This window comes from Phoxinus phoxinus (genome assembly GCF_949152265.1).
Source record: "Phoxinus phoxinus genome assembly, chromosome: 9".
Classification (NCBI taxonomy): Eukaryota; Metazoa; Chordata; class Actinopteri; order Cypriniformes; family Leuciscidae; genus Phoxinus; species Phoxinus phoxinus.
Window position 1 is genome coordinate 13,421,167 of NC_136884.1, and position 449,576 is coordinate 13,870,742.

At 38.6% G+C, this 449,576-nt stretch overlaps 4 protein-coding genes across 17 annotated transcripts in view; 2 read left to right on the forward strand and 2 right to left on the reverse strand.

The window, feature by feature from the left end:
• Positions 1–527: 527 nt before the first annotated feature.
• On the forward strand, positions 528–160,667 carry nav3 (neuron navigator 3). 8 transcript variants are annotated; one of them, XM_079622177.1, is made up of 42 exons: positions 528–1,262; positions 48,295–48,412; positions 49,010–49,062; positions 60,443–60,515; positions 66,022–66,205; positions 73,817–73,885; positions 77,295–77,443; positions 88,626–89,649; positions 93,049–93,161; positions 102,342–102,450; positions 107,523–107,891; positions 109,296–109,427; positions 128,945–129,065; positions 129,290–129,566; positions 130,178–130,907; positions 133,036–133,470; positions 133,657–133,698; positions 134,967–135,118; positions 135,251–135,439; positions 135,632–135,684; positions 137,004–137,024; positions 137,382–137,405; positions 137,962–137,985; positions 138,191–138,268; positions 142,235–142,318; positions 143,054–143,165; positions 143,885–144,006; positions 146,238–146,261; positions 146,645–146,820; positions 147,150–147,236; positions 148,318–148,471; positions 149,434–149,620; positions 151,642–151,739; positions 151,850–151,945; positions 152,022–152,190; positions 152,291–152,526; positions 153,336–153,490; positions 153,987–154,058; positions 154,275–154,471; positions 154,552–154,670; positions 154,758–154,961; positions 157,564–160,667. In XM_079622177.1, the coding sequence occupies exons 1-42, from the start codon at positions 987–989 to the stop codon at positions 157,681–157,683; spliced, it is 7,227 nt and encodes a 2,408-aa protein (XP_079478303.1). In that variant the 5' UTR covers positions 528–986; the 3' UTR covers positions 157,684–160,667. The 8 variants fall into 8 exon arrangements, with proteins under 8 accessions (XP_079478303.1, XP_079478307.1, XP_079478305.1 ...); XM_079622181.1 differs by lacking the exon at positions 147,150–147,236; XM_079622179.1 differs by lacking the exon at positions 146,238–146,261.
• A 5,569-nt stretch (positions 160,668–166,236) lies between these two features.
• On the forward strand, positions 166,237–365,464 carry syt1a (synaptotagmin Ia). Of its 7 annotated transcripts, none has more exons than XM_079622186.1 (12): positions 166,237–166,509; positions 168,710–168,856; positions 244,966–245,021; positions 277,371–277,457; positions 333,401–333,589; positions 346,290–346,462; positions 350,220–350,345; positions 353,764–353,931; positions 354,809–354,976; positions 356,758–356,875; positions 361,845–361,978; positions 363,317–365,464. In XM_079622186.1, the coding sequence occupies exons 5-12, from the start codon at positions 333,427–333,429 to the stop codon at positions 363,524–363,526; spliced, it is 1,260 nt and encodes a 419-aa protein (XP_079478312.1). In that variant the 5' UTR covers positions 166,237–166,509; positions 168,710–168,856; positions 244,966–245,021; positions 277,371–277,457; positions 333,401–333,426; the 3' UTR covers positions 363,527–365,464. The 7 variants fall into 7 exon arrangements, with proteins under 7 accessions (XP_079478312.1, XP_079478311.1, XP_079478313.1 ...); XM_079622185.1 differs by having other exon boundaries at positions 166,240–166,509; positions 244,966–245,017; XM_079622187.1 differs by lacking the exons at positions 166,237–166,509; positions 168,710–168,856 and adding an exon at positions 182,796–183,035 and having other exon boundaries at positions 244,966–245,017.
• A 12,217-nt stretch (positions 365,465–377,681) lies between these two features.
• pawr (PRKC, apoptosis, WT1, regulator) lies at positions 377,682–433,464 on the reverse strand. Its single transcript, XM_079622291.1, has 6 exons — positions 432,610–433,464; positions 396,127–396,255; positions 390,428–390,456; positions 386,345–386,435; positions 383,857–383,961; positions 377,682–378,758 (listed from the first exon to the last, which is right to left on the reverse strand). The coding sequence occupies exons 1-6, from the start codon at positions 433,090–433,092 to the stop codon at positions 378,672–378,674; spliced, it is 924 nt and encodes a 307-aa protein (XP_079478417.1). The 5' UTR covers positions 433,093–433,464; the 3' UTR covers positions 377,682–378,671.
• Positions 433,465–443,395: 9,931 nt separating this feature from the next.
• Positions 443,396–449,576, reverse strand: part of ppp1r12a (protein phosphatase 1, regulatory subunit 12A) — a 57,505-nt gene continuing 51,324 nt past the window's right edge. The window contains exons 24-28 of the mRNA XM_079622996.1: positions 447,783–447,863; positions 447,662–447,728; positions 447,020–447,086; positions 446,838–446,928; positions 443,396–445,100 (exon numbers count right to left, since the gene is read on the reverse strand). Of these exons, the coding sequence (XP_079479122.1) occupies positions 445,014–445,100; positions 446,838–446,928; positions 447,020–447,086; positions 447,662–447,728; positions 447,783–447,863 (393 nt within the window). The 3' untranslated portion in view covers positions 443,396–445,013. The remainder of the gene's footprint in view (positions 445,101–446,837; positions 446,929–447,019; positions 447,087–447,661; positions 447,729–447,782; positions 447,864–449,576) is intronic.

Sequence of the window (449,576 nt, forward strand, 5' to 3'; positions counted from 1 at the left end):
GTCCACCCGTTACTAAATGCTACGCAAAAAGTCTAACACACAGTCCACTGTCTCCAAGCCTTCCTTTCTTTCTGACCCTTACCAACTATTTCTATAAACTGGGTGGGGATAATAGATGAGATGAGAGTGAAAGTAAATTTGACAGCACAAAAAAAGAAAGAGAGAGACTGTGAATTGGAGTTTGGCAGCTAAATCCAGAGAACTAGACAAACAACTTAAGTGTGGATTGTTTCCGGGATAAAAGAGAGTAGACCTTTTCTAACATCTGTTTGTGTTGGCTGTCACATATATACAGACTTACTTTTACTCCAAACAACTCCAAATGTTTCCACTGTCTTTCGAGTGTACTTTTTTTTGCACTCATTCTTTCATCACAGCATTCAGTTGTTCCAGCTGCAGCCAGTGTGAGGTGTCTATGTCCACCGATCTGAGCTGGGTTATGGAGAGACTGTTTTGACAGTTGCAGTCGGAGTGTGACGCGCTGCTGTGGAATGTTCTTCAAATGACAGAGGAGGAACCGGAGAGTTAGATCAGTCGGTGTGTGCATGTGTGTATGTAAGAGAGATACACAGTCAGATCTGGGTAATCAGGCAGTGAGGAGAGCAGAGTGGTGGTTACCTTCCCGGGAAGTTCACGCCCCCGAGAGCTGTTTGGTTTTGTAGTGGCGCTTTGTCAGTAAGGGAAGAGGAGGAGTGGAAGAGAGAGAGGAGGAGGGGAGAATGTGTAGTGGAGGAGCCTTCTCAGTTACTGAGAGCAGCACACGCTGTCGGCAACAGAATGAGCGTATCCACGCTCTCACCCGCTAGCAGCACTCTTTAAGAGACCATACGCCCCCCTCCCACCTCGTATAGCCCCTGCCAGACATCAAGAGCAGACACAGGGCTCTTGTCTCTCTCTCTCTCCCTTGTGTGCGAAAACCACGAGAGACAACTCCTCCACTTTTTTCCCCTCCTTATTTCTCTGTTCGACTTGCACTCTGAGGGACTATGCCAGTAGTTGGCGTTGCATCGAAACTCCGGCAACCGGCTGTGGGGTCCAAACCCATCCACACTGCACTGCCCATCCTGAACCCAGGGAGAAGCAGCATGGCACATGGACTGGCACCCAGGAGCTCGGAGCTCAGGGTCACAGAAACTTCTATGCTCTCCTGTCAGCTGTCATTCAAGACGGAGATCCATGATAGGAGGTCAACCTTGGTCCCAGCTCCAGCCGCAACTTTGGCACGTAGCAGCAGACAGGCAGAAGAGAGCAAGATATGCAAGGTCAGTGAGAAAGATGATGACATGTAATCCAGGCATTCATCCGTGTGTACCATGTTTGGGTTGGTCTTTAGACCAGGTACTGGTTCGCTCTACAGGTGGCTCTCATGTTGCTCTAGGAGAAAGCTGGTTACAGTTCTTGTTTGATTGATATGGAATTATATTTCAATGCGTGTTTGGAAATAGATCAGCCAGATGCCTGGCAGACTATTGCAGAATTTTAGCAGGTGCCATATATCTGTCATGTCTGGACATTTTTATTCTACTTGCTGGCCATTATGCAGTTGTGCATATGCATGAATTTGGATGCTTTACATAAAGATATTGAATTAATTATATGGTTTGTTTATTTTATATATTAAATTGAAGTTTACCCAGAAATAAAAAAGTCAGACAACTTTGGAATGACATAAAGGTAAAGAAATGATGACAACATTTAAATTTGAGCTGAACTATAGGCTACCCCTTTAATATCTGAAGGAAAACTCACACTTTGCTGAATCATGCGCACTGTTTGAGCATGGCTGGTTTATCATTACAAACCATGTCTCTCATGCGGCTGATACTTCCAGTTTACAAACGAGCTGTTGTAGTTTTGCTGAGGCTATTAAGATCTCTATCTGTGAAATGAAGCATGGGGGCAGTTTTAGGGGGTGTTTTGCGGGGTAGACTCAGCCACCTGAGAAACTCTTGTGTGAAACAGAGCGGGGCAGCACACTAACTCCCTATCCCCCACGTGTGGTGCTCTATTACAGATATATGGCTGGTGTTTTCCCCTTGCTCTACTGCTCTTTTCTCAGGCTTCACGATATTAAAAAAGGCACAGATCAAATTGCTAGCGAATGATAGACATGTATGGATTTCCATGAACTCTTACCCATTCAAAGGAAAAGCATGCCAATATTTCTGAAAGCAATTTTCAGACATTTGCCTGGAAACAGAAGCAGAGACAGAAGGAAGGCGGGGCACTCTGAGGGATGTGAGAGTCTTTCAAAATCCCCGCCAAGCAGATTCATTTGAGGTTTTACTAGTCCCGCGACTCCCGCCTGTCACAATTGAAAAGAGTAAACTGTAGGTAAAAGAAAGACTTTCCTGTTTAGAAAGCTCATCTTGACCATTGTCTCAATTGTGACTTCCTTAGATTTACCTGCTCCCTATTTAGATCCTAAAAGGCTGCATTTTCTTGTAACTTGCAGGAAGTGCGTGCTAACTTCAAAGCAGGGTCGTGGTTGACTGCTCAGGGTTTCTGGTGCAGCGGTCATGAGCATGTTCGGGGTTGCTGGAGGGCAGTGTGGCCAAGAAAGAGGGGAAGTGTGTTTTATTATTAACTCCGTGCTCCATGACGCACTCAAGTGTCATGGCCTTTAGTGCGAAAAAAAAATCACCAGTCTTGTCTCTTCACTTTAGTTTGCTGTTAAAAATTCAGCAGGAATGTTAAGACTAATCATAAAACTCAACTGAGCAAGCACTATTTTACAATATTATTAAGAAATGTGACTGACTTTTTAATACCTTACTATCTCCTTAACTAAATAAATGTCCCACCTGTCCCATCCTGACTGGTCACAAGGGAACAATTAGTACTAATGTGGGCTTGTCCACTCAAGTCTTGCCTGTTCTCTTTGAAAGGGCTGAAGAGCCTGAGGCAGTACTTGCTTTCTCCTGACAGTCTAGATTTGGTGGGGCTAGTGAAGTTGTCAAAGATCATAATGTAGTGGCATGTCAGTGCATTCAGTACAGGTGGATTTGTTTATACCCACATGCCTGTTTGGACATGTTTGTAGTCGTTCCCACAGAGGGCAGCACATTCACCTTGTTTGGTGTTGAGACGGTCTCTATGCGGCTGCAGTTTGATTTGAATCATGTGTCGGGACAGCAAACTCATGTCAAACTTTGCGTTTAAGTACATCAGTCTACCGCGCAGCTGGCGGTGTTGTGATCTGCCTGTGTTATTTATCAAGTTTCCAAACAAACAGGAGCTCCACAGAGCAAGATTTAAAGTAAACCCATGGAACAACCTAACGGTTAATGTGAGAACAGATGGCGAGCGTGCTGTAGAAGCTCTTTTGGACACCTTAAGAGCAGTCATATAAGGAAGCCTGCGTAGTTTACAGTATGCAAGGGCCTCATCTCATGACAGTGTTAGAGACTGTAAAAAATGCAAGTATCATTCCAGCCACTTTCTCTACAGAGTTATCAGTGCAGTTCCCATGGTAAATGGGGGAAATATGTGGTTGGTCTGGTTGGTGAACTGATTATAGCTTACCTTGTACACTTTATACACCTGAGACTATGGGCAGTGAGGAGGTGTGTTTGAGAATGTGTGTCTGCGGCATGCTTGATGAGAGAGATAATATGTGAGAAGATATGAACACAAAGAAGGAAACAACAGGGTATTTGAATAAAATCTGTGTCTAGAAAATAGGAATAACATGGAATTGTTTTATTAATTTAGACCTAATTTTATGAACTCTTACACAACTAGTAAATGAGAAATCAGAACAGTTTTCTAATTCAGCTTCATTTGTTCTGCGTTAAAGAGCACTTACTTAAATAACTTGAAAATGGAATGACTCCACAGGGTGTTGTTCACTGTTATACAAGACTGAAACTGGGACATAAAGACTTAAAAGTATGAATTCTCTTCTTGTTCAGAGTAAACATATTTTTTATTGTGTTTAGATCATCAGATAAAACAGTTGTTGATATAAATCCAAAATAACGATCCAGAAATGTTTTGTTGAGATGAATGCATCTGTTATATTTTACTACTCATATTTATTGCATTATTTATTGTCCCAAACAGCTTTTTGTAAATCCTCCTTTGAGTGCTTGGCTTTGAATGCAGATGGACTGGGGGAGATAGTCTTCCATACTGCATGAGGTTTGTCTGATATGTTGTTGTAGCATCCAGTGTAGAATTATGACAGCAAAACCCCATTCTCAGAAGGACACATGTTTTCCGCCCTGTGCAAATCTTCCATTTGCTTTGCCATCTAATTATGTACTTAATGTGTTGTGTTTCCTTGTGCTCTATGAGTCTTTTATATTTAAGTTATGTGAAATCCCCCAAATGCTCCTTACTGTCAACACGGGATTGTCAACAATAGGATGTAATGCAGGTGCAATATTTACTCATTTGTTGTCCAATGAAAAGCAGCCTCCATTAAACTCAGACCTCTCCATTGCTGTATAACTTTTTAGTAGCTTATAACATATAATTAAAAAATATATAATTTTAGTGTAACTTTTCCTAAGGGGATAGTTGAAAACCTGTATGAATATCTGTCATAGGCACCGATTCTATGGGTGCTCGAGGGCTTGATGTCATAACAAGTTAAGCCACTGCGCCATTTCAATTTGCTGATTTAAATGTGCAAACGTTACTTAATGAATCAGTGTTTTTATATCTTTATATCGCAGAAAAATAGAAACCGTTTCTAAAATAGAATCGTCGCGTGTCACCGTCGCGGCTGGTTAAGACAAAAACTCTGATTAACATGGAAAAGATAAATTGTATCGCGCGTTGCAGCGTTGCCTCATGTAGTTAGGACATGGTGTTAGAAATATTGTTTTTTAATACCATAAATTAATTTAAATGATTCACACGCTACGGCAGGAACATAAATCGTCGCCTATGCTTTCTGTCTTCTTTGGAACATAAAGGAAAATATTTTGAAGAATATTCCACCTGTTTTTGTCCATACAATAAAAGACACAAGAGTCCGAAACAACTTTGTATACTGTTGATATACAAACTCTTTAATTTCACAAATTTTTACAGCTATGTGAAATGTGAATAATATATTCATGGTATCATTAGCTGTCTTGAGGCTCTTGTCATCTCAGGTCATCCCGTTACATATGGTCACAGACACACACTCATGTATATAATCCTCTTCATTCTTACTGTGTTCAGCAGTGTGGTCCAATAGGGAGGTTCCCCAGAGCTCTGTACTTGTCCCATTTAAGATTTGTATGTGTGAGATTAAGAAGTCAGGGAATGTAAACAGGCCACTGGTGGCTCACAGTGTGTTAGATGGGGAAGGGAGGGGAATGTTGAGAGTGCAAGGGGACAGTGCCAGCGTTTCCCAGCAGCAGAGGTGCTGTCGGTGGTGAAACACTGAGGCTTGAGGTCGGCGGGTGGGGTGTTTCTTCTGTCTGTGCATGTCATAGCCATGGGTGGTCTGGCGTGCTGCACTCCTTATCTGGAAGAGTGCAGGACACTGAAGACAAGTGATGATGCTCCCCCTTAGACAAGCAGAGATGGGGGCTCAGAGCCATTATACAGCTCAACTCGAATCCAAAAGCTCTCTAAAGAGTTGTGACTTGTAAATATCTATATCTAATTCACAATTTTTCCCCAAGATGCCTACTCAAGGGTTGAGTGATGATGATGTTTATTCAGATAAAATCAGGCATAATCTCGGCATACTGTTCAGTTTATTTCTTGAGGCCTTTACTATTTGCCGCAACTCGTTTCTTTTTTTAATAAAAAAAATCTGATTCTGACTCCCATGAACAAGGACTGGTTTACTGTTATGTTTACAAGTGCGCGGGTAAAAGAGAGCGTGCTGCACGACATTTTTTTTTAAATTCTGCAATTATATGCAATTAAGATTGAAAAAGAAGAATCTTTAAAACTTCAAAACAGATGCAAGTGCACCATAAAAGTATCATGTACGTGGTATATTTTTCAGTTTTCTGAAGCTGATCGAAAGACTGATTGAAGGCTGAACATATTTTGTTATTGTGCATCACTTTTGTGTTATTTATTTATTTACTTGCATCCTTTTTTGTGGTATGAAAGCTTTACTCCCATCCACTGTAATTCCATGGAAAAGAACAACTAGCTCATTATTAAACATTTCTCCTTCTGTGTTCTACTGAAGAAAGAAACAACATAAGTGATGAAAGAATTAAAAACATTTTTTTAAACTTTTTCTGTAAGTGTTTTGATTTTGCATTATGGAGTTTGTTTTCAAAACAACCGTGCAAGTTATTTAAAGTCTCTGGAAGCCAAATCGGCCTTTAGTTAAAACAGGAAGAAAAACTGGTGAGAAAAACAGCGCGCAACCTAAAGGACAGATCTTGCCAGGCATCCTGTTTTTTTTGTGTGTGTGTTTTTGTTTTTTACAGGGGTGAGTCGTCCAGAGACCAAGAACACTCTGTGCACGCAGCTCTATTCTAAAGGGAAAAAAAAAATACATCTAATAACATTTAACGATCTGGCATGTGTCATTTTGTTTCCCTCTGTTCACCAGTATCATTAAGTGGCCGAGCACTTCTGCCACATCTGAATCTCTTGAATGGTATTTATTGATGCAGCACTGCAAAGCTGCAGAAAAGTTTCTTACTACTTTCATACTACTCACACACATCAGGCCATATCCACAAACACAGTACCTCCAGGCATTGTGCTAGTTCAAAGGTATGACCAATAAATGATCAGAGAGAGGGAGACAAACTGTACACTGCCACTTCTGTGTTGTTTAATGCCATAAAAGAACAAAAAGAATGGAGCAACTAGAGCAGGCAAATTTACACACATTTAACCAGTTACCTAATAACATAGCCTTCTGTAGATCAGTGGTTCTCAACCAGGGGTCCACTCGTGGGCCTCAAGATGACTTCAAATTATTTGAAATAAGAGGAAACAAGCATTACATTTAGCTTAATAACAACAAATCAAGATATTTCTTATTTTAATTCACCCCTTCAACAACATTAACTTTTTTTTTTTTTAAACCGGGGTTCCCATCCCTTCATATAATGTAAATAACAAACAACTGAAAAAAATCACGGGGCCAACTAATATTGTTGTGGACAATGGGTAGCCTTGGTGTCAAAAATGTTAAGAATAACTTCTATAGAAAATATATATATATATATTTGTTAAACTTTAAAAACATGGTTTTGTCAGATTAGTTAACTTCTGGAGACACACAATGTGTGGCTAATCAAACCCATGAATACAAACTCAAGTGGTTCATGTCTGATAGTAGTCTACCTTTCACTTTATTTTCCCAATTCCAGTCTTCTAGTTTAAAGTTTCTGTTCTTTCACTCCCTTTCCTTCATTGCTCTAATCAGCCGCATTTGTCATTTGTTACATAAACTTTAACAGCCTTCCCACCTCTCTCACTTTCTTTCATGTGCTCACTTATTCTTTTACTTTCTCTCATTTTCCTGGAGAATTCGCTTCATTCCAGACCTCTGCTCTCCTTCTCTCTCTCTCTCCTTCTCTCTCTCTCTCTCTCTCTCTCTCTCTCTCTCTCTCTCTCTCTCTCTCTCTCTCTCTCTCTCTCTCTCTCTCTCTCTCTCTCTCTCTCTCTCTCTCTGACATTGTGATGATAGAGGGATGGAGGCAGTGCACACACCTGGCACTGTCTGTATAACTGGCTCTGATTACACGCCACGAGCCCAGTGCCGCACACAGAGGTCACACACAAGCACACACGCGTGCGCGTACACACACACACACTTTCTCTTGGCTTGACACAAAGGAGGAACATCTGTGAAACCAAAGCATGGGGCTCATTAGCAATCAGCAGGGACCGGGACAGAGCGGACATCCCAGCATGCCATTAATACACACCAGGAAAGGAGAGGAGGGATGCGCAAAGCTACATATTTTCATAATCGACCTGACGTTGTCTGAACAACTTGACTAATAATTCTAAGGAAACCCTGTTTAATAATGCTAGTGTAGGGTCTTGTTTTCTTAGTGCGAGTTCAAACGACTAACAATAATTAAGGGGAAAATGTACCTTAATAATTGAATATCCATTTAGTAGATGACTATTCGACCATCGTGACTCATCCCTAGAGGAGAGAAGAGGTAAACAAAAAGAGTTCAGTTAGTCTGCCATTCTGTGAATCAGACTGCGTGATAACATCGTGACCCGCTACAGAATCATTGGATTTTCTGCCCCATGGGCAAAAGTCCAAAGCCCTTCACAGTGTTTGTGCACTGACATGCATGAATGTTTAGAGGTTATTGGACACCTCAGGAATCTTTTGCTGGCTACTGTTTAACGATTTTTCTTATCGACGATGCCACATGCATCTTCAAGTATAACAAGATCCCAGAAACCCCCTTGCAGTCTGACTCAATCTTTAATACATTACCGTTCAAAAGTTTGGGTCAGATTTTTTTTTTTTTTTTTTTACTTTTTAAAAAGCTTTTATTCATCAAGGAAATTCATTCATTCGTTGGTAAATTGATCACACGTGACCCTATAGATACTTTTAGATTGTTACAAATGATATCTGTACATATTAATATTAGTGAAAAATTAAGCACAAATATTAAGCAGCACAACCGTTTTCAAGATTGATAATAATAATTCAGCTTTTCCATTCCATGAATAAATTACATTTTGAAATATATTGAAATATAAAACAGTTAATAATTGTAATAGTGTTTCACAATATTACTGTTTTTACCGTTTTTGATCAATTAAATGCAGCTTTTGTGAGCATAAGAGACTTTGCGCGTACCCTCAAATGTGGTACAAAAGTACAAATACTGCAGTGGCACAAATTAATGTTGTACTGATGCAGAACTGCCAAGCGTTTTAGGAAGTACTTAGGAACATTGAAGCAGTTTGAGGTGATAATTTTGTTGTGAGAAAGTTTCAATGCCCTCTACAGTGGTTTACCCCAGTGCAGCATTAGGTTAAATGATTAAATCTGTGTTTTCCCCAGATGATCGCAGCAAATGAACTGTGAAGTACACAGACTCTGAACTCACCGTGTATGTGCGTGTGTGTGTCCGGTTACACCAGCCAACAGCCCGTTTAAAAATAAAAACGGATAAAAAAAAGTTGTGCCAGCAGTTACGCATTAGGCTAGATCAGATAAGCGATTTTCAGAGATGCCTCAGCTCAGATTCAGTTGCTCATTTGCTGTAACTCAGCACAAATGTTTTTATTTTTTTAATATTTTGTTTATATTTTTATTTTTGTAATGCAAGTGGCACTGAAATTACTTAGCTATATATTTACTTACCATTATTTATGTACCTTTTGTATATATATATTTTTCATATTTATGCTTGTATCCCACCTCACCAACTTGCCCATGCAGACCAGAGGTTAAGTATTTCCCATCATTCAAATTGTGTTAATATTATTTTGGAAAGGTGTTAAGCTCCTCATTAGTGGTGTTTAAAACAGAAGTGCAGCCTTATTGACAACAAAACTGTTCATGTCAAGACCAGGGTGACCAGACATAAAGGGGTCTGGCTTATTACCACAAACTTTGACTCACTCTCTCTTTCTCTCTCACTCTCTCTCTCTCTCTCACCACACAAACTCCTCTCTGTGCCTCCTTGACGAATAACAGAGCCTCCTAATCTCATAATTATGGTGTAATCGCCTTAATAGCATAATGCTCCTAAACTTTACTGAGTCTATATATATAGAGAGAGAGAGAAAAAGAGAACAAACTGTTCTCCTCCAATTGGTTCATTCATGCTTTAGGTCAGCCATTAACGCAGTGGTTGATGTTTGATGGGCCTTGAATATTCCCAACAATGTGCTAACAAATATTCTCTCATAATGATCCAGTGAGGAGGGGAGGTTATCCTTCAGTGAACGGTCCATTACTGCGGTCATGACAGTGGCACAGGGGTCCGTTGTATCTCACTGAGGTCGTGTGATAGCACACTCACCATTACAGATGGTGACTCAAGTCAATCGCAAGATCGTTATCTCTTTCCCTCCACTGCTGTCATCCCGGTATCGATTAGTTTGTGTACCTCAACACACACTTCCACTTGAAGCTGTCTGAGAGGTATGTTGGTTTATGTCTGTGGTATTATTTTCATCAGAACGGCGTAATATCCTTTTTAGGTGCTTCAAAATCACGTTCTCTTAAGCTCTTAGACCATTGTGGTGTGTATATTGCCTTCTGTCCATTTATCTGGCAAGTTCTGGAGAAGTTTTGCAGTTATTCTATTCATTTAAAAGGCTGGGGAAAACACTTTTGTATGTGCAGGCATGTGCAAATCTGTACATTGTGCAATATGGTTACCTCTGACCTTTTAAAGGCCTAGGTCACCTGACATAATTTTCTCATGTCATTCCAAACTTGAAGAAAGAAATCATACACGTTTCGTTTGGAAGAGTGAGCCGCATTCATTTTATTTATTGGTGTTTATTTAATTCAATAAAGTTTTAAATTAACATTTTCACATTTTCAATTTTTATTTCATTTTTTTAGCCATTTTAGTACACCAGCATATACAACATAACACACTATGCTGGTCTTTTCAGAAGGGTTAGTTCAGTTGAATTGCGCACTTTGTTGCACACTGAAGTGGTCATGTGTGTTTGGCCTACACCCCCGCTCACCTTGAAAGAAGATGTGCATGAAGAAGACTTGCTGCATTGGAAGCAGATGGAAGCACCTACTGCAGATTTTTAGAGCTTTAATAAGCCCACATCTGCCTGCTTCCTCTCTCTCTTGCCCATGCTTTATTGTCGACTTCATAAAGGAACAACTGAGTGGAAGGGAAAGGATGGAGGTGCTGGGTAAGGGAGTAGAGGAAAAGGGATGAGTAGTTAGCTTTCATGGATCACAGCCCCTCTTTCTGTGAAGTCTAAGTAAGCCAATATTGCAGTAATCTGGAGTAAATCCGGTTTAATTAAGCTACATAGGTTTAAGGGGCAGCGTTAGATTAAAAGCACATTGTACATGGTGGGAGTGTGCCCTGCTTTCTGTCCTTTGATCTCACACACATATGCCACACATACACCCATAGAACTGGCACAGTATCCAAGTGGGCCGTTCCGCTGGTGCGTATAGCCCAAACGCACTCTGATATTCATTTTCCCAGGTTGACAGGAGCTATTAGTCATGCGAAGGATGGCTATGTTACATCGCTACAGGCTAAAGAGCACCACATTGAGAATACGCTGTGCTATGTATCTCTGTATGTACTTCAAAACCGCAACAGCCCTGGAACTACTTGCCAACAATTTTTGCTTTTCTGTTAAATTGTTCGTAGGTGTGGCAGCATGTGACACCTCTTATATTCTGGGCAAAAGATGTTCCTTGCACTTGCTGCCTTAGGGGCCAAAGCCTGTTTTGCTGAGAGTTGCATAAAAACAGGATGCTGGAGTGTAGCAGCACTACAGATGTGCAGAAAGATCGGGTGAGGTGAAGAGAAATGAGGGAGGGAGACGGGGAAAGGAAGATAAATATATGTTTTGCACCAACTCATCAAAAGTGTGACATTTAGGTAAAATGAGTGTCCTATCTCATGGCTGGAGGTTCAAGGTTTCTTTTTTGCATGGCCACTATGCATTATAGGGCTTAACAGTAACTGTGAGAAAGAGTCTGAGAGTTTTGGGCCTTTGCTTTGTTGCCAATGAAAAGGTCAGCCATTTGTGTTTGCCATTAAAAAAAAAAAAGGTCATATTCTCTACACTGATTTGTAGATGTGCACCTGCATCTAGATGTGTATATTATTTTTTACATTTCTTAAAACTAAAATTAATCAAATGTATACACATTTTTTTTTTTTACATTACTTTGTGGTGAGGCTAGTGAAAATGTCGGCAGGGCATTGGAAATGGCAATGGAACTGCTAGCCTGACCAGGCAAGCATAAATAATAATTATAAAAATCTTATTAAACCCTGCATTAGTTGAACAATAAAGTAATGTCAGACAGAATTTGTGCCCTTTTTTGCATTTATTTTGGACTTAAAAACTGTGTAATTCTGGAATGAATGTGGTAAAAGGAGTTGAGGGTGTTATATTGCTAGCTAAATGCATGATCACATTACCAAAAATAAACAAACATGTAAAGATCAAACGAGGAGTAAAATTGTGTTTTAAACCCATATAACTTTTCACGGAATTCCATTTGATTCCATTTGATTTGATGCAGGCCTAGTGATTAGTCAACCGGTTGGATCTGTATCCCCGGTGGTCCAATCAAATTGTTCCCACGTAAATAGAAACGGAGTATGATGGCAAACATTTAAACTTGGACCTGAGGAGTATTATTTTTTGCACAATATTTTACTGTGGGTAGTCTTTTTTTCTTCTTCTTTTCTTTATTACCTGGCAGACAGAGGAGCTACAGGCGTGCCAGGCTTGCCCTGATCCTTCATTGTTTATGTGCATGTTGAGAGTGTGTTTGTGGGTCTGAGCTTGTTTTCTCAGGTTTATATTCTGAAGTAGCACTTGGCTGCGGGCTGAAAGCAGTTACACTTTAATAGGCCAGTTGTTTACTCTTTTCTGCAGACCACTCTGGATGCACTCTAGTTTAGATCCCTCCTCTTTGCTGGCAGGTACACTTTGAGCCATAAAGTTAATGTTGTATCGTGCCCACCACATCTTACTAACTGATTTTAACAATCTGCCCAAAAAAGTGCCTGTCTTTTATAATAGCTGTAGGTAATGCAAGCAAGCTTGAGAAATAGACCCACCTCTGTTTTAGGTCTACCCCATTCCGACGTATTCAACACCACAGGGTGACAAACACAGTGAACTCACTGACTCAGAAAAGACGCTGTATTCACATGGATTGCATGAATAGATTTTGGGCCCATAAGCTTTCCGTTGCACCCTGAAAGGAATAGATTAAAAAGAGACGGGGGGTCCGGTGGGGGAGTGTGAGTGGTGGGAAGAAGGGATGAAAGAAGAGGTGTGCTTGCCAAAAGCTGGACCTTTTTACGTCTGGCCAAGAGGCAGCATGAATGCCACATGCACCTGATCTTTCATCTCCTCTTGCTCATAGGAAATAGAGAGCAGATTGGGCTATGGTTTACGTGATGCTCTTGATTGAGGACAAAGAGGAAAAGTTGTTATTGCAGTTAGCCATTGCGTGATCTACAATATAGAGGTCTGGCTTTGATGGGACTCAACCGTACCCTGTAATGGTGACCAGAGAACCCATTGAACCCAGGACAAGGGGTAACAATAGCTAAGCCTTCTGTCGAGACCTTAAGAAGGGCAACGCTGGTAGAGAGAGAGAGAGTCTTAACCCTGGCAGACAGATCCTTAAGGAATGTTTGGATTGGACCACGTCTGCACTGAGGGGTACACCGCTTACACTATGCGGAACATAGACTTATGCAGAATGGTGAAGCTATTGGGCCACTTTAAGCCAGGATTGCGTTTGTGGTCTCTCCAACATGATCCCCTGCTGATAGCTCCAACAGGACTTCCATTCCTACTACTGTAAAGACTATAATTTAAGAAATTTGTTCAACTATTTGTTGTACTTGTTGATGGTCAGTGACATGTAGAATTATGTCCGTCTCTCTCATACGGCTGGCATCCGTTTCATAAGGGCCTGGCTCTTGGAAGGAAGAGTTTGGCCACTGCTCTATTTGTCTTTGCTGAAAGTTGCACAAGTACTCTCCCAGAGGTTGTGAGTAATTGATGAGTACATATGTTTTTGGGTTTTGCTCTTTAGATTCTGTCTCTCTCTCTCTCTCTCTCTACACTACCCCCTCGCTTGGTCAGTGGAGACTCTGTCTTTTTTCACAACTTTTGCCTTTGGAATGTAAACCTCCTCCTCAGGCTTTGAGCCTATAGATTATATGACATGACCATTTAAGGGCCATACCTAAGCTTTCCAGTTCTTCAGCAGTTAAGCGCCATCTTTATAAAGGTCACCTGCTGATTGCCGTTGGTTTATCTATGACTGAGAAGGTCTCTGAAGTCTATTGCTCCACAGTGGTCCATAATGAATCATTTAACAACAGTGTTGGGCTTCCTCAGAAAAAAAGTTACATTTGTGTCGGATGTTTTTGATTTGATCTCTCATACAGGCTGTCTGGCCGAAGCCTAATGTCTGGATTTTCTAAGCACTTGGTGTAGTTAAACTCAGGGGTGGTCTGCTTCCCTCAGAGGAGGCTTTAAGGGTTCACATCAAGCCAAGGCTGATTGTACACAAAAAGGTCAGATGCTGGAGGAAGCCCTGTGTATTTCCTACATGTCAGACTCATAACTGTGAGAATATAGTGTAATAGCTGCACCTGGCTTAAACACAAAAACTAATCAGTGCTAAGTAGTTCATCCAATTTGTAAAACCAGCATCACAGACTCTCTTGCATCTGCATGTAATGCGTTTACAAAGAGATTGCGGATACATGCATGGTTGTCTCAAAGAAGGTCAACAAATATCTGCCCTCAAGTCGTCCTGGGAAGTTCCTACTAATGAGATTGGATGTTGTAATTAACCCCCAAAAAATATTTTTGTTGGAATACAATGAATGCTTTGAGCAATTACACATTTTTTGCCTTTTTGTTCTACCAACAGGCACAGGGGTGTCAAGCAACTGCAACAAAATGTGGTGCTAAATATGTGCATTGGGTATATATTTGATGCTTTATGCATTTGACCATGTAGATTGGTCTCTTAAGCCCGTTGTCTGGATTTTTTTTTTTACATTTTAAAATTATTAACAGTTGACAAAAGGCATTCAAAATTAATTGTGCCGTTAGCATTGATAAATTAGAAACAATATTATATCTAGGATGGACATTCACATTATTGTGACATTGTGATGTCATTCACATGCACAAATTTTGTATACGATTGTTTTGATGACTTGAAGGGAGCACTTGTCTGTGCCATCAATACACAGGACTTTTGTGAAAATTCACCACTCTGTTTTATAGTGAATCAAGGCTCTGTTGAGCTTAAAGTTGATTAAAGGGCACCTATTATGGAATTTTGAAATTTACCTTTCATGTAGTGTGTAACATAGATCTAAGTGAACAAAAACATCCTGCAAAGTTTGAAATATGAAAGTGCACCGTATATAAAGTTATTGTCTTTCAAAAGTGAGAGTCGACTCTGAGTCATTTTTATGAATCGTTAGAAGACCGAAGCTTTTTCTCTGACTAGATGACGTCAACTTGTCAAGTTATTTGAATACGATACGCCCACTTATTGCGCTCCAAGGCCAGCAGGGAAAACATCAGGGCGACGAGACGCTGTGTTCTGAAGTGCGGCTCAAAAGCAAACCTTTTTCATCTGCCCAAGGAGGAGCATTTGAAGACTAAGTGGCTACAATTCACTATACCACAGAAGTATAGTCCGAGCCTTGTGCTTTGCTCGCGCCATTTTCAAGACGATTGCTTTTTAAATGCAATCAAACTTGGATTCGCGAGCTGGCTGATATTGAAGGAAGGTTCAGTTCCAAGTGTATTTGCATCAGCTTCCTCCTCCGCATCACAACCTGTAAGTGTTATTAATAATTTTTGCTTTTATATTTTATGTAGCATGCTTAATAATTATTTTGTTTGTTATGTAAGCACCGTTTAGCTTCTAGGTCTTCAATGACAATTGTATTGAGAGATGTGAAGTGTTTGTCGTTGTTTTCGGAGTTGTCTAAAGAATAGAGTAATAACTGTAACGTAACTGCATTTTTTTTTTTGTAAAAACGTTATGTTTATGCATCGGGCTAACGCAAACAAAGACTGATTGTGCTTTTACAATATGAACTCTGGGCTATGCTCGCTAACATAACATTAAATTATTTATCTTATTTTTCGTTTTTTTTACTACAAACTATAAAGCAGTGGACTATAATCATTATTATAATACAATTTAATTGATTAAAGCATCATTGTACTCCGTGTTAAAAATAAGTATTATCTCTGTAAACACTGCTGGGTCATCTGACCAATCAACGCAGATTAGCGTCGCGCAGAGGAGGGGTTTGAAAAACGAGTCGTTAAACGAATCATTTGGGAGTCGGTGAGCAAATCAGGTAAAAATAAATGCATATTATACGAAAACAAAAGAGTTTTTTGTCATTGCATGCATGTAAAACTGTTGTTGGGGACTCCCTAAACAACATTAGGAACATTTTAAATGTCATAATAGGTGCCCTTTAACACACTCTTGCAATATATATATATATATATATATATATATATATATATATATATATATATATATATGTATATATATATGTATATATATATATATATATATATATAAAAATATATATATATACCGAGACCAACAATGGTTAAATGTCTTGCATGCAGACACTATTATAAAATTCACCTGTTTTTTTATGTTGGCTTCCAGCGGTGTAGCACTCTGTACCATGTGCATTCAAGCGAATATGTCGTAGTCTGTATTTACACAGCTGCAAGAGGACAGGAGCAAGTCAGGTGAAGGCCCTGGCCTCATGCTGGCCCAGCAGGATCCTCTGTGAGCAAACGTTCACAACTCGGGCCATGATTCAGAGACACTGTCTGCCTCTGCAACCGCTGCTTTCACTCCAAACATCGTCCTTCCTGTCTGGAGAAGAGCGATAGGGAAAAGTCTACACACATTGACTTAGATACATCTTCAGAATCATACTCATACAAACACTAAAGAGAGAATCTTCAAAGTGACCTACTGAGGTGTGTTGGTTAAACAGTGAAGTAGGGTCACGCTGGTTGTTGCCGGTGGTGTGGTTCGAGACTTTGTGAAAAACTGGATGGCTTCTCAAGGGTGACTGCTGTAACCTTATACTGTTGTGCTTGGCAGCATTTCCTCAGACTCACCGATACATGTCTGCCCTATTTGGACAGTCTCTGAGCACAGGGCCCCTCAGGTGGGAACTCTTAATGTGTGTGAGAGAGAAATAAGAAGCAGAAAAGCAAGACAGAGACAGTCTCTATCTTTTTGTCCAACTCCTGTTCTCTAGAGAGAGAAAAGGATGCCAATCCAAAGATTCACAAATTGATTCTGTCCCCAGGAGCTCTCTGAGAGTTTGGGTGTGGGGTTAACATATGTCACTGAGCCTGGTTATTCACTTTTCCCGCATGATAACAGAACAGCCCATGTCTCCACTTTCTCATGTTCCTCCTGAGACAGTCTGAGAGCTATTTTTGCCCTTTGAATCTATTATTAAATCTCTATATAGTTAGATAGTGGACAGCCCTTACTGCATGTGTGTAAAGAGTCCTGGCCAAGACTGTGACTGATGAATCTATCCCCTCATTGACAAGTTTTACTTGTAATTGCAGTCGTCATCTCCCTGTTAAGCCTGTCCTAAACTTTACAGTGTCCTGACAATGAAAACCGCTCTGCTAGATCATTGGGGTTAATAGGTTTTGTGGAAAAGTGTTTCCACTGGATTCTCAGAATTTGAGAGCAGCATATAGTAGTTTTCTTACAAGCATTCTGCACACAGTAATTACCCTCTGGCCAGAGAAGAAGTTTTCAAAGTTTGTTTTTAATTACTCTTGTAGCTTCAAGTACCCCAGCTATGATTTCCAGCCATTATTTACAGATTGCCCAAAGGTACTAATATTCATTGAGCTTCACATATGAGTTAATTAATTAGGGATGTGATAGAGAGAACTTGTGTGATAAACATGCAAATGGCAGGTCTGTTCGTTTAAAACCAGCGCCTCTGCCAAAGTGTCCTTGTAAAGTCGTTTTTTCCATGTGTTAAAGTAAAAGCAAAATCTAATCTGTTGTCAGAAAAAAACTTTGTTTGTGAGCTTGGAGTGTCTTAGCATAGTACAGCTTATTAGAGCTCCTGAATTCAGTGCTGTTGTGTTTATTATTAGCTGTTAGTGTCCTGGATAATTACTATGCCGTGGACCAATGCACTTTTTTTCTCTCTACCTCTTCTGCCTCACAGAATTATTTGCTGACATCCCTTCTAATCTCCAGCTGTTGGTCTCTTGGCAGGTCTGCAATTTTCGAAACCCCTGGGTAGAATTGTGAAAGTTGATCTGGCGTTTGTAGACAAAATATTTTGAAAGTGTCTTATGCCACCTTGATGCCTTACTTGGAGAGTGAAGTGGTGCAGATGTATGCGTTAATGGGTCGAAAAAAGAACATGGATGGACATCACAGTCCTGTAGAGTAGGGTATCCAGATGTCAGCACAGGTCCTGCTTAGTCATGGATATGGGCTCGATAAGAATTCACCAATATCCATTCAGGTCGCTGATGATAAGATACATGGCTTTGATCCTATTGCTCAAGGCTGGACAAATACGGATAGTCCTATATTCACAATCATAGACAAGCAGGGAAATCAAATAACTCATGCAGCTTGCTTGACACAAGCACTTCCTTGGTACGGTCATTCACATTCCCACATTGAGAGCCGGTTTGATGATAGTTATGCAATATCATCTGGCAGAGAGAGTGTGAGAGAGGGTAGGAAAGTTATTAGCCAACTCTTCTTTAAAACTGCTGTGATTGCATTCGTGCTTTCTCTGTCCTGATTCCCACAACCCACTGTCTCACAGGAAACCATGAATCTACACAAAGTCTCAGAGGAAACACAGATCCAAATGCGCGAAAGGTTTGTTTTCTTGAATTAGAGTTGCAATAAAGTGTTTAGTATCATGTTTTACTGCTAAACTGAAGATGGTTCCTGTTGCTACTGGCTTAACTCGATTGGCCTGTACAACTTGTAAAAAATCAAAAGAACACACATTCCCAGAGAGTAGGACACACATAAACTGCACTGTATGTGTTATGCTTTTATGAAATTTGACTTCAAAGACTCTGTGTCAGCTTTGATGAAACACAAACTGCTGTCTCAGTCAAGTGTCAGGGTGATCTTGCGTTCTCGTTTTTCTCAGTTGTATCTGCCGGTGTACACTTACAGATAGATGGCAGGGTCATCCGGAGCCCTGTGTGATCTGACACTGTGGGAGAGAAACTTTGATGCCACCTTCACCTTCCCACAGCTTCCAGACAACAGTCTTTCAGTCTTTTCTTGTCTTATTAAAAGAGCATAATATATTGCCTGAAAGATAAAACAGTGTCTCCAGACCTGCATATGCATGTGCTTGCCAGTTTTTGTATGTGGGCCCTCTTAACAAAACTTATGTTACCATATGTAACCATCCCATATTTAGTTTGTTGTAATTCTGGAACACACTACTTGCTGGAAAACCAGGTCATAAGTTGATCCAGGTGGTTTCTGGCACATGGTAGATAGTTGCTGGTCCAAACTGGTCTACTAGATTAAATTTGCTTTATGAAGTTGGTCTATTAGGTTGAAACCAGGTGTACCCCCATTCAAGTTGGGTTTCATTAGATTTACCACATGGTATATGTACATTTAATGCCAATTGAGTGTATACTGTACATACATCTCCCCCTCAGATACGTTTTTAAAGCCACCTGCACTCTTTTAAGGCACTACACACAAAAAAGCCATCAATACCTGTCTGAAAAACCTGTGTGTTTGAAGTCTTATTCTTCACCTCAGCTGGAACTGATACAAATGAGCATCTCTATTTATCTCCATCACTCCAGATAGGCAGCGATAAGCTGGAAGCCGATTAAAGACATATTAAAACCATAACCATAAGGCCGTAAACGTGCTTTCCTTCAGATCAGTCGCTGCTGATGGGAGGAAACGATCAGCACCTGTTTGGACCAGATCCAGATTATTGTTTTCCCTGAGCTGTTGTTTATGATGGGGGCAGTACTGACTCCCGTGACCGCTCATGTTTTTGCTTTCATGTCTCTCATGTTGTGTAAGAGGTTTACACTTGCTGGAAATCAGCCAGAAACATGAAGAGTGAGAGTATGACGGACACTTTGAACTGCTAAGTGTTGTCCTTTTTGTCTTTCAAGTGTTTGGTAGTGGTAATTTCCCTTCTGATCCACCACCTGTATGCACTGTTTCTCAAACTTGTGGGAGGATTTGTCAAAAACTATGTGAAAATATTCTTGGATTTGGAGGTAGTCAGGCTCCTAATGTATTATACAGTAGACATGGGATTTCTATTTAGTTTATCTATATCTTTGAGTTTCTCAATACTGTTGGGCTCCTTCGAGGCAGGGAAGGAGGAAGAGGAGTGGGAGGAAGGGGTAGTTAGTTTGGGGTCAACTGAGGGAGCTGGCCGAGGTCATGTGAACGGCGAAGAGAGAAGGATCCAAGAGGATTCTTTTTGGATGATTGTCCGAGAGGATTCTTTTTGGAAAAACATCCCTCAGACTGTTACTGTGGTTTTGAATAGTTCGGAGAGTTTTAGTGCTCCATGAGCTTGCTATCTACCTGAGTGGAACATGGTCAAACTGGCATGTAATCATGTGGTTTCGGCTTGCGGTCCACTGATTAATTCACTTGATCCACTTGGATTAGCAAGTAGTGTGACTTTGCCACTAAGGCACTAGAGAACAGTTTATGAGTGTGACTATGTGCGTCTCTATGTGCTTTGCTTGTATTTCTTGTGAGTGTATGTTCGGAATAGCATACTACTAATTTTATTTCTGTACTGTGTAGTATTTGCATTGTGTATGTAGAACACACTAAAATGTAAACTGGATCCCATTTGCCATGTTGACCTTTTTTTAACCATGATCTTTTTCTTGACTTTTTCTAGACCGCTAAAATATATAGATCTGCAGTATGTAGTAAATAGTAACATGTACTCTAGTATTCAATCAATCAATCAAACATCCATCCACAAGCATCTTATTAACAGATCTCAGTTCACTCAGAGGAGCACCTGATGCACGGCTCATCAGGAACAAATCCCCATCAACTCCCACTCACTTCCTCATTTCCTCCTGATAAACAGATTCAAGACTCTTTCTCTCTCTCTTATCTTCTGATACACAGCACTGATGCTGTACGCTCATCAGGAAGGAAGTTCACTCCTCTGTTACCGTAGCGACCACGTGCGTAAAGCCCTAGTAATCTAGTGACACACTGAGCTGATTGTATCTGCGGCTCTGAATTCAATTAGCCATTGCTGCTACAATAAGATAACCTGCTCTATCATTGCTTAAGAAAACAGAGAGCTGCTGTCTTAGACTGCATTGGTTATACTGTTTAAGACTCAAGATGACTGATAAGACACTCAGTTCCAATTGCCATCAATGGAGATTGCGTCTTACTACAGCAGTAAAAGTCTATTTGTCCATGTTGTTGTGTTTCGATAAAAATCTTGACCTGTTATACTAATTAAACTCTATGTTAAGACCTTTAGTGGCGGAAATGAACCTTATAGATCAGAGCAGTTTTGGTCTAATGTCATTTCCTCAGCAGGAGACTGATATCCTATCCACGCTAACGTCTTCTGACTTCACTCTGCTTTCTCCATTCATTGCAGACCCTCCTGATTGTCTTCACATGCTCATTCACTGACAGTTGTTCTCCGTTGCATTCCTAGTGAGCTGCATCCCCTCAATAAATATATATTTAAACACTAGCTGCCACCGTTCAGTTCTCACTTTCTCATCAGGCCTCCCCAGCATATTATAGAAACAGATGACGGACCGCAATGTGCTTATTTGTTCATTTGGCCATCCAGTTATTTGTCCATCCGTGTTGTTTTGAGCAAAGTTGGCAAACTTGGGTTAAGGGACCCCCAGGAAAGTGCTAGGGGGTCCACAGGAATTTTGGTGAGAACACAAGGGCTTTTAAACAGATTAATACTGTTTAATTTTTCTTAATTCTTTTAGAAGATTGTTTGAGAATTATGAGATGTATTGTGATTATTTTATTCTATTGACAACCCTCATTTTCAGCAGTAAGAAATGCTACATAGTGTATAATGCTTACAGTTTTTTCCAACTGCTTACACACGTTTTCAAAACTATGTCTTCTTTTTTTCAAAACTCTACACACAATTCCCAAAACTGCACACACAAAATGCAAAATGCCTCACATCTCCTTCAAAATGCAACACTGCATTCAAAATGCCATAAACACACGTCAGAAAGAAGCATTTGCATCAAATGACAAACACTTCTTTCATAATAGTACATTTTTGGATATATCATGCAAACACTGTTGTTCTAAATCTAAAGCTCTCTGGTCTTTCATAGGCTTATGTAGATATAAGCCTATGAAAGTTTCAATGTAATGTTCTACAGTGACAGTAATCTGCTGAGAGGGGGGACAAGTACACTGTAAACCTTATGAATTATCTACACTGGAAACACCAATGCAATGTAGAAACAGAAAATATTTACAGTAACATTACTGTTGTTTACAGTAGCATACAACAAAACCATAAACATATGTAAACAAAAAAAATATTCTAGAATACAGTAAAGAACACAATTGTTGTGTGTGTGGGGTCCTGGGGGGTCCCAGGAGTCCATTGTTCAAAACAGGTAATCTGACCTGTGACCTACTGTATTCATAGGCCTGTATACTACAGTAAAGCAGTGATTGTGTGATCAGCAATTACTGTAGTGTTTGCACATGTGAGGAGTGTGTGTGTGGCCTGGTGAATAAGTGTAGCATTTTGATTGGTTGTGTTTAGAAAAGGAAAGCAAGCCATTTCCTGTTAGATTTTTGTGTGTTAGGTAGAGAATTGTGTGTAGAGTTTTGAAAAAAGTGTTTTATGCAATTGAAAACTGAGTCAAAGGCTGAGAAATAGCTTATGGTTTTAGAGATTTGCTGTGTAGTTTTGCATTTTGAGTGAGAGGTTTCAAAAATCGTGTGACATGAAAAGATTTTGTGTGTAAGCAGTTGGTAAAAACTGTAAATTATGTAAATCACAATAGAAATACTGCATACATTTTCAGTTCATCTGTTTTTTCATAGTTTTATGTAAAAAAAAGAAATTGGGAGAAAAAAATATATACAATTATATAATAATTAATAGTTTTAAATATTAATTAAATATGTCATAATATGCTTTGGTTTCAGTACAATGACACTATAAAATATTATTATTTGTGCTTAAGGAAGAGGGTCCCTCACAAAGGAATCATCCATCCATCCTTACCATCTTTTTTTTTTTTTTATCTTTTGTATAGAAGATGATGACAGTCAAGGAATGGAGATAGATGGAGTTTTGATAGGTCACATTCCAGATATATTAGAGATGAAATAAAGAAGATAAAGTTAGAGCAGAGCTTGGCTGGTGGTCCTATCTTAAATCACTTGCATGTGCTGATTGTGAGAGCACAGACATGGTGGTTCACCTCTCACTGTCCACAACTGCTGATAAATGACGTAAAAGTTCATGATACGAACTCTTAGATCTTCTAACTTAGCCTAACCCATCCAACGAGAGACGGCGAGTGAAAGTTTAACAGGTATCTGCCTGCTGAGACCATATTTAACCTATGAGGTGCTTCTGCAGCTCACCGAAGTAGCAGGTCTTAGACAGCGAGGGAGATGAATGAATGCAGAAGTCAAACAGAGAGGAGATAAGGCTAATATTTACAATGAGAGCCCAGCCCAAGGCCGCATACCTGCCGTGCTCATCTGACCCCAGGGGGCGGCATGTAGGGGGGTGTGGGAATCTGAGGAAAAGAGACAGGAGATCATTACTGCCTCAGAGGCACTGGGGATATTTAGCAGAGCTTCATACAGACACACAAAGCTGCATGTGTGTCAGTTTTATTGCTGATATGAACAATGTGCAGTCTTTATCTAAAGTATCCTAATCACTGAATAAACTAGTTTTTTTCCCTCATGTAATTCAATCGTTATGCATTTTCACTTTTGGCCTTTTTTTAAGTATTATTTTGGAGAAAAGGAAAGGCAGACAGGAAAATGAGCATTTTAGATTAAACAAAGATCCTTCTTCCTAGACAATTTTCTTTTGCTTAAATTTGATATTCATTTGATGTCATCACAATATGATGACGGCCTTGCAAGTGCACTTCCTTCCTATATTCCTATATTATATTCATATATAAAAACAATTTCTACAGTGAATGAAATACATTTATTTCCATGTGGACCCCGAACACCCTCTTGCAGACCCCAGTTAGACCCAGTAAAACCCCAACTTAAAAAAAATTAAATAGTAACCAAATGGTTTTCTAAAGACCTATATATTTAAATTTTAATATTAAAAGTTAAAGAGGTTAATTATTATTATTTTTTTGGTCCTCTTTGGAAACTGGTAATAGTACCATAAAAGAGTAGGATTCATTTTTAATTTATGGTGCTCAAAAAAAGCCACAGGCCATGTCCTGAGTAGAATCTGATAGCGATATTGTGTTCGGGGCTTTTTGTCCATGTTGTCTTGCTCACATGATCACAGAGGAAATCAGGCATGACGCTTGTGAAGATTTATTCGGAGAGTTTCCCAGCGCGGATGACTTTGCTCTGCTTCTGCGTTCAGGGCACTTTTAAAACAATGCAGCAGGTGCAGAGTCTTCTATAAGCCGTGAGGTGCGACATTTCAAGTTTGCGTGGGAGAACTGTGGGTCTGTATGGAGCTACAGCACTTTTATCATGTGCACTAATATGTAGAATAGGAGTGACAAATGCTTTGCCCATGTGTGATCTGTCATATCATGAAAGAAACAGAGTTTTGTCAGCAATGGGCGGTGTGTGTGAGTGTATGTGTGTGTGTTTTAGGGGTAAGATGGGTTTGTGGTGACAAGGGCATTACCCCTACGGCAGCAAAATATCACTTTTCTGCCCATTGGGAAGAATTACCGACATGAACCACAGAAACCAGCAGTCGGGTTTGAGTTACAGGCAGCAGATTTAAAGGTCTTTTCTGAGCAAGCTGTATCATTTACAAAGCATTCCCCAGGACTGCATTTTTATCGGTCAGTATGACTCATGAGTTGGGCCAGAGAGCAGATTTTCACAGAGCCACTGTTAATGCGTGTTGTTTAGAGATGTTTTTTTTTTTTTTTTTACAGTCTGTGCCAGTTTACATCGCCAGAGATGAACGTTTTTGGTTTTGTGGTAATTAGTGGTTTCTCTCTCTCAGAAAATCATCACGCTCTTAAAAAGTTTCTTTTATTTGCCGTTTCGTGTTCAAAGAGGCCAGAGTTAGAGTCTGATGAATGACTTTAAAGCGACCAAAATACATATGTTAGAAAAACCTCCAACAGAGCTGCCTAAAAGCAGTACATGACCCAGAGAAAAAGGGGGAAAATGATAAAACCGTGAGAAAAGAAACTAAAAAAGAATGAACGAAAAGAACAAACAAACAAGTCGTTTCGTTTGTTTAATGTTGCTGCTGTGTTGTGGATGGTTTTGTGGGTGTTGTTATGTGATTCTAAATTAATTTTAGAAGGGTGTTCTGGATGTTGCGAGGTGGTTAATCACTAGTCCAAACAGTCTTTAGTCTCATCCCTAAATATGGCTCAGTTCACTAGGACTTTCTTACCCTTTTTAGTGTCTGACAAGCGTACATACGGAAATTACAGTCATTTAGTTGAAAACTCAAACTGAAAATAAAGTTTCGGTAATTCTGAGGTCATAAATTAAAGGGGCAGTATGCGATCTCCCCGAATTGTTGTTGAACTCTGTTGCTATTTGAAATCAGCCCAAACAAACCCACCACCTGTCTCCAATGCTCCGCCTCCAAAATTTTCAAACACTTTACAGCCCGGACCTTACCGCCTCGCTTTTTCGAGCTACTTAACACTGCATTCTCTAATCTAGTGGTTCTTCACTACCTGGCCTCCGTTACACACACAATACAAGACTGGATGTCTATTTATCAAAGCAGAAGCGAAGCAAAACAATGCTTTACGAAAAATTAAGCAAAGATGATGATACACAAGAGTAAATACAAGAAAGAGTTGGTTGTTAGTCACCAGCAGTTCAGCAGCTCCAGACAAACTTTTTACATGACACCGTTTTCAACTAAAAAACGAAACTTTTTATGCGCTTTGGCCATTCATTTACACGGCAGCTGTGTTTTGGGGGCCTAAAAATGCACACTTTTGAAAACGGGTTTTTAAAGTGCACGTTTTTTAAAATGATACCGCTATCGTCTCTGTGTAAACTACAAAAACGCAAATGAAAACGGTGACGGCATGCACATGCATATTACATCTTTAGTCTATAGGCAAATGTCTTCTCCTGAATGAGCATGTTAGATTGAATGGCCAATGGCCAGTGCATCCAGACAGACACTTCTAAACTACACACACTGCCTGCCTCTCCTATTTCTCTGTCTCTTTCTCTGTCTCTCTCACACACACTCTTTGTCCTTAGGCTTCTATCAGAGCTAATGGATGTGTTTCTCAAGAGCCTTTGTTTGATGACTCCAGTGATGCCCTACTTTTCAAATTGCGAGTGACCGTCACTTTCCACGGCTATTTAGATTGGTTAGACGTGCAGTCAGACTTGCCACAAAAGATGCTCTGCAGCATCGCTCCATCATTCCAGCTTCATTTATATCAAACAGACATTTACAGGCTATTAGCCTGCGCCACCATATCACTGGGATATTTACTGGTGCATCCGGAGCAAATCGGTAATAAAGTAATCATACAAAATCACACGGGCCGCTCGCCTGCTGCGTCAGTGCCTGCCGCTATGTGAGAACTTAATAGGAAGGGAAAGGCGATCTCTCCCTCTAAAGCTCGTGCCCCGCCGCCGACATATTGAGATGCTAAATCAAAAACACGCTTTGCTTCTTCTTCTTTGCAAAGAAAGAAAGAAAGAAACGCAGGAAGGGCTAGCTGGAAAATCGATTGGTGCTGTGGCTCACGTTTCCAGTCGTATCGGAGAGAGAGAGAGAGAGAGAGAGAGAGAGAGAGAGAGAGAGAGAGAGAGAGAGAGAGAGCAGTCTGGGATGAGACGGCTTTTATATCATATTATGTCACCAGACGACTCAGCACCTGATTCTCTCATCAGCTTACCAGACAAACCCCCTCCCTCCTATTGCTCTTTCCCATTTTTTTTCTTTCTTTCTGTTAGATGGGAGAGTACACATGCTGGCCTAGTGCCCTGAATAGCACACTATATAGTGAATAAGGAAGTTTATGGTTTATTTTTATTTTATTGTGTACAAACCATATCAAGTTTTGAGTTCAGTATATAACAAAATAAATATTCTGGGATCAGAAAAAAATGAGGCTCAGTCAACCGCATTTTTGGCATAAATACCACAAACAATTAATTTTCACTCGATCTGGGTTACCGTGAGACAATTCGCAAACTTTAGAATACTCTCTCTTTAAATATTAAAGGCAAAAGATGTAAAGAATATTAAGATTTTAGTTTAGGAAAACATTTCTGTATAAAGTTATATCCAGTTTTGATCACCATTACAGCGTAACAAAAACAAAACAACAACAGTTCACAAAACTGTTGATTTAAACAGCTTTGCAGCTCAAATAATACACTAGTTTTTATTATACACTAATTCAGCACAGTAAGTGCTTTTATAAAAAGCTTATAAAATCTGCAAAATTGGTCCTACACTAAAAAAGGTTGAAGGATTTACTTAAAAAAAATCCGAAATTGCTAGTAAATTTCACAAAGAATTACAAAGAAAATATGCCGAACAACTGAAAATGTGACCGCACCTTTACACTACAGATGGTACTCAACCAGAATGCCTATTACCGCCGCGACAGGCACCGCGGCGAAACTACCGCGGTAAAAATAATCCAGTCGCATTTCAAAGTCATTCGCGAAATGACCGCCAGGTGGCGCAGAGGGACATTGTGCAAAACAGCCGCTATTGCCGTATTTTGAAATGTAAGCGGGGTTAATGTCAATTAACAGATGAAATAGGCTACTATAGAACATTGTTTAGGACAGAAAAATAGAATCATAATTTAAAAATAGAGACGAGAACAATATAGCCTTTATTTCATATTGTAACCTAGACGTCGGTGGGCGACATAAGCCTATTGCCCGTTGGGAGCAGCGTGATAAAATAATAATAATAACAAAAATAACGAACAAAAATAAATTAGGTGCAAAGAAGCTGATTATTTGTTTACTACTCAACTGAGGAATGAGACGAATGATGAGCGCTTTTCTGGAAGAGATTGGATAAACCGGGCATTTTTAAATAAGTATATTCATGGCCGAGTGGCAGAATTTACGTATCGGTCATATGGATGACACGGGTTCGAATCCCGTTCAAACAAAGATTATTGTACATTTTATATTAGCCTATTAATGCATGTCATAGCCTATTATTAATGCAGACAATCAAACAAACAAAACATTTTTTTTTATACAGGATAGCCTTTTTTTTTGTTCATATAGAGTTTGTAAAACATGGTTTTAAAGGTGCGATTTGCCAGGGGGGACGGGGATTTCCTTCTGGTCTAAACATCCCTGCTTCTGCTGAATTATTTTAATCCCCCCTCCCTCCACAGTAACCAATGCTATAAATTACTTCACCAATAGACCATTTAAAATATATAAAATAAAGATATGCAACAGGCACGTTTAAACGACAAACAATAAAATCAGAACCAGTTTCAGTTCATGGTTCCAGTGCCTTAATGCATGCACGGCTTTCAAAATGTCACAAAGCGTTTTGAGATTATTTTGAGTGAAATATTGAAGTTTTTAATTAAGTATTTTGGCACACCACGCCGAGTGGCGCTATCCATTGTTCTAAAGTCGGGTTTTATTGTGGCATGTTGAATTAGTGTTCGGCAGACCCGGCTGCGCGTTCATTTGGATTTATTTTTCTCATAACAGACAGCTAATATAACTTAGGCCCTTTAGGCTACTCCGTGGTTTTTTAGTCATACAGATCAGAGTAGAGTAGCCTAGCCTACATCGGTCAAAACTGTAAACTTGTAGGCTATTCATATTCAAACTTTTATTCAAAAGTTTATCTGTCGTCTCTGCATGTCTCCGGGAACTGCGCGTCACAAAAATGAACCGAAAGCCACTTTCCTCCGCTCAGTCACGATAAGAAATCGGCTATGTCTAAAGCTTTTAAATGTCTAAATATTTAATAAATGTTATCTGATAAGGTAATCCGTATGAAACCGAGAGGTGCAGATCTACTCAAAAGCTGTGAGCGCTTCCCAATGATGAACGGACAAGGGTGAAAATCTCGCTATAATTAAATGTAGTCTCTAGGCTAAATCGCCCTGAATTAAATTGTAAAAATAGATCAGATAATTTATTTGTCGAAATATTGCGATATTGTTTCATTTAAGTTCATAAATATTATATAAATGTTATTTAGTTTAGCAGCAGCACAAAGCACTGTGGTTCGAGATTTATAGGCTATAAAAAAAATAATAATAGATAATTCACAAATCGCGCACCCTGGTTGTAAGGATCCAAAGATCCCAGTGGAATTTAACATTGAGTTGAACATTGTATTCATGACAACAAATGAACATGCCTTTGAACAAATGAACATGCGTTTGTATTTAGGTTTGCTTGGAAAAAGCTGGCCCAAACCGAGGTAGCGTTTTATTTCTTCAATTCTTGAAATAATTAAATGTTTATTAATAAACTTTTATGACAGAAATATTAGCCTATTAGCCTACATGTAGCCTAAATAATTAAATTATTTTATTATCAACACTTTACTAGCCTAATGCTATGTCTAGAATTAAGTGTGAATTGCGACTTCTCTTTGTTTTAAGTCGGTCTCAGACTCAGATCGCCTGTGGGGGGTTGGGGGTTCAGGAGGTGTTAATGTTCTGTCTTTCATATGGAGAGTGAGACTGATGACCAGGCAAAGGCAAAATACTTTTAAAGATAAATCTCTCGATGTGTCCAAATGTAGGCCCTTAAATTATAAATATTGTAGTTTTATGTAGACTATTGTATTTAAAGAGGTTTCACACACACTTTCAGTTGAAGTGTTCAATCCATTTGTTTCAACTGGTTTTGTATAATTTTAACACGTTTGAGTAGTGTGTTTGTCCACAACCTGGCATTATCTAAACATGAACTATCGACGAAACGCGTTCTTGCCAACTAAACGAATGCAAGTGAGCAGCAGATGCAGAGCTCTTTTATTCGCGATCCACCTCGTTTTATTGTACGGTGAATTCGACCAGGCATTCTGTTTGAAGCAAGACTCAATCATGTTACAGTTTTTTTTTCGTGATTTGTCTGGATGACACACAGCGACATCAGTATTATCAGCTGTATAATGGGGTTTTACCCTGAAATCTTGTTTAATTTCGAGAGAGACCCGGCGCGCGCAGTGCAGGGAGACATAAACTAAAATAAAAGAGATCCAGCACGAGAGAGCAAAGAAAATCTTAATTTATGTTGCTTTGAACTATTTTCGTTTTGTAGACTATAGCCTACTGTTTTAATTGTTTATTTAGCTGCAATTTCGTTGGCAATACAGATTTAAAGTGTTGCAAGAATAAGATTCTGTTTCTTACTTAATAAACTAACTCGATGCAACCCTGTTTTAAATAAATAAACTGCCAGGATCTGTTTTTAAAAATTTCTTCCTTTGCTATGACGGGTATCAATTGTCAGTCATCTCAATTTCGTGGATGATTCACAAAACAATAATTTAGCAGATTAAAGATAGCTTCCATTTTCATTTTCTGACGCGATCGGCTGATAATCTTTCCTTCATCAGTTTTGTCGTCTGTGCAGCGGCTCTACTGGAAAGTAGCAAATTTATGTTGTAATGTGCCATTGATAATTAAACAAAACGCTTGACTTCAATAAACAGTTAGGCTACCCATCTAAGCATCAAGAATGGTAAAACATTTAACGCTGTCAGCCAAAGCTAGTGAGATTCGATCTCGCATCGCTTGAAGCTCCGTGAAGCTCGTGCTGTTGCGTTGTCCACTGCGCTACCGTCGGTCCGCTGATGAGACGTTGCTCTTGCAAAGCCTCATTGATGTAGCCTAATATTTTTCTATTGCAATGTTTTGTGTTGAAATGTTTTTATTATTTATTAAATGTATTAGGCCTACATTTAATTTCAGTCTTGTGATTATATGAATTTATTTAACTACATGTTTAACTTGAATTGATCTGTTTTACCACATTTCAATCACTCTCAATGAGCCGCGGTGCGGCGGCAGATTACACAATTGAGAGAATAAACTGACACTTTTCAAAGTCTGCGATTGTAGCGCCTCTTAGCGGTCAAAGCCAGCAAATACACCCCCGCAATTTTACCGCCGCGGGAACGGCGGCGGTAAAAGTCTCATTCTGGTTGAGTACCATCTGTACGTGCCAGTTGTTGTTTTTTGTTGTTGTTTGCCTATCACACTTCAGAAGATCTTCTCTGCCTTGACCTGGCCGCAGTCTCACCTGTGTTTCTCAGTAATGGAGTGAGATGTTACTGTCTTCATGAATTTGATATTTAAATAGGAGAAGACGGTAAAGTAATAATACTGAGCTGTAGACCTTCATCTCTCTCTGTCATTTTTTTCCACATGAATTTTATTTGCTCTTTTGTTTCCATGGTGATGCAGTGTCGGCAGAGTGAGGTTAAGGACAGTTGCACTGCCTCATTTTCTGTCACTCACTGTCATTCTTTCATTCAGCTCATTGTCTAACGTCATCACTCAAATATGGGTCAGGTTCACATTTACGAAAAAATCAAGACCTACGCTGTGCTCTTCATGAAGGACGTGTGTGTGTGTGTGTGTGTGTGTGTGTGTGTGTGTGTGTGTGTGTGTGTGTGTGTGTGTGTGTGTGTGTGTGTGTGTGTGTGTGTGTGTGTGTGTGTGTGTGTGTGTGTGTGTGTGTGTGTGTGTGTGTGTGTTCGAAAATCATTCACATAGTGAACATCCAGACGCACATGCTGAGCAGCTAAATGCACTGACGGAGAGATATTGTCTGAAATTGTTATTGATTGATTCGTTCTTTTGTTCATTTATTAATTTGTTTAACATCTGTTTCTTTGCTCATTTATTTATTGATACAATCCTTCATTCATCTGATTCTTCATTTGTTTGTTTATTTATTAGTTTGTTTATCAGTTTGTTTGTTTACACTCATTCATTCATTTCCTCAGTCATTGATTCATTTGTTTTTCATTCATGAGTTGGTTTGTTAGTCCGTCTGTCTGTTCGTTCGTTCCCTTTGTTCATTCATTCATTCATTCAGTTTGTTCATTGTGCTTGTTCGTTCATTCATTCATGAGTTGGTTTGGAAGTCCATTCATTCATTCATTCATTCATTTATTCATTCATTCATTCATTCATTCATTCATTCATTCGTTCATTTATGAGTTGGGTTGTTAGTTCACTCATTTGTTCATTCATGAGTTGGTTTGTTAGTTTGTTAATTCATTCATTCATGAGTTGGTCTGTTAGTTCACTCATTCATTCATTCATGAGTTGGTCTGTTAGTCCAGTCATTTGTTCATTCATGAGTTGGTTTGTTAGTCCATTCATTCATCCATCCATCCATCCATTCATCCATTCATTCATTCATTCATTCAGAGTTGGTTTGTTAGTCAATGAATTCATTCATGAGTTGGTTTGTTAGTCAATTAATTCATTCATGAGTTTGTTTGTTAGTCCGTTCATTTATTTATGAGTTGGTTTGTTAGTCCAATTATTCATTCACGAGTTGGTCTGTTAGTTCGTTCATTCATTCACGAGTTGGTTCGTCAGTCCTTTCATTCATTCATGCTCCTGTTGTCTGTGCATTCCTGTAGATCTGGCAGTGACAAATTCTGTGAGTTCTTGAGTGACAGATATTTGGACCCAAATGTCATGGTGAAAATCCAGTCTTTTTTCCTCTCTTAATGTATTCAGCATTCAGGCATATATCAAGTTAAAGATCATTAATCAAGCCCATAACTGAAAAATGACTAATAGTTAATCAACATGCTTGTGTATTCCATGTACTCAACAGGACTCATTAGAAAAATGTGTTTATTTAGTTTCAGCCACGTGGTCGGGAAAGCTGGAATATTATTTAAGCTTTTCATTCAGCTGTGGTGGCCTACGATTCTCAGAGTTTAACTCCAGAGGAGAGTTTTGGGTCAGTGCAAAGGCTACAAAGGGCCACTGAGAAGTTCTCAACACCCGACCAGCTGAACTGACAAGCCATTACTGTTGTAATTTTAGATCTTAGTTTATTTCCGCTGGGACTGCAGAGTTGACTGCGGGTCTAGACCGACAGCAAATAGAGAAGGCCAAAGATTTAGAGCGGATATAGTGTCCTCAGATCCAAACATTGCAGGGCTCAGGATGAGTGTGTGTGTGTGTGAGAGAAAGTGTGTGTGTGTGTGTGTTCAAGACAAAGTGAATTGTCTTTAATCTGCCAATATATCACACAACTTGGACAACTCTCTTTCACCTTCAACCTTTCGGAATTAGAGAAAGGAGTGTGTAGGTGTGTGTGTGTGGGGCCTTTTAGCAGCAGGCCATTAACTAATAGCAATGGTGTGGCCATTGTATCCTATACACTAAATGTGTGTCGCCCAGGGCATGACTACAGTTAACTCTGGAAGAAATATAATAATTTGAAAAGTTAGTAGACCTTTAGGATGGGGGGAGCGAGAAAAAGACCGAAAGAGCTGTTGACAGGGTTCTTTTAAAATTACTGATATGATTTGTGATGCTTGATTTTTTTTTTAGCCTGATAAGGGGGGCTCTTGCCATCTCAGTTTCCCCACCTGCCAACTGCAGAAAGAAGGAAAAGAAGAAAGTTTTCGGGGGGATTTCCCCCACAGGTTTCATCTTCTGACAGCCCTCTCTTTAGATAGTACACATCTCTAAAGTCAATGCTCTGTGTGAGCCACATCACATTAGAGGTCTGAAGTAGTGGCTGTGTGTTTTAGTGTCTTGGGGCAAATTGTATTTCTAAGACACAGTTGAACAATAGAGACAGAGGAAGAAAAAGTGATGGGGGAAAGTCACAGACAAGCCGAGCGAGCAAAACTTTAACATAAACTCACCGAATCTGTGACATGCTGTTGTATTGATTACCACAAAAAAATCTTTTTTGACTCGTTTCTTAGTTTGTGAAATCAAGCAAAAGTCATGTGTACGGTAAAGCACAATTGCAATGGAAGTCTATGAAGCAAGCCATTGCACTGCAGGATACCACTAGAACATTGAATGAGTTAGCATGAGGCCGTGTATTGTACTTTTAAGAATAAAATACATTTCATATTTATTTATTTATACTTTTTTTGTGGTAATCAAAAGCATGATTCAGATGCTGTCAATAGTCCTTGTTTTGAACATTCATTTCAAGTGAATCTTCTTTTTCCCTCTAGCAGCTAGTTTGGCTTTTCTAAACATCCTTGAAGTGATCATAAGACTGGGTTTCCCTCTTCCCGTTCCCCTGACAGGTGTGCACTCATGTGCCTGTGTGTTTCCCCTCTCCTTTCCTGGGCTGATATTGTTATTATAGCTGTGCTGAGTGAAGGAGTGGAAGGCTGAGCCATGTGCCAACTAGAGCAAAAGCTTTCAGTTGAGCGGCGGAGGAAATTTCATGCAGGAAAGCTGGTGAAGCAGTTCTCAAGGCATTTTCAAAAAGCATCCCAGGGAAATCCTGAACGACTGCAGGGCTCGAGAACTCTGACCTCTGACAGTCATAGTCACATGACTCGGATAGCGGGAAGTGTGGTCGAACCTGAATGAGTCAGCACTGATTAAAGGCAGAGGAAAAACCTAAAATAAAGCAAACACATAAAAAATCAGTAGCTGTCACTTACCAGTGATGAATCACGGTATGTCAGACATGAGTAACACACACACTCATTCACTGGCAGATGTTTCAAACATCCAAAAAAGAAGCTTTTACTGTAAATGGCATCATTATGGATTACATAAATTAAATTGATGTGACACAGTCGACTAAAACTTAATGTCTACCAGCCACTGATTTAGAGTCTTAGTGCAGACTCATACTATTCATCATCAACACACATACAAAATCGGTCTGGCTTCTGTCCTTTGTACGTGGAGTAATGTTGTCCTTGATGATGACAACATTAGCTGTCCAGTCATGACGTCAGTTTTTAGCCCGACCCGGAAGGCTAATCCGCCTTGGGTTCCCTCAGGAATATCTAATGGGTTTTTAGAATAGCACGTTTCTTAGTGGAAACTGGTGTTTTTAAAAGCCTTGTTTTGAAACTATTGCGTACTTTAAAAATGTGCGTTTCTACATAAGGACTACAATAGTTAACTGACATAAACTGACATTTTCGTGGAAGTTGTAGTCCTTTTGTAGCAACTTGTAAAAGTGGTTTCAAAACATGACTTTTAAATGGTCTCTATAAAAGGACTACAACAGTTATGTGATTCATCGAGCATATAGACTGACAACTTCCAGGTAGATGTACTGTAGTCCTTATGTAGAAACTTGAAACTACGCACAGGTTTTTTTTTTAAATCCATGTTAAAGGTGTGACCGTGTGTTATTTATGTTATAAGACAAATCTACCTTTAAGTAACATTAAAGGCAACATGAAATGACTTGACAGATTTTCCTGTGTGGATGTGTTTTTTTTTGTGTCATGGAATATTGATATTCTCATTCCGGAGAGCATTTGCTTGTATGAAAATGTGTAATGTAAGAAGAATTAATCAATATCTTTTTCCCTTTTTTCTGAAAGAGAGAGACGGTCATTTTTAATTGTGCTAAAAGTAAATTTTGTCAGCAAGTACACTAGCATCTGGATGCTCTCAAAACTGATGCACATGGACCTAAAGCCACAAAACTCTAATTTGATTTAATTAGGTTTTTAATCACAGACCTTTAACCACATACTGAACAGCTCGAAGTGTGTGTGTGTGTGTGTGTGTGTGTGTGTGTGTGTGTGTGTGTGTGTGTGTGTGTGTGTGTGTGTGTGTGTGTGTGTGTGTGTGTGTGTGTGTGTGTGTGTGTGTGTGTGTGTGTCAGGGCAAATCCAAACTCAACCCCACTCTCGCTGTCAGTAAGAATGATGACATGCCCCACGACTGATAGGCGGTCGTTCTGATGTGATGAAAGCGTGTTTTATTGGTTCACAGTGTCTGAAGCGCAGAGGGACACAGCACTGCTATACGGCAAGGCTTCTGTCTCAAATTGTTGCCATTATTCTTTGTGTTTGGTTTCACTCTCCAATGACTCATAAGTGAATGAAAATGACTCAGCATATTTTGGTTTCCTGCTTGTTAAATTCCGGTGAGGCTAAAATTCCAAGCTTTTTCTCCCTCCGTAAGATGCATCACAGTATTGAGTGAAAACGGGGCCCTCTAGTGGGAGCTGCCGGTAGTGGGTTTCAAGCAGACAGTCAGGCTCCAAGCAGTCCGGGTGAAGATGCAAATCAAAAAGCCATTAGAGAAAGCCAGTGAGTTAAATCACATTTGTGAAGGTTGCACAGATTGATTTACATAGAGAGCAAACGTGTCTCCTGAATTCAAAGTAACCATAATCCCACTCTCTGTGTCCATGGAACATGAGGACGTCAAGTGCTCAAATGACCAGCCCTCGTAATTATTGATTATTAAACCAATTAAAGTTACGTCAATGTGACGGGAATGTCAGACTGCAGCAAATTCCTTGTAGATGAAAAAAAAGCCCCATCTGTGTTAAATATTAGTTTAGTGCCACGTCAAAACCAAAGATGAGCTCTGGGTTTGACACTTATCATGTGGCATCCCTCTTGCATCATGGTTTTATGAAAATCAGGGGGTTTTGGGTACAGAAATACACATGGCAACTACATTACCTATAATTCCTCACATCCAAACATTATTGGTTAACGGCAGATGGGATGCAGTTCAGTTAACTGGCAGCGGACTTAGACTTTTTCAAGGCTTCATTTTATGAAAGTACTAGTGCATTAAATCTAATCAGTAACCTTTCAATTTTTCTACAAGTGGTTTAACTGCAAGGGAATGTGTGTATGGAAGAGAGAAAAAAAGTCAAATAAATGAAAAACAGAGTGCTTTCATATATTTCACCATACACAAGGTCACAGGATCGTGCTAGCGTTGAGTGTGCTGTTGTTTTGGTGTGTGTCACTGCTTCTCCCCAGGCTTTGACTCACCTTTCACTCACGGGTGAGCATGAGGCCAGACTTAATTGAACACTAGCAGGAAGCGTGACTAATTACCCACAGGAAGAAGCAATGCTGCAATCGCTGCTCTTCCAAATGCAATACATTCTCACTGATATCCACTTATGGGATGTCAAGTCAGACTACTGATACTGGAACACGAGTGTGTGCTGCTGACTCACCCGGACCCCCTCCTCCGCTTTTCCACAATCTTCCTGCATTAACAAAGGATGGCTTGTACAGTTTTTTTTTTTTTTCATTTATTTTTTAAATACAGAGAAAAGCCTATTATCCTACTGGCATTTTTGATGCCAGATAATGATCATGTTAATGAGATGCAAATCTAAGTCTCTGTTTTAAATTCTAGAGAGCTACCTACACAGGCAGCTGCCTTCTAAGTTCACAATAACCCTGTCACTTATAAGTGACTTATTTGGAATGCTCTACAGACCACACAAAATCATGTGAAGCACAAGGAGGCGTGACTCAAAATTTATTGAAAAGCCCCCATCTGTATCCAATATTAGTTTAGCACCACATCAAATCCAAAGATGAGCTTAAACATAAACATACTGTAAATACACATGGTAACTACATTACCGATAATTCCTCACATCCTAACACTATTGGTTTATGATATCAGGGCAGATGGGATGCAATTCAGTTAGGCAGCAGCCTTCTAAGTTCACAACAGCAATTGGACATTATAAGTGACTGATTTAGAACGTCCTATAGACCACACAAATCGCAAGGAGACACGACTCAAAATTGATTCCAATAGAGTTTGACAAAAGCATGTTGCTTAAAGGGGTCATGACATGGGTTTTTTTATTTTATTATTATGTTCCCTTAGGTGCAATTATAGTATTACTATAGTTCTTTTTACAAAAAACTTTTAAAATGTAGTGATTTATGACCTTTTCCCACCCTGTTTCTCATCCTCTGATTCAAACAGTCTGTTTTGGGGGTGTTTCCCCTTTAAGAGTTCAGTGTTAACGCCCACTGTTATGATTGGCTAACGTCAGTGCCTATGCATCAATTATTAACGCCCCCAGCCAGAACATTTGCGGATTCAGCGTATTTAAAAAGTAGTTTACATTTTTAAATACATTACTTACAGTTTGCGTCGTCGTTGTTGAGCCCAGAATAGTCGGCACGGACTTATCTTTGAGCAACAGTTTTCTGGCAAAGCCAGCATCATTTTGGGATTTGTTCTCAAAACAGTCATCCTTCAAATGGACTGGGACGTCCGCAAAAAAATAAAGTGCATCCACTGGATCTTTCGCAGCATATTCAAAGATGTTGTTTGTCCACAGCCAGGAACAGCACATCTGCGTGGCATCGTAATGTTACTGTACACAGACCCACTCGCTGTCCGTCGACTGAACACTTGTGAGGCGCGCGGCGCGACAATGATACGAAATGAGCGTAGTTGTCTTGCGCTTAAAGCATAGTTGTCTTGTGCTGGAGGCGGCGGGAGGCGGTCATATGCAAACGCTGGTACGTCACTTCGTACCGTGACGTCATTTCTTATGGATCCAGAACGAGCTGTATTTAGAGCTTGATTAAATAAATGATTCGTTTATAATGGGGAGGACGTCTTAAGCTATGAAACTTGCAGGACGTTTTAATGGTACAAAGACCTCTTATATACTAAAAGATCAAGGCAAATTTGGTTTCTCATGTCATGACCCCTTTAACTAATACTGTACTCCAAGAAGCCTAAAACTAATTTTGACTACATTTTTTTTTAACAATAGTACTGAATGAAATATATACTACTGTTCAATAGTTTAGGGTTGGTGAGATTTTACTTTTTTTTGAATGCCTAATATGCTCAGCAAGGCTGTATTTATTTGATTTAAAATACAGTAAAAACAGTAATGTTGTGAAATATTATTATAATTTGAAAATGCGTTTTGAAAAATGCAATTTATTCCTGTGATGGCAATGCTGAATTTTCAGCATCATTTTACTCCATTCAATGTCACAAACTTTATTGCCATTTTTGAACTATTTATTGCATCCTTTTTGAATAAAACCAGGCAGCATAATGTTGCATCCTACATTTTGGCCTTTAAAAACAGCCTTCACGTTGGGAGCGTTTCTATGAAATCTTAAATATTGTCTAGGTAGGCAGCTCACTCGTATTTGGAACACAGCTAATGTCTCTACCCCATCCTCCTACACATCAGTCGCTAGTTGCAGTCTAGCTGGTGCTCAGTAACGAGTTGATGGAGGCTAATTACACGTTTGCTATTTACTTTTCTAAACTGGGTAATTTATTTAGTGAAGGTGGCTCTTACAGGTCTACTGCTAATTATAGAGACATGCTGAGAGACAGGAATAGCTTTGTGTCGCTAAGAGACAAAGGGGTTGCTAGTAGAGCTGAGATGCTATTTCTTAGGCCAGATCTAGCAAAGTTACACATATACACACATATAGTGAGTTTAGATGTCTCACACCCCAAAGTTTTGAGTAACACCTTCAATTAACTGTGTACAAATGCAGTGCTGATGTGTTGCTTACTTTCTATGCATTCATAATGCGTTATGATACAACTTAATACATTCTATGTTATCCTAAATACTTGTAACCACAGTTATGAGATACTTATTAATTAATAATTTGACTTCTAAAGAGTATAAGGCATTATAGCACATATTAGAGTGTTAAAATCCAGTTTACTCTTTGAATGCACAAATACAAGTATTATAATGTATTACCTTGCGGCTACAATTATTCATGACAAGATAAACCTGATTACAATGTCTCCTGTAATGCATTATGAATACATGTAATGCATTATATATACAGTAGGCTACAGGCATCATAGAAAGTATTACTGAGTGTTGCTGCAACTCAGTGCTGCATTCCACCCTGAGACGACAGAATTATTTAAAGGTTTAGATGGTTAAGCTCTATTTCACACCAGATCCCAATGGATACACTTCAATTTTCTAACGCAGTTCTCATTATTCCTTTCTGCTGAATGAAATGTGCTTACTAATTAGATGACAGATATTTCTCTGGAAGCGCTGCATGATTTAGTAATGACATGTTTTGAAATGGGGCAGGCCGAGGGAGATTCCTCTCTTCAGCAAGTGGGAGTAAGCATAACCACATTGTAGGTCATAATAAGAAATATCTTGCTGTTTATTATGATTTCAGTGGTAACTGGTTGAATGGCGGAGAGGTGTCACTCAAACTCAGCCACGGTCAAGGTCAGTTTTGTCATGGAGACTTTTGACTTGCGACCTAAAATCTGGTCCTCATTGCCCTTTGTTATGGTCAATATCCGCCACTTAGGCAGGAAGAGACTGTTTGATTTGACATATAAAGCAACCAACCACTGTTTAAGTTTTTGTACATGACTCTTGAAGTTGCGTAGAACCAGCTCATCACATTTGGACAAATCAACTTTTGTCAAGTGTGTGAGTAGTATTCATCAGAGAGTCAGTGAATAGACTGTGGATGGCCTAGGAACATTGTGTCCTTCACTGTTTGTGCTCTCGAAATGCAGAACTCCCTTCAGCTTCCTGTATCTCCTGAAAGTCACTTCAAGAATACGTACTTTCTTCCCACTTGTTTCTATCCCCAGTTTTTTTTTTCATCTCTGTATCTTTCTGTCCCTTCTTCTTGCTTTCTCTTTCTCCACTTCAGCTGATTGACAACTGCAAGAGAATGTAAGAGACTGGCTCCCCTGCCGTGAGGTCCTTCATATCTTCGTTTCAGCTCTCATCAAACGAGAGCTCTTTGTTGGCATATGTGTGTGTAACAGAACGGAAAACTTTCCCACTTTTCTGGGCTTCAGAAAGTTTTAAAACTGTTTTGTAATTCCAATTATTCTCAAAGTTGATTCTCATCGGATTTGCATTTTGACAATTCAACATTGTTACGTATTTTTCATTACTGTATAATAAAAACAATTAATTACTGCATTAATTTACATACTTTCATATTTTCCCCTGTAATACAGCAATCTATATTTTTTCTGCATTGTAACTTAATACTTAGTCAGTAAGTTAGTTAGCTCTTGCCATGTATGTGTGGGAAAATGACGCACCTGATGTTTTATAGACAAACTACATGCATATGCATGAGGAAAGGTATTTTATGCTTGGCAGAAGTTCCAGCCATTAACAAGTGGCAGGGTTACAAATGTGTTTGCTTTTACAACGTGTTGCATTATTTTCCACTTAAAGAGGCATTTTCCCCGTGCAGTGCTCAAAGGAGAAGAGTTTGGCTTCAGCTGTGAGTGTTTGTGGACCTTTAATGAAGTGACCATGGGGCTGACAGGTGCTATTATTGGGAACATTAAGTGAGATGAAGGGCTACTGGCTCCCTTGGACAAGATAATGATGTTTGTACTGGAAAGAAGAAAACCAGGAACTGTTTAAAGTTGCTTTGAGGAGAAAGTGAACAAGGTTTGGCACAGTGATATCTTCCAGATGTGTGCAATGGTGCAGTTTGGTTCATGCTGTAGATATCTCAAAGTGTCAACGTAGACAACCATTTTGCATACAAAAATGCATGAAATAGTTGTCTATGTTAAGTAGGCAGAATGTTTGTAGTATATTCCAACATAGGCTCGAAACTGCTTTCCAAATACAAGCACCCATTCTCAATGAATTACCGCTAAGCATTGGCTCCAACAGGGGACCTTTCATTGTTGAATACAAACAACAAAGGGACGTTTTACCATTATGTAACCTTGTTTAGCGTGCATCATCATCGTCCATTGATTTTTACGGTATTCAACACTCTGGAGAATATTCTGCGAAGATGCTTTAATTACTAAACGCTGGAGCAGGGAGTTCTCTGTTGTCTGTGCACTTTAGTATGTTAGCAGCTCTGTGGGGATTCTCAAGGGAAACTAGACTAAATGAGTCTCTCTGCCGCTCAGGAAGATTCTGATGAACAGTCAATCTCCAAACAAACACAATTAACTCAATTGGCAGCTACTGACACAGATTAATTCAGGTCACTTAATGAACCTGGTTGTCTGTTGTGTGGGTCTTCTGTCAAGAGCCCATAAATGGCAAACCTGTTATATCTTCCTCAATGCTGGTATTTATCTGATATACAATTAAGAGGAACATTTTGCCAGTGTATTTTCTTAAATTATAAAATTTCATCTATGGGCTAATGAGAATGTGGTCTGAAAGAGTGGGTAGGGCTCGCACCTTATTAATTTCACCGTCCCCTACACTATGAGGTCTCAACATGAAGAGCATCTCCAAATGTCAGCTGTGTGCCAAGTCAACAATGATAATGTCATGCCATGTGAGAGGAAAGGACATTTGTCGTCTCGCTGGGTTCAAGTGTGTGTGGGTGTCCTGGCTGAGAAGAGCATTTAGGAGGCACATCTTTCAATGGGACGAGGAGCAGCCAAGGGCCAGCGCGCACACAGGAAACTAGTACTGACAGCCCAACTGCCTGCACTTCCTGTCAAAGCGCACAGTGGCGTCTCATCCTTGCAGAAACGACAAACACTCTCGCCCTTCTCCGCCGAGGGTTTCGTCTGGGAGTGATGTTTGATTTACACATACACAACTGTACACACAATAAAAACCCTAGTCCCCATCCTCTTCCAATCTCCCCTGAGCCAAATGAGAGAATCACAGCCATATGTCAGCAGTCTGCGCTCCCATTCATGTGGCGGAACGCCGTGCCTCAGTATGAATGGAAAACTACCATGAAATCAATGGAGAAACTGCATTAAACTCAAGTGTCGCACAGACTGACGGCTGGTGTGTTATGGGTAAACAGCGGTGAGCTGTGTTTGCTGCCGCCTCAGCCCTGATTCAGCAAAGTCTTGTTCATTGCTCAGTTACAATGTCATAAGATGATTCCCTTTCCTTGAGGTGTCTCTCTATCACTGAGTACTGCAAATGCATTCTGTGTGTACGCTCTCTCTCTGCAGCCTGCCCTACCTTTATTCGATTTTTTGTGCAAATTATGTGATTTAAAACATTCAAAAACTCATGACGTTCCAAACCTAAATTACTTTTTTTTCTGTCAGATGTATATATAAAAAAATCCCAATTTTTGTCTATAATGAAAGTGATTGGGGTGCAATGTTATTTTGGACTCCATTGACTTAATATGAAACTTCTTTATAAACATTTTCAAAGTTTTTGAGTGGTAGTTTAACCTTAACTTATTGTGCATTGTGTATTAGTAATTAACAACATGTACTTACTATATAATTAGGGTTAGGGTTTGGTTTAGTCTTAGTTGCATGTAATTATGCATAATTGTCTGTTATTTCTGCACTAAGTACATGTAGCATATTTAACAAGGACACTGTAAAATAAAGTGTAACTGTTTCTTTTGACTTACCAACCCCTTAGAACACCATAGGAATGACAAAAAAGCTCTAAAGCTCTTAGCAACTGTATTGAAATACCATTGACCACTCAGAAAACCCAGTTTTACTCAAGCAAGCACAATCACATTTTCTTGAGAAAATGTAAAATTACAGTCTGATTTTACACTGTATTTGTGTTATAAACCTGCTATTTAACAACTTCCTGATTTTTTTTTAGCTCTATCCCTTTTCCTTGATATTGTTTTTAGTTACTTTAATGAATTCCTCTAATAAGATATATGAAGGTTTACAGTCCCATGCAGTCCTATAACTCAATTTACAGCATTACACAACAGCCCTTAAGTGTTTCAGGGCCGTTAAATATTCCATATGCTTACAGAGCCCCTCATTTTTATTAAATAATACATTTACATTCCTTTTCCACTCAGTCCTGTGATTCATAATCTAAACTTCATCTAAAAGCATTCAAATAAACACCAAATACGGTCTCTGGATCATCCGCAAGGCAGTGAACCCACAGACCCCTCTGGCTTATGCATGACAGCCTTTTGCAGCAGCTGACTCCCCCTATTGGCCAAGTACTATAACTGCAGGCTTCCAGTACCTGCGCAGTTATAGGCACTGCAGACTGTAGAGAGAGCCGAACACTGCCGTTTATCAGCGGGACACTGAGGACGGGGACAACCTGGGCTCAGATACTCTTAAGAGGTACACACACTTCACTCGAGCTTAACTCTGGCAGACTGAAACAACAGGGACTGTTGACTGCTTCTTAGAGTCAGGGACAAAGCCTGGGGATTTGTGTTTTTGTTTGATGGATGTGTGTGTCTGGACGCATGTGTGCACTGGCAACCTACTTGCGAGGGGAGGAGGCTGCACTCATGAATGACGGCTGTATGAGTGTGTGTGTGTGTGTGTGTCCGTTTAATTCTGTGTGAATGCTGAGGGTGGCATAGTTGGGTTTTACAGCGGAGTGATGCATTAGCCAAACAAGCGCTTGCTCATTAATAGAGACAAAACCACAGTGTCAGAGCTGTTGGGATGAATTGAAAATAATGGGTCGCAGGAAAAGAAACCGTGACGCATGATAAATAGCTGTGAGTGAAGTCAAGGGGTGCTAGGGCACTAGATTAATCCTGTTCAGATGGGATCCAGCAAAGATCTGGGGACTGAAGAGCACCGGGACTGACTTTTGGATGTGTTTGTGTTCATGTGAGCTTCTGCCGGTCTCACAGTGGGAAACATCAGCAAGTTCTCCCCCTGAAATAACGGGACGGGAAACTGTTTAACCTTGGCTCGATGTACTTCCCTCCATGAAACTATCAGATTGAAAGACTGCTTTACAACCAGTTTCCGTCTGCCATAACAGTCGCTTATTTACAGCTGCAGACTGGCCCGTTTCCCCCTCCCTTGTGCCTGAGTGTTAATGGCAGCATTGATTAAAGCATTTACAGTGTGCTGCTGGTTATCATGTGCATAGGAGATTCCAGCTTCTCCTCGATATATTGTACGTTGCCTATGCTGATAAAAATGTTAATGGTGGTTTTCAGATGAATCAATCTGTTTCAAAGAAAGTAAATGACTGTGGTAATGGTCCTCTCAGGGAGATTTCATCTGTATCCACTTCTATCCTCATTAATAGGACGCATGGAGACTCCTTTAGTCTTATTTTAATGAGAACCTCCTCTTACTGTACTTGTCAGCTTTTTATTTTTAATTTTCTGTTCTTTTTGCTCCTTTTTTTAAGCACCAATCTAAAGCTGAAGTGTGTAATTTCTTTGACGTTAACAATATATACTCTTATCCCAGCTTAATATACAGAGACAACTGTGAGTAAACCAATTTCCCTGAAGAGTGAAAACACTGTCTCTGTGGTGTTTTCAAAACATTGCTTTGTTTGTTTTGCATCCTGACCAGCTCTGCACAGCAACATTAGCTCAGCCAATAGCGTTTGGGGAACGGCTGTTTGTCTGGCCAATGGTAGGAGTTTTGGGAAACCTGTTTGAGAACAGGTGGCTTATAATTTTAGCAGCTTTTCAGCAATGTTTCACATGTATAATTTTGACAGATGTTAGTATAATTTCAACCCTAGGTTATGAACCCCAGCTTTAATAGTCCCAAATGTACACTATATAGAGTGAAGGGTTTTGAGAGAAAAGGTAAAAGTATTGAAAAATCAACAACCAAAAGTCAAGGATTGTGGTTGTTATCTTGTTCCAGTTGGGCAATCCTGTTCCTGGAGATCTACCTACCTGTAGAGTTCAGATCCAACCCTGATTCAACACACCTGTCTGTATTTATCAAGTGCTCCTAAAGATCTCAATGAGCTGGATCAGTTGTGTTTGATCAGGGTTGGAGCTGAACTTTGCAGAACAATTAGATCTCCAGCTGTGCGTAAGTTACAACTTAGCCTAGTTTTGACATAAATGTATCAAAAATAAAGTAGTTACAACATACACACTGCTAAAAAAAATCACGTTGCACCATTAAACTTAGTTGAAGCGCAACTCTACGTATAAACTAAATTGTTACGGAAGCCTCCAATCAGGAGTAACTAACGGTTGGAATAAAAACTGACAGACTTCAATTCTTTAGACATTTATGATAATACTGATATTTTCACACACTTACATTTTAAGAGTGAGAACATTATATGTATAAATTACTTTGTTAGCGACTCTTCGATATGAACAAAGTACAGAGTTAGTTACAAACTAGCTAGTAGTTACTAAGCCCCTGACTTCCAATGTTCCAATTTAAGAAATAATGGTTGGTGCAACTCAGGAATATGATTGGGCACCCCTGGCCTACACTACTGTAACTACAACAAAAAAAGCATGATGACCATTCAAATGTTGCTGTGTAGTCTGACTTGAAATAGCATTAAATATATATTTTTTGGTTTCTTTCTCATTCAATCAGTATTGCCATTGATTAGTCACATGGCATTTACAGCTCAAGTGATTGGCTAACCGATAACTTTATCAAGGTTGTTAAATGTGAAATGCCTTCTAGTCTCTTGCTTTTTCTGTTGTTTTTGTTCTCTCACACTGTCTCCCGCTTTTTCTCTCTCTATGTCGTTGATCTAAATCTCTATATCTTGCTTTCTCTTACCATGTCTCTCTCTGCTTTCTTTGTTGATCTTTGGGCGCTGGAGGCAATAAGAGGAAGACAGAATGATTTTTCTTTCCGTCCTTTCAAAGGTCCAGATGGACAATTTCTGCCCGTCGAGCCCATGAACAACTGTGGCACTGTGGCACCCCTAATTCTCTCTGCCCTCCGTTAGGATAATACTCCGTAATACTCCACTTCTTTTTCTGACCTTTCAACCACTGGGTCAGTTTAGCTCACCAACTCAGGTTAAGCCAGAGATATCTGTCTTCCTCCTACATCCTGGACCACTAGGATGAACTAAAACATCAATATCATAGCCAAACCGAAGCAGATATCACCTGGCTTACTAGATGTTGCGGAAATGTGTAAATTCTTTGCTGTTTTCTCTGCCATGACTAGAGGTGTTGGCATGTGTGGTAGTGTAGCTCTTTGTTTACCCAACTCTCGGAGGTGACTGTGGTTTGGAATGGTGAGGTTTTGCATTGTGTTGTGTTTAAGTAGGATGGTGAGTAAAGTGTTCTTCATCACCCTGTTCTCGTTAACGACTCCTCTTCATATGCTGAAACCACAACAGACGAAACCTTTGAACTGTGGCATCTTTGAGTGGAATGCTCCCTTTTGCCTGGCAAAGACAGAAATGTTTAATTGGTTACCGTGTTTGAGGTGGCGAGCGAGTGTGGCTGATGTTTTTTTAATTTCACGAGTCATTATAATATGGTCTAAAAGGAAACGTGAATCTGAAAATTCCTTTGAAATTTTACTGGGTTCGTGGGAGTAAATGACTTTTACCACTTGAAATAGCTTTCAGTGCGTCATTCATAACTTAAACGTGAAGCATGGTGCATATTATGAGGGTGTAGGGAGGTCTGACCACCCTAATTAAGGCTCAAACTGTCTAAAGGAAGCCAAAACAAAAGGTTTATAGCAACAGTAGGATGTTTGACCATTTTCTGCTAGGACCAAAATCAAATGGCACATTGAAAAAACAGATAAGATACATGCTGTTTGGTTGAGCTGAAAAAGTTGAACCTATTTGATAGTCACTGTATAATTCACATACTGAAATTAAACATTGCAGACAAAAGCCACATACAGGCAACTCTATTAGTGAGAGGATGTGAGCTCTAAGAGTGTACCTTGCCACTGGAGTGCTTTCACTTAGGTGGGAAATGGAAAACCGCTTGCCTTTTGTGCAATGATATCTAATCCTAAGATCACAACGAAAGAGCAGAGCTCTAAGATTTGCGACATGAGTATTTTTAGGGGCCCTAGAACAGACCCCTGAGGAACACCATATCCAAGGAATCTTTTAGACATATTACTGAGTCACTAGGGGGTTGCATTTGCTCGAACAGACCCAGTATATTAAGCAATAAATAAGGACTTTCTATTTAGTGTTCCCTGTATGCTGTTTTAACTTTTTTTTTTTTCTGTTTCACTACTGGTACTGTTCTGAAAAGTGTTATGTAAAAACGTTCATGAACCAGGACTTAATTTAAAAGACTTTAATGATGGTTTATGAGCTCAAGATGCGATGACACCAGCCTTTAGAGAAGAATTAACATTTGGAAAAGTTCATTTGTTGTAAGTAGCTACCCGTTATCTGTGTAATCCACATCTGATTAAACGGATCAGCTGTGTCACAATGTCATGCTAGGGCTGGATTATATCCAATAGAAAATCCAGATAAGCTGTTACAAGTGCTGAAGCCTCGTTGATAGTTTTGATTCATTTGAACTCAACTTGTATATACTAAAGATGGTTGTGTTTTTCTGTTTATCTATCTCTCATAGTGTGGTTCAGGTCAGTGTTGAGTGAATCTTCCATGAATCAAACCACAAACACGTTTTACCTGCTTAGGTCCTCTTAGATATAAATCTTCATTAATCTGTATTTTCTGTCTAGAAGGTTTTTTTCTCTCTTTTTTGATTCATCCATCTTCTGTTACTTATCAAAAAAAATTATCATTCCCTATAGATCTACACTGATTGGGCGAACCATTATTTGGCCAAGTCCGGTTGTCCAAGGCTTATCAAGGACCTGACTCAGGACATACCCGATGGAGTTCTGCTGGCAGAAATCATCCAGATAATAGGTGAGAGCATGCACACACAGACACACAGTGCAGGCTAATAAATCTTCACAGCTCATTTGAGTGATACAATTATTTGTGTAAAACATAACTACTTACATCGTTTCATCTTTAAGTTATTCTGCTCACGTTAAACTGGATTAGAAGCCGTAGAAAATCAGCAACACGAGAATTGAATTCTGTTTCTGCACTATTAAAGCATGTGTCTCCCATGTGTTCACTTTAGTGAGCCCAGAGTGGTTTGCGTTGTGTGCATGTGTGTCAGTCTGTCTTTTTTATTTTTCCTTCTTTCTTCGCCCCCATCCCATTTTCCCCTCCTCTGGGCTGTCCTGAACCGTTATTATGAACCTCCAGCATACAATGGCAGATCTTATGTCACAAACTCGCAACCAACAGCTGATGAATTAACAGCCGTTCATTTTCTCCCACACTGCGAACATACATATGCCCATTCAATCACAAATTCTCACAAACTGCAAAGGCAAACTTTCTTGCCTCATGACGGTAACCCGTGGATGGAAAGGCCAGAGGTTATGGTATGCTTTTTTGTTGTGTACCAGTGTGCTGCAGAGGTTTAACCCGGCTATATCTCTTTTGCAGCTAATGAAAAGGTAGAAGATATTAACATCTGCCCCAAGACTCACTCTCAAATGGTAAGTGTCTTTTTTCATCTATAATGCTTTAATATTCATTGCTTCATTGGTTAAATTAGTCCATTTGTGATTATGCAATGTAAATAGAGTAATAGCATGATGATTGTTTTCTTAATCATTGTTTTTTGTTTTATACAAAGTCCTGACATGTTACGTTTTTTTAACATTAGCAGCTATAAATAATTATTATAGAACTTTTGATCAGAAGGTGAAAATAATTGAAATTTGTTTAGTAGACAAACATAAATTGTATCTACGTATAAGTTTAAACAATTTAATTAACTGAAACTGATAATAAAAGAAAAAAAAGTGTCCAGTATTACATGCAAACATCTTCAGTAGTATTAAAAAATCATGCTAGGATGCTTTTCATGAAGTTGGTTGAGAGAATGCTTGTTTAAAAATTTTAAGATCTTCACGTAATTCACATACATTTCTATGCGTTATTACATACTGTAGTTGTGATGAAATAACTGTTATATATTATTATAAAATGTGTCCAAACCTTTGACTAGTAGAGCATATTTTGTTACATATTTACTTATTTTTTGTCGCAACAGTATTATACAGTATAGCTATTTTGTCATTGCATTTCTATGATAAACAGCGCATGTCACTATAAAATAAACCAGTCTCATGAAATTGCTTCTGTCACAAAATCATGAAGATCAAATATTATTTTGTTCCATTCAGTCGACCAAATGGTAATGTTTTGCTGATGATTTTTCAAACTAATGATTCTTTGTTGTTATACATGCAAGTAAGATCCTCTATGCTTATGTTGTGTTTCTGCTGTGGCACATTGCAGTGATTAAACTCTTGCTAAGCTGTAATACAGTAAAGGCTTTAGTGGCCTCACAGGTCTTTTCTGCCGTAGAATAGATCGACCGGGCACTGGGCTATAACTCTCTGCATGTCAATGAGTATAGCAGAGAATGCTAGGATACCTAACAACTCCCATGTAGGTATGCTTGTCAGATTGTAAGAGCACAAAGACTGCAGTAAAAGGTTTAGTTTTAAGTCCAAGGCTGAGTGTTTTGGGGAGTTGTAGGAGGTTTCATTCAATGGCCATTGATCTTGCACCTGCAGCCAGCATGTGTGTGCACACGTATGTAGAGGTTTTACACTGAGGAAGCGTGCCTGTTTATAAAACTGTTTACGGGAAGTTGAGGTTATATAGGAATCTGGTATATTGCATCACAGCCAAGTTTCACAAGAGTAACCTATCAGCACATTGTTGCAGATTGCCGGGAGACTTGTCTGTGATTGCTAAGGTTTTTGTCAGTGTTTGATTGATAGCAACAGGTTATCGTGCTGAAACAGCATGCCTTGTTGATAAATGGGATGCTGGTGTACAGGGTTCTTAACTAGCTTAAAGGAGTAGTGAATTAAATGAAAATTAATATGTTGTTTTTGTCTAGCCTATGTAGTGAACGTCAATTTGGCCACAACATCAAACCTAATTGGTGCTTATCATGATGTTAAGATGTGAGATGCATACATTTAAAGAAATCAGAAGGCTGATTAAACCACTGGAGTTGGATTACTTTTACGATACATATATGTCCTTTTTGAAGTTTGAAACTTTTGCACACAATTGCCTGGATTCTCCCAAGGTTTTTTTTTCTTCATTTTGTCACCTGATGGAGTTTTGGTTCCTTGCCAATGTCGGCTTTGGCTTTTGGCTTGCTTAGTTGGGGACACTTAATATTCAACAATATTATTGATCTTCCTGCATTGACCCCATTATGAGAGCTGAACTGGGCTGGACGATGACATCACTGTTTTCTCCAGAGCGATATACAGTATATATGAACTAAATTAATAACTTTTTTACAACAAAAATGAACCATCACTGAACATCAGCTGGACTATGACACTATATTCTTTTAGATCTGTACAGCCGAAACAAACTTATTTGCATTATTTTCCTTTTATCACCGTAAAGATGCTTTGAAACAATCTGTATTGTAAAAAGCACTATATATATATATATATATATATAGGTGACTTGAACTGACTGATTGAATCTGGAAATAAAGCAAGATAACTGAGAAAAAAAGGAGAGATAGTCCTCAGATGCCACGTTTGTAATTCATTGCAAAAAATCTGGCATTAATTAAATCTCAAATGCATGATATCATTAAACAGCATGGTTGAACGTCAAATTTGCGACAATATGATTTAGGGAAAAAGTGGTGACTAGCTAGTTGATTTCTTCAACCGTATTATGGTAGTTATGCAGCGAGTAACGTCGTTGTACGGGAAACTAAACATTTTTGCTGGTTCACCATAAAGAATCCATGCTGGTTTAAGATGGTCAGTTTTGTAGGATGGGGTCATTTATGTGGGTTAAATGAGAGGATAAGAAATATCCTGCCCTCAGCCTGGTTAACGTGTTCAGGAATAAGTCAGGAAGCTAATCTATTGTACCCCTTTTCCTGTATTTGTTACTGTGTGGCAGTTAATATTAAACAGTAAATCACGTCAAGCCTCATTGCTCAGGGAGTCGGCAATCTGCCATTGAGGAATAATCAATTATAACTATCATTCAGAAAGGAAATTCCTTATCGATTAGGATTAGATAGCCCTCCATGCATTTTCCGCTGTGAACCAATAACACTTTACAACTTTGGCATTAGAAAAAAAAACGCTTGCTCGTGTCCATTAAAAGCACCTGTTAAAAGTGACTCAGCTTCAGTTAAATGAGTGTACTGTTGGGTGCTTTCCCAGGCAATGAAGATGGTTGCTAAATTACATGCGTAATAAACTCTCTCTCATTGATCTGATTGGTCTCTCGGGGCTTAATTAAAGTGGCATGAAGAGAGGCAGATAAATCGCCGCCTACAGGCTGTCTGTTCATTCACTGACCCTCATGGAAACGTTTGTCTTTTAAACCACAATTGCACAAGAAGCTAAAAAGGTAGGACCCACTTTTCCCATAAGGAATGGCTACAATCCCAAGGCTGGTATTCGGATTAGTCTGGAATTCTGAACATGTTGGTACACCAAATGAGCCCTCTCTGCCATGAGAGACAGCTATTTCGGGAGGTTATGCATCAGAATGGGAGTTCCCCTGTACACAAGCGTATCCCATTAGCCTGGCTTTCTTAGCAGATTCAGGGATTGCAACATTTGAAGCCATCCCCGAAGCATGTACATTTTGCACAAACAGATCCCGAAGATCATCAGAGGCAACATATTGGAAAATTCAAAATTTAAAATTTAATATGCAGTTTGTGATCTCATTTAGTATACACATTAAGATATCACTGAGGAGACTATTGGCTTCTTAGTGGATGTTTTGTGGTTGACGGCTGCTTTATCAAATCCCTGTTTGCACCTCTTTCCTCTCCTATCAGGCATTGTTGGGACAAATTCAGTCTGACAGTGTTGTCTCGTCTCTAAAACTGGAAACCACAGGAACTGTGCATGCAGAGTGCGCCTTTGAACACAACCAGACGCCCTCCAGCTCAGAGAAAGACAGAGAGAAATCCAATCAGTGCCATAAAAAGCCATTCAACTGAAAGAAAAGTGTCGCAATACTAATATATATAATTAAACATTTCAATAATAAACCACATTGCACTTCAAATGGCTACAAATGACTAGGCACACAATTGGACTTCAATTCCCAGAATGCACCACATAAACTTCAAGTCTGTCTATGAGTTGCTGTCAGTGTCTCTTGCAGGTTTGATTTTGTGGCCGTCAGGAGAGGCTGACTGATTGGTTACCTCTCCAGGTCTTGTGGGAGGACCAGTGCAGTTAAGTGTGTTAGGGCTTGTAAAGTGGCTGCATCATCTGGGCTCCATCTGTTGGCTGACAGCTGAGAGATTCGCTCCTCGCTGCGTACGCAGACATCAGCACATCCCTCTGATGGCACACCACATTCACCTTTATATGATTAATACAGCATCCACCCAACTGGTCATTAGAGAGACCTCAGATGCTCAGCTGGTTTACCCTTCTGGATGTCAGTTCGTCCACATGTCAGGATCAATGAACCATTTATTGAGGATGGACTTTGGGTTTTTATAGTTTGTTTGGTTAGTTAGGAAATTAGTTCGTTAAGAGGATGGACTGTGTGACTTAATCGGGTTAGTTTAGTTAGTTAATTAGTGAGTTAGTTCCTCGAGAATAAGCTTTGGAACTTCATTGTGCTGGTTTGGTTAGTACTGTAAGTTAGTTCATCAAAAGGATTTGTTAGTTTGGTTAGTATGTTAGTTCATCGTGAAGCATGGCAATGCGTCTTGATTGAGTTGGTTTAGTTGTTTAGTGAGTTACAGTAGATCATTGAGAGGGTGGACTTTGGGTCCGGTGATTTTTAGTTAGTCAGTTCATCAAGAGGATGGTTTTTTGGAATCGATAAAAATGTGTTTGGTTAGTTAGTAAGTTAGTCTAGAGGGTGGCTTTTGGATCTTGGTGGAGTTAATTTGGTGTGTTAATGAGTTCATAAACTTTTTATTTTTTTTGAGATAGTATGGTTAGCGAGTAAGTTAATCAAAAGAATGGGCTTTTGGTGTTGATTTAGTTATTCTGGTTGGTGAGTTACTACTGGTTAGTTCATCGACAAGCATGACATTGGCCCTCATTTATCAATCTTGCGTCGAAATGGGCGTATATGTTGGCGTAAGATTATGCTTACACTCCTCTCACCGCCTGATTTATGAAGCTGTGCGTACCTTTGAAATTCAGGTGTACGCAATACCTGCCTCTTGATAAATGCCGCGGCTGAAAACTATCGTCATTAGATTAATACGCCCCTATATATTCACGTCTCCGCCTCCCCCACGCCCTCATTTTACGCCATGGACACACGGAAGACGGCAAAGAGGAGAAACTTCTCCGGTGGAAATCCAGTTTAAATCGCTGGTTGGTTGAGCAAATTACCTATCACAATGCATTATTTTTGCATATGACCTTTTGAAACTATTAGCGTTTAATTTCGCATGACGTCACATGTAATGGGGTGTACAATAGCGATGATGATGGGAATAATTGCATGACAATTTGTAATATTCTTCTTATTAGTATTATGATTTTGATTATTAATGACGCTTATTGTTATTTAGAAGAAGAATGTCTTTGTTATTATTATTATTTGTATTATTATTATTTAAAAGAAGAAGAATGTCATTTTAATTATTTTGTCAGTCTGAATTATTTTTTGGTCATTGAAGGCCTTTCATTACTGAACCCAGTCCGTGCGCACCTGCCGGGCTTAACTCACAAAAATAAACACTGAAGTTTATAATTTCTATGTTGTTGTTTTTTTACAGTGGGTCATAATATATCATAATTTTAGTTTGTCAATGCATTTTGTGGTGTTAGGAATTGTTTTTCTGCGCATTTCAGCACTAACTCAAAACGTGCGTACATGTACACCACCTCCTGAGCTGGCGTAGGATTTGAGCGTGCCGTACGCCAACGTCCATATTGATAAATCACAAAGTCACCGTGGTTTTGGGTGTACGCCAGGTGTACGCTGGAAATTTGGTGTACGCACTTTTCATAAATGAGGGCCATTGTGTCTTGATTGATTTGGTTTGGTTAATTAGAGTTAGTTATCTAGAGAGCTAGTGAGATGGTCTTGATTAATTCAGTTTGGTTAGTGAGTTGGTTTATTAAGAGGCTGGACATTGGGTCTTGATTGAGTTAGTTTGGTTGGTGAATAAGAAGTGTTCACTGAGCAGAACACATTGCATCTAATCGTTCAACAGACACTAATCTTTTAATCTAAAGTGACTCACAAATTAGTATTATTTTGTATTTGAAATGGGTATATATAATTATATTTTGTTTTTCTTGTTTAATAGCACAGTGAAAAAATAGCTTGGATTTATTAAAGATGGATTTTTTCTGCAGACTTGTTTTTGTGTGTCTTACAGGTGGTGGTTAAATATCAGTCATTCAGTTCAACTCTCACTCTCTTTCTTTGCTTAGCCTGCTCAGAGGGGTTGAGAGGTTTGTTAATGAATGAGTGCCTCTTGCACAGAATCATAGGACATTTCTCACCTTGTCTTTCCGTGTGTTTAACGCCACATAGTGTCACTCTACGTTCACATTTGATTTGTGACGTTTAGCGTTTGACATTAGTGATGACCTTTCCGCTTGGGCTTGTAGACATAACAGAAATGGTTCTGAATGTTTCCTGTCAGAAATGTTTACTGCCACTGGACTGTGATTGTGCTTTGACCTCTGCTGTGTGAGGATCTGTTTTTTGGATTGATGGATTTCCCGCTTTTTACTTTTGACAGGGAGTCATTTTAGTAATTATAAAGATTTCAATCCGCTTAGAAATTACCTTGAGGTTGGCGGGCCCTGCTGTCTTTTTCCTTCCTCAGACATGTTTGACATGCTTTCAAAATCTAATTTCCCTGTCCTGTTGTAATCATGTCTTCGAAGACATTTTCACAGTTACGAATAAAGGAAATGTTCATTCATTATGGCGACAACAAACATATTTGACAGACATTTTAATGGACCTCCAAATATCCGGTCTCCCAGAGTGAAAAACAGAGAGTCTAATCCTCTGATTACATCTCATTGAATGCTTTTCTGCTCGGCAACAATAAGCTTAATAATTCTACACAGAGGAAATTATAGAAGTAAGCCTGTGAAATCCCAGAGCAACTTGTAGAAATCTACAAAGATCAAACATAAAACAGACTGTGAAGAGGATAACTACAGCAAAGAGGTTTCCGGTGGTAACATGAAAGAACCGGTTGTGTGGCATTTCTAAAAGAGCAAATCTGTAAATCAAAACATTGTTAAAAAATACATGAGCAATTATAAAGATGATTTATTAATTTATGAGATGATGGCCTTAAATTGATAGAAATTATGTTACCCTCATGTCATTCCAAACCAATTTGACATTCTAATGTTAAACACAAAATGAGAGAAAATGAAGACTGTGGTTGCTCCTTTATGCATTTACAATGAAAGCGTACTAGAGCTTTCAAAATGAAAAAAAGTATAATTAATGTAAACAGCTTGTGCGCTATATACCAAGTCATCTAAAATTTAAGTCATTATTTACTGTAAACCTTGACATTTACTGTATTGTGTGTTCATGAAAAAACAAATGATCTGACTCAGATCTTTTCTGTTATTTAGTTGCTCCAAACTGATCTCTTATTTATTGAGTCATTTATTGAGTAATATCTCTCACTGACAAAACAACAAACCACGGACTTGGAAATATAGTGCCCACATGGACCAATTTTATGATATTTTCTGGTGCTTTTGGGTCATTTTTTTAAGTTTCAAGGAAGAAAATAACAGGCATTTTACCTTCTCCTAAATGGTGGATCTGCAGTATGAAATCTTGGCATTCTCAGATGTTTTGAGAGAGCAGACACTTCAAAGCACATGTTGCAGGCAGTCTATCCTGCTGGTGCCGTACCTCCACCAGTCTTGTGCAGGGCAGCGGCTGCAGCCTGATCCATTTAGCTGCTAATTAGATGGAGGAGGCCACAGGAATTTAACGGCTGTCTTCATTGGCTGGCATCATAATGGCTCAGCTACGGTTGTTTGTCTCAATGCCCACTGGGCACAGAGAATGGCATGCTGAAGTTGGCACTGAGATGGTTTTAACTAATAGACCTGCCAAGCATTACCATAACACTATTAGTGCAGACATGACTGTCCTATTGCATCTGTGAATTAAAACAATTAATACAAGTTATTAATAAGAGCAGAAGTGAAAAAAGTAACACTAAATTGTTTTCACTTGGTTTGTAATTTAAATTATACACAGGCCTCATGGCAATTCTCTAGCATAATTTGTTGGTAAAATAACCAATCATATTATGTAGGGGGAATGGGACTAATTGCCATTTTTACACCAGTAAATACATTTTTAAGGGGGATTTTTCTAGTCAATTTTACACCTTAGTTAACTCAAGTTTTAAGTTGTGCATATTTTGTAATATATATATATATATAGTTTATTTAACACGCGTTCACTTATCAGGGCATGTTGTCACACTTTATTGTGTAAGTTGTCACAAGAGGAACCTGCCTTTAAACAGCTTTATCAGCACAACTGATTATAAGAAAAACCTTAAAGAATAATGTGTGAGTAACCTTATTATAAGAATAAAGAAAGATACAAAAAAAATATTAATAATATTAAATGCATACATAAAACACAACCTGTGACAACTTGCCCCGAATGGCTCATCAAATTCATGTGTATGTGGTCACTATGATCAGAGGAAATTAAATGGTACAAAACGACTGCAGCTGTCTCTCTGGAAAAAAAACAGAAGTGCCGGAGAAAACAGCATTTATCTGTTCTCTTTGCTCTGAGTGGTTTTTAAGTGAAAGCCATATAATTGAGGCTAGAGACCATTTGTATTTCATGGGAGTGTTGGAGCAGCAACACTTTCCAAAGCCAGCGCTCACCCCACGGTTATCTGATATGCTTGGAGTCGGTCCCCGCGCAGCTAGCTTGGGCCCCTCGGCATCTGGATCCACACAGCCGGACCCGAGTGCAAACATTTACTCTGCATTAAAGCCTCGCTCTGATAAGTGTGTTGTATAGATTAAACATGATCAGATTTATGACGGTTGCAGCTCGCAGAGACAGTCAACTTAAACAGCTCGCCGTTGTCATTTCGAGCAAGGGATGTAAGCCGACTCGTGGTAATTTTCCATCCCGTTTGCATCCGTGTCAGCCATGAAAAGTGCTTGCTTATAAATTTCTCAATATTATTTTGTGAAAATATACCTCATCAAAACATTCTCCTCCCTAATTGCGTTTAATGGCATATCTGGTGCTGGAAAATGTCAGTTTATGTCGGAAAAACAGATGATCTGACTTTCCCGGAGAGTTGTTAAAATCCCACATGGTTTGAAAAACCGCTCGGTTCGGCATCTAAAGCTGGCGAGAGCTCTGCTCGCCATTAGCGTATAGAATCACGGTTTCTGTATGTGTACATCGCTGTAGGCCGAGAGACAGACTAAAAATAAACAGAGGGATGGGTTGATGGGACCGCTATTAAAAGGAGGGTGGAATTTCCAACCGTACTTACGGGATTATATCCGTAACGGACACCAAACTTGATGATCTTCTCGCTTTTAGAGCGCAAACCCCATCCATATTTGCGCGCGTCTGTCAATCAACGGCATCCGCTCGCGCTTTTGGTGACGGCAACAAATGTTCAGTCCATTGCTGAGACATTATGAGCTATCGTATATCGTAAACACTCCAGAAAAGCATTAAACGATGCGGTTGAAATGCCAGGCAAGCGTTTTGCGTTTGACCACATTAGTGTTAAGAATGTTTCATCTTCGTTGAAAATGTCTGAATCAGTTTTTGGTCTGGACTGGCAGTCGGGTGCCCATGTGCGCGGGTGCCGTCGTCTGAATGAGACTGCAATGAAAAACAGCCCATCTCTGGTGCACCACACATGTTCTCCACTGTGTTGCCATTAGAAGAGGTTTATGAGAGAAGATAATCAAACGTTAAAAGCACATTAGGTTCCTTGCGTGTGCGGCTGTGTGTGGGATGTGTGTCATATGAAAAACAGGCTACTTGCCATCGGGACAGATGTAAGAAGAAACAAGATGCTGTCGATACGGATCACATTAACAATTGCTCATTCATTCGTCATTCTGTGTGTTTGCGAGTGTGTGTGGGAGTTAATACTGTATGTGATCTGTGTGGATCTTTCTGGCTCCATGCTGGACGCTGTGGGGCACTGAGGTCAGAGGATGGATGGAGTTGTGTGAAAGACTGTAAATCTGTGGCAGCTGTGAGAATGACATTAAATTATGTTCCTTTCGGCCTTCACAGCAGAACTACAACATTTTAGTAAATAATGGCAGTTAGCGGTGCCTTTGTGAACTGTAGATATACACTCCGCCAGTTGAGTCTTCTTAAATTAAACCTTATTTTAAAAGAAACACTCTACAGGATATTTTTTTTAGATATAAGGACTCGCTGACTGTATACTATCCAACATGGCTACTTGGGAAAAATGCGAGACAAAATATGAACACACACACACACACACACATCTTTAACCATAAGATGCTGTGATTGACCAATTACAATAGGGTTCCAGAGCCGTGTGATAAGGTCAGATTTTTTAATGAAAGCACAGTATGAATTAATTTGTTCGATTTCTGTTCACTCTGAATGCTTGAATTTAATTTGAACATGCTTAATGAAACACATATATTAGCTAACATTCATATTATGATGTGACGGGGAGTCAGAAAAATATATGGTAATGTTCATCGTCTAATTGTCTAATTAACATTTTTAAGTAACAGTTATTTTGCATTTTTGTATTTTTCTTAAGTTCTTAGTATCGTATTGCAGTATTTATCTTCAACCAAATAATTTGAATTAATTATACAATTTAATAATTTTATATAACCTTTAAGTTTTTATTTATTTATTTCTGTGATCTACTTCGATTGTTTTAGTTCTTTATGTATCAGCATGACATATACACACTTTCTATATTACAGTCATCAAGTGAAAACTGAGGATTCTTTTCAATACCCTTCAAAACAGCATTAAAAATAGTAATAAAAATAGTGGAAACCGCCACTGGAGTGACCTTTCCTTGTGAGACTGTGTATTATATATCACATTAATAAATGTGCGCAGGGGCAACCCCTCAGGGTCTCATGTACTGTATGAGCTGAGTCAACTGTCTTCGCTTCTGTCACAAGGGTCCAGCACACAGCACAATGCATTCCACACAGTATTGAGCTTGTCGCATAATAATATAGTGCGGTCTGGCCCATTGACTATATCTGACCCTACCGTACGACTTCTCCAGCGTTCTGCCCTATACTAGAGCAAAATATGCAAGCCATTTGTATCACATGGCTAAAGTCCCTTTGTGTGCCCATGAGTGGAGGCGCCATGATAATACCACACTTTCATTCAAGTGCTGTATTATTACAGCCCGCAACGTCATGCCTGGTACGTCTGTCAGCGTGTGTGTGTGTAGGTGTGACACACTGCCGTCCCAGAGTCACACTCCGGGTCCGACCCACAAAGGTTAGCCAGGGGTCATGACACTGTCTGACTCCCGACAATAGAGCCTTTGTGGGAATAAATCCGTGGACGTGTCCCCGCACAACATCGACATGCGCGCGTCAGCCACACGGACACCAGTTGAGCTGTCATACATATTGAAGTATGCTCTTACTGAAGGCGACCTTCAGAAGAAACCATCGCGGTCAAAGGCTTTGTTGAACTTTTAATACCGAAAGGAATGTGCGTGAGGTTCAATAGCCACCTCTCTGACAACACTGGTCACTCACATTAACCGTCCACATCCTCAGTGTAATGGCCATGTGCTGGTGAGTTTGCTCTATGGCTGATCTCTTTGTTTTTGTCTTTCAGATTGAGAATGTGGAGGCTTGTCTGAATTTCTTAGGGGCCAGAGGAGTCGGTGTTCAAGGGCTCTCTGCTGAAGGTAAGAAACTAAATAACAACTGTTGAATTCCTTCATATACACAAATAGGCCTGCTATTCTTATGATTGGTGGTGTTTGCATCGGTATTATTGCTACATTACTGCTTATATATAGAATGAATGGCTTTTCACTATCACCAACATTAAGTATTACATTTTAAACATAATATAATGCATATTCAGGCTATGAAGTTTAATGATACCTCAAATTGTGTGGCTAGTTTACATTTATAAGCAATCATATGAACAGATTTTGCAGTACAAAGGATAAAATGGGTGAAAATCCCACAGATTTGTATTGAAATAGGGGCCCAAGACATATCTAATGACTAGAATATCATAAAGAAGTGGTTCTCAACCATGGGGCAACAGGATGATTTAAAATAAATTAAACTATATTACAAATAAATCAATAAAATGTTATCAAAAATCTAAATCTAAACTGAAATTTACTGTGAAATGTATATTTTTTACCCCTAAATAACTCTCAATTTCTTCTCATATTTGTATTGAAATACATACAGTATCTATAAACACAAAAGAAATTGTGGGGGAAAAATATTTCTCTATTGTCATTGAGACTTTTTAAAATGTAACTTATACATTTTCCAATTAGGAACCACCCCAAACACCCAAGCAAACACATAGCAACACCCTGACATAGTGGTGTGGTGGAATAATAATTATTTTTAGCATTTCATGTAATTCTGTATACACAGTGTAGTATCACATCATTGTTATAGCTACATTGGTGGTAGAGTGTTTGAAACCTAGATACTAGTTGATATTTGAACCTTATTTTAAGATCATTTTAGGTTTCTTAGAACGACTGTATTGACAAACCACAAAAGATCCTTGATATTATTTTTAATTCGGAGCTCAAGTGTTCTAAATTCTGTGTGGAATGATATCATTTACCTAAAGCAGCTTGGATAGTGTATTCACTGTCCTGCTAAATTCAGCACCATGAGTGCACAGGGTCCATAAATATACAGTGTATAGGGTTTCTCAAGCTTTCATCACGCACTCATCCCCTACTTTTAGTGTGTGTGTGTGTGTGTGTGCGTGTGTGTGTGTGTGCGTGTGTGTGTGTGTGTGTGCGTGCGTGCGTGCGTGTGTGTGTGTGTGTGTGTGTGTGTGTGCGTGTGTGTGTGTGTGTGTGTGCGTGCGTGTGTGCGTGCGTGTGTGCGTGCGTGTGTGCGTGCGTGTGTGCGTGTGTGCGCTTGTGTGAGTGAGTGTTTGAGCGAGTGAGTTAGTGATTGAGCGAGTGAGTGTGTGATTGAGCGAGTGAGCGTGTGTGTGTGTGAGTGAGTGAGTGAGTGAGTGAGTGAGTGAGTGAGTGAGTGAGTGAGTGAGTGAGTGAGTGAGCTTGTGAGTGAGCGTGTGAGTGAGCGTGTGTGTGTGTGTGTGTGTGTGTGTGTGTGAGTGAGCGTGTGTGTGTGTGTGTGTGGTTGTGTGTGTGTGTGTGTGTGTGTGTGTGTGTGTGTGTGTGTGTGTGTGTGAGTAAGTGAGCTTGTGAGTGAGTGAGTGAGTGAGTGAGTGAGTGAGTATGTGTGTGTGTGTGTTGAGCATCTTTCCTAAAGCTGTGAGTAGTTGTCTTAATTAAATTAGCTGAGGTTTCAGAGTTTGGGTTTTGAAGGCTTGCATACGCTTGTGTTTAGTATTTTATGAGGCATGCCGACTCGAGACCTTTATAAAATAAGTTGTTTTTTTTGTTTGATGTGCTTGACTGGGTAGGAGTTTTCCAAGGAAAATAAATGTAATAATGTCTCAACCACAGACACTATGTCACCTATATACTGTAGCATTTCTCTTTTTCTGTCAATTTTGAATTTATTTATTTTTGAATGTATTCAATTATTTATCCTAGGCAACGAGATTAAATTCAGAGCGAATTAAATTTCACTCCTCCTGAAGTATCCTTAATTTATTAAATAAAATGCATTCAGTTATGCCATTTAGTTTAATAGCACTATACTGCAAGTCATACAATTAAAAATACCATTATCATTATTATTAGTAGTATTGCCATTGTAGTCTGCATTCACAGGCTAATTAATAACTAATTAATTAATACTATGAATCCTAATTCCCACAACACGACTTATTTACCTCAAAATGATAGAAAACTGTAATTTTAAGATGGAACCTCTTCTTTTGAAGAGGAAGTAACAACATTCAGGTTTTCAGACACTCCGAGACTCAATGCAATCTATTAGCACTTAATGTCATTCTTTGTCTGACTGAATGTTTAATGTACTTTAAAACAAATCACCATTCCAAATTTAAAAAGGCATTCGTTTAATAGAATACCACTCTAACTGTATGTGTACAGTTGTCACATCTATTTCTATTTCTATCTCTTCGAGGAATTTTAAGAGAAACATCTGAGACAAAGTTGACACTTAAATGAAACCCAAACTCCTTCGCTGTGAAAGCGCATCATCTGTGCAATAAAATTGTCCTCAGGGAAAGTTTCCTCTCGACCCCCGCTGAGTGTTATCCTAGCCCTCTTTCCCCAGAACAGTCCAATAATGAAAGGTGCAAGCTCTCAATATCCCTTTTCCTGCTGCACTGGCCATGACTCTCTGTTCACGGTGTGTAGGGTATCAGAGCGCACGGCGGGATTCCGGTTTTAAGTGCTTTTTTTAAGTGCAGGGCACACCATGACCTGAGCTTTGATCTCATTGGCTGTGAGGATCTGGTGAAAAGGTGCAGTTCATTAAAGAGCAGGTTAGTCCTAAAGACTTCTCATAGGGTCAAAGGGGGCACCTTCACCAGTGACCTGACTGTGAAACCCACCATGACAAGAAACACACACGTGTATAAAGACACTCGCGCAACTGACGTCAGCGTAACTGAAGAGGCGCTTCCTCTGAGCTGTTTAATCCTTCTGCTCAAATCAAAAATCCTCACAAGTCATACAAAAGAGATCAAGCATGACCTTCTGAGGTATTCGAATTGAAAGACACTCATTAATATGTAAAATGCAGGAAGCCTGTTTTCATAGAAATCACTTTTCCTAATCTCAACTGGGCTAAAGGTATAGTTCACTCAAAATGAAAATTCTCATCATTTATTCAACCCCATGTGGTTGCAAACCGGTAATGACTTTCTTTCTTCTGTGAAACACAGAAATAGAGACATGGGGATGTTAAACTCCACAAATGATCAAACTACACAACTGTTTTCAATATCGATATTAATATGAATAATAAAAAAAAACTTTTTCTTGAGCACCAAATCAGAATGATTTCTGAAAGATCATGTGACAGTGCAGACTGTTGTAATGACTGATGATAATTCAGATTTCCTATCACATTTTAAAATACAGTATATTAAACTGTATTTTTGTTCAATTGTAATGTTTCACAATATTACTGTTTTACTGTATTTTTTATCAAATTAATTCAGCCTTGGTGATGAAATATCTTACCGACTCCAAACTTTTGAATGGTAGTGTATATACAGTACATCCAATCCACTTTGTAATTCTGTACAAAATATTTCATGTGTACTGGTACTTTTGGCTAGGAAATGATAGAACGCTACTGTATACAGAGGAAGTGGTCAAGGTCACATCACTGTAAATAGATAATGTATTCACACTTCCCTGTCCTCACTTCCCTTAATGAACCCGTCTGAACAGATACGCCTTTGACCTTGTGCGGCAAGTGACAGAAAGAGCCTGATGACTCCACATTTAAACTTCTGCTTAAAGTCTGTTTAAAGTGCATACAACTTTTACTTCAAGTTTCTAATGTACATCCTAGCTCACTGGTGTTTGTTTACATGGTTTGGGCCAGTACTGTCATGACAAAATATTAACATCTTGATTTTACTATAGCATTTTATTGATTTATTTATTTATTTAAAATCATCCTGTGGCCACATGGTTGAGAACCACTTACTGTATATGTCTTGGGCCCCTATTTCCATGCAAATTCATCCATTTTATCATTTGCAATGCAAAATCTGTTGATTGCTTAGAAATGTAAACTAGCCACACAATTTGAGGTATCATTAATCTTCATAGACTGAATATGCAGTATGTAATCTGTAAAATGTATTACTTAAAGGGGTAGTTCACCCAAAAAGGAAGATTATGTCACCATCACCCTCAAGTTATTCCAAATCTGAATGAATTTCTTTCTTCTGATTAACACAAAATAATATATTTTGAAGAATGTCGGTAATCAAACACTTGATGGGACCCATTGACTTCCATAGTATTTTTTCCCCATACTATGGAAGTCAATGGGGGCCCATCAACTGTTTGAAGTAGATGTCATAATAATTTATATTTTACAGTACTAGTAATACTAGTACCTATGTTATTTTCTATCCTCATGGTAACATCTTATAAGCAATGTTCAATTCACTGGTGTTCGTGTAAATCGTTAATGTGAATCAATGTAGCCCCCATGATGAAGCCTCTGCCAAAATCTAAATGCTATTGCACAAAGCAGTTGTGAGGAAAAATACTAATTCCCTCCATTGATGCAAACATATAAAATGCATTTACAAATTAGCCTGCTAGTTTTTCATTTTCCGCACTGACCTGAAGTGCAACGACACCAAGTAGTGCCAAATTTCTGTCGCCTGCCCCAAAAAGCATGTTCAATGTAATCACACCATCTAAGTGCTTTATTATGTAGAATACAAATTACAGCTCCGCACGGCCCCAAATTGAACCGGGGGAAGATTAATAACCCCAAACATCGCTGACGGGCAGAACAAACAAGTGGGCTGTCCGAAATAAACCGGATTCTTCTCTTTAGCGCTGCCTCAGCACTGCCATCCTTCAGTCGCTTTCTGCACCAGCCATTAGCGGTGTGTGACTATGAATGAAGACCATTTCATAAATGGGCACAAGAGAGAAAAGCGTCTCTGGCAGGCAGAGCGCAGACAATCGATGCTTTTGCCTTCATCTTCAGTTCTTTATCTCATGTGATCAGAGCAACGCCATGCTAGCACTTATTCAAACTCACATCCTCAATTTGGAAAAAGTTTGAAAAGCATTCCTCATGGCACACCTCACAGCGCTAATGTGCATAGGATAATATCGGTTGGGCTTCTAAACTCCATCCGGCACTTCAACGTTTTGCTTATTGAATCAGTATCTCCTTGTAAAAGGTCTCAATTAAAAGTCAGATCCAGTCGTTACAGCGACTGTTTACAAATGTTAGCATCTAATTTATGACGCACAAGACTCCAGACAGTCAAATGACCATGCTAGACTTGGATCCTCCAGACAGTTGTATATTGTCATACTGTGTATAACTTCCTCATTCAGAGAACAGAACTTATCTCAGAACTTACACTACTCGAACTTCCTTATAATGAGGCTAGCTACCATGTGACTCAACGGCCGTTTCTTCTGACTTGATCCTGTACTCAAAACATGATGTATTCAAGGTCTGAGCGCTTTAATGTAATGCAGTCGTTCGCGGGATTAAAGAGCTCTTCCTGTGGTACTTTCTAAATCTGGTGTGTTTGATCTTCAGAGGTGTGTAATGGGAATCTGAAGAGCATCCTGGGTTTGTTCTTCATCCTGTCCCGCTACAAGCAGCAACAGCAGCACCAGCAGCAGTACCTGCAGTCATTGGTGGAGCTTCAACAGCACGTCACGCATCAGAGCACAGGGGCGGCGCCAGCGAGCCAGCACAAAACACAAGACATGCAGTCCAGGTAGGACACGTCTAATGAGACCTGTTGCTGCCGCTACTCTATTTGAGTTCTGCGTCTTTATTCAAATAAATAAATGGAAAAAATGCTGCCTTAGTTGAATTCTATGTTCATAGACCTGGTAAGACTTATATTGTACTGTCTTAACGTCTAACATTTCAGTTTTCTGGAGCTTATTCTGAAGATGTTTTGCAAAGTATTTTCTGTGTTTTGTCTACTTAACAGTCAACATAAAGGTACAAATAATTACCAAAACAGCTCGCTGTTGTTCACATAAAATGAAATATGGCTTCTACTGTAATTTAAGATACAATGTAAAGAAGCATACAATGTGTTAGATCGCTAGATCAAAACCAGTTGAGTCCTTCTGAAAAAAATGTTTTATTAGTAATTTATAAATATCACATATATTATTTTTTAGTAAAAACGTAAATTGATATAATATTATATAATACAGTACAATTTAATAAATATACCGTTATATACTATAATAATGTAATATGATATAATATAATATACAATAAAACATTTATATAATACTGTAATATAAAATATTACTTTTTTTACTAAAGACACTTGGCTTGTAACCGTATGTACTGTATATACGTACTAGTAACTAGTTACAGTTAAACAGAATAATAGAGGTGTGTGTGTGTGTGTGTGTGTGTGTGTGTGTGTGTGTGTGTGTGTGTGTGTGTGTGTGTGTGTGTGTGTGTGTGTGTGTGTGTGTGTGTGTGTGTGTGTGTGTGTGTGTGTGTGTGTGTGTGTGTGTGTGTGTGTGTGTGTGTGTGTGTGTGTAAAAAAGGAAGGCCATAACTGTGATGTAAATAGATGAGTAATCTTAGCAGCAGCTACGGAGAGGAGATGCCGCACATGAGTGGCGTTACACAGCCTGGTTCACGTTACCTGGCCCAGAATGCATTTCTGTGTGTGTGGGACAGGCAGAAAAAGCACGAGTGTGCGTTTTGTATTGCTGAGTTCTCTGTGCTGTCAGCATTCACTAGTGCAAAGAGAAGAGGGAGAGAGAGAGGAAGAGAGTGAGAGAAAGACAACAGCTGCCCCTCATTCTTGTCCGGGGCTCGTGGGATCTCTCTCAACTCAGATCCAGCAGTGACAGGTGTTCAGAGGGCCGTGGACTGCCAGCCTGAAACACACACACACAGCTTTAGCATTCCACACACACCAAATGACATCAGCGAGCAGAATTGGGCCAGGAGGGCTGTAGATTGGCCGCACTCCTTGAGGATGTTGTAAACGCAGTCTCCTCAGATAACTATCACAGTTCTGTCCAGACAGTCTGGTAAAAAGGAAGCTATTGTATTGCATTTAGGATATGTTTCTTCAAACGTTTACTAGCTTGCGGTTACAGGTGTTAAAATGGGTGGCTGGCTGATTAGCTGTGTGTGTGTGTGTGTGTGTGTGTGTGTGTGTGTGTGTGTGTGTGTGTGTGTGTGTGTGTGTGTGTGTGTGTGTGTGTGTGTGTGTGTGTGTGTGTGTGTGTGTGTGTGTGTGTGTGTGTGTGTGTGTGTGTGTGTGTGTGTGTGTGTGTGTGTGTGTGTGTGTGTGTGTGTGTTGAATCGGTCACAGGGGTCTAGGTGATTCATCAACTCTGGTCTTTGGCCAACAGCACAGAAACACTTAAACAGACTCCTGGGAGTTTCTTAAAGCATTTTAGCTTACTGGCAGAAGCGTATCACATACTCAGTGAATAAACTCATTATGTTTAATCCAATGGGTAAAACGGTCTTCCGTACAATGACCCGAGCAAGCGTCAAGTTGCTGGTGCTAAATATTTTTTCTGTTCATTCTTAAAATTTCTGCTTAACAATACATTTTATTTAGAAGCCAGTCTGAAGATATTTCATTTTATATACAGTACAGCATATTGTGGAGCAATTAAATTTCAGCTATCAGCACTATATTTACTCCCATTTCTGATCATTTATTTTTTTCAATAATATAATATAATATAATATAATATAATATAATATAATATAATATAATATAATATAATTATATTACACTGTCAGTGTAAATGCTTATAAAATCCCAAAGTAAGTTTTTAGTGGCTTGTATTAATTTAATTTTTTAGCTTTGAGGGCATCTATACTCTATATATTGTATTGTATTGCTAAAAGTTAACAACATTATATTTTCAGCTGATATATGCATTCAAAAATACTGATGACTCATCTTGCACTCAGGGGCATACCGGAATTTTTAACCAATCAATTGTTTTCTAGAATAAGCATGCCTTCTCTTATCCATACTTGCTATGTTCTAGCAAAAGCATCATGATTCCTATGACTTAAACTAAAGACTATTGACTATTTACCAAAAAGAACAAGCCCTTCGATAAGTTCCGCCCCAACTTCCTGTTTCAATAGGAAATACATCAGCACAGGAAATAAAACTGCATTGAGACTGCTGCATTTACTGCTAGATTTACACACAGTAACTTTGATCACTTTTTACTGGTAAGGACATTATATAAAATTCTGTTGCTTCTGCTTTAAAAAGGGAAATTGACTTTTAACACTTTTGACACCAAGTCAGCTGGATATCTGTTTTGTTTTAAAGATTTAAATACCATAATACAACACTGTCTGAGATCCCTGGGAATGAGGGGGGAGCTTTTTATAATGCACTCTGGCTGGTTTTACTCACAAGCACTGCTCCCATTTACAGTTTTAGAGATCCAGGCTTTCTATAGCCAACACCTGCTGGAGTGTCGGTCAGAGAGAGAGAGAGAGAGAGAGAGAGAGAGAGAGAGAGAGAGAGAGAGAGAGGGGGATAGCTGGACATTGCGGTGCCTTTAGGTCTGGGGAAGATATGGGGGGTGAAGTGTCATCCCTCCCTCTTAGCGCACCATGTCCCGAGGTGAACAACTCGACTCGGTTGTCTCATGCTCACGATTGCCTGCCCCCAGCTCACGGGACAGGAAGAGCCGACTGTCCTATGGGAGAAAGTCTGACAGCAATAGGTACAGTAGTATTGATCGTGTCACGTATCTGGGTTACATAGGTGCTTTGACTGGAAGCAACATGGTTGTTGTAAAATTTGTGGTAGTTTATTAATCATTTATGGTGCAAGTTTTTGGACTGTCCTATTCAGTGTATTCAGGCTATTGTGTCCCTCCAGATTTGATAATTATTCTGGGTCTACAGTGTGACATTTCATATTTAGGTGTTTAGTTCCTTTTTTGGAAGTTGTCTGTTCTGCTTCGAAAATGAGATGTTTCTCTCTCGGGAGGTAAGTTGAAACTCATTTTACGGGTTGTTGCACTTCTATCAGTTTAAAACTTTTCTGCAGGTTGGTCCTTCTTTGCTTCCTCTTTTGCTGTTGAAAGTCATCTAGTATTATTGCATTAGAACTTGTAAAGTACTGATAGTTAAGAGTTTTTATTTTAAAGGTATAGGATTGTCAAAAAAATGTTAACTAAAACATCTCAAATTAATAATCAAATGCACTTTGTTAAAATGCATCAGAATGGACATTTATTAGTTTGTTACAATGCAAATGTTACATCTGCAGTGGTTCTATGTTGTTTGATACATTTTTACTGTCAGTTGGAAAGTTTTGATTTATAATTTATGCTTTTGTAATGTGTCTTTTGCTTCTCTGGTTGATACGACGGTTGTCTTGACGTCCATTGGCGTGGATGTATTGTAGCAACAAAAAAAGTGATCACCGGTGCTTATATGACTGGACACTGCACAGTCTGCACACTGCACACACAACATTTAAGATTTTTCATATGCACCCTTATCATTTTGATGCTTTTACATTTGAGTAGGTAGGCTAATCTTGAGATTTATTGATTCCCATTAGACACACTATAGTGAATGGTTTTTTAAATCCTCACTAAACCTAATTGTTTAGATTCAATTTAAGATTTTCAGAATAGTGACCTTGGCGGATTTGGTCTGTGTTTGATTTCTCACTGTGAAGTGTGTCTAAATGGCCCACGACAACAGATTTATCCTTGAGATTGTCAGACTCACCGCTGTCATACTTTCATACTGCTTGGCTGAACGCTTATAAGTGAAGTGAAGGAAAAAGAAAGAAAGAAGGTTGTAGAGCAACTGCCCCAGCTGAGTTCCTCTTTGAGCTGGAGGAGAAACGATGGGCCTCATTAATCTTGTGGACATGATCACATTCTCAAGAGAGAGAGAGAGAGTGAATGAGAGAATGAAAGACAGTGTTAGTGTCTCACCGGAGCTGTCTTTGGTTACAATGCTTGTTAACCTGCTGTCTTGCCTCCTTCTTTTACTGTCTTCCTCTCGCTCTCTCAGTCTGGTGAAGTCTTTGTTGCTCCTCAGGGTTTTACCTGAGGTAGTCTAGCCAGCTAGACTCAAGCCAGCTCATTGTCACGCACTCGCCGTAGAAACATTCTTGGTGGTCATAATGATCTCTTTCTGAGCAGAAACTCCCACCTTCTCAGTCACTTTGGGCAACTTTTGGAAGAATGGAATAGAAATTCCGTTTTTTTCTTCTTCTGTTACTCTGAATAGATAAAGTTGATATCCAACAAGATATCCAACAAGATAAAGCTGGTTTTACCTTATGTCTAAATGGGCGTGACATGACACAATCACAACCAATCAGAACATATTTGATATTTAATTATGTGGAACAGGTTTTTGAACCAATAAAATTCACTGTGGGCAGGGTTGCCTATCACGGAACACTAAAGAAACATAAATCAAATGACTGAACACTTGTTACAATAAGGGTCTAAATTGGTAATTCATGATCCAAGATGGTGTAGATGGTTGATCAGCTCTATTACCACCTGGTTTTGACCTTGTAAACCATTCTGATTGGTGGTGGTAACCCACTTTGGACCAGCAACTAACCATATTGACGACCTTTTACTGATATGAGCTGTTGTTTTCCAGCATGGCAGATGGTGATAGCAACTAGGTGCTGTTTAGATAGATGTCTTCTTACTGTAACTGTTGAACCGCTGTGAACTGGACATTCCCTTTTTCTCATTCTCTCTCATCTTTCAACTTTATATCAATTTTCATCCATCCATTGACATTCTCGTTCCATCACGTGGCGCTCACAAACCTGCTAAACGCAAAAGCTTGTCAAGGCACATTTACCGCTTAGACACAGCATATACAAACATATACAAGCAAAAATGCACACCCAAAACGAACAAAGGCAGTGTCAGTCAGCTGTCAGGGGATGGAAAGAGAGAGATATTTGAGACTGTTCTGTGTTTTGTGTTTGGCCTGAGGTGTTTGGGTTTTGTTTTTTATGTACAACTCCTACTGGCAGGACCCAGTGGCGTAGGCAGAAATTGTATTTTGGGCAGGCCAGTGAAAAAAATTTGTGGGCCTATAGTTTTTCCTAGAAATTACTTAAATAATAATTAAACCTCAGAGAGTAGAAAAAAGAATTGACAAACTACAAAAACAGTTACACCTTTATTTTGCAATATTCGGCAAAGGCAACAACAAAACACTGTCTAATCATCATGTTCAACCAACAGAGCTCAATAAAGGCTGGACAAACCAGCATAGACAATAACCTGTCTATTTTATTCAGGCTAGTCAGCAGTGCACCCAAAACAGTTCACCCAAAAATAAAGTAGGCTAAAAGAAATTTAAATAATGAAAACTCTCAGCAGAGCACGGTTTGAAATAAATAACACACCCTAATTTCTGTTAAATTAACCATATACAATGCAATCAGCCTGGTGAAAATGAAGCTTTTGTGCCAAAAAAATAGCAACTCATTTAAAACTAAACAATGTAGCCTATAAGGCATATAGCTATGCACAACACACCACTAAGTTAACTTAAATCACTTCACGGGTAAAAATTACGGAAATTAGTTAAACAACAGGCCTACCTTTGTTGCTTTCATTCTACAAAACAAGACGCAAGCGCCTGGGTTTAGTGTTGAAAACAGAAATGATCTCATCATAGTCCAAAGAGTCACTTTTTCAAATAACTTTTTGGCTAAATAGCAGCTAGCAAGGTTAGCTGGCTAAAGGCCGCCATAGCCGGCTGCCCAGAGAGTCTTCCTGTCGGAACCCCTAGCAACCGTATAACCAATTACAATTACAATTTTATTCGGAAAACAAATTAAACACACACACCAGTCAACAATAAATCAGGTTTATATTAATATATTTTCTTAAATACATTTGAATAATAAAAATAAACTAAAAATGTATTTTGATCAAACTTGCCTGGGGCGGGCCAGTGAGTAATATGGGCGGGCCAGTGCCGCCCTGGCCCTTTACTGGCTACGCGCCTCCATCTATCATTTATTCTATCTGACAATGTATTCATTCATCCAACCTCGGCAAGGGTCTGTTCAATTATATTTATTATTATACTTATTACTAACTTATTACAGTTTTCATTATAGTATGTACACTACTGTTATAAAGTTTGGTCAGAGTTGATAAGATTTTTGTTATGTTTTTGAAAGAATGTAATGCTTTTAAAGGCTGTATTTATTCGTTCAAAAATAGTCAAAACAGTAATATTGTGAAATTTTATTATAATTTAAAATGACTTAAAATGAATTATTTTTTAAAAACAAATGCATTTCTGTGATGCATCACAGAAATGCATTTGCAAAATGCCATGGCAAAGTTACATTTTCAGATTTGTCCTCCTTGTTCCATATTACTAATATGCTTGATTTGGTGCTCATGAAACATTTATTATTATTAGTATCACAGTTGAAAACGAATATTTTTGGTACAAACCGTGGTACCGTTTTTTTCTTGAAACATTTTTTTCAAGATTCTTTGTTGAATAGAAAAAGTTCAAAAGAACAAGTAAAAGTACATGTAAAGTGTAAAAGTATTTACTGTCACTTTCAATCTAAATGAATCAAAAGAATGCTTTCTTCCTAAATAAAACGATTTACTTCCTCTATTCAAAATCAGGATCAGAAAGAGCTTTATTGCCAAGGAATTTACCTTGGTATTAAAGCTTCGAGTTAAAATCTTACTTACCCCAAACTTTTTTGAACGGTGTATATTTATGTATTATTTATACACACAGTTAAAGTGTTCCTGGAAGAGGTATGTGTTTTTGTGAGAGAGTGAGTTTGAAGTTTTTGTTTGTTGTTGTTGTTTTACTGACTGGACCTACAGGAATATCATCTCTGTCATGTGGGATTACTTTCTTTGAGTTACATGTTGTTATGGAGGTCATTCTCAATGGATCAGTGATTCAGCACTACGAAAAATAAAGCTCTTACTGTATTCACACACGCATAGTTTAAGGTACAGGTTTATAAAGAGTGTGATTTGGCTTTTAACTTTAGATCTACAGCATGCAATGGCTACTTGAACAGTAGGACGGTTGGAGAAAGTACGCATACTTGTGGTCGGAGACGAGTGACTTGTCATGTGAATCTGAATAGGCGCACACAGAGGCCATGCTGTTTGCGTTTGCACGTGAGCGCCCAGCCCTGATTGTGGCTCGCTAAGTGCCGCCCTTATTGCATTAGAGAGAAAGATGCCACAGTTTGAAAAAGAAAAATTCAATCCAATCATTAACCTCATTCCTTTCTCTCTCTCCCTCCCTCTTTTTCTCTCCCGTTTCTCTCTCGTTCTCTCCCACTACCTCTTTACAGTCTCACCGCACGATATACAAGTCCACCAGGTCACAGTGGAATAGCAGCCCCTCAGAAGAAAAACACAAGGTAGAGTCTTTACAGTATCTGCCTGCTCTCGCTCTGTTCTGACACCTGAAACTCTCCGCAGACCCTCAGGCTAGAGACTGGGAAAGCCGATCTACTGATGTTCAAAGCTGTAGCAACAGATCGGGGTGATGGAAGTGGTGGATGATAAACGCATGCTGGTGGTGTCCGTTCTTCAACTGTAGTCTAGATTATTATTTTTTTCTCCCATTTTTAAAATCTTTCTGTTGCTGAATATCTCGGTTCAGCTGAGGTGAGCGGATGCGAAATTCGACGAATTCGTCCCGAATCATCCCTAGATCTTGAACGCTGTTTATCTCTGACCACTTTAGCCGGAGGTCTTTGCAGTTTGAAGCTTCGACAGCAGTTGTCTGGCCCTGAAAGCATTTGCTTCATCTCAGAGCTGGTGGGAAGCTGAGTGCTGGCGAAGCATTTCAAGCAGCCCCTGGCCAAACTATGTGAGATATGTGATGGACACTGTGTTATATAGTGCTTACTCCACTGACAGCCTGATGGCTAGGGTTCAACTGATGGCATTATTTGCTCAAAGGCAACATGTGCCTGCAGGGAAAGGGACAGGAATGGAGACTCTGCAGTTCTCTTTGACTTATATGAGGTCTGGGATCTTCTCTCAAAGCACTGATATAAAAATGTGTCCTGAATCAACTTTTTGGACTATACTCTCGTCCTAAGTTTAGACGTACTGTATATTTTATTATATAGACTTTTAAATAGTCTGTAAGGATGTAGAGTCCTGTTCACACCTAATGTTATCAGTGGGCTACATTACTGGCAATAGCTTTTGAAAATCTGAACAGATATGAACGCCTGGAAAATAGATAAATATTATATCAAATACCTCCAAAGAGGAAAAAAACAATAAAAATGATTAATTTTAAAGTATATCTAAGTATACGCTTTCTCCTGTTTTGTCTTTAGTTTAGAGAGATGCATATAAACTACCTAAGGCTTAATTGATTAATTAAACAGGATTATTGTGTAGTAATTTGGGTTAGAGAGACAAATTGAATAACCTACTGTATGATCCTGTTTTTTAAAAAGGGGAAACCAGAATAGATAATAATGCATAAATTAGCTGTCCTCCAGTATCCAAAACTTCCACCTCAATCCAAAGTACTTCAATCGGAACGATTAAGATTCACCGGAGATGACAGAAGCAAGTCTTATTTGATCCTGAAACATCCTGCTCTAAATTTTAATAGGCATAATTTGAAAGATTGTATCTTCCATAAGGCCTTTTATGTATGCAGGACACAGATTGGAAAATATGTGACATGTTAATAAAATTCAGTTATTATTTAGCAGTGCAGAGAAACCCTCACGGTTTTCATCTGAGCCCTATTGACACTTTAATTATTACCCTAAAATAACCAAGAGCAGATCCAGAGACCTGATCTTCCAGCTGACCATCTCAGCTTCAGGAATAGACTGTTTAATAACAGCCTCTAAAGCAGAATATGCTGTTTCTGTGCCATTAGCATCATCAAACAACCCTATAAAACAAAACAAATAAATAAATATTTCAAACACGTTTCCCTGCTTCCCTGCCATTGGTCAAACAATAAGATAGTCTTTCCTCAAGGTTGAGCCAGTGTGTTGCTGTGTCGGCTTGTTTTGGGATGCTTAAAAAGAGTAATGCTTTAAAAGTACGACCAAAAAAATCAGCCTATGAATGTCATATTTGCCTCTGAATATTTCATCAGGAAAGTATTTTAGCATGTGCAGAAAATTATGCACTGCAGCTTTAATTCAGGTCTATTTTAGCAACATTCTCCTTCTTCAAATGCCTGGTAAGCACCAAATTTATTCTCTACAGGCATATTTGTGTTTGTGTATGATACATATTTATGCAAAGCATAGTCTAAGGAACATTTCAAGACCAAATTAGAAAGCCAAATGTCTTATAAATGCTGATGTCAGATGTTGCCTGCATCTCTGAACCAGGGCAAACTGAATCTGCTCACTTTTGATGTGTTTTCTTTGCAAATTCAGGGGGAAAAATCAGCAGATTCCAACATGATAAAATGCGTTACGCTCAGCTGAGGATACCACGGTTGTATTGATAGCTGAAAGCATGATAAAATTAGTCAACATATTTAATAAACAAACACATGAGGGCTGATGTGAATCTGCTGAGCTCTCAATAGACATCTATTCCATGTGGGCCTGTTATAACAAAAACTTCTAAAACTCTTTCGTTCAGATGCTGTTCTCAATTCATGCAAAGCTGTCCTCCCCAATTTTCGCAGAAATAACCTCTCTGGGAAATAACACGAGATATGCTTTTTTTCAGAGCCGCTTTTCACATTTGTGTATTATCATAGCTGGCAATGGTGGCCTGCATAACAGGTTAATAGGGAAAAGCAGAAGTTCCTGATGGGAAATGAGCGAGTGATGAAGCAGTGTCATTAGAGGCTTGATGAGACATGCACCTCAACTGCCTGAATCATTGTTTTCCAATCCATCATTTCTGAGAAAGCTATTTGCTCTGATTCTTTATAATAAGACTTTTCAAACATATTTGATCAGCGCTGAACTTCAAATGATGATTGAAATTTAAAATGGTTTTATAGTTTACCAATTTGGTTTGATAAAATCAATTGCCTTTTGCCGTAATCAGAGTTGAGTAACGTCGAACGTTTCTGTTTGCTGAGAAATTAATCGGCTCTAAATATATATATTTATATCTATGTCAATGTCAAAGAACCTGTAAATTCCTGCCTTTTCAGTTCTCCCACGACATATTTATGAGTTGTTGTTAGGCGGATGTACCACGGGATTGTTTTTCCCAATTAAAAGCTACCGCTCGTGAGTCATTAACAAGCTTTGTGCAGGAGTAAATCATCAATAATATGGATACAGCACAGGGCAATGCAAAGAAAAAAACACACATACACACTCCAGGCTAGTTTCATTGCAGATTTTAGAGCAATTAAGGGCTGTTTATTATGCTGGCATGTTGAGGAATGAGACGTTTTATTCCTAAATGGCATTCATTTATTGACTCAAAAGGCATTACCAGAGCTCTATGTTATTAGAGCTTATATATAGTTGGAAATATATGTCTACCCTCCATTGGAAGTAAACCTTCACAATATTTGAATGGAATGCATGCATGTGTATGGGTTTACTTGCAGTTTATCTATCTATCTATCTATCTATCTATCTATCTATCTATCTATCTATCTATCTATCTATCTATCTATCTATCTATCTATCTATCTATCTATCTATCTATCTATCTATCTATCTATCTATCTATCTGTCTATCTGTCTATCTACCTGTCTGTCTGTCTGTCTGTGTGTCTATCATAGTTAGAAGAAGTAATCTCATACAGCTCATATTCAGTGATTGAAGACCAAACTAATGTGTTAGTGTTGTTTGTTACAGGTTACCAGGTCCCTCCAGAGTCCCCGCTGCAGGCAGCGGCAGTAGCAGCAGTAAAGCCCACGGCTCCTCAAACCTGAACCGAAGGAGCCAGAGCTTCAACAGTATCGACAAGAGCAAACCACTGCAGTATGCTAGCGGCAACGACAGAGGTGAGTCATTTACAGACTTTACATTCTCTATCTTAATATTAAAATCAAGGTTTCTGCATGTCAGTAACACGAAACAGCAGCAGCTATATCATGTTATCCACTAGATGGTGCCACTATCTAAGAAACAATAGAGCTGTGCGACCGGGCAAGATGCTCTAAGCTGGTTCCCCCAGTAACAAAAATGCATTTCTTATTACATTTTCATAATGATGTAAATAAATCTGAAGAAAAACACATTTTCTGAGGAAAACGTCGGGCCTTGAAGTATAATATTGCACTGCGGTTCCTTTGTGGTGTGGTATTCACATCTGAAAAGGTGATCTGCCTTAGGCATTCACTGTCCTCCTCCTACATATTTAGAGATGACGTTAACCCTTTAGGCGCCAGAGGTTTTTTCCTAAAACGTTTGATTTTGACATCTTAATTTCAAAAGGCTATATCTTAAAAGTGATAAAAAGATAGAGACTTTCTGTAAATTAGAGAAATATTAAGGATGACCCAAAGTTTATGTAGGGATTACATTTTCCCATCTAATTTGCATATTATGACGTCATATGGTGGCGGTCATCTTGGATTATAGTATTTTCATGAAAATTCACAAATTTAAATGATAAAATGCATGCAGCACTTCTTTCCCCCCAAAATGTCCCTCACCTTCTGTATGCTATATTGCACAATACTGAATGCTCAGGTAAATAGTAAGTAGTAAACAAACTGTGTAAATCATTACTAATAAATGGTAGAAACAAACCGAATGCATGTAGTGGTTGGCCTTTTTGCTGTAGAGATTTTCCATTTACTACATACAGTAGGCACTCTGATTATATATATATATATATATATTATATATATATATTATTCATATGACACACAAACACAAGTAGACAAGACCTGCTTAGTTGCCCCGTGTCCACACCACCTCTGCTCCTGCTACGAGCAGCGCGGGCGCGGCCAGATCTGCTTCGCGCGCGCGCCGAGTGCGCACAGCTCGGACTACTGTCATTGTCATTGCGACTCCCCACCCTGCCTCCACGTTGCCCCATAACTGTCCTATGAATACTTTGACCTCGTCTAACATACCCAGTAGCTTTAGACAAAGTCTCCACCACAATAATGTCGCCGCGATTGCGGAGAGGCACACGGTCAGAAGACAAACTACATGGCTAGCGCGGTAAAAAATCTCCCGCCTCGTTCCCCACAACAATAACACACCTGCTAACTTCGCGATGAACACTCCGACCCCGGGAAACATTGTTCCCACCACTGACATCGGGCAAAGGACCATCTACATTGGGCAAAGGATTCACCGTTTGTGCTTGGTGTAACGTACGGGCTATACTTTCACTTTCATAATCACCATCAACTTCTGAAGGCAGATATTTCCCTTCAGAACCAGGGTCCGCGAATAGAAGACCCAACACTTCATTGTGGGTAAGCTTTATTGATACAATTAGATAATAATAATTATTATAATCTAATGCAAATACTCGCTGACGTTGACAATATTGCTTTGATAAAATGGCTCACTCGCACACTAGCTCCGCTTTTGTTCGCGCTGATTCAATGCGCTCTAGCTCGAAGATTTTGTATAAAAGCATGACGTTTTTTTGAGTCTGGGATGAAGTATAACATGTCTGCCAACTAGTGGATGGGAGGTTGAAGGAAATGTGACACCCTATTTGACAAAATCGGCCGTTTTATTCAGTGCCGCATCTTGTCGAGTAAACTCGACCGTGGCGCCTAGAGGGTTAATGTTATATTTTTGCTTCTTCCACATAACCAGCCTATTCAGGGTTCACTTCAGATTTCATCTTCCTGTCAGAGCCGAGCCATCATTCAAAGCCGACTTCATAAAACCACACGGCTATTCAGCCACCAGTGTGTAAATCTCCACAGGCTAGTTGGTTACTTCATAAATCTGCGCTAGACCTGATGGAGTGTGTCGATTGAAGTCGGGTTGGGAGTTCAAAGACGTGTGACCTGTATTTCGCCCCTACTTCACCCCTCACAGCAAGGATCCATGGCGATCGGTGAACAAAACGCAACTGATTTCCCTCGCAGACTGTTTGTTTTGGCTGTGCTGCCCGATTAGATTTATACTGGACTTTACTGGTCCTTGTTCACCGTTAGCACAGATGCTGGTGTTCCCAGACACTGGGTACGGAGAGGGCGAGACGGCACACACAAAGCCAGACAGAGGGTCTCACATGGCAGACGGAGCTTTGGTGAATCAAAGAGTCCTAATAGGCGACGTCTCTCTTGAAACCCATGGCTGCCCTTTTCCATCGGGCCTAACATTACTCAAAACCTTGATTTACAGGGCTACTCTGCTAATACCTCCACAGATGAGAAAAGCAAACTCCCATCTGCCTTTTTTTCCCTCATCTTCCTTTTTCTTCTGTCCAAAGAGTCTGCCGCACTGGAGGAACCATGGGAGGGGCTGGTAGGGAGAGAATGAGCTCTGTTCCAAAAACTAGTGAGCTGCCTACCTAGCATTTTAGGACACCATAGGTGCACTGTAGACACGAAAGCTGTTCCAAACAATAGGCAGAAAAATTATGCTGCCTTTTGAGACTTTGAAAAATACCATACCAAATTGTAAAGGTATGGTCACATTAAGGAAACAAGCTCCATTGTGGATTGTCAATACTCTAGTGATATACAAAGCAGTTCACAGCTTTATTTTGGTCAATGTGGTAAATCAATGTGTCCAACTTGAACCAGTTGGGTAAATATTGCACTAAATTCAATTCAATTCAATTCAATTCAAGTTTATTTGTATAGCGCTTTTCACAATACACATTGTTTCAAAGCAGCTTTACAGAAAATGCATTTCAAAAATATACATACAAAAATACAGTTAGTTAATCATGAAATTTAGGGCATAACATATCGCCGGCGTTGGGTCGTCTCTTCACAGGCGTCGAGTCGTCTCATCACAGGCGTTGGGGCATCTGAAGTCTCCATGAGAGGCTGGATACATAACTGGAGCTGACGAACTCTATTTGAGTTATCTCGGGACAGGCGTCCCGAGATAACAACAAAAAAGGCAGATGGGAAATAATTAGCGTAGCTGCTGTTCATAATATGAATGCATTTGATCTGATTTAACTGTAGTATAAAAGGTATGAGATGCATCATGTGAATGCTTGGCTAAAGAGATGCGTCTTTAATCTAGTTTTAAACTGGTAGAGCGAGTCTGAGCCTCGGACAATATCAGGAAGGCTATTCCAGAGTTTAGGAGCTAGATGTGAAAACGCCCTCCCTCCTTTAGTGGACTTAGATATCCTAGGTACGACCAGAAGCCTCGAATTTAGCGATCTTAAAGAGCGCGATGGAATATATGGCGATAGAAGATCTCTTAAATACACAGGAGCTAAACCATTTAGGGCTTTATAGGTCAGTAACAATACTTTGTAATTGATACGGAACTTAATAGGTAACCAGTGTAGAGATGATAAAATTGGTGTTATATGATCATATTTTCTTGACCTAGTAAGAACTCTAGCGGCTGCATTTTGGACTAACTGTAGCTTGTTTATTGAGGATGCAGGACAACCAGCTAATAGAGCATTACAGTAATCTAGTCTCGAGGTCATGAATGCATGAACTAACTTTTCTGCATCAGAAACTGATAGCATGTTACGTAGCTTAGCAATGTTTCTAAGGTGGAAAAAGGCTGTTCTTGTGACATTTGAAATATGATTTTCAAAAGACAAGTTGCGGTCTAGTATAACACCCAGGTCTTTTACTGTAGAGGATAAAGTAACAGGACGTCCATCTAGATAAAGGTTGTATTGTAAGAGGTTTTGTGGGCAGTTTTTTGGACCAATCAGTAATACCTCCGTTTTATCTGAATTTAATAGAAGAAAATTACACGTCATCCAATATTTTATATCTTTAACACACTCTGTCATTTTAGATAATTTAGTGTTATCATCTGGTCTAGATGAAATATATAATTGAGTGTCATCAGCATAACAGTGGAAACTTATTCCATGTTTTCTTATAATATTACCAAGTGGCAGCATATAAATTGAGAATAGCAGGGGGCCTAATACAGATCCTTGCGGCACTCCATAATTTACTGACGTTATCTTTGATTTTTCCCCATTTAAATGGACAAAATGGTAACGGTCTGATAGGTACGATCTAAACCAGCTTAATGCCTGTCCCTGAACACCAGTGTAATTTTGAAGTCGATCTAAGAGTATTTTATGATCTATAGTGTCAAACGCAGCGCTAAGATCGAGTAAAACTAGTATTGAGATACAGCCTTGGTCAGAAGCTAAAAGTAAATCATTTGTAATTTTAACCAGCGCAGTTTCTGTGCTATGATGTGGCCTGAATCCTGACTGAAACTTTTCATAGATATCGTTTTCTTGCAAGAAAGAGCACAATTGAGCGGACACAACTTTTTCAAGTATTTTAGACATAAATGGAAGATTTGAAATGGGTCTGTAATTTGCTAGGTTATTTGGATCTAATTGTGGTTTCTTAATAAGAGGTTTTATAACTGCTAGCTTGAATGTTTTTGGAACATGTCCTAAAGATAAAGACGAGTTAATAATATTGAGAAGAGGCTCTTCCACTACAGGTAACACTTCTTTCAGTAGTTTAGTGGGTATTGGATCTAATAAACATGTTGTTGGTTTAGATGCAGTGATAAGTTTATTTAGCTCTTCCTGTCCTATAGTTGTAAAGCGCTGTAGTTGTTCTTGAGGGGCGATAATTGAGGCTGAATCATAAGACGCTGTCAAAGATTGTACATTTACAATTGTGTTTCTGATGCTTTCTATTTTCTCAGTGAAGAAATTCATGAAATCATTGCTATTAAAATGTAACGGAATATTTTGTTCAGGTGATGTCTGTTTATTTGTTAATCTAGCCACAGTGTTAAATAAAAACCTTGGATTGTTTTGGTTATTTTCTATTAGTTTGCGGAGATGCTCAGCCCTGGCTGCTTTTAGAGCCTTTTTATAACGTGACATACTGTCTTTCCACGCGATTCTAAAGACCTCTAAATTAGTTTGTTTCCATTTGCGCTCTAAGTTACGAGTTTCTCTCTTGATAACATGCGTAGCACTGTTGTACCATGGTGCTTTAGTTTTCTCTCTAACCTTTTTTAGTCTAATTGGTGCAACAGTTTCTAATGTACTAGAGAAAATGGTGCTCATACTGCTAGTCATTTCCTCTAGCTCATCTGTTTGTTTGGGTTCACTGAGGAGCGGAGATAGATCAGGTAAGCTATTCAAGAATCTATCTATAGTGGTTGGAAGGATTGTTCTGCCTGGTCGATAACGTGGCGCAACATGACACATTTCAGCCGTACGTAGTATGCAAGTTACCATGTAATGATCAGTGACATCATCACTTTGCGGTATAATATCTATATTGGTTGGATCGGTTCCATATGATATAATTAAATCTAGAGTATGATTAAGACGATGAGTGGGACCACTAACGTTTTGCTTGACCCCAAAGGAGTTTAATAAATCTGTAAACGCAGCTCCTAACGCATCATTTGTGTTATCAACGTGTATGTTGAAATCTCCAACAATTATTGCCTTATCGACATTGACCAATAGATCTGAGAGAAAATCTGCAAACTCTTTTAGGAAATCAGCGTAAGGCCCTGGCGGTCTATATACGGTAGCCAAGGCTAGAGATAATAGGGATTTCTTTCTTACATCTAGGAGCGTAACATTTAGAACAAGTACTTCAAACGAATTAAACCTGTGACCTGTTTTCTGAGTAACATTAAGAATATCTCTATAGATTGTTGCAACACCGCCGCCACGACCAATCAGACGGGGCTCATGCTTATAACCGTATCCTGGTGGAGTGGACTCATTAAGACCGAAATAATCATTTGGTTTAAGCCAGGTTTCAGTAAGGCAGAGTACATCGAAGCTATTATCAGTGACCATTTCATTTACAATAACCGCCTTAGGTGTAAGCGATCTAATGTTTAGAAGACCTAGCTTTAGAAATTGTTTTTGTTCACTAATATTGAGATTTTCTGGTTTAATCACAATTAGATTTTTCTTAGATCCTACAGTAGATTTATTGTTTGGCCTCACTAAACGAGGAATAGACACTGTTTCTATATAGTGTTCTACACTGGTACTTATATCAATTAATTTGGGACAGCAAAGAATGTGATTTGGACTTTGACTTACTAGTCATATGGTGTGTAACGTCTTGGAGATGTTGTCCGACAGAACAGCCGCTCCGATTCTGCTGGGGTGCAGGCCATCAGCACGGTAGAGCCTAGGTCGCTCCCAAAACAGATTCCAATTATTTACAAAGAGCAGTCTCTGTTCATTACACCATGACATCAACCATTCATTTAGTGCAAACAATCTACTGAACCTTTCTTGTCCTTGTCGGTACGTGGGAAGCGGTCCAGACACGACGATCTTTGCTTCAGGCGATGTTCTGCGTACCGTCTCGATCAGGCTCCTGTAGTCCCTCTTCAGAACCTCCGTCTGCCGCAGCCTGATGTCGTTCACCCCCACGTGCAGCACGACAGCTCCGACGCGCTCGTCACCGTTCAGGATCTCGGGGACCTGCGCAGCGACATCGAGAACACGAGCACCAGGAAAGCAGTGAGTGCGCACCATACCTTTACCTGAGGTAGCGCGGACATGCCGGACCATGGAACTGCCGATGATCACAGCGTCGTCGCGTTCCGTCTCGCGAAGAGGGGAGAAGCGGTTCCGGGTGGAGATCTCGAAGACCGGGAGGGGCGGAGAGGTCCTTGCTCTGGTCCTGGCTCGTGTCTTCCGCTGTGGCATCACCCAGGGTCCATGGTGCTGTGTCGGTGTCGGGGTAAACGAAACCAGGGGTGCTCGGGTCCTGTGCAGAGAAATACACGGAGTAGAGGAGACCGGAGTCGAAAAGTTACTAACCACTGACTTGTGAGCATCGGCGCGTGATGCTTCAAGCGCTGATCGTCGGTCTCGCAGCTCGGCCTGCCTCCCCAGCAGATCACGGATCTGCTTCTCCACGGACTCCAGCTCCAACCGCACCGAATGCAGCTCAAACGTGTCCTCACCTGCACTCAGAGGTAGACACACATACGATGTATTCGCCATTATGACAGATGAACAATAAATTAGCAGTGATGCTACCAATATCACTACTAATTTAGGACTGAAATCATGGATAGAACCCGTATCCTTCCAGTGATTCGAGTGTAAATAAGACGGTCGATAGGAGAGACCACGCGTGCAAATGCTAGCGGGCTAACTTAACGTTAGAGATAGTAACGGAAGATCGGAAAGTTGGATATAACTAGCGATATCAAAGCAATCCGATTGTTTTTATTTTTTATTTATTTTTTTATAGAGAGTAGTATCGGAGATATGTTCACACGCTCGCAAACTAACGTTAACAGTTAAGCGATTCGAAACACAAACACAAAAACAAGCGATTTGAAACACGAACTCCAAACACAACCAAAGCGGTTCGACCACAGACACAAACTTCAAACACAAACAAGCGAATTCGAAGCACAAACACAAACTTCAAACACAGACAAGCGATTTGAAACACAAACTCCAAACACAACCAAAGCGGTTCGACCACAGACCCAAACTTCAAACACAAACAAGCGAATTCGAAGCACAAACACAAACTTCAAACACAGACAAGCGATTTAAACACAAACTCCAAACACAACCAAAGCAGTTCGACCACAGACACAAACTTCAAACACAAACAAGCGAATTCGAAGCACAAACACAACTTCAAACACAGACAAGCGATTTAAACACAAACTCCAAACACAACCAAAGCAGTTCGACCACAGACACAAACTTCAAACACAAACAAGCGAATTCGAAGCACAAACACAACTTCAAACACAGACAAGCGATTTAAACACAAACTCCAAACACAACCAAAGCAGTTCGACCACAGACACAAACTTCAAACACAAACAAGCGAATTCGAAGCACAAACACAACTTCAAACACAGACAAGCGATTTAAACACAAACTCCAAACACAACCAAAGCGGTTCGACCACAGACACAAACTTCAAACACAAACAAGCGATTTCGAAGCACAAACACAAACTCCAACACAAACAAGCGATTTCAGTGATTCGAGTGTAAATAAGACGGTCGATAGGCGAGGCCACGCGTGCAATGCTAGCGGGCTATCGTTAGAGATAGTAACGGAAGTTCGGAAAGTTGGATATAACTAGCGATATCAAAGCAATCCGATTGTTTTTTATAGAGAGTAGTATCGGAGATATGTTTACACGCTGGAAAAATAGAAAATGCTCGTTTATAAATGAGTGTAAAGAACAAAATCAACGATTTATGAATCAAGTCGACGGAGCTTCAAATACAAACACAGCGCTCACTCGCGACGCATGCCCTAAATGAAAATTTCCTGATTGAAATGACTATTTTACCTGTGAAAAATTGTCATAAAGCAGTAAATATGGCTGCACCTTCATAGGGGAGGATATCCCAGAATGCATTTTGCCAAACGAGAAGCTGAAAAAGTGTCAGGAATGGTCTGGTACATACTGTACAGCCTGAACAAAATGAAAACTTTCATTATTTTTATGACACCATTGTTGTGTAATTCTGCTTCTGATTTGAAATGTGTTGTTGATTCATAATTTCTAACGACTTCGGTCCCCATTCAAATAGATCAGGAATTTCCAAAGTATTTTGTCCCCTTAGTACCTCATTAGATTTTAATTCATAATTCATATTTTAACACATTCGCGTGTTCACTCTTCTGTGAAGTTTTGTAAGGGTTACATGAGATGCAGGTAAATTAAATGTGTTTTTTAGATAGTGTTTTATTTTTATGTTTTCATTCAAAATATTTATTTTAATTTAAAAATTGTATGATTTAATTAATTATTGATTAATTAAACGTTTTTCGGCTCTCAAACCCCCTGCAGTTCCCTCAGGTACCCCCAGGGGTTCACAAACATTAGGTATTAGTAAAATATAAATAGATCAAGAAATGGCCAGAAATAGCTTGCGTATGCTGTTATGTATCTATTATTGAATAAACTTTGTTAGTTTAGCAACATGCAATCAATTAAGATGTGAAATTAGTTTTATTTGCACTCTATGCTGCCTACATAGTGTTCCAAATCAGGCACTTGTGACAGTTGGGATGCTGCCTTTGTAGCCCTTTAGGCAGCTCGCTAGGTTCTGGAACAGAGCTAGCATGTAGTCTTTCATTTTATGGCAGGCTTGAATACAAATTTCATAATCCGGAGTTTGACCTTTAACTGATTTAATCCTTAACCTCAAAATCTGTCAGTACCCAGTGCTACCGTCACCTGCGTATCTCAGCACAAAGCCTCTCTGTGGATGCAAATCTCACACTGTTTATAAACCCTATGCCAAGTTAGTAGGCACAAACACTTGCATGTTAAGTAGTCTTGTATAACAAAGCTAATTTCTCCATTCACACTGACTGCAGGAGTGAGTCAGCCATTTTAGCTCAGTTCAGGAGGCTTTCAAAAGCACTATGTCCAGTTCCTGGATTAGTTTGAAGGAAATCGTTGTTATTTAGTACAGTCAATGAACTTCTGGCATAGCTTCATACAGTAGCACCTGTGACGGTGGAGATATATCAGAACTGGACAGAAGAGATAACAAAGAAAGCCAGAGGCAAAGGAAATGGCTAATGTGATCCATTTTGGATTAGACAGTAGTGGATTAAGTATGTTAAACATAGTTAGAATTGGTAAACAGAGTTGCTGTCAGTACACCTGTTAATATGTTTGTTGTGGAATGTGTAAGGCATCCTACCAGAATTCCCAGACCAAAGTGGAATTTCACTTTCAACATATGGTGTAGAGAAAAGGCGGTAGCTATGGTAACCACGTTCCGATGGTCTGGTGTATGTACGTGCGTGAGAGAGGCTGTTATTTAAGCTGCTGTTATCTCCAAAGACGGGGTTAATTTAGCTGACACATGCACTGAAGCCCGATCCACACAACGCTCATTCATAGTCCAATCACTGTTCCCTCTACATGATTTCAATGGAACCAAATGAAGTCCCATCTCCTCCTCTCTTCCTTTGTGTTTAGAATTTTTCAGCTTGAGTCTTTGATATATCTGGATGCAAATCAAAGTTAGGGACAGCCTGAGTTACTGTGAGATTAAGCAGATTTATTTGCAGTTTGTTGTGTTATAAGGCAGCTGAAGCATTGGTGTATTTACTGATCTTTTGAAATTCACAGAAACTCATTAAAATTGTATTTTATTTTCACATGGAAGTTCAGTGAAAGCAATCTGATTTAAAAACACTTGAGAGTAAATCTCACAAAATGAAATAAAAAACAGAAGTTTTTCATTTTTCTCTTGATATTTTCTTTTTTTCATTCTAATATTATTTTTATGACAGGTAAATGTTTTATTTTTTACTTCCTTTTATGAAATTTAGGAACACAATTCTCAATTGGAATTCTCATTACTGCAATATATATATTGCATATAGTAAGAATGTCATTCATCATAGAAAAAGAAGAAAAAAAACCAGGTAGTACAATGGTACTTTTTTGTCAGTAATATACTAGATATAAAATCTAGTCAAAGTAATCTGATTTATATACACTTACATTGTAAAGCATTTTGAGTCTGCGCCCTGAGCTTTGCAATGGGAAGTTTTCATTATTGGACTGATAGTCAGTGCATTTTAAACAATGTTACATTTGTGCAATGTCATGATCTAAAAGGCTTAATATATGTAGATATGTGGACATGATGTATTTTGTATTGGATTAAGGATGTTTATATATATATAATTCTGTGAGCCATGTTGATTCTCTGCAAAACATCACTGCATTTACAAAGAACAAGAGGGTGTCTGGCAACAACAAAGTATTTGAAATCCCACAAAATCAATTTAGGAGCCAATTTTCTGCCTGAGTGCATCGCAGCATTGCTTTGGATTTTTAGTATGCGGTGGTTGCAGAGTAAAGATTTGGTTGGAGCACTATCTATTGCTCACGTGTTTATAATTTTCCTTTCCCACAATCCTTTTCCTCTTATGTTTATATTTGATTATTGCCGCAGTCATACTTTTTTTTTTTTTTTTTTTACAATTTTCCCAACACAAACGTATTGCTTCTAGGGTGTAGTTTTATCAGTCTAACAGATGTGTCCACTGTGTGGTCTGTTTCTCTGGCACAGAGTCGGTGAAGGGCATCCCTCTGCCAGGCAGCATGAACGGCAGTGGCTCGGTGCCCTCAAGCACCAGCGGGCAGCAGCTGGCCTCTGCCATCCCCTCTCCCACAGCTGGAAAGTCCTGGCGCAGCAAATCCATGAACATAAAGCACAGTGCCACCTCGTCCATGCTTGCCACCAAGCCGCCTAGCCCAACCGCTTCCCCGACTCCTCCCTTATCATCTGATCGCCTCCGGCCCCCAATCACAGATGCCTCGAAATCAGCCCCAGGCAACCAGCGCTCCATGTTGGAGAAGTTCCGGCTCATTAACCCTCGCTCCGCATCCAGAACCTCGCCCTCGGTGGCCGAAATGGCTCTTCAGGAGGAGGACGACTTGTTGGAGTTTGGAGATGAGGGGACCTGCAGTCCCACACCACCTTGCGGGATCTCGAAACAGCAGGGGAAGACCTCTGCATCCTCCTTTGCACCCCCAAACAAGACCAACAACTGCAAGAACCACAACAATAAGTCCTTGCCGCAGCCCAAAGAGAAAGAGGAGAAGAACAAGACAAAGAGCAAAGCCAGCACACCACCCAAAGAGGAGCCAGTAATAGTGGAGCCCTCTAAGAAAGGCTCAAAGATCGCCAGCTTCATTCCCAAAGGAAGCAAAACATCTGCAGCCTCTGTGAAGAAAGAAAGTGCAATCCCCGCCTCCAGCGGCATCCCCAAGCCTGGTCTGAAGGCTCCGGCGGCGACCGGCAAGCCTGCAGCAACTCAGCCTAGTGTACCTGCAACTAGTGTACCTGCTACAAGTGAGAAGACCAAACATAGTAAAGGCAGTCAGTCTATATATATGCAGAAATCTTTAGGGGGTTTGGAGAATCGTAAGACCAGCATGGTGTCATCAACCAGTACCTCAGCACTTTCTGGATCTGCCACTTCAGGGCTGGGTGGTGGAGGAGCTCTAGGAGGCAATGGGGTAGTACAACTTCCCCAGCAGCAGCAATACAACCATCCCAACACAGCAACCGTCGCCCCCTTCATGTATCGGTGAGTGATTCTCAAACACAGTTGGACATGATTGTTGCGTTTTCAAATGTCTTGCTTTGCATATTGTGAATGATGGTTGCCGAAGTTGCCTGCTTAATGATTAAGGATCTGGATATGTCCTGTTCAGTCACACAAGAGTCCACCTCTGTCATATTACATTTGCCATTATACCCCTAGCGAATTAATTAATAGCAGGTCGGACTTTGCTTGTGATCAGTGTATGTTGTCTAATTTTGGCCGAAATCCCTTAGTAGAGAAAACGGATGCCAACTGGTCATTTTTAAAACTTACCATGTCCTCATCATAGACCCTGCTGGCTTCTAGTCCTGGCAGGGCTACTGGGGTCTGTATATCCAATGACGCTTCGAGACATTAAAGTGTAAGGCTCAGATAAACAGACAGATCTGGGTTCCTTGGTTCTATTCTGGGTTGTAAAATCATTATCATTATCCATGAGACAGCAGGACCATGTCTCTGTAATTACCCTCAATAGACAGGCAAAGATGAAACCCTCATCCCCAGGAGGTCCAGAATAATTACCTCATCTTTTACTCATTCTGCACACTGATTTTGCCAAATGTAACAGGTACTATTCGTGATCACTAGTTGTTCACAAGATACACCATAAACTATATACAAAGTACAGCAAAATCCAGTTTTTGTTTAGATGTGGAAATTAATATCTGCACGAAAGATCTGAATGTTATAGAGTTGTCCTGGTGGGAAATGCACATGTTCCGACATGTTGCACAGTGGTGTTTCTGTGCAGGCAACCCGGGTTTAAGTCATTTTCAAATCAATCATTTCTTCACTCTCCTGTCAGAGTAAAGGCAGAAAGAGAAATCTGTAGGATGTCTTGTTAAATCTGACTGTGGGGGGTGATGTTAACAGGATGGATCTCTTTTCATTATAGATTGTCTAGACAAGAGTCCTGTTTTGACCAGACGGGGTGAGACCCCTCTTACACACAGGCTAACAGAGCAACATAAAGCATCAGTAATTACAGACAAATGTTGAACTAATCATCTATATATACAGTTTATCAAACCAGCTTTTAAACCCCCCCACACACACACACCCACTGATCATCTGTCCATTTTATCACATATCCAATCGCGCAAAGCTTTGTAAGAAAAAGCAGTGGGTAAACGCCTCATCTCGACAGTATTAATAGCCCGAGTGCGAACCGCTGAGACGTTTGCCAGACCGCCTCGTTTGAGGGGCGTGGCTTCCCTCAGTCCTCACCAAGAGAGCGGTGACATCACAAATGATGACTAATGAGGGTGAATAGGTTAGAGTGGAGGAAGAGGAAGTGGGAACAGAACAGAGAATATGTGATTGATGGGCAGAGGGCATTCATAACAGTTTGAGTCAGCTTGTTAAAAAAGACAAAGAGGGTGTTAATGGTCCTATGACATGGAAGACAAAGATGAGAGTGTTAAAAGCGAGAGAGGAAGAGTATTGTCCTTGAGCGATTGTGTATGTTCAGTAACGTTTAATCCTTCTCTTGATAAAGAGCTCTCAAACCTGATGACCTCCGTCTGACATGCCTGCACAAACTGAACCTTTAGAGCTCAACGGCTCTCGTAAAAACACACTCACCACCTTACCGGCCTGCCACTGGTTCATTATTCACAGGAAGACGATGGCGTTTTCTTAAAGCTGTGTTTGGCATTCTCAGTGTCGTCTCATAAGGATTATAACCTAAAGTCTTAATGGAATTTTAAACTGAAGCCTTTATCGCACTCCACCACTGCAGATCTTCCTCTCGAGAGCTTTGCTTGGCACTGTAAAACCTGCAGGGCTGCGACAGCACTCAATGGTGCTGTGAGATGGTACACTGCAGTTTGAATGGGTCCACATGTGAGCATGCTCTTTAAAACTACGCTTAGGGTCAACATTTTTGAAATGTTTGGCAAAGGTGGGTGAGTTGATGTAGTTGCATTACCAGCCTCAAAACTGCATTTTTGTGTCTGTAAGTGTTAATATTTACACACTAGTGTTCAAAATAAGCAGGTTGGTAAGATTTTTTTTATGTTTTTGAAAGAAGTCTCTCAACAAGGCAACATTTATTTGATTAAAAGTACTGTAAAACAGAGGTATTTTTTCCACTGGTATGGAGAACAGTGCCTTATCAACACATTTTAAGCTTCAGTGATGTTGCATGAAAACTATATTAAAAAGATGAAATTATGTGTCTGATGGCCATAAAATCTGTGTGTGTGTCCTTACCCGACCTTCTGTTGAAACTGCCTGTTCATTCAGTTCATCTACCTGACAGTTTAAGCCCTCTTCCTTTCTGCATCATTTGCTTATTTGCATTCTCAGGCAGAGTTTGTGTGTACGTGGGTGAGTGTTTGTTGTCGCAGGTAATTTCAGCGTCTCAATGGCATGAGTGTGGAACACGTGGTGAAACTAACAGTGTGACATGCCACTGAAATATTTGGCTGGTGAATTGGATGTGTGTGACTGTGTGTGTGAGAGAGAGAGAGAGAGAGAGAGAGAGAGAGAGAGAGAGAGAGAGAGAGAGAGAGAGAGAGAAGGGAATGTTTATCTGGGCGAGTGCAGGTATCCTGGGACAACTTTGTTGTAGATGTGATTGTTATGCATATATACAGTCAAAGAGTTTCTCCCAGTCTTTCAACTGTTCCAGTCTGAACAGTGTCGTATGTGCATGTTTTTGTCAGGTTTTGCTATATTTTTGGGTACCAGGTGTCCCCACAATGACAGTCAAACCTAAGAAACATCCCACGAGGAAGATGGCTACATAAAGTCACTAATTTATGACTTTTTCTATAGGTAAAAATGTTTTCCCTTTATTTTAGGGTTTGACTACAGTAGTAAAGTTAGTCTATAGTATTTGGCATTCATTTTAAAATTTAATTAAAAAAAGATAAAATGTATATTTTATAAATAATATATATATAATCATATATATATATATATATGAATGGTATTTAGGATTTGGTGTTAATGATATTTTATTATTTAATAATATATTATGTAATTGTTATTATTAATGGCAGGGTATTATCGTTACATACCTAAAACTAAAACCATGAAAAAATGTCATTACTTGACATAAAATAAACATTAACTAAAAATAAATGAACTAATTATATTGACAAGGCAACATTTATAATTTTTGTTTAGTTTAAAAGTAAATTGAAGAAAATAAAAGACCAATTACAGAAAACTAATAAAAATGACTACCACTTTAACTAAATGAAAATTAAAACAGAAATATTTTCACCACTTTTTCATTAAACCAGCGGTTTTATCTTGCAACTGGTGGTTTCCATTAATTGTTAGGATGATATGCAGGCAAACTAAAAACATGATCTTCTCTGTGTAAAATACTGATAATTCATATGCAATTTTTCCTTTTGCTTCACTCAGGACGTATTCAGAGAATGACTGCACTACCGTGGTCCCCACTGAACCGTGTCTCAGTCCCACAAAAGACCTGGTCTACAGCAAGACCGCCAAACAGTGCCTGGAGGAGATCTCAGGTAGGATGAGTGCCGCCACATGTGCACATACACACCTACACACAGTCAAACACACTCAACACATACACTCACACAGGCACAGATTCTCTCTGCAAGCCTCTAGTTCCATGTTGCTATCGCAGCAAGAAAAAGGTCAGATATGACAGGTGGACAAAGGCTGGCCTTGTTTGGGAGGCCAAGCAGCAGAATGTGTTGTTTATTTGCGCTTCTGTGCATTTCTCCATGTGTGGGACTATGATGTGACAGCTGATAGCTGAAGATAGGTGCCTGGGGCTCAGGCTCTGCTCGCACACATATTTTAACAGCCAGTCTGTGAGAAATAAATGCAAATCGTGCCCAAATGCTGCATTTACCTGCGCTGCAGTTACTGGAAATGGCTAATTCCTAGTTGTTGATTTCCTGTGTGAATATTTATCACAGCCACTGTTGCTCTCTGCAAACGCTTGGGTTTATTTCATCAATTCTGTACGAGATGAGATTTAATCGGTTTGCGATCTGGCCGCATGTGTGCATCCCCGAGATTCCCTGTTGTTATTTTAATACATTTTGTTTGTGATTAACCATCTAAAAAAGCTAAAAACTAAAAATCTTTTCTCAAACCAGCACACTCTTCTTTAATGAGATATAAATTAGTGCTCCAGCTTGCACAAAAATGCCTGGAATGTCAAATTAAAGTGAATAAACTGCAGACGAACACATAAGCACAAAGTGGTCAGTCTTTCTATGTCAATAAGAATGCAGGCCTGCTGTGGTCATTTTGAAGGTGAGGGACATTGTTGTTTGCAAATGGATCTTGAAGCAGCAATAACATTATGACTCATGGTCATTTACTGGATGTTTTGCCCTGCAATGGGATAGTTTGGGACAGTTTATGGCAGATGAGACTGAGGAAAGCATAAAATTGTTATTGTACCCTGAGCTGTTGAAAACAAATGAAGGAAATAAATACAAATGTTAAATGGTACAGCTAGATTGTAAATCCAAAGTTTATACAATAATTTAAGATGATTAGACTTTATGTCTCCATGTCTCAAACTGCTCTGATTTGCCAAAATGCTAAAATCTAAAGTCAGAATTTTTATTATGAACTCCAATTTTTTCGCTTTTTATTATTGCTCTATATTCCTACAGTATGCACAGGATGATACTTATTTTAAACAGAAATTAGAACTCCATAAAATTCTCTTGAGCTATGTAAAGGGAGCATGTGAAAAAAAAAGAAGCATTTTTCCTCTTGGATAGCATGTCTACAGGCTTTTTGTTCTACATCTGGGCATGCTTGAAATGCTGTGGTTTGTCCAGTGATGCGTCAGGGAAACCCTCACATGGACTACTTATAGATGTGAACCTCAGAACTCACTTCCTGTTAAAGTGCATTGTGGGTTCCACCCTGTTGTAAAATTTGTTTTACTCCATGCAAGGACAAGAACTAAATCTATGCATGCACCTGCTTTGTTTTTGCACATTTAGATGTCTGGGTGGTTTGGTGGTACGCAGATAGTTGGTAAAGTTTATACCACTGTTTGATTAAAAAAAGAAAGAAGAAAAAATAACTAGAATTTTCCAAAATCTATGGTAACTATCTCTGTTGGTTAATTCTGAAACATCATAACGGATAAAATAAGCGTCCATAAACGGATACAAAATAATAACATATATATATATATACACTGTGTATGTGTGTGTATGTATATATATAAATATAAATTAATAATATCATATCATATATAATAATACAGACAATTGTCTATATGAAATATTTAATTAATAAATGTATTATTATATATTATCTGTCTTACATCATTATAATATTATGCTAGTCATTTTTTAATGATGATTTTCGTTTTTGAATGCACAATAAGATTTTTTTTTATGAAAGATATTAATTTTAATGTTAAAATCTAGCTTTTTATTTTGGGGGTCCCTGAGTCAGACCTATAAAGGTCTTTTTCCAGTTGAGCTGTGTGCTGCGGCATTTCTAAATGCATCATCTTAACACCCTTCGCTAGTATGAGGGAGAGAAATCACAGTGTTACAAGCCAGTTTTGTCTTGCGCTATTCCCACAACACACACACACATACACACACACACACAAAATACCTGTGCTGACTCGGTAGCTAACAGCAACAGGAAAACCAGCCATCATTGCTGCAAAGAGAAACACAGAGAGAGGAAAGGAGGAGATAGATGAGAATGAAGCAGCTCACAACATGTTAAAAGGAGCAGGCGGACCCTGAGCTCGCATCTCGTAACGCGCACACACACTCAGTCTATGCTCCTGTCCCTTGGAGCGAACCACATGCGCTCACTCCAGCCGGTAATTAATAGACAGAGTGTGTGAAGAGTCCTCGGTTGCTGGGAGAGAAACAGGAAGAGAGGGAAACGCTGTGAAGGATATGCATCACAATTTAACCGTAATCTGGTGCAGATCTGCTTCCCGCGAGCCTCGGTGCTGCATTGAAGGAAAGAAGTGATAGAAGAGGAAGAGAGGAAGAAGACAAGGAGGAGTGTGCTCTCAGCACGTGCACCTGGATGCTGGTTATTGGCTGCGGCGACAAGCGTGTGTGTGGGCAGGATGATATTTGAAGCTCCCTGGTGCAAGGGGCAGTTTTGCGACTGTGCTTGTGTGCCAGCTGCCACCTGAGGCACGCAGATCATGTGAGGAGGAACAAACTTCAAGATAAGGAAGAAAAAGTGCGAGGGATCCTAAAGAACGTGTGAAAATATGAAGCGGGGAGCTGACTTCTCTGTGTTCCAGGGCGGCAGCCCACCTCGCAAGTCACCGCAGTCTCTCCCGGACAATCTAAACCTCCGCAAGCAACGTTCTCTCGGCAACCTCGTGCTGCTTAGTGATGGGGAGCAGAGGGTTTACACCTTTGAGCTGGACGAACCGCCATGCCCACCTTCATCAGCATCCGGGATGTCGTCTTCATCACCCTCGCCCCAACACGGCCGATCCAGCACTCGTAGAAACCCAGAAAGCAGCACCCGAGCTCGGTCGCTCTCGCTGTCCCTCACCAAGATGCTCTCCCAGTCCGAACACTCCCTTATACCTGTGCCCTGGGGTCGTAAGTCCAGCCGGATGGCACCTGCGCATCAGCACCAGCGGCCGGAGTTGGTGGATAAAGCGGGCAGCAGTAGGAGATCGGATGAGGACACCCGGGCAGGGCCCGCGGGCACTGGGGGAGACTGGGAGCTTGAGAGTGCCAGAGACGAGCAGGCACAGCTGGATAAAGAGGTTATACTCACTATGCTGGGAGACCTGGAGCAGGTTTTAAACCCGCAGACACGCCGTAAGTGTATAACTACAGAGTCACTCAAACTCATCAGTAACATACTGTAACAGTCTTTGTGCCTTGCTTGTGAGTTGCTGTGGTAATGGTTATATTTATCCCTGTACTCCGGGTCGAGCGTGTGTGTGACTGCATTAGAAGCGGTTCTTGGGGATGTCAGGGTGAATGATGGTTCTCTGATTGTGCTATAGGAGAACATTTAGAAGCCAGATTCACCTGCCGGCCATGGAAGCATTGCCATGCTGTCTGCAGCTCTGATCAATAGCTCTATTTACCCTCCCGTCGGTGTGATCCATGCTTTTATTCCTCACCCATCTAATATTAACCGCCAACCACGGGGCTGTTTGTTCGCCAGCCCACCACCTCATCTTATTGAAGTAATTCAGTTCCCTGTAGTTCAGTGTGATTCTTTTACACAGCATTTGAGTTAACTGAGGAAATGTTTTGAGGGGCTATTTCTTACTGGTTTTAGTGGTCACTGTTACTAGTGCTAATTCTTAAAGGGATTGTTCACATGAAATTACAAATTCTGTCTGAAAAGCATTCACTTGACCTTATGTCATTCCAAATCTATGAGCATTTCTTTCTTCTGTGAAACAAAAAATATATATTTTTAGAAAAATGCTGTGCTTTTCTGGCCATACATTAAAAGTCAGTAGAGTCCAATGTTGTTTGGACCCCAACAGTCTTCAAAATATCTCCAAAAAAGCTAAATGCATACAGGTTTGAAATACATGGAAGTGAGTAAATTATGAACTTTCAGTTAATTAGTAAACTATCCCTTCTAAGTTAGGGTTTTGTTCAAATCTACTAGTAATAAACTCAGGCATAATAGTCTACACAATTTTTTTTCTACGGACAATAGTACCTAAAAAAAAAAAAAAAAAAGCTACTGTTATTATTGGCTAACATCATTGCACTGGAAACGGTATAAACTCAACTCGAGTAAGTGTTTTTCATGTGAGTTAGTGTTTTGACATTATGGTTTTATAAATATTATCCATTAAAAAACATAATTTAAAGAATGAAATCATTTACTGTACTTACTGCAGCTGCTGTCCGTTTCTTTGCAAAGTCTCCAATACACTGTGCCTCGAAGACAAAACAAAATGCTCCGAACAAACATATAATCCTTCAACGCGATCCGGGACACCTTTAAAACACACCATCCAGTTGTTTCCGATGTTACAGTTTTTTTCGATTGCTAAACGACAGTGAGCACAACTGGAGCTACATGTGCAAAACTCTAACTACAGTCTGCACAGCAGCAGTTCATGTGGACCAAACTCTAGTTCGTTTTTCATTGCTTGAACACAGTTTTCAAAACTCTACACACTTATCCCATGACTTTAACCACAACCTGCACAACACTGTGGATTTACAGCACTTTGTTCAAATGCTAACACACTGGTGTCAAAACTGTGAACCACACATTCAAAACAGAATAGATTTCAGCCTTGTGCCTTTCAAACACTGCTGATGGCAACTTCAGCTGAAACAGGTGAGATTTACATCCGTACAGTAAATGAGAACATTACAGGAATATATTTTGTTTTGCAATTATAGAATATTTACAGATATATATTACAGTAAGTTTGACTGTAAAATATATTTTTACTGTATTACTGTATATACTGTAATATACAACATAACCCAAAGGCTGGCCCCAACAGGAGGAAGAGGAAACATATTTTCAGATGCGCAGGAAAATGCTATTGTCGCAGATTTATGGTTTTGTACCTGCCTGCATATTCACCCTTCCTCAACCCAATAGAGGAGTTTTTCTCTGCCTGGAGGTGTAAAGTGTTTGGTCACCACCCACATGACCAAATGTCTCTTTTGGAAGCCATGCGTGCCGGATGTGAGGACACGAGTCCAGAGAACTGCAGGGATGGATAAGGCACTCCAGAAGGTTCTTCCCCAGGTGCATGGCAAGAGAGAACATTAGATGTGATGTTGATGAAAACCTGTGGCCTGATGCTAGAGAGAGGCAGGATCAGCCCCTCAATTATTTGTTCGAATTACAGTATGTACTTTTAGTTTCTACCTTTTTTTCCTCATTACTGTAATTCTGTAAATTACTACAGACTATTGTGAAGCAAACTGCTAATTTTCATTTACCTTAAAGAATTGTTATGTTCTAAAAATTTACTGTAAATAAATCATGTGAAAGATTGTCACTCTTTTCTTTGAAGAAAATATTACTTTGTATGAAGTCACTGAAATTGTTCAAACTGTAAAGATGAAAACTTTGTATTTTCTGTATTGGTGTTTGATGCTAGTGTTTTTACTCTCAGTGTGTTCTGAGTGACAGTGTGTGTTATCTCAGTGAGGGTTGTGCATAGTGTTTGGCTGCACTGAGCCTGTTTTGAGCCATGTGTTAAGAGTTGTGTTGCTTGGAGTGAGTTTTGCAGGTGATGTGAACTGTTTAGCTCAGGTGACTGTTGGTAGTGCAGACTGTAGTTAGAGTTTTGCACATGTAGCTCCAGTTGTGCTCACTGTCGTTTAGCAATCGAAAAAAACTGTAATATACTTCTGAAGTCTGTACAGAGACACAAACGAGCTGTTTATACTGGACGCGTCAAATCGAACGTTCTTTCACTTTTCCATTTGTCCTGTCAACAGACTCAAATGCATTGAGCATGTCAGAAACTAAACGCACATCTGTATCCAGTGTAGACAGCATCAGTGATTATAATGGGTTCTGTTTGCTTTTGACGCGACACAACGCTCACATCCAGTGCAGGCAAATGTGAGCAGTTAAGTGACTGAAAGCCAGTAGGCGGGGCCTATGGTGCGATGATGTATAACTATTCGTCGATGTCTTGCTCTGGAGGCAGGCATATGCAAATGTATTTCCCCGTGTGACATCACAGCTCACCCGATATCACAACAAGCTGTTTTTAGAGCTTGATTAAATGAATGCTTTGATTATAATGAGGAGGTCGTTTTAAGCTATGAAACTTGCAGGATGTTTTAATGGTACAAAGACCTCTTTCTGTTTATGTCAAAAGATGAAGGCGAATTATATTTATCATGTCATTGTCCCTTTAAGCAGGTTTTTGCTACTGTACCTTTAACGCTACAGTAATTGGCCTAACTCTTTGCTATTAGGGCACAGAAATCTGCTGTGTCACCCTTTTTGCCTTGAAATGAGTGATATGGTACAACACAGCTCTAAATTATGCAAAACACAAGCTGCACAATGCAATCTGTAGCTGTAGACTCTGAGGTTAGCTTTCACACTGGCACAATGAGGTTAAATCAAAGCAAATTCTCAGCTAACATCTGATCAGACAGAGCCACCGTTGTGTCCTCACACCTTCCTTTGCTGCTGACAGGCTCAAATGGTGCTTACAGAAATGTGTCTGCTCGCCCAGAGGCCAACAAGTGCAGTTATACCACCCAGAACCCTCTTGATCATCAAATACCCCTGTCAGAAGCTATTGTATTGTTTGTTCATTTCCAGCATTCACATACATTGAGAATGCACCGTGCACCTGCTATATGTGTGTGGGTTTTAAATTGCCCTTTGCTCTATATGTGAGGTAGTGCAGGAAAGAGAAATTACTTTATTTGCTTTACACAGTTTGGCTGAATGGTAATAGAGGGCCTGATACATTCACTGTGACTGTATGTGTTTGTGCTCCAGGGCTATGCCTCTCTAGGCTGTAGGGATCAGGATGGTCGACTAGTTTAATTAGTGAGGCTTAGTGTTCTTTGTTTTCTGTTTAGTTGTTTGAGTGTTCATATTTTTAGTTGTTTGAGTGTTCATATTTTTTTGTGGTGTGCTTTAAAGGGATGAACTTTGAGATGCACCCTTTCAAAGAGGATTTTAGCATAGTAACTAAAAATGTCAACACAGTAATCTGTCTCAGAAATGTTGCGTCTCTCAAAGTTGAAATGTTGCGTCCCCTTTACATCATTACCACCACAGTATTCTTTTGCAACAAATCAAACTGTCAGCTGCAAGGAATATAGTTTTGAACAAAGTTACAGATATTTTTGGAATGTTGGTCTATGTACACATTAAAACATATGTCTTGGAGTGTTTTGCACTTTAAAATGCATCTCAAAACCCTTCCATTCTGTTAAACTGTTTTTGAACATAATAATATAACCAATGCAAATATGTGCTCCATTGTTTAAGACCAGCTTGTCAAATATGTTGATTTGGACGCAGTGTCAGATCTTTACAACCCAGAATGTTACATCCACAGAAATCTCATCAGTTCTTTCCTGTGGCAGAATATGCATCTTTTCATATCGCTCTATAGTTTGCACACTGGCTCTGTATTGATGGTCAGTCAGTCATGACACCCTCATTCGTGGTTGTGCTTCTCATCATGTCTTCAATCCTCTCGGACAGAACTGGATGACTTTTGAGTCAGGCTCACTTGCATGATTGCTTCTGTTTGTCAGATGGTTTGCCTTCCAAACAATATTGATTGACAATATCTGTGTATACAAGTCCGGCTCTTTAACAGCAGCACAGACGTGCTAAAACAAAATATGAGGTGGCATTTAATAACACAGAAGAGAAATAAGGTTTGACCTGGAGGTGTTTGACAAGTGAGAAGGGCTGTTGAAAATAGTTCTGAGTGTAAACCTTAATGTGATTTGTTCCATCGTGGTTCACATGGGAAATCACCTTTTATATATATATATATATATATATATATATATATATATATATATATTTTTTTTTTTTTTTTGTGCTCATATTAAATGCCCACATAATATCAGTTTATCTGCAACTTCAACACATGAGCAACACACTTAAGATCAGTGCACCATATACTGTATGATAGCAGATTTTTTATTATTATTTAGTGATACAAGCTTTATTATTATTAATTAGTGTTTCATATCATAGATCATGCCATTGGCACAGTATTTCACAGTCAGGGTGTGATAAAGCCAGACGTGACTGGATCAAATAAGCAGGTCTCTGATGTGATGTGGGAGTCATGCAGACGTGCTGTTAGACCTCCTACTGCCACCATCAGCTTGTATGAGTGTCTCTTTGAGTGTCTTTGTTCAATGAGTTTAATGCAGTGGAAAAGAAGCACTTAACTGAACCTCTGCAGATACAGATCCAGAGTCGGTGTTCTAGTGGTCATGTGGCCATGAACAAATGAAAAATATTTCAAGTTTTCCTTCTTGTAAAGTGCATGAATGCCTTTGATGTATTTTCCTTGCTTAATAATGATGTTTTTGCAATTTAACATTTATTGATTTATTATTATTATTATAAACAAAAATTTTTGCATGATAAACATAATGTCCAGCAGTTGAGAAAACAGAGACAAAATATAGATATGCTTATGTTTAAACAGTCTCGTTGGAGTCTCTTAGTAGATTTTTGAATGAATCGGTTGAGTGAATAATTCAATGACGCATTCACAACACACGAAAAGAAACTCTTTGGTCAATTAAAATAATTTAAACCACTGAGACCATTTAAAATGTACACCTCTATTGAGTTCATACCGAATTTTCTTCACTTCTGTCCAGAAAATATGTGCAGTAAAATGATTCGGTCTGTTCGAATTTGACATATTTCTGCTTTATAGGCAAATCATGCTCAAGCCAAACTTTGAGCCTGGCTTAGGGGTTAAGAAGTGGTGTCATAGCGCATGGATTACTCTGTGCTCCGCGGAAAAGTGATGACCGTGAAATCTGTCCCTTTATCCCATCAGCTGCACAGCAAGCTGTAACTTCAGCATCTAAGTTGACATGCAAGAGCAGACAGCCTCCTCTCACCAACCGCTGGCCACAGCATGTTTGACTGGTTCATATGCCGAGTCTGTTTTGCCTTCCAGACTATTTACTAGCAAGCGTCTGTAACAGGGTAACCAATGTTTTCTTTTCTTTGTCCACTAGGGGAGGATCCAGAGGCTAGACGGATGCGTACAGTGAAGAACATCGCCGATCTGAGACAGAATCTTGAAGAAACCATGTCCAGTTTACGTGGGACGCAGATAAGCCACAGGTGAGCGTTAGCTCATTAGTTAGTTCATCATTCAAAATATTGGTGGTGAAGCCGGTGGACAAGTATGGTCTTACTTGGGAAGCTTTTTGCAATGAGCCAGGTTAAGATATATATACAGGTGAAACTCAAAAAAATAGAATATGGTGCAAAAGTTCATTTATTTCAGTAATTCAACTTAAAAGGTCAAACTAATATATTAAATAGACTCATTACATGCAAAGTGAGATATTTCAAGCCTTTATTTGTTATAATTTTGATGATTATGGCTTACAGCTATGAAAACCTTTTCACAATATTACAATTTTGACTTAGGGGTTTTCATAAGCTGTAACTTTATCTAGCTGTAACAATCTCACTTTGCATGTAATGAGTCTATATAATATATAAATTTTACCTTTTAAGTTGAATTACTGAAATAAATGACCTTTTGCACGATATTAAAATTTTTCGAATTTTACCTGTAATTATTATATATATATATATATATATATATATATATATATATATATATATATATATATCTCAGTTGAGTAAAACATAATAAAAGTAAGTTCATTAGTTCTAAAAAATGGAACAGCTGCACTTTTGAAAAATTGGGTCTCTTTTGCCAATTTAATTTCTTTAAAGATAGAGCTCAGTTTGGCACTCACAAACAATGCAAACCCTGACTGTGCCAACATCTTTGCTAACAAAGACACTCACCAATCTCATTGTGAAATGAAAAATGCTATCTATTTTTGTCGAGTTAATCATTTATTAAAACCATATTGCCTGTAAGACCCAAATTCCCAAACACCCAATTACTGAAGAAAATACTTAAGCGTAACCACATTTGTCCGGCTCTGGGATGGCCTATTTCTGCGTCTCTCTTTATCTCACTCACAATGTGAACGTAATTTCACAGGAAAGTGGTTCAGAGGCAGCGCTCTGACATGACAGATGGTGTTGGCCCTTTCTCTCTCTTTCCCTCATGGGGAGCATCTTCTTTGGAAATCAATGCTTGGCCTTTTTGTTTTTTTTCACAGCACATTGCTTCTCAAAGGAGCCAAAAAGGTGTTAGACGCTTCCTCACACTCCCTCGCCGTAAACCTAACCAGTAAAGAGCCCATGAATCAAAAAAACTCCAACCTTTGTATGGAGTTCATAATGCTCAGATATATATGTTGTTGACACACGGCTGTCAGGCCGTGTACTCGATGAATGAAGATGAGGAAAAAACTATTAATCACTGTGACAAACTGAACAGTGTAATCCGAGGCAATTAATTTTTTTTATACAATCAACAGACGTGCAAAGATGGAAAGATAGTGATCCAGCTAATTGTAGAGAAGAGCTCCATTTTCTCTATTGCGACATCGTTCGGTCGTCAGGAATTTGACCTGTTGTTTTCTGAGACGTTGACCCACTATGTGGATTCCCTCAAACATCATACATCTCGCAGGAGCTTTTGAAATTGACTTCCATTCATCTCTAAACATACAGTACCATATGATTGGTATACAGTCTGGAAGAGTATAGAGTACGCATGTTCTTTCAGAAACTCCTGCACACACGTATTCACTGCAGTGCTGGGAAGAACGCCACAAAGCTCTATTGATCTGAACCTGTGTTTGTGTTTGGAAGGTTCTCAGGCCTTAAATATTGTATTGATTGAATAAAAAAAATACTCAGTATATGAGTTTGGGATCTTCAAGGTCAATACAGCATCTCAAAGAAAATGAAAATCCCATTCAGACTTCATGGGGATTTATTCGATGGAAACTCATTATAAATACTATACAAGATACCGTAGGCTATAGACAGATTAAGACATATAAATATATGTACACTATGTGAAAACATTACCCCAGATTTTCATTGTAGTCTCAGACTTTTGGACACCAGTATTAATGCAATGCAATAATAACAAATAAGATGTAGGTTACATAAAACTGCTGAAATTAATTTATTGCGTATTTTACACAGTGTTTGCCTAAAATTCACATACAAAATGTCAAAAGATGTCAGAACAGCTCCTGGTAATTAGCAAGCATGCATGATTATACTTCCTGATGTAAGAGGATGTAGCACTTTTCTCACCGGTAGTTTTCATTTCATCAGGCCATTTGATTTCTTTCCGCTCGTACAAGGCATAGCAGAGGAGGATGGCAGAGTCAGAATAATGCTGCAGTCTTACCCTTACCCAGTAGCGGTAGCATGTTGCTAAGAGACGGGGGTTGTCGAGAAGACGAGACATCAGGAATATATATAGAGGAACTGTCAGCTGTCATGAGGAGTGACATCAGATAGGAAGAGGAATGCTGGTGACTTGGCCAGAGGGTGATTCGTGAGATCAATAGATTAGACAGAGCAACCTGCCGAAATGTGCTGCATCCAGTGACGTTTACTAACTCGAGATTCATGATTTATGTTCTTAGCGAGCCATAAACCTCTGCTCATACACTTCCTGTTGGCTTGGATTTGTAGACGAAAAGGGAAGTCATTGTTTCTTAGTTGGTCTGGGTTCTTTGTTCAACACTATTGGGAGTAGTACACGTGTACCGTCCTGCAGGGATGCTCACATTACACAGTTCAGCAGCCACTTTTAGAAAATACTAGGTGACCAGAGGGCAGTGAATAAAATGACTTTCACCAGTCAATGATGATGGTATTTCCATACTCTTATGTTTTGCTTCTTGGGAATACTTTACAATAAAATGTAATTAATTAACATTAGTTCATATTAGCTGTGATGAACTAACAACGAACTATACTTTGACAGCATGTATTAATTTATTTTAAAATATTTTGAATGATATAAATCAGTGTTATTTTAGAATTATTTATATACTATTATTAGTCATTCATATTTTCAATTAGCATTATTTTAAAGGGGACTTATTATGCTAAATTCATTTTTTTTTTTTTTTTGTCAGTACTACCAAGTCAAGGCCCTCTTCTGTTTTATTTGTACATGCATGCTTCTCATTTGTATTTGTCTTGTCCACATATTTGCATCATTTTTATAAACAACAACAACCCAATAAACCGACCTAATGTGTTCTGACTGTGAAATTCAATATTACTGTTCAAATATGTACGTGTTTGTTTCCTATCTATACAAAAACACCGGTCAGCCATGAGCGTGACCATCACTGGCTTGGTATCCACCCTTCATTGCTGCTGAGTCATAACTCTCTGGTGTATTTTATAACAAGAGCGTCCACACACTTAATGCTGGTTTCAAATAATACCACAGCACAACAGAATAACACTAGGCGGGAACACTGTTTCTGTAAATTAGACCTTTGGATTTTTCAATACAAATCAATACATGTATCTTTTGGTCTACTAATACCACTGTAGTTTGCTTTTTCACAGTACATGAAAGTGTATCTCTTTCGAAGGATGTTGTTAATCAGCTTACATGCTGGCTAACCACTAATGAGATTCGTTCTGAATGGACTTTGATGGAGAGGATACTAATATGCCGGTGCTGTAGTCATGACAACGTCGCCTTGGCGCTGATGACTTATTTGTTAAGTGACACTCGTTTTTGACCCCCTGCTGTTGTCCCGTCATGCAAATAACTGACTGCCATTTTATTGGGGATTTTTTTTGGCTATATGCTTGTAGACATTGTTTAAACAAGCTATTTCATATTCCTTCATTTGTATATTTAATGATAAATATTTATGTGTAATCTAAAATTGAAAAGAACCTGAAAATGTACCCTAGAAATTGAAAATATGTCCGTAATGTGATTGTCTCACCACTAGAGAGAGCTGTTGCAGGACAGTCTTCTTGTATGACGGGTGTGTCACTATGGGCGTCTGCATTTGAGCATCTGTCCATATGCTGTTTTCTCACACGTTCCCGCATCAACAAGCTTGTGAACGTGTGGAGACACCTATACACACGTCAGTTCACACATTTATATTCACACAATCAAAGACATACATGGAGCACTTAACAAAGGTCAGGAGATCAGACTGAAGTTGTGCTCACGGTAACACGCTTGTTGATGGGCTGATGCTTGTTGAAGTGGATCAGACATGAAAGATGAGAATAGCTTCCATTTTATGGAGAGCAGAAATCAAGCACAACCACATTGGCAATCTTTCTGCCTCAGCTGGGCTCTTCACACCACGCCGAACACTCACAACCTACAGATAGAAGACCTGCTGTGGAGAGAGACTCTGTCTAATATAAAACTCTTGGTCCTAACAGTTTGGTTTAGATATAGTTTTTTGTTTTCAATATCTATCTATCTATCTATCTATCTATCTATCTATCTATCTATCTATCTATCTATCTATCTATCTATCTATCTATCTATCTATCTATCTATCTATCTATCTATCTATCTTGGAATCGCTGATTGGTAAAATTGGAATTAAACTAAAATAATTTACTTATACCACATATATTAATAGCTATTTATTTTTGTTTAATATCAGTTTTCCAAAACATAGGCTACTAGTTATTGCTGTATTTAGCAAAAAAAAAAAAAAGCCTTCATTAATGATAACATCACTGCACATTTTTTCGGGCATTTACTGTAGTAATACAGTACAATGTTGTTTTGGGTTTCTAAATTACATTTTTTAATATATTTAAATAAAAAAATATTCTTATAAATCCTAATATTATTTCACAATTTTTGATCAAATAAATATGTAAAAGTGAGCAAAAGAGACTTCTTTAAAAAAACATAAAACATCTTACCAACCCTAAACTTTTGAGCATGAGTGTAATTTGAAATCTGCCATCTTTCCTCATGGGCACAATAGTTGTCAAACACATTTGTGTACGTCAGCCAGTTTGAACGTTTTTTGCACCATGCAAATATTCAAGAGAGTTGGCGGATATTTTAAACTCCAAACTTTCATTAGAAACAGTGCTGCATTGCAGGGTACAGATTGGTCCTGTCGAGCAAACTCCTCACCTTGGCACAGGTATTAGATATTTATGCATTTAAATGGCAAGTCAGCTGTTTCAGAAGCAGGATATTGATCTAATTACCCAAATCCGTCTGCAGTCCCCAAAATCTCTCCTCTAATCTCCTTCCCTTCCTCATTTTTTCTTTGTAGTACCCTTGAGACAACATTCGACACCACTGTAACTACAGAAGTGAACGGTCGTGGCCTCCCCGCCCTCTCGAGCCGCTCTTCCCCCATGTCTTGGCGTCTCGCCCAAGGGTCCAATCCTCGTCTTCAGGCCGGCGATGCTCCTAGCTTCACCCCGCCCAGATCCAGTGCTGCCACCACTGGTCGCTATGGTGACTCAACGAGGTTGTTATACACTGCCCCCCTGAGGAGAGCGGCGGCCTCAGGGGTTCGAGGGTCAGAGCCGGGGGAGAAAGGTGGGGTTTCTGAGGCGGGACCAGAGGTGGACGTGACCGGATACGGGAGCGATGGGGACATACTCGCCAAGAATGTACATGCAGACGACATCAGTGGGTAAGAAACCATATTGGATAACAAACCAACAAAACCATGGGGTGTTTTTCAAGAAATGAATGCTTAATCAAATAAATTTCTAATAAATGCTGTTCTTTCTATTCATCAAAAAATCCTGAAAAAACTGCATCACTGCATTTCCACAAAAATATTAACCAGCACAACTGTTTTCAAGATTGATTTTTTTTTTCTACATACATAAACTAAACAATGATATTCTCATAGTTTAAGCAGGCCAGTCGAACAATCGATCACTTTTTCTGTTGCTGTATGCAGTGTTCATAAACAGAAGGCTGTTCAAAAAAAATATGATCGATTTGTAACATTTATGTTCATTCCATCAAAGCAAAGAGGGAGTACGGCTGTTTCTCAATACCCTTATATGGGTGAGAAACACTCATACACCATCATATGTCTCTGTTTGGAGGAATAGCTCAGGGTCACGTATACATCACTGTGTGATGCACTATTGCTTCTGCCCTTGCTGTCTCTATGCTGATGAATAGACGGAGAGAAAAAAAATAACACTAGAAATGAGTCTATAAAAGATTGACTCACACGGGAGTATGTACCATGTACCTGAAGAAACTCCCATTAAAGCAATGGATTTGGGGATACTAAACACAATGAAGCTCAAACCTGCAGACAGTGCATCTGCCTAAAAAAGCAATTAAATGAAGTATTACAGTAATTATCAGAACGTTAACGCTAATCTATGGCATATATTTAATTAACTGATTCTCATCAAAAAGCATTACATACTGTAAGTTAAAAATTATGCTTGTATATGCACAACGCCTTGTTATTGTTTATATACTATTATACTATTTATAAATATTTTGAATTACTTACATTTCATTTTAAATATTTATTTATTTATTTATTTATTCATCTTATATTTATATTACATTTTTAATTTATATTTTTTTGACAAAGAAAATTATTTAGCTGTTTTTGTTTTTAATGATTTTTTTATAAAAAATAATAGTTTACCTTAAAATTACATTTCTGTTAATAATTGACATTTATTATTACATTTTGTGGAAGAAAAAAATAAGACATTTTGAAGAATGTTCATGCTGCTCTTTTCCATATAATGAAAGCTGATGTCAAGCTTCAGAAATGACTAAGTTCATAAAGTTAATTCCCTATGTCCGAAATCTTCCAAGATCAAACAACAACTTTGTGTAAGAAACTGACATTTAAATCCTCATTCACTGAAAATCCCTTTGTCGTTACTCTCAATTATCAATTGTGAGCCTGCATAAACTTGCAAGAACCAATAACATTGTCAAATAGCAACAAAGTTGAGTAAATGATGAAAAATGAACCTCACTTATATTAACCCCCAGACAAATGCTCACAGATAATAGTTCACTGTGCATTTGTTGTTTAACCATTAAGGTATCACACAGACGGAGGTCTTTACTCTCGGAATGTCGACCTTTACTCTCGAAATGTTGGTCGCCCACCTGAGATGACGCCAACTCGAGAGGTCGTTCAAAAAGGAGTCAAAGAGATGCAAGGGGAAGACAGGTAAGACTTCCTGTTATGAATCAAACTAATAGTAATCATTCACCAATTACTGTATTTCCTGATTGATTACAGGAAGTGTTTTAGATGTTTTCTGTAATATTTTAAATGTGTGCATTCACAATACTAGTAGTACTGTGTGATTTAACAGTAGAGATGGATTTCGATACATTTAAGGTCTCTGACAGGCTATGAATCAGCCAAGTGCTGACCGGTTGAGGGGAAAGCTCATTTAAGAAAGTAAGAAGTTCTGACAAGATTTAAATGAACGTGTGACATTTTCCGTAACTGTGGAAAATTGGCAAAATGTTAGAAAATGGAGTTCATTACATTGCTGGTCTCCTTCACCGTGTCATTTGATAATAGGACCCATCTTTTTTTTTTAGCAGAAGCTCTAATCCAAGTGATTTATATGTAACGCCATTTTGTGATGCCTAACTCTTTGAGGACTTTAGCAGAGTTCAGATCAGGTGATGAATGAGATTCAGCGATTGACGGACCTGATACCACTTTTCTTTGATCAATGAGCTGCTTCCTGCCTTTATCTGTGCTGGATGAGTGCAGATATTAATAACTGGGAGTGATTCTAATGAGGTCCAGACGGTATCATAGCGGCCTGCCAATCACATCAAAACCTACATCTTGTCTGCCGTCAAGCAGATTTAAATTATCTCAGCCTTTTTATTATTATATAATGTATAATAGTTATAAAAAAGACGATATATATATAAAGAGAGATATATATATATATATATATATATACATAAACAATATAACAACTATCCATTAATTATCCTACTTATACCATGGTAATTTGCCTGCACTAACAAGTTAAAGCTGTTATTATTGTTTGTTGTGCAATTTTTGACCAAAAGGATAAAAATAGCGGTTATTTCCATCAGTTACTGCTCATTAGATCTAGTATTCTGCCAATTTTGAATCAAACACAGAGATAAAGTAGAGTGGTTAACATCACTTTTTTTTTTAATGAATTCATTATTGCATTTCTTTGAATTAATATTGATTGAGCTTGAGAGAAAGAGAGAGAGAGAGAGAGAGAGAGAGAGAGAGAGAGAGATGCGTGTGTGAATTACCTGTGACTTCAGCATCTCTCTACTCTCACACTCTGAAGCTGTGAGTTTAATTACTTCAAAAAAGCAATGTTCCCCCTCTTTTGCTGAAAAATATAATGTAGCGATTCAGGATAGACTTATTAACAAAAGTAGTGTGGCAGCATTGATACATTTCTGTGCTCCTGAATGTTTCTGTGTGTGCGCAGCGCAATCTCTGATCTCTGTGTGTGAGTATGTGTGTGTGCAGCGCATAACCGTGATCAAACTGATTGGAACTACAGCCAATCATAATCGAGTATTCAGACAGACCATGGTGTGTATATATATATATATATATATATATATATATATTAGGGCTGTCAAAGTTAACGCGTTAATTAGGCGTTAACGCAACATCATATTAACGGCACTATTTTTTTTAACGCGCGATTAACGCAGCGCGTATTTTCAATTTGACCCGTGGCCCAACCCCTAGTTGGAGAAATGGAGATACACCGTGTTGCCAACTTAGTGACATTGCAGACACCTTTAGCGATTTTTTTCTCTTCAATAAAGCGCCCAAACCTTTAGTTTCTGAATCGCCGGTGCTCTCCCAGCACGCGCGCAGCTCTCTCTCTCTCTCTCTCTCTCTCTCTCTCTCTCTCTCTCTGGTGCATGCTGGGAATTGGGAAGGGATTGCATGGGAGGGTGTTCTAGGTGAGAGGGAATTTTCTAAAATTTTCACTGTTTCTTGCTTTTTCTTGATTTCGATTATTTAAATTGGAAAAGGAAAAAGTTTTTTAAAAAAAAACTTAAAAAAAAAAAAAACTGAGTTTGTTTTCCGCGAGAGTTGTCTCGTGTCGGAGGTAGGGATGGCGTCTCACACTCACATGAGTGTGCAGGCGTCAGGCCTGTCGCTCCGGCATGGGATTAGGTGCTTGACCCAGGCAGGTGTGCCTGTAGAAGATGTGTTACTGGACGTGGCAGAGCGCGTGGGCCATGGGAATATCGTTTCGGCGTCTCGGATGAACAAGGCCGTAGTGATATTTTTAAAGGAAGAAAATCTGGTTCATGGTTTGATCGAGAGCGGGATTGCGGTAAGTGGCACATTTGTTCCTGTTCAACCCTTAGTTTCAATCACGACGAAGGTGACAGTTTCTAACGTTCCGACTTTTATTCCTGATGCCGACATTGAGCGAGAGCTTTCTCGATTTGGAAAACTTGCCAGTGGAATTAGAACAGTTTCGCTGGGTTGTAAAAATGCCGCTCTAAAACATGTGTTGTCTTTTAGGCGACAGGTGTACATGTTTCTAAACGAACCAACACTGAATATCTCCTTTCGATGTGTTTTTGAGGGTAAGTCGTACATGTTGTACGCGAGCACGGGAGAGATGCGGTGTTTTGATTGCGGGAGTATTGGACATGTTCGGCTGTCTTGTCCTCATAGAGTTGAATCTGAGAATGAAGCAGGCCCTAGCATTACTTCAGATAAGAGGAAGGAAAATGAAGTGCAAAAGAGTAATGTACCAAATGAAGCAGCGGTGGTGAACAATGAGGATCAGAATGTGGACTCAAATCTGAAGGAAGGGATGATAATAAAAGATTCGTCCCCTAATAATGAAAACGACAGGGAGGAAGCTTCTGGTAGTAAGACAAAACAGGGAAAAATGAAGGAAGTTAATGTTGTAACTGATGTGATTGTTGAGAGAAGTACTGTGGTACAGGGGGCTGAGCAGGCTGATGCTGTGGAGAGCTCAGAGAATACAGGCCAGACGAATGATGATGCGAACGGTTTGAAAGGTGGAGTTTTGGAAGGAGGAAGGATAATATCTTTGATTAAGAAGGTGCAATCAGAAATGGTTGATGAGGAAATGGGTGATGATGGTGATGATGATGATGATGATAATGGTGGTGGGATGTCTGATTTTTCAGACATGTCAGATGTTTCGCAACTAAGCTGTGAACAGGTTTATTCACTAGATGAAATAAATAAATTCTTGGACGAAACCTTTGGAAAATCTGTCGATGTGCGGAATTATTTTCCTGATGTGAAGAGGTTTGAGACCTCTGTTCGTTATTGGCAGAGGAAGGCTGGAGAAGATGAACTCAGTCAGAGAAAGAGATTTCGTTTAAAAAAATTTATTGCAAAACTGCGAAGGGGTAAAACCCCTGTAAAACGTAAATTCAAATAATTGAATCAATGGTTTACATATCACTCAGGATGACTTTACTACACTATTTACTTTTTTCTGTCTCTCTTTTCTATCTCTTTACATTTTCTATGGAGATGATAAGGGTAGCCTCTTTAAATATCAACGGAGGGAGAGACAGGAGCAAGAGAGCATTGGTGGCAGAATTAATTAATATTAAGAATGTAAATGTTTCTTTTTTGCAAGAAACACATACAGATTGTACAAATGAAGTAGAGTGGAATAGATGGTGGGAGGGGGAGAGCGTCTTCAGTCACGGGTCAAATTTGAGTGCTGGGGTAGCTATCCTTTTTTCAAAGAATTTGAACTTGAAAATTTTGTCGACTGAAGAAATAGAAAAGGGTAGAGTTTTAATGGTCACGGGAGAAATAAATGATTTAAATTGTACTTTTATAAATGTTTATGCTCCAAACAATGGCTCAGATCGTGTGGAATTGTTTAGGAAGTTGCAGAGTGCATTAAGAAAATGTGACAATGATTCTTGCATAATAATGGGTGGGGATTGGAATTGCACCATAAACTTTCTTTTAGACAGGAACAGAGAGGAGTCTCATCCACCATCCAGTAATGCTCTTCAGAATATTATTAAAGAGTTTGAGTTGATGGATGTGTGGAGGAACATGAATGAGAGAATTAGACAGTATACATGGGTTAAAATACTAGACTCTAATGTAACTGGAGCAAGATTAGATAGAATATATATAAGCAAAACAAGTATGAATAGAGTATCCAATGCTAACATATCCCCTAACGGTTTTTCTGATCATCATATTGTAACCATGGATTTTAACATTACTACTTTAGCACGCCCCAGGTTTTATTGGCATTTCAATACTAAATTGCTGCAGGATAGGTCTTTTTGTGAAAAATTTGGTGATTTTTGGAAATTGTGGAAGTTGAATAAAGGTAATTTTGAAAGAATGACACAATGGTGGGAGGTGGGGAAAACACAGATAAAGGTTTTTTGTCAAAATTTTTCCTACAATACTACTGTGTGTGTTAAAAAGAAAATTGAGCAGTTGGAGAAAGAAATTATTGGTATGGAAAATGTGATGGATGCAAATGTTTTGGGTGTATCCAATGAGTTAAGGAATAAGAAACTTGAATTAAGATCCATCTTAGAGGAAAGAGCGAAGGGCGCTTTAATTAGAGCAAGAATTTCTTCTATCAAGGACATTGACTCTCCCACCTCTTATTTTTTTAATTTGGAGCGGAAAGTTGCACAACAAAAACGCATACTTCACCTGCGCAAGGAGAATGGAACTTTAACATCAAATCCAACAGAAATGAGGAAAATGGCAATGGACTTTTATGCTGATTTGTATGGACATACTGACTGTGACTCTGACAATATGGCAAACTTATTACGAGGACTTCCAAAGTTGCAACCTGGGGATAAGAAAAAGCTTGACGCCATGATCAACCTTAATGAACTTTCAGATGCAGTTCAGCAACTCTCCACAGGGCGTGCGCCAGGAATAGATGGTTTACCTGCTGAATTTTACAAGACTTTTTGGACTGTTTTAGGTGAAGATTTTTATGAAGTTTGTTGTGAATGTTTTGAAAAGGGAATGTTACCGACTAGCTGTCAGAGGGCTGTGATTTCTCTTTTACCAAAAAATGGAGACCTAGGTTTGTTAAAAAATTGGCGCCCGGTTTCTTTGATGTGCTCGGACTATAAAATATTGGCAAAGGTTTTAGCCAATAGGTTAAAAAAATATTTACATATTGTGGTCAAAGGAGACCAAACGTATTGTATTCTGGGTCGCACAATCATGGACAATCTGTTTTTAATAAGAGATGTCATTGATGTGTCTTTTAATGAAAATTGTGATGTTGGATTTTTGTCTATTGACCAGGAGAAAGCCTTTGACCGGGTGGGTCATGAGTACATTTTTAAAGTCTTGGAATCATTTGGGTTTGGGAACTGCTTCATCTCATGGATCCAATTGTTGTATAAAGGGGCTTCAATAATGCTTAAGATGGGGAATGGTTTGACTTACCCACTGCCAGTGAAAAGAGGTATTCGGCAGGGGTGTCCTCTCTCAGGGCAACTTTACAGCCTAGCAATCGAGCCCTTGTTATGCAAATTAAGAAATGGATTAAAGGGTTTTATGGTTCCGGGTGACCCAAGGGAGTCGAGATGTTTTGTGTCGGCTTATGCTGATGATGTAACTATTTTTGTTACTGGGCAAGAAGATATGCAAATATTATGTGAGAGTTTGGATATTTACGAAAAAGCGTCTTCGGCCAAAGTCAACTGGGAAAAGAGTAATGGTTTTATTGTGGGCCAGTGGGAAAATGGTGGGCCACCGCCGCTTCCTGGAGGATTACATTGGGGAAGAGAAGGTATAAAAATTCTTGGAGTGTTTTTAGGAGTAGAAAGCTATAGAAAAAAGAACTGGGAGGGTCTACTGGAGAAGGTGTCTGCTAAGTTGTCTAAATGGAAATGGCTATTGCCAGAGCTATCCTACAGGGGTAGAGTTTTGGTTACAAATAACCTGGCCGCCTCCATGTTATGGCACCGACTCAATGTGTTAGAGCCACCAGATGACATTGTTAGAAGCATCCAGAGGAAATTGGTGGAGTTCTTTTGGTCAGGACAGCATTGGATTCCTGCGTCAGCTCTGTTTCTTCCAACTCAAGAGGGGGGACAAGGTCTGATTGACATAAGGAGCAGGATCCACACTTTTCGATTACAGGCAGCGCAGAGACTGTTATACGAGGAGGACGTGGGGTGGACAAGTGTGGCATGCGCTCTGTTGAGAAGAACATCGAATCTGGGATACGACAAACAGCTGTTTTTACTGAAAGTTAATGAACTGGGTTTGGATCATTTGACTTCATTCTACCAATCCATGCTAAAAGTGTGGAACATGACTTTTTCTGTGACCAGAGAGATTTTGCGACCACAGGACTGGATTATGGGAGAACCGCTGTTTCACAATTCTTTGATACAAACAAACATTTTGTCTTCAAGCAGTGTGAGGAACTGTCTGGTCAGAGCGGGATGTACGAAGATCGAACATCTAAGGGATGACAATGGGTGGAGGACGGCAGAGTCAATTCAGCACCAGACTGGAATACGTTCTTTACGTCTCTTAGATCAGATGTTGGATGAAGTACGCTCAGTGCTGCCTGGAGCCTGCAGAGAAGCATTAGGGACGCCTTCGCAGGGACGGAGCTACAGTTTTCCAGCAATACGGGTCTCTGCTGCACAGGAACGTCCAGATGATGAAGATACTTTTGTGTCCTTTAAAACTCCAGAGTTGGGATTATTTCAGGACATTGGCAAAAAGGCATTATACATTGTGTGTGTTAAAGTATCTCATCAAACTGTTTTGAGGAGAGTTAAAACATGGAGGTGGACAGAAGTGTTTGGGCCAGACTTCAGAGGATGCTGGAGATCTCTGTACAAGCCTCCTATTGAGAAACGTACAGCAGATTTACAGTGGAGACTGATGTATGGTATAATAGCTACAAACAGACACGTGGCGCACCTGAATCCAGAAGTAGGGAGGGAATGTCCTTTTTGCGGAACGGAAGAAACGGTTGATCATTTGTTTATCCACTGTGAGAGGTTAAGAGGTCTTTTTCACTTTTTAGAGGTTTGTTTTGAAAGCATTGGTGAGGATTTTTCCTATCAAGTTTTTATTAGTGGTCCAAAGTACAAAGTCAGTGATCGAAGAAAAGTGGTTTTGCTAAACTATCTTTTGGGAACAGCCAAGATGGCAATTTGGAGGACGCGGAAAAATAGGATCTTGGGAACTGGTTCAATTGATGCAGAGAGAGTTCTGAAAGGGATGGTGGCTGCTCGAATTAAAATTGAGTTTGCTTTTTTCAAATTAGTTAATAACGTTATGGGTTTTTCTGCAGTGTGGTCGGTGGGAAGTTTTCTGTGTGAGGTCGGGGAGGATGATACGTTGGTTTTAAAGGTGTAATGAAAGGGCTGTAATCTGTATTGATTGTATTGTGCTTTTTAATTTATTTTTATTTTATTTATTTATACTTTTGCAAATTGGTGAATGATTTATTGGAATGAGATATGATAAATGATTAAATAAAGATGTTTTAAGCCTCTCTCTCTCTCTCTCTCTCTCTCTCTCTCTCTCTCTCTCTCTCTCGCTCTGCGTCTCGCGCGGTAGAGAGGAGCAGCGCTTTAATTCAGTTAAACACAGATATTATGTTGCTTCTCTAATTTTACATGCACTTATAGCAGAAATCACAGCACAGATATTGTATTTATCTTATGTGTATTTGATTTCATCAGATGACGGCTCGATTATCAGGATTGTTGTGCAGATTAACAACTTGGAAGGAAGAGCTGGTTATGTTTAATGGGTCGCGTTTCAGTCACTATTTCATATTCATTCCGTTGTTTGACAACAGAAACAGTAAAATATACCAATGAAAACAGTTTTATTGAGAATTTAGCTTCATCAAAATGGGCACAGCGAGAGACAAACTAATGTAATAATAAATAATAAATGTACATTTAGCATTTTCAGAAGAGCTGCCCTGTCATGCAAAAATCTAAACATGTTTGTTTTAGTAAATTGCTCAGTGCAAAGAAAGAGACGTAATGGGAACCTGGTATTTCTTTATTCTTTCTTCATGTGTCTAATAGACATGAACAAGTTCTTTGAAAAACATCTATGACCTTTGAAACATGTCTCGTCTTCATGCTCTATGTTGACTATGGTTTCAATAATAAACATACATTTGCATAAAGCATCCATATTTATCCGTGCCCATAATGATTAGAGTATTACAAACTTGAAAAGTATTAATTTAAGGTACATTCAAAACAAATAAAAAATGTGCGATTAATCGCGAGTTAACTCATGGCAAGCATGCGATTAATCGCGATTACATTTTTTAATCGATTGACAGCCCTAATATATATATATATATATATATATATATATATTTGGATGGGCAACTCTCATTGTTGTAAATGAAGATGTCAGAATAGTAGATCTCTTTGAAGACGTTTAGGGTTGTACATGTAAAGTCGTAATTAATTCTAAATTAAATATAGCTGTGCTAAACAATATGTTTACTTGTTCCTAGTAGTGGTTCCTTCAATATATTTTCAATGAGAAGCCCTGATGTAAAACATTTGTATGTACATACACAATAACCAGTATGGCCTGAGACTACAGTACCTGCTTCTTGGTTTGGAATTTTCTTACCATTTGAGCTGTTTCCTTTCCTCATCAGTGTCAAGTGTTTTTCACAACCAAGAATTCAGTCCAACGGCACAGTCTCAAGCCTCAGGGAGGCTCTGTATTTTAGTCTTGCCTCCGGTAACAGTCAGTCACTCTGTGGATAAGGATCAGCTGTGCTGAAGGTCCCCAGACTGAACCTCGGTCCCCAGACTAATGAACCCTACCTGTCCAGAGGGGATGTGATTGAGAAAAACTGTCAGCTCAGGGCCCCTGCTACTCTGGATTGGCACTGGACTCTCTCTCTTTCTCTCCAATTCGTATAGCTTTCACTCTCTAAGCAGTTTATTTTAATAGCAGCTCACATATTCTATTGCTCTGAATGATTACTGAATGTTTAGTAGTCAGTACCTGTGTGTTTTATGGTTAGTATTTCACCGACCCCTGACTCCCTGACCAATTACCAGCTCTAATTGGGAAGATAAACATGATCCCTGTGCGCTTGTTCTCTGTGTGATGTGATGTTATAGGGTGGAGAGAGCAGGAGGTTCCAGAGGGACTCATTACAGTTGCTGCTTAATGTCGTTCCAGTCCGTCTCTGACTCTTCCTTGCAATGCACTTACAATCTACAGCTAAACATCACTCTGATTTTGGCTGCAGAAATCTGAATAATACTGTTAATAATTAATAAAAATGATGTAAAATATATTCTGTTTTTAATATGCGACCCTGGATCACAAAACAAGTCACATTGGTCTTTTTTTATTTTATAAACTTATACATAATCTGAAAGCTGCATGAATAAGCTTTCCAATTATCTAAGTTTTGTTATGATAGGACAATATTTGGCGGATATACAACTATTTGAAAATCTGAAATCTGAGGGTGCAAAAAAATCTAAACCTTAAAATCGCCTTTAAAGTTGTCCATTTATGTTCGCGATTGTGCTGCATTCACTCACAAAAATAAACGTTTTATATATTTACGGTAGGAAATGTACTAAATATCTTCATGGAACATGATCTTTACTTAATATCCTAATGATTTTTGGCATAAAAGGAAAATCGATCATTTTGACCCATACAATGTATTGTTGGCTATTGCCACAAATATACCTGTGCCGACATGTGACTGGTTTTGTGATCCAGGGTTACATATATATCAGTAGTGTTGCTAAAGATATGGGTTAGGGATTTGAACAGACTCTTAATCATCTATCATATCCTATTACATTACATTACATTACATTACATTACATTACATTACATTACATTACATTTGCAATTTCTTCAGTATATTTAAAATTATCCTTGAAAATATACAATTAATTTTAAGTTTGGGGTTTCCCCATACAGACTTGAACTAGCATCGCCTACACGAGCATCAAGGCAAAGTTTGAATTGTCGACGTATGCAACTGATATTAGCAACTAATATCATTGCTTCACATGCTGGAAGCTCACTAACTTTGATCTGTTTGAATAAAAAAGCCAGTCAGTAGCGTGTTGCATATTGGCAGTGTGTAGTAGCGTAATTGGGGCTGTCATACAGTATGCTTTGAGCGGCCATCTGTGTGTAGTACCTCAAAGAGTGTGACTGCTGAGATTTGGGCATTTAAACAAAGCTCACTCCCTCTCTCTCCTGCTGTGGCGTGTAGCTCAGTTTGAATCCCTCAGGCTGGGGAAAATGAGATTATTTCAATCTGCTGTTGCCCTTTTAAAACCCCGACTGCTGAATAAGCAGCGATGCAGCCCGGCCAACAGCAACACGTCTCCCGTATAATGGCAATAATTTGGCTTCGTAGAAATCCGGTCTGAAGTACAAAAGTGGGCTACTGCTGCTATACTAAATCTTAATCTCACAGTGTTGTTTTTAGTAATCCTGTAATAATATTCATTAAAAAGACAAAAGACTGTGCTGACTTGCATGAAACGGGTCACTTTACTGTCATAAAGCCATTGCAGGCTGAACGCTGTGGGAATTTATTGCTTTTCTGACAAAAAAAAGTTATATATGTCTCATTGTGGCGATGTCTGAAAATCAGTTGCCATGCGATTAATCCAATGGTTGCTAAAAGTCTTTTGGCTATAAATACACCCATCATGCAACATAGATGAGGCATGGCTAGCGGCAGCTCTGTGGTAGAGAAAGCAGGACCCGTACGACGGCGCGCAGACATGAATAAGTAAAACCCTTCACTTTCAGACTCGGAGAAAGAGGCTGGCTGCTTATGACAGCTTGCTCGGCATTTTTGTACTTGAAAGGAACGCTTTGGGGATTGGTTTGTGTTTATTCGTGAGAAGGGAGTGAGAGCAAAGGGTTCATGTCTGTTTGAAGGACTGATGCTTAAATGATCTGTGGTTTTGTTATTCTGTGGTAAACAGCGGGAGGATTTTGTAGTGATTTGATTTTACAGTCATTGACAAAGATTCCTATTAGACAGATCAGACGAGGTTGTGTGACTGATTCGGTATCTGAAGACATGAGTCAGACTCCTGCGCCTTCATTCATCACAGCAAAATGGAGTCATGGAGTTCTCTCAGGTTATAGATGGTCACCGTACCATCTCATTTGGTGCAGGAAATCACTCACTAATTGAAATTAATTTGCCCGCTTCATATGGATGACTATTCTTGCCCTGTTCCCAAAAGCTGCTTCTTTAACTCATTATTGATTCTTTACCATTAGATTAAAAAGGAAATGATTTTATGTTTAAACCCCTCTTTTATTACAAAGAAACTATCAGATGGTAGTTCAGTAACTGCTCTGATTAAGTTGATCTGATGCAAGTTTTTGAGTCTTTTTGACTGATTCACTAGACAAAGCATCGCAGAAGACGATTTGTTCATGTATCGGACTGCATTGATTGTGTTAAATGCTTGTTTTTGTGTTGACTTTGCACAAGATGCATTGTTTGTTTACTGTCTTCTGTAAAATGTAATGGACTACTTGCACAACTATTTCCGCATTCTTCTTATTACCACTCGGTAACAGCGTTCAGCGCACCTACAGTACATACAGTACAGACGGTTACTCATGAGAACGCAGATTATTACGGCGTTTTATGGCTGACACTTGATTAAAACAATGAATCATGTTCTCTGTTAACATGACACGTGTTAACATGAATTATCTTGAACCTGCTGAGATGTTCCTAATATATTTGCTTTCCAACGGTTAGTGGAGAAAAAATATATTGGTAATATTTTAACCTTCAGAATCCAGCTGATGACCAGTTTAGCTCAAATACGTTTTTCAAAACATGGGTCAAAAACATTTATTTGTATTCGAAGAAAATACATCAACTATAGATGTGTTTAATTTTATGAAAGAGCTGATTGAAAAGTTGCTTTTAATACCCTTTTTCCTGGAGTATGTTTGTCTCTGTATTTGAAGTCTCCAGTAACACTTTGCAATATCCCACAATATCCATGTCATGACTCCCCATACTCAGACCCCCTGTCAGCCTTCTGGGTTGTGTTTCCTTCCTGCTGCAGTCAAACCATCCATCAAAGTCCACCAAATCCACCATAATCTGACTCTAGACAGTTTGAGGTCAACCAACATGGTTTCTTTCCTCAATAGTAACAGGTTAATAACATTTTGTTTACTCTTGAGCATTTTCTGACTAATCCATCCTCATTTGCAATACACAAAGGTTGTTGGGGTGCCTATGTAAATCTCCTCTCTTCTAACTCCCCAGGGATGTTAAATAGTAACTAAATAGAGAAAGCGGCTCAGATACTGATTTTGTTGTTCAGCACTTTTAAGTTTTGAACTTCAAGCCACAAGCATTTACAGAAGAGCAGAGTAATTATTGCGTGTTCACCGATAAACCCGGAAGAGTGCTGCCTCAGTATTTCACTATTCCTTTTTGCCCTTTATGTGTCTTTAATTCTAAGTTTCTGTAGTAAAACTTAAGGCTAAATGTAAAAGAATAGCAGGTTCCACGCCACAACTATAACTGTAACGGCACAGAGAAACAATATCGTTGGAATCACTTTGAGTATTTTTCTTCCAGCTGATGAATGAAACATTGACAGCCAATCAGAATCCATCCTACTTTAAAAAGCATAAACATTTAAAGCAGCAGACAGCAACTTAAGTGCACTTATCATAAACAGTATGTTATCACGTGTTGGTGTGGACGCTAATATATTTATTGTTATAGTTATCTTTATAGTTATCGTTCTTGATGTGAATGGGCCTTTAAACTTGATGTGGACACATTAGCTCTACTTCAAAACTTAGTGAGTTGCCTACCTAGACAGCACTTTTATTTTAAGATTTGTAATCCACTGTTTATTACAAACTTATATTTCATTTAAAACTGAAAAGCGTGAATACAAATTGTTCAGGATGTTTACAAATGGACTATTTCACCCAATATTTATGTGTACTCTGTATTTTTTTGTACTTCCTTATTTATAAGTCGCTTTGGATAAATTTAGCTTCGCAACATGCTAACAGCAAACTCCACTGGAGTCAATTGTGAGTCAATTCTACATAGAAGTATACTGCCTTTGTACAGCGTTGGAAATTAGATATGAATCAGATATGGCAGCTCTGACATGGTCATTTTTAACACCATTAGATATTTCTGATGTGCTAGTCCTGATCAATACAGGAGCATGGTTGAGTGAGCCATTGCTGCTCCATCTATGCCAAAAAAATTGGCATGTTTTTCTAGAACAAATGATAAAATAATTAAGCCATTATTCCTCAAATTGTAGAATGAGTTTTTGGGAGTCATACTGACTTCTTCATGCAGACATGTGTGCATCTGTTCAGATAATGGATTTAATAGGAATACTCTGCTAGTGACAAACACTGCTCAAAGTCAGTAAGTAATGGAGTATTAGGATTGAGCATTGCCCTGGGGATGTAAACAGAAACACTGTCCGCATAAACAAACAAGAGGTTTCATTAGTGCCCAGACAGAAAACCGGCCTACATTACTGCATTATATAATGCCTAACTCAAGGGTTTTCAAACTTCTCGATGCCAAAGTCCTAAATATGAAGACCCTCTTGCGAAGGACTCCCAGTATAAAGTCAGCTATATACTCATTTATGCTGTGTAAAAAAAAAAAAAGTAGTAAGTGTGATATTAAAAAAATGTGTGTATTTATTGTAGCAAGTCAAATGCAATTATTAAAATATTATCTCTAAAATAATACTAATTCACAATTATTGTTAATAATTCACATTTGCACATTTACATATTGTGTGTGTGTGTGTGTGTGTGTGTGTGTGTGTGTGTGTGTGTGTGTGTGTGTGTGTGTGTGTGTGTGTGTGTGTGTGTGTGTGTGTGTGTGTGTGTGTGTGTGTGTGTGTGTGTGTGTGTGTGTGTGTGTGTGTGTGTGTGTGTGTGTGTGTGTGTGTGTGTGTGTGTGTGTGTGTGTGTGTGTGTGTGTGTGTGTGTGTGTGTGTGTGTGTGTGTGTGTCACAATCACCACACTCATTTTGCTCATCAACTGTCCTTTCCACACATTATATCATTCAATAAAGAATGCAGTTGAATGCCTCTGTGATTGTGGGTTTGTCTGTTTGAGAAACAGAGCCTCTACATCCCTCAGTGGTGCCAGTGTATTGATTTCCAGAAGTAGAGGGGTGTATCTGCAGCTCAGTTCTGCGGATTTCGGTGGCGGCTGGTTGTCGTTTTCCTCTGCAATGCAGAAGTCAAACACATTTTTTTTTTTTTCACTCAAGCCAGTGGAGTGACGTTTGACTGTCCCTGCTTTCATAAAAGATGGCATTGTCGTACTCTGCCTCTACAAGGTCATTTTATTCAAACGGATTTGATTAAGCTGTACAAATACAACAGCTGAAGTACATTTCACTTCTTTTTTTTACTTTGAATGACGCATCTTGTTAAGGCCACTATGCATTTATTTGATCAAGAACATTAAGAATGTATTAATATGAGTCAGATATGTCTAGTTACCAAAGGTTCGGCACATAAAGGTCATTGTGCATCATTTCCCTTGTGTTACCCAGCATGCAACTTCAAGTTTGACCCTGACTCTGACTTTGATTGGAGTCTGTGTCTTCTGGCAACGCCCCAGTTGGTTGAGGATGTCTGAAGCATTTCTCAGAGTGCATGATGGGCCCTGGGGAGGGGTGAGGTGTGGGGGGTGGGGTGGAGCTGTAAGAAGTGGCGAGATGTCGCTCTCTTCCCTCCAGCCCGTGTTTCGCAACCAAGCAGGTGGGTTGCATTCTTCCTCCATCTTCTTCCCCTCCTTTTTTTCCCTCTCCTCTGCTTTTTCTTCCTCCCCTGGAGCTACAGCATGACACGGGCAGCTTGCAGAAAGCCAGACAGCATCAATCGCAGGGTGGTGAGTTAGTCTTCACCCTTTCGGCTCACTCGGGAGTCATCAGTCACTGGTTTTGGGACATACTTTGGTATGTTGGTGACTCTAACAGGCTGGTCACCTTTGTTTTAATATACAGCTAAGGCTCTAGATATTAACTTTAGGTTAGTACAGAATACTTTGTTTTCATTACAAATGTATGTTGATAAGATTTAATGGATTAAAGTGGACCATTCTTTATGTTGTGTCTTTATACAAGTGTCAACATTCACAGACTGCTAATTGTTGTACATTTTCCCTTTGGGGACCATTGGATAGCAGATTGTTTCTGTATGATATTCTTTGCAATGAAAGTCATACAAATAATTGGTGTTGGCCTTAAGACTTATTATGCTAATCTTTGAATTCTTGTACTTAAGTGTTTGGGTTTAACTGGAAGAAAAGAAGAAAATGAATGGCTGATGGCTACATGCTCTTAAAAAAACTGCATTTGAATGGACTCAGTTGAGGTTGCTACAGTACATATAGGACTGTTATGCAACCATACAGACGATGGTTAATTTCCTCTGGAAATATGTTGCTTTGCCATAATTAAGCCACAGCATGAAACATATTTAACAGACCAATAGACACAGCTAGTGATAAAGAAATTGATTTGTTTTGATCCACGTAGGACGCAAAATCTGGCTTTATTGAGTGTTATTGTTTCATGGTTCTTTCAACACTGAATATTGCATGAGAATATTACTGTATGCTTGAATGGACGTTTGCACTGAACAAGTCAAGCGAATGCCGCCACTCATATTGTGAGGCGTTTTAATTAAAAAACAACAATCCATGGAAGATATTCTGCCAACCAATCACAGGTGCTAAAATCAACAGTCATGAAACATGTTTTACGTATGCAAGTGATTCAAGTGTAGGCGTTTTGACCAGTATTGCTGTCATAAATGGACCGGTGTCTATGGACATGGTGTCACATCACAGATATGACAGCACAGAAAAGAATAAAATATGCAACCCATATGGGCAAGCTTTTAGGGCAGCTCTCTGGGGTCTTTATCCTGCTAGCAGCATTGTTTCTGACTGTTGTTATAAAAACTATACTGAATCACAATTTTGTTGTATAGTCCCAATAAATTATGCCATATTGTGGTAGTCTGCTACCTCCTCCACAATTTAGTGCTTGAATTAATTTAACTTGGACTGGCTTTTAACGGGTAAAGAGACTTTTTTCATAGATATATTATGCATAGAGATACTGGCCTATGTGTAGGACAGGACAGTGTAGTAAAGCACAGGGAAATGCTCAGAAAATCTGCTAGGCATCTACTAAGTCACAATAAAATCCCATAAAACACAGCAGTGGTTACTGTAAGTAAGAAGTATTTGTCTCACTGTATGCAGAGAATGTAGCCCCCGTAACCAACTACTGTAACCTGCCTACTGTATATATTGCCTATTGCAGGATCCGCCACTGTCTGTAGAGCATTGCATTTCTCAAGAACAATGTACCACCCACCCTAAGACTGTTCTGCTGAATTAACTGTGACAAATTTCAATCTAAAAAGCCAAATGTTGAGGTAATTATTCCCTATTGATGAAAGCATTAATTGATATTTTAGGTGAATCACCTTTTGTTTTGGTAAGCAATCATTATAATTATGTCAAATGTGCATAAGAAGACAGCATTTGCTTCTAAGTGAAGAAAAATCTATGCTGTTAAACAGTCTAATTGTGATCTTGTTTGATCTGACTTTAAAGTCATGTAATCTCAAACTGCACTAGAGGGGAACTCATTCCCAGCTCATTTTTCCATCGACAATGTGCTTCAATATATAAAATTGGTCACATTTCATTTCTCATGGTCAATTAACAGTAATATATATTTGAGAAATGGTGCCCATGTTAATGGTATTAATACTCAAGATATTGATAATATGAAACATTCAAACCCCAAAGGTTTTTAACACCAACACCCAAAATTAGATAATGTATTTCCTACTTGCGGCATCCTGTGAAGTCACAAGAAGTGAAGGTTTAGTCACCATTCTGGCTTTATAACAGTGACATTCACATTCCTGCTGAAATCACTCTCTCGAAGCAGTGGGAGCACTCAGCGGGGACATAGGTGTGTGGAAACAAGACTGTCAAGGTGACCTTAACCAGTGAGCCCATGCCAAAAAGTGTCCAACTGGCAAAGGATGCCCAACTAAGATTGAGTACCACAGTTTCAGATGTTTACTGTTGCATTGTGGGAGGGCAAATGCACAGAAAGCAGGAAGCCCTAGAAATCTCTCAGGCAGGTAAGGTTTCAGCAGAGTGCATATTAGGGGAAATTGTCAACTGGCCTGGTTATTGATTTGTGTTGGTGGTCCACTTGCAGCTTAATTTCACATTTGTATGAACTCAAGTCTACCAGCACATCATAGCACCAACAAGTCAATAACTCTACCCAGGTGTTAAAGCATTAGCTGCTAATGTGTGTAAAGTCACTGGATACTGTAGTCATTTTACTCTGGAAAAGTGTCGCTTAATGTGTAGTTTAGACAAGCGTTGCGTTGAGTATTGTTGATGTTATTGATAGATTTTAATATATCTCATGCTTGACATCGCAATTTCAGTTAATTATCTGCTCCCTTAAATGACGGAATCACATTCGTGGTCATTAGATGTAATCATTTCCTATAATAGTTCAATGACTAGAAGATGAATAGCACTTTGTGGATGAGATATATCTTGCATTGGTATGATTCTTGAGAAGTTATTAATAATTTAATTAATGGTATTTGTTTCAGTAGGATACTAATGGAGACCAGAATGCTATCAGTTTTAATCACATAGCTAAATTCTTATTACATTTTTATATTTATATGAGAATAAAAGTCTATATTCAATCTGTTCATTATATAAAGCAATCGTGTCTCTTCCAAAAAAATTGGACTAAACCACTCAATTCATATGGATTAGTTTTACGATCTCTTTATGAACTTTTTGAAGTGTCAGTTGCGTAGCTGTCAAATCATAAATATCTTCAATGAAAGTCTTAAGGGTTTGGAAAGACATGAGGGTGAGTAACTGATGACAGAATTTAAATTTTTTAGTGAACTATCCCTTTAAGTAGAAGTGGTGACATCAGAAATATAATCAAAATAAAGAACTATATGCTATAGTTAATTTATCTTATTGTTGGGTGTTTAATGTTGTGTAGCAGCTTGCTATAGAATTTCTGCAGTGAAATGTATTTATACAGTATATCAACTTTTTACAGTGGCTTCAAATGCTCATCAAATCAGACTTTAGAAAAGTTATATTGTGTAATAGTCATCTCTAATCTTTAATTTACATTATTGTATAACAGTATCAGATCTCAAGCTAAATGTGTCAAGTGCTCCTGGAGTTAAATAAGGGAGAAACAAGGATGTTGAAAAATCAATAATGATATTTTTAGTGTGATTGCGCACATACTCGCACCCACCGAGCCTATTTCTAATGCAGGAATCTTCAGAAACACCCACATGCTGGTGTTAAGAGCCCTGCGGGGTCTCTCACAATTATTATCCAGTCGCTTTCAGCCTCTCAAAGTTTTCTTTCCTTCTCTCTCTACCCTGCATACATTATAAAAGTGAAGAGAGAATATGTACTAGCTCGTCAAACATTTCAAGAAGAAAACCAAATGTCCTGGACATGAACGTCTCCTGGGTAGACTTGAATATATTGAATTTTAGATGCCAGTGTTGTTCTGCAGGCATTACTCAGAATCTTAGAATCGATATGCATAATTGAACTGCAGATATTGACATCAGGAAAGAGGTTTGAATATTTAAATCTCTTTTTATGTCAGATGTCTGTAAATGCCAGGATGTCTCTCTTTCTCTTGTCTAAATGGATTTCATGTCGGTATAGCTGTCAATTTAGTCTGTAGAGCCGAACAACAAATTGCCAACAGTCATCAGAGAGTTGAATACAATATATGATCAGATCTGAAGAGCTTATTAAATAGGAGGACATATGCGTCCACAAACATGATCAAACAGAGCTTGCTAAGCAACACAAGAGAAAGACAGTAGGTGATAAATATCAATATTCAATTTATCTTGTGTAATAAAATTAGTTTGCCATTAACTGGGCCATGTTACACAAGCCTGTACAAGTCTGCTTTGGCAGTAGTAATAACTTAATATGCATTCACACCTACTGTAGCTTTCGTCTAGGATTTTCAACTGGGTCAACAAAGTCGAGGGTGTCAAAGCTACTGTTTAATATCCTTCATTAATGAGACACGATCTGGTAAATTGAGAAGAATGATAACGTAAGAACTGTGGAGAAAAGATAAATATTGTCAATAGTTGATGAGAATTGAAGTCGCAAGACACGGAGAACACTAATTAAGAGACATAATATGAATAAGATGGTGACAGTGAGTCAAAAATAATGGGCTTTGAAATATGAATGAAGGTGTACTGCAATCATATTTTCAGTTCTGGTTCTTGTGATGAATGTTTGGAAAGGTCTAATAAAAGATAAACCTTGTGGGGACAAACTTTCTCTAAATATTTTCAGAAGAGTAAACCTTGAAAAACCAATTAAATGGGCCATCTCCACAAGGGAATTTCTTTTTTTCATAAATCAGACTAATAATGTCCTATTTCAATTTCAAAATGATACACTATTTCCTGTCACCTGGCACGATAAGTATAGGAAGCCCCCAACATTTTGGGTGTTTTTGTTGCTGCTTATAATTTTATTTTATTCTTTTCTCTTTCTGTCTCTACAGCTGGGATGACAGTAGTTCGGTCAGCAGTGGTTTGAGTGATACTTTAGATAACATCGGCACTGACGATCTGAATCCACCCACATATTCCGGCATCTCATCTCGCAAGAGCAAAGCAGCACAGGTGTGCATACGCTCTAGTCTTATGTATTTTTTCTCCTCACACACACATTTTTATAAATAGCTTTGTATCAGCAGTCTGTCAGTAGGCCACAGCAGATTGAACAGACTGAGAGTTTTGGACATTTTGCTTTGGCTAGTAAGAAAAGTTTGGCCATCTGTCAGACGGATTGCCAATGTGAGATTACTGTGTTTGCACTATATTTTGTGTGTCTGTGTGATTCACAGTCAAATAAAGATACGCACAGTCATACCGAGCAGGATGGTAGCAGCTGGGCTGGTGCTGAGGATCTGAAGAAGGTTGATGAAGAGATAGAGCCAGGTATGGACCCTTCCTGCAAGTGGAAGTCTTCATCCCCTTCCTCTTCATGTCAGGGTGAGGACGTTGGCCAGAAGACAGCTTTGCCCATGTCCCAAACAGGCTCCTGGAGGAGGGGCATGAGTGCCCAGGTTGGCATCACACCACCACGGACCAAAGGCTCATCCACCTCTCTCAAATCACCAGGTATCAAAATTAAAATCTTTTTAAATATGAAAAGACACGTGGACCACCATTTGTGGTTTCACTGAGAGAGACACTCAGAATCCTTTAGAAAACTATTGGTACCCTTTTCAAAAATGGCAGTTCTCTGGAGGAACTGTCAAAATGGAACCCACATTTTTCTATAAGGAAGCATGAAAGAGACAAATGCATTTTTGCTTGTTACAAAACCAAGGGCATATCAGTGATACAGTGATATCTGTCAGTAGGGGACATTTTATGCATGGTATTCAAAATAATTGCTTACTGTAGCTTCAAAGACAAGGTAAAATCAAAAAGAGATGAGGCTTTTTGACAACTTTGAGTCTTTGTCTTTTTCTTTATCTCAGCCAACTTTTGCAGCTAAAGCTCTTTTGGGACACTCAGCAGGAACAAGTTATTTTGGCTTAGAGTACCTTATCTATGTTGTTTGCTGAGTTGTGCAAAAAAGGGCCATTGGCTAGAACACAACACCCATTGCGTTGCATTGGTGATGATGGATTGGGTTGTGAAATTATTTGCAAAAAACTGGCCAGCAGTATTGAAAGATTGAGCAGGAGGTACTAGTGCCATAACAAACATCTTTGTGCTGACAGGTAAAACAGATGATGCCAAAGCATCTGAGAAGGGCAAGACCCCATCTAAAACCCCAAGCATCCAGCGCTCACCATCGGATGCAGGCAAGAGCAGCGGAGATGAAGGGAAGAAGCCACCCTCAGGCATCGGTCGTCCACCTACTACAAGCTCCTTCGGCTTTAAGAAGATTCCGGGTTCTGCCGGAGCCCTTATCACAGCCAGCGGGGCCACTCTGACCAGTGGTTCTGCGACTCTAGGCAAGGTACCAAAGTCTGCAGGCATTGGGAAGGGTGCAGGTATCGGCAATGAGCGAAAGACAAGTCTCGATGGTGCTCAACACCAAGATGATGCCGTTTTGTTAGGGTGTGGAGGCTCCAAGGTTCCACTCCAGTATCGCTCCCTACCTAGACCGGCAAAGTCATCTAGTGGGGGAAGCAGCGTGGTGGCCCGCAGTGGGCATCGTTCCAGCTCTAGCAGCATTGATTCTAATGTCAGCGGAAAGTCTGCGGGAGGTAGTGGAGGGGTGGTAGGAACCCCAACCAGCACAAAGAGAAGAGACCCCGGGAAAGTGGGGTCAGGACGCTCTAGTCCCATTACCATCAACCAAACGGATAAAGAGAAAGTGGCAGGGTCGGATCAAGAGGGAACGGGGTTGTCCACCTCCCCCAAATCCAGTCCCACTTCCACCCAATCGGGACTCAGACAGCCAGGCTCCAAATACCCAGACATTGCATCCCCCACATTCCGCAGGTAACCAACTTTCTTTCTGAATAAAATGACTGGGGTAATGGGAGGACAAGAAAAGTTAGACAAAGATGACACAATGCAGACATAAGCAGAGATAAGACTAAAATATAAAAGCAAAGTAGGCAGTTAGCTTGAGACGAATGGACACAAGCAGACAGTAAGAAAGAACAATTGCTTTTTGTGGTTTGGCTCACTCCTGCGATGTCATGACCTCTTGGCCAGCATGGAGGAGCGTTCCAGCATTTTTCCTCAGTAAAATTAGTAAAAAAAAGTATGTGAGATGCAGATGGACGTGAGCTGCTTTAGGCTGTGCTGCACTGCTGATCTGATCCACCAATGAGTTTAGGTTTACCTCAGAGATCCAGGAAATTTTGTGATGGATTACGGAACTCATTGTTTGAGTCATAGTCATAGCCTTCTGTCTCACTCTTGTATTTCCCCCAGCCACCATTAGACGACCTGAAATCTTGTCAGCAGCCCACAAATGCTCTGATGAATAGAGAAGGATGTAATCTAAATCACTAATTCTCAACTGGTTTTTATACAGACAAGGTTTCACAATGAACATCAAGGGATGTAGTAGCAAAAGTAAAAAAAAACTGACATTGGACACATTTTTTAAAAAGTTTATTGTCACAAAATTGTGCAGAACAATCTATAGTCGCGTTTCCACCGTCGGGCTAAACGATTCTAAGCATAGTAAGGAACAATTCCAGTTGTATTTCCACTTGAGCCTGGTACGGCCCAATTACAAACAGTTCTTGACCCGGAATTCCTGTGCTGGTAGAATGCGTGTAGTGATGTCGCAACTCAGGATTGGTCACTTGTCTGTTGTCTGGAAACCAGTTTCTCTGTAGCTGGCTAAGCATGCTATTTGAGAGACGTAAACACAAATTAATAATCAAATTAAAAGAAATATCCGATCATCCTCCATAATGCAGTCACTATTTAAATTTATATCGTCTGTAAAGTCTTGTGTTACCAAGGGAATGACTCTCAGACTGACACATTCGTGTTACATTCCAAAGAGCTCAGTTATCAGCCATTTTCGTACCATTCCCTATATGAAACCATAATTGTACCCGCTGGCCCGGATCGGCACGGAATGGATCAGTTAAGCAGAGAGAACGGTTTGGCTTGACGATAGAAAAGTGGCTTATGTCTGTCCTCTGCAGTATGCTAAGTTTGTATGTTTAATGTAGTCTGGCTCATATTTTTTGTTTTTACTTTTTGCAAGTTTGTTCATTGTTTTCGAGGATTAGGTCTTGTTATGAAACCTGCCCATATTTACTAACTAATTTTGTTAGCTTATACTAAGAAACAGACTTTTTTTTGTGCCAAAACACTGTAAACTTTGACCGGACACAACCTTCACACCAATAACAAAAGATGTGAGAAGCCTTAAAAAAAGTTAAGCCTGTTTAATTTGCACAATTATACGGTTAGTTTGAATTTGTTTTTTTATGTATTTAGCATTTTGTCTCCCTGTTGTCTGTGAGTCTCATAACAGTCTGCAACCCATTTTTGAGAAGCGAAATCACATTGCAGCTTTAGCAGTCTGTCTTAGCACCTCTCTCCCACATCAGAGGACAGTTGCACACAAGACGGATTAGGGTCAGATTGCCACCTGGTGGTTATGGAATGTAAGTGCATATATGGAAACGCTCCTCAGGGAGCATGATTTGCCATTCCGATCAGACTCAATTCAGCATTGATTAAAGCAGATGGAGTGAGCGGATTTCCAGCACAATGATCTCTGTATTAGTAGGTGTGTATCCATTTAAAAACATCTCTACATCGTGCGCTGCTCTGCTCCATGAAGCCGAAGTGTAATAGCTGGATTTGCCTGCCTCAGGCTGTTATTGTTGGAGCCATACAGTGATAACCATGGGCAGATCCACCACTGAAAGCACATTTGATTATGTACAAGGAGTAGAAGCTGACCAATTAAGTTATGCTGGAAAGTGTGATGATACTTTGTTTTTTAAGATTGCATGGTTACATTTACATCCATTGCTCTTTCATGAAAGAGCAAATGTGTGTAAACTGTTTCTGAAATCAACTCAATTCATTGCGACAGTTTACATAAGCAAGATTTACGAACAATTTGTCTTGTTTTTACTTTGCTCAGGTTGTTTGGCAGCAAAACTAGCAGTAAACCAAGTTCCCCTGGCACCCCTGACTCTGGTAAATGCCCATCGGCACTGGGCAGTCCTCATGGCACACTGGCGCGGCAGGCCAGCCTGGATTCACCCTCCTCAGGAACAGGTAGTCTGGGCAGCATGGGTGGGCAAAGCGGAGGCAGCAGCCCGTTGTACGGCAAAACGCCCGACCTGGGCACTGACTCCCCCGCCTCTAGTCCGGCGTCAGGCCTCTCTCTGCCCTCTAACACTCGGCCTTGGCCTCCGAACCTCAGCAGTTCCTCTGCTGGCAGTAAAGACACACTGAGCTGCCACAGTATGACCAGCTTACACACAAGCTCAGAGTCCATAGACCTGTCGCTCCCACATCACCATGGGCCAAAGGTCACCCGCACGGGCAGTGTCAAGTCCACCCTGTCTGAGGGGTAAGTGCAGATATCCAGATGGTATTAATTAGATGATAAGATGACAATGTATTGCTTATTACATGATATGTTTAATTAAATAATGGAGCATTAGTTTGTTGTTGAAATCTGTTTGTTGCGAATGTGATATGATCAAACTAGCTGTTTGTCGTAGATAACTCTCTTATTTTTCTTCTGTTTTAATAGCATGCCTCTTGACAGAAACACTCTCCCCAAAAAGGGATTAAGGTACTAATATAACCACCATCCATGTAATTGTCCTCACAAATATGTGTTTGTTTATGTTGTCACCTCCTTTAAAGTAACTAGCATTAATATTCTCATCAACTGCTTTTGAATTTGTGTCACTTACCCAGTACATGTGTACATCTATGTATTAGTGGTGTTTGCTCAAGCAAGCATTACTATTATTACTCATACTTAGAGTTAGCGATTGAAAACCCTAACCCTAAATATGAAACTTTGGCACATCATCCTGTACAGTTTGTGCTACAGGCATGAATGATTCCTTAAATCATGTGGCTTTTTGATGAGAGCTGTGCCAATTACATTTCGAAAACGAGTGAAACAATTCTGTAGACTTGCACTACCATTCAGCACGGATGCATTTAACTGATCAATCAGCAAATCAGCGTATGAGAATCTGAATGTGACACTGAAAACTGAAGTAATAGCTGCTAAAAATGCAGCTTTGCCATCACAGTAATCATCAATTACATTTGAAAATATTTTAAGATAGAAGACAATTATTGTAGAATACTTTAGCAACTGCATAGCAACACACAGACAACAATCCACAGCACTGGTAGTGTTGGCAAAATGCTTTACATATCCACAGTGGCTTGTCAAGCTGTGACTCACTGATTTTTTTAACACTCATTTATTAACACTTTTTAGCAAGAGACAACCACAGACACAGTAACAGTAACATGCTCTTAAGAAGCAATTAAATATTCACAGAGATAAGCACAGCATTTAAATGAAATCAGACTGTTGTGTCCAAACCACTATAAAAGAGCCATCAATCTGCAGTCCGGATGAAAGATAAGCTGTGGAAATGCTACATGCGTGTGTGACCTTCTATTTGCAGTTAAATCGCAATGTGAGCAAATCATTTAGGTCACAATATGGTATTTTAATTCTAAAGGCTCAGGTAGGCAGTGAGGTGTGCACTGAAGATAGTCCAGTCAGGAAGATCCACGTGATCTCCATTCGTTTTATGGAAACCGTCTTTGAAAACAATTACTAAGTCTGCCCACTGCCTGAAGCTATTACTGCAGAACAATGGATGTGAGACTGTGTGGGCAGTTATTATCTAGTTTTATTGTATAAATCATGTTAAGCCCTATCACAGCTGAAGATTTAGTGCTTTTAGTTTAATAGACTCAATAATTGGAACAGTTGCATTTATTTATAAAAAAATTTTTTAAAACACTGCATTTTGGGAAAATAAATCCTTGTGGAATAGCTAAAACTGTCTATTGGCCTCGAATCAGGTACCCTCCATCCTCCAGACAGACATCACATGAGGAAGGAAAGGAATGGTTGCGTTCTCACTCCACTGGAGGTCTGCAGGACACAGGAAGTCCACTTTCACCACCGGGCACAACCAGCACCAACGCTGGCAAATACCACTACTCAAACCTGCGTATGTCAACACATATCATATCTGATTTATACTTTACAGTAGAACACCTTCAATTTCTGGATTTCTCATTACACCATAAACAGATTTTGGGATAAATGATAATTTTGTGACATCATGACGTTTGTGTTGCAGTGAGTCCCACCAGTATGTCACAGTATAATCTTCCCAGCACCAGTATGAGCCGCTCCAACAGTATTCCAGCACAGGATTCATTCGAGCTGTACGGGGAGGGTCACACTTTGGGCGGCAGTGCCACCTCGCTGGAGGAACGGCCACGCGGGATGAGCCGGTCTGGTTCTTTCCGAGACAGCACCGATGAAGGTTGGCATTGAAGTGACTTCCTTTAGAAGAATTCATTTATTTATTTACATCCGTACCATTGATATGCCTTTTCTATATAGTTGTGCATGTACCTGTATTTACAGTATGCATGTCTGTTTGAAAACTTTTGGTTTCTTTTAGCATTAAAAACTGAAATATTTATATTGTTATGTTGCTCTGCTCTGTCTACAGTTCATGGCTCTTCTCTGTCTTTGGTCTCGAGCACATCATCTTTGTATTCTGCGGTGAGTGACGCAATTGTCTTCCTACAGAATCTTGTGATTGACTAATCAGTCAGATTTCAATTTTGCAAAAAAAGTAGCAAGTCTTGCACTCAGTATTGGTTTTCTTCATTTAAAAAGTTTTACAAAAATAAATGGATATATAAATGGAATAGCTGGGCTAAAGGCACATACTTTATTTTGATTATATTTATCTAACACAAAGTCAATTCTGTGCTAAGTTGATCTAATATAGTAATGTTTTTTTTTAAGTTATAGATTTATGTAGCAAATGCAGATCATTAAAATGACCAAATATATTTTGCGACAAAAGTATTATTAATGATTTATATTTCCATTCAAGTTGATTAAATCAACAGTTTTTCAAAAACTGAAGAATACAGTATGTTAAATATTGGTATTTGAGGGCTAATGGCACAATATTTAATGTGACAAATAACTGGCTGACTTTTACAATTGTTGACATGACATGGTTAGATTTAAAAGGTCAAAATAATTTATTAAGCTGTTTAATCCACCTTAGAGATAATCATCATATTTATAATGAAACCAACATGTTCCAACATTTTTGAGTTTTTACAGAGACTACAGTCTTCCACCAAAATAAAAGTTTAACTCTTGCAGGTGAAGAAATTTTGCTTTCTACTGTATTGTAACGTAAAATAATATACTTATTATTATAACTCTTAAAGTGTACCATATTTATGCATAAAACTTTAAAATGTCCCAGGACCCCCCTAGAGGGACCGCAAAGATATATTTTTTTCTGCAATCATACTACTGGAGTAGTGAATAACAGATTTTCCTTAACGTGTGCCTTTAGCCCGGTTGTACCCTATGAAGATAAAAACTCTGTTTGAGTGTATTTTTTTTCTTGATTTTATCGCATGCTATTATTTATTTTAACTAATTTGTGCTTTCATTTAGCCTGTAAACCTTTTAGTTTTATATTTGATATTTATTCATTTTTTCTCTATTTTAGAGCTGGGTTTCCTTTGAAAATATAATAGATACACATTATATTCCTTGCCTGAGTCTCACTTTCTATATTAAAAGTCATTTTTAGATCATAGTAAATTCATTAGTATTAACTGCTAGTCTCTGAATATCTGTAACATCATACATGCTGTTTCCATTTGCCTGAGCTTGACAAACTAATAACTTTAAAGAGTAATTTCTATGAGAAGTCGTCAAAGTTGACCGAGGCTATAAATGAAGACTAATGACGAGATTTAGAGAGGTAGTAGACCCATCTCAGAGGCTCATGGTGGCTCAGTATTGTGACTTTGCCACTATTTGAACACACATTTTCTCACTTTCAGGTGCTGGCCTTTTTAGACAAGGTAATAATTTGTCATACAGAAAAGTCTGCTTGTATTCACTTCATATTTTTTGTTAAATGCAAACCCTAACAGTCTAACGTTTTGCTTCAAATCAGCTGCTACTAACGGGTAACCATAAATCTGATCCAAATGGCAAAATTCTGATCATTGGTTAATTTGTATGGCTTTGTGATTTACCTTTAAGTGTTTGCAAAGAGCTGGTGTGGATTTTGGCTTCTTAATTCTTTCTTCTTATTGGATATAATAGGAAACACTGATTGTAGATTTTTATGAATGCAAAAAAAAAGACTATTGGGATGTTGGTAATATTGTATTTGGGTTATTTTCGTGTCCTTTAACTGTTGTTTTCTCCCACAGACGGAGGAGAAGGCCCACTCTGAGGTAAGAATATACTGTTTCCTAGTTATATTTGTGATTTTGGTAATATGTAAAAGCAATAAAAGGTCAAACAGTGATGCACTTTCACAAAGTCCAAAATCAGTTGGGTCTTTAAATCGGACAACCACACCAATACATTTACCAACAACACATATTAAAAAAATGGAAATGTAATGCTATGTTGCATTATTTTATGAGACACTCTTATGGTATCAATATCTGTAATTCACTTGTATTCACTGGCTCACATACAGTCATGGACAAACATCTTTAAGAACTCACATCCATAATTTCCCAGGTTTGGTTTTATTTGGACTCTTGTTCGTTTGATCACTGATTTTCCTTTTATTTCACTTTATTTTGTGTTCGTATGCCATTAATATTCTCTCTCCTGTTGTCATATTTGTCCAAGACTGCAGACTTCTATATGATGTGTCGTGTAATGTTCACTTTTCGTGTAACTACTTAAAATGAATGTATTCCTGTCTCATGGTTATGGCTGCATTTTGTACAAACTTGCAACATTGAGTTAATTGTACTTTTCTTTTCCTCAATCAAGGGCCAAACAGTCCAAAATACAACGGTAATTTCCCATTTTACATACACTCTCTTCTGGTATAATACAAGAGAAAGCACTTCAAAGTCTTCCATGCCAGAGTGCTTACCTGAGGCCACTGATTGATATCTAGGTTCTTTTGTTAAAAAGAAAATGAAAGCAGTTTATTCTCCATTGTTTGAGTGCACAGCTCATTGAGGTTTGTAATGAGAAACCACTTTTTTCCCCACAGCAAATCAGAAAACTGCGAAGAGAGCTGGACGCTTCTCAGGAGAAAGTGGCAACCCTGACCTCTCAGCTGGCGGCCAACGTGAGTTAGATGCTAAAACAAAGAAAGGCATCAAAATACCTCTCATCTAGTGTTTTAAATTTAGTACACATAATAATGCCTGTGCTGCAGTAAAATGAAGAGGAATTCCAAGGTCCAAGAAGATTTAATAATCTTTATTATGAAATAATACATTTTATAATATAATATAACATAAAATATAATAATTATGATTTTATCATATTAAAATGATATAAGAAAAACTTTTAAACTGCACAGTAGTGGCTTCTAAAATATAAACTGTTAACAGTCAGCATGTTTGAGAAATTGCATTGAAAGCATCTCAAAATCCCAGATTCTGAGGTGTATTCTGTGATATTCTGAGGAGAAGTTTTAGTTTGTGTCCCTGCTTTGTCAAACTAGGGCACGTTGTTTCACAGTGTCACAATAGATTTCTGTGTGAAGGCACTGCAGGAAGAGAGCAGAGTTTGGACCGGGCTGAGCTCTTTTTTACTTTCCTGTCCCAGGAGTGATGAGGGCAGGTGTGATGAAGGGCTTTGCTCTCTGACAGTTTAGTGAGAAGTGTGACAGAGCATGAGACAGATCCTGTCTCTTCACTCGACCTCCTCTGTGATTTGTGTTTGACAGGATTCGTGTATGGGAGAACGCCTGCGAACTAAATCTATTCAAGTCGTACAATACTTGAGTAGATTGAAATGTCTGCTCTCCAGCTGGGTGTTTTTAAACTTCTCAGTGTCAGAACAACTTTTGAAAGTTGGTGTTCATTATTCAGGGATGAAAGAGAGCATCTTTGTTTCTGTTGAACACTGATGCCCCACAGCAAGATTAAATTGTACTTCCTGAAATGTGTCCTGATATCTGGACCCAAAAATGATGTGGACACACAAATGTCTGAATCCTATTATAGTAGTTATCAAAGCAGTATCACAATGTCAAACCAAGTGGCATTTATTTTAAAATTAGCACAAGCATTTAAATTTAAAAAAAATTGACACCAGTCTGAACTTATAATTACAATCAGAAAGTCTATCATTTTCATTTAAGTGTAGGTTAAATATCCCAATTAGGGTATGAACCCTCAAAGTTTCTAATGTTCTTCCATTCAAAACTTCCTGCCCACCCATTGGTTAATCCTTCAGTATCATGTGCATTTGTATTAGAGAGTCTGTGTAGTTTTGTATTAGGGTGTGAGAGAGCTTAAGGATGGCTGTGGCTAACAGGGGTACTGCTTTAGCTAGTTCACTGATTTGGCCTCAACTGAACCGGTATCCTAATCCGGGTAAAGAAAGGTCAAAGAGACAAGACCATTTTGCTCAGATATTGTCATTACAGCAGCAAAACATCTGGATTTCATCACAACCACACCAGGTAAGGTGATAACACGAGATGTAGCTTTATATATGTGGTTGCTTTATGTTGCTTAAACAAGCTAATATGTGGCTTTCATTTGTATGCATATCATAGTTTAAAATAAGTTGAATGTCAAAATGTCCACCTTGAGGTTTTATAGGTGAGAGTTTGCTTGGTGGAATTCATGTGTCAGGCTCCTTTGTGTAAGATTTGTGGAAATGCTGCCTGTTTCAGGTGTGCTTGACTGGGCTGAGGGACTCAGTGTGGACAGATCAGATTGTTGAAGGAATATAAATGGATGGACAAACAGGTCAGGGCAGGGCATGTCGTAAAAGTGTGTTTATAGAGGCACTCTCCCATTAGAGTCACTCAAGCATTTGGCATTGTGCCTCTCAGTATTCGCTTGGCTTCACTTCCTGGCTGGCATTTTAAATAGTATATACCAAGAATACACCTCTTGTATAAAACACAGTGATATTTAACTTAAAATATTAGAATTTAAAATGTAAAAGTTTTTATTTTATTTATAACTATGGGACTACAGCTATCTAGCTTAGATCCCTAAACGGGTTGTTGGTCAGTTACAAATGATGTCCACAAATAATCTATTAGAACAGTTTCAGTCTGGATTTAGATCAGGGCACTGCACCGAGACCGCTCTTGTCTGGGTCACAAATTAATTTCTCCCTGACACGGGTTCTTGTAGCATTTTAGTTTTGTTTGACATCAGTGCTGCTTTTGACACAGTATGACATACCATCCTTCTTGAAAGGATGTGTGGGTGGTTAGGCATCTCTGGTGATGTGTTTGAGTGGTTAAAATCTTATTTCACTGATCGTTTCCAGTATGTATGTTTGGTGAAAAAAAAATCCAGACCAACTTTAATTCATCAGGGTGTCCCTCAGGGGTCTGTGTTGGGGCCCATGCATTCTATCATCTTATCTATTACCAGTGTGGATGCAAGACAACTTTCTTGGTGGTATGCCAACGCTCTGCATAAATGGAATAATTTCAATTTGTTAACTGATTGCCGTTCAGTATCTCTATTGCTTCAAGTGTGCAACCTTGGTGGTGTGTTTTTTTTTTTCTTTCTTTTTTTTTTCTTCTTTTTTTTTGATGTGCAGTTCACATTCGATGCCCATTTTAAAATGGTCTCGAAAACTGCTTTTTTTTTTACAACTCAGAAATATTGCCAGACTTCTGCCTTCTCTTTCCTTCCCTGATGCGGAAAGGATTCATCATGCCTTTGATTTGTCTAGGCTTGATTATTGTAATGCACTTTATTCTGGTCTCCCTGATAAATCTATTAAGAAACTGCAATATATTCAGAATTCAGCCACCCAGCTCCTGACTTATACAACTTTTCGCCAGCATGTTTTCCCTGTACTTTATAAATTACATTGGCTTCCCATACAGGCACGCATCAATTTTAACCTTGTCACACCAAATGAGTCATTTATATTGCCAAAATATGTTTTGGATGTATTAAATATATTTTGGATGCACTTACGTTCTTTGCTATCGTAACTTTGTTGTGTGAATATATATTCATTCACATACTTCAGAAGTCTTTTCAGAGTAGCTGAGGTCAGGAGAGACGGCTCTTCCACCAAAGCCCTGGGCCTTATGTTCAGACAAGCCTTAGACATTGTGTTTCCTTTGAACTCCATCTCAGTTGCTTAAACCTGAAACATGCTTCAAAGCCCTTGGTGACTGTTGAGGAGTTCACAGCACTGTTTAGCTTGCCTGTGCAGTATAGATCAGAGTTTCCCAGGAGAAATCCTCCAGAGGCTCAGACTGGGTGGATACAAAGATAGTTTTACAAATGATAGTTTTTCCTGCTCAGATGCCCAGAGTGTGCTGCAAGTTTTTATGCTCAGAAGGATAAACTTAATAGATCTGAAAATCTATACTGTGGGTCTCACCGTGTACTTATATTTGTTTTACACAAACTGCATTCACATTATTGGCTTCATCGGTTTGTGTTGCCGGAAGCAAAGCAGGTTTTGTGTTGTATGAAAGGACGCATTAAATTGATCAAAAGTGACAGTAAAGACGTTTGTGATGTCACAAAAGATTTCCATTTCAAATAAATGATGCTCTTTTGAACCTTCTATTTATCAAAAAATACAAAAAAAATTATGACATTTAACCGAAAATATCAAGCAGCACAACAGATTTTAACATTGATAATAATAAGAACATTTTCTTGAGCATCAAATAAGCATATTAGAATGATTTCTGAAGGATCATGTGACACTGAAGACTGGAGTAATGATGCTGAAAATTCAGCTTTTTTACATCACAAGAATAAATTATATTTTTATTACAAAAGAAAACTGTCATTTAATATTCTTTACCATATTTGATCAATTAAATGCAGCCTTGGTGAATATAAAATAATATATTTTTTAAACACATTAACAAATCTTATTGACCCCCAAATTTTGAAAGTTAGCATACATACTATTAGCATATCCATGTACCTCTAGATGTTTAGCGACTGAACTTTGATAGCATTGAACCCAGAGAAGTTTAATTTTGCGATTCTTTCTCAATTACCCTGTGGATTTGGTAAAGTATCTTTTTAGAACCCTGTGTTGAAATCTGCGTGTGTGTGTGTGTGTGTTTTGACAGGCACACCTGGTGGCTGCGTTTGAGAAGAGTCTGACGAACATGACCTGTCGCCTGCAGAGTCTAACAATGACAGCGGAGCAAAAGGTAGGAAAGGACATACACACACAAATGTGAACAATAACTTAAATATTTGAATGTTTTCCGTGTTTGTTGAGACTTAATAGCACATATTCTACCAATTAAGAGATATTTGTACCGTTTTCGAGGGGGGACTAAGCAGTCTAAGCAGTTCCACCCATCAATAAAACCATCCAGTCATCATGTAAATGTAACCTTCAGGTTAAAATGTGAAACTGCTTCCTTAACTTGCACAAAGCACAATCCTCGACTTAATGAGTTCCTGCCTCTGGTAATCCCTCTTGAATAAACCATCAGAGATTACAAAAAGACGTCTTTGTTAAGATGGGACAATTTCAATTAAAGCTGAAACCCTATCGTAAGCACTAGAATCTTGAGCTCTGGATCGACAGAGAGACCGTATTGTGATGGAATAGGGGGATGCTCGGTTCCTCGGATCAGCGGGGCGCTTATCTCCACATGTGCTTTTTTGGCAGGAAACATCTGATAGAGGAATGAGACAGCTGGTGGTACGAGAGGGAGTTTGTGCTTTGCCTACAAAAGAGTTTGTGTAGGGTTAAAAACCGAAAGTGCCATGTGGCTCACTTCCTTTCTAGCGATTCAGAAGTAATGCTGATTCGATATTTTAATTAGCAATGCTTGCTAGCATCACAATTATTGGGGGGAGGTGTGCTTTTACTTTTCTAAGCGATATGGGGAAGTCTGTTGTGTTTATATTCAATGTAACTGTGTGTGTTGTAGGAGTCAGAGCTGGCGGAGTTGAGAGAGACCATTGAAGCATTGAAAACTCAGAACACAGATGCTCAGACGGCCATTCAAGTGGCCCTCAACGGCCCTGATCACCTTCATAAAGGTGCTGCTTGTGTAGCTACTTCAAAATCTTTCTGTTTCACAATTATTAAAGGAACATTTCAGGTTTTATGTTAAGGTGCAGTCACCATCCATTCATTTTAGTAAGAATCCTTGCATAGTGAGTGCAAAAGATTCCCCCACGCTGATTTCACAATGAAATCAAGTTGGTCACACAGCAAATTCGATGTGTTGACTAACAAAACACTACTTGGTTTGAAAGTGACTTCTATGTGAGCTGTGCATCATACCTTACACTATTGATGATAAACAATGAATCTTTTTTTGGCCACTAAATTTCACAGCAATTTTAGCTAACGTGACAGCACATTTTAAACTCAATCGACAGCACTTGTGGTATAATCGATTACCGCAAAATTGAATTTCAACTTGTCCCTTCTTTTGTTTTTCTTTTTTTAAAACATGATTTAAGTTTGGGGAAAAAACAACACTTACTAACATTTTATGTGTAAAGGTATATGCCGTTTTACTTAATTCCCATGACGTCGTAACTCCCAAAGCCCTAAAACAACCATAAAAATAACAATTGAAACAACTAAATAATAAATAGATTTCAGTTTTAACAGAAGAATGTAAGTGCTTTTGTAAAATGTTCTGTTTTTAAAATAGGCCCTATTCACTTCCATTGTAAGTTCCACTGTAACTCACGGATGTTTGTTATGTAATGATGACTTTGTGTGTGTGTGTCTGTGTGTGTGGCAGACCTGAGGATCCGTCGACAGCACTCGTCAGAAAGTATGTCCAGTATTAACAGTGCAGCCAGCCATTCCAGTATGGGTAGCGCTAAAGACGCAGACGACAAGAAGAAAAAGAAGAAAAGCTGGGTGAGTCATTGCACAAGGCTTCAGCATCACAGGCTTGTCCGCTTGTAGAATGATGACTACAGCTGTGATGAAAGACAAAAAGTAGAAGAAAAGAAGAAGAAAACAGTTAGAGCAAGGAGTATATATATATATATATTATGAAATATATGAATCACTGCATTAGATGACAAAATATAAAAAATTGACAACTGTAGTCAATGTTTAAAGAGCTTATAAAGCCGAGAACAGTTTGTAATCTTGCCGTACCAAACCAAGCTCAAGTGGAAATATACCCGGACCCCTTCCTTACCGTTCTTAGAACTGACGGTTGCATAAATGGCTTCATCTTACAGTTTTATGTTTAGTATATTACAAATTCATTATATTTGACATTTGCATTTGGTTGATGCTTTTATTCAAAGCGACAATGTAATGAACATTTTCCTATCTACATATTTACATTTTATTAGTTTTTGCTTTCCCTGGGAATCATGACCTTTGCATTCTTAGAATATACTGTAGATATTACTGCCTTTTCCATATTTAGCAACTGTGAAACATCGACTAGCATTGTAAGAGGAAAGAAAGGTGTGTCTTTATTGTATTCTATGCTGCTTTTTTCAAATTCTTCTATGATTAAGTGTTTTTCAGTTAGTCATCATTCTAGTAGTGGCATCCTCTCGAACTAGGTTTCTACTTTGGGAACATCAAGAACACGTAGCACAAACATTTCTGTCATTTCACCCCCTTCCGGCTGTCTCGCCCTCTTTCACGCCCTCTCTCACACTTTCTCTGTCTTTCACTTCCTCACCACACCACCAGGGAAAGGATAGAGAACACAAGGTGACTATAACACCCCCTCAAACTCTCCTGCATGCCTGTATGGGGGATCCAACATGCCTGTCCCATTTTTTCCCCCTCAGTGGCCCTTCAAACCCCTAAACTTCCCCACCCTTCAGTTCTTGCCCTTTAAAAAACATATCTTTATATCTTCTTTGAGGAATGCTCTAATTAAGAACATCTTCTCGCTCAGGTTGCAGTCATTACCGGTGATATATTTATGTTATTAAGATGCAGTTTTGCATGTTTTACTCCTAGTCAGCTGTTCTAGTTCACTCGCAGCTATTTCGTAGTTTTATTATCTCCTAGCGCTTGCTGGCCGTTGTTTATTCTCATTTAGGGTGTACATTAAGTCAAGAGCACTTGAGGTAAACCGCTGTTTGAGAAATAACATTGGCATCGTGTGCAGCAGTTATGGAAACTTTTCCTCGAGCTGCCCTGGACTCTTGTAATGAGAGCAGAGCTCAAACCGAGCTCATAAATACCAATCACCTCTTTATTTATGCGCCTATTACTTATTCATCAACACAATTTGAGGCCGTGTGGTCTCTGGATTCAGACAGTCTGGAAACGCTGCTCAAAGAGGAAAGACAAAAGCAAACTAAAAAGAAAACGGGTGAGATGAGGGTTGCAAAATAATACATTTATAGCAGGGCTCAACAATAAGGATGTATTGTGAGAGAGAGTTGCGGGACAGTTTTGTTTTGCCTTCCATTAAATATAACTTAATACACATATATATTCAGTATATGTGTGTATATATATACACAGTATTAGTACTGTCAACGTTAATGCATGCGATTTATTTTTGTCCAGTTTAACTCGTTAAAATATTTAACGCAATTAATGCAGCATCCGTATTTTCTGCCATCCTTTGGCTAGCGTAACATTATATGATGCTCTTATTCATGCAAATGCTTTTAAACCATTCAACCGTGTCAAGACAAAGGAGAACTGTGTGTTGTTTCTACATTCATTTTGAGATTAACTGTGAAATTATTACATTATAAAATATATTAAAACGCATAAAAACTTGTTTTTAACTGCAATTAACCATGATTAATCACAGAATGTGTGATTAATCTAGCTATTTTTTAATCAATTGACAGCACTCGTCAATCGCATAAAAGTATTTAAAATATATATTTTTTTAAAATATGCTTGTTGTGAGTAGCTGAACAAGTGCAAATAGTACCAGGTCAGAAAAACATGTCCTTATTGTTGAGTGCACTGATGACAAAGGAAGTTGAGGAAATGTGGAATGAACTAGTTCCATGCTGACAGACACAGCCTCCATTCAGATCTAATCTAATCAAATGAACAATGAATAAATGATGCTGCTGTTCCTGAACATTCTGGTCCAGCAGTGAACGTTTCAGTCAATAGTAACAGTGAGTGTGTTTTATCCATAGGTGGCTGATTCCATCCCCGCCCAGGTTAGTGTTTTCACGTTCCACATCACTGCGGCCATTTGCCTCTGATAACCTCAAACACCCCCCCCCCCCCCCCCCCCCCCACACACACACACACACACAGACACACCACCTGCCCCCCCCTACAAATCATAGGTGTTTCCATAGAAATATGTCCCACTGACAAGCAGGCTGGTATTTACCCTCTCAAAATGTTACATTACCCTTCATCATAAGCTGACTAAAAATAACCATGTGATGTTTACCAGACTATTGTCTAATCTAATGATGTGTTAAGCATTATATAATGCTAGAATATTTGTTGAATGAATGTTTCAAGCTACATTCAGAAAATGTGGCATGCATTTGGTTAGCATAGAAGACAATTTGTGGGTTTTTTCTTACAGTTGCGGAGCTCCTTTAAGCAGGCCTTCAGCAAGAAAAAGACCAGCAAGACCCAATCATCTCACGATGAGTTTGAAGAGATGACTGACTCATCCCTTCCGTCTTCACCCAAACTACAACACACCAACAGACAGACCAGCACCATCCAACCACTGCTCTCATCACCGTCCACCACAGAGTGAGTACAGACACACATACAGTACATGCATATACACCTCTATGAAATACCGTAGATGCTTAAACATGCACATATTTGTTATGTTTTAATGTAATTTGTTTCTATGTCAGTTACTCTCTTGCATATAATGGGCCATAACACACTCAACACATTTATCACCAGTAACTTCCACTTGTGTTTCAGTGATTTTATTGCTTGTTTTGTTGATTTTTTTTTTTTTTTTTTGCTCTCTTTCTTTCTTTTTTTTGTGATAATCTTACTTATATTTTATCCTTTCCCTTAATCATATCTGTATTCTATCCTTGTTCCTCAATTTCATGTGTCTTCAGAAAGTGTTTTTGTGATAGCAAGTCCTCCCCCATTTGGATGCCAAAGAAAAAGTCAAACGGTCATGTGGTCTACAAGCACAGATCTCGGTAACGGGCACTGTGTGGCATGCTGGGAAGGGTTGAGAGTGTGCAGTGACTAAAATCATTACAAAAGACCCCTTCCCCTATATTTCAGTTGCAAAACATTTAATTTGAGACTTTTCTGACAAAAATATATTGAAATTAAATTTGTAATGGGAGATGTATTTAAAAAAAAAAAAATTTTTATTATTATTTTTTTAATGGAGATTTTTGTAAAAACAAATAAAATAAACAAAGATTTCAATATATGCTAACAAAAAAAAGTCAAACTCGTCTATAATCGTTTAGGAATCAAATAGTTTTTTTAAATTAAAATATTACTTATTATATGTTGCTTTAACTTCAATAATTTGCCTGTGCTTAACGGCCCTTTCACACCAAGGATAATACACTATAATGATAATGATAATGATAATTTACAACATAGAGGAACGATATTGTTGGAATCACTTCCATAACAATTTTTTAAAGCTTATGAATGATAAAAACAATGACAGCTAAGATGACCTAACTGCAGTGAGCTTGTCATAAACCGAACGATATTGTGCATTGGTTTGGACGCAAGTGAAGTTATCATTATATCATTATCGTTCTTGGTTTGAACAAGCCTTAATAATGGATATGATGGATTCCCACTTCCTGTTTGTGTTGATCATGAGATCTCTAATGCCGCATTCCATTCAGTTCGAAATGTTGAAATTTCCTACTTAGAATTATTCTACACAATAGAGTTTCACTAAAAGTCTGACTTCTTACCATGCATAAATTCACAACTCCAGTTTCACCAAGATGTGGAGAAGTATGTCACAGTTCATGATGAACACTTATAAACAATAGAATGCTACAAGAACAAATATCTCACATCCAACTTTGAATGGAATGCAGCAAACGCTCCTCACAAATATAAAACACAAAGCCCAGTGTGTGAATTTATGTGCATCAAAGTGTTTGTGCATATCAATTTTCTGACCACATCTAATTCTCCAGGAGTTTGTTGTGCATTAAACCCGCCTGTGTTTTGTAGCTCTCTGTGATGTGTAACAGTGTTGTGACCCACCTCCTCCCTGTACGGTGTGTGTTTGTGCAGACTGTGTGAATGTACAGAGGCCGAGGCCGAGATTATCCTGCAGCTGAAGAACGAACTGAGAGAGAAGGAGCTGAAGCTGACTGATATCAGACTGGAGGCGTTAAGCTCCGCCCACCACCTTGATCAGATACGAGAAGCCATGAATCGCATGCAGGTACACACACACACACACACACGCACACGTATACATACTGACTCACTCTGGGCCCTGCAACATTTTATCAGTGTCTTGTGAATTCTAATCCAGTGTTTTAGCGCAATTCAGTGATCTATGTATCTATGTATATGTGTCATATTAAAATGTCATTTATTCTTGTGATGGCAAAACTGAATGTTTAGCAGCAATTACTCTAGTCTTCAGTGTCACATGATCCTTCAGAAATTATCCTAATATGCTGATTTGGTGCTCAAGAAACATTTTATCAATCATTTTTTCAACTATCAATGTTGAAAACAGTTGTGCTGTATATCCTAAACTTTTGAACAATAGTGTAGACAAATTAAAAGGTTATAAATATATAATATATATTATAGTAAAGTAGTCTATTAGGACCCACACAGAACACATGTCAGAAGTTTGAAGAATCCCACAAACTCCAGAGAGAGTTGATTTGTTTAAGGGACTGTTTGCCAGCAAACACTTATGCTGCATAAAACATTTGGACTGAATCATTTAAAGTCTGAAACAAGGTGATTTAATGACTAAGATCAAAGTAACTTATGATAAAAGGGCCAAATTGCTCTAATTCCAAGATAAAACAACCAGACTGTGTTGTTCATACTCTTGAAGTATCTGTCTGAGCTTTTCCTTAGCACTGGTTTGCTGAGCCTGGCACACAAGTCTAATCTAAAGATTAACGAAATCTTTAAACTACCGGTAACTTCTCACAGTCATTAAAAGCCTTAGAAACAGTTTAGAAACGTAGACAACAAAGAGCAAGACTTAATCTTCTTAGTATGGTCACAAAAGTGTATTTGAGTTTTCAGTGTGTGGGAAAGTTCCTTTTTTCTAGTCACGTGTGTTGACTGCATATAAATGTCTGTTCAGTTAGGGAAATGTAGTTTTTATTGTAGCTATCATTGTAGTTTTGACATGACCTGTTTTTTTATGTGCAGAATGAGATTGAGCTGCTGAAGGCTGAGAACGACAGACTCAAGTCCAGTGGCAACACCACACCTGCTGCCACACCTGCTAAAACAGCCCGTCCACCTTCAGAAACCTCCAGCACGTCCTCCTCGTCCTCACGCCAATCTCTGGGGCTGTCGCTGAACAACCTCAACATCACAGACACCATTATGTCAGGTCAGACTTTGCTTCATAATTTGAATGTGGAGTTATTTGGGTCTAACAATGGTTATTTCCAGTATGCACCATCAAAATGTTGATTTAGCCATTCTTACCTTGTTTTTGGGGATTGTAAAAAGTCTTTGGATCTTCTTCAGATGTAAATATCTTATACAATTAGCTAGAATGACAATATGATGACTATGTATTACATAAATGTGTTTGATTGCTGTACTCAACTCTGTTATAATTGTGGTGTGGACTATTGTCTTAGAGTTTCAGGGCCCTATTTTAACGATCTAATAGCATGGTCTAAATTGTCCACTTTTGCTAGTTTAACGACGGGAAAAATGGTTGGCGCGTGCGGTGCTTAGTCTAAAAGGGTTGTCCCTATTCTCTTAATGAGTAATGGGTGTGTTTTGGGCGTATCATGAAATAAACCAACCAGGATCTCCCATTCCCTTTAAAAACCAGTTGTGCTCGTGCCTTGGCGGATTGCTATTTATATGACGGAATTTGCAAGCGGAAAGACTCTCCAGAGCGCAAACGTATCTGCTCGTGCGCGAGGTTAACAAATCGGGACAAACCGGTTTCCACCATATTTTTATGTACACAATATTAATCTTCTTCTTGTAATCCTTTTTATTTTAATATTTGGCTAGTTTGTGTGCTGCTGTGTCCCTGTGTGTGTAATAAGCAGAGTGTACGCACACTGTGGGCCGGCCTATAGGCGCACATTACTAACGCGCTCTTTAAATAAAAAATTTAAATTGCGCCATTGACTTTAGACCAGGTTTTTGTTGGTCAATGGCGCAGTCTATTTCAGTTGCCTCAAAATAGCAACGCGCCAACAATGTGCCTGAACACACAACGTTTTCAGGCCAGCACGCCCATGGGCGCATAAATAGGCGCAAATGCATTTGCTATTTAAACAACGTGCCGCAGGATGGGAAAATGATAACTGCGTTGGGCTGAAACTAGCAAAAAACACATCGCGCTTGGCGCTGCATTGCGCCGGGTGTATGATAGGGCCCAATGAGAGTTTGAGAACAGGCGTTTAGAACTGCAATTTCTCATAACAAATACATCCAAATCACAACACAACTATCAAAACTACCAAAATATCCAAACCTTTATGGAATCCTGGTATTGATTATTTTTATGGCTCAATGTTTTGATGATACATGGATAACCAGTGTTAAATTGGTGTTTCCTTGTGAGACTTGGTGCTATTTGGGATATGAGGTCACAATTAAAACCGTTGCAAGCAAACTTGATGCGTATAATCGTCTCGCCGACAGTGTCCAGATAGATATTTTTCAATCGGATGATTTCGTTTTCCACCAGTGTGCTCAGCTCATGGACTGCAGTGTAGATTTGCATATGTCTGTATTATTGATGATTCTGGTGTGGCGTTAATGAAAACTCTGGCTTGGGAAAGACTATTTCACAGCTGTGCGGGAAGAGAAAGAACGCAGCGAAGAGTGAAATGGCCTCTTTTCTGTAAGGGAGGATTTGAACGGTGTGCCTGTGGCCACGTTTTGGGGTGGGATGGCGTGGACTCCGGCTAATTAAAAGTAGCGACTTCCTTCTCTCTCAGGACTTTGGGCTGCTTAATTGATGGAGAGATGTGTGGAGGAGCACTAGAGCGTGGGCGGACGTGTGGTGGAAGGGACGTTATCACTCCTCTGCAGAACCTCGTGCAGGATGAATACAAAGCGCCTCCCTTCTGCCCATTCACCAAGCTCCTCATATAAGGCCCATCAAAGCCGCACTCCTCCACTAACAGCCCTCTTCCTTTATTTAAATCCCTGTTAAAACCAAACAGCTCAGCCCCACAGACAACAAAGCTTAAAACGGTCGGCGTTTAACTACGGTCAAAGCTACACTTTATGTCTCTGCTTGCCGAATTTGTGAGCGCTGAAAAGGTTCTTCTCCCCCAGATTCAATGACTCATTTGGCGATAAGTCTTTTGAGTTTGTTCAGGCTTTGATATTTTTGTCATGCAGTGAGTTTGAAGTTCGTGTTTGTGTGCACAGATATTCTGCTGGATGACGGCTATGAGGGCAACCTACGCAAAGAGGGCAGGAGCGTCCGTATAGTGGTCATGATCAAGAGCGACTTCAACAAGACCAAGGTATAGAGTGATTTTAACTATCCTGCTTTAATTTCAGAAGCTGTTTTGAAATGAAACTACTAATAAACAATACCTTACGAGCATCATTTCATATCCTCTCGTCATCTAAGGCTATGCAGAAGAAGGTGTATCTGATTGGCTCCATTGGCGTCAGTGGCAAGACCAAGTGGGACGTGTTGGATGGTGTAATACGACGCTTGTTTAAGGTGCCAGTTGAGCCTTTTGCAAATATATTTCAGTTCCAATATTTCAGATCTAACATATTCATTTTCTTGCATATAGGAGTATGTGTTCCGTGTGGACCCGTTGACCAGTCTGGGCCTGAATTCGGATAGTATAGTGTGCTACAGGATGGGGGATGTGGTCCGATCTCATGCTTCTGAGGTGCCTGAACTGTTGCCCTGTGGATATCTGGTGGGCGACAACAACGTCATTACAGTCACCCTCAAAGGTGAGGAACCTCAAAAGGTTCTTGTAGGGTCCTCAAAAGAGGTCAAATGTGCAGCGAAGATTTGAAGTAAGTCAAATGTCTTCCTGTTTATGTACTGTAGGTGTGAAGGAGGGTAGTATTGATGACTTGGTGTTTGATACATTGATCCCTAAACCCATCATTCAACGCTATTTGAACCTGCTGATGGAGCACCGCAGAATCATTTTGTCCGGTCCGAGTGGAACTGGCAAATCCTACCTAGCCACTAAACTGGCTTACTTCATCCTCTCCAAGACGGGTCGAGAGGTAACCGACACTAACTTGGCGAGCTTCAACGTGGACCAGAAATCCAGCAAGGTATGTATTTCCATTCTGGGAAGCATACATTTTAAATGGTTCCTATTATGCCCTTTTACAAAGTCTTGATTTTGTTTTGGGGGTGTGGTGTACTAGAATAAGTTTTCATGCTTGATTGGTCAAAAAACTAATTATTTTTCACATATTTTACATTACTGCAGATCCTCTCTTCCCAGTGTGACTCAAATGCCCGTTTATTTCCTGTTAATGCCTGTTTAGAAGCCTCTCCTTCTGAAATTGAAAATATGCTCTAATTGGTCAGCTGGCCCAGTATGTTGTGATTGGCGAACCGTTTAGAACGTGTTACAGAAATGTCACGCCCCTTACCATAATGGTAAAATGGCAATTGCTCCGTCTCTCAAGAGAAGCTTTTGTGTGTATTCGGCATTGTACTCACTTAGGTTCTGGAAGCTGTCCTCCGTAAAATGTGCAAAAAGGGGCCTCGTCCCGTTTTTGCTTATTCCGTATACAGGGATTATTTAAATGAGTGACATTGTGGCTTCACAAGATCCGGAAGAAGTGCGATGTAGTGAAAAATTGCTAAAATAATTGTTTTATAAAAGGCTGTTAAAAGATTTCCCGCCATTTGTTATTGGCGTAAACCAACATATAATCCCACACTTAACTCACGCCATTCGTCAATAGTTGCCAATATGCTCAAAATAAAAAAGCAATGTTTCAAAAGCACCACAGACTTACACATTTTGAGGAAATCAATCTGTGAATGACTTACTGATTGTTACCTTTTAAAGTAATGACAAAGTTTTCAGATGTGTAATACATATGTGCTTTGTGTTTGCTCAAACCAGGATCTTCGACAGTACCTCTCTAGCCTGGCCGAGCAGTGCAACACAGAGGAGTGTGAGATCGAGCTCCCCACCGTAGTTATTCTGGATAACCTCCATCATATTGGCTCCCTCAGTGACATCTTCAATGGATTCCTCAACTGCAAATACCATAAATGGTGATGATTTCTGTTGTTACCCCAAACTTTTTTATATATATTTATTTAGCTTTTAAGCAATAAAATACAAGAGATCATCAATATTGTAAATATACACTACCCAAATGTTTTTTTAAAGAAATTAATTATTTTGTTCAGTAAGGACACATTAAATTGATCAAAAGTGAAATTAAAGACATTTATAATGTTACAAAATATTTGTTCCTTTTAACTTTTTGTTCAACAAAGAATCTGATTTCAACTGTTGTCAGAAGAAATGTTTCTTGAATACAAAATCAGCCTTTTAGAATGATTTCTAAAGGATCACAATATTTCACAATATTACTGTAAATACTGTTTCCTATATGTATTTTAGCTGTATTGACCAATCAGCATTTCTTACTGGAACTGTTTATTTCATACCACAGTTTGACACCCATTATAGTGGATTTTCCTTGTGTATCTGAAACTGAGCAGATGAATTGCGTCTTATTATGTGCACCTGTCCCTTCCACAGCCCGTATGTCATAGGAACTATGAACCAGGGTGTGTCCTCATCCCCAAACTTGGAGTTACATCACAACTTCAGGTACTGTGTTCAATGTCAATGTAGCAGATGGTTTTGAACAAGACGCACAGCATCTGATGATTGTTATTCTAGCTTCTCGCCACATGGGGGCCATAAGTGATCATATTTTACATTTGTCACTTGCACACATACATACACATACAGTACAAAAACATAAACACACACTGATCTTTCCAGTCATGTTCTCAGTGTAATATCACACCATCAACCCCTCAGGTGGGTGCTGTGTGCCAACCACACTGAGCCGGTGAAGGGCTTCCTGGGCCGATTCCTGAAGAGAAAATTGATCGAAACTGAGATTGATAAGAACATGCGAAGCAACGACCTCATCAAAATCATCGACTGGATCCCCAAAACCTGGCAACACCTCAACTCCTTCTTAGAGGCTCACAGCTCTTCAGACGTTACCATCGGTAATAAACACAACACACAAGTCGATTAACATATTTGATTTGGTTGTTTGCCCAGAGATGTTAAATCATGTTGCTTCCAGGTCCTCGGCTGTTCCTGTCCTGTCCAATGGATGCGGACGGCTCACGTGTGTGGTTTACTGACCTGTGGAACTATTCTCTAGTGCCATATCTACTGGAAGCAGTACGAGAAGGACTGCAGGTACACATTTAACCACACACACTCATGTATTATGGGTATTTCTTACAAATTTATACCTGAACCCATTTTTTTTGTTTATCACTACAGCTGTATGGTAAGAGGGCGGCATGGGAGGACCCTTCCAAATGGGTGATTGACACCTACCCTTGGAGCTCCGCCTCCCTGCAGCATGAAGGCCAGTCTCTGCTGCAGCTGCGGCCCGAGGACGTGGGCTATGATGGCTACACTTCCTCTAAAGACGGAGCCACCTCCAAACAAGTATCTCAGAGTGACACAGAGGGAGACCCACTGGTAAAAATAGCTTCATAAAACACAGTTCATTTAGATATGCTCTACCGTTCAAAAGTTTGGGGTCGGATCAAACATACAGTAATATTACTATTCTAACATAATTGAATAATTAATTCCTGTGATGGCAAAGCTAAATTTTCAGCCATTACTCAAAGTCTGCAGTGTCACATGATCATTCAGAACTTATTTTTAAAAAAAAAAATTGTGGAAACTATGATACTTTCCCCCCCAGAATTCTTTGATAATAGAAAGTTCATAAGAACAGCATTTATTTGACATGTAAATCTTTTGACAGGTTATAAATGTCTTTACTGTCACTTTTGATCAATTTAATGCATCCTTGCTGAATCAAAGTATAAAATAAAAAAAACACTCCAAACTTTTGAATGGCATTCTATAGTGTTAAGTTATAAGATAATAAGAACTACAGTACTAAATCACTATTCATGCAAAATAACTAGCTCTTTTTCTAGACTAGGAACTGCCCAAGAGCAGCAAGGTGAAACATGGGCAATATTTGAGTAGGGGGAAATAAATGCCGATTTTTCAGGTTACCATTTATATGTGTATTTGTAAGGATAGCTGGCATGTATCCATGTATACACATTCACAAAATTCTGCATAGATATGATTAAGTTTACAATTATATCTAGATCAAATGCTCACATATATTTCCAAAATGTCCATGAATAATAAATACTTAGTAAACATAAATAAGAAGTGGCTCAGATAACCTGTCTGGTAGTGATAAGTGTGTGTGTGGGGGTTCAGGTGTAAACTACATTGTGGGGACAAATATGAAAATATCCAATATCCTTGTCGTTGTGGGGAAATTGTTTTTGTCCCCATGAGGAAACAAGCTTATAAATCATACAGAATGTTTTTTTGTAAAAATGCAGAAAGTTGTGTGTGATGGGTAGGTTTAGGGGTAGGTTTAGTGTAAGGGGACAGAATATACAGTTTGTGCAGTAAAAAAACCATTATGTCTATGAAGAGTCCCCACAAAGATAGTAAACCAGAAGTGTGTGACAAAAAGAGAGAGAATTAAAACAAAACAGCCCTCTCCCACCCTCCTGTGGACATAACTAATGTAAGAGTCTGAATGAGCAATACGTAATAAACATCCTCTAGGTGGCAGCACTTTAGTACATACAATGTGACCTACTGTATTCATGAATCAGGACACATGGGCAGAACAAAAGTCTTTGTAAATAATACACAAAACCATTTGTATATACCTTGTTGCGTTCAGTTCAGCTGAGAATGGCTTTAGGAACACTTATACACAGAATTTTCACAAATAAGGCCCCAAATATATATTAGTGTATAATCATTGTCATAATATTATAATAATGACTGTGGCTCCCTGAGGTTAAAAGCCAAAAGGCTTTTAAACAAATGCACAATTATTGCACTGTCTCATCTTGCTGTCTCCTCTCATTTCTTTTTTTTTTTTTTTCTGAGAACAGACGTTCAGAGATTATAAGGTGACAGAACTGCTGTTGTTTGTTTAAATATCAGTGATTAGTTTGATCTAGTTCAGTCTGATAACGCTTGTGTTTATAGATTTAAGGATTTTAATGTTGTAGTGTTTCTCTCTGTGTCTTTGTGAATGATGAGGTACAAACGTTTCCTTCTATCTGTGTTTGTTCCAATGTCTGTCTGTTCAACTAGTGTTACAGTGGTCATTGATGTAAATGAGTGCTGTGCACACACCATTAGTTTCGTGCTTCGTGGCTGTGTTTTTGAACATCACTAGTGTGTGGTTGTGTGAGTTCATTACAACTGTAGTAGTGTGTTTGTTTGTTTGTTTGTTTGTTCAGCACAGACCAGTGTTGGGGAATGTTACATTTCAAAGTAACATAGTAAACTATTACATGTGCTATAATGAAAAGGACTTATTAAAAAAAAAAATCAGTGTTACTTTTGTGTGGAAATTAAAGGTGCCGTCATATCTACCATTGTTCGGCGAATTTTCGCAAATTAAATCCAGTCGCTTCAATAGGAATCCACGCAAGCGAGATTCCATTGCATGAGGGCAAACATTTCCCCTCACAGATTTCGCAACCCGTTTAAGTTGATCAGGCAAATTCACCATGATGACCAACAGAACGCTGCTTGGTTTGAAAGTGACTTCTGTTTGAGCTGAGCTTCATACATTACTGTACTATTGACAATGGAGCTATTTTGTCTGCGGAATTTTGCTAATGTGACACACTTTAACGCTACTTTAACACAGCTACTTTTGTGAGACTTTATTTTCACAGTCACTGCCTGACACCGTTTCTTTCAGAACAGTAAAACTATTCTTGGCTATTTTTTTTTATATAGATTGCAACATTGTTTAATCACATTGTTTGCAACGATCTAGTGATCTAGAACAATTAAATTGTATTTGTCAGTAAATAAATACGGAAGTATACTTGGATAATGGTGAAAAATAAACAAATTACGAACTTGTTACTCTTGAAAAGTAACTTAATTACATCAATTTGTTACTTGTGACATGTAACCCTGGCACTGGCTGTTACACAGCGATATTGAGTAACATCTTCCGCTTCCGCACTGCAAACATATGTGTTTGTCCTTCTCTGTCCATTAGATGAATATGCTGATGAGGCTACAGGAAGCTGCGAACTACTCCAGTGCCCAGAGCTGTGACAGCGACAGCGCCAGTCACCACGACGACCTGCTGGACTCCTCATTGGAGTCTGCCCTCTAAGCCCCGCCCCATTCGAAGAGGAAGTCTTCTGATTGGTTTAAAAAGCAAAGGGCCCACAGGACTTGTGCTTATGAGACAGGCTTATGAAACGCCCGACGCCTCCCGTGGAGTGTCCGGTATACAGCGAATGAAAAGGTGCTGGCACACACGACACTGGGGAAAAGTGTGTGTGCTTACTTAATTATTTAAAAAAACAACTGGAATTTGAATTTGCTGGAGGTGATTCGTTAGTTAAACATGTTTACAGAGGCAAGTGTTTAGTTGAAATTCACTGAGGTTTAAAAACCTAAAGGGCAACATTCTGAATTCTGACCTCAGTCAACAAACTGGTGCTGCCGTGGTGCCAGAACCTACATGTGGTTTACACTCATCTCGCCGGCACCATTCATGAAACGCCTCTAGCCAACAAGCACAAAACGTGCAACGTGTCATTACCGCTACTGTGAAATCATTCGCTAAAGTCCACCACTCGTTTCACTGCCAAGCGTACAGTGACCTGCAGCACTCCTGCACCACAGACCTCTTTCGTTCGAGTCCATGGCCGCGTGCGTAGTTGTTTCCTCCTCACCGCAGGTGCGAGGCGACTGCTTCTAGGAGAGCGTACCAGCTTTGTGAAAAATGACCAGAAAATGGTGCTTTCTCGCTGCCTTAAATGTGCTGAGCTCTGAAGACATTTAAATGTGGTGCCGCTGTCCTTTTTCACAGAAACGATGGCTTAGGACAGAACCGATCAACCATTTTCCTAAAAATGCCACGTCCACATATTTTATTTTTGTTACAATTAGTGTTTTAGTGCAAAACATGCCATTATAAAACGGTCCAAATGTATAAAAGTAAAAAAGATCTTTATGTAATCCCAGTTGAGCTGGGATCACTTGAATCGAGAGCACAAATCCGACGCGTCGCTTCGCTAGCATGCCGTTTTTTCTTTGCTATATGTGTGTACGTGCACGCGGAAACTTTTTTTTTCTTTTTTCGCTCCCGTGCGCCAGTGTTCGTGTAGTCGAGGTTCATCCATCCTTTATTTTGGTTTGCTATGTGGGTTTTGCACAGTTGAAAAGGTGATTGTAAATACATCCAAGTCTTGCACAGCCTCTTAAAGATGCACTCTGCCCGCTCGGTATTGCGTTTCTGCTCTCCTTGTCTAGCATTACGCTCTTGTGATTTACTGAGAAAAAGAAGAAAAAAAAGCAAACCAGCAACCTGTCCAAACCTTATATGTCTTGTAATAACTGGTTATTATACAGAACTCTAATCTGTACAGTGAGAGGTGAAGTGTTTTTCAATTTCAGAAAACTTTAGTGTCCGTTTACTGTTCAAGGGCGCAAAATCATCCAAAGCGATTCCCTGTTTTATCTTTGCAATGCATCAACCATATCTAACTAGCATCACACTGTTACAGTTCCTGTCTCGCAGCTTTCGGACACACTGGCCCCTTTGGACGTAAGCCACACTTAAAGACCCCATGAATGTTTTCTGACAACCAAAAGTTATTGCAGAACCTGACTGCCGAAAATAGCTGATATTTTCATTCTAAAGAGCATTTGATTGGACAGAAGTGTTTATACACCCTTAAATGCAGGATAAGCCATTAATATTTATAGTCCATTATGATTGCAATATGTTTAAAAGAGAAATACTGTAAATTCTAAATGTGTATATCTGCATAAAGTTTTTTTTGTTTTTGTTTTAAAGAGTACAAGAGCATATACTGTAAATGACCTCAAAACTAGCAGACATAGACAAAAGCCACAAAACGCTTAATTTTGAATTCAATGGACTTTTAAAAATGCGTGAATGTCATTGCACTAGATAACAAAATCACACAACGTGCATATATTTTGGAAATAACGGTTATTTGAACCGATTTGAACCGAGTAATATTAATTGACAACATGTACTTACTATAGGGTTAGGTTTTGTTTTACGGCTTGTTGCTTGTAATTATGCATCATTTACTGTTAGTACTATAATAAGTACATGTGACATGTTACAAGGACTCTATAAAATAAAGTGTTGCCCAAAAAGTATCAGGATACTGTATGTTCCAGTTGTCGAACTACACCTGTGGTTACTCTGCTAGGACTTCTGTGTGACACTTCTAAAAAAAAGATTGGTCTGGAACATAAAAATAATGGATGCAAAAAAATGGCTCTGAAAAGTTGAAGATCTAGCATCATTTATTATGAAGATGCAAGTCTAATGCAATGGCATTCATACATGAAAGTGTGACTAAAGTGTCTGAATAAATCACTTACGACTTCCCAGAAATGTTACTGTGAAAGACTTTTCACTTTCCAGAGTTTGCACATGTTTACAGTAACTGAATCTGTTAGCTTGATGTACATGGTCAGGAGCTACAAGGTGTTTCATACAAGGTGCTATTGGTGAACCATTGAAAAAGCTTTACGTCTTATTTGATCAGGCCTTTACCACATCCAGCTTCACCCTCTGACTCAAACTAAGTAACTCATTCTCACTGCCAGGCTTTAACCTTTGATTCTTTCCAATCTACCTTTTTGTTGATTCAGGAAACGGCTTCTTTTTGATTCCTCAGCACTACAGTGGTGCTACAGTATGTATGTAACCTCCAAACTCTGTGACTCTGTGCCTGATGCTTTGCTTGTCAACCATTGTTCAGTGTAAAAGTACTCAACAGAAACATTTATAAGAAGTGCAGTAAAGGTTTCAAACTGCCTAATGCTCCCTAACCTCAAACACAAAAAGTGATTGTCCATGGTACATCGGAAATATTCTTTTAATTTTCTTCGTGTTATGGCAAACACATCTCTCGGTGAGCGCGTAACATTGAACTACTTTGAAAATGTTTCTTTTCAGGTGGAACATTTGTTGGTAGATGTTTTATATTTTGTACATTTGTAAGTAACATATCATGTAAATAGAAAGAGACCACAAATTTAATTCATCTGGGGGATTTTGTAGTCTTTGTAAAGCCCTAATAAATGGTATTTGGTGTCACCTGACCATTGAGTGTCGATTCATTATTTATATATTTATCAAAGAAAGGATTTTATAATTATGTTTTGTCTTATATGTATAAGTCATATAGTTTGTCTGTTGCACTTGCAAAGTACAATTTGAAATTCAGTTCAGTTTGATCAACTCATGAAACTTGTTGTGCCCTCCTGTGGTTCTGGAAGCAATAGCACTCGGATTTCATTACAATGAGTTAGTCCACTGTACTTTTTAATACTTGTGATCAAGTCTCAAGGTGTCAGATTTGTAATAACCCTACTGCACGCATTAAGTAAGCAATATTTACCTGATCGCGTTTAAAAAAACAAATACTCTATTAGTAGTTTGTTTATTTTGGCAGCAAAACTGGGCTACAATGGTTTTAATTTGAAATACATTTTTTTAAATATACAGTATATAGGCTACACAATTTTACTTCTGACTAAATACAAAAATACAAAATCAATTAATTACATTTTATACTGTGTTGTTAAAAGCTTAAATCTGATTGGTTGACAATGCAATATGCTCAGTTGTTTTTTTGTTTGTTTTTTGCAATAAAGTAGTTCCCGTTCTGCATTATTATGTATCACTTCACCAAATAATTTTGAGTTATTTTAAAATGCCTGTTATAACATTTATTTCACCGCAAAAACACACATCTACCACAAGCTGAAGGGTGATGTTTACAGAATGATATTAAAAAGGCCTTTTTCTAGTTAAAAATGGACAACAGAAGGCATGTAGGAGATTGTGTGCAACAGGTTTTTCAGCAAAGTTTTGATCATGTTGGTATTAAAGGTACACTGTGTAGGAATTTCTCCCATCTAGCGGTGAAATCGTGTTTTGCATTCAAACGAATAGTGCTCTCTAGCGCCTCATTTTTTAAAATGCGTGTTGAAACTATGGTAGCCGTTATGTACCAAGAAGCTATGACAACAATAGCCCTTCGTCGAGTTTAACATGTTCTGCTGTTATGCTGCCTGTATAATGAATTACACAACCAAGCAATGAAAAAAAGCTTGTAATTTTTTTTTTTTTTTTTTTTTAAACATTGACTTAGAGAAGAAAGCAGGCAACTTCAGTGTCCCTTTAAGTCTTTCTCCTTCATTAGCTCTTTCCACCTGGGTAAAGCTATCCCGTTACCCTCCGTTTTTGAATTCGCTGGTCACGTTTCCTTTTAAATTCAATTTTGGCATTTCTCCTGTGGCTCGGCATAAGTATATGATCCTGAATTATGAAGTACCGTGCAGTGCAGTCTTCCAAATTTACCGGGGGCAGTGACACGCATTACGCCTCTCTCCTTGTCCGCTTCAGCTGGTGTCAGTCACGTTACACTGGCTCTGAATGAAAACGCATTGTGGAAACGCGTTGAGGTAGCCTAGTGCTTTGTGTCCCTCTCTGCTATTATAGTTTTTCAAGATGGCGGAACGACATGGAAGCCTCCGTGGAGTTACCTGTCCCATGTAAATAAAGATAAGAAATTCTTCGCGTACGAGGATAAGTCGGATCATTGGGAGAGGTAATTGTACACCATTGAGGACATATTTATGAATGAAGACATTGATTTTAGCTAATAAAATACTTAAAAAACTACACAGTGTACCTTTAATGAATTTAGAGGCCTTAGAAATGAATGTATCAAATATGATATAGTACGCTTTATAGCAAGGGTTCTCAACTCTGGCTCTCAAGGTCTTTTTCCTGCAGAGTTTAGGACGCTGCTCTCGCTGTAGCCTGTAGCGCAACGACATACTGGAATAAACACAATATACTGGACACATGATTTATTCCCCAAACTCCACCCCACAGCCGATTATAAAGATTTCATTACTAAGTTAATCCCAGTCCTTATTGCCTACTCACTGCTACAACAAATACTAACCCCTTTAACCCCCTTGGTTTAAAAAAAAAACTCTATGTATTGGGTTTAATCCAGTGTGTCATTGTGCTACAGACTGCAGCAAGGAAATCTTGCACTGCGCCTGAAACTGAATACTTCCCTACTATAGTATGCGAAAAACATACGCCACAGTAGAGTAGTGTGAAAAGTATCCGGATGACCTACTACTTTTGCCGAGATTCTGGCTGCATCCGAAATCGCATACTTCTCTAGGTGAAAAACAACGAAAAAATAAGTATGTCTGAATTCACAGTACTCATAAAAGATAAGGCAAAAAGTACTCAGATGATCAACTTCTTCCCAGCGAGATTCTGAAGTGTGCATATGATGGACACTTTATCCCATGAGGCCACGGGAGATGATTTGTGAATGGCAGTGACGCGACGCAACATGGCGAATGTTGTACGTCCAGATTACATGCATACTATATCGAGTTTACTTTTTTAGCGATCATGAAGTAGCCCAATAACTTAATCAAAATAAGTGCCAACTCAAAAGAGTGATTTCGGTCAGATGGACACTTTACTATCCCATGAGGCCATGGGAGAGGATTTTTTTAATGGCAGCGAAGCAACTGCAACTGATGCTAGTAGGTCACATGACAGTTACAACATGGCAGATGTAGTACGTCCTAATTTCATTAATTCTACCCATATTCATAGAAGATACTTTTTGAATAGTTTTGAAGTAAGTTCAAATTCAAATGTAGTTCTACTCAGACAGTATGCGACTTCGGACGCACTTGTGAAGGGTATTCAAGGTCTTCAGGATTACAAGAAAGCTATGTAAGTTTGATCAAGGTTGGAGCTAAATGGACCTCGAGGGTCAGAGTTGAGAACCCCTGCTTTAGCGTTAACTAGTATGAGTTTAACTTCTTTTGCATGAGTAAATGTCCTGAATGTACTCTTCTCCTGACATTAATGCAAACAGGCTAGTAGATCAAATATCTTATTCAGGAGGCAAGACCCCGCTTGGTTCCATTTCAGGACAGTACACTGATGGAAAAACTCATGGAAAACGCAAGTGTGTAACTGTGTAGCGCTGATTGATGCTCTCCGATCTTTTCCCAGCATCACTCCGAGCTTCAATCTCTCTGGGCTTTCACTTGTCAGATAAATAAATGGCTTATCAGTGTCTAATTTCATAATAGCTGATTATTGATCTGCATGAGTTGGCAGTGTAATTGAAATGAGGCTGGAACATTGTGTCTCGGAGTGCTGGGAAAAGAGACGACCTCGCAGTGAATCATTCTCTCTGGTTCACAAAAGACGTCAGTAGACTCATGCCCTCCGGCGGATGAGGAATTTTCAGTAGATTAAAACTCTCTCCATGTTGATGGCATAAACTGATTTGATCAGTGAGAACATCTTACCTGCTTGCTTCAAATAGACTACAGAAAATGTTGAAAATGTTGAAAATGCTGAAAAACTAATTTTATGTTTGAATAAAAAGTAATCCCATCAGCAAAACACCTGTTTTCAGTAAAGCAATTTCCTGCTATCATAAAATTGATACAGGAAATAAGCTACATAAGGGGAAGTTTATGTATAAGGAATAATAACCCTGAAAAACCACCCTGTAAACTCATCATGATCAAAATTGACAATTCTTATCTTTTTATGGAATATTGCAGTATTTAATAACAGGGGGTTTAGCTGTTATTTCTGAACATCAGGACTTAGTGGTAAATTTAGCTAAAAAATACATAGGCCTATTTATATTTCTGTTTTTCTTCATTTTAATAGTGCTTCATCATCTCTGATCGAACTATACAAGCTCTTTTATAAACTACTTGCACATAAAGTTTTGAGTCTCAAGAGTCGAACTCCATGCAAAAAAAACCCCTAAATTAAATAATGATAATAAAAAAGTTCATGATCACGACTTTCCTGTGTGTTGAGCTAATCAAATGCAAAATAATTCAAGAACATTTTAAAACCCCTCATTTCCAGTGGGCTGTGGGACGGGGAGGTCAGTTGCTCATAATTATAATGTACAAAGACCCATGAGATCATCTGAAATGAACAACAACATCCAGTGCTTTCATGAAAACGACAAATAAAAAAATAAAATAACAACTTTTCAGAAATAATAAAAAGTGCCTTTGTGTGGTATAATGAGGTAAATTACAGCTTGAGCGGTCGGTGGAAATTACAGGGTGTCAGCCATTTCAGCGAGTTTCTCTAAAACACCCACATTAATTATATCAGCTTCCCATCAGTCAGGCTTTTATCAGGTAGTAGGTGTCTGAGAATCCTGCTTATTGAATACAATGTTTCAATAGAAATAGATTTGTGTGGCTTGCTTTTGTGAAAAGGCTATTCAAAATGAGTAGTCTCTACTTAGAATTTAGATTTATTTTTATTGTTTTACAGTAAACACGGTTATATTGTGATTTTTTTAAAACTCATTTTATATTTAATGTATACGTTAATTGTTATAAAATGAATTTTCAACGCCCATTGCAGTTTTCAATGTCACATGATCCTTCAGAAATCTGCTGCTCAAGAAACATAAAAATTCTTATGGAAACCGTGATTATTAATGTTTCTTCAGGATACTTTGATGAATAGAAAGTGATAAAGAATGTACTTCAAATAAAAAAATATTTTGTAACAATAGTCTTTAGTGTCACTTTTGATCAATTGAATGCATCCTGGCTGAATACAAGTTTTAATTAAAAAAAAATTGTACTGTAGTGTATACATTAAAGTGTAATGTACACTACAACAATTTTTGAATCTTTAAGTTAAAGGTGTCATTTTCTCTTCCTAAAAAACTCTGAGTCTGCCAAGTACATCCACTATAAACGGGCCTCGAACAGGTAAACGCACAGCCACTGTCAGTGTGTGTATCGCTGTCAGGCAGATCTGTTCAGTGTTTGCATGGGTTCAGGTCAAAGACATTATAAACTGCATTATGTGAAATCTGACTTTATCGCATGCCTCTGGTTCATCTTCTGATGGTCTCAGAGGGGCTCCAAGCTCAAGAAGAGAGATAGGATGGTTGAGAATCTGGATGGCAGATAAGGTAAGGCCATAAGGCAGAGCAGGGAGGGGGGAAATAAGATCCTACATAAATGTTCAAGTTTACATTCATGACTATTGTAATCCCACATACCTTTTAAATAACAAGATCTGTTCCTATGGTTTAGGGACATGGAGTCCAAAAGTCTGAAAATAATGGAATTTCTTTGTTCATTTAAACTTGGAAATGAATGTTTTGGAACTTTAAGAATGATGTAAAACGAAGAAGGGATATTTAAGATTCTGCACTAATTCTATAATCAAATAAGCAAATTTGTGACACTGACCATGTGATCTCATTACGCTTGGTCAGGTTTTACTTTATCAAATCCTGACTTTTTTTTTTTTAATTGCCAGCTAACGGAACCTTAAAGTTGGCATGAAACAGACATTGCAATAGTCTTTTTTTCCCTTTTGTGATGTATATCCAAGTGAAATGACGTTTTTTATATATTTTTTTGTATTATTATAGATGATGTTATAATCATACTGGCTTCGATAAACATTTTCAGGTAAAACATAAATGAACCATACAACTAATTATGAAATATGCTCTATTAGAATCACAACACCGTTGTCCAATTCGCGATTGAATCTCTCTTTGGAGTCGGTTCCTTTTAATAAATCGGTCAAATGATATAGCAAAACGGTCTGAATCGATTCGCGATTCTGTGTGACTCATTCTGCTGACAGTGACAGCGCACTCACGCGTTGAATCGTTGGAGCGGGTTCTCTCACTCATTAAAACACTAACAAAAGATTTTAGAAGACAGAAAGCACGAAGAGCGCTGGACATAGTGGAAATTCACCTACAATCCATTGAAACCAAACCTGAAAAAGCGTCCCATGTTTGCTGGGTATGAAGAAAGCATTTACGAGGTTCAACACCTGCACGTGCAGGTTGTGAACGACTCACCTCAGGTAAACAAGTAACGTTACATTACAACGCTGTAAATGCCAGAAACTATTTTCACTTTGTTGTGCCGTGGTACATAGTAGTCTACCATGGTTTTCTTCGAAGTTCTTAAGTCACATAAATACTAGGTTTATACATGAATAGCCTATATATAATTGTAGGCCTATGACAGTTAAAGGGAATTTTCGCTAGCAATGGGTGTCATATGAACAGGTAGGCCTAAACATTTAAGGCAATGTGTTGTATCTTTCACAACATTTTATTGCACAAATTTAACTTACCACTTATAGAATGCTTCACTTTGCATTATCTAGTCGTTAGTTATCTGTCATAATAATAAGATAAAAATATATCATGACATTACAGTTCAACAGTTTTTAACTTGGGCACAGTTTCATTAAACATACCGAAATTGGCTAAACATGTTTGTCTAGTTCTTTACATAGACCAACAATTAAAAAGAATTGATGTAATTGTATTGACACATTTATGTTTCATTGGCCAATTCAAAGTTGGTGTGAAATTACAAAAAACATGACATGACAAAGCATACCAAATTTGTCTGCACTGACTGGTCATGGGTAACTTATAAGGGTAATGTTCCCCAACACTGGCCATCACATTCAAATATATTTCTTAATATTAGTGCTTTATACTTATACGTATACCAGCTAGAAATCAAATAACCAGTGAGTAACACATGCTTGTGAATCCTCCAAATCATCAGCACCCATTGCCAAAACAAACCCATGGGAATCTTCACGCAATACCTTGTAGCCGTATTGACTAAAGGCTTAACGGATTCTCCGTATCCATCGTGCTCTCTTGCCTGTAAGCCGGTGTCTTAGCGATCATCTCTCCTCCATGTTTGGCCAATGAGATGTGCTGGAGAGATGAGCCGAATGGCCTCCCACCCCATACTTATCTGCTTGTGCCTGGGCTCCATTTCCAGCACACAAAAGAAACTATTAGAGCCTGGAACCTGCACAGGGTGCAGTGCTGAAAAGGAAGATGAATTAGCAAGTCTAAGTGTGCGCGGAGAGAGTGAGAGAGGATCGACTGGAGGTCTGGCTCAGGTCACCTTCATAGATTAAAGGGGATGAGAGTCACCTGGCCCCATATGCAACATAAATCTCTGAGTGAGAGCGCTGATGTGGCATCTGCTCCCCGCTGTCCATAAGATCAGCATTTCAGATTTCTGCATTTACACAAATTTACATGCAAAGTCACTTTTATTTCTCCCAACTCTAATGTCAAAAAGTACAATGGCATGGTAATGCAGTGCTTTTGGGGTTGTATTGTAACCTAAAGGTCACCTCAAACAGTGCTTTTTTTAAAAACTGGGTAGCAAACACAGCCAACGCATGGAGGATTCAGCATAGTTTGCTCTCCAATCACACATCCTCTTCATTGGAAGAATTAGCAATCAAGAGAAAATCACGGAGGAATTCATGTCATATAATCATCATTTGAGATAATTGCACGCAGGCCAGTGTAAATGCAGTGACATGTCTGCGTACATGCAAAAACTTCATGACCTGCAAAGTGCTGAAGTGGGCAGTTAGGTTAGTCAAGGTTTCTTGCAGCAAAAACATTTATAATTTAGTTTTACCTTACCATGTTAAAGCCCATGCAGCTACCATCTGTAATACTTCTGCATGCAAATGCATCTGCCATGCACCTTTTTAAATACAGTTTTGTCTCTCTGTGGGCACCTGGAAGTGTCAGACTAAATGACACTCAATTATAGTCAAAAACAGAGGCGTCCAACCTCTGCACAACCACCTGAGGCTTATCTGAACAGCTGCACGCAAATACATCTTAAGGTTCAGTAGTCTCAGTATTTATTTATTTATTTATTTGTTGTAAAGTGATTGTATTTATTTATTTTTCATTTCATATTTATTTTTTAATTAGCATTGAAATAGGACTTTGAGAACGGTAAGAAATATGGTAATTTACAGTAATAATGACTTTTCACAAAAAGCTATGTAATTGGGAAAACTGTAATTGACCTCTGAGCTTTCCTGTCCGCTCAGTCTCACTCATAAATATCAGATTAGTGTGTTACATCAAAATGGTCATATTTATCTTTTTTTTATCTTTGAGGTCCACTTATAAAGCTACTGAAGGTTTTTGTGGCAGCAACAGTCATATTTTTATAAAATGTTTATAACCATTTTCCACCTTGTTTCTGACTCTTAGGATTAAGGGGCAATGACACTTTGCATGTGAAGTTGGTCTGCTCACAGAGGATCAGGGATCTTGTTCAGCCACTCGTTTCTAGCGTCGGGATCCTTCAGACAGATATGCAGAGCGACAGCTGCTGCACATATCCAGGAACAGCTCAAGGTTTGGTGGCCTTTCCTATGCTTTTCTCTTATACAGTTTTTTTTCTGGGGTTTATTGGGAATAGTAGTATCTATCCTTATCTAGTTGAAAATCTTTCTCTTTTTTTAAAACTGTTTAATTTTTAAATCTGTCACAATATGGAAGCACAGATCTGTTGCAACTTCCATTTCATCACAACTATAAATCTGACAAAAAACTAAATCTTCTTGAGGGATTATTGTCTATGAACATGTGTAATGTGGACTAAAAGATACGTTTACTAAAAATAATTTTTCAATAGCAAATTTGTCTTTTTGTGGATTGAATAATGATAGGCTACATATAGAGAAACTGATCGTGATCTTTTATTTGACGCTAATCAAATATTTTCAGTTTTCTTTTACACCAACATGCAAACTCACCAACATCACTTTGTTCATTCTTGAAGAAGAGTGAAAACCTGTGTTTGTTACTTTTGTACAATGAACTGATTGACTGTGTTGTCCTACCTGTAATGCAACGTGGCGTGTGATGTCCTGTTTATTTTCATTAAATTGTTTTTTTTTTGTTCTGTAAGATAGTTTTGAAGAAGAGTTTGATAGTCATCGGGATTAATGTAATTGAATAATGTCATGAAATAAAATAGAGGCATTGAGCATCAGAAAGAGAGTGTAATGAGAAAATCAATCCTTTTCATATAACTGGACAGTTGCTTTTGAAATGTCGATTTGCGGATGCAAAAGAGCTGTGTCTAGTTGTATACAATACATTTGTCTTTAACAGGTAAACGATAATATAAGAAAAAATAAATAAATAAAATGAAGAAACAAACAAATGCAATTATGCTCATAGCCACAACTGTCCAATAAGGTAATTAAACATTTAATGTGACTGGCGAAGCAGATTAAATTCCTACAGTACAAAATATATTTTATCCATATACATCCAACACATAGGGCTTGAATTATGAACTATGTGCTGGAGAGACAATCTTGTTTATGGACACTGTTCTGCATGTGGCACTGTCGGATTGGAGTTGAGCCCGCCAACCTGTAACACAGAGATTGGTCTACAACTGGCTAACAAGAACATTTATATCCAGGCTGCAGGCTACCTGAAGGTCACTGTTAAGGCAAAATTGAATCAAAACCACATTACAAATGATTCTCTGCTCAAGCCCAATCAGGATAATGCTCATGTTCCCTTGGTGTGTTGTACTTTGCTGTGTGCACTTGTGTTTTTCTCAGTTTTTCTGACTGTAAGTGTGCCAGTGGCAGAGGAAAGTAGAGATAAACATATTGAGATATATATGCGCATGTTGAAAACAAACGTTTGTGTGTGTGTGTATACAAGGGATATTTCTTGAGCAGCAAATTTCAGCACATTTTAACGATTTTTATAGATTATTTTTATATGATTAAATTATAATTATATTATTTCAATATTGTTGTTTTGACTGTTTTATCAAATAAATTTAACCTGGGTGAGCATAAAATACTTTTTTTCTTAAAAATCAAGCGTAGCGTCATTTCTGGGAGGTCACGTCGGTCAAGCTTGCATCAGTTGACTCTCTGCTGATCCACGTCTACCGATAGGAATACGATACCTATCACAGCATCCGCTCAGTTTAGTTTAGTTAAAATCGGGGTTTTTTGCAATAAAAGAAAGAAACCTGTCAAAGACCTCATATTAAGCAATGTAAGATTGTACAGGTAAATGCACTCACAAATGCACAAAACATCTGAAAGATTTTGCAGCCACATTGTAACATTGATTACAGATTACAGTCGCACATCTTATATAAACTGAATAAGCAGTGTCATTATTGGAGAACAGTATTTTAGCAATGAAGTTAGAATAAGCATCACACAGTTTATACCAAGACCGCTGTTAAGTGTGAAATAATTACATTTGATAATCTGTAAAACCCAGTGCAGTAACATTTAAGGTAAATCACTGCATCATCTTGGACCTTTAATTTGAACAATCACACCAGCTTCACAATCACATTTAAACACAATGAACGTGTCTATTTGAGTCAACAGATCGATGAGATAATAGATGTCTGTGACCTAAGACGGGGCTTTGCATCCTTTAAAGAGTTAAGCAAAGGCTTTTGTTTATCTTTGTGAATGATTTAGAGACATACAGAATATCAATTCATAACGCTTAAGTGTTTGAGGGAACTAGACCTTATCAGAACGGCTCATGGGCTGATCGTTTTCTCCCATTGATCCCTGCAAATGGTGGCTGTCATGTTAAGAACTCTTCCAACAGCCCATGTAATCAAATACTCACAATTGGTCTCGTTCCGTGTGTGTCACGTGTTCAGGTGAGTCATTCATGTGCAAGGGAAAAAAAGGAAACTGACTGCTTAGTTATGCTTTGCATTTGCATGACAAAATATGTTGGGCTTGATCTGTCTCATGTCTTTTGAAAATGGTGGTTGAGGGTGAGTTATTTATTTATTTATTTGTTTCTGTCTTGTGGGTGAAATAAATGAGTGGGTTTCAAATGGTTAAATAAAATAAAAGGCAAGTAACACCTATATGAACACCCAAGGTTACAATAGCAAATTAAATTGGCTTATGTGTCATCTTAACTTTCTGAAAGGAGGTTCAATTTCTTCTCATATAATTTGGTGTTGATGTCAGAGGTTGTCCAATCAGGCTGTTATTTTGTTCAAATTCTTTTGTGACTGGGTTAACTACAGTAGTTAAATTAGACAGATGCCAACATGGACAAGTTACTTAACACCCCATGAGCAAACCAACTATGCAAGGTACGTTAAAACTTTGACCCAGATTACATTAAAACAGGTTCACTTGCAGCAAGAATAAACTTCTTTTTTTTCACCCCCAACCAAGATGTTTTGTGTTGTGAAACTTTGGCTGCTGACATCATGAAAACATCGAAATGCAAGAGATGTTTGGAAAGCAAAATTGTCGATTGTTTTATTCAGTCTGTCAAATGAATAATTTAACATGTTGTTGAACCTATGGAGTTCATTATGATATTTCAGCATTTGGTTTTAAAGACACTTTTGTTTATTTTATTATTAGTTATTTTTTGAGCCGTATGATCTCTGTATAGTAATAGTATAGTATAGTAGTTTGAGAGTTGTTGAGACATAAAACTTGCAACATCAAACCGAGAAATCAATGAATAGGTAAAACACCCTCATTAGCAACCAGAGGAGGAAATGTAGAAATAAATGTGGAATTTTTTTTAGAAAACCACTTTTTGAAAGTAACTTGACACTTCAAATACAGATTGTATCGATTACAACATTACGCCAGTAGGTGGCGACAAGTGACTGTTAAAAAAAATATTTTTTCATTGAATCGGTCATTCAATAAATTTGTTCAAATGCGCTGATTCACCCAGTAGCGAAACAAGTGAAGTCTTTATGTTTGAGTCATTGAATCATTCATTCAAACAATTTTTTTTTTAAATCAAATCAATTAAATGTTTTTTTTAATAGACTGCAGCAATCAACATTTTGTCAGGACCTAAATCACAGTTCATATCCTCATGTAAATAGGATTACCATACATCTCTTTACCATACACTCTTTATTCCGGATATGGTTGTAAAACATCAGCCGGTCGGGATTTTTTTAATGTCTTGGCACACATTAACAGAAGCCGCATCTTCAACAAATCTCATAACAAACACTTTGACACGGAAGCGTGTGAGATTATCCACTATTAATCACATGTACTGTAAATGTGCTGGATGAGGCCGATAAGAGCTTGTGTTTATTGTCGATGAGACTCTCTCAACATCTCAGAACGCGGAGCGAAACCAGCGCACATTTCACTGAAGTCTACGCACAACATGTGATAATTAAAATGCTTAAAAATATAACGCTTATTCCAAAGATTTTGCTTTTAGATACTTATTATTATTAATCACATGTCTTAGGCTAAATCATAAATTGGAATTATTCAGGACATCACAGAGTTTTAAAAAGGAAATCTGTTGCATGTGTGGGAGCTGATGTGGTATAATTACAACTGAACTTGTTTGGTTGTGTGTGAGAAAAAGTGTCAGCTGGTTCATACATGATGCATAAAGATTCTGAGAGGCCCTGATTGAGTTCTGTAGGCTTTTTTTTTTTTTAACTGGTGTCTTGGTTTTGATTGGCTGGATCTTGTGATCAGCTGTGTGATAACCATGATGGTTACACTATGGCAGAGAGCAGGGTGGGAAATTAACTTTTTTGTCCACCAGCCACAGTGGCTGGTGGATGCCCAATTTTACCAGCCACTTATATTTTTTACCAGCCACTTTTTCTGGAATTCAAATTGCAAGAAAGAAAATGCTTCAATACGTTTTTTATTTATTTCAGGGTACCCCCAGGATCCTCCAGCTTAAATTCAAGGCTTTTTAAGACATTTTTAATACCATTTCAAATGAAATTCAATGCCAACTTCGTACCCATTCCAACATAAGTATGAGGGGAAAATATCAAATCTGTATAAATGTTAAACCCTGGAAAATAATTATGTAGGCTAGTTGAATTAAATAAAACATTTTATTTAAATGATCAGTTATATTTAATACATACGCAACAGCGTTGTAGTGCGCTTGGTGTGTGTAGGCCAGTGTTAATTTTGGCAACCATTTTTGATTCAGTCTTAGTCTTCATCTTCAGACGAAAATGCTTATGAATGCAAACTTTTAGTCATTACTTTTAGTAAACTGCAGTTACTTTAGGTAGCTATTTTATATGTAGTCTTTAGACAGAAAAATGTCATAATTATTGTCTCTAGGCCATTCAATTAAGCTTATGATAAATTATTTACCATGCACTCTTTAGCAGTAGCACTTGTGCATTTCTACATATCCCTTTTCCTAAGTTCCATGGTTCTCCAATTTTTTTGAGTGCCGTACCCCCTGGTACCCCCTCTCTTCCACTTAGACTGCAGTCACACCTTTTCCATTAAGGGACAATATTCGCCCCCTTTAATACATTTTTCCATTTAATTTTTAACCTTTATAATACCTTTTAAAAATAAATAATGCTTTAAATAAAACAATGTTCAATAAATATGCAATGTTAAAAAATGTTTAATATTAATACAAATATTATATTAAAATAGCCAGTAGGTGGCGGTCATCGAGTCATTAATTCATTGAATCTCACGGTTCGTTCAAAGCCACAGATTTCGTTGCAAAATAGAGCAATAAGCCGGACTATACTGTTTTAAATGCAGTACATCACTTAAATGTTACCCTTTTTTTTTACTGTTGTATACAATCAATGTCACATTTGAAATCGTGTGGATATTCGGGAAACATTGCATTCTTGCTCATATATGATCAACATTAAAAACACTGCTGGATATCAGCCTGCATTTTGATCGCAGATTTAGTCGCACAAACAGCGCAAGCGGCTCGTGACAGAACACAGACCGACTGAATGACACTTTAATTTAAGTAGAAAATCTCAAATAAAGATCGCCAGCTTGTCTGTGTTTTCAGATCATCCGCGCTTCAGCAGTGTAGAGAGCGCGCGCGCGCATTGCCAGATACTATTGAAAAGACCGTGTAGAAAACATGTTCTTTTAACAGAAAAGCTCTGATTTGGGGTTTAAATTATTGAATTCTGGCATTTGTGGCCACAGCGGATTAAACCGACACTTTCCCATTTCAGACGAACCTAAGTGCAGTGCATAGACTGGTCGTCGGGAAGATAGGATAACGTTTCCCTTGGTCATCAATGCGCCACTTAGAAAAGTAACGTTACCTTTTCGTTTTCTTTACTTCGCCCTCAGTTTGTAGTTGTTCATTTATAACTGCTGACTCCGCTGCGGGCCTCCTAACACCAGGGATATGTCGCCAGATTAAAAAAAAAATATTTCCCTTTCTTCTGCACCAGCTCAGCTATATATATATACACTTTTTTATTCTCAGCTTAGCTATGTGTATAAGTTATACAGTATAACGGTCTCTTCAGCGCCGTGACACACAGCGCTGAAAACCAATCAAAAGAGTTACTCGACAAAAGTGTATTATTGTTACTTAGCAACCGCATTCTTTGACAAAGGCTGTCCAATCCGTACAATGAAATCACTCGCAGCATGTGTTTATTGGTTACTACTTAATACATTCAATGTTAAGTCAATGTAAAGACGCGTTTACGCGCGCTTTTGGTGCGAACGCAGCATTATTATAATCCACCCGCCACTGTGGCTGGTATACACGGCAAAGTGACCCGCCACTTTGAAAAAGTACCCGCCCTCGGCGGGTGGCGGGTGCTAATTTCCCACCCTGGCAGAGAGGCCTGATGGGGGTCAATAGCACCCCAATCCCCCCGCCCCCCACCCCCATGTGCTCATTTCCATGTAGATTCATAAGAGCTTGTTTCTCCTTTGCTTGTCTGTCCTTTCCTCATGTTGTTCAGCCATCCCTGGCCTTGTCAACGGGCTCTGACAGGCAGGCAAGCTGATGGACGCCCACGCACTTTCTGCAATCTAACTTAGCCCGCAGAACGAATCAGCCACATTGAAGTCACAGTACATGGGTCCCTCCTTCTCACTCTCATCTTTCCTCACTCACTCTTTCTCATTATTTTTTTCTATTTATCTTGAAGGAATGGTTAAATGAAATGACACTTTCTTTATGTCATTTTGGAGCATGGCTGCCCCAGTCCTCATTCACATATTAAAAAGAGCCACCAATGTTATCCCAAATTTCTTCTTTTGTGTTCCAAGTAAGAAAGTAATTTGAGTTTGAAATGACAACAAGGTGAGTAAATGGTGATACTTTTTTAGACAAACAATTCCTTTAACATTCAGATTTCTCCATCGTTTCTCGCCCCCTGTCTCTCTTCCTTATTCAGAGGCAAAGTGACAGGGTAGCGGCCGAGTGTCACGCCATCCATCAGGCACTGACAGGACTGTGGCCAAGCCTCAGGTGAGGAACGCCACTGATCTGTAAACTGTCGATTGAGAGACTCACAATCGACAATCCCCCGGTGGCGAAGAGGGGCCTCCCCGCATGACTCACTCTTATGCAGACAGAGAGAAGCGTATCATTACATTCACTGTGGCGAATGACTGATCTGACAGATTATGGAGGTGTTAAACCTAAAGTCTCACTTGTGGAATCGCTTGTTTAAAACTTCTGAATAGATGTTAGTTTGACAGTTAGTCTGTGTTGGATTCTGCTCTACTACCTATAATCAGTTGCTGTATACTGTCTCTCTGGGTTTCATTTGCTAACCGAGGGTGCAGATATTTGTCCAGATACATATCTCTCTCACACACACACACACACACACACACACACACACACACACACACACACACACACACACACACACACACACACACACACACACACACACACACACACACACACACACACACATACATTTATGGTTCGGTATTTGTCTTGGTTTTGAAGTCACGGTTCAGTATGTTTTCGGTACAGCAGGGGGAAAAACAAACAATTGATTACACTTCTGGATGCTAAATATGTTAGCAAAATATTTAGAATTATTGTGCCCCCATTCTAATCCACTTTGCTACTCATTGAGATCTGTGAAGTTAAGCATATACTCGCTTGCTGTCAGAATAATCCTTTATGTGCAATGGAAATATTTACATGAATTTGTAACATTTATAGGTAAATATACAACTGTAATATGCAAGTTGTTTACTGAGGAAAGCACATCTTAAATGCAGTAATTGTGCATCTGACAGTAGGGCAAGTCATGTAGGTTTAAGATTTAGTTTGAAGCGCTTAATGTAAAGCATGTCTCAAGTTTAAGACAACTTGGATTGTGAGAGCCTATCCGCCAGCAGCTCGCTCTGTGTTATTTTTTTTCAGATGTGTTTGCAACATCAAAGTATTTCTTTACTTCGAATTTCTGAAAAAAGTATACTTTAAAAGTATGTGTTGTCTCTTTAAAAAAAATTCTGGATTCTGAAACATGAAAACATGAAACTTTAATCATTTAATTAATCTTTTTAAATCTTTTTAATACAATTAAATTTTAACAATCCCTTTAATTTTTTTGGCAAACAAAGTCTATTTTTGTTAAAGTTCTTCAAATTAAACTTTTATTTTGGCAGGTTGTAGTGAATACATGTGAAGTGTCCTCCTATAGTGTTATGGATATATGCTAATAACACAACAAGAGTATTAGAAGGATAAAAAAATGTGCCGCACATTCACACAGAGACATGCATATTTAAATATCAGTCTTTTTGCAGTTTATTATTCACAGACACTAGTCCATATTGTGATCTGATTAACTCTTTCCCCACCATTGACAGAATGTTCCATCATTTATGAGACAATGCGTACCCTTCATTGACGTCAATCCATGTTTTCACTGTTATACGATAGGGGCGCTATTACGCAATCTACTGAAAGAGTACAGAATCTCCAGATCAAAACGAGAAAGAAGCAAAAACATACGATAAAAGCATTGCTTAGGCTAATTTGTAGTCTCTGACAAAATTAATTGGGGGCGACAGTGGCTCAGTGGTTCAGTGGTTCATGTAGGTTGTCAACAAAGCGGAAGGTTGGTGGTTCAATCCCCGGTTCCACTTGACCAAGTGTCGAGGTGTCCATGAGCAAGACACCTAACCCCAGCTGCTCCCAATGAGCTGGATGGCGCCCCGCCGTCGGTGTATGAATGAGTGAGTGAATGGGTGAATGTGAGGCAAAATGTAAAGCACTTTGGTGGCCATTGGGTCTGTGAAAGCGCTATATAAATGCAGTCCAATTAGATTTTCTCAGCATTTTGTTAAAAAAAAAATTTTTAATTTTTTTTTATGAAACTTACCACCAATTAAATGCTGATAAAAAGAATGCATGAAGTTAGAATAAAGCTTCTTTTTTTTTTTCTTTTTTTTTTTTTTTTAAGCAGATGCTCTGTATTTTCAAAAATATTCTGGGAGAACTGATTGGCTACTGGTGGCTACATGGAAAAAACATCCTGTGCACTTTTCATTCCCCTGCAGACCAAGGCGCAATCTAGTGCTGCAGATGGTCGAAGTCTCTCCATTAATCTTTTATTAGTGTGCAATTATTTTTTGCCACTGCATAATTAATAACGTCACTTTGATTTCTATAGTCACGGTGTGCGATTACAGAGAGCGTGTGAATGCGACATTCTTCGCAGTGATGTCAGCGAGTTGTTGTATGACAGCCATCCGTGTCATTGAGACTGACATTTGACCAATGTTGGGATAGTGATTGATGGGAATTCTCGGGGTGAGGTTCAAGTTACTGAAGCCAGCAACGGGTCAACGGCACGCTTGATACAAATCTTCTAATCCCACAGGGAGAACGCCCAGGTACTTGGTACTGTTAACACTGGGCCAACGTTAGGCCTTGGTTTGCTTGGATGGCTGGGCAGAGGCCAGGCTTCTGCTGACTGAGGACTATTTCTGAAGGACACTGGGGAGGGTACAGCTGGTGTCCCTGCTGTTTAGAGTGTAAACCAGCCAGCCTGCTGAAACAAAGCCAATCGGCTGCTGCTGAGAAACCGTCTGTCCTCAATGGAATCAAATCCATCTCTTATTCTTCTTTTACCTCTGTTGTGTGTTGTCATCCGCAGTTACTGTCTATACATGTTACAGTACAAAAGATGGAAAAGATTATGCTTGCTTGGTCCTGGAACAACATTCTTATTAGCCATTCAGCTTCTACATGTAGGTTTAGATTTGGCGACATGCTCCTGGATCAAAATGTTTTTGCTGGTCCTGGAGAAACATTCCTGAACTATCCCTAACTCCAACCCTAGCCATTAAACAAAGTTTAAATCAGATGGAAATAATAGCTTCATAAGAATGTTATTGCTCTAAATTCTAATCGAGGAACACATTTTACTTCACGGTCAATCTGGTCTATGATTGATGAATGTTGTTGACCTACTTGACTGAATTGTTTTGTACAACATACAAGAATGAGCCTTAAGCTTCAAATTCAATTAGGTAAAAGTATGAATTCCGGGTAAAAAAATAAATAAAAAAATTCCGATCTTAAGATTGATGTTATGCTCTTTGAATATGAGTTTACAGTCTGTGTTCAATGTGACGCAATAAAAAAGACCACTAAATAATACCATGCATATATTTCTATCGGGTTCAATTGGTATACCAATTCATGAACAAACGACCCTTATGAAACTGGTTCACTTATTAGTGAATCAAAAACAAACCGCACAACCAGGCGGATGAAGTCGATTCCCAAAATTAATAAACAAATTACTCTTACAAACTGTTATCAATTGCCAGGTTCAGATGGAATAAATATAAAGTTTAAGTTTGTTTTGCATAACAGGCACACTGTCGGTCACTCACTGCAGCAAATCCTGGTCACTTTATATGGAAAGGAGCTCACTTCTTTTCTCACAAATCCTCCAATTTGCTGAAATGCATCTAAGGGATCAGAACCTAAAAATACTGCTGACATTAGTGCAGTGCATACTGGTGCAGTCACAGCCACCTGCAGCACACTGCATACCAATTCAAAATAAACCATGATGACTGTAATTAATATTCCAGTCAGATTAAGTGCACATTAAATTACCTACGAACTGCATCAATAATGCATGATCTTCTGTTTATATTACTTTTAAAGATGCATAGTGTCTGGACACAAAATCCACGTGTTTTCTTAAAGCGCCCCCTATTATGCTTTTTCAAATATTACCTTTCATGCAATGTGTAATGTAGCTGTCTGTGAATGTAAACGAATCTCAAAAATGCTAATCAGCTGTGGCCCACTATTCCACCTAAAATTGTGTCCATATGCAGATTGTCTGTTGTTCTTTCTACTTTGAGTAATGATAAAGGATAGACCCGTCCAAGACTTGTTTTACTAACTTTAATATTACATCTGTCATTCACGTTAGTGCTCGGCTAACATATACAGTACACTGTTAATGATACAGTTCCCACGTGTGCACTGCAATAAATTAGAAATATACACATCGGTTTGTTGATGGACATACACTTGACGCAATCATTACTGTCTTTACAGTGTGTAGAATCGCTGAGCTTTAAGAAGCCTCCGGAGCTGAAATTCAGTTATGATAATGGGCGTTTCTTTTCCGACATGCACTGTAAGCGGTAGACTAATCATTACAGATTAGTCTACCGACCGGGCCATCCATACCGACTGGCATTACAGACTGGGTCATCTGACCAATCTGAGCAGAGCAGGCTCGTGGAAAGGAGGGATTTAGAGACACTGAATCATCAGAAGAGTCGTTTGAGAATCATTGAAAAATGTGGTGTGCAATGGATATTATGAGAAAATAAAAGTGCAGGTAAACCTGTTGTAGGAGACCTCCAAAACAAAATTAGGAACCTTTAAAATAGGGGTAAAAAAAAAGATTTCTGCTTGCATTGCGGGATTAGGGTTGTGTGAGTTTGAGAGTCAGGTTATCTCAAGCTAAGAGTTGGTATGCAGACTTGGCAATGACTTTGTACTTCGCTGGTCACTCTTTGATGAGACCATTTGCAGAACAGCAAACAGAGGCACCTCTCAAGAGACTGCGGCAGGTACAGTCACAGAAGAATGCAGACGACGCACAATAACATTCAACATTTAGTTATTCATATGGGGTTGTAAGGTTACCATTATGGCCATGAAGTACCCATATAATTCATCTTCCATCCTGACCACTCCCTGTCATTGAAGAGGGTTCAATTCAAGGTTTCCATGGTGATGTACCAGGATACATAGAGATTCAACATGTCACGTCAGTTTACAGCCTTTCGTTTTATGGCTTCGATTTCTAGGAGCAAATAAATAAATGACATAATTACATTTGTATGAAATGTTAGACAAAAATACTTGTTCAAATTAGGGGTGTGCACGAATCTGTAATTATTATTAGAAAAATAAAAAACTATATTCGAATTTTACTACGTTGCTTTGCTGGCCATCACTGCATTCACGATTGCAGGTAAGCACAGTTGTACCCCGAGTGATCCGAGATGAAAACTCTGGTAAAATTATTTTGAGACATATGCTTCCTTTAAGTTTCGTTGAGGGAGACCGGTTTAAGAACAGAAAGCGCGAAGTGCTGTTAAAACTTCGCTTAGCACACCATTATCTTTGTCTCTGCAACATCTGTCAGCACAGCGCGTTTTCTCACTCGAGCATGGATATTGTTTTTCTCAACATGAAACAATATAAACATGATAACCATATGCTGACTCGAGTGTATATGTACGTTCTGTACGATAATTGGCTTTATCAGTGTTTTTTTCGCGCTGCTTGACCTCAAATGCTTGTGTTCTTTATAATGTTTGTTTACACATAATGTTTAATGTTTTCTACTAAAATAAAATTTTAAGATATATCCTAAGCTTGTGGTGTACAGTATATTGCCTAATCGTAAGCTTGTTCAGAAATGGTGATAAAAACTCGTTTCTCGTTAAACGTAATTAAATAAACGACTATTACATTTTTATGAGCCCAAATATTAGAGTACAATATTTTCTAAAAATGCCCATCCCTAGGTCAAATTGCTCTATTTTTTTTAATTATTTACATGTGAGAGTTAGACAATGTCAATTTGGACATCATGTAAAGAAAAAAGATCATCAGGTAAAGCATTCATTTATATTGATACAATGACAGCAGATCTGGGAATTGTATTATTCATGACCAGTTGTTAGACTGAAGATAAGGTTGTTCAGAAGTGCTTTCTATGAGACCGCTATGAGTCGACATTGAATCAATGGCACTCAACAAAAACAGATTTGTGCATATTAATAGATGCTGTACAGTTATCCAAATACAGCTCTGGCTATAGTTTCATTTTTATTGTAGTTCAAAGTCTGTATGATTTAGTGTTTCCTCTAAAAGGCATGTTTCTTGTAATTGAGATTTGGATTGCACATCAGTATGCTGTTTACATTTTTTATTATTAAGGTAATTATTACCTTTTCATATTAAAAACCTCTTCAAGTCAAACAGTTAGTCCAAAAGTTATAAAGCTGCCTTGTAAATGTTCAATTAACACAGATACCATACCTTTTTAGCCCTGAAGTTTCTTTCTTTTTTTTCTTCTTTTTTTTTAAATAAAAACTTCTTTAATAACTTGTCATTCTTTGCAGTTATATTTTAACTACATAATTTAACGATTTTGCATTCCACAACCACATCTTGCAAGCACGAGCAGTCTGACATTTAATTTTCAACAAAAGAGATGAGTCATTTACCCTTCTTACTTTTTATATCTTTGTTCTTATGCAACAAGCTGGCCTTTAGAAGTGGAGGCATTGCACTGTGAAATTGTCAAACTCTGAGCACAGCAACAGTGAGGTCCACAAAAGAGACATCAGGCGATCCATTGGGAACCATTATTAGCTATGTCCGCCATCCAGATCCAGGCCAATTCGAAATTAATGAACATCGGACAGAATAATAGCCACTCTTCAAGCATCTCTCTTCAAGATGGGAGGTCACGTTACCCAAAATTCATCCCATTAATTAGCACCTGACTTTCCTAAAAGTGAGCCACCCTTGCTGGTGATGGAGCTCTCTCTGGGGAAATCACTACCTCTACACCTAGATGTTCCTCTGAGACGTTTTTGTCTTCATGTGCACATGAACGTCTACAAGTCACCATGCCGGGACTTGCCATGTACACCATTCAGCTTCCAACCCCATAAACTACATGAATACGTTCCCAGTAGGGTTTTGTAAACGTCCTTGTTTGTCCTTGCCCTGCCTCCAGCCTTTGCTTAGGAAGTGTGAGGATGCTAATACTAGCTGAGAGGGTCATCTTAGTTGACTGCTGCCAGAACCATCGCCTGCTGACTGCATCATCATCCACGATAGCCAATCGCATCCAAGGACTCAGTGATGCTCTACCACTCTCACTGGAGGGATTCCGAAGGAAGTGCCTCGTGACGGTGCATGGTTAAACAGCCCAGGAGTCTCTTTCTCTCTCCCTGCCTCTCTCTAATTCAGAACTGGTTGCATACACATTCTGGCTTCTAACAGGGATAGCACATTGCCATGCACACTACTCCCTGCAGGCTCAGCAGAGAATAGCGACAACAGCAGCTCTCTCCCTCTCTCTCCTGCTCTCTCCACCTCTACCAGACAAGACTCCTCCTCTCCATCTCTCTGTGACTCCCTCTCTCCTGCATATGATCTGTACTTCACTTCCTCCCAGCTGAAGCAGGAGATAACAGCAAGCTACATACAGGTAGGCATTCATATTTCCCTCTCTGAAGTTGCAGGTGTTCGAATGTTGCTGGTTTGTTTCGTATTTGGTGCGATTCTGAAAGAGACCTATACTGGATCAGAGTAGAGCGTGCCATCATAATGCCCGCCCCTACAGCGTGGCATTTGTTTTCGCGCCAACACTGGTTTTTGGCACCGTTTCCTTCCTCTTTCTGGCTGGCCAGGGAAGGTGGTAGTTTACTGGTTGGATGGTTCATGTGAGAAACCCATCATCTACTGCCACGCTTGGTTGAGATCTGCTTATCCAAGTAGGGGAGAATGATTTGTTTGTAGCTGGAGATCGGAGATGTGTTTTCTTATGTGTAGGTTTGTGTGTGGGAGTGTGTGTGCGGATGGACGGCTGAGGTTGGAAGGGAGGGGAGATGGAAGCTGAGAAGCTGTATTCATCCCAGGGAAACTAATCCCACCACAGTCCTCCATATCTGATAAACACTCTCTTCGTCTTTTCTCCCTCTACCCTTCATGTGTGATGGGTTTATCTGTGTCAGTGGATAGTGAAGGAAATTATTCCAGAATGGCAGATAATTCCCACAGTAAAAAAGGTTCTTTGAACCATTATTTGTTCTGCTCTGGGAGTCACGACTGCAAGCGTATATTCATAGACAGCTGCTGTCTCCTTTAACCTATAGTAGCAGCCGAAGAGAAAGTAGGTTTGCCTCGCATTGTCCCTCATTCTGAATCACAAGATTGTTATCAAACCATACTTAAGCTTCCCTGTCTACTCAAACTCTCCTTTTGTTTGCATTTGTTGTATTGCATAACACAATACAATCTCTTATAGTTATGTTATCAAGGACTTGGGCCATTGTGGCTAGCTGTTGCCCACACCAACAAATGCGCCTGTCATTACCTCATATCTGTGTTGGGCAGATCAGCGGTTGCTATGCACGCCTAGTGAGAGCGAGGAGCAGGGATTGCTCGGCTGTAGCCTCGGGCTTATCCAATTCAGCTGTGCAGATCCTCCTCTGGAATACATCAGTGCTTGAGGAGCTGCAGTAAAACAGTTGCTAAGTGATAACATAGGAACAGCTTGAAAAAAACATAGTCCACCACTTTACATTAAGATGCATGTGCTGTGATTATAAACAAACCATCACAGCAATATTTCAGTTCAATATTTTGTTCACAAGTTTTTGAACAAAGTTGGCTCTGGATTTGTTGAGTTCTTATACTCTCCGATTAATATAATAATATATAATAATGCACCGAATTTAGATTATTTGGTTACATTCATTCAAAACAATTGAGTCTTTAAGGAGTCTGCACACCAAATCTGAGAACATAAAAAAGTAAATAAAAATATTGTGGGCAGGAAACTTGTAAAAAAAAAAATATATATTGCATATGTATTTACTTATTTATTATAAAAAAATAACGACCATGGACATAAATTATTACTTTGTATTACAACTTTTTATTTTGAGGTTTCCTTGTAATGACTCGATAATATTCTTCGCTCAAGAGAATCTGTTGGCTTGAGAAGTTCCTTTTTCCCGAGGGTCTTAGACGTACAATCTCAGAGGTTTACTGACAACCACAGCAACACGGCACAAAGATTGTACCTGTTGGGGCAATATGGGATAGCAGATGTTGGCCCAAATATGTCACACCCCCTGCAGTTGCCAAGGGCAACGTTGTGCATTATCAGCCTTGTTAAATATCCATTAATGAGGTGAGATACAAGCCCGGTACTGCTGAAAGGTGGAGTTAACCATCCCTTGTACAGTCTCTTATGCTCAGCAGGGCATCTGTGGAGGTCTTTAATGTCAGCCTGTGAGATTAGGATCATTCACCTGGATGACATTTTTTTTTGTCATTCGCTTACCGTTCCCTTTTGTGTTGAAATTGAAGGTAGAGAAATAAATGCAAGCGCATGTGTACATATGTGTGCGTGCCTGCAGAGGCCAAAACGCTGTTGTTAGGAGTAATAGCAGCCAGAAGATAAAAATAGCGGCTCTATTATGATTTGACCTTGGACAGCTGGCTGCTTGGCTGCAGATACCTGGGCGAGGGAAGTGTACGGATCACTGACATGCTCCATGAAGAGTCTGGGGCAGCCATGATAAATGTGTGTAATAACGGAGCGATATGTTCTTGTTGCGTTACACCACGGCAGGCACAGACACTATCTAAAGGACACTCACTGTAGATTTGAGTAACTGGGAGAGAATTAAAAACCAATAATATATTACAAACATGGAAAATTGAAGGTGAATCTCACCTTTTTTTTTTATGCGATCGAACTTCCAGTGACAAGATCTAGACTATGAGGATGTTGTCATTTATATCCATTAGACTACTGGATTGAACATTTTCAAGCTGGCAGTGTCTTTTTGTGACCCACGCCAACAGTAAGGTAGTAATTCTTCACCCAGTGACTGAGATGGATAACAAAAAACAAGCCTGTGTTTGTACAGGCAAGCAGCAGGGGTCATACATATCACAAGCAACAAGGACTTGTGGGAAATGCTGGTGAATAAATATAGTTTGATGTATCCGAGAACAGGAACTCTCTCAAGGTCAGTAGAAGAGCGATGAGATTGTAGGGTTGACAAAGTGCTTTGCCCTAATATAATATAGACTCGTTTTAAAAGTCTTGTTTGAAATCTATGTATACACATTTAAAATATACACATTTTATACTTTTTAAATTTGTATACACACATTTATTTTTATTATTATTAGATTTTCTTTTAGGAACAAGCTTGCACATGCATCATATAAATTTGTTTTAACGTCAGCAAACTATATATAAAAAAACTATTAAAAAGAACCATTACAGACATTTTCAAAAAAAAAAAAGCTAATATTTACAAACTTTTAAATGGTTCTTGATCTTGTATAAAACAAAATATGAATTTTGTAATTGTATATTGCACAGTATGCAACGTGACATAGATTACGGCATATGAATATGCAGTGCTTATTCTTAAACGTGACAACCATAGTCCACCAGTAATATAAACGATCATGTAAATTCATTATATCAGCCAAAAACTTGATTTTTATATTGCATAACATGGAAAATGTATCATAAATATTACTCATGTGAATGCTAAATAGCTGAATTCTGTTTTTATCTCTGTGTATTTCTGCTAGGGAAATACAGTAGATGCAATTGCCTTATTGGGGCTGCTCACTGTTCCACATATTGCTAAGCAACGGAGGAGAGGTCCTTAGAGAATGTAGCCAGCCTTCTGACTCCATAACACAGCCTTGGCACATGCACACATACACACACAGATGGTGGTGAGCAGATCTCTTTCCATAGCGTTTGCTACGCCTGTGTTGCTATGGCGGTTACATATGCACGTAGTTAGCGGAAGTGATGTAATGTCCTTCTCTTTAATCAGTGCACAAGGGGGCAATCAAGTGGCGAATCCTCACCTTGAGCCCAAATGACTACAACACACAGTTGTTTTCTGTGGTGGATTTAACAATGGCACCCTTCCCAGTCTCCTTAGCATCTATATTATTTTACTGGGGCTGTCAACTGATTAAAAAGTGTCATCAAATTAATTACAATTACATGCTAATAAATTAAGCAAATTAATCACAATCACATCAAAAGCTCCCAAATGACAATACATTCATAACCGTTAGATTGTTGTCGTACACTGTAAACCATAATAAGTTGAGTCTACTCAAATAATTTAACCCTCTGGGGTCTAAGGTGTTTTTGGGGTCCTTGAGATGTTTTGACATGCCCTGATATTTCTATTTTTTTCAGTAGCTTATAAACATATTAATGGCAAAGGTGTAATTACACTCTATTTAGCACGAACATGGCTATCATAATATGTGAGCAACATGTATGTAAATGTTTGCATTTTTGAGAGAATATTATTTATGCGTGGTTATTCAAAAAACTCAAACTTAAATTTTCTGATATAAGACCACAAACGACCAACTTCACATATTCCCACAATACTTTTGACTAATGGATGTTGTCGGCTAAAGTGTTTACTTCAAAATGATCTGAAAATCATCCAGGCTAATCGTTCACATTAAACAATAGATTGATTTAAATTTTGTAAGACACTTTTTGTTTGGAAAGGCAATATGCAGGTGGGCGTAGACAAAAAAGTAGACATTTAACAGCTTATTTTTTCATATTTCTTAAGTCTGTATGACCAAAACTGACGGAGTATTTTAGGTCTATTTTGCTGCTATGTAAAAAAAAAACGCCCGCGCGTTTGCCGACCTCAGAGGGTTAAGGAAACTTATTCCCCTATTTTAATGGAGTAATGAAACTAACAAAACTTGTTTTATCAAGTTCACCGTCACTGTCTCATGACTCTATGGTCTGTTCCATTCTGATGCCATTTTGAACACAAGAACACATTCTTTGACATCAACTCTATGCTCATTCTGTGCTGCCTAATTGCTCTATACAAACGCATTCAATTTAGAATCCCATTTTGTTTACATATGCTTATGGTCAAGCACCACCATGCCTTTATCTGGTTTTAGAGGGATATGGCCTTGATTGTAGTGGATTTACACTGATAATACTAGGATTACATGATCAATACAGACTTGATCAAAACAGAGAAGAAAAAAGCATTTTGGCTTTACAGAAATCCTCCTCAAGGTATTGCTTGTAGCTCGGCCACAAACGTAACATGGAAATAAATTCAAGTTTTTTCTACACAATGTCAAGTGAATGATGTTGTCAAATTGGCTAAGCCAATAGAGATTTACTCCCCCCCCCCCCCCCCCCATTCTATTTAATAATTATACTAAGTAATGATTTTTAACAATATTAATAAAAAATAAGCTTGGTTTACTGTCATTTCTTGCAGAGAGTTGATACAGCCAAAAAGCAGAGCAGCACTCTGTGTACAATGAGGTCATTTCCATTAGCAAAATGTATCTAAATTAATTCAGAAAGAATGTTATTGACGAATGTTAAAACATGTGACAATCAGCGATTTAAGAAGAGCTTTATAAATTATTTTTCTGCATGGCTTGTCACACTTCAATTTAAGCCACAACAATTCAGCATGAATGTGCACTAGTGACAATTATGAATAATTGAATGCTTTCACAGAAGCATCAGCATTTAATTTGGGTAAAAACAGGACCTGGTGTCACCACCCAGAAATGGAAGAAAAATCCACAAATCATAATGCACTATTTCTCTTTAATTCCACGTCACCATCTTAATCCATTTAATGTGCAAATATAGCTCAGAATATTTCTCGCCCTATGATCTCAGATATTACGTGTTTGGGAAAAATTGTGTGTGTTGGTAGTTGAAAGGATAATGTTTTTCTTTCTCCCCTGAGAAAGTTCTCCCCATAACCTTTTTATATTACGGTATTCATGCTACAAGAGGACATCCTTCAAGCAGTAACTGATTTTAGCACTCTATATTTCACATGTCAGACGTTATTATAGATAAAGCCATAGCTAAATAGACGCCCAAGTCGTGCACTGTAGCACCACACTGACACCCCCTACTCCCACACCACTGCTTGAAGGTGTTAGGAATTAATTATTACTAAAGGGCAGACTCTGCCACAAAGGTGGACTGGAGGACATTTTGAATGTTTTATGAATCTAATAAGGGAGGAAAGACGAGAGCTAGAAAAAATGCCACTGTGCTACAGTTTACCCGCCACTCATGTGGCATCAGGTGAAAATGACAGTATCCCATGATGCATTCACTGACCACAGTTGAATCTAGGAGCAGATGTGAATATTCTGTGGTATTTTGTCTCCCAAAGCGAAGTGCATGAAGCAAATGTAGAAATTTGGATGATCAAAATGTGTAATTTTTCACACACATTTTGATATTGTAAATATTTTTAGGTTAATTAAAATAATGTGTAAAATTTGTATATTTATCTACATGTTATCACACAAACAAAATGTATACCAAGCAATTATACTGATTCAATTAAGACGCTCTTCATTATGAGTTTGTCAAGACTAAGAGTAAATCAATGTAAAATTTGTAATTGTTAGTTCAGTGAAAACTTCAATAAACTGAAATATTTTGCGACTCCTTGGCTGAAACATTAAAATAAATGGCTCATTTGTTTGTGAAATGGGCTGTACTGTTAGCACTGCATGATTGTTTTTGAGCTCAGTCAGTGAAGACATGTTGTCTTAATATTTCATAGTATGCAGTCTTTTTATCTCATCACATTCAATTCAGAAGCTCACAACTCTAGTACAATATAATTTATTTTGCAGTGGCGCAAGAGATTTAGAAAAATAGTGCAGGAAACACTACAGTTAAACTCTCTCTTTATCTGTAATCAGAAACATGAGTCAAACAAAAACGTGTGCGTGGGTGCGTGTTATTGAAGGAGCCATAGTTTTCCTCTAGTGCCGACTAGTATTGTGTTTGCCCTTATATTGAACAGATCCCACTGTCTTTTATTACAATGGTGGATCCCTCCCTACCAGGCTCCACTGAGTCCACATGGGCACTCTGATTGAGTTTGAGCACCTTGTGATGGGGAGAGAGACAAATATATATCTGGGGCCATAGTCACAATACATCTTAAAAGTAGCTCCTAATTTGCCGATTCAGGAAAAACTCTTAAAAATAATGGGTGTGTCAGTACTAATTTTAGAACTCCTACATTTTTGCACTAAGAGTATTTCAAAAAGTATTCTTGCGTTAAAACCAGCTCCTAAATCTGCAAAAAGTTAGGGGTAGTCAAGAGGACTCCTACTGTAAGTCACTAAAATCAAACAAACAATCCTAAAATGTTGCCAACAATCTGCCTCAGCAAACCACCCAGACACTGTACACCATTGAGGCTCGGCAATAGAGTCTTGGGTGCTAAGCCTTTTCTTCATAAATGCAATAAATATTTAGGTTTATAGATTTTAATCTGCAATGACATAACATAAAGGTTCATATATGTACAGGTAAAATACATTGAATGATGGAGAATAAAACACTTAAGTTCCGACTCATGGACTTTTTCGATACCGTCCCCCTTTCTTTCTTCCACTTAGCTTCCTGTCTACTCACTGTCCTATCATAATAAAAAGGCAAAAACTCCCAAAATAAATCTTTATTAATACATAAATAAGAAAATAATGTCCGATTACCTGTGGCAGTTGTTTTCACGAGTTCACACTTACAAATGATCGAATAGAGTAAACGAGTAAAATAAGTGTATTTGGTGATTATTTCCCCGTATCCCAGGCTGGAAATAGGAACCAGCCAAGAGTGAGGAGTCAGTGTGGCAGAGGGATGCAGAAAACTGTCGAGGTAACTACAGTAGGTGTGAGATGACTGTGTATATATGTATATGTATTTATATACATACACAACCAACTCACCTAGTAACTCCTCTCGAGCAGATTCGATTTGAACGTGCTACATGCAGACATGTAAGAGGCTGACAATTAGCTGAAACATAGCCTACTTGATTAATTGGTGACAATTAGTCTACATCTTTATTTTAATATGGCAACATTTTCTTTTTAAAACCTTTATTTGAATATGGAAACATTTTTATTTTAAAATCTTTATTTGGATATGGCAACATACCTCATTCTACAATATTTATATGGTTAAATCACTGACAGAGACTCCTCTACCATCAGCCAATCACTGTGCATGGTTAGTAAGCGTGTTGACATATCCATAGCAACTAGGTCAACCCCACCCTTGCTCTTAGCTTAAGACTTCCTTAGTAAAAGTTGGTCTGAGCAGCTTTGTGAGTTGGTCTCAGCTCAGCACAGCTTTTCTTTGAGTCTCAAGAGGAAACTTTTTGTGAATACGGTCCCTGACCTCTATTTTTACTCTTCAGTCTTAAAGGTATATATATATATTTTAACAATTCTGCATATAACAAAATATAATCACAATTTTGTATATCCATGTTGATTTTTGGGTGTTTTTGGACAGTTGGGATTTATATAGAAAAAAGTGACAAAGATTTTTAGAAAACTATATTTGAGGTCCACTGAAAGAATGCAATTTCTAGCGACATGATGATGATAATGAAAAAAAATCATTATTGGCTGAACTGTTGCTTGAAGTATAAATGGTTCTAGTAACAAGGTGCGCACACTGGCCGCTTCTTTCTAAATCCCTGCCATGATCCTCCTCTCATGCAAACATCCTTGCTGTCGCTATGGCAACCAAGTCTACTGCCCGTCATAGCCCGTCTCCAAGAAGATTTACCATACTTATTCCCTCTGTGTGCTGTTGGGCTTCTACTGTAAACTGCGCATGACTGTCTACATTTAACTCAAGAAAAGACTAAAAAGGGTTCGTATTCTAGATTCCTTGCCCTGCCGCATGTCGCTGTCTCCTTTTTAACCTTTCATCTAAGCAGTCTGATTTTGCTTCTTGTGAAGTCAAGTCAGTGCTTTTTTTGACAGAAAACTAAATTGTCCGCAAGCTTGCCGCAACCTAATTTCTGGAATAATAATATGCTACAACAGGCCCACGGCACAGCTCTCGACGCGAAAAAGTCACATCAACAGGCCTCACGCTCCGCTTCTCTCGTTTTCGTCGTCTCTTTGTTTGTCTCTTGCTCGTTTAAGCGGCTGACAAATTTGGGGCTCCCCTGAAGGATGTACCGTTTGAAGCACTTGTGGTGCTGTCTGCACACGCTGTGTCGCGCCGAGACTAAAATGAGGCTTTCCCTAAAACATGTCCACCCAGCCCCATGTAAAAACACTCATTATCCACTCGCCTAACGGGCTGCGCTCTCCAGCGGGAAGCCAGGCCAGTCCTATTATTGGCTAATGTAATGATTTATAAAAGAGAGGCAGGCACAAAGATTATCTAATGAAGAAAATACAAGACTGCGAGAGATTAATGCCACGCTGAACTCCACGCTACCCTTCCATGATTGAATCACACTCGACAATCTCTGATGAGTCTTCTCTATTTTCTGTATTGCAATGACAATTTTGTAAACTGTCATGATGGGGAGCTAAGCTTGTTTCGTTACTTTTTGTGTTTTTGATGTCTTATTTTCTATCAAGTAAGCAACTTGAGGGATTTAAGTAGTATTTTTTTTTAGGTTAAATGCAACTTTAGATCTAGCGATATTTTCTTTGTCTTGCCATTGATTTAAAATAATTTTGACTTGTCCCTAAGTTTGTATACATGGATGAAAAACATGTTAACAGCACTTTTGATAGAAACTTAGCAAACCTTTAAATGTAGAATTGTGAAGCTTCAGAAATAACTTTTCTAGGTGGAAGCACTGTGCATTACTGACAAAATTCTAATAGGTGCTTTATGGATAGTTATTTTTGCTTCCCTTCTATGTTCCTTTTTAGTATCCCAAGTGAAATGTTGGAAGTATACTTTTTTTTAAATGGTCATAATATGTGTTGAAAGATTGTGGTGATATAATCTCTTACAAACCCTCTTAGTACAAAGTAAAAATGTGTTATTTTATGGGCCACACATAGAAATGTTGAAACCAGTGTTACAGCTGCCTTTTTAAAATGTTTATTTTGTGGGTGTGCATTTTTGCCTGCTGGAGATTCATTTGTAAGTACATTACTGTGAAGCTGTTTAATTTTTATGACATGAGGAATGGTTCAAAATTATAGTATTTGGTTTTTGACAGCACACTGCATCGGTGAAAGAGCTTAAATTGTATTTAACCTGAGCATTTCTTTAAAGATGATGTTAATGCAAGAAATGGAAATTCAATTCAAAGTCTATTTTGTAAATGCATCTTAATGATCTTGAATAATTCATCCATGCATAGGTTTCTTTTTTTTTCTTCATAATTTTTTGAACAGAATGTCATCATGACTTGATTTTCCGGTGTAATGACAGACTACTCTCTGATGATGTATGCCAGACATCAAGTCATTTAGTCAGCGTAAACCCCGCCCATGATGGACTTCAAGCTTTCCGATTTGCCTCCATCCAATCAACAGCAGATGGATAGAACCATGTCTCTGCCTCGGATTTTTTTTAACGTTACGTTGAATCTGTTTTACACGAATGTACGTCACTTACATTGTGACTTTAAATAGAAGGACCACGGCAAAGTAGTATGTATAGAATATTAGGTTTTATTTTTTTATCAGTACATGAAAAAACAAAAGGATAATTTGCAGCAAATCATCAACTGACTCAACAACTCTGACTTTTTTTAGAAAAAACAACTGTGACCTACAATACAGATGGCGAGAGTAGGACACACTGTGACCTGACAGCCAAAGCTTTTCAGGAGACATATGTGACAGTCAAAGTAGATACGGCAGGTAGGTAGACACGGCTAAGTAGACACGGTGGTTTGTCCCAAAGAGTTGTGTGTGTTTGTTGGATGGATGCATCATGAGATGCCAAAATGTTAGTAGATGGTCCTGCAATTTCTCTTCCTTTACTCAAGTTTACTGAAGCATATGGCAAGAAAATTGAGAGTGGAAGAGAAAGGTTGATAGAGACAGCGAAAATAAGAGGTCAGGTTCTGATCTCAGCAGGACTGACTGCTTTCTGTTCCTTGCTGTCTTGAGTCCCAGCATGGGGTACATAGTCACACATACACAAATACATGTACAGAGTCTTCTCAACAAACTAGGCACAACAGTACCTCTTACACGTTGCTTTGATGGCATCCACATGATAAAGACAATCACTTTTGGTAACCTTAATTAGTTACGCAGATTAGACAGTGATATACAGTACTAGTCAACTGAGTTACTGTTGAGCTGAGCTTAATGAAAAAGCATGTTAATTACACATGCATGAATGCTACACCTGAAATCATTAATGACACTTATGCTCAAATGAATACAAGCCTTGCAACCAGAGATGGTAGACATGAATCTAACAGATGTTTCATGTTCATGTAATCCACATGAGGGGTGTTTAATGGCGAGATGGATTTGCTTGTGTCGGTAATGAAAGAACTTGCGTACGAGACGTGACGATGTGAAGATAAATGGTGAGGATGATGGGAGATTTGTCAGAAAGAATGGGGTAAGTGGTTGCTTATTTAACCTTAGTGTTGTAAATGATGGGATGTCACAAACAGGCTCCTCTTGAACTTTCTCGAAGAACTCCATTAACACAAGTTGTGCATTCATCAGAACAGTCACTGAACTGATGCTCAAGGGAAATATCATCTGTCATGGCAGCACTTGTTCGTTTAATTTCATATTGTGGAGGTTTCATTCGTGCTTTGTGCCGGCAGTTCTTGCCAAATGCTTATCTACCTCAGCCGTCAACCTCTGAGAACATAAGAGACCAAGATCGATCTTCTACAGCATAAAGGATGACGGATAGACAGTCCAACAAATGTGATTATACTATATCAGTTCTATTTGCCAAAACTACATCAATAAATCGCTCCGACGTGTGAACAGGTTATCACTATAAGAAGTAATAGGTACTGTATATGAACGTGAGAAGAGTTTAAGAGAGAGACTGCATGATAAATGTAGGGCGAGACGTATACACCAGGATACGGTGTCCCATGGTCTCAGGTGATAAGCGCTGTGTTAAAGGAGCAGGAATTTCAATTTGTTTCCATTTAGCTGTCTCGTCAAGGACAGCTTCAATGTCATGAGAAACCCACCACACAGATTACCAGACTCTTCAATCAATAGCCTTGCATGTCCTGTCTGCACATGCCCACCCGCCACATGTTGGCATATGGCGCCAATAAAGACTTTTAAAAGCAAAGCTGACCTCACGTCATGCGTTTTCTCTGATCGGATAGCTATTCGATCGTGAAAAGACCAGGTGTAAATGCCCTCCAAAATGCTTTTGAGACGGATTTAAATCCGATCGCTCAAACCACTTCAGGAGGTGGTCTTAGATGCAACTGGACAAGAGGAAATGCATCTGGTTGTTAAAACCATTTATGTAGATTTAACTCAACCCAAAATGTAAAAAAAAAAAAAACGCGTGAGAGGGTGTTATAGGCTATATGACATGTTATAGCCAGATATGATTGCGCTACCACAACACGCATTGCCGCAGATTAATTGCTGTGTATCTCTTCAGCAAGCCAATGCCCAACCTGCCACAAATGAAACAAAGTAAGTCACAGATGCTCAAAACAAAAAAGTAGTGAGACTAAATTATCTTGAATTTAACTAATGATAAATAAAAGGCAGCTCTGACATGCCAACTCCATTAAATTTGCACATGGTGCGGGAATTGAAAAGCGGATTTATTTTCGCTTTGTGGAGACACATTTATGTGGGCAAGTGTAAATGGAACCGTTTTAACAAATCAGATAGCTATCCAATCCGTAAAAACGCATGAAGTGACAAGGTGTAAACGGGTGCTTGGATGCAATCTAAAAATCAGTTGTCGATCACATTTAGTAGTCCATGCTGATGTTACTGTAACTTACACTGTCAGATAAAAAAAGAACAAGTTTTTAGTATACTGAATGCTCCTCTTTCAGTTAAGCAATTATTGGAAAGACTCAATGTAGGCAGGATGGTGCAGTGAAGGACTGCTGCCACTAGATACTGCTCCTTCCTGGCAACTGGAATTCTCCATTCTCATGACACACAGGTTGGCACCCAACAGTCAGGTGACTCGGGATACAAGCACTGCATTCTGGGGGTCTGAAGGAAATCATTGTTTAATAGGAGGTACATGTAGCTTTGAATTAACATTAAATGGATTATCTGGGCAATTTTAAAGCTGTGATACAGAGGAAATATGTCTTATAATTATGACTGATCATTAAAAATTAAACCTATTATACCTTTCAACTTTGCCCACACTGTTAGACATTTTATTGTATTTTTGCGGTAACTTACTGGCAGCACTATTGCCAGTAAGTTACTGTAAGTTCCACTTTACAGTAGTTTACCTGTAAATGTGTTTTACGGTATGATGCCCTTACTGCAATTTTATTTTACAGTAAGATGGCCTTACCACAACTTAATTTTACAGTAAGATACCCTTACTGCAATTTCATTTTACAGTATGATTTCCTTACTGCAATTTAATTTTACAGTAAGATGCCTTACTGCAATTTCATTTTACAGTATGATTTCCTTACTGCAATTTAATTTTACAGTAAGATGCCCTTACCGCAGTTTCATTTTACAGTACAATACCCTTACTGCAACTTATTTTTCATTTATTTTACACTATTAATGCTATTGAATTGAATAAATTCCAAAAAAGTTACTTGAGTTCATGTACATCAGCATATTTATTATTTACTATCACAATTAATTACATTCAATTTACTTATTGTAATGCAACATTTAAAAGAGAAATTCATGCATAACAAATAAAAGCAGATCATGACAATACGCAAAAAAATGTTTTTTTTTTTTAAATCAAGTACAAAATACACTTACAGTTCTCAGCTAAAACAAGAGAAAATTAAATCAAAAGGAAATGGCACCCACCTCTCTACTAATCCCAAATAAATAACAATATACATTTGTATGATAAAGAACAATACAACAAAAGTTTACAAATAAATAACTGATCTGAGGAATGGTGCTACTTTTGCCCCCAAAGCTTCCTCTCCTCCAATCACAGCAGATTTACACCCGATCATTGGCGTCAGGTGGCAGCAATTCCTTTCTGCTCATGGGAAGTAGAGAGAGAGAAACAGGGAGAAAGGGGAAAATAAATATCCTTGGACGTAACACACTCAAACAGCAAGTTCTACAGATTGTAGCACCAGCACCAGATTTGGTAGCACCGCACATGTAATATGAGCTTTATCACCGTCTTTCTTACATTTAGACTTTTGTCTCAGTGCATGCGTTGTTTTAGTTTGGCAGGGTCGCCACTAGCTTACCTTAGCATAATGAATGGAATCTTTTGTTGCCAGCTAGCATGTTCTGAGTAAAAGTGATATAAAAAAAACACCTAATTACTTCTTGTGGCCTGCGTATTCACAACGAGTACAAATAGCGATGCAGATTAAGACTAGGCGATTTCCTAGACAGATTTTGACTTGGGACTATATTAGGGTGAAGCACAGGCGAAGCACTGCTACTTGAGTGCAGAGATATCACGCAACACATGAAATCCCAGTCAACATAATAGTAGCTGGCTATTTTTCCTACAGTAGACATAGTAAATGGCGATTAACATGGATGATTTTGTGAGAGACGAAGAGGGTGACTTCCCAGACAGTCAAGATCCAGAACCATACCTCTATGAACCAGAGTTTTCAGAAGAGGAGCTGCGTGCTTTGGAAATAGAACAACAGGAGGAGGAGGTTGCGATCGCTCAACAACCTGAGGATGTGAGGATGAGAGCCAACACAAACTGGTGGTGTGAGTGTGGGGGAATATGCCGACTGAAATAAACTCAACACAATCCAAAAGCGAAGATACTCAGTGCAGGTCACGCCGGTAAGTTGACAGATTTCATGTGTTGCGTGATATCTCTGCGCCCAAGTAGCAGTGCTTCGCCTGTGCTTCACCATGATATAGTCCCAAGTCAATATCTGCCTTGGAAATCACCTAGTCTTAATCTGCATCGCTATTTGTACTTGTGAATACGCAGTAGTAATTAGGTGTTTTATTTTTTATCACTTTTACTCAGTACATGCTAGCTGGCAACAAAGGATTCCATTCATTATGCTAAGCTAAGCAAGCGCCGACCCTGTCAAACTAAAACAATGCATGCACTGAGACAAATGCATTTGCCCACCTATCTAAATGTAGGAAAGACGGTGAATAAGCCCTATTTCAAAAAACGGTGGAGTGTTCCTATAAAAGAAAACTACGGTGAAAAATGAACCTAGGGGTAATTAGCACATGGTTACAGAGTAGATCGTTCTCTGGGATGCGTTTTAATGATAATCGAATGTAAAGAGTTTTATCTCTAAAAACAGATTAGCTTATAACGCTAGTATATGGGGCAGAGAGTAAGTTAAAGTAAATCGCTAGTTAATACCACTAACAAGGCTCAAAATAGCCTCACACTACCACGGTAGCATAATGAGGGTCCTTACATGCAAACCGAAGCATTGAAAACTTTGTAAGTGTACAAACAGTTTAATAAGAAGATACTTAATAAAGACAGTACATTACGCGTATACAGGCAGGAGCCATCTTGGAAAACAGTCTCGACAAGTCGAGCAACGAATGCTGTGCTAAGTGATATGAACTGTGACTTGTTCATTTTTGTATTATTATTTGTATTTATTTATTTTCTCTGTTGCGTTCAGTGCTTTCTTCCGGAAACAACAGAAGATTCCAAGTCACAGTTCATATCACTTAGCATGGCAATCGTTGCTTGACTTGTCGAGACTGTTTTCCAAGATGGCTGTGTCTGAATACGCGTAATGTACTGTCTTTATTAAGTATCTTCTTATTAAACTGTTTGTACACTTACAAAGTTCTCAATGCTTCGGTTTGCATGTAAGGACCCTCATTATGCTACCGTGTTAGTGTGAGGCTATTTTGAGCCTTGTTAGTGGTATTAACAAGCGATTTACTTTAACTTACTCTCTGCCCCATATACTAGCGTTATAAGCTAATCTGTATTTAGAGATAAAACTCTTTACATTCGATTATCATGAAAACGCATCCCAGAGAACGATCTACTCGGTAACCATGTGTTAATTACCCCTAGGTTCATTTTTCACCTGGAGTTGTCCTTTAAAGGATTCACGGACATACTGAGAACAGCAGGGACAAATATTTAATGGAACTGCAAAAATTGTGTACTGGTGTTGGTGTCTGACTGATTGTGGTGGCCTGTCCGGGCCAATTTTTTGTACCAGTCCAGCCCTGCATAAGAAACTTACCTAATTTGATGTTCTCCACTCAAATTCGGTGAGCCTCTGCAGAAACGTTGCTACCCGGGAGTTGATGGCAGTCACCTTTCTCTTTACAACACCTCCTGTCTTTCGACTTGTGCCAACTTTGGCCGTGCACAACCTCTTCAGGGTTGATCCTTAAAAAGAATCTTAAAACAAACACAGGTCTTACATTTTCATATTAACACATACAGTAGTCATCTTTAAAAGCGGCTAACACAGACGCGCTGCACAGTTATACTAGTGAACTCACTCGAGGCCCAGAGAGAAGGAAATTAATAGTGGAATAAAGTCGTTATTTTTGTGTTTTTTTTGCAAACAAAAAATATTCTCGTCGCTTGATAAACTTAAGATTGAGCCACTGTAGTCACTTGGAATATATTAACGATCTTTTTAATAACTTTTCTGGGCCAGAAAGATTCATTCCCTCTGAAAGCCTATGGTGGAATGAGATAGCTCTCAGATTTCATCAAAAATATCCTAAATTGTGTTCGGAAGATGAACGAAAGACTTACATGGTTGGAACAACATGAGGGTGAGTAATTACTGACAGAATTATCAATTTTGGATGAACTAACCCTTTAAAGTATTATTTAAATCATTTTATATTTTTATAATCAAAACCTTCTATTTAAAACATTAAAGTACGCGAGAACCGGAATTTGCAAACGACTTGTCTCCAGTGTTGTGACGTATTTCCAAGTGAAAGGGAATATTGAACAGAGGGCAGGGTTTTACTTTAGCGCTCCTCCTCTCCATCTCTCGCTCAAAGCAGACTAACGGTTTGAGGGAGTGGTTAAGCGTTTTCCAACCCAAGCCGCCAAGCCTACATCATCCGAAAAGGAACGCCATTTCAGACCGGAAGTAACTTTTCAGACTTTGATTATAGATTACCACGGCAAACAATTTTTTCTGTGTATTAACTTGCACGGATTCATTGTTCACCACAAGACTAGTAATATGCGCTAACAAAGTAAATAGGGTCAATCTTGATTTTAATGCTGACTTTAATCTCATAACATTGTTATCAAGAATTTAAATGCATTCCTGCCACTTCTGAGGCTCATTAAAGTCTCAGTGAACCTGAAGTTGCAAACAACTTTTTTCCAGTGTTGTGAAGTATGAATTTTGTTGATTCTGATTTAATTTGATTGATAACTTATTCTTCCTGATTGTGTTGTATTATTATAACTCAATTTATATTAATTTATGAATTTGACATAAATGGCCCTATCATACGTTTAGATCGTTAAACCAGGGCCCAAAATATGACACATTTAATATGGTTAAATAAATAAATTAAAGAAAGCGTAGGGCCTGCAAGGCTCCATTATCACATAATGCATCTGATAGTTACTCAAAACATATACTTACAAAGCCAAAGACCCTCAGTGCTGTGGCTCTTAAAAGAGCCTTTGGGCTGTAGTTAGCTCCTGTTGACACAGAGAAAAGAGAAAAAGAAACATTTTTTTTTCATCTATGATTATTGGCTAATGACTATATGTTATGAACATGATTATTAATCACAGATCTATGACTGCTATTTACTATTTTACTATTTTAAGCATATCTGTCCTGTGCAGAGTGAATCCAGCACGTATGATACTATTATGTAAATTTAGCTGTCACTTCAGAAATAGTTTGCAGCTGTCGGTCCAATGCATCTCTTACATCGTGTTTACACTTTGTTAATGAGAGGATTCATATTCATATCACATTCATATTCATTCTTTATTGTCCTCAATAGAGGACATTTGTTCGCGAGCCCGAAATTCGCGAGCCTGCATAAATCGACACTGAATTTAAATGGCGTTATGGGCGGTGAGTAGATTCTGACTAACTAACTTGAACACCTTTGTTTGGCCATTGCGTTCAAGAGACCAACAACTACCGGTAATCTGTGATTGGCTACATTGCTGCTCACCGCTGCAAAACGCGTTGTAAATGGATTCATTTTCCGTTCTCCAGAGCGTGAACACAAATAAGCACAAATATACACTAGGGCGTTTGGCAAATCTGTTGCGCCAAAATATTATTACAGTATCAATTGAGGGTGCTCTTGCTTGCGTTTGAGGGTGCATAGCACACCCATAGAATCGGCCTGGAGCGAGAGCGCGAGAGAGTGCCTTTGAAAAAAACGCGCTAGGTAACTTTAAAATAGCCTAACGTCACACACATCAACGGTATTTTTTTAAATGACGAGTAAAATATGCCTTAACTGGTCGTAAAAATTACGGAAAACCATTGTTTGTGTAAATACTAGATTGGGTCTATCGACTGGAAAAGGCAGTCAGACATAATGGGATATGAAAGCGGCAGTTTTTGAGAAAAACTAAGTTCCTTCAGACTGTCCTTTTAGTAATAATAGCCTATTAGATTGTATTATTTACTTTCTTCATACATTTAGCTATATTTAATTGATATTGGTAATAGTTTACGCTGTAAAAGTAACAAAGGAAATTTGTTCAGTTAAAGTAGCCTACTTACCTCAGAAAAACTCACAGCTGGCGTCTAGCTGTGGCGATCCACTCTCAGCAGTGACGTCTGATAAGCGCGCGCTTGACACACAAACCTGTTTACATTCTGCGAGGCTGTTGCGCGGGCTTTGCACGCGAGCAACAATTAAAATAGTAATTTTATAAAATTATAAAAAATAAGGTCTAATGTCTATGTATGGGAACCAGTTTTTTGAGAAAATGCTAATATAAAAATTACTTATTTATATAGGATTAAAATAAATACTTCCATCCACGTGTTTTTTATTTAACTTTTAAACATCCAGCGTGTGCATTGCTTATTGAGAATGCAGATTTATGATTTTCATCTGCAGAACACAGGGGAAAAAACTATAAAACATTTTTATATGACATTTTAATAGGCCTAACACATTAATACAATATGCATATATATATAACTATGCATGATTATACTTTTCAGAGGGCCGACATTTCTGTATTTAAAATCCTTTTTTAATTTATTAATGTATTGATAATTTTTTTATTATTTTTTTTTTTTTCATATATATTTTTTTATTATTATTTCTTTATTTTTTCCTGTATAGTGCTTTGCATATATGCCAATTCATATATACAGCAGAGGCGCAGGCCTTGTCAAAAGAAGCCAACACACTTCAAGAAATCTGTCTTCTTCATTTACAGTAGCACTACTGCTTTTGCGTAAACAGTAAAGTACTGTAAATTACCATATACAGTAAGTTACTGTAAATTTCACACAAAATACCCACAATGCAGTTCATATTACAGTAGTTAACCGTAAATATTATAAGTTGTATTTTACTGGGCTTTTTTGCGGTAAGTAACTGTAAAATTACGGCAAAGTCTAACAGTGCACTGACTCCAAATCGCCTCAGGTTGGGCATCTGCTGTAAAGTGTTTCTCTTTGGCTGATGTCAAAGATTTTTAAAGTCTGGTGGTGTACAACCTTCTGCATGTTGATCATAGATGCAATGAAGTATTACTGACAAAACATCCCTCACCATTTGTATAATAGGTTTTACTTTTAATGATCAGTCATAATTATAAGACATATTTCCTCTGTATCACAGCTTTAAAGTAAGCTAGCCTTTATATAGTTTTGTGTAGCCAGACTTTTGACTGTGCCATAAAGTCTGGTCCATATTGTGGCTTATTCTGGTCAAAAGAGCCCACTTAAACCGGAGGAGATTGTTTGATAAACGTAAAACGCCACAATTTGTTTTGTTTTTATGTGATGTTAATGTGTATTTTATTTAAAAACATTTGGAGTCAGTTAGGAAATGAATGCGTTTTTTGTTGTTGTTTTAGCAAAGATTGGATTTAAAATTAATTGAATAAACATCAGCATATTAGAATGATTTCTGAAGTATCATGTGACAGGACTGGAGTACATTCTGCTTTGACATCACAGGAATACATTAAATAATCAAATACATTAAAATAGAAAATTATTTTAAATTATAATAATATTTCACAATATTGCTGTTTTTACTGTATTTGGTGAACAGAAGAGACTTATTTCAAAAAAACTTTAAAAAAAGTAATTTATTTTCAGTCAGCCAATCAGATTAAAGCTTGCCAGATGAAGGAAGTACTGTCATGTTTTTGAGTAATATGCATCAGACAGATTGTGAGTGGCAGTACTTTAAGCAAGAGCTCAGAGTATGAGTAGTAGACTCGCTCTCTTCAGTTAGTGCTTTGTCTTTTCTTTTCCTCAGTATGACAGTTGGGCTCAGGTATGACCCCTGTGTTTTGTCTCACTATATTCTGTCTCTGTTTCCTTCCTGTCTCCATTTCTCTGTATCCTACTCTCTTTAGTTGTCATGCAGTATAAGAAGTTTGCTTCCCCATTTCTTCTGTTTTCCACCTACACCAAAATGCACCTCTCTGATCCCTACAGTATGTAGGCCCTCCTTGCACATACAAAGCCATCGGCATGTTATGGAGCCTTTTACAGGGGCGCCCACAAATCAAATGAATGAGTTAAGGGAGGGGATGTTGTCAGACCGGAGATATTGTTCCACTTATTTATCATCCCTTCTTGTTGCTGTTCGTTGCAATAGTATCGTAGGTAATGCCAGAATTTTTCAGCAAACATCCTTTGACGTTTATTTGATAAAGTGTGTTTGTTCCAGCTGCTGTTAGATCTGAGCCCGGGGACAGTGTGGAGACAAACGTTTGGTAACTGCCATCCATGCAGCGAATGTCTCGAGGCCTGGAGCTGTGGCTTGAGACAGGCGGAATCTCAAAAACCAAATCCCATATTTTCAGAAACAGTGTTCAGAATTGTAATCTGATGTTGCTGTATTTTTAAAAACATTATACAACTGATTTTTCTGGTTTCATAAACCAGCAAGTTACAGTACTAGATTGCTTAGCAACCATACACATGCAACCTTTAATGAACTACATTACTTGCAGATAGAATGGTTATTTTGTTTGTAATAACAATGAATGTAGCTATTCATTTTGAAATTAGTATTGCTTAGTATTATTTCAAATTGCTGTTACCGTCATTTTATAAAAGTAAGTCACTTTGGGTTGTGTATTGCAGTGATTTGTGTAGCATTGTTTGGCTTTGAACGCGTCGGTGCTTTTTACTTGGATTTTTCATTCATAACAGTAGAAAGAACTAAAATGCTCTTTAAATAAGAGACATCATTCGAAACTGTATAGGGTCTACTTTTGTGTACATTCACAGTGTGCTTTTGTAAAATAACGAAAACAAACGGTACACTTTCATCCGTCTCTGTCTCTGTGAACTTCTTTCTGGAGCGCATCAGAAAAATGAATCCGAAACTCAGCTACACTTGCCATACAGACATGAGAAACGCATTACATGTGGTGTCATACTGACATTGTTAGAAGGTGGCGTGTGAATGGTGTCAGGGGTGGAGGTGGCACTAGGAGGTGTCTGTTCTTAATCGTTGAGTTTTGACGTCAGTCTGTGGGTAATGAACACTGAGCGGTGACAAGGTGGTGCTAGTTACACCATCATCCTATTAATTTCCTCTAAAACACCCTGACTCATGGCAGATTTGTGTGGGTCAGGCTGTGAATAAATTTTGTGACCCCAAGGCCTACATCCTGGACATTTCTTTTTTTATATATATATATACACAAGAGTGACTATATTATTTAAAATTAATTCAACTGATTAATTAATGATGGATTCTAATTAATCTATGTGCACATTCAATCAGCATTTTAACATTTAATGTAACATGTATTCATACTTATTTACTAGAAATTAGCAGGAAGTTTTGCTAAGATCTGCCTAATATTTATATTGACTTCTAATGGGTTCCAGAATTACTAGACCTGCTGAATATGAAGGTCTGAGTTCTATCTTTAGTATTCAGTGGGGTGAATTGACCTGAATCAGTTCTTACCCAAACTCAAGTGCATTAATTAATATATTTCTAAAAAGAAAAACCAGACCCGAGACAGACCCTATAAAATTAGACCCGAGTCCGACCCAACTTCAAACCCATTTTAAAACCCAATTCGATTTCAAACCCAACTGGACCTGAATGCAAAACAGCATTGACGTGAACACAGCCTGCAGCCACATATCCACCAGTCATGCATGCACACAGTTCTATGTGTGTTTCCCAAAAATGCCCTTCACACGAACGTGCCAGAACGCGCTGCAGTTGCTGTCTGTTCATGAAGTGCTGAAATGTCAATCACTCATCACAGACACCTAATTGTGTCATATAACTTTTGCAGTAATGTTAAAAATACTTGAATGTTAAAAATGATTAAAGTTTATTTCTAAAATGCAGAAACTGTGTATAGTCCTCCAGAGAAGTCCTCCAAATAACGTTGTCATAGAATTATTTAACACGTATTTGTTTAAAAAGAAAAAAGTCCAATAAATTGTTAAATGTCCAAACCGAATAATGAAAAATTAGCATAGTTGAAAAGAATTAGGGTCTTCTCGGGTCTATTCGGTAAAGGCACATTTATTTTAAATTACCTAAGACCCGATGCCAGTCATATCAGACGTGTTCAGGGCACTCGTCTTGGACCGAACTTGTTTTGGACCTGAACCCGATTGGGTCTCGGGTCGGACCTCGGGTTTTTGGCACCAAGTGGACTCGTGAAGACCTCTAGTAAGAAGCTCTCACAGCTGTTTGTAGATCTACAGTATCCTTGTCATAGAGGTCACACTAAGGAAGTATGATTCAGCACCTGCCTTGTGGACAGCTCCCTTTGAAATAGACAGTCAGATCATGTTACAAACTAATGAGAGGGAAAATATTCAAGTCATAGACCATTCATGATGATATGAATGGCACATACTGTAAATAAAATAGAAAGTCAAACTCAATTAATGAATTTTTGGAACAAATACCGCTGGGATAGCATATTTAGATGCATTTGCATATATAATGACACCTACATTTCTATTTGCATTAATTTAAGTTTTGTTATCGTTATCTAAAACAACCTATAAACATTGTTTTCTGTACCGGTAATTGAAATAAAGCTTAAATAAAAAATAAATATTAGAGAATAAATTTAAACTTAAACAAAATGTAAGTACTTAAATGACTAAAACTATAATAAAAATAAAAATAAATTAAAGCTAAAAAGAGATATTAAACATGTAAAAATAAAAACGACAAAAGCTTTAACAACCTTAAAATAAAACAAATTTAAAAGTTAAGCTAAAATCAAAATAAAAACAAATTAATAAAATCTAATTTAAAAGGAATACATACGATAATAGTATACTAATATATACATAATACTTAAGCATATGCTCACATCTAAAGCAATTTATAATAGTGGAGGTAACATTATTAACAATATTGCAAAATCAAGAGTAAGCAGTCAGTACAAGCAAAAAAAGAAAAACAAAACAGCTCTATACTTTTTCTTCAGTTTAAGACCAGTAGCAACAGTATAATTCTGATGTAATTTTCTAATAAGATAATCTGACAGCATAAGCATATGTTTATTTTTTGTGCATGTTTGCATCTGTGCCTTTTTCTGCGTGAATCATTACCACCCTCATTTTGGTCACGGAAAAACAGTCCTGCAAGCGGCCCACACGCCAGCTTATGCTTAGATCAAACACAGACACACCTGTTCCAACAATCTGTCAGTTTACACGTGTTCTTTGTGCTTTGAGACACAAACCGCTTGGGGGTGGCGGGTTGGGGAGGCATCAGTGGTGTTGAATATCACGAGGCAATTATTGATAGATTTCAAGTCATATGATCACTTCATGTTTACAGGTCATACAAAAATCTTAAAGCCCTTTGTGCAGTTCAATACTGGATCAGTAACACTTAATTAGCTTTACTACAGAGTTTCTGTTCTGCTCAAACTTCTCCAGTCCTCCTTGACTGTGCTAAAGTGAGTGCCCGAAGGTAGACAGATCCATTAGAGTAGATGTCAAACCACTCGCCTGGTCTTGTATTGCCGGCTATCTGTCTCTTATGTCACTGACACAAAGAGAGAGGCAGTAAACTGTGCAGCAACTTGATGGCTGTTCAGTCAATAATGGCTCTTTCAGCTTTTCATCCACTAAGCAAGGAAAAGCTCTCTGTTTCACACCACCATCCTTTTTTTAATGACGGCAGCCGTTCAAAGCAACTCAAGCTATTCGGACTTCACTTGACTTAATGGGATTTGACCGTGGTTGGCGGCGTTGTGTGGTGTTGCTCGTCCTGTTCTTCCATTTAAATGAAGTGCCTGATGGATGTAAAATCTGTTTTTATTCTAATAACTTCTGAGATTTTTGCATCTCTTTGATCCTTTCCACATTGTGATTTTCGTATTCTAATAAGCATGCAGTCACACGGAAGCTAAAATCAAGAGAGGCACATTTAAATAAGGTTCAAAAGGAAAGGAAAGCACTCATACCCAGTATTCACCATAGCATTGTGATTTCACTTCTGACTGAATGATATTTTTTCCACTATTTTTGACCTCAGTAAAAGGCAGTGCCATCACTCACAGAATACAGAGCTGCCAGAAATGTCAGAATTTACATCAAAGAGACATGGAGTCAACAAATGTGACTGTGTGTGTGTGTGTATATAAAGTGATACCTCAGAGACCTTTTTCCCCTGCCTTCACTTCCTCATGTCTAAAGGCTGGATGTGCATATTTATGCAGCCACTGTCATGGCTGATGGATTTATAAAGCCTCTTGCTTTCTAAAACAATGGCTCACCAGCAAATCCAGCAATCAGCTTTAGGATGTTTATTGTCATTGATATTAAACACTGGCTGTGTTCCAAAACCTTGTGAGCTTTCCTCACTGTTTACATAGACAGCTACCTTCAAATGATGTCTCCAAACTGAAATAGAATCATAAGGAATGAAACGCTTAGGGTAGGCAATAAAATAGCATATAAATTGGTGAACTTGTCGCAATGCATTCTGGGATTGTTTGGAACTGTTTACTGTTTGGAACAGCCATTGCATTATATGCTTAAATTGCTGTCTATATACCGTAAAAATTCTGTATTAGGGATGTGCAAATATATTGATTGATTCTGTATATTTTACTGACCAATATTGGAGTCTTAGGTTTGTTTTTTTATTTTTTTATTTTGTGATGCCTAAATGATTATACCTAAATTAACGCGTTTAGATGTTATGGGAAGAAGGAGGCGGTAACCGGCGAACATTCAACAGACTAATAAATTAAATAAACAAATACAAAAACTAAAGTAAAGTAAAGACGGCAGACCTCACGGTCGACTGCCGCCACACATAATAAAACAAAACACAACACAAGTTCAGGCCTGTTCCTCTCTCAATCCCCACTGTCGTCGCTCCTCCTTTTATGCTTCCGCTCCTCCGTGAGAGATACGAGACCAGTGCGTCGCGTCGCGTAAATACTAATTACACGACTCGTCCTACTCGCCACAAGGTGATTCTCTATAGAATTTTTTTGTTCTGCTGGTTGAAAGTCTCCTCATATCCTGATAGCAATCAGGATGGCAGCCTGTTCACTCAGACATCATACGTCATCAGTGCATTCACGTACGCTGTGCAGACAGAGCGAGACTGGCAGGCAAACGATTGTTGACAACGGTGCGCAGTGAAAGGGAATGATTGACGGCTAATATTAAGCAACTTAAAATCAGCTTTAAAGTTAAGAACGTAGAGATGAAGTTTAATTGGTTATGTGAAAGAACAGTGGACTGGCCGCTGTACATACTGTACATTAATTAGCTACCGTTTGTAGAGAAATGAAATCAGGTTGCACCTCAACAATTATTTGCACTCGCACAAATGCTCCCAAATATATTTTGAGGTTGCACAGATTAAATTTCAGGAGCATATGCAACCACAATGGTCGCAATTTCGAGCCTTGAACTAGGACGGCTAGAGGGTTAGTAAATTCTAGAAAACTTTTAGTTTTTGGGTGAATTATTCCTTTAAGATAGTAGCTTGCACATTCATTGTAGGCATCTCATAAAGGTTTGGAATGGAACTGTGTTCTAGCATTACCAAACACCCAAATATGTCAAAAACTGATATTTTTTTTGTAGTATATCATTCAGCATACCTTCACAGACGCCATGGGGCAAATCGATGAATTCTTGACTAATAGATTGTGGCACGGTGCATCAATAGGTGTCCATATTTTTGTATTGTCTGAGTGTGTTTGTGCATATATCCGGTGTCAGGCTTATCAATTTGGAGTGAGCTTTGTCCGTTGAGCTGGAGGGAATGACCTTTCACAACGCGCTACATGCAGATTAGCATGCTTTGCTCTGCCACTGAGAATCATTTGCACATTGTAATAAACCACAGGCTTGCCTTTGAAAATTAATTAAACTTACAAATCTGAAAGCCCTAAAGTGAGCAGAGACCAAAGCTGAAACTGTCCACCCAAAATCTCTTTGTTTCCCCCAAAAAAAACACAGAGGTTAATTTGCATATCAGTTGTTGTTGTGGAGCTGGCAGAGAGCAGTCACATTGGTCTCAACGTGCTCGTTCAAAACGGCGAACAATGAGCAGAGAAAAATGACAATATGCTATGAAATGCGGTCAAAGCATTAGTTTTGGATGACGTTTGAGGCAAGGCAGTTGTGTAACTTTAACATGCCGTAAAATGATGTCCTCTGGAGTCTCCAACCTTCAGGTGAAAGAACAAGTCTGCAATTCATTAAACCTTAAAATATGAAGTCACAGCCATTTAATGGCACTTTGCACCTTTAGCCTTCATGATTTGAATGTGTTCTGCATAAATAATTCATAATTCCTCAGTAATGGCAATGCGCCAGAGTTGTAGTAACCCCTGATAGTGTAATGGACTGAGGTTTCCAATTAATACTGTGGCTTTACCCCTAGCCACCTTAATGACTTAGCCCAGTCTTCACAGAACACACTAGACCTCCCATTTTCAGGGCAGGGTGCCATTTAAGTCCCAATAATGAGTCTCCTCTGAACATGAAAGGAAACCAGATTTTGCATTCACTCGCTTGGGCTAAGTGTGGAGTCCACCACAAGGACATCTCGCATTATTATGCACAAGACTTCAAGCTCTTCATTAGCAATTATCCTGAGTCAATACATCTATGTAGTATAGGAAATAGCATCACAACATTTATTTCCATCAAGAGGTGTATACATTTTTGGTCAAGATCTTGTATTGACAATGCAAGAGTCATGCACTGTAAAGTCTCCTCCAGTACATCCCAAAGACTTTCATTGAATTTAAGGTCTGGAGTCAGAAGGGCCAATTCATGTGTGAACATGATTCTTCATGCTCCCTCCCAACCATTCTTTTGCAAATTGAGCCTGATGAATCTTGACATTGTCATCCTGGAATATGGCCATGACGTGTCTTCCTACATAGTTGTTTGAGAAATGAAAAGCTACACATACTCCATCAAATAGGGTTAGAAGAACTGCTGCCAAACATATAACATGATAGAAACATAATCATCACTGCAATAATGATTAAATCATAGAATCTTAAGCATTTGCCTATTTAAATCCAAACAGTGACATTCTTTGGCCGGGCAGTGTATATGTTGCTTTCTTTTTGAATAGCTGTCAATGGAGAAATATGCTTTTTGCATCCAGATGGTGGACCGTGCTAACAAGCAAAACTTTGACCCCTTTGTCCACCCAGATGCTGATGTCAAATTGTCCTTTTCGGCCTCTATTTATTCTGCACAGCAAATACAGTGAAAATAGAATGCATCCTGAAAACAACTTTACTGTGATTGTACAACAATTGTCTAAATTCAAAAAGACAAGTGCTGCCAAATTGGAAAAGACGACGGAAAGTGCATTAGCAGCGGACAAACCTCAATTTTGTGTTGAGTCGTAGTTAAAAGCATGTTTTTGTTTCCATTTTCTATTGATGAGACACTGTCAGAGAAGCCACTGACTGTCCCATGCTGGCCTTTCATCTTCTTTCAGACATGTCTGAGTGCACTAACAATGCTCAGAGATCACAGGACCCTAAAACAGTGTGTGAAATATCCCGCTGATATCAAATTCTTTAGTTCTTTGTGTTAAACTTCAAAAGGTTCCACTTTGCAGTACAAAAATTACAAGCTTTCTACACGGTCAAAGCAACAAAAATGAACAAACATACTTTTAATAATCTTTTTCATTACAACGCTCATTTTCCATTCGGGATTGCATTTAAATGCCTGTTTTAATTTTGAGACATTGCGTAACTCAAATATTATTTCAGCGCATAATTAAACGTGCACACCACAAACCAATTCAGATCTGCTAATTGTTATCCAATTGTACAATTATCTTTCACTTATGCTGTAAAAAATGCTCTGTTCATATTGTCATGGGAGGCTCAACAGATTCTGTGTTTGTTTGATAATCGGCTACTTTTGACCAGCCAAGACACTCTCTCACATTGGCCTGGGGCCATCAGACCATCCTCGTTGTTGATCCCTGGGCAGTTAGGGTAGATGTAGAAAGAGGTGACTTAAAAATGGAGCTGTGTGATGATAAATTCTCCAGCAGAGGGTTTAATGAGCAGTTTTATGTTCTCTGAATGGCTCCAGGAAGGCTTCTAATTGATGATTTGTTTAAGGACTGGTGTGTTGTTTATGGGGACAATGTGCTCCAGTAATGTGGGATGAGCTCATGGACTTGAGAGATTTAAGCTCTTCATGATTTGCAGGGCTGTCTCCTTGATCTAAAATGAACCAATCTTGTATATATTGGTGATACATTGCACCATATCAGGTGATAAAAGGGAAAGATCTGATGTAAATCAACCTGTTTGGTACATTCTGCTCCCGGTCTCATTTTCTTTCTCTCGTTTTTATCTCTTCGTTGGGTAAGGTATTATAAAAGTGCTTCAAAGTATATTGAGTGCAGATGCCTACTTAGGAAGGTTAAAGCATTATTGATCTCGGTGAAAAAGAGCCACCTTTGGATCTTGTGAATTATAGTCATCTTATTGGATCTTATGAAATATATGTGAATTATGCACAGTTATTTTATACTATGAAGTGCCATAAGACTTTATATCTGCTTCTAGATGGTCTTGACTATGACACACATCACAAATTAATTTCATAGTAACTGATCAGTACCACACTGACATCTATTTCCTCCACATTTATTAAAACATTAGATGTATTTAGGATTAATGTCAAATGCCTCCCACAAAATAATCCACTGGCATATGTTGAAAGGAAATTAAAGGATTAATTAAGTTGTTTAAACGGCTCATGATATTGGCATACACGCTTTGAGCTTAAAATGGGATGACATATTTCTAAATGAAAAAATTATAGGTTGCATTTAGTAAAAAAAAATAAAAAATCCAGCCCTGGCAAACCATGTAAATGAATGCTAATAATAAAATAATATATTTTTTTATTAATTTATATTTATATATTTAATTTATATTTTAACCTATATTTGTATGGGTTACTTTCATTAAAACATATATGCACTCAGTAAAACAGTATGAAAAATATAGGAATGGAATATACGAATGGAATTCAGTTAAAATGTAAATAAACTCAAGCCACAAAAGAAGTAAATAGCTAAGATGAAATGAAAACCAGGCGTTTAACCTCATTGTATGTCTGTGTGCATTTATGGGATTGTGTGAGTTGTGCCAAAACCATTATCATCACTTTGATCTAAAACATAGTCTCAGTCAAAAAGCAGACACGCACTAAATGCAACATTAACAGAGCAACATTAGGGTTGCTAATATCTCCCAGTGTTTCCAATGAAATGGCTCATTCTTCTGTGGAGTCTGCCGACCTTTGGCTAATCGGTCCTGATGAAAGTCAATGTACCAAGTGTCTCTCCCTGCACCACTCTGAGGACAAAATAAGCCACGTTTTTTATGGAAGTACTGCAGATATTGACTAATGAAACCAGGCCCGGTGTGGGGATATCTGGTGGGGATTTTTGATGGAGAAGTATTAATATCTGTCTCCTTCCATAGGAGGTTATTTGTAGCGTAGGGATCTATTTGTAGTTTGCTGAAAGAAACTAATCCAAGTTGTATAGAATCTGAGCTTGTGCTTCATGCTAGTGTCTGTGACATGTTTGTACTTTAGATATTAAATCTTCAACCACTCAAGAAAGCCACAAACCTTGCTTTATAACATATATACATCAGAATTTAGCTTATGTTATTTTTCCAATGACATTTCCAAGGTTACTGTGAGGTTTTATTGGGATAGGTAAAAGGCAAGACTTGGGTTGTAGGGTCAGATTTGGGTTGTAGTGGCTGCAGCCCAGTGAAATCAGAGTTAGCACATTTATTTTCAGCCGGTTTTACAAGGAAGCCGATTTAATGTGGATTTAGCAAGACTTAAAAAGAGTTTTGTTGGACAAATACATGAAAAGAGAGATGTATATTTTGGATATACATGATATAGATGTATATATTTGGATTTTTCGTTCATCCATGATAATAGTGCTCCACAGGGCTCCGGGGGGTTAATAAAGGCTTTCTGAAGCGAAGCGATGTGTTCGTGTAAGAAAAATATCCATATCGACTAAAATCAGACGGCCGTACGCAAGTCGACTTACGCCAAAAGAGTAACACTTGACGCGATGTATGACTTAGGATGTAGGAGTGGTGTAAGCTTTGACGCCTATTGCGGTTCAAGCAAACAGGGTACGTCATTATGTTGTGCGGCAAGGTCAAGTGTTACTCTTTCGCCGTAAATCGATGCGTACGTCCGTCTGCCGGATCGGTTTATTTGCCGGACTGCCATTATAAAGCTTGGAAGAGCCAGGACATTTTGTTTTATATAACTCCGATTGTAATTATCTGAAAGAAGAATGTCATACTGTATACACACAGGATGGCTTGAGGTTGAGTAAATCATGGGGTAATTTTCATTTTTGGGTGAATTATCCTTATAATGTACACTTTATCTAAAGTGCTCATCCAAGCTAACACATCTTTCCTGACTGCTTCATCATGCCTTCATTTCCCTTAGAGGACACAATTGCTGGAAACACCATCTGACCAACTGCAGGTGTTCAGGACTGTCCATTTGTATCTTAGCAGGGTTAGTTGCCACCCCACCTGCCCTGAACAATTGCACTGTGATGCCCAAATAATCATGCAGAGTTAATGAACAACATTACCTGGAACCTAACAACATCTCCACTGATAACCGATTCAGTGCACTGCAGTTGTGCACCGCTGTAATGGCCCATGCAAGGTGCCCTGCTTTGTTTCCTGATCAAACACAAACTGGCCGTTTGTGTCTGATCAGGCAACAAAGCAGGGCACATTGCATGTTTGTACACTGTAATGGGACTGTGGTTTTGAATTTTAAGACGCTTTAAAGAGTGCAAGCCTCGTACTTGACGTTTTACAGGTAAATCATGCGGCTTAGAATAGTGCTTGTAACAATAAGTGTGCTCCGGGTCATGTTCGGATCTGCCCTTTTCTGTTCTCTATGGTGACATAAACTGAAAATGACACACACTGCTCTGGGAAGGTGAGGGAGAAAGTGGCCAGGGTACACGCACACACGTCAACACAAAAAACAACACAAACACAAGCCCATATGCTCATCCTCTGTGAAATGCTAGATACACACTGCTGACTGTTTGATTTCACCTGGTAGATAGAACACTTTGGAGTTATGTACCAAATTCCTAATTACTTCATTAAAAGCATGACGTGAAGTCAGTAATACACTTTTACCAAATACTAAGACAGTAATTTCTGAAGAATTATAGCACTGCTGCAAGACAAAGAGATTTAATGCTTATACTTTTTCACTTTAAGCAAGAAATGCATGCCACCTTGTGTATGTAATGCGATCCCTTATAGTCCCCCTGCAGTCAATAATGTTATCCCTTAAACTCATCTTTGATCTCCAAAATGACATTTTTTTAATGTTTTTTTTTTCCTGTAAAAATAGATTGAATGTAACGTTCTACACTCTTGCTTCATTTAGTATAGGCTATTTTACAACTTAACGGTAGTAAATGTTACACGATGGAAATACTGGTTTAATTCAGCCATATATGTTTGAACCAGAAACTGATTCAGAAGAAGTAGAAGAGTGAATTATTCAGGGTTGTCTACAAAGTCGATGTATCTGAATGGTAATGCGTTTTATGTATTGGTCTTTACAACGTTGGACACATAACGATAATTAATATGATTAGCCTTTTGCTTGAGAACGTTATCAAACTGCTAATAATGTGTTGCACATCAATAAGTTTGCCTTCAAGAAATCAGTATCCTTAGAAACGCTTTGAACAACATCAGTGGAGAAAGGCATATAGTTCATCATAATATACAACATAAGCATAATTCACCCGCTATATTGCTAAATGTACAGAAAAACAGAAAAATATACAGAAATGTATACCGGGATAACCTGGCTTCTCTTGAGACTCCCCTGCTTCAGAGCACAGTAATAATGATATGCTAAAGACCGACCGCATGTCGAAGGTATTGGTTACAATGGATTCCATCCATCCGTCCGTATACTACATACTTTAGCACTTAAATCTAAACGACCATGGGCTGACCACCCATGAGACCAGCACTTTTGATTCTAAACTATCAAGTCTTCCTCTCTGTGAATCTGGTACTGGCTGTGTTGTGAGCCGGGAAAGGTCAAAGCATCCTCCTTTCAGACCTCCCCCAAGTATGCTGCTGTAATCTCTGTCCTTGTGCCAAACCTCCCACTGCCCTCCAGTCTGTCCCCACAACACACACACACACACACACACACACACACACACACACACACACACACACACACACACACACACACACACACACACACACACACACACACACATCTTATCCTCTGTCAGGCCCCTCGTCTGTCCCTTTCCTTCTGTTTCATCTCAATTCTTTCCACCTTTCTATCATATTCAGTTTGCCCTTTATTAATTTCACACTTTAAACTAATCCTAACGGCCCCTCAAATTACAATGGAGCGTGACTGGCCGCATTGGACCAAATCAAGTTGATTATTTATTCCCTGGGCGGTGCTTGAGAAATGGCCCTCTAGTTTTTTTCCTCATGCTCGTCAATTATTTTTCTCTGTTCCTCCTTGGCTAATATTAGGAGCTTTATTTTGATCACCACAAGCAAATCCTTTGTAGTAAAATTGAACTAAAATCAGCATCTTGTAGTTGATTTACAGATTTTCTAGCAGGTGATAATTAATTAATAATATTGAGATATTGAGAATATCCAGACTGGAACAAGCCTATGGACTTATATATTTGCACAATTTAAAACACAGTATTGCATTAAAAAATCAGTTGTCAAAATAGTAATTAAATCCCGAGTTAAACTTTAAAACACTGTGTAGTCTTCAGTGTATGAATTAAATATACATTGATTCTTATCAAAACTACTAAAGTTATTAAGTCAAGAGCGATGAGTGATTTTGTCTTTGACTTTTGTTTATTATTGACACAAAAAGCAGCAGGTATTTGCATTAGGCTTTAAGACTGAATATATGGTTCTAATATAATGACACGCATACGATTTATTTTCCAACTGTTTATTCGATTAAGATATAACTGACTGTCTTATGTAAATAGTTGCCAAGACGGACATTTTGACCTATTTTGCTGTATATTTGACTGTTTAGGCGTGCGCCTGAAACCCCAAGTATACTTTGCTCGTCTTGCAGCGCGCACACAGAAAGCATGCGAGGATCAGTCTTTTTGTCAGTTTAATGCCCTTTTAATAATCCTTTTTAAAATAAAGCATGCCACACAGTAGACTGCATTTTACGACAGGATTCTTTACTGATTTTAGGTTTAGGCTTTTAAGGAAGGGCGAAATTACACCGGTTTAAAGCAACGGCATGCACCACAATGATCAATTTATCTTGATTATCACATTTTCATAATCGTTGAAAAATAGAAAATAGAAACCGAAAATGTTATTAATTTGAATAGTTTTTCAAATGCGTCACCACACATGAGAGACGCTTGATATAACAGCACAGCCATCTAGTAGGCAGTCATTGCTCTATTTTAACATTATTACGAGGACATAAAAGATCATAATCTCTACGATTCGCTTGAAAAGTAGATTATAAACGTCATCAAGATCGATCACAACATAAAATCGTCAGATCGCCCACACCTAATTACCAGTAATACTGGGTAGAGGAAATGGTTTTCACTTGTCGATTCACCTATCATCTAATGCATATTTCTCTCAAAATGGAAAGCACATGCCAAAATCATAAGCATCAATCACATGTGTAAAGGTGTTGGCCAGAATAAGTTGCAAAGTGGACCATAAGCTGTCGATGTTCAAAAGTCTACTCGAGAATAAGAGTGGACTATCTTGGTCCAAAACCTGCTTGACCACCACAGGCTGTATAATCCAGTGTTTCCAGAATATATCAGTTGTTTTGTGATGGTTTTATAGCATTAAAAAAACACCTTTGTCAGTCTAACTCTTCAAAAGTTAATAGAACGGCAGCAAATTCAGTGCAGTCATTCCAAACCAACTCAAAAAACTCTAACATTTTCAGGCTTCGACTTGTCATTAGACATGTAAGTGGCACAAAGTTATTTATATTTAGGTGTGTCTGCACTCCTGTATTTCGTCGTCGTGCCGGGGCTGTTTTTCTGGGTCAGAGAGAGACTGTGAAAGTGAGAGACGCACGCAGGCAGATCTTACAGGATGCATCTCCTTCACAGAGGGGAAGCGGGCTTATTCAGTTGGCACCTCTTCCTCCTCCTCTTCCTCCTCCTCTTCCTCTCTGGCTAAATATAAATGTGACTGGCTTTCAGCAGGGGCTGTGGCTGTCGCTGTTTGTGGAGATGTTGGTCGACCTTGGGGAAGCTACCAGTTCAAATAGCTCACTAAAACAGTATAGGGCATGGGTAGTGCTGGTAATGAGAGAGAGAGAGCATGTGTGAAAGAGACAGAAAAAAAAAACTGAGACTATGTGCTGCATAATACAATGTGATTTTTCTTGCGTTCTCCTGTCACTCACAGGTGCGTAATTGCTGTGGGCTTTGAATAATGCAGACAGAAGCTTGTAGGCAACATTGCGACTTTAGAAAGAGTTATGATGTTCTATATTGTTATAGACTGTCTGCGTTGTCTTGCTTTTAATGTTAAGCATTTTATTTTATTTTTATAAGCATTTTTATAATGTTTTTGTTTTTGTTTGGTTTGGTTTCCACATTTACAGCTGCAATTCTGTTTTAAAAATTTGTAGTAAATGTTTCCTAAAAATAGTAATTGTTACTATTTATTGCACTTTTCTTTTTTTTTTACTTATACAGTAATACTTTTTTGTTTTACTTATTACGAGTTTCTCATTAAAATGAGATTTTAAAGAACGTTGCCATCCAGGCAGTTGATGCTAGCCATTTACTTCCATAGCTTTTGTTTTCAACAGAAGAATGAAACTCATACAGGTTTAGAACAACTTGAGGATGAGGAAGTAAACTTTTTCATTTTTTCAACTATACCTTTAAGCCCATGCTATGTGGAAAAAACACACAACTTAACAGCTGTCTAACGAAAAGAAGAACTGACAACATTAGAGACCACCCCTCACCCCTTATTTTCACCAGCCTTGCAGTGTCGTTTGAGGTCCAGGACAGAGTCCCTGTCTTTCCTAGATGATCAGATGGAGCAGACGTAGAACCTCATCTGGGTGCGGAGGCTGGCGTCTGTGCTGCAGCCTGGGGTCTTCGCTTTGTCACCCTTATCAATCATTCTAGCTCCTCTGCCGATGCCTCATTGGTCATTGTTTTAACCTTGAGCACTTTTTTTCCATATTGTCTTCATCGCTGCTATCAATCACACACTGCACTTTCTAACTTTTTTGACTTAGGCAAACAAAAGAGGAAATTCCTTTTTTGATTTTGTGATTTTTCTGGCCTTTACCCTCTAGTTGCCAGGTCATTACATACTTTAAATGATTTCTGTGTTTGAGCATTTGGCCACCGCTGCTCAAATTGGGCTCCAGGTGAGAGGGAAGTGGTGTACTAAAACACACTGTGCTTAAAGCACTTTAGTTTGTAGTTATTGTTCCAAATTTGAGGAAACGACTTTCAAGAGCTCTGTGAAGAGCGCTGCGGTGGAGGTGGGCGGCTGCAAACATCATGGTGCAACATTTCTTCATTTTGTTCCTGCCCTCTGCCGTGCCTGGGTTACATTCTGTCCCAGTGAAAAAAGACAGATCCCCAAAAGGGACGTAAATGTCAGGGGAAGACGAACCCAGCAGCGGTGACCCTCTGTCACTCCCTATTTTCCTGAGAAGTGCAGCAGTGGGCAGCATTAGCGCTTAAAGATGGAAACCCTCAGGACAGCGCTTCAATGAGGTATTGATCTCAAGACTTGATGAAAACTACATTTTTCATTATACTGAAAAATTACAAAGGAGACTTCAGCTACAAAATATTTTTTTTATTATTAAAAAACTGTGAATCAACCCAAACTGTGACAACCTGCTGACCTTGATATTTTTTTCTGATCTACCGGTGCAATCAGTATGAGTATCTTCAGTAATCGACCGTTTGTTTGTCTACAGCTGTAAAGCCTTGCCCCGGATTAAATGAGAACATCAAGCAGTGGCCAATCAGATAGCATGATGATAATGATGCATGATGACAGACTTTCAAAGGCTGCAAACCCTTTACCATTTAGGCTTGATGAGGCAATCATGACTTCTTATTGACCTTACTATTGAGTGTTCGTCTCAAGGGGCAAACTGTCAGACAGTTGTCTCCAGGCCTTTTTAAGGAGCATTTGCCATTTGGACTGCTATTAGCTGAAAGCGCCTCAAAAGAACACTTCAATTGACCATTCAGGTTAAGACTTAACTAATCAAACTGAAGCTCAATGAAACTCATTTTAAAATGAATTGGGGTGCGAGACTGGGTAACTGCTCATGAAATAGTGATGTTTTTCATGAATAATTAATAAAGAGGTTTATCTGGGGTTTACTTAACGCCTTGCTGCGCAGTTGAGCTTGAGGTACAGGAACTCAATACACTTTCCGGTTGCTTTGTTTTCTACGCACTGCAGACTTCAAATCCAATTGGTGTGCTGCGTCAATCAAATAATGGAGAACAACACGAAAAAGCAACATGTGCTAACAAAATACTTTGTAACTTAGACAAATTTGTGTTTTTGTATAAATCTGAATGCAGTTTTCTGTTTGAGTTTGTATTGTTTTTAATATCTCGCTGCTTTCTTTTGTTTTGTGTGTGTGTGTGTGTGTGTGTGTGTGTGTGTGTGTGTGTGTGTGTGTGTGTGTGTGTGTGTGTGTGTGACTTTATTATAGTATGAATCGTAATTTTTAGCATTCCAACATTGTTAGGTGCAAAAAACTGAATTGATATAAAACTGTATACTGTATGATGCATTCATCTTCCAATTTCATATGTGCCATTAAAAAATTATCTATCCGTGTTTGCACTCATTTTCGGTATACTTAATTTTGGAGAAAGAAAATTACAGGCTGAAGAGATAAAATGTGCATGTAAACAATAAGCTCTTTTGAATCATTTATTTTCTCAATATATATATATATATATATATATATATATATATATATTTATTTTTTGTGTATATATATATATATATATATGATTCAGTATTATGATTGAAGATTAGTCTTTGTTTTGTCTGGATCTTTTTAGTTTTCATATTGAAGGGAACGCCTGCTGTGCCGTCTTGTTTCAGAACCTTTCTGTGTCAGTGGATATACATACACACACTTTAACACACACATATTCCCATCACAGGAGTGAGCCATACTGAAATGGAAGGCACAGACTAGTTTACACAACACAAAGAGGTTTACATAACCAACATCCCCATTGCGACTAGAGCACCGATCCATGTGAAAGTGAAATTGAGAGAGCCTTAATGTGCAGTGGACAAGATACTGACTGCGCAATATTCACACAATCCAAATGTCATAATGAAATCAGTCTTCTAGACATCCAGAGATGGTGCTGCCTATGGAGTGTTAAATTCTCTAGCAGCTGGGAAACCGATCTAATCACACAAACATATTTGATACCTTCCGCTCAAAAGATTAGACATAACTTTACAGTATAAAACCTGCGTCGGCTCCCGGACAGTGATAAAAATATCGAAATGCCTTCCATTTATGGCTGATTACATTTTCATTAGGCTGTAATGAGCAATCAGTATGTGATTTTCCTGAAGAGGGCTCCATCGCACAACACTAATTACAGCATCTAAACTCCAGACGTGCAAATAGGATACGATTGGTTCAGACTCGCTTGGATTTGCCTGAGCTCAGTAGAAACCCAGGATCTTTTGTTTACCAAGCATTTATAATGAATGTAATGTGGCATTCGGAAATTACAGCGTTCATTTTGCCTTTGCCAATAGACATTAAAACCAAATTACAGCTGGAAATTGAGCGTTGTCAAATGAAAGGATTGTCTGACATTGGTTTCGTGCACAGGATACAGCCAATCAAACTCAGCGGAATCACATGATTGTGTATTGTATAAATCATCATCTAATAAGCTGACATGCTTTGTCACTTTTGATCAGAAACGTGTCACGTTTGTTAAATTTAATGTATCTTTGCTGAATAATAGTATTAACTGACCTCTTAAAAGTACTTTTAACTTAGAAGTGCTGACCCCAAATGTCTGGACGGGATATAAAGTTGATAAGTGTTCATTCATAATAGTAGTATCTGTACTACCTTGAAATAATTACGTTTTATTGGAGTAATTTAATTTAATAGTACATTTTTATTTGAACTCAAACTTCTTCTTTTTTACATCAACAATGGTTGTTAATGGTTTAATGACAATATAAGCATCTTAAAGTATATACATTAATATAGTATTATGTGCATGTTATGTCATTCGTTCGTTCATTCATTCATTATTTCAGACCAGACATCAATCAGTTTTATACAATATGTAACAAGTGTTCCTGCTCTGGCTCTTTCCACCAAGGGGTCCTTGGTTTTAGTAGGAATAGGCGAATATCCCAGTAATCAGAGTACTGAAGTAAACAGCTTGCTTGTGTTCCTGTGATTCATTGAAACGTGATCCCTTTTGAATCGGTTAAACAAGCTTATTTACAGCAGATGTGAGGAAGCCAGTTAAATGCCGCCCCTTCACTTTATTACGTAGAAACGAGGTCTGACCGGGAGCACTCCATTACCCGAGGTATCTTTGTAAACATCCTGCCAACCCCCAGCTGGGAGGCAGCAAGCACTTCCATTTAAACCTCTATCTCATGAAAGCAGTGATGGTTGGGACCTGGGGACGAAGAATGGAGATCTGCTTCCTCTTCTCCTCAAACATCACTTGTTTTTGGGGTCTCAAAAGGCAGGAAACGCATATCCTCACCTTCTTTTGCTTGTTTGCTCCGCTCTCTGGAGAAATTCTGTCTGAACGGCCAAGGATGACGATAACAAATGCTCTTGCTGAGGCAAAACAATATAATGTGTTCTGGGTATTTATCTCATTAGTCAACTCACACAAGAGCGACTACAAGCCCAAATGAAATGCCCAAACGGCAGGCAACGCTGTGATATTGAGTTAGCATGCTAATGCTAAGTCCTTCATGATGTTTGCGCTGGTGAGAACTGTAGTGTGAGCGGCGTAAGTGCTGGAGGGTAATGAGGAGATAATTATCCGCGGGCCCCTTGGGACCCCTGCAGTACAGACCCTGCTGAGGACCGTCTGCGTTATGAAAAGCATCCGTGTGCTAAGGTCAACCTGGTGTAATGACTGTATACATGCCCTTTAAGGTGTTCATGTTTCACTGAACACCTCAGCTAATATTCACTAAAGTGAAAAAAACAGCACTTAAAAGAGTATTACCTGACATTTACACATTACACATACTTACAATATTGCAAATACATTTCTTTGACCTCAAAGGTGGGCTACATACACCTGTCATTATCTAGTCATAAGCAACAATAATGTTTAGTTTCAGTGATGTAAACCACTGAAGAGTTCAAGAATGAAGAAATCCATTGAAGAGTCATTTGAAATTCAGTTGTTATGGGAGACTGGGGCTAGTTGTCACATGGCGATTGTAATTGTCCAAAAGAAGTCCAATGAAAAAAAGGCTGGTTTTCTCCAGCAGGGGTTTTGTATGTGTACAATTTATTATTTTAACTTTTACTAAAATACAATCAATTCATGATAACAGTTAATTAAATTAACATCAGTTAATTTTAGGGATGGAACGACGCATACGTTTATGTTCATACAGCAGATGCTAATGGATATTATGGCAACGGTGCTCTGTGTTCATACAGTGTTTTTGTTGTTTACAAGCGTGACAACCCCATTTTCATTTAAAGTCCTTGTTGGTTGTTTAACATATCTGATGGATGAACTCATGCCTCGATTGAACTCATTTATTTAATAACACCCTGTCAATTGTGATAAAACTTCCCTGTGTTATGGACATCGCAATTTTTTATACTGTCGCTAAATACGGGTGTGAGTCCTGAAAATGTGCAGGCTTGTATTAAGTGTGTGTGCGTGCGTGCGTGTGTGTGTTTTATAATTATTTACTGTTTAACTTTTCCTAAATACTTTTCCTGTTAAACAGGCTTTTAATGGCAAGTTCCAATTGTTCAACTTACCCCAACTGTAAAGATGGCCTGCATTGTGTGTGTTTTGAGCCAGAACTATCACTTACTCTGAATATTTATATGCCCTATAGCACTCTGTATTTAGGCCCGAGCACCGATGGTGTGAGGAGGGACCCTATTGGAATTGCTCCATTTATTATTTGTTTATTTGTTACATAAAATTCATATGTTAGGCCTTGCAAACTAATAGTTTGGTTTTCTGACATTTACAAGCAGAATTTCCAAACATTTATTTATTATTATTATTAGTATATTATTGTTATTATTTTAATTTTTTATCTACCTAACAGAATAGGATAACAATGACAAATCAAACAGTAATGTTTTGCTATATACTCTAGGCCTATACCATAATTTTCCAGCAGAGTTTCATGTTTAATTATAATAACTATAATTTTTACTAGCAAAATGAACCTCCTGATAAACCAATAGATACATTTATATAGATTTTTTTATTATAATTTATTCATTTGAAAACAAATATTACATTGTAAATACAACTACATTTTAAGTCATACATTTCACATTCTAAAGGTAATTATTACATAAAACATTTAATAGTTTTATATTTATATATATATATATATATATTTTTTTTTTTTTTTTGAGACCCATTGCAAATTTTTACTATTGGCCTGACCAGGAAAGCAGAAAGAAAACCTTGCTTATCATGTGACCCTGTTCATATAGTGTGCCTCAGATGATCTATGGATTTTGTGCCCAAGGCATGGCTATACAGAAACTGATTTTCAGAAGTAAATCTACCCTCAGAAACATTCACTTGAGTAAAAAGTAATCGGGTCTTCTCTACAAATGAACTAATTTCATATTGTTTGACAACACAATGTTTTGAGGGGGGCGAGACGTCTGGAGATAATAAGAAATTAGTCCAACTGCAATAACGAAATTTCTCATTCTGAACATAGGTGTCTTATTATTGGAGAATAAATGAAAAGCTAAGTTTTTGAAGCTATTAACTCCATCCAAGGCTCCAAATTGTTCCACCTCACATTTGCACCACATGATATTGTAGATTTGATTACAGGCAAATGAGGGTTGGAGGGAAAATCATTATTTCTTTTCTCGACATCCAAAAGGCAGCTTTTTTTGACAACTGCCCAAGTGGTCTCCTAAACCATTGCCATGTACTTCTGAATAGACGCTTGATTAAAATGTCAAAAGTAATAGCCAGGAACGAGAGACAACACTTGTATAAGTGGGTGATCATTAGACCACCTTTAAGGGCTTGATTGCCTTTTTATTGTAAGGAAATAGGAAATTAAGCTGTGCGCCCAGATACGTGCAGTTCAGTGTTACTGTAGATGCCCTAATCAGCCAGAAACACAATTTGAGATGTATTTTACTGAAAATGATCACAGATTTATCCTTGTAATGAAATTGGCTTTGCATTTCTAAACCTTTGATTAGAAACCAGGCTCTGCGAAAGGAAATTGAGAGAAGCTTTGTAATATTTTCAGGTGGCTGCAGATTAGGTTTCACACAGTAGACCACGAGATGAAGGTGAAAGGTCTTTCTCTGAGTGGCTGTAACTTCCCTTCTAAAGAACAGTGTGGGGTATTATTATCAGTGCCTTAGTATTATTAGGGCTGCCCCCTAATAGTCAACTAAACGTTAGCAAAGTCGCTTTAAGACAAGTAATTTCTCTCGGTCGCCATCTTTGAAATGCCTCTCGGGCATGCAAGTGCAGCTTCCATCTTTTTGAATGGGGAAACATCAAATTCTCCAAAACTGTGTGCCAAGCTACGATTAAATTTCATATTTATAAAAATAATTTGAAACATTTTATTAATAGCTGATCGCTCTACTTTAACCTTGATAAATGTGCGCTATTATAATCCATATCCAGGTGTTTGTAATACCTCATTCAAAACTGTAAAGGGTCTACTTTTATTTGTGTAAACTATCAATCACAACAGTTGTGCTTTTGTAAAATAAAGAAAACAAACATGATGCACTTTCTGTCGTCTCCCTGAACTGCAGCGCATATCAAAAATGAACCGAAACTCAGCATAGACTACTTGCCTCATTGACATGAGAAATATATCTATGAAATGTCTACTTTTAAACTAACCAATTTGAGTGGAAAACAAATAATCTATGATTATGTAATTTGTCAATCGTATGAAAGGGGCATTTCTTGACTTGAGTCGGCGTCGTCAACTTCATCTTTGCATCTGACACTGACTCAGAAAACACTAGTTTATTTAAAACATAATAAAAACGCCTCCTTGCTGTTTTTTTCTTGACACATTCATAATCATTATATTTTTTGCAGGTGCTTTGCGTCAAACTTTATGTGTGTGCTTGTGCGTGGAATGGGCTATATAATATGCTTATATATATTAAAGGCTCATTATGGTTTAGGATGTAATATCAGATGATAAAACTGTAATACTTTGAATGATTATCATATAAATGTCATGGTATTTACATGCTACATGTTTTATGTTGCTTGTTCAAAAAACAGCATGTTATCGTAGTGCCATGCCCCCCCCCCCCCCCCCCACACACACACACACAAAAAAATGCATGGCGGTACCATGTTCAAGTTTGTCAGATTCTTTACCTTTGTCAGTCAGTCGTAGGTGATTTATTAACTTTTTTTTGTTGTTGTCTTGTGATCATTTTGTGCTTTGCCATGTGAAAATGTTTTCTAAGTGTATTCTTTTCAATAGAAACTCCATTACCATCCACTTGTATGAATAATTTGTTGGGATGACAATTTTTTTTTGCAATTCTTATTTTTGCACCATGCAGTATTCAGCTTCGTAATTACATTTCATCATTTTTGTTAAAAAATTAAAAGGATAATAGTCCATCTCAGATGTTGCTCTGGATAGACGTTGTTATCCTACCCAGTATTTTGAAGGAAATTGAATATAATCTAATTTCACCTGCAAAGCAAATAACCTTCCTGAAATAAAATTGTAATGGTTATGATTTTTCATTTGCAGTTGGCATTTGGTGAGAATGTCTTCTGTGGTCCTTTCACTTTCAGATGTTGCCTCTTTGTGGACTGTGTTGGGATAAATAAATGTAGATGTTCTTCTTGGTCCTTTGTGGAATCTTGTTTTTGACTGATGTTTTCCTGTACTTGACCCCATTCTTCATCGTATGTCTTGGCTGATCGGTCACTCTCTCACCAACAATGGTATGCCCTTCAAGATATATCATTGTCAAAAGAGGTGTTTTTGTACTTGTATCAGTAATTCCTGTAATGCATAAAGTCTAACAATTTAATCAGTCTACATTAGATAGGCATTAGATAAAGTTGTTACCTTTAATGAAACACTTTTTTTGTATGAAGTTTTATATTTGTCTATAAAACAAATGTTAAATATTTAATTTAGTCTGTCGATCAAACACTGTTAAAAATTCTAACCTCTCCAACTCAAAATGTTCTAGTGCCTGGTCACATCTACATTTTTCAATTGGCCCAAGTGAAATTCTGCAAATTGATCAAATTAAATTAGCAGAATTTCACTTGGGCCAATTGAAAAATGTAGATGTGACCAGTCACTAGAAAATGCTGAGTTGAGGAGGTTAGAGATGTTGTTACAGTGAAGATTTTATCCATCATACATGTTAACTCCTTACTGTTTAAAAAGCATCCTAAAATTCACCCCAGGAAGTTGAGAGAGTGTGCAGAGTGTCTTGCTTTAGAACAGGGGTGGGGAACGTTGGTCCTGGAGGGCCACTCTCTTGAAGAGTTTAGTTCCAACCCTAATCAAACACACATGAACAAGATGATCAATGTCTTCAGGATCACTAAGGCTACAATCAGGTGAGTTATTTCAGGGTTGGAGCTAAACTCTGCAGGACAATGGCCCTCCTGGACCAACGTTCCCCACCCCTGCTTTAGAAGAAGCTCAAATATAAGAAGTTTTGATTTGTTTAAGATTTAAATCAATCCTTTATTCTCACATTTCCAATCATGCCACTTCATAGTTTTGATGGACAGGAAAGGGAGTGAGGGATGAATAAGAAAGCTCAGATGGAACAAGAGCACAGATAAACACATCTCCACCCAGTCCCTCCTGCCTGCTGGCTCTAATTGAATCCCCCAGACCTCTGGTGCCAGCTGCAGTCCTGAGTCTAGCCAGACCACTGTCACCCAAACCAGATTAACAGCTCTAATCTACAGGGCTTTCTGATGCTGCAGTCGCCATGCTCCTCACTAAACCCACGTCCGCATTTAACATCCAGCTAATCGTTCGGCCCAGGCCAAAGATAGACTTATAAATTAATAAGATTGAGCGCCTAATCCAGTGATGGATGTTGCGATCTGGCTGGTGTAAATCAAATCGCATTTGATGGAAAATCTTGCTTAAGTGCATGGAGCAGGAAAGTATTTTGGATTCTGAAACTATAGTTGCGGGCTGACGACGACTTAGAATCAACATGAAATTGTTGAAATTATTGGTATCAACATGTAGTAACTTGCTTTGCCTGTGAAGCAACTTTCATTTTCAGCAGACATCAACTGGAAACAACAGTGTGCAAAAAAGAAACAGATGGACAAACATTTTGAAGAGCACAAACAAAGAATCCAACGAGTATTCTCAAATGCTGCAAATGTGAAGTTTCAAGGGATCTCATTAAAGGGATAGTTCACAGAGAAGTGAAAAATCTGTCAACATTTATGTACCCTCATGTAGTTTCAAATTCATATAACTTTCTTCTTATGTGAAACACAAACAGTGAGTCTTTAAAGAATATCTTGTCCGTTCTTTTAAATATAATAAGAGTAAATGACAACTGCATTGTCAAGCTCTAAAATTAGACTGATCCAGCTCTGAAGTTCAACTGTGACCAGGTTGCAACAGTTAACAGCACACTGGAGAGGAAATTATCAGTGAATAATAACTTACATTTTGTCTGTTCCTCACACAACGCTATCGTTCTCCATTTGTGTTATGGTGCGGTCACATTTACTGTTGTTCGACAAATTGTCAGTGACATAGTCATTTCAGTAGGAATCCATGCGATCTGCAATTTCATGTGACGGTGAACGATTTCCTCATGCAGATTTCACATCTGCTTCATGCTGGTCATGTAGATTTGCCATATTGACCAACAGAACGCTGCTTGGTTTAGATGCATCAATATGGGACCTTTTTTGCCAGCTAAATTTCTCCACATTTTTGGTGTCACCAGAAATCATACGGGTTTGAAACAACAGGGTCAATAATGGAGGCATTTAAATTTTTGAGTCAATTTTGCTTTTAAAAACTACCCAAAACTACCAGCAGGCAATTTCAAAAATTTTGAAGAACAGGTCTGTTCTGAACACTTGCCTGTTCACAATGTTCTTAATTATTTTATTTGGTAAAGGAGAACTACAAAGCTTATGGCACTCCTCTAGACTACTTGCAACTCTCTGATATCTCTCTGAATTCATGAGCGCACACAGGGTAAAGCACATGCTAAATAGCAGGGTTGGGTGCATATTACAGAAATTTCATGCGCTTCAGCGGGGTGCAGCCTTTCGCATTGAAGCAACGTGCTTCTCCATTTCAAGCGCATTGTAGTTCTTTCACAATGTCTTTTTCTAAGCGTACCTCTTATTTGCATCTATCAGGCCATCTCTAATATGTCTCACCCTCTCGCTTTAGAGAGAGGCAATCTGTGCTAGACCAACTGTAAAAATGCATTTATTTCCATGCTAAAGTAATAGGAACTGCGTGGACTACCAAACAGTAGAAGATCAAATCACAATGCAGAAGTGTTTCATATATTGCAACATAAAATCTAGCAATCACTTCTAGCACTGTTAATGTAATCCCGTTTTTGTTTTATCACAAGGTATCTTGTGGTGTTTAACTGGGCACTTGAAGCAAGACAGCCGCAGTGAACGTATGAATATTCTCATCCTGTCTTATCCATTTCATTTTCTATGGAGGAGTTGTTGGGAGTAAATGTATAACACTGTATAACAACAATGGGTGAGTACATTATGTAGGATAAAACCCACAAAATCCTCAATAAATTGCACATAGATGCCGCATTAGATGCTATTGAACCGAATATATCTTCCTAGATGCATGTAAAGTAGCTCAGATTGTATTTTTAGTTGAAATAACGATGCAAAAAAATTGTGGCTGCATCCTATTCCTCGCATACTACACTGAATTAGACATCAGCTTTAATGAGGGTTTCCTAGCAACCGAGAAGCATCTATTTTACACAAAGTTAGCTTCTCAAGGCATTTCAAAAATGAGTAGTGCCCAGTGTATTTTTCTCTTCCCTCTTACCTTTTCATCTGCCATCTGTCACCATTCAGAAATAATCATCTCTCGCCATCCAAAAGGCAGCTATCACTCTGTAAACACGAGCGCAGTGCATTTTTTTAATCATCATTTGCATGTTAACTGTAATCACACGTTGCACTCAACTCTAGGAATCTATCCAGTTTGCTTCTCATTCATTTTACATATCAAGTCACATGAACACATATCTAGCTTCAGCTTAAGTGTATTTTATTTAATGTAAAATATTTGCATTGGGTTCAGAAATAGTCTCTTGTGTTGATGTCTTCAGTACAGGCAGTGTTTCTAATTTTGCATGATCTAAGGCGGGGTTCTCGCTTAAATCCACAAGACCAGGACAACATTTCTGATTTTCCAGTCTTGACTACATATTAATCATTGTCGCCTGATTGATTGATTGATTGATTGATTGATTGAGATTGTATACAATGACCCCAATACTGTATGCATAAAAATAATGGTAATTTAGATTAGAGTTTGTGGATTGAAAAGCCTTCTAACTGTATCGTCGTGTCTCAATGTTTTTTCATTTTTCCGCGTCAGTAATGTTGAGAATGTCAGCCCTGTTTCATGTTTCGCGTGGCTTCAAACGAGCGGCTCTGTTTCATTCAGCTTTTGGTGCGTTTGCCGTTTAATGTTTCTCATACATAACTGAAATGACAGCGCTTATCAGTGCAACAGTCTGCAACATACATGCGCAGCATTATTTGCATAGTGCATAAACATTATTTTGAACACTTACCGAAATTCTAATTTTATTGAGGAAAATTATATCGTAATAATTATCGTTTTATCACCCAGCCCTAATTAACCCAATACATTTAATTCAAATTATTTTATCACGTGGACGTTTTATATCTGAGGTCTCTGAGACCCCAAACATATTTTTCACATTTTTAATAAAGGATATTTGGAATTAGAAATTTAGTTCATAATCAGCTCTTATATATTTAGGAAACATCATAAAATAACGTATTATAATATAACATGGTTTCAGCCATTAAAGGGGCATTCGTATCTCTAGAGGATAACACAAATAGTTTTAACCTACTTTATGATGGTTACACTCAGAATAAACCCTTTTTTTTCTCTTTAGAATGAGCAACTAAAGGTTCAGTATCTGAAATCAGTGGGTAAAAAAGCATTTCACAACTGTAATTATACACTTTGCAGTTCTATCCCTTCATTCTGCTCCTCTTATGATAATGTCCATCTGAATGAGATTTCCACGGAGAGACATAAGGACAGAAACGAACCCAATTGGTCTCAATTGAGTACAGTGTGAGAAGGGCCGTACTCATTGCCGTGCACCTGAAGAAGCCAAATAATGCATTTTGATTGCGTGATTATAGCGGCGGCTGATTCTGAGTGCTGTCATTCTGTCTTAATGGGCTTTCCGAGAGGACTGCGTACAGATTTATATCAATAAAGGGCATAGAGCTCATCAGGGGGATGGCAGCTATAGTGTTAATGGTACTTCAGGAGAGAGAGGCAGTACAGTGGATATCAGGGGTCCTTGGACAAACGTCAGAAGAACTGGAGTTAGCGTTGGGAACCACTTTATTGATGAGGCTCAAGCAAAGCTCTTACATGAGCTCGAAAGTAGATTGCGCATAGTAGATTAGCGAGTGCCACTAGTTTGGGATTAGGAGCACCGGTTTAACCATATTAGGAGAAGTAAGGATGGATCCTGAAGAGTTAAACTTGACTATGTGGTGCATTTCAGTAAGTAGGTGAAAGTAGGGTGTAATGTAATAAATAATGTGCAAATGCAAATTAGTTTGCATAGCAAACCAGGACACTAGAAGGAAAAGCTATATTACTTTCTGTGCATTTAATCAAATGATCAGCAATGTGTGGGCTTTTCTAGTCACTCTAATACTACATTTCTGAACGTTCAACAGTCTTATGAGTTACTCCCCAAGGCTTTTACAATACTGATCTATCCTTCCTAGCCAGGTAGCTAACATATTTCCACACAGATGTTTTCCCTCCTTAATTATAGTGATCTATATTTATTTTCAGCCATTGGATGACAGCAGTCTGGACTATAAAGTAATGCATGGTTTGTAATTGCAGGCAGGTACTGTGATTTTTCTGTGCTGTGGACTGTGCGCTATCTCCTATGATAGCTACCTGCAGGAAGAGCAGCTGTGCTTCTGCTGCTTCACTGCTAGTTTGTCAGCCAGGCTTAGAATGTGCTGATCAATCAGACCAAACCCCACACGCCCTATTCCTCAGCTCTTGCAGTCTAAAAAGCAGTGAGATCTGTTGAGACACTCAAGAGGTGGGCAAGTGACAGTTAATAGTTTTCATGGTGGACATTTGGGGTCCTACTTGAGCCATGAACCATGTTTTGCGACTTACCTTTGATGATTAGAGGAAGGTAAAATTTAATGGAAGATACATTCTTGATAACTTTTTTTTTTCGGACAACAATTGACCCTTCGCAGGGAGTTTGATTGACAGGCGATCTGACCAAGGAGAGTTAGTAGATTAACATTGGAGGATTTGATCTTGAAAAACGGAGTGTACTGACGTCTTTCCGCGGTTAAAACAACATTCCTCCTTATGTTCATTCATGTTTATTTGATGCTATAGATTAACTAAAAGGAAGAGATGATCGGTTCACAAGCAGCTTTAACTCAGGCTCTACAGCGATCTGTCAGACACATTAAATAGCCACAAAACGGTATTTATTGTTTAGATTGCTTTAAAAAATGACCAAATTTGAAAGTTGAGACTGTTTCATATCAAAAGTAACCTGGTCAGTCATGTCAGCGCATTGTCAGTGTGCTCTCTGCTCCGCAATGTATTTTTCACGGCGTAGCTTGTCGGACATAGCAACAGTAACTAAAGGGGGCGGGTCTTTGCGAACGGTCAATTTGGATACGCCTATATGGACAAGCTGATGTCATCAACATGGTGGTCCATTTTCCTGTGGACAGCAGTACACTAACAAAGATTAATCTTGAAGCACGTAGACAAAGTAGACTGTAGACTGAAATGGTCCATTACTATGCCTATTTATTTTTTATAAAGGTAAAAGTGTAATTTCTGTTATTATTTTTGCAAGTCTGTATTGAGCAGAAATGACACCCTTCACCTTTAATTATTCTTGGTAGTCTTACTGGGGACAATTCACCAGTATTCACCCATTATGCTATAGAAAAAGGCTTCCATTATCTTTAATCTACCTAGAGTAGTTTTGTCCACCTCTTTTTTTTCTGCTGACAAAAGCAACACTGCATGGGTTGAGAAAATAAAAAACAATCATTTAAGAGCCTAACATGTTTCTTGCTCCTCTGATCAAATCCTCATAGATAAAAGCATCCTGCATTTTTTTTTCCAGCTGATTTTTCTTTTTCGTTTGGAACTCTCACATTACAACATTATTATGCTTAATGCCACGAATGATGACGAAAATATATATTTTTAGTATATAATATATTTTAAAACAAATTGTAGATTTTAGATCAGATCAGTGTTGATCTACCAAAATTCAAGAAGCTTTAAATCAGCCTAGAAAGTTCCTGCTGGTAAACGATAACGCTTTTTCAGTGTGATTTGCATGCATTCACTGGTGCTGGATTCTGCAGGTAGGTGTCTGAGCCAGGCGTTTTTTTTGCTGTGAAATGTCACACAATTGATATGTATGACAAAGCGAGCGTTCCAGATGGCATGCCTTGCCATCAGAGCAGACCGCTGGCTTGTTTTTCTCCTTCATCTGTAGCTGCATGATTATCACTGCATTTTGATGATGTGCGAGAGCGATACTGAGTGACAGCTATGGCTCCTCATCCACAACCAGATCAAAACTGACAGCTAGCTTCTGTGGGACGGTCCCTTCCTCCTCCATGTATCTGAGGACACACAGCCTGGGAAAAAAGGAGGAAGGGCGACACAGAAAAAGTGTCTGCATTTAATTATGCCACCGGCTTCAATAGACTGTAAACTCGAATTGATGTGTTGAATTTAATCTCCGCCAAAGCGTCCGTGCCTCACTGTGGTATTTAATAAACGTGACTTTTCATGTTAGCGCCTTTCAGATTTTTCCTTGCCTGGCAAACAAACAAAATGACGTTTAAAAGGTCTGAATTAATTGTGCTGTTTATGTACTGACCAGCCATTTTAATTGCAGAAAGATATATATTAGTGCTGTCAAAATAGTTTTTATATATTTTTATATTATAATAATTTCACAGTGAATCTCCAAATTAATGTAGAAACAACATAAAGGCAGTATATTTAAAATATTTGTCTTTTTATGAAAGAAGGCCAGTTTCACCGATACCAATACTGCTACTCCTTTTTCTCAATTTTGGCCATTTCCTTTCCAATTATTCACATAATATAATAAATAATGAATTGTATAATTTAATTGTTATTAATAATAATTCAATTCATACGATTGATATACTGTCAGTTTCCTTTTCATGCTGAAACAGTTTAGTTGCACTTGGTCTTATCTGTTGCAGTACCAATCTGCATTGGTGAGCAGGCTGTTCATTTACATGTTTATTCAGAAGCCATCTTGCATGTCCCCTCACACATAAACTACGATTGCACATCTTTCCATGTGAAATACCTCACACTTGATTCATACTGCCAGTTTTTCCTGTTCTTTATTTCGGTCAGTCAACACTCTGAACAAATTTCCATTTGCAAAGAATTTAAGTGCTTGGCGATGTTAAAATCGTACAATATATACCGTGTTATTGGTGTCTGACATTGTAATCTAATCACTTTGCTTCGTCAGAGACACCAATATCCCAACAAATCCCCCCTTTAAACTCAGGTTGAATGGTCCCAAGCTCAAGCAACATAATTGGATGTTAACTTTCAGGCGGCCGGTGTGAACAAACTGCAAGATGAAATTCAGAAGATGAGGCCTGAGATTTCCATATTAATAAAAGTCACACAGGCTGTTTTTTTTATGTTTTCATCTGAGCGCCGGATATTATGCCAGTGTTCCTGCTGCCAACCGCTCCAGCAATCTATTGTTCAGCCCATTACTTCTATTTCCACTTTTATTGAATAGATTGTGATCACATCTTATTTAGGAATGCATTTAGGGTTTGCTCATTTACCTTCTGTTTGTGTTGCATAACATGCAAGGCCATGGAGCTTTTAATGGAAATGAGGCTGGCTATCTCCACAAAGCTGGTTGCTTGAGAGATGGGAGATTATGTTGGCCTCCATTTTGTTTTTAGGTAGACTATCCTGAATATAAAATACAAGATGTGGGCACTAAGTACCTGCATAATTAACTCATTCAACTAATATATTTCAATGGATGATTCATTTGCTGTCCTTGTTCCAGTTTAGAGCCCAGCTTACTTTGTAAGATTCATGTTAATATAGGCAATTTTATCCAAGAAGCTGCACGCTTTGAGCATCTCAATGTCCTCTCAATTGCACGGCCCCTTGTTGTGCTTTCTTTAACCAAATGAAGTCAGACCAGTCAGGTCTCCCACTGTGGCTCCGTCTCCTCCCAGCCTGTGCCACTTTGAAGTCTGGAGTAATTAGCCGCTGCCTGTGAAGTAGCATCGCTAACTGTGATGTGCAGACTCCATTTTCACTGATAATGATCTAGGAAATGTTCCAGCACATTTGTTATCAAATGCATTGAATCTCATGACCAGAGTCTTTGCGAAAAGGCATTCCAACTAGCCTCAGAAAGTCACTGTAGTGAATTCCACTTTGAGGGTTTAATACTTTTATTCAGCAAGGACACATTAAACTGATCAAAGGTTACAGTAAAGATTTGTACATTGTTCAGAATTCAGAATTTCTATTTCAAATAAATGCTTTTGAATGAATGAAGGAATTTTTATTCATCAAAGAATCCTGAAAAAAAAGTTTCTACAAAACATATTAAGCGGCGAAAATGTTTCCAACATTGATAATAATAATAATAAATGTTTCTTGAGCAGCAAATCAGCATATTAGTATGATTTCTGAAGGATCATGTGACACTGAAGACTGGATTAATGATGCTGAAAATTCAGCTTTGCCATCATAGGAATAAATTACGTTAAATTTCAACAATATTTTACAATATTGTTGTTTTTACTGTATTTTTAATCAAATAAATGCAACCTTGTTGAGATTTCTTTCAAAAACATTAAAACAAATCTTACTGACCACAAACTTGGCATTGCATATACATGTAAGGTGTAATGGAAGCACTTTGTGGATATAATAATATGCTTATTAAATGGTGACAACATCTTAGGGATTAAAAAATTATTTAAAATGTTTCTCATTAATTAACATTTAAATAATCAAATAATCATGTTTAGCTCATATTTATTGTTTTTTTATCTCAAATATTTGAAAACAAATTTACTGCATTATTGTAATATTAATGTAATATATACTGTACATTTCTGTAATATTTACGTTTAAACGTTTACTATGTCAAGCAGCTGCCATTGAAATGAATTGAAATTACCTTTCTCCAGGTTTTCTATTGTTGGTGTGGCCTTTATTTTCTTAGCCAATCAAAAATGTATATGATCAAATAATGGGTTTGCTGATATTCGGTTGCCTTTGCAGGTTGGCGGTTTACGGCAGAGGAAATGTGGTTGAAGTCTAGCAGAAAACGCTTACAATTCCTTAAAATCTAAATTGCTTGGCACTAAACACTCACCTCTACATTTTTTCTTTGCTCACTGCCAGTAAGTCATTCACGAAGGTCATAGTCCCATTGATTTCTGAGAGGTGGGTGGCAACATGCCAGATAAAACAGTCCATTTCCATTTTCACTTTTTTTTTCGCTGTGTTATGTAGTTTTTATTTTTAATTTTTGGAACTTGTCAAAATGACTTAATCTTGAAGGGTCAATTGATGACTGTCCTTTAAATATTTAACTGTTCAGTCCTATAGCAATGTTCTGTAAGAAGATTCAAGACAATCACAATCTCGACTCCAGCACTATTGAAACAATGCACTTGTTGATACTTGTTGCACTTGTGATATTTACTGATCGTTGATCATTAGGTTAAATATGGCTTTTGAAGTCTAATAAAGAAAGGCCATGTTTACTTTCTCAAGAAACCTTGGATCATTAATCGAGGTCCCCAATTGAGCCTTTTTCAACTATCTAGAAATAAGGCCTTGATTATTAAAGCACACAGGGCAGGACATCTCCGTTGAACAGTCCTTGGCTTTCTGGCTCATCTCAGTGCTTAATGAGAGCCACAAATAGACATAGACCACTGGCATGATTCTAGTGATTGTCCGAATGGAATAATCTCCTCTAGTCATATCCCAGTTCAATGAAACATAAAGCATGTTGAAAAAAATCCAGCCTCACTGGTAGAAGTAAAATCATAGGTATGGTCATTTATAAAGAGCTTCGGAGAAGCCAAGGATCCTTCTCTGACATTTAATTAGGATCATAAAAGGTGGAGCAGCATTTTGAGAGTATGTGAAGGTTGTGCACTGTACTTTATATACGTAGTTCAAATGAATCTAAATGCAAGAGACTACAATAACCCACATTACTGACAGTACTAGATCATTTCCGAGCTGATTATTAACATAGCTGCATGTCCAAAAACCGCGTAAGTAACTAGCAAAAAAGACAATGGATAGCTATGATGGGAGTTTTGAGACCGCTTGCTAGTTGTATGTTCACTGGTTTGTTCACTTCAATAAGGTTAAGAACTTGTTTGAGTCATATCTAAAAAGAGAATTAAGTCTATTCTAAGACCATTGTAATTAATTGAGACTTGATTCTTGTTTCTGTAATGTAAAATAAGTGCATGCATAAAAAAATCTTGTAAACTGTAAGTGAGAGTTCAATATCTCACGTTTGTGAGCTGATATCTCACAATTGACACTCGTAATTGATTTATATCTTTGTCTCACTGTTGTGATTTTTATCTTGCAATGTGGATATTTTTTATTTTAAAATGTATCTCACAGTAATTCTAAAATGGAAATGCTCAGATATAGAGATAGATACCATTTAGAATTATGGAAACATCTGTACATTTTACAGTAATGAGGATTATATGCTTAAATGTCATGGGAATTATACCAAAATAAAATGGCCTGCGCATGTATTTGTGAGATTCAATCATGCATGTTTACTCGGAACGGGCAGAATCTCCATATTCTGACAAAATGTTTGAGCATGAGATAAAAATGTTGTCCTGCACAGATGAAAATCTGTTTCTTCAACAATACCATGTGTCAAGTGCTCTCTTAGTATGATTTATGAGGAGTAAACAACTCCTGCTGTCTTTATAAGGTATGCCTTGTTGTCTTAGAACCTCAAATGAGCCTAAAGCCCGTGAATCCACCTCTCTCTCAGACAGCACCTGATTGTTTTGGCCCATCTAACCGTCCGACCAGCTCCCCTGATACTTATTTCAAAATCATGTTGAAGCCAGACTCATTTTAGTCATTTTCCAGGGAGACTCGAGCGTCTGAGCTCAAATTGCAGCTTGTTACATTTAGGCAATGTTGACTCTTCTAATTGCCGTCTGTCTGGCTCTTGTCTCTGTGTTGGCCTGTACCAGAAAGTTCTCTCCAGTCGACAATGCCCCTCTGAATCATGTGCATTATCAGAGATGCAGTTGCACCCGTGTTTAACATTAACTCGCTTTGGAGGCCTTCGCAATCAGTGGTTCTGCTGCATTGCTACAATGATGTACACCACACCTCTGCCCAGATTATGTTGTAGTTTTTGGCCTCGGCAGTCAGCTGGGAGGTACCAGCCAGTGGGACCACAATTATATTGCTATATCTGGTGTTCACAATCTCTCTCTTTCTCTCCACAGCTCTTTGCGTGACAACTGAGCGCATTGGGGAATTTAATTAGTCTTGGTGCAAAAGCTGTGCAGTTGAAGAGTTGTTTCTTAATGAACAGCTTGCTTTGAATGTCGAAAACTGCATTATTTGCATTGCATTTGGGGTAATGCATGTATGTGATTTTGGAGAAGTGTATGTCTCTGTTCCATTGTGAAGCCATGCAGTCTCTTTGCTCCCATGGGATTATGTTACTGAACCGTAGTAGAGTTTCGCAGAATTAATGAGCATTAGTGATTTTAGTGAACACCCAACTACTACCATAAAGCTTGGTATATTGCCTGATTTAGATTCAATCATTTTTTAAATAAAAATAAATACATCTTTTTGACAGCATGTTTCTTAGTGGCCAAAAAATGGCTTTGGTTTTAAAAATAAATAAAGTATAGTATATGTGGCGAGAAGTAGGGTGGGACCATGGGAGCAGAGAGAGGCCAGTGGGGCGAATGGCGACACTTGCACGACACAATAGTATCAAGTCCCTCGGAGGAGCTCCGGAATGATAAAAGGAGTGATAACAGTGAAAAACAAGAGAGCATCATGCCTGGGACAAGTTGTTGTTTTGTGAGGGGCTGCTGCTTTACTTTATTTTGTGTACTTTACTTTAGTTTGAGCAAACCTCGTTACAATATATGTACCAAGTTCTGTCATGAAACTCTAGATGGAGCAGGCTGATGGTGCTGCAATGTGCTGACAATTACATTAACCCTCTGGGGACCAAAAACGCGACGGCGCGTTTTCCTCGTTTTTTAGGTTTTGACGCTGGAATCATTTTGTCATTTGTCATTTTTTTACTTGTTATAAGTTATATGTGACAACTTATGAACCGTCACTGTTTTGCAATGTATGTCATATCCCTTCTGTGATTGGCTGTGTAATCGATGCTTGCTATATTTACAGTATGGTTATTATTAAGTAAATTCTTCCACACACACTTCCTCCAAGTACATTTTTTACAAACTGGCACAATTAAGAACATTTAAAATGAGTATTTTTTCCTGCATAAGGGGATTTTTTTGTTTTATGATATCTTCTGTTCTGCCTTTCATGTTCCCGCTAGACTATTTCTTCCTTTTTTAAAGGGGTCCAATTACCCAGCCTCAGTAGCTGCCCTGTGCTGTCAGTGTTGCAGGAAGCAGAGGTATATGGCCTATCAAAACCTTCAATTAGCTCTGTGGCCTTTTACTGAAGACCACTCTTATTGGAGGAAAAGACATGATAGGAAAAAAATCCTAAAGCCAATAACTGCATTAACCTTCATCGTCAACCTTTGTACAAGTCAAGATGATGCCCTTTTAAGTTCACTTATGTCATTTTATAACATGCAACCTCACTGAAGGTCCTGGTATTTTTTATGACAGTGATATGGAACTTTTAGTGACTTTAAGTGTTAAAGTTTTTGAAAACCTTTGGGCCTATATTTCGGGTCACCCTGTGTTCCTTTTAGAGAGAGCTTTTAGAGAATGTGGGGTTAATGTGGCATCTAACACAATACTTTCTAATGCAGTGCTTTTTCTGTGCAGAAAAACACATTTAAAATGCAGTACCCTTCTAATTATTCATATTCATTATTCTTTTATAAATTTCCCTCAACTAGCAAATCCCAAACCAGCTTGTCTGTATAGCTATGAGCAGACATGGCTTCTGGGTTATTATGTGGCTTTAAGGCAAAGATGAGAAGAGTTTATGGATTATGCATGAAGTACAGTCTGTGTTTAAGCGAAAGCAATCGTCAGCAAGAGCTTTGATCAGTTCTTAAAACCTTTTTAATTGCACTGCTGTCTTTTATTTATTTTGTCTGATCAGTTTTATATATTTTATTATTGTATATGGCTCTGTGACGTGATGCTCATAATATATATATATATACACATTAATATACACATTAATACATACATACATACATACATACAAAAAGTGTCATGGTGGTACAACTGTGCAAAAATAAATACATCGGTTTATTCATATAGCACTTTATACAATATAGATTGTTTCAAAGCATCTTCACAGTAATAAACTGGTACAGGATAACAGGATCTATGATGATAACTTCATCAAATATGAGAAAAATTCTGATTCTGCTGTAAAGCAGCTATAAAAAGACAATAGTGTCGTTATTCAGCTCGAGTCAATACAATTCAGTGAAATAAGTGTTGATACAGTACTGCTAAATTCATCAATTATAAAACAAATTCAATTTAGCTAAAGCATATCTTTCGGTTCAGCTATTGAATGCAAGTCATACATCATTTCTAAATTCATTTTGTTATTTTGGTTTTGGGAGAGGCAATAATGTCAGGGTGATACAACCGTCCTGAAAAATGGCCTTATTAAATTAATTGAACTCTTGAAAAGAAAACATTAAACAGACTTGCATCTTAATCTTGTTTTATTATTTCTTAGAGAGAATAAAACTGCGTCACAGCTTTTTCGTATTTTAACGTTTGCCTGCAAAATCAAAGTCATGGGGTCTAATATGCAGATAATATGCAGAAGAGAAACAAAACAGGGGACCCCTGCTGACCCTCATGACTGTGTGTCAAGGTCAGTAAGTCTTCATAAAATATCAGATTATTTGTTAGTTCAGTTATACTTATATTTACCTTGAATATTAAAATAAATAAATAAATATTTATATTTTGTAACTTTTGTCCAATAATATTTTAGATGTACAGTATTTGCAGGTGTTTAAGGAAAATGTTTTTATGTGATGGATACACCACATGACATTTCAATTAAAGTTTCTTTATTTAAAAATCAAATGAATCCAATATGGTTACAAGAAAAACACTAAATTTCTGAGAATTTGGTACATATGTTTTAATCTAGATTTTTAAAGAGATGTTTCTTTGATCTTCATGTTTCTAAATGAAACCACAGTGTCAATTTGAGTAACTTTCTGTTGCATCCAAAACTATGCCGTGTTACTGCCATGATAAAAGGAGTTTCACATTGTGTAATTATCATTAGTTTGAAAAGTGGGCCTCTTATGTTGGAGGACCATTTTGAAAAGCCTGAACTTTTAGAGAGCGATCTTGTATTTAAATTATATGGTGGGCTGAAAGTATGCAGAATAAAATGATGGTCATGAAACTGCTTTTTAACAGGTGGCCTCCCATCTGTCCAATGTGCTTTTTACCGCTTTCTCTAATGAGCGCTAGGTCACCTTGGCACACCGATCCTTCATAAATTAAAGACTGTCTCTCCAATAAAAATTGGAATATGTGGCTTTTCAGTCTAAGCTTCCACAGTACGGCCATTGTTTGGTTTTCTTGTTCTTCAGTTTATATGCTAGAGTTGGGTAAAAACAACAGGGGCTTCAATGCTAAATGTTGTGGCTTAGTCATTACCCTTTACTTACTGTAGCTGCCTTCACCATGCAGTTTGAGCTTTAAAAGCGTTGGCTTTTGGCCTTTGTGAGGCAAATTTGAAGTTGAGTCATAAGAGCGGATCACGCAGTGTATCAGCGAGGGGTGGTGAACACGAAATGTCAAAGAAAGAAAGTCCTTGACGCAGAAAGTGTGGTATTGTCGCCACTCTCTATAGCAAATTAGACACTTCATCACAATGATGAGGTTGTTTCTTTTAGTAGGAAATCATGACTTAAGCCTAAATAATAACTCTACATCCAGTGAAGTTAGGTGTTATAAAAACTCATTTATTTCAGCAAAAAATCAAAGGAAAAAAAAAAAAAATGCATAAAACACTTTTGTGATTAAGCTTGCAAATCTAAATCACACATACTAGACATTTTTCAGAAAGGTGTCACTCTCCTTTTTCTCTCTCTCCAGAAAGACCTATGTAGATACTTGATGCTTTGATTAAGTTCAGTGGTAGCCTCTGGTAATGTATTTAATTTGTACTTTAGAAACATTCAGTTTAACTAGATTACATTGATTAAAAGTATTTCAATTAAACCATTTTTGAAGTGAAATACATCCCAGATAGTATATTAATCACTATTAAGCAAGGTTGTGATATTTTATTTATTTATTTATTTATATTAGATAGTTTATTGCTACATATGTAACAACATATTCGGGCCACAAGGTATCTTTTTCACCTGTTCACATTATCAAAACAAAAGATGCATGTGAGATAAGCATGTGCATGATCTTACACCAATTATGCTTATAACCTAACAATGTGCAGCTCATGTTATTGGTTTAAATGGTGTTCTTATTAAGGACTAGAGATTATACTGTCAAAACCAAACCTTTTCGACACACAGCAGGATTCAGAGTGATTTAGTTTGGATTCTGTTATGTGATGGTCCATTTGTCTTATTATGTAAATAGAAAATTATAAGTGTTTTCTTATAAAGAGTATAAGGACTATAAAGAGCAACTGTATTTTCATGGCAACTGAGTGGTACTGATTGGATTTAATCCTGAAATGTAAAGTATTTGACAGAATTTGCACAAGAAATATAGAGGTGAAAATTGTCTGTTCGAGAAGGGCATTGATAGACAAGCGTGTAGCTCTGCTTTATTAATTGAATACTCCAGTAGGTGGTCAGCGATGTATAATAAATCATACTAAATGGGGGTAAATTGTCTAGAATTAGTGTCTGCGTGTTTATCAACTTGAGTCTCAAAATGCTTTCTGAAAGATAAATAATGAAGAGTGGCGTCAACTGCAACTGGGGGCAAATAAAATGTAATCGTAATAGAGAAAGAGAGATAAATGAAAAGAGAATGAAGTGTGTGTGTGTGTGTGTGTGTGTGTGTGTGTGTGTGTGTGTGTGTGAGTGAGAGTAGGGGAATCTAGGGGTTTAATACACTGCGAGCACTGCAGTCATGTAAATTATGCAATTATTGCAAAATATTGTGTAAGAAATTGCACATTCTAGCACATTTAGATCAGGCAAATGTTGTGCATATCTGGATTGTTAAAGAAACTGTAACAAAAAGCATATTTTATACACATAGTTTCGAGATATTATTTAAACCCCCCCTCCCTCCAATGAAGTTTCAATTGTTTTACTGTATGTCTATGTGGTGTTTTTTTTATATGCTTTAAGACAAACCATGTGCAGATTCATCAGTCAACACCATTGCTGAGTATTTTCTCCTTAAAACTGCAGTGAACCATAACAAGTAACCAATCTTGTCAACGTGCGGTGTGGGGCTTTCCTCCACTGACTTTCTATGATGTTCAAAGCGTTTCTAAGGATGATGATTTTTAGATGGTTAACAGGAACATGGTTCATGTAACATTAGCAACACATTATTAGCTGTTTGATAACCTAGTCAAGCCAAAGGCTAATCATATCAATTACTGTTTTGTGTCTGCCGTAAAGAGCGATACATAAAACACATTACCATTCTGATGCATCGACTTCTTCCTCGTTTTATATACTCTTATTATATTCCTTCTCTTTATACCGTATGTATTTTCTTTATATCGTTTTATTTTTATTTTAAAACTATACATTTAATGTGCCCTTATTAGAGGCCACCTAGTTTAAATCTTTTGTTAACCTTTGCTAACATTTGTCCAAATGTATTTGTCCAAATTTGTCCCACATATAAATAAACAGATACATACATTTTAAGATTTAAATGTTGCATTTCACATATATTTACATGCAAATGTTTCTGCTTCTGGTATCACTATAGATAAAGTTGCTTTCTAAATTAATAAAAGTAAATATAAATGCTTTGTATATGTTTAAATACATTTGTTTATTTATACGCATATGGATACTATATAACTATACATATTATAAAATAAATAATGCGTTTAAGTTTGATATCTGTGTATGTGGCCTGTGTTATAGGTTGGTTTTAACTAAGCTTTTCTTTTACCTTTCCTTGAATATTTTTTAATGTTGGACCACAAGACTGTGCACTTTATAATTAACAGAATATTAAATTGCCATTAACTCTCCAGAGCTCAAACCTACTTCTCCTTCATATTTAATTTAAGGTGACTTCCTAGGCACAGGTCTTCACGTGGACAGTCAGACATTGTAATTCAATTCTACAACGAACAGTCTGTTTTATTTAGAACTGTGCTAATTAATGAACATTAGACCGGCACACTGTACAGCTCTGCCTTCAGGCTACATTAAAGCTGTTATTCAAAACATCTTTCATTTAATAGTCTTTCATTTCTGTTGGGAATTATTTTCTGCCTTATGTCACTGAAAATGCATTGTTGTATACTAATACTAATGTACTTGCTGAGAGTTTGAGTCAATTGAGATGACTGTCAAAACTAGCCCGCTTTACCTGAATTTCCCCCTGTATAGTTTGATAAACCTCTAGGTCCGTATAGTTGTGCCTTGGCCTGCTTTGCAACCTGATCATTTCCTATTTTTCTATACACATTAAAGCAAATGGCAGCATCCTTTGGGTCCATTGCTTGACACCCTCAAGACTTTATGCGCTGCCCTGAGGCTGAGATGATAATGTGTGGTGGAGATGGCCATCTCTGAGCCAGTGTTGTGCTAATGTGATCTTTTCTCCTCTCCTTCCAGTGAACACAAAGGGAAAACCGAAGAAGAAAAGGAAGAGACGGCTGTGGTTTCTGTAGGTACTGTGCTTTTTGTTCTCAAGAATCTTATCAGCAGTAGTATAGTGTTGTTCATGTCACACTACAACTTTGTAGATAAACAGTGCAATTGTATTGTAGATCTTTTAGAAACTGCAGTTATTCTGGGAATTTAAGATAAAGCTATACCTTGAACTTAGTCTATAAAATGCAATCTGATATCATCAATCCATCAATCAAGTGCTTATAGCATGGTATCTCTCTCTCTCTTTTCTCAGCACTGTAGACACTTTTGTTTGTGAATTTACACCATATTACTTGCTACAAGGTGCCATACTAAGCAATTTATAGAAGTAGCTATTTACTTTCAGTAAATAATTAGCAGCAGTATTGTTCTATAAAATCATAAGGATCTGTGTGTACCTGGAAAATGACAGATTAAAAGCAGTAATATGATGTCCGGAGTAATGTGCCGGCACTATGGTTTCCAGCATGCACTGCAACGTGAATAAATTATTGATTGGTTGATTGATTGATTGATTGATTGATTGATTGATTGATTGATTGGTTGATTGGTTGGTTGGTTGACTTTTTTTGGGGGTTACTGTTGTTGCTTTTGTTTTAGGACTTGTGCCAACAGTATTTCTATTATTTTTGTCTAAAAGTATGTTTATGATGGAATGCTCATCACCATTGTTGACTCCTATTTGTTCCTATTTAGTTCCCATTGTTTTTATATTTTTAAATTGAAATAATTGCTTACAAACTAGTAGAAGACTATAGTACAAGGAAACCTCATATCTCCAAAAACTACTTTTCAAGACACGGAACAAAAAAACACAAACAAACATTACCATCATCAAGCTTCAAATTACAAGTTACAAGGTTTTTGACCAGCGAATTTCAGAGAATATTGGACATGCATGTTTTGTCAGTAGAACGGCCGCATCTGAGGCAGTAAGTGCATCATTAGGTTATAAGGTTTACTGTAGCTATACGTCAGTCAAAATCACATGTGATGAAAAACAAAGCTGCTACGCACAGGCTATTTAACTCTTTCCCCACCAGCATTGTTGATTATTTTCACAAAAGTCTCATGGCCTCCGAATATTTTGTTGTAGAAATATCTGAACATGCAATATATCAGAAGAAAGAACAGAGCCTCTGCTTTTAAGCAACAACAACAAAAAAGTTTTATTCTAGCTTTATGCTTTCCATTTATATCAACACTTGAATCTGAGTAAGTTTCATCAAAAAGCTGCATTTTTAGCAAAAAGCTGAGAAGCGTTTTTTTTTTTTACAAAAAAATAATTCTTATGAATTTTCTTAATTACAGTCAGAAAATTACTTTAAACCTCAAATTTCTGTTAAATACAGTCAATCCATCTTTATAATGCCATCATCTTGATTTCCAACTGATTAATCTAAGTGTCTGACTCCAGTTTACAATCAGAGGTGTTAGGGATGACTGAAGCAACTAGTAATTAATGCTTCCTCTGCTACTTTGCTGAGTTGTGCGTGTCCCTCGCTCTCTCATGATGAATGGAGCTGCTGGACCCTGTCCCAGCTGTCATCTGTGATTGATGCAGTGTTCTTGTCTTCGTCCAGGTTTCTTGCGCTCGGTACCTCCCTTTCCCCATCCGATCTTCAGCCTCATCCTATTAGCCACAGTATTAATCACCACCAGTGCTGCTAATTGCTTTATAATCCCACCCCTGAGCCATACAATGTGTTGAGAGAAGTCACCTCTGAATCCCATCACTTTCCCCGTCGTATCCGTATCTCTGTCTCTGCCATGCTTGTTTTTGATAGCAGTGTATTACCCACGATTCCCGTCCTGCCCTAATCCTCTCCCGATTTCCTCGACAGATAATCTAACGAGTCACTCGCCGTAAAACTTCAACGCTGCTCCCATGCTGATGTAAGAGACAAAAGGCTTGGCCGGATTTGTCAGGAAGGCCATTTGGAGGATAGGACGCAAGCTGAGGTTGACCTCAAGTACTAAGACTAAGCCTTTTTGCTCTTTCCTAAGAGTAAAATCTCAATCGGATTTCAGTTTATTCCGTACTGCTAATTAGTCTGGGTAAGGATTTTCTCAATATGTCCCTAAGGGCCCACCCACACTGCCCGTTTTAGGGTTCTGACTAATCTAACACACCCAATTTAGTTCATAGAGTCCAGAGGACCTCCGTAGAGTGACTAATGAGCTGAATCAGGTGTGCTGAATATTGGCAATGTCCGAAATGTGTGGGTTGGAGCTTGAGAAATCCTAGTCTAGGTCATTGAAGCATTTTCATAGAACCTGAGGGGGTATTTGACGTTCACGCTCCATTCCAGGTGTGGCTTTGGGTAACTGTACCGTCATGAGAGAAGACACAGTGCATTGAGCATGGAAATGGAGGATTATGGCGAATAACCTCAAGCTTGAGCGATTGGCTCAACCAGGCAACCCCGCGGTCACGCTTTGATATTTTCATTTATTGCCTCCCTCAGCGATAGATGACATATTTTCTCTTTCTGAGAGACAGCAAGCATAAATTCTCCACAAAGCGAAGGCACCTCGTTGGCCGCTCCTTGACGACGGGATAGATTGACAAGCCACTCAAGCGGCCCCCACTAATCAGAACTCCCATGCGGAGACCAAAGCCCCAGGAAACTCATTTAAAGTTGTCGGACATATTGATATGCAAAGCACATCAACGTCAATAGAGAACAATCGAGAGAAATATCAGAAAAATCAATCCATCTGTAAAAATAATCAACACACACTGGCCTCCTCAGCCTGTCTTTCATCTGTCTATAGCCAGGCATCCGATTACGGATCAAAATAATTGGGTGATGTGAGGTCCAATAATGGAGGGGAAGACCATTCTGGGGATATTTGGATATTTGGAGCTTTTACAGTGCTGTTAGCAGGCTACGTCTCGCCCTCAGTGCTATAACAAGGCGTACATCATCCCTCTCTGGAGTGCATTAGGGGCACTTTGTGCAGGCTTTTAGTACCCCCATTCCGCAAGCAACTCTCTTCCCTCTTTTTACTCGCACTCCCTCTCTTTTGCCACACTTTAAACAGCATATTACCATCGCTAGCCCGTCTCCCTCATTTTCTCGACAGATAAGGCTTCTTTTTTTCAGGCCTGTTCCTAACAGCACAGGCTATGCCCAATGTTCCTCTTTTAATCCATCACATTATACTATTTCATTTCTTCTCTAATTCGTTAATCAGCGAAGCGCCCAAGCTGATATGACCACAGTTATACCAGAAGCAATTTCACATCTCCGGTTCGTCTCTCGATTTCTGCCTGGCGAATTCTCAGATTGTTCCTTTAATAACCTTGTCATGGATGTATCACAGCTTTTGGCACATGACTCACATTAATGCGTCGGTCCATTAAGAGGAAATTAAGGGACTGAGTTTTGCATAGGACTGTCTTATCAACAGCTGACAGATGGACATGTCAGAGAGACATGCCAAGGGGTATATGGATGCAGCAGTGCATGCTGGATAGGTAATCATGTTGTGTGACCTCTAATAAGAAATGAGACGTGCAATGCTGGAACTATAAGTGGAATTATTAACAGGAAAACGTGTTAGATATTTATGATGTCTTAACTAGTAAAAAGATGCCAAACTAAATATTAGTGTACTATGAAGTATGGTTTATACCCAAGAAGAAGGTGCTTTGGTAAGTCATCCACAAATGGCAGATTGCCTGATTGTTTTAGACACCATATGGAGTTTCTAGTGCCACACTAGACTAGGGATGGGACGAAATATCGTTTGACAAAATATCGCGATACAAAACGTGACGAAACGCATCGAGGTCGAAAAAAATGGATCGCGAAATAAAGATAGATGGCACTGCTGCATGATTTGCGTAGTATATAAATAATTTAGTGTATTATATGTGTGTGTGTGTGTGTATATGGGGAAGACATACAGTCTATGGTGACAGGCTGGCAGCACTATCTGCTGATCAAGCAGGGTAAAACTAAATGAAAAAAAATATATATCCGGGGAACGGTGCGGCTGCGGTACGTCATCACGTCAAGACAGCGCTGCAACAACAACACTGCAGTCTAGAGCGAGCTAACAAATATTAGCATTAGCACCAACTGCCTTGCCCCCAAATAGCCGACCATGGAGTCAAACGAGGTCGAAATTGAGGACGCTCCGCCTGGATACAAGTCATATATGTCTGGCAGTATTTTGGCTTTCTCATTAAAAAAAGACAAAGACGGGCAATAGAGTAACTCACCAACTCTACCTCCGTCAAGTCCGCGTGCAAAACAGATTGTGTGAGTGAGCCCGTTTCAGTTGTGTGTGTGAGCGCGTTTCAGTTATGTGTGTGTGAGCATTTCAGTTGTGTGTGTGTGTGAGCGCGTTTCAGTTGTGTGTGTGTGTGAGCGGTGAGCGCGTTTCAGTTGTGTGTGAGCGCGTTTCAGTTGTGTGTGTGTGAGCGCGTTTCAGTTGTGTGTGTGTGAGCGCGTTTCAGTTGTGTGTGTTTGGCCAGTTAGGCCTTGTGTTTCCCTGTGTGCAGCTGAAACAAAAATAAATAAGTTGTTGTTATACAGTAATATTTTTTTCCTTTTTTGATATCGTATCGCGACGTATCGTATCGTGACCCTGGCATATCGAGGTGCATCGTATCGTGAGTTTAAGTGTATCGTCCCATCCCTACACTAGACATCGAAGATAACAAAGGTGGTCAGCCTACCGACGGAAGTCTGAGTAACAAACTTGTTTAGCGAATCCTATAACATATTACTATTGCACAAGAATATCATTGCAGCAAAATAATATAATATAATATATTCTATAAAATTGTATATTTATTATGGAAAGTAATGTAATGAAAGTAAAGTGTGGCACACTGTGACCCTGCTTGCACAGAGATCTATTCTGTGGTTTAATTATTCTCATCCCATTTTCTTTTTATGCCTGATCTCATGTTATTGTACAATAGAGCAGTGATGATGTTAGTGTCAGAGGCACATTTTACATCCATTTATAATTAGAACAGGAACCTAACATGGCTGTTCAGACAGATGCTAACAGTATCACTTTCATGCCAATTTCTCCATGGTAACAGAGCCATGTGACACAGTTATTCCGCCGCCTGTCAGTGAAGTGGAGCCAGCAGGGGGGCTTAGAGAATGTCCAAAGGTCTCACGTTCACTCAGTCATGCCACTGACTGCAGGTCAGCTGATCTCCTGCCTTTTACATGCTCTTTTTGCTCCATTTCTATTGGGTTAAAGGGAAAGGCCAATGGCAGAGTGGACATTTTTAGATCCAGCCCATGAGCTGCTAGGCACGTTCATCCATATGTCTCCTCTACAATATGATGTTTACTGGAGAGAGACCAACTGAGGCTTTAGGAAGCTTGGCATTAGATGAAACACACATACTCACACCCACCACTCTCAGTCATTACCCAAATCAGAGACTAGGATTTCCCATGATTCTCTGTCAGTGCTGTTTAAAGGAAACAGGGGAAAGCAGTGGTCACAAATATCAGCTAGACCTCTGAAAGAGAAAAACAAACACTGCAAATTACCCATGGGAAAGCAAGAGTCCACTACAATCTGCTAGACATCAAGACGATGTACTCTACTGCATGCCCACAAATAAGTATTATCAGGCCAAATAAAGGTGAGTGGCATCTTGACTATCAGCATATGAAAGCTCCTCCGTTCGAAAACAAGATGGGATGGAATTTATCCTGAGCCACACACGCAATGGCATTTTGCCACTTAAACGAAATTAAGACTAATAGGGCAGGCTATTCACATTCCTTCAATTATAGAATGCCCACTGGTGCTGATTATTTAGACAGGGTGGATAAATCAAAAAAGCACATATACCGGTACTTTGATTCCAATTAGAATTGGTGAGCTGGAGTCGGCAGTATGGGTAATTTGAGGAGCCTTAAAGTCCCCATGAAATCAAAATGTAAGTTTTTGAATTTAGTATGAATAATTGTGCTCCAAAACAATGACAGAATTTGCATTTAGAAGATATATCCGTTCAAAACTCTCACTTCTGCCAATATGGATCCACGATTTTGATGACTTCACTCTGCACTTTAGCTTCTCATCAGATTTTCTGTCCAATCAAATGCTCTATAGAATCTAAAGCATACCCCTATAGAACCCCCTACACTATAAATAGACGCTGAAACGGTGGCTGAAATCGGTCACTTGTTCACACAATTACTATTTTCTATATTGTGAATGGCACATAATGCACTATATAGGGGATAGGGAATGATTCAGACAGTGAAAATATTTTTATATTAAATCTATAAAGGGAATCCATTACACTCTGGCTGTCATAAGCTGTCAAATGCGGCTTTGCCGAGCTCAATGGCTCTGGCCAAGCTGTGATATAAATGAAACGCTATTGGCTACTTGAAAAAAGGTGAGGAGCTACTCAGTATGTCCAGCCCTGTCTTCCTGTTTCAGTGGAAATGACAAAAATTACACTTAAAATTACCTTTAAGCCCTCACCGACCTAACTCGGCTTCTAGCTGCAAGTTGTTTTCATCCTCTCCAATGCTCTGTGGCTTCTCCACTGTGAGTTGGTCACAATGAATGCCAACCAGACCCCAGGGGCTTTGAAGTCAGATGCTTGCATTGATCTCCAGAGCTGCCCGTCATCTCAGCGGCACTGCAGAGTGCTGTCCATTCCACACATACCTGAATCTCAGCAGATTCTGTTTTTTTGTTCAATGAAATTGAAGCCATACAGAAGGGCACTGCATACTAACACGCAACATATTTATGCAAGCTGTCTATGTCAATGATTGTCTCTGCTGTGAGTCAACACAGCTTGCATTTTGATGGATACAGAAATATGTTGCTCTGGATATGTTTTGCATGCAACTCATCTACTGATAAGTTTGGACAGCAGCTTGTATCATTGAACTGGCAAATTAAAGGTTTTGATTGCTGTTAATTTTTTGCCAACTTTTTGGTTGGCTTATTAATGCATTACTTATACAATGCTACAGTATTTTATGAAATGGCCAGCTGTTGCCTCCCATAACATAATTTTAAGTAATGGCCGGTTCCCTATAATCTAACCCTGGAATAGTACTGCAAAAATTTTCTATTTTTAACCATCTTTGTCTTGTTTTCAAATAAACATTTCAAAACATGAACAAAGACAATTAGCTAGAAGTCAAATCTGTGAGAAATTAATTGCAAATTGTGCAGTTGTGTGACATAAATAGTAAAAATAAACATTGTATGACAACCCGATCTGATAAGAAAGCATTACTACTTTACAAGTTGGTGATTTTGTATAAATTCATACAAGGTGAATCTTATAGAAACATGATTTTTTAGGAGAAAAAAAAACTTAAATATGAAGGTCCGAGCCTAACCCCTCCCCTATACCTAACCATCAATGGGGGTGTAAGTAGATCATACAAAAATGCACTAATGAGATTTCGAATTCATACAAATTAGCCATCAATTCGTTAAAAAGTAAAATAGTTACAAATTGCTATCAGACTGTGTTGGATATTAGGTTATTTTTTTTTATAAAAAATAAAGTTGCAACTGTGGGATATTAAGTCGGAATTACAAAAAAATTCGAATTATCACATAAAATTGTGTAGATTATAAAGTCAATTACAATAAATTAATAATTGTATTTATCTAGGTGGAAATGGGGTTTAATAAATTGCACTTATATTCAAACTGCACTCATATTCATGGCTTATATTGAAAATACATTCTTTAATTTTGCTTCTCAGATTCATTTATCTTGTTTTAAGGATGTTTAGATATTTTACTGATTAACAGGACAAAGATTCTAATTAAGAATATATTTTTTTTTAACCTAAAAATCTTGAGATGTCTATGTATTGGTCTGCTCTCTTATGTAATGCATATGATCTCTCACCATTTTTCGTTTCAAAGAGGCTTACCACTATTTGTACTTCTGTCACACCACAGTCGTAGCTCTCATCTTCTCCAAGGTGCAGAAAGCGTTCAAGAGAATAAAAAATGGGGTAAAAAGAAGGGAGGAGTAGAGGAGAGAACCAACCCAGGCAGTGAGCTGACCTATGCCTATCGCAACCTAATAATTTTATCCACGGTAGCACAACAGAAATGTTTCGGGATGTTGCATTAGAGGGATCAAAGTGAGAGTATCTTAATCTGTACTTGAACTGTATGAAATATCTAGGGCAGGTTAAAACATTTTTTTTTTTATTGTGCTAAGATCATCCGCCGGTGAGTCATACTCATCATCGCATGCAGGCTCCAGGCACTTCCAAAGAAGCACCGCGTTAATGCAAATCAACATTTGGTTAGTGTAAAATATTCTAAATCACATAAGAGAGATGCAAAAATAACTGGATTTGTGCAGATGGAAGGGTTGCTGCATGCATCACTGACAGTGTTTGTGTGAGTATGTGTGAAAAAGCAGCATATACTCATTTTGAGTTGTAGCTGTCATCTAAATCCTTTTCCCACCTTTTGACATGCAGTGTAGGTGGTGTGCTTGAGGATTAAGTCTAGCCTTTAATATGTATTTGGGAGGCGCACAAGCTGTAGACTTACTTCTCGTACTGTATGGGGATCAAACCAACTATCGAAACCAAGCAAGCACAGACAAACCCTTCCGTCACAACAACCAAATCCAATACACAGTGAATGTCGCCATATGGAGGGACAATTTCTATAGTTGAAGCAATCCATCTCACTTACTCATACATTTAGCATGTACTTTCCATTCTTCAGTTTAGTTGGCCCTATGGTACTTCCCATTCAGCTCAGAGCATGGGAATTACTAACTTCCTGCTTGTAAAAGTGTAATAGAATGGCAACAAAGATCAGCAGTCAAATTTGTTTTCTTCATAGGGTAATTGATTTTTTAACAATAACTTATTGACCTTTAAAGACAAACCTACTATGAGCCGCAATGTTGTTAATGAAAGTTATTATTATTAATTTGGTTAATTATTATTTATACAGTTCTGAGCTGTTAAACAAAGAAAAACTATTATAGCGTTTGCTTTAATATTACTAATAATAGAAAGCCAAATGTTCTAATACTTTATCGTTTACCATCAACATTCAGCAAATAAGCATTTATATAAGTTAAATAAGTCTTTGAATATCTGATATCTTGAACATTTAATTTAACAAACCTTGCAAACTTTTGCAAATCCAGCTGTGATATCTTCTGAAGTGTGCATTTGTAGGCTGCATAAAAAGCACAGTTTTGAAATCCTTGATCTCAAACTATGCTGCTCTATATCCAGTTGGCCGCTATGTTGTATTCATGTCATACTTTAGCAAAATTAGTGCTACGTGTTCTTTATTTGAAAGAAATATTATTCCCAGTGCACACGTCTATTATCAGATCACTGAGTGCATTGTTGGTTACAATGTTTACTTCCTTTTTATTTATATTTTTTAAAAATATATATTATTTTTTTCTGAAAAAAACTTTAATAGGATTACAGAAGCAATAAGTTGCAGTCGTAAGTATTAATCTTTTTTTTACAGATTTTTTTTAAATCCAGTTTAAATATTTTTTCATATTCATTATTAATTTCTAATTTAGTATATATTATGTAAAATAAATAGTATGTAAAATAAATTTGATTTCCGCTGTTGTCATTGGGTGTGTTTTTACTATGTTAAATAGTCTAATATCAAATATATATCTGCTTTATATTGGCCATCGGCCTTCAAAAAAACAATATTGGTCGACCACTAAATGTAATGCTTGTAAGGAGAAATCGGGTAGAAATATTTCACATCCGACTAAATGGAATGCAGCATGAGATAACATCTACTTAGTTCAGGTGGCAGCCATTTTGTATTCTCAAAAGGCAGTTGATATAGCATAAAATTGACGCAGCACATCAGGCTTTTGTTCCTTTTTCATCGTAAGCAAGGCAACTCAAACAGAGACGTGTCAGACTGAAGTTACTGTGCACTGACGGCTCTGCTAATTACATACAAATTGTGTGTTCAGCAAACTTAATCGGGCAGAGAAATATTTAAACAGTGCATGGGGTGAACTCAATCATACAGTAATGCCTCTTAAACCCACTCTTTGCAATCAGAGCTGGGCAATTCCAGAAAAAATTATGAAAAAATCATAAACTCTGTTGATGTTGAAGGAATGCCGCTCTTAACCCCTGAAAGCTTTTCAACATGGTCCTTTAAATATTGCACAATACAAGAATGAACTATTGTACAGTTTAGCATAAAAATAATGACTCTCTCTAGCAGTATTTTAGAGTAAACATGAAATCACAATTGACCCTATTTAGTTTATTACATATTTTGTCTTTATTGTTCATGATTCATCAGTGCATGTTATTCCAGAGGGGGGGAAAAACTCTAAAATGGCTTTTAGCTGACATCATCTAGGCCTTGTGGAGTATTGTTTAATGTTAATCACCAGTTGAGAAGCTATTATTTTAGGCCACTGTTGTAGGTAATGCAGTCTTTTCAAAAAACTTACCAATAGTAAATGTAGTTTAATTCTGTTTTTTGGTCTGGTTATTGTTTTGCATGTAACATGGTTTTGTGAATATGAAAATGTTTAACCATGAAACATTGTGATTTTTAAAGGCTATCTCTGCTATATGTGGGGCAATAGCAGCAAATATGATATCCATGGAAAGGGAAGAGGGATTCTTCTCAGGTTGGCCTACAGTAGCCTGAGCCAAAATGCCCAGATGCTTATTAAATGCCGCTTTGGCTCACAGTCTGCTGTAAATTGAACATGTGAGCGTAATTCTGAAAGTCTGTTTGTTGTGTTCAAACACAGACAGTCCTTCTGCTACCCTTCCTTATCTGTACACATTCCTGAGATCAGACTTTTATAGCTGCCCATCTGCCCTGCCCTGTTTTGACTCTGAAAAAAAAGAGGTTACAGTGAGGCACATACAATGGTTAATAGGGCCAATGTGTTTGAGGATGTGACGAAATGTGAAAAGTTTAAAGTTTTATAAAAAACAATACGTTTGTTAAAATTTCTTCTTTATTATTTGAGATGTAAAGTTGTTATAATTGTTGTGGTCATTTTAGGGTTTTAGGTGTCACTGTAGGTTGTCATTGAAACAATCTTGTTAAATTGGATATAACTTTACACAGAAAATGTTAGCAATTGATTGTTTTCACTAAAATCATATACTCTTTAAACTCTGTAACCCAGATTTTAGAAAAAGAGTAGAGATTCCGAGGGCAGTCATACAAAAAGCTAACTTACAAAGAAAGATAGTACCTAGAAAAACGCAGCAGTCAGGTCACATTCAGTAAAATTTTTACAGTGCTGGATGTCTCTCAACTGATTTCTCGTTTCAAACAGCTGTCAAGGTTATCAAAAATTGCAGGCCCCATGTGTGTTGTCTTTTCTTTTGTTCTTTGTGTATCTGCTCCCTGTACCGATGTATGCCTTGTTTCCTAAATGACCTTAAAATAACCTCGACATGTCTCTTGGGATCGTACAGCTTAAGAGCTAGGCTCCCTTGATAAGGCCATTCACAAGTCTGTGGGACTGAAGCTACAGCAATTATGTCTCCAGTGGCCATTTGCAGCATTTTTGTCACAGTTTTTCTTTGAATCACTACCATGTTTTAGCCAGCATCAAAACAAAAACTACATTTCATCATTTTGGCAAAGAAAAAAAAAGCCTTTTCGAAAAGCACCTGCTGAGATGAGTGTGACACGGTGAAGCTAAAAGCTGTGGAAGAGAGAACTAATGTAAGAGTTTCTCCAAGATCCGCAGACAGTTATGTTAGTACCCACAACCTGTCAAAGCCAGAAAATCCCTTTAAAAAGAACCAGAGTCTGAGATGAGAAGGGAGGTCTCAAACACCTTCAAGTCAGATAGGGAACTTCACAAGAAAGCTGCATATGAGTACAGCTGTTATACAAGTGATCCAGGCATCTCAAACCTCAGCTGTAGCAGCCTTGAAGGAAGAAAGTGGACATTGATAAGTGATTTTGATTGCGAAGCAATTCAAGAATAGTACCATGCACATATGGAAACCATGATCCCCAGATGTCATACTTGATAAGCAGACGTGCCCCTTACAATTACTTCATAAACCTGTAAGGAACCAATTTGGCCTGTCCATACATTGATTTGCTCTGTGCACTGGAGCGTAGTGTAGGTAACAGCCATATTGTATACTCCCTTCATATTTAGAGCTAAACGTCATCATTAGCTCCGAGTTATTAGAGCGGACCTAAAGGAGGTTGCTAAGGAACAAAAAAGCAACTTCAGAATGTGCAGTTATTTCTGATTTCCACGTCACAGCTTTTCACACCTCGGAAGAACAATGGCGGAGAATTTGGAGAGGAGACAAGGAGAAGATAATGTGTGATGTTGCTATGGAGTCTTGAATGGAATCACAGTATACTACCATTACCAATGTGAGATGGACAGCACATAAACAAACACTCACTACTGTGTTTAAAACGTGAGAACGGAAAGCTCTTAAATCTGACACTTTATGATGCCCTACACGATTTCATTATCCGCTAAATTGTGTGCCCTCTGTTGCTTTCACTCTTTCACATCCCCCTCTTCATTCTCTATGTCTTATCTCCTTTGCTCTGTTCCTCTTCCTCTCCCAAAGCGAGTAGCATATTGGAAATGTCAACCCCTTTCTGCTTTGGCCTTTTGCCTTGGGGCACATTACATTGTCCAGGTCACACCATCTCCCCAGAGAGGCTGAATAAAGCATTCTAGCATGATTTTATTCTCAGTGAGAGCCAGCTGGAATAGAGAGAGAAAGAGAGAGAGAGAGATAGATAGAATGTTCTAGAGATTGACATTATGTCGAAAACAGCTAGAAAGACAGCTATCTTGGGTGGGGTAGTCACTACATTTACATTTTTACATTTATGCATTTGGTAGATGCTTTTATCCAAAGCGACTTACAGTGCATTTGAACCCATGATATTACTGTTGCTAGCTCAATTATATACGTAGTAGATAATCATGGTTTGGAATGAGCTAAAGGGATATTATAATAGACACTAGTCTCAGACAGCACTCCCAGACAGACACTGTCTGGCAAATAAACCTACAAACTTTTGAAGGCTTTTTAAACTTTTATTTTCAGAGCTTTCAAACAAGGGTTTGTCAAGCCAACATTCAAAGTTTGTCTTGACAATTTCAAAATGGCAGTTATACAAATGATTTGGAATTACAATTCATTTTAATTCTAATTCCTTACATTCCAATTTGAATTACATTTATGCATTCTGTTTGCTCAATTCCTCAATTCAAATTCATTACACATTGAGAAAATAATTAGGAATTTAAGTTGCTTGACTGCCAGAAATTGCAGACATACTTTTCATTATTATTTTGTAGTCCTGTACAGCTAGTAGAGGAACCATACCGCATTTCAAGTTTTGTTGTTTTGTCTATTATTGTGGTACCAAATAATTCAAATAAGCCTATTGCTAAACAAAAAATTTATTCATATGCATACATACATACACACACACACACACACATAAACAAATAAAAACAGTAGTTGACCAATTTTTCTTGGTCAGATTATCGCTTCCTTGGAAGTGAATATTTTTTAGCCCAAAATAAGCTAAAAAGGGTACAAGACTTAAAGGTAGGGTATAGCAATTTGTTTTATAAACACTTTTTGTTATACTGGTTTAATCCTGATATCAATCAATAATAGAAGTGGTCTAAATATTAAAACATGTACATTTATGCATTTTGGTAGACACATGTACTGTGTCTTCTGTGTAAGTCTCAGGACCAAAACGTGTTATGATGTCCTACCTACCTGTCAACATATGTATTTCCATACCTCCGCGCATCCTGCTCACTCAGACATCACACTTCATCAGCGTGCTGTAGACACAGTCACCGGGTGCCGTAAACAAACAGCATTCATCTTTTACAGTTCCTCCTGAAACAAAACAATGAGCTTATGCTGTGTTCACGCCATGTCGCGTTATTACAATAGCAACCCCGTGACGTACTACCCTGTGCTACGTCCTCAGACTCTGTCAACACTATCAACTCTGAAATGAATCTGCAACAGTCGGGTGGTTGTTTACGTTTATTATTATTGTAATGTTCTGTGCTTTTAGATGTGATAATTTAATGCTGTCTCTGCTAACTCTGCTATGTGCGTTGTGGAGGTTGTCTGCAGGGCCGCATTAAGAGCTCACTGGGCCCCAGGGCTATGAGCTATTGGAGGCCCCCTAAAATTTAATAAAATTAAACATTCTATTTTTTAAAACTTGTTTTATTAGTTTCAATATTTTAATTTTATGCACATTGCATCAACCAAAAATTTAATTAAATGCAACAGTCTCAGACTTGAAGAAAATTGTTGAACATTTAACGAATTTCTGCACATTCCACCATATTTTAACGAAATAAACAAAGTCCTTTTTCTGTTAACTTATATTTCTGCATATTCCAGCATATAAAATGCACATATTTTTTTGTAAAATCCTCTACTCGATTAGATGTAAATAAAATACAGCAATAAAATAATTAAAATGAAAGTCTCTCATGACTGTATACCAAATTATTAACATTTACGTCTTTTAACATTAAAGTGCAGATTAGTTTTGTTTTTGTAAATCGTCAGACATGTTTTTACCATTTCATTAAGTTTTGCTTTGTAGAAAGCATTTCTTTAAAGTGAATTTCGTTTTGTATAAATTGTATCTTAATTTTAATAAATATTTAATTAACCAATTGCATGTATTTAATAAATAAAAAGCAAATATAGCAGACAATATAATAACCGTGACATTGAGGCGCTAGCGCGCCGCGTTCACTTGCATTGCATTGTTAAAAGCCTTTCTTTAAAGTGAATTTCGTTTTGTATAAATTCAATTGTATCTTATTTTAATAAATGTTTCATCAACCATTTGCATGTATTTAACAAATACACGGTAAATATATAGCAGACAATATAATAACCGTGAGATGGAGGAGCCGCGCGCCGCGTTCACTTTCACTTTCATTGTTAACTAGAGAGCGCACCTCATAAATGAATGAAACTCAGCGTAGGCCTATGTCTCATACATTAGCATTAAATATCTTTGCTGCATCCTTTCTAGAACAGACAAGGGCTTGAATGAACATAAGAAGGAATGTTGTAACAAGCGGTATTACAAATTCACAATGGCACATTAACATTAGCTTCTAGTGGGAAAAAAAGAAAGAATACATTTTACATAAAATCCAGTGCTTTCAAAGCATTACATGTTTTCATTTCTTTCTTGTTTTTAGTTTGTTCCGAAAGATGTACATATAATGTAAAGTCATTTATAAAATGTGGAAAATTTGGTTTACTTTGAGCCCACTTCTTTTTATGTATATGGTATTTTCCCAATATAACAGATCACTATAGCCTAATATGTTGTTCTTTACATTCCAAATTGTCATTTGGAATTGTTACATTCCAAATTGTTATTCTTCTTAGTATAAAAAAGCACATAAAAAAACACAAATTTCCATCATACACTTTTAGAATAAATGCATTTGATATACCAAATTCAAACGTGACGTTTCAATTCACCCTGCCGCCCACGGGAGTTTGATGGACAGGCGATCTGACCAATCATAACGCCGAATCCGAAATTTAGTCCGGCAGCAAAGCAGTCAGTAGAAAGTTAACGTCTTTGGACTTGAACTTGAAAAACGGTATTGTTTAAATTACTTAAATGACAATATTTGAAAGTTCAGACTTTGTTTCATGTCAAAAGTAAGCTGCTCTCTCGTCTGTCAGCGCATAGCCTACTACTAGTCTGTGCCCCGCGAATGTATTTTTCACTGCGTGAGAACATGTGTGGCGTGACTCGTGAGAGCGAGAGCCTGGCTTATCACACACAGGAGGCTGGTCTTTGCGAATGGTCAATTACTTTAATAATAATGATTCATAGTGATGATTCCATGATAATGCATGCAATTTATGGTAAAGCATCACTAAATAACAGGGCTAATTTGTGGGGGGCGTGAGGCTTTGGCAATCAGCGTTACCGATGGATAGTCAATCTGCTCCACGGCCAATCACGGGCCCCCTCCTTGCTCGGGCCCCGGGGCTTTAGCCCCGCCTAGCCCTGTTGTTAATGCGGCCATGGTTGTCTGCTATGTGTTTTGAAGGAGGTGTGGCTTTGGAGACGCTCTGAAGGGAGGGTGGGATCTCATGCTTTCAAAGCTAGCTTGCTAATGCTAGCCACTTTGAAATTGCCTACCCAACCTTTAATGCTTGTAGTCAGGAGTTTGGCTGTGAGGCTAGGTAGATACAAAATCGAAAACATCTTCACCTTGAATACAGTAACATTACAGCTAAGTGCTAATAATCAGTTACTCTAAACATTTACGGTTGCTGGTTCTGTATTCAGCAAAAACTGGTAGGCCTGCGGAGCTGAATGTTCTTCGCCAAAGGGCAGACTATCAGCAGGAAATAAACAAGCCAAGTAAATCTTTTCACAAGCTCTGTCTGGATGTATGGTCATTCCATTCAGTGGGGGACAAGACTTGACCACTTCCCCCCAGTAACTGGGTTTTACTACATTGTGCCCTGTGCAGTGTTTTATGTTCACCTTTGCTACCTCACAGTGAGCGGCGAGCTCCTGTGTCTTTTCTACTCAAAGCCCATGGTGCAATCAACACAAACTGCCTACCCCAGGCCCCAATTGGTAAGACAACATGCAGGCCCACCTGTAAAGGCCCGCATTTAGAGATGAAAAGAGGACAGGCATCTGCAGGGCATCCACTCTCTGTAATGACCGCCAGCAAAAGGATGCACATGAAAGCCTGAGTCACTCGCCTAGGCCCCTGAGTGAAGCTTTTACTGGGCCTAGGCTTGCTTTGATCCCTCCCTTGGAGAGGCCAGGAGGAAAATCGCATTAAAAAGGTGAGGGTGGAAATCTGATTGGCTTTGTGTAAAAATCTGTAATGCCAAGCCTCCATTTTGTTGCTGTCGCACATTGTGTAGGCTTGATGAAGCCCAATACTGCTGGTGCTGAGAGAGTGCCAGCATGCCTGTATGGTGAAGTGTTTCAACATTCAATTCAATAGAACATTCAATAGAAGTCAACTTGACCTTATTACAACTGGGTGCTGTCTCGTTTGTGACGAGGTGTTCATTTGACTTGAAAAAATGTCACTTCTGAAAGTTGATTTGTGTCACTTCTGATTTATGTGATGGGAAATGAAGGAAAGATTTGTTTTCTCTGTAATGGGTTCATACTGCAACTCATATAAAAGGATGGCACCAAGCATTTTGTTTGCATGACTACAGTATTATGGGCATAGTTTACCACAAAAAATATATATATGGTAATTTACTCGCCACATATACTGGTCAAACTTTAAATATAATGGAAGTAAATCAGTGTTACTGTTAACTAAAACTATTTAAAAAGCAATTTTCCGTTATTGAAATAAAATATAAATATTAGACAAAAAACTATCCGAAATTAGAAATGTTGCTTTGGCAACTAACTGAAATTGGGTACTAAAATTGATAAAACTGAAATTAAAATAAAATTACACAGAAATATTAGAAATAGCTAATTATTAATAGATACTATAATAGTACATTGATAATACTGAAAATAACATTGAAGTGAAAGAGGACTGTGTTGGTCAACCTCAAAAACACTATAAAAGTTTAATAAATGTGATTCATACGACATGTGCACTATATTGCAAGTCATATGATAGCTTAGCATGAGAAACAGTTTCTGTTTTGAGCTGTTAATCATTGAGCCAGTGAGTCTGAAGATTCGGTTCAGTCATATTTGTAAACGGATCATTTAGACTGGCTTCTCTTTAAATATTCAAAACACTTTTATGGTGCTTTGATTGATTGATTGATTTCATTTTAGAGCTTCACAGTCCCAGTCCTGATTCACGTTCATTATATTAAAAGAGTGGCCAAGACTCATAATTAAAATAAAATAATATAAAAAAAATGCACCTTTTTCTGTTTGAACGATGTGATACTGAGTAAAAAATGTAAAAATTGTATTACTTTGAGCAAACTATTCCTCTAATAATGTAGAGAGACATAGTACATCCTCTGAGGTTGCCATTTGGTGGTAATTGCTATCGGTTTAACCATATCAGTAAGATTTACTAGTGTAGTCAAGGCTATTGTTCTGATCTTGCTGGTCAAGGGCGCTAATGAACAGGTGATAAAGATCAAAGTGGTGTGTTCAGCTCTTGTCTTCCTGTCATAGCGTTTGATGATGCCGGTGCTGACGCTCCTTGTACTTTGTCACAAGGTTAAAAGAGAAGGAGCAGAGGCATGTATGGATAGCACACCAAATCAATGTATTATTTCCTATCTCCTGTGAGCCATATTCAAGACCCCCTCATCATTGCTGTTCTCCTCCAATCAGGCAGTGAGGTGGAAAACTGGCACTGCTAGCTCCCAGCTTAGAGATGCCACTCATGCTATGCACGGGCAGTATTGGCCCATCCTTATCGTCGCTATGGATACCTCCTTACTTCCACAGTTGGAAAGGCTTGCCCACAGAAATGCACAAATGAAAACTAGTAGAAACACTAGAATTTGCATGCACAACTCGATATTATGCGCTCTCACGCACATCTGTTTGACATCTGTGCTAAACCAAGAAGACCCCTTATGAATAGTAGACCACTTCAAAGTTGCCTTTGAGATCTTTTCCCATCGTTACTCCAGCTGTTTGTTACTTCCACAATCTGTGGAAACCTTATTAACTTTTTTACTCTTCCACATAAATAATTCTACGCATTTCCTGGCACTTTTTTGTTTATTTATTAAAGATTTTGGATGATCGGTCTAGTTTTTGTGCATCATGAGCTGAAACTCAAATCTTTAGCAAATCTTATAATTAATATTATATTTCATACTTTACATTATCATGCTGTGAATTTCGATTTAACGATTTCAAACATTCGGTTTTAATTTTTTGTGTTTTATTTTTAATTTATGTAGGCAAAATGGAATATAATTTATTAGTTATTGTCAATAACATAAAAATAATGATCAGTATTGGACAGAATTTTTATAGCAGTACATCCCATGTAGGCATACAGTATGGACATGGCAATTACACTGGAATCTGCACTAACACAATTGGACAGAGACATTCAAAATGTTCAACATGAGGGCAGTTTGCTCGCATATATTAACAAAGTTTAGTCCATTTTGAAATGTTATCTGTGTTCTAGCTGACCTGAGTAGAAATTGCAACATTGTAACAATTTAGACCCTATTTAGGAACCATGTCTGAGAGCACGCGTCGCTTAGTGGGGATCCATCTTACAGCTGGAGAATGAGAATGCAACTTTGTCCTTTCCAGACATAATAGCTGAATGCAAACTCCAAAAGCTGGAGAAATGAATTGGGAAAAAAAAATACATGATGTGGCTTCATTGCTAATGAATCATCCTCTGAATAGCCCGTAGTGACCCATATCGGACTGATTTTTCAAAGCAGAATTCAAAAGTTTGTTGTATTATTCTCATGGTGCTTCATTTCGTGCCAAATTGATCTCTGTCAGCAGTTTATGCTCAGTGACTTGGTGATGCCATCAAATTTTATAGTGTTAATATGGCGTACCGCTCCTCATTTTGTAAACGAGGAGTGCTTGTGAATTGGCTGTGAAATTGGCCATGCAGCTGAGGCTATTTCTCCCCAAACCCATGGATAATGATCACTTAAGATGAAACTAGTGAGAAAAACATTGTTGGCAGCCCACTCCTACTGCACTTCATTTACATATCTTTTATGAAAGGACACAACTGAAGATGAGTTGGTAATCTTGAACTAAACATCTCTACCATTCAGAAAGTTCCCCTTTACTGCTGCTTTCCGATGGTCGTTCTCTCATTTTCTGTCTCACTTTCCCTTTATTTATCTTCTCTTTCTCTGACAATGGAGTTCAGAGTCCATAGTTCTGTCACACTTGATCAGCATTCAAGCTTTATTTTCCCAGCCATCAACATCCATATTCATACTCATCAGCCGTGGGACAAGCGCTCTGGGAAAATTCATGTATATGGTAGGATAACAATCACTTTACTTCACATCACCCTTACAGCAGGGTCCAATACTCAGCAGGAACAGGGAGGTAGGTGATGAGAATCTGCCATTCTTGGACATGACAGAGCCCACTGTCAGGCGGCCCAGACGTAGTGGAGCGGAAATCTTGTCTCCCCAAACAACACCACCCCTCGTATTCCTCGCCGTGTGTAATGATGCCCTTTGCCAGGAGACCAATCCACCAGAGATGATTTGACACATCCTGTTTAATCTCCTTTGTACTACCTGGCACGTCCCAGGAACATTTTTGATTTAGATACAATGTGGCTGTTTCAGTGACAAAATGGTTGCCCGGTGGAGCTTATTTGGCATGGGAAATAGATTTGGTGAGTCCAAGCTTTCGGTCGAGGGATGTAGGCACCCAACTCGAATGGATTTGTTCCTGCAAAGCTATTGGCAATAACAATGGGAGTCATGCAGAGGGTTGGAGCAACTGCTTCCCTGATGCGCCTCCTTCCAGGTGGTTTGGAGATGGCTGTTACCCAGACCTCCTCTGGCTGGTTTCAGGAGACCTGTCTACACTATTCCCTTGTATTTAAAGTGAAGTGTTTTGTTTTTGAACCACTAGTGGCACCAAATGGAATTGCAAAAATAATGACAGGTTCACAAATCCTCATAATTTGCACAAAGCGTGAAATGTTACTCTTTTAACCCCAGAGGATTTTATTCCATTCCATTTTAGGAGCGTATTCGTGGTCATTTATTTTATTTCCATACCAGATAAGATTTTTATCCCAAGTCAACTTTATGGTGGTACTTCATGATGTAGGTTTTGTAGCCTCAGTCTGTCTTTATGCAAATACTCTGTGGGCTCTTACCGTATGTTTTAGTATAAGTTAAGGAATCAAAGTTTTATTGGGTTTTCAACATTGGCTCCAAGAATGCAATGATATTTTAGTTCTTCTGGTACACCATTGATTGTGGAATGTGCTGTCTGGATCTACTTTTCTGATTTATAAATCTATTTCCCCTTAACAACTTCTCAATCACATCAACTGTATTTTTGATTTGTACCTCTGACCCTTTAATGCACGTCTAGTCTCTTTTTGAAATTATTGATTTAATATTGGTTATCTTTTCTGAATTTTGTCATAAAGGATTGTCTCAAGGCGTAGCTTTGTTTCCTACAAAAAATAATTTTCTTAACAAAATTCCTTATATAATTATTGAATTTTTCTGTTAAAATCCTTGATGCAAAATACGTTTCTGTGAAAATGAACACTGCATAAGATATTGAGATTTGTTTTTAGAGAATGTATCATTGATATGGATGAATTTTGTCATTCTGCACTTTTTTCCCCTTATTGTCAAGTGTGAACAAGTTAAAAATAAAGAGTCATTGCAATAAGAATAAATACTAATAGAAAAAAGGACAATATTTCCAGGACACAATCTATGATAAGTCTTAACATCTTATTTAGTGCAGCAGGATTTTAGGATTTGTAGATGTATTATTGGAAGAAGAAGAATTTTTTTTTGCAAAGTTCGGCTGTATTCATGTCGTTGCTTTGATGCTCAGGTGGAATTATTGTATTTAGAATCTTTCTTCAGCTCGTTGTCTATGCCATCCCCTGTTTCCCACACATTTACACTCTTTTCTTTCACATACTATATTATCACATGCAACACCTTTTTTTATTATGTATTAACTTTTTATATATGTAAGTAACATTGGAAGTTCCCAAAGGTTAATGACAAAGATTATTACCAAATTGTGATAAAAGCCAGGCATGTCTCTCTCATATTATGCCCTTCTAGTCTTATTGTTAGTGAGAGTTTTCTAAACACCACTCATTCATTTGGATGTAGTCCATTTACAAGCCTCCGCCAGTACTCTCTTTCAGGAAAGCATTCATTTGTCCCTAATGGATGTGGCTGATTACTAAATCAGTGACACGTTTCAGCTGGTCATGTAACCCTTGAAGAAAAGTACCCAGTGCACCATTTTCTTTGCACTTTATTTTCTCTCCTCCCATCCCAATCCCCTCATTTTGTGAAGAGAGTACTGTTTACCAGTAATCCCCATGATCAGACCGATGGTTGAATCGCTGTTAGTATAAACGCATTGTGATCGGCCATGTCTGAAGTTCTTTGCATCTCATTCGGTTAAGAATTAGTCATTTATAAAGTACCTTAAGTGAGGGGTAAGCATCAAATCTTGTTTTCACTGTTGGCACTACAAGTAGAGGACAGAGCCCATCTCGAGAATAAGCCCTTCTCGGCTGCCTTGGAGATACTGCAATGCCAAAGGTAATTCTTTGAAAAAGAGGGTTTGAATGGATGGCCTTAAGTCCACTTTCTTGGAGCTGATGAAGCGCAGGACACGAGTCCTCATGAAAAGACACAATTTGAGGCAGATTATTAATATATTTCAGCTTCTGGGAAAGGCTGTGATGCACAAGGACAAAGCTATTGAAGGGACGGATGGATGAGAATAATATCTACAGGATGAATCATTTTCACATCAAGGTTTTTCATGATGTTTTAACAATACCGGTTATATGAACTTAAATCACTGGCTTGTTTTTAATTCATGTCTACCTTAAAATCTCAAACACAAATGCACAAATCTGCACTGAAAAATAACACTTTTTAAAATTAGTACTTTAATGACCTGTTAATTTTTTTTTATTCCAAATTGGCTATTTACTCTACCATTCTTTAATTATTTTAAGCATGATTTAGTGAGATGTATGCTTAAAACAAGAACAAAAGTATTTAATTTGATGTAATTTTAATGTATGTTTTTTTTAAACAAACGTAAATATTCTTGACAATATTTTATAGAGTTGTGCTTCTTAAGTAAATGTGTGTATAAAATAAAAAAGACAAAGTACTATTGATACTAGCATGTAGTGCTAGAACAAACAAAAATACAAATTATGTTTTTGTTGGTTTTGTTTTTAAAACTATGCTAATTTGTTTCAGGACACTACAGTATATACTAGTATTCTTCCTCTACGATGTGTAGCATGCTTATAAATGAGAAAGAGAATTTGTCTTCTTCCAAAGCAGGGGATCTTTTAGTTGATTACCAAAGACAATCCTGTCTTATTAGTCGTAAACATGGAATAGATTCCGGAGCTGTGCCACGAGGTTGCGATTTAACACAAACGTTTGAGTTTATAATTACTCACTCCAGGAGCTGCTATTACAGCAGAGAGGCGAGGATGGCAAATGTGTCACGTCGGGATAAGTAATCCAAGCACGCCGCTGAAATCGCTTCTTAACTGGGTGCGGCATGTCTTTCCCTCAGACTTATGATTCTAGCACAGCGGCACGTCAAAGAAGGAAGGGTGGGGGGGCGGCCTTGAGGAGAAAACAGATTTAAAAAGTCATAGAAAAAGAAGAGGAATGGATGGACTCAACTGGCAACAATAAAAGGCATCTCACTGTTCTTATTTGTCATCCATTCCTCCATCAAACCACTCACTAGGCTCCCCTCAGTCGATTTATATAGCACTCTGGCCCTGACGTTCACACACACACTCACACACACTCTGTTTGAAATGAAAGGCCACAGTGAGCACAGTGTATGACTTGTGAATGTCATTCTTCTGAAGCCAGAAAACCTTGTCTCTGGGGAGTGGCAGTAGGGAGAGATGGGAAGGGTTGTTGTTGGCTGACAGACAGTGCCTGAAGAGTAACTTAAATCGCCGAATGAGAGCGACTCGATGGAAATCAGCAGGGTGGAGTGACACATTCGCTCAAATGAGCTGCTTTCGTCTTCCAATATCAGACTATCAAATAGCTGGAGATGAATGTTGGAGACAACGCAAGAAAAAGAAGATAAGTCACCAATCCATTTATTGCCGTCTGTCATGCTGTGCTCTGCCCAAGTTATCCCTAACGGCGCATGTTTACATATTGCGACGTCACCGTTGAGGTTACCTCCGCATAATGAGCCGAGGCAGATGGTCGGCTGTAGTCTCCCTCCAGCTGAGGAGGTCTCACGCTTTGGACACAGGCTTTGGAGGTTTGGGGGGAGGGATGGTTCCCAATCATTTCGGAGCCTGTTAGCCAGCTATTCTGCTGTGATTGCAGCATGATGTGCCAAAGCTAGTGCACACTGCTCGTCTGACAATCACACTCCAATCATCTCTGACAACCTGCTCTACTTCACTCCAGGGTGAAAGCTGCCCAAGCCGTTTCTAAACATAATGATCTGTTTCTTTTAGCAAATATCGCCAGCTGTATTTCAGCATTTTGTTTTCGCCCAGAGTTTTTGCCCAACGAGTGCAAACTCTGAGGCAGATTATACTTGTAAGTTTTGAATATCCTTATTAATAGAGAAATATGTCTCCGTTATTTGCACAGACATGTTGGTTGCAATTTCAATAATTATATTTTGATAATAGTTCACTCTAAGAGATCAGGTTTGTAGTAATAATAGTAGTGCAGAAACTAGCTCTTATAGTCGTGCCTTCACTGGTTAGTGACGTCATTGTATGTTCCCGAGAAAACTGAAGTCTATTCCAGTCTCACTTCCTGTTACATACCCATGTAACAATGTAAATGGTTTGCTTGGCTTCCTTCAAACAATGTCTACTTTGACTCTCATGTTGTAGCTGAGGCATTGAAGAGATTGCTCGATGTCGAGAAGACGCTGTTTTCAGCACTGCATATACACTTTGCATGCACTTCCAAAAGATGAGGACTCGCGCTGGAATTGATACGGAAAAAACGACAGATTTTGTTTGTGTCACTGCGTATCAAGCGTTGAGAAAGCCTCTAAAGCTGAAGTTCACATGGTAATAGGTGTTCCGGTTCTGACATGCCCTGTAAGTGGTTAACTAATCACAATAGACTGGGCTGTCTGACCAATCAGAGCAGAGTAGGCTCTCAGAAAAGAAGGGTTTAGAGAGATTGGATCTTCGAACGGGGCCGAATCTAGGCATGTGCAGGGTAGCCCTTCTATAGCTACCATTAACGCCGCCTGTCTTTGAAGGAACCGTTTTCATACTCTTTGAGAAATTAGGTGATGTTCAATGTATATTATGAGAAAATTTTAAGTGTTTTTATTTTATTTTGGATGGATGTAAACCCATTGAAGTAAACCACAAAACAAAATTAGGAACCTTTAATAAAGGATAATAGCACTGGTGGTGGTGATGTATTCGTTTAGAGTATGATTTTATGATTTTATGATTTTAATATGGCCAAAAAATATTTTGTATTTTAATACCAAATTGCAGCTGTATGTCAGTGGATTTATTTTTGCAGCAGAAACACATTTGTTTGCATTTTGTCTAGTCGTTTCACTAGAATCGATAGCGAGCTGTGGAAAATCGATATAATGGAGTGTGAGGAGAGAACATTGCTGTCCCTTTTTTCAACACTGATGACAACATAAAACATTACAAATAAATTCTAGCACCAGATCTCCACTCGTTTTAACGGATGCAGTGAAACTGCTGCTGGACAATTGTTCGTGCTGCTTCTCTTTTAGACATCTCTGCAGTGAGCCATTTCATAAATTGTTGGGGACAAAATTGGCCATGGCTAAAAGTGGCAGGACCATTCTAAATGACACCTATGATTGTAACATTATAATACCCTTAAAAATGATAGCTTAATTATGTCTCGTTTTGGGGTCTCTATCTTGGGAATAGATAGAGGATGTATCATCCAAGGATGATATAGGATGTATCTATGTACTACATGGGCCTACATGCACACCAACAGACATAACTGGGTCTTGGTTGTCTTTCTGGATAACCATCAAATGGATGCCTGTCACAGTTGGCAGTGGCAAGTCACATGGGTCAGCAGGCACTACCGCTCAAAGCTCAAACTGCATTATAATCGCAATATCTCTGCTGTCATACACACTACTGCTCCTACACAGCTTTGAATCAAAGGCCAAAGAGTTGTTGTCTCCCTCTCCTTTGCTTGTTGTTACATATCGGGACGTGAAAGCAATTAAAAGACATGGATTGAGTTTAATCCCCTTTCCTCTGTTCTGAATCACATGGATATGAAATATGTCACAGTGCCATCTGCAGCGGTTGCTCTGGCTGGCCTCATGATAGCGTGTAAACGCATTCTGGCTGCTTGTAGGCTAACATAACTCAAGACAAGCTTCAGTTATATTACAATTATTGACCTTTCAAAGGAATGCTGTGCACAGGCATGTAATGAGAAATTCTCAGCTGAGGTACTAAGTACAGATGATAGAACAAAAACAGCATGTAAATCACACTGTTACTTTCGACAGGAAAAAAAAAAGAAGAGAATGTGAGTGCATTAGCCTGTGCAAATATCACTGCTGTGATGCTAGGTGGTTACTAGGTTGTTAAGTGGTTACTAGGGTGTTACTATGAAGTTGCTATGCGGTTTTGGATGGTTGTTAAGGTGGTTACTTACTAGCAAAGTCCAAAGAACTTACCCCTACTTCTCTATGATATTATGGCTTGGATCCCTTTGTCAATGTTAGTCTGAGGGTATTTTTCGAGACCACAAAAGCCACACTATCTGAGCTGATTGAAGTAAATTACCAACATAATTGTATTTTCCACTATTCAAATACATGTGTTAGGTTTTGAAAACCCTTAAGGTGCAGGTTAATTTTTCACTAGGGAGAAAATCTATTCATTTTTACTAGGAATCCACGTAATGATTTGGTGTAAGATTTCCCCAAACAACAATGGGTTCAAGTCGGTCACTATGATTCACTACCGGTACATTGACAAACAGAAAGCTGCTTGAGTTGAAAGTGACACCAGTGTGAGCTGGACTTCAAACATTGCTACACTATTGCTACAACAGACAACTAACCTTTCTTGGTCGTGAAATGTAGCCAAAATTGAGATAATGTGACCATACTGTTAATCCTATGTATGAATAATGGTAGCTTTAGCAATAACTTTAACTTACAAAACACAAGATAAAAAGCTCTAAAACAAAAAGTCAAAATGTGCTAAGTTTACTGTTAAGAAATAAAAACGAACAAGAAATATCCGCCAGGTAAAGCATGATAATGTGGTTAACATTTGAAATTACAAAATATGCAACACTGCATATTATGGGCCATGAAATGATTTGGTATTAAAACAGCTGAAAAACAAATGAAACTGGAAAAAAAAAATACATAGTGTCATTTTTGCAAACAAAACTACTTCACATAGACTAAATGAAATAGTTGAGCTAGACTAGATCTGACAATATTCAAACGTCTAAAATGTAAGAGGTATTAGATGGCTGACTAAAACCACATGGCAATATGTTGCCAAATCTAACATTGGCATTTCATTCTCATTTTAATGCGACCCCATTTTGCTGCAAGAACTGCAAAGAACGTGAATGAAGACACGACAGCTTCCCAAACAGAAACAATGAAGTAGAGCTGAACTGAAGGAATGAAAGAAAGAGGGATGAAGAGAGAAGCCAGTTATGAAAGGAAACTATAAGAGACAGGGATGTTGAATGACAAGTCATTCTTTCATGGCCACAAACATAAAAAACTGTTGAAACTAATTAACTGGTGAGGTAGACAGCAGACAAATGGGCTTCAGGGACCGTCATTGTGTCACTTGTGTCGTTTGTTTCAAGAGCTTGTCGGTAGGAGCTGTCAGATTGCTAGCGCTTCATTGATTGGTGGGCAGGGAGGCTGGGAGGCTGGGCATTCTCATGCTTACAGCCTCTGCGTTATACAGATGATTTACACACCGAAGCAGCTGTTCGTTCTGGCAGCGGTTCAGACCTCACATAAGTAGTTTCAAAGCAACTCTAATGGACTCAAAGCTGGAACACGACCACAGCCAGCCAACCGAGACAAGTGATACAGAAAGCACTCCGCAAAGTGTGGGTCAACATCAGAGACATTCAGAAACATTCATTCTTGTTCTAATTATGTGTTGCTCTTCAGCAGTTTACATCAATTTCTTTTTACACAAAGGTGGTGTTACCAGTTCATGTCATATACGGGAACTATTTTCTACCTTGTTGACAAATCTTCAAAATGGAAAGGCAAATTCACTGAACAGTTTCAGCATTTTACACCCTTTAAGGCATCTACTGTGACCTTGTCAGGTTAAGCAGGGTTTGTGTAAGATTGTGCAAGTAAATACACTCAATACCTATGTTTCCATCACCCTGTTTTTATGTGCATTTTGAAGTATCGCATTAAGAAACAAGTGATGTTGATTCGAATAATGTGAGATGGAATTTGACGAATAAATTCTGACGTAGCGAACATTAAACTTAAACATTAAACCAACGTGATCGGCTGTTTCCACTGATGGTGTTTTATTTACTTTTGGTTACTAGGTTACCAATATTACCGTCATCCACTCGAACAACTTGATGTAAATGCACCTAATTCGCATTTGTTTGTTTTTTGTGAGAATTTTTTGATGGTTTGATGGAAACTTAGTCATTGTTATTTGCACACAGGCATTCTTTGTATGTAAATGATAATGTTTTATTCAAACAATGTTATTTGTCTGAAGCAATTAACCTTGTGCTTTCAATTTCCTTGTTATTTATTTAAAACATTTTACTTATTTTAAAATATTTTATTTTCACTGCCATTCAAAAGTTTAAAGTCAACATTTTTTATGAAAGAAATTATGAAAGAAATCAATACTTGTATTAAGCAAGGATGCATTATATTTATTCCAAAGTTACAGTAAAGACATTTAGTGTTACAGGAATAAATAACAAAACATTTATTAAAATGTGTTAAAATTGAAACGTTTTTGCTGTATTTTTGATCAAATAAATGCACCATTGGTGAGCTAAATAGACTTCTTTCTGAAACATTATAAATCTTTCCCACCACAGACTTTTAAATTGTAGTATATTTATTTAAGAGCTTTTATTTAAAATATAAGTTTGTGTACATTTGATCATGGCAGCACCTTCAAATGTGTCTGAATCATGCTGGAGTAATGCTGTGCAGTTTCAGTAAAATATGCCAAATCATGGAAATCTGCTGCATCCGTCACAACCTAGCATTCAGAACCAATTCACAGGATGGATTTGCGCCGGCAATGTTTGTGCTGTCATCTGATTAGCATAATTTCTTTGGTGAATCGGCACTTAAACCATGCAGACAGTGTGCAAGTAAACTGTAACAGCGGGTGCGCTTCCTTCTTCATGATTTCCCCCATTTATGTTAATACAAGGAAATAATTCAGTAGACCTTGGAATTTTTGTCCCAGTGCCAGCAAGGTATCATTTATTCGACTGATAAAATGTCAGGCTTTTGTTGTCTTTTTTCCATATGTGATTGTCTTTCCATGCATTGCCTTTCCGCACCTGCCAGTCTAAAGTAATAGCTTTTAATCTGTGCATCAAAGCCTGGATAAAGAGCCTCTAAGGAGAGAGGGGATATGGATGAGAAACTCTGTTTCTTCCCCCTCCCTCCATGGCTTTCTCTTTCTCATAGTTTTTCCTGCTGTATGCACGCCATGTTATCAATAACTGGGCTTCACTACTGACAAAGACAAATCACTTTTTTATTTTCACATTAAAGAAAGATGAAAACGATCTAGTCTGTGTGAGCTTGCCCATTTGATTACTTTAAATAGTTACCTCAACAATCTGTTCTGCTTGGCAGCAACATGCTGCCCGTTGAATAGCACAGTTCGTCCTAGTATTCAAATAGCTTTAATCAAATGTGTGCGCTCTGAAAATAATTTGCTGTTTGCTTTCTGTAGGAATCATGTGTGTCATCTTATAGACATACTTCATCCATAAATTAAAATTCTGTTTATTATTAACATCATGTTCTCCCGTATTTTTTTCCTTGGAGCACAAAATACATTTTTTGAAGAATCGCTACACGCTACACAAATTTCAATACAACAGTGACTGTGGCTAAAAACACCAAACAAGCACCATAATTGTGGTCTATACTATATTCCAAGTCTTCTGAGGTCATGTGATAGCTTTGTGTGAGAAACAATCCCAAATTCATTAATTATTCACTGCTAAAGTTATTATTCACTGATAATCTTCCCCTCCAGTGAGCTGTTATTAACTAACGATCTGCTGCTACTGAATCATTGAGTTGATTAGTGAACTGAATCAGTCTGATTCATGAACAGATTTAGTCAGATCTGTGAACCAGATCAACAGATTCAATGACAAGACCGTCCATGAATCATCAAATGACAATGGTTTCTCATATATCATAAGAGAATGTGACTTGCAATATGCACAAATGACTGCCTGCTCAGACAGTATGCGATTTCAGATGCAGCTAATGACGTAAATTTCAGTCTGTTCCTCACCCACATCTGACTTCCTTGCAATATAATGCATAATTCATATAGACGTCTTCTGTGGTGGGTTTAGTGTTTTTTTGTTGTTGTCAGGTTTAGAAAGATATGAAAGTGAGAAGATAACTATCCCAGAGTCCTTCTTGAGGGTGAAGTGTTGTTACTCCATCCTTATTCACTTGCTCTGTGGGCAGCATTTGTAGCCTATATGCCCCAGTGACAGGAAGCACCTGTGGTGCGGAGATCTTAGAATGCTCTTTATCTCAGTTCCACAGCACATTACACAATTCAAGCAGCCCGCAAATGAACACGCAGGACGTCAGCTGTGAAACCGACCTGTCGATACCGAACTCGTCTTCCCCACTGAGAGAGTGAGATTACCCAGCTGATTGGAAAATCAACAGGAGGAAATGACACTGGCTTTATGGGTTATTTCTTAATGCTTGCATTTGAGTCTATTGATTGTGCCATAAGAACATTTTCCTGTTTCCTCCTTGCACAGTATGTTGCACAGGTTAAGCAAGACTCAAGCTGTATTGTGTCTAAAATTTTAATATTTATGTATTTATTTATCCTGATTTGATCAACTTTCTTATTGCATTAATTATTTGACCAAGAAACATTAACAATGAATGAAAGTAGGCGTGTTAAGTAGTTTTTGAGATTGTAGTCTTAGGAAATGTTAATTGACTTCCGTTAAAGACGGTTTTCAGGATTTCTTTATGTATAGATATAAATATTATTTTACAATATTAGTTTTAGTTGACCTCTGCTCTAGTGTTGTCAAAAATATCGATATTTTGATAAATATCGATACTGAAATATCTGAACGGTACCAATATTAATTTCCCGAAGTATCGATACTAGCCAAACTTTCACTTTCACTTCTCCCCAAAGGCGCGTTGACAAACACCACACGTGACGCACTCGTCTCATTCGCTCTGGTTAAATAGCAAAAGTGAAGTGAATGGAAAGATGGCGAGGGCGGCGCCCCCGCGACCGGCTTTGGTTGATTGATAAAGAACACCGCGAGCGGGCATGTCGGAGAATACCGCGGACACGCGTAAAAACACGCCGCGAGCGAGTCGGAGTCGGAGAATAGCGTGGACACGCGCTACACACCGCGAGCGGGCTGCGGGCACCCAAAAGATTGTTTGACAATCAATAATCCCTCACATCACTCATTTTTTAAAATTATTTTATAGGTGTAAACAGACTTAAGGAACAGGCTCCAGGGGTACCATTTAGCAAGCAGAGGCTACGCTCAGCATCAGGAGTGTTTGTTGTTTGGACAGACCTTTCCCCACTGCTAAAAACAATCCTAAACGAAACACTGTAACTCTTCTCATTTTAACTTTTCTGAAACATTAACCAAGATGGCCTAGTATTGTTGTTGATATGAGTCTGTGTTGTCTCGTTTTTTCACCGTAATTCTTAAAGTTAACATAATCTGACTGAGGAATCCGACAAGTAAATATTTTAACTGTGGTCAAATGTAAATTAACTTGTGCCTATTTAACTTTATTCAGAAAATTATTATTTAATTCTGCAATTTGCCTTCATTAGCGATTATCATCAATTTGATTACACAGATATGAATTAAACTAGACAGCTAGACAATGGCATCTCTGAATTCAATAATGAAATGCCTTTAACTAAAAATTTTATGTTTAATCTTATTATTATACATTACTGACACTCTATCCTCCAATTTGATACTGTTGAGTGCTTTTTTACAGTAAAAAGCAAAAAAACAGTTTTGGCCTACTACAGTAGGCTATATTTTAATCTTTGATTACAGGAGGTTATACAAATACAACGGGTCATGTTAGCCCTGGTCCAATTAAAAAATATTAACAGATAGAACTCAGGACATTTTTGTTCATGTAAAATATATCTCATTGTCATGTTCTAGACTTGTTATATTTAGCTTTAAATAAAAAAAAATACCCCCTTAATATTGTGGCAGTTTTTTTCTCTGTGGTATCGAAAATGGTATCGAATATCGATATTTTTCAAGGTATCGTATCGAAGTTAGAAATTGTAGTATCGTGACAACACTACTCTGCTCTTTCTTTTGCAGATTAGAAGAACGCTGCTCCCTGTGACTGACTTCGGTGAGAGAGAAAGTCTGAGGCCAGCTTCAGCAGCAAGCTACCTTGAGTTAAAGGTTAGTCTTTGTCCCGTGGCTTCAAAGACTAGACGTACACACACAGAGAGATACGCATGCATCCGTTTGGTTTCATTAGAAATGCCAGGGGGCTGGAGAGGTTCCCTGTCCATTCACAGCCAAACACCTGCACGGCTTTCATCCCCTATCTGTCCACTCAGCCTTTATCACCTGCCACCCAGCCAACCACAGCACACACACACATACGGCATCTAAACAAGCCATACACACCAGACATGCCTCACGCACTGCTAATTCGCACAGCCACATGGCACACACCAGTCAGAATACCACACAAAACTCCTGTGCACAGCTCTCCACACAGCATGCGTTCACCCAACACATCCTGCGGAAAAGACCATCTTAGACCAGAATGAATTTTCACAGCGTCCTAACCAAGCGTGATGTAGCAATGCGGCAAACAATAACATTTCTTCTATGTTAACCAAAACCAACAATTCTTAACGTTTTGGGGCTAAAACTGAATAATGAACAAGCTATTTGTATTATTTTAAAATAATAAATATATATATACATACACACCGGTAATGTTGCCATTAAACAGCTTTAAAAAACGATGAAATCCTTTCTTTATCCTTTATCAATACAAGTAGTTTAAACTTTTAAAGTTTTTATGCTGCTGAAGGGTAAAATCCAGTAAAATAAATCTTATATGTTGTAAAATATATATGTTATAATCATATTTAATCAATTGTTTGGTATAGTATTTATACTTTTTTTTTTTTTGCCTTTTTTAACTGAGCTTAAAATTCTGTTATAGGACAAAATACTTTAAGGTTTGCAAGGAACATAATAAGAAGTCTGGTCAGGTTTCAATTACTTATTATGTACTTATCAAATATCATGGAAGTCATTGAAACCTGACCTGACTGCTTAGGACACATAGCCATGCTCTTGACCAGCAGAACTCAATTGTCCAAGGTAATCTTTGTGGTTAAACTAGTCAAGCAGCGTCCCCTTTACATAGTCTGATGACTGGTCTTTTCAGCAGGGCACACACCAAGACCTCCACCTGGTTCAAATACCTCATTTCGAGTCACTGAGGAAATCAATACATGCTCCAAATAAAACAAAAACAGTGTGCTCTACTGTACCTCTGACAATCTGTCATTCTCATTCAATATGTCAAATGCAAAGGCTGCAACCCAATTTCAAAGCAGACTATTTGCTCTCATGTGGGAGGTGCTGGAGTAAAAAAAGGATTGTGTGACTTAGCTATCTGTTTCCCCTTCATGGGTTAAAGAGTTTGACTAATGCAATATTGATTTCGCTCTCTGGATGGAGAAGACACAAACACAGCTTATTGAAATATGGATAGTCAAGCCGCAAGAAAATATTAAAAGTCCTCAGGCGGAGGGGGACGTCAACATTAAGCTGGATTTTACCCTTCAGCAGCAGAAAAAGTTTAAAAGTTTAAACTATTTGTATTGATAAATAATAAAGAAAGGATTTCAGCGGTTTTTAAAGCCGTTTAATGTCAACATTTATGTGGTTCTCCGTTCTTTCCATTGCTTTTTAGTAAACAATGTGTTGTCCTTCAAAGTTTCGAACCGAGTAGGTAGAATAGCCCACACATTCTGCAAGGACACTGTGAGACTGAACATGTGCATGGTCTGACCTCACATAGTACAAAGTAGAAGGTTGATAGAACTGCAAACACACACACACACACACACACACACACACACACAAACACACATATATATATATTGATTACTGTGGATTTGAATTGTGCAAAGAATTAGTTAACACTTGTGTAAACCTGCAGGTCAAAGGCTCTGGTTGTGATTAGTAACAATATAATCATGCAATCTTTGCATCTTTTGTTAGCATCATGCCTGGTAATGGAAGCTAAGTAGCCATTTGAGGAGGCATTGTGTTTGATTCAGACCTTGTTAAAATGCCATTTTGTTTTGAGCGCAATGGGCTCTGCACCTTCAGGCAAGTGCGGAAGGACTCGGAGTGTGGTCTCAGAGCAGGATTGGCGCGAACAGTCCAATTTTTCATCGTTATTGGTCATGACATATCCAAAGTGGCAGAGCGTGGGCTTGAAGGTGAACGGTGGATGCTTCAGCTGGGCAGGGAACTCTCACGCCACCACATTTGTCCCTGCAGGGTCTTCTACACAGCCGTGACGGCAACACAATTCAATGCTGGCTATTACAGCCAATGAGGTTAAAAACAAGAGCTCACAGTTGTTCTTACACATATCTCATACTTTCTTTTCGCATCCTCAACCATAAACTAGTGTTAGTAGCAGTATAGCATTAAGCTAGACGCCAAGGTTGTGCATCATTCAATTGAATGCCTTGTAACCCATGTGAAAAAGAAACACACTTCTATAGTATGCTTTAGAATGTTAGTCATCACATAAAAATGAGTGTACTTCTTTAAAATACAACAAAAGATTGCAATAAAAATCATTGGAAATGGACTTAATTATTACAAAGTGGACTTTAAAAAAAAAAGTACTTAAGTGTGTTAAGAAACATAGTCATGAAAGTATACTCTAAGCATACTTAATGGCATACACCATTTATTTAATAATTTTATATTGTCTACAAGTACAGGTTTTTTTTTAATATACTTTAAGTACACAATGAGTGTACGTTTAATGCAACTTCTAAGTGCATTACTTTTTCACAAGTGGAAATTCCCATTAAATTAATTCATTTGAACTGCCCTGGTGAAAAATGTATATGCTAAGTATACTTGCAGTCAGACTAATTATCAGTATAGTTGTAACTAAATTGTAGCAAAGCATAATTAGCAGAACTGCAGAAACAAGTGAAGAACAGCATATGTTAACAGAATATACAAGAGATGTGGTCAGAGAGCATGTTCATTTATTCACATTTACATTAGTCTGTCTAAATCCTGTATTGAAACAACCATACTATTTTTGAACAGTAAATTAGATTTAGCAGTAGAGAACTACGTTTCCAGTACATAGTCAAACATATACAGTATACGACTTTTTATGAATTAATATCGTACAGATAACTGGGCAGTTTGACTAATTGTCTACATGTGCCATAAACCACTACTACAAACAAAAAAGGAGACATCTTGCCGAAACCCTCATTTACCATTTGTTAAAGCGGGAAAATACGGGAAATAACTGGTAGGCTATCAACAATTATCTCCAAATAGCAGGACTTTTTCTCCAGTTCTTTTCGGGGTCGTGTAGGCTATTTTATTCTCTTTTTTTGACAATGAATAGTAGAGGGAGAATCCTCAACCGGCTCTTGTATCTATACTCTTGTGTTTGGTATTTGGTGTTATTTGAAAAACCACAGCGATTGCATATACTGTATGTAAACAGCCTTTATTCTCTGTGACAAGCATGTGTCAGAAAAGTTGTGCAGCACTTTGTGTTTCCTGAAGTAACTGGGGTATATCTGCTGTTTTAAAAGCGCCACCTGTTACGGAGTGAATTAATTTAGTTTAGCCTGTCTGCCATTTATTATACATTGATTTGAACAGACAAATCACATGTGAAAATCGGACCAACTTTTCGTGCCTAACCATCGTATTGACCTGCTATGTATATTAAGAAAGTAAATGGGGTCCATTTTGATTTCATCTGGACTTCAGCAAAAAGCAAGTGTTATTGATTCTTCCACAATGACCCACTTACATGTTTAAGCACGTTTTCCCATTATGAAGGCTTCCGCACACAACTGCTGTGTTTTACAAGGAATCTATCGATGTCCCATTGCTGTGGGACAGGGCAATTCGTTTAGGCATCATGATATATGACCAAGGCCCGGCTGTGTTGTTGGGTCATTAGTTTACTTAATACTGGATCCCGGGGAGTGCTAAAATACTGTGTTCTCTCACACATGCATCACCTGCTGCGCTCGCATGTGTGCTTCCAGCCACCATCTTGCCTTTTCTTTTACAAAGACCTCTGAGAAAGAGGAGAACCAATCTATGCTATGATGACTTAAGCCTATAGGAGTAGACTTTAACCTGTCAGCTCTCATCATTTTGGACTGGCAGGCAATTAAGGATGTGAAATGCATTTTAATATTACTGTATGGCAATGAGAGCAGATTCCAACACCTAGTTCACTGCTTTGGAAACACAAACTTTCAACACTTATTAGTTGACACTTATTAAAGCTGCAGTCCGGCACTTTTTTGGGTTTAAAAATATCAAAAAAGACATTTTTGAAAAAAAACGTAACCAGCCAGTGTTCAAAATGATCTGCTTGCCTTGCCTCGATTCAAAACGGTAAGCTTGTAATAATGATTTTAATTCCAGTGGTACTGGTGGATTTCCGCGGGAATTTCGAGCATGTCTTTGCGTCATTACGTCACTTCTGTACACATAGAGAATGAGTCCCCGGCTAGCATGTGTGGATGATGGAGGTGGAGATTTAGCTTAGCACTTGGTATGGCGGATCCCGAAAGTTTAAAGCGACAATCACCAGTGACAACTGGAGATTCACCAGTTGTAAAACCCAAAGACTTAAAAATATATATATTTTTCACGTTTTGACGTGATATAAGCAATCGTTAGATTTAATCAGCATGATATAGCTACTGCAATGCTTCCCCCCCACCCCCCGAATTTGGTCAGAACAAAAGTGAATGTTACTTACTTGTTCAGATGACATTTTCCGATGAAAATTCTAATGTTGACACTTTCAAAAAGTATACTCTGAGATTGCTGATGACAGTAACGTTACAGTATCCACAGCGACGCGGCAGCCTCAATACATTGTGTTCATCCGCGCTGTTTCATGCCGATTTACTACCCACGCACAGTTAATAATTCCGCAAATAACTGCAATTGCAGATTTCTAACAGAGATGGCGACAAAGAGGAAAAACGACGGACTGCAGCTTTAAGCAAAAGTGCAAACAGTTAATTTTCAAATGCACCCAAAAAGAAAATTCAGTTTTCATTTACTGAACCTATTCCAGATCTTTCCCTCTTATGTTACTGTCAAAAGTGTGTTTGCATAAATTATTATTTTTTAGGTGAGCTGTTGTCACAAATCGCTCAGCTACGCCTCCCTCTGGTTACATCCGCTCCCGCTCTCCGGAATTCTAGGACTGCAATTCCCTTCTCTCCTCCCGGTCATTATCTATTCCCAGCCCTGCCTAGTTTGTCATTTCATTCTCATCACCATCACCTGTGGATTATTATCTTCCCTTTATCTGGACTGTCTCCCCATTGTTACTTTGCGAAGTCTTGTTTTTGCCCTGCTGACATTTCCGAGCGCTATTCCCTGCCTGATAATTATCTGTCCCTTTGATCCCCGCCTGGACTCTGTTCTATGAACCTTTGCTGCCTGCCTCGACCTTCGCCTGTGTTTCGTTACGAGTTCTGGATTATCCCTTTAACTGTGTTTGCACCAGTACATGTCTGCTTCTCTCTGCTTTATAACGTGTGTGAATAAAATACTGCAAATGGATCTTCAAGCCTCTGACTCACCCTTACAGAAGACTTCGCCAACAACGGATCCAGCAGATTTTCACCGCCTGGCCCACGAAGTTTCGTCGCAAGCATCAGAGCTGGTCGCACATCGCCAGCAGCTGGTTAAACTGACTAATCTCACTGAGGAACTGGTAAAATCTGTTCAAGCACTCTCCCCAGCAATCACGGCTGCTAATCAAGCTCCTGCACCTGCCGCGCCAGCTCTTCCTCTGCCTGTTGTGAGTACCTCTTCCAACAATCTCAGAATGTCACACCCCGAAAAGTTTAATGGATCACCTATCTCGTGTAAAGGTTTCCTGATGCAGTGTGAGATTTATTTTAACCAGTCACGGGAGCACGCCACCGACGACAGCCGTATCTCCTTTGTGTGTTCGCTCCTCACTGGAAAAGCGCTGGAGTGGGCAACGGCGATGTGGTCAGGAGGTCAGCTCTCTACTCTCTCGTATGATCTTTTCGTTAAGCACTTCAGAGAGGTGTTCGAACATCCAGCGGATGGAAGGGATCCGGGGGAACTTCTTCTTTCATTACGCCAAGGAAGCTCCACAGCGTCTGACTACACTCTCACGTTTCGGACACTCGCTGCTCAGACAAACTGGACTGAGGAACCTCTCAAGCTCCTGTACCGTAAGGGTCTCATCTCGGAGCTTCAGGGAGAGCTAGCCTGTCGCGATGATGGAAAGACTTTAAATCAGATCATGGATCTCGCCATTCGTCTCGATCACCTCATCCGGGCTCGACGCTCATCGTTCAAAACTAACCTCTTTGTTAATCCCTCTGTCAGCACAGAACCCGAGCCTATGCAGATCGGCTTCACACACATCTCTTCGGCCGAGCGTGAGCGGAGGAGGCGGAATAACCTGTGCATGTATTGCGCGCAGCCTGGTCACTTGAGAGCTTCCTGTCCTGTGAGACCCTCTGGGAGATCCACATCCACAGATTCTGTTGCGGTGAGTCCTCATGTTTCCACTTTAAATTCACTTGTGTTGGAAATTACCCTGCATTCTAATGAAAAGAGTGTTAACACGACCGCTTTAATTGATTCTGGAGCAGCAGGGAGTTTTGTTGATCTCGCTTTCGCTAGAACTCATTGTCTTTCCCTCATTCCCTGTGAGCATCATATGGCGGTGGCAGCACTGGACGGGCGCCCCCGGGGGACAGGAAGGGTGCAGTACATCACGCAACCCCTCACTCTTAACATCGGTTCGCAACACACAGAAACTATACAGCTTTACACCATTAATTCACCTCTACACCCTGTCATTCTAGGATTTCCCTGGTTGGAGAATCACAATCCACATATTTCCTGGTCGGAGAGAGGGATTTCCCAGTGGTCTTCCTTTTGTCAGAAGAACTGCGCACCCGCTGTCCAAGGTCCTGAAACATGCCTCGTCCCAGCTAAAGATCTGAATCTTCAAGATGTACCGGCAGTTTATCATGATTTAAGCCTTGCATTCAGCGAGAAAGAAGCGGATTTACTACCTCCTCATCGAGCTGGCGACTGTGCCATTGAACTCTTACCTGGGGCAGTACCACCTCGCGGGAGAGTTTACCCGCTATCCCAGCCTGAGACAGAGTCCATGAAAACATACATCGACGAGCAACTGTCCAAGGGCTTCATCACTACCTCCACTTCCCCGGCTTCAGCTGGATTCTTTTTTGTAAAAAAAAAAGACGGCGGTCTCCGGCCTTGCATTGACTTTCGGGGTCTAAATGAGGTGACTGTTAAATATCGCTATCCCCTGCCTTTAGTTCCTGCTGCCCTGGAGATGCTTCGCACGGCTCGGTTCTTCACCAAGCTGGACCTGCGGAACGCATACAATTTAATCCGGATACGGAGGGGTGACGAGTGGAAGACGGCCTTTTCAACTACTTCCGGCCACTACGAATATCGGGTTATGCCGTTCGGACTTTCCAATAGTCCCTCTGTATTCCAGGCTTTCGTCAACGAAATCTTCCGAGACATGCTCAACCATAACGTCATAGTCTACATCGATGACATCCTGATCTATTCTGAGACTCTCGAAGCGCACGTTAGGGATGTGCGAGCCGTTCTGAAACGCCTAATTGACAATCAGTTATATGCCAAGATCCAGAAATGCGAATTTCATCAGACCCGAATCTCTTTCCTGGGTTACATTATCAGCGCCGAAGGGGTCTTTATGGATGACAGCAAGGTCCAAGCAGTGGTCAATTGGTCGCAACCCTCATCTGTGAAGGAGTTACAACGCTTCCTGGGGTTTGCAAACTTTTATCGCAGATTCATTCGCAACTTCAGTATTATCGTGGCTCCTCTCACATCCCTTCTCCAGGGAGGGGGGAGGAGATTCAAGTGGTCCCCCGAGTGCACTTCTGCATTTGAACGGCTGAAGGAGAAGTTCACCACGGCCCCCATCCTTCATCACCCTGATCCTGAGAAGGAGTTTATCGTGGAGGTGGACGCTTCTAACACCGGAGTGGGTGCGATTCTATCCCAGCGCCATGGCAACCCGGCTAAAATGTTCCCCTGCGCTTTTCATTCTCGCAAGCTCAACTCCGCAGAACGTAACTATGATGTGGGCGATCGTGAACTCCTAGCCATGAAGGCGGCTTTTGAAGAATGGAGACATTGGTTGGAGGGCGCGCGTCAACCCTTCACTGTCCTCACAGACCACAGGAACTTGGAGTACATCAGATCCGCCAAGCGTTTGAACGCGCGTCAAGCTCGCTGGTCTCTGTTCTTTTCCAGATTTGCCTTCAAAATCACCTACAGACCGGGGTCTAAGAACGGGAAGGCGGACGCGCTCTCCCGTCTGTTCGACAGTCCCTTTGAACCTTCCAAACCTGAGTCGATACTTCCCTCCACGCTGATCGTGGCACCCGTGCAATGGGACATAATGGCTGAGGTTATCGCTTCACAACAAAATCACGCTGCTCCACCTGAATGTCCTGCGGACCGACACTATGTTCCTCACGAGCTCCGCCATCGTGTCCTTCAATGGGTTCATTGCACTCCCAGCGCCGGACATCCCGGTATTTCTGCTACTACTCAGCTCGTTTCTAACAGTTTCTGGTGGCCCACCTTGCAAGCCGACATCATCACTTTCATTCACCAATGTGTAACCTGCAACACCGTCAAATCCTCGCATCTCAAACCTGCTGGTCTTTTACAACCCCTACCCATTCCTCAGCGTCCCTGGTCACACGTTGCCGTGGACTTTGTCACGGATCTGCCTCAGTCTCAGGGATTCACAACCATCCTGTCAGTAGTTGATCGTTTTTCCAAGTCATGTCGCTTTATTCCTATGGTGGGATTGCCTACTGCCCTTCAGACAGCGGAGGCTCTCTTAAATCATGTGTTTCGTCTCTTCGGACTTCCAGACGACATTGTTTCAGATCGTGGACCCCAGTTTACTTCTCGAGTCTGGAGAGAGCTCTGCAACAAACTGAACATCAACATAAGCCTCACATCTGGTTATCATCCTCAGGCTAACGGTCAGGTAGAACGGCTCAACCAAGATCTCATCCGTTTCCTGCGCACCTATTGCCATCAGAACCAGCACGATTGGAGTCGTTTTCTGGTTTGGGCTGAGTACGCCCAGAACTCGCTGCTGAAACCAGCTACAGGATTAACCCCTTTCCAATGTGTTTTAGGCTTTCAACCTCCGCTCTTCCCGTGGACTGGAGAACCATCTGATCTCCCCGCAGTGGACGCTTGGTTACGGCGCAGTGAGGCTACCTGGGACTCCGCCCACGTCCACTTGCAGCGCGCTATCCGTCACTATCAGCAGCACGCAGATCGCAGAAGGCGCAGGGGTCCCCTCTACAGGCCAGGCCAGTGGGTGTGGCTTTCCACCAGAGATCTCCGCCTTAAACTTCCCTGCAGGAAACTTTCTCCTCGATTCATCGGCCCATTCAAGATTCTCCGCCAGATCACTCCTGTCTCGTTCCGTTTGGCACTACCTGCTCATTACCGCATCTCACCTACTTTTCATATGTCTCTTTTCAGACCCGCTACTACCCCCAGGAGAGAGGTGGCCCAGGAGGTGACCGCACCAGTGCAGGCTCCTCCCATTGAGGTCGGTGGCGCAGAGGCATACCGGGTGCGAGGGGTCCTGGATTCCAGACGCCGCGGCGGTGGTCTACAGTATCTCATTGACTGGGAGGGATACGGCCCCGAGGAGCGCTCCTGGGTCAGATCTCAGGACATTCTAGACCCCTCATTACTCACCAATTTCCATCAAGACCACCCAGATCGACCCGCACCTAGACCCCGTGGACGACCCCGCCGTCGGACAGGCCCTCGCTTCCGGAGCCGCTCGCAGGGGGGGGGCTCTGTCACAAATCGCTCAGCTACGCCTCCCTCTGGTTACATCCGCTCCCGCTCTCCGGAATTCTAGGACTGCAATTCCCTTCTCTCCTCCCGGTCATTATCTATTCCCAGCCCTGCCTAGTTTGTCATTTCATTCTCATCACCATCACCTGTGGATTATTATCTTCCCTTTATCTGGACTGTCTCCCCATTGTTACTTTGCGAAGTCTTGTTTTTGCCCTGCTGACATTTCCGAGCGCTATTCCCTGCCTGATAATTATCTGTCCCTTTGATCCCCGCCTGGACTCTGTTCTATGAACCTTTGCTGCCTGCCTCGACCTTCGCCTGTGTTTCGTTACGAGTTCTGGATTATCCCTTTAACTGTGTTTGCACCAGTACATGTCTGCTTCTCTCTGCTTTATAACGTGTGTGAATAAAATACTGCAAATGGATCTTCAAGCCTCTGACTCACCCTTACAGCTGTCCCTTTAAAAGAATGTAGTAAAGAGTTGATACCAATTCAAGTAAATGTATGACACATAGGCCTATAGTCAAACACGGTATATTATATATAGTACACTACCGTTCAAAGTTTGGGGTCAATTACAATTTTTAATTCATACTTTTTTTTAGCAAAGAGACATTAAACTGATCCAAATTTTCAAAATTGATAATAAGATTTTTTTTTTTTGTTCACCAAATCAACATTTAATTATGTCTGAGGGATCACGTGACACTGATGACTTTGCCAGATTGAAATTGTGAATAAAGAATTAATTACATGAATAAAAAAATAATAAAAAAGTTATATTAAATGGTTATAATATTTCACAGTTTTATTGTTTTTACCGTATCTTAGTGAGCATAAGAGACTCCCAATATTACAGACACCAAACTTTTAAATGTAAGTGTATTTTCCCCCAATCTTCCTAGCTGTAATGTCCTTGGATTTATTATTGTGTGGGGTACAGTTTTTTCTCTCTCTCTCTCTCTTCTCTCTTGTGCTTGCTCTCTCCGTTGCCCCAGGTTCTATCACTTGCCTCTGTCACTCTCAGCCTCCCTCTTTCTTCTCTTGACACTCTCTCTTCCTGTTTCATCGTAGTCCAAGACTTTCAATATGAGCATGTTTGTTTGTTTTGACGCAACTGAATGTGTGTTTCAGAGCCATTGTTTCTAGAGGCCTTCATCCACAAACACTTGAATGAACGTCACTCATCATGATAATTTAATTATCAGACTCTTGACAAACGGATTTAATGAGTGCTCTCCAAAGCCGACCTGATCCTCGGCCCAATCCACAGCGGCGAGCCTGCCGTAGAGACCATAAACCTAGTCTCACCTGTCCAGAGTATTTTGTTATGCCGGGTTTGTGCTTGATAATTGGGTCAGTGACGTGACATTGTTTTTAATTTCCAGATCTTTTAATATATGACAAATGCAATTCATAGCTGTAATGACTTATATATACCTCTTCTATGATGAAGTTTATATTCAAAATTTCTGAATACAATTTTTTTTGGGGGGAGGGGCACAAGTCATTCGGTTCAACAAATAAAAACAAAATAAGAAATAAAGAAAAAACCTGCAAACCCTCATAACTGCGTGTTACGGTTAATGAGTATCTTAAAATTTGATTTATGACAAGGCTGGTTAGTTCCAGTTGTCAAATGTCATGTGCTGCAACTCCCTAAAACATATGAAAACAACATAAAAAAAACTAAAACATTTTTTTGAAGAACTATGCACGCGTTTAAAAAAAAACTTATTATGTGGATGCTTATTTGATATTTACCTATATGGAGTTTCAAATGTGTAGTACATATAAGAGTGAGGCACTATATACGAGTATACTGTATTTAAATGAGAGCTTTTGTTTCCAGTACGATTGTGGAGTTCCCCTCAGACTGAGGTCGTCGGGTCAAAGTGGGGCTATGAAAAAGTCTTAATTACTCACCCTGAGTGGAATGGCCAATGAGGCGGCTCTTGTAGACGTTCAATCACAGCGGCTCACTCCAACTCTCTGATGCCTCCATTAAATTGATCCCAGTGGGACCGACTTCCTCAGTCTTCCTCACTGACGTGGAGAGCACAGGTGTTTATCAGATGCTGGAGGACTAAGGAATCCTACTACATCTTGCATCTTTGAAGAACTATGCTTTCATCTACAAGTATTAGCTTTGTGTTGGAAAATAATCCTGAACAGCAACACTTACTTTAAAATTCAAACTGGTTTACACTGGCCTTTTTGACAGGCATTAAACCAGGATGGGCAAAGGAAAAATAACAGCATCTCCAGTCTGCCCAGTCTGACTATATCTGCATTAATTAAGTAAAGGAGCCAAGGACTGGAAGTGCGGAGTATGATTACAATGGACGTCCTGGACGTCCCCTCTCTCACACTTCATTACCATCCCAACATCTGCAGTGTGTCCTCCTCTCCTGTCAGAAACAATGGCCTACACAGGTGTCAGGAGGAGAAGAGAGGGGGTGTGCGCACATGTTTGTGTGTTTGCATCTAGTTTGGTAGCGTTCGGCAGCGACAACTCTGAAATGAACACCTGCGTTCACAGAAGAAAACATGGAGGGTGCTGAGGCATCCAGAGAAAGACAGAAAGAGACAGTGAGGAAATGATGAAAATAAAGCTGTTTCGCTGGAGTCTGGCAGGTTGATGCTCCTGGCAAACGGGAAGCATAATTAAACTATCAGAAGTAATTAAGAGAGGTTTCTCTGCCTAAAATGCATTTCAAATATCAGCCGGTATAAATACCATCATATGTACGCACATACAACGAACGCGTTTAGCCCAGAACACATTTTCTTTTTTGGTCCAGACCAAAAGAACCAAGTGAAGCAAACAAGTGCAAACACTCCCTAAGCGAACCAGGACTAAATGTATAATTTTCTCTTCTGGTCCGGACCAAAAAAAACAAGAGAACCAAGCTGTGACACTCAAGGGTTTTAGAGAACTAATGAAGGGGTGAATATCAATTGTATTCTCTGCACTTGCGACAAAATGCAAAAGTGCATCTCTCAAAGACCTCTATTCAGTAGCTGTGGCCTAATGGGTGTATTGTGCAACTCCGAGAGTGTATACTGTATGCAAGTTGATAACAGGCAAGCAATCACATTAATGATGCTCATTGGGTGCATCGAGTTCTCACAGCTTTAAGTACCCTTGACCTTTTGTTGGGCTGAGTGTCCTCTCTTGCTCAGGAGACATGCTTTGATCAAGGCCTCTATGCAGTCTTTATTTATCTTGGTCTTTCTCTAGTTGGAGACATACTTTCAGGGTTATTTTATTTTTCAACCGGGCCATGTTGTGGTTGTACATTCAAGAAGGAAAAAGGTTCTGTCCGAGGTTGGAGGATATTGTGATGTTCAGGGGTTGAGTTGAGATGAGTGGCATTTCAATGTTAATGGTACTCTGAAAGGGAACACTGACTGGCCGTTATAACTATATCTGATAAACATAGATGATGTAGATAGAGTCTATAAACATCCCCAAAGCTTGCACAGTACTAACCACTTCCTGGGTCGACATATGATTTATATGCTGTTGATGATCGCATTGTTTTTCATATGCATCTGCTTACGGGTGAGATCGCTATTTCTGCTGCTTCTTTGTCTCCGTTTCAATCTGGAGATACTATACACGTTCATGAGATGCGTATTAGCACCCCCTACAGTGATAACATTGGAAAGCCGTAAAAACTTGTCAACGGCAGTGAAGGCAGGGAAAGACCAAACAAAATCTTCTCTCTTGTTGACTTAGTATAAAAGCAGACTAACATGAGAAAAAGTGATTGAGGGTTTAGCGGAAAATTTCGGATTCAGCCATTGTTTCATTTTCATTTGTTTCCTCAGTTCATGGTTCCGAGTCCTTTCAGTTTGTGTGGTTGCCTATTTGTTATCTGTGTCTCTGAAGATTTGTGATTAAAGAATGTTCTTTTGGTCATCCTTTTTCGTTGTGCGCTTACTACAACCACCACCCGTTAGAGCTGATAAGGTTTATAATATACCCTGCTCACTTTTCAGATTGCTTTTGCACCCCTGGATGTATAAAAGTCTAAAAAAAGTTTTGGATTATGAAGAATTTTTACCAATAGAAAGTTTTGCTATAAAAATTGGATTTGTTGGAATGGAACATTGACTAAAGCCTTTTGTTCATGTTAGCAACGAGCGTGCAGACTCAATAATGTTTTGTTTGAAATAGGCAGTGTTAGTTTTCCCTTGCACATTCTCTGTTTCTTTTCTTTCTTGCTTTCTTTTTCTCACATTTTCAAATATGAGGAGAGTCAGTGTGTTGGCACTCAATTGTGGTTAGCAGGTGTAAGTGAGCTCTTTGTTCCTGGTTTACCTCATTAATGTGGCAGCTGAGAGCTCCATTCTTAATTTATTTTTCTGTGCTAAAGCAGACCCTCCTCTGCCACTAGCACATCTGCGATTATTGTATTAAGTACTCTTCTCTAGACCATTTTTTAAAAATCTGGACCTGGCAACCAACTTTGGAAATTAGCTAATGCCCTTGAAGCACTCCATGATCCTGTACAAAATGGCATTTGCATAAAAAAATTTAACAAGCAACTTTTAACAAAAGTATAGTGATGGAATCAGATGGTAATGCTATGTTACTGAATATTTATGGATGATATTGATTATTGAATCACCAAAAAAAACCTGAAATTTAATATATTGGTCTTTCACGAATACAAGCTACAATCAATAATATAAAGCATCATATTATTACGTAACCATATCCGTGATTTGATTGATTGATTGATTGATTGATTGTTCCATCCATCCATCACTACAGATTAAGTCTTTACTTTACAAAATAAAAAGATACAAAAACATGATCTGGCCCAGTTTAAAAATCCCATTATGCTTGCAGAACATTATAGCCATGGTTGGTATTTATTGTATATTCAGGCATTGCTATGGTAACAGACGCACCCATGGGAATTGAGCTATTATGCCTTTAAAGAGAAGAGACGCTCAGTCAGTTAGCCTCCTAAGAACCATCTAACATGAGATCACAGATTGGGATGTGGGATCTTGTTCAAAGGTTATTCATTCAGTTAATTTTGAGCCATCGTCCCCAAGAGGGCAGTATTATGCTCCATTTAAACTGCATAGTGATCAGCCTTCACTGATTATGCAACAATATCCATCCTGATTCTTACCAGCAACTGATATGTGCGATTTGATAATGTTCCTCTATTGTTTTACTCCTTGAGCAATCCATCATTTTCAGTGCCAGATCTCCGTGATTGCTGTGAGAGGGGTGTGTGCGCTTGCCGTGCACATTCAAGCGTCACAGAGAGTGCACATGCATGTAGTATTCTGTGAACTGGAGAGATATGGCAGATGGCTTTGCCCAAACATAGAGGTGAAAATGTCGAAAAATCTCACACTCCTCCACCTTGGATCAATAAGCTTACATTTATGTGGCAAGCATACGCACAGGTCGCTGTCATTCTCACCTCTCTTATAGCACCAGTTGGCTGACTCTCAATTGGCTTTGTCAAGGAGCTGAATATAAACCATCTACCTGCAGAGAACTGTGAGATCCAATACACATCTGTTTAAATAAAAAAAGACAGCGAGAGACACGTCCTCCTCTAAAGGTTTGCTGTTTGGAGCAGACGGCTTAACAAGGGTAATCATTAAGCTTTGAGTCTGTTTGCGCTAGGTTTGATTTCCTGCCTGGCTAGCTATGTAAGCACACACACTTCCTGTTCCAACAATATCATCCCACACACAACCTCATACACATTTAGGGAGATATTTTGAGATGGATATCTTAAAAGGATGCTGCATTAGCATCATATTGTATGATGTTAAAAGATGGTTTCACATGTACTGATTCCAGATCCCTTATCCATTAAAACGAAATCATTCAAACTACTCAGTCTTGGATTATCTTTGTTTCCTTAAAGATCAGTGGGCCAGATTTACTTAAAATTGGTAAATTGGTTACTGTAAATTGGTTACTGTAAATTGGTGTGAGACTGCAATCACATACAAGCGCAAGCCAGCTCTCATTTACATTATGACCAATTCAATCTACCTAGAGCAGCGCAAATAAGCATTATCTGATCCCAATGTAATTTCTGTTTTCTGAACAGGTTTCACCAAACACTGCCATAGGTCGGAAAAACATATAACATAAACATATATAAACATTATATATACAGTGCTGGTCAGAATTATTTGCCACCTTGGTAAATATGATCAGAGATGGCTGTAAAAAATTAATATGCTTTGTTAATCCTTTTGATATTTTATTTTGAACAAATTGAAGTAAAAAAATTGAAAGAGGTAGGGAAATCACATTATGAAATAAATGTTTTTCTCCAAAACACGTTGGGAACACTTATTTGCCCCCTTTTATTAAATACTTTTTGCAACCTCCTTTTAACAGCTCCAAGATAACAGCTCTGAGTCTTCTCCTATAATGCCGGATGAGTTTGGAGAACACCTGACAAGAGATCAGAGACCATTCCTCCATACAGAATCTCTCCAGATCCTTCAGATTCCCAGATCCATATTGGCGCTTCTTCTCTCCAGTTCAGCCCACTCATTTTCTATAGGGTTCAAGTCATTGCAGATCTTGGTTTTGTGCTCAGTGACCCATTTTTGTTTTGATTTTGATGTTTGTTTTTGGATCACTGTCCTGTTGGAAGATCCAAACATGGCCCGTTATAAGATTTTTAGCACAGGTTGTCAGGTTTTGATTGATCTGTCGGTGTTTGATCGAATCCATGATGCCATGTATCTGAACAAGATGTCCAGGACCTCTGGCAGAAAATTAGGCCCACAGCATTAAAGATACAGCTGAGTATTTCATTTTACACATGGGGTATTTTTTATCACTGTGTGCACCAAACCCATCTTAAGTGTTTGCTGCCAAAAAAGCTATTTTTTTGTTTTTGTTTCATCTGATAAAAAATCTAAATCTGACAGCCTGTGCTAGAAATCTTATAACGGGCCATGTTTGGATCTTCCAACAGGACAGTGATCCAAAAACAAACATCAAAACAAAAATGGGTTATCTTGGAAAAAGGAGGTTGCAAAAAAAGTATTTAAGGGGGCAAATCATTGTTCCCAATGTGTTTTGGAGAAAAACATGTATTTCATAATATTATTTCCCCCCCACTTTCAATTATTTTACTTCAATAAAAGGTTTGATTTTTGCATTTTTTATTATTATTGAATATTAAAGGGATAAGCAATGCAGATTTATTTTTTACAGCAATCTTTGATCATATTTATCAAGGGGGCAAATAATTCTGACCAGCACTGTATATATATATATATATATATATATATATATATATATATATATATATATATATATATATATATATGTATATATACTGTATCTTCCCCAGAAACAACTTTCCTTTTTCGTTGAAATAATTTATGCCACTAGCTATTGGATAATGTTAACCAGTAGCTAAATGGCCAAATTTAGACACTGTTTTAGCAAACTTAAATTCTGATCTGATATGTTACGACCACTTATCACAGTCCAAACAATTCCGAATGGATTTTGTTCCGTCTCACGTGTATTCTTTTTGGATATCATATTTCCTTCATATATGTTACATAAAAGTTATAAAATGAATGACTATTCTCATTTAGAAAAAAAACAAAGGGTTGTGGAACAGCTTCTAGGATAATATTTCGGGTGGTGAGAGTGTACATGAAAAGCAAAACCTGACCAGTATCTGTGTGCGTTCAGAAACTGAGTGGATGTCATTAATGGCCAACAGCTTATTCTATTGCTGAGAGGCTTTTGCTAATGTAAACTGTCAGATAGAACATACCGCTGCCTGAAGCACACGCGTACAAAGGAAAAATGAACCGTCACAGCATGAGAGCAGTATTAGACGGAGTGTGAAAAAGAGAGGGGAAGAGAATGAGGTCAAGAGGGAGAGAGAAACAAAGAGAGAGAGGCAGAGATTGATACGGCACAAAGGGAGTGTTCCCAGTATTCCATGCATCGGACCTGAGTGCTCTGAAGTGTGTAGCGCGAGCGAAGCAGAAGTCCATTCAACCTGCACTAAGTCCACTCTTCCTTTTCCCAGTTTGCGTACTGAGCCAGCGATGAGTGTTCCTCACAGAAGGGCATGACCTTGACGACAATTCAAACCAGTCTCTTCCAACATTTCCATTTGGTAATGCCAAAAAGCACAATGCCCAAAACAGCACCTAAAGTCAACACCACAAATGTACAAATCAGCTGATTTAGAAAATGTCTATGTTTAAAAACTCATTATCATGAATGTTGTTCCAAATTGGTTTATCAGCAAGCTGAGCTCAAGCTGTGTTTATTACAGTGGCTTTTTGAGCCCCTTTAGGCCACCGCTCCGCCCCCACTCCCCTCACAGGCCGAGCATCTGGACCAGGGGAGGGGCCAGGCAGCTGCTCCGGGCTCACTGTTCATTTGCATACAGTTTCTTTGGGAATGCCCTTGACTGACTCCTCAAGGGGACGTGGGCTGCATCTACACTACAGAGAGAGAGAAAGAGAGAGAGAGCAGTAAAAAGAGCAAGAATGAATTGCAGCCCTAAGAGGTGTTCACACAGGATGTGTTCTTCTGTTTAAAACAGCTAGACGGAGAGCACGGTTTGCATTTATGGGCATATTGTATACGTACATATGATTATTCTCCTGCCAGATTCAGTTGTTTTTAAACGTACATTATTATTTTTTTAATCTGCTGCACTAAAAATTGCCTAAAAGGAATAGTTCACCCAAAAATTTAAATTAGCCCATGATTTACTCACCCTAAACCCATCCTAGGTGTATATGACATTATTCTTTCAGACGAATACAATCAGAGTTATATTAAAAAATGGCCTGGCTCTTCCAAGCTTTATAATGGGAGTCAATTAGATATTTTTTGGGGGAATTCCATCAAGCGCATCCATCCATGTTAAAAGTGCTCGAAACGGCTCTGGGGGTTAATAAAGGTCTTCTGAAGTGAGATGATGCGTTCGTGTAAGAAAAATATTAATATTTAAAACTTTATCGACTAAAATAACTAGCAGATGGCAGACGGCCGTACGCAAGTCGACTTATGCCAAAAGAGTAACACTTGAACTTGACGCACAACGTAATGACAAACGCGGTTTCCCAGTTCTGTTTGCTTGAACCGCGAGAGGCATCAAAGCTTCACTACTCCTACATCCTACGTCATACATCGCATCAAGTGTTACTCTTTTGGTGTAAGTCGACTTGCGTACGGCCGTCTGCCGGAAGCTAGTTATTTTAGTCGAGTCGTAGCCATTATGACTAATAGATCTCACTCACATGTGATGTAATGATATCAATAATGTAGCATATCATCAATAATAATAATAATATTGATTTTTGGGTCATGTCCCACTGGTTGAGATATGCAGTGTATACTGTATTCAGTTAATAACAAGCTGGTATTCCTTTCCAAATATAACCTTAGTCACGTCAAAGATACGCTCATCCATGTTTGTGGAAGACAAAAGCAGAGGAAGAGCATGTTTGTTGAGTAAAGAAACATAATGTATGTACAAGTGAGAGCTTGTGTCACAGCGAATGAGAGAGTGCCTGGAGAGAGAGAGAAAGAGAAAGAGAGAGAGTGCGCATGTGTGATGAGAGAGAATGACAGCGTGTGTGAAAGAAAGAGATAGGAAAAGGGAGGGTGTTGGGGGTAGGTGGGCGGGAAGACGAGTAGGAAGGCTGCGAGAGAGAGAGAGAGAGAGCAAGAGAGAGAGAGATTCAGTGCTGCGTGTCAGAGCCGTGTGTAAGAGAGGGAGAGAGAGAGAGAGAGCGCGTGTACACAGGGCATCCGTATTTCTGCAGGACAAACGGAGGTGTTTTCACTCAATTCATTTCAACCTCTACCTCCTGCTCTACCTGCCATCCAGCTCTGAACAAAAACCCAGGAGTGACTACAGACCGCCAGGTAGGGACACTTGACTATACTGAGAGCAGTGTTTGTGTTAGTTACTTATAACATCTTTAGCTAAGTGCACTGAACTGCTTCAGGAGGTTCTAGTTCAAAGGAGATGATGCTTTGGGTTTTAAAGTCTTGGAATGGATTAGATAGCAAGATCTGGCTTCGCTTATATGATGAGAAAACTACACTACGTGCCTATGTGTTGTGGTTATATGCTCAGCCATGTTTCATTATCGAGTGAAAACAGTTCACAATAGCACTCAGTAGAGTGTGAGACACTGCTTCCTACCTCCAGTGCCTCGTGACGGCTGATTCCAGGAGGAATAACTTCAGTAGCTCCCTGCCGTCTACTGCCGCTCTTACTAATTCCACACCGGTGACGAGGAAGTCATCTCCAAACATCTCTCTCACCTGTTTTCTTTGAAAACTGTCAGTTTGATGGCCGCAAGAGGGTCTTTTCAGGCACGACTGTTGTTTACAAAGCGCATTTGAGAGGACGGAGTGCTTTCTCTAAAACAGTAGACATGGGCAGGCAGAGAAACAGGGATTGTCTGTCATTATTACATTGGTGAGATTGTGTTTATGGGCTTTGTGATTGTATCCTACACACCCCTTCCCCCACATGCCCACACATAGCTTTCATCTCATATCCTATTTTTCCCAGTAGAGTTTGCAGCCCCTGATGTATGGAGTGATCAAACCTCAAGGCGCTATCACCTCCCGTGCAATCATTCTTCCCCGTCCTTCACTCTCTCAGTGATGTCCAACTACACCTAATTGACAGATCTCTTCCGGTTTCACCATTTTCAGGCACTCTGTTCAAGTTAAATCCCCGTTCCTCCATTAGCTCTTGATCTAAGAATGGAACAAAGGGGCTGCTGGATTGCGGTTAACATGCACAGTTGTTCCCTCATTTCGAAACATGAAAGAGGGGAAGAATGGCTTATTGCGGAGCTTCAAACAACTTCTCTCCATTTGGTTCCATTCTCCTGCCTGGCATGATCCTCAAAAGCCACTGCATGCCATCCACCTCTTTTTTTAAATGGATCTTTTCTTAATCAAAGCGAACTGCACTCTGGTTCCTTTTCTTTTTCCCCCGAAGGCTGTTTTACATCAGATTATTTCACATTGCTTTTGAATGTTAATTTGTACTTTTAAGGTGGTACAGATGTTGTTACGGACATTTGTGTCTGTATGGCTGGTGGCTTGACCACCTCGACTTGAACTTAAACTGCCACCCCTCTTGTTTGGTTTAGTACCATGGAGACTGTTTGAATTGAGTCCATTGTCAATAAGTACAGAAATAAACAATCTGTGTGTGTGCGTGCGCGTGCGCGTGTATGTGTGCGCACGTGTGTGTGTGTGTGTGTGTGTATCCAGCTGTGGCGCCAGATCTCACACAGCATCAATAGTTAATGAGTGAAGCTGGCAAGAGCTCTATTGATATGTCTGTTTTTGTTTTCCTAACGCCTGTGTAATTTATATGAGCTTTATTTGACAGAAGGTGGAATAAAACATGTTGTAAATCCCCTATAGACATGGAGGGGGACAGTATTGAGATTAGGGGTCGACCTGTATGTGTCGGTCCCTCGTAAAAATATGCTGTTACAAAGTCAAAGTCATGCAGAGAGAAAACCCACATGCTTTTGTGTGGAAGACCTAACTGAAACTAAACTAGGTGTAAATGGCATGTGAGAGGTTGCTTGTTAGTGTGCATATGCAGTGTGGTGACAAGTGTGAGTCTGTATGACTGTTTCCCCCAATTTTTTTGGACGGTATTTGGCTAGTCAATGCTTTACTTGCCGTTAACGGGATGTTTTTTTAGTTTTTTTTCTCCCACTCCTCACGACCTCACAAACTGCGTCTTGTGATTGGTCGTCTCTCTCACACTCCACGGGAAGAAATGACAGAGTGGAATTAAGGTCACATGATCGGCGATGTGGGATTCTGTACTCACAATCTTCTCTTTTTAATCTCCCCTATAGACTCTCTTTCTCTATCTCTCTCTAGCTGCGGATTTGGATTATCTAGCGGATTTATCCTGCTGTCAAAAATTAGCTGTATGATTGTCTGCTTAGTGTACACATTTACCAAGCAGCTGGTTCAAGCCATAAATCCTAATAAAAATAAATAAATAGAGAGTGAAAAAAAATACATATCTGCAGATGGCCATATTGGAGCACAGCACAGTGTGTAGCCTTAACCATGTGTATACTGTACAGCTATGAAAGCTAAGAAATGTATGATAGTTATAGATATTATTATCCCCCCCCCCCCTACTGTTCACACAGGGCGTGCTCTAACATGCAAAGCAGCAAGAGTGAACAGCTAGTGAATAAACCTAGTCATAAAAAAATCACAAAGGAAGGAGTGTAGTATTCCCATTGGAATTGTTATTACATAATCCAAAACCAACCCAAAAGGATGCTAATAAGAGTTCACTATGAATCAAAAAAGATCATGTAACTGAAAACTGGTATCTTTAACTTGTCTTAACACAGTGCTTACGGCGTAAGACAATGGCCACAGATGTTAGTCTGACACTTGTGTAAATAAATAAACAAAATTAATTCACCAGACAAAATGCAAGAAATGCCCTCTTAGGTGCTAAGGAGACTGTTGACAGCTCTGAGCAAATGAGCTTCGTAGCCACCCACAGAGAGTGCGCTTTTCCATACTCTTCAACACGACACACAGCTTTCAGCACTTCTTGCTTTTGGACAGCGCCACCTGCCTCAAAGCTTTCAGCACCGGACAGCAACACACTTCCAGGCTTTACGCAAGGGGGCTGCTTTCAGAATCGCTATTTTAAGGACAGTGACACTGTCACTATACAAGTTCTACATTTACCTTTTGCTCTTTCCATAACAGACATTGGGAGAAAAAAGGGAGGAAAATGCCCTCCAAATGTGACTCTCTGTGATATTTCTCTTTTTATTTTAAAACTTAAATAAAATATAAATTGATATAAAAATATATAAAAAAAATTATGTTCTATTTTAAAGGAAATAGATAACATCCTCTGTCTAATGATTCAGACTGAGAATTTGTTAATACATTAAATAAAGATTAAGTTTTTTAACATCAATAGATGACACAAGTTATGCCTTAAGTGCCCTAAAATGGTGAAAATTCCCCTGAAAATCACATTTTATTTTGGTTAGCAATAGCATGTTACATGCTCATCTTACTTTCAGATGAATGAGCTATTATGTACTTTTCATTCTCATTAGTTTGCTATTGTGAAGTATGAGTCCTTTAAGCATTACATGACGCAGTGACGGCTGATGTTGACTCATGCAGTCATTCTATAGACTGCTTTGAAATCACTGTGGCGCCCATGTAGTGCATATGTGTTCAGCATGTTAGCTATATCTGGTTGGTCACGCATATTTGTGGGACATGCTACATAATAAAATGCTCTTGCGGAAGTTCAAATTGTTGCACAGAGAGCTAAAGCTGTTTCTTTTGAGACAACATGCTGTATTTCATGGACAGAATCAATGTTATTAATCCAACCTCGGCCATACTGAATATGATGTATTACTCACCAATCTTCTGACAATTCACCCTATTGATTTTAATACCTAATTCTTTTTGGTACATTGTGAATACGTGTTAGACATGAAAGCCGAGCAATAACGTACATCAGTGATTCAGATTTATTGCGCAGTTAAAAGTATCCACCAATTCAGGAATGACTCGTGCAGTAATTTAATTCATGTTGGGCTTCAATCATTTGGTGATGTAATGTTGTGGAGCTTGACTCTCATTCACGTAATTGTTCGATTTGATCTACACAATGTATATAAGGAGCTTCAATGTGACCAACAGAGGCAGGTGACTCAAGCTGACCTTGAATATTTCTGACCCCATGGTTCGTTCCTGAGGGAAGCGCTGCTAAAAGCAGCAGTAACCAATAAACATGACATGTGAAGACGCACGACCACAGTCTCCCACACGTGCAGTCAACACATGCAGTTGCACGCAAACAGAACGTCGCTTCTCAGTCTGCGAGTCAACCCACCCCGCTGATGTCTCGTAATGATAATCACAGGTCAAAAGCTGTTTGCTTGTAGATGGATAGCGGGGCAATAATCTGGTCGCTCTCTAAAACCAACCCTTGTAAGCCTGTCACCTAATTGAGACAGCATGGTGTTGCGGACCGTGGTCATTTGCATGTGTACATTAGCATAATTGAATAGGCATGAGTTAAGTGCGTTTCAGTAGGCTGTTAATAACATGGCCCCCGCACCGCCAGATAAATTAGTTTCTATTATTTCTCCTCCTTGCCGCCGCGAAGAGAACGTAACCACCCGTTTGCTCTCATCTGTCTTTCCCTTTCTTTTTCTCCCTCCCTCTTTCCACTGTCTATGAGTTGAGGTCAGTTTTCTCTCCCCCTGAGGGTGTCTAATACTGTATATTCTGTCTACAATCCACCGGATCATTTTGAGCTCACCTACTCAAGGAGCTCTGCAGGACTTGACCAGTGCAGTCGACCGTGAAGATTCAAAGACGAAAAAGGCAGTGGATTATATCTGAAACAATCGGCTTACTTATTTTAGCACTTGAGAACGTCTCTCCAAAGGTCCAGGTGCATGTTCACTGGGTTTGTTCCACAGGTGGAGCAACCAATGCGTCTAACAGATGAGACCGAAAGCAAAGAACAGCAAAATGTTGGATATGGAGTTTTTTTTTTTTTTTTTTTTTTGCTCCAGCTGTTGTTTTTTTGCAATGGAGCGTGTAAACGGGGCACTGATGAATTCTGTGAGCATGAAAAATGCTTGCTCTTTTTACTTCCTCTTCACTCCTATTACCATTTAAACGGCCAGTACGATTTAATCTACAGTTCTCCAACCAATCAGATGAGCTTTCTTACTGCTCTTACTCTTACACTTACCTAAGAATGTTAAGTCACTTTTTTTCATTATAGGGTGCTAGTGTACTAGTAAAGCATTAGGCATTACTTCACAATAAACATTTCGGCTAGTATTCTTTATTATTTCAGATCACAATACAGGGCAAAAAAATAAAATAAATGAATAAAAGCTTGAATATAAAATGTATATTATTATTATTATTATTATTTAAGCTTATGTAAAAAAGTCTTAACTTTTTGTAATCTGCTCAAATAATGATATTTATTTGAAAATAGGAGGAGAGCACAATGCATTGTGGTATACAGTATCTCAAACAGTGTGCTCCATGTAGGTCATCCAGATATTCACATTTTGTGTACAGTAATTATACATACTACATACTGTGGTATTACTCACCTCATTGAAACATAGCCTATGTTCCATGTCAATAGTTTGATAAAAAAACATTTGTTTATGCAAGCCATATTGCAATACTGTATGTCTCCGGAGTAATTTTGTGCTACTGTATTTATTCTTATTTAACACCTGCACACGATAGCGGCTTATGCATTCAAGACATGTTTTCCTTTCTATATTAGTAATCATAAATTGTTAGGAATGTTATGCATTGTTATTCAATTCATATATAGTAGAGAGATTATATCCTTTAATCCACATCCTTAAAAGATGCTGTGCATCATCCTCTCACCTGAATTACGTGTTGACTTCCTTATAGGCCAGTGAGCTAAATCACGTCATTCTGCACAGTTGACATGTACTTCCTGACCTCTAAATAACACCTAATGACCTTCCGATTGTAAGATCTCTAATCTCTGACACCCTCCAGTCTCCAGTAGCTTTTATAGCTGTGTTTATAATGGCTCAGTAGCAGCATGTCAAATAAGTCACTGTGCCTTAATTAAAGGCAAGGGAGTGCTTTCTTAAGAGCCCAGTGATGGATTGAAATCTTACGAGTCATGACTGTATCGATGAGAGGAAAGTAGCCCTTCTTATCTCTAAATGTTCTCCTTTTTCTTCCTCCGTTTGCGAGCACGCTCCTGCTTGCCGGCATTGACATGTTCGCTGGGGAGAAAGATTATGCGGGAGTGGATAGTAATTACGGCTCTAAGCCAGCCATTTGTGAGGCCTTATCAGTCAAATGATCGCGGTGTGGATCACATTAAAACAGAAAGGCTGTGGCATGTCCTAAATGCATTTTTCCATGACCTGTTACTCCATCTTACCTTTTGTTGGCAGAACATTTTCTTCCGTATCCCACTTGACCAGTTTCCGTAAGGAAATTTAGGCATTAGAGGTATGAGTACGTTTATATCGCAATATAGATATTTTTGCTGGCAATTTAACAATGGCAATTTTGCTGGTACTTTATCGCATTTGGATTATTAACCTTTTATTTTATTTTATTACCATTATTTACTATTTTATCTTGATGGATGCAGACATAAGGTTATGAAAAGCTGATTCACATTATATAATATACATGTCTTAGTGCATTATAGAAATCATATGACCCCATTCGAAGCCATTCAAAATAAATCAGTAACGAACAACTTTATGCTTCCACAGAGAGTTATTTTTTCGTACATATTTTATATATGAATGTGGCTTGTTCAGTGTGCACAAAGTTGTGATGTTGGATATCGTTTTCTGCTTGGTGTTTTACCATTGAAAAATAGATATTTGTTTAGGTCTCCTTCTGCTTGTATGGTCTAAAATCATATAAAGTGACTGAATATGTTTTGATGTATGTAAAGGTTATAGCCTTGTAGGAGCTGATTTTGTATAGTTCAAAATTCGGTCACCCTCATGTTTCTCCAAATGACGGGAGTGAGTAAATGACATACATTTCAGCTTTTTACCTCAGTAAAGACCTTGAGCTGAGCAGAGAAATGAGTAAATGAGGAAAAAAAACACATCCTGCGGCCACATCACATCTCTCTCTCTCTCTCTCTTTCTCTCTCTCTCTCTCTCTCTCTCTCTCTCTCTCTCTCTCTCTCTCTCTCTCTCTCTCTCTCTCTCTCTCTCTCTCTCTCTCTCTCTCTCTCTCTCTCTCTCTCTCTCTCTCTCTCTCTCTCTCTCTCTCTCTCTCTCTCTCTCTCTCTCTCTCTCTCTCTCTCTCTCCATCTCATCATGATTAACAGCAGCAGATAAATTTCATGCATTATTCATCTACTCTGCCACCTTCACCTGCAGAGTGGAGGCTGATTTTCAGGTGCCGCTTTGTTCCTAAAAAACTTTAGCCACAATGACAGTTTGATAAAATCACTTCCCTCAGGGCCAGTGTTCTCACTCATTTAGCTCTTACTGGCAGGCCGAGTCACTCCTAAAGCTTGTGGATCTGCCCGCGAGCTCCTTTCCATCTGGAGAGATAACCAAAAAAATATCAAAATCAAAAGCATGCCTTAATCAACTTCAACACAGAATGCTATATTTACCATTTGAATTTTTACCCACGTTAATCCATATTCACAAGTAACTTTATATCAACATATATATATAATGGTGTATATGTATCACAATATAGTCATTTTTTTGCTGGAAAATCTACAAAAAGTGGTTAATATATTACATAATGTTTGTGTGCTTACTTGGATTGTCAAGTTGATAGTTTGGAAAATAAAAAGTACTTAATTTTATATTTTTATTTAGGAAACGAAGGGTGTCAAATAAAATCTATAATTATTCATAACAAATGGGTCTGGCATCAGCAGACCAGCAAAAATAGCTTTATGTTATGTAACACTGGAGTTGAAGGTGAAGTGTGTCATTCTTTTAAAAATAATGACACACTGAATAATAACTGTTTGCTATTGTTTTTTTTTAGAGCTGCTTTACAGCAAAATCTAGATCTGTTTGCATCATCGAATAATTATTGACCTGTTATCACCTGTTTATATATAAATAAAAGTGATTTACCTTGTATCACTGTATATATAAATAAAGGTGACTTGACTTGACTTGGTCACCAAATGCTCTTTGAAAAAAAAATTAAGCTTTGTTCTTTCTGCTGTTGGTCAGACAGAAAATATAGTCCCACACTGTCCCAGATTTATTTATTTCTATTTTTGTGACAATTCATTATGTACTGTACACACAATTAAATCAATTACTGTGGATTACATTTGATTAACTTTGTCCCTTGTTAATCTAACAATTCATACTTCACAAACGCATTCTGTACTCAGAACTGTTTTGTTTAAACTAGAGCCTGCATTCACCACAGCTCATAACACTGGGTCTTGGCGTGGCTTAGCTGTCAGTGTAAATCATTCACTAGCCCACTGAGATGATAAAGCCCTGGGAGAAATGAATTACCCAGGATGCACCGGGTGTGCCAGGCACAGACAGGATGAGAGAGTGGCTAATGTTACCCACCTACCCATTCCGCAATCTCTGGATTCGGCCAGTGCAAGCCAGTCACTGGCAGTAGTGCGGTCGAAAATAATGGAAAAGCGAGGGGTGTCTATGGCATGACTATAATAAAAGCCATGAAAAAACCTTGAGATGAAGCTGCACAGATGAAGGCCCAGTCTTACCTTTTAATGGAGCCCTCGACAAAAATTTGCATTAGTGCTGCAGGCGATCCATTCTGTGTTCTGTGCATAATGCAGTCTATTGGGGACATGCACACACACAAACATATACACACACACATGCATGACTGCACTCATAACAGTCACAGAATTCAGCCATTTAGCCAAGCACACTGCAGATGCATTACTGATAGGGTCGATCTTGGCATTTTCGATTTCCAAACAGCAAAACGCACTATAATATACAGTAGGGATAGAATATCATCTATGTTTGAACATGCAGCACTACAAATAAATAAAACAAATTCCGTTTCTAATTTACAGCGAGTAAAACATGTAATCTTGCCCAGCTATTTTAAAATGTATGTTCTCTGTTTTGAGTGCCAATCCATTCATCACAACACCATCACACAAACTCTGAGGACATGAAAGACATTCCTATTGGGCTTACGAGTGAGAGAATGACCAGACTGGGGGGGACAAGTAGGGTGAGACGTAGCCTGCGCCACATGGCCATTTCTGCTGTCGTTCCACCATCGCCAATGGTTGCAAATGACATGCCAGAATACTGTTCGAAGCAGCTAATCAGAGCTAATCTGGAGGTTGAGGACAATGGCCACCCAGGCTTACATTGTGTGAGGGAGCTTTTAGCAATTTCCTGGCAGTAATATATTTTTGGGTTAGAAAGCAGCAGTCTGCATGAATAAACAAAGTTCAGTCTCACATGGACAATTCCTTTTTTGAAAGAGAAAGGCCATAATAACACTAGTAATTATTGATCATTTTAATTCACCAAGTCATTTCACCAAGTTATATAGTTTATTAGCCTAACTGTGTTATGGTAAGCTACATAGCAACTAGCTATATAAAGTTCAGAAACAGGTTTGTGTATATTAGCTACTCACTGAATGCTTATCTAATTAGAATTTAGGAGTCAGATCTATCCGTTTTAGAATGGCAGCAGTTTACAATATGGTTCAGTTTGTTAACATTAATAAACACATTACATATTCGATTAAATTGCATATCAATAATGCTAATTCATGAAAATACTATCTTTTATTGACTGATTTATTACTAAATTATTCATTTATAATACATTTTCTAATGTTAATTTATGCAATTATGTATGTAGAAACGCACTTTAACCAAAATTAACAAATGCTGTCAAAGTATTGCTCTTTATACCTTAAAGTTCATTGCATACTTTAGTTCTTCATACCTGTTACCTATTTAGTTCATGATAACTACAGTTACTAAAGACACAAATTCAAATTTATTGTAAAGCCCTGCGTTTATAATTCCCCCGATAGCACTTCTGTACTGCAGAAGCACTCAACAAAGACACTGACAATAAAATCCCTATGAGCTTGTATTTACCTCTGTAGCACAGTCATCACTGTTTGGTCACATGTGTGTGTTTATGGCCACTGAAGCATGCTGGGAGACATGAGGCTGCAGGCAGCACAGTTGAGCTGGCAGAAGGGGATGGAAGGGGGAAGTGACCCCATGTCACGGTTCACTGCACACAATGCAGGGTGGACTGGGAGTATTGGAATGCCCAATCAGCAGAGAGGAACTAATAAATATGAGTCACCGCCAGGGCTTTGTGTGCACTCCAGCAGTCCAAACAGAATGAACCCGAGGTTATAATGTGGAAGAACAACAGATTAAGGTCGTTTTATTTATTTGGTTATGGCTGTTTTTGGATATAGATCTCCTCAACAAATATTATTTCTATTTACTAACGTATATGGTACTTTCTGACTTGACAACCCCGATTGCAGAGCTTGCTTTTTTTGGTATGTGTGTGAAAGTGAGAAAGCTTCGGCTAGCTACAAGCTCCAGAATTTGGTAATAGCCTCAATCAAATAGGAAATCGACAGAAAATGGCCTGAAATTGTAGGAAAAGCTATTTTTCTCAAATAATATCACCATAATATCACATGGATGTCCTGTGCACCCTTTGAAGCTCCACTAGAGAACTCCTCCCAAATTCTCAGTTACAATGATTTGGTGGATGGATGGATGGATGGATGGATGGATGGATGGATGGATGGATGGATGGATGGATGGATGGATGGATGGATGGATGGGCGGGCAGGTAGACAGACTAAAGAAACAAAATAGAATAAATGTTAAGTGTGTCAAGCATACTTCCATAGCTGTTCTTTTCTTCTCAGTTTGGGGTGGGGAGGACTGTCAGACAGCTCAGCCGCTGACTTATCTCCTCTCGCAATGTTTACAGATCTTGTTTTTCTGTGTGAACGATTCGCCACTTTAGAAGCCCAACTTTGAGCTTCTCTTTAGCAAAGTGTCACTCTTTTATCTGCTTCAATCTGCGCCACGCCTGGGGAGTCCATAATAAATGTGTTTACTGAACGCGTCACATACAGAATTATGCCTGTGCATACATTATTCCTATGGTCTCTACACCAAGATCGGTTGTTGCTATGGCAACAACAATCCCTTGTACGTGGTTGTGGTAACCAGTTACTAGTTGATTCTTGGAATTATATATCGATTCACCTTCAAATTTCACTCTTGACACACGAGAGGAAAAGATGCACTTTGTAGTTCAGCTGACCTATAAAGGCAGAGCTGCTTCAAGGTTATTTATAGACTTGTGGTGGGTGGGGGGGATGTCATTCAGATAGACGTGACTGCACTGATGTAAAAAATCTATAAAAAGAGTCTGATTCCTCTTCCAGTTCTCCACCTAGATGGTTAAAGAGATTATTTCAAAGACATGCTCAATTTCCAGCATTCACGTCTTGAAGGAAGAAGGATGTACTCTAAGAATGAATTAGATCATGTCTTGTTTGAGGAAACGCATGAGCTACATAATCTAATCTACTGTTGCTGCAGTTTCCTCCACAGAATGATTTGATGGCAGCAAACATGCCCTCTAAAACACAACTTCATTGGAAGTGTTTGGCTTGCCATGTGCCATTACGCACCAGGGGAGCTGTGTCCTTGCCATATTACGAGCACTGAAACAATTTTTTTTAGCAACATCCTATCTCTTCTCCGTAGAAATAAGACGACCAGGGTGGAGCTGCACCCTTCTGGCTACAATCAAAGCCTTTTCTCCTGTTTTGTTCTGTCCGTCTGACGTGAAATTATGACGTTATTGGTTTTTAGAATTTCTTTTAGCCGCAAATGCATGCTGATTTTGTACAGAGAGGGGAAAAAATGCTTCCAGCTAAGTGTAGCCTGTATCTGCCACATCCATCTTCAGGGCTATATGACAACTAACAATCCCCACATCCAGAACAAGACAAATGGTCTTATTATTGGAAAGAGCCATTCAAAATAGGATCATGTCAAGCATAGCAAATACCAACTAGTATACAAGAGGTCACAATGTATTCCACATGTCATGCTGCTGGGTGCACTGAAGTAACTGATTACAGTTTATAAAGGTTTAATTATGGATATTTTTCTTACAAAAATGCATCGCTTCACTTCAGAAGGCATTTATTAACCCCCTGGGGCCGTATGGATTACTTTTATGATGAATGGATGTGCTTTTTTTGGGCTTCAACATCTCAGCCAGGGTATTTTTTTTATATAACTCCGATTGTGTTTGGCTGAAATAAGAAGGTCATATACACCTAGGATGGCTTGAGGGTGAGTAAATTATGAAATCATTTTAAATTTGGGGTGAAAAATTTAAACACAATCTCATAAGTGACACAATAATCTCATAGGCAGTCACACACAAAAAATTGCTTATTTCGAGTAAAATGCATGGGAAACTTGATTCAGTAGAGTTTGCCATAAGCAAGTTATAGGCATCATTATAGTTATCCTCTGTGCGAATGGGCCTTTACGCTGATACGGATGAAAATACAGAACATACACTATTTTAATTAGACTGAACTATTTTGATCAACACTCTTCTGTATTGAATAAATTACATTGGAGATTGTCTTTTTATGCAAAGGATGCATGTGGGGATGCTATAGAATCTGAAAGACATCATATTCATGCTGCTTACCTTTTCGGAGCAGCCTTCGTATTGGCACTGTACCTATGATGCCTTAAAATGCTCCCAGGTTTTGGAACACAGCTGTAGAGTTCTGTATTTATTCCCTGCTGTAATCATAGCTAAAAGAAGTCCTGTGACACTACCTCGAACAGTTCCTTAACTAGCACATGCAGCTAGTACACATGTAAAACAAGCTTGAGGCTATAGTTTGTTTACTTAACATTCAGTGTGATTGTTCTAGTCTAGTAAATAAACAGTAAGAGAGTAAAAAGGGAAAGAGAGAGATGAGCCAGGCACAGAGTGTTCTCCCTGCTGGGAAATTAGTGTCCATGTGCATAATTATGGGATTAACTAGATGAGGAGTGATTACTTTCTATTTTGTGTATGAGAGTCAAACAGCATTGTGTGCACTAGAAAACATCCCCTCCCGCATTGACCATCTGCAAACAGCCTCCATTTCAAATTCGATTAAACCAGTAAACACTCTGGGTTGTCTCCCAAGAGCAAACAGACTATGCAACTGAAGAGAAATTGTAGAGGTCATACCTCAGGTTGGCCTAAAGGGTAGAAGGTCAGGAATATGTACTGTACTGTTACGATGCGTTTAAAGAGATTCACGTGATTCACAAAATCGAATGTTTCAGGAATTGTTCACCCACAAAATGAACATTGTGTCATCGTTTACCCATCGGCATGTCGTTCTGAATTCATTTTATTTTTTGTCTGTGGGGCAATTTTTCAAGAAAATCCTAGTCACTCTTATCAGTATAATTAAAGCGACTCTATTCCAAGTGTTCTGAAAACATAGCTTTGTCTAATAAAATCTCACGCGGCTTGTGCGGATAAATATTTAAAATATTGGTCATTGTATGACTTTTATTTTTTGGAAATGAGCAGCTTGGACATTCAGCAAAAATTCCACAAAAATTATGACTTTTTTTTGTTTTTTAATAGACTATTGCTTTATCTATGTGCAGTATGTGTGGTAAGACTTGGGGCATTTTGTAATATTTTTTTAGTTTTCTCTTTGATGGTTATTTAGTGTACCGGTTCACTTTAAGAAGCTTGCATGAGAAGTTCCACTTTGACCTCTCAAAGTGTTTCTCTCACTCAGGTGCTGCAGCACGTAGGTCGCCCGCCCTTGGTAACAGCTGTGAAATATACAGCTCATTTCAGCTGCGCCGTTGTTTCCTTTTTCTTTTTCGCTGAGCTTGTCCGGGGCCTTCAGGGCAGGCAGCTTTTCACAGTGTGTTTATGCAGCCTGTCAGCACCTGAGATCCGCTGAGCTGGCTGCTTCGGGCGCTCACAACCCAGCAACGGTCAGTCTCAGCCAGCCGGACCAGAAGGTTACAACAAGGTCATAGCGTGGGCTTCGGAAGTACGATTGCTATTTACATAGACTACAGATTAGCGATGGTGACATATACAGCAGGACTGACAGAACAAACCGTGGAATCCGAACGACGCGGCCGAGCTGCGGGTTGGCGGATCCAGATTGGCATGGCTGGTGGACTTTACAGTGGCATGAGTGAAAGATGCAACGTGTCACAGTGTGACACAGATGCACGCTGATGGAAGTGAGACTGACAAGCTTGCAGGCGCATAGGGACTTGAAATGGCAGATTGCTCCTTGTTGCGAAAGGTCTATTTTTGGGGCTACGCCGACACCCACTCTGAGGGTGACGAATGCAGCTGAATACATTCACACCTTATGGAATTCATTGAATTGTACAAGGCTTTGAACTCGGGCTCTATATGTAACTCGGTGCTGTATGTAACTTTTTCATAAAAGCATAAAAATACCATAATGTGTTTGCAGATATATAGAAAACACGCTGAGTTGACATACTCGTTTCTCTGAAAAACACTTCTACAGCCAGTTATTTTACTTTGAAATGTGCGTTCCGTGTTGGAATGTCTGTTTTTGTTTTGGTCTGTGTGATCTCGCCCACTGCTGGTTCACCCAATAGTATTTCGACACCCCGGGATGCCAGTTGGCAGGAAACACAGAGTATTGCAGCCATTGCAGCCAGCAAACAAACTGGGTCAGAGATTGCAGATTCTACCCAACCTAAAAAGCCTCGGTATCCATCTAAAAATCTCTATGAACTAGCATATTAAAACACGGATAAATCAACTCATCAACTTACAGTTTGTAAGTCTCCTCGGCTTTCAAATGTCAATTGCGTGTCCTCAAACTGGCAACCCGCGTGAGCGTGGAGTCTGAGGAAGAGGGGGCGGGGGAAACAACAATTGCTGATATTTTGACTGCAGTACCTATTTCGACCACTAGTTGTCATTCTTACAGACTGCACATTTAACCATATACACAGATCTGCATATCTGTAAATAATTGAAGTGTCAAAAATATGGAATCAGTCCACCCATTTAGTTTTTCTAGCATTTTTACATGCCATTCAACAAGGCTGCTAAAACTGTTGTCCGCACAGTCAGGAGTCAAAGTCCATTCAAAGCAGACAGCTTCGTTCTAGCCTTCCGTCCCCCGTTGCTCGGAAACGATTCCGTAAATACTTCTTCCGCTCAGCGCTCTTCAAAGGACCCTGATCAGCACAGGGCTTAAAAAAATCCTGCACCAAGTGTGTTGGGAGAGATGCTCATCTCTGGTCCCATGTTTACTGCTCCCGTGGTGAGCGGCTGGAGGCGATACCCTCCTGGCAATACTTGCTTATTAGCATGCAGATTTAGGCCAGCCTTTCCTGATAACACTTCTGGAGCTGTTGAGTTGATTTTTCAATTTTGCACTGCTTATACCCTGCTTCCCTGCCCATAATAAAAATTTCCATCTTGACTATCACCATGAGTGCGTGCGAAAAAGCCGTATCGCTAATAACTACCTTTCTCTGAGCTACACCCTCTCTGACAAAGGTATGCAATCACATCTTGTTCTTGTCTAGCATTGATTGCGCGACATCGCTTGAGCTTGCAGTTGTTCTGTCATACAGTATATTTACTGTCATAAAGTAAATTGCAACAGAAGCGAAGCGAGTGCAGTTTGCTTGAGCAGCAAATAATCCTCTCTAAACATATTTAAAGACCGTGTGAACTGGTTTGAGTGACAAAAATGCCGGGTTTGACATTTTTATTCAGAAAGGCAATTATGCTCTAAAAGGCTTCTCAGTCCTTTTTTTTTCATGAACATTAAAAGTTCTTCAGATGTTCTTCACAATCACATGTCTTGGATGATGGTCCCATTTCTAGATGCTGGCGTCTCCAGCAAGACATTCTTAATCAAGTATTGAATTACTCATTCAGTATCACCAGAAAAAACATGCTAGTCAACTAGTCTAACCAGCCTGAACCAACAAAGGTCCAATGCTGGTCTAATCAGTGGAAGACCTATACATATCAAAAGTTAAACACTAAATTAAAGTGTTTATCAATTTCAATGGTCGTGAAGGAGAACAGCAAATACATGTGAAGGTATACCATGAGGCTTTGCATTTTTTTTATTTAAAAGCAGTCATTAGCAATTAGTCTGATCTGTGGAGGAAGCATATACTGACTGAAGGAGCCATTTTATAGCATGGCTGATTTCTCTCTCAACTCCCTCTCGGGCTGACTAACAGCTTGTTCAGTCAAGGGTTATCAGCTGCAGATGGTTTCAGACAATAAACATGATCAAATACGGGGGCGGTTTCGCCGAGGCGCCCTGGCTAAAACATGGTTTTGACGCTCTCTGGTCTCTATACATCCCTTTTCATTTGGTTTATTCATTCATCTTTCCACCTTTCTCCTTTATCAACCAATTTTCTGTCTGCTTTTTCTGTCTTCTGGATTATCATTATATAATTTGTTCTATTCACTACAGGACATCAAGAGCTTGCACAGATCAAACACATCAACACATCAAAACTGAAAGAATGAACTTTGAATCTGCAATTTTTTAGTCTATTACCTGCTTTTCCACTCAAGGTATCTTCTAAAGCGAAGACCTTTCAGTGCAAACCACAATTTGTTTATTGTGACAATGCAATAAAGAAGCAATGGAGAGACCTTCAGCGCAAGGGCATGAATTCTATAATTCTGTTCTCATAACTCATCATCTTTGAAAATAGTTAATTTGATAACTATTTAATAGTTAAATTGTAGAGTCTGAACTGACTATAAACAGGTAAATGACTAGTTCAGTCAGATCTAAATCTAATGTTGTTCCAAATGACATTGGTTCTAAAATGTCACAATTTAAATGAATAACAACTTTTAACTTTCTGTCTGTTCCTCACACATTGCTATCATATGACTTCAGAAGACTTGGAATATAGTGTAAAAATCGCATGGACCATCTTTATCATACTTTTGTGGTGCCTTTTTGTAATTTTAAATTTATTTTTATGGAAAAGTGTACCAAAGAGATCTTCTAAATCTTGACTATGATAAAGTAAGTCATAATTGGTTTGAAACGACACGAGGGTGAGTGAATAATGACAACAACAAAAAAACTTATATAACAAACTAACTATATAACTAATTATACATGTACTATACATCAGCCTTTTTAAAATGGAAGTTGTCAGTTATTCAAGGAGTTTAAGGCGCAAACCGTAAGGAGCCAAATAAGTGGTTATCCACTTATTTCTTTAACCTTTATCCATTGAACACATTTACAGTGATTTATTGTGTTTACCCCAACCAATCAGCATAGAGAATAGCTTGTCTAATTGTGGTGGACTATGGCTTGATTCTTTCAAAGGCTGCAGTTCTCCAAACCTCAATGGCCTCACAAATGATTAAGCCGTTTTGGCTCTACTGAGAGAATTTGCTGATTCTGTACAAAAACCACATCACCCAGTTAGTCAGTGCTAATCGTGGTATTCAATATGCATTCATTCATGTAATGCAGTACAAAACATGCTTTGTCAGTTCACCACAAAGCGGGGGATGGGGGTGGGGGGAAACCCATCGTTTGTATTGTCTACTAAATTGTGTTTAGATTGGATTTTTTTATTGTGAAATCAGTTCCTGATTATCCTGCTTTGGATAACAATGTGTTAATTCAAGTTATGTTGCCCATGCATCAGCAGTAGAATGCTTATACTGTATATTGGTTGCAGATGCATTTAAAAAGCATCTTGTTTTTTTCCATTTGGCTAATGATCATACGGAAGCAAGGGTCTACTTCAACCACGGTGCATTCTGATTGAAAGCCACTCGTGAAAAAGGAGGCATCTGATGAGGTCAATTGCAAACCTTTTCGTGCAGCAATTTCCACAACACAAGGTTGAAACGTTGCACCCCTTCAACCCCCTCGACTGACTTCCACTCAACCTCCTCCATCTTCATTTTTCTCTTTGTTTCATTTCGACCTACCCGCAGGATTTCTTTCAGACAGTATCAAAAACTCATTCACCCTGCCTAAGCAAGACTGATGTGCAGCCTTTGCAGTTTTTGGCCAAATTTCCCAGTTAGTTCTCCAGGAGTCCATTTGTTTATCTGGCTTGTATTGCTCTATATAGATTCTGTCAGAATCATCTACCATGAAATTACGGTCATCCTGAGTCAGAGACTGCAACCATGCATAAGGATTTTAAAATTCATGTTGCTGTAGTCATTGATGCAATTCCCAGCTCCATCATTTGAACATGAAAATAAAATGCAGTGCCCCAAAAGAGCCAACATTTCAAATAAGAAAAATCAAAGAATTCCTGTTCACTTTGACTATAGAGGACGAAAAGTACATTGTGTGATACCTTGTCCTATGATGCCTAATGAGGTGGATCTCTTTCATTTGAAGATGACAAGATTATTACTTCATGAAAAGACGATTCTGCTGCTTCAAAAGTTGCAGCTGCTCTCAGCACTGACCCTTTAAAAGGAGTACAACATTTTCAGTTTAATAAAGTCGTATTGTGCTTTTCTACTATTGCAGTAGTTCTACTATGGGATGAATACATGGAATTTCAATTGGTATATTAGTAAATCCATTGGAGTTTGTTGGCTTCTTTTAGGCTTTATAATGACTTCCATTGAAATATGTCCGTTCATACAGGAATTGTAAAGGAGAGATGCCTTGTATAATTCAGCCCTTCTGAAAGCAAGTATAAAGAAGCTTTGACGAGGTCACCATCTAAATTGCTCCATCTTGTATTAAAAGTGGTACCGAATAGGTCATTGAATTCGTCACGCATCCTGCGCTTCAAAACAAGATCTAAAATGCTGTATCCACAGTGGAGGATGTCACGATACAGGTGCAGTGTCAGTTATGATGTCCTAAAAAGCCATCAGAGAAATCTTTTGGGATAAAGAGACAGAGGCTGTGGCATAAGCCCATATATCTATCATTCCCCTGTCTCATTCACCCAGCTCAGACCGAGTTTCCTAATGGTGCAATTTCAGATGTGCCTCTGGCAAACCCTCTCTTTCGTTCTCATCACCCTCTCCTCCCTCCCTTCCATACTTACTCCATGCAATTCCTGGACAGGGCAGGATGGAGGCCCTATGGTGAGCACGGTCGGGTGGCTTGATGGGAAGCGCTGGCCTTATGGTGCTACTGATGCTAATGGCCTGTTTAGAATAGCTGACACAAAGAAAAAGAACAGAGAGAGAAGAGATTAAAACTAAAGTAATTCGTCAGCAACTTCAAAGATACATTCCAGCTGTAGAGTCAAACCTTCCTGATTGCATAACAGGCCTGCTTGGGTGAAAATGAAATGGCCTGTAAACTAAAACCTGTGACATTGCCAAACTTATCCTGATGCAAATAGGTAGACTCAGACTTTTTGCATTGGCTCACAGATGTGTTTGTAAAAAACAGAACATTTATAAAATAATATTTAATATGTATTATATTTGTACAATTTATATACAAATGTTGGTAGTACATGAAATCTGTAGTGCATAAGACTTAATTCTGATTTATTCATTGACTCTTTCTGTAGGTTACTGTAGGTTCATTCAGTTTGTCTCTTTCACACTCACAATATTGACTCATTCATTGAAGGGCGTATTTGTTTGATAGTTTCTCTGATATTCTTCTGCACAGCACATGCACTCAAATGCTATTTTCTTGACTATAGTCAGTCTTTGAAGTCAATAAAGCAGCTACAGTATTTATACAGTATAAACTTGTCAGTTTGTTGAGTCTCATCAGGCATAAGTCAGGTAGCAGACCTCGTATCTGCATAAATCACTAGAAAGAGAGATATCTCAGTGTTCTGGGAAAGGCACTAATAGCCACTTCTGGAAATGGCTTACTTTGAACCAAGCGAAAGTACATTAACGTTGTCAATGGCCAGTTTGATACCAGACTTGCACACAATGCTGGTGTTTACTCAAATGGATGTGTCCAAAGGTAAAATTAGGTCAGATTGATTGTGTAGGACATAATGACATGGTGGTTGAGTAAATATTTTCTTCATGCTGCAGCACAAAGACTCTAGGATTCAGTAACAGCGATATCTTTCCTCCACAGCAAATACACCCTAAGAGGTCGGAACATACTCATTTTGGCTCAGTCTGTCTGTCTTTCGCTGTCTCTCTGTCTACTCAGTTACTCCCATTTCCAAAATACCACTCAGCCATGCTTAATTAATTAACAGGCTCATTTAAATTTCCCACTGTCTAACTGCTGCATATGCAGACATTTAGAGAAATCAGTGCGGAAGAGAGGCCGTGCCGACGGTGCTTATAAAGAATCGGCTAAGCCTGCCGCCTTACTATTCATTTGTTGGGAATTAGCAGATGGCTTTATTTGACGGGCCAGCCATCCGAAACGCTTAACACTTGTTTTGCCTGGTGACGACGCTACTGTGGGGAACCATTTGGAGTTTTCACACCTGAGTATGGTGCTGGATTTAACTAATTTTGCACTTTTAAAGGTTACACTGTGTCTGTCCACATGATCCTATGGCAGCAAGTGTCAGACTCACCTTAGTCCTCTCTCAGATCTGACTCCAGGTGGCGCTCTCACTTCCTCATTCTCTCTTTACTTGTGCCTCCCCATTCACTGGGCTGATGTCCCAGTCATTGAGCTGTTAAGAGAGGTGGGGATCGATAGGAATTACATTTCTCCTGCCATTTTTGGCATTGTAATTGGAGACGAGCCAGACAAGGTTATTTTTGTGGAGTCGATTGATAGGACCTTTTAGACACTGAAGTATCAAGACACCCTCCGCTTTTGACAATCCAGTTGCTACTATTACCAGTACCATCTCAACAAACCTATTCAGAAAGAGAGCAGGGGGAAAAAAAGAGATGGAAGAGTGAGAGATGTTTCCAATGTTTTTTTCACAAACAAAAATCCTTTACAAAAACGCTTCAGCAAGATCAATATTCCCACTCCCAGCATTAGTCCAATGACATCTAAAATAGCTTTTGAACAGAGGCTAGATATCAACACACATAAACGCTTTCAATGCAAACCAGCTTTTAGTATGCTGTTGGTATATCTTTTAATATTTATGTGACTCAATAGTTTCAGTAGTCCAATGGCCATAAGTGTTGAGGTGTACAGTACATGTGCACTTTATGTTGCTTAGTATTGTTCACTAACATAAAATGCATTACAAGTATTACGTTGATTATACATTTCTTAGTTCTTATTTATTATACCAAGATTAACACTCTTTGGTGTGCATTTTCGTTCTTACAGTGGAATATTTCCCCCCTTTTTGAACAAAAATAATTATTATTATTACTATACCAAAAATAAAAACACTGCCAAACACCTAGGAAGTATTATTCCTAATAATTTCCTGTTTGATTATATTATTATAAACATCCAAATAGATAGTTACAGTAATGTAATTGATGCCGCTGTCCATCAAAAAAAAAAATGAGTGTTTGCAATGAGCAGTCTAAAACTCTGAACTAACAAAAAGGATGTTTATAGTTAGACCCTCTCTGACAGGTTTGTTAGTGTCAATCGTAGCTTTGCCTCTGCAGTTGTAAATGACTGTAATGATTCTTGACTTGAGCAATGAAAACAGTCTTCACTTGATGAGCTTGACAGCTCTTGCTCTCTCTCTCTCTCTCTCTCTCTCTTTCTTCAATCTACTTATGATCATTATTCTAATTAGCTTTGATGAGTAAAACGTCAATGCAGAACAGATTCTTCTGCCTCACGACCTGCACAACCCTCAAGTCCTCGGGATCTGACTTATACTTCTGTATCTTGCATCTCATACGTTTACATGCTGCCTTTGGAATCTGTACAAGAATTTCCATTAAAAATAAATCAGAAATCCTATAAAATGTCTTTTTTTATATATATAATATCCTCTCATTTTATTATTTAAAAAAGTAAAAATTATGATACATATCTATCAGAATCTTAAGAGATGTGTAAACTAGAGATCATAATTGATATTTTACATTTACTTATGTTCCAATAATACTTATTGTTTGTTTTTACAATTTAAATAAAAATGTAAAAAAGATAAATATCTTATAGATTCTGAAGAGGTGTGGAAACTTAAGCACAACTGTACACAAGCTTCAGGTTTTTTTTTTTTTTTTTTTTTTTTTTTTTGTCATTGTATTTTTCCACTCTCCTCTAGCACAGTTAGTCCTTCACAGAGTGAGATAGAGAGATGTTACAGCTTGTTGAGACATGCGGGGAGTGAGAAGTGGAAACATCAGTCAGACTGTCCTGTGACTGTCAATTCACATCAAAGAGGAGAATGCTGAACACTAGAACCACTGCACTGTAGATTACCTGTCACAATTCAACCATCTCACACACATACACACCATCACCAGAACCCCTTTCCATCACACTTCCTCTTATTTCATCCTCACCTCTCTCTATCTTCGTCTATCACTTCCTCGTTCTGCTAGCGTGTGAAAAAACATACCAGAATTTACTTTATTCCCAAATAGAAAGCCACTCTAAATGTGCTTGTGTGTATAGACCAACTATTGCTGGTTAGTGCAGTTTGGTGTTGATCTAGGTGAATAGTCATGCTGTTTTAGTAACACTTTCTTTTTTTGGTCTAAGTCTTTTTGGTTAAGCTAAGAAGCTTCTTTTCGGCAGGGGTTCAAGTGTTTCGTTAGAGTAAATAATTCAGAAATAGTAAAATGATTTTCCGACTTTATGTACACAGTTTGCTGGTGACAAGAAAGTACAATTAGTACGGTAGTATTTGGACAAAGCACGTTGTAAATTACACAGACCCCCTTGTTGGAGTTTGTTTGCTATTATGTATAAGAATGAATGTAGCTAAATAACTGCCTTAATGTATTTAAACCACATTCACAACTAATTTTACTTGCATAATGGGACTTTTTATTATTATTTGGGAGCATTATTTAATTCATTGCTAATTAAGTTGTGGGGCAAGTTATTATATTTTGATGAAAGATCAAAAACATAATTTGCACTGATTATGCACAAGAAGACAACAAATATGTATTAAGAAAGTAAATGGTGTCAATTCATGTTTAGGCTGTACATTTTAATATGCAAATTGCATTGTCGGTAGACCCCGTAGTTCAGATTATTTTTTATTTTTTCCAAAAATCAATTATTTTCCAATTCAAGTAGATAGGAGCTGTGCATGACTAAAACATGACTGCCCATTTGCACCAAGTGAATTGACTGACATAAAAAAAAATCAAAATCAAATACAAAACCAAAGTCTTAATCCTAAATCCTCACCTCTGGGCTGTACATGTAATACTGAATGAAAAGGTACAGGGAAGCAGTCTGGGTTGAACCATTCTGCTATTCTTCTAAATTAATCAAGGGGAAAACCTGAGGAGGTTTGGATTAGGCCAAAGCCTTCTGAGATTAGAAGAGACTCTCAGACTGCCTGTGGAAGTATGTAAATCACAAAACCAGTGCTGCCAGCAGCGGTGGATTCATCTTTTTCATAGAGCCACTCCACAGGATAAAACCCTAAAATGTAGAGTGTTACGTAACGCTGAAAAACATTCAAATTCACACTTTCAGGACAAACAGCCCTTGCAAGAACATACTGACTGCTTGTGTGAGCGTGTGTGTGAAGTGCCAGCTGCAAAATACCCTCTTTATCTACAAAAAATGAAAGACTCGCCAACGTGGGAGTCATGGAGAGAGCAGAATGAGTTGTTAAGAGCTGCATCTGTGGAAGAAGCACAGTGCAAATTAATGGATAGATGGCGTACCACAAATCTCGGGGGAACCATGAGGCGGGGCCCTGTCTATAAGTAGTGATGTCATTTATGAGTGTTTTATCAGCCCACAGAGTTTTGAGCCAGTTATATTATGGTCAAATTTGCCAATATAAAGTGGTTTCTTTCTAGAGCCGGTGTCTCGTACATCAGTGTAGACGGACTGGTAGCGTTGGAGGGTCAGGTGTCCTGTGCACTGAGAGTTTAGCCGATCCCATTCTTTCCTTTTCAGTTATAGAGGTGTACAGGGATCTTACAGACACTGTAAATCACAGGTGAGAAGGGCAGAGAGAGGGAGAGAAAGAGAGAGGCCGAGCTCTTGATCCAAAAGCAATCTGCTAGCATGCACTGCATCACATCTGACACCCACCTATAAAGAATAAAAAGAGAAGTAATAGGGTATACCAATCAATTCTCTTTTCTTTCTTTTTTTCTTTCTTTCTTTCTCACACACGCGCACACACACGCACGCACGCACGCACACACACACACACACACACACACACACACACACACACACACACACACACACACACACACACACACACACACACACACACACACACACACACACACACACACACACACACACACACACACACACACACACACACACACACACACACTCAAGCTTTCATTGCTATCCTTGTGAGGACATTCCATAGGCGTAATGGTTTTTATACTGTACAAACTGTATATTCTATCCCCTTACACTGCCCCTATCCCTAAACCTACCCACAGGAGACATTCTGCATTTTTACATTTTCAAAAATATATAATTTAGTATGTTTATTAACCCGTTCCCCTCATGGGGACCGCTGGCTGGTCCCCACAATGGAGGTGATCTCAGGTTTTAGTTTTACTATCCTTGTGGGGACATTATGGTTCCCACAATGTAATGTATACCAAGTACACACACACACACACACACACACACACACACACACACACACACACACACACACCAGTAACCTGGCTACAAATGTAATCATATTGTTGCTGTTGTTTAATCACCCCTCTGCCCTTGTAGACATAATGAGCTGTTTAGCGCTTGCTCGAACACACATTAAGGCTTTTATACAGTCCGAGTCCGTATTTATCAAACCCGTGATGAAGAATTGAACTGAGAATGCCTAAATTCTCATTAATTTTGAATGAAGATTGCAAACAGTGAATAATTGAAGTTTAAAAATTGACCTTTAAGGGAAATAATGTTAGAATGGAATGGAAAAATAAAATCCAAGTGTAGTTTTTAACATTTTCTTTAGATATAAATAACCATAAACATGATCACATATGAGGTATTTGCATATATTCATTATAGTTTATATTATTTAATAAATTCACTTTTGCCTATATCTTTTGCCTATTGCCTTTTTGTTTTAATAATTTAACTTCCATTTTATTTATCAATGTAAAATAACAGTTCATTTCACAAAATGCTCTTGCTCCAAAGTAAAGGAGTGTTTTGACAGTTGAGCTGAACAAATCATAATTTTCACTTAATTTGCATCAAATGGCATAATTGGTCAAATCAGTTTGTTTGGAAAACAAACAAAAAACCTGTGTTGAATATTTGAATTCTGTAATTTATTTGTCCTGCTCCAGTTCAAATTCAAATTGTAGTCAGTTCAGTTCAAATTACAACTCACATTACAGTTTCCTAAATTTAAAGTATAAAGTTTATGGAAAATAAAGTTCCTAAAGCTGAAAAGATCTATCTACGTTTAGCGATTCATGCTGAATTAATTGCAGGAAATTATGGATGAGAAGTAGAAGAACAAAAATAGACTTAATATCAGTAATAAATTATGTGAAGTCATATCCTTCTTTTCTGTGATGTACCACGCGTAGGAAGTTAACAGTATAACATAAGCTAAAACATTGTCCTTTTTTCTTTCTTTTTTCAAGTCAATTCAAATTAATTTTAACATTTTGCCTTTGTTTTTAAGAAATGTACTGTTAAAGTTGTTGCATCTATTTTGTCGTTGTATTATAGATTCATATGTATCTTTTACTATATTCATAACACTTATATAAGTGTACCACACAAAAATACCACACAGTGGTATCCCATCATGCTCTGCTTCACCTTGTCACTTCTGATCTTTCGGAGCTAGCTTTTTTCCTCTAACCTCAAGGGTCCTGGCCTCTCCTGTCCCATTCCCCCTTCACTGTCTGCTGTCATTTTTTCCTCACTGTCTATTTCTCTGTCCTCCTTCCTGTTATATGAAAGATATCCTTTTTAGCCCCCATTGTCTGTGTCTGTTCACCTTAATGTTGTAAAATGGCAGCAGACATAGTACAAAATGGAGAGCTGTGAGTTTCACATGGTGGACAGACAAGATACAGATCTATATAGAAGTTTATTTAATTTTTTCTCTTGCTTTTTGGTAATTTTTTTAGTAATTTGTGGGGGGTTTCTATCATTACTTACCGGTTAATAACAGCACATTCTGAATTTTTTGAAGGGTAACTTAAAGCTGAGCAGTTAGACCTTATTCATATGATATAAAAATCACAAATGAGATCTCTATATCTCGATTGTTTCTCCTAGAAAGTTGTTGCCTGTCTATATATACCCAACCAATGGCAATGACACCAAGCTCCCGATGGATCTCCTCAAGAGACGTCACTCTCTTTCCCTTTATACCACTAAATGTGTGTGTGTGTGTGTGTGTACATGGGAGAGGCTCAGAGCTCCAATTACTCCAAAACAAGGAAAATACATGATGAAATAAACAACAGACATTCTGGCCTGTGGCCATTGCCTACACTGGATGACTAATAGCATTTCATGACGGAGTGTTTGACTGGTGTCATGTTAATGAATAAATGATTGGAGCTTTTTAGTCACAAATAAGTCGGGGTGTTAAAAAAACACAGTTGTCCTGAACTTGAGGCTCGATGGGGACGAAAGTTGTGCGATGAGACAACAGCTGGCTTTCTGCTCTTAAGAATACACTCAAATGCCAAAAAAACCTGTCTGTATCACTACCATCGCTTCTTGCTTCCCCAATGCACCCTTTTTCCACAGCTGATCTGCCCCGCCTGAGCCAAACGTCCATTATTTACACTTGTTCTGGGTTTAAATGAGAGCAGCTGCGAGCTGATGAGTGAGCAAAGCCCTGAGGGTTCCTAGCACACATAGTAGTTTTTTTTTTTTTTTATGTGATTCTGCATTCGCAGTCTCAAGTCCTTTATCCAGGGTAGTTTATAAGCAACAAAAAGGAATTTAGGAGTTTTTCATCATCCTCCGCAGAAGCGAGAGGTAATTGAAAAAGGGGGGATTTTGTGCATGGGCTAAATAGAGAAGCAGTGGCCCTGCAGCAAAGCGAGGTTAATAACTTTTCCACTTTCATTACCCTAGAGATGGACTGCAGGGGACTTAAACATAGTCCATGGACACCGGAGAACTCTACTTCTCTTATCTTACTTTCAATTCTCTCTCTTTCACTCACCTGTGCGCATATAAATGCCAACACACACACACACACACACACACACACACATGCCTATACTCAACAGTCAGCCTGGTTTTCTTCTTGGTTTGGCCTGGTGGTGTGATTGTAGATAGATAGACAGACAGACAATAACAGTATGGTTTTGTCTTTCTTTCTTTTTTTCTTTTCCAGCATGCCACATCTGTGTATCAGCTTTAGCTGTGGTTGACTCTTTTGCCTTAATGTCACCATGTCCCGTATCAGAATGAATGTCTCCTGAAGGTTAATTACTACAATTCCCCCACTGGCCAGTTTTGCTGTAAAATAAGTGAATTATACATTCATATTGTACATTTTGCCCTTGACATTCCAGTTTGTTCCTTATGGCCTAATTATTCCACTGGCTGCTAGTTCATGAAAATGTACATTGACTTGAGAATTGAAACCATGTCTTCATGGTATTCCTTTAACCAATTGCTTAAACCAAACATTTAAACTGTATAAAAGTACAGAAATATTCTCATGCAGATTATCTACATTCCACCTTGCAGCGTGTACTAAAAATCCATTAGTATGCACTTTGCATATTCATATATTTCCTGTACTGTTCCTTTATAGATAACACTTGTTTTGATCATAAAATGAAATGGCATTTACTATAGTGGCTTTAATTAGTATTTGTCTGATAAGCGTCATGCAATTCAATAAAGTGCTCTTAATTGTTGGACGCAACATCAGTGAACTATTTATTTGCTTTCATACAGCTTTTAATTGTGTTAAGTTCTCTTTTTTATTTCTTTTTTATATAACCGCATTGTTAGTTCTCCCTTTGAATCAAAAGATCTTGCTATGATTATTGCTTTATACCCACGGGAAAGCAATTTGAACGTCTTGGTGAACATTATCTTTAAATGAGACACAAAATTTTGAATTTCAACGTCAAAACTAGATTAAAACTTACCTGTGAAAACACAAGCGTTGGTCCATACATACTTTTGTTTGTCTTAATTTTTTTCTTTTTTTCTTTTTTGACAATAAATACTCTTGTATCTCAGCTTATAAAGATACAATTATAAACAGGAAAAACCTGTGTGAAAACGTCAATAATTTTTAAATTATGCTAGGTAATGTTAGTGGTGCCGAAATTACACACTTTAGCTTTAAAGCTATGCAGTTATTTTTGATATTTCAGTAGTTGTCTTCATGAGGAAGTGCTTTGTTCAGCTAAGATAAAAAATGTGCTCTAAAGGATTAAACACAAAAGAAAATCTAATGGAGAATCAACTAAGCTTAATGTCAATATGTATTTAGAGTGAGTCATTATATAGTCAAATACAGCTACCAATAACCACAGAAAACATGATTGTTGTTGTTGCCACTGAGAGGTCGAAGCTGCTCATCCGTGTTCACGCCTGTTCATTGCCTGTAGCATCCAATCTCTGCCAGTTTATGTGTTATCAGTGTTTTTCATCTCTCCTCCTCCTCTTTCTTTCTCTTTCTCATCTCATTGATTTGTAATATTGATCCGAACCATAGCATTCACCCAGACATTTTTTTTTTCCTTTTAGTGTTTTTTTTTTAAGACTCAACCGAATGTGTCCTTTTTCTTTGTTCTTTTCTACTGCCTCTGACCCGTTGTTTGACAAAACAATTACAGACCATTAGCCTCTTCCCACTCAAGCTTTTTCCAGAGTCATTACAACTGAGATATGCACCTCACTGCTAGCTCAAATAACGATTTGGTTTGAACTTTTCCTTTGTTTTCAACTCACTTTTTTTCAGTCAACTACAACCACATGCATTATTCATGCAAGCACAACATTAGAAAGAGACATGGTTGTGCATGTTAAGTTGCAGATTTTTGCATATTCATAAATGTGAGAGATCAACTTGTCTGTTTATCTGTTGATTAAGACGTCATGGTAATACTATGGTATTCTTTAAGGAACCATGCTTTATGGTAATGGTTATCATTCTCTTCTATCAAAGTACTATGCTATCATCTCAATTCATTGCAGTCAAATTCAGTGTACAATACATATTTTGTCAATACAACATCCCATACTATGGTACTCCGATAAAAAATGTCATACAGTCACATCACACAGAAAAATCACCACAGCAAAACCATCAAATAGAGAAATCGAGATCAGACGGTTGCCACCTCACTTGCTCCCTCATATATACGAATACTCATTCACACATACATACAGAACAGAAAGCATTCAGCCTCCCCTTTCCGTTTTTTTTTTCTTGCATTTTACACCTTCAAATTTAACACTTTTTTCCTCCCTTCAATAACACAGCAAATTGAACACATCTATAAATAAAACAATATGTGTTCAAGAATATTTATACCCGCACAAATAACAATTTACTTTGGTATTTCTCTCAACACCCTCATTTAGATTACATTTCACCTGTTTTCCAATGCTAATTTGCTTGCCAAATTAGTGACACTCTATTTTTAGGTATTTTTTCCACCTTGCTTCTTGCTAACAACTTTGTCTCAAACTCCAGGTGTGTTAGTTTTTAATATTCAATATTCATTTTAAATATAAAATACATAGAAAAATCATTTTGCAATGTACTACAGTGATTTTAATACTGGTAAGGTGTGTTCCCAGGATTTAGGGAAGCAATGTTGCTAATGTACAATGGTAAATAAGACATCACTTTTGTTATTACGAATTTTAAATTAGTTTCAGCTAGTAATACAGTTCATTAGTCCACACGTATCTGTACACTCATTACAGTTGCCAAGCAACATAAATCACTCAAATGATATGCTGCCACAGGTGTGCACATATCAACAATTTACAACTTTGAATGCGGTTCATCGAATCAGAGTAATAACTCTGCATTTAAAAGGCTATTCAACTTTAATTGGACTTTGCATGACAGCAGAGCAATATGTAGTCAACTAGATGAATACTTTGTTACTGTATACATACACATACGCACCTTAACAAATTTGTAGACGTTCGCATGACAACTTCTTGAAACAAAATCACTGCCATCCACACCATTTCACACCCAGTGCTGAGAGACTGGTGCATCTGCAAGTATTTGTCAGAAATGACTCAAACACATAATCAAACTTGTGAAGACACATTACGCACATGTTGATTCGTCATTGAGCTTCAGTGCATCAGTGAATATGAAATGTCTTCTCTCGGTTGCAACTCCACACTAACATTCCTTGATTGCATTATGCATGCATTTGTTTTTTTAATATGCAATAAACATGTCACAGGGCTATATCGCTGGTGACAAATGGAAGTCAACTCCAGTTAAGTGGAAGTAATTGATGATTACATGCTTGATTAAGCCTCAACTTTAAACCAGAACATATAGGCGACCAAGATCAAAGTCCAAAGCAAATTATGGTCGTTGTGATTCAAGACGTGCGTTTGCGCCACTATATTTTTAATTTCTGCATGATGAAAGAAAGCACAATTTCACAGGCCCAAATATTGTCACCTGCCCTCAATCACTCAAAAACATGACTAGCATTTATTGCCTGGGTAGTTATGGGCTGAACCGTAACTTTGAAATGGTTTGAAGTGCCTCCAACTACAGTTCAGAAAATACAACATTCTGGCCGTAGTTTTGCTCTGGCAGCAGTGGAGGTTTTGGTAGAGGAGCGCAACCCAGTTGGGAAAAATTGAAGGATGAGGCAGGAAGCAAGGAAAGGAGGGAGAGAAGCATGGTTTGATGTGCAGAGCACCGGAGCGAGTGCAATGAAAGCCATGCTGTGCCATCTGGCAGAGTGGTAATTGGGTAAGGATTTTTCACCTGCTCAGTGCCACGGCCCACACTGGGCTGGGTAAAGAAAGTATGGTGCATCCTGGATGCATATTATGCAGTCAGTGCAGTTTATATACTTTACTTGCAAGCGCCTCAATCTAAACACTCAGATTGATGGCAGGTTAGTGCATAATTCTATTTAATTTTTTTTTTTTTTTTTTTTTACAATGCACACGATATTCATACTGTATGATAGAACTCTTAATTCTGAACAACTTTGCCTCTAGGACCACTGCTGTCAATCAATTTGTTTATTTAAATATTGGAGATTATTTGAAAAACCTAATTTCACAAACTAATCTTAGATTTTTCACTCAACCTTTGGAAAACCATGGCAGGACAATTACGTGGACTATAGTTAAATAATTATAAAAAAAATTTGAACTTTAGCATTTGGATAGCTATAATAGGGTAATTTAGAAAATGTGTACCCAATAGCCTATCACTCCTAAACGAAAACCCAGAACTTTGTGAAATTGGGTGTGCACATGCGACATATGATTCCAAAGAAGCATGCAAAAACTATAGAGATCGGGTCATGGGTGGTGCTGTAACTGTTAAAAAAGGTGTAAAATGCTGTGTTTCTATGACAAATAATTGTATGGCTGAAAATGGCCTTTTTCGTGTCTGATTTGCATAGAACTTCACAAAATTAGGTACGGAAATGTCACATGCAGTATGCAGATTCTAAAGATGCATGCAAACATTTATGGAGATCGGATCATAAGTGATGCTATAATACTTAAAAAGGATTCAAAAACACTATTTCTATGTTAAATGACCTCAAATTGCAGAAAACGTACTATATAATATGTAATATCTTACATTGTGCTTAAAGCCGTAAAGGTTTACAAGCCTTTGAACCCCTCACAGCTATATTTTATTCTGTGTTAACTGTACAGCTGTGGATTTATAAAAAAAATTCCCCACAGTGGTACTAACTATTTCAGATAGTCACCCTAAAATGGCACGTAAGAACAAACACATTCAAAAAAATATAGCTGCAGAGATATATTCAGCTAAGGGGATCATATTTGGGCGTCCTTAGCATCAGACGTCTGTGTTTGTCTAGAATAAGATGCAAAGTAGATCATGTTTTATGCAAAGGTCTGGCAATTTGAGACTACTGTTAGTCCAGCACTCCCAAGGTTCGATTTAATCACTGAATAGCAGCATCTGACAGCTAACATGTTTTGGTTGAATAAAAGGTTAGATGTTCTTCAGCCACTGTGTTAAAATAATTACATTTTAGAGTTCCTCAGTGCGTGCCTATCAGCAAAAAGAGTCGGATTTCAATCAGTCATTCATCTCAAAGGCACACTACACAAAATCTCCAAACTCAAGAACTGCTCCTGCTATTAAAGCTCTGAAACTTGATAGAGACCTGTAGAGACATCATTACTTTTTTATGGAGATTGTATTTTTAAAGTCTGGATGATTCGCGTCTCTGCTTTTGCTACGTTTTGTGTGAGCCTTGCTTTGGACCAAGGGGGCCTGTATTCCTTGCGAGGTCCACTGGGCACATTCACTTGATTTACACAAAGTTTGCCCTCTCATAGGCATGTCTCTTGCATCCAGCTGTTTTAGCTCTTAAAATGTGCAACTTTCTTTTGTCTGTGTGATACAAATAGTAATGGCCTAATGGACATTCTTGCACTGCCTCTATCCATTTGTGAGTAATTATGGCTTTTTGTGTAGGTTTATAATGGACTCCTCTGACTCACTGTGTGAAGCAGTCTAGCTTCGCAGGTGTGCGGCAGCGCTATTCATACGTGCGGCACACACACACACACAAAAGCACACAAAATCCATCTTTTTTCCCATCCTCCTCCACCTTCCCAAAGTTCAGCTCGGCTGCCAGCTCAACTGCCGCCCACATCATATCAGGAGAGTGACACGGCGCTCCAAAAAACACACAGGGCCTTTCGACTGTCAGCAGAAGCTCCTGTCAAGCTTTGTGATCCAGAAACCTTCCTCTGCAAGGAACCAATCCACCCAACCAATCTTCTACAAACTTTTATATTTCCACTTACACGTTACATTTTGCAAATTTGCAGTGTGGAAGTTAAAGAATACTGGTTGCTTGTCCACATAGCATGCCTTGTGTTAACCAGACTTGCCAAGACTTGACATGTAGCTTGACAAGACCTGTTCCTGATCAGTCTTCCATCTTAGACTCATAGCAACTAGATATCCAACTATAAAAATCCTATAGAAACTAATTTTGAACAATTGAGATGTGTGACTAAGGAAAGCCATAGCTAGCGAGTGCCACAGCTGTTGAACCCTGTGCTCTTCACACACCATTGTGTCAGCAGACCACACAGCTGCTGCTGTGTACATATGTAAACACTTCCCCATAGTGTCTACAGCTCAGTTAGGGTGTGTTGGAGTCATTAGCATCAGTTTGTGCTCAGCAGCATACAGGCTTGACCAGCTGTTGGTCAACATCTACTGTATATCCCTTACCACAAAAAAGTGCTGTGGCTGTAGCGCGTTACAATGATGCTGTCTACTGTTAATACCATGGTAGTTTGCATATAAATATTTATAAAATATGTTGTTTATTTTAATTATTTATTTATTTTTGCAAGTACCATCCACAGTGCTAGTATTTCATTATAGTAGAGTATTGATGTTTTACTAGTGTCCGGTTAATTTTTGAGGGTTCGTAAAAGTGTGCAATGAACTGTATACATATATAGTACATACACTGAGCCAAAACATTATGACCAGTCACAGGTGTAGCGAATATTACACAATTAACAAAATATTACATATTAAGGTCTGGGTAGATTAGATGGGTAAGCAAACAATCAGTTATCATGTTGGATGCAGGAGAAATGAACAGGAATACATTTCTTAGCGACTTTGATAAGGGCCAAATTATTATGGCAAGGCGACTGGGTCAGAGTATCTATGAAACGGCAAGGCTTTTGGGCTGCTCCTAGTGAGCAGTGGTGAGAATTTACCAATAGTGGTCCATAGGGTGATGAGCGCCCAAGGCTCATCGATGCATGATGACAATGTAGGCTTTCGAAACTGGACCTTGGAGCAGTGGAAGAAGGTCGTCTGGTCTGATGAGTCCCATTTTCTCTTACCATGTCTTGAGGGGCCAGTGCTGTGCTTATATATATATATATATATATATATATATATATATATATATATATATATATATATATATATATATATATATATATATATATATATATATATATATAAATCAGGCAATATTAGACCTGTTTTTCCCGTCTATATTTTTTATGTACATCAGCCAATAAGGGATATTTAATTGTGCATGCTAACTCTACCTATTTTTTTAACTTATCATCATCATCAAACACTCACAGCATGAAGTTTATTAATGTATTTAGACAAAATATTTCAGTATGGACCATTTAGCGTTCATTTGCCATGTCACAGTATTTTACATGGTAGTCCAACGTACTTTAAAGAATGTGTCATGTTCTGATACTTTTTTATTTATTTTTTTGTTAGTGATAGCTCAGTGTCACTGGTATAGAAAATTGCACACAGCCCGTGCAAAATGTCTTTCCAGAAAGAGGATAAGCACATATTAGAGTACCCTCGAAGCTGCAGAACATTGTGATTATTCGACTCTGTAAGAGATCAAATGTACAATTATTTTGTCAAACCAAACACAAAATAAATTCTGAAATATTTTTGAAGCATTTTATGAAATTGTGTTATATTTTGCACTTGAATGCTCTTTCAAGCTAAAAGAAAACCCGACACACATTTCGTATAATCTGTAAGCTATCAATCCTGCTGTCACCATAGCGACATGAGCACAGCAATGACAACCTGTCAAATGCAACAGCTCCAGCAGTTTCCTCTTTCCAGGCAATCACCTGTAGAGAAAGGAGGAGAGCCATCCCACCCAATAGAAAGTCTAATTAAACTTGCTGCAAGTTCACTCTTAACTCCACTAAACTTTGAGGTTTCGTACCTGCTGCATTCATTCGATCTATTATTATTCCATCTGAGTGATTGACAGTGGCAGTAATTACAGAGCAGGTTCAATGGCAGCGACACCGGCTGTGCGGGAGTGGGCGGATCTTGTGTGCCCTGTGGCTAGAAGAGAAGGCGGCTCATAGTCTGCTCACTGTTCATCAGCACGTACCACGACCTACCGCTGGCCTTCAGGACCTCCTGGGGTCATGGTGGTACTGACAAGAGAGATGCCATACTGACTGCACATGAACTGGTGAGTCAGAGAGAGTCTGTAGGCAAGTGAGTGAGTAAATGAACAGAGGACTGAGTAAACGCAAGCGAAAGATTAGGATGGATGGATGGGAGGATGTTTAAACAGCTAAACACACCTCACAAGCGCATTTGTTCAGAGCATGCTGCAGTCGAAGGCTTCCCATAGTCACACCTCATTCTCCACCTTCCTCGCACACTAGATTAGACACTCGCACACTGGAGTTTTCATCTTTCTCATTCTCACTCTATCTCTCACATCCTGACCTGTTATATGCCTTCTATCTATATCCCCATTAGCCAAGTTGTGAACAACCCCGTGTTTTTGAGCAAATCTTTTAAGTGAACAACTTGAGTTTACTTTGATGGTCTGATTTTCCCATGACTTCAAAAAACTTGAGAAAATGTATTTTGTGACCTGTGAAGGAGTATTTTTTGTTTGAACAAGCAGTGAACGAATACACTCAACAAGTTAGTGTTTTGAGTCTGAACGAGATGAGAATTTTATTGAACGAACAGAATGAACTGGACTAATTAATGACTAAACAAAATAATACATGATGTTCAATCAGTCAGCATGTCTTTGCAAAACAAGTCAGTGTTTTGAGTCTTTCCTTTTTAACTATGTTTGGCTGATTAGCTTCAAGAGTACACCTGGTATTTATCTGGTAGATAAATACACCATTATTCTAGAAAAAAAAGCATGCTTCTCATGACATTCTTAGGGCCTATTCACACAGAACACAAAATCGTGACAGACGTTTTTTTCTGAACACGGTCAATAGACTAGACGCTACAAAAATTAACAATGGTCAAGAGCACAATGGTCAAGCACATCTATCTAGCTCATGTTTACATAGAAAAGCAATAAAAAAGCAGCACAGTGGAATGTGAAAATGTGCTCTGTGTGAACAACTGCTAATAGTTAAGTGAATGATTCAATGACTCACTCATAATAGTTAGACACTTATTGTTGCCACTTATTTGTCCAATGCTGCAATCTACAGAAATGCTCGCTGGAATGAATCTGAATGAGCCTTTTTTTAACAGAATCAAAAGATTCAAATCAGTGGAATGAATCAAAATTCCCACTATTGTCCTGCAGCAGTTTTACATAAATGTTATGGTATACATTATCCAACAGATAAAGATATTGGAAGAATTGTGAATGTGCGACTGATATTTCCTTTTTAAATATTCCAGATAGTATAAGTAACCCTCTCTCATCTTTTCATATTTAGCTTCTGCCTGGCTGCCACTTCCAGCGATGAGTCGAAGGGAGGCTCTGGTGGGGAACCCTGCGCCCAGCGCAGCACCTGAGGTATTGGGCAACAGCACAGAGGCAGCAGGGCCCGGTCCCCGAGGGACCAAAGATGAGATGTTCTCCAAAGTCAAAGACAAGTTCATGAATGAACTGCACAAAATCCCACGTGAGTAAAACATTTTCTTCTTCTTCTCCTTCTTTTCACAACACTCAAAGGTCTTCACTTGGTTATATTTCAGCTTCAGTGTGCTGTGTTCGTTTTACATAATTTTACATTAAAAAAAGAAAAAAAATCTGAATGGCATTGATTGAGCCCCAGCATTGGTTGCATTGGCAAGTTGGGTCAGGTCCATTTTTTATTATTTTCTTTCAAATTTTTTAACTTCCATTGTTTAGCCAGTGCTGAAAAATAATGAGCTTGAGAAACAGGCGGCCACCAAACATATTCCTTCTCATTCTAATTGTAAATAAGCAAGTAAATGAGTTTTGTTATTTGCATGCCTTTGTTTGTCTAAGTGCCCTGTGCCTCAGTCCCCAACACACCACAGCTCTCACTGTGAATCATCGAGCTAAATTCAGGCATCGTACCTAACCATCAACCAATTCACTGTATGCTCCTTCATATTTTCAAGTAAACATGCTGAAAAGTCTGCAGCTGTTTGTGTGTGGGTGTTTCTTTAGCTAGGTGCTTTTATGTCCCAGAGATATTTTTGTTCCTATTACATACTGGATATCAAGGTCACATTATAACTGGAACATGTTGCCCAATGAGATCACCAATAGACTATAAACTATAAACACACACTTGACTAAAGAACTTTCAAGCAAGATTGTTAGTTGACAAAATATATAACAAAGACAAAAACTGTGTTCATTAACTAATAAAAATTAAAACAGGTGTTTGCGAAAGAAGTTGGGATTTTTTTTCTTATACATAATTTATTTACAATTGACAACCTGCCCACCACTGAATAGTGCTAAAGTAACTCATCTATGTAGCGGAGGTGGTGGCAGAATTATTTAAAGCTACATAAAGTACTAGGGCTGGGTAAAAACTATAGATTTTAATCGATTCATATTTTACAAACCAATATTGATTCTTAAATCCTAAGAATTGATTAGTCTATTCTGTTTTAAATTGATGAAGGAACGGAACATTGTATCGCACCTCCCATCCAATAAATCACAATAATCTTTGTGCTTTATTACTTTTGATATGATACAAAGTCTCAGATGTAAAATTACATACATTTTTATTACGAGAACCGTTTCGGTGCTGTGTAATGTGGCGAGACAGATCGCAGTGGCACCTCAGTTCAAGCGAAGCGGCAGCACGGACCGCACGTGAACTGGTCATCTCCTCTGCTTTAATACCAGTTTCAGCAACAAATAAACATGAATAAACATCTGAAGATATGTTAAAAGATACAGTACAACTTACCGAAATACTTATCGTCACATGTGATCGCTCAATCAGTGTTTCAACCGCAGAAAGACGTTAATTAAACAGCTTGTAAACAATGTCAAGTAACGTCAGATTTACCTCAGAAATAAACTTGTTAGTCCGCTAGAAAAATAAACTCTAGAGAGGAGCATTTTGATAAATATTTGCACCACATAACATATTAATTATATATTTTTTTTATTCTTCAACATTTAATCCATGTTTGAATAAATCAGTAAAAAAATTTGACAACCACAATTTAAATGTTTATATTTAAAAATCAAATTGGAGTAGAAATATAATTATGTAGATGTAAAACTTAACTTAAAAATTATAAAAAAAGTCTTCCTTGCGTGTAATCTATGAGTTTGTATACAAATAAGTTAATAAAGTTTAACCTTCAATATAATAGTAATGTAGTACCATTGGTACAACTGACTCCCATGTATATTTTACAGCATTAGGTTTTTTAACCCTCGCAAAAATTTGCACATGTGCTGTATCTAAAATAATCGATATTGAATCGAATGGAAATCTAATCTAATTCCATGCTTGTGAATCGAAATCGAATCCAATCATGAAATTTGTGTCAATACCCAGCCCTATAAATTACGCCATGTCTAACATGACACCGTTGCACAGACCTGAGATATATTCGAGTCATCTCCTAACCCTACAGTACCTTACTATAGGTGTCTGGTCATTTTGCCAATATCTTTATCTCTCATGCTCGATTTCACACATACAACTTCTCGCTCTCACTTTCACTCACACGCTCACACACGTACACTTTCACTTCCACCCTTGCTTTCGCACTTGGAGACACATTCACCACATTAATTATCACTTTGCCTTCCTGCAGACAACTGTAAAATAAAGGGTTGCCGCATTTGACTCAGACAGATATGCCCCTTCTGAGATCCAGCCAGAAAAAGACACTCCATTACAGTGTCTTAAATTACTGTTTTAGCCGCCTCCCTCCATCACACACATTTCTCCGTGCCAACCGGTGCCTGGGTTGATGAATGCCTGGGGAGAAGGGTGCTGTATTGACCGAGGCATCCAGGAACCCTGACGGACCTGCATTAGTGATGAATGGGCAAGTCCAGATGCAGAATACTTGAGTAGTTCTTCTCTATTATAATCCACTGCGTTGAATATGTGCAGGTGCCGGCTGTAAAAGTAAGATGCATGGGCCTGTCACAATCCGCCATCTAGCGTGGCAAAAACAGAGGAACACAGACAGATGCTGCGTAGTGATGAAAAAGATATACTTCACTCTAACCCTTCTGCCTTTCTGTCATAGCGCTATGTAGGCAAAATATGAAGACTAATACTGTTTAAGATCTATTTCCATGCCACAACTAAGTGTGTCTTGGGCACTTTTGGCTCTTTTAAGAGTAAGCTTCCTTAAACACTTTTCATTCACAAGTTTAGAGGTTTGTGGGTGGGTTGTGTACAGTCAGCAGATTGTTATGCAAAGAAACGTCTTCAGGGTGATACAAGAGCCACTGCGAAATTATCCCGCTTATTATGTGGCTACTTGTCACATAAGTAGCAAATTCAACACAAAATATTAATTTGACATATTTTATTACCTCAAGATTACTCGCAGTATCTGCTTTAGCGGTCTGCTAACAGTTGTAGCGATTGTGCAATAACAGGCCGCTAGATGTTGTGATTGAAGAATCAGAATTGAGTATTGCAGGGAGCCGTGTAAAATCTAACTGAATGATGCATGGTTTTGCACTAAGCTTGAAAGATTCACTAAGTTTAAGTGAAAGGACTGCCAGTGGCAGGTAAACGTAAAGACGATGAATCTACTTCAAACGTCACAACTGCCAAAACAATGTCTACACTACACGCGAGCCGTGCGACAAACTTCTCACCCTCTGATTCACCAGTACAGTACATCACAGTGGGTGATGTAGAGAGAGCACAGTGTGTTGTGTGCCTCAAAACATTAGCTTCTGACAGTGTGAAGCTGAACAACGTAACATATCACGAACACAAAGAGGAGACCATTGACGTTGAGAAGTTGTAGTACCTACTGTATTAATTACAATGTTTCAAAAATATCCTATAGAATTTTGCAAGCAAGGTCATGTCTGAGACTATCTTTAGGTGGGAGCTTGATAGTTTGGATAGCCAGACCTTCAGACTGACAGCAGAAGGTCTGGACTCCATCGCAGCTTTCATTGGCCAAGAAGTGCCCAAAGTTGATGAAACACTCAATTACTCCCTGATACTTCAGAAAGAGGGTACATTTAAATGGACAGGTAATTTGTTTTTGTCCAATTTGTTCGAAGTCTCAGATGGCGACACATAATCAAAAAGGTTTATTCATAACCTGTGGTTACTAACGTTCCCTCTACCCTCACGGTCACACAACATCACATCCGTTCTACGGCACCCGTCACAAACGGTCCTGCGTGTAGAATCACTCCGACAGGTAGCTCTCAGTACGCCACACTCGTTCTGTCATGGCTCTCTTCGAAAACGGTCAGGCCTTGAGTCCTGTTGACAGGTTCAACAGTTTGAACCTGACCATCTTGGCTTGAAAATGTCTCTGCACTGCTGCGGTTACACAGCTTTGTTGACTGGAAGCAACAAAAGAAAATGACTGTAACAACAGCTCTGGTTATTCTCCCAACGCTCCGCTGCTCAAGCTCAAGGCGTCTGTTTTCGATGATAATTAACCTCGCCGCACAGAGACTGTTTGAGACATTATTCAGCTCTGCCACAATTACTATGAATAATGAACACACTCCGTCCAGCCTCTGAAACACTCTTGCACACTGGGTACCCTGATGCCCAACACAATGCCCCTTCCATCCATCTCAGCACATTTTTTAGATGTTCTATCAAACATCACAATCAATGTTCTTTTCTTACTTGGTAATATACAAACTTAACTGGGAGCATGTTCTTTGAACATTGACTACAAATTAATGGGGTCAAATTGAATAAAATGCCATTATTTTAAGCCATTCACATGTATTTGCATTTTATTTTGATCATAACCATGAAAAGCTTCGTCTGTCTTGTGATTTTTGTTTTACGTTTTATACTGATTGGCTCCGTTTCCGAGTGTGCTGCCTAGGTGTCTACCATCTACATAGGCAGCTATTGTAAACCTATTGTAATTTGTGTGTAATGAAATTAAACTATTTTGTAGTTAATTTTTAAAGATGTTTGTCTGTACTCAATTAAAAGGTCCTTTTTAAAATCCAAATTTCCCTCAATTCATTCCAATGTATAAGATTGAGTGTATGTCAAGAGTGTCAATACATTTACATATAATTTATTCATTTTGCAAATGCTTTTATCCAAACCTAGTTACAGTTAATGTTTAGCGTATACATGCTATTAGTATGTATGTATTTTCTAGGAACTCATGACCTTGGCAGCTCTACTGTCATGTTCTACTATTTGAACTACAGAAATGCTAAGACATGACAAGTTTTGAGACTTCAATATATGTTTGTGAAGTGTGATGTTTAGCGGGATTGTGTTGTTTGCCAGTACGTAGAAAGCCTCAGTCATAGTCAGCAACAGGAGGCGAACTGGAGCAGGGTGCCAAACACATCATCAGCCAACAGCCTGACAGATGGAGCAGTTCGTCCTCCCATTCTGCTGACCTTTGACCTAATCCTATCTCCCTTTCTTCCCCTCTCCCTGCTGCCCCCAAGACTGCCCAAGAGGACATCTGAAGGTTACCAGGCTTGTCAACCCTGCTCCTTTGAAATTGAATTATGTAAACAAACAAAAATAAAACCCCAGCCTCTCCGTCTGCCTGCCTCACATTATAAAGCCTTTTGGAGGAAGAGATAATCTCATTTGAAACAAGTTAAAACTGCATTACAGTAGTAAACAAACATATGAGAAAAGACACATTTTGTCCCTGCAGTGTAGGAGAAGCGTAAGAGACATTAAAGACATTTATAATATTACAAAAGATTTCTGTTTCAAATAAATGCTTTCCGTTAATCAAATAACCCAGAAAAATGTATCACAGTTCCCGCAAACACTTTAAGCTGCTCAACTGTTTTCAACACTGATAATAATAATAATAAGAAATGTTTCTTAATAATATTTTACATATTACAGTTTTGCTGTATTTTTACTGTAAATAAATTCAGCATAAAAGACGTCTGTCAAAACTTTAAAAAAATATTATTGACCCAAAAATTTTGAATGGTAGAGTGCAAATGAGTGAATAGAGGGAGTGTTCACTTGGTGCACAATACAATGTGACAAAAACCAGCAATTACACCAATACAAAAAGTAGCTTGTTACCATTTTGAAAAGAGGTGAGCTACTGTCTTCCTTTATACTGAAACCTGTAGTAAAGTTTGTTTCTTTCAGTTAGTTATTCCCCTGTCTCGCACATTTCCTTGACAAATGAGATGACAGACATCTGATTAGCAGTCAGCAGATGAGAAAGGACAAAAGAGATAGAGAATGAGGGTTTTGGTTTGTTTGTTGTCCCTCATAGCTGTTGTCCCTGATATTTTGAGCACCACAATCAATGTTATTATCAGTTTTCAGTCAGAGTCTGATCATTGGTGTCACTCACCATCCGAACGCGTCGTACGTCACAGACCAAATAATTTCAACGTCTGCAATAACAAAAGATAATATCTTATCTGAATGCTGCTGACAGAGGATATGAGAGGGTGGATATTAATCTGCTCGCAATATCACATCAACTGTTATCACACTTGTCTGTCTTTTTCCCTTCAAATATTTTCTTATGTGAGTCTCGTGGTTTGTTTGGGAGGGACATTAAATCATACGGTATGGAGAAACTGTTAAGTAAAGTTTATCTTTCATGCGATATTCAGTAAAATGAGAATTTTTTTTACATTTGTCTTCACCACTTTTTGGCCATGCCAACCACAACAAACAAAAAAATGGGCAGTCAGTAATCCTAATGTGGCTAGCAGACACTCACCTGCTTTTTAGAAAAGCAGTCACGACTACTAGGTGAATATACATTATCTAATTAATATTCATGAGCCAGGCTCCCTTTTCAGATTGTTCCTTCGCCTATGAAACTTTACTAAATGGATATTGAAATTACCGCCCATCTGCTGGACTGTAACGTAACCACATGGCATAATAAATCACTTCCAAGTAATTTTCCTTAACGCGAGAATATATTTGGAAGTGCAACAGGGTTGTCTTTCTCTCATGCTGTATAACATGCTCTGGTACCAGGGTTAATTGACCAACGGCGTGCTGTCAAAACACATTAGTTTGGGTTGCCAGTGTGTGCTGTATTACACCGATGGATCATTTTCCCTCCGCTTGGCCCCGTGCGCTCACTAGCGCTCACAATCATGACGCACTCTCAATCAAATCACGCCTGTTAAGACATCGAGTTTCTCATTCTGATTTGGCGTGTTAACAAGTGTAAGAGTGGGTAACTCTCCCCGTGGCATGCCGCCTGGGGATAGATCATGTTACTGTTAGCTTCGCGTTAACAGGCAACACAACCTCGCTGGTCAGAGACGCTCACATTACATTCTGATCAGACAAACAGTGGGATAATGAGCCCTGGGCTGCCCAAAGAGAATCCCAGCATGGTGCCACTGCTGCTGATGACCAGTTTACTTTTAGGGTTGTAATCTGTAATTGAGAGCTGGACTATTTATTAATGTAATGTTTTTATTGCTAATAGGATGGATGTCATGAAAACATGTCCACCCTACATTACACACTATAGTCAAAAAGGGAAAAAATGTGGAGAAAAATAAGATGTATAGAACTAGTCCTTTTTTTTTTTAAGGTCAATTATGAAATGGAAATATTCTTGAGAGGTTTTGTGATATTCACCCTGTAGCTTTGCATAAGGACTATTTAGTTTTTAGTTTTTTTGTTTTTTTGTTATCACTTTACAATAAGGTTCGTTAGTTAACTCCATTAGTTAACATGAACTAATAATGAACTGCACGTATATTTTAATAATCTTTGTTAATGTTAGTTTCAACGTTTACAACATTAATGTTAGTAACAAATCGATTGTTCATGGTTAGTTCATGTTAGTTAATACATTAACTAATGTTAATGAACCTTATTGTAAAGTGTTACCATTTTTTTTTTCAGGTCAAATATGAAATGAAAATGTTCTTGAGAGGTTTCGTGAGATTCACCCTGTAGCTTTACATAAGTAATGTCTCATTTTATGTGGGTGTTGTGAAAATTTATTTGCATATTTAAAAAATGTAATATTCCTAGCTGTAGAGACTTCCGCCAGTACCTACCTAGATACTTGAATAAAAACATAATTATTTGAAATAAGTATGTTTATTAAAATTCTGGCCTGAGAATTTTGTCAAGTACATGCATAGTTCTGATGTTTTCATGTGCCATAGTTATAATGCGGTCGCCCATCTATCGCAGTCCTGCACTGCAAAAATGCGATAAGATTCTTCTGTAAATCTAAGATGCCAATCTCAGAGTCATTATTGTGTCGACTCCCTGGCATGGCTTCCTAAAGCAGCTTGGCGAGATTTTTATGTGAGCCCAGTTTGATAAGTCTGATGCTGTATTCTTTTGTCACGGAAAAGGTGGAGAGCGAATGAGTGCACTCAAGATCTTATTCACATACCCAATTGGATGAGGTCGGGCCGGAAGGACTCTTCACGTCCTTGAAAGCGGTAGCGAGATGGCAGACTTTCTTTGGCATCCACCTCCAGTCGTGTCATTGTTCTAAGCTGTATTTGGCTTTGGATTGTGCACCACAGCGGTGCTGAATTGGAATAATGTTCCTCTCTGGTTGGCTGTGCAGTCACAGAGTCCAGCTACAAAACCTCATTTTGCGCTCCCTGTTGAGAGTTTGTGTGTGCATGTGCACGGCGGAACGAAAGATAGCTGCTGGAAGTTGAAGAGCACATGCTTGCTCTGCAATCCCAAAGGACAATAGACACTTACACAATTGAGTTAATTAGAAAATGTTTCTATTGCTTTCTGGGTCTCGGGTTCTTTTAATTAAGAAATACAAAAGTGTCTTTCAGAATAGGACATTTGCTTGATGAAGAAGATAAGCACTCTGGTTTATTGCATTGGACGGCAAAACATTAGACTTATTTGCATCTATTAGTGCTCAACAACTAAGCTTGATATGAGAAGTATTTTATTTAGTTTTTTTTCTCTACCGTGATAAAAGTAATCTAATTGCTACAGCAGACTGTGTGATTAAAAATACAGCTAATGTACTCATAGCAGTCAATTTACTCAGACTCAAGCTGTGCTTGTTGTATTAAACAGAATTTTTTCATAAGCTTTCATTATAAAAGTGTCAGAATTGCTCAGTGTCTGCTGTAGCACTAAATGGTTCTCATCATCGACCTTTACAGACCTTTAATATGTGCTTGCCGCTGTCATGCGAGATTCTGTCCCTTTGCAGTATCCTGTGGCACTTGGAACCAAGAGTTTTTTTATCTTATTTTCATAGTATCTTCTTCTAGATAATCAACATTTTCAGTTGCATATGAATCGTGTTTAATTGTATGATTTATAGCATGAGTATAAAATATTTGTACTGTATCCACCATATTTTTTTGAACATAAAAGTGGGCACAGCCATTTGTAAATTGAATGGCTTCCGGGGTCATCCGCTTCTAGTTATTTTAGCTGTGCAAATCTTCAATGTGCTTTTTGATACTGCAAACTGGTACTGTATTTCTTAAAATATTATTTCAATTTATAATCGTATACTGGTTTGTAGTGCAAATATGTTTACTGCTTATTACACTTTTTTTATTAAAGTTATTTACCTATTAATATATGAGGCAAATGGGTGGTGATCAAGAGGGGGAGAAGAACATGAACATATTCTCCTCAATGCATGTATAAGCAATAGTACCTAGATTGCACATTAGGATACTTTAATATCACACCACCGTTCAGTTTTTAAGCTGTCAGATGAAACCAAACATGGCATAGTTACATATTAGAACACACCAGTAAATAAACAGTATGTTGTTGAAAGCATATCTTGTGAAGCAAATGGTACAGACGTGTCATTGAGGTGCAAACGACTCTGTCTCTCAAGACAGAACCATCCTGTACCTGGAGTGCCCAACAGTCCTCAATCAGCATATTTGCTGATGAAATCCCCTTGCACTAGATAGGCATTATACTGTGATGATGAAAGCCATTGCCACGTTTAATTCACATATAACATTATATATGAAGTACTAGGGCAGTAAAGAGTTCTACCCATATTCGCTCAGTAGCTTAAAAGTGAAAGTTTGTAATTAATTGTGTACATCTCGACATTGTTGTGTTACATCATGCACAATTATCTTGGCAAAATCTGTGACTTGTGGACTGACAGATTTCCCAAGTCGAAAGTCCAGTTTCACATAGCATTCAATAGGACACTGAATGAAACGCAGCAATATAATCTTCCAATGGGCCGCTGTCGAGACACGTCTAATAATGATAGTACTCCAAGAGGACTGATGAGCACTGGCTGGTCTGAACTCAGGACGGCTCAATGCTTTGTGCAGCTTGAGTCCCATGTGGCAGGGGTTGTGCTGGAGGAGGCATTGAAATGAAAGGGGCTCTTTATTCCCCTAGTGGGCTGATATTCAGAGTGTGGGCCGGAGAGCAGGTTATAACAGGTATGAATCGGGGGGTCTGATGCTAGACAAACATGGGTCTGATGCTAGAAAGGATCAATTATGGTCTAAGCCACAAGCTTTTAAAGAAAATGGGGCAACTGACCAAAAAAGAGTGGCCTTTAAGATGGCTGACACATTCTCCTGTTTGAAAAGGGTTGAAATGACAGGGCTTTGGAAAAAGCTTTTTGAAAGCCTGGTGAGAGTTTTTTTTTTTTTTTTTTTTTTTTTTTTCATGTTCTTTTTTCTTCTTTTCAAGTTTCAAACCATGCCAAAATATTATGTTAAATGAGAAAAACACATTTACTCAGCTGTTCGAGATATTGAACCAATCAATGCTTTTAAAGTAGTAATGTTTTTGTGCATCTGAAATAAGTGTACCAAAGCATTTGAGAGAGAAACATGAGGGATCCCAGTTATTTGCTCTTAATTTTGAATGAACCATCTGAGAAGGTACCAGATGTCTGTCTATAAGCTAAAACCAATTTGTTTTTTGTTTTGTTTTGTTTTGTTTTCATAAATGAATATATTGAAGAAGTCCAGTGAGGGGTGTTATGCTAGGAAGGAAAGACAAAGGAAAAAAGTGGAGGATTGTCACCTCCATTACCCCACAGCGAAGTCGAGGCCGTGGGCTGATGATCCCAAAGTTACTTTAGACTATCACTCACTGTTTTTCCTCAGAGGAGAGTGCTTATCGATTTTGTCAACAGCCAATTGATTTTTCTTTCTCTCTCGCACTCTTTATCTTCCCTGTTTTCTCTCCCTTTGGACCTGGCTTTGGGAAATGTGTCCTGTGGTAGCAAGTCTAACCCTCCTAGGAGACAGAGATGCAGCCTTCATTTGAATGTTTCTCTACTGCCAAATCAAATCTAAATTCTTCACACCACGATAAGAGAAACAAAAGATGTTTCAAATAGAGGACGTTTAAGAAAAAGGGGGAAAAAAGCTGTCAGGATATTGGACATGTTCTAAATACCAACTGTTCTGGCTGGAACTTCATTTGAAATATAAAATGGATGAATCTTATGAAAAACAGATCACATTTTATCCAATATTACAAAGAAAAAAGAAATATGTCAAATCAATTAAATTATATCTCTTATTAAAATAATAATAAATGATATTATATGAAGCCTATTTTAGATATCCACTATGATTTGATTGTGACATTAATTTTAGGGCAGTTAAGCACATCCAACCCCAAAATTTCCATGAGAATAGATAATAAAGTTTTTAAGTAATTCTCATTGACACACAGCACAAAAAAAATCCTTTCTTTCTTTTTCTTTCTTTTTCTTTCTTTCTTTCTTTCTTTCTTTCTTTCTTTCTTTCTTTCTTTCTTTCTTTCTTTCTTTCTTTCTTTCTTTCTTTCTTTCTTTCTTTTAATTTTGAGGTGAAATATGACCTTGACCGGTTTCTTGAGATGTGCCATATCATGTTTGAGTGCTTGCATGTTTCCCAAATTATGCATACAAGATGTCTTTTGTTCACTGGAGCCTGGCATTATTTATACAGTCCTTGACTCTGCATTGTCCCAGAGCAAATCAAGCACATTCAAATCTGGAGTGGAAAAAATCGTCGTCTTTTCGGAAGAAATCTGCTTCCCTGAAATTCGCCATTTGGTTGCCAGGTGTTTGTTGAGTTGTGTGCAAAAGACGTAATTACTGTACGAGTCTCTGAATGCAGGATTCTTCTACCACATCTGTCTACCAATTATTCCCAGCAAATGTTGGTTTGGGGAGGAAGCTTCTATTGAGTCTAGGAAACTGACATTCTTGTATCTGGTGCTCGTGCTCTGTTGACGCATGCAGTTTTAGCCCTGCTGTATAGAGGCGTCGCTCTTTCTCTTGGCAGGAGGCTGTTAATCTTGTCGAAAAGCTGAGAAGCTCGATTGTCCTCCCCTGACAGCGCTCGCTGGAGTTCGGAGCTGTGTTTATAAAGTCATGACCAGAAGAGGAAATACTATTTTAGGTTACAACATGTCCATATGCTGTATGGATGATGTAAATTGCTCACAAACATTTTTTAAACAAGTTTTTTGACCAACTTGGTCAGTGTGCATACATTTTTGTTCATTAAGTCCAAATCTTAATAAACGTCATACTTTTCAGAGTATTTTCGGGATGTTTATTTAGTTCCATGCTGTCCTTGACAATCAAATAAATTCTGTGCTGAGGGTGATTGCTTTAAGAATGTCAAGCTCAAAATGTCTTCCAAGAGTGATCAAATGGCAAGTTGTGAATGCCAACAGCTCCTGTTTTCAGCTAAATTGGCTGATTACTCTCACTAGAGCGTTGCAACATCTCTGTCTGAGCGAAGATCGTTAATCCCGTGCGGCCGGCAGACATGAAGGTCTCTGGCAATTGATCAAAGAGTGTCAACCAACACACTGAAACTTTTCCATTCTAGCCTGTTCCGTTTCTTTGTTGCTCTGGGAAGATATTGAACCATAAAGCAACAATGCTATTTGGAACCACGTCAGCTCAGTCCGGTCTCAGAACGGCTATTTTCAGTCATGCTAGTGCAGCTTTTATTTACATAAATGGGGAAAGTTAAATAGAGAAATAGTTCACCTCAAATTTAAAAATTCTTGTCTTTAGAAACCCATATGGCTTTTCTGTGTAACAGAAAATGAGAAACTTAATAGAATATCCTGGCTGCTCTTTTCCATAGTGAATGTAATATATTAAACTCAGATTTGAATAACAACAATTTCCTACAAAAAATAGCTTCAGAAGATTTGAAATGTAGTGAATGTGGGTGTTTTCTCTGTGTTTTTGTCTGCACAGTGCCATCATGGGCCATCGTCGCCATCGCATTCGTTGCTGTTGTACTAGTTGTTTCCTGCTGCTTCTGCATCTGCAAAAAGTGGATATTCAAGAAGAAGAACAAGAAAAAGGGCAAAGACAAGGGCAAGAATGCCATCAACATGATGGACGTGACAGACGGTGTCAAAACCGAGGTAAAAACACTTTGTTACTATTTTTGGATTAGCCTTATTCTTTAGTGGTCAGCAGTTGCATGACATAATTATTTCCTCAAGTATTATTTTATTAATGTACAGTGCTAATTAAGAATATTTATAAGACAACTCAATCTAGATCGAGTCATCTGTTGATGATGTTGTTTCACAGCTGAATTTAATTGCAGGACTGCAAACCTGGGCATGTTAACGGTTCATTAAAGTATTGAGTTTTTTTCTGTTTTTCTTGCATTTAACTTAATTCACAGTCTTTGTAGAGCTGCATATGGTTAATTCTGCTATGAAGTGGTATCAACCCAGAGAAATGACAGTAGATAAGGAAAAGAATTGGAGAAAGAATATTAATGCAGCTCGCTTTTTCCCACACACACACAAATTATATGGAACACTGGCACTTTAACCCTAGTTAGCATGTTAATTGTATTAACAAGCTCGCAATAGTACACTTCTAACAGAATAATTGACAAAGTCAGCTTAATTCACGGTGTAAGGACACTGGCTTTGAGACCATGCCAAGACCACTCAGATCCCAAATTAGAGACATTGATTTTCGAGCACAAAGCACAGTGAAGAGGAACAGACACAGATAATTAACAACACTCTTTAAAAACCCAGTGTGCCATTCCAGAATGTCACAGTTTATCAGCGTCAAACCAAATGCGAACACTTGTTGGTGAAAAGCAGATATGCAATAGCTGCTGTATGAAGTTTACAAACCAACATTGTGTATTAGTACGTTCAAAATGGGTGTTTCAAAAACAGTATTACATATATAATATATATATATCAATATTTTGAAACACAACCCTGCTGAATAAAACAACTTAAACCAGCCTAAGGTGGCTAGGCTTGTCTCTTTGATGGTTTTAGAGGGAGTTTGGGTCAGTGGAAGACCAGCTAGAGACCATCTTAGACAGGTTAGACAACCAGCTAAGACAAAACAAACCAACTTAAGCTGATTTAACCTGTTGTTTTTAGCACCCATATATAGGTTATAATACCTGTGCTAATTGGCTAAATATGAAAGGTCAATGAATCTTCACTCTTATTTAACCAATTAGCACAGGTATTTGAACGATACACACTAATCTAGAGCAATATGGCAGAGTATGATGTCCTGCACAACATCTTTTATTGTCAGCAGAAGGAGCTTTGAGCTTCTCAGCAGTCATTTCTCCTGGTGTGCCCAGAATCATGTGGTCACCTTTGTGTGTGGTTGTTTTAATTTGTGTCTCTTCCTTCCATGTCCTCCTTATCTATGTTTTGTCTGATGACTTTACGGGATTGCCACTGGCGGTAGGTTCCCAATTGCTGTTGGATCTTCTATAGCCTGCTGTAATGACTTTTAATAGCCTCTTGATAACAGGTTTACTCTAGTAGAGTAACATATATGTAACTATGCACACAGTACATGTATATCTACAATATATATGTGTGTAAGTCTACATATACACATATATATGAAGAGAAAAAATGCACTTGGGTACGCTTCAGCAAGGTTGAACCACATTGATTTCTCATTGTAAACATGCTTCTCATTTGATGTCCAAAAAAGCAACTGGAAATTGCTTGAGTGAAATTACCAATAAAAAAAAAAAGTGAAATGGCTGAGAGAACTGTCAAAGTACGGATTGCTAAACTGCTAGTGATGCGTTCGGCTTGTTTGACTGCCCTTGGCCAAATTATCAGTACTCATCTGGTCCACTTGAACCTAAAATTGAAAAATGTCCTGAAGGAGAACAGCACCCATCTCATTAGCAGGACAAAATTGTTCAAGAAGCAATTTTCAGACACAATGACCAGACTGATCTTTAATTGGCTGACATGTTTTTGAAACATCATCTTTGCCAGTCAGATGGAAAGGGAATCAATAAAGGACACTCACAGCTGCAAAATACCAACTAGTGTTAATCATTTTACAGTTCCAAAAGTAATCATTTAAGGGGATAAAATATTTCTTCGTTTACTTACCTTCATGTTGTTCAAAAGCTGTCTGACTTCCTTTTTTACCCTGGAACTGAAAAGGAGATGTTTAGCAGAATGTCCTAGCTGCTGTTTTCCCTACAATGAAAGTGAATGGTGACCACATAATATGTCAAGCAAGATTTTTGCTGTTTTTGTTTGTTTGTTTTTTTGCTAATTAAAGGCTAGTTCCCTATCTGCTTTAATTATACGGAAAAGAACATGTCACATGTCCTGCTAAACTTCTCCTTTTGTGTTCTGCTTTCATATGGGTTTGGAGCAACAAATGAGGGAGAATAAATGATTTCTGAATGAGCTATGCCTTTAAATTTAACAAGAACCTCGAAAAGCTTGTTGAATTGAAGTGCACAAGTGCTTGTGAGACTAGTCTGGTCCTCAGAAGGAGATAAGACACTAAAGAAATCAATTTTGTTCAGCCTTCTGCTTTCACACTTGTAACCCAACAACTAATAAGACAGGCCCTGTACACAATATGATCCCTCCCACCAACACCTTCTGCTGGCATGATGCTTACAGCTTCCATGAGCGTGGTGGTTATCACCAATAACTAAGGGTCATGACAACGCCACTGTGTGTTGAAGATCACGTCACAGAGAATGAGGGTCACTATACGAGCACTCTTCTTGAGAACGTGAATGCCCTGCATGCTTTACCGATGAGCAAAAGTGCCCTTTCAGAAGGCAACTATTTCACAGTGAATGAACTGAGAGCTGAGTTTGCCTCAACAATCGCATGCTTTCCAGCGACAACAAAGCTCACTTGACTTTCCCTTAAACACAGCGTCTTAGACTCAGGCTAGGGAGCTACTGCCACACCATCCACAACATTTCCCAACTGATTTGTTGATGCCAGAGATTGTTCTGCCTGAAATAAAGGTCAATGTATTGTACAATGTATTTCTTAAGCTCATCTTGCTTAGGGTTGGGAGGTATGACAGAGTCATTTTGTATTTTTGTTTACTTTTTTTCTTTTCTTATAATGTTATAAATATTACATACCCATCAATGTTTTTCAATAATTGTATTTATTTATTTATTATGGATGCATAATGTATTAATTATTAAGAAGATTGCGATTAATTCGAAGATTAAATATATTATACAACAAATTAATTATTAGTCTGGAATCTTATGCAGAAACAACTTTTCATAATCTATCAAGTGAACATAACTGTGCCATAATATAATATACACAAACTCAGTATTATATTTCTCAATGTAAATACAAATTCAAGCACAATATACTAATATTTAATATAACATTAATAATAATTAAAAACACAATAATAAGCCACTTTATGGACTTAATCTTTCATGTTAAAGGGACCAATGCCCTCCAGTCCTCCATAAAGAGTCTGAAGGGTAAAACGTCATAAACATGATTGGATGAGCCAAGTTCGAAGCCATTGTAAAATAGCGATATTCAGTACCATATGCGTTGTCGATATATTTTCATACCCCCCAGCCCTAGCCTTGCCCCTCCCACCAACCTAAACTGCTTGCACTCATTCATCTTCTTGCAACTCTTTCCACGACTTTCCATAGGAGAGAAAGGGGTTCACAGCCCAAGTCTAGTGCATCACTGAGCATGTCATGGTCTTAATTGCTGTGGTGTTTTAGTGCTTGCTCCCCCCTAATAGAGGTGCGGTTGAAGAGCAGGCTGGTCCAGGGCTGGCCCGGCGCTCTGGCGAGGGCAATCGGGCTGCGCCAGCGTTGGGCCGACAGGACTGACTGTTAGTGGGTGTCTCCTTCAGGCCTTGAAGGATGAGGATGATGCGGAAACAGGGCTGACGGATACAGAGAAAGAGGCAGAGCCTAAGGAAGAAGAGAAACTTGGCAAATTACAGTACTCCATGGATTACAATTTCACAGAGAATACGGTAAGGGGCCGTCTCCGAATCATCGTCACTGTGTGTGGTGTTTAGTGAGGTCTTCTTCGTAAGTACAGCGTGTTTGTCCGTCCAAATGTAACCAGCTCCATTCAAATAATGCCCATTCCTCTAAGGTTATTCAGTGTGTCACTCTAACATAATTGAATACCCACTATAAGGTGTGTGTTTAAAAAATACACACTGAAAACACAAAGATAGAGTGTGAACTTCGACAATATGAATCACTTTTCAGAGTCATTTTTATAGCTGTGCTCTATTATTAAGTGCTATCTCTGAAAGCCAGAGGAATTCAGACTTAGCACTTAAGAAATAATGCCCATCATCCTGTAAACTCACCAAATGCTGTGAATGTCAAGGGCACATCACAGCAGTTAGATTTGTGTTTGAATCGGCTTTCTTCCACACTGACTGAATGAGGGTGCTGGCTTGTCTTCAACTCTGAGGCTAAGCCGAAATTCACTGGGCGCCTCTTACAGGCTGTTGAGCTTGAAAGCTAAGTGACTTCCAGAATGAATGTGCTTCCCTTTGTCAGATCCTGGCTGACAGATAATTGAAGCTGTGCATATAGTCTTACACAGAGACCGAGCAGAAAAAAGCTACAAAAAATCTGAAAGAGCCAGATTATCCACCATCACATACTCACAAATTACAGCTTTTCATTGTATGGTGTCAACGTAGTGGTGAAATGACAAAATGACTGCAGATGACTGCTAATGCATTCATTTTATGGCATTACAGTTTTAAGAACAAGAATGACATGTTTAAGATACTGCATTTGTTCTATTCTTTTGGTATAACAAACATATTACAAATAGCTGGTAAATTTTACTAAAGCCTTCATATGAGGGATTAGAATATAAGTATAAAATGTAGCATTGTACACAAAGGAGCACATTCACTAAACAAGTGCAGAAAATGCAGAGAAATCCACATCAGCCTGACCCAGATTCAACCCATCGACCCACACACTCCACTAGACAGACGCACTTGCATGTATCTCCACCCTCCATGCCAGCAGGAAATCTGCGTGCTTCTTTCCTGTCTGGCTTTAAATCTAGCTGAGTATCGCTTCAGGCAGACTCAGAGGTCTGGGAGATTTTTCTGCAGCTCTTGCCCTTTCCAAAGGGGAAAGGTTCCAGGGAGCTCAACTAAACTCTGGGTTTGTTTAAAGGTAATCTGAACCTTTAGCCAGAGAGTAAAAATAAAAATGACAAAACATGGCTGTCACAAAAGCCACACAACACAATATCTCAGAATTCAGGGCGGCTCCTTGGGGAGACGGAGAGACAGGGTGCAGATAAGGGCCAAGTTATTAATGAGGATAGAAAACGAGATGCGGATTGAACTGCGAATACATACACGTTCACTGAGGTGAATCAGTGCCATCACGGCCTGTTTTCTAATGAATCTCAGGGATTTTAAGGACAGAAACCCCTCACTGTTTATGCCAAATAACAAACACCCCTAAAAAAAATCAGTTTTCTCTGAAAACCATTGCAGCACTAATTTAAGATGACAGCTCAAAGCCTTCAGATGAGAGATTGTGAGTACTGAACCCACTGAGGTGAAGTCATACGGCTGAACCTTCCTCCAGCATGTCCTGCATCAATCTGATTCTTCAAACTGTGTGAAGTTTTCACAGCCTGCAGAGCGATTGAAGGTTATTATGGCCAAAGTCTCATCAGGACTAAATATTCCTTCACCCCCCATCTATGTCCAATCCACACAGAGACAGATCCACCCTGACTCATACTGCTACAGTTGTTCACAGCTATTCAATCTAACTCACAGCTAGGAGCTTCTTACAAAATACTTCTCGTTTAGACTTAGAGATGTCATCTGTTATCGTGTCGCAAACTTCCAGTGAGACTGACAGTGACGCCACTGTAAGATGCATTCCGAAATGGGGCTAAAGGTGCGGTCACATAAGTATCATTTTGTGAGCACAAATTATCCATTGTCTGTTGTCACCCCCCTCTCGGCTAGTGACCGCCCTGGTATTGATTCTTTACATGTTACATCTGTTAGTCATTTAATCGATGTATTGATCCATATCAATGTATTGTTACACCCCTATGCTCTACCAGTTTAGCTACAGGAACTCCTCATTGCAATATGATCAAGTATCTAGAAAGAAGTGTTACAATTGGCTTATGTTAAAGTTGCTTTCTAGGGTGTACTTGACCTTTACAGATAATTGGAATTTACAAGTTATTTCTTAACTTGATGTTGAATTTCCCATTGCTAACCTGTCCAAATCTGACTCTGGGGTCAAAATCTATCTGACATCCAAGAAATGTTCTCCTGTCAAGTAGTAGGAAATGTTTAATCATGTTGCACAATTGCATAATTTTCCAGTCCTCACAACGTTAATCGTCATATTTCAGCATGACCAAAAATAGCGAACTGTTGGTAAAAAGGAGATAAAAAGTAAAATTATTTTGTCAATCACTTTCACCAATGCTCTATGGAGTCAGTGATTATGGGAGCAATGGACATTATTTGTGGAGCATTTTCTACCTTGCAACCATTTCCTTCAAAATAAAGATATTTCTCTTGCTGTTTGTGTCTGTGTCCGAACTGTTTGTGGAGGGTATTTCTTTCTTGAAGTCAGAACATGTCCTTTTTTTTTTCATCCAAGATGACAATATGAAGCAATAAAACTGTCCAGACCTGAAACCCATCACCATTTAATAGAAAAAATCAAACATTACTACAGCATGACAGGATATTAAAATCGTTATAGCTCCTTTGTCAAAAGAACAATCACAGGGTTCTCTGATGGCCACCATCAAACCAGAAACACTGGGCAATGCTCGTCTCTATACAGTCCTTTCTGTGGCAGCACAAGCGGAGTTTGTGAGAGATCTTTGTCCGAGTGTCTGTGTAGACATAGAGATGGGCCGTTTTATGGGAAGCTGATGGGAACTTGATTGACTGACTCTAGGACCCATGAGGGTATGGAGGGGATATGGTGACTGGCAGGTCAATCAGGACCTCAGCCCAGCCAGCCGGCCTATCAATTATCAGAGCTGATGGGGAGATAGGATCAGGAGGCCCACGCTTGACATGGCCTGACCCCATCGCCTCTTTAATGCTGGGACTGTTTAAATAGTAATGCAGGCCAGGCCTGAAGTACACACCTCAGCATCATAGCTATAACTGACCTCTCAGTGGCGTTTCATATTATTAAGCAGATATTCCCAAGGCTCACAAGTTAAAAGAGCAACAATTGTCTTTATATGAATCTGATCATTACAACATTTACAATGAACACCAGTACTTTTACGTGACATAACGGAGGTATCTACAGAATGGTGGTGGGATGATGGTTCAGACAAAGACCACGCTCCTCTTCAAGGTCTTAATCATGTTCTCTTAAACTTTGACTTTTGACCCCTCATAGCTCTTAGTGGGGATTATCCAAGCAGCAGAATTGCCTGCCATGGATATGGGTGGTACTTCTGACCCCTATGTGAAGGTCTACCTTCTTCCAGACAAGAAGAAGAAATTTGAGACCAAGGTCCACCGGAAGACGCTGAATCCTGTTTTCAATGAGCAATTCACATTTAAGGTAGGTCACAAACACCTAACTTAATCAAATGTTGTTAAATGCTCACGTAACAAGCAATTTGCCATTGGATCTATGTGTTCACATTCTACAGTAGATCAAGTTATTTATGATGACTTTATCTGGTCTATTAACAAGACACGAGGCATTGGAGTAATTACATGCAAATGTGAGGATGGACTCCTGCAGGTGTCTGTCATCCAGAAAGGAGCATAATTTCTATTTTGTATGTGCATTAGAGCTTTCCGATTCGTTTTTATGAGACGTCATGCAGCTAGAAAATCATTTTTTTTTAATTACCGCAGTCAGACCTCTAAATTTCTAATAAATTGCTAAGTAAAGTGTTGAATTCTTAAGAAAAACTGAAATATAACTGAGCCAACCAAAGAGGTAGAGGACTGTTTACCTGTTTTTTCCTCGTTTAGCCTAGCACAATTTCAACTGACATGGTACCTTGAGAATGAAAAATGAACCACACGCCAACATCAAGAGACATGTAATCACAAGTGCCTTCATTATTGAAATGAAGACACTGGAGAGCTGGTGTGTGTGATAGCGTCAAGGACAAAATAGCAACCCTTGGGTCTTATCTCTTTCCCGGCCAATCAAGCAGTTTGTCGCCATGTTGGAACAAGTCCTTCGGGATAATGAGTTTTGTCTGAAAAACAGCTCAATTGGATGCAATCAAGAATCAAATCTCTCTCTCTCTCTCTCTCTCTCTCTCTCTCTTTTTCTTTCTTTCTCTTTGTCTTGCACACCTGCAATTGTCCTATAGTTTCATCCCCAACATCTTGGTGGTAGATAAGTCCTGTAACTGGAATTTAGAGAGATTAGAGTGGTAGGTATGCAAGCAATTATTTTCACCGTTTATATCCTACAGGTTCCCTACACTGAGCTTGGAGGTAAAACACTGATGATGACAGTATATGACTTTGACCGCTTCTCCAAACACGACGCCATTGGAGACGTGAAGGTGCCCATGAATAAAGTCGACTTTAGTCATGTGACTGAGGAGTGGAGGGACCTTGTGAGCGCTGAGAAAGAAGAGGTAACACACATGAGTGGAAATAACCTGTTCCCTGATATAGTGATTAAATATTATGTTATGAGTGAATATTCCATTTTTTTATTGCCTGACCTTCTTAAGTGTAGAAATTTTGCCAATTCAGTTGTTCACTACTAGTGATTTTTCCCAGTGACTTTAAAAATGTTTCATCCATTCACACAAACTATTAAGTCATATCATGTCACAGTGATTTGTTCACTGACTGGTTAAGTTTACGTTGTTATACCACTTGGTAGCAACTACTAAGTGACTGCGTCAAAATCTCTTTTTTTTTTTTTGACATGTGATCTCAACATGGCAGCCCCCATGTGGAGACTCACTTTGTGTAAAATAATACAACATATTTTGTATTACTTAAATTATAAGTCTTCACAGATTTTAAATGTAGGAATTTAAATGTAATATTATACATATTTAAAATAAAAATGTACAAAATTTGGTAAAAAGACTGAAACGTTTAAACAAATACTCCCAGTGCTTTTATTTAAAACGTGCACCAAATAAATTTGATATGTTCCCAAATGTTAACTCGTATATTTTGAAGGTTGTACACAACAAGAGTAAATATCATTTAGCAGGAGCTGCATGTAAATTCCCTCCCTGTAAAGGTGCAAGACTTGAGGTCTATCTATCTTCAATGGAAATGTCAGTTAATCAGCTGAGCCGTGCCGTTGTTTTATTAATAAAAAAGTGTGACTTTGCAAGCAGTGGTTGGGGAGATTCAATTTTCATGGTAAATGTCATGGAATATAGCATTTAAGCTGTGGTTTCTATGGAAACCTTGTTTTTGTGTCACGGTTCCTTGGTGTAAAGGTTAATTATGATGCTGTCAAAAGCCTGCTGAGGGCAGAGAGTTGAAGGCTATCTACATACGTTGAAGGTTGCTCTTTGAGTTTGTTTGCTGTAACACTCCATGTCCGATGAGCTAGCAAAGCACTTCAAGCAACGCTTGAGAAAGCTGGAGCGTATTGACTTTTACCAAAGGATCTCTGGAGTGGTGTCCTGAGGATGGCACTTTAAGTGTCAGTAAAAAATTAAATGAAAGTCAACTGCAAAAGACCGCAGCTTTTTGCAACTCCATTCAGTTCAGTTCTCTTTGTTCTTTTTTTCTTCTCCCTACACAATGCCTGGTTTCCTTAAAAAAAATGTTCTGTGTAAATAATTGTGTTTCAGTCAAACAGCAGTCGATTCAACATATTTACCTTGTAGGATTCATTTAATTAAGCAGTCAAATGTTTTTGTTTTTTGTCCTGTTGACCTTTTAATTGACAGAAAATTGATTGTGTGGAAAATGGCATCAGCCAGTCGAAAGTAAAGTGATGTAACCTTTTACCCCTTCCTGTTGTTTTCTATATGTCACATATGTTTGCGCCCATGTTTATGAGAATGGCTCCTGAAATATTAATGGAATGTGTGTACATGTAAATGTATTTTCAATGTGTTTACCCCTGCAACTACATTTGTGGAAAATGAATCAGACCGAAAGACTTCAAACGCTGTGCTCCTCATTTCAATTTCTCTTATCAATCATGTTGAGTGAGAGAAAGTCTAAAAGTGTTTGTGTAAAGAGGAATATTTCACGCCTCTTGTGTGCTAGCTAAATTATTTGAGTTGAAGATGTTTGGTTCTCGGCTTTTCTTCTTAAGCACTATTTTTGTCGGAGAATTCAATCAGTGAATAAATTTGACCTGGTTTTCAGGTTCAGTTTTTCTATTTACCTTGACAATGATGTCCCTGATTGAACTTTTCTCCACCACTCGCAGCAAGAGAAGCTGGGTGACATCTGTTTCTCTCTGCGGTATGTGCCCACTGCTGGCAAACTGACCGTGGTCGTTCTGGAGGCCAAGAACCTGAAGAAGATGGATGTCGGTGGCCTGTCAGGTGAGTCCAGTTACTGCCTTGTGTCATTGTGTGACAGTTTAGGACTGTCTCTCTTGTTGCCAGCTGTCATGATAAATCATACACTGTGAAATCAAAATGGATCCTGTTTGTAAAGCCTGACTTATGAAATAATAGTCTGAAATTTCATTTTCTTTAACCAAAGACAAAATCTATAGGGGGAGTATCATATTGGATGCATCAGGCTTTCATGGCTCATATAGTATTAGGAGAATATGGAGCTCGAGGAGAAAAAAAACACCTCAATTTTATTCAGTTAATGTAAATCAACGAGATTTTTATAACAGCATAGCAGACTACTTACACAAAATGCATATAAATATTAGTTGTCACTCTATATCTCAAACTAATAGCAAGATGATACTTATTGTGGGGGCAAAACATATAGTGCAATATACATGCGCTATATGTTTTTAACATGATTTATCTAAAAAACTTGTATGGATAATCAAGTAGCCTAATCCGAAATTGTTTCAGTCCAGTGCGTGTTCATCTTGAAATATTACTAACAATGTAAATGTTATTCTTACGTTTATTCGCACATTATCATAAAGACATAAAATGTTTTTCTTAATTGTTCTTTAAAATATAATAACTTTCTTAGACCTTTGTTCTCACAAGACCATGAAGAAAAATATTAAAATATTATTACAATAATAGCCTTTGCATCTATTCAGATTCCCGCTTTACATCATTTCCATCTGAATACACTAAGAAATACGCGTTATGGAAGTTAAATGCATTGTGAATGCTCCTTTCATGTTGTCCTTAACACGGTTTCATTTTCTCATAGCTGTCTGTATGTAAATGCGAAGTCACTTTTAATATATCTTTCACTTTTAAAATCATGTAATGCATACGCAGTCATTGACAGCTACAAATCCCAAGGGCGTCGAAATGTGGCTTGAAATGATCCGGCACTTCTCAAACCTGCGGCTGTACGGAGAGCTGCGCTTTATCAGCTGAAGTAATATTCGGCTCTGGTGAATACATGAATACATTTTCGCTGAGTAAATTTTCAGCTCGGCGTTCAGAAATCAGTCCTCATCTGTGCTGTAACCACTTACGAAAAACGGCCTCTGCCTCGTCCATCCATCCTTCCCCACCCTCTCGCCTTCAGTAGCAGGCCATCAGTTCCAGACCCACTGCTGGGAGCCAAGAGACCCGACATTTACTTCTCATTGCTCGGCTATTAGCAGCGGAGCTGAGAACAAACTTTCTCGCTCTCCCCGGTCCATTAGCAATCCAGATTAAACCCGGCTATAAACTGTCAGTCACGTTTCATAAGGTACTCCAGCGCTCTGATGAAATTAACACTGTTAACAGTTCTATTTATGGGTTTGTGTTTGGAGGACTATAGGTTTCACAATGTGATAACTGTAACCCCCAAACCTCCTATCACGTTACATCGTTGTGCTTGCTGAATTGGCCGCTTGCCAGATCGATCAAATCCTGTGCGAAAATTGTGCAGTTAAGGGTGCTTTCACTGTCAATTACTGGGATTTTGCCAGACACCGACGGTTTGCATTTGAAATAAACATTTTTGACAAAGCGCTCTGTGTTCCCACTGATTGTACTAGGAAAAAATTTATGTCCCTGCATTCTCTCTCTCTCTCTCTCTCTCTCTGTTTTTCTTCTCGTTCCAAGTTCGTGAAAATGGCTCAGATTTAATTGTTGTTATGGGGGAGTCGTTCTCCCGAAGGAATCACTGGAGAGCATGTCCAAAGAGCCGTCACATGATTAGAAACAATAGGCCCGCATGGATCATGCCAATAATTAGTGACTGTTTCCATTGTGATTCAGCTACAGGGAGGACGACTCATCAGAACACTATCATTTATCCTTTTCTCCTTTCAAATCCTGTTTACTCTCCCTAATCACACAAGACGTAGTTGTTGCAGCTAAAATAAATGTAATTTGAATTAATTCACAAGAGCACTGCTTACCAATCTCTGTACTTGTCTTCGATGGGCTTTTAGGTCGATATTTGTGGTTTAGATTATGAATTGTATTTGCATATATGCACACATTTACATTTATTTTCAATGCATTTGGGAGACGCTTGCATTCAGGTTATGCAGTTTATCGGTTTATGCACTCTTGACTTTGGTGTTACTGGTACTATGTTGTATTGCTTGAGCTCCAGGTACAATTTCAAAGTCTCAGAAAGCACATGGACACTTAAACCCCATTTAAAAATGTAGGAATGTCAATAAATGAATAAGATAGCAAAATATCAGGTGACATTTATTTTGAAGAAACACATATTCCTAAAATGTATTTTAAAAAAAGATTTAAAGATTTTTTTTTTAAATTACAGACCCAAAACTTTTACACTATTGTTAAAAAAAATTATAATTTAAATAAATGCTGTTCTTTTTAAGTTTTTATTAATCAAAGATGAAATCTATATATTTAGCAGCACAACTGTTTCCAAAATTGATAATAAACCAGCATATTAGAATGATTTCTGAAGGGTCATGTGACACTGAAGACTGGAGAAATGTCTGATGGAAATTCAGCTTTGCATCACAGAAATAAATTAAAATAGAAAACCATTATTTTAAATTGTAATAATATTTCACAATATTACTGTTTTTTGATTAAATATACGCAGGCTTGATGAGCATAAGATACTTCTTTTAAAAAAAATATTAAAATAGTAATGTTTTCAAACTTTTGACCTTTATTTTGTATTTTTATAACTTAAACAATTAATTAATTTTATTTTAGCCACGGTAACTTTTCTTATTTTTTTTATTTTAATTTTTTTTCAGCTGAATTTTAATTGAAAGAAAATTATTTTAATAGTTTTAAATAACAACACTTCTAATAGAATATGTAAACATATTAAGTGTGGCTTAAGTTTCCAAATACTTTTTCATAGACTATTCATAGTCGTGTTTATGTATTTGAGCAAAATAGTGGTTAAAAGCACCACCAAATTGGCTATTAATAGCATTTCTATATGTGTGGGTCATCGCAGTACATGCTGTCCACCACTAGGAGACACCTATGAGTCTGTAGTCCATACGGGACCGCATGCCTACAGTATGTGCCGGAGCCAATGAAAACATACCACATTAGAAACCAGGGCCAGTTTTATTTTCACTTGGATTTTCACTATCCTATTTAGATGAGCTTCTCAAGTGACTATATGAACCATAAACAGAAGTCATTACAAGCACTGCCAACTCCTTGAACCACAAACTTCTAGCTTGGCTTCTGTGTGAGTGTAGACTACCACAGATTTCCCAAACAACCTCAAACCTCAGTCACTCTGTTGCCAAGCAACCGGGAAAAAGCACCACCGTTAATAGTGTTATAGGCCCCGAGAAGTGCTGGTTAAGTTCAACATCATAAATAGACATGCTACATGTTTTCACCATTTTAAAAGTGTATGGAGTGAGCAGCCAGAGCTCTTCAGATCGTGCAGTGTTGGTGTAAGTTCAACAGGAGGTGCTGTGTTGCTCTATTATGAGAAATATATTGTTTCATCTCGCATAATCTGAATTAAATGCATCAGTGTTCAATCCGAATGTGATCCGACGGTCAGAGTGTGAAGCTCCACGGATGAATCAGGGAAATATGCAAGCATACTTTTTCATTGGATCTGAAATACCTTTTTATGGGTAATACCATAGAAATTCATTTAAAAGAGATTTTGTGCCATTTAGAGGCATACATGCCATACAAAAGCTCTTTAAGTGCTGTACAACATTTGCAACCTATACAATCACTTCATATCAATGAATTATTTACACAGTTTGCAGTCACAAAAAAGGTATTTTTTGTAAAAAAAAATTATATTTTTTGTAAAAAGGTACATATAAGAGTGTCAGGGAGAGAATGGGTGAAATGAAATTACATGTTGGACAAAAGGTAATTCTGAAACATAGTTAAATCTGTCAAGTTCAACCATTTCTCATCTTAATAACTGTTGCTATATCCTTTTTTTTATTGTAAGGCTCAGGAAGGCATACGATGTCACCGCTCTTTACAGACGCAGTATAATATAAAATACACACATTTGCTCGCCTTTTCAAAATGGAAGGTGTATAGGCGTAAAATCTGATATTTTGTTGATATTTCATCCTTAACTTGTTTTGTGAGGTTTCAATCAAAAAGCGATTCTAAGAAAGGTGAGTGCGAATCAGTAGTGGGTGAGGTAAACAGATGAAGAGAGATGCATGATGGGGACAGAATATAGATGCTGGAAATGATAGTGTTTTGAGGCGCAGGCAGAGATTGATGTGCCTGAATGGCAGTAATGTCACAGGGAAGAGACTGGAGGGCACACAGCTGCCATGTGTAAATAAAAGCTTGGACTATCCTAACACGTACCACTAGAGATCTGCTCTGCGGCGGAGCTTCAGTAGAGGCTGCAGATGTCGTGTGCCAGTGTGCAAATCAACACAGAAAAGATTTAGATAATGATTTAAGTTTTATTTATTTATTTGGAAAGGGACCATGTGCAATATTTAACATGAAAGTTTCCATTTAATGCACTGTGCCAGATTTAGCCTATGGCTAATTTCTATCCGCAGTCCCTTGGCAGGTCACCATTAACAAACCTTCTCACAATAATAAAATAACAACAAAAATCATGCATGATACATTTTTTTTAGGGAGTACGGAGTATTCCGGTGGGTAGGAGCTTTAACAGAAAAAGCTTGACAGTCCAAAAGCAGAATGATGAAAGTGTTCAAAAAAAATTTATTTTTATTTTTTGTTGACAAATGTGAGAAAAAAATAAGAATATATAGAATAAAAGATAAATAAATAAATATTTACATAATCTAGGAGAACTATAAATCACACTTTTAAAATTCCCTCATGTATTTGAGGTTTCCAAGACTGTGGAAACCTTTATCCTTAATAAGTTGGGGGACAAAAAAAAGTGAGTGAAAAATAATTTCTCATGATACGTCCGGTTCCTGTGTGTTTACAGATCCCTACGTCAAGATCCACCTGATGCAGAACGGCAAGCGGCTGAAGAAAAAGAAGACGACAATCAAAAAGAACACCCTTAACCCTTACTACAATGAGTCTTTCAGTTTCGAAGTGCCATTCGAACAAATCCAGGTAATGAAATTTGTCTTTGTACTGAAACTGAGCTCTCATATGGCAATGGCAAATTCCCAATGTAATCGTTGTCGAAAAACTAATTGTACGAACCCTGTGTCGAAAACACAGCCGAAAAGAATCTTGTGAAATGCGATAAGGCTCGGCATGAGGCTTTTAAAAAAAAGTTGTTGCTAATTAGTTGGAGAATAAAGTGGGTACGAAGCTAGTGCAACAAGAGTAAAATTGCTTCAAATTGATTCAGCATTTCACAGTTTAGAGGATACACTTTATGCTTTGAGCTGCTTTGAATTCAAAGTGTGTCTGGGGGTGTGTTAATCAGAGAGGCCTTCCTCCCTCCCCATTCTCAGACGTTTCCAAAAGCTGCTACCCCGAACTAACAGTTCCTCGCTCATTGTACATCCCTCAATATTTCATTATATGGCAAATTAGCTCTGTCTCCGAGAACAATAGCCCCAGGCCTGTTCTCACCGGTCAGTGAAATCCAAGCAGAGAGGTGGATCGAAGGATAATCAGGGCGCTGATGACGCTAATTCATATCGTCTGCTCGCATTTTGTGCGCGGGCGGATCAGGCTTCAAGCAAGCAAGCTAAGAGCGAGCCATTGACCCCGAACTCACACCGTTCAGTTGTGTGCTCGCAGTCAATTTACCGAGTTGTCCGGACCTCTTTGGTAGCACCCGCTGGCCTTTCTTTGGTATCTGCCCCCATGCTCTTCAAAGACTCACTCTACTGCAGAGTAACAGGCTCTTGAATAGACCGTCACACTGAGATAATTGTGGTGGAATTCAATGGCGTCAACTATTGCACCACTATGTGTATTTTCAGTCATTGTTAAACAATGTTACTCAAGCCCGGCAACAGTAATGTTTTTTTTTTTTTTGAAAGAAATTCATTCTGCAGGGATGCATTAAATTGATCAGAAGTGAGAGTAAAAACGTTCAGAATGTTACAAAAGATTCCCATTTCAAATAGATTTTGTTCTTTTGAATTGTCTATTCATCAAAGAACCCTGAAGTGAAAAAAGTTTTCACGAAAAGATTAAGCAGCACAGCCGTTTCCAACATCACATGAATAAATCATATATACTGCATGTGCTTGTTTAGCGCTCTGCCAGGCATATTTAAATAAACTCCTTGCCACCTTTTCTTTTGAAATGAGTGACAAAAGTCATAATTTTATTCAAAGATATTTGTGTGTGCATTTTCATTTGATCAGAAGAAGTAATAATTCATCAAGTGATGGAGGAACTGCAGGTTAACCTGGCATGTGTTCTAACAAAGTGAAAGTATTGCGTTACGTCTATACAGTAATTGTGTGTCTCTAATTTCTATTACAGAAAGTTCAAGTTGTTATAACTGTTCTGGACTATGACAAGATCGGCAAGAACGATGCCATCGGCAAAGTGTTTGTGGGCTTGAACAGCTCAGGCACCGAGCTCCGTCACTGGTCAGACATGCTGGCCAACCCGAGGAGACCCGTCGCACAGTGGCACGTGCTCAAGCCGGAGGAGGAAGTGGATTCCCAGCTGGCAGCTCAGAAAAAATAGAGCAGCCCAAGCCCCGCCCCCTTCCCCACAACCCCACCCGTGTAGTGCTCTTTACCCCGTGCGTGTAGATACCTCAGTGATATAAGGATCCACGCACCCTCACTTCTAATTTCGTGTCTAAGAAAACCGCCTTCTCGGACAACCCCCTTGAGATGTTGTGTTGTTACGTCAGTTTCGACCCCCTTCCTTCCTTCCTTCCGTCGATAAACTTTTCTCTGTCCTTTATTGTTTCACCTCCATCCACGACCTTAAAGTCCCCAACCAAATGCCCCCTTCTTTTAAGCAATATGATCTGTATAGATAGCGCATGACTGGAGGAATTTATTATACCACAGGTGTATATATCAGTATGCAGATGAAAATGATTTCTAGTTTATGTGTTTGTATGTTGTTACCCGTTTCCTAATCTGTGTATATCTTGATGTTTTTAATAAGATGTTCTATTTTAAATTATGTAAATGCAGACATAGAAGAGCCAATATTATATATAACGGGATTTAAGAATTTTACCTTATTGCATTCCACTAAAATATACGATATATCTCTATATAAATATTTACGAGCTAAAGAATTCCAACCTGCAAGACGCTAGTGGAGGTACACTCACTTCGTAAAGGACGGTTTGCGCTTCATGTTTACTTCAACAACAAAAAAAGCATACAGATGTACACGTTAAAGACACACAGAACACCAAGGCCATTAACTAATATGGTTTCATGGTATTAATGTAATATGCTGCTGGCAATTATACAAGCACATGATTGCGTAAGAACTTTTTGTACTAATTTATCAAACTGAGGACCTGTACGCTTTGCTTAAACCTCTATAACGGAAGGGATTCTTCTTACTTGACGAAAACCAATCAGCCTTTTCTTTTGATTTCTAATACGGTGATGCTGTTAACTTTTAGTAGAACTGGTCCCCTGTTTGCTTCTTTCTTGTTTTCGGTCCTTTGATTCCCGGATCTGATTTGGCACCTTCGCGAAAACTGGAAATTGGCAATTAATGGGACAGTCTCAAGCTGTAGCCATTGTTTCCTTGAAGCTTGATTTTGTGAATCACTTGCTTTCTTGTCGTTGGACTCGTTTCGTTGACGAATTTGTGGTTCAGCCTCAACAAAATGAAACCAAGAGTTTTGACTCTAGCTTTAAGACAACTATTTTTTAGATTAAGTCAACGTCTGAATATTTTTGGTAACTGCATGATTTTTTTTACGATCTTTGCTAAAGGCCGGGTTACGGGGGGATTTATTTACACCGGGGCGTCTGTTTCAAGAGACTCCCTTGCCTTCAATCAAAAGGTAATCAAACTTTGAGGGACGGCAACTTTCAAAGCGGTCGGTCCCGGCTAGTCGACGAGGAGGAGAGGCGAGCTTTTAAACACTGCCATTGTTTTTGGGGAGGTACGAGGCGCACGCGACTCCTCCTTCCACGCACACTCCGCTCGGATAGTGGTCGTAGCTTCGGTTCATCGGGAAACAATGTATTTTGGCCGCAACGGTGCCCTAAACAGCAGTTTTTGCTTTCTGTTGCCTTCTGACAGTGACAATAGAGTTAGCCATGCTTAACTGCCAACCCCTTCCCCTGTGGCTACTGTTTTGCACTGTATCTCTGAACGGACAACTGCTTGCTGGGAAACAGCGACGACGTCGACTTGCGGCTCAGCTCGCACGGTCCGTTCGTTTAAAAGCGGCCGGTTTGGACGCAATGAGCATTAGCGAATCCTTAACAATAACCGTAAAAGTTAATGGTCTGTACAGGTGATAACATTACATTCTAATGTCCTTTACTACGGGTCTAACAAGAGGACGAGTAGACGTTTAGTCCATTAAAACCATGAGTTATCTTGGAGGAACCTCTCACGTACACTAGATGCTAGCTTCAGGAGGAGTTTCTAAGTGTTTGCAATGTTATTGTGTAGGTGATAGCACTATTACTTAAAAATAAAAGGAGGAAAAAAAGCTGTTTGTCATTCCATAGGAGTCTCTAGGGACTGAGTTGTGTATCACTGTGACTGCGGTGTGTGCTTAGCGTTGTAGTTTTCAGTAGGTCGCGGCCATCTTGTACTGTAGTGATGTTGTGCTACCATCCCCCTATCACACGACGAGAGTACGAAAGAGGGGCGCGCCAGCGAGAAATCGCCAGTTTCTAATAACCGTTGCCGTCCGAGCGCGCAAGCAGGTCAATTCACACAGCATTTTGTTGAGCACTGTGCAATACTTGTATGTCCATTCCCTTAGTCTTTAAAGGGGCGGTATCACTTGATAGGGGTTAAAAAAAGACAAAAAACACAACCCTATTCAGTGGGGCGACGCATCCATCGACCGTAGTCTGGTTAGGTCACAGCACACGTGTGTAGTTTGGAGCTCAACATCTGTAAACTTGTTAAGGATTCCTCCGTTTTTCCTGTTGAGTTTTCCTGCACACAGATTTAACCATCCAAACATTTGGGTAAACGTATGTAGGATGTACCCCCAAATATGAGATTATCTATCTATCTATCTATCTATCTATCCGTCTCTCTCTCTATATATATATAAATAAATATATATATAGGCTATATATAAAACCCTTCCCTTTCAGAATAGGTGTATATATTTTTATATTTGTCCTGATATCATTTCCTCATTAATTGAGATCACCTGGATATAAGAGAATTGTATCAATCTTGTTATCTGTTGTACTATTAATATGATTGGCTGTACCATTTTGTTATCGCTGTTATGATTACACTCATGACTATTACCTGGTTATCGTTCCTTTAGTGCCCTATTGAAGACCATTTTATATTCATTATGGAACTCAGAATGTACAGTATGGACTGTGTGTTTTGTTTCTACTTTTTATCGTGGGACCAAGTATAGTTGGCACTTTCATTTCAATGTTGCAATAAATATTGATTCATGTGTTTTATTCATAGCTGAATATGATTTCTTACCCTGTCGGGGAGATCGAACCTATAGAGAAGATCTCCAGAACGTGTAATCGCAACTATAAGTAGGCCTACAATTATTCCTCGACTACTCCTATGTTAACTGATGTACTCTCATTATCTACGATATCTTAATACAAGAGGCTTGTTTATAAAACAAGGATAAAATGCCGTTTTTAGAGTCACGAATTGAATACAATACCACACTCGCTTCGTATGGCAAAAGGGTGTTATCGCACTATCAGGTGTCTGCACGTTAGGTGTAGAGCCGGACGTACAGTAGAAGACAGCATTGCTCGTTGCACCTCAGAGGTTTGTAAAGTAGTCTGAAAAAGCCATTTCTAGTCCTGCAAAGCAACGCTATCTTTTACTAAAGCCTACCAAAGCACGCAAACAGCTCCGACGACTTGAAAAAGAAAAAAAAACAACGCCCTATCGCTTAGCGTACGACGTACAGTACAGCACATGCATACAACCCTCTGATACTCTGCTACAACGAAAAGCCACCTTTCAAGAAAAAGCTGTGTAAAGAATTAGAATCTGATGCTGTAGGGAGATCCTAGTTGCCTTTGTGTATATCAACTGCCTGCTTGAGTATTTTTGTGTGTGGAAATTTTCTCTGTAATCTTGTAGACCTGTTCGGGGTGTTTTTTCCTGCCATACTGCTCGCCCCAGCGGCGAGCCGACAGTTATTGCTGTGTATACCTTCATTTTTGATGAGGTGTTTTACAATTTCGTTTCACTTTGTGTAGTGATTCACTCTGTGGAGTTTCTGACTGTTGTTATATAACTTCATATACACAAATGTTCAATAAAACTGTTTTATTTCCTGTTGATACAGAACCTTCTCAGGAGCTCTTTTTTTTTGTAAATGACCTTCATTTGAATCTTCAAACTGCAATTGATGAAATTAATGTACTCACTGTTTCCACCAAAATAGTATCATTTTGTTGTTTTTTGTACAATAAAATGTAGTAACGTAGTAATGTAATGAAGCAAAACAATCTAGTTCCACAAAGAGTCCATGATGTGTAATAATGAATGATCAGGGTTCCAAGTCATGGAAATTATTATATTGACATTTTTCCAATTATATTGAATGTTCAGCTTTAAAATATTGACTAAATCAACTAGAAGTTGCTTTACGTACAGTAAGTGTGATTTCTATCAAATTAAATATTTTTTTAAAAATCCTTATCCAGCAAGCATGTCATTTAAAATCACTTGCCAAAACTGTGTTTGCCATAGTCATTGTAGGTGTTTTTTTATTCTATTTTTTTTTTCTATTTAAGAAATGCCTCAGTATTGTCTACAGCTGAGAAATAATAAATGATGTTAAATTTGACAGCAGAGGCTGGAGGTTATCCTGTCGATAAATGCCCCATGACCTTCTCTGTAAGGTCAACTTTTGGAGCCCTGGTGGTCAGATATGGAAAAGGAGATTATACATTATATATTCTCCATAAATAGTAAGACTAGTATAGTAGCATTCTCTCTGGATTTGACATTTGAAAGCGGATCATGAACGCCAGTGGGCGATATATGGATTCTAACACTGATTCTTACCACTATTGAAAATGAATCTGAATCTTGAGGGTCAAGTGTGAAATATCAAAGGTAAAACAACATTTCTGTCTTTAGTTCAATATCATCTTCCATTTCAGGCTTACCGAGTGCGAAGCCCACAGAGATATCCTCTGAGCGGATTGGGGCTTGGGAGTGAGCGCACGGAAGCGCTGATAATGAAATATGGGCTCCTTGAAGAACAAGATAAGAGCGGGGCTGCGCGGGGGTCTCTGGGCTATCAGCGCCACACGATCAAATGCATTTCGGTATACATGACTTTGACCATCTCGCACCATTACGTACACATTACTCAGCTGCCGGCCGCTTCATCTGTGAGTAGATCTTCAAGGTCTGCTTAAGAGCAATGAATACGAGATGAGACCTGGTGTCTGTGCGCCTTCTCACAGTCAAACTCAAGCACGAGTGCAGAATTTAGTCATGATCTGAGGTTACAAATCTGAAAAACCTCATGTTACTTTCCTGAATCTGTTGCTTAGCTGAGATCCAATACAAAAACATTTATGAATTATTGAGTAAACGTAATTTGGTTTATGCAATTGCTACAATAACACGTAGTGTGTCAAGTTTATTAGCAGGTCCTTAAAACAATAATGAAGTGACAAGAACATCTGGTTGTGACTCCATAAAAATTAAAAAAGCATTTCCCGTTAATTTCAGAGGCAGTTGTTTTTGTGTTTACCTGTATGTTCAAAACAGCCCACAATGTGAAATAATATTCAATATGACAGTGAATGTGATTCTCACCCAGGGGACCGGGCCACATAGGGCGCCTCAGGAAACTTCTAAGGGGGCCTTAAGGCTTAAAATTATTCATAATAAAGAGAAAACAAGCATTAAATTAAGCTAAAACCAACAAAAAATCATGAGATTTCTTATTTTAATTTACCCCCTTTAAACTAAATCGTATAACTCTGTTAGATCGGATGGAATCCACATGTCAGAAATGTCAAATCCGACCCGGGCGCCAGATCTTGGCGAGAGAAAGACCGCTATTGAGAATCCTTAGATCCTTCAACTGCATGGGTATTTTTTTTACAATTTATGAATAGGCGCCTATATATTTTTTGAGGTTGGTTATGCCAAGCTCTAAAATATTTTATCATGTAGAAATTCTAGGCTATGTCAAATATTCAAAAGTAGGCCTGATTTCCCATCATACCCATCTATGAAATAAACAACTGGAAAAGCCATGGCCTTTGAATGTGGACAATGGAATATGAAAAATGTGAGCCTGTCGTGCGTCTGTTTCTGCCAATAGAGGGCGCTGCTCGCTAATTGCAGCTTTAAGGTCGTATTATGCGTCTTCCTCTACTACTCATTACGTGCTCTCTAGTTTATTGAGAACGACCGAGAGAGTGTCTGTCATCATCGTGTCATCAGCTTCAAAGTAAGACACAAAACAACATATAAAGTCCTAAATGCATAAACTTACACAAGTACTGCGACTGGCTGCTTTTCGTCGCGTTCCATACATATAAAGAACTAAGATAGCGCGCGCAGGTTAATACGTCACACCACACGTATCTGCACGTGTATACATTTTGCAAGTTCAAAATTGCACTGTAAATGCGCTAATATTGTGCTCGTCTATACTCAAAACCCTTCTCGAGCCCCATGTCTTCTGTTCCATCCCGTTTTTTAACAGGTCTGTATGCGCGCCTAGATGTGAAATGAGACCGTAGTGCGAAGTGTGAACAGTCAGATGTGGCTTGGGCAACTTTAGTGAAGTAAAGTCAGTTAGCCTAATAAATGGTTTATATATAAATACGCCCTCATATAGTAAAATGTCTTTTTAGACGTTCCTTTCAGCATACTACTAATGGCCTGATATATAGCCTAAGTATATTCGCGGTTATTTAGACTAATAATATGAAGTGTTATGAATAATAATAATGTGAGGGCTGCCGTTGTTAAATGGCTTTTTTGTTGTTGTAAATTAATCATTGGTAATAATAACATTGATAAATGGTAATAAAATCCAATGATACAGTGATTGCAATGATATATTTAAGAAATCTGGTTAAATTTTTAATAAGTGCAATTTTATGTTCAACCCAGGGTTGCCAAGGTCTGTACACTTTTAAACTGATGCTGTGGATTGATATGTTTGTTATTTAGTTATTTTTCCAGAGGACTGGGGTTTGAAATATAGAGCACATTTATTGTTTGAGATTTGACTAACCAACTAACAGTCAGTCTGTCGGTCGGGCAGTCTGTGAATATGAGTGGTGTGAGGGCTAAATATCCTCACTGATATAGTGAAATATAATGTTAACCAACTTCTAAAGACATGTTAGCTATGTGTAGTTAAAAATGCGCATAAATAGGCCAAATAATGTTTATATTGTAATGTAATGATGTGCTTGTTTCTTGTCAGGCAAAGACAAAGAAAACATTATCAACCTGATATATGAAATGTCCTCTCACTAAATGTAGTGTGTGTGTGTGGTGTGGTGTTGTGTGTGTGTGTGTGTGTGTGTGTGTGTGTGTGTGTGTGTGTGTGTGGCTGGGGAAATTATGGTCATGGACATGATGTGTGTAAATATGACTACAGACGATAGCAATCCGGTTGTTAAGTGTGTTGTTGCGCATCAAAGTTCCCAGTTCCAGAAAGCAAACAACAAACAGTGCTAATGTACATTTATGGCGGGACACCGAACTACTGAAAAATCTTGACTTCGTTGACATATATTTGAGACTGTAGTGTACACCTAGAGTTGTTTATATTTTTTCACCCAAAAACGAAAATTCTGTCTGTAATTACTCACCCTCATGTTGTTCCAACCCAGTAAGACTTTTGTTCATCTTCAGAACACAAATTAAGATATTTTGGATGAAATCTGAGAGCTGTCTCACTCCTTCATATGCTGCTAGGTAATTGCATCTGCTGGCCCAGAAAAGTTAGTAACACTGTTAAAAAATTAAAAAAAAAAAAAAAAATTCACAAAAAGTATTATCGTCGCTTAAACTGTAGGTTGAGCCACTGTAGTCACTTGGACAATTTTAACAATGTCTTTACTAACTTTCTGGGCTGGCAGATGAAATTACCTTGCAGCCTATGAAGGAGTGAGACAGTTTTCAGATTTCATCAAAAATATCTTAATTTGTGTTCTGAAGATGAACGAAAGTCTTACGGGGTTGGAACAACATGAGGGTGAGTAATTACTGACAGAATTTTCATTTTTGTGTGAACTAACCCTTTAAAGCTTAAATGAAAAGTTTGCTAGACCTGAATAGTGTTCATAAACGGCTATTATTATTTTATTTACAGCAATTGTATCCACGTCTAAAATACATACAGAATCATACATATTTTGCATGTAGTGTATAAAACCATGTACATTTATTAAATGTAGCTGTGGGATAAAATGTGCCAGTGATGCTAAATTGATAGGAAATATTGCTGATTATAAATAATTTATATTCAACCATTTTGAAGTGACTCTTTCGGCAGGTTACATCATAACCAAATGTACAGTGTATGCTGTTAACTACATTTTTATAATGGGTTTACTAAATAGTGAGAGCAATTCTATGGCATAGGGCTGGTTTTGACCGCAGAACCAGAATCCCACCTGTCTCAAGGGTGTTCTCGTCCAGCTCCCAGTTTCCTATGAGATTTTGTTCTGTAGGTCTTAATTCTGAAGATGAGAGAAAATATATATTTTTGGTCTGTATGGCATAGCTAGGATTTGAGCAACCAGAGTGGAGTGTGAATCCAGAACTGTACTGTCAAACATGAAGCCTCTGAAGAGTCCTCAGAAGGGTGAGATGTCAGGTTTGTTCAGTAGCCGGCGTCGCTCTGAAGAGTCAGTTTGTGACTTTTGTAAATTCACTGCTGTTTGTCTCTGTAGCGTCTTGTGTTGCTCCGTGACTAGATGATCCTCTCTAATAGTTAGGTGGCCCATAGTTACTCCTGATACTAATCATCCTGTGTTCAAATCCTACACAAACATGCGATTAGTTCCTTTTGTGAATGGGCGTTTTCTGTCAGCAGGTGTGTAGCAGGAGCGGGATCTGATTTGGTTCTATTTAAGTCTTTTTTTGCATCAGTCTTTACATCTTTTGGAGTCCGTTGTTGTTGGTCGGTGGCGGCTCTCGTTTGCCGGGTTGTGGAATATCTGAGATGTGACTTACTGTAATCCGGTGATTGCCGGTGCCATGGTAATTGGCCTTTTGAATGACTTGTAACTTACGGTAAACACAGCCTTTTCTGACGCAGCTTCAATTATAGTACCCCTATTATGTTATTTTAAAGGTTCCTAATTTTTTTTGGGAGGTCTCCTACAACAGGTTTACATGCATCAAAGGTCAAAAAACACTTTCATTTTCTCATATACATTACACACATCAACACATTTCTCAAAGACTCTAAAACGACTCGTCCGAAGATTGTCTGATTGGTCAGATGACCCATTCTGTAATGATTAGTCTACAACTTCCAGAGCTTGGAAAGGAAACGTCCATTATCATAACTAAACTTCAGCTCCGGAGGCTCCCTAAAGCTCAGCGATTCTCTTTTATCGTACATTATGAGATGTTATCAGCTGTAATTCCTCAACATCAGCATTAACAAGTGTATGTCCATCAACAAACCGATGTGTATATTTCTAATTTATTGCGGTGCACATGTGGGAACTGTATCATTAAAGGAGAACTCCGGTCAATTTTAACATTGAGCTCAATTTTTAGTAAATTTGGAGTGCTGTCAATACAGAGAACAACGACAAAAATCGGTGTTGCTTACACCGTGTTATCCTCTTTTTAAAATTTGCACCCTATTGACTTGAATGGGGTCTAATTTTAAACCTGCTTTTAGCCTCTTAACATCCTTGATGTGTCATTACAAGTGCCCAGCCATGTTGAGTGATTCCTTCAGAGTGAACACGGTGAATCTGACTGCAGTAGATGTGAAAGATATGAATAAAAATGATGTTATTTCAGCCAGCGCACATACCTGTATTTAGTTCCTGTTTTCGGTCGAAGTCCAAAGTAGTCGATTGTCGAGTTCACGCGCGTGATCTAAGTAACTAAACCTATGCGCGTCAACTCGACAATCGACTACTTTGGACTTCGACCGTAAACAGGAAATAAATACAGGTATGTGCGCTGGCTGAAATAACATCATTTTTATTCATATCTTTCACATCTACTGCAGTCAGATTCACTCGTGTTCACTCTGAAGGAATCACTCAACATGGCTGGGCACTTGTAATGACACATCAATGATGATAAGAGAAATAAAAGCAGGTTTAAAACTTGCCCCATTCAAGTCAATAGGGTGCAAATTTTAAAAAGAGGATAACACGGTGTAGGCAACACCGATTTTTGTCGTTGTTCTCTGTATTGACAGCACTCCAAATTTACAAAAAATTGAGCTCAATGTTAAAATTGACCAGAGTTCACCTTTAACAGTGCATATGTTAGCCAAACACTAACGTGAATGACAGATGTAATATTAAAGTTAGTAAAACAAGTATTGGACGGGTTTATCCTTTATCATTACTCAGTAGAAAGAACAAAAGACAATCTGCATATGGACACAATTCTAGGTGGAATAGTGGGCCACAGCTGATTAACATACTTTTTAGTAATACTGTAATAACGTGAGTTAGCTGGAGACCTTCACAATATAAAATATAAAACACAAAACTATGTATTTTGAACACCCGGTCGAAAATCTATACAGTTGGTATATATTGGTACTGTCCCATCTTTAATTGATAAGCATTTTGTGTAGACCTCGTGGAGATCTGAGAAGCACTCGCCGAAAGTTTATACTGCTGTTGTATCGCTATAATAATTCTAACCACTGAACCTCTTTGGAAGTGTTTACAAAGAGAATTTGCTTTTGCAGAGCAGAAAACAGTGTTTGAGGGCTTGTTTAAGTAGACGTTTGCTGGCAGCCAATGAAGACCATAGGTGGACTTTATGCAAATTTGTTACATTGTAACCCATGAATGTTGTGGAAGTAAGACTGGATTACTGACGACTCGTTTCAGAAGTTCAAAATCTATTATTTCTTTTGGGAGACAATAACTTTATTTATCGTGCACTTTGATCTTAAAGGATAATTCCGGTATTTAACACCTTGAGTCTATATTGTAGTTTGTTTTGGATGAACAAGAGTGGTGGACAACATTTTTTTGACAATGGTTCCTCTCTCGAGTTTTTGACTATAATAGAATTGGCCATGGACCCATTTAACATTGGAGTCAATGGTCATGTCTGAAAATGTCATTAAAACAGCCAATAATGTTCGTTTACAAAACTGTTAAACTCACCGAGTGGTTAGTGGTGTTCGTTGATTATTATAAACAATATATCGTCGCAATATATGATTCCAATCCGTTTATTTTGCTATAGTGGAACTATTTTTTCAGACACTTCACAACCGTGTAACTTCCGCTCAATATTTGAATCTGAAGCGTTAGCACACTCCCGACCACTTGATGGCGATAACCGATGTTTATGTCTCGCGGGACACTCACGGTCACAGTCGAGTTCAACTTCCTATTGCACTGGTCAGTGGTCACGTCTTTCAATATTTTCAAGGTTTTGTTTGTTTATTTCGCTTACTCTCCCGGAGCACAGTTGCTCTGCTCGCTAGCCTTATGAGAAACGGAAGCGAGCAAAAAGACTACATCGACCAAATGTAAACAGCCCCCTTTCCGTTTCCGGTAGCGCATTTATGTTAACGAGCACTCAGTCCTTCAACAGAATTCAATGGGATTTTACAAAATGACGAATAAAACACGACAGAAACTGTATTTCGCAACACTTTTTGTTTCTGGAACATCAACTAACATCACTAATCACTCGGTGAGTTGCACAGTTTTGAAAACTAATGTTAAAGGGGTCATGACATGAGAAACCAAATTTGCCTTGATCTTTTGGTATATAAGAGGTCTTTGTACCATTAAAACGTCCTGCAAGTTTCATAGCTTAAGATGTCCTCCCCATTATAAACGAATCATTTATTTAATCAAGCTCTAAATACAGCTCGTTCTGGATCCATGGTAAGAAGTGACGTCACGGTACGAAGTGACGTACCAGCGTTTGCATATGACCGCCTCCAGCACAAGACAACTACGCTCATTTCGTATCGTTGTCGCGCCCGCGCACTGCGCGCCTCACAAGTGTTCAGTCGACGGACAGCGAGTGGCTCTGTGTACAGGGAAATTACGATGCTGCAGATGTGCTGTTCCTGGCTGTGGACAAACAACATCTTTGAATACGCTGCGAAAGATCCAGTCGTCAGGGAAAAATGGATGCACTTTATTCTTTGCGGACGTCTCAGTCACGGCAGTGTTAGTTTAAGCGTTTGTTCTATACATTTGAAGGATGACTGTTTTGAGAACAAATCCCAAAATGATGCTGGCTTTGCCAGAAAACTGTTGCTCAAAGATAAGTCCGTGCCGACTATTCTGGGCTCAACAACGACGACGCAAACTGTAAGTAATGTGTTTAAAACTTTAAACTACTTTTTAAATACGCTGAATCCGCAAATCCTCTGGCTGGGGGCGTTAATAATTGATGCATAGGCACTGACGTTAGCCAATCATAACAGTGGGCGTTAACACTGAACTCTTAAAGGGGAAACACCCCCAAAACAGACTGTTTGAATCAGAGGATGAGAAACAGGGTGGGAAAAGGTCATAAATCACTACATTTTAAAAGTTTTTTGTAAAAAAAAACTATAATTATAGTACTATAATTATAGTTATATAGTACTATAATTGCACCTAAGGGAACATAATAATAAAATAAAAAAAAACATGTCATGACCCCTTTAAAGGTTGTTTTAATGACATTTTCGGACATGCCCATTGACTCCAATGTTAAATGGGTCCATGGCCAATTCTTTTATAGTCAAAAACTCGAGAGAGGAACCATTGTCAAAAAAATGTTGTCCATCACTCTTGTTCATCCAAAACAAACTACAATATAGACTCAATGTGTTAAATACCGGAATTATCCTTTAATAACTTTGCAGAGCTTTGCTATTATAACACTGATTGAAAGTTAATATCGGAAAAAAACTATTTAAACCTACTTCAACTACTTAATGTTACCAATGATATCACATGCTAGTACGCAATAAATGCAGCTGTTCAGCACAAAAGTAAACACTGAAATATTTACAAGGAATCCTAGTGTGTGAACGATCATAAGTTTATTTGCAACTTCTATCAGTCATGTGACCATGAGGGTCTGCTGTGTCAGTCCCACTCTGATTCACAAAGCTAGTGTTTAGAGTGTTAAAACAGAAAATCGATTTGTGATAACTGAAATAAATATTTAATCAATTAAAATCGATTTAATTTAATTCCATCAAATTTGAATGGATCTTAACGAGGGCGTAGGACTCCCCTGCCAGTTTGAACGCTGCTTTATTGTAATAGCCTACATTTTGAATATCATGATGCAGTGAATTTAGCGTGAGACCAGGGTCTGTTTACATCAGTGCTTAAGCAACAAATAGTTGTAGAGGTGGAGGAATGTTAAAAGTTCAGAAACGGATGTGTTTGCGTCTCCACTCTTCCCAGTAGAATCCACATGGCTCTTTCTCCATAAAAATGCTAATCCAGACGCACGTCTGTCCTGGAGCAGCAAAGTGGGGGAGATGAAGCAATTACTAAAGCATTAGCGTGATAGCAGACGTTCCTCTTGGGGTGAGGGCTCTAATGACCACAGAGGCGTCGCTTTATTAATATGCAGGAGTCCCTGCATCCTCTAGATAGCAAAGCCTTCTGCTCGGTAGCCTCTGATTGGTTTTATGAATGCCTCACGATTTCCCGCGGCGCCAATCTGGGCCTGTTCTATTCACAGAGGACTGAATCTCACAGCATGAAACACTGGGTGAATGTTGTAAAAAGTGTCAAGATGATGTCAGGATCAAAGTTTAGCCAAAAATCAAGATAAACCAATTCTACTTAAACAAAAACTTATGTCAGAGGTGATTCTCAAATTTAATGCAATTTAAAAGTATAGTTCACCCAAAAATTAAAATTGTCATTATTTAATCATGTTGTTGCAATTATGAACATAAAATAAGATATTTTGAGTAATGTTTGTTTCATTTGTATGTTTTTGTTCAAGTCCATGGTCCCCAAGATTCTTCAAAATATCTAAGAAAGTAAGGGTGTGTTCCTAGTTGGATCAAAAAAAGGAAACGATGCATGTGGTCCTGGTTTGCTTTGGAGTTCACACTGTCAAGTTTTTTTAAGACTAAACCTAAATCCTATGACTAGAAAACCCAGGTATGCTTGAGCATTCTGTCCTTTTTAGAATGGCTTCTTGTGACTCGTCCTGTTTTTGATTTGTTTTGATGTCTTTGGTCCATGTTGTGTTCATATTTCAGTCGAACAGCACCAGAGTCCTTTTGGAAGCAGACCAAGACCCAGTTTGTGTGCTTGGTGCACACCAGAGTTCGGATGGCAGCGTTCACACTTATTCAAAATGAACCGCACAAACAAAGCAATCGCACCAGTTTATTTTAATCAAACCAAACATGCTAAGTGTGAACACACCTGACATGAAGGTAAATGAAGTCAGAAGAGGTATAGATTTTATAATGCCGTCCATTTGGTTAGAAATACAATCATTGTTTAAGGCATAAAAAAAATGCATGAAATATTTTTATGCAAACTTTTATTCAATCTTCTGTACATGCATTACGTAAAGCAATGGGAAACAGATATCTTCCACCCCTATAGTAAAAAAAACTAAACAAAAGATACCCCCTTAAATCACTTTGCACAATACATGTCATTAGCACTGTAGATTAGCTCAATATAGATACGAACCCCAAAATGGTGAGCAAACAATTGCAGTTTATAAATGTCATATAGCGGCCTTTATGGGCTACGAGAAGCCGCACGAACACGCTTAACGTCTCCAAATGGGTCTGATTAATTGAAAATGTGCAGCAGCAGCCTAGGCTACGAGTCAAGCTAACCGTACATGATGAAAAGCTACAGCTATTGATACCACGAGTTTAAACCACATGTAAACATTTGAACTGTGTAAAATGATCAGACAATAACAGATAATATTCATTACAGCATTTGCAAGCTTCAAGCCAGAGACCTCTTCATAGCGTCACGCTCAAGGCCGAAGCGGCGAAAAGAAAAACGGGAAAGTCGCAGACGTAACAGAGTTGCACCAAGTACCGCCAACCGCCAGGGAGGATCGGTTACCTAGTTTAAAACGAGGCCACAAGTTGAGATGCAGGCTACTGTCTTAACTGGCACTTTTTGGAACTCTTTTACATGGGGTAATAGAATTTTTGACAAAGGAATTTGGTGCCACACCACCTACATTCAAACACATTTTCTCTTTTCGTTGGCTTGCATAAGCCTTAAAAGGACAGTCAGAGTAGCCTATGTACACGCACATTTACATTAAATAGAAGGCAAGTTCTTCCGGTAGAAGAGGGAGGCCTCGAGTAATACGGCGTCGGTGGCTCGGTTCCATATCCGGAGGTCCAGGTTCTCAAAGCCTCCCCACGCGCGCATTGTCTTCCAGAGAGCACCAACACGATGGACAGACACGTAAGAACAGAGCAGAAGACATAAAGGACAGAGGTGGAGACGCAGACTCCATTTCCAGCTGTCGCCGGGTTCTACCTGGTGAGTTGGCCGACCACTTTGAGCAAGGTCTTATTTTCCTGTTTTAGCTGCTCGTTCTCGTCTTCAATATCATCCAGATCCTGAAAAAGTTAGAAATGTAGAGAGAACATTACTTTTTTTTTTCATCACAAAAGGAAGCTATGATAGCAGGCCATTTTTTCAAAGCGTAACACGCCATCTAATAATGCTGTTCTCACGAAACACAAGGGAGATGTGATCCTGGATGGATTGTAGTTGGTTGTTGTTAGGGTGTCTAAACAATATGTAAATATGTGATCCAAACATTATCATTATTAAGATACTGTTAAATGTTTAGAAGATGCTCTTTAATATGGAATTAAATGTGTCAGTGCTTTTGTTGGAGGTGTTAGGAGGATGCGTTTGCTGGTTCAATACGCAAGTGTCTTTCCAAAACAACTGCAGTAAATCGGTGAGGGAAAGGTCATTTGTGCTTCACAATCTTTGTAGGCAATGGCATTTCCCCTTGTACTATACACTATTACCAGTAGGGGGTGTGTGGTAGATTTTTCTCTATTCGCACCTGACCTAAGTCTACCTGGGTCTCATCTACAATCGACGTCCCCGAACGTCTACAGTCGACGTTAGTTTCCTATAATATTTATACCCTAGCGTGTAGGGCTGAACGATTAATCGCAATAAAACCGAACGCGATTTGGCAAAGGCTGTGATTATTTTATGAGCAGCTTTTCAGTGCAGTGCAGCTGACCGGTAGTAATTACTGCTCCATTTGAACGCCAGAGGGCGCTCACGCAGACACGATAAACATGCCCCGCTGCAGAAGTACAATAACGCGCATCATTCCAGGAAATCCCTATCGCTGTAGCCGAATAAACAGAATATTGAAATGCTTTGATTGATTAAACATGACTTATAAATACACGACTGCCTTATTCTGTGGAAGAAGCCACATCATCTCACAAATTATGCTCATCTGTCGTTATGAAGTGAGTTTGGATGTTGTCTTTTGTTGGACAAGAGGTTCATAAATGCTTCTCATGTTTGGAAAGATGTTTGACGCGTGTTGTTTTTTCAAATCCACGATAAGTGATTCAAACCCCCAGTGCTTACAGATGGAGCAGCGTTTACTGAGCCGTACATTAATGACGAGCTGCGCATAAAAGATAATCGCAGCCTTTGCGATTTCAAAATCACGATAAGCCATCTCGATTTAAGTGCGATTACATGTAAATTGCGATTAATCGTTCAGCCCTACTAGCGTGTCTACACATTGACTTCGGCTGAGTCTCCTAACTCTAACAAATGCCTTCGAATATGCTTTAATCACGGCCGGAGGATCTCAGACAAATTTCAGAGAGTATCCCACCAGTAAACAGGAATACAACAGTTTTTAGAGAATAGGGGTATGGCAAAAATGACATGAAACTAGACATCCCAACCTGCAAAAAGTCATTTCAGGGAGGTATGTATTTGATATACGGTTTACTATTTTCTTCATAAAAAAATCCATCACAGGTGTCAATTGCCAAATTCCCATGAATTGAAATTAATAATCAATGAATCTATTACCTAATACTGCAAGATATGTGTATTGCCGTGCCATACAGATATTGGCATGATGGTGTGTTTGTGCCGCTCAAAAAAGCAATAGGCTAGTAGGATTGAAAAATGAATGAGTGTGATTATGTGCTGAAATGACCATAAATATGAAATTGTACCATTGAATTATTCGAAAAATAATGCACACCTGAGGTGTTAATGTGGCCAAGACGAAAAACAGGTTCACTGTGACCTTCTCTCATCTGTTCCTGGAAGCTTTGTTTACAGTGTATTTATGTGCGTATGCATTTTTGTTCATATATATTTATATTGAATCTTGTTAGCATATGTACCTACAGTAAAGGGATAAGACAGACACATCAGGCAAACCTTTGAGCGGTCTAGCAACGATGCAACAGACTGTATTTGTTGGCGCTGTCGAAGCTGTGTGTGTTGGAATGAAACGAGAGAACAGACTGCAATCTAAGACAAAGACAACAGCTCTGACATAAAAGGGTCAGAACCACCCACTGGGTTTGTTCCCTGCTGTAAGAAAGTAAGAGCGGCTTTCTAATGTTGAGCTGGCCCCATGATGGAGAGGTAAGGATATTGAACTGGACTGGAGTTTGTGATTGTAGAAAAGTGTGGAATAGTCATACGAGTGAATCAGTAGCCAGGATAAAGTAAGTATTTTTGTTGTTGATGCATGTGCAATCACATCTGTTAATAATGTTTAATGCATAGCTCTGTGATACAAGGAAAAGGAGTATGGCAGTTTGTTAATGTGTATTATGAAAAAGATTGTAATATGCAAGTAAGGCAGCACTTCTTTTTGACACGTGAATAAACCAGCATAGTAACAGTTCCTGGGGGCCTTGAGGGACACACCCAGGGCAGCGAATAGGGCCGGATATAAACGAGCTGATGAGTGTCGTCAGGTGTGGGTTGAGAAGCATTGGTGTGGGAAGGTAGATAGGTTGTAACGCGTAGCTGTCTGCTATTGGTTGACGAGGTGTCTGGCAGGTACGGGACAAAGAGCAAAGAAGTATTTAAGGTATAGCATTCCTGTAGCGGAAGCAGCAGCCGTCGTATGAAGACCAGCTCGTGTAAAGACATGCGACTCACCGAGGGGACGCCGGAGGGGAAGGTACAGGTACTACTTCCCTAGCCTGCTTCTTTTGACAGGTATGGGACACAAGCATTTCAGAACTAAGCTTGGGAGACTCTCAATAAACTACTACCATAAGTGCTTGTGGACAATCTTCATAACATGCTTCAAGCTACACAAATTCCTTGTGCTCATTAATAACACTTTCTATAGTATGCATACTGGGATTATCTGCTCCAGGTGTGTTTGATTGTTGTTGCACTAACCCCAGGAGCACATTTGGACACTCCTGCCATATACAGAAAGCTACACATCGCATTACTTAACAAACATGACCAATTCTTGCTTTATTACTACTCTACATAGCATTCATTAAACTAATTACATTGTTTGTCCATTACTCACTCATCACCATATCACAACCATACATACACTAAAACGCTATACAAACAGCCACCAGCTAGATTTGCTTTGGGAAATGGTGCCACAATAACACTTCGCCTGAATGAATTTACACAAAAGCATCTAAATTCAAGTTCACTTCAAGTAACTAACTTCTTACCGGAACTTTACACATCACCACCACAAACAACAACAAGCCATTCTACATTTAATTCTTCCCAATTCACACATAGCACAGCACAGCAAAAACACAATATCAATATGTATTACCACTACAAAGACACTGACTACTACCATATACATTGAGGACAACCCACATACACTACAAGAAAATCAGACAAACAACCTCAAACTATATGTACATCACCTCACATCATCAAAGACACCTGATGTCAACGTGACAACCAACTGATTTTTTTTTTTCACCCACCTACACACAATACAATTTTTATTTAAGGGCAGAAGCCCAATGCTTTCACAGTTTCATGCCATCGGGCACATTAAGAGACCAATCGCTGACACCGCACAGTGAAAACACGATGGAAAACCATGACAATCTTTCAGCTCTGCATGAATACAGACACTGGAAAAGGCACACCTTTGCTTACAAGCTTCTATAATGAAGTAGCATCACCGTTCCAGCCATTGCACACACATTTCAAGTATAAAGATGACCTTTCGTAAACTTGCACATCAACCTTTAATGCGTTTGTGATGGAAAAACTGTTAATGACAGTGTCATGTTAAACTATCTGTGAAATTACATTATTAAACCTTGACCTCGTTTGCCACGAGAAGGACCTTCCTAACGCTACGTCTTGCTACTTGATTGGCGCTATGTGCTCATAAATACAAGTGTTCGCTTAGCCTGCACCTGACGCTTTGCGCTAGCCAGACGCATGTTCAAAGAGTCTGTCCAGTTTCAGCCTCACCAGTGATTTGGTACACACCCACTGTGATGAGTGCAAAAGAAAAAAACATCAATATCTATCCCCACAGGACACCGTGACTCCATAATGTTCATCACATTTACAATCTGACCCAATGCAGTGGCAGCCACTTCACATTAAACACTTACAGCATGAAACGCACTGACACCATTTATTACCCTAAAGCAAAGAATCATTCTAATCTTCCGCTAAGCCACAAAGCATTTTTACAATATAGAGCTGATTGCTGCGAGATGGCGATGTGATCGTTTGCTAATCGTTTCTCTTTCGTTGCCGGTCTGAATGAAACATGGCTGTTTGAGGACAGAAAACAAGCTCGACGCAATGCAAACTCAACAGAGGTGCCCTAGTATATACTGTGACAAGTTAGCAGATGAGTAATGTCCATTAGCAGAGTAAACAAGGGCAACGCTGTGTGCTTGTGGTGCTTTTAAATTACCACTCCTTGATGGGACACACTGTGACAAACATGTATGCCACATTACAACTTTATAAATCTCACATCAGCACAACAGTGCTGTCAATTTTAGGATAATCTGTATATTTTATATTTTGGTTGCATGCAACAGCAAGGGAAAGTGCCTTTCTTTTTGCCTACTGCAACAAATGCAACAAGATGAAGCAATGTGTGTGTGTGTGTGTGTGTGTGTGTGTGTGTGTGTGTGTGTGTGTGTGTGTGTGGGGCAAAAAATTGCCTATGACACCTGAGCAACACATGAGTCATATCAAAAAAGCATTGAAAAATCCACGTACATCTCTACCTACATCTAATTGGCTACATTTTGCTGGCAGGGGTGGGCCAAAATATAAAAGTTGCAGCCGGGAGTAGAAAGAAATAAAATACATTTTTAGCAGGAACGAAACATCGATCCTGTGCATGCCTCTACTATGCACCGTTATTTTAATAACTACTCTTTAACTAATACCCATGTAAAGGTCATATAGCTCGAAATATTTCAATTCGTCAAGTTCCAGGTGTACTGAGTGACAACTGGCCTATTTTGGCTATAGGAGCACATGTGCAATCATCCTATAAATTGTCATTTACAATTACTTTATCATTTACTCAAACACTTTAATAGAGGTTATAGCAAAATTAAATGCCTATGTATTTATCGGACAGAAAATTAAAATGACTAGGACAGATAGCGCCGCCTCTGGCCACGTGCGCATGTTATGCGGCCGCTGTCGGCTTCTCACCCTGTTTAGCAGATCGATCTCCTCCTTCAGCTTAAGCATCAGCTCGTCCTTGTCTTGATGGGCTTTCAGCAGACGACCGTTCTCCTGTCTCTCGAAGAACAGCTCCTGTGAACACACAATTCTGTCAGATCCAAAGCCTTGTGTGCATCTCCACAATGTGTCAACAAAACATGGTGACAGACTGCCCTGGACATTTTTTTTTTTTTTTTTTACTTTAAACCAAGGTGTCGCATCCAAAACTTCTCATTTTCTTTAAAATCAGCAAAAAAAATTATCTGACTTAATATTAACACCATGTGTGACTGGTTGCTGAATACTTGATATGTAAATATGGGTGATTGTCATTACCGTGCTTTACAATAAGGTTTACAATAGTACTATTGTAGTACAATAGTAAATGTATGAACTAACCATGAGCAATACATTTGTTACTGTATTTCTTAATTTTTGTTAACGTTAGCTAAGAAAAATCCAGCTGTCCATGTTAGTTCACAGTGCATTAATGTTAACAAATACAACTTTTGATTTTAATAATGTATTAGTTAAGGTTTAAATTAACATTCATTCAAATTAATAAATGGTGTAGAAGTGCAGTTCATGTTAACTAATGTAGTTCTAATCAAGTTCAAGTTACTTTATTTGTACATGAAGGTAGACTTTGTTTGCAGTGGAGTCATACACAAGGAAAAACAAAGGGGCACATATCACACATCATTCAACTTAAGACAGTAAAAATGAATACATACATAAAATAAATAAACACCTGTGCAAAGTATAGCTATGACTTACTAATGACGTGTAATGGCTGCAAGGACAAAACTGTTTTTGTGTATTTTTGTTCTACACCTAGGGATTATAAACCTAATGAAACCTTATTGTAAAGTGTTACCATTATTATTAATATTATTAAAGGGGTCATAAACTGAATTTTTTATAATGTGCTCTGAGGTCCACTTATAATGTTATCAAGATTTTAACATCCAAAAAAATTATTTAGAAGAAATTGGCTATTTATTTTTTAAGCATGCCGCATTCAAGACTGGGAACTTGGGAAGTAAATGCCAACTGCTATGATTGGGTAACAGTTTTGCTTATTAAAATAATGTTCCACATCCCTGCCATTACACATGTAGAATTGTCGTCGTGTTGTAATATAAAATGTGTTGTAATGACAGAAGATTTCGCTCACTGAAGCTTTTCTTCAGGATGACTGCGAATGGCTTCGAAAACAATAACAATAGCAGCATTCTCTACGTGCTTTCTTCCGTATGAACCCCCCACCCCCCCCCACCCCACCCCACACACACACACACACAATAACCCCATAAATGCCAAAGCAAAGGAAAGAACAGCAAATCTCTGCAAGTATAAATACTCAGTAGGTATTGCTGTCAGACCAAATATTGTCAGCAGTGCATCACTTTTCTTTTCAGTCTCTAAAAAGCCTGCGCCAAACGGTGTCTTGTTGAATATAATTCAAAGTAAAATAAAGCGAACAAACGAATTGACACGATCTGAACCTTTGTAATCAAAGTCAATGCAAAGGCTGTGTTTTTCCACAATTTGCCACTGCACAATGTCTTGCCTCAGAGGCATTTTTTAGCCTCTTATATGTCAAAAGATCGAGGACAATTTGATTTTTCAATTCATGTAGTGTCGGTTTTGTGTGCAGTATAAATAGGCATATTACATTTAATTCATTACAATTTTGTCACATCGAGCACAGTTAGGATGTGCACTTTTATTCAAAACAGAAAAATGCAATTCTGTTTCCCATGACTCATACGGTTTTCACTTTACAGGAGATACCGTACGCTCTCAATCCTTCCCGTAACAAACGCTCATCCTCCGTCGGATCTAGATGTAAGAGCACCTGAACATATGATCCTACATCCTGTCAAACACATTCATATTTATGACAATAAAAAAGCACCTCTCGTGTAGGGCCTACACATGTCTGGGTAACTACAGACATTCCTCTCACGATCGTGTTCGAGGTTTAAGAAAAATTCATCTCCGTTTTAAAATCTAGTAGCCTATTGGTTGCGTGAAAAATCTGAAGCCAATTAAGTTGAAGGTTATTACAGAGCTGTCATGCTGAGAGATATACGTGAAACCACTGCAAGATAAGGTGCTAAAAAAATCAAGTCTCACTGGCTTTGGATATTGACCCCATGCTGAAATTAAAATTTCATTTCAGTATGTGACCGTGAGTTCGTGTGGGTTCCAGGTTTGAAAGTATGTTGACATTTGAGAGTGAGCTGCACAGATTTCGGTCACGTGGCGTTTCATAAAAACGGTGCGGATGGAGATGACTTCCAGAGAAAGGTCAGGACTGCTCTGTGAGACCTTACGCACCAGTGGTTTAGGATTGACCCAAAGATAGCAGAAACACTTCGTAAACCCACTGAAATGTTGACTTTTTTCCTCAGATAAAGAAAGGCAATGTTCATTGAGGACATGTGTAGTTTAACATACACAAACGTACCTTCTCTAGCTCCTCTATCCTTCTTTCCAGGGCTGTGGGCGCGACGACGCTGCCTTCCCGTCCGTGTCGATGGCGATGTCTGTCTTCATCGCTGGACACACAAAAACACAATTTTCAATGCAAAACCCATCAGTAATGCAAATGGTACTTGTTTTAGCTCCAACATCTAAGTGAATACATCTTTCTTTTGAAAGTGCCAAGTACGGTACAAAACAAACTAAAAGGGGTCGTGCTTATTGACGCTGAAATAGCATTTTGGAAAAGTGTGCCCGGTTCGTGACTCGCTGCCAATGGTACCGTACGCCTCTAATGGAGGCGCTTCTTAAAAGCTTAAATAAATGTAAAAAAGCAGGTGCGCACCTTTTCGTTCACTGGTCAGGTTACAAAAGATGCCTTGCTAAAACATTTTTCACACATTTTTTTCTCCTTTTAAATGAGACTTCAACCTTTTTCTAACATAATGGCTTGGAAAGTGCGTCATTTATTTCGTAGGAGCGGAAATAAGAAAAGTGAAGCACTAAATTATCAGAGTATGAAAAGCCTTTTTATGGCACAGTAGAAGGCATTAGAGCAATGCGCTTTCATTAGTGAGGCGAACAGACCTGCTTCTTACAGGACTGAGCCTTGGGACACCGCTGTGCAGCTAGTCAAAGAAAAAGGAGAAACAAATAAAAAAGAATATCTGTCTTTTTTCATTTGTTTCCTCTTCAGCATCTCTCTCTCTCGCTGTCTCTCTTTACCAAGGCCAGACACTCCGGGAATATCCATGTGGAACTTATTTTAACCAGGTTAGTTTCAATAATTACATGTGGAAAACTTGGAGAGAATTCCTTTGTAATATTCTACTCTTTCGGCTGATAACCTCACCGGGAATCAAATTATTGGGCCATCTTTTTGTTTTAGAAAGCTGCCTGCGTACATTCCACAAAAGCGGGAGGAAAGGAAACTCGCAAGTGTAGGAAACTCGGTTGTATCTTTAGCAGGATTCTTTATTGAGACAGTGATGCATTGTAGTTTATATACATTTTAGGCGGCAGTGCTCAGAAATGGAGACAAACACCTTAATCAAAGCATGCAAACTAAGTAAAGACAAATGGTGAGAGAAATCTGGCTCATTTCACTTGCAATATAGAGAACAGGAACTGGCAGAAAATTCTTGTTTGAAAATTTGATTAACAGAATTATTCATATGATATCATCTTAACCTTACATGATAAATACAATGTACTTCACCTTAGTATTCATGTGTTATGTCAGCACATCAGCAGATCTTAAACAATTCTTAAATTTCCAAATTGCCCTTTTTACAATTCACATTGTTTTCGTGCAGCTTTGCAGATTGGATTACTAATAAAGCGTTTATTTTAGTTTACATAATTCGTTTCTCTAGTCCTTAAGTCAAACGTTTTATTACGTGTGGAATAAAATAGTCAAGAGAAGCGCATTATGTGTAATTAATGCTTTGACTGTGTTTAATGTAACATATGAACCCCATCCTGATCCAATCTACATTAATAAAACCGTGTCCGTCCAACATCGTATGGAAAGACAAGACAGGAGCTAGATGAGTTGCGAATGCAGTTGTTTTGAAGCAAGCGTTCAGATCTGCGGCCAATCCCAAGTTAATAAAGGACAGAGCCCTGCTCAAGAGAACCTGTCATTTTACATTTCAAACACTTACATTTCACAGCTACAAGAAAACAGAATTCAAAAATGTCTTGGAAATTGCTGTGAAATCAGCTGTGAAAGTGACAAACGCAACACTGGCCCTACAGAAATATCCCACTCTGATTGGAACTAGCTTCAATCGCCTCACCTCCGTCCTAAAGCCTCACTTCAAACTCAACCTCGCAGTCGGGCTGAAGGGGCTCTGGCCCCCGTGATATTAAATCTCACTGAGGTCTGGTTGGGCCATTGTCGTTCAGGCACTGAAAGACCATTTGCCGGCTCAAATATTCACCACGGTTATTTTCTTTTGACGGACAGCCGTTCTAATCGTCCTGCTAATGAGGAGGTACGGTCAAGTGCTTCATACTGTATAATGAGGATATTCAGGTCAAACGTACAGAATGAAGCCGATGCTTATGAACCAAAACTATTTAGTTACTATTAATACTATTAATATTATTATTGCTCATTCTTAGGGTTACAGATTTGAACAAACTCCTAAGAGTAATTCCTCAAAAAAAGTGTATTTTGCCTTACTTTTAAGTGATCAAACTCTGCTAACACATGATAATAATGGACCTGCGTCTAGTGGCCAGAATATTACATTTTCAGGTAGGCTCTTTTTATTTTATTTATTCTTCATGACAAAGAAACCACCTTACAACCACCTAGAACACCCCAGCAACCACAAAGTAATGTCCTGGCCACAAGCTAGCATAGTGGCAAGTTATTTTCTTCTGAAAATGTGAAACTGTACTTTCAAAACAGCAATTGGTCCTGACATCTTACAAAGATGAGACGGCTGTTATTCAACACTGAAGACAACAAAAAAAGTATTACAATAATAATAAAGGAAACCCAAAACGAAAAGGTCCAGTAATGTGTCCAGATAAGGTGTGTGATGTATTTTGCCGTGCCTCTATCAGTGTAGTGTAGTCTGAATCTGATAGACTCGGAGAACAGAGCAGATGTCCAATCTGAATGTTCATGTCCTGGGAATGTAACAGCCACTCTGTTGCATTAGTCCCCTGTGGAGAGGAAACGGGAGGAGGCAGAGGTAATGATCTGCTCCTGGAAAACCAGCAGGGGTAGGGGTGTGTGTGTGTGTGCGTGCGTGCACGTGCGTGTGTGTGTGTGAGAGAGAGAGACTGAACTAATAAGACATATTTGCCTGGTCTCTGAAACATTAAATACGGCAGTGGGACTGTAATTTAATGTGATGTTAGCCTTCTCCTCTTATTCTGATTCACTGTGAGTGTGTATGTAGCGGTCTCAGCTGCTTGTTCTGCCGCCCACCTGTCGTGCCGGCTGCAGAAGAGCCCTGGGTGTTCGAGTGCGAGCGCTGGGGCAGAAAGATGGCCGACTAATCAAACGGCCAGACTGAGCCTCAGATGGGCTTTTGTCTGCATCACCCTGGAACCAGTGTGCTAAATGTACGAGTCCAAGCGATTGTAAACTGGGAGGTCTGATTCATTTAGTGAATCAGTTAGTTCATTTAAATGAATTAGATCGACTAATTGGATGGGTTTTTCACTAAAAACTCTCCGGAAGTCAACATTTAAACAAGATTTGAACATATTTTCTGTGAAGGTTGCTGAGGTGTTCTGAGCATGTTGCTTCGCCATTGCTACTAGCCTATATGGTGGTTGTTTTTCCGTTGCTACCAGTCCAAGTTATGAGAGCCCACCCAAGTCTTATGATCTTCTGCTTTTTAGATGATATAGTGAGGATACACTTATGGTAAATTAAATTCCATTTCATGGAATTACTTCTAAACCTTTCCCTTACAGTTGAGTCAATTTCTAACATTTTTAAGTAATGCTTCAAAACATTATTTCAAAGGAATCGGTTTAAAGAACAATTTGTTTGTGAATTTAACCTCAATTGCTGTAAACTGTATCAAAAATTGAATGTGACACTTAAAAATAGCCATTGTTGGGGCAGGAAGTGTTTACGTAAGAGGTGACAGTGGAAATTTCTTTATCAAACGCGATCAGTATTTGGTTTGGGGAGAATCATAGGAAAAAACACATTTTTCTGATCAGCTTGATACAAACAGTCCACTTGTATCATTCAAGTGGAAACAAATTCAGACGTTTCTGCCGACTGAGAGAACGAAAGATCCTGGCAGTCTCACAATGGCTCTGAAAATGAGTCCAGTTAAGCCATGTTGTCACAGGCTTTAAATCCCTTTCTTCTGACAAGACATATTTATTTTCAGAGGTTTCACTAAGGCAAATTTTTAAGCCAGGAGAATTTTTGTACATCTGACAGAAGTCACCAGATGAGCGAATGGTACAGAGCTGCGGTCAACAGCTAAAACGGTTTAATCCCTTCGATCTGCCTCTGTGCAACGCAATGCTGAAACAAAGTATATCACCCCACCTGACAGATATTGGATGCAGTCAGACTCACCTCTTATGACTTCTGGATCTCGGAGTGTCCTGAAAGAAAAAAAAAAGAGGCAAAATAATGAGAAAAACTCTGTGGCTTTAAATGGACAAAAATACATAAATACAGATACATACACAAACACAAACCCACACACAGAAGCCTCCCAATAACTTATTTTGGCCTTTGAACGGTATACCTCTATTCATACGCCCCTTTTTTAGGGTACAACCAGACAAAAAAATAATAATTCAGGCACCAACTCATTCAGCGTCAGCGCTGAACCTTACGGTTTTGTTTTCTCCAAAGAAGCGCATCTAAACCAGATCACTGACGGCCTACAGGTTATCATTCTCAAACTCTCACTAAAGGCTGATATCTACCTCACACCTAACACTTACAGACCAGTATGTTCCAGGAACACACAATTCTGTTTATTATAATATTTTAACAGTTATTTTTAATGTCCACCACAATTTATGTTGTTTTACAATATAAAAAAATAATAATTCTCAATAGTGTTCACAGTATCGACCAAATATCATTCGTTCTCAAATATCTAATTCATTATTATTTTTATTATCTGTGTTTGAGTGCATGTTCCTTTTTTTATTTACAATGTTTTGCTGCAATTACATTTTACTTATCATTCCTCTTATCGCCTCACAGCCTCTCGAAATGTTGTTTGGCTGAAGCAATATGTCATCAATCTAAATCCACACCACCACAATATTACTATCTCTGTAAACCCACAAAGCAAAAACAGGGGGAAATATTCATTTTTAACAATAAAAAAAAACATACTTCAGAATCAAAATGTTTTGAATGTTCTTGCTTTTAATGTAGGTGGTGGTTGGCCTGTCCTTGTTAAGAAATTAAATATTCAAGCAAAACCTGCGCTTTTTAACGTATTTTTCAGGCCCCCTCCTTCCAATCACCTGTATAGAAACACCACTTTTCATGAGCTTATCATCAAAATCAAGTTCCATCCTACATTGTTATTATATTTTCACTCGGAAATACATATTATAGAAGTAAAATGACTTGTCAACACTTGCCTTATATGCATCCTTATGACCTTGCAGTGCATAATAGTGATTTGGTGAAAAAGAGATTGAGAGCAAGTGCTACATTATTTAATATAACTACTGTTTGCATAACTGGAACCCTTAACCTTAAAAAATAATGACATTTTGGTCATCAGAGCCCACAAAAACAGAACAGTAAGTGTCTAAGCATGAAGACAGAGAGTGTGTGGAAACCCGAGATGGAGAAAGCAAATATATTCATTGTATTCAGCCTAGTTTCTCTTCTGCTAAATTGCATATTGCTTAAAAAGGAATTCATAGCTGTTTGCGATCTGACTGGCTTTGTGATTTTGACACCCAATTTAAAAAGGTAAGATCTCAGAAGTCCAGTCTAAAAAAGTCCAGCACAGCCTGCTTTGGCATTCAGGAGCTGTGCTCGTGTGCCCTAAATCTTTCCTGCTTTATGCGATAAACATTTAAATCCTGCCAGAGAAAAGCAGCAATGCCTGTCGTCCATACACTATTCATATTTACCCATATAGGCTTCGTAAGATTAAATACGAACGCTGAAAGCCTCGAGCTTGCCATGCAAAAAAACCAAAGGGTGAGAATTTCAGCTGTTGGGCGGCAATTTAAAGGAAACTGCATTTAATCACACTATGTAAATTCTGCTTTTCTCCGTAATGTTTTTAGCAGGCGCTTTTGTCAGGTGAAAATTACACTGCCACGATCTCATTTCTCTTAATGTTGGGGTCAGCTGAATGACGCATGGGACATCCCTCCCAGCACATCCAACGTCTTCACACTAGAAGTGCTAATTAAAAATGTAAATCAGCACAAACACGTTAAAACTCAGAATGAACCGCATATTGTCACGCAAGAGCTGTATAAAACCCTAATGAGTTGTATATTTAGAGGTCTTTTCATATGTTCTAATGTCCTTTATATTGTCAAGCAAGGACTTTGTCTCAAACCCTAGTGAGTTTCCCACCCTTTCACCATTAGATTTGATTGTTCAAATGCGCCTATGATACTCTCTCACAATTACAGGCAGGTCAAACGTTTCAATCCACTATCCAAATGTGCCCATGTTGCCCAACATTTTACATGATTGTGCCTATGAAAGCATGTTGGTCATTTAGAGATTATGCACATACAAAATTGTTTGGCATAATTGTCATGTTTGAATATTTGAGTGTAGCATTGGCAGCATTTGGGGCATTGCAGGCATTGGTAGATGTGGCTGTGATACCTAGATAGTGTTTTGAACACCACACTCATGTAGGCCTACTGCACACTATGATGCCTAAAAATGCTGTCTAGGTAAGTAGCTCACTAGGTCTTGAGACAAATCTGAATCGTTCTGAACCTTTTTGGCCATTGACGGGTAGGGAACACACTATGGTTTTGAGGCCTAGTTTCAAAATATCATACAACACAGTTGAATTTTCCAGCAATGCATTAGAGCCCCTGGCGCCACACTGGTGCGAGGTGATCCTGTGGAATGTACCGTACGGTTCTCCGAGTTCTAGCGGTATCCGAGTATGTTTTCCTTGTATGGCAGAAGAGAAAAAAGGTAAAGCGTGCCTTAAGCAGAAGCAGATGGAGGCCTTGAGTTGATCAGGACTTCATTAGAGAGAGAAGAGTCAAAATAACACACACGCACGCACACACACACAGCACCAGAAGGGAAATGCTTGTCCCAGCATAAAAATATCTAGGAATTATACTCATAAAGCTACAATCTTTTAATTTACTGCATACCTAAATTACCAGCGGCCTTGAACAGACTGTACAGAGCATATTCAGAGACACATCATGTGCATCCAACCCTGTAATGGGTGAACCTGACAGCTGTAAGGCATCGTGCTAATGTTGTAGAAGGCTCGTAGATTATGACCATGTCTAGTGGGAGGTCAAAGAGAAGTGAAATATGACGTGGAATTCCACAAAAGCCATTCCAAGCAACTGATAAATGCAGCAGGAAAAAGCAGCGCATTTTTGAGACGCAGTACGCTCGCATCTCTGACGGGACGCGTAAATCTGCCATCTGCTCTAGCTGTGATACCGATAAAAAAAACAGGGACATAATGTTACCTTTGTCATCTCTCATAATATAAGGGATGTTCTGGATACTGCTGTAATTATGCAATGCCACGCAATTGTGCTTCGTCTGTAGGCACAGGGTCTCAGAGAGTACCGACATTCACTACAACAACACAACTGACCTTCTGGGAGTGATTACTTAAACATGCCCACTGCTTTTCAAGGGCGGACCACTCCATCTTTGACCGTCGTCAAACAAAATGACATTGCGACATTCGCGAGTCGGCTTACTCGCTCGCTGATGTACCTGATGATTTTAGAAAAAGCTTAAATGCAGTAACTTCAATAGCAGCGTATCATCAAAAAAAACTACAAGCACAAGCTTTTGTATCAGGTTATGTTGACACAATATATATATAATAGTAGAAGACAAGAAAATAATGAAATTACAAGCGAAAACATTAATGTCAAGAAGTTAACTGTTATACAGTTGACAAAAACTGACGTTAACAGAAAGGAAGCCTATACTATCTGCAGATACAAATAGGGTTAATAATGTTTTTTGGTGTGTTTTTATCAAAATAAAGTTAACTTTGGCCACATGTACGTAGCCTTGTATTTAATGGAGAAAACAAATCATGGAAATGTAAAATGAACGACGGTCAATGTCAAAGACGAGCACTATTTAAATAAATTATTGTTTTGCTGATGTTTTGCTTTTGGATGATCATTTATAATTTGCAAGTTGGAGATCACTGGCTGGTATTTGGAAAAGAACAAACACAACTCCATTCACTAGCCTCTCTGGACGCCTAGTATCCGACTTACATTTTCCATAAGATATACAAACTTCCGTACAAACACCTATGTACCCCAATTATAACGGTAATAATAATTGTGATTATGGGTGGCAGGTCAGAGCTATTTGCAAGTACACTGTAAAATCTATACAAAAATCTCTTTTATTTAGTATGTCACTCTTGGCCAATCAAATTACAGGATGAGAACTGACTATTGTATAATATCCTACATACAAAGTGAACCGTGTCCGATACAAAAGAGGACAACATCTGGAGAACTGTGGGTTGGAACTTGGCGTACACTGCTGAACATGACCATGATCACCAGAAACACATGTAACTACTCGCATTCTCACATCTCCGGCAGCAGTTTCTTTATTTAAACAGAATTATGAATCGAACTGAAGCACATTTCAATGGCTTTTCAGAGAAGCACTTTTCACAATGCCTTCAGTCGCAAACAATTGCTCACTAAAAGTCCTTTCATATTTTGCAATAATAGGTTTGAAATTCAAAACTGAATATACAGTAACGATCCTTTCCAGGGAAAAGTAATGCTAGATGACATGCACACAGACACACAATGCCAATGTGATTACGGTTTCAGAAATCTCAAGCTAATAGTTTCCTTTATGCATTCAGCAACCTGAAGCTACATGGAATCAACCACCCAACAGGAGGAAATTAGATATAACACAACAATGCATCCTTTAGAAAACTATGTAATCAATTTCCCAATTCTCTCTACTGGTGGCAGACTGACAGTTAGCCATCCCCATCCTTTAATGAGCCACTCAAATGACAAATGCAGGCAGAATTTTCAGTGAATAATGACTTGAAGTTTGGTCTTTTCCTCACTCAAACCTCTACACTTCATAAGATTTGGAATATAATGCACTAGTTCTATGGGCTTAAATATTACTCAAGGTTTTCATTTCTTATATATAGCATACGCACACTACTGTTCAAACGTTTTGGATCTGTATGATTTAAAAAAAAATTTTTTTTTAAATAAGTATCTTTGAAATATTATTACAATTTAAATTTATTCATGCGATGACAAAGCTGAATTTTCAGCATCATTACTCCAGTCTTCAGTGTCACATGATCCTTCAGAAATCATTATAATATTATGATTTGGAGCTCAAGAAACATTTAATATTATCAATGCTGAAAACGGTTGTGCTGCTTAATATTTTTGTGGAAACTAATAAAAAAAACAATTATTTGAGTATAAAAAAGAACAGCATTTACTTAAAATACTTTTTTGAAATAAATGCCAACTGTATCTTTTGATCAATTTAATGCATTCTTGCAGAATAAAAGTATTAATTAATCATCTTAAACTGGTGTATATAGTATAATAATGAATGTGTTTTATTTTTTAATGTTTTTCAAAAAAATATATATTGAGCTTGATATGCATATTGTTAATATAGTAAATCTACACTGCCTTTTTTGTCAGAGGTATTTTATTACTGTGTTGTGTTTTATTTCTCTTTTCTTAGGCAATGTAATTTTGTTAGGCACTTTTTGTGGCCTTCGCTCACTCCTGAAGTTCAGTTTTAAAACTCCGTTGTGATCCTGTTCGTCACGTTTCCTCTCTAGACAGGTCATAACACAAAGTAAATAGAAGACAAACCACTGTCATGTCTAGTGTCAAGAGATATGATCTCTTCTCATAATGTGGCTTGAGGTCGCATGAGCTTGGGCTGTTCTGCTGTTTGTCACTTGATTGTGTTTGTTTCTTTGGTCAACACTGCCTCTGTAAGGCAGAACGGTGACGGCACTCCAAACACCCTCTAGAGGCAGGACTATCCTCTTACATTCCTAAAACACTCACACACACCTGTATCGACTGGGCCTCTCCGGGGTCAGATATCAGCGCCTCGTTCTGGACCGTGTTGTGCTGTGTAAGACTTTCGTCCTTCTTCCCCTCCTTTTCTTCTCCGTCATCATCATCAAGCTCATCCAAGCTCTGCAGAGAAAAAGTCAGACTCAGTCAGTTTAGTTTGTTCAGATTGTTTGGGATTTGTGGATTATTTTCACATGACGTGAGAGTCTAATTGTGTTCGACACACACACGCATACAAACAGACACAGGAAGTGTGCTACCAAACAGCATTTGTGGGAGTCTAGGGGATTTTTGGAAAGTGGAATGTCCCATTGCACACCAAGAACAGAACGTTTCGCATATCTTAAAACAGACAGACTTTAAAACATGTCAAACATGGTAATTTCGAGAAAACTAACTATCTGAGCTATTTGTGAATGATAACGCCCACCGCCATATGTGGCAAAACTGACAGAGAGAGAAACCGGTTTTCTGGCTGCATGTAAAAACCAGTCTTTCCAGTTCACGAAGGAGGAGAAAGAGTGAAGGTGAAGCACAGCACAGGACTAAGAGGGTAAAAATAGCCTTACAAAACTAAACTGGAATGTAATAATTTACACAAGCTTTCCGGCCAGCCGGTTTTATCAACACTTCCTGGGGATGGGCCAAACTCTGAAACCTCTCATAGGCATTAGCATACACAAATGAATACACAAACTATGACTTAGACACACACTCACTCACACACACACACACTCCCCAGGGATCAGCAAACACACTTCATCAGCCCCCGCTGCACCCTTAAAGAGGTCACTTCTGCACTCCGCTGCCCGTTAGCCAAAACCAGGCATTCCCCTGCCTAATGACAATCATTTATGTCAATTAAGACAGCTTACAAACTTGAGGGCAAATTACTGTCACAACAGTAAAATGACTATAAAGACATTTTCAAAAGGAAGCCATTATTGTACAAATACTGTCTGTAACTATACAAACACTCACACTAAATGACCTTTTGAAAACAGTAAAAAAAGAAAGAAAAGAAAATGGACCTATAAACACTGTAGAGATAATCTATTTAGGGTCTAGCTTGAAACTGCCAGTTTATAGAGTTTTATTATCACTCAGGAAGTGTAGAAAGGCACTCATTTAAAGAGGTCATGTCAGAAGAAATACATTTGTTTCTTTTCTTTTGGAAAAAGATTATTATTAACAATGTGCCTGGCCATTGAAAAAAGGGAAATTTACATATTCTTAAAGGTATAACAGCAAAAAAAAAAAAAAGAGACCTATTTTATTCTAAGGGTCAGGAAGAGGTGAAAAGGTTCTTCTTTTTTTTGAAGAACATTGCATAAGGTTGAACAGGGACACTGAGGGTCTCATAGAAGAGGGTCTGGAGATCAAGTGCTGGAAAAACAGAGAAAAGAAATGCTGCAAATTCCTTGCCCTTCCTGTTTATAAAGCAAATGAGAAACTCATTTCACTCGACATAAACGTATGTATTTACTCGAGTAAACAGGTTAGATCATTAAACCTTTAACCTATTTGTGTGTTTGCCGTGAGAGAGAGGGGCTTCATTTAAAACACTCCATCTGTGCTCATCCTCTGCTTTATTAGGAATGCATGTGCGGGTGGAAATTTTGTCTCTCGCCTGATGGGGGGAAAAAAAAAACAAGATCCACGATCTATCATGTTAATACCCCTTTCCTGGCAGAGGGAATGCACAACATGTCTGCCTCAGAACTGCAGCCTATCCCACCGTCTTAACTTTCAGACAACAATACTCCACTAGCACTTTTTTGTGTGGATGGAAAAGAGGGGAACCTTATAATTAATCAGACAGCCAAGCTGATCATGAAACTTTATGTATATGGTATATTCCCTCAAATATATCAGAAGATCTTTTACATTTCTAATCGCTCAACAATATGCACAAATACAAGAGACTGTGCTTTACTTCTTTATAAAATGGTTTATACATAATATAAAACAAATAATACTATGATTTTCAAGTTGTGATCATCTACATGCTAGTGAACTAAAAAAAAATAACTTAGAAAATATGCACATTTAAAATGTACAATATTTCTAAAACAATCAAAAACAAAATTAATAAATGTCGAATTTTATATATTTTAGCTCCACTGGAACACTGTATTGACCAATCAACATCAAGATCCATAATAATACATTTTTATTATATTCATCCACTTAATCCATTTAGTTTTGTGCATGATGATTACATTTTGGAGCTCATTCTAAAATATGTAACAAGAAAAGTGAGAAAACCTTATAAAGCTCTGTGTGTGTGTTTGTGTTTTTTGGCTGGTGTTGTATTCAGGCCAGTTATGCAGTAGATTAATGGAGAGTCGAGCTGAGGGGCTCTGGATGCTCTTCCCTCCTGATGTCCTCGGCAGACTGGATTTAATGACTGTGGATTAATCAAGTATTGCATGCCCTGGCTAAACAGGTTCATTAGGATGATGTATTACACCCATGGAAGGTGAAAAGTGTTTGTTGGAGTGTGTGCGCGACGAAGTCAACTGTCCTTTAATCATCACAAATCCAGTCTCGTGGAGTGACTTAATGACTTAACCCAAAACCCCAAGATTATTCCGGGCACAGCTAAAAGCCATTTTATTTCATAAACGCACACATTAGAATCAAATTTAGAGGGCTGTGGATACATATTCTGTTAAGTGTCAAATACAGTTATGAGTATTGATATTTCCGATGTTGATATTTCCGACAAACCGATATGGGAAGTGATACTGGTGATTCCTTGATAGCCACTCTGTTTCAACCTGAGGCACGTCACAATATTTAACCATAAGATTTGGAATCCTCTACAAAGTAATTTATTTATTTTTTTACAACAACAACAACGTATTGACTGCAAACCTTTGGGAATATATAGGTAGCATATATAGTATATATAGCTTTCACATCAGAAGCATGCTTACAATGCCAAATGCTGCCTACTGAGGCAGAAAGATCCTCCTGCAAATGTTGTGCAAGTATTTGAATGAGATTTGTGATGGCAACCTTGCCTATCTCTCTCCTGCACCGGACAAGCGATTAACCTCACCTGGTGAACACATTTTAACGGCTTAGTCGAGTGCTCAAAATTGTGCACGCACGCACAACTGCCTGGGAGAATAGGAGGACACGTTCTCTGGTTATTAAATTTTATCAGAAATCATTTTCTGACGGCCCGGCGGCCATGGTCAGCAAAGCTCACCATATTTTTACATATTATATACACAAAAGCATGCGAGTTTCTCATTGAACTGAAGCGCCTTTGCAGGTTGTCTGTTCCCCAAAGAAATAGTTATTTTCATTTCGTTTTAACACAGAGGTTGTAGTGAAAGAGGTGTGAAACATTTAGATTGGGGACTTTTGCTACACTTTGATTTGAAGGCACAAGGCGAAACTTTGACAGATATCAATTCAGGCGGCTTACGAAAGGGAGCGTACGGAGGTAGGAAGGCAATAATGCACGTCCAAATCCAATGATCGTGTTACATCCTGTCTACTGAGATACCTTCATCTGATCGTTTTTTGAATGCAGCACAGATGTGCCCATTGCTGCATATGATATCCCACCATTCCTCTGCTTGTGTTTCAGAGACGGTTGAACTGAAGGACAAAAATGGCATCTAAAAGTTGTGTCTGTCAGTCAAATGTAGTTATTTTTTGCCCATTTGCCCTTAATTGCTAGCAAGAAATTAGTACGGTAATGAAATATTTGCTTGGTTATCAAAGCTCTCTTTAATGTGTTGCAGTTATGCTGGAAGAAGTGTGTCCGACATTGAGAGGTACCTTAGAAAGCAAATGCTTCCAGATAAGTCAATGTCTAATAGGACAACAAGGCTGCTACCTAAGCTTTTGGACACCGCCTATGTTTAAGATAAACATATTTAAAATATATTTAAAGTAATAGCTCATCCGATAATTAAGATTCCATCATCATATATTCTAATGTTGTTCCAAACTCACTTTTTTAGCCTGTTTGTCACACAAAACTATTCAGGGCTTTAGAGAACAATAAACCTCTCAAGCCATTCAATGCATTTTTTAAACAAGCAGAACAAATTGGATGCAAACCATTCATAAAAATGTCTGCAATCAGTTCAATTGGACAATTAATGCATGAACAGAAGTTGTTTGTTTCTAAAGACGAGTGTACACATATATGCACTGTCTAGAATCGTATGTGTTCTGTTTTTTGTTCTTTTCTGGCTGAACTGTTCCTTTAAGCTTCTATGAGTGAACATCTTCATTAGAGGTACTTAGTTTAGGATATTTTTAAAGCTGCTGAAAACCTCATCCTCGATAAGTTTCTGCCAAGACATTCTGTTTTAACAAGTCACCACAAAGACAAATCTTCACCTCATGACTCGCGTGTGGCCAAACCGCAGTGTGTTCTCAGGCAGTAAGAGCCGTCCATCCAACAGCGATTCAAGCATGTATAACCCAGACCCACATTTGATAACACACACGGCAGGATTGACTCCATCAGTCAGACTTAAAAATAATAAAAACAATAGGAGGACACAGTCAGGACATCAGACTTAATCCACTGTTTGGTCCATGCCAGTTCTGAGAGAGCCGACAAGCTGTTTTTGAACATTCCAGGAGAGTTGCTTTTAGTGCAACCACAACAGTCCGCAGGGTGTATTATGAGGTTTTGAAGGAATGTTTGTGAGAGCTTAGAAAGCATTCACAGCTTTGCACCGTCTCTCCTAAAATGGTAGCCTTTTTTCTGAAACAACATACTTCCAGCAAAGCACTGACGCCTTTCCTGGTTAGTCCATAAATCTTGTTTCTGAGAGAATTGGGAGCAGATTTGCAGTCTGTAAAGTTATTTCCGACTTAAGCTCAGTCCAGCCACCTCTATGTTTAGTGTGTGCCATTAAATCACACATTTATTTCACATACGGTCCCAGTATGTTACGTCCCAGTACCCAGTACAGTCACGTATCCCGTGAATTAAAGGGATAGTTCTCCAAAGCACAAAAAATATATATAATTTACTCACCCTCGTGTAATTTCAAATGTGATTTTCTTTTTATGTGGAACAAGAACTGTTTTTTATGTTCATACAATGTAGGTCAGTGAGGTCCCATTGTCATTTCAGACCCCATTAACTTCAAAACAGGAAACATAATGCAAAATATGTTTGCATTATGTTTTTAATCTTCATGTTCCAAAGAACAGAAAAAAGTATTTGGATCAACATGAGAGTGTGTAAATGTTGACAAATTTAATTTTTGTGTGAACTATTCCTAATGAAAGACTGTGAATGGATCTTAATGGATTGGGTTTTTTTATGTGTATACAGATGATATTCCAAAAAAATCTTTCAAAAAAGGTTACCAATGCCATCAAAATATACAATTTGCAGTCTGTTCAATGGGGAAATCACATAAAAACAAGGGTTCGCACTTTCAGGGAACTTGTAAATGTAGTTTTTATTGAGGTTATATTGGCTGCATAAAAACAAACATATAATCTAAGCAATTTCAGAGTTACAGTTCTCTCTGCTGTCAGTTCGGTTATTCAAAGAGTGGGCATTTTGTGGTTATTCAAAGAGTGGGCACAGCCCATCCACAGACTGATGCAATAATTTGAAAGCCTGAACTGAATTTCAAGACACTAGCTTCAAAACTTTGCATGGACGTGGTAGGCTAAATTCAACTCAAGTCACTCAAAAGGAGACTATAAATAATCTGATTTTATCACTGTGACTACATTTTAATAAAATAAAAAAATAATGTCAAACTTCAGAAATGTCCTATCATTTGTACAATCCTGATCCAGATTGTGATGTTACTCACACAAAAGGTTATTTTAAAACAATTTATTTTGCTTTATAACATTTAAAGTAGTAGTTCATCCAAAAATTATTATGCAAGGAACTCAAAGAGTTAAGCAGAATGTATAATGTTCTTTTGCACACAATGAAAGCAAATGGTGACCACGACTGTTCTCGGATCCAATCCACTTGCATTATATGGAAAATAGCAGCTTGGACAATATTCTAAATACCTCCTGTTATGTTGCTCAGAAGAAAGAATGTCATGCAAATATGGAACAACAAGAGGATGAGTCAATGATTGATTTCATTCTATCTTTAAGGCTTTAACATATTGTTTTAACATCAGAAAACCGCTTTGCAGCAGCCAATAAAAATAGTGCAAAATATTATGAAAGCAGGAAAATTTGCTGATCACAAGTTCCGCTCTGTAATTTTCCAGTCATACGGAGAATTGGCTAATTACATGCCTCCAATTCCTCATGCCTAATGGCTGCTTGATATTTTGCTATATTTGTCACATAGAAGATGCACATTATATGGATGATGAAACAACCATGGCTCTGAAGTAAACCTGAGACTCATGCATGCAACAGAATATTCAGTGAACTAAAAAGCCACGGAGGGCTCAGAATTGCTGTGACAAAGCGTTTAACTACATATCACATTTATTTACGATCAAGAATAAACGACTGCTTGAACAAACACAGCCCAAATGCTCATTATTACAAAGCAGGAGTCTCCATGACTGTTGGATATACAGCACCCTTCCATGACTTTAAGCGCATAGTTATGGTCAACCAGAGTTCATTCTGAATCAGCTGGTTTCTTGTTCCTCCTCTGGGACTAGAAGAGGGCATTTGGTGTTAAATAACCCTTGTAGGGACTACTGACCAGATGAGGCTGGCTATCTCGCAACATTTATCCAGACACAAGTTCTCCTGATGTGGGGGTAAACACAGCGAGACTGCATTTCCATTACCGACTTCGCTGTTTATTCTCTCCCGTGTTTGACTAGGGAGGTGAGTGTTCAGTCACTACAAACAGAATAGAGCTCCAACAGTGTTCAGTCTCTGAAATATGTGTCGTGAAGCAGTATGAAAGACCACTCAAAAGCTGGGATATTTTGTGTAGTGTATGGGCATCTAATTCGATGCTCTAGATGATTAATATGCCAATGAATAGCTTTAAAGCAAAATAAGTTTAACATCTGCTTTTTCATACTGTTGCAAAAAAAAGATCAATATCTTCAACCAGTGAAATGAAGCCAAGGTAGGATGGTGGTAGGTAGTGGTTCAACAGATCACAAAACTGATGGTGAGAGCGTAACTATTTTACGAGGTGGCCATTTTGAATGAATTTGTATAATTTGATTTGTACAAAAATGTAAGATTTTTAGAAAAATCAAGAAGGCCCACTCGTGGGCAAGCTGTGCAGGGTTTATGCTAGTAAACAGGAAGGATAACAACTGCTTAGTCGATCGCCTCTTATCTTCGTTTAACCCTTTAGATGACAAATACTCTTTTGCCACTGTGTTATGGTTTCAGGCTTTTCATTTGCAGTTCTTGAGTTCTAAACAGGCCTGCTCTTCTGGTTTCAGTAGCTGCCAGTAGTTCTGCTTCACACTGAGCACAGCAGCATGTTCTTCCTCCATAAGCACACACTTCAGTCACGCTCAGAGACCAGACCTCGCTGCAGTGAGAGTGCAGAGTACATGCTAGCAGTGAGTCATCTAGCCCCCTCTTGTCCTCCACATTCTTTCAATTACTTTCCCTCCCCTCCCTTTTTTGGAAATTTTTTCCTGTTCCTTCACTTGGTCCATTCTTTTCTTGAGTCTAATGAGCCTGACACTCAGCAGGTTTAGAGAACTGCTGACTCATGGTCCAAAGGCGACCTGATAAGTGGGAGTGATAGGACGGGTGAACGTGCAATCCTATGATTTAAAGGGCTATCGAGAGCCCAGAGAGAGTGAACCACTTTTTGAATTCATGCTGGTTTCATATAATTTTGAAAAAGTTTCGGACCATTTTCAACAGAAGTTCAAGAGAAAACTTAAAAAACGTAATGCAGTGTAACCACCAAACACATTTTCCATACATCTTGAATACATGCGAGTATTCAATCATCCTAGTCACTTAAAAAAAAAAAAAAGTTTACCGCACTTGACCTTGACGCACAGTAATGAATGTCTGTAGGGATTCAAAGATGCAGCAAAAACATTAATATTGAAAAAATATTACATTTTTTATTTTATTTTTATTTATTGCTGTGATGGCAAAGCTAAATTTTTTGCAGCCATTATTCAGTCTTCTGTCACATTATCCTTCAGAAATCATTCTAATATGATTCTAATATAAGAAACATTTAACCCCCCCACCCCCACAACTTTGAACCATGACAACAGTAGTGTAAGTATTTGCTAAGTTGTCTTTAACTTTGTTTTTAGATCATAGTCCCTTAGAAGCCTGTCTAAAAATTCCTTTGCAAGTACCTTTATTCACAAAAAAATGTCAATTTACTCACTGACTGACTGGGAAGCAATGTAGCAAGTTTTCAGACACTTCCTAAATGGGATCTAATGTCAACCTGACCTACCCTGCTAAATGCACATCAAGCTACACAATAACACTGATGGCAAACACAAGTGTGTCCCATTCAGCCTGCCGAGTTGCTTGTAGTGTTCTTGGTCTTGGCTTTACTGCTTTCCCAGAAATCCAGAGAAAATCCCAACCCATCAGGCTGAACAGTAGGTCATTGTGTCAGTAGTGGCTCGCGATGACAAAGGCCCAACAATGAGGTAGAGATGTCTTGGCAGGGACACCAAAGCCAGTAAGACCTTACGATGCTTAAGGAAGAGAAAACCATCTGTTCACGGTTTCATTGATTGAGTTTATCTCACCGAAAGAGACATCCATTCCCGGAGCCAATTGCATTCAGGCTCGTCTCCTTTGTGAAGCGCTCACAGGTTTCTTGGCTGCTGGTGCTGGGTTTCTTGGCTTTGGAACGCGGGTGTATTCAGAGAAGCTCAGCGCTGGGACTGTTCGGGTTTCATAGAGCTATCAAAAGAGTCACAGAAACCCTGCAATGCTGCAGTCGGTTACTGTGGAAGAATGAGCGGTTACCTTGCAAGCAGCCGTGATTTTGAGTTAGAGTGTCCGGCTTTCAGTCTTACAATGCCCATTTTGCCAACTACATAACTCACATCTAACACCAAAAAATGCTGTATGTACAACACTTTCTTATGCTTACAAAGGATTAATGAGATATTTTACAAAGATGATGCCAAAAATGTTGTAACAGGTCTGGATGGCAAACTTGAGGGTTTGGCCTTTCTGGTCACACAGCTTCAGGTCTATCATCCTTCTTTCTACACTCTTTTGAGGAATGTATAATTCAGAAATGATTATTTCAGAGCATAAACCACTTTCTAACTGGGCAGACAAGGTGTTAAAGCATCCACATTCCTCTGGCAACAAACTGAGACATCCTGCTCTGAAGTATGACGTTAATCTATTCCAGTACAGAGCATTTCATTACCCCTGAACAACAGAAGGCTGCAATCAAATGTTGTTATGTAACTTCAAACCCCGGGATAAACGATTTCCAATGTTTTTGATTTGACAAAGTTTAAACTAAACTTTTTTTTTTTTCATATGCAGGCCACCCTAGAGCTTGCAAATGGATTTGACTGGCACAAATTCCATGTGCCTTTAGTTTGTTTGACTTAGTATCACTATACTATGCAAGCTGATAAAAAAGGGTGGAATTTAAAAAAAAAGAATACAATTTCAGTAGCTTTTCAACTTTTTTAATTAGAGAAAATTTACTGAGTGCACCTTTAAATTTGAGGTGCTTTTGCTCATATATTTTGGACATGTCCAAAAGCCTGTGTGTACATAGTACAGCCATTGTCTTGAGACCCATGTCACTGTGATTGACAGTCCATACAATAACAAAGCCCTCATGCACATCCAGCTCACCATTTCTCTTTTCATTTCCTCTGTACTGCTGGAATCTGAAGAATAACAGAAGCTGAGAATCCAGGAACATACAGCAGAGAGAAAACGCTTCTCGAATCAAAAGGCCAGATTAGCTTTGATGTTTATTTATTTAAGAAGCAACCCAAAGCCTCAAATTCCTTCAAGCTAGCTAATGAAAGGAGAACAGAGCAGAACTCAATCCCACTTTGGGATTTGATGGATTACAGGCCCAAGAGCAGCATGGTGACCTAAAGCTCCTTCGGGAACCGGAGGGACGCATGTAACATCACCAACACTGAGTTTGCTTTGGCTCTTCATGTGCTTGTCGTGGACTGGTTGGGAAAGAGGAGCAGCAGACGCTACAAAAATATATCATGTTTCCTCCCCCAGTCACCAGAAATGATAGTTTGCTGCAGAGTTTACATCTGTGTGGTGAGGAGTCAACCGCTTGCAGGGATTAGGGCTGTTGGAACGAATTCCGAAATTCGAATATAATTCGAATATTTAAAAAATCAATACTATTCGAATGCTGAAGTTACTATTCGAATATTGCTTTTTTTTAATTTATTTTTTTTATAATATGCAACCTTGCCTTTCTCGCCAACTTGGCTTACACATGTGAAAATGAAATGCTTTTGTTTCGTCTTATAAACAATACATTTTTTAATCGTAACACAATTGTGCGCGTTATCCACGCTGCATCGTCATAACAACTGTCAAAAATGGCGGCGAGGAATGTCTCCACGGAAACGGAGATCACCACTCCTGACAATTTGAGAAGCGATGTGTGGAAGGTGTTTGGATTTCAAATCATAAATGGGAAAATCACAAATAAAGAAGACTGGCAATTTGCAGAATATGCAAAATCTGAATGAAATATCACTCCTCAACTTGCAACCTTACTGTGCGTTCACACCGGACGCGAATAGCGCGTCAAATTCTTGCCTGCCGCGTCTAGTTATACGCTTGACCACTGTCCATTCGCGCGTCAAGAGCGTAACGCGTCTTTGCATTGACTTAACATTGAAATCACTCGCGCCTGACGCGCTATTCGCGTCCGGTGTGAACGCACCATTAGGGCACATCTGACAACGCTACACCCAGACAAGCTAGGCGATCTGTCCAAGGAACCGCTGCTAAAACAGGCAAGAATGACTTCTTTTCTGCCTCTCTCTTCATCACGGGGCTTACCAGCTGTCTGCCAAAAGGCGATTACAGACAAACTGACACGGTTTATCTGTAAAGATATAAGACCGATCAACATCACGCAGGGGTCTGGATTTAAAGATTTTATTCACGAGCTTGAGCCAATGGTAGCCTACACGGTTCCTAGCCGCGCAACAATCACTGACAGAGTTGTGAAACTCTGACACAACAGCAGACAACTGATCAGTGGAAAAATGTCCATTAAAGTTGCCAAATTAAAGTCATTCATTTTTCCCGCTGTTTTATTGTTAACAAAAAAAACGCGATCACCCGTTTCTAAATGTTTATTGTAATGTTAGCTGTCCCTCTAGTGGACAGAACGTGTAACAACAACCAAATCCTATAGTGGCATTGACGATTCATAAGCCTGTGTAATGTTGCAAATATTAATAATAGGATGAATTTGAGCATTTAATATTCGAATATTATTCGAATATTAAATAAAATAAGGAATGAAATTCGAATAGTATTATAGAGGAAGATTGACAGCCCTAGCAGGGATGACAGTGGGCTAAGGAGAGCAGCCAAACCGCGTAGTCTACGAAACCTCTGCCGATGAGAGTACACAGTAGCGTTGCAGACATCAGACCGTGGTGGTGGGGCTGGGGGAACGCCAATATGAGCGTTTGGATTTTGGGTTTGTGAGGCCTGTTATTGCAGAACCGCTGGCAAGTAGCTCTGAAACAGATTGTACGGCAATGAAACGCCATTGGCCTCTCGCGGAGCTTAAACCTGAAATGCAGAAATGATAAAACCAGCAAAAACCACCCATGGACCTCACAGGAACATTATATCCAGACAAGCTATCCCTGGGAAACAAATTAGCTTTGCTGATTCCTAAAAGAAATGTATGTAATGTGACTAAGAGATGATAATCAGAGGGTTTGGTTTTCCAGACTGAGCCACCAAGAAAAAAAGCATTCTGCAATATTACTCAAAAGCATCCTGACCAAAAAATAGGATATTTCAGTTGTACTCAACCTCGTGGATGTGTCCTACTTTCTCAGGGCAATGAAACATTTATAAAGCTAGCTTTCAGTAGGGTGGCAACTAAAGTAACAATTTAGAAGATTTTCAAGAATTTAAAGTCGTCAAATTTCCAAATTTTATTCCGCCATTTTATCAAAAAGCATGTTATTCCACATTTTTTCCTAATGTGTTCAGCATACGTAATCAATCATAATTTTAAAAGCCACATGATACTACACACTTATGTTTCATTAAAAAAGCTTTGGATATCTTGAGACATACACTCATTCCGTCATTTTTCAAATCGCTTTCTTTGTAAAATAACATCTTTAACGAAGATTATGTGAACCACAGCACAAATCCACCAATTTTAAATTGTTTTTATTGCACCAGTATGTAGATTTAACTCACAAAATCACATTACTCATGATTAGGTATAGTTTAACATGACCTGGGTCACCTTTTATTTTTATTTATCGCTCAATCAGTTTCAGATTTTGCTCGTTATTATTATGATTCTTTTTTCTTGCGCCAAAGTTAGTTGTTAAAGTAAAACAAACACAAAAGAGCGACTCAGGAGGCTGTTCCAAGGCAGCTGGGTCCTCGGCGAACCCTATACGGTGGCCCCACTGAGGGATGTAATGAGCAAAAAGAAAGTGTTCCTTCAATCCACAGGCGCACGATATAACAACCTCAGAGAGATGAAATGATAAGTGGCAAATCAAGAGATAGAGAGTACTTTGATTTACGCCATGCAGACTCTCTTCATTACCTAAATAAATATGTAAGACAGGATTCGATACTGGAGGCAGACGAGCATGCAGCTAAGAACCCGATTAGGGTTTAAAAGAGAAACCGGTTTAAAAGTCTGTTCAAAACAAAAGTTAATCGCTTCAGCTTGTTAGAGAATAATAGCGCCTAATTAAATTCATATTACTCTGCAGATATTAAAAGCTATTTGATGGCTTTAAACCTATTTGCTTACAGCGAGAGGATTCAGAAAAGTAGAATCCCTTTGCAGTGATGCTTTAAAGCGTATGAAATGCATTGCTCCCAGATCAAAGCTTTAAACAGTCCCTTCTTTCAACCTGTGAGACTCACATACATTTTCAGAACGTGGCACATAAATATGCATAATTAATAATAGAATCCCAAATAATTTCAGCGGCAAAGTAAATTGGATACTCATCGTCATTTATTGGAAAAAGACAGAAACGCCTAGGCTACTATAACTGGTTAAGAGATGCTTTACAATGGAAAAGATAACCTATATTCTTAAGGGTAAAGAAGAGTAATTTAAGAGGGTCTGGAGCCCCTTTTTATTATTTATTGAACATGGGGATATTAACAATCTAATAGAGGAGGAACAAAATGCTTAATTAGGTACTATATTCATGTGGAAATATATTTTAATGTGCACTTTAGTAAATAACCCTACTTTATTGCTCATATTTGTGGTTATTATTGACTGCACTGATTGTTAAAGGGATGGTTTGGAGTAGTATCAACCTACGGTCCTTTGCACCATGACCTTGAGCCATACATAACACTTGCCTGATGGCTTTTGCTACCGCTAACCCAGAAGTCGAGATTGAAGAACTCTTCAAAGTTCTACATTAGACACTGCAAATCTGGAGTAGCTATCCAATAGATTTCATATCTGGTTATGGGAAAATACGAATTACACTGTTAATTCCAAGGATATAAAGCATCGAAAGCTTTTGAAACCAGGTGTGGGTTGTCTTGTGAAACATAAGCATGCTGTCAGTCGTGATCCGGCTCTGAAAAAACACAGTCTGTGAGTCACCACCCATCGAGTGGTGCGGCAGCAGAAGAGAAGGATGATGGGTAAACAGAGTGCGGGGTGAAGTGAGGAGACCGTGACCTCGCAGCGAGGCTGTCGCCGCCACAAACGTTTATGAATCTTGCGTAACTTTCTTTCACTGCTTTGGCAGATCGACTTCTGCTGGGAGAGCGGTGTGACTCTCTGAGCATATGTTTGGACGCGAATCAAAGACACAATATTCCGACATGAGGTGCATCAGTGAGGCATGAAAAACCATTGATGTGCACAATGGAGAATTTCTTTTAATTGTGCCAGTGGAGATTTCTAAAATGCTTCAATCTGGCACAGTGAGCGTGGTCTAAACACAAGAGACAACAACAAACTAGTTTCTCAGTACCACCAATATTCATTGTCCCATTTGTCTTTTTAATAATGATTCTCTCTTTTCGTCTATAAGAATCAACATTAAATTGAACGATTTCTCAAAGAAAGAACCAAAAACAAATTTATTTTCCTCCAAACCAGATAAAGGAACAAAGAAAATCAATGAACAGAATATAAACCTTCAAATTCATTCTGCATGACTGCAATTCTGTTGTGCTGGGGTGTGATCCTTATTTTTTTTATCCACCAAAAAAACTCTAAAAACTGTGTTATGCAATTAAATGGCCACTTGTAGCCTCAGGTCAAATCTGTCCTCAAAAAAGCAATAAAAAACCTAGACAAACTGAAACAATTACCGAATTACACCATCGTCTTTCTCGCTGCAGTAAACAAAAGACAAAAGCAAGATGAATAAAGAAGCATTTGTTTGTTGAGTCTAAAGTAATCACTTTGACCTTTTGTTCATTGTGAATTTTTTGTCATTTCAAAATGTTAAAAAGCAATTTAGTGCTGTTGGCTAAGATGTTTACTCATGGTCATACTTGGGCCTAGTGCTAAACCGTTGGTAAGTGCTTTGCTTAACCATTCCATTCTGTGCCGATCCAGCCCAGCCAGTAGGGATATGGTTTCGTCTTCCACTGAGGAGCTGATAACTGAGCTCTTTGGAATGGAATGAAAATGCATGAGTCGTAGTCGTTGCTGTATGAGATGTAAATAGCAACTTTTTAATCTACTGTAGTTCCAGTTTGTAATTGTGCCGTGCCAAACCAAGCTCATGTAGAAGTATAACATGAACCATTCCTATACTGATCTTAGAACCGTTTGGCCCGACGATGAAAAAGTGGTTTAATAGTGAGTGTCCACCAAAGAGGTGTTTTTCTATGAGAATCTTCTATGTCGGCTTGTTCAGACGGTGCGAAGTCAACGGTCTGAAAAGGAAAGATTTAAGCTGGGGACACACTTAACGACTAGCTGAAACATTTTTAGACTGAACTCAACACACTTAGGCCCCATTTACACTGCATGGTTCAAAGTAAGTGACCCAATTCCGTTTTTTTCCTCTCATGTGGCACAGATCGGATATGACCGGCGAACGTGCAAGCAGGAAAAAAGCACATTGATTCCGATATTCTCAGATCGGTTTCAGGCCTCACTCATATGTGGAAATAAATCTGATATGAATCGGATATGTGCATTTGCATCTGCCATGTAAGAGGACAAATTGGATATTCCCCAGTAAATTCCCCAAGTCGTACGTCATTAAACAAGGGGCGTCAACTCAGGTGGACACCAACTGCGATCTCATGACTTATTAATGGCGCGATGGAGGACGAAGGCTCAACACAGCGGAGTAATGCGAAGGTTGTATGTCTTTTGAGCTTTTGGGGCGAAGAGACGGTGCAGGCAAAAATGCAGGGTTGTTACCGAAATAAATCTGTGTTTGCAGAGATTTCAGGAGAGATGGGGAGGCACGGTTTTAAGTGCTCGTGGCTACAGTCCCAACGTAAAATAAAAAGCTTAAAATGCAAATACAAAGTGGTCAAAACACTGGATAATAATGTTGTCTGCATCTGCATCCATCGCATAACGCGCTGTTCTTCCTTTTCCGGGTCAGAACGTCTACATTGGCTTGTTTCGGCAGTGTACTAGTGTAAATGCAAATATCGGATACGCTGTCACTTTTAAAACATGATGTAAGCGGGTCGTCAAAAAAATTGGATATAGAGGGCATCAAGACCTGCAGTGTATCAAGACTGGAGCAGATTTTAGTCTTTGACCTAACGACTGAGTCAGTCCGCTACACAGAAGACTTAACACAACGTCACGACGGGACATTCTGCCGAATACAATTGTGTGAGATCTTGTACCCAAACAAACATGGATGTCAAAAGACAGCCGCCGCTACTTATTTGCAGTGCAATAAGAATCCATCCATTGTTTTAATGACTCCATACATTTTTATGGACGTACTGGATTTTATTTGGTGCCGTGATGAACATCGTAATTCCAGGTTTGCTTACGATGCCGTCGCGTTCTTCGCGACGTCTGGATGAAGCAAGGAGCAACGAATTTTGTTGACAGAGTTTAGAAAACTTCAGAATAATATCACAGAGTTCATGCATGAAGTTTTATGAACAACACACGGCATCCGTGTACGTTTTTCTATTTTTATTCAGATATTTTCGGTTTCTGAAATTGTGTTGCATCACTGTTGCAGCCGCAAACTAAAAACAACTCTGAACACCTTAGAAAAGTACATGATAGCAATGCCTCTAGGGAAGATTTGCATGGGCAAGCACCACTTACACTGTTTTCAGAAAATGGAATCGGAAAATGCTATTTGAACAGAAACTCGAAAATCATCATTTAACTGACTTTTCAGTACATCTACTGTATAATATACATTTGGGCAGGTCCATTATTGAAGTTCACTCTTCAGAACAAGTACATGTCAAACCAGCCGCAAAACAAGACAGTTCAAACAGCAAATATCTCCTTATTCAAGGAATAAGAAACTGCTTCACTAGAAAACACTTTGCTTTTAAAACTGCTTCACTAGAAAACACATATCACCAGCAATAATCACTAAAGGAATTCAATGACAACATTCAGAGCTTGCAATTCCAAGTGCCAATCATATACATATTAACTATCATCAATATTCATTAAACTCTTTCAGCAGAAGACAAAGACTGAGAACAGTCTATAAAAGACGAAGAAAAACGAGAAATGGAAGGGTCTTCATTATGTTCATAAACAGACAGCACAGCACAGAAAACAATTACTTTGAAAAGCACTTGAGCATGAGGGTTGTGTCGAACTAAAGAAGAAAAATGTGTGTTTGAAAGATAAGTGACAAACGAATAAAAAAGGAAAGTATTTTCTTTGTAGTCTGTATTATAATTATGATGTCCATAAATACATTTATAGTGGAAATCTCTCCTCTTTTGGATATAGACTCTGCATAATCTGTTACAGACAGACAAACTTATTTTACAATTAATTGTAAATTGTAAATTAAATAATAAATTATTTTGAAACAAGGGATGCTTGATATTAAAATCAATAATCTATAAATTGATTAATAACAAATACAGTAGAACGTGCGTGTAAGACTCCAATCTCCAATTTATATAAATATAGATCTGAAAAGCAAGTATTTATGTTTACCTTTTAATGAATTCAGTCTACTGTATTTAATGTATTTAGATAAATATGGTAAATATACTAAACATATCATAAATGCATTATTTTACCATTAATTATTAAGTCTACATAAAGATATAAAACAAAACTGTGTTGATAAATTGTATTTCTACTTTAAATTTAAATCAAATACCAACAACAACAGCATGTCGTGATTTAAACTGTTCAAAAGTTTGGGGTCAGTAAGATATTTATTTGTTTCATGCTTTTGAAAGAAGACTCTGTTTGCCAAGGCTGCATTTATTTGGTCAACAATACAGTGAAATACACTTTTAAAATGCAATTTATTCCTCTGGTGGCAAACCTAAATTTTCAGCATCATTACTCCAGTCTTCAGTGTCACGTGATAATTTTTTTATATTTATTAAATTAATTAAATTAAATAAATTCATATTATTATTTAAATTTTGAAATTATAATATGCTGATTTAATGGCCATTTATTATTATTGTTAATGCTAAAACCATGTTGATCTGCCTAATATTTTTTTCATCAAAATTCATTGATGAATGTTCAAAAGAACAGCAATTATTGAAATAAATTTTTGTAACATTACAAATGAATCTGTACTGGCTCTTTTGAACAGTTTAATGAGTATTTACTGTATACACAGTCACAGACAGAGGTCAATGCTATCCCGGTGAGCACCGACATGATTGTCAGTTGTGATTATACAGGGAGACTGATGGAATATCGCTGTGCTTGCCATTTACTTTACCACAGTAGCATTGTGCCTGCAGTGAATGCAACTGTTAATTATCGAAAAATGCATTAACACATGAATAAACAAAGCCAAAAACTAAATTAAGGGTGCGCTTGTGATGCCATGGCTTGTGTGATTGTATAATATGAATGGTTTGTGCTGATTTTTCTTTAAAATTACTAGACAATTTAAATTATTAACAACAATTAAACATAACATGACATGAATAATCATTATCGTCCCTACTTAAAATTTGCAGAAAAGTGAGATGGATAGCTCAGGTATGATTTACGCATGTGGCTGTGTGTTAAACAGAGGACCACCCATTTTGAATTTGGAGTAATTTGCTTGGTAATGGCTTGGACCACAGAGTTAAAGAATATTACTCTCTTCGTGTGAGTGAGTATTTTACCAGCCAGACCATGCCACACTTTCCACAAAATGCCTCTGAAGGATTTTGTGGAATCCGAAAAAGCAAACAGCCTAAACAGTCGGGGTCAGGTTGGAGCCCATTGTTTTAGACCGAGTAAAAGACAGAGAGACAGCGAGAGAGAGAGAGAGCGAGAGAGAGAGAGAGAGAGAGTTAGACAGCAATGATTAATGCATTCCACAGCACTGCTCTCCTGCAGCATAAGAGAATATTACAGACAGCAGGAAGGCCTTTCGATCTTAAAACTCGAACATGCCCACACAACCTATAGATGCAAACACTGATGCGTTTAATAACTTCCCCTTCTAATACACATACAACTACTCTTACACATTTACAATCTTTAAAATCACACAAGAACATTCACAAAGGCAGTCGGCTGATGATGTCACTCTTCATTTGCATATAAATGAGGGAATGGAATGCTGATCTCTATCTAGAGCCTAGCAGTGGCCTATTAAAGTGGACTGGAGAGATTTCCTCAAACCCATCAGACCTGCTGACACACACACACACACACACTGTGAGGGCTTGCTCTGTAAATTAGTAAAATAGCTGTGCTAGCTGATCAGCATTACTGAGACCCTTAACCTCCATGTGGCACCAGAACAAGTTTAAAAGCAGCAGGGTTTAGCTTTGATAGACTGGTCGTCATGTTATTACATGGTCTTCGCTTATGAATATTAAGTAGGAAAATGTGACATTCCTGAAACAATATAAGAAATGTTTTCATGATCTTACTGAGATTTTATCTACTATCTTCTACTTGTCAAAGGTTTCAGTTTTCTTTGATTTATGTCATTATTTAATAATTTATTATTTTTTAATTAATGCATTTATGTTATTTTATAGTTTATGCAAGGGTCAAACGTGCTGCGTAACACGGGAATGAACCTCATTGGTTCTTGCTGAAGCTCGAACCCACTGCATGACACACGAGAATGAACCTCATTGGTTCTTGCTGAAACTCGAACCTGCTGCGTGACACATGAGAATGAACCTGATTGGTTCTTGCTGAAGCTCAAATGTGCTGCGTAACACAAGAATGCAACCTCATTGGTTCTTGCACGTCAAGCAAGCATGTTTGAGAGCTTCCGTTTACAACAACTGATATGTGCGTTGATTAATGTTTATATGTGAATAAAAGCCTAAATTCAATCTATTCATCAAATAAAGCATTAATGTCTCTTCAGAAAATCAGGACTTAATCATTTATTAAAATGATCTTCATTTGTGTTTCGAAGATGAACGAAAGTCTTACATGTTTGGAACGACATGAGGGTGAGTAAACGATGACAGAATTTTCATTTTTGGGTGAACTAACCCTTTAATGTGCAATAAAAATGCCAGAGAAAAAAAAAATAGAGACCAAAAGAAAAATAAAGAAAAATAGACAGAATGTCTTTGGGCCAAGTAATATGTTTGTTTTTCATGAGAAAACCACCAGTGTGACTAGCCAGTTGTCCCTTAGGCCACGGGAACCCAGCTTTCTGAAACAATAAGCCTGGTTGAGCTACTGCGGGATGGCCGTTGGCATTCCCACGTCCGCAGCCTGCCACCCGGATGCAGCTCATCCAGCATAATGGATTGAGAGGTTGCACCTTGGGGAGTAAGACCTCCATTTAGAAGTTAAGGTAAATAGTCTGACAGTTCTGAAGGACATGTTCTGCTCCAGAGGACATGGATGATAGCTATAAATCATGGATTCGGGTGGGTTTGGCAGAGCTGCTTCTGGGTAAGCTTAGCCTTAGCTACTAATAAAAGAAGTTTAGCACTGAATGAAGAAAACCAGTTGAAGACCAGGGTTGCGGGGTAACTAAAAACTAGGCCACCATACTTCCATGACCCATTACAACCATTCAGCCTTTATTAAATAATGTCTGTTTTTAAAGGGATAGTTAACCCAAAAAAATAAAAATTTGGGTGAGCACTCTCTTTAATAGCATAAAACTATTTATTGTCACAGGTTGACTTCCGAAACAAGCACTAGTTGAGCACTTGAGCTTGTTTCAAAGCAAAAAGAAAACACTGTTCAACAAAAGCACATCTTCTCAGGTTACACCACCACAAGTTACAGTTAAACGATAACAACATTAACATTTAATGGGAAAGCAATCTGGGTATTTTTGTCAAAGCTGCACTTGAGGGAATGCGAGCAGGGAGAAAGTAGGCAACCAGATCAAGTTAAAGTTTTAGTCGCTCATCAAGATATCAAGCGCCTGGAAACATGTTCGTCAGATTATTATAACTAAGGCAATGTACGCAGAGAGCCGATTTAATTAACAGATAAGGCTAGAGTGCTAAGGGTTAACAAACATATCTGCACGCTCCTGAGATAAAAAGCATCAATATTTATACAAACATGACCCTGTCTATGTGGCCACCCACATATCAAACATCACTCTTAAGTCTATAATTACAAGCATCAAGTCTACATTAAAATGAAAAAGAGAATTGCGTCTGTGATAAAGCCTGTGAAATTATTTGGTCAAGAGAGTTCATCATCACCAAATATATATTCTAGTTAATCGTTCAGACCTAATTCTAGTCTCTAGATATGGCTTCCTCTGTCAATATATAAGTCTGTGGGATATTTTTCACCCATTTTATCATCTGCCTGCCAAAATCAGTAAATCTAATTGCTTAGAAAAGTAATAATATACCTCACCTCAACAAGTCACATGATTTCCGGTCTCAGGTCCATTGCACCACATGAGCAATACAAACAAAACATGAAAGTTTAATACTTAGGGCTAGAGGTTTACCCAAATCCCTAACATTAAGAATGAGCAATAATAATAGCCATACTTGGCTGAGCAAACACCAATAATTAAGAAAACACAATGCGTATAACCCATTTGGAAAGCATTTCTTTAAGCTCTCCACAGGGAGTGGTGTCGTCTTTACCAGGACTACAAAATTAAATGTGACTCCAGAGTAATGTTAGCTCGCTTTGAGACATTCTTGTTTCCGCTTTGCAAACTCATGCAGAGCACATGCACAGACATGCTACGATAAAAGAAAATGAAGGGCAACTTCCAACATGCAGGTCAATGCTTAAACAGTAATTACGAGAGGGAGAGAGAGAGAGAGAGAGAGAGAGGGAGAGGGAGAGGGAGAGGGAGAGGGAGAGGGAGAGGGAGAGGGAGAGGGAGAGGGAGAGGGAGAGGGAGAGGGAGAGGGAGAGGGAGAGGGAGAGGGAGAGGGAGAGGGAGAGGGAGAGAGGGAGAGGGAGAGGGAGAGGGAGAGAGAGAGAGAGAGAGAGAGAGAGAGAGAGAGAGAGAGAGAGAGAGAGAGAGAGAGAGAGAGAGAGAGAGAGAGAGAGAGAGAGAGAGAGAGAGAGAGAGAGAGAGAGAGAGAAATGGAGAGTTTTGGGTGTGATGGGAACTGAACTTTGCTTCAGGCATAAAGCAAACTCATTATCATCTGAGGAATTTTTACTAACTTTCCTTTGCATTACCAACAAAAGCTGGGTTCAGATTCTTCACAGTGATAGAGGATGCGTTTCTTTAGGTGACACACAGAATTCTTAATATGACTAAAACAAGTCTGAAGGACAGAAGTTGAATATGTCATGCATTTCATATCTATAAGGCCTGTTTTGAGTCAACTGGAAATTAAAAAAAAAATACATATTTTAACTTTTTCCAACTTTTTTCCAAAATTAATCATCTACAAACATTATTGACATTTAGAAATGTTCACTAAGTCTGCCACACAACAGCATTTCAAATGTGTTTTTCAAAAATACTGTGTACTAGAGTTGATTAATCACATAAAAAAAAAAGTTTGTGTTCACATATAATTACATGCATGTACTGTATACATGTAAGAAAAATGTGTTATATATACAGTGCTATGCATAAGTTTAGACACCCATGCTAAAGTTGATTAAAAAGAGGAATAAAAAATCATCTTTTGGAAATTGAACTTAATGCCTTAATTTAAAAAAATAGGAAAAATCCAACCTTTAAGGACACCAATTTTCTTTGTGAATGAATAATGTATCATAAATAAATAAATGTTCTTCCTTAAAATACAGGGTGCATAAGTTTGGACACCCCTATGTTAAATTCCCATAGAGACAGGCAGATTTGTATTTTTAAAGGCCAGTTACTTCATGGATCCAGGATACTCTGCATCCTGATAAAGTTCTCTTGGCTTTTGGAATTAAAATAGCCACACATCATCACACACCCTTCACCACACCTAGAGATTGGCATGGTTTTATTTCAGTTAGCCTAATAGCTGGTTTGATTTGCATTGAGAGATGATCTTATGGAAAGTACTCCATGCCAATCTCTAGGTATGGTGAAGGCTATGTGATGATGTGTGGATGTGTGGTTTTTTCTCCTGTTTTTACAGGAGCAGACGGTAGCAAGGGAGAATCTTTTGAGGATGGGACTAAAGGCCCCAATATACTCACGGCGAAGTTCTTTTTCGTTCTTTGCTTAGGGGTAAAAAGAAGTTCTAAATTTGAGAGCAGCAATACACTGTTAGCAAACATTCAACACCACCCACACTCCTGAGAGCGACAGTTAGATGAATATGTAAAAATGTGCTGCGCGCTTTCTTCTCTCAATAACAAACTAAACACAACAAAATTGAGAAAACAGCAAGTATTTTTTCTTATTAGAATCTGACCAACAATGTCAGTGTCTCATTTAATCAGAAGCACAACTTTATTTTCTACTATAAAGCGACTCTAGTCTAGTGTTCGTATTTTTGTGGACGGTCTCAACAGGAGAAATTACCAGAGAAGAGTTCCACGTGAAAGAAGGCGAAGCCTCAGCGCACACCTAGCTATTTCGTAATTTCCACGGACCAATGGGAGTTAAGGTGTTTACCAGCCAGAGCAAACTTTTCCGGAAAGTTTGCTTTGGCAAGCTGTTTTGAACTTCTGAAACGACCACAAAAGAACTTTGTTTTGACCTGGTTTTGTTCGAAATGACATATCAGTTCGTTCTTCGATTTCACTTCGTGAGAAGTATATCAGGGCCTTTAATCATCCACACCGTGCAGACCTCTAGTGTATATTGCAGGGTGAAACTGACCTACAGTCATACTATCTACATATGTTAGTCCAAGAAAATGGGCAATTTCAGTCTGACTATATCTTTTGGTACAGTTGAAATAAGACTTAAATTGCATGGAAACAGTTCTGTCCTCACATCAGAAGCAATTTAGAAAAGCACACTTGTACTCTTCAAGTTTCAACTAAGTATTACAGCAGACAGGGGTTAAAGTCCTCTGGTTAACTAGTGAAACCTGGTGTAGGATGATACGCCATGCGTGAAGAGAGGAGGACTCTGTAAAAGTGTTTTTCCTCGAAAAATTCTAGCATGTGGCGAACAGGTTGTGCTACACTCAATGCCCTCATTTTAGAGATTCAAAACGAGGATAATGTAGAACAAATCCTCTCCATGTCTGTCAGTAGATCTAGCATCAACGTACAGAGAGAAAAAAATACACCTGCATACCAGGCAAGCCAAAGAGCATTCCACGTGCTTTCTCAGATTCAGCCCAGTGTTAATCAGCGGTTTGGCCTGGGACCGTTGGAGCATGCTTGGCCCTCCCCACAAGGGCCTCTGTGTATGGAGCCCATTGTGTTCCAACATTAACAGACACAGAAGCATGAGTCACCTTCAAATCGTGTCTGGGTATTAGCAACCCCATCCAATCAGAACGCTGGGAGAGGTGAAGACCGAGCACCTTCACGGCAATGTGCGCAATGCAACTCCTCGTCGGCATGGTAACGCTCAGAGGGGCATACCTGAGGTGAAGCCTAACTGCGGTCTCATGGACAGGATTCTGCGTGTCTCTTAATGCGTGTCTAGCAAAAACGCAGCTGGTCTTCCTTTGGTTGCAGACAGTGGGTAATTAACGCCCACTGGTTATATTAACGTGCTCACATTTGTATCCTAGTTAAGCACACACTCCCAAGCTATCATTGGCCAACCGCTTCTTTGTGCTTACCAAACCTTAAAAAAGATGACAGAAAACAGTCAAAACATAATTACGAATGAATCACACGCAAGGCGCATAATTATTTTCCAGTCAGATTGTTGGCAATAGCTAGAAGAAAGCTAAAACAAAGGTATTAGCAAATCTCTGTTATGACATTAGCCATTGCTATCATAATAAACAGAGACTGGTAATGTAAATAGGCCCAAGTCATCTCTCCAGTAATAAAACATAAAAATTTTCCATTAGCAGATAAACTAAAGACAGTAACTTCATTAGAGGAAGTATATAAGGTCATCTGGCTAGCATCTGACACAAAGTAAATGGTGAAAGTGAATGTAATATTGCTGATGTCTGTCACATACCCTGAGTCTGGTGCTTTAGTTGTCATTGGCTCTTTCCCAGTTGAGGGGATAAATGTCTGGGTCTCTCATTCTCCGTCCTCCTCTCTCATTTAGACATAAACCACATAGCCAGTCTGTGTTTACTAGACAGTTTCACTGTTCCAAAACATAGTGAATTGTCTACTGCTTACATAGGCAGATGCCTTCAAACGGTACTAACCTAACTATCATGAAACTTATAATTGACCATTTTGCAACACTACATAAGAGAGACACCGAACATTACATTTAAGGTGATACATTTTTAAAGGCACAATGCAACGGAAGCACATACAAGTGAAACGGATTATCAAAAAATAATGTAGTGTGGTGAAGACTTGGTTCAATCCAGTCGTTGTTGAACGAATAGAGGCAGATTTCCATTTCAGACTTTAAGCCGCAATGACAAACTAACTGGTCTACAGATAACCAAATGTAGGCAGGTTTGTTTCTCATTGGGGGTGAAACAAGAACGGTGACAGAGAATTTTAACGACTACAATTAGGATAAGCAGACAAGAATAAACAGTTTGTCTGAAGGTTAAACAAGTCCAAACTCCAACAGCCGAGTCAACAAAGAGAGGTTGAGGAGAGGAGGATGGGAAGAAAAATGAAAAGCTGAAAGAAGAATGCAAAAGAAAGCCTTTAGGATCAATACGGACATAATGAAAATCCGAGATGAATATCCAGGGTTGTGTGATGGTTATGGATCAGTCTCATCAGTCTCACTACAGAAAGGACAGCTAGGGCCCACTCACAGAATACTGGACACAAAAATAAATTAGCTACTTAAAAAAAACTAAAGAAAAAACAATAAACTGTGAATAAAAGCTGGAAATTCAAAACCACTGAAGGCCTATTGCCCAAGACGGAAATATCAGACAAAGATCAATAGACTTAAAGTTTAAAGGGAGGTTGGAGTTACAGTAGCAAAGAAAATGAAAAGGGGAATTTCCCAACTTTAATTCTTGTTGAGCAGTAAATTACCAAGCAGGATACAAAACTCTCTCTTTGGGTAACAACAACGATCTGGAATATCAAACCTGTCAATCATCAGAGCAACATGAGAATTAAATGTAGATCACTCACTGCATATCTGATCCTGTGATCCCAATCAATGATAGTTCATTCGAATAAAAGGACACTAAAAAATTATAAGACAATAACCCACAAATTAGCCTTGCCTACTCAGTTTGAAACAGACCAAACCCAGAGCCTGCAATGATTTGTTTTACTTTGAACAGATTGCTGAACAATTTTGTTGGCATGGTTTTTCAGGTACCATCATCAACATGTAGAATTCATACTGATGGTGAATACTACCAAGGAATGAAGCAACTTCAACTGAGATGTTGTCCAGGCCCCCAAGTCAGTTGAGTATGCATTTTTTAAGAGGGTCTAGAAAGAAACAACGTAGAGTCAACTTGATAAGGCCTTCACAACCCATTGCACATCCTTAATATGACATTTCAGAGAGATAAAGATGTAGGGAATTAGAAATTAGTTGAATCATGAAAAAGAGACGTTATATAGCAGGACTGCACCAAGTGGTTGAAATTTGTTCAACTCTGGTATTGTTCACCAATGGAGTACTACATTGGAAAAAAACTAATTTCTCAAAATGTATAAAGAAACTTTTTCTTCTAAATAACAAGAACCATGGAATTGCACACAAGAAAAGGAACACGTATAAAAAAATCTAACTGGGGCCTTTCTGATTTCATGACTTCATGAGAAGGCCTACCACAAACGTCAAAGAAATGTTTTGATAATGCATTGCCTATGTAAGGACTTCATCACACTGTCAACACAATCCTGCAGGCAAGAAGTTACCCGTCACTCACGACCATAAACAGTGCTCAGCCCTGGGCGTGGGAACATTATCAACATTCCTCCTACACCTGATGCCACAGCTGTTTGGTTGACAACATGCCGTTTCTAAAACATAATTTTTAATCTGCAATATAAATGTAATCACTGATATTCCAGCCAATGACATAAAGCTGCCACATCACCCTAAACGCATCCCCTGCTGCAAAGGAAAACGAATGGTTGGGAAGAAAGGCTCTGCGCTCCTGTGTTATCTTTGGAACCTCCTCTGACTCACGCTTCTGGAAGGCCTGGAAATTAGCAGGTGTTGACTAGGGATCTGACCCTCTAACCTCTCACGTCAACTGTGGTCTAGAGGTTAAAAGGCAAGGTCCATACAAGGCCACAAAACAAGACCTTGTGGGCGTCAAGGTGAAAGGCATATTCAAGCAGTTGCCCAATCACACAGTCAGGTCTGATAAAGGTGAATGCCACAAGCACAGAAAAACAGCTGAAGAACAATTCAAACGAGTGAGTACAGAAATAGCCTAGCAAGCAAAACCAAGGCCAAGAGCAGGACATTAAGAGAGCATTGATGCTGCCTTCACTTCTTATGGTAAATTAGTTTGTACGATAATTCCTTAGTCAGAAATTGGACATTGGTATTTATGACTAAGAAACTTTAAGATCATTTTGATACCCGATTTTTCGAGTTGGGCATTGTTGTAGTGACTGTCAAATTTTATTAGTTTATCCCATAACCTCTTAATTGCTCTCTTACCATTACAGTTATGTATATATATGAATATAACAACTTGATGCATATTGTGTGTATTTTCCACAGTGAAAAAAAAAAGCATTTATTTGATCGAAATTCCGGAATCATCAGCAAGCTGACGCTCTATAGTGAGGTAAAGTAAATGTATACAATGGTGTGGGTAACATTTGTGTGGTTACCAATAAATAGGATGCTACATTTATTCAAAATCCACTGGAGATTTTGGCTTTAATAACATTTCCCCCACAAAAAATATGCAAGAATGAAGGCAGCATGAGGATGGGGTACTCCAGGACTACTTTGATGGTCATGCAAAATTCATTCCAAGAAAAGTACAGGTTCATCCTTCAAAGGATATCCCTGTGGAAACTAAACTAAGGGTTTTGTTTAGACAATTCTTTGTTTGGTGATAAATCCATGGGCTTTTGGTGGCACGTTTTTATTTGATGTTCAGAGTTTTGCCGGTTACATTCCAAAGCATCTCTGCTATTCGTTTTTTGATGTGTCCGTGGATACTCCTCCTCTGAGCAGATCCCTGGGGATTCTATTGGACTTTGAGGTACATTGAAGTAAGAGGTATGGGAGAAGTTGTGGACCTTAGAAATGATTCACATTCTTTAAGGCCTTTGCTCAAACAAATCATAACAGTTAACAAGCAGAGTCGAGACACAAATGCGACTTTAATGAAGGAAAATCAACTTAAATCCTTAATCAAGTTCAGGAATGCATACGCTGATGAAAGGTCATGTTTCTTGATTGCTCTGCACATTTCTACATTATTCAAGGCTGTTACTCGGTAATGTGACTCAAAACAAGAACACGGATAAATGTTACATTTAATGTCCTACTAGCATTCAGTGTCATAGCTTGACAACAATGCAAACATTTATTAGAGATCAAAGTCTGAGGTGTAGCCATAGAGATGTGGCATGAAACAGCATACTGGAGAGCATTGGGTGTACTGACAAGAATATGAAAGAAACTTGGAATGGTGCATGTCTTTGCAAAACTCTGTGCACTGTGCTAGGGTGTTTTGGGAACCCAATGAATTGCTGTGCAATTGCTAAGGTATTTTAAGCATATTTTAGTGTGTTGCTATGCAGTTGCTAGAGTGTTTTGGGTGGTTTCTAGGGTGCTGCACTGTCATTGTGCTAGAAATAAAACAATTAAAAATATGTTCTGCAAATGATTAAAGGATGCTTAAACATATTGGTCTTAACGCCACACACACACACAAAAACTCTAAACAGCACATCATTCCTCATTTGAAATATCATTTTTCTCCATAGCAGTGTGGGACTTGTTGCATACCAAAGTTTACCAATAATGGTTAGTTTTTGCCTTTAAGGATACTGCATGAATACTAAAAGCACTTCTCAAAAGATAAGAAATATACTCTAATAATGACTCCACTTTACATTGTTTTCTGTGTTTGTGCCTTTTGCGTCTATAATAAACAAGTATCTTGCATCAGGTGAAACTGATTTGAGATCTTGAAATACCAACCTATCAGCATGCTTTACACCACATGACAGAAAAGGAAAACAGACACAGTGAGAGATGAGAGATAGAGGGTTCAAAGGATGAAAGTAAAAAAGAAAGAAAGCAAAAAGCGAGCAGGTTTGTCTTGTAGTGCAATGGTGAATGTAAGTAGACAGGCTAATGCCTAATCACGCAGAGTGGCCTGGTTTTACCACTGACTCATACCGAGCGCCCTGCTGAAAGGAATGTTCACAAACAACTAATGGGCAAATCCACTCTGTTTTATAATCATTGTTTCTGCTCACACACAATCACAGCTAACAGCCAGTCGTGTAAATAATCATTGTGTGACAAAATGCGAGCCGATATCGTTAAAAAGACGCTGGCATCTCTCTCCAAGGGTTCTGCACTTTTTTTTGTTGTAAAATACACAAATAAAACTTTCCATATTGCCTACCGGCCAATGTGTTTGCGATCCCTGTTGAATATGAATGACAAATTGAAAGTGTTACTGTTACTCCCCAGCACTGTATCAGTAGCTATTCTACTGACCTAACTAGTTTTTCAGTAGCCTGACCGTATAGCTCAGCTGTTTTCAAAATAGTCCAGCTATTTCCAGGAACAAACATCTTTTTCCCAAGCGTAGCGGTGTAGTGAGACAAAATGTTATGTCAAATGTGCATTGTAATCAAACACGCTCTCCATGTACTATGTAACATTGCCAACTTCAATTCATTGATTTGAATAGCTTCATTCGATAAAAAAATTATGAAACAATTATCGTTCTATTTAGTTGTATTTAGTGTAAATTGATCTGTACAAAGATTAGTTCTGTCAACCTGAGATCCCTATACTAGAGCTGTCAAATTGATTAATCATGATTAATCTCATCTAAGATAAGTTATATAATGTGTGTATATACTGTATATTTTTATGTCTGTATATTTATATGTCTGTGTATATAGACGCATATACCCGATACAGTATATACACACACACACACACATACATATACATATATATATATATATATATATATATATATATATATATATACACATATATACACACATATATATTATTTAAACACAAAATTATATTAGATGCGATTAATGGTGATTATTCAATTTGACAGCACTATCCAATACATTTATATTTTACATTTTTGTCATTATATATTTATATTATCCAACAATAAATGTAAAGCACAGTACACTACCGTCCAAAATTTTGGGCTTGATAAGATTACCGGTACTTTGTTTTTCAAAAAAAGTCACTTATGCCCATCAATGCTGCATTTATTTTCTCAAAAATACAGTAAAACAACAATACTGACATTATGACATAAAATATTACAACTTGTCTTAAAATAATTGTTTTCTATTTGAATATCTTTAATAATTTTAATTTTCAGCATCAAATCTTCAGGCTTACCGCTTTATTGTGTCACACATGGTTTCAACACATTAAAAGGCCAGTTTAACTGTAGTTTGATTTAAATTTAATCATGAGTAGCTTGGGAAGCAACAGCTTCAGAGTAAGTCATTTCTCCAACACTGATGGCCTATCTCAGTAGAGGTTATACAACTATTTCCTCTTTTGAACTCTGCCCACTGATACCAAAGGCTTCAAATATTGAACCAAGAAGCAACCGCTCTTGAGAACAAACATACTAGATAAGAGTGGGGCCACACAGAGGGAGTAGGTCATTTAGTCCATTATCTATGCGTTGGCTGGTGCACGTTAATAAGTGACGACTCAGTCTGGAGCAACACGTCACTGTGACGCTGACAAAGCACTGAGGTATTTCTCAAGCAAACAAAAAGAGAAAATCTAAACACACAAAGTGGAATGAGCTATTTATAGAGTTCATACATGCACACAGTCTACACCAATGAGGAAGAGTGATGAACGCACGACTGTCACAATCAACCAACCGGCTACCTAATTCATGTGCACACACCGTGACCGTTCTGTTCCTAAGAGATGAATTCAAACGCAAAAGGTGGCGCTGTCCTCTTATTAGCACCATTACCACATGCGACTGAATTGATTGTGGCTCATAACTGTGGAAAATGACAATGTCAGTCATGCATCATAAACAAGGAAGAGCATAAATTCTGAACCGATAGTGAGTCCGTCTGACTCTGCGTCATGCTTGAAAAGACCGGACAGCTAAATAAGACAGAGCGGAATGTAATCTGAGGAGATTGGTGACCGTTCAGAGGGCCAGTACAGGGAGTCTTGGTCTCATAGCATTCCAGCTCTTCGATTATGTGTGCTGATTTGGTCCGACAGTTAAATGGATGTAGTACATCATGCTTTGACTGTTGAGCAGTACATTAACAAGGGCTGACAACTTCCCAGAACCTATGGCTCGTAGCAGGACCCTGAGTGTGAAGTGAGACCCTACCTTGTTTTATCAAAACTTTAAAGTTTTCACATTCTCCCATCCAGTTCTCATAATTCCCACTTAATGACATTACTACGGTGGCTCAGTAACAACACAACGCAATTTAAAAAGCAAACATAAGATCACAACACAACGATATTAAGTCACAACCCAATGGAAAATGTACAACACAACGGAAATAAGCTACAACACAACGAAATAAAGCCGCAACACAACGGAAATGCTCTCGACCACTAGAGGGCTTTCGGAGCGCGATAAAGTTAGTTTTCCATGCCATTGTTCTTTAGAGTCAGCAGTCTAAAAAATTAACAAACACGATTAGTTTTAACAGTATGTAGCTAACCATTATATATCAACATTTATTAATTCAAAATCACCTAAGTGCGTTATAGCAGCATATTTATACTCTAGAACGCTTTCACGCGCTACTACCACAGCGCATCCATAAGGGAACGTCTGCCAATTCCTCCAAGTTGTAAAAACGTAAAATTTGTATAGCCTAATTAAAATTACTTTTAACATTCAAAAACAGACATGTTAATAAAAAAAAGCTTGATCGTATTGCTAAGACTGACTTACTACAGGTGACCATTTTTTTTATTATGTTTCAAAGGTTGTAGTTTCTAGTAACCAGACTGGCTTACTAGAGGTGAAATTGTGCCAATAGCTCCCCGTCTGCACAGTACACAATTCGTTTTTTATAAATAAATAAAAAACATTAGGCATACTGTAATTCCCCTAAAGGTTTTTTATTTTTTTTATCATGTCCCAAAGCTGTTGGTAGGTTCCTAGTGACCAGACTGACTTATTACAGGTGAAATTGTGCCAATACCCTCATGTAATTCTGCAATTCCCCAATTGCTTTTTATTTTTATTTATTGAATTATATTATAATAAATTATAAGTTTTAACCACTTGGTGGAATTGGCAGAATTTCCCTTAGGGATCATGCACTTTGGACGCGAGTCAAAGCATTCACTTTAAGTATACGCAGCTATAATTCATGTAGGTGATTTTGAAGTAATATTTTATGTTGATATACAATGGTTATAGTGTTAAAAACTAATCATGGTGTTGATATATTTTTTAGACTGCTGACTCTATAGAACAGTGAGAGAGAGCCCTCTAGTGGTCGGGAGCATTCCCGCTATGTTGCGGCGGCTTTATTTAATTGTGTTGTGGCTTATTTTTCCTATGTGTTGTGGCTCATTTCCGTTGTGTTGTGGCTCATTTCCATTGTGTTGTAGCTCATTTCCGTTGTGTTGTGGCTCATTTCCGTTGTGTTGTGGCTCATTTCCGTTGTGTTGTGGACTTATGTTTGCTTTTTAAAATCAATCGTGTTGTGCACTACTGGGCCACCGTACATTACACCCCTGGAGGAGGACGTGGGAATGCAGTGTAGTCTCCTCCACAAATATCAGCAGTAACTAAAAAATGCTGGAATTTCCTTTGTTGAAAGGATTAGCAGAAATACTCCACTATGCTTGATAGCCTGGAATGTTCTAAAAAGAACCAAGCTAATAACTGGTTGCTTACCTTGCTTACCCATGACTGAATCTCAAAGGTATTTGTAGTGTTGTTGATGTGACCTTGTTTGGAAAATTAGAGCCCCATGCTTGTTTAGGTGGCAATGTCTCATTCCAGGCAGTGGACCATTGCCAACAAAGGCAAATATAAACTGTTAAACCAAATTATTATGTTTGACATTATACAACAGCAGTTAACCAAGGTGCCAATCTTTAGACATTTAACAACAGGTCATCGACCACTAACAAATATATAGATCAACAACCGCAGGTTTAAAACTCAGCAAACCACAAGTTGTAAAAGAAAATTGTGCTCTAACAGAAGTATTTAAGTCTTGATTTGCTTGTACGAGAACCTCGCTTGGTTAACCAGACCCTACGGATCACTAGAAGTAGAAGCAGAAGATAAGGAACGTTAAAGACTGTTTTTCATCCACATGACTGCTGACAGAGCCAAACATTTGCCAGTTAGTCCAGGTTTCCTGTTCAAATGTCAGATATACAGCAAATTCCCCAAAGGCCTCACAATGTAAACACTTCTGATCTCAACATTGCCATATCTAGTCCAGCTTTAGGTGCTCAGAGGTGAAAAACAACTCATTGCCACTAGCAACTCCTTCAGCAAGAAACAATCATAAATATTTCATTCCATTCAATTGGGACACAATATTAAATGACCCCCTTTACTGATGGTCAATCTAACCCAGGTTAATTTCCAGACTCCAGCACAAAATCCAGCATAAAGAGTTTCCATGGCCGATAAAGAAGAGATTGTCGTAGTTTATGCTTTGGAATTTGAACTGGAAAACCAGCCAAGAAGACCGGACATGGAGGCTTTTATCTACAAACGGGTCGTGAGGAGTTTGAGACTCGGCCAGATGTCAAACAATAGCATTTGCGTTTATTAGAGCTGCGCTGGCCCAAACACTCCGGAATTAAAACAAACCTCTCAGTCACTCACCCCAGCAAAACACACGTAGCAAAAGAACATTTAGCAAATGTTCTGGCTGATGATATGAACTTTCAGATCTGTAATACTAAACAAACACGTTATGGATTAAAGTTACAGTGGGATATACACATACAGACGGCTGAATCCGCTTAAAGGTGTCTGCAACGGATTGCTCATGAATTGCTCATGAATTACTTGGAGCCAGAGTTCCAGGCAGCCTTTAAACAGGATAACGGCCCCCCATAACAATGACAGCGGGAAACAAAGTTTAGGTTTCAGGGAGAAAGCTGGGAGGCTCCACAAGAGTCTGATAACTCACAGCAAGCTGCTAAACGCACACGGTCGAACAATGAGCCCTATCAATTTGAAGCCACGGCAGGAAGCACAGGGAAACAACCTCCAGAAAATCCTGCATATCTTTTCTCAAAGCTGTTCAGGGAAGAATTGCAAGTGCATTCTCACAAAACGAAGCAGACACTGGACATGCTCGATATGTCCAAGAGGTGTGAGACATATGGTTGGACACCATACCAAGCATAAATAATAGTTTTTCAGGTGATGGGACTCTGGTTGAATGGGTTTAGACAGCTTGTCATGGCCATTAACTGCCTTCACACTTACACACTAGATAAAGCGCTCAAACTGCATGACATGCTCCCTCGCTTATGCTCACTTCAACCCGAGAGAATAAGAAGAAAGTGTCAGAATGATAAATAATTTACCCAGCCTCACACATATTCTTGCAGTAACAACCCCAGCAAGATGGTGCATGAGTGTGTATACTTAAACACTCATCTCTCAAATACACCCTAACATTAAGTCTTGGCCTGTGCCCACTTCCCAAACTACTTTACCTTGGCACAGTGCAAGAGGCTAATGACAGGATGTCTTCAGCCAAAGCAGACATACTGGTCAGCCTCCAACAGTAACTATCCGCGGGGCAGCGGAGCTGGGTGGTATGCAGACATTCGCAGCTCTAGTACACCAATGGCACGATGCGCTAACAAGCCTCCCTTTGCTTATGTGTGGGAATGTGATGGATTGAAAGGGGAGAAACTTATGAGACAGTTGGTATGTTTTGGAGGAATTGTTATGGTGAACTGATCAGATGAAGAAGTGTCTTAAACTAGAGGAACAGCCGTACCATGTTCTCCCTACATTGCATGATGTAGAACGTTCCTCTGCAACCCACAGAATCATGAAATGGAGAAAAAAATATGCATATGATCTCAATCTGTTAGTCATCAGACTCGTTGGCTTCTAGTCTTGATTTATGCGAGTGTTGCTTAGAGGAGAACATGTATTGAGCTGATATTTCACATACATTACATAAGGCAGACATACAAGCTAAGCGAGGGAGTGACATTTAACGATGGATTTTAAATTACAGCTTTTTCTACTTAAGTTAACTCGGCTTAGAGTTGTGTCTATATAAGGAAATGTGGTTGCAAAAATGCCAGTTTTGGACAGATGGACCAACAGATCACTTACAAAAGAGGTGTCATAGTATTACCATGTTTTTGGAGGATGATAAAAGTAAAGTAGTTAAGTTAACTCAAAGTTTTCTAGTCACATGGTATGGCTAGGATAAGTTCTGCATTAGCAAATGTAGTTGAAATAATGGTAACACATAGGCCTAGTGTACGTGTCTCCTTTAACATATTTAGGATACTTTCCTTGTAAATATGGTTCAAAATAGGGTGACAGATCACTTACAGTCAGAAATGGGGGGGGGGGGGGGTATTTAATGGTGCCAAAGGCAACACCATGTTTTTTTGGAAACTAGCATGATGGTAATACTAGGGTTTTCTTTGAAGTACATGTAAAATACACAGCATATTGATGTAAATATTTCAGTATCGTGGACAAGTAACCATTACAATGGTTTTATGGACATGGGTCCATGATAATAATATTATATTGTTGTTGTTTTTTTACTTAATTTACAAAACCTCTCTAACATGCTGTACATAAATAAATGCCAACTTCATAAAAATAAACCAACAGATAACTTACAAAAGTATGATGGTATTGCCACCTTTTTTCGTACAATTATATAAAATAAAATAAAAGCTTTTCTGATTTAGTTACAAAACATATTTAGGATACTATTTATGGTTGCAACTCATTAGCCTATATGGGCCAAAGGTGTTTTTTTTTAACACAGTGTCATCATTGATAATATCATGGGCTTTGAAGCAGGGTACACCATAGCATTCTTTAAAGTAGCTACATACATGGCATATTAATATGGCAATCCTTCAGTCTCATGGTATACTACAAAGTATCATGGCCAAGTAACCATTACCATGGTTTTATAGAAATGATACATGGTAATATCATGTTTTTAAACTTAATCAGCTAAAAAGCTGGCTAGATAAATGTGGTTGCAACTTGCAACAATGCCAACCAAAAGATCACTTGCAAAAATTAACCATGGTATTGCTGCCTTTTTGTACATTGGTACCATGGTAAAAAAAAACAAGCTTTGTCTACTTTAGATACAAAACACTGTCTTGCAACTCTAACATGTTTTTAATACTTAATTTACATGCTGTCTACATACATAAATGTGGTTGAAATAAAGCCAGCTCAGTACCATGGCATTAACATGTGTTTTTGGAAGCATATGCTTTAAGTAGGCTACCCTCTGATACCATATTGCTGCTGCTACCTGGAAGAAATGATTAACTTTAAAAGTGAACTCACCTCAGTGGACGGTATATTGACAACACCTGTTGATCTCCTCTTCTCTCTTAACTTCCTTTTCTCGATCTGCCCTTTGCCCTTTCTGGCGCTGGGTCCTGAGCTCTTCTTCTCTTTGCTCTTGCTATGTGTGGGACTCTCCTTATCGCTGTCATCCACACCAGCGGGGCTCGAGCTCTCCGCCTGCGGGACTCCGCTCACTTTCTCCGGCGTCCTCTTCAAGCTTCCCCCTGGGGGCTCGGGTGACTTTGGCTCGTCCTCCGGCCGCTTCAAAGCGGATAAAGATAAGGACCGGGCCACCGGATAGGAGGACGAAGGGGAGACGCAGTTAACCGAGCTGCCGTTGTTGTTTAACTCAGTAACGTTAGTTCTCCCGGTGGCGGCGGCGATATCTCCAAGCATCTTTGCTCTCATCTTCTCACGCTTTGCTTTCCATTCCTCCAGAAAGTCCGTTGCGCTGGTAGATTTAAATCCTCCCGTTGCCATAATTTCCTTTTGAGAATGTCTCGTGCGACCCAAATCACTTTGTAAACTCACTATACAAATATTGCTGTTCAGATCCGCCACATTCCTCAGAAGTGTTAAGAGATTGTTTTAAAATAAGTGTGCTTTTAAAGTTGACCCAAACTGTGAGTAACTCACTTTAAAACATTCAAAACCTGTCAAGTAAGTGCTGTCTCGAAAGAAAGTATCCGGTAAAGCTCACCTGCGCGCGCATGAACATTCGTCAGAAGTTCAGGTGAACTGGTCGTTGGAATGAACTGGATTAGTTACAGCACGCGCACTCCAGCGCTGAGTCCTGCCCAGTCACGAAAATGAACGGAAATAGCCGAAGCGAAATGACAGTGACTTGTCATTACTATTGGCACGTTTAGCATTCATTTTCATATTTTTTAATTACTTCAATAAAAACATTTAACTAGTAGGGTAAGATGAATTATAAACCCACCTTATTTTTTTCTCTTGACAATAGACAAGACATAATCTAATGTTGACACTTTTGGATGAATGGCTATGATATTTTTAATTTTCTCTTTTATTCTGAATATCAGCATTTGTTTAATTTAGTCAGTTTTGAGGTTGAATGATCTACTTTTGTGTCTCTTGAAAATAGTGATTATATTATGTTGAATAGGCCTATTTGTTAATGATGGATGTGTAGAGACATTGTTGTTTTTTGATGTGTGGAATAAAAGATAGAATTAGACCTTTGGGGTATAGATGGCCCTCTCAGATTTTTTTCATTTAATACTTATTGAAATTCATGCTTTTATTATTCAATAATTCTGAAATTAGATGCATTTCAGGCACGCATTAAAGGTTTACATTAAAATAAACTGAGTAAAATAATTCAATTTGAATTCATAGTGTTGTTGTTATGACATATCGTCATGGGCTATTAAATATGCAAATATTCTTATGCCTCTATATAAGTCAAAGAATAAAATTCCCTTTCAGATGAATCTCTTTTACTGGGATTATGCTTTCGTTATAGTTATTCAGTTGTTCAACTAAATTGACAAAACACAATTTTGAACAGAATAGTTGATTTATTCTTTTACGTGAATGACATTTAAAATATATAAATATTATTAATAAGAATATCAAAAGTAATTTATACATTTTGTATAATAGCATCTTTTTCCCCCCTATGGAAGTCAATGGGTATACCGTCAACTGGTTACCAACACGCTTTAATCTTCTTTTGTTGGTTTAATTTTTGTGTGAACTATCCCTTTAAAGACCGACACACGGATGTTGTTCTGCGTGTAATGATGAGACACACTGGTTGGTGATGAGAATGGCCTGTTCTCTCCACACAGGTCCCGAGAGAGCATGAGTCACTCTTGTACAGAGCTCAAATGTGTTTGTGACATGAAGACTCTCAGAGATGAAGGAACTCAATGTCTTAGATAACATATAGATATAGAGTCATCTCTGCATACAGTCTATCATCAAATTGTTCATGAACTGGCATATCATAATATTCGACACGTACTTATACATCAGAGATTGTCTAACATTGCCACTAACTGGATACTGCTGTTCAAAATGAATGCATTATGATAGTAAAAAAAAAAAAAAAAAAAATCCTTGTTCTTGTGAAACGTTTTGAGGGGGGTATGTTGTGTAACATATGTAAGTTATTGTCTTGTTTATTTTTTACAGACTTTATCATGTCCCTAAAAAAGGGCAAAGATGTCTCCATAGTTCCTGTCATCTGTATTTGCATGAAACATGGGAGTATGAGAAGCTTATTGTATTCTCTGCTCATAAAGGGAAAAATTGACATCCATACAATGCTGTTCAAAAGTTTGAGGTCGTGTCAAAAGTGACAGTAAAGACATTGATATGGTTACAATAGATTCATATTTCAAATAAATGCTGTTGAACTTTCTATTCATCAAAGAATCCTGAAAAAATGTATTCTAGAATATATATATTTTTCTTTTCTTTTTTCTAGAAACCATGATATATATATATATGCTTATATACACACACACACACACACACATACATATACATATATATATTGTTTCTTGAGTCGCAAATCAGCATTATTTCTGAATTATCATATGATGCTGAAAATTCCATCGCAGGAATAAATTACATTTTTAAATATATTCAAATAGAAAACATTTTCAATTCAATTAACAATATTATAACAATATTAACAATATTTCACAATATTACGGTTTTACTTTATTTGATAGTAAGAGAATTTTTTTTTAAAAAGACTCCATGAACAGGGCCCCATTTTGTGACCCAACTGTGGAAAAGTCCCTTAGACATTCTTTTGATTCCTAAAGAAATGCATTCCATCAGGATTTAGGTACTCTCCACAGGCCATATTTGAGACAACTCAAGACTAAACTGAGGAATTTGTTGTTTATTTTAGCAGAAAAGGACTTGATGAGTAAACGGTGCTGAGTCATACACTCAAACCTTACAGCGAGCTTATATACAATCCAATATATCACGCCACTGAGGCAAACGAGGAATTTAGTCCTTGAATTTGTAAAGAATTCTTTTTAAACAGCTGGTGAATGTTTTAGTTCTCTGAAGGTTTACATAGAGACGTTATGGCTGATTTACTCCTAAAGCCCACAGAGCCTTAGAAAATAGCTTTTCATTTAAGATCTTTCTTCTCTGTGCACACTGACAGAGATAATTGGGAGAAATCTGTAGGGGAAACAATAAGGCGCCTGGTCTATAAATACCCTGTGATGTACAGGCTAATGCATTTTTAGAATGTTTCTGTGAGCTTTGTGGAAACTCAAATCAGTCGCAGCACAAACACGCATCCGTCACTCACTCTTTGACTCGGGCTCCAGCACAAACTTCCCTTTTAAGAAAGTTACACTTGGCATACCTAAAATGCATTTTGTAAAGGAGCAGATAAGTGGAGAGTGTCTCCCACTTTGGGAATTCAATTTAGTTTGCTTTCTTATCAGTCAAGGTATTTTTAAAAAGCTGTCTGACACGTTTGCTTCGCTGCGGGTGAGAATGCTGTCTATCTGAAGGAGACCTTTTAGGAGATATTGAAGTCACACCTTCAGTGACGATACTGTCTTTGAACTGACTCGTCCCTTTATGGATCCCGCAGTGAAAAGAAAAAAAGAAAAATTAGAAAAAATTTGGAACTGGTTCATTGTCAATTGTACCATATTTGTGTTCCCTTTAACCCATTTATTCCATTATTTTAGACTAGAAATAAGGACACTGCAGTCTATGAAACATCGGAATGACGGACATTTGTCTGTGCCCTGACATGAGTTCATTTCAATTTCAACTGAAAATCACACAGGATTAATATAACAATCAAAAAGTTATACGCTATATATATTTTCATATCAGGGTGGTTTTTTCATATTCCTTGTATTTCTGCCTTGTTGTAAATGGAACCACAACTGCCATTAATGGAATTGGAAACAAGACTTCATATGGTTGAGTTCTGCTGCATTACAGTTATAATACTTACAAGAAAAAAAGAAGAAGAAAAAAAGAAAGGTACAGTGGCTCTTTTGGACTTAAGTCACATTTAAAATGAGTCATTGCATTAGAAATAAATACCCAATAAATAACATTTAAATTAAATAATTAATCATTGTTTGCTTGAAAAGTGCTATAATTCATTACAAATGAATGATTCTTGGTTTGATATTTTGTTTTATACTCCTAATAGTGTCCAAATACACGTTGAGGCCACTGTATGTCATGTTTTAATATGAAAAAATGAACAAAGCATGAGATAATTTGCATCAGTGCATATTGTTGGACATTGACCAATCACACAATAAATGTTGCTTGTCCTGCAGAGTCACATGATTAATTCGAAACAGCATTTTTGTGATTCTTTTACAGTTTTTTTATAATAATAAAAATAGATTTTGAGGGAATATCTGTAGCTTTAAATAATAGTTTGTCACATCACACTATTAAAAAAGGTGAAAACCCTCAGAGTTTAACTACTCAGTTTCAACTTCATATTTCTTTACTGAAATATAACCGTTACACTGTAAAAAATAAAAATTGCTAAGTACAATCAACTTGTGCATAAAATGAATGTTTAAGTCCTTTCAACTTAAATTACATTAAACTGACTTAAAACATAAGTTGAATAATATAACTTGTTAAAAAAATTAAAATTGATACGCTTTTGATAAGTTAAAGCAATGTAAAAACATGTTGTCATAACTTATTGATCATATAATTTTTTACAGTGTAGCTTTTTTTATAGTTCATTGTCTTAATGATCATTGCAACTTCTGGTCATTGCAACTCCCAACAACCTTGTAATCATTACAAAGCACAGGCCTGTCCGTAACTTCCCCTGTCGGCCCAATAAAAGTGGACCATGACCATGCCATCTGTGCGCTGCCATCTGCTGAGATGGGTGAGGGGTGACAAAATGGGTCATTACAATTGTTCTATGTGCCACCCATATTTAACCGGTCAGGGGTGCGTTTCCCGAACCCAACGATGGTCACAAGCTCCGTCATTATTGAACCGAACTTGCGACCTAATGCTGCGTTTGGGAAATGCACCCCATCGGTTCATTTCTATGAGTTAATTTGAGTTTGCAGCACTAGGAGTAACTTTATGTCCCCAAACATCTCAGATGTCCCTTAATTGGCATGTTAAACTATTGTCAGCATGGTTGAACGGAGGCACGGGAATGATTTCAGTTAAAAAGTACCAGCTGTACTCTTAACTCACTTAATGTCAAGTATTAAGACTCAAAAACATAGCATTGAAACTAAAGAAAGTCTGTTCGAGATTCTTTTGATGAGTTCTTGATGTGCCTATGCTACTATGATCTTCTGGGGAGGACCATGTGATATATTAGTCACGAACTGAAATGATTAAACGCTTCAGGCAAAACAATAACCGTCATCTTGCACAAAACAAAACTCCACCAACTGTACAGTGACATGGTATAAGTCATCTTCACATGCTTGTCTTTTGAAGAAAGACATTTAATGTCACAGTGCAAATGAAGAAGATTAAATAAATATTCCAGGTTCAGTGTTTGTGGCATAACGTTGATTACCCCCCCACACACACACACACACACGTCATATTGTCATTAATTTGTTTTTGTGTATTGAAGTACCAAGTATTTTAACGTTTACAGACTTGCCCCGTTTACTTCCATTGTATGTGCCTCCCTTTTTTAAAGGAGGGACACATCATATTATTTTAGTAGAAATCAACATTACGCCTCTAATGTTCCTTTACAGGAATGTTCATGATGTGTTTACCACAGAAAATCATTTTGCTATGCAATTTTGCACTTTTACAAGTCTATGAGGCAGCACATTGCACAGGAATAACATTTAAAAAAATAGCATGGCTACAAGAGAAAGACATTCTGAACGGTTTAAAGCACTGATGTTAATTCTGTACTGAATATAGTTTTATTTTGAGCTGTAAAGATGTCTAAATTGTTCTTTAAGGCACATGAACTTTGTCTATCATCTGGGGATTCACACTAGTTTACACATATTATGTTATAAGATAAGTGGCGATACTTTCAAAACACTGTATTTTAAAGGTGTCATGAACTGAGAAATCAAATTGTCCTTGGTCTATTGACATATGAGGTCATTGTACTATAAAAAATATCTTGTAAGTTTTCAAAACTCAAAAACAGCTTTTATTAAAACCAAGCTCCCAAAACGACTCGTTTCAGATTTTGTCACATTATGATGTCATAGCGCAACGAAAGGCCGCGTCTACAAAAGAATCAATGTCTACTACATCATTGCCTCTTTAGCTCCGCCCTCCTTTGAGGATTACAGGACGTTTTCCAGTGCCAAAACACAGTCTTTCCATCGCCTTCCTTGTGATTATAACATTAGGAAGTGTGAATGAACTTTATATTTAAGGAGGTTCCGGTGTCCACTTCGTTCATTTTACTGACACAGTTCGACACAGACGTAAAAAAAAAGTCCCAACTACATTGGATCTGTTTTTACCATGTGTCACTATTTCTTTGTCATGGATCATTTGATATGTACTCACTGTACTAAAAATGACGAACGATGATAAGAACAACAGCGCAACAGAATTAGTTTACACGAAACACCGTACGTTATCCTGTCAACTATAACTGCGGTAAATTCAAGTACTTAAACTTTATTTGCCACAACCAAGACTTATAAAGCATGTATACACATAAATGTTTCACAGTTGGCAATTTTTTCAACTATGTAACATGATAAACATAGTTATAGTGTTTTCGTTTCAACACTGACATAATGTGATAAAATACACAATACTACCTCACAAATACATAAGGAATAGGCCTACATATAAAGATTATTAACTAAGCTGTCCAGATTGGAGTACCCTTGTTGTTTGAGGTGTAGGTTAGTTGTGATTCCGGATCAGACTCCCACTCAAACATCGGAATTTTTCAAAACACTTACACACATTGAAAATGATTTTAATATGTGAAACTGTTGCCCAATCATAGCAGTGGGCTATGATTTACTTCCAAGTCTTGAACGTCGTGAAAGTCAAAGAGATAGCCTATTACTTCTAAATTAGGATGTTTTATGTGTTAAAATCTTGCTAACATTATAAGTGGACCTCAGAGAACATTATACAATAAAAAATAAAAAAAAGCAGTTTATGACCCCTTTAATGTTTATCCTGTGCAGTGTCTTGCCTCATAGACCTCCATTGAAATCACACTGCTGTAAACACAATTCTGCTTGTATTTACAAACTGAGGGATGAGACAAAATCATTTTCTGAGGTAATTGACAGCGTGTATAGACACCCGTACAGCTCTGGGGAATGCTGATTCGAGTGACTGAACATACCGCCTGACTATCCACATTCCGGGTCATAAGAGTCACATGAAAGCCCTGAATAAGTTTAGCTATAGTCAGATAATCTCATGGAAATTTAGAATGATCAGTAGGTAAATTCCAAAAGTCACAAATATATTACACATTAGGCACTAACTACAAACACAGCAATTTACTGTAAGAGGAAACACACACACACACACACACACACACACACACACACACACACAACATTATGGTTACATGCCGTTGAAGTGATTGTGCACGTGTCACATATTTTATTGGATAAGATTTTATTTGATTTATGTACATTGTTCAGCATTTTGTTGTTGCGTTTAAAAACACAACTCCAAATTGAAATAAAAAAACATTAAATAAATAAATAAATACATACATATATACATAAAATAAAGACCAGTGTAAATATGGTGGCATGTCTTTTATGTGATCTGCAATTCAGTTCAATTACACTCATTATTTTCCTTGTTTATGGTAAAATCCTGATAATCCTATAAACTTGATCAATCCCATCATATTTAGAACCAGGGTTATTGACTAAAACTAAACCTAAAACCATTTTAAAAAGTGTTACTTGATATAAATTTTAACTTAAGTAACTGAAACTGATTTTACGTTTCTAATTTTCCTTTAGTTTAAGTATAAAATAAATAAAATAATAAAAATATATAGACATAAAACATTTAAATAAAGAAAAATACACACCAAAAAATTACTGCACCTTATTACAAAATTCAAAATGAAAATATATAAATACAAATAAATTCAAAATATTAATAAAAACTATAGACCCAAGTATATCAATGAAATCCTAAAACAACACTGATAGGATATCTCTTTTACACTGTATTCTCAATAACATGATTATTAAAAAAGAATTTAAGAAACTGTCTGGTTTTAATTTCATATATGAAGAGCAGTTCTGTTTAGACATCAATCCCACATCTCCTGATATTAATAAAAGAAAACAATAGAAAGTAGTAGTTGTCAGGGATTCACAAGACCTACAGGAATGACATCATCTTTCCACAGACACTCACCTGACAGATACAGTTCACAGTAGGATTTGTTTTTCCTGCAAAAACTGATAATGGCCAAGAAGAAAAGAGCAAGTGACCAAATGGCAGCAGCAGAGAGGCAAGGTTTGTGATGTTCCTCATTTGTAAATCATTTTGGATAAAAACATCTGCTAAATGAATACATGTTGATGTAGCTATAATATAGATGTATGTTAGAAAGAAACAAAAGTATAAAGAACCCCGGGGAAAGAAATGGTGCTTTCACAGTGTTAACCCTGCATTGAGGAGCCAAACTTGTACAGTGTGAAACGAAGCGGTGTTAGAATGTTACCGACAACCAATCGCGTGCCTCACGAGTCATATTCACGTGCTTTGTAGTCACACAAACACTGCGTTGTATAAACAATAGTTTCAGAGTTTGAGAGAGGACAATGTCAAATGGTGACGGAAAACACGTCAGCTGGAGTTTTATTCTTACCTTTATAGTCAGAAAAGTCCATTCAGGAGAAATTTAGCCTAATACATTCAGCAGGATGCGCAATGCTAGAGATTTTATGTAAATAGGTCACGTGCTGCGTTCGTCCAATCAATGACACTGATAACGCAAAGATGCAAATAAGAACGTTAACGCAGTATGAGTAAATAAACAATGAATTAAGAAATTATTCAGTCATTGTAAATACAGAAATAAAATATGCAGGAATAGTATGGTAGTGATCTGTTCCAAACATAGCAATATTTTCCCTTATTATTAGAGCATGGGTGATTGATGAATATCTTCATGGTAATACTTTATTTCACTTGCCAATACCTACATGACATGGTTTGACGGATACATTTCCCCCCTTCTGAATTCAATCAAGCAATAACAAGCTCACATTTACTTTTTCCACAGCCTTGTGTACTTGAATATGAAATCACACAACTCGTGTAAGTGTGAAATATGACGCGACATCCAGGGTTGCAACTGATCACCAAAAAAATCACCAAAACCGAAAGCACTGAATCTATTTGTTTCTATAATTGCCTGGGTTTCTAGTGTTTTTATCCTGCTTTTTTTTTTAACCGGGAAACACTCCAACTGATATTTTCCACATTAGTTTTGGTCAAGAATCCCATTAGACCAGTGAGCTTTGAGGTAGAAACAGAAGAATGAAGCGGACTCGAATGGAAAAAAATACAGAAAAAGTTCCATTGCATGACCATGTGTAATTACTGCCCGTTCAGCCTCTTCTCCTCAAAGCATTATGGCATTATTTGAGCTCTTCATGGCACAATGAGAACATGCAGCATTCAGAGCCAAGCACATTTATCAATGCAGTCTTGAAGTCTGGAACTGACTTTGATATTGCGGTATTGAGAGAAATGCTAAAAGTAATTGAAGGGACAATTCAAACAAAACTGACTGTAAATGTAATTATGCATGGAAGAATGTTATACTTTTTTCTTCTTCTTTTTTTGAATGATGAGGAACTACCCTTTAATTTGAGATGTTTCATTTTTATCTGGCTTTATCTTTGGACAAAATGTCTTTGCATGAGAATGTTGGGTAACTTCAAGCCCCAGAGGAAGCAGCAAACAAAATATACTAGAAGGGTTCACAGAGAAATGTAAGCCTAATGTAAGATCAGGAAAAAAAACAAAAAAAAAAACAATAAAGCAACACTTTTCCTGCATTTCCTGTTAATTCTGAGCTCAGTCAGGCGCCATCTAGTGTTTCTGAAGCTGCGGTTCATTACAGTTTTGTATTGATATCTGATTTGCAATAAATTGAATTTCTCCTGCAAATGGATTTTGATTATTTACATAATGAGCTAATATTCAACAGGTGAAAAAATAAGTTGATCATTCAAAGAAACAGAAAGGTTTAGCATTAAGATCCATGAACCATTAAGTTTGATTGAATAATTATATATTATATTATAAATCAATTATAAAACATGCATCTTGGTTTACAGATTATGCAAGTGAATAATTGACTTGTTCATGGATCCTACATTCTATGTCTTGCGTCTTTGAATTAATAGTTACCTATTAATAGTTCATATATCCGTGTATGGTCCTTTTTTTTTATTATGTAATCCGATTATTATTTAATAAAAAAATAATAGTATAAGATCCCTGATCAATTAAATTAGACATTCACCATTCAAGTAGTTTGGGTATTAATAGGGGAAATATCAATATTCAACAACAATAATCCAACTAAATATTAGTAAAAATTGGGCTACGGTAACGCTAAAAGATTATTCCTAAAATCATATGTAGATATATCTACGATTTTTTTTTGTCAAAGCAACAACGTGAGATGTGGAACTAACATTGGTTTAGAAGCATATCATCTAATAACCTTGTTCTCACAACTAAACACGCTCATTTCTTTATAGTATTAAGGAAAAAACAAACACGACAACAACGGCAAAGAGATTTTTACAATGTACAAGTTTATTTTAATTAACTCTCAGTGGTTGGTAGTCACAGCACAGCTTGCACGGATGAAGCCACACATCTATTTTACAAGATGATGGGAAATTTAAAAAGGAAAGAAAACAAAACAAAAATTAAAAACCTAAACCAAAGAGGAGACAGCTGACAGTCCAACTACAGCGACATTTTTTTTCCCCGACTACAGTATTTTAAGTACAAGGCCACTGAAATGCATAAAACGTGTTTCCGATGCATGGACTTCATCTGATGCGGTGGCAAAAGTTCGCTACACCAGACAGCAAGACTCCTGACATGGCATTGACAGTGCATGTAGACATTGTAAAAAGGACTGGGTTAGCGATATCTAGGATCTTTTTAGTGACAACACCTTGGCTAATACTACAGCTTAAAAAAAAAGAAAAAAGGAAATGGGGGGAAAAAAAGTAAAATATAAAAAAAAAAAAAGAACAGCACTCTTCCAAAGATACTGAATAAAATGTGTGAAATGTAGTGAAGCAATTATATTATTATCTCACAATTTTACGTGAACACTTAAAACTGAGAAGAAAAACACCTTTCCCCTTGAAGGGGGCGGCTCTATTGTTATTCAATGACTTTTTCGACTATAAAAGAAGAAGGAAATAGTTAAAACACACTTTGTCCTCTGGAGTTGGTATATTTCAATAGTAACAGACAGGGAACCATAAACGCATGCCATGTGCTGGTCTCAAACAATACATACAGGTATATACAACTTCACTCAGTACCTGCTAAAACAACGTGAGGAGTACAGGATATAAACCAACGACTACACTACAAACTCAAAGAAACGAGAGAAAGAAGTCGGGGGAGGGGGAAGGAAACCGGGGTGAGCCACGAAAGTGGTGAGGAAAGTGAACATTTACTAGTGACAGACTCATTCTTAAAGCATTTGTATAGGAAAGAAATGCATATATTGCACATAAGTGAAAGCTTCGATTTCACAAGGTCCACCTAATCGGTAAAGCCAGGGGGGGGGTCCGTCGTCTCTCTCGGGCCGCGAGAGAGAGGAGGAAGTGTGCGGGAGCGTGCGCCAACATCGTGGAATGCTGGGAAGTCTTCTGCTGAGAGACAGAGCCTCTGAGGACGAGGCGGGACTTCTAGCGCGATGATGAGGACAGGAAGAGGAAATGGAAGGAGAGAGCTGCACATTGCATGACGCATCTATACAGGAAGAAAGATTAAAGAGCGGAGCAAAAAAAACTAAACAAAAAAACTAAAACAACAAAAAAAATAAAGATAGGTCACAAAAAAAAAAAAAAAAAAGTGTGGCACAAATAAAATCAGGTGTTCTGTGACAGCCAAGAGAAATTTGATGCAAGTGACGTATGTACAACTAAGGCTTATTGGTTAAATAGTTTTTCGAGGCTTTCCCCGCCCGCAAAGTGTTCAATGCCATTCTCTCGTCTAACGCTTTTCCTTAGTTCTGTAAACGCAGTGGTTCTGTGTGAGTGGTGAGGTGGAGCGGAGAAGCGAGGGAAAAGCTGGGGACTGAGAAACGGAGCCTTCTTGTCGCCGTTGTCTCGTATTAATATCTAGATGTGCAATACCGTTACTGCCGGAGGATGTGGGGAGGGTCTTTTCTATTTGGAAAGCTTGCTTATGACTCGGATCAGCGCTCCGTTCTCGTCCTTTAGTCTCTGGTTGTCTGCTTTCAAGTCTGGTAGCGTCTGGAAGAGAAAACAGGAGAGGGGAGGGTTAGATTCACAGACAAGAACCAGTGTTTTGTAGTTGACGCGTGTCTCTAGACGCTGACGCTGTTAGCTATGTTTTTTTTTCCTCCTTTCCTTCCTTCCTTCAAACAGCAATTACTATCCAACACAACCCCCCTTTCCACCGATATGGTGATGGTGCCTGATCGGGGGGGGGGGGGAGGGGGGCTTAGGAATGGCTTCCAAACCTGCTGGTCTAGAACCAATAATAACACTGTACTGTCAATTGCAGGAAAGGCGATAAATCTCAGTATTTGTGTTTTTTTCTGACGATATGCAAAACGCATCTTAATGTGTTATATTACCTCTAAAATGGCGAGAAAAAAGTTACCAAACAGCCACTGTAGCCAAGTGCACTCAAAATGACTGATGCAATGAACTATAATACAGTAATCATATAAGCTAAATGATGATGAATGATAAGATTATTTTATGTTTGTAATAAATGTAAAAAAAATATCATTTTCATCTATCTATCTATATATATATATATATCAGAATTTAATTTTAATGCACTAATAAAACATACATAGTACACATAGCTATAAACACACACACAGATATATATCTATATATATATATATATCTATACACACACACACACACACACAATCCCATGCAGTGATGTAAATGATTGATGTAGCTGAATCAGAGAGCTTTGAACTGATTCACTGAATAGGACAATTTGAATCGATCCACAAAGATCAAACTTGCCAACTGTAAAGAGTTTTAATGTAAATGTAACTGCCAAATAAAAATCACTTTCTATTTGAGAAATTATCGCAATTTCAAAAGCATTACATGCTGTATATACATTCTAGAGAAGTCTGTAGATTCATTGGCACTAGAACCAGCACCATTTGGGTTGAAAAGGGACCGTAGACTTGCGCACACACACACCAACTGCAGTTCAATGGGAAACTGTAGCCATGCACTCTCAGATAGATGGTAAAGATGAGGACAGTGCTCAGGCCCTCTCTCTCTCTACACACACACACAGAGAGCTCCTTTGTGTGTTCTAAACTGGACGGGATAAATAAAGCGGCTGGAACACAAGAGCGGCTCAAAGTGTCTGTATAAACCACAACACTGAGTGCTACTTGATACCCAGCCCGCTTCAGTCTTCAGGTTGCAGTGTTGAAACGGAGATCTTTAACTGAGATTTCACTCTCACTGTCCTTTATTGACCATAAACCGCATAGATGGACAGGTGGACTTTCTTGACCGCAGAAGGAAAAGTCAGACTAACTAGTCTACTAACTGGGCACTGAAAGTCCACACAAGAAAGTCACAGGTCTGTAACGAAATGAGGGTGAGTAAATATTTACAGAACATCCTTTTTTTGAGAAATATTACAAGAAAGGAATGCAAAAAAAAGTGTGTGCCAGGGAAAGACATTGATCTGTTTTCCAGGAACACAAAAACAACTTCCTTGAGATAAACCTGCCATTTAAAATTACATTTTAACAGTGCAATGATACCTCCCGAGAGAGAGATTTACAGTCTTTGAGTACTGCAGTTATAGACTGCAAAAATGCATTAAAACAGTCCATAAAAGCTGAAATGAGTCACAAAACAGACTTAAAGAAACAGGACTTAGACAAAAACAAAGTAAGAGTATAGGCAAAAGTTCCTCATTCTGTATAACACCGCATAGATATGCAAGAATAGCTCCAATGTAATTTAAGCATTTACCAAGGACAATCTGTAGATTAAAATGCATGAGTTTCCAGAAGCCATGCAATCTAGATTAGCCTCAGGCAGTTCAGCTCCAGGATCAAAATATCTGGGATTGAGGGAAAAAGGAATGGTCTCCAAAGTATAAAAAAAAAATGAAAAAAAGCAGAGAAACAGTTTCACAAAAACCAGTCAAGCACCTCATGCAAGATGCCAGAGTCATCCAAAAGGAACTGCACTTCACAGCAACACATTCGAGGGTAGTGGCTAAAAAGAAAAAAAGAAAAAGAAAAAAAGAAAAACAAAAAAAACAGGACAATTTATTACTAAAAACTGTTTATAAATAGCCGGAACTGTGCGATGGATATGAGCTGCGTTTAACGAAATTATTTATTTTCATATCAACATACAATGTCATGTTATTCATGAAGATGTTATTTTAAATTAAAATACTAATTTTCAGATTAAAGCAAAACGTTATTTGTAAAATGTCATTCATAAACTGTAAAATGTATTAAAAAATATTACTATTTCATATATTTTATAAAAAAAATTAAACATGGCATCTGTAAATAAAAAAATTGGCAGAATTAGTTTATGTAATGAATGACAAATTTTAATATATAAAAAAGTATGTAAAATATTTCCTCTTTTTTTTTTCTTGTTTCTAAAGCACATACCAAAACAGTACTTTATAGCAATTTATTAGCAATAACTGCATGGTGTAAAAAAAAAAAAAAAGAATAATAAAACAAAATAAGAATAATTAAAAAAAGCCCCATTTAAGAAAAGCAGAGCACTGAGGGAGCGGAGCATCAGCTCAGACACAGGCTGGCACCTGCCTTTATATGGGCGTGGGCGGAGCTGAATGGAGCATGAGGAGGGGTGTAAGAGGAGGTGGGGGCGGGTCTACAGGTCTGCGGCGGGCAGGAGGCTGCAGCCCTGCGAGAGTTTGGAGAGCACGCGGGACAGCGCCCTGTTCTCTGCCTGCAAACGCTCGTTATACTGGCGCAGAGACTGCACCTGCTTTACCTGAGGAAGGTTCTACGAGAGGGAGAAATACAGACAGAGAAAGAGATAGAGGAGATGACAGACATCAGACAAAAATAAACGCGGAAAAACGCAAACTAAACAGTGCAAAAAGTGACAAAATATGGGATCACAGAACTAATAAAAAAAACAGACACGTGTGCACGCACACACATACATAGCTATCTAAATGGGACATTTGATCTCTAAATAATCCACTTTTTAAATAAAGATTATTATAAACACTATAGGTTATTGCTTCTCAACCAGGATGTAGGGACTGACTAGAGGAACCTTAAGCTTAAAATTATATAAAAAGACAAAATCAAAAGTTAAAACAGGTCAAATTCAACATGTTAGCTGACATAATATTTCTTATTTTAATTTGTTTCCTTAAAAAAAAAAGAAAAAAAAAAGGTCTTTTTTAAATTTTAATGGTCTTCTGCAGTAAAAAAAAAAAGAAAAAAGGTTAATATACAGTATATATCAATTTTAGTAATGATGACCTTCCCAGATGTGCCCAAATTAGGTTTTGTCCGATTTAGCACAATTCTGGGGGAAATGTCCCCTTAAAGTACAGGTAGATACACACATACTTAAGTGGGGTTTCAATGGGGAATGCTAAAATACTGAAATCTACAGAAATTCATCATGTCACAAAGATTAAATCCATGGCCTGGAAAACTTCTCGCTCACATAATTTAAGATTTAAAAAAATCGGCTACCCTTCCACACATACAAACACAGAATAGAGGCATTAGAATAGAGAGAACATGTGCAATATTTACAGTACGGCTAAAATGAGCTGCAACTGAATGAGTGAACACAGTGAAACAACAATCTCAATTCTCACGCAGTCACATAACCGAGCTGTAAAACCCCCATAAAAAAAAGGAAGAAATCAAAGTTTGAAGCTTTTAGTTCATGTCGGTTAGTTTTGAGGTCATCTATCCACCTTTTTCCTGAGCTAACTTCCATTTGTATCCTGTCCCGTTCCGTTCTCCATAGGAACCCATTGTTAAAACGGAGTAAAAAACAACAACTGAATAAATTAAAAGAAACTTTTTGAACATTACTAATAATTAAAATGAGAGTTAAGCTGTGCCGTTACCACAACAACAGCAATAAACTGAAGAAATTCTGGAAAGTATGCGTTTTGAGCACCAGCAAATCTTAAAAGAATATCCGTATATGGCACCATATGCCTAGCATTTTATGCCAAAGACTGACAAGAGAAAACGAGGATGGCTTGAAGCACTTCAGTTAAAATACTCCCCATTAAAGGTATATGTGCACTCTCAACAATTTAAGGACAAAACCCCCCATCTTCACCCAATCGGGAGCTGTATGTAGGATATGAGTGTCCATCTGTTTTCAATGCAGCCAACTTCAGGCAGCTTCGTGTCATCTACACACATTAAACTTTGACGGGTGAGGCACTGAGAAAAGACGTCACTGCGACGCTGTAAAGTGATGGTACTATGAGCCATGTGCTTTTTTAAAACCATTTTCACAGGTTTAACATTACATTATCAGCTCGGAAAACATGGTAATTTGACTAGAAACACTGGAGACCAGAAATGTAAAGGATAATCCCACTATCGAGCGAGGAACAAGGTGGATATGCTAGTGTACGCATAACATTATTCCGAAAAATAGAGTCTTAAGTTCCCTTATCAAGAACGACAGCATATTAATTACCATAATTTGGAGATGACAACACAAGAC

Bases quoted from the DNA above. Each gene is read 5' to 3' on its own strand.
- pawr (XM_079622291.1), bottom strand. From the start codon at position 433,092: ATGGCAACGGGAGGATTTAAATCTACCAGCGCAACGGACTTTCTGGAG. The intron at 390,457-396,126 runs GTGTGTGTGAGT...TTTTTCTTTCAG, and splicing joins GAGAGGCCCAGTCGATACAG to GACACTCCGAGATCCAGAAG. The intron at 378,759-383,856 runs GTGAGAAGCCGA...TAACTTTTTCAG, and splicing joins AGATCGATCTGCTAAACAGG to GATCTGGATGATATTGAAGA.
- nav3 (XM_079622177.1), top strand. From the start codon at position 987: ATGCCAGTAGTTGGCGTTGCATCGAAACTCCGGCAACCGGCTGTGGGG. The intron at 130,908-133,035 runs GTAACCAACTTT...TACTTTGCTCAG, and splicing joins GCATCCCCCACATTCCGCAG to GTTGTTTGGCAGCAAAACTA. The intron at 138,269-142,234 runs GTGAGTTAGATG...GTGTTTTGACAG, and splicing joins CCTCTCAGCTGGCGGCCAAC to GCACACCTGGTGGCTGCGTT.
- syt1a (XM_079622186.1), top strand. From the start codon at position 333,427: ATGAGTCGAAGGGAGGCTCTGGTGGGGAACCCTGCGCCCAGCGCAGCA. The intron at 346,463-350,219 runs GTAAAAACACTT...TGTCTCCTTCAG, and splicing joins CAGACGGTGTCAAAACCGAG to GCCTTGAAGGATGAGGATGA. The intron at 353,932-354,808 runs GTAGGTCACAAA...TATATCCTACAG, and splicing joins ATGAGCAATTCACATTTAAG to GTTCCCTACACTGAGCTTGG.